At 49.2% G+C, this 405,483-nt stretch overlaps 1 protein-coding gene across 11 annotated transcripts; it reads left to right on the top strand.

Annotated features, from left to right (window-relative positions):
• Positions 1-34,597: 34,597 nt before the first annotated feature.
• ARFIP2 (ARF interacting protein 2) lies at positions 34,598-329,269 on the top strand. 11 transcript variants are annotated; one of them, XM_078658738.1, is made up of 9 exons: positions 34,659-34,869; positions 168,992-169,098; positions 198,123-198,231; positions 250,628-250,726; positions 271,415-271,527; positions 288,614-288,835; positions 303,510-303,682; positions 313,529-313,703; positions 324,713-329,269. In XM_078658738.1, exons 2-9 carry the CDS (start codon positions 169,000-169,002, stop codon positions 324,866-324,868), a joined length of 1,146 nt encoding a protein of 381 aa, XP_078514864.1. In that variant the 5' UTR covers positions 34,659-34,869; positions 168,992-168,999; the 3' UTR covers positions 324,869-329,269. The 11 variants fall into 11 exon arrangements, with proteins under 11 accessions (XP_078514862.1, XP_078514864.1, XP_078514865.1 ...); XM_078658739.1 differs by lacking the exon at positions 250,628-250,726 and adding an exon at positions 216,708-216,770 and having other exon boundaries at positions 34,665-34,869; positions 303,525-303,682; XM_078658730.1 differs by lacking the exon at positions 250,628-250,726 and adding an exon at positions 216,708-216,770 and having other exon boundaries at positions 34,673-34,869.
• Positions 329,270-405,483: the final 76,214 nt, after the last annotated feature.

The following is a 405,483-nucleotide window of genomic DNA, read 5'->3' as shown; positions in this document are numbered from 1 at the left end:
TTTGAAGGTTACTCTCTTTTCGACGGGGAGCGAGTGGAGCTCGCAGAGGTGCTGGGTGATGTGATCATGTCATGAGATGCTGAGGACGAGTTTGGCTGCGGAGTTCTGGACAGTCTCAGGTTTGTGAAGGAGAGTTTTGTTGATACTGGCGTAGAGAGCGTTTCCGTAGTTAAGCCTGCTGGTGATGAGTGTGAGGGTGGCGGTATTCCTGAAGTCGGGGGGATCCATTTGAAGGCCTTGCGGAGTATGCGGAGGGTGTTGAAGCATTTGGAGGACATGACGTTAATCTGGCGGTTCATGGTGAGTGAGGAGTCGAGTATGATGCCGAGGTTGCGGGTGTGGTCCGTGGGGGTGGGGGTGGGTGGGTTTCCGTGGGCGGGGGGCCACCAGGTGTCATCCCTTGCTGAGGTGGTAAGTCCGAGGATGAGGACTTCATTTTTCTCTGAGATGAGTTTCAGGCAGCTGCTGCTTAACCAGGGTGCAACATCCTTCATTCCTTCCTGGAAACTGTGTCTGGTCAAGTCGAGATCCTTGGTGAGGGAGAGGATGAGCTGGGTGTCGTCGGCGTAGGATACTATGTTGAGTCTGTGTTTTCAGACGATTGTTGCAAGGGCGACCATGCACATGTTGAAGAGCGAGGGGCTGAGGGAGGATCTTTGGGGTACTGCGCATCTGATCGCTGCGGGTTTTGGAGAGGTAAGCGCAGGAGTCTTATTTTTTGTGTTCTTACAGAGAGAGAGGAAAGAACAAATCCAGTCTAATGCAGTTCCCTGGATCCCGGCATCGTGGAGTCTGGCGGTTAGTGTGCAGTGGAAGACAGTGTCAAAGGCTGCTGAGAGGTATATTAGTATGAGGGCTGAAGTGTGGCCTTGATCGAGGAGGGTGCGGAGGTCGTCAGTAGCTGGCCTTGATCGAGGAGGGTGCGGAGGTCGTCATTAGTGACTATGAGGGCTGTCTCGGTGCTGTGGTTTCTGGGGAATCAGGATTGAGATGAGTCGAAGGTGTTGTATATTTCTATGAAGTGTGTTAGGTGGGTGTTGATGATTTTCTCGATGACTTTGACGGTGAAGGGGAGGAGAGAGATGAGCCTGTATTTCTTGAGGTTAGTCGGGTCTGCAGAGTGCTTCTTGAGGAGTGGTTTGACTTTGTTGCATTTCTAATCATTGGGGAACATGCCTGTTTCGAGGGCGCAGTTGATTGTCCGCCGTAGTTCTGGTGCGATGGTGGAGGCAGACCTCTGGAAGATGTGTGGTGGGTAGGGGTCAGTGAGTGCTCCAGAGTGAATGCTTTTCATAGTCTTTACAGTGTCTTCTGTGGTGGCAGGGGTCCAGGTAAGGAGCGTCGGCTCGGTGGCACCACTGGTGGAGGATGTTGGGTCGGTGCTGTGGTCTTGGTCATCGAAGTTATTGTAGAGCATCCTGATCTTGTGGTGGAAGATGGAGCTGAGTTTGTTGCAGAGGTCCTGGGAGGGAGGGACAGCGGTGGTTTCACTGTGGGGTCTGATGAATTCTTGTATGATGGTGAAGAGTTCTTTGGAGTTGTGGGAGTTAGAGAGTATTCTGTCCTGAATGGTAGAGGTGTGGCGCAGTGGCCAGGGTGCCTGACTCCGGACCACAGGGTTCATGGTTCGATCGCCAGCAGCAAATTAGCCCAGCACCATGTGACTCTGGGCAATAGCATGCTTAATCTTTCTGCGGGCCCTAAGCACCGGGTCACCTCTCCAGAAGTAGTTGTTCCCTTTACAAATGCTGGTATTTCAATTCATTTCTTTGATCTGATGAGTTGGTGGTGTGCCGTGGTGGCGGCCCTGTAGGTGATGCATGTTTCCAGGGTTTTACTGTTTCTCCATGCTTTCTCCAGTCATCGGCACGAGCGCTTGGATTCTCGGAGGTCAGTGGTAAACCAGGTGGCTTTCATGTTGTGTCGTCTATTGGAGTTCTGGAGGGGGAGAGCGTATTAGCGCAGTTGGCGATCCATTGGTGAAGATTGTTGGCTACAGTGTTGGCGTCTGTTGTGGTAGAGGGAGGAGTGTGGCTGAGGGAGGAGGTGAGGTGTTCTTTGGTGATATTGTTTCAGTTTCTGCATGGGAGGCATGACATCGGCTTGTGTGCAGTGGGTTTCAAGAAGGAGAAATGGACGCAATGGTGATCCGTCCAGAGAAGTAACGTAGTGTGACTAAAGCAAATGTTGTTTCCTCCGGCGAAGATGGGGTCGAGAGTGTGTCAAGCCATGTGGGTGGGGGCGAGCTTCTTCAGTTCAAAGTTGGCGAGATTCTCTAGGAGGGCGGTGGTGCTGGGGTCACTGAGGTTGTCTAAGTGGAAATCCAGGTCTCCGAGCAGTAGGCAGTCCATGGAAGTGAGGGCGTGAGGCGCGATGTAGTCTGCGATGGTGTTGATAAACAGGGAGCAGGGTCCAGCCGGTTGGTAGGTGAGTGTTCTGTGGAGTGTTGTTCTGGGGTTGGGCTGGATCTGGAAGTGGATGTGTTCCATGGAGGTTGTCATTCGGAAGGAGCTTTTGTGGACGATGGCGAGGCCTCCTCCGGGGTGGTTGGAGTGGTCTTTCCTCAGGATCTTGTATCCGTCGGGATGGTGGTAGCTATGTCGAGAGCCGAGTTGGCGTTTTTCCAGGTCTCTGTGAGGAAGGCGATGCCGGGCGAGAGGGTGTTGAGGAGGTCTCAAACTTCTACTGAGTTTCTGTGCAGGGAGCGCACATTGAGGAGGATGCAGCTCAGGGGTTTGAGTGTGCTGGTGTCGGGTGAGTTGTCGGTGGCTGTCTGGGTCCTGAGGTGGGTAAAGGTGCAGCGGCAGTGTCGGCAGGTGAATGGGCCTTGGGGGTTGCTCGGCGTTGAGAGCTGGCAGTTCTTGTTGCGTCCAGGGTTGAGTGCACGGAGAGTGCTGGAGTCGTATTTTGGGGGATCGGGGGACCAGGGTCCCTGGTGCTGATCGTAGTCGGGTCGTCGACGGGCGCAGATGGGCTTACCTTTGGCACACCGGCGGCTGCCATTAAGAAGGGGTCTAGGGAGGGAGAGCAGCTGGGAGGCGGGAGCAGGAACATGCTAGGGGGGAGGGGCCGAGGGGGCAGCAGAAAGGAGGGAAAAGGAAAACGGAGGCAGACAGAGAAAATAGGAAAAAAAGGCACAAAGGCAAAAAGGCAGAGCCAGAGACACAAAGCAGAAAAACAGACAGACAAAGACAGAAAAACTAACACAGAAAAAAAGTCAGAAAAAGGCTGACAGAGTGGACCAGCAAAAGAGCAGGCTCTTCCACTGGACCACCAGGGATGAGGCGCAGGCAGGAGCCTGAGGGTGGAGGAGGGCCTCAAACACCTACCTGGATGACCACAAGGCACTGAGGGCAGTGCCTCAAGGACGGAGCTGCGCGAGGGGAGAGCAGTTGCCCTGACCAGGAGGTCAGAGGTCTTGCTTGCCTTGTGGCGCAGCGGCTGCCATTAAATAGGGGTCAGGGGAGGGAGAGCAGCTGGGAGGCACGAGCAGAAACACGCTGGGGGGGAGGGGCTGCGTGGGCAGTAGAGGCAGGAAGGGGAGAAAAGGAAATTGGAGGCAGACAGAGAAAATAAGAAAAAAGGCAGAGCCAGAGAGAAAAAAGGCAGAAAAAGCAGGAAGTAGGAAAAAGACAGAATAACAGCCAGAGAAAAGCTGACAGTGCCTTAAGGAAGGAGTTGCGAGAGGGGAAAGAAGTTACCCTGACCAGGAGGTCCGAGGTCTTGCTCCTTCTTTGAATTCTCCTTCTTCTCAGGATGCTCTGTTTTTATACTGAATATTAAAACCAAAAATACTATCATTAATTAGGGGGAAATATTTAATTGAATAGTCATAGCTACTATAGGATAATCTGTTATGTCTTAAATTGCCCCATGTGAGTGACTAGCTTACTTTTTACTTTGGATTGGGTTGTGATTTTACCCAGACTGTTGTAAACATTAATTGCCAAGACAGGACAAATATCAATTGCCTCAAACACTAATGAGCAGCAATGACCGGTAACCAACTTTAAGGAGCATAACTGGCCCCAGGCAGTAACACAATTGAATGGCCTCATGCAGTAGAGAAAAACAGTGGATCCAGACAAAAATACGCTTTAATGGCTCCAGAGATTGACAAGCATCCATGGACCCAGATAGCAAGAAGCTTCAAGGGGTGCAAAAAGTAATGAGCATTAATGGTACCAGGCAGTATGCCCATCAACAGCCCCAGACAGTAATGGAAATCAGTGGGAACAAACAGAAAATGAATCACCATTGATGGTCTAAGATAGTATTTAACATCAATAGCCCACGGGCAGTAATGAACATCAATAGCCCACAGTAATAAACATCAATAGCCCACAGGCAGTGTTAGACGTGGCATCATTTGTGAGTTTCTCCAGTCTTTTTGCTTTCTGACAACCAGGTTTTTTTCTGTGTTTTTTGCTGGTTTAGTGTTCAATGTTAAAGTGCAAGTGCTCCTGTTGTATATTGTTATTATGGGTTGGTGTTTACAAGATTGGCATATTTGATTTACTGGTAAGCCCCTAGTAAAGTGCACTGAGCGTGCCAGGGCCTGTAAATCAAATGCTACTAGTGGGTCTCCAGCACTGCTTGTGCCACCCACATGAGTCGCCCTGAAAAGGTAACTCATGCCTGCCATTGCAGAGCCAGTGTGAAGTCTGGTACTGCCATGTCTATTTGGCAAGTGCACCCACTTGCCAGGCCCTAACCTTCCCTTTTCTTACATGTGAGTCACCCCAAGGTAGGCCCAAGGTACCCCTGTGGGCAGGGTGCAGTGTATGTGAAAGGTGGGCCATGCCCTGATGTGTGTGCCATGTCCTGATAGTGAAATACTGCCAATGTCGTTTTTCACTATTGCAAGGCTATCTGTTCCCATAGGATAGAATATGGAGTTTGCTTATAACTTCTTATAAACATAACTACCCCTGGGAACAAGGTAGGAAAAGAAAGCTTAGTATGCCTGAACTCAGAATGTCAAAATGCATCTTTTAGTGAAGGTGATTTTTATATTCTGTGTTTGAAAATACCACTTTTAGAAAGTAGGTATTTTCTTGCTTAGCCATCCAGTGTGCTTCTGCTAGGATGTGTATTGACTGTCTAGCTTTTGAGTGACAGGGGCTGGGGATGTGAAGTGTCTCAAGAGTGTCTGGAGGAGTCAGGGCTGGGCTGAATAGACCTGAGCGGCATTTAGAGTAGAGGCAGAGATATCATTTCACCTGAATGGGCCTGTTCTACCTTTCACAATGCTGTCTCCACCTCCTGCCAGGAAGCTGGGCCAGAGAGGACATAACTGGTTTGGACTAAGCAGAGACACTCTCTGCCTGAGAGAACAAAGGGATTTTGAGTAGAAATATTGGGGCCCAGCCCCTAGAACTTTAGAACTCGCTGGAATCAAGGAACCTGCCAAGAAGAAGAGCTGGAAGATCTGCCAGGAGGAGTACTGCTTCTTCTCCTTTGCTGTATTGTTGCTTTGTTGAGTTGGCCTGCAGTTGCTGCTTCTGCCTTAGGCAGTGAAAGGGCCGGACTGAACTTTCTGTACTTGTGCTAAATATCCCCAAGGGCTTGAAGTAGAGCTTAACTCCTGTTCTGAAGTCTCAGGGACTGCAAAGACTTCACCAACCTCTGGGTACCGCTTCTGGAACCACTGTTTCAGTTGCCACAGTCGGTACCGCAGAAGGCACCATCAGCATCTTGCACCGCAACCCTGGTCTCACCGATGATGAGGACCTCTGCCATGGAGTCGCTGATTGCACCATGACCTGTGGGCACCGCACTCCGTACCGCCTTGTCCCACTCAGCAGTCTGGGCCGACCGACGCCAGCGCCCGATAACCGGCTTTGTTGCTTACACCGCAACCTGCCAGCATCGCATCGAGCATCGCCTCACCCTGCACAGTATGCCTTGGTCTCACCGACGCCATTGGGATGATCATCACCGTGCCACTGCCTGCACTGCATCGAGAGGGCACCGCACCCTGCACCGCTTCCATTTTGCAATGCAACCGCGCCGGTTGCCACGATAGACTCGCACCAATGTGCCAGCCGCAACGAGAAAGGTACTGTTACCGAGTCTGTATACGCTTTCCCTTGCCCGTACAGACATGGTCAGCTGGAACAGTTAGACTCTGTGGTTTTCAGGATCGTAGTAGCCCCAGACAGAGCTACTGACTCGTATGAACTGTGTTTTTGAGGTATATCTTCCAAAGTATATATTTTTAAGGTTCTGTATGTTGGACTTTTGTCGTTTTGGTCTTGTTTTGGATATATAAAAATATTGGATATTTTTCTAAACTGGTGTGGTGGACTTTAGTAGTGCTTTCACTGTATTACTGTTGGTTACGTGCAAATGCTTTACACACTGCTTCTGATGTAAGCCTGACTGCTCGTGCCAAGCTACCAAGGGGGTGAGCAGGGGTTATTTTTTAATTGTAGCTCCCTTAGCCTGACTAGGGAGAAGGGTTCCTACTTGGACAAAGGTGCAAACCCTTGCCAACTAGACACCCCCATTTCTAACAGGCAGTAATGAACATCAGTAGCCTCGGACACTGCTGAGAGCAATGTGTGCGGACAGTAATAATCATTAATTGCCGCAGGTAGTAATGATTGTGAATGGTCCCAGAAAACAAATTCATCAATGAGCCATGGCTTCAAAGCCTGCACCTGTCTCCCCTTTGTGTACCTCAACTTTCCACCCAGGCAGACTCCATAGCGGTAGCTCTTACTGATGTGGAAGGCAGGGCAACCAGTCAAAATAGCTGCTGTTGCTTTTTTAGCTAACAGCACTTTGCTTGCTTTACACTTAAACCCATATTTGAAACATGAAAATGGAAACCACAAGTCCCACAATGACAAGTGGCATTTGCTAAAAAAAAAGGTAGAACTGGTTGAAGAGGCCACCCATGCTCTGGGCTCGCTTGGCAGCTATGAGTGATTTGGGTCTGACTTATGCAAGAGAACGGCATTGCAGCTCTGAACTCGCCCTTTGCACCTATAGAGTTGCAGAACTGCTGTGCTGGAGGACTTCAGATCCGCTTCTACCTTCCAGTATTGGGGCTGCAGCCTGCTTCGCTACCATCTGCGAGAAGCAGGTGTGTGTCCTGTGATCCAGGGCCTTCCTGTAACTCCTAGTGGGGTAGAGGTCCTCTCAAGACACCATTAGCTCCTGCTAATGGTACAGTGAAGCCTCTGGTAGACAGACAAACACTTCTTGCTCAACCTTGTTGCATTTCACACCATAAGAAACACAGAGTTGGCTACCCTTCTTGAAATGTTCCAATAGAAACTGGCCTGAAATCACTTGTTTACCTAATGTTGATTTCCAAACCAAGACCTCCATTTCTCTCTCGTGTAGCCTGCCATGCACTGGTCTCTTACCATTGCACAATTGCTGGTAAAATTCGGCCAAATGCAACAGTGATGCTTAAGTTCTACCATATGTCTACAAGTAGTATCTTTTAGGAACTACAGGAGGTAGTACAGACACATCCAAGTTTGATTTGTATGTCATAGTTTACCAAATGACATTTACGCGGACTCCTGCCATATAATCTCGTAATGGATTACATTTACTGATGTAGACACAAATGGAGCCATTACAAGAAATCCTTCAATCAACTTCTTCAGTAGAGAAACTGTTAACTAAGTGTACCAAATGGATAGTGACGGCTTAAAGAGGGTCTTCATGTTTCCCTTGAAACCTGCGGCGGGTGGAGTTACCGGATTTCCAAACCACTGAGTAAATACTTTGTTTACTTCAAAACTTTAACTTTTCTAACACCAATTGGAGAGCCATTGAGGGTCTGAGTTGTAGTACGTTTGGATGTACAAAGTGATTGAATCATTGTACGAGATAAGAATAGTTGTTACACCTGGGACGCCATGTACAATTATTTTTATTGAAATTAGGAATATATATTTATATTAACCTATTTTTAATGATGGATACATGATGTATTTCCACATTTAAACAATACTTGATATAATGATTTTAAGAGTTCAAGAGGTGTTTGCGTGGAAGGAAGAACGTGAATCTATAGAAATTAGAAGAATTTATAGAACATAGACTAGTGGTTCTTAACCTTTTGACTTCTGTGGACCCCTCCTTAATTATTACTGGAATCCAGGGACCTCGCTAAATCATTAATGGAACCCGCGACCCCTCTAAATCATTATTAGAATCCTCCCCACCCCACCCCAATGAGTCAATAATATAACCTGGGGTCCCCAGCCAAGCATTTTTCGATGATTTGAACCGCAAAACAAGACACAAAAAAACAGAAACAAGCAATCATCAAACACATATAAAAGTCAAAAAGGTTTATTGCATAATTAATTAAAATCATTACAATTTCCACATGTTAGTATTATAATACAAAAGTGCTTAATAAAAGATTAGACTCTTCGTTTGTTAAAAAGATATAACATAATTATAAAAAGGGTTTCTTCCGGGGAAACTCCCACCGGCGTTAGGAGGTCAAAATGTTATTACATGTTTCTGCAAGGATTACCAGTCATTGGGATCAAGGCAGCGTTAGTTAACCCGCTTCTTTCACCCTGTCCTTGTTCCACAAGACTCAGGCGTTTTTTCACTTCTTCCACGAATTTTGTTCCCCGGCATGCCAAAATAATTGAGCTCCCTCCCAGCCAACAAGTTACCGCTTGCCTGCAGGTGCGAATTTTTAAATCATTGCAGATCTGTTTTAGTAATCGACGACGTTGTACCAGGAGAGCCGGGCAGAAACACAAAAAGTGAGCTAGTGATTCTGTTTTGTAACCACAAAGTCTACAACTCTCGGTCTGGTGGTTACCTTTCCAGGATGGTACTAAGTCCTTCGAAATATGCATACCCCTCCTATAGGCTGTAAAGGCTCCTTTTAAGTGCACATTGAAGTGAGAGGTTAAGTATGCATGCGGTCGTCCAGCTTTGAAGGAGTTAATTATGGTCCAACCATGTCGCCGCTTGAGAAGTAACGCTTTGTCATCTTGGAAAGATTTCATCCTTGCTGCCTTGTTGGCTAATCTATTTATGGTCGCTTTATCCGTCACAGACTCCCATGCTCCTTCCAGCCCCAGCTCTGTTACGCAGCTTTTCAAATGTTTTCCCCAAGAGCACGGGGTTCCCTTCACTCCTTGATTTTTTATGGCTTCCCAGTTTAACCAATCCATTGAATCCAGATCTGCAGATCTTAACTTGTGACACAGTTTTATGAAGCCGCTCATGCTCCTATATTTCTGGTTTTGCAGTCCGAATTCCAGCCTTACTTGCGGGGCTGAAGCACTCTTTGGAAGATTAAAAACTGCTTTATAGATTTTGGTTTGGAGCTCATTTAGTAGGTCTATTTCCTTGCCACACCAGGTGACGAGACCATAAGACAGTGATGGTAAGATTTGTGCCGACATGACCTTCAAGAGGTGATTGTAGTTCGGGCAATTCATTTTTATTTTTAGCAAACCGATAAGCAAAGATTAGACTTTGGGCTTTTGCGCGTATTGAAGTTATATGCTCCGTTTGTTTTGCTCCCTGGGATATTGTTACTCCGAGGTATTTATACGAACCTTGTTCGTTCACCTTCGTCCCGTTGAACGTCCATGTGTAACTAAGTTTTTTTGGGTCTACTAAACGGACCACTTTGGTTTTTTCTTTGTTTAAGTCCAGACCTTCTTGTCTTAAGTACACTGATAAGATGTTTAAAGCTCTTTGTAGACCAACTGGGGTTTTGCTCAGCAGGACTATGTCATCTGCGTATTGCAGACAGGGAATTCGCCGGTTTGCCAATGAAGGAGGGTGCAGTTCATCTGTATCCAGCACAGTTGCGAGATCAGAAAGGAAAAGGTTAAAAAGGGTGGGCGCTAAAACACAGCCTTGTTTTAGGCCCTGGTAGGTTGGTATGTTCCTTGTTGTGTAAGCTCCATTTCCCAATTTAACCTTTGCCCATGTATCTTCATGCAAAACTTTTATTGCCTGTATTAATTTTTATGGCGTCCCCCAAAGCTGCAATTTACCCCATAGACGCTCTCGGTTAACTCTGTCGAAGGCAGATTTGATGTCATATAAAATGATGAAATATTTTCATTGGAAGTATGGAGATTTTCAAAATTCTATTAAGGCACTTATCATTCATATTATATTCTGTCTGATGCATTGCACTTCTTCCACAAATCAATCTGAAGATACTAACTTAATTTTTAGCCCCCAATTTCAAATTCCTTCTCATTTACAGAACATTTTGAGAGAGCCTTAGAGACATCTTTCTCAAGGATCTTTGAGGAATGGGGCATCGGGCGTCTAAAACCACTCCCGCCAAAATATCCTCATGTGTTGCTGCAGCAGGAGCATCCAAGTCCACCCAGGAGCGTGCTGAGGAGCGCATCAAAGGCCGCAAACATCATTGACGTTTTATGTGCTCACAATCAAAGATCTGTAAGATGCACGACAAGAAGCAGCAACAATCTCATCCGGTGGAGTTTGCTGGTCAACCCCTATAGTGGCATCCTAGAAAACTGCTCCAAATGCTGACGTCCAAGGCTACCTCAACCGCTGACATCTTTGCTGTGGCCCAAACTTACAATTACAACTTGGAACATGGCGGCCTTAGGTCAAGTCTGACAAGCAAACCTGCATTCACCTATCTGGACAGAATCCACACACCCTGCTTAGAGGAGACATGGGAGCTTACTCCATCAGTTTTATACGGCTACTATGAGCTTTTTAAGCCAACAAAAAGCACCAATCGTTTCGGCTGTCCATCAGGAGGTCTTTCAATCTTTGTTCGGCATTCCTGCAAGATCAATGTTGTGCCCCTCAACGAAAATTCCCCAGCCTTGCAAGTAGCATCAATTTCAGGGACATCACTTGTTGCAAAGAAACTTTGCAGTTAATAATAAACTGCTACCACAACAGGACCAAAGCATTAAAGTGTCTGCTACTGAAGATCTCCATGACAGTCTGAAAGACCTTTTTTTTTTAGTTTGCTACACATGAACTTTTGCTGGTAGGGGACATCAACATCAGGGATTTGGGGAGCACTGACAACTTTGCCTGCGATACCAAAGAACAGGCAAAAATGAACAACCTGGAGGAGGAGCTTCGCGCGCAACCGGGGTGGTTGCGTGAACACAGGGCTCCCGGACCTTCGCCACCTCCGGCACTTATCCTGTCTATAATCCTGGTTATGACGACGGATCATTGAAGATGCAACCCAGCTGATATGATAGCCGCTTTTAAAAATTGATTTGGCCCAAGGGAACCGATTTTATGACGATCTGAACTTTCCTGGCCTGCTCCACAGATCTGCCCCGGGCTCGAGTTGATGATCTGCCTGGGCGGTAATTGAACAACAGCGGTTGCCCTGATCCTACTCTCGACCCTGGACTTGGCTTTCGGTTTCGCTTTTGGCCCGGACCCTTCTACGCAGCGGATTTGACCCCGCTGCCCAAGGACTGCTTCACTTTGTGGTCCCACTTCAGGGCCGGGACCGTATATTAACGCTCGGTGTGTGACGTGAGACACACTGTCCTTTGGTTGAGCATCTGTGGGTGATTTTGACGTAGCCATTTTCACCAGATCTCAGGGTCCCCTCGGGGGCGCAGCTTCCAAGATGGCCGGTAAGCCCGAGGTTGAAAGGCGAAAGACCAAGACTGTTCACCGTGGGGGCTCCATACAATCTAATGTCATGGACTGATACACCCATCCTAAGGGATCCCCCGGTGGAACGGGCAAGCCTCCGGTGGACAAGGGAGATGATCCTACGGCGGACGACGACCTGACTCTGCACGATGTTATGGGCGCCATTGCGAGTATGAAGACCTCAATCGGTGTGCAGTGTGAAACCCTGGCACAAAAACTGGATACATTGGCGATAGATGTCAACTTGATCAGGGCGGATTTAGCTAAAATGAACAAAAAAGTTAAATCCCTGGACTTGAGGACTTCTAGCCTCACGATGGATGTCTCCGACCTACAAACGGAGGTCCGTAGTCTACGGTCCTCTAATGACTCCTCCTCCCGCCGTCTGGAGGATTTTGAAAGTCGTGCTAGGCGGAACAACGTAAGTATTGTGGGTGTCCCTGAGAATTCAGACAACTTAAATGTTGACCTCATCGTGGAGGACCTCATCGTCAACCATCTCGCACCCAAAGGCCTGAGTAAATTCTTTGCGGTGGAGCGGGCACACAGAGTGCCGGGTGGTAAACCGAAGCTGGGTGCTACCCCACGGCCCATAATCGCCAGGATATTTAAATTCCGTGATCGGGACGCTATCCTGCAGGCGTCGCGCTTGGGTGGCCCCACGAAATTTGAGAATACGACGGTGAGTTTCTACCCAGACTTCACTCAGTTGGTGCAGAAACAAAGGATGGGGTTTCAGGGAGTGAAGAGACGATTGAGAGACAGGGACATGAAATACGCAATGCTATTTCCAGCTCGGCTACGTGTGGAACATGGAGATCGGACGTTCTTCTTTGATCACCCTGAGGCTGCTAGTGACTGGCTCGACACACTGCCCAGGCAGCAGGAACACCCTGAACACTCCGGTGGAGCCGGGGGCGGACCGATGGAACAGGAATAGTAATGGAACTTGGTTCGCTGGACTGCATATAGATCTTTCAGCTATGGTTTGCGGATCCTTTAACTTGCTTTAATTGAGGTGGTTCTCCAGGGGTGGTGGAGGGAGTGGGTCTCTGTGATGGTGGGTGTGCGGCAGGCCGGAAAAGCAGGCAAGGAGGTCGTATATAGTGGGCTATGCTGTTAGTTTATTGTACAGAAGACAGGAAGGAATGTCATAACAGAAACAAAGGTTCCAGGGGATGAGGTCCGCTCCGGGTCTTGGGTTCGGGTCCAGGTCTTCAGGATGTTCGTGACGGCTCCGGTATAGGGGAGGATCCACGGAGGGCAGTAGGAGCAGAAAACAAGGGACCGTCCTGGGCTTCAAGGTACAATATAACGATCACCGTCACCCGGGCAGTGAGAGGGGGGGGAAAGAGACAGTGAGGAAAGGGAGGTATCGGGATGGAGGAAAACAGGGCGGTAGACAGAAAGGGTGTCGAATCTGGTCGTGTGGGGGACGGTTGGTTACGCTGTGAGGGTGCTATACAGGTATGGTACAGTGCAGGGAACGTGGTTCTACAGAGATGGGGGATATTTACAGAGTCTACACAGCGAGCTCCTAGCGAGCAATGAAAAGGAATTCGTAAGGTACTCACGCGGTCCGCCGCAACTCTCCAGTGAGTCACGGCCGCTCTTCAGTCACCTCCTGAGGACTCCACCACTCTTCGGTCCACATGTCTTCGTCGTACGCCGGCTCTCCTTCTTCCGCTCCAGTCCGAGTGTCCTGCCACGATGCTCCGACGGCGTTCTGCTCCCGGGTCTCGGCTTTTCCCTGTTCTGGCGCTGCCACGGGGGCGGGACTTCCGGGGTCAGAGGGATGTACTTCCTCCGGACTCAGTGCTCTGGTTGGTTCCTGTAAGAGAGAGAAGGGCGGGGGTCCGTTGGTTATGGCTGCTGCTCCGAGCCCCATTTCAGACAAGGGGAAGTGTTCGCGGGGTTGCAGTCCCGGCGGAAAGGAAGGAGGTACGTGTGTGGGAGGGCGGCTTCCATGTAGGGTGGCCCGCGGCACCGTCTCACATCCCTTTCCCCTAGCTGTCCTTCTTGTACGGGATGGAGAATGAGGGTAGCGGGAAAGGAAATCGGCATTGCCCTGGTCCGACCCTTTTCGGTGTTTTGTCTTGAAATGGAAGGGCTGCAGGGACAGGAACCAGCGGAGGACCTGGTCGTTCTGACCTTTGTTCCGGGCCATCCACTCCAAGGGGGCATGATCGGTGTAGAGGACAAAGTCTCTGCCTTCTAGGTAGTATCGCAGGCTTTCTGCCCACTTTATTGCCAGGGCTTCCTTTTCCACTACAGCGTAATGTCTTTCTCTGGGGAACAGTTTGCGGCTCACATAGAGTATGGGTTTTTCGTTCCCTAGGGCATCTTTTTGTGACAGCACTGCCCCTAACCCTTGATCGGAAGCATCCGTTTGCAGTATAAAGGGCAGCGAGTAGTCAGGGCTCACCAGGACAGGACTTGAGGTCAGGGCGTTTTTTAAGTCCGTGAAAGCCTGCCACACTTCGGGAGTGGGGTCTCTTAGCATCTCATCGGATCGGTTTGTTTTCTTCAGTAGATCTGTGAGGGCTGCTGCTCTCTGTGAGAAATTGGGTACAAACCGCCGATAATAACCTAGAAGCCCTAAAAAGGCTCGAAGGTCCCTTTTTAGGTTTTGCCTCGCCAAAAAGATGCGCTCTGCGCATCTTTTTCGCGCAGGCGAAAACCTGATGAGAATTGTAGTGTGCTTTGGGTCGGCCCTCCTCATTCATTGGCTGGCTCCGTAAATGGAGCCTTGCCATTGGACGAGGGGCCTGTCCGTCAATGCCGGACCAGACACGGGGGCGTTCCCGACATTCTTTGGCTTTTGCCGACGTCACGCGACGCCGGGAACGCCCCCGAGTCTGGTCCGGCATTGCCGGCACCTCCCTTGCTCCCCCTCCCGCTTGTTTCCTGGTGCCCGCCTTCGTGCTCCGGCCGGCCGTCGTCAGCTCTCTCCTCCCCCTTTCCCGCCCCCTCCCGCTTCTCTCTGATGCCCGCCTTCCGGTGAGACACTGTGATGAATGCCACTGAAAGCCCTGGATGGACTGGGCTGGGTCCGGGTCAGTCTGCTCGGTAGTGGGCTGACTAGTGACTTGAAACATTGAAAGAACATATTTGAACCAGCCTTTGACAATAAATTATGACGTAATGCAGCTAACACAAATGTAACGTGTGAAACTGCAGACTGTTATGTTCAGCCAGAGTGGAGCTTCAGAGTGCAGAGTGGAGCTTCAGAGTGCAGAGTGGAGCTTCAGAGTGGAGCTTCAGAGTGGAGCTTCAGAGTGGAGCTTCAGAGTGCAGAGTGGAGCTTCAGAGTGGAGCTTCAGAGTGCAGAGTGGAGCTTCAGAGTGCAGAGTGGAGCTTCAGAGTGCAGAGTGGAGCTTCAGAGTGGAGCTTCAGAGTGGAGCTTCAGAGTGGAGCTTCAGAGTGGAGCTTCAGAGTGCAGAGTGGAGCTTCAGAGTGCAGAGTGGAGCTTCAGAGTGCAGCTTCAGAGTGCAGAGTGGAGCTTCAGAGTGCAGCTTCAGAGTGCAGAGTGGAGCTTCAGAGTGCAGCTTCAGAGTGCAGAGTGGAGCTTCAGAGTGCAGAGTGGAGCTTCAGAGTGGAGCTTCAGAGTGCACAGTGGAGCTTCAGAGTGGAGCTTCAGAGTGCAGAGTGGAGCTTCAGAGTGGAGCTTCAGAGTGCAGAGTGGAGCTTCAGAGTGCAGAGTGGAGCTTCAGAGTGCAGAGTGGAGCTTCAGAGTGGAGCTTCAGAGTGGAGCTTCAGAGTGGAGCTTCAGAGTGGAGCTTCAGAGTGCAGAGTGGAGCTGCAGATTCAGAGTGGAGCTGCAGATTCAGAGTGGAGCTTCAGAGTGGAGCTTCAGAGTGGAGCTTCAGAGTGGAGCTTCAGAGTGGAGCTTCAGAGTGGAGCTTCAGAGTGCAGAGTGGAGCTTCAGAGTGCAGAGTGGAGCTTCAGAGTGCAGAGTGGAGCTTCAGAGTGCAGAGTGGAGCTTCAGAGTGCAGAGTGGAGCTTCAGAGTGCAGAGTGGAGCTTCAGAGTGGAGCTTCAGAGTGCAGAGTGGAGCTTCAGAGTGGAGCTTCAGAGTGCAGAGTGGAGCTTCAGAGTGGAGCTTCAGAGTGCAGAGTGGAGCTTCAGAGTGGAGCTTCAGAGTGCAGAGTGGAGCTTCAGAGTGGAGCTTCAGAGTGCAGAGTGGAGCTTCAGAGTGCAGAGTGGAGCTTCAGAGTGGAGCTTCAGAGTGGAGCTTCAGAGTGGAGCTTCAGAGTGGAGCTTCAGAGTGGAGCTTCAGAGTGGAGCTTCAGAGTGCAGAGTGGAGCTGCAGATTCAGAGTGGAGCTGCAGATTCAGAGTGGAGCTGCAGATTCAGAGTGGAGCTGCAGATTCAGAGTGGAGCTGCAGATTCAGAGTGGAGCTGCAGAGTGGAGCTTCAGAGTGGAGCTTCAGAGTGGCGCTTCAGAGTGGAGCTTCAGAGTGGAGCTTCAGAGTGGAGCTTCAGAGTGCAGAGTGGAGCTTCAGAGTGGAGCTTCAGAGTGCAGAGTGGAGCTTCAGAGTGGAGCTTCAGAGTGCAGAGTGGAGCTTCAGAGTGGAGCTTCAGAGTGCAGAGTGGAGCTTCAGAGTGGAGCTTCAGAGTGCAGAGTGGAGCTTCAGAGTGGAGCTTCAGAGTGCAGAGTGGAGCTTCAGAGTGCAGAGTGGAGCTTCAGAGTGCAGAGTGGAGCTTCAGAGTGCAGAGTGGAGCTTCAGAGTGCAGCTTCAGAGTGCAGAGTGGAGCTTCAGAGTGCAGCTTCAGAGTGCAGAGTGGAGCTTCAGAGTGGAGCTTCAGAGTGCAGAGTGGAGCTTCAGAGTGGAGCTTCAGAGTGCAGAGTGGAGCTTCAGAGTGGAGCTTCAGAGTGCAGAGTGGAGCTTCAGAGTGGAGCTTCAGAGTGCAGAGTGGAGCTTCAGAGTGGAGCTTCAGAGTGCAGAGTGGAGCTTCAGAATGGAGCTTCAGAGTGCAGAGTGGAGCTTCAGAGTGCAGAGTGGAGCTTCAGAGTGGAGCTTCAGAGTGGAGCTTCAGAGTGGAGCTTCAGAGTGCAGAGTGGAGCTTCAGAGTGGAGCTTCAGAGTGGAGCTTCAGAGTGGAGCTTCAGAGTGGAGCTTCAGAGTGCAGAGTGGAGCTTCAGAGTGGAGCTTCAGAGTGCAGAGTGGAGCTTCAGAGTGGAGCTTCAGAGTGCAGAGTGGAGCTTCAGAGTGGAGCTTCAGAGTGCAGAGTGGAGCTTCAGAGTGGAGCTTCAGAGTGCAGAGTGGAGCTTCAGAGTGCAGAGTGGAGCTTCAGAGTGCAGAGTGGGGCTTCAGAGTGCAGAGTGGAGCTTCAGAGTGCAGAGTGGAGCTTCAGAGTGGAGCTTCAGAGTGGAGCTTCAGAGTGGAGCTTCAGAGTGCAGAGTGGAGCTGCAGATTCAGAGTGGAGCTGCAGATTCAGAGTGGAGCTGCAGATTCAGAGTGGAGCTTCAGAGTGGAGCTTCAGAGTGGAGCTTCAGAGTGGAGCTTCAGAGTGGCGCTTCAGAGTGGAGCTTCAGAGTGGAGCTTCAGAGTGGCGCTTCAGAGTGGAGCTTCAGAGTGGCGCTTCAGAGTGGAGCTTCAGAGTGCAGAGTGGAGCTTCAGAGTGGAGCTTCAGAGTGCAGAGTGGAGCTTCAGAGTGGAGCTTCAGAGTGCAGAGTGGAGCTTCAGAGTGGAGCTTCAGAGTGCAGAGTGGAGCTTCAGAGTGGAGCTTCAGAGTGCAGAGTGGAGCTTCAGAGTGGAGCTTCAGAGTGCAGAGTGGAGCTTCAGAGTGCAGAGTGGAGCTTCAGAGTGCAGAGTGGAGCTTCAGAGTGCAGCTTCAGAGTGCAGAGTGGAGCTTCAGAGTGGAGCTTCAGAGTGCAGAGTGGAGCTTCAGAGTGGAGCTTCAGAGTGGAGCTGCAGAGTGGAGCTTCAGAGTGCAGAGTGGAGCTTCAGAGTGGAGCTTCAGAGTGCAGAGTGGAGCTTCAGAGTGGAGCTTCAGAGTGCAGAGTGGAGCTTCAGAGTGGAGCTTCAGAGTGCAGAGTGGAGCTTCAGAGTGGAGCTTCAGAGTGCAGAGTGGAGCTTCAGAGTGGAGCTTCAGAGTGCAGAGTGGAGCTTCAGAGTGCAGAGTGGAGCTTCAGAGTGCAGAGTGGAGCTTCAGAGTGGAGCTTCAGAGTGCAGAGTGGAGCTTCAGAGTGGAGCTTCAGAGTGCAGAGTGGAGCTTCAGAGTGCAGCTTCAGAGTGCAGAGTGGAGCTTCAGAGTGGAGCTTCAGAGTGCAGAGTGGAGCTTCAGAGTGGAGCTTCAGAGTGCAGAGTGGAGCTTCAGAGTGGAGCTTCAGAGTGCAGAGTGGAGCTTCAGAGTGGAGCTTCAGAGTGCAGAGTGGAGCTTCAGAGTGGAGCTTCAGAGTGCAGAGTGGAGCTTCAGAGTGCAGAGTGGAGCTTCAGAGTGGAGCTTCAGAGTGGAGCTTCAGAGTGGAGCTTCAGAGTGGAGCTTCAGAGTGGAGCTTCAGAGTGGAGCTTCAGAGTGGAGCTTCAGAGTGGAGCTTCAGAGTGCAGAGTGGAGCTGCAGATTCAGAGTGGAGCTGCAGATTCAGAGTGGAGCTGCAGATTCAGAGTGGAGCTGCAGATTCAGAGTGGAGCTGCAGATTCAGAGTGGAGCTGCAGAGTGGAGCTGCAGAGTGGAGCTGCAGAGTGGAGCTTCAGAGTGGCGCTTCAGAGTGGAGCTTCAGAGTGGAGCTTCAGAGTGCAGAGTGGAGCTTCAGAGTGGAGCTTCAGAGTGCAGAGTGGAGCTTCAGAGTGGAGCTTCAGAGTGCAGAGTGGAGCTTCAGAGTGGAGCTTCAGAGTGCAGAGTGGAGCTTCAGAGTGGAGCTTCAGAGTGCAGAGTGGAGCTTCAGAGTGCAGAGTGGAGCTTCAGAGTGCAGAGTGGAGCTTCAGAGTGCAGCTTCAGAGTGCAGAGTGGAGCTTCAGAGTGCAGCTTCAGAGTGCAGAGTGGAGCTTCAGAGTGGAGCTTTAGAGTGCAGAGTGGAGCTTCAGAGTGGAGCTTCAGAGTGCAGAGTGGAGCTTCAGAGTGGAGCTTCAGAGTGCAGAGTGGAGCTTCAGAGTGGAGCTTCAGAGTGCAGAGTGGAGCTTCAGAGTGGAGCTTCAGAGTGCAGAGTGGAGCTTCAGAGTGGAGCTTCAGAGTGCAGAGTGGAGCTTCAGAGTGCAGAGTGGAGCTTCAGAGTGGAGCTTCAGAGTGGAGCTTCAGAGTGGAGCTTCAGAGTGGAGCTTCAGAGTGCAGAGTGGAGCTTCAGAGTGGAGCTTCAGAGTGGAGCTTCAGAGTGGAGCTTCAGAGTGCAGAGTGGAGCTTCAGAGTGGAGCTTCAGAGTGCAGAGTGGAGCTTCAGAGTGGAGCTTCAGAGTGCAGAGTGGAGCTTCAGAGTGGAGCTTCAGAGTGCAGAGTGGAGCTTCAGAGTGGAGCTTCAGAGTGCAGAGTGGAGCTTCAGAGTGGAGCTTCAGAGTGCAGAGTGGAGCTTCCGAGTGCAGAGTGGAGCTTCAGAGTGCAGAGTGGAGCTTCAGAGTGCAGAGTGGAGCTTCAGAGTGCAGAGTGGAGCTTCAGAGTGGAGCTTCAGAGTGGAGCTTCAGAGTGGAGCTTCAGAGTGGAGCTTCAGAGTGCAGAGTGGAGCTGCAGATTCAGAGTGGAGCTGCAGATTCAGAGTGGAGCTGCAGATTCAGAGTGGAGCTTCAGAGTGGAGCTTCAGAGTGGCGCTTCAGAGTGGAGCTTCAGAGTGGAGCTTCAGAGTGGCGCTTCAGAGTGGAGCTTCAGAGTGGCGCTTCAGAGTGGAGCTTCAGAGTGCAGAGTGGAGCTTCAGAGTGGAGCTTCAGAGTGCAGAGTGGAGCTTCAGAGTGGAGCTTCAGAGTGCAGAGTGGAGCTTCAGAGTGGAGCTTCAGAGTGCAGAGTGGAGCTTCAGAGTGGAGCTTCAGAGTGCAGAGTGGAGCTTCAGAGTGGAGCTTCAGAGTGCAGAGTGGAGCTTCAGAGTGCAGAGTGGAGCTTCAGAGTGCAGAGTGGAGCTTCAGAGTGCAGCTTCAGAGTGCAGAGTGGAGCTTCAGAGTGGAGCTTCAGAGTGCAGAGTGGAGCTTCAGAGTGGAGCTTCAGAGTGGAGCTGCAGAGTGGAGCTTCAGAGTGCAGAGTGGAGCTTCAGAGTGGAGCTTCAGAGTGCAGAGTGGAGCTTCAGAGTGGAGCTTCAGAGTGCAGAGTGGAGCTTCAGAGTGGAGCTTCAGAGTGCAGAGTGGAGCTTCAGAGTGGAGCTTCAGAGTGCAGAGTGGAGCTTCAGAGTGGAGCTTCAGAGTGCAGAGTGGAGCTTCAGAGTGCAGAGTGGAGCTTCAGAGTGCAGAGTGGAGCTTCAGAGTGGAGCTTCAGAGTGCAGAGTGGAGCTGCAGATTCAGAGTGGAGCTGCAGATTCAGAGTGGAGCTGCAGATTCAGAGTGGAGCTGCAGATTCAGAGTGGAGCTGCAGAGTGGAGCTTCAGAGTGGAGCTTCAGAGTGGCGCTTCAGAGTGGAGCTTCAGAGTGGAGCTTCAGAGTGGAGCTTCAGAGTGGAGCTTCAGAGTGGAGCTTCAGAGTGGAGCTTCAGAGTGGAGCTTCAGAGTGCAGAGTGGAGCTTCAGAGTGGAGCTTCAGAGTGCAGAGTGGAGCTTCAGAGTGGAGCTTCAGAGTGCAGAGTGGAGCTTCAGAGTGGAGCTTCAGAGTGCAGAGTGGAGCTTCAGAGTGGAGCTTCAGAGTGCAGAGTGGAGCTTCAGAGTGCAGAGTGGAGCTTCAGAGTGCAGAGTGGAGCTTCAGAGTGCAGAGTGGAGCTTCAGAGTGCAGAGTGGAGCTTCAGAGTGCAGCTTCAGAGTGCAGAGTGGAGCTTCAGAGTGGAGCTTCAGAGTGCAGAGTGGAGCTTCAGAGTGGAGCTTCAGAGTGCAGAGTGGAGCTTCAGAGTGGAGCTTCAGAGTGCAGAGTGGAGCTTCAGAGTGGAGCTTCAGAGTGCAGAGTGGAGCTTCAGAGTGGAGCTTCAGAGTGCAGAGTGGAGCTTCAGAGTGGAGCTTCAGAGTGCAGAGTGGAGCTTCAGAGTGGAGCTTCAGAGTGCAGAGTGGAGCTTCAGAGTGCAGAGTGGAGCTTCAGAGTGCAGAGTGGAGCTTCAGAGTGCAGAGTGGAGCTTCAGAGTGCAGCTTCAGAGTGCAGAGTGGAGCTTCAGAGTGCAGCTTCAGAGTGCAGAGTGGAGCTTCAGAGTGGAGCTTCAGAGTGCAGAGTGGAGCTTCAGAGTGGAGCTTCAGAGTGCAGAGTGGAGCTTCAGAGTGGAGCTTCAGAGTGCAGAGTGGAGCTTCAGAGTGGAGCTTCAGAGTGCAGAGTGGAGCTTCAGAGTGCAGAGTGGAGCTTCAGAGTGGAGCTTCAGAGTAGAGCTTCAGAGTGGAGCTTCAGAGTGGAGCTTCAGAGTGGAGCTTCAGAGTGGAGCTTCAGAGTGCAGAGTGGAGCTTCAGAGTGGAGCTTCAGAGTGGAGCTTCAGAGTGCAGAGTGGAGCTTCAGAGTGGAGCTTCAGAGTGCAGAGTGGAGCTTCAGAGTGGAGCTTCAGAGTGCAGAGTGGAGCTTCAGAGTGGAGCTTCAGGGTGCAGAGTGGAGCTTCAGAGTGGAGCTTCAGAGTGGAGCTTCAGAGTGCAGAGTGGAGCTTCAGAGTGCAGAGTGGAGCTTCAGAGTGCAGAGTGGAGCTTCAGAGTGCAGAGTGGAGCTTCAGAGTGCAGAGTGGAGCTTCAGAGTGCAGAGTGGAGCTTCAGAGTGGAGCTTCAGAGTGGAGCTTCAGAGTGGAGCTTCAGAGTGGAGCTTCAGAGTGCAGAGTGGAGCTTCAGAGTGGAGCTTCAGAGTGCAGAGTGGAGCTTCAGAGTGCAGAGTGGAGCTTCAGAGTGCAGAGTGGAGCTTCAGAGTGCAGAGTGGAGCTTCAGAGTGGAGCTTCAGAGTGCAGAGTGGAGCTTCAGAGTGGAGCTTCAGAGTGCAGAGTGGAGCTTCAGAGTGGAGCTTCAGAGTGCAGAGTGGAGCTTCAGAGTGGAGCTTCAGAGTGCAGAGTGGAGCTTCAGAGTGCAGAGTGGAGCTTCAGAGTGCAGAGTGGAGCTTCAGAGTGGAGCTTCAGAGTGGAGCTTCAGAGTGCAGAGTGGAGCTTCAGAGTGGAGCTTCAGAGTGCAGAGTGGAGCTTCAGAGTGCAGAGTGGAGCTTCAGAGTGCAGAGTGGAGCTTCAGAGTGCAGAGTGGAGCTTCAGAGTGGAGCTTCAGAGTGCAGAGTGGAGCTTCAGAGTGCAGAGTGGAGCTTCAGAGTGGAGCTTCAGAGTGCAGAGTGGAGCTTCAGAGTGGAGCTTCAGAGTGCAGAGTGGAGCTTCAGAGTGGAGCTTCAGAGTGCAGAGTGGAGCTTCAGAGTGGAGCTTCAGAGTGCAGAGTGGAGCTTCAGAGTGCAGAGTGGAGCTTCAGAGTGCAGAGTGGAGCTTCAGAGTGCAGAGTGGAGCTTCAGAGTGCAGCTTCAGAGTGCAGAGTGGAGCTTCAGAGTGGAGCTTCAGAGTGCAGAGTGGAGCTTCAGAGTGGAGCTTCAGAGTGCAGAGTGGAGCTTCAGAGTGGAGCTTCAGAGTGCAGAGTGGAGCTTCAGAGTGCAGAGTGGAGCTTCAGAGTGGAGCTTCAGAGTGGAGCTTCAGAGTGGAGCTTCAGAGTGGAGCTTCAGAGTGCAGAGTGGAGCTGCAGATTCAGAGTGGAGCTGCAGATTCAGAGTGGAGCTGCAGATTCAGAGTGGAGCTGCAGATTCAGAGTGGAGCTGCAGATTCAGAGTGGAGCTGCAGATTCAGAGTGGAGCTGCAGAGTGGAGCTGCAGAGTGGAGCTTCAGAGTGGAGCTTCAGAGTGGCGCTTCAGAGTGGAGCTTCAGAGTGGAGCTTCAGAGTGGAGCTTCAGAGTGCAGAGTGGAGCTTCAGAGTGGAGCTTCAGAGTGCAGAGTGGAGCTTCAGAGTGGAGCTTCAGAGTGCAGAGTGGAGCTTCAGAGTGGAGCTTCAGAGTGCAGAGTGGAGCCTCAGAGTGGAGCTTCAGAGTGCAGAGTGGAGCTTCAGAGTGGAGCTTCAGAGTGCAGAGTGGAGCTTCAGAGTGCAGAGTGGAGCTTCAGAGTGCAGAGTGGAGCTTCAGAGTGCAGAGTGGAGCTTCAGAGTGCAGCTTCAGAGTGCAGAGTGGAGCTTCAGAGTGCAGCTTCAGAGTGCAGAGTGGAGCTTCAGAGTGGAGCTTCAGAGTGCAGAGTGGAGCTTCAGAGTGGAGCTTCAGAGTGCAGAGTGGAGCTTCAGAGTGGAGCTTCAGAGTGCAGAGTGGAGCTTCAGAGTGGAGCTTCAGAGTGCAGAGTGGAGCTTCAGAGTGGAGCTTCAGAGTGCAGAGTGGAGCTTCAGAGTGGAGCTTCAGAGTGCAGAGTGGAGCTTCAGAGTGGAGCTTCAGAGTGCAGAGTGGAGCTTCAGAGTGCAGAGTGGAGCTTCAGAGTGGAGCTTCAGAGTGGAGCTTCAGAGTGGAGCTTCAGAGTGGAGCTTCAGAGTGCAGAGTGGAGCTTCAGAGTGGAGCTTCAGAGTGGAGCTTCAGAGTGGAGCTTCAGAGTGGAGCTTCAGAGTGGAGCTTCAGAGTGCAGAGTGGAGCTTCAGAGTGGAGCTTCAGAGTGCAGAGTGGAGCTTCAGAGTGGAGCTTCAGAGTGCAGAGTGGAGCTTCAGAGTGGAGCTTCAGAGTGCAGAGTGGAGCTTCAGAGTGGAGCTTCAGAGTGCAGAGTGGAGCTTCAGAGTGGAGCTTCAGAGTGCAGAGTGGAGCTTCAGAGTGGAGCTTCAGAGTGCAGAGTGGAGCTTCAGAGTGCAGAGTGGAGCTTCAGAGTGCAGAGTGGAGCTTCAGAGTGCAGAGTGGAGCTTCAGAGTGCAGCTTCAGAGTGCAGAGTGGAGCTTCAGAGTGGAGCTTCAGAGTGCAGAGTGGAGCTTCAGAGTGGAGCTTCAGAGTGCAGAGTGGAGCTTCAGAGTGGAGCTTCAGAGTGCAGAGTGGAGCTTCAGAGTGCAGAGTGGAGCTTCAGAGTGGAGCTTCAGAGTGGAGCTTCAGAGTGGAGCTTCAGAGTGGAGCTTCAGAGTGGAGCTTCAGAGTGCAGAGTGGAGCTGCAGATTCAGAGTGGAGCTGCAGATTCAGAGTGGAGCTGCAGATTCAGAGTGGAGCTGCAGATTCAGAGTGGAGCTGCAGATTCAGAGTGGAGCTGCAGATTTAGAGTGGAGCTGCAGAGTGGAGCTGCAGAGTGGAGCTTCAGAGTGGAGCTTCAGAGTGGCGCTTCAGAGTGGAGCTTCAGAGTGGAGCTTCAGAGTGGAGCTTCAGAGTGCAGAGTGGAGCTTCAGAGTGGAGCTTCAGAGTGCAGAGTGGAGCTTCAGAGTGGAGCTTCAGAGTGCAGAGTGGAGCTTCAGAGTGGAGCTTCAGAGTGCAGAGTGGAGCTTCAGAGTGGAGCTTCAGAGTGCAGAGTGGAGCTTCAGAGTGCAGAGTGGAGCTTCAGAGTGCAGAGTGGAGCTTCAGAGTGCAGAGTGGAGCTTCAGAGTGCAGCTTCAGAGTGCAGAGTGGAGCTTCAGAGTGCAGCTTCAGAGTGCAGAGTGGAGCTTCAGAGTGGAGCTTCAGAGTGCAGAGTGGAGCTTCAGAGTGGAGCTTCAGAGTGCAGAGTGGAGCTTCAGAGTGGAGCTTCAGAGTGCAGAGTGGAGCTTCAGAGTGGAGCTTCAGAGTGCAGAGTGGAGCTTCAGAGTGGAGCTTCAGAGTGCAGAGTGGAGCTTCAGAGTGGAGCTTCAGAGTGCAGAGTGGAGCTTCAGAGTGGAGCTTCAGAGTGCAGAGTGGAGCTTCAGAGTGCAGAGTGGAGCTTCAGAGTGGAGCTTCAGAGTGGAGCTTCAGAGTGGAGCTTCAGAGTGGAGCTTCAGAGTGGAGCTTCAGAGTGGAGCTTCAGAGTGCAGAGTGGAGCTTCAGAGTGGAGCTTCAGAGTGGAGCTTCAGAGTGGAGCTTCAGAGTGGAGCTTCAGAGTGCAGAGTGGAGCTTCAGAGTGGAGCTTCAGAGTGCAGAGTGGAGCTTCAGAGTGGAGCTTCAGAGTGCAGAGTGGAGCTTCAGAGTGGAGCTTCAGAGTGCAGAGTGGAGCTTCAGAGTGGAGCTTCAGAGTGCAGAGTGGAGCTTCAGAGTGGAGCTTCAGAGTGCAGAGTGGAGCTTCAGAGTGCAGAGTGGAGCTTCAGAGTGCAGAGTGGAGCTTCAGAGTGCAGAGTGGAGCTTCAGAGTGCAGAGTGGAGCTTCAGAGTGGAGCTTCAGAGTGGAGCTTCAGAGTGGAGCTTCAGAGTGGAGCTTCAGAGTGGAGCTTCAGAGTGCAGAGTGGAGCTGCAGATTCAGAGTGGAGCTGCAGATTCAGAGTGGAGCTGCAGATTCAGAGTGGAGCTTCAGAGTGGAGCTTCAGAGTGGAGCTTCAGAGTGGCGCTTCAGAGTGGAGCTTCAGAGTGGAGCTTCAGAGTGGCGCTTCAGAGTGGAGCTTCAGAGTGGCGCTTCAGAGTGGAGCTTCAGAGTGCAGAGTGGAGCTTCAGAGTGGAGCTTCAGAGTGCAGAGTGGAGCTTCAGAGTGGAGCTTCAGAGTGCAGAGTGGAGCTTCAGAGTGGAGCTTCAGAGTGCAGAGTGGAGCTTCAGAGTGGAGCTTCAGAGTGCAGAGTGGAGCTTCAGAGTGGAGCTTCAGAGTGCAGAGTGGAGCTTCAGAGTGGAGCTTCAGAGTGGAGCTGCAGAGTGGAGCTTCAGAGTGCAGAGTGGAGCTTCAGAGTGGAGCTTCAGAGTGCAGAGTGGAGCTTCAGAGTGGAGCTTCAGAGTGCAGAGTGGAGCTTCAGAGTGGAGCTTCAGAGTGCAGAGTGGAGCTTCAGAGTGGAGCTTCAGAGTGCAGAGTGGAGCTTCAGAGTGGAGCTTCAGAGTGCAGAGTGGAGCTTCAGAGTGGAGCTTCAGAGTGCAGAGTGGAGCTTCAGAGTGCAGAGTGGAGCTTCAGAGTGCAGAGTGGAGCTTCAGAGTGGAGCTTCAGAGTGCAGAGTGGAGCTGCAGATTCAGAGTGGAGCTGCAGATTCAGAGTGGAGCTGCAGATTCAGAGTGGAGCTGCAGATTCAGAGTGGAGCTGCAGAGTGGAGCTTCAGAGTGGAGCTTCAGAGTGGCGCTTCAGAGTGGAGCTTCAGAGTGGAGCTTCAGAGTGGAGCTTCAGAGTGGAGCTTCAGAGTGGAGCTTCAGAGTGCAGAGTGGAGCTTCAGAGTGGAGCTTCAGAGTGCAGAGTGGAGCTTCAGAGTGGAGCTTCAGAGTGCAGAGTGGAGCTTCAGAGTGGAGCTTCAGAGTGCAGAGTGGAGCTTCAGAGTGGAGCTTCAGAGTGCAGAGTGGAGCTTCAGAGTGCAGAGTGGAGCTTCAGAGTGCAGAGTGGAGCTTCAGAGTGCAGCTTCAGAGTGCAGAGTGGAGCTTCAGAGTGCAGCTTCAGAGTGCAGAGTGGAGCTTCAGAGTGGAGCTTCAGAGTGCAGAGTGGAGCTTCAGAGTGGAGCTTCAGAGTGCAGAGTGGAGCTTCAGAGTGGAGCTTCAGAGTGCAGAGTGGAGCTTCAGAGTGGAGCTTCAGAGTGCAGAGTGGAGCTTCAGAGTGCAGAGTGGAGCTTCAGAGTGGAGCTTCAGAGTGGAGCTTCAGAGTGGAGCTTCAGAGTGGAGCTTCAGAGTGGAGCTTCAGAGTGGAGCTTCAGAGTGGAGCTTCAGAGTGGAGCTTCAGAGTGCAGAGTGGAGCTTCAGAGTGGAGCTTCAGAGTGCAGAGTGGAGCTTCAGAGTGGAGCTTCAGAGTGCAGAGTGGAGCTTCAGAGTGGAGCTTCAGAGTGCAGAGTGGAGCTTCAGAGTGCAGAGTGGAGCTTCAGAGTGGAGCTTCAGAGTGGAGCTTCAGAGTGCAGAGTGGAGCTTCAGAGTGCAGAGTGGAGCTTCAGAGTGCAGAGTGGAGCTTCAGAGTGCAGAGTGGAGCTTCAGAGTGCAGAGTGGAGCTTCAGAGTGGAGCTTCAGAGTGGAGCTTCAGAGTGGAGCTTCAGAGTGGAGCTTCAGAGTGGAGCTTCAGAGTGGAGCTGCAGATTCAGAGTGGAGCTGCAGATTCAGAGTGGAGCTGCAGATTCAGAGTGGAGCTGCAGATTCAGAGTGGAGCTGCAGATTCAGAGTGGAGCTGCAGATTCGAGCTTCAGAGTGGAGCTGCAGAGTGGAGCTTCAGAGTGGAGCTTCAGAGTGGAGCTTCAGAGTGCAGAGTGGAGCTTCAGAGTGGAGCTTCAGAGTGCAGAGTGGAGCTTCAGAGTGGAGCTTCAGAGTGCAGAGTGGAGCTTCAGAGTGGAGCTTCAGAGTGCAGAGTGGAGCTTCAGAGTGGAGCTTCAGAGTGCAGAGTGGAGCTTCAGAGTGGAGCTTCAGAGTGCAGAGTGGAGCTTCAGAGTGGAGCTTCAGAGTGCAGAGTGGAGCTTCAGAGTGGAGCTTCAGAGTGCAGAGTGGAGCTTCAGAGTGCAGAGTGGAGCTTCAGAGTGCAGAGTGGAGCTTCAGAGTGCAGCTTCAGAGTGCAGAGTGGAGCTTCAGAGTGGAGCTTCAGAGTGCAGAGTGGAGCTTCAGAGTGGAGCTTCAGAGTGGAGCTTCAGAGTGGAGCTTCAGAGTGGAGCTTCAGAGTGGAGCTTCAGAGTGCAGAGTGGAGCTTCAGAGTGGAGCTTCAGAGTGCAGAGTGGAGCTTCAGAGTGGAGCTTCAGAGTGCAGAGTGGAGCTTCAGAGTGCAGAGTGGAGCTTCAGAGTGCAGAGTGGAGCTTCAGAGTGCAGAGTGGAGCTTCAGAGTGCAGAGTGGAGCTTCAGAGTGCAGAGTGGAGCTTCAGAGTGCAGAGTGGAGCTTCAGAGTGGAGCTTCAGAGTGGAGCTTCAGAGTGGAGCTTCAGAGTGGAGCTTCAGAGTGGAGCTTCAGAGTGGAGCTTCAGAGTGGAGCTTCAGAGTGTCAAGAGCAATGCCAATAGCTCTAACTTTAACAAAGGCAAAACCATTGCATTGTAAATGCTTGTTGTGTGAGGGAAGGGAAGGGATTGGATGGCCACTGTTTTACTTTCTTGGGGTCTTATCAGGCCATCCCCCAGGAGATAGCCCAGGTATTTGACTGTCTTCGCTGCCAGGGTGGTTTTGGCGGGGTTGATGGCAAACCATCATAGGGGAGAGGGGTTGGCCTAACGGCTAAGGCGCTCGACCTCGGACCTGGGGATCTGGGTTTGAGTCTCGGTAACGACGCCAAAAAACCCCTGTGATTCTGGGCAAATCACTTAACCTCCCCGTGCCTAAAATGAAAGTGTGTCCTCATGTAACGTAACTGGTGCTCTGTAAAGCGCTCTGATAACTGATTCGGTTCGGTTCTAGTGCGCGCTATATAAAACTCTGCAAAAAATAAAAAATAAAAAAAACCCAAAGGAGCCTAGGGAAGAGACAACACTGAAAAGATGTGTCAAGTGTTGGGCCCAGCTATCACTAAAGATGATGATGTCGTCTAAATAGGCTCCGGCCTACTGTGAGTGGGGCCGTAAGACGTGGTTCATAGCACGCTGAAAAGTGGCGGGGCGCCATGAAGCCCAAAGGCCATGACTATAAACTGGTACAACCCCTCAGGGGTGGAAAAGGCGTTTTTCTTTTTGTCTTGTTCCCTGAGGGGTATCTGCCTATACCCTTTGCAGAGATCCAGGGTGATAATGTATTTTGCCTTTCCTATCCTCTCAATCATCTCGTCCACCCGGGGCAAGTGATAGGTGTCAAAGCTGGATACCTTATTGACCTCCCGAAAGTCAATGCAGAACCTGACAGACCCGTTGGGTTTTGGCACAAGGACGATAGGGGAATTCCACTCACTTACTGAGGGCTCTACAATTCCGATCTTTTGCATCTCTTCTATCTCCTGTCGTATAACAGTCCGGCGGGCCTCTGAGACTCTGTAGGGTCTCAAGCGGACTACTTTCCCTGGCTCTGTTTCTATTGCATGTTCAGTGATAGTGGTTCGACCAGGAGAAGAGGAGAAGACCCCTTTCACAGAACATAGGGCTTCACGAAGTTCCCGGGCTTGTACAGGGTTCAGCTCTGGGTCAAGACAGGGGTCAAAAGGGAAAGGAAGTGGGATGCTGCATCCGGACAGGACCGGACGAGGTCCTTCCCATTTTTTAAGCAGGTTCACGTGGTAGATCTGGGACGTACCCCGAGTGGGGTCCAACTCTACCTCGTAGGTAACCGGGGTCACCTGCCATCGGATGGTGTAGGGTCCTTGCCATTGTCCCAGGAGCTTCTGGTCGGACGAGGGCATCATGAGGAGGACCAGATCTCCGACAGCAAAGACACGGGTTCGAGTGCCCTTGTCATACTGTCTCTTTTGGCTGTCCTGGGCGCTCCCTAGGTTCTGCCTGACTATGTCCCGAATCACCGACAGGTGGGTCTTCAGGTTTTCCAGGTATTCTGGGAGCGGACACGTGCGATCCGGCTCTGCTTCCCAGGCCTCCTGTGCCATGTCTAGCAGGGTACGAGGGGGGTGCCCGTACAGCAACTCATACGGGGACAACTCAACCTGTGCTGCTCTGTGTCTTGCAGCGGATAGCGAATAGGGCCAGTGGCAGCATGTCTTCCCACCGTTTTGCTTCTAGGCCCAAGAGCTTCTTTAGAGTCTGTTTTAACGTGGCGTTATAGCGCTCTACCAATCCGTCCGTTTGCGGATGATAGGCAGACGTTCTGATTTGTTTGATCCCTAATTGGGAACAGACTTGTTTCATGAGAGCAGAAACGAAAGGGGTGCCCTGATCGGTCAGGATTTCCCGGGGAAACTCTACCCGGGAAAATACAGAGATAAGGGCCTTGGCTAAGGTCTGTGTAGTGGGTTGGCGTAGGGGTATGGCCTCCGGAAAGCGAGTGGCATAGTCGACTATGACTAACGCATAGCGACACCCACTGCGTGAGGGCACGAGGGGTCCTATGATGTCCATCCCTATTCTACTGAACGGGATGTCAATGAGGGGGAGGGGTTGTAATGGCACTCTGGGGGTCTATGACGGCTGTTTTTCTGACAGATCGCGCATTCACTGCAGTAGGTTTTAATCCTCTGGTGTACACCAGGCCAATAGAACTTCTCTAGGACCGCCTGACTGGTTTTCTCATCGCCGAAATGACCCCCTAAAAGGTGGCTGTGAGTGAGGAAGAGGACTTTGTCTTGGAAGGGACCAGGGATTATTAACTGTGGGTTCTGTTGTGCCCCCCCTTTTCGGTATAGTAACCCGTTTTTCTTGTAGAAGTAGGGACCTACTTGCAAGGGATCCTCGTTATCTAGGGCCCTTCCCCATGCTTCCTGTAGGAGGGGATCCCCTTGTTGTGCAGCCCTGAACTCCCTGTCCGTCTGCCAGGGGTGGTCTTCCATAAGTGCGGGATAAGCGCTGGCGTAGCCTTTTTTTTCTTTTCTCTTCTGGCTTTTGGGTTTGTGTGGTTTAGGATCTGTATCCAGGGAAGTCTGTCCCTGAGGATAAGGAGCCTCCTTCCACCACTGGGCCAGGGAGTCGGTGGTGTCCTGGAGGAGTGTAGGTAGTCCTGGGTAGTCGCTCCCTAAAATGGCTTGCTCTGGGAGAGCGGGCACGAGACCTACTGTGAGGCATGTTCCGGGGTCCTTGTGATGCTGGACACGCACCTGGGTAGTGGGGTAACGTTTGGTGTCCCCATGGACACATTGGATGGCTACTACCCCCATAGGGTTACCGACCGGGTGAGCTAAGTCTTGTGGTCTGAGAACGCTCTGAGGGCAACCGTTGTCGGCAAGGGCCATGACTCGTTGTCCATCGATAGACACAGGGCAGTGAAACGGGGGAGGTGCAGTCCCCAGAGTGGTGCAGACGTAGTTCCTCACGAGGCCGATCTCCATCGGCTCCTCCTTCTGTGGGCACACCCGGGCGATGTGTCCGAATCCTCCACACGAATAACACTGGGGTCCGGGGTTAGGGGGCCGGAACATGACCGGTGAGGGAAAAAGGGGAGAAGGTTCTGGTCGTCGGGGCTGTAGTGGTCGGGGTGGACGGGTGGCCGTCGCATTGTGGGGCCTGTGTGGATGCTCCACCTTGCCCCGCTGGAGTTCCTGAGCACGGCTAAAGGCACAAGCAATCTCGATGGCTGTGTCCAAGGTGAGGCGGGAGTGTTGTCTTACCCAGTGCTGGGTGGCCGGGTGTAGGGAATTCAGGAATTGTTCGAGATAAATCTTCTCAAGGATGTTTTCCTTTGTGGAGGCCTCGGGTCGGAGCCATCTATTTGCGAGATCCCTGATCCGAAAAGAGAGGGCCCTTGGATTCTCTTGGGGTCTCTCTTTCGCTTGTCTCAGCTTTACCCTATAGGTATCATCGTCAATGCCAAGACGTTCCAATATGCACTGTTTTATGTCCGCATACGGTGTGTTGCCCTGTATGTTGGCCTGTTGATAGGCGGCCTGCAAGTCGCCGGTTAACAGGGGTCCCAAGTATTGGCCCCATTGGTCCACCAGCCAATTGGCTGCTTGGGCTAGTCTTTCAAAGTTGGTGAAAAAGTAGTCCGGGTCTTCCCCTGGCACGTACTTCTGCAGGACCACGGAAGGGAGAGAGGTCATAGGCCTTTGTTGTCCCTGGGCGTCGGTTAGTTTTCCCATTGTTTGTTCGTGGGCTACCCCCTGACCCTTAAGAACGTCGTGTAGCTGTCCCCCGGCCTTCAGCGGTCTTCAGGAACTGCTCCATTAGTTTTCCAAACTATTCCTGGGATTCCTCCATCTTTTTCACTACGGCCTCCATGCTTCCAGCAGATCCCACTTCTGACACCAGATGTGATGGTGAGTGTGCGGCAGGCCGGAAAAGCAGGCAAGGAGGTCGTATATAGTGGGCTATGCTGTTAGTTTATTGTACAGAAGACAGGAAGGAATGTCATAACAGAAACAAAGGTTCCAGGGGATGAGGTCCGCTCCGGGTCTTGGGTTCGGGTCCAGGTCTTCAGGATGTTCGACGACCGCTCCGGTATAGGGGAGGATCCACGGAGGGCAGTAAGAGAAGAAAACAAGGGACCGTTAGTCCTATCCTGGGCTTCAAGGTACAATATAACGATCACCGTCACCCGGGCAGTGAGAGGGGGGGGGAAAGAGATAGTGAGGAAAGGGAGGTATCGGGATGGAGGAAAACAGGGCGGTAGACAGAAAGGGTGTCGAATCTGGTCGTGTGGGGGACGGTTGGTTACGCTGTGAGGGTGCTATACAGGTATGGTACAGTGCAGGGAACGTGGTTATACCGATGTAAGAACTCTGTGGAGGTGTGACAAATTCATTAAGGATCTTGGAGCTCAACTCCGCCCTCGACCTGCTGATTTTCAGCCTGCCACTTTTTCTCAAAAACTAATAACGGACTATGGCATGCAGAAACCCTGAAACAGGAACTGGCATGGCAAGAGTATCTTACGTCATGAATCGCCTCTGCCCATTATCTCCACCCAACAGCCAACCACTGGACCACTGAACAGGGCCGGATTGGTGGTAGCGGGCACCGGGCATTTCCCCGGTGGGCCACCAGGGTGAGGGCCGTATTTGGTCCCTGGGGGGGTCATTTTTGTTACAGGGCTGTTTTTACAGCATAGATGCAATATCGGCCCCTGTAACGAAACCGGCCAAGGCAAACAGCTCGGCCGCGCCCTCAACCCCTGGGGAGCCGGCCGAGCACTTTGCAAGGGCCTGTTTTGGTTCCCAGTCCAGCCCTGCCTGAATGCCGAAAGCCAGAAAGGAGAACTTGAAGCGGTAAGGGGCTCTCAATCAATGAATTCTGAGTAGCTCCTCTTCCACTGAGTATATTGGAAATTAGATCTTGGTGTGGTAAAGGGTGATCAACTCCTAAACTAAATGATACTTCTTGTCTTTATTATTGGGAGGGCATATCGGGCTCACTGGAAATTCTTCCATCATTTTTGCTCTCAGTTCTCAGAAATTGTATGCACCATGTGAAGAACCTCTCCCATTTTTCCTTGACTTCATCTAAGTACCTTGAACCCAATTACTGAGCTAGCAAACTGAGATATGACTGTTGGTTACAACTTTGAAGTCCTCATTCACAGGGATCAGGGGATAGCCATGAGTACGGTAATTGCATGCATCATGTGACACATTTCTTCCTCCCCGATCTCATTTAAGGATATCAATATTTAGCACTCTACACTTTAACTACTCAGTAATTGGTTTTTATCTCATTCCCTACTCCATTTTTTTGTATTGGATGTTGGGTTTTAGTAACTTTTAACAATAATGCAGAACATGGTTGCCTATTATTTCTGTAACTTTGGACTTGGAAAGAAGTTTTTATATAAATACTGTTTGATCGCAAATTGTTATGGTTTTTATTAAGTAAAACAATAAAATTGCAATTGGAAATTTTGAATTGCTTAATTTTACATTTTGTTTCTTTATTTGAATACACTCTATTAATCTGTTGATATTATTTCATTTTCTAAGCAGTTGCGGACCACCCAAGTAGGCTTTGTGGACCCCCAGGTGTCCCAGGACCTCAGGTTAAGAACCACCGACAGAGACTATTAAATGTTCAGGCACTTTAAGTCGTTGTTTAGAGTGTCATAAAATGAAAGCTGAAAACAGCAATACTCCACCATAAAAGTTCCCCATAACCCATCCCCAAAGAACCCTGGCCATTTATAGGCTACACCTCATTCAGGCAAGAGACCGGGGGAATGGATGTATTCGGTACTTATCAAGAGGGTGTCCTAGTAGGAGATCAGAAGGGGGTTGAGCCTGGCCATGAACCACAGCAAATAAAACATTACTTTTACAAAGTAATTCTGTATTAAAGGTAAGAGTCTCTCTGCCTCTCTTTCAGTGCCTTTTTTACACCCTAGAACTATTTACCTTTCTTGTCTTTTGACCTATGCGACCTTTCATAATTTATGCTTTAAAAAGCCCTAATTCAGTATTCTGTATGAAACCAGAATGCCAGTAAAAAAAACTTAGAAGAGACTTGAGGATTGAAAGGCAATGCACATTGGACTGTCATCTCACCCTCTCTAAGCCATACAGCGTCAGCAGAGAGGCCAACCTCTAAATGGAGGTGAAGTCTGAAATGAAATCTCAGTTTAGCAGAAAGCAAGGGATTTAAATAGCATTAATAAGAAGAACCACGACTTCCCTGTGCAGACAGGTCTTACCAGAAAGATCAGGGACAGAAAGGAAAAGCTGTCTGAGCCTGACGTCCGTGGCATGCAGGACAACTTGTTTTATGTAACCCGCAGGCAACATGAGGCAAGCTGCACACTGCTGTCTGGAATTTATTTTTCTTTCTGTTCCTCATTCAGCAATCAGTGGTGCAAAAATACCTGGGGTGAAGGGGGGGTAAGATGGGATGGGGGCATTACTCATTCCCTAACTGCCTTGCTGTTTCCTGATATTTTATTTGTTTGCAGCTGGCCACTCCTGCACCACCCCTTGTGCTTTTGATTTGATTAATGCAGCATACATGCCAACAATTTAAGACAGGGACCTGAGAGATTTAAAATAAAAAATCGGGAGAATGAAAATTCCCCATTGACTTCTATTGTAGAAAATGCAATTTCAGGCGGGAGACAGCCAAAATAAAGCCATTTTTCCTTGAAATCGGGTCTATTGGCATGTATGATGCAGTGCCTCGAAGCAGTTCGGTTGCATGCACAGATGAAGCACTACTGAGCTCTAATGCCTGCTACAGTTTTCCTTGCGTTCGGCACAACATTCAGATCCATTCATTTATCTGCCATGGATTACCCGGGATGGCTTTAAGAGGAATGCATGCCTTGGCCAACCACAACATGGCGTAGTCACCTGCCGCATCTCCATAGGTGAGCTGTCAGAGGGCACGGGAAAGACATCCCTCTGCCAAACTCAACATGGCGACCTTCGACCCGCATCCGGTTGCCTTGTTGTCATAGAGGATCCTTCGGATTGGCCAAACCCAAGATGGCGGCCTTGGTTGGCCCGTTTACCTGGCGCTGTCAGTTTGGCCAACCACGACGTGGCTGCCCCGTGGTCGCCGCAGCTGCCGAGCTGTCACTGGGAGACATCACTTCCGGCGGAGCCCAGAGACCGAGGCAGCGGCTAGGACCCGGAGACACCGGCCAGAGAGCGGCCCGGGGGTGGAGGCACCGGGGCTCCATCCGTCGCAGAAGGGAGAGGGGCCCCCGCCCGAGGGGGCGAAGAGGCCGGCAGGTGAGAGGGACAATGGCCAGGGTGGGGGTGGGAGCACCGCTCGGCTCCACAGGGGAGGGATGGATGGAGACCGCCAGGTGAGACCACTGAGAGACAGGGGGGTGCGGGGGCCCTGCACCCCAGCCCCAAAATCACGATTGACAGGAGGGGGGGGGGGGGGGGATACAGGGAATAAAGGCCCTGACAAAAGGGATTGGAAAGCTATGGTGAGGAATTTTATTTTTAATTTTATTTTTATTTTATTTAATGCGATTTTCTACAGCGCGAACAATACCCGAAGGTGTCAGAGCGCTTTACAAAAGAACCAGTTGCGATACATAAGGATTTAGGATTACATGAGTAACATAAAAGATACAAACAGGAGAAAAAATTACACATGTACAAGTTGTAAAGTCACACAAGGAAGAGATCCAAACAGAGAAAATTGCAAATGTACAAGTTGTAAAGTCCCTCAAGGAAGATTGAGAAAAAGAGGGGAAGGATGGGGTACGAGAGAGAGAGGGGGTTATTGGAGATGAATGAGAGGTGGGATAGGGTATTAGAGCTGAATGAGAGGAGGGAGAGAAGAATCGAATGAGAAGAAAGACGAAGAGAGTAGATAAGAGGAGAGAGAAAGATGCATGAGAGGAAGGAGAGATGAGATAAGGAATGAGACTAAGGCCAGAGGGGCTAGGAAATGCCAGGTGAAGAATGAGAAGAGAGACAAAGATTGAGGGCAAGGGGAGAGGAGACTAGAGGTGGCAAATGAGGAGATAATGGATACAGAGTGAGAGCACATACGAGACAGAATGAGGGGTGGCAGATTAGAGCGGCACAATCGGAACAGGGAGACGAGGTTATTCATTTTAGGCAAGAGAGAGGGGATGAACGAGAGGAGATGAAGAATGAGCTGATGAGTAAGAAGAGGCATGAATGAAAGAAAGGGGAGAGGAGATAAGATATAAAGGAGAGTAGGTGAGGGGAGAGAAGATGAGAGGTAGAATGAGTGGCCGAAAAGATAAGAGGTGTAGAATTAAAGGGGTAGAGAAGACGAGAAACATAAAATGAGAGTGGCAGATAAGATGAGAGGTGTAAAATGAGAATGTTAGAGGAGATGGGGAGGGGAAGAGAGGTGGAGAATGAGAGTTGCAGTATGAGAGGGACAGAGAAGATGCAAGATGTAGGATGAGAACGGCAGAGAAGTTGGGAGGCATATAATGAAAGGTGCAGGATGAGAGGGACTGAGAAGATGAGAGGTGTAGAATGAGAGGGACGGAGAAGATGAGAGGTGTGGAATGAGATAGAAGATGAGAGGTATTGAATGACAGGAGCAGAGAAGATGAGGCGTAGAATGAGCGGGACAAAGAAGATGAGAGGTGTAGAATGAGAGGCAGATATTTTGGGAGGCGTAGAATGAAAGGTGCAGGATGAGAGGAACACAGAAGATGAGAGGCGTAGAATGAGGGACAGAAAATGAGAGGCGTAGAATGAGCGGTGCAGAAGGAGAGGGACAGAGAAGTTGAGAGGCGTAGAATGAGAGGGGCAGAGAAGATGAGAGGCATAGCATGAGCGGGACAGAGAAGATGCAAGGCGTAGAATGAGAGGCGTAGAATGAGAGGGATAGAGAAGATGAGAGGCGTAGAATGAGAGGAGCAGAAGATGAGGCGTAGAATGAGAGGAGCAGAAGATGAGGCGTAGAATGAGAGGTGCAGAGTGAGAGGGATAGAGAAGATGAGAGGCGTAGAATGAGAGGGATAGAGAAGATGAGAGGCGTAGAATGAGAGGAGCAGAAGATGAGGCGTAGAATGAGAGGCGTAGAATGAGAGGAGCAGAAGATGAGGCGTAGAATGAGAGGAGCAGAAGATGAGGCGTAGAATGAGAGGTGCAGAATGAGAGGGACAGAGAAGATGAGGCGTCGAATGAGGGGTGTAGAATGAGAGGGCAGAGAAGATGAGGCGTAGAATGAGAGGTGCAGAATGAGAAGGACACAAAAGATGAGAGGCATAGAATGAGGGACAGGAGATGAGAGGTGCAGAATGAGATGGACAGAGAAGATGAGAGGCGCAGAATGAGAGGGACAGGAGATGAGAGGTGCAGCATGGGAAGGACAGAGAAGATGAGAGGTGTAGAATGAGAAGGACAGGAGATGAGAGGTGCAGGATGAGAGGGACAGAGAGGATGAGAGGCATAGAAGGAGAGGGACAGAGAAGATGAGGGGTGTAGAATGAGAGGGGCAGAGAAGATGAGGCGTAGAATGAGAGGGACAGTGAAGATGAGAGGCGTAGAATGAGAGGTGCAGAATGAGAGGGACAGATGAGATGAGAGGTATAGAATGAGAGGGACAGGAGATGAGAGGGACAGAGAGGATGAGAGGCATATAATGAGAGGGGCAGGAGATGAGAGGTGCAGAATGAGATGGACAGAGAAGATGAGAGGTGTAGAATGAGAAGGGCAGAGAAGTTAGGAGGCGTTGAATGAGAGGGCAGAGAAGGTGAGAGGCGTAGAATGAGAGGGACAGAAAATATGAGTGGTGTAGAATGAGAGGGGCAGAGAAGATGAGGCGTAGAATGAGAGGGGCAGAGAAGATGAGGCGTAGAATGAGAGGGACGGTGAAGATGAGAGGCGTAGAATGAGAGGCACAGAGAAGATGAGGGGTGTGGAATGAGAGGGACAGAGAAGGTGAGAGGTGCAGAATGAGAGGGCAGAGACGATGAGACGTAAAATGAGAGGTGTAGAATGAGAGGGGCCTAGAAGATGAGGCGTAGAATGAGAGGAACAGTGAAGATGAGAGGCGTAGAATGAGAGGCACAGAGAAGATGAGGGGTGTGGAATGAGAGGGGCAGAGAAGGTGAGAGGTGCAAAATGAGAGGGCAGAGAAGATGAGGGGTGTGGAATGAGAGGGGCAGAGAAGGTGAGAGGTGCAGAATGAGAGGGCAGAGACAATGAGGCGTAGAATGAGAGGGACAGTGAAGATGAGAGGCGTAGAATGAGAGGCACAGAGAAGATGAGAGGCGTAGAATGAGAGGCACAGAGAAGATGAGGGGTGTGGAATGAGAGGGGCAGAGAAGGTGAGAGGTGCAGAATGAGAGGGCAGAGACGATGAGGCGTAGAATGATAGGGACAGTGAAGATGAGAGGCGTAGAATGAGGGGTGTGGAATGAGAGGGGCAGAGAAGGTGAGAGGTGCAGAATGAGAGGGCAGAGACGATGAGGCGTAAAATGAGAGGTGTAGAATGAGAGGGCAGAGACGATGAGGCGTAGAATGAGAGGGCAGGGAAGAGGAGGCGTAGAATGAGAGGGCAGTGAAGATGAGAGGTGTAGAATGAGAGATGTAGAATGCAAGGGGCTGAGAAGATGAGAGGAAAGAGAGAAAAGATGAGCAGAACAGGTGAGGGAGATGTGAGAGCGGTGATGACGCATGAGAAGATGGACCGGGATGAGGCGAGGAAGGAGTAAATATGAGATGCAGAGTGAAAGAGGCTGGATGAGTATAGGAAATAGGAGAACGCGGAAGATAAGAGGTAAAGAATAAAGAAAAGACGCACAAAACAAACCAAAAGAGTGGAACTGAGAGAGGAGTAGTCCTTATTTTACATAAGGCAGCTGAGAGCATCCTCATCTATAATGGAGCTGCATGTGGCAAGGGGGCTGCACATACCACTGCTAAAGAGAGCCGGGACATCGGAAGGCATGGAAGGGTTGGTAGTTAAGGTCAGGGGAGGATGAGCCACAAGGGTCGAGGTGTGGCAGTTAGAGGGCGAGAATAATGTCTAGAGAATGTGTGAAAGGAAAATAATCGGGGTAGGGTAGAACGAAGTGTGGGGGGGGGGGTAAGCAACAAAATATGAAATAACATTCCAGCTCAGTTGTGAGATATATGATGAGCAAAGAGATGAGAAGAGGGTATGAAAGGAAACCTCTTTTAGGAGGACGAGAGAATGAGATGGGGTGAAAGAAAACGAGAGAATTGTGGGTGATTAGTAGGGTGAGGCGAGCATGAGAGAAACGGTGACTGTGAAACAATTAATGTAAGAGGGAATGAGTAAATGCAGGTCAGAGTGGGGGAAAGACAAGAGGTAGAGAGGGCAGATAATGAGAGAATACGTTATTAGAAGACAGAAAGGCCTGATTGATAACAATTTTGAAGAAAGTTAGAAATGAGAACCCATAGATATTTTTCTTAGATTTCGTACTTTGTAGATACTAAAAAACCCTAAGAATCAAGGCGGAAATCTGCATAAAATGTAGGGCTTCATTCACACTCCTGCTCCTCACTTACTTCTGTGGACTATCTGTGGGGTAGTGCAGAGGGTTTGTGCACATGCACAGAAAACCCTTCCTGTTCTTGAAAGGAAAAATACCTTCGAACGTGGAGAGCGGCTCCGCTTGCACACTCGTGAAATATGAGACTATTCCCTTCGCCACTCAGGAAAAACCACTGATTCTGCCTTTTACTGAAGTCGTTTTACATGGATTACCACTTGGGGCTATGTCATGAAAAATCTTTGAGTACCTGTAAAGTAGTGAGTTTGTGGCCGCCTCGTGCGTTTTGCACATCAGTCCCTCCTTCTGTGGTCCCAAACGTAGGAAGAACTGTAGAAAATCTGCCGCAGAGGTTGCAAACGAGGATTGTAATTGTATTTATATAGCGCTTACTACCCCAGATGAGGAGTCAAAGCGCTTTTCGGTGTTTTGCACGCAACTGTGGAACCGAAAATGGAGTCGTGGTGAATTAGTATAGGGACATATGAGTTAATTTAAGCGGCGGACATGCGAGTCTGTTAGTTGGATTGAAACGGATAGTGCAGAGATAGAGGGAAGAGACTAGAAACTGTTCGTTGGGAGATTATAGTAGTAGGTGCAGGTTTGGGATGAGTAAAAGAGAGATCATTTTTGTTGGAAACCAGTGTTCATATTAGGCTCACAGAAAAGCTCCACCTCGGAAGGAGAACTTGAAGGAAGATGTTGTGAAAAATGGTAGGAATAAAAACATGGGTAGAGGGAGATGGAGTGATTCTGAGAACAGGAACTAATGAAGAAAGGTGCTGGGAGACTGAGTGATGCATCATAAAAAGAGAGATGGAATGAGGAAACATACGTATGTAAATATATATCACATTGCCATGACCCTTTGAGGTATCGTGTGTCTTGCCAAAGATTAGTTCTGGCAATCACCTTCTGCTCTCTGGTGGGTTTCTGAAACAAATTTGTGTTGTGCTATGTCATGGCGTTTGTGCTGTTTGCGATATGTCATGTGCATCTGTTGGACGGCTTCCTAGTAGGATAGTGCTTAGTTGGATGTTTTATGAGGAAAAGTGTGATGTTGGACCTACAGTTTGTTAGGGGTGGTGTTTTTTTCACGAGTTTGATTCTACAGTAATTGGATTCATTTCTTTAGTTTTGCTGTTTTAGGGGGTGTTCAGTTTAGCCTCCCACATCCACATGGAAAGTGAGGAATCATATGCCTGTATGGGAGATCCACCTAACTGACGCCTCATGTCCTGTGACCCATCTTCCTACACAAAAGCCTTGGCAGCAGTGAGCAGTGTCTTTGTTGTGTTGTGTTGCAGTACTCGGTGAAGCCAACCTTGGTTGGTGGGATTCAAAACTTGTGATCTTTGCCCAGCCTCTAGAGTAGAGCTGATGCCCTGTTTTTAGAGGTTGGCTACAGTGAGTGCTCCTCAGTTCTCACCTCCCAGAGTGTTGTTTGATTGTTAGAAATGTGCAAAATGTGTTGCCACAATGTCTATGGTAGGAACCCAAGTGGAAATGTTGTCATGCAGTGACCCGGAGGTTGTCTACATACCTTGTATATTAAAGGAGAAAGAAGAGGGAAGAACTGCTCGAATTGTGGTCCTGGGACCTCTCTAACTTGTGCTTCCAATGTTGTATTTGTTTGACTTAGAATGCAGCACATACTCATAGTATCTTCTCTCCGAGGTCATTTAAGTCCTGGTCATGTGTCCCTCAACATTACCCTCCTTGTCCTGGGGTCTGCCGCCTTCCTGTGTCTGGGGTCTGCCGCCTTCCTGTGTCTGGGGTCTGCCGCCTTCCTTTGCCTGGGGTCTGCTGCCTTCCTTTGCCTGGGGTCTGCTGCCCTCCTTGGCCTGGGTTATGGCGCCCTCATTGGCCTCGGTTCTGCAGCCTCTGGTGGTGTGCACTCTGCCCAGGGCGCTTACCTTCTAAAGGGTCTTCTGATACAGTGAACAGGACTGTCAGAAGTCTGCCTCTCTCACTCTCTTTCTCAGTGTCTCCTTCTCTATCTTAACATAACTTACTGTCTACCTCTGACTCTGTTGTCCTCTATTCTTTAACAACAAAAAAGTGACTATTGGTGCAAATAAACACAGAATGTGGAACAAAAACAAGGGCTGGGTGTGATGAAGCAAAACCTCTGTTTTTTAAAAAAAAACCCTCCCTCACCAACCTAGTTGGTGACATTCTTCATCATCGGGTTCCCACCAGGGAAACCGAGTGTCTCCCTGGTGTGCTGCGACGCCTGAATTACAGCGGAGCATTTTTTTTGACTGTGTGATAGTGTAAAAAAGAAGGTGAGTAGTGAGGGGATTAAAAGATGGCGAGCTGCACCCTGTACCAATTTTAAAAGACACACATACTCCCCAGGTTAGGGTACGCCTTAGCGTGCATATACCGCCGGGGATTATTCTTCAGTCCTGATGAAAGCTTTGCTAAATTGACATATACAAGCAGAAACATGTCGACCATTTTTTCACGGTTAATTTAGGATACAACTGACTCACTTTACAGGTCCGCACGTGTCCGCACCGCTGATTTTAATGATTGCTGGCTGCCCTTCTTTTAAAATTGGTACAGGGTGCAGCTCGCCATCTTTTAATCCTCACACTACTCACCTTCTTTTTTGCACTATCACACAGTCCAAAAAAAACCGCTCCGCTGTAATTCAGGCGTCGCAGCGCACCAGGGAGACACTCTGTTTCCCTGGTGGGAACCCGATGATGAAGCATGTCACCAACTAGGTTGGTGAGGGAGGGTTCTTTTAAAAAACAGAGGTTTTTCCCCATCACACCTAGCCCTTGTTTTTGTTTCACATTCTGTGTTTATTTGCGCCAATAGTCACTCTTTTGTTGTTAAAGAATATTATTCTGGGGAAGAAGAGTGATTCCCTTTCCCTTACTCTCCCGTTGTTTGATACATCTGTTGTCCTCTACCCTTCACTGCCTTTCTATTTACCTCTTTCTCTACGCCACCTATCTCTTGCTTCATGTCTCGCTCCCTGTATTACTCACCCCCTCTCACCATGCAGTATTTTCTTGTCTAGATCGCGGTCTCCCTTGCCTCTCTCTACCTACCCCTTCTCTTTCTACCTTACCTTTCTCTACTCCATCCTTCTCTCTCTACATTTCTATTTTGGAGTACCTACTAATCTCCCTCTGCCTTACCAATAACTAATTTCCGGCCCTTCTCTTTACCTCACTTTTCTATCAACCCTCTACCTGACGAATTGTCACCTCTTTCTACCTCCTGTAACTCGCATTCTATTGCAAGTCTCTCTCCCCTTACTTCACCTCACCTAACATACTTTATCTCTCCCTATCATCTGTACCTTACCTCTAGCAATACAGCTGTCAAAAATGAAACACAGCTCCCCAAGAAGCCAAAAATCCACTAGTGTTTAATGCAAAGTAGCAAACAAAACAGCAAAAGATCAGACAACTGTCATTTCAGCTCACCAGGGCTGTCAGTCTACCTCACTCTAAAACGTTATCTGTCTGTTCCTCTTTTCCTCTAGCTCTCTCTTCGCTGTCTACATCTGTGCATTTCTTTTCCTCTGTCTCATCTTTCTCTCTTTTCGCCTGTCTCTGACTCCTCTCTAGCTCTACCTCCTGTCTCTAAGTCTCCACTTTTGCTGTGCCATTCTCCTCATCTAGCGGCCCTTCTCCTACCTCATACCCCTACCGTTTCTTTCACTCTGCTGAGCCGGATGTCATGGTCTAGGCCCATGAGTTTACATTTGGAGAGATGAGAGAACAGATACGTCAGAGGAATAGAATTTAGGAAAAAGTATCCGGGTCCACCTGCCCGGGTGGTGAAACCCCTCAGAGCATGCTGTGCGTTTCTCTGTTGCAGCGAGGATGCTCGTAGTGCAGGAAGATGGATTTGTGTTCCCCAATATCTCACATTTATAGCTAATGCTTCAAGGTTTGTGTGCACCATGTGCTCATGTCTTATTTCAAAACGATGCACTAGCTCACTATACACTTACAAAGTAACCTTTTTTGCCTTTCCTGCACAAAGAGGATCAGGCTGCCTGCAAACTGAAGCGCACATAAAAAGCTACAGTACAAACAACTCCAGATCAAGTGGCTTTACCAATGCTTGCCAAGCTTTCTGTTGGTATTCTTGGTTGGTAGGCGCTGGAGCTTCCTCTAGTTCTTCTTGGTCTCTATTGCTGAATGTTTACGGTATAATTCAATATGTTTGGTAATTAATAATAATTCTGAAGCTTATAAAGCGCATGGTTACACTTACCAGTGTGTCCCCGCGCTGAATAAACCGCTGAGGAACCCGTCCTGGCCTGTTCCTGTGAGGCACCCAACTCCTGGGCACCCCCGTGGTGAAGCCAGGCATCCTTGGCGATTAGGGCCGGTGTGGAGACTAAGCAAGCTATTGCCCAGAGTTGCAGCGTGGGACCCCATGATTAGAGTAGGCACCGTGCCGAGAATTATCGGGTCCGCGGACATTTGAGCTCAAGACCCTGCCGCGACGGGAATTGAACCCTGGTCCCGGGCCAGACCTCTGCATCAGGGTCTGCCGCTCTAATCAGTGAGCCACACTCCTCCACTGGTGCCCTGAGAGGTTCACTTGGCAGAAAATGGGTAATAAATGACATTGTTTGACAAGAGAGTCCCCAGAATTTGTCTAGCCTGCATCCACAAACATTCTTACGATGGGGCTGGTCATCCGCAGAGCAGACCACTCATCCCTAACACAGCACCGCGGAGTGTGTGCTGACCACCACCCCCTCCTGACCTTCTCATGACCTGTGACCTCTGGTCACTTCCTGTTTCCAGTCCTTGCTTTATAAATTAATTGTTAGTAGGTCCAGTAGGTTAAACGGCACCCGGAAGGCACTTACTTGTTAAATGAAAAGCCCCTTCCTTCTGTTCTGGTTGTGATGCATGCTTCAACAACAACCACCCCCACCCCCGAAGCCACGCCCCCACGGGGGCTGTCCTCTCCTCAATCTCTGCCCCGTCAGCCACACCCCGGTATGGTAATGGTTACTTTATGGTTCTACCTCCCCAACCCCACCGAGCCTGACCCATCCTCGTGGGGGGGGGGGGGGGGGGGGGGGAGGGGGCTCCTTCTTCCCCTGCACCTGTTTTGCCCGTTTCCAAGAATGCCCAGGGGTAAAAGCCCCCCTGTTTCCAATAGCGGGGGTCCACGTCACTGCTGTGGGTTGAGTGCAGCCCCCACCTTGCACGTGCTGCGAATTGAAGATGTTGAAATATTGAAGGTGTTACACAAGACGGTAAAACGAGATACCTTCAAACTGCCTGTTGGTAAAAGCCACAATTAAATGGGGTGAACTGCCCACACTGGTGGTGGGCAGTTAATATTAGTAGTACAGGCCTGTGGTCTCCCAATGTCACTGGGGGATATGAGTCACACCCAGACAATGAAGACATCCCGGTGCCTGCTGTCCCAAACATATGTCAATCAATCAATCAATCAAAGACATTTATAGAGCGCACTACCTACCCGTAGGGTCTCAAGGCGCTGGGGGGGGGGGGGGGGGGGTGCCGCTACTGCTCGAACAGCCAGGTCTTGAGCTTCTTCCTGAAGGAGAGGTGGTCTTGGGTCAGGCGCAGGTCGGCCGGGAGGGAGTTCCAGGTCTTGGCGGCCATGTAGGAGAAGGACCTTCCTCCTGTGGTGGCTCTGCGGATGCGTGGGACGGCGGCGAGGGCGTGGCTGGCAGATCGGAGGTGGCGTTTGGGAGCGTAGAAGTTGATGCGGTTGTTGAGGTAGCTCGGGCCTTGATCGTGGAGAGCTTTGTGTGCGTGGGTAAGGAGGCGGAAGGTGATTCTCTTGTTGACCGGGAGCCAGTGCAGGTCTCTAAGGTGTCCGGAGATGTGGCTGTGTCGTGGGATGTCGAGGATGAGTCTGGCTGAGGCGTTCTGGATGCGCTGGAGTCTCTTCTGGATCTTGGCGGTGGTTCCGGCGTAGAGTGCGTTGCCGTAGTCCAGTCGGCTGGTGACGAGGGCCTGGGTGACGGTTTTCCTGGTCTCTGTGGGGATCCACCAGAAGATCTTCCGAAGCATGCGCAGGGTGTTGAAGCACGACGAGGAGACGGCGTTGACTTGCCTGGTCATGGAGAGGGAGGAGTCCAGGATGAAACCCAGGTTGCGTGCGTGGTCCGTCGGTTTGGGTGCGGTGCCCAGGGCGGGGGGCCACCAGGAGTCGTCCCAGGCGGAGGGCGAGGAGCCCAGGATGAGGACCTCCGTCTTCTCTGAGTTCAGTTTCAGGCGGCTCGTCGTCATCCACTCGGCAACCTCTTTCATCCCTTCGTGCAGGTTGGCTCTGGCGGCGGCGGGGTCGTTGGTCAGGGAGAGGATCAGCTGGGTGTCGTCGGCGTAGGAGATTATGTTGAGGTTGTGTTGGCGTGCGATGGCCGCGAGGGGGCTCATGTAGACGTTGAAGAGAGTTGGGCTCAGCGAGGATCCTTGAGGGACGCCGCAGATGACTTCGGTGGCCTCTGACTTGTACGGTGGTAGGCGGACTCTTTGTGTTCTTCCGTCGAGGAAGGAGACGATCCATTCCAGTGCCTTCTCCTGGATTCCGACGTTGCTGAGGCGCTGCACTAGGGTGCGGTGGCAGACCGTGTCGAAAGCCGCGGAGAGGTCTAGGAGGATGAGGGCCGCTGTTTCTCCGTTGTCCATCAGGGCTCGGATGTCGTCAGTGGCGGCGATGAGGGCGGTCTCGGTGCTGTGGTTGGCCCGGAATCCAGACTGCGATGGGTCGAGGGATCCATTCGTCTCGAGGAAGGCGGCCAGCTGTTTGTTGACGGTCTTTTCGATGACTTTGGCTGGAAACGGGAGTAGAGAGATGGGGCGGTAATTCTTGAGTTCGGTGGGGTCTGCTGTAGGTTTCTTGAGTAGAGCGCTGAGTTCGGCGTGTTTCCAGCTCTCGGGGAAGGTGGCGGTGTCGAATGAGGTGTTGATGATGTCCCGCAGGTGGGGTGCGATGACAGCGTCGGCTTTGTTGAAGACGTGGTGAGGGCAGGGGTCGGTCGGAGATCCGGAGTGGATGGAGTTCATCGTGCGGACGGTGTCTTCGGTGCTGATCGGAGTCCAGGCGCGGAGGGTGGTGGTGGGGGGCGGCGGTTCGGTCGTGGCGTGCGTCGGTTGAGTGCTGAAGCTGTTGTGTATGTCCGCGATCTTGTTGTGGAAGTAGGAGGCCAGGGAGTTGCAGAGGTCTTGCGATGGGGTGATGTCGTTGTTTCCGGCGTTGGGGTTGGAGAGCTCTTTCACGATGTTGAAGAGTTCCTTGCAGTTGTGTGCGTTGTTGTCCAGTCGGTTCTTGAAAGCAGTTTTCTTGGCGGTGCGGATCAATTGGTGATGTTTTCGGGTGGCGAGCTTGAGGTTGGTCCTGTTGTCCGGCGTGGGTTCCTTTCTCAAGGTTTTCTCGAGGGCTCGGCAGTTCTTCTTGGAGCTCTTGAGTTCGTCGGTGAACCATGGGGCCTTCTTGCTGCCGGGTCTGCTGGGTGGGGTCTTCAGTGGGGCGAGTTCGTCCGCGCAGTTGCTGATCCACTTGGAGAGGTTGTCGGCGGCCTGGCTGGGGTTCGCTGAGCTGGCCGGAGGGTGCTGGCTCAGGGAAGCGGCGAGCTGGTCGGCTGTGATCTTGTTCCAGCTTCTTCGGGCAACCTGTTGCTGGTGGTGGTGGATCGTCGTTCTTCTGAAGGTGAAGTGGACGCAGCTGTGGTCCGTCCAGTGGAGAGTTGTGGCGTGGCTGAAGGCGATGTCTTTGCTGGATGAGAAGACGGCGTCGAGTGTGTGTCCGGCGAGGTGGGTGGGGGTGGACACCAGCTGCTTGAGTCCAAGGTTGGCGAGGTTGGCGAGCAGGGTGCTGGTGTTGCAGTCGTTGTTGTTCTCCAGGTGGAAGTTGAAGTCCCCCAGGAGGATGTAGTCATCGGAGGGGAGGGCGTGCGGGCTGACGAAGTCGGCGATGTCCTCGCTGAATTGAGTGCGTGGTCCCGGAGGTCGGTAGATCAGGGTGCCTCTGAGGGTGGTCTTCGGGTCGGTGTGGATCTGGAAATGCAGGTGTTCGGCGGAGGGTGGGGTGTTGTCGGTGCTGGTCGTGATGCGGATGGTGTTCTTGTGGATGATGGCGATGCCTCCTCCCACCTGGTTGGCGTTGCGGTCCCTCCGGGTGATCTTGTAGCCTTCTGGGATGGAGATGGCGATGTCGGGCGCTGAGGAGGCGTTCATCCAGGTCTCCGTGATGAAGGCAACGTCAGGGGCTGTGGTGTCGAGGAGGTTCCAGAGTTCGATGGCGTGTCTGTGGACGGAGCGGGTGTTGAGCAGGATGCACTTGAGGTGGTTGCTGCTGGTGTTCGGCTTGGCAGGTGCTGGTGTCGGGCAGGTCCGGATGCAGGTGAACTTGCAGGTGTAGTAGCTGAAGGGTCCGTGGACGCGTCGTGGGGAGGCTCTGCAACATCCCGGGACTCGGCCGGTGTTGAGTGCGATGAGGGAGGCGGCGGAGTACGACAGGCGGGTCGGTCGGGGTCCTCGAGGGCCAGGGGTCCTGGCGCTGGGCGCGGTCCGGTCGCGGACGGGCGCAGACGGGCTTACCTTTGGCGCGCCTTCGGCGCACAATCGGCGCGCCCGCTGCGCGTGACCGCTGCGCGTTCGCACGGTCGCCATATATGGCGAAGTGCGCGGGTGGGCGGAGCAGCTGGGAGGCGGGAGCGGGGAGGGAACAGAAGGAAAAAAGGGGCGGGTCAGCGGTGGTGGCGGGAAGCGGGGAGCGGGGAGGGAAGACGGAGGGCGGTAACAGGCGGGAAAAAACAGGCAATACGGCGGAAAAAGCAACAATTAACACAGATACAATTCTACAGGCAGAACGGCGGAAAAACAACAATTAACACAAATACAATCTGCACAGTGAACCAGGGGCACAGGGAGAGGAGCGCTGATCACGGACCACGCCGCTCGAGGGAGGGGGCGTGGTCACGAGCCGGCAGTCGGGCAGCGAGGCACAAAGGGAGGAGAGGCACACGCAGCAGCTGGTGGCCGTGCGGCGCGGGGGTGTCCTAAAACTAGGACACACTCACCTGCGTCGCACGGTCGCCATATATGGCCAAGTGCGCGGGTGGGCGGAGCAGCTGGGAGGCGGGAGCGGGGAGGGAACAGAAGGAAAAAAGGGGCGGGGTCAGCGGTGGTGGCGGGAAGCGGGGAGCGGGGAGGGAAGACGGAGGGCGGTAACAGGCGGGAAAAAACAGGCAATACGGCGGAAAAAGCAACAATTAACACAGATACAATTCTACAGGCAGAACGGCGGAAAAACAACAATTAACACAAATACAATCTGCACAGTGAACCAGGGGCACAGGGAGAGGAGCGCTAATCACGGACCACGCCGCTCGAGGGAGGGGGCGTGGTCACGAGCCGGCAGTCGGGCAGCGAGGCACAAAGGGAGGAGAGGCACACGCAGCAGCTGGTGGCCGTGCGGCGCGGGGGTGTCCTAAAACTTGCTTTCCGTGTCTGTGGGAGTGCAGCAGGAACCGGGTGCCCTCAGCAGGTAGGGGGCAGGACTCAGGAGGCACTTTGCCTCAATCCCTTTCATCCTCCTTTCCACTCACACCGAGAGGCAAACCCTGGAGACAGCTCCTGCCTCCCTGTGGGAATCAGGGGTGGGAGAGGGGTGTGTAAAACCGGGTGCCCTCAGGAGGTATAAGGCAGGGTGCACCTTTGCGCCACTCCCTCCCTTTGCCGCCGCCTTTGCACACGCTCCAAGAGGCCGGCCCTGGAGAAGACTCCTGCCTCCCTGTGGGAACCAAGGCGAGTCACAGGTGTGTGTGTGTGTATGTGTTTGTGTGTGGAGCAGGAACCACGCACCCGGTGCCTTCTGGAGGTAGATGGCAGGATGCCCTCTGCCACCTCCTTTCCATACACGATGAGAGGCAGGCCCTGGAGACGACTCCTGCCTCCCTGTGGGAACCAAGGCGAGTCACAGGTGTGTGTGTGTGTGTGTGTGTGTGTGTAGCAGGAACCACGCACCGTCTGCCTTCTGGAGGTATAAGGCAGGATGCCCTTTGCCCCACTCCCTTTGCCGCCTCCTTTCCACACGCACCGAGAGGCAGGCCCTGGAAACAGCTCCTGTCTCCCTGTGGGAACCAAGGCGAGTCACAGGTGTGTGTGTGAGTGGAGCAGGAACCACGCACCAGGTGCCCTCTGGAGGTAGAGGGTAGAATGCCCCTTTTCCCACTTCTTCACCACCTCCTTTTCACACACAACAAGCGGTAGGCCCTGGAAACATCTCCTGACTCCTGGTGAGAATCAAGACGAGTAACGGGTGTGTAAGTGGAGCAGGAACCATGCACCGGGTGCCCTCAGCAGGTGGAGGGCAGGCTGCCCTTTGCCCCACTCCCTTTGCCACCTTCCTTCCACACACACACCGAGAGGCAGGCCCTGGAAACGACTCCTGCCTCCCCGTGGGAGCCAAGGCGAGTCACAGGTGTGTGTGTGTGTGTTTGTGTGTGGAGCAGGAACCACGCACCCGCTGCCTTCTGGAGGTATAAGGCAGGATGCCCTTTGCCCCACTGCCTCTGCTGCCTCCTTTCCACACACACCGAGAGGCAGGCCCTGGAGATGACTCCTGCCTACCTGTGGGAACCAAGGCGAGTCACAGGTGTGTGTGTGTGTATGTGTTTGTGTGTGGAGCAGGAACCACGCACCCGGTGCCTTCTGGAGGTAGATGGCAGGATGCCCTCTGCCACCTCCTTTCCACACGCACCGAGAGGCAGGCCCTGGAAACAGCTTCTGCCTCCCTGTGGGAACCGAGGCGAGTCACAGGTGTGTGTGTGGAGCAGGAACCACGCACCCGCTGCCTTCTGGAGGTAGATGGCAGGATGCCCTCTGCCACCTCCTTTCCTCACACACCGAGATGTAGGCCCTGGAGCCGACTCCTTCCTCCCTGTGGGAACCGAGGCGAGTCACAGGTGTGTGTGCCAGGCCTGGGCGTGGCGCTTCTAGTTCCTTCCTGCTTCCACCGCCCCCAAGCCTGGTATATTTACCTGGGGAGGCGGAGGAGGGAGGGGAGGCCTGGAATGCGGTCGGGGCAGTCCGGGTTGGAGGGCTCCCTCCCTGGTGTGCTCACATCCAGCGGCGGAGGGCACGGCGCGTCCATGTGTGCAGAGCTGAGCTGGCAGCGGCGCGGGGACAGGTAGGTCTGGGGCCGGGGGCGAGAATTCTGCAAACTCAGTGGCATTTCTGTTCGGAAGGACAGTGTCGCAGCCAGGCGCATATGTTCCCGAGACCATTAAGGTGTGCGATGGTGGCACCCCTGGGCTCCGCTGCCCACCAGGTCCCATTCTTAAACCCTCAGAACGGCTGCCACCTCCAAGGCCGCTTCGGCTGGGGGTGAGCCCCCGTGCCAGCGTGACAGGTCTCAGGAGCGCGCCCAGAGCGTGGGAAGATGAAGTGACAGATGTTGGGGTTCAGACGGCTGCCCCAGGCCACGTAGGTGCCCGGGGTGGCGTGGACGGACAGGTTGGATCTCCCCCAAGTGTCTGCTGACTCCTGGGGTGTTTCCGGCCTACATCCGGTGCTGGGAAGTCCATGTAGTGAGGGTACCGGCTGCCGGGTGTCTCCTGAAGAGCTCTGGGTGACGTCTCTTAAACGTGTTGGTTGTCGCTTGTGGATCAGACTGTCCCTGCTTGCAGCACACAGCTCTCAGACTGGCTTCACCACGGTTGCTACCTGTGCACCTGTGATGTACCCACGAGTGGAAACGGGCGCACGCTCCATTTCTCAGCTCTCTTTCATGCAGGCGCTAGAACAGCTCTCTTTCATGCAGGCGCTAGAACAGCTCTCTTTCATTCGAGCGCTAGAACAGCTCTCTTTCATTCGAGCGCTAGAACAGCTCTCTTTCATGCAGGCGCTAGAACAGCTCTCTTTCATCCGAGCGCTAGAACAGCTCTCTTTCATCCGAGCGCTAGAACAGCTCTCTTTCATGCAGGCGCTAGAACAGCTCTCTTTCATCCGAGCGCTAGAACAGCTCTCTTTCATTCGAGCGCTAGAACAGCTCTCTTTCATGCAGGCGCTAGAACAGCTCTCTTTCATCCGAGCGCTAGAACAGCTCTTTCATACAAACTCTAGAACAGCTCTCTTTCATGCGAGCGCTAGAACAGCTCTCTTTCATGCGAGCGCTAGAATAGCTTTCATTCAAGCTCCAGAACAGCTATTTCATTCAAGCTCCAGAACAGCTATTTCATTCAAGCTCCAGAACAGCTTTCATTCGAGCTCCAGAACAGTTCTTTCATTCGAGCTTTAAAACAACTTTCATTCGCGCTCCAAAACAGTTTTCATTCGAGCTTCCAGAACAGCTCTTTCATTCGAGCTCCAGAACAGCTTTCATTCGAGCTCCAGAACAGCTCTTTCATTCGAGCTCCGGAACAACTTTCATTCGAGCTCCAGAACCGCTCTTTCATTCGAGTTCCAGAACCACTCTTTCATTTGAGCTCCAGCACAGCTTACATTCGAGCTCCAGAACAGCTTACATTCGAGCTCCAGAACAGCTTTCATTCGAGCTCCAGATCAGCTTTCTTTCGAGCTCCAGATCAGCTCTTTCATTCGAGCTCCAGATCAGCTCTTTCATTCGAGCTCCAGATCAGCTCTTTCATTCGAGCTCCAGAACAGCTTTCATTCGAGCTCCAGAACAGCTTTCATTCGAGCTCCAGAACAGCTCTTTCATTCGAGCTCCAGAACAGCTCTTTCATTCGAGCTCCAGAACAGCTCTTTCATTCGAGCTCCAGAACAGCTCTTTCATTCGAGCTCCAGAACAGCTCTTTCATTCGAGCTCCAGAACAGCTTTCATTCGAGCTCCAGAACAGCTCTTTCATTCGAGCTCCAGAACAGCTCTTTCATTCGAGCTCCAGAACAGCTCTTTCATTCGAGCTCCAGAACAGCTCTTTCATTCGAGCTCCAGAACAGCTCTTTCATTCGAGCTCCAGAACAGCTCTTTCATTCGAGCTCCAGAACAGCTCTTTCATTCGAGCTCCAGAACAGCTTTCATTCGAGCTCCAGAACAGCTTTCATTCGAGCTCCAGAACAGCTCTTTCATTCGAGCTCCAGAACAGCGCTTTCATTTGAGCTCCAGAACAGCTTTCATTTGAGCTCCAGAACAGCTCCTTCATTTGAGCTCCAGAACAGCTCCTTCATTTGAGCTCCAGAACAGCTCCTTCATTTGAGCTCCAGAACAGCTTTCATTTGAGCTCCAGAACAGCTTTCATTTGAGCTCCAGAACAGCTCTTTCATTCGAGCTCCAGAACAGCTCTTTCATTCGAGTCCAGAACAGCTCTTTCATTTGAGCTCCAGAACAGCTCTTTCATTCGAGCTCCAAAACAGCTCTTTCATTCGAGCTCCAAAACAGCTCTTTCATTCGAGCTCCAGAACAGCTTTCATTCGAGCTCCAGAACAGCTCTTTCATTTGAGCTCCAGAACAGCTCTTTCATTTGAGCTCCAGAACAGCTTTCATTCCTGCTCCAGAACAGCTTTCATTCCTGCTCCAGAACAGCTCTTTCATTCGAGCTCCAGAACAGCTCTTTCATTCGAGCTCCAGAACAGCTCTTTCATTCGAGCTCCAGAACAGCTTTCATTTGAGCTCCAGAACAGCTTTTTCATTCGAGCTCCAGAACAGCTTTCATTTGAGCTCCAGAACAGCTTTCATTTGAGCTCCAGAACAGCTTTCATTTGAGCTCCAGAATAGCTTTCATTCGAGCTCCAGAACAGCTTTCATTCGAGCTCCAGAACAGCTCTTTCATTTGAGCTCCAGAACAGCTTTCATTCGAGCTCCAGAACAGCTTTCATTCGAGCTCCAGAACAGCTTTCATTCGAGCTCCAGAACAGCTTTCATTCCTGCTCCAGAACAGCTCTTTCATTCGAGCTCCAGAACAGCTCTTTCATTCGAGCTCCAGAACAGCTCTTTCATTCGAGCTCCAGAACAGCTCTTTCATTCGAGCTCCAGAACAGCTCTTTCATTCGAGCTCCAGAACAGCTTTCATTCGAGCTCCAGAACAGCTTTCATTTGAGCTCCAGAACAGCTTTCATTTGAGCTCCAGAACAGCTTTCATTTGAGCTCCAGAACAGCTCTTTCATTTGAGCTCCAGAACAGCTCTTTCATTCGAGCTCCAGAACAGCTTTTTCATTCGAGCTCCAGAACAGCTTTTTCATTCGAGCTCCAGAACAGCTTTTTCATTCGAGCTCCAGAACAGCTCTTTCATTTGAGCTCCAGAACAGCTTTTATTTGAGCTCCAGAACATCTTTCATTTGAGCTCCAGAACAGCTCTTTCATTTGAGCTCCAGAACAGCTCTTTCATTTGAGCTCTAGAATAGCTTTCATTTGAGCGCCAGAACAGCTCTTTCATTCGAGCGCCAGAACAGCTCTTTCAGTTGAGCGCCAGAACAGCTCTTTCATTTGAGCGCCAGAACAGCTCTTTCATTCGAGCGCCAGAACAGCTCTTTCATTCGAGCGCCAGAACAGCTCTTTCAGTTGAGCGCCAGAACAGCTCTTTCATTTGAGCGCCAGAAAAGCTCTTTCATTCGAGCGCCAGAACAGCTCTTTCATTCGAGCGCCAGAACAGCTCTTTCATTCGAGCGCCAGAACAGCTCTTTCATTCGAGCTCCAGAACAGCTCTTTCATTTGAGCTCCAGAACAGCTTTCATTTGAGCTCCAGAACAGCTTTCATTTGAGCTCCAGAACAGCTTTCATTTGAGCTCCAGAACAGCTCTTTCATTCGAGCTCCAGAACAGCTCTTTCATTCGAGCTCCAGAACAGCTCTTTCATTCGAGCTCCAGAACAGCTTTTTCATTCGAGCTCCAGAATAGCTTTTTCATTCGAGCTCCAGAACAGCTCTTTCATTTGAGCTCCAGAACAGCTTTTATTTGAGCTCCAGAACAACTTTCATTTGAGCTCCATAACAGCTCTTTCATTTGAGCTCCAGAACAGCTCTTTCATTTGAGCTCTAGAATAGCTTTCATTTGAGCGCCAGAACCGCTCTTTCATTCGAGCTCCAGAACAGCTCTTTCATTCGAGCTCCAGAACAGCTTTCATTTGAGCTCCAGAACAGCTTTCATTTGAGCTCCAGAACAGCTTTCATTTGAGCTCCAGAACAGCTTTTTCATTCGAGCTCCAGAACAGCTTTCATTTGAGCTCCAGAACAGCTTTCATTTGAGCTCCAGAATAGCTTTCATTTGAGCTCCAGAACAGCTCTTTCATTCGAGCTCCAGAACAGCTCTTTCATTCGAGCTCCAGAACAGCTTTTTCATTCGAGCTCCAGAACAGCTCTTTCATTTGAGCTCCAGAACAGCTTTTATTTGAGCTCCAGAACAACTTTCATTTGAGCTCCAGAACAGCTCTTTCATTTGAGCTCCAGAACAGCTCTTTCATTTGAGCTCCAGAACAGCTTTCATTTGAGCTCTAGAATAGCTTTCATTTGAGCGCCAGAACAGCTCTTTAATTCGAGCGCCAGAACAGCTCTTTCAGTTGAGCGCCAGAACAGCTCTTTCATTTGAGCGCCAGAACAGCTCTTTCATTCGAGCGCCAGAACAGCTCTTTCATTCGTGCGCCAGAACTGCTCTTTCATTCGAGCTCCAGAACTGCTCTTCCATTCGTGCTCCAGAACAGCTCTTTCATTCGTGCTCCAGAACAGCTCTTTCATTCGTGCTCCAGAACAGCTTTCATTCGAGCTCCAGAACAGCTCCTTCATTCGAGCTCCAGAGCAGCTTTCATTTGAGCTCCAAAACAGCTTTCATTTGTGCTCCAGATCAGCTTTCATTTGTGCTCCAGAACAGCTCTTTCATTTGTGCTCCAGAACAGCTCTTTCATTTGAGCTCCAGAACAGCTTTCATTTGAGCTCCAGAACAGCTTTCATTTGTGCTCCAGAACAGCTCTTTCATTTGAGCTCCAGAACAGCTTTCATTCGAGCTCCAGAACAGCTCTTTCATTCGAGCTCCAGAACAGCTTTCATTCCTGCTCCAGAACAGCTCTTTCATTCGAGCTCCAGAACAGCTCTTTCATTCGAGCTCCAGAACAGCTTTTTCATTCGAGCTCCAGAACAGCTTTTTCATTCGAGCTCCAGAACAGCTCTTTCATTCGAGCTCCAGAACAGCTCTTTCATTCGAGCTCCAGAACAGCTCTTTCATTCGAGCGCCAGAACAGCTCTTTCATTCGAGCGCCAGAACAGCTCTTTCATTCGAGCTCCAGAGCAGCTTTCATTGGAGCTCCAGAACAGCTTTCATTTGTGCTCCAGAACAGCTCTTTCATTTGAGCTCCAGAACAGCTTTCATTTGAGCTCCAGAACAGCTCTTTCATTTGAGCTCCAGAACAGCTCTTTCATTTGAGCTCCAGAACAGCTCTTTCATTTGAGCTCCAGAACAGCTCTTTCATTTGAGCTCCAGAACAGCTCTTTCATTCGAGCTCCAGAACAGCTCTTTCATTCCTGCTCCAGAACAGCTCTTTCATTCCTGCTCCAGAACAGCTCTTTCATTCGAGCTCCAGAACAGCTCTTTCATTCGAGCTCCAGAACAGCTCTTTCATTCGAGCTCCAGAACAGCTCTTTCATTCGAGCTCCAAACAGCTCTTTCATTTGAGCTCCAGAACAGCTCTTTCATTTGAGCTCCAGAACAGCTCTTTCATTCGAGCTCCAGAACAGCTCTTTCATTCGAGCTCCAGAACAGCTCTTTCATTCGAGCTCCAGAACAGCTCTTTCATTCGAGCTCCAGAACAGCTCTTTCATTCGAGCTCCAGAACAGCCCTTTCATTCGAACTCCAGAACAGCTCTTTCATTCCAGCTCCAGAACAGCTCTAGTACAGCTCTCTATTCTGCATGCAAGCTCTAGAACAGCTCTTTTCAGCGTGCAATCTCCAGAGCAGCTTTCTGTTCTCCGTAATGTTGCTAACAAGGGTTTGTGTGTGTAGAAATACATTCTTATTAGTAAAGCCAACCCCAAACACTATGTCACATTTTAAATCCAGAGTGTGTGCTTCTCCAGACCGAGCGCTCTTAAAAGATGCTGCCTACCAGCATGGATGACGTGACTCCTGCATCTTATAGTCCTCATTGTCTTTAATACCATTAACTATACTCGGATTTACACACTATAATTCATTGACTCTGTATAATGAGAGTGTGATGTAAAGTGCTCTGACACCTTACGCTGGCATGAGTAGCGCTGTAAAGCAGGTAAAATACATGTCAGAGAGGGGCTACAGAGAGAGAGATGAAGGGCACTGTTGGAGGGTGTTAGTGAAGGAATCCATTGAGAAGACGGTCATGGGGGCTGGGGGGGGGGAGAGGTGCCAATAAAGATTGTTGCATCGGGTGCCACCAGAGCTATAGCAAGCCCTGTGGTTAGCCACATGCTTGCCATGGGAGAATCTTGAGGAAGATGGTTCTATCCAATGTCCTCAATCCTGCTGGCTGGGTGATTGGGAGGACCACTCTGTGTTCCTTTGTGTCGAACCTGACCCAAGAAGCTTAATACCTTGTGAGGGGTCCATCCAGACCATATTCATAATCAGACTTTTGAAGGAAGACCTCTTCCACCTTCATGTTGTTCTCTGTCTGAAACCTGGGCAGGGAGAAGATCATCGAGTGGTCCAGATATCAATGAGCGTGGACATCACTGTCCTGCAGGAACTCTGCGTAGGGGTCAACTGCTTGGTAAAGACATCTGATGCCTCCTTTAGGCCATCCAGCAGGAAGCAGAAGTGAAAGGGTAGAATGTGAACTGTCAATCGCAGAATGCACTGCTGTCTTCCATATCAAAACAGGGGCACAGACGAGTCTCCGATCCAAAGTAACCATGAATTCAGCTCGTTTGAATTTTCTGCACTCAGTGCATCTTGAAATGGATTGTTTTGACCCTTTTAATTGCCCTTTTCAGGTCCAGCACAGGTCTAATGCTCTGTGGCACCTTTGTCACGTATAAGATGATTATTTAAACACCGCTGTGTGCTACTGAAAGAATTGTTTTATTATGAAGCAGGAAATTTTCACTTATTTTTTTAGGGGGGACAGCAGAATGGATAAACCTTAAATCTAGAGCAGTGGAGGGTAATCCAATGCTACACCTTCCTGTATATATAATTCCCACCCGTGTGAAACGCTAATCCCCCTGGCTTTCAGAAAGTTTAATCTATAACATCCCACTGGATAGGAAGTCTACGCCCCCTGCAGTCCACAATGAGATTGCCCTGGTCCTGTGGAGGGAAGAGCTAACTCCTGGCCCGTGGACCTGATCTACAAACAACTTTCGTCTCGAACCGGAAGGTTGATGTAGAACCCTTATACTAGGTGCTTCGGGGAAGTCGCAGCTATTTTAACCCTCTTACCCCTCTGTATTTGGGCTTTGAGCTTGTCATGCACTGGAAGAACCAAATCTGGAGACTGCACACTTTGGGTAAAGATTACAGAATTCCAGCCCCTCTCCGGCTCCCTATCCATGAAGCTCAAATTCTATCTCTAATGGCCCTGGATAGGCCTGTCTCCTCTGAGGGCCCAGATACCCAGCTGCTTGTTATTCATGCAGGTTCTAGGTATGACCAGCTAGATCAGATGTGTCATGTTTAGTTACTGCATGTCTTCTGTTCCACACTTTTCTACTTGTGTTTTCTGCTGACAATGTTTTTGTTATAGTCTTTTCTGGCAGTCGTTGCATGTCCCGATCTCTTCCAGCTTCTTTTGAGTGAAGTTGGGGGCACCCTGTGAGAAGTGATGGGGTTTTTGCCTTGGTTTAACCCCTAAGCGCTCAGAATCAATGGAGGATTTGCTCACAATATTTTTAGGTCTCGGCCTATTTCCATTCCGCAGGAATGGAATAGGACGAGTCTATAGCAGTGAAACCAAGAGTTTCACCATGAGCCCAAAAAAGAGGTTTTTCACGAGTGCATGTGCTCTCGTGCACGAGCTTGCCCGAGCCTTCTGCCTGCCTCCTGCCTTGAAGGCAATCTGCTTCTCCGCCCTCTGCTGTTCCCTCCCACTCGCTCGCACATCAAAGGCTGCTCACTGAAACACCATATGCCTGCTCCCCACCCCCGCCCCCCACCAGACTTCATTGGAATGTGCTACGTGCATTCTCCCCTCCCTTTCAGCCCTTTTAGCCTCTTTAGCACCTCCCCTCTCTCTCCCGCACACAGCCTTACTTGGATTTGCAGTCTCAGCTTCCCTTAGTGGTAGGCATTCCATGGTTTGCTGCTGGAATGCAAGTGTTCATGTCTCCAACAGTCTCTGTTTACAAGTAGCAGGTAATTGTGCACAGTGTCTCTCTATGGAGAATCCACGAGTTGTGCAATGTCTGCTTCTCACAGTAGAAGGCACTGTAAGTGATTGTGTCGTGAGCGATAGCATGCCCTGTAGCCTATGCTTTTCTTAATATCAGTCCTTATATGAAATGGTACACGTGTGCCATGAGTCTGACTCCTTAGGTAATGGCGCACAACTGCTTTCTGTGGATAGTTCACAAGTTTTGCAGTGTCTGCTTTTCACAGTAGGAGGCCGACTGATGTATGATCAGGCCCGTGATTACACCGTTTTTCCACATAATTGCTGATATGCCGCATTTGTCACATAATCCATCGGCTACTGCATAATTTGTATTTTTACAACCATTGAAGTGCCACTCCTCCCGTCCCAACCTCGTCGGGATTTCATTTGCTTCACATTGAGAGAATTTTTTGCTTCACATTAGGAGCATTTTGCATGCCGCTGCATGCTCATTGAAGTTATTTCCTCACACCCCTGCTGCTTCGCATTTAGAGCCTCCCCTCCACACGATATGCATGCTTTCCCTTTAGCACTGATACAGTACAACAAAGGCAGGAAGTCACGGAAACCCTCCCTTGGGCACAGCCATTGCATGTAAACTGCCTCGGATGCGGGAGCAGTGCACATTTCCCAAAGTCTTAATCCTAAAAAAAAAAAAACATCTGTACAGTCAGAGCCCTGTACTTTCAAAGAGAGCGCAGTGGTGTGATGCTGGCTTACACACAGCATCATGCCGAGCTGCACATTTTCTGCTTCTTTTATTGCACTTGCGGAAGTCTGCTGCTCACTTTGTAACTGGTGAGAAAAGTTTTTTTTTCTAATCAGAAGACCCCGCCACCAGCATTCGCAGCTAAATCATTTACCGTTCATTTGCATGAAAAACGATTTTTGTCCCGCCTTCTCCAAGTTTCATCTAACTGCATTGCCGATGGTTTTATCCCACCAGCTCCTCTTCCTTTTTTCCACAAATGGGTTGTATTTGGCCGAGTGTTGGGTAGAGTCAAGAAAACGGGGTTCCAGTTCCGACGCTTGGCTCAACTATGTGATCCTGGGCAAAATCTTCTCCAGGTTCTTTATTTGGCAAAACCGGGAGAGATGAGAAACTGACTGAACAGACCATAAAGTGCAATACTTTGTCATTTATTCTGAGAGGTGCCTCACAGAATAAATGATACATTAAGTATTTTACGTGAGATTGACATGTCACCCCCATCATGGGCACCTTTAAACTGGGCAATAGTAGCATTTGTTGTTTAGTGCGCTTGAAAACGGCACAATTATGGCAATATGCGCTTTGAGTTTTAGTATTGCTCTGTTATTACACATGTCCCCCTGGCCTCAACACACGGAGCAGTTGCCTGCATGATGCCGTGTGCAAATTAAATGATGCTCAGTGCAGGTCTGGTTGTAGTTTCTGTATTTGTGGAACAACTTTTTACTTGAATAATTGCGTTGCTGATGCTTTCAGTCCACCAGCTCCTCTTTTTTCCACAAATGGGTTGGATTTGTCGAAGTATTGAGTAGTGTCAAGAAAACGACGTTCCCGTCCCGACTCCAACGCTTGACTGAACTATGTGATCCTGGGCAAAACATAATTCTCCTGGTTCTTTAATAGGCTAGGCCAATATCCGTACTCAGAACGCACACACATACAAACACACATAGAAACATACACACAAGCTCACAACAACACACACACTTACAAAAGACTTACACTCACACCCACCCACTCACTCACCCTCACATCCTCACTCACCCTCACCCCATCACACACCCTCACACACACTCACACCCTCACACACCACTCAGCCTCACACCCTCACACACCACTCAGCCTCACACCCTCGCACACCACTCAGCCTCACACCCTCGCAACACCTCACCCTCACACACCCTCACACCCTCACACACCACTCACCATCACACACCACTCACCATCACACTCCCTCACTCACCATCACACCCTCACCCACCCTCACACCCCCTCACACACCACTCATCACACCCCTCACCCCCTCACTCACCCTCACACACCACACACCACTCACCATCACACCCCCTCACTCACCCCCTCACTCACCCTCACCCACCCTCACCCCCTCACTCACCCTCACACCCTCACCCACCCTCACACCTCCTCAACATCACACACTCTCAGATCCTCACACCCTCACACAACCTCAGTCACCCTATCACCCTCACACAACCTCACACACCCTCAGATCCTAACACACCCTCACACAACCTCAGTCACCCTATCACCCTCACACAACCTCACACAACCTCAGTCACCCTATCACCCTCACACAACTTCAGTCACCCTATCACCCTCACACAACTTCAGTCACCCTATCACCCTCACACACCCTCAGTCACCCTATCACCCTATCACCCTCACACAACCTCAGTCACAATATCACCCTCACACACCCTCACACAACCTCAGTCACCCTATCACCCTCACACAACCTGTCACCCTATCACCTTCAAACACCCTCACACAACCTCAGTCACCCTATCACCCTCACACAACCTCAGTCACCCTATCATCCTCACTCAACCTCAGTCACCCTATCACCCTCACACAACCTCAGTCACCCTATCACCCTCACACAACCTCAGTCACCCTATCACCCTCACACACCCTCACACACCCTCACACAACCTCAGTCACCCTATCACCCTCACACAACCTCAGTCACCCTATCACCCTCACTCAACCTCAGTCACCCTATCACCCCCACTCACCCTCACCCCCACCCTCTCACCCCCTCACATCCACACACCCTCACCCCCTCACATCCACACCCCCTCACATCCACACCCCCTCACCCCCTCACCCACTGACCCTCACATCCACACCCTCACCCCTCACCCCCACCCCTCACCGCCCCACCCCCCAACTCCACCCCTCCAACTCCACCCCTCCAACTCCACCCCCCCAACTCCACCCCCCCAACTCCACCCCCCCAACTCCACCCCCCCAACTCCACTCCCCCCAACTCCACTCCCCCCCAACTCCACCCCCCCAACTCCACCCCCCCAACTCCACCCCCCCCAACTCCACCCCCTCCAACTCCACCCCCTCCAACTCCACCCCCTCCAACTCCACCCCCTCCAACTCCACCCCTCCAACTCCACCCCTCCAACTCCACCCCTCCAACTCCACCCCTCCAACTCCACCCCTCCAACTCCACCCCTCCAACTCCACCCCCTCCAACTCCACCCCTCCAACTCCACCCCTCCAACTCCACCCCTCCAACTCCACCCCTCCAACTCCACCCCTCCAACTCCACCCCTCCAACTCCACCCCTCCAACTCCACCCCTCCAACTCCACCCAACATCACTCAGGGACACCACCACATCACTCAGGGACACCACCACATCACTCAGGGAACACCACCACATCGCTCAGGGAACACCACCACATCGCTCAGGGAACACCACCACATCGCTCGGGGGCACCACCACATCGCTCGGGGGCACCACCACATCGCTCGGGGGCACCACCACATCGCTCGGGGGCACCACCACATCACTCGGGGGCACCACCACATCACTCGTCGGCACCACCACATCACTCGGGGACAACACCACATCACTCGGGGACAACACCACATCACTCGGGGACACCACCACATGCTATAACTATTGGCATTGTAAATGACAAAGCTATTAATTTTGCTATTTTCTAAAACACAAATAGAAATTTTGACATTTACAATACCAATAGCTCCAAATTTCCTAATGCGAGACCTATTGCATTGCAAATGCTTGTTTCTCCTGAGAGCTCTTCCTCTCAGACATGACAGTGTGGCTACCTTCTTCCACTGTCTTACCTGCCAGGTTGGTTAAAAAATGTACTCTTTTTAAAAAATAGTTTTTAGTGGAAAGGAGGAGAAGCTACAAGTTTTTTTAATTAAAAATATACAGGGCAGGGTGCGTGTTGTGGGAGATGGGTTTGACTAGAAGAAGGAAGGGTGCGAGGCAGTAATGTCAGATAAGTGAGTCACGTGTGCATTGTTCTTTACGACCTAGTCACATATGTATTAGTTTATACAAGTGTATGCCCTGAGATGGAATATTTGTCGAATGTAAATGTAAATGTAGTATACTTGTAAAGCGCACAGCTGCCCCAGCAACGGGGCGTCCCGGCGCTGTATAACTCTGGGGAACCCGTCCTGGCTTTCCCTGTGGGATGGTCCCTTGCTGGGAGTCCCCAAGGTGGAGCCAGGCATCCCCGGAATTGGTGGGGCCGTTGTGGAGATTAGGCAAGCTAATGCCCAGAGTTGCCGAGTGTAACCCCTGATTAGAGTAAGCACCGAAGCGAGAATTATCGAGTCCGCTGACCAAGGTCCACGACCCTGCCGCGTCGGGAATTGAACCCTGGTCCCGGGCTGACTTCTGCTCTCAGGCCTGCCGCCTCTAACCAGTGAGCCACACTACTCCACTAATGGATGGTGTTTAGTCTGAGGTCATGACTCTAGCTAGAGGCGAAGGCTGGTTAGTGGGCGGACTATAATGATGCATACTCCAGTCTCCAGGGCTGGCCTCTCTCACAGATTTTCCTGGTGGGAAGGGCACTGCTGGCCTTTTTTTTTTTTACCACACCCGTGTTTGCCCTCCTTCTTGGCTTCGGTGTCATCCCCAGTGTGCCTCGGCTATTTCTAAACTCCGTGTGTTTGTCTCCAGTGTAAGGGGGCTAGGATTGATGACATTCAGCTTTTCGAGATCCTCTCGGATGCTGAATTGGGGTGACTCCCACAGAGGAGGCCCTCGCTGAATTGCTTCTTATTTATTTATTTATGCGTTTTGGGTGACATGCCTCACCCTCCTAGGGTTTGATACCGTTAGACGCTCTATTCTAAGGCCAAATAAATACTAATATTAACCCAAAGAGTGGGCTTGGTAAAGCGGGGCATTTCCGCCTGAGTGAGCAGCGCTGCCCTTTGACCCTGCCAGCGCTGGCTGCGTGCTCGGCCATTGGCTAGGCTATGACCACGCGGCCCCTGATGAGATATCACGTGCCACAGGAGCTCCAATCCGGCCCCTGTGCGCGTGCAGGCCCTTGGCGGGAAGAGCGGCACGCGACGCTCCCTCACCCTGACCACAGCCCCTCGACACCCCTCACAGCGGGCAGCCCGGCGTGACACCGGGCAAAGCTGCGAGAGCGTGGCAGGGAGCGGTGTGCTGCACGCCGGGGGCTCTCTTCCCCACCCGGGAAAAGCGCCCACAGGCGAATGCAGTGCAGGCATGGTAGCATCCCTTGTCCAATAGGAGGTGGGATACGTCAGCTGTTAAAACCACAAACTTTTAAAACAATAACAGCACTTGAAATTACGGCACAGCACTTTTGGCCTGCTGGGGTATCCACAGGAAGTCACATTACATTTTCTGGAACCCGGATCAGGGAAAGTGGCCTTGAGGTTTCTGCTGGAGAGGGCATAAAGAAGAATAATGCATGGTATACATGTGTGACTCCCGTGGAGAATGGCCAGTTGTAACCCTGTAATACATCTGTCTCTCAGTAAACATGCCTGTGTGCATCATGTAGTGATGTTCCTTCCTTGTCCAAAGGAGCTAAGGGGCACATTCAGACCACTGCATGGCTTTCAGAAACAACTTGGTGAGGTTGTTTCCGTCGGGTCCTTGGGTTTCACCTTTTATCGGATTCAATCCACAGCTTCCCAGAGGCAGAGCGTTGACTCTAAGCACCTGCAGGCTGTAGCTTGTACAAAAAGCAGCAAACAGCATCATAAATGATTAGGATTGTTGGCATGTTTGGCAGTGACTTCTAAAAAGTCATGTGCGGGGCCAATTATCTATTCATTGATGTTTCAGGTAACTGGCATCACTGTCTCTGAGTTAAATATATTTGCCTTTGTGATGTTGCCTGGTGGCTAGTAACAGGATGACCTTTGTGCAGAATGTACGCACTCCCAAGACTAACCAGCTCCACGTGACCCTGCGCTCTGGGATACACCATGGTGGGCTCAAGGCTCGTGGCCAGCGTAAAAGCCATGCATGCTGTGGTGGGCTCATGACTTGTGCACAGACAAGCCATTGCGGAGACTTTGTTGAGCACAAGATGCACAGAGTGGCTGTCGTGCATGCTGGGGTCGGCTTATGACTCATACAGAGTGGCCATCTGGCAGACTTGCGGACAGCGTGGCCATCACGCTAGCTGTGGAGGGCTTATGCCTTGGACATGGAGTGGCTGTCATGTATGCTGTGGTGGGCTCATACAGATTGCTCTTCTTGAAGGCTGTGGTGTACGCATGACTTGCAGACAGAGTAGCCATCTTGCAGGCTGTGTTATGACTGTCGCACAGAGCAGCCATCAAGCAAGTTTGGGTGGGCTATGACTCCTGCAGAGTGGCCACCTCACAGGCTGTGTTAAGCTCATAACTTGCGGACAGATAGGCCATCATGTATGCCGTGGTGGGATCTTAACTTGCGGAGGGATAGGATAGAAAAAGTGCAGTATTCATATAGCTCTTGGTGCCCCTGGCTTCCAGCTTCTAGGCTCTGGAATAAAATGTTCTTTTTGGATACCGATGTCACACAGGGGGCACCAGGCACATCTTATGCTTATGCCCTTTACCCACAGTAACACAGTTAAATCCACGCAGCCTCAGCTCTGTCTTTGCTCTCACGCTTTGATCACCCCTGTCTGTCTGTTGGATCCCTTGTATTATACTACTTAAGTGCAGCTCCTTGTAGCGCGCCCCAAAAGATCGACAGCTGGAGGGAGTAGACCTAGTGTCAGATGGTTCTTCATGTAGGCTGTAGCACATCTGAAGAGCAGGCACATGAACCTACTGTGCATTTTTAATCCATCTGGGTATCAAGCACACCGTGCAAAGCACGGCTCTCATTTCACTTCCTCCTGCTGTGCTTTGTTCCATCCACTGACTGTTATGAGGCTTCTTAGTGTGTTTTATTGTCTGGTCTTCTTTGATCCCTGCACGGCCCTGTAGGGTGTGGAATTGACCAGGGGGCGCCCCTCAATGGCTTGTGGTTGATGATTTGAAGACTTTGATTCAGTGGTGTGTGGTGGGAGGCAGACGTGTCTGCTGCAGTGACCCCTCAGCAGTCTTTGCCTTGGGTAGGTGGTGTGTGGTGGGAGGCAGGCGTGTCTGCTGCAGTGACCCCTCAGCAGTCTTTGCATTGGGTAGGTGGTGTGTGGTGGGAGGCAGGCGTGTCTGCTGCAGTGACCCCTCAGCAGTCTTTGCATTGGGTCTGTGGTGTGTGGTGGGAGGTAGACGTGTCTGCTGCAGTGACCCCTCAGCAGTCTTTGCCTTGGGTCGGTGGTGTGTGGTGGGAGGTAGACGTGTCTGCTGCAGTGACCCCTCAGCAGTCTTTGCCTTGGGTAGGTGGTGTGTGGTGGGAGGCAGGCGTGTCTGCTGCAGTGACCCCTCAGCAGTCTTTGCATTGGGTCTGTGGTGTGTGGTGGGAGGCAGACGTGTCTGCTGCAGTGACCCCTCAGCAGTCTTTGCCTTGGGTCGGTGGTGTGTGGTGGGAGGTAGACGTGTCTGCTGCAGTGACCCCTCAGCAGTCTTTGCCTTGGGTAGGTGGTGTGTGGTGGGAGGCAGGCGTGTCTGCTGCAGTGACCCCTCAGCAGTCTTTGCATTGGGTCTGTGGTGTGTGGTGGGAGGTAGGCGTGTCTGCTGCAGTGACCCCTCAGCAGTCTTTGCCTTGCGTAGGTGGTGTGTGGTGGGAGGTAGACGTGTCTGCTGCAGTGACCCCTCAGCAGTCTTTGCCTTGGGTAGGTGGTGTGTGGTGGGAGGCAGGCGTGTCTGCTGCAGTGACCCCTCAGCAGTCTTTGCATTGGGTCTGTGGTGTGTGGTGGGAGGTAGACGTGTCTGCTGCAGTGACCCCTCAGCAGTCTTTGCCTTGGGTCGGTGGTGTGTGGTGAGAGGCAGGCGTGTCTGCTGCAGTGACCCCTCAGCAGTCTTTGCCTTGGGTAGGTGGTGTGTGGTGGGAGGCAGGCGTGTCTGCTGCAGTGACTCCTCAGCAGTCTTTGCCTTGGGTGTGTGGTGTGTGGTGGGAGGTAGACGTGTCTGCTGCAGTGACCCCTCAGCAGTCTTTGCCTTGGGTAGGTGGTGTGTGGTGGGAGGCAGGCGTGTCTGCTGCAGTGACTCCTCAGCAGTCTTTGCCTTGGGTGTGTGGTGTGTGGTGGGAGGTAGACGTGTCTGCTGCAGTGACCCCTCAGCAGTCTTTGCCTTGGGTCGGTGGTGTGTGGTGGGAGGCAGACGTGCCTGCTGCAGGGACTCCTCAGCAGTCTTGGGTCGGTGGTGTGTTGGGAGGGAGACGTGTCTGCTGCAGTGACCCCTCAGCAGTCTTTGCCTTGGGTAGGTGGTGTGTGGTGGGAGGCAGGCGTGTCTGCTGCAGTGACTCCTCAGTAGTCTTTGCCTTGGGTGTGTGGTGTGTGGTGGGAGGTAGACGTGTCTGCTGCAGTGACCCCTCAGCAGTCTTTGCCTTGGGTCGGTGGTGTGTGGTGGGAGGCAGACGTGCCTGCTGCAGGGACTCCTCAGCAGTCTTGGGTCGGTGGTGTGGTGGGAGGCAGACGTGTCTGCTGCAGTGACCCCTCAGCAGTCTTTGCCTTGGGTAGGTGGTGTGTGGTGGGAGGCAGGCGTGTCTGCTGCAGTGACCCCTCAGCAGTCTTTGCATTGGGTAGGTGGTGTGTGGTGGGAGGTAGGCGTGTCTGCTGCAGTGACCCCCTCAGCAGTCTTTGCATTGGGTCTGTGGTGTGTGGTGGGAGGTAGACGTGTCTGCTACAGTGACCCCTCACCAGTCTTTGCCTTGGGTAGGTGGTGTGTGGTGGGAGGCAGGCGTGTCTGCTGCAGTGACCCCTCAGCAGTCTTTGCATTGGGTGTGTGGTGTGTGGTGGGAGGTAGACATGTCTGCTGCAGTGACTCCTCAGCAGTCTTTGCCTTGGGTAGGTGGTGTGTGGTGGGAGGCAGACGTGTCTGCTGCAGTGACCCCCCAGCAGTCTTTGCCTTGGGTGGGTGGTGTGTGGTGGGAAGTAGACATGTCTGCTGCAGTGACTCCTCAGCAGTCTTTGCCTTGGGTGTGTGGTGTGTGGTGGGAGGTAGACGTGTTTGCTGCAGTGACCCCTCAGCAGTGTTTGCCTTGGGTGTGTGGTGGGAGGTAGACGTGTCTGCTGCAGTGACCCCTCAGCAGTCTTTGCCTTGGGTCGGTGGTGTGTGGTGGGAGGCAGAAGTGTCTGCTGCAGTGACCCCCTCAGCAGTCTTGGGTCGGTGGTGTGTGGTGGGAGGCAGAAGTGTCTGCTGCAGTGACCCCCTCAGCAGTCTTGGGTCGGTGGTGTGTGGTGGGAGGCAGCCGTGTCTGCTGCAGTGACCCCTCAGCAGTCTTTGCCTTGGGTCGGTGGTGTGTGGTGAGAGGTAGACATGTTTGCTGCAGTGACTCCTCAGCAGTCTTGGATTGGTGGTGTGTGGAGGGAGGTACACTTGTCTGCTGCAGTGACCCGGACGGTGATGGATTAAACCCAGATCTGTTGACTGAGTGTGAGTGTTTGATTGGTTTAGATGCTCCGTCCATCACCACCCCCCTTTTGTACCACTTTGTTCGCCATAAGTTGGCAGGGTATGCTCAGATGTGAGTTCCTTGCTCACTTTGCCACTGGATTCAAGCAAGCCTGGCTGAAGACGGCTGTAATGCCAGAAACCGGTCATAGGAAGCTTGATTCCGGTCCAGGGAAGGCATGGCTTGGCAGTTCGGGCTGGACTGTTCCCATGAGGCACAGGGTCAGACTGATTTGCATATGGCCATGTATGAACTGGGGTGGCAGAGTAGGCTAAAGAACGGTGATGGATTAAACCCAGATCTGTTGACTGGGTGTGAGTGTTTGATTGGTTCATTGGTTCAGATGCTCCGTCCATCACCACCCCCCTTTTGTACCGCAGTGACCCCTCAGCAGTCTTGGGTCGGTGGTGGGTGGTGGGAGGTAGACGTGTCTGCTGCAGTGACCCCTCAGCAGTCTTGGATTGGTGGTGTGTGGTGGGATGCAGACGTGTCTGCTGCAGTGACCCCTCAGCAGTCTTTGCCTTGGGTCGGTGGTGTGTGGTGGGAGGCAGACGTGCCTGCTGCAGGGACTCCTCAGCAGTCTTGGGTCGGTGGTGTGGTGGGAGGCAGACGTGTCTGCTGCAGTGACCCCTCAGCAGTCTTTGCCTTGGGTCGGTGGTCTGTGGTGGGTGGTAGATGTATGTGCTGCCTGCGGCTGCAGTGATCCTTGGCCGTGGGTTGGTGGTTTGTGGTGGGCGGTAGATGTGTGTGCTGCCTGCGGCTGCCGTGATCCTTACACCATCTGGCTGTGTGTCGGTGGTCAGTGGAAGGATGTAAACGTGGCAGCTTCAGTGATCCCCTCGGAAGTCTTGGCACTGACCGCCCAACACCGTGTTCAGTGGCATCGGAGGCTCGTAGCTGACCCTGCAGTGAACTGTAGCACCAAGTTAAACAACAACCATGACATGCCAGGCGGAACCAAATGTTTAACTTTTGGAAATGTAACTTGATAACCAGCCCCGGACTGCCCTTCATGCCTCCGGGCATTTCCTGGTGGGCTGGAGCCTCCGAGGTCGCTGCTGGCAGGTATGCTACTCTCTCCTTCCTACTCCCCGGGTTGAGAGAGAGAGAAAGAAAGAGAGAGACCAGCAGGGCTAGTGTGAACATTTTTGCCAGGGCTGCTTTTGGTTCCCACCCTGGCCCTGATGATACCTGGAGCAGCCCCTGCCTCTCTTGGGTTCCCGCCCCGGCCTTGATGATGCCAGGAACGGCCCCGCCTCTCTTGGTTACCGCTTGGTGTGCGAGGAGGTCTTTAGAGCTCTTGCACTTTGTAATGCATGTTTAGTTCAACCGATGAGACTTTAGTGCCTTTATAGGCGACACTCCACACCCTTTGCAGCGTTAACTTGCACAATGGAATAAATGAATACACAACACAATTCTTTGTTGGAAAAAGACTGCTGCAGGCTTATTCCAATCAAAAGTATGCAACATGGTGGGTTAACTTACAGGCAATCCAAGGGCAGGCAGCGGTGACTGACCTACGCTGCCCTGCCTGCCAGAAGAGCCAAATTGCACTGTGGCCAATCGAATTGGTTCTACCAGTTGTGAGGGGATTCCCCCCTTGAATACCGTGAACCACTGGTCCACCACTTTACTCACACCCTTTTTAGGGCGGAGCGTTACAAGGAGAGCCCCCAGTTGCTCAGGCTTCCAACCGCCCGGAGGACTTGAGGGGCGCCGACGATTCTTTCTCCAGGGTCCTGCCGTTAAGACTCCTAGGGTTTGGCACAGGCACCCCTATTGTGCTCCTGAACAGGTACCCTTCTGTACCCTTCCACCTCCGGAGCGCCCTGTAACTCCGCCTGCAACACAAACAAAAACATTAAATAGTCCTACCTAACCGTGGCCCCCACCCAACATGCCAGGTATACAAAAGTATGCAACATGGTGGGTTAACTTATGGGCGATCCAAGGGCAGGCAGCGGTGACTGACCTACCCTGCCCGCCTGAAGAGCCAAATTGCACCATGGCCAATCTAATCGGTGCTACCAGTTATGAGGGGATTCCCCCCTTGAATACTGTGAACCACTGGTCCACCACTTTACTCAAGCCCTTTTAGGGCGGAGCGTTGCAAGGCAAGCCCCCGGTTGCTCAGGGTTCCAACTGCCTGAAGGACTAGCGTGTCTGGCAGCAAAGAGGGTGCCCGAAAGGCGGGGGCAGGTATAAATACCTTCCCCTAACCCTCAGTGCGCCGGAAATGATGCAGCCCATGTGTCGGGCTCCTCCCAGGGTCCCAAGACTGTAGGGGCTGTAGTGTGCCTAAGTGGCACTAAGGTGGCATCCCTTTTAAGTGGGCCACTGCGTGAACAGCGGGCAGTCGCAATTCCCTCGTACAAAAGACATATCTTCAATTGTATCAGTGACACTCAATTGCATCTGAAACTGCTCTGTCCTGGAAATACAAGGATATACTCTTCATTCATAGACAATCTGATCGTGTTTGACGGTCGAGGGAGAAGGAATAATATGAATCCGCACCCCACCGCCACGGGAGATGGTGGGTGCCTTCTTGTTGATGAGGCTTCATAAATAACATCTGCCACACTGCCATTGGCTGTCGTATGGACACAGCTGCTTAAGAAAATAAGCTGGTTGTAAACCTAGATGTCGACCTGTCAGTGTAGCATCAAGTCACACACCTGGATGAAAAGGGATTTTCCGTGTCCCTGCAAAATGCAGAATACTCTATTTGTTGTTGTTAATGTTTAGCATCTTACACTAGAGACCTTTAAACTAGGGAACGTCCCCTTCTGGGGGGCATCATTAAGCACAACAAAGCAACTCTGGGTTTTGTCTTTTTTATTACAGAAAGCAGCCTAAATTAGGCCGCACATAGCCAGTAACTGTGATGACTGTGTCATGGTCATTGTGTAGGTTCTGCTTGTTTTGGTCTTCTTTTCGTAGACAGTTGTGCTTGTGTGGTGCTATCTGTCTTAGTACTCCCAGAACACATTGCAGTGCCAGGGACCGAGCAGAGGTGAGTCTCAAATGCAGCAGGATGGCACCTTTAAAATATTTAGGGTAAGCACAGACAGTGAGTGCAGTGTGACAGGAAACGTGGTTGGGCACCACTTACAGGCAGGGGCATCTTAAGGATTTTGGGGGCCCTGGGTCAGACGTATTTTGGGGGGCCCTCTTCAGAATAGCTTTGAAGTGATGATCCTATGTCAGCTCTTTCATGCCCTCTTAGGCCAGGTCATTCACAGTGCACAGGCACAGTTGTCTGAATTCTAGATTTGTTTACATCTAATATTGAGGGATAGTGACTTGTGTTTTCAATATTGTAACACAGCAGCAGCTCACTAATATTACTGCAAATAATCTCTGTGACACCCTCCTATTTCTCATTTGTGAGGTCCTGTTATGATTTAAAATAAACTTTGTATGTATGTTTCAAGAAACAGAAACATTTCTTTGCAAAATGTCTGTTATAGACTCTAGCCCATCACTCACATTCAATATGCATTAAAGGAAAAGGTATTTAAAACAATCTGTTAAGAATTATTCAAGGTCAACAGGGCACGACTCTCTGCAGAGCTGGCTTTATCAGTGGGCCCCCAGATAAAGCCCACTTTGAGGAGAGGTGGACAGTGACTGGGAAGAGGCGGATAATGATGGGTGAGGGGAAGGCAGTTATGATAGAGTGGAGCAGTGACAAAAAGAGGTGGTCATTGACAGGAGAGATGGACGGTTGTTGGCGCGAGAGGCTGGTATGGGAGATATGGGCTGTACCAGGAGAGGTGTGCCATGCTGCCAGGTGTCCTGACACGGTGAGGGTTCGCTCTGCCAGCACTCTTACCGGCTAGGGCGCTCGACCTCGGACCTGGAGAACTGGGTTCGAGTCTCGGTAACGACGCCAAAACCTCCTGTGATTCTGGGCAAATCACTTAATCTCCCCGTGCCTAAAAATGAATGTGTGTCCTCATGTAACGTAACATGTAACGTAACTGGTGCTATGTAAAGCGCTCTGATACCCGATTCGGTTCGGGTCTAGTTCGCGCTATATAAAACTCTGCAAAAAAATATATATATATTGAATTGTTTTTTCCTGATTCTCCTGAAAACATTCAATTCAAAGTGTGCTCCTATAATCTGGAACCTCCATCCTCACGAATGATGCTTAAGTCATCTTCTTACAGTGACCCTATTCCGAGATTTGTTCCTAAGACCAATTGTTGAGTCCTGGTGATATGCTTGAAAATCAATACCAGCGGCGAAACATCATCCGCATTAGAACACACAGACTGGGTCTGCGCTCAATGCCTGAGGAATATAGCACTATGATTAATAACGGCATGTGCTGTTTTAATTCTGTGGCTTTAATAATTTACTCAATCCATATATATATCTTTATATTTATATATATATATATATATATATACAGTTTTACTGTGCGATCTATCGGTACACTGGGCACTTTAGACATTAAACTTGACTCTGCTTATTAAATGATTGTGTTTGTAGGTTGGTTTTGTGAATTGTTTTACCCTCATTAATTGTGATGATTCAGATTTCCTATGCTCATAAATCTAAACTATCAGGATTCATTAAGACCGCAGTGAACCGTTGCTGTGCATACATTTAGTTACTCCGGATCCTGTGTGTATATCGGGTTGCCATTGTTTATACGAGTTTTGACCTAGACCGTACAAAGCTGTCTTTGCAAGACTTTGACTTTTCTTTACACACATTGGGCTTACAGTCTACCCATAGCTAACCATTTGTTAGCATCAGCATCTCTCATATGCTTTGCTCCCATGTGTCTTGACATGCAGGCATCATGCCCTCTTCATGTGTTTGGCCCTCCCCTGGAGCATGGACCAAGTGATTGTGTACTTCCAGTGATCATGTTTTTGAAACTTCTCTTTTTTGTGTTCAAGCACTCTATATGAGTGCTTGTGTTTTCAGTCCATCTCTTATATCCCCGTCCATGTAGCTTCTAGTACATTCCATCTTGCTTCATTTCCTTCCCACTCTGCACTCAACGCCATTGCACTTCACGTCACTGCACTCTATGCCACTGTACGGCACTGCACTCTACAGCACTGTAACCTCCGCCACTGCACTATTCTATGCCACTCCACTCTATTCTACTCTGCACCACTGCACTCTAATCCACTCTGCACCACTCTACGCCACTGCACTCTACGAGAGGAAAACAGACCCTGTCCTTTTCAGGCGCTCTCAGAACAGCTCCCAGCTCTCTGCCTAGCAGAAGGAAAGTGCCTCGAAGCCAAACATAACAGATTCTTTCATAAACACTCTGCACCTTGAGTTACAAACTCTCTAGTTGACCTCAAAGACAGCAACTTTTATATTTAGTGCAAAAAGACAATTGATGGACCGAATGCTGCACAATGTCAAACATTCACCCCATTAAAGAGATCTGGGCCTAAAACCATCTTATTTTGATCCCAATGCCATTCCAGTTTAGACCCAGCCATATCCAAATCAATATTGACCCTGTTCCCCAAGAGAACAGTCCAGCCCGAACTGCCAAGCCAGGTCCTCCCTGGACTGGAAAGAAGCATCCTGGGACCGGTGTCGGGCCTCACCCCCCTCATCAGCCAGGCTAGCAGCCAGGCTAGCTTGACCCCAGTGGCATGGAGATTATGGGACCCACGTCTGGGCATACCCCTCCCACTCGGGGTGACAAATGCAAAAAGAACAATTGATGGACAGAATGCTGCACAATGTCAAACATTCACCCTAGTACAGATATCTCTGCCTAAATCCATTGTTTTTTTGCTCGCCATTCCAGTATGGCCCCAGCCATATGCAAATCAGTCTTGACCCTGTTCCCATGGGAACAGGCCAGCCCAGCTGCCAAGCATCCGGGACCGGTTTTGGGATAACACCCCTCATCAGCTAGGCTAGCTTGACTCCAGTGACATGGAGAGCACAGGACCCACGCCTGTCCATCTTCTCCTTGTGTTTGCTTTGTTCACCCTAAGTTGGCAGGGTATTCCCAGATGTGGGTCCCTTGCTCACTTTACCATTGGATTCAATCTAGTCTGGCTGGTGAGTGGTGTTACCCCAAAACCGGTCCTAGGATGCTTGATTCCGGTCCAGGGAAGATCTGGCGTGGCAGTTCGGTTGGACTGTTCCCATGGGACACAGGGTCAGACTGATTTGCTTATGGCTGGGTCTGAACTAGGGTGGTGAAGTGAGCCAAAGAACGATGATGGATTCAACCCAGACCTGTGACTGGGGGTGAGTGTCTGAAAAGTTTCAGCGCTCCGTCCATCATCTCCTTGTGTTTGCTTTTATATCTAGCTCCAGCGTCTCATCAAATAACTTATCTACTTACTGCATAAAAAACGATTCATTAAAATGATTGTCTCGGAATGACAGCAAAATGTTGTATTAATTATGGTAACAATTACAAAATCTAGATCTCTGTTTGGAGTATTTTGATCTATTACTAGCGGCTTTATACTCATTTGTAAACACTGGGAAGTTGTGATACTTTGTGTAGCTGGCAAAATGTCAGTTAAGCGCTCCCTCCTGACATCTGGTGTGAGCTGAAGGTCGCACACTGGGAAGGACTGTTCAGCATTTCATTCTTCTGAGGTTTATAACTGAATTGCTATTAAATCCCTTAACAGTAATATACCTCTGAAATGGTAAAAATCGGTGGCCTCTTTTAAAAGTATGTTATCACACATGCAGGTGATCCAAAGCGATATCTGCATTGTGAAGGTGTCAGTGAATTTTTTTTACCTTCATGGGTGTTATTTTAAGAATTTATTTAAGTATGTTTCATCATTCTTAAAAGGAATTAAATTATCTTTAGGCATTTCAAATGCATGCCAGGAACTCGTAAATTCATAAGTTTATAATGTTTCCACCGTGTGTGTAAAATAAGGCATTGCCTTGATGAAAGGCGGAGGCGTCGCTTGTCTGAGGTTCAGCTCAGACAGGGGCCGTGTTTGAGTCTCTGTCTGTCACTGGATGCGAGTGCTGTTCTCTTGTTAATCCCCAGAGGGGAGGGGTTCGAAGTGGATAAGGCTGTCGTTGAGTTCGCACCTCGACGTGTCGTGGATGAGTGAAAACACATCCGCGTGTGACGCCGGACCTCTTGAGCAGGGGGGCCACTGAGCCGCTACTTGGGGGAAGGAGGAAAGGCCTTCCAGGAGGCACCCCCAAACCATCTGTGGGCGCTATACCGATGTGAATGACACAAGGCGCTCCGTCTCCTCAACTCACGGGTCGATCTGCTAGGCGCTATACAACGAGACCTCGCTATACCATGTGAATGACACAAGGCTCCGTCTCAGCACACCGGATGATCTGCTAGGCGCTACGCAGACGAGGCGGCGCTGTACCGCTGTAAATCACACACACCCCATGCTTTGGTGGTGGCAGTGCCACGCCAGGAGAGAGGGCCCGAGGGCTGGGCCGGGGCCTGGCTCCCTGCCACCGAAGCCGGCCGCGGTACTCGCACCCTCGCCCGCGGTGCCCCGTTTCTTTGCACGCTCCTGTGCTCACCACGTGCTTAGAAGGCATGCCTCTGCTCCCTGCGCGCTGTAACCAGGGGGAGGCCGAGGGAGTCCATCATCTCTGCCCCGTCGCATCTCTTGGGGCCTCCAAGCGCTTGTGTACTATAAGTTAGGCCGTGCGCTGCGCCTTTCTTCCAGAGCGCGCAGATGTTTCCGCGCAGTCACCCACGGAGTCCACGTCTGCAGGCTTCTAGGCTCCCTTCCCTCGCTCCCTCTGCCACGTCACGGAAGCAGCCGAGGCTGGCTGCACTGGGTGCATGTTCTCTGCTTTTCATCCTTCTGGTTTGTTGCTTTCTGTTGATGTTTGGTGCCAGCGCGGCTTCACTCAGGACAGGGGTGGGTCGGGGTGCAGTCACTACGCCACGTCCTCCTGCCACACAAGGCAGCTTTTCAGGGACCCCGTTTCTTTTTTTTTTTTTTTTTTTACAAAGTTTTCTTTGTTCTTTTCAGATATAATCACAATAAAAACAAGCAGGCGGCACACCTCTGCTCGGTTGGATTGCTCTTCTCGAAAGTACAGTGTTCATAAACACACAGGTTGCCCATTATAACAACATACAAACAAATCCCCCACAAACACAGCACATTTCGTAACCCACCCCCTTCCCCCCACTAATCCTACAAAGAGAATTACGGTTCGTGGGAGTGTCATAGAAACAAGTGAAAGATGTGTTTCCTGTGAGAGACGTCATTCTAATTCTTGATGATATTGGGTCAGCATGTGTACATGCCCAGCCCCCCAGAAGTACTATGCATTCACGATTGGAACAGAGGTAAGGCCCTCGGTCTGGCAGGGCACGCGCAGAAGGGCAGGCCTTCCGAAAGGTAGTTCACCAAAGGGCCCCAAACATATCCACAGTTCTTGTAAGAGTCTAGCAGGCTATCCACCATACGCCCCACCGTAGCCGCCCTCCGTAGCCATGCATGCCGGTGTGTCGGGGGGGGGGGGGGGCTCCACTCGTTCCCATGCTGCTGCTACTGCCATTCTGGCTGCCCCCAGCATAGCCACATAACCGATTCGTCTCCGCTTGTCTGATATCCAAGGGAATCACTCCTAAACCCTAGAAGTACTACACCAGGGGCATCTGGAAGTAGTACCCCAGGATTTCTTTAAGTTGCGCTAATTTTGAGTCCAAACGGGGCGGATCTTAGGGCTGCCCCACCAGATATGTTCAGTCACCCAGCACCCCACATTCCCTCCAACAGAGATTCAGGGAGGTCCGGGGAGATATTCTCTTAAGTTGGGTGGGGTAGAGGTACCAATCCAATAAAAGTTTGTAATGGGCCTCCCGGAGACCCATCGAGTGATTACACCTGGGTATATCCCTCACCAGTCTGGACCATTGAGCTACAGTAATGGGGCCTGGCCCCCAGTGTGTGTTCCCAGTTTTCCATATCTAGTGGCCCGGGGGTGCATAGGGTGTCTATTAACAGGATGTAGTCGAAGCAGATGGTTGCTTTTATACCGCTGCCTCTCCGAGCGAATTGCTCAATAAGTGTTAGGGCCCTTGTGGCAGCCTCACTTATCTCTGGTTGAAGTACCCAATGTTTAAGCTGATTATAACAAAAGTGTTCCATGGGGGGGGACTGAAAACCTGTGTGCAATTTTCAAAAGGGCATATGTTCCAGTTAAGAAATAAATCCGAAACAGTGAGGCATCTTCCCTCCCTCCATGCCTCAAACGTCCTAAATGTAACGCAGGAGGAAACACCAGATTAAAGTGAATTTGAGTGAAGGGAGAGGGAAAGGTCGTCCAGGTCTCTCATCTAGTTACCTCACCCCATACTTTAAGGGTTGTCCATGTAGGAGTGTTCAGGTATGCGTTTCGAGGTCGGTCTGCTTTTGATTTCCATAGTAGGATGTTGTGTGTTTCCCTGCCCTTAATACATCCAGATTGATCTGGATGAACCAAGTCTGGAAGTAGGTCATCCAATCTGGTAGCTAGGATTTTGGAGTATAATTCAGCGTTGAGGTCCCGCAATGCGATTGGGTGGTAAGAGCCACACCTCATGTCTTTGCCTCGTTTGGGAATGAGAGATACCAGTGCTTCACTCATGGAAGCGGTGACCGCACCTGTGTCGGCCATGAGTTGAAGAGAGAAACCAGATGGGGGATGAGTTCTGTTGTGAATGTTTTATAAAATTAATCAGTTAGCCCATCTGGCCCCAGTGATTTGCGACATTTAAGGTTTTCTATCGCTTTGCGAGCGTCATCATCTGAAATTGAGCTCCCTAGCAGTTCGTTTTGAGCATTTGAGACCTGGGGCAGGGTCACACTATGTAAGTAATCTAACTAATCACTTTCGTCTGTTTCATCTGTAGTGTATAAGGATTGGTAGAACTTTCCGAAGACATGGGCCTTCTCTGTCATGAGTATTAATCCCATCCCGCTCACTGCAGATGTCTCCTATGTATTCTTTCCTATTTTTTACCCTCTGTTGCCTTGGCAAGTGACAGCCCACTTTGTTGCCTTGCTCGTATATTGTGCGTTGGAGGGGGAGAAGGGTGAGCTCCGCCCTGTTGTTATAAATCTGGTTTAGTTTCCCTCTAGCTGCTGTGATCTTTTTCTGGTGGGGGAGAGAAGGGCTCTCTTTATGAAGGCGCTCTGCAATCTGTAGTTCCGCCTCCAGTGCCTGTCTTTCCTTAGCCCCTAATTTATTGAGGGAGGAGTTTAACGCTATGCATTGCCCTCGGAGCACAGCTTTAAAGGCATCCCCATGTTTCGATGGAGCAGTGTCATTTGGATTGTTGTCCTGAAAGTAGTCGTTTATGTCCTTTCTCTGGGTGTCTCGCATTAGACTATTGCAAATTGAGGATCCTGGGAAGAACCACCTCTTGTATTTCGAGGGCAGGGCCTTCCAGTCAGGGTTAAGAACACTAGAGAGTGATCAGAGAGCGCTATGGGGTAGAATATGGCCGTTTGTAAGGCCTGGCTTAAGGTATTGCTTACGAAAACGTAGTCCATACGAAAATAGCTTCTGTGTGAATGGGAAAATAAGGTATAGTCTCAATCATACGGATACAGTGTGCGCCAGCCATCCAATAGGCCTAGATATCCGAAAGCTTTTTGCAAGGATTTAGGGAAGCTTCCTGTGATCGAATGCTGTGGGTGGGTGCTATCTGTCCCGAGCCCCAAGTAAGATTACAATCTTTCATGGCTATTATTACTCCTTTTGCAAAGTCCCCTAATGCAGAAAGAAATGTGTGTAAGAACAAGGCTTGATTAGTGTTGGGGACATAGAGCGTAGCAAAAGTGCAGTGACAACCCTGTATGTGAACCTTCTCTATGACATATCTACATTCCTTATCAGTCCTACAGATCTCTGGTGTAAGCCGTAATGACAAGTGAAAGAATGACGCCACCCGTCGTGTTTAGAGGTTACAGAGGATTTATACATCATTGGGTAGTTTTTATGTCTCCGGGGATGTTCCTCGGCGCGTTTAAGATGGGTTTCTTGGAGCGCTACCTCTTCATGTCTTTGGTCGGTAATATATTTCCACAATATCTGTCTCTTGGCAGGGGAGTTAAGCGCCCGTACGTGCCACATCAGGGTAGTAAGAACCATAATCTAGGGTAAGTCAGATATTTCTACTATAGCATGTCTCCATTTAATATCCCTGCCAAGTCCTGCCCACTCTCTTTTAGTGATCTCTCAAGAGTCTTCCCCTTGTTATCTTTATATTCAAATCCTGCATGTATATAAACCCCCCTCTGTACCAAACGAAACAGTAAGATGTACTCCATAAGACAAACAAAACACTGAACGTTTCCTCCCAGGTGTAACGTTCTCAACAGTACAATACCTTTCGTCAGGCGTCTCGGTCAGAACCCGCTAAGACAATCTAAGTAAGGTTGTTAAGAGAGCTGGAAGTACAACATTTTGAAGAGACATAAGAAAGAGAAAGGAAAAATAAGATACAGGAATGTGAGTGAGGTGTCTTGACATGCTCATCCTAGATGAAACCCCTGCAACAGTTCAGTCCCATTGGGCGTCTTGACCATCAGTTCGAAAAGCTTTATTTCCCACACCCTCCCTTTCCAACTGGGGGGCCCCTCAAGAGTTCCATGAATCCACCGTCGGGTATATAGGCAAGTCTTTTCAGCGTCTCCAGTGTGTCTTTTGATGCGATTGAGTCCGCCATTGTTTTTCTTCATTGAGTCCCGGTGGAAAGCCTGCAGGTCTTCCATCTTCACTGTCCGCTACCTGCTCCGAAGGAGATGAGTGGCCGAGAAGCTGCATCGCCTCCAGGAAGTCAGTGACATGTTGGTGCTTATTGTGGAATTCGAACGCCAACCCAAAGGGATATGTCCATCTGTATTTAATGTTCTCCTGTCGGAACTTGTCAGTGATTGGCCGGAATTATATACGTCTTACTAGTGTCGCTGGGGCACTGTCCTAGAAAATGGAGCAGGACTTTCATGCGGCTTGAAGGATTGCTTCTTTCACCTTGAAGGAGTGCAGCTTGACCATCTCTAGGATGGCGTTTTTCACCCGGTGTTAAGGGGCCCACTCTGGGCACTCTTTTAATCTTCACTTTCAATTGGGTCTTACAAGCTGCTCAGAGAAGAGACCTTTAGTAAAGGCCTCCAAGTCTGGTCCTTCCATGCTTTCCTCCAGATTCTGAATCCCTACTTTGTCCCTCCGTGACCTATTTTCGAAGTCCTCACTTTTCAGAATTGATGTCTTCAGTTGGCCGCGGAGAAGGTCGACCGCGGTCTCCAAATGCTCCGTGGAGCTTTCCAGTTCCTGCATTTTAGATTCCAAGTCCAGAGCCCTGGTGCAGACTGATTCATCGTCGTGTTAGAGAGTCGCTAGACGGGTTTTAATGTATGATCTAAGTGTCTCAAGGGAGGAGGCCATGTCCTCCTTTAGCTCCTCTCTCAGTTCTTTTTTAAAGTCTCTTAAAAAGGCTAAGAAATCGTCCTTGGTTTGGGCCATGGTGTCGGTCGGGTCGGGGCGCAAGTAGGTGCACCTTGGCTCTGAGCTTTCTTAGTAGGCATAAAGTCTATAATGGAATATTAGCATTGCCCCAGAGGTTCTCTGCACTTTGCTGTGGCCGCCAGGTGTACCTCCATAGATGATGTTGGCCCCTAAGTAAGAAATTGCTCACATACATCAGCGGTGTCTTGAGTATGTGGACCCCTGACCTTTAGGCCGGGTAAACTGTGTAAATGAAGTAGGGTCCTTGTATGTAATTAGTCCAGTAACCAGTAGTGTAAATTATGTAGTTTATTTAGTTACAAGTGAGATGGTAAATGCCCCACCGTGAGCAGCATCCTGCTGCTCAGCCCACTCATTCCAAGTGACCCTCATCCAAACCATGCAGTCATGAGCATTCTGTTACATCACCCTCACACAGGCTGAGCAGCAAGGAACTAGGAGACATAGGATATAACACAAACAGAAGTAGCCACATTGACCGTTCTGCTCTAATTATGCTCCTGTGGGGTAAAGAGTACAGCTTTTCGTGCCGATTGTTATTAAAGATGTATTTGGTCTGCCCACATGGTCATCCAAAGTTGCAGGTCTTCATTGCCATGCAAACTCGCCCATGCACCGCTTGACTCATCTCACCGCCATCTTAAAGTCAGGCAAGCAGCGGCTGTCTATAAGGCCTCTCTCCCAGCGGGGGCTACCGGCTGCGAAGTCACGCCCACAATCCAGCATTTACGGGTTCCGAGGGAAGCAGGCAACGTGTTTAGCGCAGTCCGACCCCCGAGCCTGGGGAGTCCAAGCTCAGTCCCTCAGCAGCCCCAGGGACAGTGATGCCACCAAACGGCCACTGGACGTCCTGGTGAGAAATCAAGGCCCCGGCGGCCTCAAATACCATCCGAGGAATCCATTGTGCATTTTGGTTTCCACTCACCCCGCCAAGCCAGACGCCTCCATGGATCTAGGATCGGGCCACTCACTTCAGACGACGTCCCCTGTAATGTGCTCTGTTTGTCAGGGGTCGCCAGCGGCCGAGCATAGCAATACGGTATACCCCGTCCCACTCACAATCCATCCGCATCGGGGGCGCTGAGGGATTTTCTTTGTCTTGTGTGCGGCTCCTCCCTGATAGTTTTATATCTCATTGATTCCTGTGTCTGGTTCTCTCAGTTCCAGCCCTTTTGTTGAGATTGCTGCGGAGCCCTTGTGGATCACATCCACACGGCCATCTTGGTTGGCCACGCGGCGCCCAACTCTTTTTTAAGTTTGTGCGTTTGTACAAACCTAGCAGTGATAAGCCACGTGGGAACAACCCCTCATGACCCTTTAAGAGGTCATTGAATTTGCTCTGTCGTTAAGTATTTCTTGTCTTCAGGGTGACCGTGTATCCAATGGAGCCTCGTGTCCTCCCTGTTCAGGGATGTTTACCAGGTTCATTGATTCCTCTTGCCAATACCTCTCCCCAGGGGCGTAGCTTGGTCTGTAAGATTGGAGGAGAGGGGGGGGGGGGGCTTCAGATTTTCCAACAATAACACTGGCATAAAATGTTAAAATACAACATTTTGTAGAGTAACCAACATTTTTAAAGACTTTCAAAGCAGAGAGGGAAAAGTGTTTATAGTGGTGTGTATGAAACATTCATGGTAAAATCCAATAGACACCTCACATACCCAACAAAAGCACTGTACCCATCAATTTACCAGAAAATACATTTATTAAGGGGGTATAACACCCAAGACACCTTCCCCTAAAGCTAGGCCCCTGCCTTTCCCACAGGTCTCCTGCCTGTCTCTGATCCATGGTACCAACCTCATGTCTGATACAACCCGCCAATCTCATGGTGGCACCCCTTAAAGCACATCTTTGAACCTGTGATGGGTACTCGTTGGCCAGGGCACTCTTCGTGACAGCAGTACCTTGTCCTCTACTGCAGCCTACACCAGATACTCCTGATAAGAACCAGAAAGGCTTACAGTAACCCGGGGTCTCATCTAGAAGAGATCCTGTGAGTTCCTTCTTTCACACCTTGTAATAATGAGAGTTCTGGGGTACAGGATACATCACTGCATAGATCTTGTGAGCTCCTTGCTTTTGACCTTCTGATAATGAGAGTTCTAGGGCACATGTTTGGATACACCATTGCACTGATCCTGTGAGCTCCTTCCTTCACAACTTCTAATAATGAAAGTTCTAGGTACATGGTCGGATACATCACTGCACTGGACTTAGAAAACTCAGATTGGCGTTCACGCCCTTAGGTTCAGTACATTCCAGAAGATGCTTTCACATTTAAGTATCCTTCACTGTGTGAAAAACAGCTGTTTGCATCAGGGGAGAAAACAGAAGTCTTTTGGCCCATTACATGCGCCACAAATGTCCTTTTTTACAAAGGACCGCAATGCTAGCTGGGTGTGAAAGAGATTGACGCCTGCTGTCCCTTGCAGGCTTCCTCCCAATCACATTTCAACATCTTCCACTGTGTGAATGGAGCTGGTGTGCACCATGGCCCATAACATGGTCCCCAAATGCCCTTTTTACAAAGTGCCAAAACACTAACTCATTGTGAAAAAGAGGTGGCGGTCTACTGTCCTTCGCAGGCTTCCATCCCTGCATTCCGCTATGTGCTAGGATTTGCAGAAGAAATCTTGCCTTATGGACACGGATGAGGCCGGGTTGCACTTTGTCAGAGTGATACAGCTAGAACAGCACCACAATGTGGCTGGTTATGTAGCAGATGCTGGACAAATGCGATGCGCCACAACTCATGCTGCATCGGGACCATTTTCTTTTATCAAAGGCACGTAGCATGTATGAAACGGCTGAGAACATTAAGTCAGTATTTATGATGACTACTAGACTTACTTTTGGACTTGCAACATTGAAAATCACAAATTGGAGATGAGAGCGCAGTGCATCTTGTTCGGGAAAGGACCACCGAATAGTAAAAGAACTATTGAGCACCTCTGATGGTTTCAGTGGATCATGGCTTGCAAGAGCACAACTCAACTTGTATTGCAGGCTAGAGGACTTGGCCTAACACACAAAGGAGCGTGGCTCAGCTGGTCCAAGGCTAGAAGAGAAGCCATCTCAGCACCGGTGTGTACGCCTGTGGCAAGAGACACACAAAGGATGGACAGAATGCAGAACATATCAAACAGTCACCCCCAGTCACGGATCTGGGTGAAATCCATCACTCTTTTGTGATCTGGGTGAAATCCATCACTCTTTTGTTTGCTCACCAAACCACCCCAGTTTAGATCCAGTCATATGCAAATCAGTTGTGACCCTGCTCCTCATGGGAACAGTCCAGCCCAAACTGCCATGCCAGGTCCTTCCTGGACCAGAAACAAGCATCGTAGGTGTGGTTTTGGGGTATCATCCCTCATCAGCCAGGATAGCTTGAATCCAGTGGCACAGTGATCCTGGGACCCACGTCTGGGCATACCTGGCGCACTTAGGTTGAGAAAGCAAAAGACTAACAAATGATGGACGGAATGCAGAACAAATCAAAACATTCACCCCAGTCAGGAGATCTAGGTTAAATCCATTGTTCTTTTGCTCACCATGCCCCCTAGTTGCTGCAGCATTGCACACCTGTGGCAGCAGCCTAGGCAATCTGTTCTGTGCAGCGCAAGTCCTTTATACCTTCAGGTCGGTCATCAGACGGGTTGTAATTTTAGCCTGAAGTGAATCAGTGTTGATTTGTGGCCGTGGTGCAGTCGCAGAGGACATGCACACACCAATGATTAGAGAAAAGCAGGGCTTAGTGTCTTAGCGACGGATCTCTGGTCCCCGGCAGATTAGGTGTCCAATTTGTGAGAACCACGAGGTCGAATCTCACTTTAAGCGACATAATCCACGCGAGCTCTGTTCAAGCTGTGACGGTGCCAGCAGCCTGTGCTGTGAGACCATCGCCTTCGTTTAGATGCTGTTGCAGTGTGGCTCTCAGTGCTTCTCCCCTTCGGTCTGGTGCCCTCTCTGCTCTCCTCGTCCTGCTTAGCTTCTAATACTCACATACTGCGCCTGTCTAGCTGTGTTCTCGGAGGCTCTTTTGATGCTGCTTGTCCCTCACACTCACTCCTTACAAGGCTCCTCTAGATTCTGTCTCACTCCTTGACCGGTCTGTTCTTCTGAATGTTGGGACCCACTCTAGAGATGCTGTGCCCATGCAGCTGCCAAGTATCCTCTTGTGCAGGGGACTTTCTTATCTTGATAGATGCCACCTTCAGCAGTGGTGCAACATTTCCCACAGAGTGAGTTTTATTCCGCTCAGACCTCTTGATTAGTTTGTCTCCAGTGTGCTTTCATCTCAGAGTTTCCACACCTATTCTGTTCAGTAGCAGGGCTGTGGTCCGTTGCCTCACTGCTGCAGAAAGATTGTGTTTTTGAGGTTCACTAACCAGGGTTTAACAGAACCTGCGGGTCTTGGGGGCAAAAAGGTGGGGGGTGGGTCAACGGGTTGCAGATGGTTCCCCAGTGACGTTGTCCATTGGCATACTGCTTGGTTGGGGCAGAGTTTGCCATCAAGTAGCTCTTCGCGTGGGTGTCCTCCGCGCAGGTTGGCACAACAAGTAAACTTTCTGTATTATTTTCCTTTTAGTGAACATACACTGAGCATCACTTGCATCTGTCGGAGGGGCATACTTTAGAGTTAGTAGTTTTAGCCCGTAGACGCTTGAACCCACCGAAGAGCCAAGAAAGTCAGAATTGTCACTGGTGCCCATCTGATCAAGGTGGAAGGACCCCTTGTAGTATCTGACAGACCTCGAGGATGTCCCTTCTTCAACACCAGCCTCTCCTCTGTGTCCCTCTTTTGGTGGGAGTACAGGCAGTGTTTGAAGAGACACTACCAGGCGAGTGATGTAAGAGGGTTTCCTTAGGTTGGGATGAACAAGCCATGTTGACATCGAGCCTTGTAACGCAGGCTGCTCCAACTAGAAGCTCATGAGATACTATAGCTCTCCAGCAGTACCTCTAAGTCGCTGTCTTGCCTGCAGCCCGCCCGCTGAATCCGCTTTTACTTGGTTGAACACATATATACCAACATTGAAAAGCGTGTATTTGAGATAAAAATGTCTGTATTTTCAGAATTTATAAGTGGATGTTGAGAGAAAAATTGTATGGCTCTCTTCGTCACATTCCAGCCAGCAGAACCTCTTCTGCACATACCTCTTGAATCTGTTGGCAAGCCCTTAGGATGCGTTGGTACTTGTCTCAGCAGTGGTTCCTCTGTCCACAGCATTTCATATTTTAATAGAGGGCTCCACCTGGATATAAACGCTGTTCACGCTCCCGTCCCTTGGATTTCTGCTATGGGAAAGCAAACCTCATATTGGGGGTTCTCCAGTGCGCACAACTTGTGTGTAATGTTTTGAGATGGTTGTGGGATCGGTAAAATGTGATGAGGAGCTCTAGCTGGTAACACGCCTAGCTCCGCGAAGCCCTTCATTGAATCTGAAGCGCTGCACTCTGGTGTCCTAGTGGGGCTCGGAAAGGGTTTTTTCCCCTTGGGAGAAGGAACGAATGCTGTTTTTTGGTTTGTGTTTTATTTCATTTACTTGTGTATAATTCTCGCTTATAACAGTTCTGTTACTTTCACTGTGTTTTCTACAGGCAGCCTTTCCTGCTTCAGAGGATGGCTTGCTAAGGGCCAGAGGATAGCCTCCTCAAAATGTGAAACTTCAGTCTCCCGAATACCAAACCGCCCATCAGACACCCAGGGCTTTAGGACCCACGTATCTGACCCTCAGGATGGACATCTCTGGTTTCATGAACCATGGTGTTGTGATCAGTCACATTTGCCAGAACACAAGGGGCGCGTCAGCCACCTATTCAGGTTCATCTTTGCCATGCCCCTGGTCAGATCACCTACTCCTCAAATTTAAACTTTGCTTCATTCCCGTTAAAACTACCGCACCAGTCGCGGGAGGATTAGCTAGGAACTGGAATGCAATGGACAAATCTGCCTTCTTACAATCATTAGCCAACACCACCCCCCCTCTCCAGAGCGAGATTAACTCCTCCGTATCCACTCTTACAAGCTGGCTACAAACGGCCAGCGATCTTCATGCCCCTTTCAAAAAAGTCAGATTGGCACGGCGTGCCGACGCCAACAGATGGTTTTCCCCTGACCTAAAATCCAGGAAAACGGCGCTACGGCAGCTGGAACGCCAATGGCGCCGAGAATATAATCCCGAGTTAAAAACGATTTACATAAGGGCCAGGAAGGAGTATATGACCTCCATCTCTGTCGCAAAGGCGGCTTAATTTCCTCCCGTATCCTAGAATCCTCAAATAGATCCAAGGATATCTTCTCTATCCTTAACGAACTGACAAATCTGGACAATGTCCGCCCCAAGATAACTCCCACCCCGCCTCTCTGTGATTCACTTAACTCTTACTTCACTGATAAAATTACAGATATCAAAGCCAGCATTCCCCAACCGGCGTCCCCTCTCACCACCGGAATGACAATCAAGCCAAATAGTGGCACCCTCAGCAGTTTCCCACCCATAACCCAGGTCCAACTTCGGGAACTACTGACAAGAGTAAAATCCGGTGCCCCTTCTGACAGCTGCCCCCCTTACGTCATGAAAGAGTGTTTTTCTACATACCCGGCCCCTGCCCTCACACTTTTGAACAACTCCCTGACCTCTGGCATAGTCCCTTCAGCGTTTAAAGAGGCCACGGTTATCCCGCTTCTAAAAAAAAACCCGGGGCTGACCCAGCTTGTAAAGCCAACTATAGGCCCATTTCCTTACTGCCCTACTTGGCAAAAGTTCTGGAGGCCCACGTGGCCAAATGCCTTTCAAACTTCCTTGAGGAGTCCTCCTGCTTCGATCCACACCAGGCAGGTTTTCGGCCGGCACACTCAACAGAGGCAGTAGTCACCACAGTGTTGGACACGCTGCAAGATTGTGCCGATAGATGCTCTCCACAGGCCTTGGCGCTCCTAGACTTGTCGGCCGCGTTTGACACGGTCGACCACAACATCTTGCTCGACCGTGTCGGACAGGCCGGCATACGGGACGCAGCGGCCTGTTGGATGAGGTCCTTCCTGGAAAATCGCACCCAAGCAGTACGCCTTGGAGACCTAACAGGCGCAAAACAACCCATCACATGTGGAGTGCCACAGGGCTCTTCCCTGTCACCCCACTTATTTAACTTATACATACTCCCTCTGATCCAGACTCTTAGAGACGGACAGGTGAGGGTTTTTAACTACGCCGATGATTTACAACTACTTTTCAACATCGACAACACCGAAAACTCCATCCTGCACTTCCAGTCTACCATGAGATTCATTAAATCTTGGATGGATCAAAACCAGTTGAAACTGAACCCGGGAAAGACCGAGCTGGTTCTTACCGAGGACAGCGCTAAGCACTGGGGCCCCCACTATTGGCCTTTGAAACTAGGTCAAGTTCCGATACCCTCCTCATCGGCTAAAACACTTGGAGTCACCGTGGACTGCGAACTGTCACTGAAAGCTCAAGTAGGCCAGGTGGTCTCCAAGTGCTTCTTCCAGCTAAAAAAAATTCGGAAGGTTTGTCGTCTACTCACACCTGAGGCAATTACCCAGGTCGTGATTTCTACTGTCCTGTCCCACTTGGACTACGCAAACGCCATCTACCTAGGTCTTCCCAACTACCTATCTAAACGTCTCCAGATGGTGCAGAACTACGCCGCGAGGCTAATTCTGAATCAGCCGAGGCGGCAGGCAGCTACTCCCCTACTCAGGAAATTGCACTGGCTTCCAGTCACCCAGCGCTGTGCATTCAAAACTGGCTGTCTGATATTTAAATCTTTGCACTCGAAAGGCCCTAAATTCATTGACCAATTAATCATCAGATACATCCCTCCTCGAAACCTACGCTCACTCCACCAGAGCCTCTTGCTGACGCCTTCCTTCAAACTCAAGCGCGCTGGAGGCCGCAGGTTCGCAACACTTGCCCCTTACTTATGGAACACCTTTCCTCTGGAGATTCGAAACTGCCAAGACCTTCTCTCTTTCCGGAAAGCCTTGAAGACCTGGCTCTTCAGACAAGCATTTTTATAAATCTGCCACCCTTCATCCACGTTTGTGTTACTGTTGACCGCAGCGCCAGGAAACCAATTGGTGACAGCGCGCTTAACAAATATCTTCATAACATAACATCAGCCCACACTGGGCATTGCAGACAGTCTGATGACCGAGCATCTCTCAGTCTCTCTTTCTTCCTCCTCAGCCACACTTCCTGTTTTCAAATGCACTGGTTCCCCTCACACACTTCTCCCCAGCCCCTTTTTGTGCTAATTTAGCTCAAGATATCTATAATTTTTCTTGTCTTACATAGGGTAGACTACACACAGCCAGGGTTTAGGCTTCTGTTGAATGATTTTTTAAAACCTAAATGAAGTTTCTATTCAGTGGCAACAAATATACCATATTTGTAGCATATACACCATATCTGCCACACTTTATCCAGCCTTAGTGATATTACAGCTTTACTGGTATGTACATGTCGGACAGAGCACATCAACTCTAGCTTCAGCAGGTAGTGAGAATGGGAGGGAGTGAGGGCAGAGTAGGCGGATAATCAATAAAAACCTGAAGAAGCAACTGCAGGCTAAGGCGAGGTGCCCACCTGAAGCTCAGTCGTGCTAATGACCAGTTCGGGGAAGGGAGTTCGGTGTGCAAAATTCGGAGCGACGTGAAAAGCAAACGATAACCGCCTTTGGTCCTGTGGGCCACAATATGGACAGAGGTAGTTAAAAAAAAATAGGGATTGTGTGTAGAAGATACACAAGGTGGACAAGAACCAGTTCTAAATAATTGGGCTGTCTCTGGTCGAGGTGAGGACCAACAGGCAACTTGATGCATAAAGACCATCGAAGAATTAGCCGCAGAACCTTCTGGGCAAAAATGTATTTTAAGGTCATCTAGTGTTGGAAGGAACCATAAAGGAGAATGGAAGCATAAACAGTGAAGAATTTGTGCCATATGGGATTATATAGCCAAAAGCAGGAAGAGGGACAAAGAGCAAATGATGTCAGATTAAGGCACAAATCAAGGGATTAGACAGCCAGAGAGCAGAGTTCTCAAACAGGAAGTCCTTCAGGAGAAATTTGAAGAGGAGAAAGGAGGGGCATTCTCGACAAGAGTGGGTAGAGCTCTTGAGATTCTGGCTGCATTGCCCGAGAAGATCTGCGTAGAGTGGTTTCCTTCAAAGATGGACCGAAGAGAGTTTGTTTAACTTTGTGTTGTAATTTCTGAGAGCCTCACAATGTAGATCCCTTATGAGAGAAACATCCGTGAGCTTTGAGATTTAACGCCTTGTAAGTGTGGCCTGGAGCCCTCAACGAGCATTGTCCTCGGTTGGGAGCCATTATGGTAGGGGCAAGCAGGGAAGAATCACTGGCACCAGTGTGAAGAACAGCTATTACTGGGGTACCTCTGTTTTTCAGATGCCTATCGGGAAGGTTGAACTATAATCAAATCTGGAAATCTTCTTGACCATAACTGTTCCAGGTTATGAGTAGAGAGTATGTGCTTCAAATTATTAAACTTTTGAAGTTAAAGTCTCACAAACGTCGTCATAGCCTGGATTTGTCCTTTCAGTTGACTTGTCGGATTTTGACGCGCAGCAAACTAAAGTATTTCGTATTGGTAGCAAGTTTAGGCGAATACTGGCATCAGCAATGGTATTCAATCAAAGTTGCTCAACTGCTCAGTTACTTCTCGGGTGTACTTAGAAAAAATGTGGTCTTTAAGGCACAGCATTTAAGATGCTGATGTTGCATCCATTTATGAATGAACTGTAAGGATTACTGGTTTTAGGGATGGAATCTGGGGCTCGGGTTTCACGTCTCACGTCTTAAGATGGCGCTAGTGTGATATCAAGAGTCTTGGGTACCCTGCATGAGTAGGTAGGTAATAACACTGGATAGATTGAATCACTTAATGTAAAAGCATGGAAATATGGAACGCAAAAGGAATATTAATTACAGTCATATATTAACAGTATAACTTAAACAATACTGCGTCAGAATCATTGACTGCCTTCCCAACACTTTCAGATCGGGTGTGGCCATTCTAAACAAGTGAACCGTGCACCCTATTTCCAATGAAGCAGTATATGGTGGCATCTCGGACAGGTTTACACCCGGCTCCATTGGAAGAGGTAGTAAAACTTTCTCTGGAGGTCCAGCAGATCTGCACATAGGCAGGTTAAGGGGTCCGGTGATTCTTCAGCTCGACTACATAAGGGACATATTCTGTCCATTTTTGCCAACCTTTGTTCTGGCACCCTCAGACTGAAGAATTACTGTCTAAAATCATCTTATGTTTGAGGCCAGCTTTGAGTCAAGATAAGACTGTCTCCTGACAGAAAAAGCATGTTGAACATAATTGGTGGGCTTATATCACACATATAGAGGCAACTCTTTTCAAAAGAAAGTTGGTTACTTTCAGAGAGCGACAACTTGGAAAAAGTCTCTAGGTTCACATGTTGCTACTCTGTAAGGATCCAGTTAGTGTGGTTGAACAGAGGATTCCCCAGGAAACATTATTTGTAAATGAAAGCTCTACTAGAGTCCGCTCTCGTGCTACTTCAAAGAAAGTTCACACTTTGAATGGTACCTAAGAATGCCAAGCAAGAAAGGGCCAATTCAAGGTGTAAGTGACACTGAAGAGTTCTAAGCCGCAAAATAAAATAAAGGACTCATTGATTGCATATGCACAGTTTCGTTTGTCTGCCTGACATTAAATTACCGTATTGACCGCCATCAATTACGGAGTTTCTGTTTTCTTTTCCTCGGACCCGTGGGAATAGATTTTCTTTTGCATACACAGTGTGAAGCATAAGATTTTTTTTTAGAGTTTGTACAGCGGAAGATAACAATAATGTGAGAAGTAACTCACGCTTTACAACATTGGTAACAGGGCAACTGCATGCCCTTCATGTTTAACAGAGAAGTATTCAACAGTGATAGATATGTCTTTACTCCTAGAAAACAGATTCTCAAAAAGGAAATTCCAATTCCACTTTGATTTATAGTTATACCCAACTATGGGCAACTACAAACATGTTTGATTATGTTGGAATCAATTGACCAAGTGCAGCCGGGATTCAGGCAGCCTGTTTCTATGATCTTAGTTTTGGATATATCTATTTTTAAGCTGATAATCGTGTTTTTATTCTAGTCTAAATTTAAAGTAATCAAATCTTCAGCATATGCTGGATTACTGCTCCTGGCCGCAATTTAGAGCATAAACCATCTGGGTGATTCAAGATATCTGGTACATTTTTCAGTTATAAAGAAAACAATTGCTGTGCCAAAATGGACTCCTGCTTCAAGCCGTTAGCAGTGTAAATTGTGGAGAAAGTCCCTTGTAATGTTACAGCTTGACTTCTTGCACCCAGAGTCGAATTGCCATTCAGTTAAGAAATGCATTAAATTGCTGTCGGTTCCCCAAGACAGTAGCTCAGAGGACAAAGTATTTGTCAGAGAACATGTGGCTCAACAAATTTAATGTCATGATATTACCAAGAATCCAATAATTTGCTTTGAAGCTAGTTTAGCAACACGTTAATATTCCTTCACCCTGAACACACTGAGATGATTTGTCTAGTACCAAACTCGCAATAAATGTTCCCTCTTCATCTAATAATGCTATTAAATAGTAGTTTGTGGGCTTTGACACCAAGCCACGTTTATGGAGTGACTGTAAATTGTCACCTTTTCATGATGGCGGGATAATTCCATGATTATAGACCTTGGTAAAAAGTAAGCTCCCAGTGGAACTCCCCAGCGTGGGATTTTCTTCTAGTATGGCCGGCGGTACACCGTGTGGCCCAAGGGCACGTGAGGTATGTTTGTCCTTTATTAATGATAAAATAACACACTTGGGAGCATGGCTCTGAATATTTGCCTATCTTGGAGGTGTGAAGTCACCACTTTGGCCGGCGGTGTAGAGCTGGGATTTAGTGGATCTCAAAGTCTGAACTGCTATATGAGAGGAGTAAGAATTTTGGTTCCTGTTCGTACCACACCCTACCAAAAGCCATAAACGGTGAGCAGTCCAAGATTTAATGCATACTTCGTTTCTGAAGCAATTCAATTTTCATACTCTTTTGTAGGCTGGTTTCAATTGTTTTGTCAACACATTGCTGCAGTGAGTAATTGAGCTGTGATCGTCTGATGTACACATGCCTACATCACATTGTGGTCTGCGGGCGAGAATGGAGTGAAAATTCTGCTGGATCTCAGATGCAAATTGGTGATGTTTAGTTCTTGACAGACATGAGACGGGCTTGTGAGTTCATGGTCCATTCTGAACCCCAGGTTCCTACCCTTTGGTGCTCCTCATTTTCTAGAATGTTGGGCAACAGCACACATTTGACTCCGAAAGAAGAGAGAGAAAGGCAGGGAGGGAGAAGGAAAGCAGAATAGGACAGGAAAACAGTGACAAAAGGAGAAAGCAAAGATAACAAGCATTTACAAAGCAATAGGTCTCGCAATTGGGAGAGTTAGAGCTATTGGCGTTGTAAATGGCAATGTCTTTTACCCATGTGTTTTGGTATGGAATAGAGTTTTTTAGATACTAGAGTGATAATGTCGATTACAGTTACCTGCGCTTTAATTATCATGTCTGCATGCGCCGTACATAGGCGCTGAACCGATAGAAGGACTAAAGAAGAAGCGAATATTTAATTATTTAGATACTCAAGACAAAGAGTGATTGGAACTGCTCCCCCTTCATTCGGAACGCAGGGGGGACGATGTTTATCAATTTTCTCACATATAGCCTGTCTTGACCCTGAGCTGTCAGATATTTTATGACTGCATTTCCCAGCTGAGTCTTAAACTTATGAGCACAGTATGTTCATTTTCTCCAATGACGCAGGCTTAATAATGGCTAGGAAAGGAGACACATAGTACAGTTCGGCCGCACTCTCGGCTTAATGACATATTTAGCCGTGCGCCATCTTGTCAAGTAGCTGCAGATGCACGGAGTCTAGTGAGAGTTGGGCTGTAGGGTGGGGGTTAATGCTCCTGATGCCAGGGTTTGAGCGAGACATGCAGGGGTTAAGTTTAGGTGCCAGTTCGCCCAACTTTGCCGTTCATCCTTCTGATGCTAATGGGATGAGCCCAGTTCTCTTGGGTGTTAGTAATGCTGTCACAGCGGAGGCCTGCACTCACTCGCCCCTGCGATTCTCAGGCACGGAACCAGCAGGAGCAGACAGAAGGTTTAGGCAAAGGCCTGTTTGAACAAAAAATAAGTAAAGAAAGAAGCGATAGGAAAGAATTCTAATTGAAGGGGCAATCGTCAACCTGAAAACCCTGCTCTAGGTGTGACCATTGAAAACATGAGCCTAAGCTTTGTGTCTGTAAAACATGAAGCGCTTAGGTGACTCCAACTAAGAAAGTGTCATGGGGCGGAACTGATGATAATAGATTGTTTTGATAGCGCTCCGTACAGTGCTGCAAAGTGGTGTGTCGTGGCATTTGAAATAAAAGGTGTTAACGCTAACCCATCTTTGTGGCACTTATTTCACGGTGAGGGTATCAAGGCAGTGGCTGCGGCGGAGAGTTGGTTGGGGCCATCTTGGCATCCTTAACAGTGCTGGTCACAGTGGAAGTGCTGTTATTACAGTTGGCAGGAGGAGGCTGGCTTACTATGTTCTTGGTTGTCCGACACAATACACACTCTCACACTAATACTCAACAACACGTAGACACATATGCAGACGGGCGAGCTGACGCACACAGGCACACTCACTCAGACACACACTGTTTCACTGACAGGCATGCACCCATAGGCGCAGACAGACATACACATGAACACACAGGAAGAAACCCGCTCAGACACACGTGCACAAACACACAGGCGCATATACATGGTACATACACACGCAAGTATCATGCTCATTCACCCACTCATTACCTAAATTAGACAGAGGCGCCATGTATCCTTCTGAAACACACACATAAGCAGACACGCACACAAAAATACAGAAATCCTGACACACCCAGACGGACGCATCCATGATTTCATATTTTCAGCACAGCCTGACAGTCTCACAGTATCAGTGGACGACACGGTCGACCACACCATCTTGTCGGACCGTGTCAAGCAGGCCGGCCTGCGGGGCTCCACTCTGGAATGGATTAAATCCTTCCTCGCCGACCGCACTCAGGCGGTCAGGCTGGGAAAGTTCTCTGCCCCTAAACTTTCCACTACCTGCGGTGTGCCACAGGGCTCCTCGTTGTCCCCACTGCTTTTCAACCTATATATGAGACCTCTGATTCATTCATTTAAAAACAGAAATATTACAGTATTCAATTATGCAGATGATCTTCAGATTATTTTTTCCCTCAGCTCCCCTAGTGCCATGAGTGACTTTCAAACTACCATGTTTCATATCCAATGCTGGATGGATGTGAATCATTTGAAGCTCAACCCGGGCAAAACAGAGTTAGTTCTGCCTGGGAATAGCAGGAACAGCTGGAGTCCGCCTGAACTTGGCCCTCCCCCTACTCCCTCCTACTCCGTGAAAAGCCTTGGCATCACTATCAATGCTGACCTATCACTTCGCGGACAGGTCGGTTCCGTGATCTCTTCCAGTGTCCATCAAATGCGGAAAATAAGGAAAATTGCTCATCTGTTAACCCATTCTGCTTCAATTCAGGTGGTGATTGCCCTTGTCCTTTCACTGCTCGATTTTTCCAACTCGATCTACCTTGGTCTCCCACTTGGTTTGCAAAAAAGGCTTCAGATGGTTCAAAACCAGGCTGTTAGACTGATTTATAAACAACCTAAATGGTCTTCTGTTAGACCCTACCTGGTTCAACTTCATTGGCTTCCGATAGCTCATCGGATCTCTTTCAAGACAGGCTGTCTAGCTTTCAAAGCCTTTGATGGATAGAGCCCCAGATTCATTAGTCGCACACTCACCAAATACTCTCCCCGACGTAGCCTCCGTTCAGCCCATCATCTTCTGTTTAATACTCCTTCTTTCAGACTGAAACGTCAGGGAGGGTTTAGCTTTTCCCACCTTGCCCCAAGACTGTGAAACTCTCTAGCTCTGAGAAGTTGCAACGACCTCCTCTGCTTCAGGAAATCCTTGAAGACACTGCTATTTGAGCAGGCGTATGCCTAAAGGCCCTGACCGCACTTGACTTCAGTAACCAGCGCCATGAAACCCTCGGATGTACGCGCGCTTAATAAATTCCTATAACAATAACTATAACAGCGCCGAGTGGAACCGTGTGCAGATGCATGCAGAGCCCGTCATAACTCGCAACTGTATGTCTATGGATCCGCCGAATAAATGTAATCTATATTCCAATTAAGGACGCACACTCCGAGCTCATCAGTCACTGGGCGCACCTTCTAATAGTGCGTTCAAGGCGCTGTGATCTCATAAAGTCTCACTCCATCTGCGCCAGCAGCCGGAGCAGGGCACCCTACAAATAGATCAAGTGGACCTGAACTAAAAACTGGCTAATTCTTCAGCACCCACGCCTTCCCGCCAATTGCTGACTGTCGTACACTGGAGAGCGGGGGCAGTCATGCACGCTGCCACAGCACTGTCGTAGGAATCTCCTTGTAGACGTTCTGCCCCCCCAAGCCCACCACATGGTCGCTGCTACTTCGTGGAATAGCGGTGTGCATTCGCTAATCCGAAGTAGTGCGTGCACATCTACGGCGTGATGTGAATTAATTCTGCACCACACAACCTCTTTCCATGCACATATATGGTGAGCACTTCCACAGGCTATGTGCATTTGACACTCTTCAAACTTCCAATCGAACAGCGGCTGTAATGAACAGCGGGTCCGCGTGGGACCGTCTCGCCAGGTCTCGACAAGTCAAGCTGCCGCCTGGCTCAGCGGTGGCAATGCCATTTACAGCAGGCTGCGTGTTCTGTCCCGCATTGTGCCGCAAACTACTAACACATGGATGACTGTGGGAGCATGGGAGGCTGCCAAGTACATCTGACTCACGAAGGCTCCTCAGAACAATTAGTGAGTGGGCTTGTCTGAGCACCACAGTCAATGTCCGGCATTGTTTAACCGAGCCAAGGATGAGGCAGCCATGTTGGAAAAGGTAGTTGTCAGGAAACATTAACAAGCAGCATGCGCTGCCCGCCCCTCGCCACACCACAATCAATCACAGCACATTATGTGCATCAAAAAAAGTTCACTTCCAAGGGGATAGGTCCGGAATTCCTTAAGTACTACACACGTTTTTACCCAAAACACCAGTGTGTGATGTCTCGGGGGGAATAGAGAGCAGCTGCTCAGAATGGAGCTCGGTCTACCGGAGGAGCAGGGGCGGAAAATTGAAACTAGTGGTGTGTGCGCACCACAGAGGAGCGGTGGTGAGGGAGCGTGGCAGCGGCAGCGAGGCCAACGCGCGCTGCTGCGCGTTCTAGACACGGACGGGAATGGGCGGGGCAAAGGCAGGACATGCGCCCATCTTTGCTCAATTGCGTGCTGTATTTTTTTTTAAAAAGCACGTTCAAGCCAATGACAGCCGGCTAAAGCAAACCCACACGCACGAGCGTGTGGGTACTTTCTGAAGAGCTTTCTACAAGAGGTCTCGCGCTGCACGGGCAGTGCTGCACACTGCAACGCTAGGCGCCAGACCTAAAAATCTAGAAGAGTGAAATAAAGACAGGAGGTGAAGGGCAGTGAAAGAAGAAAGAGGAATGAGGTGGAATAAAGAGTACACAGCCTTAGTGTTCATGAGATAAAGAGAAAAAAGGCGTGGTGTAGCTACCTAACTGATAGATTAACCCTGTATACTCAAGCGAGAGTACTTAGATCTAACAGCCGTTTGCTACAGATTCCAAAATACTTGAAGACACGCCGTGGAAGAAGCTCCTTATAATTGTCTTTATTTATTTTAAGTACAGAACAAAAATATACTCCACATTGCATATTATTAGCAGATCATATCATCTGATTTCAAGAGATAGGATCTGCACACGGTGTCCGAGTCATCACATCCAATCACAAAATGACAGCTCTCATTGGGTGTAGAGTCTGTTCATGCGGGAATTTAGATAGAGAGGGGGTTCATTAGTGAGTGAGATGAGGAGAGAAATCAGTCATTAGTGATTAGCTCTAGGGTGCGGAGTTACATGCGAAAGGGTAACCAAATATCTTTAGGGCGGGATGCAGGGGGTTGTAAGTTGGTGTGGTCCTCTCCTATACTCTCACATCTGCTTATATTCTCCAGCCGTTCTGTAGAGGTGGGTGGTCTTACACTTCCCCAACGCAGAGTTATCTCACTCTTACCCAGTAGTAGTGCCATGGCGACAAGGCGGCAAATGTATAGGGTACATTTTATGTATAGCCCAGTAGGGCGACCACGGGATCCGGGGTCATCCCATTTTCGATCATGGTCGGATATTTGTGCGTATATAATCTCCCAGTAGTTGGCTACTTCTGGACATGCCCAAGTCAAATGTGCAAAGTCCGCTCCTGGAGGAAGCTCCTTCACTGTTCGAACAGCTAAATTATGAAACAGCTTGCCATCCAGTTTGCGATGGTCTGAGTCACTGGCCACTTTGAAAAGGAAACTCAAAGCCTGGCTGTTTGATACTGACTCGTTTTTAAGATTCACGGCTAGCTTTACGTTGTCTTCTCTGAGCGCCGGGGCGCTTCTGTTTGAAGCAGTTGTGCGCTTTATCAAATGTTGATTGATTGATTGATTGATTGATTGATTGAAGTGTAGGGCAAATAGAGGAATGAGATGGAGTCGAGGATAAGGGGCACTGGTATCCATGATACACAGACATGAAGTGTAAGGTAGTGGAAGAAAGAGGCCTGAGGTGGAGTCAGGGGTAAGCAGCTTTGGTATTCATGAGATACAGACAGGAAGTGTAAGGTGGTGGAAGAAAGAGGCCTGAGGTGGAGTCAGGGGTAAGCAGCATTCCTGTCTATGAGATAAAGGCAGGAAGTGTAGGGTGGTGGAAGAAAGAGGCCTGAGGTGGAGTCAGGGGTAAGCAGCTTTGGTAGTCATCAGATACAGACAGGAAGTGTAAGGTGGTGGAAGAAAGAGGCCTGAGGTGGAGTCAGGGGTAAGCAGCATTCCTGTCTATGAGATAAAGACAGGAAGTGTAAGGTGGTGGAAGAAAGAGGCCTGAGGTGGAGTCAGGGGTAAGCAGCATTCCTGTCTATGAGATAAAGGCAGGAAGTGTAGGGTGGTGGAATAAAGAGGCCTGAGGTGGAGTCAGGGGTAAGCAGCTTTGGTAGTCATGAGATACAGACAGGAAGTGTAAGGTGGTGGAAGAAAGAGGCCTGAGGTGGAGTCAGGGGTAAGCAGCATTCCTGTCTATGAGATAAAGACAGGAAGTGTAAGGTGGTGGAAGAAAGAGGCCTGAGGTGGAGTCAGGGGTAAGCAGCATTCCTGTCTATGAGATAAAGGCAGGAAGTGTAGGGTGGTGGAAGAAAGAGGCCTGAGGTGGAGTCAGGGGTAAGCAGCTTTGGTAGTCATGAGATACAGACAGGAAGTGTAAGGTGGTGGAAGAAAGAGGCCTGAGGTGGAGTCAGGGGTAAGCAGCATTCCTGTCTATGAGATAAAGGCAGGAAGTGTAGGGTGGTGGAAGAAAGAGGCCTGAGGTGGAGTCAGGGGTAAGCAGCTTTGGTAGTCATGAGATACAGACAGGAAGTGTAAGGTGGTGGAAGAAAGAGGCCTGAGGTGGAGTCAGGGGTAAGCAGTATTCCTGTCTATGAGATACAGACAGGAAGTGTAGGGTGGTGGAAGAAAGAGGCCTGAGGTAGAGTCAGGGGTAAGCAGCATTCTTCTCTATGAGATAAAGACAGGAAGTGTAGGGTGGTGGAAGAAAGAGGCCTGAGGTGGAGTCCGGGGTAAGCAGCTTTGGTAGTCATGAGATACAGACAGGAAGTGTAAGGTGGTGGGAGAAAGAGGCCTGAGGTGGAGTCCGGGGTAAGCAGCTTTGGTAGTCATGAGATACAGAAAGGAAGTGTAAGGTGGTGGAAGAAAGAAACACGAGGTGGAATCAAGACTAGACATCCTAGGTATTCATGATATAAAGAGACAAGCAGTGTAGGGTGGTGGAAGAAAGAGGCATGTGGTGGAGTCAAGATCCAGCCCATTGGTATTCATTGAATAAACAGACAAGCAGTGTCGGGTGGTGGAATAAAGAGGCATGACTAGGTAGCCTTGGTATTGGGCAACCTCAGCATTCAGCAGCGGTCAGCTAGGAAAAACCATGTATTTATTGATAGATTTTTTTATAATACAAACCAAGCACTACCATTTGACATTGGGGTGGACTAACAGCTGGTGATGCTGATAGGGTCTTCCAACCACACTTGTGTTTGATATACGAAGTGCGTCCAGCATGGAGTACACACCTGTCAGTGAATGACTCGGGACCACTGTGCGTCACAGGTCAGGCACTGCGCAGATGATGCTCATGACGCGGAGAGAGCGTAAGGGCACAGAGCCTAGGGACAGTGGTAATTAGAGGAGTACATTGTGAGTTCATTTGTCCAGCCAGGGGTGGGCATGGTGCCAGGTGGCAGGGGTGTTTTAAGATTCAACTGGTTGAGTCGTTCCTAAATAATAATACAAGTGAGCAGTGTCACCCTGCCCTGCAGAAAGCGGTGCAGAGGACCATGTGGTGGGCTGGCCCCTTCACTGAGGAGAGGTCAGTGGGTTTTGCGCAGTAACCGCGAGCAGCGCTTGTGAATGACCCGTGACACTGACGTCATTCCCTGACACCACACCTAGTTGACTTTTCATTCTTAGTGTGACAGCCCTCCAAGATGCACATTGGCCCTGCCCCAGGCAGGTGGGAAGCTTCCTACTTCAATCACTGATGATACAAGGTTAGCCCCGCCCACGGGCCTCCTGCAGCCGGGCTTGTAGCCAAAACCACTTCTTTCTCTGTTACTGTCGCCGTTCTTTCATATGCAGATACTGGCATGGGTGGCGACACCTGTGTAATCATAAAACTCACTTATAAACCTTAATACTGTAATCCACTCTAAATAACAGAGCAGGATGCCTCCCTTGGCTCAGGCAGGCATGTCCACCACTCAGATTAATTTCATGTTTAATTTTAATAATTCACCACCAATTCTTTATGGGTTCCGGAGTAGCGTTCTACTCGCCGAAAAAGCACTTCAACACCCCATCAGGGGTAGCAAGCGCTATATAAATGCAAACCTTTTTCCCTCTTCTAGTCCTCCACAATCCCTCCAATAGCCTTCTCAATCCAAATAACTGACTATCGTATCCACCACTCAAATTACTTTAATATTTCATTATACTAATTCAACATTAATCCTTTATTGGTTCCGGATTAGCGTGCTACTCACTGAAAACGCTCTTTGACGCCTCATCAGGGGGAGTAAGCGCTTTATAAATGCAAATACAATGGAATACAATACATAGGGTAACTAGAAGCGAGTATGCGCTTGGATAATTACAGGCCGGGGAGCACCAGGCTATTTCTGTATCCTTGAGCCTAATTGCAAGGCCACAGATTTCCCTGCTAAGTAAGAAGGTGTGACACTACCTTTAGCTGGCCTACTGGAAAGGCCGCTCTCCTCTTTTTTAAAAATCACAGTGCCTTGTTTGAGGTGTACACAAATCAAAGGGTTTCGTGTGGGGTGGTTGGTGCTGTGACCGCTATCTTTAGGATTAACAAATGACCGAGCTTGGGGACATGTTTCCAGTCTTCCACTTCACAAATCATTGCATTCTGGGAGTTGTAGTGGTGGTCCAGTGGAACCAGTTTGACAGTCTGAAAACCGTGGTTCGTACAAAGGAATACAGGACTGGAAAAGTGTGTATCCTATACCACTCTGTGGGCTGTTTTGAGGCCGCACTATACTTTCAGAAATGCTCCAAGAGTCGGTAGCACTTGAGGAACTGTGGGCTCAGGTGGACGGTGCAGTTAACTACGCAACTGAACCACCTTATGACTCTGACTGATTTATTTTCGCAGGTTGGATTTTAAAACATTTCCATTTTTAGGTCTCGCCTGTCGATGCGCATGCGCATCGAGCTTGCGAGACTATGGGGGCTTAAACAGTCTTTAACCAACTTGCAAGGAATCGTGGCGATTCCTTGCAGTGCCCGTGAAATTCAAGCTCAATGCGCATGCGCATTGAGCTTAAAAGCGCGTGCACATGCCCCCAGCCGCCTGCCTTGCATGTATTTTCCCTCAGGCGCACTCCTCCCACACCCCCGCTCCGCCCCCTCCCCTGCCTGCCGTGTCGCATTTCTTAAGTTCCCTCAGCCGCACTCCAGACCCCTGCTGCTTTCACACCCTCTCCCCGCTCCGCCCCCTCCCCTGCCCGCCGGGTCGCATTTCTCCTCCCCCCTCCCCTTCTCTGCCTTCCCTCCGTCTTGTTTTTTTTTACCCGCTCCGCCCCCTCCCTTTTCCCCGGAGTCACTTATTCCTCTGAAGAAATGACACAATGCTTTTAACAATCTCACAATTTGCACTCGTGTACCACTACCCCCTCTCTTCTCCCCCTTCCTCTCTCTCACTACCCCTCCCTTCTTTGTGTGCGCACGCACCACGTGAAATCCCAGCGAAAAGTTAGCAGCGCTGAAACCCTCCCAATCTCAGCCCGCCAGAATCGCTCTGGATGAAGGCAAAGCTTCTAGTGGCTCCCTAAGCTGTTTTCCTCTTACATACTCGGCTCAATCAGCGCTGCCGCACGGAAGCATTTTTTCCATTTATTCCTCTGAAGGAATGACACAATGCATTTCCCGATCTCACAATTTGCACGTGTGTAGTTGAAGTTGATCCCAAAACATGCCCTTTCACGTGAAAACCGTTTCTTCTCCCTTTTTCACAAGCGAGGGATCATCCCAGGTAGGAGGGACCAGAGGGAGAAAGAGAACCGCAACGCCTCATTCTTTTCTCAAACCCTCACTCTCTCTCTGCCTGCATTGCTCAGGTTTCCCTCTCGTCTTTTGTCTAGATCATTTCCATCTGCCCCTTTGCAAAGCTGGTTCCGTCTCTTTTTTGCTTTCCTTTTCACCCGTCTTTTCTGTCATTCTGTATTTTCTGTTTGCCTCTCTCAACTACAAAGAATTTGACAACTATAAAATTCACACACAAACATATAAGCCCCTTCATACAGACTCATGAACACTTTCACAGAACAGATGCACCCCCCTCCCCCACCACAAAGCGCGTCCGCTTCATTACTTCATGCGCGGCCTCTCCTTAACCTAATCTACCTCACCATCTATTCTGTGTTGTCAGACTGTAAGGCACCTTCGATGCATCTGCTACTATTTGCTTGACGTCCTGCGCGCTCCTCTCATCCTGTGTCCTACAAGTCCCTTCTTTTATTTTAATTAAATACCGGAACATTTACTTGCAAAAAAAAAAAAATACAGACTGCAAGGCGCCTTCAGTGCATCTGCTACTATTTGCTTTAACACAAACTAACACTTTACCATACTGCACTTCCTGCTTTCTCCCTCCCTACCTCCCTTTTTCTTGAGTCCCTTCTGCTTTAGCTACATGCCACTACTATTTGCTTGCCATCTTTCGTGCTCTTAACCCTCCCTTTCTCCATTAAGCCCTTATTGTTTTTTTATAATACATCATACCATTTGCACACAATACTACCTTACTCTTACGCAACTGCTACTATCTTCTTCTCTCCCTCCCTGTCTCTACCTACTACAGCATCCATTTTAATATAACAATTTGGAGCTGTACTGCAACTTTTGTATTTCTACTACTTCTCATTATTGTTTACTTGTTTTTATATGTTATTACAATGCTACAATTGTTAGTTATTTCTGTTAAATAACACGACAACACACAAAAACAATTTAGTTCGCCTCTACAAATATGCTCACATTCCTTTTGCCTTCCATAACTTTACTATCAACAAGTTGCTGCTCTTATATCTTTTGCCCCCCACTCTTCCTTATCCATACTCTGCCATTCACCCATACAATCTTCCTTCACACACACAATACTTTTGAAATAACTTTCTCGCATATTACCTTTTAGCACTCCATACTAACAAGCATTTTTGCTGCCTACTCCCACAGTCCCCCGCAGCCCAAACTCACACGTTGCACAAAACTCCATATTGTATTAAAATAGCGTGCCACTTGCCAGCCGCAATTAACCTCCTGGTCCAAGTACGCCCACCCCTCCCCTGGAGGGTTTGAATGCGCATTGTTTGTGTTGAGGAAGGTCACGTGAGCACTCTCTGCAACAGCCCACCCCCAAAAGGCACATGCTCATCTCCCAGCTGGCTGCTGCTTTGACACAGGCCGACACTTCCTGCCGTGCGTTCCTTGCCCCCACCCCGAAAGAATTTGAGATGGCATGTTTGACCTCCGACCTTGCTTATCCATCCCAGTCCTCTTCTGTTCTTAATTTCAGCTTCTATACCCCTGCACACCAACTGTTTGAAAACCACGTAGGGTATACTTATACTGGGTTAGACTTTGGCACGTCAGTAATGGGTTTATGTGGTCAGCGGAATCTTTTTGGGGGTGGAAATAGGGGAAGAGGGTGTTATGCCAGGCACCCTTTGAGGCCTTATTGCCTCCTTGTGCTTTCACCAACACATCCACCATCACCTCCACATCCACCACCTCCACATCCACCACCACCACATCCACCACCACCACATCCACCACCACCGCATCCACCACCACCGCATCCACCACCACCACCACACCCACCACCACCACACCCACCACCACTACATCCACCACCACTACATCCACCACCACATCCACTACAACCACCACCCCATCCACCACTACCACCACCACCCCATCCACCACCACCGCCGCATCCACCGCATCCACCACCACCACATCCACCGCATCCACCACCACCACATCCACCGCATCCATCACCACCACATCCACCATCACATCCACCATCACCACCACATCCACCATCACATTCACCATCACATCCACCACCACATCCACCACCACATCCACCATGACATCCAACGCCACATCCACCACCACATCCACCACATCCACCACCACTTCACCACCGCATCCACCACCACATCCACCACTCATCCACGCAACGCCACTCACACACGCAACGCCACTCACACACGCAACGCCACTCACACACGCAACGCCACTCACACACGCCACTCATCCACGCAACGCCACTCATCCACGCAACGCCACTCATCCATTTGCAAAACGAAAAAGGTCAAACTCTTCTATTGCGAGACCTATTGCATTTTCAATGCTTGTTGTGTTTACCTGCTCTTTATTCAGTCTTCTGGAGTATTATCCTATTGCTTTACTCAAACACCCCAGGGGTGAATTGGCACTGTTTGCTTTCACATCTTACAGGGATTTTTGGTAAGAGTTTCACGATTTTATTACGTTTGGGAACAATTTTTATTAACTATTTAAAATGTCCCTAATTCGTATACTTGTTGTTCTTGATGGCGTCTGCTCAGCAGGTTATGCGCCCACCTCCATTCTTGCACTATCCAGGCAACCCCTTATTAATTTGTGGCAGTGCTGGGTATTTTATTTAATTACCTAATTGCAATTGATGCCATGAAACACGAGGCTTCCCTGAGAGCAGCTTTGTTATTCAATCATCTCGGCCGCTCAGGTGATCGAGCCTTTGCCAGGTTCCCTCAGGCGAAAGCTGCACGAGGCCTGTCAGCTGCTTGGGTGAGCCCTGTGATGCCAAGGGACATGGGCAGACAGAGTCAAGCGTTCTGCTTGAAGGACACAGCTTCTGTTAAGAGGTTTTGAATTTATACTACGCCTAGTCTTCATTCCACATATATATTAAACAATATCTTCCCTGTTGCACACCCCTCGGAGACAGGGGGGCCCTTATGCAGTGCCTGGAATGGGAATCTCGAAGTGTAGGCACTGCTTGCCCCAGAGTACCGGAGCAGTACTCTCCCACTCGAAGCCTTGCAGCAGTGCCGGACTGTCTCTTCGAACCATAGAGGTGTAGACAGCACCTGCCCCTCGATAGCACTGACCTCATTGAACCCGGAAGTGGCAGAGTCAGTCCGGTTCTCTCGGCTTCTACTTCCGGCGCTTGTCAGTGTCTCTGGTATCAAACGATTGATTGATTAAATCAGAAAGAGCTAATGTTGTGGAGCCCACTGGGAGGGTTATTAAATGACAATATTGCGCGGGTTTTGGTTTGTAACGTTTGTTCTATAGGAGTGTCAGGATCTTACTGAGCATGGAGATCGGAAATGTGTGCCTTAAGGCTCCTTTGTTTATTTGTGGCCAGCCTGGAAGATCCAGTTGAGAAGTAACAGCCAGTTTGTGAGCAGAGCCTCTGATCGTTACATGGCAGGACCCCACCCGAGGGAATGGTCTCGCCCACACCTCCACATGGAGCCAGCAGGTGATGCTCCCGCCCTTCCACAAACAGACGTCCTGCAGGTATTGGGTGACTCAATGTTTGGTCTCCGGCTCATTTCCCAGGCTGAGGTAAACGTGGGTATTGTACGCATAAATCCAGTAAAAGGGAGGATATTAAAGCACTCTATCGCGGGCTGAAGATCCTACGCAACACTGACAGCCTTACCATTGGGATTTGCAGCTGTAAAAGGACCACAAGGCTAAGTCTGGGATCTTACCAAGCCATGGCTCTGCCCTCCAGCAAGGTCCCTTGGAAGAGGACCACCGGTCGCCAAGACGTACCTCCTTGAAGCTCGAAGGGCATTTCAGGGGCATCGCATATATGCAGATAATCTGCTGCAGAACCACCTCTGCGGATCCACCACAATGACAGACCTCTCTACATTGGGCACATTTCCAGCTCTGCTGGCACAAGGGTGCAAAGTCTGCCGGCTCTGGTAACTGATTTTCCCCCAGCTAAACTCTAAATCACGCCCTTTCACCCAGATTACCATGCTCATGGATTTAGGGGCAGGGCTACACCCTTCCAGATGGTATCACCGCACCAAATTACGGCGATTAGGAGTTTTCTCCACAGAAAGGGAAATATCCACATGGACCCTGAAATTTCGGGTACTTTTCGATCTGGTTGTCGCAGGATCCTGAGCACAAACCGCTGTCTGCAGTGTTTGTAGGTGTGTCGGTGGGGTTCGAATGGTGGTGGACAAGGATAGGGCTGAGACAGACCAGGGTAGGGTTGTCTGCTGCACTTCAGTGCTCCAGCATCGGGCAGGGGCCAGGCTGTGTTGCTGCACTCAACCCCTGCCCCTTTCCCTTAAGTGGGTTCACCGGTGCGGGTCAGTACTTGGTGAAATCAGTCCTGGTGTCTCCGAGTCAGGGATTACTGGGCCTGGAAATATCTTGCTACTTGACATGGCCCAGGGCGGTATCCCACCCAAATGTACCTCAGTCTTTTCATTAGATTAATATTTCCACAGTCTCATAAGTTGCCAAGAATTCAAGGAGTAGAAGTTCCTTGTGGTTGCCCACGTCTAGGGCGATTTGGAAGTCCTCCCAGGTATGTTAGCAGAGTTCGCTGTTGGTCATAAAGGAAGACTCTATTAGTTATCTAATCAGTTCTCTGTTAACAGTTTAAGCATGGTGTGGTAGGTTTGGATGCATCCATGCTGTCTGTGATTTAGAGGTGGAAGGAGCTCCATTATGCTTGATGCTGGGCAAGGCTCAATGCTTTGATCGTAAGCGCACACCTCATCATCCCTCTTCTTTTTGGTTTAGGTACAACAAAATTGCATAAACATCTGGTGATGGGACTGGAGAATCAGGGATAATCTTTCGAGTACCACTTGCATTGTGGCTAATACATTGTGAGTCCAGCAATGTATGGTGGCCCTCGGAATCCTTTTGATTGGCCAGAGTTGCCCTTTTTCGGTTTTGATTCAGAAAAGGGGGTGGTGATGAACAGAGTGTCTGAATTAAGCAGACCACTCTTACCCAGTCCAAAGATCAGGGCTTGATCCATCACCGTTATTTAGCTCACTGCCCCATCCCAGCTCAGAACCTGGCTATATGCAAATTAGTCTGTCCCTGGCCCAGTGCATCATGGGAACAGGGCAGACCAAACTACCAAGCCAATTCTTCACCAGAAAGGAGACAAGCTACCGGGGACCGGTTTCTGGCATTTCAGCCTCGTCGGCCCGGCTTGCTTGAATCCTGATGGAGCAGTGAGCAGGGGTCTCATGTCTGAGTATACCCTGCCACACCTATAGTGGCCAAAAACGATTCAGAAAAGGGGGTGGTGATGAACAGAGTGTCTGAATTAAGCAGACCACTCTTACCCAGTCCAAAGATCAGGGCTTGATCCATCACCGTTATTTAGCTCACTGCCCCATCCCAGCTCAGAACCTGGCTATATGCAAATTAGTCTGTCCCTGGCCCAGTGCATCATGGGAACAGGGCAGACCAAACTACCAAGCCAATTCTTCACCAGAAAGGAGACAAGCTACCGGGGACCGGTTTCTGGCATTTCAGCCTCGTCGGCCCGGCTTGCTTGAATCCTGATGGAGCAGTGAGCAAGGGACTCATGTCTGAGTATACCCTGCCACACCTATAGTGGCCAAAAACGATTCAGAAAAGGGGGTGGTGATGAACAGAGTGTCTGAATTAAGCAGACCACTCTTACCCAGTCCAAAGATCAGGGCTTGATCCATCACCGTTATTTAGCTCACTGCCCCATCCCAGCTCAGAACCTGGCTATATGCAAATTAGTCTGTCCCTGGCCCAGTGCATCATGGGAACAGGGCAGACCAAACTACCAAGCCAATTCTTCACCAGAAAGGAGACAAGCTACCGGGGACCGGTTTCTGGCATTTCAGCCTCGTCGGCCCGGCTTGCTTGAATCCTGATGGAGCAGTGAGCAAGGGACTCATGTCTGAGTATACCCTGCCACACCTATAGTTGTTGTTAAATATTTTGTCCACCCTAAGCGTGGAAGGTTATACTCAGATGTGAGTCCCTTGCTCATTGCACCATCAGGATTCAAGCAAGCCGGGCCGACGACGCCTGAAATGGCAGAAACCGGTCCCCGGAAGCTTGTTTCCTTCCCAGTGTAAGAATTGGCTTGGTAGTTTGGTTTGCCCTGTTCCCATCATGCACTGGGACAGGAACAGACTAATTTGCATATAGCCAGGTTCTGAACTGGGATGGTGCAGTGAGCTAAAAAACGGTGTTGGATCTAGCCCTGATCTCTTGACTGGGTGAGAGTATTCTGCTTAATTCAGAAACTCTGTCCATCACCACCCCTTGTTGTTAAATATTTTGTCCACCCCAAGCGTGGAAGGGTATACTCAGATGTGAGTCCCTTGCTCATTGCACCATCAGGATTCAAGCAAGCCGGGCCGACGACGCCTGAAATGGCAGAAACCGGTCCCCGGAAGCTTGTTTCCTTCCCAGTGTAAGAATTGGCTTGGTAGTTTGGTTTGCCCTGTTCCCATCATGCACTGGGACAGGAACAGACTAATTTGCATATAGCCAGGTTCTGAACTGGGATGGTGCAGTGAGCTAAAAAACGGTGTTGGATCTAGCCCTGATCTCTTGACTGGGTGAGAGTATTCTGCTTAATTCAGAAACTCTATCTATCACCACCCCTTGTTGTTAAATATTTTGTCCACCCTAAGCGTGGAAGGGTATACTCAGATGTGAGTCCCTTGCTCATTGCACCATCAGGATTCAAGCAAGCCGGGCCGACGAAGCCTGAAATGGCAGAAACCGGTCCCCGGAAGCTTGTTTCCTTCCCAGTGTAAGAATTGGCTTGGTAGTTTGGTTTGCCCTGTTCCCATCATGCACTGGGACAGGAACAGACTAATTTGCATATAGCCAGGTTCTGAACTGGGATGGTGCAGTGAGCTAAAAAACGGTGTTGGATCTAGCCCTGATCTCTTGACTGGGTGAAGGTATTCTGCTTAATTCAGAAACTCTGTCCATCACCACCCCTTGTTGTTAAATACTTTTTCGGTTTTGGCTCTTTCTTCTAAATGATACCCTTGTAGTATCGACACGTCACTGGTGATTTGTAGTAAATCCTTCTGTGCATTGTCAGTACGTTATTCAGTTTTGGAGTAGCTCTATCAGCATTCCTGCTCCATGGCACCTCTACTCAATGGCTGCTAGCTTTGTTCTTTCTGGTGTGGATAGATGAACACTCTGTTCTACACTTCACCAATTGGGCCAGCAGTGGCTTGAGGCAGACACCATGGCCCTGTTTTGAAAGAATTGTTGTACCCAGTGCGCAGACACCTGATTCCACTCCTGACTTGGGGGAGGGGGTGAATATAGTGCTGTAAGGAGATGAACGTCTGTAAGTCAGACACACCGAATACAGACCACATTATGACATGTTCCAAACACCACTACAGACACATGCCGTGCCCGTATCCCAGAATGCCTCAGCCTCTGACACATCTTTAGAACAGAACTGGCTGGAGTATCACTGTTTTCGCTTTGGAAGACAATGAGTAAGTTTGTTGTTTATATACAAAATGTATGTGTGTTCAGAGGTGAACTGCATGAAGAAGGCCCACCAGCTGCTTGTCTAGACTATGGTGTGGTGCAGTAGGCCCGCCTTCTGCTTGTCTAGACTGTAGTGCAGAAGGCCCGCCTCCTGCTTGTCTAGACTGTGGTGCAGAAGGCCTGCCTCCTGCTTGTCTAGACTGTGGTGCAGAAGGCCCGCCTCCTGTTTGTTTAGACTGTGGTGCAGAAGGCCCGCCTCCTGCTTGTTTAGAATGTGGTGCAGAAGGCCCGCCTCCTGCTTGTCTAGACTGTGGTGCAGAAGGCCCGCCTCCTGCTGGTCTAGACTGTGATGCAGAAGGCCCGCCTCCGGCTTGTCTAGACTGTGGTGCAGAAGGCCCGCCTCCTGCTTGTCTAGACTGGTGTGTGGATGGCCAGCCTCCTGCTTGTCTAGACTATGGTGTAGTGTAGAAGGCCCGCCTCCGGCTTGTCTAGACTGTGGTGCAGATGGTCCACCTTCTGCTTGTCTAGACTATGGTGTAGTGAAGAAGGCCCGCCTCCTGCTTGTCTAGACTGTGGTACATAAGGCCCGCCTCCTGCTTGTCTAGACTGTGGTACAGAAGGCCCGCCTCCTGCTTGTTTAGACTGTGGTGCAGAAGGCCCGCCTCCTGCTTGTCTAGACTGGTGTGTGGATGGCCAGCCTCCTGCTTGTCTAGACTATGGTGTAGTGCAGAAGGCCCGCCTCCTGCTTGTCTAGACTGTGGTGCAGAAGGCCCGCCTCTTGCTTGTCTAGACTGTGGTGCAGAAGGCCCGCCTCCTGCTTGTCTAGACTGTGGTGCAGATGGCTCGCCTCCTGCTAGTTTAGACTATGGTGTAGCGCAGAAGGCCCTCCTCCTGCTTGTCTAGACTGTGATGCAGAAGGCCTGCCTCCGGCTTGTCTAGACTGTGGTGTAGTGAAGAAGGCCCGCCTCCTGCTTGTCTAGACTGGTGTGTGGATGGCCAGCCTCCTGCTTGTCTAGACTATGGTGTAGTGCAGAAGACCCGCCTCCTGCTTGTCTAGACTGGTGTGTAGATGGCCAGCCTCCTGCTTGTCTAGACTATGGTGTAGTGCAGAAGGCCCGCCTCCTGCTTGTCTAGACTGTGGTGCAGAAGGCCCGCCTCCTGCTTGTCTAGACTGTGAAGCAGAAGGCCTGCCTCCTGCTTGTCTAGACTATGGTGCAGAAGGCCCGCCTCCTGCTTGTCTAGACTGTAGTGCAGAAGGCCCGCCTCCTGATTGTCTAGACTGTAGTGCAGAAGGCCCGCCGGCTGCTTGTCTAGACTGTAGTGCAGAAGGCCCGCCTCCTGATTGTCTAGCCTGTGGTCCAGATGGCTCGCCTCCTGCTAGTCTAGACTATGGTGTAGCGCAGAAGGCCCGCCTCCTGCTTGTCTAGACTGTGGTACAGGTGCTGAAGGCCCGCCTCCTGCTTGTCTAGCTGTGGTGCAGAAGGCCCGCCGGCTGCTTGTCTAGACTGTGGCGCAGAAGGCCCGCCTCCTGCTTGTTTAGACTGTGGTGCAGAAGGCCCGCCTCCTGCTTGTCTAGACTGGTATGTGGATGGCCAGCCTCCTGCTTGTCTAGACTATGGTGTAGTGCAGAAGGCCCGCCTCCTGCTTGTCTAGACCGTGGTGCAAATGGCCAGCCGGTTGCTTGTCTAGACTGTAGTGCAGAAGGCCCGCCTCCTGATTGTATAGCCTGTGGTCTAGATGGCCCGCCTCCTGCTTGTCTAGGCTGTAGTGCAGAAGGCCCGCCGGCTGCTTGTCTAGACTGTATTGCAGAAGGCCCGCCTCCTGATTGTCTAGCCTGTGGTCCAGATGGCCCGCCTCCTGCTTGTCTAGACTGTGGTGCAGAAGGCCCGCCGGCTGCTTCTCTAGACTGTGGCGCAGAAGGCCCGCCTCCAGCTTGTCTAGACTGGTGTAGTGCGGGAGGCCCGCCTCTGTTTGTCTAGACTGGTGTAGTGCGGGACGCCCGCCTCTGTTTGTCTAGACTGGTGTAGTGCGGAAGGCCCGCCTCCGGCTTTTCTAGACTGGTGTAGTGCGGAAGGCCCGCCGCCTACTTGTCTAGACTGGTGTAGTGCGGACAGCTTGCCTTTCGGCTTTTCTAGACTGTCGTGTGGAAGGCCCGCCTTCGGCTTGTCTAGACTGTCGTGTGAAAGGCCCACCGTCTGGTTGTCTAGACTGTCGTGTGGAAGGCCCGCCGCCTGGTTGTCTAGACTGCGGTGCAGGTGTTTGGAAATCCTGATGTTCTCGTTCTAGGTGGACATGTAACTTCTAGCGGTGGATGCGCCTCCTTTGGATCTCTTCCTCAGCACACAAGGTTGCCTTGGTGATGCTCTGCTCATTTCCCATCGAGCGTCCCATAGTTTTTTTGTGCTCTTCTTTATGTATTAATATAGTTGGGGTTCTCACTTTGATTTCCTTTAACTTCTGCTTCTTAAAATTCCTCAATTAAAAGTGTAAAGTTGTCACCCCCAGTTTCCTTTGACTTGTGAACCTAGCGGACTGTGTCCGTATATTTTTATCGTAAGTCCTGCAGTAGAATGCATGTTCTAAGGATGCAGTTATACATTGTCCGTCATTTCGTTGAAGCATTGACCGCTACACAGGAGTGGAGCTCTCCGATGTTGAGTTTTAGGTGTATTTCTTTTTTAGCAGTTTTCTTTTTAGTTAATAACTTTAGGATTGCTACATTGCACTGTTACCAAGTAGTGAAGTTACCAGTAGGTGCAACTTCAAAGGGTGTACCTTCAACAAGTTCAGTCGTCGGTTACACCCTAGATAATTGGTTTGGCTTGTGCTAAAGGGCTAAACATCAGTTTGAACAGTGAAGTTATGCGAGTGAAGCATGTTAATTGCTACCTACCACAGCAGCACCACTCTTCGTTTTCATTCATGTGAAAATAAACTACTTTCTAGTCAACATTTTGAGTTTTTTAAAGTTATTTTTCGTTTTCACATTTAAACATAACAATAAGGTGAGAGTTGCAGTGGTGCATTGTTACAGGATACAAACCAGGTTTTCGCAGTCCATCAAGCTTATAACGGTACACAATCTCTATACCGTAAGGTATAGGTGCATGAAGTGCACCAGACCGATGCCGCATTCCCACACCAAGGCCTCACTTTGGCTAATTGTCCAATCTCCATACACTATTGTGAAGTATATGTGCATGGAGTGCACCAGACGGATGCAGCAATCCCCTACCCAAGCCTCACCTTGGCCAATTCTCCAATCTCTAGCCACCCATTCACATACCCCCCCCCCCCCAGTCCTCTGAGTCCTTTGTGCTACCCTCCACCGGGAATGTCGACTACACTGGTCTGCTGTTAGTAGAAGCACCATTCCCCCAGGGACTGCCATATCACCCTCCTGGCTCTCATCTCTCCGCACTTCCCATAAGCGCACTCCTTGTTGTGGCCCGTCAGTTAAATCCAGGATCCCGGTTGGAAGTTGCGGGGCATCCAGGGAAAGCCAATGAATGGCTCTGCACCACTTGGCCAGAAGCAAGCCCACCCTATGTCTAATCTTCCGACCCTTTCGTGACCTGCATTGTTTTACTGAGACATCCAAGTTTGTGGCAGTTACTGGACCCAGTACGGCAAACACCACCACCCAGGAGTCCGACGCACACCTGCAAGGCGAGGGCATATCAAGGAGTGTCACTGACCAGGGTCATATGAAGAAGTGTCACCGACCAAGGTCCTATGAATGAATGTTACTAACCCATCGCCGCCTCTTAGACATGTACCTGGAGAGGGTACGGTGGAATCTGCATGTGCTAATTACTTTTCACACTGCATCTGGCCTTGGAAGGCTGAGACCCACAGAAATAAAGGAGGGTAGTCCGACCTCAGGAGCACAACGCAAGAGGAGCTGCCCTTTAACGTTTTAGGGAGAATGGACCATGTAGCTGTGACTGTTCGGGTCACTGCTTAGGCTTTCAGAGAAGGTCTTTCAATAGACGACTTCACAACACTATCTTGGAAATTTCCAAAAGTGATGATGTATCACCCTAGATTAGGCAGAGGTGCTTACTTTCTATAACTTTCCACTCCTTTTGCACAAGGAGAGAATGTTAAGCATAGTCTGGACTTGAGGGAAGTGACGCAGGAGGAATGCCCAGCTGGAGGAGGGCAGACAGCTGAGCCCACTGCATAGATGGTCTTAAGAACTTCTGATTTCAGTTTGCACCCAGGACTAGGACCTGTTTCTCCAGGACCAATGGTGCTTGCCACTCTACAGTAGAGGAACAGATCTACTTGAGCTGCGTCCCTGGAGGGTTCCCCGGATATTTTGTATACTGTTGCTGCAGGAGTGTGACCTCCAGAAGGAGAGGGCGCCTTACACCATCTGACCTAGGTGCTCCACAATTGGCATGATGAGGTGTGGAACCTGGAGGGTGCAGGCAGGGAGGGCACTCTGCAATGGGTACCTCAGGGGTCCTGCCGAGGAAGGCCCTGGGCTCAGGAGAAGTGCCAGACACACACACAGGAGTCAGGTCCTGTGTGATGAGGGAGAGCAGTCAAAATCAGCCTCCCCACAAAATGCAGAATTTAGAGACCAGGAGGTCCTAAGAAACCAATCTTCCCCCAGTGCAGTAAATCAATACCAGTATTAGTGAATGTCATTGTAAGGGGATACCATCCAAGGATTTCAATGGTGTTGCATTTGGTTATTATGACATATTTCTGTTTTCAGTAATGTGGTGATACTCCGACAAAGCCAGTAGACCTGCCCTTTGGTAACTACATCCCATTATATTGTGTTCAGTGTAAGCGGGAGTTCCATGCTTTTAGCGTTCTAGGCTCGCTACGGGTGTGAACTTGTAGGATGGTGTCACCAGGCGTATTTCCGCCTGCCATCATGTATATATTTATAAATTAATGTGTAGTATTGAGTAGTATGTGTGTCATAAAATACTTTCCCTTTTTTTATAAGTAAAAGAGCTGACTAGACAATAGTTTAATGGATGTTTGTTGCATACCAGTGATCTAGGGTAGAAGCCCACACCACCATTTCTGAGTAGTGCTACAACGGGGTACTTGGTTTCCAGTAGACGGAAGGTTGCATTCTTAACTTGTGAACTCCTCCGATCATTCGCACCCAATAACCCACTTTCTTACATTGGTTGACATCGCTGAGGTCAGTAGTATACATTGTGGGCTGCACTAATACATTTAATTAAATTCAGTTTTGGTGCATATTACGTACACATTAATGCACAAATATCAGAGTACAAGGCTCTGAGAGGGGTTCAAAGGTTTGGTTGTGTGACCCCAAAATGTGGGAAAAGAAATGCCCCGCACACATATTCCTTTTGGAAACATTGTGGGTTGGTTTAATCACTGTTCTCACTGACACTTGTTTTTAAATTGAAATAATGGGCTTTCATAGAACGGTTTTCATTAATGGGATCCAAGGCCGTAGTGTTTCTGTAGGTTTAGTGACTATTAGAAGAACCCACACCACAGAGATTGGGTAAAGGGTGCAGACACAACTTCCAGGGTTGCAGATTATTGGGAGGCTCTTGGGACTTTTCGCAGCTGTCATAGTCAATGCAAATTTCATGTAAAAGAGCTTAAGCTTAAACATAAATCAAATAAAAACAAAACTGGTGCAGTTTCAAAACAAAATACAATTCCTGAGGACAACAGGTAGTATAAGTGAAACAAAAGAATTCATTGGGTCAAAAGACAAAGCAAATATATCATCAATCCTTGCGACAACCAGCTTATGGTGTTTCATTGTCAACAGTATCAAAAGACGCATCATTAAATGGGTTCAGATAAAACCTCCATTTTCGATCCAGGGGCCCATACCTTGGTCCATTTACCCGGGCAACCCCTGCTTTCATATACCGCCCTCTCTGCTTGCATACACCAGTCCATGTCCGATTCCCAATCATCGTGTCTGAGTGCAACCCCACCCTTCCAGGTTCTAGCAATATTACGTTTAGCGATCACTGTGGACACTGTTGTGCCTCTCGCTTCATTGCAGCATTGTTCACAATCCTCAGGTGTTTGTTGTCACTGTGGGCACTATTGTGCCTCTCTTTTCATTGCTGCATTGTTCACAATCCTCAGGTGTTTGTTGTCAATGTGGGCACTGGATGCCTCTCGCTTCATCGCAGCATTGTTCACAATCCTCAGGTGTTTGTTGTCACTGTGGACACTGTTATGCCTCTCGCTTCATCGCAGCATTGTTCACAATCCTCAGGTTTGCTGTCACTCTGAATACTGTTGTGCCTCTCGCTTCATCTCAGCATTGTTCACAATCCTCAGGTTTGTTGTCACTGTGGGCACTATTGTGCCTCTCGCTTCATCGCAGCATTGTGCACAATCCTCAGGTGTTTGTTGTCACTGTGGACACTGTTGTGCCTCTTGTTTCATCGCAGCATTGTTCACAATCCTCAGGTGTTTGTTGTCACTGTGGACACTGTTGTGCCTCTCGCTTCATCGCAGCATTGTTCACAATCCTCAGGTGTTTATTGTCAATGTGGGCACTGTTGTGCCTTTCGCTTCATCGCAGCATTGTTCACAATCCTCAGGTTTGTTGTCACTCTGAATACTGTTGTGCCTCTCGCTTCATCTCAGCATTGTTCACAATCCTCAGGTTTGTTGTCACTGTGGGCACTATTGTGCCTCTCGCTTCATCGCAGCATTGTTCACAATCCTCAGGTTTGTTGTCACTCTGAATACTGTTGTGCCTCTCGCTTCATCGCAGCATTGTTCACAATCCTCAGGTGTTTGTTGTCACTGTGGGCACTATTGTGCCTCTCTCTTCATTGCTACATTGTTCACAATCCTCAGGTGTTTGTTGTCAATGTGGGCACTAGATGCCTCTCGCTTCATCGCAGCATTGTTCACAATCCTCAGGTGTTTGTTGTCACTGTGGACACTGTTGTGCCTCTCGCTTCATCGCAGCATTGTTCACAATCCTCAGGTTTGTTGTCACTCTTAATACTGTTGTGCCTCTCGCTTCATTGCAGCATTATTCACAATCCTCAGGCGTTTGTTGTCACTGTGGGCACTATTGTGCCTCTCTCTTCATTGCTACATTGTTCACAATCCTCAGGTGTTTGTTGTCAATGTGGGCACTGTTGTGCCTCTCGTTTCATCGCAGCATTGTTCACAATCCTCAGGTTTGTTGTCACTGTGGGCACTATTGTGCCTCTCGCTTCATTGCAGCATTATTCACAATCCTCAGGCGTTTGTTGTCACTGTGGGCACTATTGTGCCTCTCACTTCATTGCTACATTGTTCACAATCCTCAGGTGTTTGTTGTCAATGTGGGCACCGTTGTGCCTCTCGCTTCATCGCAGCATTGTTCACAATCCTCAGGTGTTTGTTGTCACTGTGGGCACTATTGTGCCTCTCGCTTCATCGCAGCATTGTTCACAATCCTCAGGTGTTTGTTGTCACTGTGGACACTGTTGTGCCTCGTGTTTCATCGCAGCATTGTTCACAATCCTCAGGTGTTTGTTGTCACTGTTGGCACTGTTGTGCCTCTCGCTTCATCGCAGCATTGTGCACAAACCTTTGCTTCATTCTATTGAAGGCGCGACCATTGTTGTGGGAGTGGAGTAATCCCAGCCCGAGGCTGTGAGCTGCCTCTTGTATACGAGGCTTTGATGCTCCTGCTGGGGGGGGGTGAAGTTGTGGGAACCTAATCTCTCAGCTTCTGAGAGGCGAGAGCCAGATCCTGTGAGTAACAAAGATCTCGCTGGCCTGCTAGTGTAATGCAGGCCTCTACACTCGCCTTGTGAAGTGCGTGAGACTTAGGGTGTGTTAGGAGCTGAACTGAGTCACATAGATGTACTACTGACAGTGCGAGGGACTGGAAATGGGTTGGGGGTGGGGGGTGCAGGGCATTGTAGAGGCCTTGAGGGGTGGTGATGGTTCCCAGAGATGGGCTGTGGCAGAAGGTGGGAAGGATGCAGCATGCTACAGGTACTGTGGCGATGCTGATGGACACTGAAGGGAGGAAGCACAGATGCTATGATGATTCTGCTGGTCTCCGGGGATGGCCTGGGGAGGGACCAGGTACGTACATGCTGCGGTGTTGCCTCTGGACGCCTGGGATGGACTGTTTAGGGAGATGCACTGTGCTATATCTTCTCCTGCCCTTCTTTCACCCCTCTCTGTTGTTTTTCTCCACAGCGTTGCCTGCTGCTCCATTGAAAGATTAAAAAAAATATCTTTGTGCCAGAGTCTTTTTGTAGGCATGCTCATACATTAATCTACAAAATGACGCAGCACCCCCTTTTTTGGGATCGTGCATTTGAGACCTCTGGTATATACTTTAGCATATACTTATTATATACGTATATGTGTATGTACTTTGTGGGCTCTGGAGATCAGGCCTAGGACTTGTCTGCTTCTGCTTAGGGACTTTTTTTCTGTTTGACTGCCTCTATTTAACAGTCTTTATAGAAAATGACCAGCAGAGGTCAGTAAAATACCAGAAGTGCTTTCTGCTGAGGGACTTTCTTTTTGTTTTATTTTTCTTGCAACTGCCTCTACTTAACTTTCTTGATAGAAAACGACCAGCAGAGGTCAGTAAAATACCACTATCACTTTAGCATTCTCTAGATTCCAGTCCATAGAAATGGTCTCCCACGAGCACCTGTAGACATTATTATTTTTTCAAATCTTTTATTTTCAGTGACATGACCACCAAAGGCCCTGATATTATATTAACCCGTTGGGTGCCCTCGGACGGGCTGTGCTAATGACGGAGTGGTTCCGTCACGGCCCGGCCGCCACGCCTGCGTGGCAGCGATTTCGCGCCTGCGCTGAGCGTTCCATTGAGCGGGCGGGGCCTTGACGGAACCACTCCGTCACAAGCACAGCGCGCCCGAGGCTCGTGACGGAGTGGTTCCGTCATGAGCATGGCGGCGCCGCTTGGCCCCCCGTCCCCCCTAGCGCTGAGGCGGAATTACCGCCACAGCCAAGGGGTTAAAAACAGAGCTTTGGACGATACCATTTCCCGCTGAAAGTCAATATTTCTCTCCATGTGTTCCCATATCTGGCGTGTCACGTAGTTTGGTGCTTACTTTCCCTCCATGTTAAAGAACAGTAGATGTTTCAGCACCCAGGCTAATGTGCTGCATAGCTAAATACATATAATGTCCCAAAGGCGAGACCGATTGCATTGCAAATGCTTGTTTTGTCATGTTGCACAGCATCGGTGATGCTCTGCAGCATCGCCAAAAACGGTCGCAAAGCCAATGGGGCTGAAAGGCTGGACCTGTTGGGGATGCTTGTTTTCATGTGCACATCACTCCGTTTCATTGCGGTTTTGTGCTTCATAGCCCTGTGCACACAGGGGTGTGTCTAGGCCAGAGGTCTTGGGGCTGGTGGGCGCTGCAAACATGCTCTGCGGGTGGATGCTGCAGGCAGTGGTCGTGGGTGGGAGTTTCATAGCAGAAGAGGTGTCCCTGTTCCTTGGGGGGGGGGGCAAGACAGAGTCCCCCCCCTGAGCAGGTATATAGAGGGCATCCACACAGGCGTGTCCCTGTTCCTTGGGGGGGGGGGGGATCAGACAGAGTCCCCCCCTGAGCAGGTATATAGAGGGCATCCACAGAGGCGTGTCCCTGTTCCTTGGGGGGGGGGAGGGGGTCAGACAGAGTCCCCCCCTGAGCAGGTATATAGAGGGCATCCACAGAGGCGTGTCCCTGTTCCTTGGGGGGGGGGTCAGACAGAGTCCCCCCCTGAGCAGGTATATAGAGGGCATCCACAGAGGCGTGTCCCTGTTCCTGGGGGGGGGGGGGGGTCCAGACAGAGTCCCCCCCTGAGCAGGTATATAGAGGGCATCCACAGAGGCGTGTCCCTGTTCCTTGGGGAGGGGGGGTCAGACAGAGTCCCCCCCTGAGCAGGTATATAGAGGGCATCCACAGAGGCGTGTCCCTGTTCCTTGGGGGGTCAGACAGAGTCCCCCCCTGAGCAGGTATATAGAGGGCATCCACACAGGCGTGTCCCTGTTCCTTGGGGGGGGGGGGGTCCAGACAGAGTCCCCCCCTGAGCAGGTATATAGAGGGTATCCACACAGGCGTGTCCCTGTTCCTTGGGGGGGGGGGGTCCAGACAGAGCCCCCCCCTGAGCAGGTATATAGAGGGCATCCACAGAGGCGTGTCCCTGTTCCTTGGGGGGGGGGTCAGACAGAGTCCCCCCCTGAGCAGGTATATAGAGGGCATCCACAGAGGCGTGTCCCTGTTCCTTGGGGGGGGGTCCAGACAGAGTCCCCCCCTGAGCAGGTATATAGAGGGCATCCACAGAGGCGTGTCCCTGTTCCTTGGGGGGGGGGTCCAGACAGAGTCCCCCCCCTGAGCAGGTATATAGAGGGCATCCACAGAGGCGTGTCCCTGTTCCTGGGGGGGGGGGGGGCAGACAGAGTCCCCACCTGAGCAGGTATATAGAGGGCATCCACACAGGCGTGTCCCTGTTCCTTGGGGGGGGGGGGTCCAGACAGAGTCCCCCCCTGAGCAGGTATATAGAGGGCATCCACAGAGGCGTGTCCCTGTTCCTTGGGGGGGGGGGGGGTCCAGACAGAGTCCCCCCCTGAGCAGGTATATAGAGGGCATCCACACAGGCGTGTCCCTGTTCCTTGGGGGGAGGGGGTCCAGACAGAGTCCCCCCCTGAGCATGTATATAGAGGGTATCCACACAGGCGTGTCCCTGTTCCTTGGGGGGGGTCCAGACAGAGCCCCCCCCTGAGCAGGTATATAGAGGGCATCCACAGAGGCGTGTCCCTGTTCCTTGGGGGGGGTCCAGACAGAGTCCCCCCCTGAGCAGGTATATAGAGGGCATCCACAGAGGCGTGTCCCTGTTCCTTGGGGGGGGGGTCCAGACAGAGTCCCCCCCTGAGCAGGTATATAGAGGGCATCCACACAGGCGTGTCCCTGTTCCTTGGGGGGAGGGGGTCCAGACAGAGTCCCCCCCTGAGCAGGTATATAGAGGGTATCCACACAGGCGTGTCCCTGTTCCTTGGGGGGGGGGGGGTCCAGACAGAGCCCCCCCCTGAGCAGGTATATAGAGGGCATCCACAGAGGCGTGTCCCTGTTCCTTGGGGGGGGGGGTCAGACAGAGTCCCCCCCTGAGCAGGTATATAGAGGGCATCCACAGAGGCGTGTCCCTGTTCCTTGGTGGGGGGGTCCAGACAGAGTCCCCCCCTGAGCAGGTATATAGAGGGCATCCACAGAGGCGTGTCCCTGTTCCTTTGGGGGGGGGGGTCCAGACAGAGTCCCCCCCTGAGCAGGTATATAGAGGGCATCCACAGAGGCGTGTCCCTGTTCCTTGGGGGGGGGTCAGACAGAGTCCCCCCCTGAGCAGGTATATAGAGGGCATCCACAGAGGCGTGTCCCTGTTCCTTGGGGGGGGGGTCAGACAGAGTCCCCCCCTGAGCAGGTATATGGAGGGCATCCACAGAGGCGTGTCCCTGTTCCTTGGGGGGGGGTCCAGACAGAGTCCACCCCTGAGCAGGTATATAGAGGGCATCCACAGAGGCGTGTCCCTGTTCCCTGGGGGGGGGGGTCCAGACAGAGTCCCCCCCTGAGCAGGTATATAGAGGGCATCCACAGAGGCGTGTCCCTGTTCCTTGGGGGGGGGGGTCAGACAGAGTCCCCCCCTGAGCAGGTATATAGAGGGCATCCACACAGGCGTGTCCCTGTTCCTTGGGGGGGGGGGGGTCAGACAGAGTCCCCCCCTGAGCAGGTATATAGAGGGCATCCACACAGGCGTGTCCCTGTTCCTTGGGGGGGGGGGGTCCAGACAGAGTCCCCCCCTGAGCAGGTATATAGAGGGCATCCACAGAGGCGTGTCCCTGTTCCTTGGGGGGGGGGGGTCCAGACAGAGTCCCCCCCTGAGCAGGTATATAGAGGGCATCCACACAGGCGTGTCCCTGTTCCTTGGGGGGAGGGGGTCCAGACAGAGTCCCCCCCTGAGCAGGTATATAGAGGGTATCCACACAGGCGTGTCCCTGTTCCTTGGGGGGGGGGGGGGTCCAGACAGAGCCCCCCCCTGAGCAGGTATATAGAGGGCATCCACAGAGGCGTGTCCCTGTTTCTTGGGGGGGGGGGTCCAGACAGAGTCCCCCCCTGAGCAGGTATATAGAGGGCATCCACACAGGCGTGTCCCTGTTCCTTGGGGGGGGGGGGGTCCAGACAGAGTGCCCCCCTGAGCAGGTATATAGAGGGCATCCACAGAGGCGTGTCCCTGTTCCTTGGGGGGGGTCCAGACAGTGTCCCCCCCTGAGCCGGTATATAGAGGGCATCCACAGAGGCGTGTCCCTGTTCCCTGGGGGGGGGGTCAGACAGAGTCCCCCCCTGAGCAGGTATATAGAGGGCATCCACAGAGGCGTGTCCCTGTTCCTTGGGGGGGGGGGTCAGACAGAGTCCCCCCCTGAGCAGGTATATAGAGGGCATCCACAGAGGCGTGTCCCTGTTCCTGGGGGGGGGGGGGGGGGGGTAAGACAGAGTCCCCGCCTGAGCAGGTATATAGAGGGCATCCACACAGGCGTGTCCCTGTTCCTTGGGGGGGGGGTCAGACAGAGTCCCCCCCTGAGCAGGTATATAGAGGGCATCCACAGAGGCGTGTCCCTGTTCCTTGGGGGGGGGGGGGTCCAGACAGAGTCCCCCCCTGAGCAGGTATATAGAGGGCATCCACAGAGGCGTGTCCCTGTTCCTTGGGGGGGGGTCCAGACAGAGTCCCCCCCTGAGCAGGTATATAGAGGGCATCCACACAGGAGGCGTGTCCCTGTTCCTTGGGGGGGGGGGTCCAGACAGAGTGCCCCCCTGAGCAGGTATATAGAGGGCATCCACAGAGGCGTGTCCCTGTTCCTTGGGGGGGGTCCAGACAGTGTCCCCCCCTGAGCCGGTATATAGAGGGCATCCACAGAGGCGTGTCCCTGTTCCCTGGGGGGGGGGTCAGACAGAGTCCCCCCCCTGAGCAGGTATATAGAGGGCATCCACAGAGGCGTGTCCCTGTTCCTTGGGGGGGGGGGGTCAGACAGAGTCCCCCCCTGAGCAGGTATATAGAGGGCATCCACAGAGGCGTGTCCCTGTTCCTGGGGGGGGGGGGGGGTCAGACAGAGTCCCCCCCTGAGCAGGTATATAGAGGGCATCCACACAGGCGTGTCCCTGTTCCTTGGGGGGGGGGGGGGGGTCCAGACAGAGTCCCCCCCTGAGCAGGTATATAGAGGGCATCCACACAGGCGTGTCCCTGTTCCTTGGGGGGGGGGTCCAGACAGAGTGCCCCCCTGAGCAGGTATATAGAGGGCATCCACAGAGGCGTGTCCCTGTTCCTTGGGGGGGGGTCCAGACAGTGTCCCCCCCTGAGCCGGTATATAGAGGGCATCCACAGAGGCGTGTCCCTGTTCCCTGGGGGGGGGGTCAGACAGAGTCCCCCCCTGAGCAGGTATATAGAGGGCATCCACAGAGGCGTGTCCCTGTTCCTTGGGGGGGGGGGTCAGACAGAGTCCCCCCCTGAGCAGGTATATAGAGGGCATCCACAGAGGCGTGTCCCTGTTCCTGGGGGGGGGGGGTCAGACAGAGTCCCCCCCTGAGCAGGTTATATAGAGGGCATCCACACAGGCGTGTCCCTGTTCCTTGGGGGGGGGGGGGGTCCAGACAGAGTCCCCCCCTGAGCAGGTATATAGAGGGCATCCACAGAGGCGTGTCCCTGTTCCTTGGGGGGGGGGGTCCAGACAGAGTCCCCCCTGAGCAGGTATATAGAGGGCATCCACACAGGCGTGTCCCTGTTCCTTGGGGGGAGGGGGTCCAGACAGAGTCCCCCCCTGAGCAGGTATATAGAGGGTATCCACACAGGCGTGTCCCTGTTCCTTGGGGGGGGGGGGTCCAGACAGAGCCCCCCCCTGAGCAGGTATATAGAGGGCATCCACAGAGGCGTGTCCCTGTTCCTTGGGGGGGGGTCCAGACAGAGTCCCCCCCTGAGCAGGTATATAGAGGGCATCCACAGAGGCGTGTCCCTGTTCCTTGGGGGGGGGGTCCAGACAGAGTCCCCCCCTGAGCAGGTATATAGAGGGCATCCACACAGGCGTGTCCCTGTTCCTTGGGGGGAGGGGGTCCAGACAGAGTCCCCCCCTGAGCAGGTATATAGAGGGTATCCACACAGGCGTGTCCCTGTTCCTTGGGGGGGTCCAGACAGAGCCCCCCCCTGAGCAGGTATATAGAGGGCATCCACAGAGGCGTGTCCCTGTTCCTTGGGGGGGGGTCAGACAGAGTCCCCCCCTGAGCAGGTATATAGAGGGCATCCACAGAGGCGTGTCCCTGTTCCTTGGGGGGGGGGTCCAGACAGAGTCCCCCCCTGAGCAGGTATATAGAGGGCATCCACAGAGGCGTGTCCCTGTTCCTTGGGGGGGGGGGTCCAGACAGAGTCCCCCCCTGAGCAGGTATATAGAGGGCATCCACAGAGGCGTGTCCCTGTTCCTTGGGGGGGGTCCAGACAGTGTCCCCCCCTGAGCCGGTATATAGAGGGCATCCACAGAGGCGTGTCCCTGTTCCCTGGGGGGGGGTCAGACAGAGTCCCCCCCTGAGCAGGTATATAGAGGGCATCCACAGAGGCGTGTCCCTGTTCCTTGGGGGGGGGGGTCAGACAGAGTCCCCCCCTGAGCAGGTATATAGAGGGCATCCACAGAGGCGTGTCCCTGTTCCTTGGGGGGGGGGGGTCCAGACAGAGTCCCCCCCTGAGCAGGTATATAGAGGGCATCCACACAGGCGTGTCCCTGTTCCTTGGGGGGAGGGGGTCCAGACAGAGTCCCCCCCTGAGCAGGTATATAGAGGGTATTCACACAGGCGTGTCCCTGTTCCTTGGGGGGGGGGGGGGTCCAGACAGAGCCCCCCCCTGAGCAGGTATATAGAGGGCATCCACAGAGGCGTGTCCCTGTTCCTTGGGGGGGGGTCAGACAGAGTCCCCCCCTGAGCAGGTATATAGAGGGCATCCACAGAGGCGTGTCCCTGTTCCTTGGGGGGGGGTCCAGACAGAGTCCCCCCCTGAGCAGGTATATAGAGGGCATCCACAGAGGCGTGTCCCTGTTCCTTGGGGGGGGGGGGGGTCCAGACAGAGTCCCCCCCTGAGCAGGTATATAGAGGGCATCCACAGAGGCGTGTCCCTGTTCCTTGGGGGGGGTCCAGACAGTGTCCCCCCCTGAGCCGGTATATAGAGGGCATCCACAGAGGCGTGTCCCTGTTCCCTGGGGGGGGGTCAGACAGAGTCCCCCCCTGAGCAGGTATATAGAGGGCATCCACAGAGGCGTGTCCCTGTTCCTTGGGGGGGGGGGGGGTCAGACAGAGTCCCCCCCTGAGCAGGTATATAGAGGGCATCCACAGAGGCGTGTCCCTGTTCCTGGGGGGGGGGGGTCAGACAGAGTCCCCCCTGAGCAGGTATATAGAGGGCATCCACAGAGGCGTGTCCCTGTTCCTTGGGGGGGGGCGATCAGACAGAGTCCCCCCTGAGCAGGTATATAAAGGGCATCCACACAGGCGTGTCCCTGTTCCTTGTGGGGGGGTCCGACAGAGTCCCCCCCTGAGCAGGTATATAGAGGGCATCCACACAGGCGTGTCCCTGTTCCTTGTGGGGGGGTCAGACAGAGTCCCCCCCTGAGCAGGTATATAGAGGGCATCCACAGAGGCGTGTCCCTGTTCCTTGGGGGGGGGGGGTCAGACAGAGTCCCCCCCTGAGCAGGTATATAGAGGGCATCCACACAGGCGTGTCCCTGTTCCTTGGGGGGGGGGGGGTCAGACAGAGTCCCCCCCTGAGCAGGTATATAAAGGGCATCCACAGAGGCGTGTCCCTGTTCCTTGGGGGGGGGGAGGGGGTCAGACAGCGTCCCCCCCTGAGCAGGTATATAGAGGGCATCCACAGAGGCGTGTCCCTGTTCCTTGGGGGGGGGGGGTCAGACAGAGTCCCCCCCTGAGCAGGTATATAGAGGGCATCCACACAGGCGTGTCCCTGTTCCTTGGGGGGGGGGGGTCAGACAGAGTCCCCCCCTGAGCAGGTATATAAAGGGCATCCACAGAGGCGTGTCCCTGTTCCTTGGGGGGGGGGGGGAGGGGGTCAGACAGCGTCCCCCCCTGAGCAGGTATATAGAGGGCATCCACAGAGGCGTGTCCCTGTTCCTTGGGGGGGGGGGGTCAGACAGAGTCCCCCCCTGAGCAGGTATATAGAGGGCATCCACAGAGGCGTGTCCCTGTTCCTTGGGGGGGGGGGTCAGACAGAGTCCCCCCCCTGAGCAGGTATATAGAGGGCATCCACAGAGGCGTGTCCCTGTTCCTTGGGGGGGGGGTCCAGACAGAGTCCCCCCCTGAGCAGGTATATAGAGGGCATCCACAGAGGCGTGTCCCTGTTCCTTGGGGGGGGGGTCCAGACAGAGTCCCCCCCTGAGCAGGTATATAGAGGGCATCCACACAGGCGTGTCCCTGTTCCTTGGGGGGGGGGGGTCCAGACAGAGTCCCCCCCTGAGCAGGTATATAGAGGGCATCCACAGAGGCGTGTCCCTGTTCCTTGGGGGGGGGGGGGTCCAGACAGAGTCCCCCCCTGAGCAGGTATATAGAGGGCATCCACACAGGCGTGTCCCTGTTCCTTGGGGGGGGGGTCCATACAGAGTCCCCCCCTGAGCAGGTATATAGAGGGTATCCACACAGGCGTGTCCCTGTTCCTTGGGGGGGGGGGGGGAGTCCAGACAGAGTCCCCCCTGAGCAGGTATATAGAGGGCATCCACAGAGGCGTGTCCCTGTTCCTTGGGGGGGGGGTCAGACAGAGTCCCCCCCTGAGCAGGTATATAGAGGGCATCCACAGAGGCGTGTCCCTGTTCCTTGGGGGGGGGGGTCCAGACAGAGTCCCCCCCTGAGCAGGTATATAGAGGGCATCCACAGAGGCGTGTCCCTGTTCCTTGGGGGGGGGGTCCAGACAGAGTCCCCCCCTGAGCCGGTATATAGAGGGCATCCACAGAGGCGTGTCCCTGTTCCCTGGGGGGGGGGTCAGACAGAGTCCCCCCCAGAGCAGGTATATAGAGGGCATCCACAGAGGCGTGTCCCTGTTCCTTGGGGGGGGGGGGCAGACAGAGTCCCCCCCGAGCAGGTATATAGAGGGCATCCACAGAGGCGTGTCCCTGTTCCTTGGGGGGGGGGGGTCAGACAGAGTCCCCCCCTGAGCAGGTATATAGAGGGCATCCACAGAGGCGTGTCCCTGTTCCTTGGGGGGGGGGGGTCCAGACAGAGTCCCCCCCTGAGCAGGTATATAGAGGGCATCCACAGAGGCGTGTCCCTGTTCCTTGGGGGGGGGGGGTCCAGACAGAGTCCCCCCTGAGCAGGTATATAGAGGGCATCCACAGAGGCGTGTCCCTGTTCCTGGGGGGGGGGGGGTCAGACAGAGTCCCCCCCTGAGCAGGTATATAGAGGGCATCCACAGAGGCGTGTCCCTGTTCCTGGGGGGGGGGGGGGTCAGACAGAGTCCCCCCCTGAGCAGGTATATAGAGGGCATCCACAGAGGCGTGTCCCTGTTCCTTGGGGGGGGGGTCAGACAGAGTCCCCCCCTGAGCAGGCATATAGAGGGCATCCACAGAGGCGTGTCCCTGTTCCTTGGGGGGGGGGGTCAGACAGAGTCCCCCCCTGAGCAGGCATATAGAGGGCATCCACAGAGGCGTGTCCCTGTTCCTTGGGGGGGGGGGGGGCAGACAGAGTCCCCCCTGAGCAGGCATATAGAGGGCATCCACAGAGGCGTGTCCCTGTTCCTTGGGGGGGGGGGTCAGACAGAGTCCCCCCCTGAGCAGGCATATAGAGGGCATCCACAGAGGCGTGTCCCTGTGTTCCTTGGGGGTTGGGTGGGGGTGGTCAGACAGAGTCCCCCCCCCCCCGAGCAGGCATATAGAGGGCATCCACAGAGGCGTGTCCTTGTTCCTTGGGGGGGGTCAGACAGAGTCCCCCCCCTGAGCAGGCATATAGAGGGCATCCACAGAGGCGTGTCCCTGTGTTCCTTGGGGGTTGGGTGGGGGTGGTCAGACAGAGTCCCCCCCCCCCTGAGCAGGCATATAGAGGGCATCCACAGAGGCGTGTCCCTGGGGGGTCAGGCGCCCGGGTGGAACCTGGCCGGCAGGAGACCCTCTTGGGCCGGGTCCTGGAGGGCTTGTGCCTGGCCTTGGATTGCCTCGGGTTTGATGGACGCTGCAGCCTCCACAGGGGCACAGCTCTTAGGTTAACGTGTCACTGGAAGGAGAGGCCGATGGAGGAGGCTGGGAGAGACCCAGCTGTGGCGGGATCATTAATCAGCCCGTGGAGCAGGACGGACCGGATCAAGGTGCAGGGAGTGGGGCCGGGGCGGGGCCCGACCGCAGAGGTCGGCTCCGGGAGCAGGAGCGGAGGTGGAGAACCAGGCCCCGGAGCAGCTAGAGTCTGAGAGGATGGGGGGGGCGAGGAACTTGTATGCGCAGTAATGTCCTGCGTGTGCTTGTGATGCGGCGCCCTGCCGACGCGTCAAAGGACGGTAAAGGTTGTAAGTGTTTTGATGTTTTCAGCCCTAGGGTTTAGCAAACTCTTTTTACCCCTTGAGCGCGACATTTTCCAACACTTGAGAATTCGAGTTCTGCTCCCCATCCATCCCCTCCCCTCCCCTCCCCTCCTCGACTGCATGCCTGCGACATGCCTTCAGCAGTGACGTCCCTGGTGACGTGACGCGAGACATCTGTGCATCATCGAGGTGCATGGCACACTAGGGGTGTCTTATAGCCATGTCATGTATGTAGCGCACACACTACATACCCACCAGTGCACAGTGGGCGCAGGGCTGCCATGGTCTGTGCAGCGCCTCCAAGGACTGTGCTGTCCAGTCAGCGCCATCGTTGACGTCATATCTGATGACGTTTGTCGCGTCGGTGGGGTTCATGGGCAGGACACGTGGGCAGGGCGGGCAGAGCTAGGATTTTGCACAACGAGCCATAAGTATGCGCTCGAGCGCTTTTTAGGTCAAAGGTTGTAAATAAAAGATCCCCTCACCTAAAAGGTGTGCAGTAACTTTTAAAGATCTTGTATTAACGTAGATTAATAAGTATGTGACGTTGCAAGAGAACCATTTTGTCTCTTAAAAGTGGTTTTTGGAGAACTTCGTGTCTTTAGTTTTGGTGCCCCTTTCCTGCGGCTGTGTGCAGTGTGTACAGGGCGCACACAGCCTCTGGCTGGTCCTTGAGCACACAGCACACACACGTCAGGAACAGTTCCTATGGAGTGCTCTGTACATGTAGGCATGTTCCTCAGCCATGGGCTCTGCCAGCTGGGCATGGCCCCCCACGCCATGTTCACAATACCCCTGCTCGCAGCACTCCCACACGGATGGCCCCTTATAACCCAGGACACAAGGTGGCCAAGAAATGCTTATTTTCATGCAGGGAGTTGTTAATAGAAGCTGTTGCGTGAGTACAGTATTGTACGATGTTTTTACCTGTAGTAGAAAGAGTCAAATAAATAGTTAACTAATGTTAATGAGTAGGTCATCTTACAATGACAATTCTCCATTTTTTAGGTCTGCCCTTAGCCATGACCTTTTGATTTTGCTCAAAATTATATGTAGAGTATACTTAATTATTGGGGCTTTCAGCCAGTCAGCTTCACCCATTCGTCAGTTGTTGTGGTGTTCCCATATTTCTTCTCCCACTACAGCATACAGCCCATGAGAGTGGGTCATCTCGCTTCACCCATTGGTCAGTTGTTGTGTCATTCACATATTTCTTCCACCCCCTACAGCCCATGAGAGTGGGTCAGCCCGCTTCACCCATTGGTCAGTTGTTGTGTCATTCACATATTTCTTCGCCCACTACAGCCTACAGCCCATGAGTGGGTCAGCCCGCTTCAGCCACTGGTCTTTTGTTGTGTGTCATTCACATATTTTGTCCGCCTACTATAGCCTACAGCATGGGGCAGTCGGTCAACCCACTTCAGCCATTGGTTAGGGTCAGTGTGAGCAACGGCATTTGCGCTCTTTCACAAGGAACACATCCGCACACAAAGTAGTTCCCGTCATTGTAAAGGACTACTACTACAATGTGTGTCGAATACCAGACCTGTTGACTTTACCTCAGATTGTTCTTGTTTTAAAAACCTGCTTTATTAGGTTCATCAGGAGACGAGCTGCTAACTATGAGAGAGGGGGGTAGTGTATCTGATGTTGAAGCTTGGGGGGGGGGTACCCTGTGGACCCTGCCACGTATAGACCGCTAACCATGCTTAACACCGACCTCAAAATATTATGTAAAATATTGGCAGCAAGGCTGGCTGGGGTGGTTAGTCGTCTGGTTCATGAGGACCAATGTGGCTTTATGAAGGCAAGTATTACCACGTACAACCTCCACAGACTGACACATGTCGTGCATGATACTTTGGACGACTAGGCGAGAAGGCCTTGGTTTCCTTAGACCTTGAAAAGGCATTCAACTCCGTAGAGTGGGCCTATTTCATGGCAGTGTTGGGGGCCTGGGTTTTGGAACCAATTTCTGTGATTGGTTACAACTGTTGTATCCAGCCCCTTCTATAGGCACCAGGGTGAGGGGGGGTTGACCTTTCTGACTCTTGGTTAGTGGGACGGGGAACTCATCGGGGTGCCCTCTTTCACCCCTACTGTTTGCCCTGGCTTTTAAAGCCCTTGCATGTTTACTATGTGCAGAGCTGAAACCCTGGGGGTCATGGTGGGGATACTCTCCATGTTGTCTCGGTATATGTGGATGATGCATTGGTTTATGTGCGTTCATCAGGGAATTTTGTTCCCAATCTGAAGCAGCTCTTGAAAGATATTGGTGAGGTTTCAGGTCTCAAGATGAATACCCACAAGTCATTGCTCTTCGATCTGGGTGAATTAGTTGGGAAGTATAGACATCAGCTGCCAGATGTGGGCCTGCAGTGGGAATTGGAGGGATTTCGATGTTTGGAGATCTGGGTTATGCACAAGGCGGCCCAACATCAGCCGCAGAATGTAAATAGGGTGCTAGCAGGCTGGAGAATTCTGTTTGTTTTTATAGAGGGCTTCCTCTATCTGTGATGGGGTAGGGCAGTTGTGGCCAAAATGGTTTTTGGGTTTCGCCTGCCGAAGGCTGCGCTCTGCGCAGCTTTTCGGCGCAGGCGAAATCCTTTGTTTACAATAAGGACTTCGGGACCGTCCCCCGGCTCCCATTGGTTAGCTCCATAAATGGAGGCTAGCCATTGGGTGCCGGATCTGTCCGTCAAGGCCGGACCAGATTCGGGGGCGTTCCCGTGATTTTTTTCCCTGGGCGGAGTTTCGTTTTTTCCCGTTCCCTCCCCTTTCACTGAAAGTGATTTCAGATGCGCTGTCCATTCCCGCCCCCCTCCGTGTGCCTCCCCGCCCCCCTCCCGCTGTCCGTGTCGCTGACTATCGGTGCTGCGCACTACCCAAAAGCATGAAAAAAAGAAGCTAACATTGGAGATGGGGTTTTACAACTTAAAATATCTAACCCGTAAAACTACATCGGTCCTGCATCGAAGGAGCGTGATATTTCCCGTCCTTTTGAGGCCATTTAAGTAGCGACATATGCGCAGCATTTCTGTAGCCTTTCAAAATGGCGGCTCTCTCTGCCACACGTGAAAAATGTGACGTCACCTCTGCAACACCCCTCACTCTTACTTCCGCCCACTTTCAGATGGCCGCTTTAGCATTGATGGGACCGAGATGGGAACAGGCGTCCTTTTCCCACAGTAGCATGGCGGTGTTGCTACTTCCGCCCTTTTCAAAATGGCTGCGCTCGCGTCCTTCAGCCGGTGCCTTCGCAATTTTCCAGCACTCTTACCGTCAGGTGCTGCCGGGTACCACGCTCGGCCACGGCGCCATGGTCTCGGTGGAGTACCCCCTGAGGATCCGGAGTGCCCATGGAGAACGGGTCCGCGCTTCAAAGCGCGGTTGTATGGGCATCATGGGGATGTATCAGGGGTGCGGCCTGAAGTACTATGGCCGAGCCCGCTTCAGCTCCAGGAACTGCAAGAAGAGGAGCGTGAGTGGTTTCCTCCCTTGCAGGAGATGCAGGAGCGCATCCGGGTCCGGGAGGTGCAGGAGGCCAGAGCGAAAAGGGAGAGGTACTTTGGATTGGAGAGTGTATTTGGAGAGGACATGGGGGTTGCGCTGAGTCGGGCTTCTACCACACTTTTGTCATTTATAAATTCTCTGGATGTGTTGTTCGTCTGCCTGATCTTGGTCAGGTTGTTGACTTTATAAAGGTGCTGTTATGGCTGACTTTGGAGCTTGTGGCCGGAGAGAGTCTGAGTGAGGCAAAGGAGAGACCACTGTTGGTGGCAGGTTAGGGGTGTGTCGTGGTACTGAGGTCAAACAAAGTAGGAAACTGAAATGGGAGATAATTTATGCAGGAGACCCGTCCTAATAAAGGCGAGGAGAACGCTACGAAGGGGAAAGAGCTGTATAGAAACCAAGACGAGTTTCATTAGAAAGCCGAGAATAATATATTGATGAGAAGCAACGTGTAGAAATCGAAGGTGGTACTCGGGCCATCTAGCTAAAAGTAGAGTGAGAACGTTACTACTGGATATTAGGTTGAGGTTTTAAAATAGGACAAGGGGTGTTAGAGAGGTATACAGTAAAGAGTACTGGAAGTCCGAATAGGGAGGACAGAAGTTCACATACTGGGACACAGATTGAGGAATGGTTGAAGGTGGGTCAATGAAATTGCACCGAAACTAATTGGGAGTAGTGTTAATCATGAGTAGTAAAAAATTGGTACGGGGATGGGAATGTGCGGTTCTGAGAAGCAAATGGGTTAATGGCAAATGAAGCTGGGTGTAAAGGGCACTGAGAGGACAAGGAAGGAGTGCTGGAGCTGGACCGGGGAAGTAGTGAGCTACAGAGAGAGGACCAGCCCTAGTGCTGACCAAGAAAGGAGCGCTGGAACAAGTAGCAAGAAGTAAATCACAGCCTCTGGAATTGGGTTGACAAATGCAAAAACAGTTGGTGGACAGAATGCAGAACAATGTTACGTTCACCCCAGTACAGAGATCTGGGCCTATATCGATCGTTTTTGGGAAAGCACATGTCTGTAGTTGCATTTGGGGAATGAATCTCTGAAACTGAGATCTGTTTTGAATTTGGGAAGTGCTTCTCTTAGAGACAGCAGCATAGTGTGGGCTGTGAGAGCTGTGTGGGCTGTGTGAGCTGTGTGGGCTGTGTGAGCTGTGTGGGCTGTGAGAGCTGTGTGGGCTGTGAGGGCTGTGTGGGCTGTTGGCAATGTAAATAACAATGCCATTTATTTATAAGTAAAAAAAAAAAAAAAAATTCATGAGCAATGCCAATAGCTCTAACTTTTCCAAAGGCGAAACCATTGCATTGTAAATGCTTGTTCTCCCTTGCTGCTTAAATATTGTGTAAAACTCCCTGTTTCCATTGGTGGATAGGGTTTCCTGTAGGTTGGATAGTTTGCTCGCGTCTCTTTTGTGGGCGAGTAGGCGCAGTCGGGTGAGGAAAAACAGCCCAATTTACAACCGATGCCCAGGCTGCTGGCACAAGACGCCTCTTAGTTCCCATTTTGACCATTTACCAAATAAAGAGACGGGCGCTGGAAGCGGGAGTGCAAGAACAGAGTTTTATTTCTCATGAGGAGAGCCTGTCATTTCGGACATACGCACAATGTCTTCAAGAGGTGCTCTAACAAGTTTCTCTGAGGCTCCGTCTTTTATACACAGGTTTATGATGCACAAACATTCCTTATTGCAATAAAGAAACTTTGAAGTACGAAAAGGCATGTTTGGAATCCCAGCTTCAGGCCTATTCCCACACCAGTCGCTCGGATGTCGTTTTCCCCTCCCAAATGTAACATGTGATTGTAATCTAACAGCCGGACATTCCAACAGGACACGAGGGCAAGAGGGGGTGGTCAGATCTAAGGTTGGGCAGGCGATAAGATCGGGCACTTCGGTTGGTGTATCACGTTTTGCTATGCGGGGCCAGGGGGAGTACATCCATGAGGCTTTGTTTTATGACTTGGGACCGGGTCGAGAGGCCAGGTGTAGCCGGTGGGGGGGGGTCATCAGAAGAGGGGAAGGGTGTTCCTGGGAGGAATGCAGGGGGTGTCGGTCAGGCAGGGGTGTCACTTTTAGAGCGGGGTCGCGCAGAGGGAGAGGGTTTTATGGCTTATGCATGAGAGACCGGGGGCTGTCGGGGATGCTTGCGAGGCTGGGGAGTGAGAGGGGGGGGGGAGAGAGACGCTGGCTATCGGGAGTGGGCAGAGAGGCCTTGGTGCCTGAAATGGCTGTCGTGTACGTGCGTGCATGGGCCTATTCTGGCGAGATGATGCGGGCAATGCTTCGCGGTATTCGTTCTGCTTACAGCTAGGGGTATGGTGAACACAAATGAACGCCGCTTATGTACATATACAATGTCATTTTCCACAGTCGCCGCTTTCTAACATAAGTTAGGTCATTTCCGTATTTATCATAACTGACGGGGTGTACATATAGCCATGGGTGGTCAATGAAATAGCGTTTGTTAATACTGGCGGATTGCATATAACCATGTGCAGTTGATGCGATAGACGAGGTGCAATACAGATGAATTTACATTTGTCGTGTTATGTACACATTATGGAACCATGTTCTGACTCTCTCTCCGGCGGTATCAATGTACAGTTAAAAGTGACCGATGAAACATTTTGAAAGCAATACAAAGTGGTTGAGGGAGGAATTTAGTTCTAGTCGGGGGGGGGGGAGGGGTAGAAAGTCCAGGAAGGGGAAGGGGGGGTCTTCGCCACAGTGTCTTTTTAGCAGCGAGCCATCACTGGTAGGTTCTAGTAGTTCGTTTTCTTCCGTTGGCGCTGTTGAGCACCGGCGGTGGAGCTATAGGCCCAGCTCGGATCCATCCTTACACGTCGCAGGGTGCGATCTGTCCTCTGCTGTTAGACCACAGTCCTGTTTCCTAACTAATCTTTTTAAGGGTGCCTCATGCTGGGCACCTGCATTTCTTTCTCCATCCGTGGCAAACCCTATTCTACCTATATGCTGTTCTTCTTCTTAGAGTCAAAATCCATGTGAAAGAAAGGGGGGTTGTCGGATAATCGAGGGAAGAGAGGGCGGAGCGGGATCAGATCTTTGAGACAAACCAAGGGAGCAAAGGATAACGAGCAGGCAAGCCCATCAATCGGGCTCAAAGGGGCGGGGACTTCTGGCACGCGTGGGTCAGCAAACAGAGGGCTTCAAGGCAGCCCTCCATCCTTTCATTTTCCGTGTTTGAGAGTGGTGCCTCGTCCCGCGTCTCGTTGCTCTGTGGCTCCACCTTTGGTCGAGGTCACATGTGCTTCATGATCTGCGGCTAGGCTGCGCGTCACGTCCGGCCCCTCTCCTCCGATGATTGTGTATCTTTGAAGGGGTACAAAACAAGCTTTTAGAGAACTGGCAGGAGAAGACATTTATACATTTCAATTCCTCCCCCAATCTTAAGTAGTTGGGGATGCGTTCATCGGTCACGGTCAGAAGTTATCACTATGGAGTATGATGCGGGCATTTCTACTGAGCTTGTACTAAGTCTATTTGGCGTTCATTCATGGCGTATATGGAGAGAAGTCAGACTCTTATCGACTGCGTATTTCCATCAACCTCAAAATCGGATCCTACGGTAGAGACTCGTCTTTCTAACCCAAGCCCTGGCAATCTTCTATTATCATGAGAGAGGGACAGAGGCTAAACATTCTTTTCTCGGGGAGCAACGGTTAATCAGGGTCATCAGTTATACTTCGGGGTATGGAGCTGGGGTCAATCGGGAGAAGCGGGGACGCTTTGGACATCCGTACTTGGGTGCAGAGAGGTGGGGCAATCTGGGTATTGGGGATTGCGTTTCTAACGAACTGAGAACAGAAGGCCATTGACATATAGTCCCCCGATAAAAAGGGCCAGATTAGGGGACATCAGTCGTCTTACCTGTCCTTTCCTTCTTAGCCAATTCAAGTTCCATCATTTTACAGAAAGGAGAGGTAGTAATATGGCAAATTACAATTGTTTTATTTTCTGTCAATTTTGCCGAACACCTTTGTGTTAAAAAAAAAAAAAACAATTAGGCTTGTGCCGGCGGGGCACAACGTTACCACACAAAGGAAGAGGGAACAGGGGGACCCTCAGAGAGAGAGTCGTCCGCATTTTAAACGAACTATTCGGTACACGTCTGACATGGAGAGAGAGAGAAAGAGAGAGAGAGAAACGTGTACAATAATAGGCCATTTAATGCGCACACAACACAGAACAGCAGGGGTCAAGTTATATAGAAACACAGACTGAGGGACGACGTAGATCCATACATTACGTACACATGAATTCAGGCGGGGGGGTAGTACATGCATTATATACAAGAATCCAAGACAAAACATAGAACAGTACTTGGCCAAAAGATGTTTTCCTGCATGCTGCGCATCCTTAGTATCCCACTTAATTCATCTGGCTGCCTTTGCTGGTGGCCTCGGTTGCAAATACTTACACCTTGGTCAATTGTTCGGGGACTAACCTGGTCGGGCTAATACTCACGGTGGGATCTTCGAATCATTTTTAGCGAATGGGTATCCAGGCTGAGGCAACGGAGGGAGTCAGCCGGGAGAGCAATGGGGAAGCTTTGAGTTTCATGTCTATGAGGGTGCAAGAAGGAGGTGGTAAATCTTAAACATTTGACAATTTTCCTAGTCTTCCAGGAGGAGGGCACTTGGGCAAACCTCACCCCGGAACATTCCTGAACTTTTCCCTATTTAGTCACCGTATGAATTTACTCATGGGTGCACGTCATTGTTGCATTATTTGGGGTGCCGATTGAAGTCATATTTCATCATACTGCAATAACCCGTCAAGTTTCTGCTTCAGGTCACCCTCCCAGTCGCTGGGTTCGGAGAGAGAGAGACAGTCGTTTCTAAGTAAGGGAGTGCTATATCTTTGTTGGTTCGTCGTGTATAGGCACCATGTTCAGACCCCTTTTCCCCATTCCATCGGCCGTTCGATCATCACTTAAGTCATACATAAAACATTTCTCTTATCAATCCAAGCGTGTGCAACGCGTATTCAGTCGAGCTATACACATCAGGGCATACACGCGTGCATTCACATCACACAAATTCGTCACGTTCTCAGGGGCAGTCCCCATAGACAATATACTATTTTTCCGTGTGGAACCATGGCGTGTTGCTTAGGTTTTCTCCATACTTTGGTCGACGTTCCGATGTGTCCTGTAGAAAGAGGGGAAAAAGAAGGGGTGGGGGGGCAGCGTTTTAAAACATATCAGCGCGCATAAACCCGTAAAGGCCTTTACTTACCACATACTCGACCTATCTCCACGGGATGCAATCCCTTTCATCTCGGCGTTTAAGCCCAGAGGGACCGGTAGTGCGGGAGAGATAATCTTCGATGGACTGTGTATTGCATAGATCGCCCAAGGGTGGCATTACGGATCGTGTGTAGGGAAGGGTCAAAACGAAGGGCAGTCAGTGTAAAGTGGGGGGTGAACTCGTGCTCTCCTTCGAGAAGGAGGGAAGGTCTACAGTGGTACAGGGTCGTTTTTGTTCATCAGGCACGGAAACTAGAGGGGCTAGGTGGCATTCCTTCGGAGTGGCTTAGGGGCATCTGAAACAACTTCCCTGATACATGTGGCACATAAGGTAAAGACTAAATACCGGGACCTTTATCGATTGCTTTACGTTGCACAAAATAAAAATATATATAAAAAAAACATATACACAACAAACCTGGACCATTCACATTTGCGATATTTCTGTGTACTTTGCTTTTTAACCTTCAAGTAATCGAGTGGCTTTATTTCACCTGTATTTTACTTATATCGGAAACAGTGGCCATTTATTCGAAACTTACCAATTTAAGTGCTACGACTAAGTTTGCTTTTCACAAAACCTTTATTTAAAAATGTTGGCGCACAAATACGGGTCTACAACCACGTGGGCCAGCCACGGAGCAGACTGGAACTGTACATGAGGGGATATTTATTTGAACGGAGTCAGTGACCGTTGATTTCATAAAGGTGCGACAAGTGCAATAAAATCATATCGAAAATTCATTGTGGGTAAGTACCATAAGTGTCGAAAATTCGAACTTTCAATAATACCGTAATCAATGACGCGTCAGGACTTAATATCAATTCATTGTCCAAGTGTTCAATCAGTACCCATCCCCTCCCTCCACGTGCTTCAAAAAAACTGCATTCATATCTCATGATATCAAGGCTGAGCAACCGGAACACAACAGGGAGTTGCGAGTTTCATTTGTACCGGCGCCATTTTGGGTGAGGTCAGGCAGGTCCAAGTATAGTCAAAATGTCTCCACCAACTCGTGGTTGGACCAGAGCCTCTTTCGGCAGTCCAAAAGTTTCGTTAAAGAGCAACAGAAGGGGTCGTCGATAAGAACCATCAGTCAAAGGGGGGAGGGAGGCAACAATCTTTCCTGCCGGGTCATACTGGTGTTCCACCGGAACTGATCAAATTGGTAGTCGGCAAGATTTCGGTCATTCAAACTGAGGCTGGCGCCACCATGAGAGCGCCAACGTCTCGCGGCTACGTCTTGGTCGTTTCGTGGGCAATCATGGTAGTCCTTCTCCTTCGGGGGCCCGCGGAGGTCGGGGGCCCCTGCGGCTCTCATAGAATCTTCAAAGCTGAGGAGAACGCTTCTGGATGGGGGACTCATTTTCTAGCTGGCAAGCGACCTGGCCATCTTTGCACGCCAGGTCCAATCCTGCAGAGTCGACCGCCATTTTTACGAGTTCTGCGGCAACCGGCAGTCGTTGGATCGCAAGGGCAGACGGACTCCAGCCTGTCGGGCGTGGTGCTGCACCGCAAGAGTGGACGAACCCTTGTCGGGTGAGTGGAGCGTTGGGGGTGCAGCTGAGGGGCCTCCACCTGGGGAGGTGGGAGAGCCTCGTCCGCGCCGCCTCTCCTTCCCAGTGCACCCCACGCCGTCTCCCGGCGCAGACTTTCGTGATGGCCGGACCAGGCGATGAGAGAGGGGGGGGGGGGTCGGAGGCATAAGCAAGACATCCCCCCCGTGGCCTGCAAGGCGCCAGAAGAGGAGGATAGGAATACCAGTACATTCCGGCCCATCCATCCACGACTTCTCCGGCCGCTGACCTTCGTGGTGGCCGGACCAGGCGATGAAAGAGGGGGGGGGGGGTCGGAGGCATAAGCAAGACATCCCACCCCCGTGGCCTGCAAGGCGCTAGAAGAAGAGGATGGGAAGACCAGTACATCCCGGGCCATCCACCCCTTCTCCTCTCCGGCCGATGGCGGCCAGCCGGGCCCCGCCCTGCACGTGTCGAGGCCTCGTCTTCCGGATGGGCATGACCGTGGACCCGTTGCACTTCGGGAGCTTCCGGAATGGGGGTAGGTATCTGCTGACTTGTATCTGTCTTATGTTACCGTTATGTGGCGGGCGGTGGGACAGACATGTTTGGAGCAGTGAGGGGCGGCGGAGCCTAGCTACCTCGTGGCTGCCGTGATGTCAAGCTTGGCTTCTCTCACCACTTTCATGTTTCTTATTGCGGGCTATTTCTAACGTTTCTTATTTCTAGCGAAATCAAAAAAACTCATCAGTGGCCTACTGATTTTGCTCGATTTCTTTTTCCTTCCTTTTCTAGTGTGTTTTTGCGCTAAAGTTTCTGTTAACAGGATACGGTGATTACTTCATATTTTACATATGTCCTTTGTATTAGGGGCGCCCTCCGGTTGAGCCAGATGATCTACCTCTAATAAATGGTCCGGGTGGAACTAGTTTACCAATCAGTGGGGAGTAGATAGGCATGACAGATTACAACGGGGGACAAAGGTCCGCATTACCTACCCTTCACTACTTGCAAAGACTAGACAGAATATTTCTATTCCACGTTATTTGCAAACAGAAAATACCTCAAAAGAACTATTCCTTGAACAATAAATGTCCAGACAATCAATCAATCAGTGGGGAGAAAAACAGGCATGACGGATTACAACGGGGGACAAAAGTCCGCATTACCTATCCTTCGCTATCTGCAAAGGGAGACAGAATATTCCTATTCTTCTCTGTTTGTAGACAGGGAATATCTCAAAAGAGCGATAATCGATAAAAATCGATAACAAACAATCAGTGGGGAGAAAAATAGGCATGACGGATTACAATGGGGACAAAAGTCTGCATTACCTATCCTTCACTATCTGCAAAGGGAGACAGAATATTCCTATTCTTCCCCGTTTGTAGACAGCGAATGTCTCAAAGAGCAACAGAGCAACCAATCAATCAGTGGGGAGAAAAATAGGCATGACGGATTACAATGGGGACAAAAGTCTGCTTTACCTATCCTTCACTACTTGCAAAGAGAGAGAAACGTTCCTATTCGTCGCTGTTTGCAAATAGAGAATGTCTCAAAAGGACCAATACTTCAAGTAGCAACCAAGGCTAAATGAACCAATCAATGAACAATACCAGTATTTAAATACCGATTCCAATATAAACAATCAATCAGACGTAAAGACGTCCTACTTAACCTTACCCGGACCGGACCGTGTGGACAGTTCTTCGCCTTCCCTTTCCAGCGCCCGATTGTTCTCCTACTCCATGTTTTTACCGCAGCATTCCTGTGGGATCCCAGTCAGAACAGTAGGTCACTTGAGAGAGGTCTGTTCGGAATCGGTGAAGTTCATTCAATCGGCAGCCGGACCAGGGCCCTCTCAAGGCAGGTATACTCCAATCGTTCAGATGTTCACCCCATCGTCTGGACCTCTCTTACCGGACCTTATGTCGCTGATGGGCCCCGCGTTGGGACGCCAATTGAGGAAAAACAGCCCAATTTACAACCGATGCCCAGGCTGCTGGCACAAGACGCCTCTTAGTTCCCATTTTGACCATTTACCAAATAAAGAGACGGGCGCTGGAAGCGGGAGTGCAAGAACAGAGTTTTATTTCTCATGAGGAGAGCCTGTCATTTCGGATATACGCACAATGTCTTCAAGAGGTGCTCTAACAAGTTTCTCTGAGGCTCCGTCTTTTATACACAGGTTTATGATGCACAAACATTCCTTATTGCAATAAAGAAACTTTGAAGTACGAAAAGGCATGTTTGGAATCCCAGCTTCAGGCCTATTCCCACACCAGTTGCTCGGATGTCGTTTTCCCCTCCCAAATGTAACATGTGATTGTAATCTAGCAGCCGGACATTCCAACAGGACACGAGGGCAAGAGGGGGTGGTCAGATCTAAGGTTGGGCAGGCGATAAGATCGGGCACTTCGGTTGGTGTATCACGTTTTGCTATGCGGGGCCAGGGGGAGTACATCCATGAGGCTTTGTTTTATGACTTGGGACCGGGTCGAGAGGCCAGGTGTAGCCGGGGGGGTCATCAGAAGAGAAGAAGGGTGTTCCTGGGAGGAATGCAGGGGGTGTCGGTCAGGCAGGGGTGTAACTTTTAGAGCGGGGTCGCGCAGAGGGAGAGGGTTTTATGGCTTATGCATGAGAGACCGGGGGCTGTCGGGGATGCTTGCGAGGCTGGGGAGTGAGTGGGGGGGGAGAGAGACGCTGGCTATCGGGAGTGGGCAGAGAGGCCTTGGTGCCTGAAATGGCTGTCGTGTACGTGCGTGCATGGGCCTATTCTGGCGAGATGATGCGGGCAATGCTTCGCGGTATTCGTTCTGCTTACAGCTAGGGGTATGGTGAACACAAATGAACGCCGCTTATGTACATATACAATGTCATTTTCCACACGGGTGGCGGTTGCTTGACTGAAGAAGGACTTGCAGGACAGGGGTTTGGCAGTCCCAGATGTGCAGTTCTACTACTACGCTGCTCATTTACAGTATGCAGCCAAGTGGCTTACAGCGTCAGACAATTGGGAGAAACGGCTACTAGGGGCTGAGTTTGGAGGTAACTCTTTGCCCCAATGGTTAATGTGAGGAGGCTGGTTGGAGCTCCCTGTTTCGTACTTAGTCACACAACACGGCCGGTATATGGCAAAAAGACAGTGGTTCTCAAAGTTATTCGCAGAGCCCCCTTCAGTAGGGAATTAAAAGTATTGGACTTGGCACCCTTTCATTATATTGATTCATTCATGTCTAGGGAGCATTGGTGGGCGGGGAATGTATGGAAACGGGGGATGTTAACCCAGGCGATAACTTCATCTCATTCCAAGAGGCACAAGACACTTTTTGAGATAGGACTAGGTAATTTTTTACATTCTGAAAAATTTGAAAAGTGCGGGGAGGGAGCTCTGGGCAGATTTTTCTGCTGCACCCTGGTGGTCTTGGATGGTCTTTTTGGATGGGGAGTAGGACGCCACTTAATTACCCATTTTTACAGAGCCCCAAGGTTTGATACGCAACCACGCCAATTTCCCGAACGGGAGCCTGGAAAAGGGATTTGGGTCCACCCATCTCCGACCCAGACTGGGTGAGTGCCTTGAGCCTTTTCCGCACTGTATCCTGTAACCACAGGTTGAAACTTCTGTATTTTCATTTTCTCCACCGTCCCTATGTTACTTCGCATGGCCTCAACAGAAGGGGCCACAAGCGCGCTGTGGGAGGTTGGGCCCACCTTCTTCTATCTGGCTTGGGATTGTGTTCTGGGTTCAGGTTGACTAGGGACTGGTGGTGCTGCGTATTGAGTCTGTCAGCGGACTCCATGAACCTCGCTTGCGTGTCTTCTGGGGGTGGTTGCGTGCCCCAGGGGATGCAGGGTCCCCTATAGATTAACCAGTTGGCCTTGTTTGAAAGAGGAGGATGGCCATTGGTTGGATGGGTACGAGGGTCCAACTGTTAGCACATTGGCTTTCTGACTTGTTGGAATGGGGGCGGCAGAGGAACAACATATGAGACAAACACGCACGAATGAGGGGGCGACTGAGGCCATACTGCTCTGCTCCCAGTCACTAGTTATGTTCCAGGTTGATAATGATACGTCCTCTGGGGGTGGATCAGAGGCAGAGGGTTGACGCCTCCCAGTGTGATTGGTCTTTGTTCATTTCCCAATGTGACCTATAAATGCCTGCAGACCCCATGGAAGCGCTGGGCTCCTTTAAAGTTGCCTGTATGAGCTATAAATGCCTGCAACCCCCATGACCCTGTTCATCGAACTTGGTCAATCCCTGTGGTCCCAGCCAGTTTCTGAGTTCCTCGAAGCTCTTCCTGGCTCGACAGATCCACCTGGCTCCCAAAGGAAGGAGGCATTTTGCCTCGGAAGCAGCAGCAGTCTTTTAATCCCTTACCTTTGTCTTGGCGCTTGATCCCCAGTCTTGCAACCTCTAAAGAAGACTAGAAGTGCTCTGTTGTGGGTGCTGCCTACCCCCAAACCAGTGAAACACCTGGATAGAGCCACTCAGGACAGAGAGTATGGTTAAGTACGACACGTAACTGCTAACCATGTACCATGGTCCTTTGATGGCCTTAAGGGATCTTCTGAGCTGGTCATACACCCTCCCTCTCTTCTCCACGCCTTATCCTCTCCTGCCTCGTTCCTGGTGCCTCTCCGCGCCTCTCTGCCTCATGCATGGATGCGCTTCATGTTGGCGGGAGTGGCGATGGCATCTCTTGGAAAGGCTGTGACAGGTGTGATGGAGCTGAAATGCCAAAGCCGTCCAGAGGGAACAGGGCCTGCTCACTAACAAGCATCTGAGGATGGCTGTTGACCTGAATTCGTCTATGCCGCCCCTTCGTGACCACGGGCTCAGGTGTGGTGGGCAGGCGCCGCTGGCAGAAAAAGGGCAGATGACAGTGATCGCAGTATGTCTACCTCCTGAGACCTGTCCCTTACCTTCAGGAGAACCTTCAGGGATATCCTGTTAGCAGCGACTCGTCTCAGTCACTATTGCTCCTTGACAAGGACCAGTGGAAGCAAAGAAGAAACGAGATTTGTGGCTCTCATTGTCAGTCGTGAGAAGCCATTTGTGGCCGGTTATCATTTGGTCCAACCCCTCTGATTTTTGAGCCAATCTTTAATTATTGATACTTTCGCTTGAGCCACTGTTTCTGGTATGATGTTTCGGGCTGCTTAGTTTTGTTAATGCAAGGCTGTTCCACACTGACTCCCTTGCTAATGGCATCAACAGAACTTGTCACATGCCGCGCATGAGATCACTGAGCGCATCACATGACCTCTTATGGCCCCCTGCTACTGTTTATTAAATCGAGGATACTGATGAGCAGACACATGTCTTAAATTGCATTTACTGTTCTTGAAAGGAGAGGGCTCCTTCTGTGCAGTTTTAGGTTAGTCTCGAGGTCTGCATCTGATATGGCATTACTTGTACTGTTTATTGAATTATGGCTCACTCGGGCTCACAGTTGTGCCTCATTGGCAATTACATTAAAATACATTCATGAATTAAGACTGTTTTAATTGCTTTTTCCCAAAATACATTAAAATGTAAGGCAGCAGCGGGGTCACTGTTTTGAGTCCTTCTGAGCCTGTAGCCATAGTCGACATTTTGATGGTCACAACAAGAGCAGATGAGGAGAGCAAAGGTGACCTTTAAGGGGGGAACTTCTACTAATGACGAAGCCCTATCAGGCGAGAGAGCTTTATCAGAGGAGCCACACTCTGTGTAGGAGAACAAGCCAGAAATACTGGGGTGGAACTTTGCATTAAGAATAGAAAGCCCAGTACAGAACAAGGTGGGGACGAGGAAGTACAGAGCAGTACAGAGTCAAGGCCATGAAAGGTCAAACGGTACACAAGAACTATACTGGGGAGAGGATGTGGCTTAACAACCAGAACTGCTGACTTTGGAACTGGTGAGCCAAGTTCACATTCTGGGCACATCGCTTAATCTCCCATATTGGCCGTGTATTCTGTAGTTATGAGAAGGGGACATTGTTTTAGAGCATGGGTACTCACAAACATTGGCCCATGGGCTACAAAGTACGGCCTGTGGTGTGACCGAGGGCCACACTGATGCCATCAGGGTGGCGGTAGGGGGTCTGGATGGGTCAAGGGTTGTGTTAGGAGGTCTAAAAACATGTTAAATAAACGGTCAAGCATTTATTTGCAGGATAATACATGCTTGCCCGTTTATATATCATTGTTTCCTAAATATCAATGCTCAGCAACTGAACAGCAGCTTGTGCTGCTGTGGGAGGGGGGGGCATGTAAAGGTCAAGAGGGCCGCACTTTGAGTACTTCTGCTTTCGAACAACCAGCTCTGCAGGGCTTTCAGTGGGATGAAAAACTGGGCGTCTCTCGAGGGGGCGTGGCCTATGTAAATCGAGTGTGGATTAAAACAGGTGAGCTAAAACCCTGCGCAGTCGGTTCGTGCTTCACCGTGCTCCTGGCTGCTCTTCACGTGTTGCATCCACGGAGATATAACACCCAAAATAAGCCAGACCTCTCGGCTTTGCCATTGCGTATTAGTAGTAACAAATAAACGAGTAACAACCGTGATTTTGTTGGGAATAATTAGAATTAAAAATGTTAATTCTGAAAATATGAGACGGTGACTTAAACACTACTGAAGTCTGTGGAAGGGGCAGTGGTCAGTGTCTGTCTTTCCCTTTCCTCCCTTCACACCACTTTCCTCTGCAGTATCTCACTCTGTTAATTTTGCTTTTTTCACCTCACAGCTTTCTGAAATCCCCCCTTCTGCATATCTTACACCTCATCTCCTTCCTCTTCAGCACCCTCCTTTCACTCTCTCTTGCCGGTATATCCCTGAATCTCCATCACTCCACCATCCCCCAAGTCACAAAACACCCACTCACCTGTAACTACCTTTTTCTTTTACTTCGCTGTCACTGTTCAGCAGCTGTCTTATCTCCTTGAACCCTTTCACACACAATCCCAGTTACAACTGGCAGAAGTAGCTATTGATTTAAGCTCTCTGCAGAGAGGCCAAGAATTGGATGAGCAAGTGTTCTGTACACCTTTATGAGCCCCCGACAGCCACTGTGAGAAACTTGCAATCTCCTCAGCTAAACTGCAGAGGTCTCAATCGTGGTCCATTACAACATGCACTCACACAGACAACTCAATACCTAGTGTGTACTATACAAGAGTGAAAAGCTGCATGGAAAACAAGCATTGGCAAAACCAATAGGTCTCATCTACAAGAGAGCTGTTGGCTTTGTCAGTGTCTTTAAGCCATGTTGTTGAGTAGCACAGCAGCTATGCACCATAACTGAAAGTAAACAAAAGAACGCTGTGACACAGCCAGCGCTGGCCGCGTCATCGTTTTTAGGTCTCGCCTGGATATCGCATCCGAAGGATGCGTCCAGGCTGGAGACTTATAGCGAGCTGACACGGGGGAATGACGGACAAAAAACTGTCACGCGCTTCTCCCCGGCTGGATTCAGCTGCTTGCACGCGCACGTCGGCTCCGTCCACATTCACAAGAATTCCCGCGCCGTGCACATCCCCACACATACACACATGCATGCGCATACACACACAGAGACACTCGCTCGCACACACTCTCTCCCTCCCCCCGCAGTCATCACACACGCATACACACACGCACGCATACACACAGACTCCAAGACACATACACACACGCACGCTCACACACATACAGAGCCCCCCGCCGCCCCACGCACACACACATGCCCCCCGCCCTCGCAGCTCAGTAAAGGCCCCCACTCACCGGTACTTGTCTTCAGGCGAGGGCTCGTTGCAGGCGGCGGCGGTCTCTTCCTTCTGTGCGTGCGAGGCTCTCTCACCTCACGGGAGCCCGCCCGGGCTTCCGGTGTGTCTTCACGTCCCGCCCCCGGCCTGCCTGACTTCCGCCCGGGATTGAAAACCTTGTTCTCATATTAATAATCACTCGCGCTTCATTCGCGGGTGAGTCTTAATGTGTGTTGTTGAAGTGTGTAACCTCATTCTCTTGTATGTACAGCGCACAGACACCCTCTCGTAGTGCATAAATAAATAAAGCAAGTAATGTGAGCAGAGTACAGCCGTGGCAGCCTGGATAGTTGTGTAAACACACTGCACACTTGATGAACAGGCCTGACGGACTCCAACTCTTTCATCACCTTTGTCTTGAGTGACGTAACAGGTCACACGCAGACTCCAGATAAAGGAGCAAATGCCTCAGTGTTATGGAGCCATAGGTGAAAATGGCTGTCTGAACATTGGGCGTGGCCAGAGCAAAGGACTGCAGGAAGGTGCAGTGGGGTTTCAGCTCGCGTCCAGTTTCGGGGTCCTAGGGTGGAACGGACTCCAGAGTTTGATGAAAGGCTGCAGACTGCCGGTGCACCCTGGATCCCCTCCAAGGCACCCCACGAGCTCTCCCCTCTTCCTCACGTGCATCTCTAGCCCGGACCTCTGGTGGACGAAGCCAGCTCTCCCACCCTAAACTCGTCCCCTCATCCCTGCCCGCCCCTCACTGGGTCCTAACACCGCTGCTCAGGTTGGTGGATCTGTCCGACGTCCTTCGGAGGTGTGCGCTGGAGGTAGAGCCCGGTGATCTGCTGACACTTCCTCTTCTCTTGTGCAGTCTGCGCACCACAGCAGGGTGTGTGGCTTGAACGACCCCCGTATAACGTGGCTTGTTATCAGTTTTGTCGATAAGTGGCCATTCCTCAGTGAAAAAGAACAGCCCCCGCACCTCCAAGTTTTCCTCAGTAAGTTTATTTGGGGATGACACAACTTGGTGAATGGTGCCTCAAGGCGCCAATGAGCCATGGGGAATGTTTTAAAAACAGCACTTGTTGCTTAGCTCAAGCAAGTGCTATGAGGCTTCCAGACGCTTCCCGGACTGGAAATGTGGCCAGCGATTGATTTTAAGGCTCATATTTGCAAGCATTTTTGAAGCTGCAGGGAAGGAGGTGTGGACGAACAGCTCCTGTCTTCTAATCCTAACCAGGCAAACTCGACCACGGCCCCCAGACTGGCGCTCTCCCTGGCCATATTTAGGAGAAAGGTCGATCACTGGCCTTTTCATCACTTAAGGAGATGCTGCTCAGTGGCGTGTCCCGCCGCCACACTACTGTACTGGGTGGATGCAGGTCCACCCCTAAGCAGATGTGCTACTTGCGTCAGAGCCTCAGCTGTGCTGCGTCCCGTTAAGCCCCTGGCCGAGTTCCCTCTGGCGTGCACCCCTCCCTCCCTCCTGTCTATGCTGCGGGGTCCGCCCACTTCTCATCAGGGTGCCCCGCTTGCCTCCGGGGGTCTCTCCACCGCCCGCCAGCTGTGTGTCGAGCTCCGGTGAGTGGGGCTTTGTGGGGGGCGCAGTGCTGGTTCATTGCATGAGAGGAGAGGAGGGACGGGGCCTGGGGGAAGTGGGGTTTTCTGCTAAGCTGCTCTTGGGATACCTTTACCTGTTGCAGTTTCTTTTTTTTGCCTTGGTGACTGCTTCCTGTAGGCTCTCACAATATTGGGCCATGTTTATTCAAAGTTTATTTATACCCCAATGAAGACTACCACTCCCAGAATGCACTCTGTTCATTAAACATCATGTATTTCAGTGAAATTGAGTTACCTACAAGCAACGTCTATCGTCTTCATAGATGTAGGTCATGACCAATCTATGGTCAAAGGTTCTTCATTCCCTTTTAAGCCGAGCACTCATTTACCCAAAAAAGTGTCCCGTCCCCCCGCACCCCTCTTTGTGACATAATCTGCTATGTGTGTGTGGCTTTGTGTGTGGCTCTGTGTGTGTGTGTGTCACACTATCTATCTATCGCCCGCACTCTATCTATCTATCGCCCTCACTCTATCTATCTATCGCCCTCACTCTATCTATCTATCGCCCTCACTCTATCTATCTATCGCCCTCACTCTATCTATTTTTCGCCCTCACTCTATCTATCAAATGGTTCAAATAAGTTCTTCAATGTTTCAAGCTTTATTACAAATGTCACAAAAAGATGTTAATATTTCACTTCTGTTCTTGGATTTTCGTCACAATAAAATACACTGAACATAATCACAAAAGTTGTTTACAAAAGTTTAAGCTATTGCCATTACAAATTACAATAACTTTTATTTAAGTATTAATTATTAAAAAAAATAAAAGCCATTGTTATTTGTAATATCAATACATCCAAGTCACGTAAATACAACACATATTGCATTACAAATGCTATAGGTGTCACATTTGCAAAAGTTAACACTATTGCCATTGTAAATGACAAAGCTATTAATTTCGCTATTTTCAAAACCAACACATAAATAAAAAAATTGTCATTTACAATACCAATAGCTCAAACTTTCCTAATGCGAGACCTATTGCATTGCAAATGCTTGTTTAAAAATTGCTGGTTGGACAGGAGGCAGCACGGAGGCAGTGAGACCATGTGGGCTCAACAGGTACAACAGAGTGTGTGGGGGGGAAAGCACTAAGATGTGGTCAGTGCAGGTCAAGTTGTAGCACTTTGTTTTTATTTATTGCAGGGTGGGAGGCAACACAGAGGGTGGGAGGGCGTGTCCCGGAGGTAGGAGCTGGGAGCAAGCACGCAGGCAGCGGAGGGTATGGGGGCAAGCTGAATGGCCATGGAGGGTCAGAGGGGCCGGGGATAAGCAACAACACAACACAACTATGTATGGAGGGAGGGCGTGTTGGTGTAAGCAACATGAATGAGTGAGGGAGAGTATGTGGGGTCAAGCAATAGGACGAAGGAGAGTGGGTGAGGCAAGCAACACTGAGGAGGGAGGGAGGAAAATGAGGGAGCCATTGAAAAGATGCACTCTCTGGTAGAGAGTTTAAGCAAAAGAAAAAAAATTGCTTCAACTAATGAGCAGTGGAAGAACACAAGTCCATGCTCTATGGAAGGGACAAACACAGGAAGAGGAAGTTAGCCTACACCACTTGACTAATAAGAAGCAAGCAAGTGAGAGTGACAGTGAAGCCAACCAATGGTAAGCAATGGGCGTACTCTAATCCAACTGTTAGAAAAGAAAGCGACAGCGCATGCACTGATTAGGCAAGACCTTAAGGTTACAGAATCGCAACACACAGAAGCACAACATCCTGGAAAAAGCCATCAGTCTTGTGAGATGCAAGATGAGGTGACTCAGTTCACTACGCCCTCAGTAATAAGCTGCATGGAAAAAAAATACGAAAGTACAACGTCTTGGAAAAAGCAAACACTATTATGGAAGGCAAGATTAAGTCAAATATGTGAAACGAATGCAGGAACCACATCGCTGACATAAGTGACCTTATCTGGTGTTACAGTCTTTGTTCAGAAATTGATTAGTGCTTTTCCTGTAAAGCTAGGAACGTGAATATAGCGCCTGATCAGGACCTGTTTCAAGGTCTGTTTTAATTACGGAAAAGTCTGAGACCTGGAGGAACCCGGCCCACTTAAAGCCCCGAGTGCAGGTATTTTAAAAGCAACGGACAGGACATGGGAGACACAGGTAAAACCGCTTGCAGTCGATGAGAGATCCGAGGGCTGATCCCGGTTTCTTCTGTTGGCAACATCTTGTCTTCTGGGCCGTCGCTTCACGGTGGCGCCGCCATTTCTAACTCGCCAAGAGGGGGGAGTGTGATAGATACAGAAGGTGACAGTCAACATTTAATGGAGAGAAGCAAGGACACCTGCCAGGCACTTCTTTGTCTGTCTGTCTGTCTGTCTGTCTGTGATACTTGAAATTATTTGTTTACGTCTTTTTCTCAGCAACATATGCGTATATTCACTTCTTAGAAGCCGATTAACTTGGACATCCCTTAAATGGATTTACAGATAATTTACTTTCATTCAGGAACTAGCATTTTATAAAGTGAAATCGGATTGTTACTACGGATAATGCATTATTTCTGTTTGATTATTTAGATTTATGAGCTGTGCAGATAAAACTGAAAGGAATACACAAATACTAGGGGAGGGATGTGCAGTGGTGTTTTATGCTTCTGTAACAGATACCTGTTGCTGCACTTTAGTTATCTATGAACAAACACGAGGATGCGCAGGGCAGCCTCACAGTGCAGTGTGCGGGCTGGCAGACCCTGGCTGTGGGCACCGTGTGCCTCTCCCGCCCCTTGTCTGCTCGCCAGTGTTCACGTGTCTTCTTTCTCTCTGTCGGTATAAATCAGTGGAAAAGGGTTAATGCCGCAAGTTAACTCGGCAGTTATTGTCCTTGCTGCAGAGCTCAGTGTACAACCTTAATGTCCCAGGTGTGAATCTCCATCGGATCATCTCAGAATGTTATCCCCCCTTAAGTAAACAAGCCTAGTCAAAGCCAATAGGTAGAAGGCTTTAATGTGCTCACACAAGCAAAACAGGCTTACCCAAATGATTTATGCATCTCATAGAAGCCAGACTGAATACCTTTGCCAGTGCTCAGCGGCAATATGGGTAAACATTGGCAAAGTCAATCAGTTGGCGTATGTTTACAAAGGTGTGACCTATTGGCTTTGCCTAGAGCTTTGCCACTCTAGGTCTTACTTCTCGTCTGCCTGCAGCTCCTGCTTCTCGCTCACCGACAGGTCTTGCCTGGCCTGTCTCTGATCCAGAGCTCTTGCTTCTCTCCTACTCTTGGTCATACTTCTCGTCCGCCTGCAGCTCCTGCTTCTCGCTCACCGGCAGGTCTTGCCTGGCCTCTCTTGGATCCAGAGCTCTTACTTCTCGCCCACTCTAGGTCATACTTCTCGTCCGCCTGCAGCTCCTGCTTCTCGCTCACCGACAGGTCTTGCCTGGCCTCTCTCTGATCCAGAGCTCTTGCTTCTCGCCCACTCTTGGTCATACTTCTCGTCCGCCTGCAGCTCCTGCTTCTCGCCCACCAACAGGTCTTGCCTGGCCTCTCTCTGATCCAGAGCTCTTGCTTCTCACCCACCCTAGGTCATGCTTCTCGTCCGGCTGCAGCTTATGCTTCTCGCCCACCCAGAGGTCATGCCTGGCCCCTCTCTGATCCAGAGCTCTTGCTTCTCGCCCACTCTAGGTCATACTTCTCGTCCGCCTGCAGCTCCTGCTTCTCGCTCACCGGCAGGTCTTGCCTGGCCTCTCTCTGATCCAGAGCTCTTGCTTCTCGCCCACTCTTGGTCATACTTCTCGTCTGCCTGCAGCTCCTGCTTCTCGCTCACCGACAGGTCTTGCCTGGCACCCCTCTGATCCAGAGCTCTTGCTTCTTGCCCACCCAGAGGTCATGCCTGGCCTCTCTCTGATCCAGAGCTCTTGCTCTTCGCCCACTCTAGATCATACTTGTCCGCCTGCAGCGTCTGCTTCTGGCCCACCAACACGTCTTGCCTGGCCTCTCTCTGATCCAGAGCTCTTGCTTCTCACCCACTCTAGGTCATACTTCTCGTTCGCCTGCAGCTCTTGCTTCTCGCCCACTCTAGGTCATACTTCTCGTCCGCCTGCAGCTCCTGCTTCTCGCTCACCGACAGGTCTTGCCTGGCCTGTCTCTGATCCAGAGCTCTTGCTCCTCGCTCACTCTAGGTCATACTTCTCGTCCCCCTGCAATTCATGCTTCTCGCCCACCCAGAGGTCATCCCAGGCCTCTCTCTGATTCAGAGTTATTGTCTGCCTGCAGCTCATGCTTCTCGCCCACCCAGAGATCATGCCTGGCCTTTGTCTGATCCAGAGGTCATGCCTGGCCTCTCTCTGATCCAGAGGTCATGCCTGGCCTCTCTCTGATCCAGAGCTGTTGCTTCTCGTCCACTCTAGGTCATACTTCTCGTCCGCCTGCAGCTCCTGCTTCTCACCCACCAACAGGTCTTGCCTGGCCTCTCTGTGATCCAGAGCTCTTGCTTCTCGTCCACTCTAGGTCATACTTCTCATCCGCCTGCAGCTCATGCTTCACGCCCACGCAGAGGCCATGCCTGGCCTCTCTCTGATTCAAAGTTCTCGTCCGCCTGCAGCTCCTGCTTCTCGCCCACCCATTCAATCAGGCGTTTGTTAAGCGCGACTACTCACCCGTAAGGGTCTCAAGGTGCTGGGGAGGGAGGGGGATTTAGCAGGCCCAAGTCCATCAAGGTGGGGGGGGGAGGGGTCTGTCGAAGAGCCAGGTTTTGAGGTTTCTTGCGAAGATGGGGAGTGATGTTGTTTGTCTGAGGTGGAGCGGCAGGGCGTTCCAGGCTCGGGCCGCGAGGAAGGAGAAGGAGCGGCCTCCTGATCTGGTCTTTCTGGTGCGGGGTACCACTGCATAGGAGAGCTGAGCAGATCGTAGGGTTCTCTGGGGTGCGTGGAATTTGAGCCGGCTGTTCAGGTATGCTGGACCGGTGTCGTGGAGGGCTTTCTGGGCGTGGATGAGCATCTTGAAGGTGACTCTAACTTCGATGGGGAGCCAGTGGAGTGTGCGCAGGTGCTGGGAGATGTGGCAGTGTCTTGGCAGGTCGAGGACCAGTCTTGCAGTGGCGTTCTGGATGTTCTGTAGCGTGCGGTGTGGTTTTTGTTTATTCCGGTGTAGAGTGTTGCTGTAGTAGAGTCTGCTGGTGACCAGGGCGTGAGTGACAGCCTTTCTGTGTTTGAGGGGGATCCATTTGAAGATCTTACGTAGGAGACCGAGGGTGTGGGAGCAGGACGACGATACGGAGTTGATCTGGCAGTCCATTTTGAGCTCGGAGTCCAGATTGATACCCAGGTTACGTGTGTGGTCCGTGGGGGTTGGCGGGCTTCCGAGGTTGGGGGGCCACCAGGTGTTGTTCCTTGCGTCGGGGTTTGGGCCCATGATGAGTACTTCTGTTTTGTTGGTGTTTAGTTGTAGGCAGCTGTTTTTCATCCATTTGGCAACTGCTTCTATGCCTTCTCAAAAATTGTGTCTGGCGGTATTGGGTTTGTTGGACAGGGAGAGGATGAGTTTGGTGTCGTCAGAGGTCATGACTGGCTTCTCTCTGATCCAGAGCTCTTGCTCCTCTCCCACTCTAGGTGATACTTTACGTCCGCCTCCAGCTCATGCTTCTCGCCCACCCAGAGGTCATGCCTGGCCTCTCTCTGATCCACAGCTCTTGCTTCAAAGCCATGTGTAGCTTGGGGCTCTTTCTGTACTGCCCAGTCAGTCGTATCTACACTGCCTGTCAGAGGAGATTACTTCCTGTTCCACCAAATGCAGCAAACCCTACATTGTCTGATAGGGACTGTTATTACTTACAGGACCGGACTGGGAACCAAAACCGGCCCTGGCAAAGTGCTCGGCCGCCCCCCCCCCCCCCCCCCCCCTCTTCATTGGTCAGTTATCTGGTTGTTCGGTTGTGTTATGTTAGGGAGATTTGTTCCCTGTGGTAGTGTAAACTGGCAACATCGCTAATGTGATGTATGTGAATTAAATAAGAACTGATAAACCACATTGCAAGAAACCAAATCATGATAACCAATTTTAAGGCAAGACCATTTTAACGAAATAGAAATAAATAAAAAAAATTAAGAAAGCATTTTAAAGGAAAGATCATTTTAAGGGAAAATCCAAAATTACTCTAAACCTGGATGGAGTTTAGAGTTAGAGAGGGGTTTTAGTAGTCAGGGATCAGTGGTGTTTAGGGGTGGTAAGGGTTTTCTTGGGTTGAAGAATCGTGGAGTTTAGAGGTGCAGAGGGTTTGTGAAGTTTCAGCAATTGGTGGGGTTTAGGCGCATAAATGTTTTTAGGGTGCAGGATTGGGGGAAGTTTAGGGGTAGAAAAGACTTTTAGGGCGGGGGATGGATGGAGATCAGGAGCCAGAGATGGGTGTAGTTTAGGCATGGTGAGCTGATTTTGAGGGGCAGCAAGGAATGGTGTTTAGGTTTTGTGAGGGGTCAGGGATGAAGAATGGTGTTTATGGGTGGTGAGAGGTCAACCAACTATATGCATCCAAAGTAAATGTTTGAGAATGTAAGAGAAATGAATCTAAAATAATGTTCCCTGAAGGAAAGTACTGAAATATATACTGCCAACTAAAATGTTTCTAAAAGTGAGACCTGCACTTACAAATAATTATACAACAGCCAATTTTGGAAAAATAGACATTCCATGAATTGGTTTCAATGAACTGGGTGAATGCCAATCATCCTGCAAATTTCCATTAAACAGTTTAGGTGAAATAGGATGGTTTCTCAGTAATGGTGTTTCATGAAATAATTTTTCTATGAAATCCTATACAACCTCACTTTTGGTCGCCGTGCCACACTGCCTTCTTATTGCATTTTGAAATAACCAATTGTTCAGGTGTGTTTACACAGAAAGCAGTTCTGCTTGCTGCCAGACTCCATTCATTTATCGCTTGGCTAGGATGCCAGGACTCATCATCCTGCTCCAATGCAGCCTCTCGTTGACTCCGGTTCCAGGGGAGTTCATCGCTCCTTTAATGGACATTGGGAGCAGCATCTCCATAATAGCGAAAATGGTGATCATGATGGCGAGTTGCTTGGCATCCGGCCTTTTTCTGATCAGTGTCTCATTTACAAAATAAATGTAGGTTGTAGTTTTCACAACATATCCTCACAAGAGCGCAACCCAGTATGCGACAGAGCGGAGAGGATTCACAGAATGGGAATCTTTTATAAGTATTGTTCTCTTCCTGCCCCTCATATGTGCCAAACTAGACTGCGTCACCCGTGATACCTCAGTCGAACAACGGCCAAGCGGAAGTGTTTCCTTCCAATAACTTGCAAATGGAAATTGTAGTCTGAACCCATGTATCGTTGTCAGCGTTTTGATTCTCAAAATCCTACTAATGGAAAAATTGGGAGATTGCCTGGTAGGCTTCGCCTTTGGAGCACAGCGGTACCTCCAGATTCTGCAGTTACTTTGAGCCGGACCCCTCGCTAGGGCTTTCCATGGTGTCAGGGCAGTTTCCTGGGGAGCAGGGAGAGTCTGAGACAGCTGGGTAATCCTTGTGACCAGTGTGGCCTGCTGCCTGTGAAGCTTCAGGAATCAGCTCCTACCGCATACTTCCTGAAGCCAAGTACTTCTTTTTCAGGCTTTGATTTGCAAAGCGTATTGAGGTTGAACAGTTAAGACCTGCTCTTGGACGATGAAACAGGTTTAGAAGATTAGGAATACCTAGCAAATCAATGGTAATATTTGAATTGTCCTGTAAGACTTATATTTTAAAATAAGATGTCCGTTCAGTAGCTTAGTGATGATGCGACTCTTTGAGAGCTACAATTGTGTCTACCCGAATGTGTTTGTGCATCTTCCCTCGGTGCACATGGGACTGCCTGAACTTCCACCAACCATCCAGAAACCTGTGCTCTGCCTTCCTCGTGCATGCAGAGACTGCGCTTCCTACGGTTTCTTAGCGGAGGTCACTCCTCCCACCTTGCCGCCAAGTCCTGGAACACCCTCCCCCTCAACCTCCGAACGTCACCCTCGCTAACGGACTTCAGGAAGAGACTTAAGACTTGGCTGTTCGACTGAGCCCAGCAACCCAGCGCCTGGAAACCCTCACGGGTGATATGCCACGCTCTTCAAGAACTGATTGATTGATCTGGCACTGGAAACACTTGCAAGTTCTACTGTCAGTTGTAGCCTGGTTGCTCTATTTAGGGTTCTTTCTATCTGTTTAAAGTGCTCTGCAAGTGTTGGCCCCTCAGTTCCTACATCTCCTGTGGTGGTAGGTGCCGTGACGTCTTCTAGGACTGTTTCACATAAAGTCTGAGCCTGCAACTCATGGTCCTCTGTGGTCATCACATGCGGTTCATGGGGGATGGTGGGAGTCGGGCGTTGCCCTCGGAGAGACATGTCTGATGCTGGTGGTTACTTGGCTAGAGAGAGGCACGCTCACCCAGTGTAACATTAGAAAGGGGCACTCTCTCAGGGGTGATATAACGAGGGCCGGCCTTTAGCATGGGCAAGCTGGGCCCAGGGCGCCAATTTTCTGAGGTGCGCATTGGGCTGCATCTATTAAGGTTATGCCAACAGCAGGGTTCTGCTTATCTTGCTCCAGCCTTGTCCCTGCCTGTTCGATTCTGTTTGATTTGCCAGTTTAAAGTGTTTTAGACCTTCTTTATCATATGGTGGGCAATGTTTTTAACACCCCTTTAGCCCCCTTTCATGTCCGCCCTTCATCCTCTGAACCCTGCCGGCCCACATTAACAAAACCATTATCTGCAAGAGGCAGCTAAGCTGTCGTTGATTTAGGTGAGCTGGGGGAGGTCCGGGGTGTTTGTCTTCAAGGGCCAGTCCCTGCTCAGCTCGGAACTGACCAGTGAACACAAAGGACCCCCTGTTGGCTCATTTAATTTACTACCACCAGCAAGGGCGCCAAATTTCTCTTCGCCCAGGGCGCCATCTTAGCACATGCCGGCTCTGGATATAACCTTTATCGTTGGGAAGGAGGCAGGTGGGCAGGCATCAGGAAAATGCACAGATACAGTAGGGGCAGCAGTTGCAGAGGAGAAGAGCATCTTTGGCAAGGCGCCGTTGCTCTTGATCTCCTCCCTCGCATTGTGCCACCACACCACGAGGATGTATCTCTCATAGGGGATATGGAGAGAAGCAGTTCTTCTGGGTGGGCTGATTCTTGAGTGAATCCCTTGTCCTCAGTTAGCAGGTCCTTGCAACCAAGGATGTCCTCAGCTCACGAGGCAATCTACTGGCTTGTCCTCAGGTGAAAGCATCATCAAGGTGTTCTTTCTCAGTACTGAGGTCTCATCCTGCCTCTCACATAAAGACTGCTAGTTCTTACCTCTGTGTTGCTGCACAGAACTTTGCTAAAGCCAAAATATGAAGTAACTTCTTCTCTCATGGGGTAGGCAGCATTCAGCAGATGTGGTTGTTGGTGCCAACCCTACCGACCGCTCAAAACCAATCAAGTCCAGGTGTCTCTTCCTGCCAGAGCAGCCCTGTCTCTTAGTAAGTTTTGTCCATAATGCTCAGAGTCCCTCTTGTCCTTGGTGGTGACAGGGGGCCCATAATGCTCTCTGGCCAAGATCCAGCAGCATCTGGCGCCTGTCCGAGGGCTGTCTGGAAGAGATACAGCCACGTCAACGGAGGAGACCAATGGATGGTTCTTTGCATTGACAGCTAGGCCATTTATGCTCTGACTGTACCAAACTTCTGTTCTTTAACAGATGTACGTGAGTTGGGTTTTAGGTATCAGTTTTATTGCTAGATTGTGCTGATTTGTCTTCACCATACTTTAAACCTTGGAGGGTGGGTTAGCCAGAGAATCACACATCTGCTGTCGAAAAGAAGATTGTGTTGTTTGTGTCTGAAACTTTCTAGAGATTTATTGATTGTTAATTAATTGTTGTGTTCGAAGGACAGAAAGAATTGGGACATAAGAATGTCTGACGCAAGGCGTTACATCACATGAATGAAATGTTAATGTGGAATCTCAGGACATCAGATCATTTGACAGCATACTTTTGGACTTTAGTTTCTATAATATCAAAGCCCTGTTATGCTCTATAGTGCTGCTTCCGACTGTATATAAAGTTTATGTAATCTTTGCATCAATAGATGCCGAGGGCGTTCCTCGCCAGGCAATCTCGTCTTTTACCTTCAGACCAGGTTCTAACAGTCTCAAAGGCAGTGTTTAATTTGATATACAAAACTCAACTTAACAGAGGGTCCAAGGGGAAAATAGTGTTAAAGACCCAGTTGTATCCTATCCCCCAATCTAACTCTACCTATACATAAATGGATACTACTGGTCTGGTGTCATGTGGCTAAGGATGAAGAAGCAGTGGTACAACGTGTATTTTGAAAACCGGATGTGTTGTTGCACAAAAAATGGAAAGAAAACCCATCAGCCCACCCAATGGCGGAGCATCATCATCTGGGATTTTATGAGAAAAACTGGTATCTGCTAGGTGTCTCACTTGATGTTATCGTGAGATATCCTAGTATAGATCCACCAGTGATGAGAAGGCCATAAAAAGTAGTATGGTGGTGTTAAAAAATAATTTGCAGTGCTAAATATGTGAAAACAAATCTTGAATGTGAGGCTAAAATTGACTATTATGATACCAAGAAACGAATTTATTATGAGGTCATCATGATGTCAAGACTAAAAACAGTGTGTAGGCTAGCAGCCAACGATGGCGGCCGCAGCTTAGGGAGGCTCCTAGGCAGAGGCGGCTTTCCGCGATAATCCGCATTAAAATCCTGATCTTCACTGGCGGAAAGGGGCGGACCGGACCCGGTGTCCATGCAGTGAGCAACGCTGAAGTTCATGTGAGCGGCGGCGGCCAGAACGGGCGAAATCTCACACTCGAGAGGCGGAGGAGGAGCTGGGCCTGACTGCAGCCGAGAAGCCGCGGATTACCGGTGCCTTTGAATCCAGCCGGAAGTGTCAAACAAGCGGGGGTGAGTGGCAGGAAGCGCCGGCTCCCCGAGCACGTCACCCCGACAGCACCGTAAAGCTTCCCTCCCGTCCGCCCAAGCACAGGGGCGCACACCACGACAACCCGCCAGCTTTCCCCGGACTCACCTCCATCCACCAACAGCGCGACGGGAGCTGCGCAGGCTCAACCCAGCGCCGCCATTACCCAGCCTCAACGGGGGAAGACGCCAGACCCTGGCAGCGGCCGGCAAAGCCACTCAGCGGCCGGCGAAGAAACGCGGCAGCCACAGCAGGCGTGGGTTCCAGAAATCGCGGACTCTCCAACGGGAGCACCGGGGGCCATACGCACGCGGCGCCACCAGTGGGGCGAGGGCCTGAGCAACACCCACATCAAGGGGACATTGCGGAGAGGCGTACCGCGGCGGCCCCAGCTGGTGTGAGTCACAACTTGCAGCGCACCGCCAGACTCCCCCCCCCTTTTTTGAACCCGGTGCCGGGGGGAGACTCGGCGCCTGGCCTGTACGCACTCCTTAAGAGAGCGTCGCACCACTACACGCCGGCGGGAAGACGCCACCCCCCACTGCGGTGACCGTATACCTCGACGCAGCCGGCCGCCGGAGCGCAAAGGAGCGGCCCTGCACAACCCACGCGCGATTACTATATCCTCCAGGCAGTTCAATTCACGGCAGCACCATGTCCAACAGGGGCCCCCGGCACAACTCAACCCAGGCCAAATTGGACAAATTCGCATACGGGAAGCAATCACCACCCCAAGACCAACGCAAGGCCGCCGGAACAGCGTCTGAAACGGAGGGGGCAAAAAAGGCCACGCTTGACGATGTCCTGGCAGCACTGGCCCAAGTGCAAACGACGGTAGGGGCCACGGCAACGGAAGTCACCTTGATAAGAGCGGATCTCCAAAAGATGAATGAAAGGGTCAAACAGGTCGAGGTGGTCACTAAGTCGCTGGTTGAAGATGTGTCCGAATTGCAAACAGCGGTGGAACGGCTGCAAACCGATAACAAACTGCTTAGGGACAAACTGGACGACCAGGAAGGGCGCTCCCGACGCAATAATGTCCGAATTTTAGGTGTGCCAGAGTTAGAAGACACGGGGGCAATGGACCTCTACGTGGAGGACTTGGTCAAAACTCGGCTCAAACCCAAGGGACTCTCGAACTTCTTCTCCGTCGAAAGGGCGCATCGCGTCCCGGGAGGGAAACCCAAGTCCGGGGCCACACCGCGACCAATACTGGCTAGGTTGTTCAATTTCCGAGATCGGGATGCCATTCTGCAGGCCGCCAGAGTGGCACCGACCATCCAAATCCAGAACTCGAAGATTGCTTTCTTCCCGGACTATACGGCCGAGGTATCTAGGAGAAGGAAAACGTTCCTGGAAGTAAAAAAGACCTTGAGGGACAGAGAGCTGCCGTACTCCATGCTATTCCCGGCTAAGCTGCGGGTGGTAGCGGATAAGAAAGTGTGGATCTTCGACTCCCCCGGAGCAGCCCGGGACTGGCTGGAAGGTTGGCACACCGTTGGACGACAGCGCAAAACACTCAGACCGGATCGAGACCGTGGAGGAGACAGCGGACCGGGCTCGCAAACATCGGGATGAATGGAGGGAGCGGGACGCTCACCGGCTCATGGGTTCGAAGGTGGAGGCGAGGAAGACTGAACCCGACCTTGGACTCAGAACCCTAAGCAGTCGCCGAACTAACGTATAATTTCCACAACTGCACGTAGACGCCGGCATGGCTGCCCCGAAAGCCTTCAGGGAAGCCGCCTGCCTGGGGAGACGCTCTCCCCCCTACAAGCAAGTACTCTGGTTATGGGATGGGTAAAGCACTCTGCTAAGTTGGGGTGGCGGGCAGTTGGAGGTCCGTTAAGCAGGGGGGCAGGGAGGGGGGTTTGTTCTGAACTGTTTATGTTAGGAAGGTGCATAGTGGGTCGAAGACATTGTTTCAGTACCTATGGGACTCAGGCCACGTTGCTGGGAATGGACAGTGACACTATGCCCCCATGATGCCTCTGAACACTTTGCTGCGCGAAGACGCAGCCGATACACTGGTTACATCTCTGGGGCTCTACATCATGTACCTAATACCACCTGATGGCTAACAATCCTGCACCGGCAGAGGGGGGAACTCACTCTGACACACAATGCCCGCCTCTGACCCTGCTGTCCTGGAATGTGAGAGGTTTGGGGGACAAAGTTAAGCGGGGATTGGTGTTGACGGCAATTAAGCGCCTGCGACCTACTGTGGCCCTGTTGCAAGAGACACACCTGGTGGGGGGGGCCACGAAGGCCTTGGATAGGCGTGGCTACAAAATGTGGGCCCATTCTGCTTTCACGTCCGGCTCCAGGGGGTCCGGTATCCTGATACAGAAGAACTCACGCTTCATGCCCCTATCAATTAAAACGGATGATCAGGGCTGCTTCGCGGCTGTGCAGGGACAATGGGAGGGGAAACTCTTTAATTTGGTATCAGTGTATGTGCCACCAGCTTTGCACTCGGTCCACTTCCCAAGATTAGGGGACTTCCTTTTAACTCTCCCCGAGGGTGAGACCATACTAGGGGGGGACTTTAATGCGGTCGTAGACCCACAACTGGACAGACACCCCTCCCCCAACCAGACAGGGGGGGAAACGTACTTTCGAAGATTCACCTCAGCCATGGGCATGACAGACATCTGGAGACACTTACACCCGGGCACGACAAAATACACATTTCACTCCGCGGTGCATGGCAGCCTCTCTCGCATCGATTACTTCCTGTCACTGGGGGAGGCCCTTTGTCTTGTAGATACCCTGGTGATTCACCCTCGTGGTATTTCTGACCACTCACCGCTCACACTGACGCTCTCCCTACAGACGAGGGCACGTAAGCGCATTTACCCCATGCACGCATCATATTTTAAAATCCCACAGGTTCGCAAAGCACTCAAACAAGCCACAAACCACTACTTTCGTGAAAATACCCATTCAGTGCGCTCCCCGGCAACACTATGGGAGGCCTATAAAACGGTTCTGCGGGGTCAGGCCATTAACACTATCTCCGGACACAAGAAACAGCAATCTCAGGAACTGGCCGACCTAGAGATTACGTTGAGGGAGCGGACCGCGACGCACGAGTCCCACCCTTCTCCCACTGCCCTGCACGCACTCACTCTCCAGCAGCAGCTGTACAATGATCACCTGCGGAGGATGGTCAAGGGTCTCTTAACCGACACTCAGAATAGGATCTATGAAGTGGAGGATAAAGCAGGGAAAATGCTGGCGTGGCTCGATAAACGTGAGGGTAGCGCCAGGGGGGTCCAATGTCTACAAGATGAACAAGGGGAGACACACACGGATCCAAGGCGCATAACAGAACTACTTGCGTCCCATTTTGAGCGAGTGTACACCCCGACTCGTAAAATTACGCCTGAAAGTGCCAGGGCGCTCTTAGCGCCAATTGAGGTTCGGACCCTCTCACCGGAGGCGTCGAGCGAGCTGGAGGCAGACATCACAGCCGACGAGATCCAACTGGCCATTAAGGCGCTAAACCCGGGCAAGGCACTGGGACCGAACGGGATACCCATAGAATGGTACCAGGTGATGCCGGACACCCTCAGCACGCATCTGCTGAGGATGTTCAAGGACTGCCTGGAGAGGGGTTCCCTTCCGCCAGACCAGCGTGCGGCTGCTATAATACCAATCCCCAAGCCGGGTAAACCCCCGGAGAACTACTCCTCCTATCGGCCAATTTCCTTATTGAACGCGGAAGTGAAAATCTTGGCCAAGCTTCTGGCGCAGCGGATCCTGCCCCATCTGTCCTCAATTATACACCCGGATCAGTCCGGGTTTATGCCGCACAGAAACACGGCGTTGAATTTGCGGCGACTGCATGGTATCCTGGCCAGAGCTGACACCATCACCACACCGGCAGTAATCCTGGCACTTGATGCCAAAATGGCATTTGACCTGGTGGAGTGGGAGTACCTTTTCGAAACGCTGACACATATGGGGTTCGGGCCTCGCTTTCTAGCATGGGTAAAACTGCTGTACGCGGCCCCGACGGCTCATGTGGTGGCGAACGGCCACATTTCCCGCACTTTCCCACTGGGTCGGGGCACGCGCCAGGGGTGCCCTTTGTCGCCCCTGTTGTTTGCCATCTCCCTGGAACCACTCGCGACTCTCATACGAGCCTCCCCCCTCCTCAAGGGTATACCAGGGAATGGGGGTTGGGAAGACCGCCTGTCCCTCTACGCAGACGACATGCTGCTGTATCTAACAGACCCCGGGATGGGAATACCGGCCTTGCTACGCATTTGTGACACATACGGCAAGATCTCAGGCTACACGCTAAATTGGTCCAAATCAGAGCTATATGTCCTACGGGGTCCGGCTCCTGACCTCGACGATACTTGCCCGCTGCGATTGGCAGGATCGTCCTTTAAATATCTAGGCATACACGTCACTAGGGACCTGGCTGAATTCGTGGACAAGAATCTGAAGCCGCCCCTGGATAGACTCAAGCGGGATGTGGAATTCTGGTCCGGCCTGCCGTTAACACTCCTCGGCAGGGCGGCGCTTTACAAGATGATGGCGTTGCCGCGCTTCTTGTACGTCCTCGACAGTTCACCCTACCCGGTGCCACCCAAATTCTTCCAGAAAGTAGCGGCTCTGGTTTCAAACTTGCTGTGGGGCAACCTCCCGGCGCGAGTGGCACAATCCAAGCTACACAGGGACTGGTATGACGGGGGCATTGCGTTACCGAATCTGAAACTGTATTATTGGGCTGCACAATTGAGGCCCATTAATCAATGGATACACGCACCATATGCCGAGCCAGCATTTCACTTGGACAGGGAGCAGTTGGGTGCTGACAGTCTGCTGGGTCCACTATATGATCACCGCAAGGTGCGTACCCTGATCGGCCCCACCAAGTTGACGGTGCAGATATGGCATGCAGCTACGGCAGCTCTGGGCTGGAAGGGGAAAATCACAAGGATGACCCCGCTGTGGGACTCTCGCGCGTTAGGCAACCTGAGGAACACCAAGGGGTTCGCACAATGGGACACGATAGGTATCTCCGTGGTGGGTGACCTGTGGGAGAGGAATGAAGTGATCCCCTTTGCCCGACTAAAAGAACTCTACGAGCTCAGCGACAGGGAACTCTACAGGTACATTCAGGTCCGTCACGCATTACTTGCAGCCATTCCAGCTGACACACAACTCCCAGAGTCCTCGCCCTTGGAAGATCGCCTACTCACAGAATGCATGCTAGAACGGGCTACATCCCTCACTTACCGTAAGCTCCTCAATAACAGCCCTGACCCCACACTACACCTGAAAGAGAAGTGGGAGGGGGAGGTTAGCGACATGGACGACCATGAATGGAATGCAGCTCTTGGGTCACCTAAAGAAATAGGCATCTCGGCACGCATGCGGCTGGTGCAATTTAAGATCCTGCACAGGGTTTACTATACAAGGACAATGCTGCATCGCATACATAGAGCGCCCCATCCCTATTGTCTGCGCGGGTGTGGGGAGGAAGGCACGTTCTTCCATACTATATGGGACTGTCCCAAGATCCAGGAATACTGGAAACAAGTACTCCGCACAATGTCACAGGCATTAGATCACTCCATACTGCCTGACCCGAGGAGGTGCCTGATAAATATTTGGGAACCTACTGACTTGACCCGGTACGGGCAACTTTGGGTCACGGCGGGGCTAATGGTTGCGAAACGCGACATAGCGCAGCGCTGGGGAGCAGCAGAACTCCCAACCAAGTCCCAGTGGTGCGTGAACATGGATCGAGTGATGTTGACCGAGCGAGCAGTGTACGTCAACCGAGCCTGCCCCGGGAAATGGAATAAGATATGGCTGAAATGGAATGAGTACAGGGGGGACATCTGCGAACCCTTGCGAGAGGATGAGTTGGATGAATCTGACGATGAGGGCTAAACATGGGCGGGAAGAGGGAGTGCGGAGGGGGCATGGGCGGCTGCAGCGGGTCGCCTCCTTGAGCTTAGACGAATGAGTCCGAGGGGGTAGGGGCGGGTGGGGTGAGTTGAGGCATGTGCGCACTGGGTGGGCTGTCAGGATCCCAACCTCCCAAGAGACACTAAAGACTTGAAACGCACTGATTCGTGTCAGACCTCACTGTTTTTCCTAACTGTTGATGTTCTGAGTTTGTTGTTTTCCAAAAAACGAAAAAACTCCGTCAAAACCTTAAACTACTGCATTGATTAATTGCTCAACTGGCGCTTTTATTGTTTCAGCTCCCTACATCGAGACTTTTTATTGACAATGTGATATGATTATTCTTTTTGCTGAAAATCTCTGTATACGATGATCCTAAGATAGCGGCCGGCCCTCGGGGTTGTAGGCATTCCGCTGTGTGCTATGCAAAGTGCAATAAAGGTTTTGGAAAAAAAAATAAAAAATAAAAAAATAAAAATAAAAACAGTGTGTAGATAGTATGTAAGGATGGTAACAATCAACTGATGGTTAAAGAGGTCGACATGTTTCAGCCATACACGGTTGGTAGGTAGACCAGTGGCTTTCTTCAGGACCAATTTGTATAACACTACTGCAAAATAAAGTGTGAGAAAACAAAAATACGTCCTACCATGTGTCGAATTCCAAAGTGTAGGAGTAGTATCTCTGGAAATGGATTCTTTCCCAAAAAGGCTTGGGAAAAAGCCTCACCTCTCCTGGCACTCAGTCGGGTAATGAGGCCCTTAGCTGAATAGAGAATCCTGCTCGTTTTCTAAATCAATCCTAAAGTTTTAACCCTGCTGCCTTATGGTACGCATCCCCAGTAAAGCGGGGGCGAAGGACCCCTCTGTAGAGATGGACACACATGGTTTCCACTTGACTTCCTTCTCGGAGGCGTCAAACTTTAAACTGCTAAAATTCAGATGTTTTCTGGAGGCAGGTGCTTGCAACCGCGAGCTGTCCACAATTCTGACTGTAATCACAGCAGGAGTGAATTCTTAAATGCTGGATGTGAAACATATGAAAGATGAGTTACAGATAAACTTTAAAGCGAATAGGCCCAGGGCTGAGCCTTGGGGCTCCACTGTTAGAGAGGAGGGACCCATGGTTCTCCCTGCCTTGGCGAAGTAAGGGCTTGTTCAGAGCCCCCACTGCACCCCTCTGTTCTAGGACTAGAGACGGGGTCAAAGGCTGCAGAGAGGGACGCCCCTCGCCCCGGAGGTGCATTAGCAGATCGCCCAGACCTGCACCGAAGAGGATTTACATATACACCTCTCCCAGGAAGGCCTGTCATTGAGTAAATGTCCCGGATGAAACCCTTTCGAGGCGGCCCTGCTATAGGGCGGCCGGGCTCTGGACTCACCTCGGTTCAGCGCTGGCCCTCTTCTTCAGGAGCAGCGTCACTGGGGCTTTCTTCAGGCTCTGTGGCCTCCACCCCAAGGCACGTGAGCCATCGAGAACCAGGAGAGGGCCCCTCGCACTTCAAGGTGCCCCCAAGGGAGCGAAGAAGGCGAGGGAATCTTGCGACTGGTGGCGGGCCGCCGTGAGGGACCCGAGGGCTGCTTGCAGATGGAGCGCCCTCTGCTGGTCTGCTCACCTGGGGGTCAGACTAGGGGCACCACTGAGGCCTCAGTCATGTTCAAAATGAATGAAAAACAAAGACCGCCGTCTGTTGATGTGAAGCAGCTGCTGGATGTGTGGAACCTGTTTCCATTCAGTGAACGGGTGGAGTACACGTCACGTCCACTAGGTGGCCCTGCCGGACTGCTTTCCAGCACAGCAGTATTAATTAGAAGCTAGACTGGGGCTGTCCTAAACAGAGCCTATTGAAAGAGCCAGGTTTTGAGTTTCTGGCAGAATTCTGTGATGCGGATGGCAGCTCTGATGTGGAAGGGGAGGTTGTTCGAGGCTGTGGGGCAAAGTTGGAAATGGTCCCCCCCCCCCCCTGCCCCCCCCCCCCCGGCTTAGCAAATGCTAAGGACGTGGGCGAGTAGAAGGCTAGTCGAACGAAGGTGCCGGCTGGGTGTGTGGAACTGGATGCCGCTGTTGAAGTATGCTTGGCCTGGCTTGTGTAGTGCCTTGTAGGGGTGTGTGAGGAGCTTGAAGAGGGTGCCTCAAACTTCTCTTCAAGACTCTGCCCCCAGGAGTGCACCCTCTTTCTGCTGCCACCCTCTGGCCCCCATTACCCGGTTTCCCATAGAAAATATTTCCCCTTTTCCAGCACTGACTACAAAGCTTAATAAACATATGCAAGAAAGCACATTCATAGGGAGAGCTGAGCCCCGTCTGGGTTGGCTCTAGGGGCCAAAGGTCAACCTGAACCTTGAAAAGGTTTGATATATAAATTATGAAACAACTTTCTTCTCAAGTGCACTGTATATATGGCCAACACAGTTATGGTATATGAGGCAGTACTGGCTATTAAACATCAGCAGGTGAGGTTTTTACATAGCATACCTCATGACGTGGCTTCCTTCATGGTGCTCTCTGATTTGACAATCACAAGTAAAGTGCTTTGCAGGGGATCACACAGTTTGGTGACTTAGGGGAGCTGGGACTTAACCCAAGTTTCTTGGTTTCACTTTGTGCTGCTCAGCCGCTGCTTGAATATTTCATTTGCTTTATTTCCCTCTCAGTGTTGAATTATTCCATGGTTTAATCAGCGACATTGTTCAATAAATGCAAGTATCACATGTTTATGTAATATGGTAATTTGTATAAAAGGTCTAAATAGCTTCCTAGGTGGAAAAAGGCAAAGTGTAGCGTAAGGGAGGAAAGGGGCCATTTGTTAAGTTAGTAGCACTGCCATCCCCTGAGTTCACGAACGGATACGAGGGTGGGGGAGGGGGTGAGCACCCCCAGGAGTGTTGATTAAGAGGGCCCTGGCATGCTGCAGAGGGTACAGGTCTGCAGTGGGACACGAGCCAATGAGAGCTCAGCTCGGTGCACTCACAGCAGAAAAGGCCCTTTTTAGGTTCCATGTGCTGGGTTCTGCTTCATGTAGTGATGTGTTTTATTAAAACTGCATTAGGGAGGCAGAAGGGCAGTGCATGGGGCGAGTGGCTCGCCTCTGGCTTGGTTTACCTGCCCTCTGGGACAAGGGCTGAGCTAGAGCCAGACACTCGGCCTCCCACAGCCCGCCAGAGATGCTGAAGACCCCCCCCCTCCTCGCCTTTCCCAATATGATCACGTTTATTCGCCTGTTACATAATTAATCTCTTTAAGCCATCATTCATGTCATGTTGTAACCCCTGTTTCGCAGTTTACTTCTTCACTGTACTATATTAGAGAAAGGTAGAACTGATTTCTGCTATTTCCCCACCCCCTGGACTTGTGTCTCTAGTAGTAAGAGAGTACTCCATAGATTAGGTGAATCTAAGCTCTTTCATTTAAGGACTCCGGCCACAGCCTGACCCTTGGCATAAGATTATTATTGTTCGGCCGGGGGAGCAATGGCCAGTCTTCAGAAGTCTTCAACCGCTTCTAGGGAGGAGAAATGTATGTCACTGCAGCCATCTTCTCACTATCTCACTCTAAACCCACTCAAAGAGGGTATCATAGCTTCATGCCGTATCTGTGGACAGCCTCTGCCTAGCCCCTGAACCCCTATGATTCGTGGGGCGTACTGCATAAACTTTGCACCAGCTGACAGGTGCAAAAGGAACATTAATGGTGACCAGTGCATAACCTAAACTAGGCATTTCTTGATCTGTGCAAAGTATCTTGTTTGCCCCCTGGAGTTGACTGCTTATTTTCTTTCCAAGGTTAAGTAGAGCTCTTGGCTGCAGAGGTGCATCTCATATAAAACGAGAGCACGGGAGAGAGCACGGGAGAGAGCATAGGACCCACCCGCAGAGTGCTAGAGACTGTTGACCCTTGGCGGTGCATCCTTCGGCTAGTTTCAGGCTGATCCATACCAGGTCACCTTCTGTGGCGGCCCATGCAGTGGTTCTTTCACTGGTGGTCTTTCTCGTGTCCTTCCACACACACACTCCATAGTTTGCATTAGATGGGACCTTGCAACAGTTTGTGTGACACTGAAGCCCTTCTGGCTCCTCCAGCCCTCACCACGTGTTGCTTTCTTCTGCAGGACTCACCATGACGGACGGCATGATGAGCAAAGCCGCCACTATGGAAATTCCCATCAATGGCAATGGAGACACCGGGAGCCTGCAGGAAGATGACAGCCTCGAACAGGTACTGTGTGGGAAGGTGGAGTAATGTGTGTAAACCAGATGTGTGTATGAATGCAGTGCAAGACTAGCTGGAGAGCGTATGCTGTACATATGGAGGCAAGGATATTAGAGTGTGTTCAGTAACCTAGGCAGAAAAGTAAGTAAGTAAAAGACGTATAGAGCGCGCATATGCCCGAAGGTGTGTTATCGCTAGAGTCGCACAACAAGCCCAGAAGGAAGACCTAGTGCGATAAAGAGATTGCGAAGAGCAATAGGTGTTTCCTAAATTGTTACAATTCAGATTGTGCTGTAAGCTTAGTATCATCTGACCTTGGCAGTGGGGAGTGTTGGGCGGTCCTTACTGGACCTTAAAAATATGAGTCGTCACCTCCTTCCTGAATGGTAGGGTGGAGGGTACGAGCCTGACACATACCGTGATGTTGTTGGAGAAGGCTTGTCTTCCAGTGTTTTTCTTACCACTGGCAGATTGGCTCAGGGAGCACAATACCCACTTGACACATTTGACCCAATATCTCCTCCATTTTATAAGTGGAGGTCACGATGGAGTTGGGATTCCGGGGAGGGACTAGAACATTAGCGCTGTCCAAGTGCCAGACGACTGAAGCTCAACGAAAGTCTCACCGCCCAATGAGTCTCCTCTGTGAGAAATCGTCTCCTCCATGGTGATTGAGTTGCATCCTTTCTTGGCTGATATACCTTCCTGTTTTGGAAGCTGTAGTGACCTGCGCACAGACCTGCCTCCCAGGGCACCTGTCTTTGAAGCCGTAGTGACCTGCGCACAGACCTTCCTCCCGGGGCACCTGTCTTGGAAGGTAGAAGTGTAGATGGCCACTACAGTGGCCTAAAGAACTTATGTGATAATCCACAGTGAAAACGTTTCTATTACAGTTCATCATTCTTTCCAAAAGATTCAGTTTTTAACATGAATTCAAATTTCTCTTCCACGTTTTTCCATCACACTTCCTCTTCAGCAGTGATCTCGGTGCACCCTGCATGTGAAGGTGGACTCCAAGTACCAGGGTACTCTAAATAATGTGGTACAAGTGAGCTAAACTTTGAGAGAAAACCTAGCCATTTATCGAGAGCTGTGGGAGGTTCTCAGAAGATTGTGTCTGGCCCGAAGGGTGAGGGGACCCTGTCTGTGTGCCTGGTGACCCTGTCTGTGTGCCTGGTGACCCTGTCTGTGTGCCTGGTGACCCTGTCTGTGTGCCTGGTGACCCTGTCTGTGTGCCTGGTGACCTTGTCTGTGTGCCTGGTGACCCTGTCTGTGTGCCTGGTGACCCTGTCTGTGTGCCTGGTGACCCTGTCTGTGTGCCTGGTGACTCTGTCTGTGTGCCTGGTGACTCTGTCTGTGTGCCTGGTGACTCTGTCTGTGTGCCCGGCGACCCTGTCTGTGTGCCCGGCGACCCTGTCTGTGTGCCCGGCGACCCTGTCTGTGTGCCCGGCGACCCTGTCTGTGTGCCCGGCGACCTTGTCTGTGTTCTCGCTGACCCTGCCTGTGTTCTTGCTGACCCTGCCTGTGTTCTCGCTGACCCTCTCGCTGACCCTGCCTGTGTTCTCGCTGACACTGCCTGTGTTCTCGCTGACACTGCCTGTGTTCTCGCTGACACTGCCTGTGTTCTCGCTGACACTGCCTGTGTTCTCGCTGACACTGCCTGTGTTCTCGCTGACACTGCCTGTGTTCTCGCTGACCCTGCCTGTGTTCTCGCTGACCCTGCCTGTGTTCTCGCTGACCCGGTCTGTGTTCTATCTGACCCTGCCTGTGTTGCCGGTGACCCTGCCTGCGTTGCCGGTGACCCTGCCCGCGTTGCCGGTGACCCTGCCCGCGTTGCCGGTGACCCTGCCCGCGTTGCCGGTGACCCTGTCTGCGTTGCCGCTGACCCTGCCTGCGTTGCCGCTGACCCTGCCTGCGTTGCCGCTGACCCTGCCTGTGTTGCCGCTGACCCTTGGCAGCTATCGAACATGACAACTCTGTCCCATCAGGGATCATGGAAACTCTACAGTACTTTTCGCTCAGTCACTTGTGTTCACTTTGTCTCAGAGAGATACACAGACTAAATGGTGGGGCCGTTTTCAATAAGCATTTATTGAACCAGCATCATTCTAGTGTAAAATAGGTGTGCTGAAACCACCATTATACAGAAACAAATGATTATAAGCACCAACAGAGTAAAAGGATGGTATATTTCTTCCATTGTGCTAAAACAATGAATAAAGGCAAGTATAAAAATACATGACAGTAATAATGCGTACTCTACTATGCAACCCTAACTAGATGTACCTAAGTGTACCTAGCATGTATGTAGGTGTAAAGCCAAGAATCCCTCTAGGATAAAGTCAACCCCATGACCTGAAGTGAGAGACTGTGGGACCCCGTCTTGGTCTGGAGATGGACACACTGCGAGGTATGTCAGATCACTGTGAGCTGTAATGTCTGCGTGTAGGAACCTCAGCGTCTTGCATCAGTGTATCAGCAGGGAAGTAATTTTTTCCCTCCCTGCCTCAGCAAAGATATGGTGTTTATATACTCAAATTGATACCCTCAAAGGGATGTACTTTGCTGTGTCATGTCGGACTTAGGAGGACGGAGGGATTGACCCTTATACATAGTTATTATGCAGGAGATGGTAGTCCTGCTGAGTTTCCAAGAATCCTCATGCATGATGGATGAGTCTAGTTTTCAGTAGAAATCCCTGCCATTTAGGCATTACCGTAACTAGGTAAAAGGTCACTACTAAGAACCATTATGTGGTGTAATGGTAGGGGAAATATAGGTGAAAGTTTAGGTTGCTACCCAAGCCTTTATTGGGGTACCTGTATGAAACATAACAGGACCAGTGATCTGGTAAATGTGGTCACTTCTATCCACCCTCAAACTCTAGCCATTCCTTGGTCTGCTGAAGAATTTAAAGCTCTAGAAATTGCGGACTTTCAATGAAAAGGGACAGCAACATCTTCCCATCAAGGCTCTGGCATGCCTTTCCCATGACTTGCATCTGATTATGTCTGAAAATAAAACTGTTGACCTGGGTGAACAGCTAGGCTTTACCCAACAGATGCCTCATTGTGGCTTTCCTGAAAATAACACCTAGGCCCCAGTCAGCCTTGCACAACAGTCTAACATCGTCGTTTACTTTTCCACTCTTTCTTATGGGTGCTTTTTGGTATTTTCTTCAACAATTTATACCTCTTGATGTCTTACTCAGTTTCTAATATTTTGGTGGTGTTTGCAAGTTTTGGGTGCTTGTCATGCGAAGGTTTGATGGAGAGGTTTTAAGTATTTAGTTTTGGGAGCTTCACCAGGAAGCTGAATTTCGCTCTGGTGTCTGATTCTTCTTCTTAGGGGTGCAGGTTATTTTTTCAGTTCGCTTGTTTGTCTGAAGTAAAGGATTTTACGTGAGATGCTTGCTACTTTGAGATTAATTCCAGCTTCGAGGGATAGCCAGTCTGTCTCTCTGAAGTGGGTGGTGTGCTTCAGGTTTTCAGCATGCTTGACCAGGCTTGCTGCTGCAGGAGAGTGGACTTTGAGGTTCTCGTGATGCTTGGCGTCATGTCATGTTGGTCAATGATGAAGCCCAACAGTTGTGCAAACTGGACTATCTTAGGGGCACCCCCAGGGAAGAAATTTGTTGGAGCCACCTTTGCTCAGGGAAAAGATTAAATACTTCCCTCAAACTGGGAACTGACAACCGCAGGCCAAAGTCTGCATGCAGAACTCTCAAATAGGGCTGAACATACCCACCCAGTAAAGTTACACAGCGATAACATTTAAGCTGAGGTAGCGCTGATGCCACCTATCTGCTAGTTCTTTAGGCTGGCTCCTTTTAAGGTTTTCCACTCTTGGCACAGACAGCTCACCGCTCCTGCACCCAGTTTATTAAAGTCCCTCTTGGTCAGACTAATGGTGCTGAAGAGAAAGTTGACTTGCACAACAGAGGTCTTCTTCGCCAATACTCATTGCTTACTAGTACTTAGTACTCGTTACTTATACAGAAACTCAAAGAAAAAGGTTACCCCATGTATCTCTAAATCCCAGTATTATTACCTTCAAAATCATTTATTTACTATTTTAGTAAATGATGCTGTATATGTTGTTGATGCAAAATTCGCATGCTAATAGCTTGATAAATAAACCTGTTTTACATTACTCAGTTGTGGAATTCCCAGGTCATCAATGGAACTTTGCTAGAATTCCAAGTGATGTTAAGTGCATCACTGTTCCCTTACTTCAATTATTAATATCAGCTGTCCTTGACATAAAGATTGTATACCTTCATTTGTACTGGATTGTAACCAAGGTCAACTCCACCCAAGTTAATTTTACTTCGCTTTGAACAATTGTTGAAAATCACTATGTCTAAATGCCTGTGTCCAGGCAGCTGCTGTTGAGTCAGGCTTAGATACTTCACCCCTCTGTGAAGGACACCCTCTCTCTCGTCTCTAGCATACGTCTGTGGCTTAAAAGGTATTCTAGCCGAATACACCACAGGCACTGGTTGTCGTTCTTGATGGAAGACAGATAATATGGACTGTAGCTATTTAATCCGCCAGACCATGTGCCAGTCAGATGCATTTTCTCTCTTGAATTGTTTGGCAATGACTACTAATTTCAAAGACTGGCCCCTACAGCAGTCAAAGTCCCGGGTTCTCGTTCTTAATTTAAGATCGAGATTTGCCAATAACCATGGTTGATGTCATCAGTGAGGTCACCGACCATGTCATGAGTGATGTAATAAGTGATATCATCAGCAGTGCATTGCTGGGCACTAGTTGTAGTTAGCTAAGCTAACTATAACTGCATAATTTCTCTGGTTTTGTATGAGTGAAATATCAGGCTAACTATAAAGTCCCTGTAACCTTTGTTTTTTTCCAGTGAATTCCAAAGGTTTTTTATATTCTATTTCTTAACTATAACATCCCTGTAACCTTTGTTTTTTTCTGTGAATTTCTAAGGGTTTTAAAATGCTAATTATTAACTAGAACATCCCTGTAACCTTTGGTTTTTTCAGTTTCTAAGGGTTTTTTAAATTCTATTTCTTAATTGTCACATCCATTTTTTTTGTAAGTGAACCTCTAAGATTTTCGTTCTTTCTTTCCATAATTGGATATTGTGTATTATATTTATGTAAATATAATTCATCACTCATTTTTTTTATTTCATATGTGTTTATCAGAAAATACATTAATAAAAGGTTTTATTTGTCGGCACAACACTGTTGCATTTACTGTGGATATTCTGTCATCAGTAAATGTATTTCACATACTGAAAAAATCACTTAAAGACATTTTTTAAATAAAGTTTAACTTTTCTTTTTGTGATCAATTTAGAAGAAAGCCACCTTTACAAAATATTGTATTCGCGAATACCGACATCATCACGATGATGTCAGTTGTCGTGAAGTGTGCGTGGTTTATACAAAGTCTAAAACATATATATAGACAAATTCTACAGTATACTTAACAGTAGAGCTTTGTTAGTGTACTTTTGAAACTCATATTTTTGTAGTGAGTTTACAGAATAATTCGCCTTCAAACACTATTTTCCATTCCCGCGAAGACCGCAGAAGTAACGATGACGTCGGTAATTGCAAAAACGGAAAATAATTCAATGGCCACCAACACATCCACAAATATTATGTAAAAAAATCCATTCTGAACATTGCCCTAGACATATTACTATATACATACGTCTCTTAAACTCATATTTTTGTACTAAGTTTCTTTATAAAACATCTTTCAGACTTATTTCCAATTTTCACGGTTATTTAGGACGCCACAATGACATCGTTAACCACGACAATTGCGCCTTTACTATAAAGTGAAAACACATATATGCACGCACGTTACAGTATTTTACACACTAGGAGTTTATTACTGTACACTTCAAACTCCTGTTTTTCTAGAACAACCATCTCTAAAACCTATTCTCAGTTTTCGCGGTGAGGCCGGAGATTGCGATAACATCATTAATCGTGATCCCCACGGTTACGTTGCAGAAGCAGAAAGCAAAAGCAGGAATTCAATAGCCACCTCCACATAAAAACTTATAACTATATAATTCTAACCATCACAGTAGATAACTCACTATATAAATAACTCTATGAAAACATTTATCAATATTTTATAGCAATGCATATTAATGATTCATTTATATATTTTTTTTAATTTTCACCAATATTTGCGATGATGTCGCGATATTCACAATGTCCTTGCGATGGTAAACGGGGGCCCACGCTGGCCGTCGCTGTGAATATCTCACACAATTCAAAAAAATCAACTTTGGATACATAATTTGTGTCACTAACACCCCATTTCTCAACCATGGGGTCAGAGTATCTTCACCCTGACTCCTTATGTGGGCTTTCACGCATATTTTCAGCCCTGGGATCTATTCCTGATACATAAAATGGTGGCCCCAACTTTCTGTTCAGGTTGTGCCCAGCCAATCAGAGCTTTCCTGTTGGCATGTGCATTTGTGATTCATTGCGAAACCTCTTCGAAATATCCGTGGCCAGAGATATCACAAAAATTGTAAACTCCAATTTCTCAACAACTACTGGACGGATTTACACCAAATAAGCAAAAGGCACTTCCTTGAACCGACATCGACCTCCCTGCCAAATTTGTTGTAAGTCTGTTCAGTTGTGTTGGCTGTGAGTGTGCCTAAGGATTGCTATGGGAATTAACATTACAAACGCAACCTTAATTAGCACCCCAAGTTCTCGGTCCCCACTGCATGAATCACCCCCAAACTTTCCATAACAATCGTACCCACAGTGACTCTTTATCATGCAGATTGGTTCAAACAACGCCAAAGTTATAGCCAAGTAAAAAAAAAAAAAATTCCTATGGAGACTAGCATATATATATATATTATAAAATTTTCTACCAAATTCTGTGATTTTAGCATTATTTAAATGTCATCCAATGATGTGCTCTGGAGGTCTTCCCTAAAATAACACATCCTTGTATAAGCCACGGTTTACTCTCTTGTCTCCCAGCCCATGAGACTAAGAAGGGACCAGTTTATTTAGACAGTTGAGAGGATTTTAACAGCACGAGGAACAGAAGAAAATTCTTGTGAGATCATGCATGGAAGGCATCAGTTGAGGTTTCCTCTCCTCCCCACAAAAAGGGGGAAGACAGTGGGGAAAGGACGGTATTGGATCTATGAGTCAATTAAAAGCGTCTGCTTTCTTGCGCAGCCAGCGCCCGCATCTCACTTCTTTTGAACCTGTTGGAGCAGGAGCCGTGAGGCCCAGGAATGGTTGGTGAGATGCTGCGAGTCTGACTATAACTCTTAAAGGGGTACAGGAACCATGGTTGGAGGTGAGATGTCTGCAATACAATACATTGTGTGAATAGAACATGCCTGGATAGGTATCTGACCGCGCTTGACAATGAGATGTCTGATAATGCGTGGATTAAGGATGTCTGACACTGCTTGGATAGAAGGTGCCTGGGCGCTTTGATGCGAAAGGTCAAAAAGCACCTGGATAGATGTCTGAGAACTCTCAGATTGTAGGGGTTGGATAGCTCTAGGATGAGAGAGGCCTGACAGTGTTTGGGCAGTGAAGATCTGCAGCACTTTGGTGGTAGAGGTCTGACAGCTGTTAGATTAGGGATGTCCGGCAGCTCCCGGATAGGAGCTATCTCACAGTGACTGGATAGATATATGATAACGCTTGGATAGATGTATGATAATGCTTGTATAAGAGATGTCTGTTAGCACTTTTTAAGGAGTGATTTCACAGCTTCTGGAAAGATATGTGAGAGCACGTAAATGGGATGGGCAATGCTCTAAAATGTGCCTTTTTTACTTAGAATGACCAAGCAATAAATCTGTTTAAATATGAGGTTGCCTAGCTGCATGTCCAGATGTAATATACTCTTTTTTAAATTGGTTAAATAATTTCTGCAGTGATTTTTAGGTCGAGCCTGCCCAGCGCATACGCTGCTCTGCGAGGCATGCTGTATTCTGGTATGGACCTGAAACTCCACCCATCTTTTTAATTGGCTCCTGTTACTGTTGTTTCTAAATGGTTGCATTTGATTCATGAATAGGCTTAGTAGTCCCTCCTTACTACTGCCTTATCGGCATTTGTAACCTCCCATGAGCACTGGCCCTTTTACTTCTGTTGTTACACGGTCTGTTTTATCTACAGTCTGTGAGCACTATTTTCTTTAGTGATTTTCCCCTGTTGCAGGCAAGAAGTGCTTTCCCTGCAAGGGTGCCCACTTTACCTCCAGGCGCTGTGCTACGGTTTCAGCACGGCGCACGCTTTTACAATTTTATTACCGATAGGGCCAACTTGACAAACAAATGCTTTTGTTTTGTAAAAGCGCCCCATACCGCGCTTTCACTTTAATAGCGGCCGTACACCTTTCTTTAGACGATCAGCGCCTACAGAAAGAGTTGTGGCTGCCATTAAAGTGAAAGCATGGTTGGGGCGCTGTTACAAGCGTTTGCAATGCAATAAATCTCGCATTTGTAAGAGTTTAAGCTATTGACATTGTTAATGACCATGCCATTTTATCTGTTTTAAAAACAAACACATAAATAAAAGGCATTGTCATTTACAATGTCAATAGTTCAAACTCTCGTAAATGCGAGCTCAATTGTGTCGTCTGTCAGAAGTAAAATGAATATGTGTAGAGGTGGAAAGCTGGTCATCTTTAAAAAAAAAATGAAATAGCGAGTGTCCTGCACAGAACAGTGAAAATATCTGACCGAGAATCCCGACTCTGCATGAGCGTGTTGGACTGTGTCCAAGTACAGCAAGAACAGGGTGTCTGAAGGAGGTGTTAGGGTGGGGAGGGGTCAGTGCTGTGGCATCTGGCACCCCCTCCTCACATCTCGGCTGTGTAGCCGCTTCCAAACCCCGCTGAGTCAGGGGATGTGCAGAAAGATGCTGAGTGTGCCCAGGCAAGGAAAACATGCAATATCTGCATCTCTGAACACTCAAAATGTTAGGCTTTGATGAATACCTCGGACGCTGCTGCAGATCCAGCTGTGTTTCCTTAATTGACTGACTTATTTCGGTGTTTCCAAAATGGGGTCGTCTGGTGATCAGTGCGTGGAATTCCCACACCATCTGGATGCAGGATTCATCGCCAGCTCGCGCAAGCGTGTGCACTTGGGCACCGCGTCACTATGTGACCATTTGGGAAGCAGTCTCTGCCTTCATCTTTAAAGGGCCTGTCTCATCTTTGGAGACCATTGTCTCCTTGGAAGTAGCATTATCCTGATCTTCCTAAGCTCCCAGACTGGGAGTCTGTGTGGTAGATGTCTGCTGTGATATGATGACGTTAAGACTCGATAATAGCCAGAGAGATCCATGCTGTGTATGCAGTGTGTAGCCCAGAGGTCTTCAAACTTTTGTCGGTAGAGCCCCCCCAGCTGAATTTCTTTAGCTGTTGGGCCCCCCCACCACCTAACAGAAATTTCTGGAATCTGGTACACTATACAATCATCCGCCACGCGCATATCATGGGCCATATCTGGCAAGTAATGTTCAACACAATAAGAGTGTTTAGTTAACTGCAGGTTTTGATCTAAAATAAACTTTTTTATGGTTGTTGCATGAAACACACACATTTCCCTGCAAATAGTAATAGACTCTCTTACATCAATCACATTAAAAAGAAATGAAACAAAACTGTATTTACAAGAATCTGTTTAGGAATTATCCCAGGCCATCAGGGCAAAAAAAGAGCTGCCTCTATTAAGGGAACCAATGAAAGGCTGGATTGCAGTGCATGTAAATATGTCCATTTGTAATTTAGGACGAAAATCTTGATGGGACACGACAGACCATACTTGTGTACAGGAGCGCAACTAGACCCGAACTTCAGGTCGGGGCTAACACTCCTAGCCATGGCTGGCCCTAGCACTGGTCGCACACAGTGAAACTGTCTGTTTTGGCGCCCCCTCCTCCATTTCCTCCTCCTCCATGAATTCCCTCACTACCACTCACCAACAAGGCACCTTATCTCTCTATAGCACCTTTCTGACAAACATTTCATTTTTTTATAGCACTTCTCATTGTTTACTCGCACTCAGTTCTTTGATCTGCATAGTACACGTTCTTTGTAGCGGGCACATTAACCCTCTGCGCTGTGTAGGGGGCAAGAGTACCCACGTGAGTGCCCGGTGACCCATGCGACAGTGTGAGAGTAGGGTAAGAGGGGTGACTGCAGGGTGAGTGAGGTGACCATATGAATTTGGGTGAGGGTGTAAGTGCAGAGAGGGACGAATTAATGTATGGTTATTGATGGGTTTATTTGAGTAAAATTCCAGATTGAGCAGTGAGGGGGACAGGTGAGTGAAGTGTCACTTGAGTGCAGGTTGAGTAGTGTGCTCGTGTGACTGCAGGGTGAGGTACAGGGTGAACAACAGCGCCAGTGCATTGTGAGTGCAGAGTGATCACTGTGAGTGCAGGGTAAGCAGGTGAATGGTGTGAGTGCATGGCGATCAGTGTGAGTGCATTGTGATTGCTGTGAGTGCAGGGTGAGCGTGAAAGTGAATGGCGAGAATAAGGAGCGATTTGTCTGAATTTAGGGTGCATTCCCTGACACTTGAAGCATGTTATTGACTGCAGGGTAGGGTTTCAGATATAACCTAAAACTATTGCTATTATGGCATTAACCAGGGGTCAGGGTGAAGGAAATAAATGTGCTTATCTTGTAACAAACCTGGGGGCATATCAACAAGGGCCTTATCTCTGCTTTTTTGGCTTTAAAAGCCAAAAATGCAGAGATAAAACTATCGCCCTGTTTACAAGTGGGAGCTAACATGCATTCATCTAATGAGATGAAAAGTAGGAGTCACTGGGCAGTCCTGCTTGTAAAATATTGCTGATGTGCACATCACAATTTTTACAAGGAGGCCCATGCATTTTAGCAGATGTTAGTTTTGGGCGAAAACCGCAGTTTTCGCCAAAAACTAACGTCTCCTAAAATGCTGACTTACCTATACTTTACATTGGGGGTGGATTATGCTGGTGCACGGTGGATCCACTGCTGGGGGAGGTTTGTGGTTCCAAACCAGTAGTGCAGGGTGCTATGCTGGTACATGTTGGATCCATTGCTGGGGTGGCTTGTGGTTCCAGACCGGTAGTGCAGGGTGCTTTGCTGGTGCACTGTGGATCTGCTGCTGGGATGGTTTGTGGTTTCAGACTGGTAGTGCAGGGTGCTTTGCTGGTACATGTTGGATCCATTGCTGGGGTGGTTTGTGGTTCCAGACCGGTAGTGCAGGATGCTTTGCTGGTGCACGGTGGAGCCGCTGCTGGGGTGGTTTGTGGTTCCAGATCGGTAGTGCAGGGTGCTTTGCTGGTGCACGGTAGATTTGCTACTGGGATGGTTTGTGGTTCCAGACCGGTAGCGCAGGGTGCTTTGCTGGTGCACGGTGGTGTGTGGTTCCAGACTTTTTGTGCAGCGTGCTGTGCTGGTGCTGTTGGGGGGTGGTTTGTGGTTCCAGACCAGTAGTGCAGGGTGCTTTGCTGGTGCACGGGTAGATTCGCTACTGGGATGGTTTGTGGTTCCAGACCGGTAGTGCAGGGTGCTTTGCTGGTGCACGGTGGATTAGCTGGTGGGGTGGTTTGTGGTTCCAGACCGGTAGTGCAGGGTGCTTTGCTGGTGCACGGTGGAGCCGCTGCTGGGGTGGTTTGTGGTTCCAGATCGGTAGTGCAGGGTGCTTTGCTGGTGCACGGTAGATTCGCTAATGGGATGGTTTGTGGTTCCAGACCGGTAGTGCAGGGTGCTTTGCTGGTGCACGGTGGATTAGCTGGTGGGGTGGTTTGTGATTCCAGACCAGTAGTGCAGGGTGCTTTGCTGGTGCACGGTGGATCAGCTGCTGGGGTGGTTTGTGGTTCCAGACCGGTAGTGCAGGGTGGTTTGCTGGTGCACGGTGGATCAGCTGCTGGGTTGGTTTGTGGTTCCAGACCGGTAGTGCAGGGTGCTTTGCTGGTGCACGGTGGATTAGCTGGTGGGGTGGTTTGTGGTTCCAGACCGGTAGTGCAGGTTGCTTTGCTGGTGCACGGTGGATCCGCTGCAGGGGTGGTTTGTGGTTCCAGACCGGTTATGCAGGGTGCTTTGCCTGGTGCACGGTGGAGCCGCTGCTGAGGTGGTTTGTGGTTCCAGACCGGGTGTGCAGGGTGCTTTGCTGTTGCACTGTAGATCTGCTGCAGGGGTGGTTTGTGGTTCCAAACCGTTCGTGCAGTGTGCTTTGCTGGTGCACGGTGGATCTGCTGCTGGGGTGATTTTTGGTTCCAGACCGGTAGTGCAGGGTGCTTTGCTGGTACACGGTGGATCCACTGCTGGGGTATTTTGTGGTTCCAGGCCCATAGTGCAGGGTGCTTTGCTGGTGCACCTTAGATCCGCTGCTGGGGGGTGGTTTGTGGTTCCAGACCGGTAGTGCAGGGTGCTTTGCTGGTGCACTGTAGATCTGCTGCTGGGGGGGTTTGTGGTTCCAGACTGGTAGTGCAGGGTGATTTGCTCGTACACGGTGGATCAGCTGCTAGGATGGTTTGTGTTTCCAGACCGGTAGTGCAGGGTGTTTTGCTGGTACATGTTGGATCCATTGCTGGGGTCGTTTGTGGTTCCAGACCGGTAGTGCAGGGTGCTTTGCTGGTGCACTGTGGATCTGCTGCTGGGGTGGTTTGCGGTTCCAGACCGGTAGTGCAGCGTGCTTTGCTGGTACATGTTGGATCCATTGCTGAGGTGGTTTGTGGTTCCAGACCGGTAGCGCAGGGTGCTTTGCTGTTGCACGTTGGAGCCGCTGCTGGGGTGGTTTGTGGTTCCAGACCGGTAGTGCAGGGTGCTTTGCTGGTGCACGCTGATCCGCTGCTGGGGTGGTTTGTGGTTCCAGACCGGTAGTGCAGGGTGCTTTGCTGGTGCATGTTAGATCCGCTGCTGGGGGGGTGGTTTGTGGTTCGAGACCGGTAGTGCAGGGTGCTTTGCTGGTGCACGGTGGATCCACTACTGGGGAGGTTTGTGGTTCCAGACCGGTAGTGCAGGGTGCTTTGCTGGTGCACGGTGGATTAGCTGGTGGGGTGGTTTGTGGTTCCAGACCGGTAGTGCAGGGTGCTTTGCTGGTACATGTTGGATCCATTGCTGGGGTCGTTTGTGGTTCCAGACCGGTAGCGCAGGGTGCTTTGCTGTTGCACGGTAGATTCGCTAATGGGATGGTTTGTGGTTCCAGACCGGTAGTGCAGGGTGCTTTGCTGGTGCACGGTGGATTAGCTGGTGGGGTGGTTTGTGGTTCCAGACCGGTAGTGCAGGGTGCTTTGCTGGTACATGTTGGATCCATTGCTGGGGTGGTTTGTGGTTCCAGATCCGTAGTGCAGGGTGCTTTGCTGGTGCACGGTAGATTCGCTAATGGGATGGTTTGTGGTTCCAGACCGGTAGTGCAGGGTGCTTTGCTGGTGCACGGTGGATTAGCTGGTGGGGTGGTTTGTGGTTCCAGACCGGTAGTGCAGGGTGCTTTGCTAGTGCACGGTGGATCAGCTGCTGGGGTGGTTTGTGGTTCCAGACCGGTAGTGCAGGGTGGTGTGCTGGTGCACGGTGGATCAGCTGCTGGGGTGGTTTGTGGTTCCAGACCGGTAGTGCAGGGTGCTTTGCTGGTGCACGGTGGATTAGCTGGTGGGGTGGTTTGTGGTTCCAGACCGGTAGTGCAGGTTGCTTTGCTGGTGCACGGTGGATCCGCTGCGGGGGTGGTTTGTGGTTCCAGACCGGTTATGCAGGGTGCTTTGCCTGGTGCACGGTGGAGCCGCTGCTGAGGTGGTTTGTGGTTCCAGACCGGGTGTGCAGGGTGCTTTGCTGTTGCACTGTAGATCTGCTGCAGGGGTGGTTTGTGGTTCCAAACCGTTCGTGCAGTGTGCTTTGCTGGTGCACGGTGGATCTGCTGCTGGGGTGATTTTTGGTTCCAGACCGGTAGTGCAGGGTGCTTTGCTGGTACACGGTGGATCCACTGCTGGGGTATTTTGTGGTTCCAGGCCCATAGTGCAGGGTGCTTTGCTGGTGCACCTTAGATCCGCTGCTGGGGGGTGGTTTGTAGTTCCAGACCGGTAGTGCAGGGTGCTTTGCTGGTGCACTGTAGATCTGCTGCTGGGGTGGTTTGTGGTTCCAGACTGGTAGTGCAGGGTGATTTGCTCGTACACGGTGGATCAGCTGCTAGGATGGTTTGTGTTTCCAGACCGGTAGTGCAGGGTGCTTTGCTGGTACATGTTGGATCCATTGCTGGGGTCGTTTGTGGTTCCAGACCGGTAGTGCAGGGTGCTTTGCTGGTGCACTGTGGATCTGCTGCTGGGGTGGTTTGCGGTTCCAGACCGGTAGTGCAGCGTGCTTTGCTGGTACATGTTGGATCCATTGCTGAGGTGGTTTGTGGTTCCAGACCGGTAGCGCAGGGTGCTTTACTGGTGCACGCTGATCCGCTGCTGGGGTGGTTTGTGGTTCCAGACTGGTAGTGCAGGGTGCTTTGCTGGTACACCGTAGATCCGCAGCTGGGGTAGTTTGTGGTTCTAGACCCACAGTGCAGGGTGCTTTGCTGGTGCATGTTAGATCCGCTGCTGGGGGGGTGGTTTGTGGTTCCAGACCGGTAGTGCAGGGTGCTTTGCTGGTGCACGGTGGATCCGCTACTGGGGAGGTTTTTGGTTCCAGACCAGTCGTGCAGGGTGCTTTGCTGGTACATGTTGGATCCTTTGCTGGGGTCGTTTGTGGTTCCAGACCGGTAGCGCAGGGTGCTTTGCTGTTGCACGTTGGAGCCGCTGCTGGGGTGGTTTGTGGTTCCAGACCGGTAGTGCAGGGTGCTTTGCTAGTGCACGCTGATCCGCTGGTGGGGTGGTTTGTGGTTACAGACCGGTAGTGCAGGGTGCTTTGCTGGTACACCGTAGATCCGCAGCTGGGGTAGTTTGTGGTTCTAGACCCATAGTGCAGGGTGCTTTGCTGGTGCATGTTAGATCCGCTGCTGGGGGGGTGGTTTGTGGTTCCAGACCGGTAGTGCAGGGTGCTTTGCTGGTGCACGGTGGATCCGCTACTGGGGAGGTTTGTGGTTCCAGACCAGTCGTGCAGGGTGCTTTGCTGGTATATGTTGGGTCCATTGCTGGGGTGGTTTGTGGTTCCAGACCGGTAGTGCAGGGTGGTTTGCTGGTGCACGGTGGAGCCGCTGCTCGGGTGGTTTGTGGTTCCAGACCGGTAGTGAAGGGTGCTTTGCTGGTGCACTGTGGATCTGCTGCTGTGGTGCTTAGTGGTTCCAGACCGGTAGTGCAGGGTGCTTTGCTGGTACATGTTAGATCCATTGCTGGGGTGGTTTGTGGTTCCAGACCGGTAGTGCAGGGTGCTTTGCTGGTGCACGGTGGATCCGCTACTGGGGAGGTTTGTGGTTCCAGAACAGTCGTGCAGGGTGCTTTGCTGGTATATGTTGGGTCCATTGCTGGGGTGGTTTGTGGTTCCAGACCGGTAGTGCAGGGTGCTTTGCTGGTGCACGGTGGAGCCGCTGCTGGGGTGGTTTGTGGTTCCAGACCGGTAGTGAAGGGTGCTTTGCTGGTGCACGGTGGATCTGCTGCTGTGGTGCTTAGTGGTTCCAGACCGGTAGTGCAGGGTGCTTTGCTGGTACATGTTAGATCCATTGCTGGGGTGGTTTGTGGTTCCAGACCGGTAGCGCAGGGTGCTTTGCTGGTGCACGGTGGAGCCGCTGCTGGGGTGGTTTGTGGTTCCAGACCGGTAGCGCAGGGTGCTTTGCGGGTGCACGGTGGATCAGCTGCTTTGGAGGTTTGTGGTTCCAGACCTGTAGTGCAGGGTGCTTTGCTGGTGCACGGTGGATCAGCTGCTGGGGTGGTTTGTGGTTCCAGACCGGTAGCGCAGGGTGCTTTGCTGGTGCACGGTGGAGCCGCTGCTGGGGTGGCTTGTGGTTCCAGACCGGTAGTGAAGGGTGCTTTGCTGGTGCACGGTGGATCGGCTGCTGTGGTGCTTAGTGGTTCCAGACCGGTAGTGCAGGGTGCTTTGCTGGTACATGTTAGATCCATTGCTGGGGTGGTTTGTGGTTCCAGACCGGTAGCGCAGGGTGCTTTGCTGGTGCACGGTGGAGCCGCTGCTGGGGTGGTTTGTGGTTCCAGACCGGTAGCGCAGGGTGCTTTGCGGGTGCACGGTGGATCAGCTGCTTTGGAGGTTTGTGGTTCCAGACCTGTACTGCAGGGTGCTTTGCTGGTGCATAGTGGATCAGCTGCTGGGGTGGTTTGTGGTTCCAGACCGGTAGCGCAGGGTGCTTTGCTGGTGCACGGTGGAGCGGCTGCTGGCGGTGGTATGTGGTTCCAGACCGGTAGCGCAGGGTGCTTTGCTGGTGCACGGTGGTGTGTGGTTCCAGACTTTTTGTGCAGCGTGCTGTGCTGGTGCTGCTGGGGTGGTTTGTGGCTCCAGACCGGTAGTGCAGGGTGCTTTGCTGGTGCACGGTGGAGCCGCTGCTTGGGTGGTTTGTGGTTCCAGACCGGTAGTGAAGGGTGCTTTGCTGGTGCACGGTGGATCGGCTGCTGTGGTGCTTAGTGGTTCCAGACCGGTAGTGCAGGGTGCTTTGCTGGTACATGTTAGATCCATTGCTGGGGTGGTTTGTGGTTCCAGACCGGTAGCGCAGGGTGCTTTGCTGGTGCACGGTGGAGCCGCTGCTGGGGTGGTTTGTGGTTCCAGACCGGTAGCGCAGGGTGCTTTGCGGGTGCACGGTGGATCAGCTGCTTTGGAGGTTTGTGGTTCCAGACCTGTAGTGCAGGGTGCTTTGCTGGTGCATAGTGGATCAGCTGCTGGGGTGGTTTGTGGTTCCAGACCGGTAGCGCAGGGTGCTTTGCTGGTGCACGGTGGTGTGTGGTTCCAGACTTTTTGTGCAGCGTGCTGTACTGGTGCTGCTGGGGTGGTTTGTGGCTCCAGACCGGTAGTGCAGGGTGCTTTGCTGGTGCACGGTGGAGCCGCTGCTTGGGTGGTTTGTGGTTCCAGACCGGTAGCGCAGGGTGCTTTGCTGGTGCGCGGTGGATCCGCTGCGGGGGTGGCTTGTGGTTTGTGGTTCCAGACCGGTAGCGCAGGGTGCTTTGCTGGTGCACGGTGGTGTGTGGTTCCAGACTTTTTGTGCAGCGTGCTGTGCTGGTACTGCTGGGGTGGTTTGTGGTTCCAGACCGGTAGTGCAGGGTGCTTTGCTGGTGCACGGTGGAGCCGCTGCTTGGGTGGTTTGTGGTTCCAGATCGGTAGCGCAGGGTGCTTTGCTGGTGCACGGTGGTGTGTGGTTCCAGACTTTTTGTGCAGCGTTCTGTGCTGGTGCTGCTGGGGTGGTTTGTGGTTCCAGACCGGTAGTGCAGGGTGCTTTGCTGGTACACTGTGGTTCTGCTGCGGAGGTGGTTTGTGGTTCCAGATTAGTAGTGCAGGGTTCTTTGCTTGTGCACGGTGGATCCTCTGCTGGGATGGTTTGTGGTTCCAGACCGGTAGTGCAGGGTCCTTTGCTGGTACACTGTGGTTCTGCTGCGGAGGTGGTTTGTGGTTCCAGATTAGTAGTGCAGGGTGCTTTGCTTGTGCACGGTGGATTAGCTGGTGGGGTGGTTTGTGGTTCCAGACCGGTAGTGCAGGTTGCTTTGCTGGTGCACGGTGGATCCGCTGCGGGGGTGGTTTGTGGTTCCAGACCGGTTATGCAGGGTGCTTTGCCTGGTGCACGGTGGAGCCGCTGCTGAGGTGATTTGTGGTTCCAGACCGGGTGTGCAGGGTGCTTTGCTGTTGCACTGTAGATCTGCTGCAGGGGTGGTTTGTGGTTCCAAACCGTTTGTGCAGTGTGCTTTGCTGGTGCACGGTGGATCCACTGCTGGGATATTTTGTGGTTCCAGGCCCATAGTGCAGGGTGCTTTGCTGGTGCACCTTAGATCCGCTGCTGGGGGGTGGTTTGTGGTTCCAGACCGGTAGTGCAGGGTGCTTTGCTGGTGCACTGTAGATCTGCTGCTGGGGGGTTTGTGGTTCCAGACTGGTAGTGCAGGGTGATTTGCTCGTACACGGTGGATCAGCTGCTAGGATGGTTTGTGTTTCCAGACCGGTAGTGCAGGGTGCTTTGCTGGTACATGTTAGATCCATTGCTGGGGTGGTTTGTGGTTCCAGACCGGTAGTGCAGGGTGCTTTGCTGGTGCACGGTGGATCCGCTACTGGGGAGGTTTGTGGTTCCAGACCAGTCGTGCAGGGTGCTTTGCTGGTATATGTTGGGTCCATTGCTGGGGTGGTTTGTGGTTCCAGACCGGTAGTGCAGGGTGCTTTGCTGGTGCACGGTGGAGCCGCTGCTGGGGTGGTTTGTGGTTCCAGACCGGTAGTGAAGGGTGCTTTGCTGGTGCACGGTGGATCTGCTGCTGTGGTGCTTAGTGGTTCCAGACCGGTAGTGCAGGGTGCTTTGCTGGTACATGTTAGATCCATTGCTGGGGTGGTTTGTGGTTCCAGACCGGCAGCGCAGGGTGCTTTGCTGGTGTACGGTGGAGCCGCTGCTGGGGTGGTTTGTGGTTCCAGACCGGTAGCGCAGGGTGCTTTACTGGTGCACGCTAATCCGCTGCTGGGGTGGTTTGTGGTTCCAGACTGGTAGTGCAGGGTGCTTTGCTGGTACACCGTAGATCCGCAGCTGGGGTAGTTTGTGGTTCTAGACCCATAGTGCAGGGTGCTTTGCTGGTGCATGTTAGATCCGCTGCTGGGGGGATGGTTTGTGGTTCCAGACCGGTAGTGCAGGGTGCTTTGCTGGTGCACGGTGGATCCGCTACTGGGGAGGTTTGTGGTTCCAGACCAGTCGTGCAGGGTGCTTTGCTGGTACATGTTGGATCCATTGCTGGGGTCGTTTGTGGTTCCAGACCGGTAGCGCAGGGTGCTTTGCTGTTGCACGTTGGAGCCGCTGCTGGGGTGGTATGTGGTTCCAGACCGGTAGTGCAGGGTGCTTTGCTAGTGCACGCTGATCCGCTGCTGGGGTGGTTTGTGGTTCCAGACCGGTAGTGCAGGGTGCTTTGCTGGTACACCGTAGATACGCAGCTGGGGTAGTTTGTGGTTCTAGACCCATAGTGCAGGGTGCTTTGCTGGTGCATGTTAGATCCGCTGCTGGGGGGGTGGTTTGTGGTTCCAGACCGGTAGTGCAGGGTGCTTTGCTGGTGCACGGTGGATCCGCTACTGGGGAGGTTTGTGGTTCCAGACCAGTCCTGCAGGGTGCTTTGCTGGTATATGTTGGGTCCATTGCTGGGGTGGTTTGTGGTTCCAGACCGGTAGTGCAGGGTGGTTTGCTGGTGCACGGTGGAGCCGCTGCTCGGGTGGTTTGTGGTTCCAGACCGGTAGTGAAGGGTGCTTTGCTGGTGCACTGTGGATCTGCTGCTGTGGTGCTTAGTGGTTCCAGACCGGTAGTGCAGGGTGCTTTGCTGGTACATGTTAGATCCATTGCTGGGGTGGTTTGTGGTTCCAGACCGGTAGTGCAGGGTGCTTTGCTGGTGCACGGTGGATCCGCTACTGGGGAGGTTTGTGGTTCCAGAACAGTCGTGCAGGGTGCTTTGCTGGTATATGTTGGGTCCATTGCTGGGGTGGTTTGTGGTTCCAGACCGGTAGTGCAGGGTGCTTTGCTGGTGCACGGTGGAGCCGCTGCTGGGGTGGTTTGTGGTTCCAGACCGGTAGTGAAGGGTGCTTTGCTGGTGCACGGTGAATCTTCTGCTGTGGTGCTTAGTGGTTCCAGACCGGTAGTGCAGGGTGCTTTGCTGGTACATGTTAGATCCATTGCTGGGGTGGTTTGTGGTTCCAGACCGGTAGCGCAGGGTGCTTTGCTGGTGCACGGTGGAGCCGCTGCTGGGGTGGTTTGTGGTTCCAGACCGGTAGCGCAGGGTGCTTTGCGGGTGCACGGTGGATCAGCTGCTTTGGAGGTTTGTGGTTCCAGACCGGTAGTGCAGGGTGCTTTGCTGGTGCACGGTGGAGCCGCTGCTGGGGTGGTTTGTGGTTCCAGACCGGTAGTGAAGGGTGCTTTGCTGGTGCACGGTGGATCTGCTGCTGTGGTGCTTAGTGGTTCCAGACCGGTAGTGCAGGGTGCTTTGCTGGTACATGTTAGATCCATTGCTGGGGTGGTTTGTGGTTCCAGACCGGTAGCGCAGGGTGCTTTGCTGGTGTACGGTGGAGCCGCTGCTGGGGTGGTTTGTGGTTCCAGACCGGTAGCGCAGGGTGCTTTACTGGTGCACGCTAATCCGCTGCTGGGGTGGTTTGTGGTTCCAGACTGGTAGTGCAGGGTGCTTTGCTGGTACACCGTAGATCCGCAGCTGGGGTAGTTTGTGGTTCTAGACCCATAGTGCAGGGTGCTTTGCTGGTGCATGTTAGATCCGCTGCTGGGGGGGTGGTTTGTGGTTCCAGACCGGTAGTGCAGGGTGCTTTGCTGGTGCACGGTGGATCCGCTACTGGGGAGGTTTGTGGTTCCAGACCAGTCGTGCAGGGTGCTTTGCTGGTACATGTTGGATCCATTGCTGGGGTCGTTTGTGGTTCCAGACCGGTAGCGCAGGGTGCTTTGCTGTTGCACGTTGGAGCCGCTGCTGGGGTGGTATGTGGTTCCAGACCGGTAGTGCAGGGTGCTTTGCTAGTGCACGCTGATCCGCTGCTGGGGTGGTTTGTGGTTCCAGACCGGTAGTGCAGGGTGCTTTGCTGGTACACCGTAGATACGCAGCTGGGGTAGTTTGTGGTTCTAGACCCATAGTGCAGGGTGCTTTGCTGGTGCATGTTAGATCCGCTGCTGGGGGGGTGGTTTGTGGTTCCAGACCGGTAGTGCAGGGTGCTTTGCTGGTGCACGGTGGATCCGCTACTGGGGAGGTTTGTGGTTCCAGACCAGTCCTGCAGGGTGCTTTGCTGGTATATTTTGGGTCCATTGCTGGGGTGGTTTGTGGTTCCAGACCGGTAGTGCAGGGTGGTTTGCTGGTGCACGGTGGAGCCGCTGCTCGGGTGGTTTGTGGTTCCAGACCGGTAGTGAAGGGTGCTTTGCTGGTGCACTGTGGATCTGCTGCTGTGGTGCTTAGTGGTTCCAGACCGGTAGTGCAGGGTGCTTTGCTGGTACATGTTAGATCCATTGCTGGGGTGGTTTGTGGTTCCAGATCGGTAGTGCAGGGTGCTTTGCTGGTGCACGGTGGATCCGCTACTGGGGAGGTTTGTGGTTCCAGAACAGTCGTGCAGGGTGCTTTGCTGGTATATGTTGGGTCCATTGCTGGGGTGGTTTGTGGTTCCAGACCGGTAGTGCAGGGTGCTTTGCTGGTGCACGGTGGAGCCGCTGCTGGGGTGGTTTGTGGTTCCAGACCGGTAGTGAAGGGTGCTTTGCTGGTGCACGGTGAATCTTCTGCTGTGGTGCTTAGTGGTTCCAGACCGGTAGTGCAGGGTGCTTTGCTGGTACATGTTAGATCCATTGCTGGGGTGGTTTGTGGTTCCAGACCGGTAGCGCAGGGTGCTTTGCTGGTGCACGGTGGAGCCGCTGCTGGGGTGGTTTGTGGTTCCAGACCGGTAGCGCAGGGTGCTTTGCGGGTGCACGGTGGATCAGCTGCTTTGGAGGTTTGTGGTTCCAGACCTGTAGTGCAGGGTGCTTTGCTGGTGCACGGTGGATCAGCTGCTGGGTTGTTTGTGGTTCCAGACCGGTAGCGCAGGGTGCTTTGCTGGTGCACGGTGGAGCCGCTGCTGGGGTGGCTTGTGGTTCCAGACCGGTAGTGAAGGGTGCTTTGCTGGTGCACGGTGGATCTGCTGCTGTGGTGCTTAGTGGTTCCAGACCGGTAGTGCAGGGTGCTTTGCTGGTACATGTTAGATCCATTGCTGGGGTGGTTTGTGGTTCCAGACCGGTAGCGCAGGGTGCTTTGCTGGTGCACGGTGGAGCCGCTGCTGGGGTGGTTTGTGGTTCCAGACCGGTAGCGCAGGGTGCTTTGCGGGTGCACGGTGGATCAGCTGCTTTGGAGGTTTGTGGTTCCAGACCTGTAGTGCAGGGTGCTTTGCTGGTGCACAGTGGATCAGCTGCTGGGGTGGTTTGTGGTTCCAGACCGGTAGCGCAGGGTGCTTTGCTGGTGCACGGTGGAGCCGCTGCTGGCCGTGGTTTGTGGTTCCAGACCGGTAGCGCAGGGTGCTTTGCTGGTGCACGGTGGTGTGTGGTTTCAGACTTTTTGTGCAGCGTGCTGTGCTGGTGCTGCTGGGGTGGTTTGTGGCTCCAGACCGGTAGTGCAGGGTGCTTTGCTGGTGCACGGTGGAGCCGCTGCTTGGGTGGTTTGTGGTTCCAGACCGGTAGCGCAGGGTGCTTTGCTGGTGTGCGGTGGATCCGCTGCGGGGGTGGTTTGTGGTTTGTGGTTCCAGACCGGTAGCGCAGGGTGCTTTGCTGGTGCACGGTGGTGTGTGGTTCCAGACTTTTTGTGCAGCGTGCTGTGCTGGTACTGCTGGGGTGGTTTGTGGTTCCAGACCGGTAGTGCAGGGTGCTTTGCTGGTGCACGGTGGTGTGTGGTTCCAGACTTTTTGTGCAGCGTGCTGTGCTGGTACTGCTGGGGTGGTTTGTGGTTCCAGACCGGTAGTGCAGGGTGCTTTGCTGGTGTACGGTGGAGCCGCTGCTGGGGTGGTTTGTGGTTCCAGACCGGTAGCGCAGGGTGCTTTGCTGGTACACTGTGGTTCTGCTGCGGAGGTGGTTTGTGGTTCCAGATTAGTAGTGCAGGGTGCTTTGCTTGTGCACGGTGGATCCTCTGCTGGGATGGTTTGTGGTTCCAGACCGGTAGTGCAGCTTGCAGGGTGCCGCTGGCTGTCTGAGGTGCTCGATAAAGCTCCCTTTGGTCCAGCACTGACCAGCAGACTGTGAGGCGCATTGTCCGGCTGGGCTGTGGGTGAGGGGCCACTGACCTCTGACTCCCGTCTGGAGCTCATGGATAGAGCCTCTGGCCGTGCTCTGGGTGTGGGCGCGGGGGCAGGATGCCCTGTGCCTTTGATGGTCGCCTCTCTCCGCTCCCTTTAACAGTGCCTGGAAGCCGAGAGCGCCCACGGCCTGTCACAGGTCGAGGATCTGAGAGCTGGGCTTCATAGCGCCTTTTGTCCTCGCCCCCTGGTGCTTCCGCAAACCAGCTCTTGAAAGGCCTGCTCGGGCCAGGCCAGGGGATCGAAGCCCCCCTTCCGCCACAGGCCGAGGGCCACTCCCTACAGGGACCCCATTGTGAGCACGTGCTCCGGGGACCCCGCTGCCCCATGGTCCGTCCGCCGCGGAGCAGCCCTCCTCGTCTTGGGCGAGCCCAGGCCGCGTCTCCCTGGCCCTCACCCCGAGGGGCTAATGCCAGGAGTAGCGTAAATTATATCACATTCCTTCTCCTTAATGACCTCACAGATGTGACATCATGTGACCTTTGACCCTCAATCTTCCTACCAAGTGATGTCACGTGACCTTAACCCTTATAACCTCACAATCATTGACATCGCTGAAGTTATAAAAAAAAAGCCATAATAAAACATGACTAATACAATTACAGAATGTTGAAAAATGTCTGTTTTAGATACCACTTGTATTAGGGTGCTGACGTCACATGAAAGGAGATCATTAATCATTTTTCTTAGTTTTACATGAAAAATGATGTGATCATCTGAGGAGCATAATTCCCCATTTATTCTTAGATAATGGCCAGACATTTATGATTCCCTTGTGGCTGCTTATGCAATGAGGCAGGCACTGCCACTATGGGATAAATGTATGCCACATCTTACATTATATTACTGTGTGCATCGTACACGGACTAAAATACATAAACATCTTCAAAATCCACATACAGATAGACCGGGTCTGATGGACTAATTCTTCCACTATAGGGGCCTGTGTTCGACTTCATGCTCACAGGTTCAAACCTTTGTGGGTCCACTCAGACTTTCATCCACATTGCCGTTTTGTTCCGACATGAATATTTTAATGTCTCAGCCAGTGTACAAATAGAGAAAATCACCCAAAGTCAGCATTTTTCCCCTTTACAGTGCATACTTAGAACAGTATTTATAAAAAACAATGCACTTTAAAATGTGTTCTAGAGATTCCTTAATTAGAAGAACAGATCCTGTGCACACGCTAATGAAGTAGGTGGTCCTGTTGTCAGGACTCGAAATTACGTGCAAATTGAAATATACGTGAAAGTTCAAATAAACGTCAAGCACAAAGGTTCATGTAGGTGAAGAGTGTTTATAAGTCAATTGTTGGTCAGTACAGAAAATAATAGCCAGCCGACACGTGTTTCGTCACACCGTGAAGGAGATGTGACTCATCAGGGCTGAAGGCTATAATGTGATCAAGATCGTGGTGGCGGTAACTAATTGAATGCCAGCCACGAGTGTGTAACTGAAGGAATGAGTCGCTAAGTACCCCGCGCCTCGACGTGGGAATGGAAGTCCGAGAGGTGTGCAAGGTCCGGGTAGTGGATCACTACCCGGGCCTCGCACTCCTCTCGGACGCACGGACCTGGTGCGGTTTGTCCTCCGTCATAGGTACCTCCGGGAAGCTCTGGACGCACCCGTCTCTGTGATCATATTGCTTAGAGCGCCACTGCTTCCTGTTCTCTCAACTCAAACCCATTCTTTTTCAAAGATTCCTAAATTACACCTGACTAGGATTGCCACCTGGCCGATATTTTACTGGCTCTACCAGTATTTTAATGTCCCAGCTGGTCCAAAAATGAGCAAAACCACTTAAAGCAAGAATTTGTAGCCCTTATCTGTACCTAATTCAAACAGAAAATATTAATTGAAAACACTTTTAAATTGATACTAAAGCTGCAAATCTTCCGGACTATTAAATATAGTAAAAACAGTCGGAAAAGTCATGGTACAAATGTATCCATACAATGTTATGCCTGTGCACACTCTTCAAACTACAACAATTAGCCCGTATTTTCTTTTGGAAAGGTGACAGCGCTACCCCAGATGGATAATGAATGTAAACAAAGTGAAAAAGCATCACAATGTTTGGCCGTCCTCCCATCCTCTTCTGCTGACTGGGAGGGCCAGAGGTCATGCTTGGGTTTGACCCGACTTTCCTCTAAAGTTCAGTTTTAAAGTAACTTTTATTGAAAAAGTGACTGTAGAAAGTCACCAATGTCTTTCCCCCGATTTCTAGTTGACTAAATTACTTCTCAACCGACACAGCCTGCTGTCCTCCTGCTAAGAGGTGACACGTGCACCCAGAAGGGGAGCAAAGGGTCTGCTGGAGGGAGGGGGTGACTTCACCCTGCCAGGATGGCCTCACTTTAAAGGGGCTACCCCCTTCCAAAGGCAACCTCCGCCCTTAGCTTGCCAACTCTTTGGTGTATTCGGGCAGGCTGGCATCTCTTCCAGAGGGGGAATCTGTTGCAGACATGTTTTTTTCTGGGAAAGAGGGGGGAGTTATTGTACTGGACTCACCTCCAGGTTGTACCCATGGCCCCAGGGAAGAAGGGTCCAGACATCTTTGATTTGGACAGACAAGTGCACTGTGCTATTGTTTAGTGCCAACCCCACAGGGAATGATTTAATAGTGGATAGGAGTTCCCCTTGCAAATAGTTGCCCTACCGGCTAGTGAGTCTTCCCCACCCACAAACTTGACAGTGGTGGTTTAATGTCGTGTTTTGGGACAGTGTGCACCGCTTGACTTCAGACCTGTAATTGTCCAAATGTGATGCCGAGATGTTGTTCAGGCTCAAAATGCGAATGTGACTCTTGCTGCCTCTCAATGTGTAACAATCAGTCTCTAGTCCCCCTACACGAGGAAGGTCTCTCTGACGTCACCAGGGGCCCAAACCTGTGGTTCTTTGGTGAGTTTGGGGACTCTCGGCTGTGCTGATGGGGATGTCTGTGTATCATATGAGGCTCTGGGCCATTCACAGCTTGTAAACCATTGTTACAGGTGAGTAACTCTCTCTATGCCAGTACCTGATCTTGTTTCAGTCGGATTGCTGTGATGACTCCCCCTCTCTCCCTCCATCTCTGAATCCAAGCTGCACCCACTCTCTGGTGCTTCTTCACCCACCCTTCCGCCGTTGAATGCTCCACAGTTCTCCATGGAACCCTTCCCCACCCCTGGCTGCCACCCAGTGTCCCTTCTGCCCTCTCTTCAGACCCCTCCACGGGGTGGTTAACAACCCCATCTTGTCTCCTTCCACTAGTGGTATCTGCAGCTGCCCCGGAGTCCGGTTCCACAGGTGTACCGCAGCACACCGCAGCACACCGCAGCACACCACAGCACACCGCAGCACACCACAGCACACCGCAGCACACCACAGCACACCGCAGCACATCATCCCAGCGGCATCTTGTCTGCCTTCATCCCTGCCGACCACTCCCTCCTGTACAGAACCTGTCCTCTCTGGGCATCACAGCAGCCAGCCTCACCCCTGCTTGTGAATTTGTAAATCCGTATTTGTAAAGCACGGACGACTCACCCTTACGGGTCTCTAGGCGCTGGGGGCCGTCGTGGAAATTAAGTGAGCTATTGCCCAGAGTCACATGGTACTGAGCTGAGATGCCGCCGGAGCGGGGGATTGAACCGTGAACCCTGTGTTCCGAAGTCAGCTGCCCTGGCCGCTGCACCACACCTCTCCACTGAATGCAAAAGGCGAAGAAGCTGAGGTTGCACATAAGTGGTTCCTAGGGACATAGTTGGCAAAGTGGAGGGAACCCCAGTCCATCAGCAGCCTGGTACAATGACTTTCAGGAGACGACAGACTGGGTCAGCTCGTGACGTCATGGAAGGTGGCGGGAGTGGGCGTGTAGAGATCATTATGTCAATCAGAAAGTGTATTTCTGGTTGTAAACACCCCTGAAGGTGAAGATAGTGTACATGTCTTTTAAATACACAGACCGAGGCCTGTGTGTGGTCCCTGCTAGGAACCTTCATTACATTCCAAATCCATGGATTATTTTTGTTGTGCCCAGCCATTGTGACCTTTGACCCGTCGCCATGGCCTGTGTTACACCATTGCATCCTTTGCTTCAGCTTTTCATCTTTGAGTACATCACTTGTCCGACTGTGAGAGCCTGTGATAGGCCCAGTGTCTTCTGTGCCCTGCTGGTGCTCACAGACCCCTGTTGCCCACACCCTAGCACCTTGCATTGCACCTTGTTGCATCCTACATGCTAGCGCCTCGCATTGCACACTGAAGCGCACCACATCCTAGCGCCTCGCATTGCACACTGAAGCGCACCACATCCTAGCGCCTCGCATTGCACACTGAAGTGCACCACATCCTAGCGCCTCGCATTGCGCACCGGTGTGCACCACATTCTACAGCAGGGGTCTCCAACCTTTTCTGTAATGAGAGCTACTTCTGATCAGTCAAAATCGTCTTGAGCTACTGAAAGCCAAGCAACTCATGCATTGTTTCCAGCCCCCCCCCCCAGCTTCATTGACCTTAAACTTAATGTCCATGGAGCTTGAAACTATGGTTTGAGCAAAATACTGTGACTAGGGGTACAATGACAGGGCTGCCATGTGCGTCAGTTACTGCATAATCTGTTGGGATGTATGAACATGCGTGATTGAATGGGATATATGTGTATGGGTGACTGAGAGCCTGTGTGGTATGTACATGTGGCACAGGACTTACCTTTCGCCATATGTGGCACCGTTGCTTGTACAACACAAACATACAACCATTGTTTTTTTAAATGGGAGATATTTAAAGTGCAGAAATATGTTATGCAAAATGTTCTTAATGAGGAAACATTTTCTGCACTTGATGGAACATTTTTCTGCACATTACATATCTCCCGTTAAAAAAAGATAGCTGTATCTTTCATTTATAAATATGGCACTGTCTACCAGCCACTGAGAGCAAGATGCCGGCTGTGTGTAAATGCGACACTTTGAAATGGGAGAAAATTCAACTGAAGAGTTAACATTGTTAATACGCATTACATAAAACACCTAATTGTAAGTTTCTCCCTTGTCAAAGTGAATTTGCTAACAGCAGGCATAATACTTCCAGTGGCCTGTAAACATGTTATCATATTTATAATAGGAAAATACAGTCATTTGTTTAAATGTGAGGAATTTAAAGTGAAGAAACATGGTTCACAAAACATTAGGACTTAATTGGCTTGATTTAAAGTAGAGAAAAACATCAAGAGGTTTCATAGAAACATTTTCTTCACTTTAAATTTCTCCATTTAAAAGAAAATGGCTGTATTTTTCAACTATAAATATGACACTGTCTCCCAGCCACTGAGAGCAAGATGCCTACTGTTTGTAAATGTGACACTTTGGAAAGGGAGCAAACTTAAATATAGAGTTACCTTAATCATTAAGTTAACTCTTCATTTTAATTTTCTCGCATTTAAAAGCATTCAGAAATATCATTTTGTTCTCATGCTTCAATGTCAAGTGGAGAAAAACTTTTATTTAAGAGTTAAATTCCTCAGTGCTTCAGTTCTGGACCTCTGTGACCCACATAGGTCATACGTCTGAGTGGATCACCACTCATTATCAGGCTCTGCTGTCTGCAGGCTGATAATAATATAAAATACACATAGCCTTTCCTTACCTTTAAAAAGAAAATGCAAACTTATTTATTACAGTTCATGGTTAAAAATGAACTCAAGGCTGGGATCTACTCTGAAGGCTTCTGCATGCTACTGGTAGCTCGCGATCCACTGGTTTGAGACACCTGTTCTACAGTCTTTCTTTCATTTCCTGTGATACTTTGGTGAGGCACGCGTTGATAATCCTTCTTCCCAGCAGTGCTAGTAGCTCCTTGTTGCATCCCACACCCTAGCGCCTTGCATTGCACACTGAAGTGCACCACATTCTGCAGTCTTTCTTTCATTTCCTGTGATTCTTTGGTGAGGTGCGCGATCATAGTCCAGAACACCAGCAGTGCTAGTAGTGCCTTGTTGCTCTCGATGACCTTGTCTTGCATGTGCTGGGTGATCATGCACAGGTGTGTGGTCTTTGCGTGTGCAGTGTACAGCTGGTATGTCTATTTCATGCTACATGTAGGCATGTCCAGCAGGCCTGGAGGAGCTCCCCTTGAGTGGTCGCCATTAACCCTTTCTGTTCTTGCTGGTTGTAGGACCTGCAGCAGGTGATGGTGTCCGGGCCAAACTTGAACGAGACCAGCATCGTCTCAGGAGGCTACGGGGGGACGACGGAAGGCATCATACCCACGGGGAACATCAAAGGTGAGTGTGATAGTGATACCTAGAGCTCTGCAGCCCATTCTAAGGCAGAGGTGGAGATTCTGTCCTGTGGGTCTTCAGTAGTCCAGTTTAGAAGCTAGTAATGTCCCTTTGAGGCCTACAGATACTGCTGAAGAACACCCCCATTTAAGTCATGAAAACGGCAAGGATCCTATACTATAAATCATTTGTATCCAACCTTTTCTGTAATGAGAGCTACTTCTGATCAGTCAAAATCGGTGTGAGCTACTGAAGGCCAAGTAACATGTGCATTGTTACCATGCTACCCCCCCCACTTTAAACCTAATGTCCATGGAGCTCGAAACTATGGTTTGGGCAAAATACTGTGGCTAGAGGTACAATGATAGGGCTACCATATGTGTCAGTGAGTGCATAATCTGTAGGGATGTATGAACATGTGTGTGAATGAATGGGATATATGTGTATGGGTGACTGAGAGCCTGTTTCATATGTACTTGTGGCACATGGCTTACCTTTCGCCATATGTGGCACCATTACATGTACAACACAAACATACAACCATTTGTTTTTTAATTGGGAGAAATGCATAGTGCAGAAAAATGTTCTGCAAAAATGTTCCTAATAAGGAACATTTTTCTGCACTTGATGGAACATTTTTCGGCACTTTAAATTTCTCCCATTAACCGCATGCGTGCGGGCGGAATTCCGCCCGTACGCTGAGATTTGCGAAAGCGCACTTTACGTGACGAGCTGGGCTCGTCATCAGCGTAGCAGGAGTCTACCTCGTGACGTGCCCAGCTCGTCATCAGCGTCGAAGGGGTTAAAAAAAATTTGCTATATTTTTCAGATATAAATATGGCACTGTGTCTACTAGCCATTGGGAACAAGATGCCGGATGTGTGTTAGTGCAACACTTTGAAATCAGAGAAAATTAAACTAAAGAGTTAACTTTGTTTATATGCATTACATAAAACTGATCATTTTAATTTTCTCCCATTTCAAAGTGTCTTTGCAAACAGCAGGCATATTACTTCCAGTGGCCTGAAGACAGGGTGCCATTTTTATAACAGGAAAATAGTATGCAGTCATTTGTTTACATGTGAGGAACTTAAAGTGATGAAACATACTCCATAAAACATTAGGACCTAATTGGCTTAATTTAAAGTAGAGAAAAACATCAAGACAATGCTTCATAGAAACTTTTTTTCACTTTACATTTCTATGATTTAAAAGAAAATGGCTGTATTTTTCAGTGAAAAATATGATACTGTGCCTACTAGCCATCGGGAGCAAGATGCCTGCTTATGTGTAAGTGCAACACTTTGGAAAAGCAGAACATTTAAATGTAGAGTTAACTTAATCATCAAGTTAGCTCTTCATTTTACTTTAATCGCATTTAAAAGCATTCAAAAAATATAATTTTGTTCTTATGCTCCAATATCAAGCACAACTGTTTTTAAAGAGTAAAATCCTCAGTGCTTCAGTTCTGGACCTCTGTGACCCACATGGGTCATACATCTGAGTGGAGCCCTGCTCATTATCAGGCTCTGCTATCTGCAGCCTGTTAATGGAAAACAGCATAGCCTTTCCTTAACCCTAAAAGAAAAACGCAACACTTATTTATTGCAGTTCTTGGTTAAAAAGTAACTCTCAATCGGCTGGCTGGAGACACCTGTTATAGATGGTACTAATCACTTGGAATCTCTGAACAGTACTGAAGAGATTTAGAACATAAGGACTCAGCTGGATCCGAGACAGTACTGTACAGATCTAGAACAAAGGGGAAAAAGAGAGAATGCTGGAAAGGTATAGAACAAAAGGAACATAGACAATACTGTACTGAGCTATAGAAAAAGAAAGTACTGTAAGAACTAGAACAAAAGCACTGTGCCTAGCTGCAACAGAGACTGCACGGTACAGAGCTAGACCAAAAGAAACAGACAGTACTGTATAGAGATAGGACAAAAGCAACACTGGCAGTACTGTATAGAGCTAGACCAAAGTACCGGTATCCTACTGGGAAGTGCCGGTCCTCACTGTCCCAGAGTACCTGTATCCTACTGAGAAGTGCCGGTCCTCACTGTCCCAGAGTACCGGTATCCTACTGAGAAGTGCCGGTCCTCACTGTCCCAGAGTACCGGTATCCTACTGAGAAGTGCCGGTCCTCACTGTCCCAGAGTACCGGTATCCTACTGAGAAGTGCCGGTCCTCACTGTCCCACAGTACCTGTATCCTACTGAGAAGTGCCGGTCCTCACTGTCCCAGAGTACCTGTATCCTACTGGGAAGTGCCGGTCCTCACTGTCCCAGAGTACCGGTATCCTACTGAGAAGTGCCGGTCCTCACTGTCCCAGAGTACCGGTATCCTACTGAGAAGTGCTGGTCCTCACTGTCCCAGAGTACCGGTATCCTACTGAGAAGTGCCGGTCCTCACTGTCCCAGAGTACCGGTATCCTACTGAGAAGTGCCGGTCCTCACTGTCCCAGAGTACCGGTATCCTACTGAGAACTGCCTGTACTCACTGTCCCAGAGTACCGGTATCCTACTGAGAAGTGCCGGTCCTCACTGTCCCAGAGTACCGGTATCCTACTGAGAAGTGCCGGTCCTCACTGTCCCAGAGTACCGGTATCCTACTGAGAAGTGCCGGTCCTCACTGTCCCAGAGTACCTGTATCCTACTGGGAAGTGCCGGTCCTCACTGTCCCAGAGTACCGGTATCCTACTGAGAAGTGCCGGTCCTCACTGTCCCAGAGTACCGGTATCCTACTGAGAACTGCCTGTACTCACTGTCCCAGAGTACCGGTATCCTACTGAGAAGTGCCGGTCCTCACTGTCCCAGAGTACCGGTATCCTACTGAGAAGTGCCGGTCCTCACTGTCCCAGAGTACCGGTATCCTACTGAGAAGTGCCGGTCCTCACTGTCCCAGAGTACCTGTATCCTACTGGGAAGTGCCGGTCCTCACTGTCCCAGAGTACCGGTATCCTACTGAGAAGTGCCGGTCCTCACTGTCCCAGAGTACCGGTATCCTACTGAGAACTGCCTGTACTCACTGTCCCAGAGTACCGGTATCCTACTGAGAAGTGCCGGTCCTCACTGTCCCAGAGTACCGGTATCCTACTGAGAAGTGCTGGTCCTCACTGTCCCAGAGTACCGGTATCCTACTGAGAAGTGCCGGTCCTCACTGTCCCTGAGTACCTGTATTCTACTGGGAAGTGCCGGTCCTCACTGTCCCAGAGTACCGGTATCCTACTGAGAAGTGCCGGTCCTCACTGTCCCAGAGTACCGGTATCCTACTGAGAACTGCCTGTACTCACTGTCCCAGAGTACCGGTATCCTACTGAGAAGTGCCGGTCCTCACTGTCCCAGAGTACCGGTATTCTACTGAGAACTGCCTGTACTCACTGTCCCAGAGTACCGGTATCCTACTGAGAAGTGCCGGTCCTCACTGTCCCAGAGTACCGGTATCCTACTGAGAAGTGCCGGTCCTCACTGTCCCAGAGTACCGGTATCCTACTGAGAAGTGCCGGTCCTCACTGTCCCAGAGTACCGGTATCCTACTGAGAAGTGCCGGTCCTCACTGTCCCAGAGTACCGGTATCCTATGAGAAGTGCCGGTCCTCACTGTCCCAGAGTACCGGTATCCTACTGAGAAGTGCCGGTCCTCACTGTCCCAGAGTACCGGTATCCTACTGGGAAGTGCCGGTCCTCACTGTCCCAGAGTACCTGTATCCTACTGAGAAGTGCCGGTCCTCACTGTCCCAGAGTACCGGTATCCTACTGAGAACTGCCTGTACTCACTGTCCCAGAGTACCGGTATCCTACTGGGAAGTGCCGGTCCTCACTGTCCCAGAGTACCTGTATCCTACTGAGAAGTGCCGGTCCTCACTGTCCCATAGTACCTGTATCCTACTGAGAAGTGCCGGTCCTCACTGTCCCAGAGTACCTGTATCCTACTGAGAAGTGCCGGTCCTCACTGTCCCAGAGTACCGGTATCCTACTGAGAAGTGCCTGTACTCACTGTCCCAGAGTACCGGTATCCTACTGGGAAGTGCCGGTCCTCACTGTCCCAGAGTACCTGTATCCTACTGAGAACTGCCTGCACTCACTGTCCCAGAGTACCGGTATCCTACTGGGAAGTGCCGGTCCTCACTGTCCCAGAGTACCTGTATCCTACTGAGAAGTGCCGGTCCTCACTGTCCCAGAGTACCTGTATCCTACTGAGAAGTGCCGGTCCTCACTGTCCCAGAGTACCTGTATCCTACTGAGAAGTTCCGGTCCTCACTGTCCCAGAGTACCGGTATCCTACTGAGTAGTGCCTGTACTCACTGTCCCAGAGTACCTGTATCCTACTGGGCAGTGCCGGTCCTCACTGTCCCAGAGTACCCGTATCCTACTGAGAAGTGCCGGTCCTCACTGTCCCAGAGTACCGGTATCCTACTGAGAAGTGCCGGTCCTCACTGTCCCAGAGTACCTGTATCCTACTGAGAAGTGCCGGTCCTCACTGTCCCAGAGTACCGGTATCCTACTGAGTAGTGCCTGTACTCACTGTCCCAGAGTACCTGTATCCTACTGGGAAGTGCCGGTCCTCACTGTCCCAGAGTACCGGTATCCTACTGAGAAGTGCCGGTCCTCACTGTCCCAGAGTACCGGTATCCTACTGAGAAGTGCCGGTCCTCACTGTCCCAGAGTACCTGTATCCTACTGAGAAGTGCCGGTCCTCACTGTCCCAGAGTACCGGTATCCTACTGAGAAGTGCCGGTCCTCACTGTCCCAGAGTACCGGTATCCTACTGGGAAGTGCCGGTCCTCACTGTCCCAGAGTACCGGTATCCTACTGAGAAGTGCCGGTCCTCACTGTCCCAGAGTACCTGCATCCTACTGAGAAGTGCCGGTCCTCACTGTCCCAGAGTACCTGCATCCTACTGAGAAGTGCCTGTCGTCACTGTCCCAGAGTACCCGTATCCTACTGAGAACTGCCTGTACTCACTGTCCCAGAGTACCTGTATCCTACTGAGAAGGGCCGGTCCTCACTGTCCCAGAGTACCGGTATCCTACTGAGAAGTGCCGGTCCTCACTGTCCCAGAGTACCTGTATCCTACTGAGAAGTGCCGGTCCTCACCGTCCCAGAGTACCGGTATCCTACTGAGAAGTGCCGGTCCTCACTGTCCCAGAGTACCGGTATCCTACTGAGAAGTGCCGGTCCTCACTGTCCCAGAGTACCGGTATCCTACTGGGAAGTGCCGGTCCTCACTGTCCCAGAGTACCGGTATCCTACTGGGAAGTGCCGGTCCTCACTGTCCCAGAGTACCTGTATCCTACTGGGAAGTGCCGGTCCTCACTGTCCCAGAGTACCTGTATCCTACTGGGAAGTGCCGGTCCTCACTGTCCCAGAGTACCTGTATCCTACTGGGAAGTGCCGGTCCTCACTGTCCCAGAGTACCTGTATCCTACTGGGAAGTGCCGGTCCTCACTGTCCCAGAGTACCTGTATCCTACTGGGAAGTGCCGGTCCTCACTGTCCCAGAGTACCTGCATCCTACTGGGAAGTGCCGGTCCTCACTGTCCCAGAGTACCTGCATCCTAATGAGAAGTGCCTGTCGTCACTGTCCCAGAGTACCGGTATCCTACTGAGAAGTGCCTGTACTCACTGTCCCAGAGTACCGGTATCCTACTGAGAAGTGCCGGTCCTCACTGTCCCAGAGTACCTGCATCCTACTGAGAAGTGCCGGTCCTCACTGTCCCAGAGTACCTGCATTCTACTGAGAAGTGCCTGTCGTCACTGTCCCAGAGTACCGGTATCCTACTGAGAACTGCCTGTACTCACTGTCCCAGAGTACCGGTATCCTACTGAGAAGTGCCGGTCCTCACTGTCCCAGAGTACCTGTATCCTACTGGGAAGTGCCGGTCCTCACTGTCCCAGAGTACCTGTATCCTACTGGGAAGTGCCGGTCCTCACTGTCCCAGAGTACCTGCATCCTACTGAGAAGTGCCTGTCGTCACTGTCCCAGAGTACCGGTATCCTACTGAGAAGTGCCGGTCCTCACTGTCCCAGAGTTCCTGTATCCTACTGGGAAGTGCCGGTCCTCACTGTCCCAGAGTACCTGTATCCTACTGGGAAGTGCCGGTCCTCACTGTCCCAGAGTACCTGTATCCTACTGGGAAGTGCCGGTCCTTACTGTCCCAGAGTACCTGGATCCTAATGAGAAGTGCTGGTGCTCACTATTACAGAGTACCTGTATTCTTTTGAGAGGTATCAGTGCTCACTGTCCCAGTGTGCCTGCATCCTGCTTAGTATTGCCAGTACTACCTCATCATGAAGACTAATATCCTGCCAAGAAGTGCAGGTACCCTCCTCTTCAGAATAAAGAAGTGCAGGTACTTCCCCTTTCAGAATAGAGATGTGCAGGCACCCCCCTTTTAGATTAACGAGGTGTAAGTACCCCCCTTTTATATTAAAGAAGTGCAGGGAACCCCCCGTTCCACCTTTCAGATTAAATAAATGGAGGTTGCCCCCTCCCCCTTTCAGATCAAAGAGGTGTAGGTACCCATCCTTTTAGAATAAATACGCGGAGGTACCCACCATTTCAGAATAAAGGAGTGCACGTAACCCCTATTTCAGATTAAAGTCGCACACATGGTTCATTGGAACGAAGGTTGTCGCAAATTGCTCGGATTGCAAATACTTGGGAATCTTAGTTGACAAAGGTGGTCGTTTTTCAAATTAACTAGAAGCCATCAAGAGGAAAGGTATGCTGATAGCTATGACACTTAATCAGCTAAAGTCAAACTTGAACGGTCCTTCTCTTCTGCCAATGCTCCGCGTGGCCCAAGCTAAGATAGAGTAATCTATTACGTATGGCAGTGAGGCTCTAAGAGGTACAGACGCGAAACTGCTGAACATAATCTTTGCAAAGGCCTACAGACTGCTCTTTAACCTGCCAACCTACACCTCACAAGCCCAGATCCGGTTAGATTTGGACTGACTTGCCAAATGCTTGCAAGAAGAGGGGCACATTTAAAGTGTTGGCATAAAATAAAGAATTCACCAGCAAATACATTGAACCACCTGCTCTGGCAAGACTTGAGCAGCTTCTCCAAATCATCGGCGAAAGCATATTTGGAGGACTCCCTAGCTGTCACAGGTCTGAAAGAATTATGGGAAACCCCACTATCGCACGCGCAATTCAAGCGTGTAGTAAACAAGAGTATAAAAAGACATTCGCATGTGGAAGTTAGTCACCTTTTCCCACAGGCGTCACGCCTGGATGACACTGTGCACATACAAATCACCGGGGCTACAAGCTTACTTCGGTCTGGGGTATGGCAGGAAAACTAAAGAAGCTTTTTTAAAACACAGGCTTGGAATCCTACCAGCCATACCACATCTTCAACCATGGCTGAGAAGGAACTGTGGGTCAAAATGTAGGCTGTGCGGTGAAGGTAACGAAAACTTTGAACATCTGCTATGCACCTGCTTGGGGCTGAAAGAGGAAAGAGTAGCCCTGCTAAAAACAGGTTTTAATGAACAAAGAATTCGCACATGTAGACAAGCAGTTCTCGCTTGTTTTGACCTAGATCTTCCACAACTAAATGGGAAGTTGGTGAAATTCCTGAAACTAGTGGAGCTGAAACTAACAAGCTATGAATTCGCCCCTGATCAGACCTCTAGAACTATGGTCAAGACATTATGCAATGAACATTGCTGATCTCCCATATGACATTGATTTTTATCATTACAACTTTTATAACTAAAGTTCACTGTTTTTAACTTTTTCCTTTTCACTTTCATCCGAGGATATCTGTTTTAATGTATTTTTGTATTGGTTTTAATTAACCTAAAACAATAAAGTTTACTTACTACTGGGAAGTGCCGGTCCTCACTGTCCCAGAGTACCTGTATCCTACTGGTAAGTGCCGGTCCTCACTGTCCCAGAGTACCTGTATCCTACTGGTAAGTGCCGGTCCTCACTGTCCCAGAGTACCTGTATCCTACTGGTAAGTGCCGGTCCTCACTGTCCCAGAGTACCTGTATCCTACTGGGAAGTGCCGGTCCTTACTGTCCCAGAGTACCTGGATCCTAATGAGAAGTGCTGGTGCTCACTATTACAGAGTACCTGTATTCTTTTGAGAGGTATCAGTGCTCACTGTCCCAGTGTGCCTGCATCCTGCTTAGTATTGCCAGTACTACCCCATCATGAAGACTAATATCCTGCCAAGAAGTGCAGGTACCCTCCTCTTCAGAATAAAGAAGTGCAGGTACTTCCCCTTTCAGAATAGAGATGTGCAGGCATAACACTTTTAGATTAACGAGGTGTAAGTACCCCCCTTTTATATTAAAGAAGTGCAGCGAACCCACTGTTCCACCTTTCAGATTAAATAAATGGAGGTTGCCCCCTCCCCCTTTCAGATCAAAGAGGTGTAGGTACCCTTCCTTTTAGAATAAATACGCGGAGGTACCCTCCATTTCAGAATAAAGGAGTGCAGGTAACCCCCATTTCAGATTAAAGACGTGCAGGTACCACCCTTTCAGATTAAATAAGTGCAGGTACCACCCTTTCAGATTAAAGACGTGCAGGTACCACCCTTTCAGATTAAATAAGTGCAGGTACCACCCTTTCAGATTAAAGACGTGCAGGTACCACCCTTTCAGATTAAATAAGTGCAGGTACCATCCCTTTCAGATTAAAGAAGTGCAGGTACCCTCCTTCCCCCTTTCAGATTAAAGAAGTGCAGGTACCATCCCTTTCAGATTAAATAAGTGCAGGTACCATCCCTTTCAGATTAAAGAAGTGCAGGTACCCTCCTTCCCCCTTTCAGATTAAAGAAGAGCAGGTACCATCCCTTTCAGATTAAAGAAGAGCAGGTACCCTCCCTTTCAGATTAAAGAAGAGCAGGTACCCTCCCTTTCAGATTAAAGAAGAGCAGGTACCCTCCCTTTCAGATTAAAGAAGAGCAGGTACCCTCCCTTTTGTATTAAAGAAGTGCAGGTACTCTCATTTACAAATGAAAGAAGTGCAGGTACCCTCCCTTTCAGATTAAAGAAGAGCAGGTACCCTCCCTTTCAGATTAAAGAAGAGCAGGTACCCTCCCTTTCGTATTAAAGAAGTGCAGGTACCTAGCCACCCCCTCCCTTTCAGATAAAAGAAGTGCAGGTACCTTCCCTTTCGTATTAAAGAATAGCAAGTACCCTCCCTTTTCGATTTAAGAAGTGGAGATGCCCTCCATTTCAGTTTAAAGAAGTGGATGTACCCTCCCTTTCAGATTAAAGAAGTGGATGTACCCTCCCTTTCAGATTAAAGAAGTGGATGTACCCTCCCTTTCAGATTAAAGAAGTGGATGTACCCTCCCTTTCAGATTAAAGAAGTGGATGTACCCTCCCCTTCAGAATAGCACAACTGCTGTTTTTCATCTCAAATGCCCTCTTCTGTGAAGACCACTATTGGTAGAATAGCACTACTGCAGCTTTCCATTTCACTCCTCTTTGAGGACCTCTGTTGGTAGAATAGCACTACTGCAGCTTTCCATTTCACTCCTCTTTGAGGACCTCTGTTGGTAGAATAGCACTACTGCAGCTTTCCATTTCACTCCTCTTTGAGGACCTCTGTTGGTAGAATAGCACTACTGCAGCTTTTCATCTCCATTGCACTCCTCTATGAGGACCTCTGTTGGCAGAATAGCACTACTGCAGCTTTCCATCTCCATTGCACTCCTCTATGAGGACCTCTGTTGGTAGAATAGCACAACTGCAGCTTTTCATCTCAGTTGCACTCCTCTGTGAGGACCTCTGTTGGTAGAATAGCACTACTGCAGCTTTCCATCTCCATTGCACTCCTCTATGAGGCCCTCTGTTGGCAGTATAGCACTACTGCAGCTTTCCATCTCCATTGCACTCCTCTATGAGGACCTCTGTTGGCAGTATACCACTACTGCAGCTTTTCATCTCAGTTGCACTCCTCTATGAGGCCCTCTGTTGGCAGTATAGCACTACTGCAGCTTTCCATCTCCATTGCACTCCTCTTTGAGGACCTCTGTTGGTAGAATAGCACTACTGCAGCTTTCCATCTCCATTGCACTCCTCTGTGAGGACCTCTGTTGGTAGAATAGCACTACTGCAGCTTTCCATCTCCATTGCACTCCTCTATGAGGCCCTCTGTTGGCAGTATAGCACTACTGCAGCTTTCCATCTCCATTGCACTCCTCTATGAGGACCTCTGTTGGCAGTATACCACTACTGCAGCTTTTCATCTCAGTTGCACTCCTCTATGAGGCCCTCTGTTGGCAGTATAGCACTACTGCAGCTTTCCATCTCCATTGCACTCCTCTATGAGGACCTCTGTTGGTAGAATAGCACTACTGCAGCTTTCCATCTCCATTGCACTCCTCTATGAGGACCTCTGTTGGCAGTATAGCACAACTGCAGCTTTCCATTTCACTCCTCTATGAGGACCTCTGTTGGTAGTATAGCACTACTGCAGCTTTCCATCTCCGTTGCACTCCTCTATGAGGCCCTCTGTTGGTAGTATAGCACTACTGCAGCTTTCCATCTCCGTTGCACTCCTCTATGAGGACCTCTGTTGGTAGAATAGCACAACTGCAGCTTTCCATCTCCATTGCACTCCTCTATGAGGACCTCTGTTGGTAGAATAGCACTACTGCAGCTTTCCATCTCCGTTGCACTCCTCTATGAGGACCTCTGTTGGTAGAATAGCACAACTGCAGCTTTCCATCTCCATTGCACTCCTCTATGAGGACCTTTGTTGGTAGAATAGCACAACTGCAGCTTTCCATCTCCGTTGCACTCCTCTATGAGGCCCTCTGTTGGTAGAATACACTACTGCAGCTTTCCATTTCACTCCTCTATGAGGACCTCTGTTGGTAGTATAGCACTACTGCAGCTTTTCATCTCAGTTGCACTCCTCTATGAGGACCTCTGTTGGTAGAATAGCACTACTGCAGCTTTCCATCTCCATTGCACTCCTCTATGAGGACCTCTGTTGGTAGAATAGCACTACTGCAGCTTTCCATCTCCGTTGCACTCCTCTATGAGGACCTTTGTTGGTAGTATAGCACAACTGCAGCTTTCCATCTCCGTTGCACTCCTCTATGAGGCCCTCTGTTGGTAGTATAGCACTACTGCAGCTTTCCATCTCCATTGCACTCCTCTGTGAGGACCTCTGTTGGCAGTATAGCACAACTGCAGCTTTTCATCTCAGTTGCACTCCTCTATGAGGCCCTCTGTTGGTAGTATAGCACTACTGCAGCTTTCCATCTCCATTGCACTCCTCTATGAGGACCTCTGTTGTCAGTATAGCACTACTGCAGCTTTTCATCTCAGTTGCACTCCTCTGTGAGGACCTCTGTTGGCAGTATAGCACTACTGCAGCTTTTCATCTCAGTTGCACTCCTCTATGAGGACCTCTGTTGGTAGTATAGCACTACTGCAGCTTTCCATCTCCATTGCACTCCTCTATGAGGACCTCTGTTGGTAGAATAGCACTACTGCAGCTTTCCATCTCCGTTGCACTCCTCTATGAGGACCTCTGTTGGTAGAATAGCAGGGCTGCAGCTTTCCATCTCCATTTCACTCCTCTATGAGGACCTCTGTTGGTAGTATAGCACAACTGCAGCTTTCCATTGCACTCCTCTATGAGGACCTCTGTTGGTAGAATAGCACTACTGCAGCTTTCCATCTCCGTTGCACTCCTCTATGAGGACCTCTGTTGGTAGAATAGCACAACTGCAGCTTTCCATCTCCATTGCACTCCTCTATGAGGACCTCTGTTGGTAGTATAGCACTACTGCAGCTTTCCATCTCCGTTGCACTCCTCTATGAGGACCTCTGTTGGTAGAATAGCACAACTGCAGCTTTCCATCTCCATTTCACTCCTCTATGAGGACCTCTGTTGGTGGAATAGCACAACTGCAGCTTTCCATCTCCATTGCACTCCTCTATGAGGACCTCTGTTGGTGGAATAGCACAACTGCAGCTTTCCATCTCCATTGCACTCCTCTATGAGGACCTTTGTTGGTAGAATAGCACAACTGCAGCTTTCCATCTCCATTTCACTCCTCTATGAGGACCTCTGTTGGTGGAATAGCACAACTGCAGCTTTCCATCTCCATTTCACTCCTCTATGAGGACCTCTGTTGGTGGAATAGCACAACTGCAGCTTTCCATCTCCATTTCACTCCTCTATGAGGACCTCTGTTGGTGGAATAGCACAACTGCAGCTTTCCATCTCCGTTGCACTCCTCTATGAGGACCTCTGTTGGTAGTATAGCACTACTGCAGCTTTCCATTTCACTCCTCTATGAGGACCTCTGTTGGTAGTATAGCACTACTGCAGCTTTCCATTTCACTCCTCTATGAGGACCTCTGTTGGTAGTATAGCACTACTGCAGCTTTCCATCTCCGTTGCACTCCTTTATGAGGCCCTCTGTTGGTAGAATAGCACTACTGCAGCTTTCCATCTCCGTTGCACTCCTCTGTGAGGACCTCTGTTGGTAGTATAGCACTACTGCAGCTTTCCATCTCCGTTGCACTCCTCTATGAGGACCTCTGTTGGTAGAATAGCACAACTGCAGCTTTCCATCTCCATTTCACTCCTCTATGAGGACCTCTGTTGGTAGTATAGCACTACTGCAGCTTTCCATCTCCGTTGCACTCCTCTATGAGGCCCTCTGTTGGTAGAATAGCACAACTGCAGCTTTCCATTTCACTCCTCTATGAGGCCCTCTGTTGGTAGTATAGCACAACTGCAGCTTTCCATTTCACTCCTCTATGAGGACCTCTGTTGGTAGAATAGCACAACTGCAGCTTTCCATCTCCATTGCACTCCTCTATGAGGACCTCTGTTGGTAGTATAGCACTACTGCAGCTTTCCATCTCCGTTGCACTCCTCTATGAGGCCCTCTGTTGGTAGAATAGCACTACTGCAGCTTTCCATTTCACTCCTCTATGAGGCCCTCTGTTGGTAGTATAGCACTACTGCAGCTTTCCATTTCACTCCTCTATGAGGACCTCTGTTGGTAGTATAGCACTACTGCAGCTTTCCATCTCCGTTGCACTCCTCTATGAGGCCCTCTGTTGGTAGTATAGCACTACTGCAGCTTTCCATTTCACTCCTCTATGAGGACCTCTGTTGGTAGTATAGCACTACTGCAGCTTTCCATCTCCGTTGCACTCCTCTATGAGGCCCTCTGTTGGTAGTATAGCACTACTGCAGCTTTCCATCTCCGTTGCACTCCTCTATGAGGACCTCTGTTGGTAGAATAGCACAACTGCAGCTTTCCATCTCCATTTCACTCCTCTATGAGGACCTCTGTTGGTGGAATAGCACAACTGCAGCTTTCCATCTCCATTGCACTCCTCTATGAGGACCTCTGTTGGTAGAATAGCACAACTGCAGCTTTCCATCTCCGTTGCACTCCTCTATGAGGACCTCTGTTGGTAGTATAGCACTACTGCAGCTTTCATCTCCGTTGCACTCCTCTATGAGGACCTCTGTTGGTAGAATAGCACTACTGCAGCTTTCATCTCCATTGCACTCCTCTATGAGGACCTTTGTTGGTAGAATAGCACAACTGCAGCTTTCCATCTCCGTTGCACTCCTCTATGAGGACCTCTGTTGGTAGTATAGCACAACTGCAGCTTTCCATCTCCGTTGCACTCCTCTATGAGGACCTCTGTTGGCAGTATAGCACAACTGCAGCTTTCCATTTCACTCCTCTATGAGGACCTCTGTTGGTAGTATAGCACTACTGCAGCTTTCCATTTCACTCCTCTATGAGGACCTCTGTTGGTAGTATAGCACTACTGCAGCTTTCCATCTCCGTTGCACTCCTCTATGAGGCCCTCTGTTGGTAGTATAGCACTACTGCAGCTTTCCATCTCCGTTGCACTCCTCTATGAGGACCTCTGTTGGTAGTATAGCACTACTGCAGCTTTCCATCTCCGTTGCACTCCTCTATGAGGACCTCTGTTGGTAGTATAGCACTACTGCAGCTTTCCATCTCCGTTGCACTCCTCTATGAGGACCTCTGTTGGCAGTATAGCACAACTGCAGCTTTCCATTTCACTCCTCTATGAGGACCTCTGTTGGTAGTATAGCACTACTGCAGCTTTCCATCTCCGTTGCACTCCTCTATGAGGCCCTCTGTTGGTAGTATAGCACTACTGCAGCTTTCCATCTCCGTTGCACTCCTCTATGAGGACCTCTGTTGGTAGAATAGCACTACTGCAGCTTTTCATCTCAGTTGCACTCCTCTGTGAGGACCTCTGTTGGTAGTATAGCACTACTGCAGCTTTCCATCTCCGTTGCACTCCTCTATGAGGCCCTCTGTTGGTAGTATAGCACTACTGCAGCTTTCCATCTCCGTTGCACTCCTCTATGAGGACCTCTGTTGGTAGAATAGCACAACTGCAGCTTTCCATCTCCGTTGCACTCCTCTATGAGGACCTCTGTTGGTAGTATAGCACTACTGCAGCTTTCCATCTCCGTTGCACTCCTCTATGAGGACCTCTGTTGGTAGTATAGCACTACTGCAGCTTTCCATCTCCGTTGCACTCCTCTATGAGGACCTCTGTTGGTAGAATAGCACAACTGCAGCTTTCCATCTCCGTTGCACTCCTCTATGAGGACCTCTGTTGGTAGTATAGCACTACTGCAGCTTTCCATCTCCGTTGCACTCCTCTATGAGGACCTCTGTTGGTAGTATAGCACTACTGCAGCTTTCCATCTCCGTTGCACTCCTCTATGAGGACCTCTGTTGGTAGAATAGCACTACTGCAGCTTTCCATCTCCGTTGCACTCCTCTATGAGGACCTCTGTTGGTAGAATAGCACTACTGCAGCTTTCCATCTCCGTTGCACTCCTCTATGAGGACCTTTGTTGGTAGAATAGCACAACTGCAGCTTTCCATCTCCGTTGCACTCCTCTATGAGGACCTTTGTTGGTAGAATAGCACAACTGCAGCTTTCCATCTCCGTTGCACTCCTCTATGAGGACCTCTGTTGGTAGAATAGCACTACTGCAGCTTTCCATCTCCGTTGCACTCCTCTATGAGGACCTTTGTTGGTAGAATAGCACAACTGCAGCTTTCCATCTCCGTTGCACTCCTCTATGAGGACCTTTGTTGGTAGAATAGCACAACTGCAGCTTTCCATCTCCATTGCACTCCTCTATGAGGACCTCTGTTGGTAGAATAGCACAACTGCAGCTTTCCATCTCCGTTGCACTCCTCTATGAGGACCTTTGTTGGTAGAATAGCACAACTGCAGCTTTCCATCTCCATTGCACTCCTCTATGAGGACCTTTGTTGGTAGAATAGCACAACTGCAGCTTTCCATCTCCATTGCACTCCTCTATGAGGACCTCTGTTGGTAGTATAGCACAACTGCAGCTTTTCATCTCAGTTGCACTCCTCTGTGAGGACCTCTGTTGGTAGTATAGCACTACTGCAGCTTTCCATCTCCGTTGCACTCCTCTATGAGGACCTCTGTTGGTAGTATAGCACAACTGCAGCTTTCCATCTCCGTTGCACTCCTCTATGAGGACCTCTGTTGGTAGAATAGCACAACTGCAGCTTTCCATCTCCATTGCACTCCTCTATGAGGACCTCTGTTGGTAGTATAGCACAACTGCAGCTTTTCATCTCAGTTGCACTCCTCTGTGAGGACCTCTGTTGGCAGTATAGCACTACTGCAGCTTTCCATCTCCATTGCACTCCTCTATGAGGACCTCTGTTGGTAGAATAGCACTACTGCAGCTTTCCATCTCCATTGCACTCCTCTATGAGGCCCTCTGTTGGTAGTATAGCACTACTGCAGCTTTCCATCTCCGTTGCACTCCTCTATGAGGACCTCTGTTGGTAGAATAGCACAACTGCAGCTTTCCATCTCCATTGCACTCCTCTATGAGGACCTCTGTTGGTAGAATAGCACTACTGCAGCTTTCCATCTCCATTGCACTCCTCTATGAGGCCCTCTGTTGGTAGTATAGCACTACTGCAGCTTTCCATCTCCGTTGCACTCCTCTATGAGGCCCTCTGTTGGTAGAATAGCACTACTGCAGCTTTCCATCTCCATTGCACTCCTCTATGAGGACCTCTGTTGGTAGAATAGCACTACTGCAGCTTTCCATCTCCATTGCACTCCTCTATGAGGCCCTCTGTTGGTAGTATAGCACTACTGCAGCTTTCCATCTCCGTTGCACTCCTCTATGAGGACCTCTGTTGGTAGAATAGCACTACTGCAGCTTTCCATCTCCGTTGCACTCCTCTATGAGGACCTCTGTTGGTAGAATAGCACAACTGCAGCTTTCCATCTCCATTGCACTCCTCTATGAGGACCTCTGTTGGTGGAATAGCACTACTGCAGCTTTTCATCTCAGTTGCACTCCTCTGTGAGGACCTCTGTTGGTAGTATAACACTACTGCAGCTTTCCATCTCCGTTGCACTTCTCTATGAGGCCCTCTGTTGGTAGAACAGCACAACTGCTGCTTTTCATCTCCATTGCACTCCTCTATGAGGACCTTTGTTGGTAGAATAGCACAACTGCAGCTTTCCATCTCCATTGCACTCCTCTATGAGGACCTCTGTTGGTAGTATAGCACAACTGCAGCTTTCCATCTCCGTTGCACTTCTCTATGAGGCCCTCTGTTGGTAGAACAGCACAACTGCTGCTTTTCATCTCCATTGCACTCCTCTATGAGGACCTTTGTTGGTAGAATAGCACAACTGCAGCTTTCCATCTCCATTGCACTCCTCTATGAGGACCTTTGTTGGTAGAATAGCACAACTGCTGCTTTTCATCTCAATTGCCTTCTTCTGTGAGGACCTCTATTGGTAGTACTGTGCAACTGCAGATTTCAAACACCTTTGTAGTCTCCTCTGATGACAGTTGTTTGTTGTGCAGTGTAACTATCTTTTCGCCTCCATTATACTCTCTGTAAGCTGTAGAGTGACTTCAGCTTTCCAGCGCTTGTCTGAGGCTGTGGAAGTCTTGTAACCTAGATGCAGAGCAGTGCTGTATGCATTTTACCCAAGAAGTCACATTTGTCAGTGCACACTCATGCCTTTGTTTTGTATGGTTCAAATATGGCTTCACATTTACACAGAATATATACAGAGGTTGCCTAACTTACTCTCCCGACACCTATGTATGAATATCGCAAGAAGGCCAGTTTTATCTTTTTGTTGATCTGATACTGTTGTTCTTGTATATAGTTATTATTAAAAGAAATCAAATAACAGAATGCAGGGAAAAGGTTGAACTGGATGAACCATTAAGTTGTGAACCCAGTAAGACCGTTGACTCTCAGTCCCCCTTCGGTATTACTCTTTTATAAGAGTCTGTTTAGCTCAGCTCCAGTACTCTCTTCCCCTATGTTATGAGCATAGCTGAGGTACAGCTACAGTCCTTCTTCTGTGAATACATCTCTCAGTAGTATAGCGCAACTGCAGCGTTCCATCTCCATGGTATTTCTTCGATGAGGACGTTGTTTGGCTTTATAGTGCAGATTCAGCTTTCAAGCAATTGTAGTCTCCTTCCAGACATCTGTCAGCTGTATAGTGAAACTGCAGCGCTCCTGGCCCTAGCTTGGTTGCTGGTAACAAACGTATGGTGTTCTGGGTAAAAGGAGGATCAGCCTTTCATAACTTTGGGTTGTGTGAAGAATCAGGTCTCCTAATCTGCTGATCACAAAATCAAATAAATTCCTGCTGCACTGTAAAACAAAAAAATGCTCTGTTTACACAATATATGTATGATAAAAGAATTAAATGTGTGACAACAGAGTCTGCTTTTCAAATATAGAATAGTCCATCATGCATTGCACAAAAAGAAAAAGGACACATCTAAGCAGATAGAGATACATGAGACTAGAATGGTGCTGTGGGATGGTCTGAGATGTGGATAACAATGTCTCATTCCAATGGTGGAAGAAGGCTGACCTTAAGCCCCTTTGTAAGTGCAAGTGCAGACACCATTACATATACATTATCATTTGTTTATCAGATTTATTACGCATTCGATAATGCATATAAAAGACCCTGGTGAATAGTTTTTGCCAGTGCTTGTGTAGATTGCAGTACCAGTGCCCCAGCTGACTCCTGCATTTGAGGTGTTATGGTTTCTGGGTGGCGGGGCATTGTGCAGGGCTTGTAATGGAGCTGCAGAGTGTAGCGAGCAGTGCTGACACTTTGAAACCAGGGGCTGGTACTGAGGAGTCACTGCTGCAGGTCTTTGGCAACTCTGCTCTGAGCTCCTGGATCCCAAGCCTGGCATGGTGCAGTCTACTACAATGCTTGACATGTTTGCGACTGTGGTGGGTCAGCGAGGCTCTTTAGCTCCATCAGCATTAAAATGAAAACTTTGTGCAGTGAATCTCGGGTGTGTGTTGTCTGTGTCGGTGGAGGGGTTCCATCTTCTCTTTTGATTGCACTGTCTCTGCATTGTTTTTGTGGGGCTTGGTCTGATGCTGTTCTGTGATTCTGTTTAGGGCCAGCGATTCAGGTTAACCCAGCCTTCCTGGGACTGCGGCACCTCCATGCAGAGGGACAAGGTGGCAAGCCTTTCTAAGTTACATTTACCTTTCTCCTTTCTCTGAAATAACCTTTCTGACTGCTCGCAGGCTGCATTAACAGGTTGTGGGCATGGTGCCATGTATCCTCTTTCTAAAAGAATCACTTACAATCTCTGCTCTGGTGCACATTTCACAGGGCGGCGGTACTTGCCCTGTCTGGGCCTCACCACAGTGATTCACATTTGATCTGGCTCCAAGAATGTACTGCTCTGCTACTCTATGGTTGCACATGATTGGCTGGATTAGGCCTGGTGCTCAGTTCTGCTCTCTGTCTCCATCTCCCTGTCTCTCTCTCTCTTTCTAGGGAATGTGGTTTCTTCTCGCTAACTCAAACAATTTGCAGTACATTGATGACTATGGCATTGCAGCATGTAGCTCTCATGCATTAACAACAACTAATGGAGTTGCATTGTCTTGAGGCAGTCATGTAGGAATGGTCCCCCAGCCATTAAACTAGAGCAGTATCATTCCCGCAATTGTTGCAGTGTTGTCTACTACTGTCCTTTTAGAAATCGTCTGTGAAAGCTCAGTTTGTTGCATTGCTGTCCTGCTGGTTATGACAGCACAGGTGAGTCCTAAGGTGAATCTAGAGCTGCTGGAGGGGGCACCACTCATAAGCTGATGCACAGCAAGGGGGAGAATCAGACTTGGTTTGAACGCATCTGAACTTCCCTAGAGAAGATGTGGCAAAGATGACGCCAAGCACCTCTGAGACCACTGTACTGATGTTCCGGCTGACAGAAGTGCAAGGGGCAGCTGACCATTGGCCAAGATGAGGTGACCATTGAATGAGATGAGCTGAGCACTGGATGAGATGAGCTGAGCACTGGATGAGATGAGATGAGCATTGGATGAGATGAACATTGGATGAGATGAGCTGAGTTGAGCATTGTATGAGAAGATGAGATGAGCTGTGCACTGGATGAGAAGAGCTGAGCATTGGATGAGATGAGCTGAGCATTGGATGAGATGAGCTGAGCATTGGATGAGATGAGCTGAGCATTGGATGAGATCAGATGAGCATTGGATGAGATGAGCTGAGCATTGGATGAGATGAGCTGAGCATTGGGTGAGATCAGCTGAGCATTGGGTGAGATCAGCTGAGCATTGGGTGAGATCAGCTGAGCATTGGATGGGATCAGCTGAGCATTGGATGAGATCAGCTGAGTTGAGCATTGGATGAGATCAGCTGAGTTGAGCATTGGATGAGAAGATGAGATCTGCTAAGCATTGGAGGAGATGAGCTGAGCATTGGATGCGATGAGCTGAGCTTTGGATGAGATGAGCTGAGCGTTGGATGAGATGAGCTGAGCTTTGGATGAGATGAGCTGAGCGTTGGATTAGATGAGCTGAGCGTTGGATTAGATGACTTGAGCATTGGATGAGATGAGCTGAGCGTTGGATTAGATGAGCTGAGCGTTGGATTAGATGACTTGAGCATTGGATGAGATGAGCGGAGCATTGGATGAGATGAGATGAGCATTGGATGAGATGAGATGAGCATGAGATGAGCATTGGATGAGAAGAGATGAGCATTGGATGAGATCAGCTGAGCATTGGATGAGATCAGCTGAGCATTGGATGAGATCAGCTGAGCATTGGATGAGATGAGCTGAGCATTGGGTGAGATCAGCTGAGCATTGGGTGAGATCAGCTGAGCATTGGATGGGATCAGCTGAGCATTGGATGAGATCAGCTGAGTTGAGCATTGGATGAGAAGATGAGATCTGCTAAGCATTGGAGGAGATGAGCTGAGCATTGGATGCGATGAGCTGAGCTTTGGATGAGATGAGCTGAGCGTTGGATGAGATGAGCTGAGTTTTGGATGAGATGAGCTGAGCGTTGGATTAGATGAGCTGAGCGTTGGATTAGATGACTTGAGCATTGGATGAGATGAGCTGAGCGTTGGATTAGATGAGCTGAGCGTTGGATTAGATGACTTGAGCATTGGATGAGATGAGCTGAGCGTTGGATTAGATGAGCTGAGCGTTGGATTAGATGACTTGAGCATTGGATGAGATGAGCGGAGCATTGGATGAGATGAGATGAGCATGAGATGAGCATTGGATGAGAAGAGATGAGCATTGGATGAGATCAGCTGAGCATTGGATGAGATCAGCTGAGCATTGGATGAGATCAGCTGAGTTGGGCATTGGTTGAGAAGATGAGATGAGCTGAGCACTGGATGGTATGAGCTGAGCACTGGATGAGATGAGATGAGCTGAGCACTGGATGAGACGAGCTGAGCTGAGCATTGGAGAGCAGGATGAGATGAGCTGGGCACTGGATGAGATGAGCCGAGCATTGGATGAGATGAGCCGAGTATTGGATGAGATGAGCAGAGCACTGGATGAGATGAGCAGAGCACTGGATGAGATGAGCAGAGCACTGGATGAGATGAGCAGAGCACTGGATGAGATGAGCAGAGCACTGGATGAGATGAGCAGAGCACTGGATGAGATGAGCAGAGCACTGGATGAGATGAGCAGAGCACTGGATGAGATGAGCCGAGCACTGGATGAGATGAGCCGAGCACTGGATGAGATGAGCAGAGCACTGGATGAGATGAGCCGAGCACTGGATGAGATGAGCAGAGCACTGGATGAGATGAGCAGAGCACTGGATGAGATGAGCAGAGCACTTGATGAGATGAGCAAAGCACTGGATGAGATGAGCAGAGCACTGGATGAGATGAGCTGAACAGGGGATGAGCTGACCATTGGATGATGTCAGTTGACCATTGGATGATGTCAGTTGACCATTGGATGATGTCAGTTGACCATGGAGAGCTGTGACCGTCCTGTCCTCTGCAGAAACGGCCGCTCCCACCACTTCCTCCCGACCTGGTATCGTTGCACAGCGCTTTAACTTTGCCAAGTACTTTAATACAACGATTGCCTGAGATAGAATAATCGCGCACTGCTGGGCATCTGTAACGCTCTGTTTTTGGCTGCTCGCTCTGTGTTTAACAATCTGCGCAGTGTTTATTTTCATTTCAGCCTTCATTTGCGCACGGCTCAACATACAATTATTTCATAGCGCTGCTGGGCATTTGTTACTGCTGGACTTTTATAACGCTTTGTCCCTCACTGGTTGCTGAGTGCATTATACAAATATTTATTTACCTGCGCATTGCACACTGCTGGGCTCGATTGCTTTGGTGACTACGTGCACATTATTTAAAGGGACTGCCACATCTCTTAGCGCTTTTGATCTTACATCGCGCCTGAACAGCTGGGTACTAGTATATTATTCTCCCCATAGGCGCTCCACTGTTTTCACTGCTCGTACCTCATCTCGTCGTACCCTGCAGCGTTTGTTGTTGTTGCTGCCATTTTGTTTTTGTTTATTGTGCCTTCCTCCCACACCGTCACTACACCTCGCTCCCGCCTCCCAGCTGCCCCTCCCACGCCCCTCCCCCGCCACCATCCACTTATGTCTGATGCCTCTGCGCGCAGCGGTCGCGCCCAATGCGCGCCGAAGGTGCGCCAAAGGTAAGCCCGTCTGCGCCCGTCCGCGCCTGGACCGCGACCAGCGCCAGACCCCCTGCCCTACGCCGCTCCCAACCCCCCAGAGTAACTTATGATGCCGCTACTCTCCTCGCCTTCAACGCCGGACGCACCCCACTATGCTGCGTTGCTACCCCAGGACGTACCCACGGCCCATTCTCCTGCCTCTCCTGTAAGTTCTACAGCGTCAGGACCCTCACCAAACACACTTCCTCCACACTCAGCTCCGAACCCAACGACTTGAAATGCATCCTACTGAACACCCGCTCGGTCCACAGACACGCAACCGAACTCTGGGACCTAATCGACACTGTGTCACCTGACATCGCCTTCCTCACTGAAACATGGATGAATGCATCTTCTGCCCCCGACATCGCCATAGCCATACCGGACACTTACAAGATCATTCGAAAAGACCGCACTATTAAAAAAACTGGAGGAGGCATCGCCATCGTCCATAGAAACACCATCAAAATTACAACCAGCTCTGACGACAATCTTGCAACCGCCGAACACCTCCACTTTCAGATCCACACCGACCCCAGGACCACCCTTAGAGGAACCCTCATCTACAGGCCCCCAGGCACCCGATCTCAATTCAGCGACGACATCACTGACTTCGTCAGCCCGCACGCCCTCGCCTCCGAGAACTACATTCTTCTAGGAGACCTCAACTACCACCTTGACAACATTCTCGACAACAACACCACCACCCTCCTGGACAACCTGTCCAATCTCGGACTCAAACAACTTGTTAACACCCCCACTCACACAGCCGGACACACGCTCGACCCTATCTTCACCTCCAGCAAGCACATCTCCTTCGATCGCACTACAGCTCTCCACTGGACGGATCACAGCTGTGTTCACTTCAGCTACAAAACAACCCTGACCCACAACCGTCCACAACCCATTCCCCGAAGAAAATGGAACAAAATCACCACCGACCAACTCCTCGCATCCCTCAGCCAAAACATTCCCACCCTAACAACGGACCCAGACCAAGCGGCCACAAACCTCAGGCAATGGATTACTCACAGTGCGGACGAACTAGCACCCCTGAAAAAACACCAGTTGAAATCATTCAGCAAAAAGGCTCCCTGGTTCAATGATGACCTCAAAAAATCCAAGAAGACATGCCGCACCCTGGAGAAGAATTGGAGAAAAGAACCTACCTCAGACAACATGACCTCCCTCAAGACAGCCACCCGCAAACACCACCAACTGATTCGATCCGCCAAGAAATCAGCATTTAAGGACCGTCTCGACAACAATTCTCATAACAGCAAGGAACTCTTCAATATCGTCAAAGAATTCACCAACCCTCCCGCAGCACCCAACGACATCACTAACTCCCAAGACCTCTGCAATGCACTATCCTCCTTCTTCTACAACAAAATTGCCGACATCCACAACAGCTTCAAGAACACTCCCAATGACCAACTCACCCCACCCCCTTCTGTTACCACCCCTCCAACTAACTACCTCAATTCCTGGAACCCAATCACCATTGAATATACCATTCGCCTCATGAACTCAATCCACTCTGGCTCACCATCTGACCCCTGCTCCCACTACATCTTCAACAAAGCTGACTCCATCATCGCTCCCCAACTCCGCGATGTCATCAACTGCTCCTTCGACTCAGCCACCTTTCCGGAGATATGGAAGCACGCCGAACTCAGCGCCCTTCTGAAGAAACCAACAGCAGACCCCTCAGAACTGAAAAATTACCGACCCATCTCCCTCCTCCCTTTCCCGGCCAAAGTCATCGAGAATGCCGTCAACAGCCAACTCGCAGCCTTCCTTGAATCCAACAACTCCCTGGATCCCTCACAGAACGGCTTTCGAGCCAAACACAGCACCGAGACCGCCCTCATTGCGGCGACCGACGACATCCGAGCACTCCTGGACAACGGTGAAACAGTGGCCCTCATTCTTCTCGACCTCTCCGCCGCCTTCGACATTGTCTGTCACAACACCCTCATACAACGCCTCAACAACATCGGCATACAAGGAAAAGCCTTGGACTGGATCATCTCGTTCCTAGCCGGGAGAACACAGAGAGTCCGACTCCCCCCTTTCTACTCAGAGCCCACAGAAGTCATCTGCGGCGTACCTCAAGGCTCCTCACTCAGTCCCACCCTCTTCAACGTCTACATGAGTCCCCTCGCCTCCATAGCACGTCAACACAACCTCAACATCATCTCCTACGCCGACGACACCCAGCTGATACTTTCCCTCACCAAAGACCCCAACACCGCCAAGGACAACCTTCACGAAGGTATGAAAGAAGTAGCCGAATGGATGAAACAGAGCCGCTTAAAACTCAACTCAGACAAAACTGAGGTGCTCATCCTTGGATCCTCCCCCTCAGCTTGGGACGACTCTTGGTGGCCTTCCGCTTTGGGATCAGCGCCCACACCCACTGACCATGCACGTAACCGTGGCTTCATTCTAGACTCCTCTCTCTCAATGTCCAGACAAGTCAACGCTGTATCGTCCTCCTGCTTCAACGTCCTTCGCATTCTCAAAAAGATCTTCCGCTGGATCCCCCTCGAAACAAGAAAGACTGTCACCCATGCACTGGTCACGAGTCGACTGGACTATGGCAACACTCTCTACGCCGGAATTACAACAAAATTGCAGAAAAAGCTCCAGCGCATCCAAAACGCATCAGCGAGACTCATATTAGACATCCCGCGCCAAGAGCACATCACCGGTCACTTAAAAAACCTCCACTGGCTTCCCGTCAACAAAAGAATTACTTTCCGCCTTCTTACCCACGCACACAAGGCCCTTTATAATCTAGGACCAGAATGCCTCAACTCCCGACTGTCCTTCTACTATCCCACTCGCCAACTAAGATCATCCATTCAAGCCCTCGCCGCAGTCCCGCGCATCCGAAAAACCACCATGGGTGGCAGATCCTTCTCCTTCCTGGCTGCCAAGGCCTGGAACTCACTCCCCACCCACCTCCGCCTTACTCAAAATCACATCTCCTTCAGAAAAGAACTGAAAACTTGGCTATTCGATAAACAATGAACCCCTCCCTCTAGCGCCTTGAGACCCTCTGGGTGAGTAGTGCGCTCTACAAATGCCTGAACTTGAACTTGACCATTGGATGATGTCAGTTGACCATTGGATGATGTCAGTTGACCATTGAATGATATGAGCAGAGCATTGGATGAGATGAGCTGAGCATTGGATGAGAAGATGAGATGAGCAGAGCACTGGATGAGATGAGCTGAGTTGAGCTCTGGATGAGATGAGCTGAGCTCTGGATCAGATGAGCTAAGCACTGGATGAGATGAGCTGAGCATTGGATGAGATGAGCTGAGCATTGGATGAGATGAGCATTGGATGAGATGAGCGATCGGATGGGATGATTGATGAGATCAATGAAGGGAGAGTGCTATGGGGTGAGCGTGGGGCGAAGGAGGCTCCTTGTTTCTCTCTTCGTTTGCATGGTTGCATTTCTCATGCTTCCAGAATAGCTTTTACTTCCTTGGAATTCAGTCCTGATCATGAGTTTCCGCGAATCTTGGTTGGCTCAATTCAGAATGACGATAAATGAATTATTCTTTAAAAAGCAGCAGCACTCGTTACAGTGCTCACTTTTCACCCAAAATCCTTCGCGTTTGGTGAGTTTCTGGCTTGAGATATTATTACTGACAAAAGCTCCCTGTGCTTCCTGAAGATGGGGAGGCTCCTGCTCACTCTGAGCACAGCTGATTACTCTCTGCTTTGGAAATCACTGTTCTTTAAAGATTAAATCGAATAAGTAATAGTGGATTTGCTGGTAGGTGCCTGGATTTATTACTCCACTGTGGTGTAGAATACTGGTTTAGTTGACAAGGACACTGCAGTAGCGCCCCTGGAGTGCAACAAGAGATCCGCTCCAATCCCAGCAATCCACCACAATGCAAATATTATGGAGCTTAATACAGAGGAGAGAGCTGCTCTTTACTACAATGTTAATGCTACAAATAAAGCAGTCCTACAACACAATCAGGCCCATTCCCGGCCCATTCAATCTCCAGCACGTAGACCTTATTAGGCTTAGTATAAAAGAGAAAACTAATCCAAACAACACTTTCGTTAAAACAGAAATTCTTCTAAATGATCAGCTGCACATCGTGATAAGACATCTGCCCACCCCACAATAATTCACTAACGAGGATCCTCCCAGGGTCAATACAGCAGGGAACATGAACATGTCCGGATCTGTGAATGTTATCCAACAGGCTGGATGACAGTCCACCTCACAGCCCAGATTGTAACTCAGTCCGTGCAAAGGAAGATTTACTAGAGACCTTCAAAAACCAGAGGGAAAGGGGAATGGGATTGAGAGAGAGAACAACAATCCGCACGCTCATATCTTCTTTAGCACAGCTCTTCCAGGTGTAACGTCTCTGGCTGAACAGCATGCGGCATGTTCAGATCTTTTTTAGCACAGCTCTTTCTGATGTAACAACTCTGGTTGAACTACACGCAGCATGCTCAGATCTTCCTTAGCACAGTTCTTCCAGGTGTCACATCTCTGGTTGAACAGCACGCTCGATCTTTCTTAGCACAGCTCTTCCAGGTGTCACTTCTCTGGTTGAACGACACGCAGTATGCGCAAATCTTCCTTAGCACAGCTTTTCCAGGTGTCACATCTTGGGTTGAACAGCATGCTCGGATCTTCCTTAGCACAGCTCTTCCAGGTGTCCATCTCTGGTTGAACGACATGCAGCACGCTCCGATCTTCCTTAGCCCAGCTCTTCCAGGTGTCACATCTCTGGTTGAACAGCACGCTCGGATCTTCCTTCGCACAGCTCTTCCGGGTGTCACTTCTCTGGTTGAACGACACGCAGCATGCTCGAATCTTCCTTAGCACAGCTTTTCCAGGTGTCACATCTCTGGTTGAACAGCACGCTCGGAACTTCCTTAGCGCAGCTCTTCCAGGTGTCCATCTCTGGTTGAACAGCACGTTTGGATCTTCCTTAGCACAGCTCTTCCAGGTGTCCATCTCTTGTTGAACGACACACAGCACCGCTCAGGTATTCCTTGACACCGCTCTTCCAGGTGTCACATCTCTGGTTGAACAGCACATTTGGATCTTCCTTAGCACAGATCTTCAAGGTGTCCATCTCTGGTTGAACGACACGCAGCACGCTCAGGTCTTCCTTGGCACCGCTCTTCCAGGTGTCACATCTGTGGTTGCAGCACGTTCTACACTGAGGCTCTCGAGTAACAGAATGATTCATGGCCCCAGAATACGCCAAGCAGGATGAAAGCCATAAGCCGTAGAAACAAGTGTTGAGTCCGGATTCTTCTCAGTAGAGAAGGGTATATGCAGAAGTATAGGAATACGACAGATCCAAAACTTAATCCAAATAGCAAGGTCAACTTAACAAGGCAATTGGTGAGTTAGCCTAGAAACCGCATCGGGTTAAATAATTGTAGGTAATGGTAGAACGTGAGCAAACTATTCGGCAGGCAGATCACCAATGCAACACACTGAAAGTTACCAGGCAGATTCCTTAAGCCTCCATGCTGATTAATTAGTGCTGCTGCCTGTCGTGACTCGGAAGTCCCAACCTTGCCTAAGATGGCCTGCTACTCTTGGTGCCCTATCCAACAAGGGCAGGTCCACCTCTGTCTTAAAGGAACACGCTTCACAGATCTTGTAGCAGTCGTCAAAGCCCGAATACGTTGCTGATTCCTCACAGGACCAAAATCACACCTTTGTTAAAATGCCAGGTCTGATGTGGGCAGAGTAACTGCGCAAAGACAATGGGAGTTGGGGTCCCGTATGGCAGACCTGAGAAGCCAAGGAGCCCAGGTGATGATGAAATTCCCTGCAGCACTGAGGGTGGTATGGAGAAATAAGACTTATAATTTTTCATCCATCCAGGAGGTTGATACTTTTTTAACTAACATGAAAGATGCCCAGCGTTAGGTACCACATCCTCCTATATGCAAACAACAGGGTTAGAACAGGAACTATCCAATGTAATGTCTACACATGCGCCTCACCCTCTGGTGAATAGTAGATATATAAAGGAAAGTTTTTGCAAAAAAAAAAGGTTTAAAAGGTTAAATGCAGTTGAAAAAAAAAAATGAAAAAAAAAAGATGAATATACACATATAGAATGGTTAGAAGCTGACTGTGGTAGTCACTACACAACTGAGTAATTAAAAAAAAACAAAAAAACACCCACATATATATAAAAATAAAAAAACTAATTTAGAGACACTTTTTGTTTATATGTTTATAGGTTGTTTAGATAATAGGAGCACAGGAATTATTTACACAGAATCCGGTGGCAGAACCCAAGTTAGGACTAATGGCTCTCAATGGCGATTAAGATCGCCAAAGCTTATAAGGGGGGGTTCCCTACGGGGGGTGGTGGGAGGTGGAGGAAGGGGAAGGAGGGGAGGGTGATAAAAGAAAAAAGTATTCCTCGTACAGCCATAAAAGTCAATAAGATTATGATTATCTCCTTTTATAAGGATTATGGAGCAGACCCGGAGCTTTCCTATTTTTTTTATTTTGTACCTTTTAGTGAATATACATTATCATGATTGATATTCTTAAAAAAATCAAAATAGTAAGTTGGAACGTTAATGGGTTGAGGGAGAAAAGGAAATTTAATAGAATCTGTGAATTTCTGAGCAAGACTAAGGCCAATATATATTTACTGGAGGAAACCCATCTGGAGCAGCAAGAATGTAAATTAGCCTTTAAAAATCAAAATGGGTCCAAGATCTTCTCTGCTCTAACCAAAAGGGTAACACCAGAGGAGTGGCGATGATAATCCGAGCAAATAGTGAGATCAAGGTAGTAAAGTATGAGACTGACTGTTCGGGCAGATAGTTGACCGCATCTCTGGTCATAGATAAATCCCGACTGGCCTGCGCAGTATACTATGGGCCAAATCGTGACTCCCCAGAATTTTTGATAAGTCTTAAGTCTAGCCTTCTAGATCTAAACATGCCCGTTATCTTGGGGGGTGATTTCAATTTAGTCTTTGATGCTACCTTGGATCGCACATCCAGAGCCCCGTTTACACCTCCGCCCAAATCAAAAATGGAGCTCAAAAATATAATGAAAGACCATAACCTATTAGATGTGTGGAGGATTAAAAATGGCAAAAGAAGAGATTATTCTTTTTTCAGTCATAGGTACCGGCACCACTCACGAATAGACTACTTTTTGGTAGACCAGAATCTATGTTCAGCAATCGACTCCATATTATACACCCCAGCCCTGATATCAGACCACTCAATGGTAGAATTAACGATTAAGGTCAAACAGGGAGAACAGGGAAGAAGATGGACCCTTGATAGAACAATACTTAAAAGAGATGATATAAAAGAAAATCTGGTCAAGCTAATAGTCGAATACTTTGGGTTTAATAATGGTACTGCACCTGACCATACGGTCTGGGAAGCTTTTAAGCCCTACCTGAGGGGGCACCTAACTACCTTTACGATAAAGAGAAATAAGGCAAATAGAAAAAAGGATGAAGCCTCTCTTTTTATTATAAAACAGAAAGAGCAGGAGCTACAGAGAGCATCATTGAATCAACAGTCTAATTTGACTATTATTCAGAGGGAGCTAGATGGCCTAAAAGCTGAGTACCAGGCGAACTTAGACAAAATAATCAAAGGTAGGTGGGACGCTAGTAAATTACAAAACTTCTCTTACGGTGAAAAATGTGGTCGGCTGTTGGCTTGGAAGAGTAGGCTAGATAAAGTCAGAAACCAAATAAAAGAATTAAAATTGCATTCTACGGGGAATATATCACATGATAATACTCAGATCTCCGAGGAAGCTAAATCTTTTATGCAAGATCTCTATAAAGAGAATAATGATTTCTCATCTCAGGAAGCTGTAGACTGGCTTAATCAGCTGGATGTACCCCAGCTATCAGAGATAGATAGTGCCTTTTTGAGCTCAACTATTAAAGAAGGAGAGGTCTACAACCAGATCAAAAAGATGGCTAAAGGGAAAGCAGCAGGCCCTGATGGGCTTCCGGTCGAAATATATCAACTAGGTACCGACATAGTAGTTCCCATACTTACATCTCTATTTAATAAAATACATTTGAAAGGAGAGTGCACCCCAAACACCTGGTCGGAAGCTACAGTCACCTTAATTTTGAAGCCTAATAAGGACCCTCTGGTCATCGAATCCTATAGGCCAATCTTGCTGCTAAATACAGACTATAAAATCTTTGCTGGGGTCTTGGCAGCAAGATTGGCCAGAGTTATTAAAACTGTGGTGCACGAGGACCAGAGGGGCTTCATGCCGGGTAGGCAATTGAACGAACTGACCTTCCAGGCCATTGCTGCCATAGACGTTGCTATTGAAAAGAAACTCCCTTTGACCATTGTTGCCATAGATGCCGCTAAGGCATTCGATCAAGTTAAATGGGCTTATCTATGGAAGGCATTATCCGGATTTGGTATCCCGATAAATTTTGTAGCATCAATTAGAGCACTCTATTCTAGTCCTAAGGCAAAAAGTCTTGTCAATGGTCTCCTCACAGATTGGGTGAAAATATCACGTGGTACCAGGCAGGGGTGTCCCCTTTCCCCGTTATTATTTAATTTGTATATTGAACCCCTTGCTATTCGACTGAGATCAGATCACCTAATTAAACCCTTCAATATCTCAGAATTGTCCTTAAAAATTGCATTATACGCAGATGACCTCTTGATGTTTACCTCCAACCCAGAAGAGGCAATCCCACAACTTTTTGACCAGGCAGAAGTGTTTGTGTCTATTTCGGGCTACAAAATAAATAAAGAAAAGACGGAGATCATGCAGTGGAATCAGGAGGCGGTACTCCCTGAGGCAAAATCACGCATGAGATATCTCGGAATACATTTGGCTCAAAACATTACAGAGTTATCTAAAATAAACTTAGATAGAATCTACAAGGAGATATGTGACCTCTTACAACGCTGGTCAGGTCTCCAGTTGAGTATTTTTGGGAGAGTAAATTTAATCAAGATGGTCATCCTGCCCAAGATTACTTTCCTGTTCAACTCAATCCCATTAATGTTTAGTCCAAAAGACATAGCGAAAATACAGGGGAAAATCGGCTCCTTTATTTGGAACTCGAAGACAGATAGAATATCCTGGAAAAAGCTGAGAAGAAAATTAAACTCAGGAGGATTAGCTCTCCCGGATATACTCATCTATTGCCATTCTTTTCATTTTAAAAATGTTAGACTTTTGGCATATAGGGCTGATACATCATCTTTGGGTCGTTTCAGGCATTACTGCATGGCATTCCACAGGGACATGAATACTTTTTATTCAAGTTTGAGGATCCCAGGTTCTACAAGAAAGTCAGATTAAAGATCTTGGGTACAGCGATAAAAAATTGGGTATTTCTTAGAAGAAAGCTGGGAATCCCCTACTATGCGTCCCAGGCTCCGATATGGGACTCCCCGGGAACACCAGAGTGTCTCAGAGATCAGCTGTCACGCCCTCTTAGATTAGCAGACATAACGCACTGGAGGGATTTGCAAAACAACTCACAGCTCATGGACTGGGAATCCCTCTCTAGATTAACAGGGGGAACTCTCACCAGGTTTAAATACTACCAACTCTCAGCTTGGTGGGCCACTATACCATGGGTTTTTAATACCTCAAACCCAAAGTTTGACCAAGTAAACAGAAAGGAGAGATGGAAAAAGAGATATCCTACTGGTACTGGGCTATGGTAGAGGCAGAGGATGTGACGGAGCCAGAAATCCAAAAGATGTGGGGTGATATTGAGGGTTTGGATCATGATAATTTGAAAGATCTGTGGGTAGGTTCCTTTGAGATGTTAAACTCCGTGGTTAAGTCCGCCCCCCTCAAAAGGAATCACCTTTTCACTCTATACAGAGCATATCTATCGCCGAAAAAACTATCAAAAATCACGAGCCTAGAATATAGCTGCCCAAGATGCAAATCTCCCTCTGCTGATGATCTTCACATGTTTGCAGAATGCCCAATGCTCATAGAATACTGGTCTAAAATAGAAGAGTTCTTGGCTGAGGTATTGGAAATACGAATTGCGGTTACCCCAAGGACAATCCTGTTTGGGCTTGTTGCAGAATACCAACTGAATGACATTGTGGCTAAATTTACCTTCTATGTGATGGTCTTAGCAAGAAGGGAAATATGTAGATCCTGGAAGGATGTGAAACCTTCAACCTTTTCAGACTGCCTAAAATATGTTATCTATGTCAGCGAATCTGATATAGCCTGTGATAGCTCTAGCTATGTTAAGATCTGGGCGGCCCTTGGGGCATGGCGGAACAGATGAGCATATTCCTATGATTTCACCAGGGTACTGTTGGGTCTTTTCCTCCAATCCAATAAAGGGCTCCTCGGATAAATAGGATTGGAGTGGATTAAGCAAACAGTATAAGCTGGAGGGGCTTCCCCTTCATCTCTCTCCTTAGGGCTGGGTATCGAAGGTGGAACATCTTAAATACAGGAGAGAGGAGGAGATCTCCCCATCCAGAATACCCACTTTGGCATATGAGGAATAAAAAAATAAAACAAAATTTTTTTTTTTTTTAAATGCCAGGTCTACAAAGGTATCAGCCATGCCGCGGTGTGAGAAATCCAGATTCATACAATCAATTCAGCAGCATGTGGATCCGACCAAAATAAATCCAAGCCACACCGCTGTCAGATAGTCAACAAAAGTAGCAGCGACACAGCATGATAACCGTTCCAATCCCGTGCAGTGATTCTACTGAGATTATTAGAACACATGACAGTAATCCATAGCCCAGCGTTGAAACAGCAGTTAATGAACATGCGGATCCGACCGGAGGTAACACAACAAACTGAATAAATTCAAGCCACACCGCTGTCAGATAGAAAGTCAACAAAAGTAGCAGCGACTCACATTAAGAGATCCATTCCCGTGCAGTGATTCTACTGAGATTAATATAACAGAGCAAACTAATCCGCAGCCCAGCGTTGAAACAGCAGGTTCGAGGCATGTGGGCTGCTAAATTCATATCTTAGCATTAGATCGCCGCCTAGTGTTGGGCTCGGATGATTGCACATTGTTGTCCTGGAAGAGTCTTCGAAGTATCCTGAGATAGGTGGCTCCTCCCCTGGACTACAGTGCGCATGGGCATCGGCTCCATCCCCAGATTGTTTTTTTCCGCCATTGGGTTCGGATGTGGTCTCGACGTCTTACTGTCGGAACCAAGAAAAACTAACTTTTAGCGGCCAAAAGGCCTCGATTTTCTTGCGTCGGTATTGTCTGCGCACGGTCTCGAGTCTTCCGTCTCTTGGAGCCGGAATAAGCGGAGTTTTCTTCGCTCTCTGACCTTTGAGGCCTTCTCATCGCGACACGACTGCAAGCCTTTACGGACATGGAGCGGAGCCCGTTTAAGTACTGCCCGCTCTGTGGGTCCAAGTACCCACACATCGATCTACACCCCGTGTGTAACAAGTGCCTTTCGCCGGACCACGACGACGGCAAGTGCAAGGCCTGTGCACAGTTCCGCTCCAAGAAAACTCTCAAGCTTCGACGCGCGGTGCGCTTGGAAGCTAGGCAAGCGGCCCCGGATCCGGAGAACATCTTCGGCGACCAGGAAGAAGAGGTCCAGGGTCACCATCTACAAATCTCCCCACCAGAGACGGAGGTCGAGGCGGATCCGGGAGACGACGACGGAGTCGCGGGTCAAGTCCTCGAATACGTCGAAGAGGTAGGAGACGACGATGAGATTTATGGGGCCGCGGCAGACAGCTCGGGGGACGAGCTCTGCCCCGAAGGTTACGAAGATACCGACCGGGACACGGGATCGCCTGTCGGCCTTACCCAAGACCCGTTGCCGCAAGCCACAGCCCCGCCTTCAGGCCCGGCTACGGACTCACTTGCTGGGCACGCTGTTTCGAAACCGAAACTGAAACCATCGGGATCGTCGACACCTAAAATGGCCGACCCGAAAACGAAACTGAAACCTAAGGACTCGAGTGTCCCTAAGATGGCTGCCGTGCCGGTGAAGAAAACGGTGCCCGTCACCCCATCGGCTCCGTCGACCTCCGGTCCGCAGAAGCCGAAGAAGTCTGTCGATTCCGATGCTCCAAAATCGAAACCGACGCCCGAGGAGGGGGCCTCCAAGAAGGATGGTCGGCACGGATCAGCGGCTACGACGCCGTCCAAGCCCGCCAAGGTCGGCTCCAAAGAGGCTACGCACAAGAAGTCTGCGCCCCGGCCTCAAGAATCGGAGGTGCCGAAGACGGGTTCCGCGCCCAAAGCGCACAAGGCCCACGAAGACGTCGGATCCGAGGGACCGATCAAAGCATCCTTGTCGGCGACGAAACACACTGGCAGTGTACCGTCCCCCATTGCGGAGTCACTGCAGAGAATCAGGGAGAAAGCCTTTGCCCCATCGGCTCCGATACCATCACCGCAGCCGCAAAAGGACACTCCGGCAAAGCCTTCTGGAAAACTCCTCTTTCTCTTGCCACCTAAGGAGGCGCCGAAAGCGTTTTCAACAAAATCGGCTCCGAAACAGGTTTCATCGCCGGCTGGCCCTCTTCCACGTCAGGTACTCGAATCGGAAGACGATTCAGAGCATTTCATCGAGGCTGCCACAGGCAAGCTGACACTCTATAAAAGGAAAATCACTTCGGAGCCAGTGGACTCCTACATCATCCCACTGAAGAAAAAGAGGGTGCCCCTTGACGCCTCAGGCCTCACGGAACCAATCCAGCCTCCTCCAAGACGGAGCCCTACTCCCTCCCCAGAGCACTCTGTGGGTGAGGGGTATGATGAGGATGAGCAGTACAATTTCCCTATCGATGAACCTGATGTACAACCGGATTCATACGATGACACTGGTGACCAGAACGCCCAAGGTGTGGGCCAAGACCCGCAGCTCTTTAATGCACGTGCATCCCCGACTGAGGACTCAGCAGGCTTTCATGCACTACTTGAAAGGGCGGCAGCCAATCATGATGTGGACATGCATGCCGACCCGGTTGAGGAAGACTTCCTTTTCGACACCTTTGCAATCTCTGAAAGGACAGTAAAAACACTTCCTATGCTAAAAGGTGTCCTCAAACATGCTGGGGACATTTTTAAGGAGCCTACAAGAGCGAGAGTGGTCAACCCTCGCATTGAAAAGAAGTACAGGCCTGCACCTGCGGACCCCGCCTACATCCGGGGACAATTGCCACTGGACTCTCTTGTGGTCGCCAATGCCAGGAAGCGTGCCAACTCCCAGACAACGGGTGAAGCTCCTCCCCCGGATAAGGAGTCCAAAGTGCTAGAGGCAGGGGGCAAAAGAGTAGCTGCACAGGCATCAAACTTTTGGCGCATCGCCAATACACAGGCGCTCTTGGCGCGTTACGATAGGGCACACTACGACACCCTAGAACAGGTCGTACAACACCTGCCTCCACAGTTCCAAGAAGCTACACAACTGCTCATTAACGAAGGGAAGCTAATCTCAAACGCAGCCATCAAGTGTGCGCTTGACGCTGCAGATACAGCTGCTAGGGCTGTCAACACTAGCGTTATGCTGAGACGACAGGCGTGGCTACGCATCTCAGGCTTTAAACCGGATATTCAGACAACAATTCTTAATCAACCGGTCAATCCTGATAGTCTGTTTGGTCCAGATGTTGACACCACCCTAGAGAAAATAAAAAAGGACACGGAAACTGCTAAATCCATGGGGGCCCTGCAGTCTCAACAGTTTCGTGGCAGCAATTTTCGTCGCTCAGGTGCACGTGGGGTCACCAGAGGACAAATGGGTCAACAATCCCAGTTCTCAAAAGGTGGAGCACAATCCTCGTTCACGAAACAGAACAAGGGAGGTTACAGGAATAACAGCAACAGAGGTCGCGGCAGAGGAAACAACAACCCCCGCTCCTCTACTCCAAGCAAACAGTGACTCTCTGTCACTGCCCTCCGACCACCTAACACCTGTCGGGGGGAGACTGCAGCAGTTCCTGCCCGTCTGGAAAAACATCACCACAGACAGGTGGGTGCGACAACTAGTCCAGTATGGTTATTGCCTAGAATTGAAGTCCACTCCACCCAACATCCCGCCAAGGCAAAGGCCTATGTCCGCAGAGCACTTGCTCTTATTGCAGCAGGAGGTAGTGGTGATGCTGCAAAAGGGAGCAATCGAGCAAGTGCCGCTGGGAGAGGAAGGCACAGGGGTATATTCCCTGTACTTCCTTATTCCAAAGAAGGACGGATCTCTCAGACCCATTCTAGATCTACGCCCCCTCAACCTGTACATACTATCGGAACATTTCCACATGCTTACACTGCAACAGATTCTTCCCTTGCTAAACCAAGGAGACTTCTTAGCAACCTTAGATCTCAAGGATGCGTATTTCCACATTCCACTACACCCGTCACACAGGAAATACCTCAGGTTCACTATTCAAGGCAGGCACTACCAGTTCAAGGTCCTACCCTTCGGAGTCACAACAGCCCCGAGGGTGTTCACCAAGTGTCTGGCGACAGTAGCGGCGCACCTCAGGAGGCAGAACATCCATGTCTACCCCTACCTGGACGACTGGCTCGTACAAGCCAAGTCAGAGCAGCAGTGCGCCGCGGACATGTCAACTACAATTCACCTTCTTCACGATCTGGGTTTCTCCCTAAACTACCCAAAATCGCATCTTCAGCCGGCACATGTCCGGCAGTTCCTAGGTGCAACGATCAACACCCTGACGGCCATGGCTCAGCCAAACCAAGTCAGGATAGACAGCATGCAGGCCCTGATCCAAAGGTTCAGGCCACAACACTCACTTCCAGCGAGAGTGTTCATGCAGTTGATAGGCATGATGGCCTCCTGCATCTTCATAGTCCCTCACGCACGGCTACACATGCGCCCGCTCCAGGAGTGCTTAGCGAATCAGTGGACACAGGCTCGTGGACAATTGACAGACCTAGTGTTGGTTACCAGTCGGGCATACGACTCTCTGCATTGGTGGACTCCACACAACCTTTGCAAGGGCCGACTGTTCCAAGAGCCTGTGCCGCAGATTGTCCTGACAACGGACGCATCTCTCCAGGGATGGGGAGCTCATGTGCTCACTTACACAGTGCAGGGACTATGGTCAACGCAGCAACAGAAGATGCACATCAACTATCTGGAACTGATGGCAATCTTCATGGCGCTCAAGTCCTTCATTGTACATCTGTGCAACAAGGTCGTGCTAGTCCGGACGGACAACATGACCGCGATGTACTACATTCAAAAGCAGGGAGGCACCCACTCGCCACAGCTGTCTCATCTGGCTCAGAGCATGTGGAAGTGGGCCATTCAGAGGAACATTTTCCTCATGGCAGAACACCTCCCAGGAAAGGACAATCAGATGGCGGATCTGCTCAGCAGGTACAGCCATCAAATGCACGAGTGGGAGTTACACCCATCTGTCCTCCACCCGTACTTCCAGCAGTGGGGTCATCCGGAGATAGACCTGTTTGCCACAAAAGAGAACGCAAAATGCCAACACTTTGCCGCCAGGTTCCCTCACCCACAGTCGCAGGGGAATGCGATATGGATGAACTGGTCAGGCAAATTTGCGTACGCTTTTCCGCCAGCCCCTCTAATACCGCTGGTCGCAAGAAAGCTAAGGCAGCACGAGATGACTCTCATCCTAGTTGCTCCAACGTGGGCGCGCCAAGCATGGTACACCACGTTCCTCGAACTCTCAGTGGTGCCGCATCAAAGACTGCGTCTCACGCCCAGTCTTTTGACGCAGAACCATGGAGAAATTCAGCATCCAGATCCGCAACAGCTCAACCTGGCGATCTGGCTCCTGAGGTCCTAGAGTTTGGGTACCTTAACCTGCCTCCAGAATGCATGAGCATCATCAAGGAGGCGAGGAAACCAACTACTAGAGCATGCTATGCTGCAAAATGGAAGCGTTTTGTCATCTACTGTACAGCCAATGACATCAACCCGCTTGATGCATCTATCCCCAACATCATCTGCTATCTGTTGCATCTTTACAAGTGCAATCTGGCGTACACTTCCATTCGGATACATCTATCCGCCATAGCGGCTTATCTTCAAAACAGGCAGCACCTCTCTGTCTTCAGAGTGCCCGCCATTAAAGCCTTCCTTGAAGGTCTGAAAAGAGTCATTCCCCCAAGGACACCGCCAGCTCCAGTGTGGAACCTCAATGTCGTCCTCACCAGACTGATGGGACCACCATTTGAGCCACTGCACTCGTGTGAACTCCAGTTCCTTACGTGGAAAGTAGCTTTCCTTATAGCTATTACGTCTCTGAGGCGGTTCAGTGAGCTGCAGGCGCTCACAATCCAAGAGCCATTCATTCAAATTCATCCAAATAGGGTAGTGCTACGCACTAACCCCAAATTCCTTCCGAAGGTGGTGTCACAGTTTCATCTAAACCAAACTATTGACTTACCAGCATTCTTTCAAAACCCGCAAACGGTGGCGGAAAGAATGCTCCATACCTTAGATGTACGGAGGGCGTTGATGTACTACATAGACAGAACACAACCCTTTAGAAAGACAAAACAACTCTTTGTTGCCTTCGCACCACAACACAAAGGCAACCCAATTTTCAAAGCAGGGATAGCCAGGTGGATTGTTAAGTGCATCCAGATATGTTATCAAAAAGCCAAGCGCACTTTAACAATACCCCCCAGAGCGCACTCCACACGCAAACTGGGGGCATCCATGGCTTTCCTAGGGAACATTCCTTTAGAGGATATTTGCAGAGCAGCCACGTGGGTCACACCACATACCTTCACAAAACACTACTGTGTTGATGTGCATTCCAAGCAGCAAGCAGCTGTAGGACAGGCTGTTCTCAAGACACTTTTTCAGGTTTCTGCAGCTGGCACGGGCAACCGCCGCTGATGGAGGGACTGCTATGTATTCTATGCTAAGATATGAATTTAGCAGCCCACATGCCTCGAACTGAATATGCTACTTACCAGTATGCATCTGTTCTTGGCATGTAGGGCTGCTAACATTCATATCGCCCGCCCTCCTCCCCGGTGCCTGTCGCAGCTGCAGATATACTATTGTATTTATTCATTAGCATGGACATCCTTTACACTTTTCACTCCATCTTCTGCCACAATGGCGAAAAACAATCTGGGGATGGAGCCGATGCCCATGCGCACTGTAGTCCAGGGGAGGAGCCACCTATCTCAGGATACTTCGAAGACTCTTCCAGGACAACAATGTGCAATCATCCGAGCCCAACACTAGGCGGCGATCTAATGCTAAGATATGAATGTTAGCAGCCCTACATGCCAAGAACAGATGCATACTGGTAAGTAGCATATTCATTCATGAACATGTGGATCCGACCTTGATCACTTCAGCTCAGAAAACCAATCCAAACCGCACCCTTGTACAGCCACACTGATTCATGAACCCACCCCAATGGGGATGGCAGCAGGCTAAATACAACCGAGAAAACGAATCAGAACCACTCCCTTGTTAAAATAGGAGCTCTACTAAAGTATCCGCCATAGGGTATCGTGGCGCTGAATTACAGATGCATTTACACACTGTAAAAATACACAGGGCGCGAACGACTCATAGGGCCAAAGCAACACTTCTTTCAGTCTGTTGGGGACATGCAATGTGGAACTTGTAAAGTGCTAGTAAGATTTCTGCTGATTGGTACTTGTCTTATTCCTTCAGTACACCTGGCTTAGAATGAAGCCAATTTCAATCTAATTAATGATTTGATTTTTAAATGTATAAAGCCCAGTGAATGCCCTGTGGCGTCTTGGCGCTGAGGGCTCAGAGGAACGTGCATAAGAAGGGTGTGCAGGATGCGTGTTTATAGGTCTGTTAAAAATAGCCATGTTTTGAAAGATTTCCTGAATAATTTGAGATTCGGGCTGTTTTTAATTGTTAGTGGAAGGAGATTCCAGGTTTTTGCAGTTCCTAGCAGGAAGCTCCTACCTCCCCAGCGTGCCTGTCTGTACCTGGGGACTTGCAGCAGTTTTAGCTGGCCGAATCTCAAGCACCTGGAAGGCACATATTATTTTATGCGAGACGTCTGGTATAAAGGGCCCATGCCTTGGAGCGCCTTAAACGTAATACACAATGACTTGAAAAATATTCTTTTCCTTACAGGCAGCCAGTGCAGAAGCATGCGTGTTCGGACACGTACCTCACTTAAAGGGTTACAACCCCCACACCTCCACCCCAGCTGGTCTTTTTCTTCCTGTCCATAATCATTATCCTTGTGTTCTCGGATTGATGGTGTGCCCGTTTTGCTTTGTGTGGGTACATAGTATGTCCAGATACTTCTGCAGCCCCACAATGGTCCTGGTTATTAAAAGGTCATCGTCTGCTTAAAGGAGGCACCGGATTGGTTTGCCTCCCAGTTTTGGGGCTTGCACGTTCACTTCACCAAGGGTTGTCAAGAGATATCAGCCAGACATATATTGTCAAATATGCTTTTCAGTAAGTGGAGCAGAATATTCCTTGGTGCTAGCTTCTGCCATAAAATGCTTTGTGGAACTGAATCAAAGGCTGCTTTAAAGTCCAAGAAGCATAGAAATAGCAAGGATTTAAATTTTGTTTTAGCTGCGAGCATTGCCAGATCCAGGAGGTTTTTGGTGGTCCCCAGGCCCTTTCTAAACCCTGTTTGGTGGGGGCAGGTGAGATAATATGATTTTCGTCTGCCCAGAACTCAAATTCTAGTTCGAGACCTGCGTAGTATTGAGCCCCGTTGTCCAACAGGGATATTTACTGGTAGTTTCCCGGGTCTGAGGCCTTCCCTCTGTTATATATCTGATGAATTAACGCCCCTCTCCAGGACTACATTATTTGTTCAGTGGAGATACAATGGTTAAATATAGGTGTTAATAGGCACACTCAATATTCCGGGTTGTCTTTGAACATTGGTCATGGTAGGCTATTTGGCAGTGTGGCCCCATCTCGCCTACCCCTGTTCAGACCTGATGCCCGATGGAGCTACCTGTTAGCTATAGAGGAGATGGGCTGTGGACTTCCCCCTCTGCCTTTCACCTAACCAGCCGGACTTTGGGCAGACTCTCCTTCGTCTCTCCATCCATCCTATCCATCCATCCTATCTCCATCCTTTCTCCCTCCTACACCTTACCCCACCCCCTTACCCTTCTAAGCTCTTGAAATGTTCTCTTGTAACTGATGTAACTTGTAATTGATGTAATTTTGTGGAACCTTATGTAAAGTGCTCTGATACCTCCGGGTCTAGCCAGCACTATATAAAACTCAAATAAATAAATTGCATCAATAACCTGTTTGTGGGAGCAACCTGTGGATTTCATAGATGGGGGTCGCTGGGTCCTGAGATTCGCGGATTCAAATGTTCCATATCTGTGGCAGTTTCAACCTCAGGAATCGCTATTACTGTGGGTTTTTGGTGAGTCACTGCATGGATCCGTTGGGCCATGATGGTATTGTCTTCCCATTGGTGTGCTGATATGTTTGCAGCATTAGCCACGGGGTATTCTCAGTGACTTTTATTTAGATCGTCCAAAACTTCTTCATGTTTCTTGATTTGTAAGTGAAGTGGAGTATCGCCCAGTAGTTATCATAGGCTGTGCATCTGAGAGCCTAAATTTCCTTCATGTATAACTTCACAGCGGCTGCAATTCTTTTCCCTAGACACGTCTGAGTTGGGTTGCTTTTAAAAGATCTAAGCTGTTTATGCAATTGCTTTTTAATGGACCGTATGCTGGTGTGAACCTTCAGCAGAATCTTCTGTTTCGTGTGAGAGCATATGCTCCCTTAATGTGAAGGAAACTCCTTAATTAATTTCTTGGCTACCAGTTCCCAGGCCTTACTCTGGTCTGATCATTTATATCCGGGTTTTCTAAAGTCTGTCAGCGGTGCTCCTCAAAGCCCTTTTCTGTGGAGCTTTTCCAGTTTAGTCTCTTTAGGCTAGTAGTTGGTGATGCTGAGCTAGAGTCTCAGCTGTTTGCTAGTAGCTGGCTTTTGTTGCTCAGATGCAGAATTTGCGGATCATGATCACTTTCTGAGCGAAAATCAATCTTGAAAGTCTCCACGTATCCAAACGACGAGAGGCTCAGAAGGGTCTAATCTATAATTGAGCTTGATTTCGGGTTAGAGTGAGTCGGCGCGGCGGTGATCCTCTCTTGCCCTTCCATTCAATGTTATAAGATCGGCTTGCAAGCATACTCTAAGAATCTTCTCCCCAATGTGGTCATGTCTTTTAGTCACTGGTACCACTTGGTAGGGGAGATGCCAAAGGTCATCTTGTAGCAGTATAGTCTCATCTCCATATCAGTTAATGGCCAGATTTGAGTTGAAATCGCCGGTTAGGATTGCACATGCTTCACCATGTTTTTGGCTTAGGTCAGTTATTATTGACTCCAACTTTGGTATAATGTCTCGTTTTAAATGGTGGCGTGGGTGAATGTACATATTTATTCTTATAGGGGTGCCTTGAGGTCACACGCCCAGTTGTAAAGGAGTACGGCCATGATCCAAGGTTCATGTATGGCTATTTCTTCTATATCAACATGCCAAATCTGAGGTGATGTAAACGGCCAGGCCGCCTTTAGGTCTGGCATTAGCGTTCGTTTTTGTTGCCAGTGAATGCAACTCCAAATACCCGTTTAGGCGTATTGGGGTGGTGCTCCAAGTTTCCTGCAGCATGAATATGTTGAATTTTTGCCCCAGTACGTAATCACTTCTACATTTCCAGCAAGATTGCTCAAACCTCTTACGTTCCAGGAGCATATTTTCAGGACAGTAGAGGGGTTGGACGTATGCGTGGCTAGAGGTAATTTTCCTGTTCAATTAGTTAACGCCATAGGCAGCCACAACCTCTGTCCTCCATATTGCAGATTTGAGTCGGCCTACATTGCCTCTGTGATGTACCCTTTAACCTTATTGTATAGGTACTGGTATAGTTCATTGGTGTCTTATGATGTCCCAGCTGATTACTAGTGGCTGATAATGGCCCAGTGGGCTACTGATGGCTAATGATGCTTTGATGAGTTACTAGTTTCAATGGTGCCCAGATCCTTCTACTGGGGTGAATGTATGACATTGTTCTACATTCTGTCCATCAACTGTGTTTTTTTCAATTTTCACCCCGAGTGGGCTGGGTATGCTCAGACGTGAGTCCCAGGCTCTCCACACCACTGGAGTCAAGCTATCCAGGCTGATGAAGGCTGATAGCCAGAAACCGGTCCTTGGATGCTTGATTCCGGTCTGGGAAAGACGTGGCTTGGTAGTTCGGACTGGACTGTTCCCATGAGGCACAGGGTCAGAGCTGATTTGCATATAGCCAGTGTCTAACCCAGGGTGGTGTGGAGTGCTAAAAAACGATGGATTTAGGCCCAGATCCTTGTACTGGGGTGAATGTATGACATTGTTCTACATTCTGCCCATCAACTGTGTTTTTTGCAATTTTCACCCCGAGTGGGCTGGGTATGCTCAGACGTGAGTCCCAGGCTCTCCACACCACTTGAGTCAAGCTATCCAGGCTGATGAAGGCTGATAGCCAGAAACCGGTCCTTGGATGCTTGATTCCGGTCTGGGAAAGACATGGCTTGGTAGTTCGGACTGGACTGTTCCCATGAGGCACAGGGTCAGAGCTGATTTGCATATAGCCAGTGTCTAACCCAGGGTGGTGTGGAGTGCAAAAAAACGATGGATTTAGGCCCAGATCTCTGTACTGGGGTGAATGTATGACATTGTTCTACATTCTGCCCATCAACTGTGTTTTTTGCAATTTTCACCCCGAGTGGGCTGGGTATGCTCAGACGTGAGTCCCAGGCTCTCCACACCACTGGAGTCAAGCTATCCAGGCTGATGAAGGCTGATAGCCAGAAACCGGTCCTTGGATGCTTGATTCCGGTCTGGGAAAGACATGGCTTGGTAGTTCGGACTGGACTGTTCCCATGAGGCACAGGGTCAGAGCTGATTTGCATATAGCCAGTGTCTAACCCAGGGTGGTGTGGAGTGCAAAAAAACGATGGATTTAGGCCCAGATCCTTGTACTGGGGTGAATGTATGACATTGTTCTACATTCTGTCCATCAACTGTGTTTTTTGCTAATGATGCCCAGCACGTTACTGCCGTCTAATGATGCCCCAGCGGCGTACTGGCGTTTGATGATGCCGTCTTTAGATACCGCTAATCAATTGTGCCAGTCTGAGGCACCAGTAACCTGTAATGGGGTTACTGATAGGTTACTGGTGCCTTAGTATGGCACAATGCGTTAGTGGTTTGTAAAGATGGCCTGTCAATATACTAGTGTTTGGGGCAATAGTATGTGCCAGTGGGCCACAGGCATCCACTGATGCACTGAGAAACAATAACCTTGTACTCGATATCCAGCGGGATCGATTAACTTGTTTGTCTCTCACCACCTCCTCCAGTGACAACAAACACAAGAATATGAGGGCCAGTGGTAGAAACGGGTAAAGGAAATGAGATAAGAGAGAAAACAGACACCGGACCCCAACATTCCGACTCCTCACTTCTGCTGGGCTCCGATGTCTGCTGCGTGTAGTGGGTAGCGACAGTCAATGCGATTGCTTTAGTCACTTCCCATGAACGTCCTGCCTCTAACTGTAACAGTGCATGGGTATACCTTAGAGTATCTCAGTGTAACCAACTCGCGGTATCTGACGATGCCTCAATGACTTACTGGTTTCTCAAGATGCCGTAGTGGGTTACTGGGGTATAACTATGGCCTATGTCTGATGAGGCCCCTGTGGCTTACTGGTGTCTTATGATGCCCCAGTGGGTTGCTGGTGTTTTAGGATGCCCCAGTGGGTTACTGGTGTCTTATGATGCCCCAGTGGGTTACTGGTGTGTGATGATGCCCCAGTGGGTTACTGGTGTCTTATGATGACCCAGTGGGTTGCTGGTGTCTTAGGATGCCCCAGTGGGTTACTGTTGTCTTATGATGCCCCAGTGGGTTATTGGTGTCTGAATATACCCCAGTACGTTGATGGTGTCTGATGATGCCGCACTGGGTTACTGGCAGGGGGGTTTCTCTTCTTGGGCACAAGAGCTTCTCCCCTCTTGCTGCGAGCGCAGCAGTAAACACAAAATAATAAAATGGTAATTACCATTTTATTATTCTGTGCGCCGCTGGCCGAGGGAGTGGATCTTGGAGGCGGGGCAGATTCATGCAGATTGCAAGATGACATTTTAGGTGTTCAAGTACACGTATCAGAATGTCTGGCTGCCCTCAACCGGTCAATCTGACATGCGCACTTCAAAGCCATCAATCCCAGTGCTGTTAAACAGCTGAGGGAGTGTAGGCATGGGCCCGCAGCCTCAAAATGAGTGCTGGATTAGCCTGCTCCAACTAATCCTTGGTTTGATTCACGTGGCACAAGGAGGGAAGTCCCTCCCTTTCCTTCCGGCTCCTGGTCACCCCAGGATCGCATGGCAGAGGCGCATCGGTTTGGAGTGCCCGGCGACCAGCAGCATTTATGGTGAGTGCTCCACCTTTAATTAATGTTGCCATCCACCACTGATTACTGGTGTCTGAATTTACCCCAGTCCGCTACTGGTGTCTGACGATACCTCACTGCGTTACTGCTGTCTAACAATACCCCAGTCGTTACTGGTGTCTGGTGATGCCCCAGTTGAATGCTTTTATCTAATAATATTCCAGTGGGTTACTGATGTCTGATGATGCCCCGGGAGCTGGATATGTTAAATGGCAGCTGGAAGAATACTTGGGTCTAATGCTGCCACAGTCACTTTTTTCCTTTATTGTTGCTTCTCTCAGTATCCATAGGGAATCTGGGTCTATTTTGCTCCTATGTTTCTTCATTTGTTGTTGTATTCACGTTCAGTCTATCTATTCACAGTGATGTAGGCTGTAAGCTTTCTCTGCTTCTACTCATCTTGTGTCCACAGTCATCTAGTGACCATGTCTAATGTTAATCTTTCTCTCTACCATCCCTCCTTCATTGTTCTGTCCCATCTCATTCCTTCCCCTCTCATCTGTCCTATACCCGCCCCTGAAATTGGGGCCCCTTTTCTGCCTCTTATCCTTCAATCTGTCCTTCCTGTTCCTTGTTGTCCCGGTTATTGGACCCCTGACCTCTTCTCCTCTTCTCCTCTCTGTCCTTTGTCTTGACCATACCTGTTCCTGTGTCCTTCCCCTCCACCTTACCTGCTCATCTCTCTGCTGTGTCTCCACCTTACCTGCTCCTACCCCCTTTTGTCTGAACCTTACCTGATCCTCGCTGTCCTTTGTCTCCACCTTACCTGCTCCTCCCCCCTTTGTCTCCACCTTACCATCTCCTCCCCCCTGTGACTCCACCTTACCTGCTCCTCTCTGTCCTTTGTCTCCACCTTACCTGCTCCTCTCTCTGCTGTGTCTCCACCTTACCTGCTCCTCCCCCCTTGTCTCCACCTTACCATCTCCTCCCCCCTTTGTCTCCACTTTACCTGCTCCTCTCTGTCCTTTGTCTCCACCTTACCTGCTCCCCTCTCTGCTGTGTCTCCACCTTACCTGCTCCTCCCCCCTTTGTCTCCACCTTACCATCTCCTCCCCCCTTTGTCTCCACTTTACCTGCTCCTCTCTGTCCTTTGTCTCCACCTTACCTGCTCCTCTCTCTGCTGTGTCTCCACCTTACCTGCTCCTCCCCCCTTTGTCTCCACCTTACCATCTCCTCCCCCCTTTGTCTCCACCTTACCATCTCCTCCCCCCTTTGTCTCCACCTTACCTGTTCCTCTCTGTCCTTTGTCTGCACCTTACCTGCTCCTCTCTGTCCTTTGTCTCCACCTTACCTGCTCCTCTCTCTGCTGTGTCTCCACCTTACCTGTTCCTCCCCCCTTTGTCTCCACCTTACCTGCTCCTCTCTGTCCTTTGTCTCCACCTTACCCTCTCCCCCCTTTGTCTCCCCCTTACCTGCTCCTCTCTCTGCTGTGTCTCCACCTTACCTGCTCCTCCCCCCTTTGTCTCCACCTGACCATCTCCTCCCCCCTTTGTCTCCACCTTACCTGCTCCTCTCTCTCCTGTGTCTCCACCTTACCTGCTCCTCTCTGTCCTTTGTCTCCACCTTACCCTCTCCCCCCTTTGTCTCCCCCTTACCTGCTCCTCTCTGTCCTTTGTCTCCCCCTTACCTGCTCATCTGTTCTTTGTTTCCCCCTTACCTGCTCCTTCCCTTCCTTGGTCTCCACCGTACCTGCTCCTCTCTGTCCTTTGTCTCCCCCTTACCTGCTCCTCTCTGTCCTTTGTCTCCCCCTTACCTGCTCCTCTCTGTCCTTTGTCTCCCCCTTACCTGCTCCTCTCTGTCCTTTGTCTCCCCCTTACCTGCTCCTCTCTGTCCTTTGTCTCCCCCTTACCTGCTCCTCTCTGTCCTTTGTCTCCCCCTTACCTGCTCCTCTCTGTCCATTGTCTCCCCCTTACCTGCTCCTCTCTGTCCTTTGTCTCCCCCTTACCTGCTCCTCTCTGTCCTTTGTCTCCCCCTTACCTGCTCCTCTGTTCTTTGTCTCCCCCTTACCTGCTCCTCTCTGTCCTTTGTCTCCCCCTTACCTGCTCCTCTCTGTCCTTTGTCTCCCCCTTACCTGCTCCTCTGTTCTTTGTCTCCCCCTTACCTGCTCCTCTGTTCTTTGTCTCCCCCTTACCTGCTCCTCTCTGTCCTTTGTCTCCCCCTTACCTGCTCCTCTCTGTCCTTTGTCTCCCCCTTACCTGCTCCTCTGTTCTTTGTCTCCCCCTTACCTGCTCCTCTCTGTCCTTTGTCTCCCCCTTACCTGCTCCTCTCTGTCCTTTGTCTCCCCCTTACCTGCTCCTCTCTGTCCTTTGTCTCCCCCTTACCTGCTCCTCTCTGTCCTTTGTCTCCCCCTTACCTGCTCCTCTCTGTCCTTTGTCTCCCCCTTACCTGCTCCTCTCTGTCCTTTGTCTCCCCCTTACCTGCTCCTCTGTTCTTTGTTTCCCCCTTACCTGCTCCTTCCCTTCCTTGGCCTCCACCGTACCTGCTCCTCTCCGTCCTGTTTCTCCCCCTTACCTGCTCATCTGTATCCTTTGTCTTTACCATACCTGCTCCTTTGTCTTGTATCTCCACCTTTCCTGCTCCTTGCTGTTCTTTATCTTGACCGTACCTGTTCCTGTGTTCTTCCCCTCCGCCTTACTTGCTCCTCTCTCTCCTGTGTCTCCACCTTACCTGCTCCTCTCTGTCCTTTGTCTCCCCCTTACCTGCTCCTCTCTCTCCTTTGTCTCCCCCTTACCTGCTCCTCTCTGTCCTTTGTCGCCCCCTTACCTGCTCCTCTCTGTCCTTTGTCTCCCACTTACCTGCTCCTCTCTGTCCTTTGTCTCCCCCTTACCTGCTCCTCTCTGTCCTTTGTCTCCCCCTTACCTGCTCCTCTGTTCTTTGTCTCCCCCTTACCTGCTCCTTCCCTTCCTTGGCCTCCACCGTACCTGCTCCTCTCCGTCCTGTTTCTCCCCCTTACCTGCTCATCTGTTCTTTGTTTCCCCCTTACCTGCTCCTCTCTGTCCTTTGTCTCCCCCTTACCTGCTCCTCTCTGTCCTTTGTCTCCCCCTTACCTGCTCCTCTCTGTCCTTTGTCTCCCCCTTACCTGCTCCTCTCTGTCCTTTGTCTCCCCCTTACCTGCTCCTCTCTGTCCTTTGTCTCCCCCTTACCTGCTCCTCTCTGTCCTTTGTCTCCCCCTTACCTGCTCCTCTCTGTCCTTTGTCTCCCCCTTACCTGCTCATCTGTTCTTTGTCTCCCCCTTACCTGCTCCTCTCTGTCCTTTGTCTCCCCCTTACCTGCTCCTCTCTGTCCTTTGTCTCCCCCTTACCTGCTCATCTGTTCTTTGTCTCCCCCTTACCTGCTCCTCTCTGTCCTTTGTCTCCCCCTTACCTGCTCCTCTCTGTCCTTTGTCTCCCCCTTACCTGCTCCTCTCTGTCCTTTGTCTCCCCCTTACCTGCTCCTCTCTGTCCTTTGTCTCCCCCTTACCTGCTCCTCTCTGTCCTTTGTCTCCCCCTTACCTGCTCCTCTGTTCTTTGTTTCCCCCTTACCTGCTCCTTCCCTTCCTTGGCCTCCACCGTACCTGCTCCTCTCCGTCCTGTTTCTCCCCCTTACCTGCTCATCTGTATCCTTTGTCTTTACCATACCTGCTCCTTTGTCTTGTATCTCCACCTTTCCTGCTCCTTGCTGTTCTTTATCTTGACCGTACCTGTTCCTGTGTTCTTCCCCTCCGCCTTACTTGCTCCTCTCTCTCCTGTGTCTCCACCTTACCTGCTCCTCTCTGTCCTTTGTCTCCCCCTTACCTGCTCCTCTCTCTCCTTTGTCTCCCCCTTACCTGCTCCTCTCTGTCCTTTGTCGCCCCCTTACCTGCTCCTCTCTGTCCTTTGTCTCCCACTTACCTGCTCCTCTCTGTCCTTTGTCTCCCCCTTACCTGCTCCTCTCTGTCCTTTGTCTCCCCCTTACCTGCTCCTCTGTTCTTTGTCTCCCCCTTACCTGCTCCTTCCCTTCCTTGGCCTCCACCGTACCTGCTCCTCTCCGTCCTGTTTCTCCCCCTTACCTGCTCATCTGTTCTTTGTTTCCCCTTACCTGCTCCTCTCTGTCCTTTGTCTCCCCCTTACCTGCTCCTCTCTGTCCTTTGTCTCCCCCTTACCTGCTCCTCTCTGTCCTTTGTCTCCCCCTTACCTGCTCCTCTCTGTCCTTTGTCTCCCCCTTACCTGCTCCTCTCTGTCCTTTGTCTCCCCCTTACCTGCTCCTCTCTGTCCTTTGTCTCCCCCTTACCTGCTCCTCTCTGTCCTTTGTCTCCCCCTTACCTGCTCATCTGTTCTTTGTCTCCCCCTTACCTGCTCCTCTCTGTCCTTTGTCTCCCCCTTACCTGCTCCTCTCTGTCCTTTGTCTCCCCCTTACCTGCTCCTCTCTGTCCTTTGTCTCCCCCTTACCTGCTCATCTGTTCTTTGTCTCCCCCTTACCTGCTCCTCTCTGTCCTTTGTCTCCCCCTTACCTGCTCCTCTCTGTCCTTTGTCTCCCCCTTACCTGCTCCTCTCTGTCCTTTGTCTCCCCCTTACCTGCTCCTCTCTGTCCTTTGTCTCCCCCTTACCTGCTCCTCTGTTCTTTGTCTCCCCCTTACCTGCTCCTTCCCTTCCTTGGCCTCCACCGTACCTGCTCCTCTCCATCCTGTTTCTCCCCCTTACCTGCTCATCTGTATCCTTTGTCTCCCCCTTACCTGCTCCTCTCTCTCCTTTGTCTCCACCTTTCCTGCTCCTTGCTGTTCTTTATCTTGACCGTACCTGTTCCTGTGTTCTTCCCCTCCGCCTTACTTGCTCCTCTCTCTCCTGTGTCTCCACCTTACCTGCTCCTCTCTGTCCTTTGTCTCCCCCTTACCTGCTCCTCTCTCTCCTTTGTCTCCCCCTTACCTGCTCCTCTCTGTCCTTTGTCTCCCCCTTACCTGCTCCTCTCTGTCCTTTGTCTCCCCCTTACCTGCTCCTCTCTCTCCTTTGTCTCCCCCTTACCTGCTCCTCTCTGTCCTTTGTCTCCCCCTTATCTGCTCCTCTCTCTCCTGTGTCTCCACCTTACCTGCTCCTCTCTCTCCTGTGTCTCCACCTTACCTGCTCCTCTCTGTCCTTTGTCTCCCCCTTACCTGCTCCTCCCCCCTTTGTCTCCACCTTACCTGCTCCTCTCTCTCCTGTGTCTCCACCTTACCTGCTCCTCTCTCTCCTGTGTCTCCACCTTACCTGCTCCTCTCTGTCCTTTGTCTCCCCCTTACCTGCTCCTCTCTCTCCTTTGTCTCCCCCTTACCTGCTCCTCTCTGTCCTTTGTCTCCCCCTTACCTGCTCCTCTCTGTCCTTTGTCTCCCCCTTACCTGCTCCTCTCTGTCCTTTGTCTCCCCCTTACCTGCTCCTCTCTGTCCTTTGTCTCTCCCTTACCTGCTCCTTTGTCCTTTGTCTCCCCCTTACCTGCTCCTCTCTGTCCTTTGTCTCCCCCTTACCTGCTCCTCTCTGTCCTTTGTCTCCCCCTTACCTGCTCCTCTCTGTCCTTTGTCTCCCCCTTACCTGCTCCTCTCTGTCCTTTGTCTCCCCCTTACCTGCTCCTCTCTGTCCTTTGTCTCTCCCTTACCTGCTCCTTTGTCCTTTGTCTCCCCTTACCTGCTCCTCTCTGTTCTTTGTCTCCCCCTTACCTGCTCCTCTCTGTCCTTTGTCTCCCCCTTACCTGCTCCTCCCCCCTTTGTCTCCACCTTACCTGCTCCTCTCTCTCCTGTGTCTCCCCCTTACCTGCTCCTCTCTGTCCTTTGTCTCCCCCTTACCTGCTCCTCTCTCTCCTTTGTCTCCCCCTTACCTGCTCCTCTCTGTCCTTTGTCTCCCCCTTATCTGCTCCTCTCTCTCCTGTGTCTCCACCTTACCTGCTCCTCTCTCTCCTTTGTCTCCCCCTTACCTGCTCCTCTCTGTCCTTGGTCTCCCCCTTACCTGCTCCTCTCTCTCCTGTGTCTCCACCTTACCTGCTCCTCTCTGTCCTTTGTCTCCCCCTTACCTGCTCCTCTCTGTCCTTTGTCTCCCCCTTACCTGCTCCTCTCTGTCCTTTGTCTCCCCCTTACCTGCTCCTCTCTGTCCTTTGTCTCTCCCTTACCTGCTCCTCTCTGTCCTTTGTCTCCCCCTTACCTGCTCCTCTCTGTCCTTTGTCTCCCCCTTACCTGCTCCTCTCTGTCCTTTGTCTCCCCCTTACCTGCTCCTCCCCCCTTTGTCTCCACCTTACCTGCTCCTCTCTCTCCTGTGTCTCCACCTTACCTGCTCCTCTCTCTCCTGTGTCTCCACCTTACCTGCTCCTCTCTGTCCTTTGTCTCCCCCTTACCTGCTCCTCTCTCTCCTTTGTCTCCCCCTTACCTGCTCCTCTCTGTCCTTTGTCTCCCCCTTACCTGCTCCTCTCTGTCCTTTGTCTCCCCCTTACCTGCTCCTCTCTGTCCTTTGTCTCCCCCTTACCTGCTCCTCTCTGTCCTTTGTCTCTCCCTTACCTGCTCCTTTGTCCTTTGTCTCCCCCTTACCTGCTCCTCTCTGTCCTTTGTCTCCCCCTTACCTGCTCCTCTCTGTCCTTTGTCTCCCCCTTACCTGCTCCTCCCCCCTTTGTCTCCACCTTACCTGCTCCTCTCTCTCCTGTGTCTCCACCTTACCTGCTCCTCTCTCTCCTGTATCTCCACCTTACCTGCTCCTCTCTCTCCTGTATCTCCACCTTACCTGCTCCTCTCTCTCCCTTGCCTCCTCCTCATCTGAACCTTTTGTGTGGTTTCCATGCACATTGCCCTCTCTCTGTTCTTTGCGTCCTCGTTACCCGCTCCTTTCTTCCTTTGCCTGTACTGTACCTGCTCCTCCGTGTTCTTGTTTCTCATTTTCAGGCTTTCTTGTCAAACCGCCTCCATCCTCCGGAAGACCATTCATATCACCCAGCACATCAGCAGCCAGCCGAATAGCCAGTCAGGCGGACATGCCATCAGGTATCATGGAATGCCCTGAGCCCTGACTGCCACCCCCATTGGAGGCCGAAACATGTCTCATATCCTTGTTTTCCATTCGCCTCATCCCTGCATTAGGAGTAGAGAGCAGTGGTCTAAACCTTAATGACCAGGTTTGTTTGCAACATAGTGAGTACCCAACCCCGCTTCTTCACTCACGCTCAACGAACTCTGGCTGGTGGTCACCGCGCTTCATTCCAGCCAGTGCGGATGTCCAGCCCCGGGTTGGACTTGGCCAATGCAGATTATCTTCAATGCATCTTGAAAACAGCTTATATAAGCCCACGTTGGCTGTTGTAGAGCTAGTTGCATGAGTATTGTTGTATCTTTTGCAGACGTTTTACAGATGCTGAGGTCGTTGGGAATCTGGCAATCCTGATATCTGTAAATGGCTGATAATCGGTTGTTGTAGATGCTTAGCAGACAACTGTTCACCAGTGTCACCAGGCCTCTGCCTCCCAGGAGCACTGGAACAAGTGTGAATAGCCACACTGCTATTCTTAGGTCTGGCCTTTGAGACACCATTGGCTCTGGCGCCAGACTATTATTTAAAAAACACATGCATAATATACATGTGTACAAGGGCTTTCAGTCATTGGGATTCACCCAGTTATCTGTTAAATTGGCATTAACCTTTGGCGTCCACCCACCACAGCGTACAGCATGGAGCAGTGAGTCAGCCCACTCTTAACATTGGTTCCCTGCACTTTCAGTGACTGCGCAAAGCCTGTGCACATTGTTCACACTCGCCTAAAAATCGTACTTTTCGCTTTCGAAGCAAAGATGGTTCACAGTGTGCTTTTTATTATTTTATTGTTATATGAAGTTTAAATGCCAAGTATGTGTTTTACCTGCAATTTGGGTGCCCAACCAGAAGAGGATTTATTTTCTGTCTCGTTTTTTAGGTTGTCGTTATAAAGTTTACAAATGGCTTAAATTGTAGCTGCCCGAGATTTGAATCCTTGGTTAGGTGCTGGTTTATTCTGGTCTCTTTCCCAAATAATAAAACTAAGGAAAGCATGGCACAACATAAAAGCTTTCTGGTAAAACAGAACTAGTAAAACCTCCACATCAGTGTTTCCTTTTTATTTCTTTTACATTATATTGTAAGCACATGACATCCACACTTGGGCTGTGGCATTCCTTTTTTTTTCTTTATATTTTTGTGGCACATGCTTGCAATTTAAAGAAAATAGCTATTGCAACAGCTTGCCAAGGCCAGACCTGTTGGCTTTCTGATGGAAGTACCTCCACCCTCCCCATCAAGCCAAAACTGCATAACCTGCTCCCACAGACCCAAGATGGCAATACTTCTTCTGTCTTTTGTGGTTCAGAGGCTCGGCCATAAGGCTAAGGTCTCTGGTCCGTGAAGACAGCCATGTTTATGAGGAGTCATTATCCTGTGCTGGAGAGGACCCGCTCTTCTCTCTCCCTCACATGTATGTAAGTATATGATATAGAGAACTTATTGCTTAAAATAATGGCACTGCCATGACAGAGAAAGAAACTTTATTGCTTGGTTTGTTAAAACCCTTGCAAACACCACAGGTAAAAATGTTACAATATGTAAAATTAAGAATCAATCTCAAGTTCTTGTAGATCAAAACACCCGACATCCTTACAAAACTCTATTGTAAGTGCACTATCCATAACTCCTATAGTAGTGTTCCCATAAGGAGACGGCAGTCCTAGTTTAAAATAGCATTTGAGACTCGGGCCAGCTAGCCTATGAGCTACTCCCCTTCTGATGACAATGTTATGTTATTTTTTGTCCAAAAACTGCCCGTGTGCCAGTCCGCTCCACAACAGGAGTTAGTTCAGCAGCTGATACAGGTAAGCAAGGGGTCTAGGTCTCAGGCCGAGGAAGCGCTGAGCATCGCGCCTCCGCTAGTTTTTTTGCAAAGCAATCCATGTACCTAACCAAGGTGCAATTTAAGATGCCATGACAGAGAAAACATCACTCTTCAAAGCATGGCTGCCCACAGGGTCACAGACACGCAAAAGGTGATGGGAGGAAAGTTTGCAAATAGTCCAGGCCACTGGTAAGCACTCTTGGTAGCATTGCAACCCACTGTATGTTGCCACTGTGCCACTCTAGACAGAGGCCCACCGTAGGCAAATCAGTACTGACTCTGCTCCTCATGGGAAGAATCCATCCCGAACTGCCAGGCGAGGTCCTCTCCAGAAGGTAAGACAAGCAACCTCACACCGTTTCAGCCTTATTAGGACTCTTCGGGCCAAGGTGTAAAACATAGAAGACTTGTCGAGCTGAAACAGCATCCCTGTTCCCATGGCAGCAGAGGTGAGCTCTTTGGAACCGCTGATATTCTGGCCGCTTAAGGGGAACTACCATGGGAATGCACCTCATACCACCCCAAACCTTAGAGCACCTGCTGGGATCTGTCCGTCCCCACCAGTGTGGGCACGGGGTGTGTGCAGCGGGGTCACCCAGAGGTGCTACAAAGGGCTAGGACGGAAGATGGCTGTGAGCAGCCGGCCGCACCTCCAAAGTTAGAGGTATCTTCTCCGCAGGGCACAATACATAAATACATTCTCTGGCAGTGCACAAGGGGTTGGATTTCGGTAGTTTCGGTGGGAAGTCATCCTTGCATGCTACATTAATGTTGATAGTGGCTCACTGCAGACCCCTTACATTGTACATGTGTGGTACCCCCACTGGAGCCACCATCATGTCACCTTGATCACCATGCACTAATGATCAACGGTAGCATATAATCCGCGCCGTTTACGCCAGGGATGTCCAGTGAAGGCCCAGGAGGGTGGTTAGTGCTAGAGTTTCATACTTTTACTCTACATCCAGCTCATTTGGAAAGCCACTGGCAACCCTGGAAATTTAGAATGGAACCACTTTCCAGATCTTAGGAACCATCTCCAGTAAGGGGCATAAACAGTGTATAGATTTCTTTTTTGGATAAATGCTTTCATTTGGTAGTTGAGGGATTCTATTGCACGCTCAGCTTTCACTTGGTCAAGAATGGGAGGATTTTACGGCACTTAACCTTTACTGAGTTTCTTGCAGTTTTGGAGTCTGTGACAGGGTCAGTATTTGCTTACAGCAATAATGCTGTCCGTTCATTGAAAGTCTGCATCATGGGTAAATCATTTTTGCTGCATCACAGAGTGATAATAGGAATGACTGTTATTAGTACTGTTTTTATTATTATCTGTAGTAGCATTGGAATTATTATTAGTATAATAGTTGTATTAGTTTAAGGGCTATTATTACTATAATCTTTACCATAATATATAGTCAGCGCCGGGACACCCCCGGGTAACTGCTGAGCTTTCGAAATGTATATAACATAACGTAATTATTGTTTTTTACTATGTGTATTGCTATTATCTTTATTATTAGCTGTCAGAGTAGTACCATGATGGTTATTAGGAACATTGTTATTGTTAGTTTTTGTAGTAGTATTATCTTGCTTATTAGCAGCATTTTTATTAATAGCTGTAGTAGTGTTATGGTTATTGGTGATGTTTGTAGTAGCTGTAGTAGCACTATGATGGTATTGGTATTATAATTAGCTATAGTAGCACTAGTATTATCATGGTTAGTATTATGATGATTATTAGGTGTGTTATTACTATTGTGGTTATTATTAGTATTGCTATTATTAGTTGTAGTAGTAGTAAGTAAGGTAGTAATTCTGTATTGATAGATTAATTAACATCTTTTCAATGTGTGTGGTCAGACAATCGAATAAAAAGATAAAAGGCTATGTGAGGTGTTTGATACTGCTGCCAGGCCTGGGCAACTATGGCTCGATCACCAGAATAGAGTCCTTGATCTGGAAGAGCAAGTCTGGGGAATAAAGTGCGTAATGCTCGGTGCGTTTATATGGTAGCACCAGCCAGTCCGGGGCTTTGGCAGTGTCATCTCAAGGTCGGGTTGAAGCCGGGCTGACTTGCTGCCAGAACGATGCTTAAGTTCTACTTCAAGAGTCCCTCAGATGGCAGATCAAGTTGGAGGAACACTTCATTTTTGGTGCTGTGCTCTTCTGGCATCTTGGAGGCTAGACTAAGAATCCTCGCAGCTTGACATAGTAATTGTGCCGGATCCTCTCTTTGCAGGCCTGTTACTCCTGGACGTTGTTGAGGTGATGCTGATAGAGACCTTCTGGTGGCAAATAAAATTAGATGAGCGCGTCATATCAAGTGCTGTGCTCTTCCAGGTTCTTAGATACAAGATTAAGGAACCTCACGGTCTTGCATGATAAATGCGCCGGGTCCCCTCTTAGTAGGGCTATAGTACTGCTAGACGACATGACCTCACTTGCAAGAATCTTAGAGATGGACGTAGGAGTTTTTGCCTGTGGTATAGCATGGCCGGACACATGCAAAGTAGATGGAGCAGTATTTCATTGGTGTATCCGCAAAGACGGCACTGATTGGTTGGTCCAGACTGCTTCCAGGAGAGAACGAGGTCCTTAGATGAAAAGACGCCGAGGCTGATAAGCATCAAGTTCTGTTTATTGGCCACAGAGAAGTGAGAAGACGGGTACGACTGTGGCCCCAGGCCACATACGATAGCATGACTGCCCACGCATGCCATTTACTCGCAAGTACAGACTTGTCTTTGATGTGTGATAAAAGCTTGTCTACTATTGGTGATACGTTTGAAGGCAGGTTCTAAGGGGGTGTGCTAAGCTTCCTCTAATTGCAGCACTTTGATCGACCGCTGGCTTAGAGGGAACAATGACTTCTTTTCGTGGGACTGCTTTTCTATTCCCTTTGGCTGACCTCAGCCTCCAACACAATTTGACTAAAGCCTCATTCCTTGGTGGGGCAGGCAGAACTGGAGCTTGATATGGGCTAGGGAGACATGCTGTGATATTGCAAAGAGTTTTTTGAAGAGGCTCAATTGTAGGGTGTTTAAGATCAGAGCCATAGGATATTGAAGGCATGAATTTGGCAAACACAACTGAAGAAGATGGTGTTTTGTGTCTTTTGTTGTAGGGTTTTAAATGCAAACAACAGGTTGTTTGCAATAAATAGTCTTATTTGGAGATGCTTTTTGAAAGTTGAATAAGAGTCTAGATGGACACCAAAATACTTGGAGCATTTCACCGGTTCTAGGGCATTGCCCATGGCCCACCTAGTGAGTTTGGGCTGCATATTGCTGTGTGGGTTCCAGAAGCCAAGCACCTTGGTTTTGCTGAAACTGAGATCCAGCCTCAGGCTGGTGGTGTATCCCGATAATTGGTCTATCAAGCTCTACAGGCCGACTGGTGTTTTGCTGAGCAGGACGATGTTGTCTGCGTATTGCCTGCTTCTGAGCTGTTCTTGGCCCTGCGGGGGGGGGTCACTCAGCACTGGGACAGGTGACGATCGAGGTCGGCGTTGTAAATATTAAATAAACAAGGGGCCAGTACACACCCCAGTTTCAGGCCTTTGTTGGTGGAGTTTTTTTGTGTGGTTCCTCTGCCGTCGCTGATCTTAATTTGTACCCAAGTGTTGGTAAAAAGAGTAATGATTGACTTCAGTAAAGTGAGACATTTTTTCCCACAGCTGAGCCTGCTGGACTTTAAATTGATGAAGTAGGCGTAGAGTTTGCTGGATTTTGCGGTTACTTGATCAGCGAGTAGGGCTACCACCAGCAGATTGGTTAAGGTGCTCAATCCTGCTCTGTAGCCAGTCTGCGTTTTCGGATCAATGTTTGAATGATTGACTGAATGCTCTGGGTCGATAGGTAAGTTTAAAGCGTAGATCTTGGCTTCTACGTCATTTAAGGTGATTAATCTATAGTTGGTGGGCTTTGAACGCTTGCCTGATTGGTCGTAATATACTGCCTCACCATGAATCTGGGATGGTGTTTGTTGACAAGACATGGTTGAATAGCGGTGTTAATGGAGTGGCCCAAGAAGCGGTGGGATCCCTTTTAAATAACCTGTTTGGAAGGCCATTGGTCCCTGGTGCCTCCTCGGATGTGAGCCTTTTCAAAGTATGTGCGACCTGTGTGTGGTTCATCGTGAGATGAAACACCTCTGTTGATTGAGGACTTTGAAAAGGCTGCCAATGGGCCTCTGCTTGCACTAGCAGCGACTGGTCCTGGTCAACCTGATTGTAAGCTGCAACTATATGTGTTGTCCAGGCCAACTCTGTAATGCCGGGAATGTGGTGCTGGGGATGGCCATTTGCCAATTTGTTGATTTCAGCCCAGAAAGATTTAGAATTTTTTTGTGTGCATGTATGAAGCAGTTTAGCCCAGAAGCCCATCATCAAGTTAAGTTTGGCTGCCCAGATAGCATTTTTATAAGCTTGTTTCATGTTGACGATTTTGTTTTTGGTTTCCTCACTGAGTTGGCCACCCAGAGGGAGAATATGTCTAAGCTCCCTTTTGAGATGCCTTTTCATGATCTGTAGTCATGGTGTGAACTATTTGGCCCTGATTGTACTGCAGCCGTGATTACTGGGAGGTTTAGTTGGAAATGTTGTTGTGAGGACCGTCACAGAGATCTCCAGGTCTGTACGGGTGAGATGCTGAAGGTTACACATGTTGACTGATTTAAAGTAGAGGATGATGAAATCCATGATGCTCGCTGTCATCGAATCCTTCCATGTGAGGCGCCTCATATTGAACAACTGTGGGGATGAGGATAAACATTTACTCTCTGGGTCCAGAGGTGGGGTGATCTCTAATACAAATGTCTGGGCAGAAGGGTCACTCTCTAGTCTCACTTTTATAGAAAAGTTGGTAATTCCCAAGAACAATTCGGACTATGCCAAAGTGTAGTCCAAGGTGGGATTTGCCCTGTCTGTCAATGTGGTGAATACTGCTGGTTGATCCAATAGGCTTTGCCCGTTTACTGTGTGAAAGCCCAGGGCTTCAAGTTTGATTATGCATGAGCTTCCAAGTGGATCTGGTGTGGCCTGGCTGGGGTTCTGGTTTTCCATTCCTCCCTGCTGCGGCCTCGATTGCGAGGTACTCTCAGAGGTGAATTGGAGACGGAGAGCAGAGCCTTGACGGGGCTATCTTTGCTGGCATGGTTTTCTCCGCTCCGTTCCACCATGGCTGCGTTGGGGGCTTCAAAGACCCTTGAGGCTCCCGGCTTGTGGCCCCACCCTTAGAATGGAGCCGTGGTGGGGATACGGGTGTTGGATGCCCCAGATTCTAATGCCCCATATCACCGCATTTTACTGGAAGGTAGGCGGGTGGTGCTGTGTATGAGCTAAGTGATGGGAGTGGGCAGGTGAAGCACTCCCATAATCTTGGTGCCCAGTCTCAATTCCTCAGCGTCTTCTGGAGCCTGCACTACATCATTTCTGTATACCTGGTATATCATACCAATCTACAGGACTTGTGCAATTCAGCAACGAGAAATCTGATGACCATGCATCCAGAACTCCCAGTAGAGGTGAGAGCTGCCTAGATGAGTGCTTTACTTTGTGTCTCGCACATATCTGTGACAAAGTATGGTGGCTTGGTGGAGGATGGTGGGAGAAGCAGTAGACATAGAGGCCTCTGCTAAAGGCAGTCTCCACACCTGCGGAAGCGGCCGAGCTACTACTGGGTGCGGCTTGCGGAGGTGGAGTATTGGCACTCCTGATACCATCTGAATCCTCACCATTTTGTATGTGAGACCATTCTAATGATATAAAACATGACAGAGCCAATCCTCAATCAAGAATTACAGCTTAACACCATCGGTGCTCATGACGAGCTGAGCTCGTCATGACCCGCGCGGCGCTCACACGCGGGGATAATTCCCCTGCTGTGCTGAGCGTTCCACGAAAACGGGTGTGGTCATGACGAGCGCAGCTCGTCATGAGCACAGCGCCACCGTGCAGCGTGACGAGCCGTGCTCGTCACAAGCACCGTGGCGATGCGCGCACCCCCCTCCCCCCAGCGCCGCGGGGGAATTAGCTCTGCAGCGAAGTGGCAAAAGTGTAATAAGGAATTCCCAATGTTATCCTGTGAGAGGAGTAGGCCAGTGGTAAAGTGCTTAGTGTAGTAAGGCCAACAAAAAGAGGAAGTAAGCAGGCAAAAAGTTTGGGGGAAGACCACCCTAAGGCTGACAGATCTAACAGTTTTGTACAGAAAGGGCCTTTTTGTTTGTAACATCAGGATTGTTTGAAACTCTTGGAGGGCTGCGTATCAGATGTGAAATATCTAAAGGAGTGTCAGAGAGAGCAAAGGTGTTTATATAGTGCACTCATTAATCAGAAATCATCCAAGTGAGTAAAGGTGTTTATATGGCGAGTTCATTCAGCACAAATTATCCGAGTGAGTGAAGGTGTTTATATAGTGTGTTCATTCAGCATAAACCCTCTGCAGGCACCTTCCACCCAACCATTGAAACCGACGGAGTACCGAAAAAACAACAATGACAACAAGCCATGTCTAAAAGCCATGGTGATTCATGTCTGCCTGTGAGTAAGTGGAAGATGATTGTAGATCAGATGGCTGTGTATACAAACAGTTCTTTTACTCATCCTGAATTATATCAAAGTAGAGAGAGGCTAAACACATGCCATAGATTTCCTCCCCACCACTAAGGTAGCAACGTTTTTCTCCATTTCTATATGCTGTAGCAGAGATAATGGAAATTTTCTTCTCCATAAAGAACAGAACAGGTTAGTAGCCCATACACTCATTGGTGAGAGGGTCTGCTAATTCTCTCGGCTGGAGATAGTGGTAAAACACTGAACTAATGCAGTTTAGAACAAAATAGTCCTCCATAGGCACTGTTACTTGCCCTTCTTGAGACACATCTTTACCCTTTCAGCAGCTGTGGCCTACTTCTGGACTCGGTCCTTTTTCCTACCTTTGGGATGCACCTTCATAGGGCTTCCTTGGGATGACTCCTTTGTTGTAGGCTGACCCCTTTCTTCTTTTACCAGAGTGATGAATCAGTCACTTGCATACCATTGGCTAGCTTCTGTTTTGTCTATGTTCATTAGCCTCCTGTTGTATCGTGCATCAGCCCATGTCTCGTGTCATTCTGGTGCTGTGTCTTTCTCTTGTGGGTCTTTCTGGTACTGTTTGGAGCAGTGAAGGTTTACTGCTGTCTCGTAGGTCTGCCTGGTTCTGTTTGGAGCAGTGAAGGTTTACTGCTGTCTCGTGGGTCTGTCTGGTACTGTTTGTAGCAGTGAAGGTTTACTGCTGTCTCGTGGGTCTGTCTGGTACTGTTTGGAGCAGTGAAGGTTTACTGCTGTCTCGTAGGTCTGTCTGGTACTGTTTGGAGCAGTGGAGGTTTACTGCTGTCTCGTGGGTCTTTCTGGTACTGTTTGGAGCAGTGAAGGTTTACTGCTGTCTCGTAGGTCTGCCTGGTACTGTTTGTAGCAGTGAAGGTTTACTGCTGTCTCGTGGGTCTTTCTGGTACTGTTTGGAGCAGTGAAGGTTTACTGCTGTCTCGTAGGTCTGCCTGGTACTGTTTGGAGCAGTGAAGGTTTACTGCTGTCTCGTGGGTCTGTCTGGTACTGTTTGTAGCAGTGAAGGTTTACTGCTGTCTCGTAGGTCTGCCTGGTACTGTTTGTAGCAGTGAAGGTTTACTGCTGTCTCGTGGGTCTGCCTGGTACTGTTTGGAGCAGTGAAGGTTTACTGCTGTCTCGTGGGTCTGTCTGGTACTGTTTGGAGCAGTGAAGGTGTACTGCTGTCTCGTGGGTCTGCCTGGTACTGTTTGGAGCAGTGAAGGTTTACTGCTGTCTCGTGGGTCTGCCTGGTACTGTTTGGAGCAGTGAAGGTTTACTGCTGTCTCGTGGGTCTGTCTGGTACTGTTTGGAGCAGTGAAGGTGTACTGCTGTCTCGTGGGTCTGCCTGGTACTGTTTGGAGCAGTGAAGGTTTACTGTTGTCTCGTTGGTCTGTCTGGTACTGTTTGGAGCAGTGAAGGTTTACTGTTGTCTCGTTGGTCTGTCTGGTACTGTTTGGAGCAGTGAAGGTTTACTGCTGTCTCGTTGGTCTTTCTGGTACTGTTTGGAGCAGTGAAGGTTTACTGCTGTCTCGTGGGTCTGTCTGGTACTGTTTGGAGCAGTGAAGGTTTACTGCTGTCTCGTTGGTCTGTCTGGTACTGTTTGGAGCAGTGAAGGTTTACTGCTGTCTCGTGGGTCTTTCTGGTACTGTTTGGAGCAGTGAAGGTTTACTGCTGTCTCGTGGGTCGTTCTGGTACTGTTTGGAGCAGTGACGGTTTACTGCTGTCTCGTGGGTCTGTCTGGTTCTGTTTGGAGCAGTGAAGGTTTACTGCTGTCTCGTGGGTCTGTCTGGTACTGTTTGGAGTAGTGAAGGTTTACGGCTGTCTCGTGGGTCTTTCTGGTTCTGTTTGGAGCAGTGAAGGTTTACTGCTGTCTCGTGGGTCTTTCTGGTACTGTTTGGAGCAGTGAAGGTTTACTGCTGTCTTGTGGGTCTGTCTGGTAATGTTTGGAGCAGTGAAGGTTTACTGCTGTCTCGTGGGTCTTTCTGGTACTGTTTAGAGCAGTGAAGGTTTACTGCTGTCTCGTGGGTCTTTCTGGTACTGTTTGGAGCAGTGAAGGTTTACTGCTGTCTCGTTGGTCTTTCTGGTACTGTTTGGAGCAGTGAAGGTTTACTGCTGTCTCGTGGATCTGTCTGGTACTGTTTGGAGCAGTGAAAGTTTACTGCTGTCTCGTGGGTCTGTCTGGTACTGTTTGGAGCAGTGAAGGTTTACTGCTGTCTCGTGGGTCTTTCTGGTACTGTTTGGAGCAGTGAAGGTTTACTGCTGTCTCGTGGGTCTTTCTGGTACTGTTTGGAGCAGTGAAGGTTTACTGCTGTCTCGTTGGTCTTTCTGGTACTGTTTGGAGCAGTGAAGTTTTACTGCTGTCTCGTGGATCTGTCTGGTACTGTTTGGAGCAGTGAAAGTTTACTGCTGTCTCGTGGGTCTTTCTGGTACTGTTTGGAGCAGTGAAGGTTTACTGCTGTCTCGTGGGTCTGTCTGGTTCTGTTTGGAGCAGTGAAGGTTTACGGCTGTCTCGTGGGTCTTTCTGGTACTGTTTGGAGCAGTGAAGGTTTACTGCTGTCTCGTGGGTCTTTCTGGTACTGTTTGGAGCAGTGAAGGTTTACTGCTGTCTCGTGGGTCTTTCTGGTACTGTTTGGAGCAGTGAAGGTTTACTGCTGTCTCGTGGGTCTTTCTGGTACTGTTTGGAGCAGTGAAGGTTTACTGCTGTCTCGTGGGTCTGTCTGGCACTGTTTGGAGCAGTGAAGGTGTACTGCTGTCTCATGGGTCTGTCTGGCACTGTTTGGAGCAGTGAAGGTGTACTGCTGTCTCGTGGGTCTTTCTGGTACTGTTTGGAGCAGTGAAGGTTTACTGCTGTCTCGTTGGTCTGTCTGGTACTGTTTGGAGCAGTGAAGGTTTACTGTTGTCTCGTTGGTCTGTCTGGTACTGTTTGGAGCAGTGAAGGTTTACTGCTGTCTCGTTGGTCTGTCTGGTACTGTTTGGAGCAGTGAAGGTTTACTGCTGTCTCGTTGGTCTGTCTGGTACTGTTTGGAGCAGTGAAGGTTTACTGCTGTCTCGTGGGTCTTTCTGGTACTGTTTGGAGCAGTGAAGGTTTACTGCTGTCTCGTTGGTCTGTCTGGTACTGTTTGGAGCAGTGAAGGTTTACTGCTGTCTCGTGGGTCTTTCTGGTACTGTTTGGAGCAGTGAAGGTTTACTGCTGTCTCGTGGGTCGTTCTGGTACTGTTTGGAGCAGTGACGGTTTACTGCTGTCTCGTGGGTCTGTCTGGTTCTGTTTGGAGCAGTGAAGGTTTACTGCTGTCTCGTGGGTCTGTCTGGTACTGTTTGGAGCAGTGAAGGTTTACTGCTGTCTCGTGGGTCTTTCTGGTACTGTTTGGAGCAGTGAAGGTTTACTGCTGTCTCGTGGGTCTTTCTGGTACTGTTTGGAGCAGTGAAGGTTTACTGCTGTCTCGTGGGTCTGTCTGGTAATGTTTGGAGCAGTGAAGGTTTACGGCTGTCTCGTGGGTCTTTCTGGTACTGTTTGGAGCAGTGAAGGTTTACTGCTGTCTCGTGGGTCTTTCTGGTTCTGTTTGGAGCAGTGAAGGTTTACTGCTGTCTCGTGGGTCTTTCTGGTACTGTTTGGAGCAGTGAAGGTTTACTGCTGTCTCGTGGGTCTGTCTGGTACTGTTTGGAGCAGTGAAGGTTTACTGCTGTCTCGTGGGTCTTTCTGGTACTATTTGGAGCAGTGAAGGTTTACTGCTGTCGCGTGGGTCTCTCTGGTACTGTTTTGAGCAGTGAAGGTTTACTGCTGTCGCGTGGGTCTCTCTGGTACTGTTTGGAGCAGTGAATGTTTACTGCTGTCCGGTGGGTCTGTCTGGTACTGTTTGGAGCAGTGAAGGTTTACTGCTGTCTCCTGGGTCTGTCTGGTACTGTTTGCAGCAGTGAAGGTTTACTGCTGTCTCGTGGGTCTGTCTGGTACTGTTTGGAGCAGTGAAGGTTTACTGCTGTCTCGTGGGTCTGTCTTGTACTGTTGGAGCAGTGACGGTTTACTGCTGTCTCGTGGGCCTGTCTGGTACTGTTTGGAGCAGTGAAGGTTTACTGCTGTCTCGTGGGTCTTTCTGGTTCTGTTTGGAGCAGTGAAGGTTTACTGCTGTCTCGTTGGTCTGTCTGGTACTGTTTGGAGCAGTGAAGGTTTACTGCGGTCTCGTTGGTCTTTCTGGTTCTGTTTGGAGCAGTGAAGGTTTACTGCTGTCTCGTGGGTCTGTCTGGTACTGTTTGGAGCAGTGAAGGTTTACTGCGGTCTCGTGGGTCTTTCTGGTACTGTTTGGAGCAGTGAAGGTTTACTGCTGTCTCGTGGGTCTCTGGTACTGTTTGGAGCAGTGAAGGTTTACTGCTGTCTCGTGGGTCTTTCTGGTACTGTTTGGAGCAGTGAAGGTTTACTGCTGTCTCGTGGGTCTGTCTGGTACTGTTTGGAGCAGTGAAGGTTTACTGCTGTCTCGTGGGTCTTTCTGGTACTGTTTGGAGCAGTGAAGGTTTACTGCTGTCTCGTGGGTCTGTCTGGTACTGTTTGTAGCAGTGAAGGTTTACTGCTGTCTCGTGGATCTGTCTGGTACTGTTTGGAGCAGTAAAGGTTTACTGCTGTCTCGTGGGTCTGTCTGGTACTGTTTGTAGCAGTGAAGGTTTACTGCTGTCTCGTGGGTCTTTCTGGTACTGTTTGGAGCAGTAAAGGTTTACTGCTGTCTCGTGGGTCTGTCTGGTTCTGTTTGGAGCAGTGAAGGTTTACTGCTGTCTCGTGGGTCTTTCTGGTACTGTTTGGAGCAGTGAAGGTTTACTGCTGTCTCGTGGGTCTTTCTGGTACTGTTTGGAGCAGTGAAGGTTTACTGCTGTCTCGTGGGTCTTTCTGGTACTGTTTGGAGCAGTGAAGGTTTACTGCTGTCTCGTGGGTCTTTCTGGTACTGTTTGGAGCAGTGAAGGTTTACTGCTGTCTCGTGGGTCTTTCTGGTTCTGTTTGGAGCAGTGAAGGTTTACTGCTGTCTCGTGGGTCGTTCTGGTACTGTTTGGAGCAGTGAAGGTTTACTGCTGTCTCGTGGGTCTTTCTGGTACTGTTTGGAGCAGTGAAGGTTTACTGCTGTCTCGTGGGTCTTTCTGGTACTGTTTGGAGCAGTGAAGGTTTACTGCTGTCTCGTTGGTCTGTCTGGTACTGTTTGGAGCAGTGAAGGTTTACTGCTGTCTCGTGGGTCTTTCTGGTACTGTTTGGAGCAGTGAAGGTTTACTGCTGTCTCGTTGGTCTGTCTGGTACTGTTTGGAGCAGTGAAGGAGTACTGCTGTCTCGTTGGTCTGTCTGGTACTGTTTGGAGCAGTGAAGGTTTACTGCTGTCTCATGGGTCTTTCTGGTACTGTTTGGAGCAGTGAAGGTTTACTGCGGTCTCGTGGGTCTCTGGTACTGTTTGGAGCAGTGAAGGTTTACTGCTGTCTCGTGGGTCTGTCTGGTAATGTTTGGAGCAGTGAAGGTTTACTGCTGTCTCGTGGGTCTGTCTGGTACTGTTTGTAGCAGTGAAGGTTTACTGCTGTCTCGTGGGTCTTTCTGGTACTGTTTGGAGCAGTGAAAGTTTACTGCTGTCTCGTGGGTCTGTCTGGTACTGTTTGTAGCAGTGAAGGTTTACTGCTGTCTCGTGGATCTGTCTGGTACTGTTTGGAGCAGTAAAGGTTTACTGCTGTCTCGTGGGTCTGTCTGGTACTGTTTGGAGCAGTGAAGGTTTACTGCTGTCTCGTGGGTCTTTCTGGTACTGTTTGGAGCAGTGAAGGTTTACTGCTGTCTCGTGGGTCGTTCTGGTACTGTTTGGAGCAGTGACGGTTTACTGCTGTCTCGTGGGTCTGTCTGGTTCTGTTTGGAGCAGTGAAGGTTTACTGCTGTCTCGTGGGTCTTTCTGGTACTGTTTGGAGCAGTGAAGGTTTACTGCTGTCTCGTGGGTCTTTCTGGTACTGTTTGGAGCAGTGAAGGTTTACTGCTGTCTCGTTGGTCTGTCTGGTACTGTTTGGAGCAGTGAAGGTTTACTGCTGTCTCGTGGGTCTTTCTGGTACTGTTTGGAGCAGTGAAGGTTTACAGCTGTCTCGTTGGTCTGTCTGGTACTGTTTGGAGCAGTGAAGGTTTACTGCTGTCTCGTTGGTCTGTCTGGTACTGTTTGGAGCAGTGAAGGTTTACTGCTGTCTCATGGGTCTTTCTGGTACTGTTTGGAGCAGTGAAGGTTTACTGCGGTCTCGTGGGTCTCTGGTACTGTTTGGAGCAGTGAAGGTTTACTGCTGTCTCGTGGGTCTGTCTGGTAATGTTTGGAGCAGTGAAGGTTTACTGCTGTCTCGTGGGTCTGTCTGGTACTGTTTGGAGCAGTGAAGGTTTACTGCTGTCTCGTGGGTCTTTCTGGTACTGTTTGGAGCAGTGAAGGTTTACTGCTGTCTCGTTGGTCTGTCTGGTACTGTTTGGAGCAGTGAAGGAGTACTGCTGTCTCGTTGGTCTGTCTGGTACTGTTTGGAGCAGTGAAGGTTTACTGCTGTCTCATGGGTCTTTCTGGTACTGTTTGGAGCAGTGAAGGTTTACTGCGGTCTCGTGGGTCTCTGGTACTGTTTGGAGCAGTGAAGGTTTACTGCTGTCTCGTGGGTCTGTCTGGTAATGTTTGGAGCAGTGAAGGTTTACTGCTGTCTCGTGGGTCTGTCTGGTACTGTTTGTAGCAGTGAAGGTTTACTGCTGTCTCGTGGGTCTTTCTGGTACTGTTTGGAGCAGTGAAAGTTTACTGCTGTCTCGTGGGTCTGTCTGGTACTGTTTGTAGCAGTGAAGGTTTACTGCTGTCTCGTGGATCTGTCTGGTACTGTTTGGAGCAGTAAAGGTTTACTGCTGTCTCGTGGGTCTGTCTGGTACTGTTTGGAGCAGTGAAGGTTTACTGCTGTCTCGTGGGTCTTTCTGGTACTGTTTGGAGCAGTGAAGGTTTACTGCTGTCTCGTGGGTCGTTCTGGTACTGTTTGGAGCAGTGACGGTTTACTGCTGTCTCGTGGGTCTGTCTGGTTCTGTTTGGAGCAGTGAAGGTTTACTGCTGTCTCGTGGGTCTTTCTGGTACTGTTTGGAGCAGTGAAGGTTTACTGCTGTCTCGTGGGTCTTTCTGGTACTGTTTGGAGCAGTGAAGGTTTACTGCTGTCTCGTTGGTCTGTCTGGTACTGTTTGGAGCAGTGAAGGTTTACTGCTGTCTCGTGGGTCTTTCTGGTACTGTTTGGAGCAGTGAAGGTTTACAGCTGTCTCGTTGGTCTGTCTGGTACTGTTTGGAGCAGTGAAGGTTTACTGCTGTCTCGTTGGTCTGTCTGGTACTGTTTGGAGCAGTGAAGGTTTACTGCTGTCTCATGGGTCTTTCTGGTACTGTTTGGAGCAGTGAAGGTTTACTGCGGTCTCGTGGGTCTCTGGTACTGTTTGGAGCAGTGAAGGTTTACTGCTGTCTCGTGGGTCTGTCTGGTAATGTTTGGAGCAGTGAAGGTTTACTGCTGTCTCGTGGGTCTGTCTGGTACTGTTTGTAGCAGTGAAGGTTTACTGCTGTCTCGTGGGTCTTTCTGGTACTGTTTGGAGCAGTGAAAGTTTACTGCTGTCTCGTGGGTCTGTCTGGTACTGTTTGTAGCAGTGAAGGTTTACTGCTGTCTCGTGGATCTGTCTGGTACTGTTTGGAGCAGTAAAGGTTTACTGCTGTCTCGTGGGTCTGTCTGGTACTGTTTGGAGCAGTGAAGGTTTACTGCTGTCTCGTGGGTCTTTCTGGTACTGTTTGGAGCAGTGAAGGTTTACTGCTGTCTCGTGGGTCTTTCTGGTACTATTTGGAGCAGTGAAGGTTTACTTACTAATGCTTTCCTATGTCCCACCTTCCACATCTGTCAATTAGATCAATTTCACCTATGGCTGATTAGGAGAGATCTTTATTGGCCCCAGTGAGGCCTGCAAAGTATATGCATGTCTTAATCAATAAATTATTCAGAATAAATCACACTGACACAGTGACCTGTTATTACTAAAGCATGTGTACTCGATCTCTTCACGTACACCCAAGATGGGTCCTTGTTTGTTCTCTACCCATGGAAAGGGCTCTTGGGATGGGGTCTCCACTGACCTATGCATGTTTGATGCTCTTGAAGTGGGTCATTCACTGACTTGTCCATGATTGCTCTTGAGATGGGCCTTTCAATGGTCCACACTTGAAATGACTCCTTCATTGACTTACCTTTGGAGTGGGTCCGTCCTGTGTCATTGGTTTTCTATTGGGATGGGTCCTTTATTGATCCGGGGTTGAGATGGACCTTTCAATGGTCCACACTTGGAATGACTCCTTCATTTGCTTACCTTTGGGATGAGTCACTTATGGTCCTACCCCTAGGATGGGTCCTTTATTGTTCTACCCTTGTGATGGGGTCCTTCAATAGTTTACATCTGGGCTGTTGGCCACTAATTGATCTACGTCATGTATGTGTCCATCTTTGATCTACGTCCGTGGCAGGCGTTTTAGTTACTTGTGGGCGATTTCGACAGTGATCCTTACCTGGAGTGAATCAAATGTGGGTTTTGTGAAACAAACACAAGTTGTGGTGGGTCTATTATCTTATGTATAGGACTATTTGTCAAGTTATAACATGGTTTGGAAACAGATAACCATGGACTGTGAGTCATCTGTAGTGAAAAAAGCTTTAAACTACTACCCCCCCACGAGATTCCTTCATGATAATGTTATATCAAATATTTTTATTTATTTAAGAATTTTTGGTGTTGCAGTGCTAGACCCCGAAGAGGGGCTGAACACTTCACAACACAAGGTAATAGGATAAGAGCTTGTGTAGTCTTTCAAGTGGGACACAAATGACATGATACATACATTTTTGGGTCCTGTGAGAGGTGTCTACATTTGTGGTTGGCAGGAGTATAGCTCTGCAGCGTTTAAAAGATGTAGTCGGCAATAATGAAACATCTATTGAGAGCAGCAGTACTGGAGTAAGGTACATGTAGTATGTACATTTGTAGTAAGAAGCAGTTCGGGGAAAACGCGGGTGAGGCTGTCGTTAATAGTGGAGCTCACTTAAACCTCTGTGTAGGGATAGGAGACTAGACACACTATGTCAACCTCTCAGATGTATGAAACCCGTCGGGTATACCCCTACCTACACACACCACCAAAGTCTTAGATGTAGGAAAACCGTCAATTGTTGCACCGCTACTAGAGTGCTACGCAAACAAATGATGGACGGAATGCTGAATAAATCATACATTCTCCCCCAGTCAAGAGATCTGGGTTAAATCCATTGTTCTTTTGCTCACCTTGCCACCCCAGTTTATACCCAGCCATATGTAAATCAGTCTTGACCCTGTGCCTCATGGGAACAGTCCAGACTATTTTCAACCTAAGTGGGATGGGTATACCCAGACGTGGTTCCCTTGCTCACTGTGCCACTGGATTCAAGCTAGCCTGGGTGATGGAGGGTAATGCCCAGAAACCGGTCCCAGGATGCTTGTTTCCGGTCCGGGGAGGACCTGGCTTGGCAGTTCGGGCTGAACTGTTCCCATGGGGCGCAGGGTCAAGACTGATTTGCATATGGCTGGGTCTAAACTGGGATGGCATGGTGAGCAAAAGAAGGATGGATTTAACCCAGATCTCTTGACTGGAGGTGAATGTATGATTTATTCATCATTCCGTCCATCATTTGTTTTCGTAGCGCTTTTCACCCTAAGTGGGATGGGTATGGCCCTTGCTCACTATGCCACTGGATTTAAGCTAGCCTGGCTGCTGAGCAAAAGAACGATGGATTTAACCCAGATCTCTTGACTGGGGGTGAATGTATGATTTACATATGGGTTTCATACATCTAAGAGTTTGACCTAGTTTGTCCAGTAGTGGTGCACCTGATGAGTTTCATACTTCTGAGAGTTTGACCTAGTGTGTATTTGTATTTGTATGCAGTATTTATAGAGCGCAGCTATCACCCAACAGTAATCTTGGCGCTATAGTACATGAATCATCATTCAGCGGGTGGCAAAATGAGTATGCCAAGGAAGTCCTCAGAGCTGTCAAGCTCTAGGGAACAACCATGTTTTGACCTTTTTCCTGAACTGCAAAAGGTTGTGGGACTGTCTAATTTCCAAAGGGAGGTTATTCCAGAGTTTAGCAGCGGCAGAGCTGAACACCCTACCTCCTGACTTGGCTCTTCGAGTTTTAGGAGCTCTCACCAAACAGACAGTGGAGGAACGAAGGTACCCTGATGGAGCATACCATACAAAGGTCTCCTGTAGAGGTTTGGGTCCAAAGCCATGGAGGGCTTTGAAAACCAAGCAGAGAGACTTGAACTGAACTCTCTGAATTATTGGTAGCCAGTGGAGTTCTGCAAGGGCCAAGGAGCCTGATGAACGTCGTGGTTTCATCAGTGCCAATTTGGCTGCCAAGGTTTGGACTCTTTGGAGGCGTTCAATCAGAAATGTTGGGGCCTCCAATAGTAGGGCGTTACAATAGTCCAACCTGCTGAGGATGGTACTTCCAACGACCAATGCTCTGGCCGTCTTTGGCAGCAACGGAAGGATCTTCCTCAAAGCTCTGATCAGGGAGAAGCAGTTCCCCACTAACTTATTTACATGTATTTCCAAAGTTAGATTAGCATTAAGCATAACTCCCAAGTTACGTACTGCTTTAGCCGGGACCAGAGTAGAAGTGTGTCTAGTGGCACTGCACCTGACGGGTTTCATACATCTAAGAGTTTGACGAAGTGCGTCCAGTGATGCTGGCTTCTCACTTGAAGTCCAGTGGAAGGAGGTGTTGGCCTCTCAGGACCTGAGGTCCAGTTGCAGGGCTGTGCTGGCCTCTCAGAAGCTGAAGTCCAGTCGCGGGCTGTGCTGGCCTCTCACCTGAAGTATGGTGGTGGGGGGGCTGGCCTCTCACCTGAAGTCCAGTGGCTGGGGGGGGTGCAGGCCTCTCACCTGAAGTCCAGTCGCAGGGGGTACTGGCCTCTCACCTGAAGTCCAGTGGCAGGGGGTGCTGGCCTCTCACCTGAAGTCCAGTGGCAGGGAGGGGGTGCTGGCCTCTCACCTGAAGTCCAGTGGCTGGGAGGGGGTGCTGGCCTCTCACCTGAAGTCCAGTGGCTGGGAGGGGGTGCTGGCCTCTCACCTGAAGTCCAGTGGCTGGGAGGGGGTGCTGGCCTCTCACCTGATGTCCAGTGGCTTGGAGGGGGTGCCGGCTTCTCACCTGAAGTCCAGTGGCTGGGAGGGGCTGCTGGCATCTCACCTGAAGTCCAGTGGCAGGAAGGGGGTGCTGGCCTCTCATCTGAAGTCCAGTGGCAGGGAGGGGGTGCTGGCCTCTCACCTGAAGTCCAGTGGCAGGGGGTACTGGCCTCTCACCTGAAGTCCAGTTGTGGGCTGTGCTGGCCTCTCACCTGAAGTCCAGTTGCGGGCTGTGCTGGCCTCTCACCTGAAGTCCAGTGGCAGGGGGTGCTGGCCTCTCACCTGAAGTCCAGTGGCTGGGGGTGCTGGCCTCTCACCTAAAGTCCAGTGGCTGGGAGGGGGTGCTGGCCTCTCACCTGAAGTCCAGTGGCAGGGGGGGGTGCTGGCCTCTCACCTGAAGTCCAGTGGCAGGGAGGGGTTGCTGGCCTCTCAGGAGCTGAAGTCCAGTGGCTGGGAGGGGGTGCTGGCCTCTCACCTAAAGTCCAGTGGCTGGGAGGGGGTGCTGGCCTCTCACCTGATGTCCAGTGGCTGGGAGAGGGTGCTGGCCTCTCAGGAGCTGAAGTCCAGTGGCTGGGAGGGGGTGCTGGCCTCTCACCTGAAGTCCAGTGGCTGGCAGGGGGTGCTGGCCTCTCACCTGAAGTCCAGTGGCTGGGGGTGCTGGCCTCTCACCTGAAGTCCAGTGGCTGGGAGGGGGTGCTGGCCTCTCACCTGAAGTCCAGTGGCTGGGAGGGGGTGCTGGCCTCTCACCTGAAGTCCAGTGGCTGGGAGGGGGTGCTGGCCTCTCAGGAGCTGAAGTCCAGTGGCAGTGGGTGCTAGTGGCGTGGGCTCTGGCCTCTCACCAACAGTGGAAGTGATCGCGAGATCCACCTTGTCAATTGTCGTTGGGTTCCTTCCAGGTGGGGGTCTCACCTAGAAGCTGGGGATCACTGGTCTCCACCCAGGTCCCACTGACCCAGCTTTGACTGAATGTTCTTGATATCGTTGTGCTGTTGCTTTGAAGACTGAACTTGTCTTGTCTTGCTTTATTTGTGGGGGTGCCCTGCTCTCAGGCTCCAACATGCACCAGTGCCACAGTAGCCCTTCCATGTCAGAGGAGCTGTCGCGGGGTCTGGCCGTGGAGAAGTTCGACGTGGTCAAAAAATGGGGCATTAACACATATAAGGTAAGGCCTTCTCTGATCTGCACCCCATCTGCCCACCCATCCATCTGCCCACCCATCCATCTGCCCACCCATCCATCTGCCCACCCGTCCCTCTGCCCACCCGTCCCTCTGCCCACCCGTCCCTCTGCCCACCCGTCCCTCTGCCCACCCGTCCCTCTGCCCACCCGTCCCTCTGCCCACCCGTCCCTCTGCCCACCCGTCCCTCTGCCCACCCGTCCCTCTGCCCACCCGTCCCTCTGCCCACCCGTCCCTCTGCCCACCCGTCCCTCTGCCCACCCATCCCTCTGCCCACTCATCCCTCTGCCCACTCATCCCTCTGCCCACTCATCCCTCTGCCACTCTGCCACTCTGCCACCCACCCTCGCCCTGGCCTATCCTCTTTGTACCTACGGATGTCTTGTTTTTAAATATAAATGTTTTAAGTTGTTCAGTGGAAAGCAATGAGCGCTGAAAGGCGCCACAAGCGAGCAGGATAATGCATGCTCCCCATACATCCAAAAATGTATGTGGCTGGGGGGTTCATTCTCTGCGCCCCCTCTTCAGATGCAATTCTCACCTTGTCTTTGTGCATCAATCCGTTATTGTTTCAAGGCCCTGATTCGCCTGATAATGTTACAATTGCTTTCTATATCTAGTGCTTGCTACTCCGGTGTGTCGTTTTGTAGCGCTGTACATCGCTGTTACCCATGTTCCCTTGTAAGTATGAACGGCAGGGCCCGGATTGGATTCAGAGCCTGCTGGTCCCCCCAACCCCCTCTCATAGGTAGGAGCAGCACGTGCTTAACTCGCTGAGCTGTCTAAGCAGCAGGCAGTTTTATCTTCTTTGGGCTCCTGTCGTCCTTCTCTTCAGCCTTCTGTCTCGAGAGGCTGCTTGCTGTGTGTGAAGCTCGAGTGTTCACGTGGGTCTGGTGTTGCTGTGCAGGCTGCAGGGTGTGTTTGCTGCTCCTCTGTGCTGGGCTCCCCTTGCAGAAGGGGTTGACTCAAGCCATTGGTCAGTTTCTCGTTTGACGCATCATTAATCCTACATTATTGGTCCTTCTTTGAGGCCACTGGTCGCTTAGTTACTCTTGCCATGTCTGTGGGTTGCAAACTGAGTCCTTCTGGCCTTGTTTATTTTCCTTTGGCTCAGTCTGCTGGTGGGATGGTTGATTGGCCCCCAGGCACCGGGCAGCCTGTTCCTCTTGTAGTTGTTGCTGACTGTGCTGTCGGTCGGCGTGGGTGTGTTTTCTTTCTTCAGTGTGTGTGGTTGGTAATATTGGTTTTAATTAAGCACTGTGTGTCTCCTCTTGCAGTGTTTGCTGGTGCAGCATAAAGAGAAGAGAGCTGCTTTCAGCAGCAGGAGCCCTCTTTCAGTGCATTCTGCTCGCGGGTTTGGTCAGTCCATGGAGGTTTTCTTTTTGCATTGTTTGCTGGTGATGTGTTCATTGGAGGTGACATCAAACAGTATCTTCCCATTTCATAGTGTGCTGTTTGGGGTGCAGTTAGAGTTGCTCTGTGTATGTGTGTATTCCTTTCGCATGGTCTGCAGGGGGCACTGTTGCTTGAAGTTTGACTGAAGTCTGTGCCTATATAATTAGCATGTCTCCCCTGTCATGTACCCTCTTATTGTCTCTTGCGTGAAGTGAGATAATAATTGGTGATTGCGCATTAATAGCGCTGTCTTAGGATGTGCTTTGATTCCATGCAGTGTCTGTGCCCGTCTAGTGCCCCTTCTTGTTAAGCATTCAATGGACACCTTGTAATGTTTGCTGGTGGCAGTGGCTCATGATAGATGCTACACGCCTGAGTCTTGTCTTCCATGTAACTTAGCGAGCATGCTTGTACGACCTCTGGTTGTCAGTTTATGATGGTGCGACTGAGGTCGCACTTCTCTCATACCCTCATGATGGTGGTATCCGTCTCTGTGGTCACCGTTCTCTCGTACCGTCATGATGGTGGTATCCGTCTCTATGGTCACAGTTCTCTCGTACCGTCATGATGGTGGTATCCCTCTTTGTGGTCACAGTTCTCTTGTACCCTCATGATGGTGGTTTTGGTCTCTGTGGTCACACTTCTGTAGTAGGGGGTCTCTGTGTATAGTCATAATCTAGTGAATAGTCCCACCCATGTGCGTGGACACCGGAGCAATCAAAAATAATCTCTTAAGTTGTCAAAAACATGCAGAACTGCACAGACACTTAAGAGAGAATTTAACCCCTTCAGTGCTGCGCGAATTTCGCTGCAGTGCTGAAGGGTTTAAAAGCGTATTGGCTCATGACGGAAATGTTCCGTCATCAGCACCGGAGCACCGACGCTGATGACGGAACCGTTCCGTCATGAGCATGGAAGGGGTTAAAGACAGATAATGCAGCCTATATCCACAGGCTACACTGTCCAGTACTTCAACTAGAAATTCCACCAAAAATCCACAAACAGCACAGCCTGTCCAGATTTCTCCACAGAGAAAAACCTTGCCTTTACCAGCAAAACCCTCTGGAATGATAGAGAGGAAGCAGTGGACAGACAAGCCCCATAGGCTGCCATTATGTGGCTCAGAACAGGATACTGTGCCTTTAAGAGAACTTTCCAGAAGTCTCACAGTATCCCAGAATGCACTGCAGGTCCCTTTTACTTTCAGTTCTTTTTTCCGGCTCCTGCTAGCAGGACCCGTGAGCATTGAGCTCTCCCTTTTTTGGGTTTATTAGAATTTGTTTTGCATTTTTAAAGTGTGTGTGTCTACATTCAACATATTTTGGTGCCCTCTTCCTCTTCTAGTGTTCTGTGCAGTTCTTTTTATCAAAAATGCCTGCATTATTTGATAAATGCCCAGAGTGTTCGAGGAAGAAGGCCAAGTCGGACCCACACGAGGTGTGCATCATCTGCCTTCCCTCATCTCATGTCCCAGAGGAGTGTGACATTTGCCAGGGCTTCTCCAGCAGGACCCTGAGAGATAGGATGAAGATCAGGTTCCAAGGCCTGGAAGACAGAAGACTGAAGGCACAAGGTGGGTCTGGGCAGGCGGCCTCTGCCCATGCTGAGGCCTCTGGGGGGCTCCCCAGGGGCAGGAAGACCAGCAAACGTCCCTATTCTCCGTCGGCGTCGATAGCACCGACGACGGCATCGAGAGGGATGGCTACAGTCTGTTCCCCGTCTCACCAGGGCTCTGGGTCGAAGCGACGTCGACGCTCGGCATCGAGGGAACTGAATAGACCGCCGTTGACGTCACCGGTGACAGTCTCGTCGGCGGCGGCGGCGTCGTCGTCGAGTATTCGACGTCGAGAGGTGACCCGGCGTCGGCGCTCGCCATCGAGGCGACTTCGCCGTCAGCGAAGAAGAGGAGGTAGGCGTCAAGGGGATCCTTAACGTCGAGGATGACGTCGAAGTCTCACAGGCGTTCGGCGTCAAGGAGACGCTCGTCGTCGAAGCGAAGGCGGTCGCCGTCGAGGCGAAGGTCGCCGTCGAGGAGGAGGCGTTCGCCGTCGAGAAAGAGGCGTTCGCCGTCGAGAAGGAGGTGCTCACCGTCGAAAAGGGGGCGGTCGACGTCGAGGGACCGACGGTCGCCGTCAGGGCGACGTTCTTCGACGCCAAAAAGGCGCAGAAGGAGTTCTGGCGCCAGGAGTCATTCTAGCCGGTGGCATGTACCGATAGGGGACTCTCCATCGCCTGAGAAGAAGGGAAAGTCACCGGGCTCGGTGTACTCTGAGGTGTATACACCTCCTAAGATGAGGTCGACTCAACCTCCTCCTCCCTTGCCCAAGGAACCTCCGCCGCGGACTCCCACCCCGCCTCCACCTCATCCTCAGCCTCTCCCTCGGCTTCCAACTGGTGAACCGCCTATGGTTCCTCCGAGGTCAGTTTCGCTGCTGCGAAATCCGACTCCGCCTAAGGGGACCCCTCAGCCGAGGCCCCCAGTCAGGCCACGGTCGCCTACTCCTGTGAGGCCTGTGGAGCGCCCGAAGCCAAGGAGATCGCGCTCTCGCTCCGGTCGGAGAGGGAGATCGCGGAGTTGTCACAGGTTGTCAACGAGATCAAGACGACGCCACAGGAGGCACAGATCACGGTCCCGCACGGACTCTTCTGGGACCAGAGACTATTCACCGACTTTGTCGGAATCCCCTGGGACGAGGGTGTCGCCCGTAGACGACATTGTCACATTCAGGGATGTTCTGCTGCGGGGTGCAGCTAAGTTGGGCATCACGGTGACGGTGCCTACACCTACGACGTCTGTGATTTTCGAGACGCTCCATAAAAAGCACCTGTCTTGACCATTGCTGCCTCTAGTACCGGGCTTGGTAGAGCCCGCCGAGGAGCTGTTTCTCACTCCCGCGGTGACGAAGGCTGTTCCCTCCAGACTCCTTAAGAAATAACGGGCCCCGGATTCTGACCCGACTTTTCTTCGGATGGATCCGACACCGGACTCTGTCATAGTGACGGCGGCTAGGAAACAACATGCCACCACCCCGTCTTCTACAGTACCTCCTGATAAGGAGAGCCGCTGGATAGACTCGGCAGGCAGAAAGGTCTGTGGGACGGCATCTACTGCAATGAAGGCGGCTAGTGCCGCGGGTTTGCTAGGGCGATACGATCGTGCCCTATGGGAGTCCCTCCAGCAATTCGCTGAGCTCCTTCCTCGAGAGAAGAAAGAGGACTTTCAAGAGATTCTGAAGGAGGGGATGCTGGTTTCGAACCAACTCATCAGCGCGGCTGCTGATGTGTCTCTTTTGGCGGCACATGGATACTGTCATGGTGTCAACCAACGACGCCACGCTTGGCTTCGCCTTACATTGCTCAAGCCAGAGGCTCAGCAGCGGGTGGCCAATCTGCCTTTCTCAGGGGAAACCCTGTTTGGCAAGCATGCGGATGACGAGATGGCCCGCATGAAGGCGGAGGCAGAGACCCTGACGGCCGTTGGGTTGGAGAAGCCCAAGGAGAAGAAGACCTACCGTCCATTCCAGAGACGGTTTAGGGCGCAGGGCAGGGGGCGTGGGCAGACTTCGGGACAGCAGCAACAACAGCCGCAGCAGTTCCGGAGGTCCTTCCAGAAGTGCCACCAGACCAACTAAGAACAAAACGTCCATAGAAATTACTTGAAGGACGTCTATTCTTTTAATTATAAGTAAGAATAGATTAAAATAATTTTGAAGCAAATGCCCACTACTAGGATAACTCAAAATAGGGATCTCGCACTAACTATATGCATTCTATTCACTTTTTTAGAAAGAAGAAGTATACCTGCTTTTAATCTATTTTGTCCTGATGAAGGTGCATCAAGCATAACAAACGCACCGAAACGCATCGACTTTTGGACTGTTTTAATGTGAAAAAAATGTTTTTATTGATTTACTGTATTGGTGTATTTTGCATATTGAGTGCATATCATAAAGTGGCGACTCTGTGATAGAAACCGTAATACGGAATTGTTAGTTAGCGGATATATACCTGTACCAGAGCACCACAGTGTAAAATTGAATGTGTATTTAAAAATGAATTCTTAAATATGAGTTTTTATGAAAATAAACTTTGAGTAAAAAGTATAATCATCCTAGTGTGGAGCTTAAATTTTGACTTCTTGTCTTCGTCAATTGCAAATGAATAAAATAGCTAATTGACATGGATAGGCCTCATGGTCACCCTTTGAAATAAATACACAGAAAGGAATCTTTTCTTTGAATACAGAAGCGTCAGAAGGGCAGAGGCGGACAGCAGTCCGCAGCAGCGAACAAAGGCCCGGCTGGGTCTCGGCCCTGAGCGGTTACTTCCCCTACATCCGTTACCCGCTCCGGTGGGGGGAAGCGTTACATTTTTTCTGGCAGAGTGGAGAAAAATTACTCAGGACAAATGGGTCCTGAATATTGTTTGCAATGGATACAGTCTTCGGCTCACCAGCCTGCCTCCAGCAATTTCACCGGTCAGCTCGCAGTTTCAGCTGCGCGAGCTCCAGGCGGAGGCCGATACCCTGTTGAGGAAAAGGGCGATAGAAGACGTACCTCTGTCTCAAAGGGGAAGAGGTCTGTACTCACGGTTCTTTCTGGTTCGCAAGAAGGACAAGAACGTGTTCAGGCCCATTCTGGATTTGCGACAAGCAATCAAGTGGATTCGCAGAGAGAAGTTTTGCCTGCTGTCGTTGCATCAGATTTATCCTCAGCTGCAACAGGGAGACTGGCTATTTGCTATAGACCTACAGGATGCGTACTTCCATGTGCCCATTGCACACAAACACAGGAAGTTCCTGCGATTCCAAGTCGGCGCCAATCATTATCAGTACACAGTACTGCCATTCGGGCTAAAGTCTGCGCCCAGGACATTCTCGAAGTGCATGGCAGTGGTAGCTGCACACCTGAGAAAGAACAAGGTTTTTGTCTACCCGTACCTGGATGATTGGTTGATCAAGGCCTCCTCCTTCTCGGAAGCTCAAGCGCACTTCCAGAAGACGTGCGTTCTCTTGAACAAGCTGGGGTTGCACATCAACATGTCCAAGTCTGTCCCAACTCCAGTCCAGTGCATACAGTGCTTGGGAGCCTCCATCAATACGCTGTCAGCAAGCGTGTCTCCTTCGGAGGAGAGACGATTAGCACTCCTTCGGAAAGCTCAGGCTCTTATGATCGCTCCATCTACAACAGTGAGGACGGTGTCTTCTCTACTGGGGTCGATGGCCTCTTGTATCTTCCTCACGCCACACGCACGGCTGCACATGAGGAGTGCTTGGAGGATCAGTGGGATCAGAGGAAAGGGTCTTGGGACGATAAGATACGACTATCTCTGCATGCTCTTCAGTCTCTGAAGTGGTGGTGTTCAGCGGAGAATCTCCTGAGAGGGGTTCCCTTCCACAAGGACATTCCCACACAGACTATCGTGACGGATGCGTCTCTCCACGGCTGGGGGGCGCACTCCGGAGACTTACAGATACAAGGAACATGGTCCCAGACGGTGTCCACATATCACATCAATTTCCTGGAACTCAGAGCTGTTCACTTGGCACTGAAGGCCTTTCATCCGTCCTTCCAGACCAACTCTCTGCTTGTACAGACGGACAATACGACCACGATGTAGTACCTCAACAAGCAGGGGGGCTCGAGATCGCGCACTCTGTCGCAGGAGGCGCAGGCGATCTGGCGTTGGCTTCTAGCCAGAGGACTGACGATAATGGCGACCCATCTACCAGGTGTGCAGAATGGTTCGAGGCATGTGGGCTGCTAAATTCATATCTTTTGCATAGATCGCCGCCTAGTGTTGGGTCCAGATGATCGCACATTGTTGTCCTGGAAGAGTCTTCGAAGTATCCTGAGATAGGTGGCTCCTCCCCTGGACTACAGTGCGCATGGGCATCGGCTCCATCCCCAGATTGTTTTTTTCCGCCATTGGGTTCGGATGCGGTCTCGACGTCTCTCTGTCGGAACCGAGAAAACTCACTTCTTTAAGGCCAAAAGGCCTTCGTTTCATTACGTCGGTATTGTTTGAGTACTTCCGCCTCTTTGAGTCGGAATCTGCGGAGTCGTATCACTCCTCGGACTTCGAGGCCTTCTCATCGCAGCAAGACCACGACTTTTCAACATGGAGCGGAGCCCGTTTAAATACTGTGCCGTCTGTGGGTCCAAATACCCACATATCGACGTGCACCCGGTCTGTAATAAATGCCTCTCGCCAGACCATAACGAGGAGAACTGCATGGCCTGCTCCAGATTCAGGTCGAAGAAGACGCTCAAGCTTCGGCGCGCGGTGCGCCTCGAGGCCCGGCAGGCGGCCCCGGCACCAGATAACATCTTCGGCGACCCGGAAGAAGAGGTCCTAAGCCATCATCTTGAAATCTCACCACCCGCGACGGAGGTCGAGGCCGATCCCGAAGACAACGACGGGGTCAGGGATCAAGACCTTGAATACGTCGACGAGGTAGGGGACGACGAAGAAGTTTATGGGGCCGCGGAAGATAGCTCAGGGGATGAGCTATGCCCCGAAAGTTACACGGATCAGGCTCGGGTCACGGGATCGCCACTCGGCCTTACCCAAGACCCTGCACCGCAAGCCACGGCCCCGCCTTCAGGCCCGGCCACGGACATACTTGCTACGCAGCCCGTATCGAAACCGAAACTGAAAGCATCGGTATCGACTACACCTAAAATGGCCGACCCGAAAACGAAACCGAAACTACCGGATTCGAGTGCACCTAAAATGGCGGTCGTTCCACCTAAAACACCAAAGCCTGCTACCTTATCGGCTCCGTCGGCCTCCGGTCCACAGAAGTCGAAGAAAACTGTCGACTCGACAGTGCCGAAGTCATCGGCGGGGGAGGCGTCCTCTAAGAAGGTCGTCCGGCACGGGTCGACCGGGGCAACGCCGGCAAAGTCCACAAAAGTCAGCGACAAACATTCAGTGCCGACTGGGACGCCGTTAGTCGGACGCATGGTTGAGACGGAGTCTGCAAAATCCCACGGATCGAAGGGCGGAAGCTCAACACATCGGTCCAAAGACTCTGTGTCTACGGATGCAGCATCGACGTCTAAGGCTCACAAGGGACCACAGGACGTCGGAACCGAAGGCAAGGTGGGGGCCTCCTCGTCGGCGCCAAGTGCCGCTGTGAGTGACGCATCTCTCATCGCTACTTCACTCCAAAGAATACGGGATAAGGCCTCTGCCACGTCGGCTCCGGCGCCGTCGCACCAGAAGCCGATGGACATGCCTGCTAAGCCTGCTGGCAAACTTCTCTTCATTCTGCCGCCGAAGGAGGCACCAAAGGCCTTTGCTCCAAAGACGGCACCAAAGACATCGGACTCTTCCACGTCTACTGGAATATTGGGTCGACAACTCGACTCAGGAGACGATTCTGAGCGTTTTATCGACGCGGACACGGGCAAGTTGACCCTTTATAAGCGGAAGATCACTTCCCAACCAGTGGACTCCTATGTAATCCCACTGAAGAAGAAAAGGCCTGCACAGGACGTTCCAGCCCTGGTTGAACCTATCCAGCCTCCACCTAGAAGGAGTCCAACCCCTTCCCCAAACCACTCTGGGGGAGAGGAATATGGACAAGATGACCAGTACACTTTCCCCATCAATGACCCCGATGCACAACAGGATTCCTATGACGACATAGGTGACCAGGGAATCCAACATGTGGGGCAAGACCCACAGCCTTTCAGTGCACGTGCATCCCCAACAGAGGACTCTGCAGGATTTCATGCACTCATTGAACGGGCAGCTGCTAATCATGATGTGGACATGCATGCTGACCCAGTGGAGGAAGACTTTCTATTTGACACTTTTTCAGTCTCTGAAAGGACAGTCAAGACACTTCTATGCTCAAAGATGTCCTTAAGCATGCAGCGGAAATCTTTAAAGACCCTACCAGAGCGAGAGTGGTCAATCCACGCATCGAGAAGAAATACAGACCAGCACCTGCTGACCCAGCATACATTCGGGGACAGTTGCCGCTAGACTCTCTTGTGGTCGCAAATGCCCGCAAACGGGCAAACTCCCAGACAACGGGTGAAGCTCCTCCCCCAGACAAGGAGTCTAAAGTGCTTGAGGCAGGGGGCAAAAGAGTAGCTGCGCAGGCTGCCAATTTCTGACGTATTGCGAACACACAGGCGCTATTGGCACGTTATGATAGGGCGCATTACGACACCCTAGAGCAACTTTTGCAACACCTGCCTACGCAGTTTCAAGAGGGTACCAAGCTGCTTATAGAGGAGGGAAAACTCATCTCCAACGCAGCAATAAAGTGTGCACTTGATGCAGCAGACACAGCAGCTAGGGCTATTAACACTAGCGTCATGCTAAGACGACAAGCGTGGCTACGCATATCAGGGTTTAAACCAGACATTCAAACGACCATACTCAACCAGCCCGTCAATCCTGATAGACTGTTTGGTCCTGATGTTGACACCACCCTCGAAAAGATTAAGAAAGACAACGAAACAGCTAAGTCTATGGGGGCCCTTCAGTCACAACAATTCCGGGGCAACACTTTTCGTCGCTCAGGTGCACGTGGAGTCACCCGAGGACAGATGGGTCAACAATCACAGTTCACTAGAGGTGGAGCACAGTCCTCGTACTCCAAGCAGAATAAAGGGGGTTATCGAGGAAACAGCACCAGAGGACGTGGCAGAGGAAACAACAACTCCCGTTCCTCTGCCCCAAACAAACAGTGACTCTCTGTCACTGCCCCCCGACCATTTAACACCTGTCGGGGGGAGACTCCAGCAGTTCCTGCCAGTCTGGACAAACATCACCACAGACAGGTGGGTAAGACAACTTGTCCAGTACGGTTATTGTCTAGAGTTAAAGTCCACTCCACCCAACATTCCACCAAGGCAACGGCCTATGTCCGCAGAGCACTTGCACTTATTGCAGCAAGAAGTAGTGGTGATGCTGCAAAAAGGCGCAATCGAGCTCGTGCCAGTGGAGGAGGAAGGCACAGGGGTCTATTCCCTGTACTTCCTTATTCCAAAGAAGGACGGATCTCTCAGACCCATTCTAGATCTGCGCCCCCTCAACCTGTATATACTATCAGAACATTTCCATATGCTTACACTGCAACAGATTCTTCCCTTGCTGAACCAAGGAGACTTCTTAGCAACCTTAGACCTCAAGGATGCTTATTTCCACATACCACTACACCCGTCCCACAGAAAGTATCTCAGGTTCACTATCCAAGGCAGGCATTATCAGTTCAAAGTCCTGCCCTTCGGAGTGACCACCGCCCCCAGAGTGTTTACCAAGTGTCTGGCGACGGTAGCGGCGCACCTCAGGAGGCAGAACATCCATGTCTACCCCTACCTAGACGACTGGCTCGTTCAAGCCAAGTCGGAACAACAGTGCGCCGCGGACATGTCAACTACCATTCACCTCCTTCACAGTCTGGGCTTCTCGCTGAACTACCCAAAGTCACACCTTCAACCAGCACATGTGCGGCAGTTTCTGGGTGCGACGATAAATACCCTGACAGCCATGGCTCAGCCAAACAAGGTCAGGATAGACAGCATGCAGTCTCTAATCCAAAGGTTCAGACCACAACACTCGCTTCCAGCGAGAGTGTTCATGCAGTTGATTGGCATGATGGCCTCCTGCATCTTCATAGTCCCTCACGCACGGCTACATATGCGTCCGCTCCAGGAATGCTTAGCAAATCAGTGGACACAGGCTCAGGGACAAATGACAGACCTAGTGTTGGTTACCAGTCGGGCGTACAACTCTCTGCATTGGTGGAATCCACACAACCTTTGCAAGGGCCGACTGTTCCAAGAGCCAGTGCCACAGATTATCCTGACAACGGACGCATCTCTCCAGGGATGGGGAGCTCATCTGCTCACTTACACAGTGCAGGGACTATGGACGACGCAGCAACAGAAGATGCACATCAACTATCTGGAACTGATGGCAATCTTCATGGCGCTCAAGTCCTTCAATGTACATCTGTGCAACAAGGTAGTGTTAGTCCGGACGGACAACATGACAGCGATGTACTACATTCAAAAGCAGGGAGGCACCCACTCGCCGCAGCTGTCTCATCTGGCTCAGAGCATGTGGAAGTGGGCCATTCAGAGGAACATTTTCCTCATGGCAGAACACCTCCCGGGCAAGGACAATCAGATGGCGGATCTGCTCAGCAGATACAGCCATCAAATGCACGAGTGGGAGTTACATCCATCAGTACTCCGCCTGTACTTCCAGCAGTGGGGTCATCCGGAGATAGACCTGTTTGCCACAAACGAAAACGCAAAATGCCAACACTTTGCCGCCAGGTTCCCTCACCCACAGTCGCAGGGGAATGCGATATGGATGAACTGGTCAGGCAAATTTGCGTACGCTTTTCCACCAGCACCTCTGATACCGCTGGTGGCAAGAAAGCTAAGGCAGCACTCGATGACACTCATCCTAGTTGCTCCAACGTGGGCACGCCAAGCATGGTACACCACGTTTCTGGAACTCTCAGTGGTGCCGCATCAAAGGCTGCGCCTAACGCCCAGGCTTTTAACGCAGAACCATGGAGACATTCAGCATCCAGATCCGCAACAGCTCAACCTGGCGATCTGGCTCCTGAGTCCTAGAGTTTGGTTACCTTCACCTACCTCCAGAATGCATGGACATCATCAAGGAGGCAAGGAAGCCGACTACCAGAGCATGCTATGCTGCAAAATGGAAGCGTTTTGTCCTTCACTGTACAGCCAATAACATAAACCCGCTAGATGCATCTATCCCTAACATCATTTGCTATCTGTTACATCTTTACAAGTGCAATCTAGCCTACACTTCCATTCGGATACATCTATCCGCCATAGCAGCTTATCTTCAGAACAGGCAACATCTCTCTGTCTTCAGAGTGCCTGCCATTAAAGCCTTCCTTGAAGGTCTGAAACGAGTCATTCCCCCAAGAACACCGCCAGCTCCGGTGTGGAACCTCAATGTGGTCCTCACCAGGCTGATGGGACCACCTTTTGAGCCACTGCACTCGTGTGAACTCCAGTTCCTAACATGGAAAGTGGCTTTCCTTATTGCTATCACTTCACTAAGACGTGTCAGTGAGCTGCAAGCGCTCACAATCCAAGAGCCATTCATACAAATTCATCCAAATAGGGTGGTACTACGTACTAACCCCAAATTCCTTCCGAAGGTGGTGTCACAGTTTCATCTCAACCAAACTATTGACTTGCCTGCATTCTTCCAAAACCCACAAACGGTGGCGGAAAGAATGCTCCATACTTTGGACGTTAGAAGGGCGTTGATGTACTATATTGACAGGACACAACACTTTAGGAAAACAAAACAACTTTTTGTTGCCTTCTCGCCACAGCACAAGGGCAACCCTATTTCCAAAGCAGGAATAGCCAGATGGATTGTTAAGTGCATCCAGATCTGCTATCAAAAAGCTAAACGTACTTTAACAATACCCCCAAGGGCGCACTCCACACGCAAATTGGGGGCATCCAGGGCTTTCCTGGGAAACATTCCTTTAGAAGACATTTGCAGAGCAGCCACATGGGTTACACCTCATACCTTTACAAAACACTACTGTGTTGATGTGCATTCCAAGCAGCAAGCAGCTGTTGGACAGGCTGTTCTCAAGACACTTTTTCAGGTTTCTGCAGCTGACACGGGCAACCGCCGCTAATGGAGGGACTGCTATATATTCTATGCAAAAGATATGAATTTAGCAGCCCACATGCCTCGAACTGAATATGCTACTTACCAGTATGCATCTGTTCTTGGCATGTAGGGCTGCTAACATTCATATCGCCCACCCTCCTCCCCGGTGCCTGTCGCAGCTGCAGATATACTCTTGCATTCAATCATTAGCATGGACATCCTTTACACTTTTCACTCCATCTCTGCCACAATGGCTAAAAACAATCTGGGGATGGAGCCGATGCCCATGCGCACTGTAGTCCAGGGGAGGAGCCACCTATCTCAGGATACTTCGAAGACTCTTCCAGGACAACAATGTGCGATCATCCGGACCCAACACTAGGCGGCGATCTATGCAAAAGATATGAATGTTAGCAGCCCTACATGCCAAGAACAGATGCATACTGGTAACTAGCATATTCATTTAGGCCGACGCACTGAGCAGGCTGAGTCAGGAAAACCACGAATGGGTCATAAACGACGAAGTACTAGGAGAAGTCTTCGCACGGTGGGGGACTCCAGACGTAGATCTGTTCGCCACCGCCGAAAACAGCAAATGCCGAGACTTCGCCTCCAGGTACTACCAGCAGTGGACGCAGGGGAATGCGTTATGGATCGACTGGTCGAACAGCTTTCTGTACGCTTTTCCACCCATTCCCCTGATTCCGGCGGTGCTCATCAAGCTGTCCCAGTCCAGGGCGCGGATGATCCTGATTGCACCGGAATGGCCCAGGCAGTGGTGGTTCACGGACCTGCTTCACCGGTCTCTCCTTCCTCACATACAGCTGCCGTGCCGGCCGGACCTTCTCACGAAGTTCGGGGGCAGATGGTACACCCCAACCTCTCGTCCTTGAGTTTGGCGGCATGGCTCCTGAGATAGTGCAATATGGCCATTTGAATCTACCAGAAGATTGTATGGACATGCTGAAGGAGGCTAAGCGACCTTCCACTAGGACTTCCTATGCTTACAAGTGGAAGAGATTTTGCATCTGGTGCAGCAAGTCCAAGAACTATGACCCAACGACATGTGGGGAAGATGTCATCCTTCCATATCTTCTACATTTGGCGCAGTCTGGCCTTAATGTCCATTCCATTAAGGTTCATCTCGCTGCGCTAACTGCCTACAGGAAATGCCCTTCACAGACTTCCTTCTTCCAGATCCCTGTGATCAAGGATTTTTTGGAAGGCTTGAAGAAAGTGTTCCCTCCTGTCCGGCTTACTTCGCCTTCATGGGAATTGAACGTGGTGCTGTCCAGATTGATGAAGGAGCCTTTTGAACCTATCCATTAGGCTTCATTGCAGCACCTGTCCTGGAAGGCGGCGTTCCTTGTGGCCATTACATCGGCCCGCAGGGTGAGTGAAATTCAGGCGTTATGTTGCCAAGAACCGTATACTGTATTTCATGCTGCTAAGTTTGTTATGCGTACTCACCCTAAATTTCTTCCAAAGGTTATATCTGATTTCCATGTTAACCAGACCATAACTTTACCTAAGTTTTTTCAGAATCCTTCATCTCCAGCGGAAAGGTCTCTGCATTCCCTGGATGTTAGGAGGGTGTTAAAATTTTATCTGGATAAAACCAAAGATATTCGTAGGTCAGACCAATTGTTTATCAATTATGGATCAGTCAGGACCGGTCTTGCTACCTCAAAACAGTCCATCTCGAGTTGGATTGTGTCCTGTATACAATTGTGTTACCAGAAGGCTAATAAGACCTTAGGGGGTAAACCTAAGGCTCATTCCACCAGGGGCAAAGCATGCTTTGCTGCGTAATGTTCCAATTGCAGAAATCTGCAAGGCGGCCACTTGGCAGTCGGTCCATACCTTTGCTAAGCATTACTGTCTGGACACTGATGCCAGGGCAGACGCTCAGGTTGGGCAGGCTTCGCTGCGAAATCTGTTCGCACAACAGTGGTGTTATTTCTCTCTTTTCTCCACCGCCGCTTTGGTGTGGGGATGGGCTTGCCATTCATTTCACTAGATTATGACTATACACAGAGATCCCCTACTACAGAAGGAGTAGTTTCTGTCCTGTAACTCCAGTTCTGTAGTAGGGCTATCTCTGTTATAGTCATAAGCGCCCGCCCTCCTCCCCGGTGGAGAGAGATATTCATGTAAGGAATGCTACAGGTCTGGCGTGTTACGCCGTCAAAAAGAACTGAAAGTAAAAGGGACCTGCCGTGCATTCTGGGATACTGTGAGACTTCTGGAAAGTTCTCTTAAAGGCACAGTAGCCTGTTCTGAGCCACATAATGGCAGCCTATGGGGCTTGTCTGTCCCCTGCTTCCTCTCTATCATTCCAGAGTGTTTTGCTGATAAAGGCAAGGTTTTTCCTCTGTGGAGAAATCTGGACAGGCTGTGCTGTTTGTGGATTTTTGGTGGAATTTCTAGTTGAAGTACTGGACAGTGTAGCCTGTGGATATAGGCTGCATTATCTGTCTTTAAATTCTCTCTTAAGTGTCTGTGCAGTTCTGCATGTTTTTGACAACTTAAGAGATTATTTTTGATTGCTCCGGGGTCCACGCACATGGGCGGGACTATTCACTAGATTATGACTATAACAGAGATACCCCTACTACAGAACTGGAGTTACAGGACAAACTACTCCTTCTCTTGTACCCTCTTGATGGTAGTATCAGTCTCTGTGGTCACAGTTCTCTTGTACCCTCATGATGATGGTATCCATCTCTGTGGCCACAGTTCTCTTGTACCCTCATGATGGTAGTATCAGTCTCTGTGGTCACAGTTCTCTCGTACCCTCATGATGGTGGTATCGGTCTCTGTGGTCACAGTTCTCTCGCACCCTCATGATGGTGGTATCCGTCTCTGTGGTCACAGTTCCCTTGTACCCTCATGATGGTGGTATCAGTCTCTGTGGTCACAGTTCTAGTGTACTCTCATGATTGTGGTATCAATCTCCGTGGTCACAGTTCTCTCGTACTCTCATGATTGTGGTATCGGTCTCTGTGGTCACAGTTCTCTCGTACCCTCATGATGGTGGTATCGGTCTCTGTGGTCACAGTTCTCTCGCACCCTCATGATGGTGGTATCCGTCTCTGTGGTCACAGTTCCCTTGTACCCTCATGATGGTGGTATCAGTCTCTGTGGTCACAGTTCTATTGTACTCTCATGATTGTGGTATCAATCTCCGTGGTCACAGTTCTCTCGTACTCTCATGATTGTGGTATCGGTCTCTGTGTCACAGTTCTCTTGTACTCTCATGATGGTGGTATCCGTCTCTGTGGTCACAGTTCTCTTGTACCCTCATGATGGTAGTATCAGTCTCTGTGGTCACAGTTCTCTCGTACCCTCATGATTGTAGTATCGGTCTCCGTGGTCACAAATCTCTTGTGCCCTAATGATGGTGGAATGGGTCTCTGTGGTCATAATTATCTCGTACTCTCATGATGGTGGTATCCTTCTCTGTGGTCACAGTTCTCTCGTACTCTCATGATGGTGGTATCGGTCTCTGTGGTCACAGTTCTCTCGTACTCTCATGATGGTAGTATCGGTCTCTGTGGTCACAGTTCTCTCGTACTCTCATGAGGGTGGTATCAGTCTTTGTGGTCACAGTTTTCTCGTACACTCATGATGGTGCTATGGGTCTCTGTGATCACAGTTCTCTCGTACCCTCATGATGGTGGTAATGCTCTCTGAGGTCACCCTCATGGTGGTGGTATCGTCTCTGTGGTCACATTTCTCTCGTACCCTCATGATGGTGGTATCGTCTCTGTGTTCATAATTCTCTTGTTCCCTCATGATGGTGGAATGTGTCTCTGTGCTCACAGTTCTCCCGTACCCTAATGATGGTCATATGAGTCTGTGATCCCAGGACCCTCTGTTGCTGTCCTGCATCCAAGGACTTGCTATAGGGTCTTCGCCTATGGTTTCATCTCCAGTGGTAGGCAGTCACCATTTTCTTTACTGTGCTTTTAAGTTATTTCTGGATTCCTTCTACATCTGACCGGCCTCTCGTTTCTCTTCCTAGTGTACGAAGCAGATGTTCTCAGAGCGCTTTGGTCGGGGATCACGTACGGTGGACTTGGAGCTGGAGACGCAGATAGAGTTACTGCGGGATACGAAACGTAAATATGAAAGTGTATTGCAGCTGGCCAGAGCGTTGACCAACCACTTCTATAACATGGTGCAAACGCAACGTGCCCTTGGAGATGCCTTCTCGGACCTGAGCCAGAAATCGCCAGAACTACAGGTATAAGCTGTGTGAACCCATCCGCAATCCCTAGTTCTTCTTTCCTTCTAATCTTGTTTGTGTATTCGATCAATCCGAGAAACGTGTTCAAACTGTATCTGCTCTGCACACCCCTTCTGACTCCAACGTTACTCTTTCGCCCACACTTATTTTGTTACTATCAGCGAAACAACAGGGCCTTGACTCACTTTTAAAAAGACTATATCATAAAACACGCCTTCTGGTTCTGGCCCTATGAGCCCTCATGGTCCCACCATGCCATGGCACAGTTTTGCCACTCAGTACTGTTTCTCACTAGACCAGAGGGACTCCAGAACACCAAGGATGCTGATTTTGTCTGTTAATTTTTAAAGTTATTGTTTGAAATCTGTATGTCAACTGCACACTTACTTTTTTTATTTTTTAAAAAGGACTATTTTAGGGGTCAAGTCCCTTGTCCCTGAGGTGTGTGCTGTCGCACCATTCATCAGTGTCGCTGAGTAGGTCGTTGTCCTTGAAAGGCTTGCCTGCAACGACTGCTGATCCAAAGCTTTGTATTTTTTCATTCATGAAGACCCGCTGGAAGGTATCCTTGATGCTACTGAACCGAAAGCAAATCATCACATTGGTCCATCAGGGTCACCAAACACTGACTGCTCACAGTGCAGACAGTGCTCCCCTCTACACATCTGCCTTCTAAATCGAGAAAGCATTTTTGGACTCAACCTGCGATTTCGGTTTAGGTGACCTGGAATGAGTATATTCTGTAAATAAAGACTCACTTCGCTCTACCATACATTCACTGCATGATTACTCCTTTACCGACATCTGAACAGTGCAGTACCGTCCCCTCCGGCCACTGTCTGTAATTTGTATAACTTTGAAGCTAGCAGGTGCACTGGAGAACAGCATGCTATAGATGTCAGACTGACAGGAACAATCAAGATAGCTTTTCCCCAGTCCAGCCTTTTCCTAAATATTTAGTTAGTTAAGACTTCCACACGGTGCCGCTTAATGGTCTTTATATGTTATAGGCTATTGGGGGCAGGGCATAAGGAGTGCATTCCTCACTTCCCCGGTTGAACCTCCAGATTTTAAAACCGCTTTGTCTAGACTCATATTAATTACTTGCTTGTATGATGCAATGCACGCTGAAGCGCCACTTACGGTACCAGCGGCGAGTACTAAATGAGACAGGACGCTAGAGGCTCTATTGTCTGACGTGGACTGGACATTTTGTTGTACACAAACTGGGGGTTGACTTGTAACCATAGGCTGTATATAATTAACCTCCTATTTCTCCAGCATTGAATCTTTCATAGATTCACATGCTTGAATCTTCCCCGTCGTCCTGGTGGGAGTCTCACGGTAGTTAGAAAAGCAGTTCTATAAAAGTACTTTAGAAAATCAATCAAAAAGAAAGGAAAACTTCTTATTCGTCAGCATCATTATGAAGGTCCAAACTCCGGCCAATCAGAGTCAAGCCCTAGACCTCAACTCCCCAGCAGAGCCACCATACCGCAGATTTCTACCGCACATCACGTATAAGGGAGTCCCTGAGCTCTTCTCAGTTTGTGAGTGAGTGAACTTTTGACCCTGCTGAATTCATTGCAAGGTACTGGTTTCTAACCTTCTTTCCTTTCTAAAATGTCAGAGGGATATAAGAAGAAGCTTTTCAGGCCCTGCAGATCTTGTTGAAAGGCGAGACTTTTCTCAGAGGACCCCCACAAGGAATGTCCCTATTGCCAATATACCAAACATACAGCAAAGGACTGTAAATACCGCCTGACTTTTTCGGCCAAAACCCTGAAGGACAGGGAGGCCAGATTGTTAATATTGCCCCAAAAGAAAAAATCTAGATCAGATTCTGAATCTGACGTTGAAGAGAGTCCTGAGCCTTCCTCCGCTGAGAGGAAACGTAAAAATGAGGGCTCTACCTCATTAAAGGCAGATCCTGAGAAAATGATGGCAGAGAAAGCCTCCTCTGCTGAAAAAGCAGCCCTTAAACTAAGAGACGCTGGTCTAAATAAGTCTTCTACTGCTTCTCTACCTGTCACACTTCTAAAACAGGCATCGTCAAAGAAAAAAGCTCAGTCGATGGACAAATCTCCATAGACATCTGCAGCGGCAGCTGTGTCGACGATGGCAGTGTGTCGGTCTCGTCGCTGAATACTGTAACTACGCTTACCTCGTAAGTGGCATCATAGACGACGACCACTGCATCGATGGTTACGTATACGGGTCCGTCTACGACATAGTTTACGGCACTTCGATGGGCACTCCGTCGACCACAGTGTTTAAATCCCCTGCTAGACTGCTGATATCGACGGCGATAACTTTCAAACGTCTCCCTTCATCGACGGCGTCGTCGACGGAACAAAAACAGGACATTAAAGTCTCCTATTGTGCCAAAAGTCTCCAGGTCTGGGGCGTGGCTTAGCGGGCGATCATGGCGGACGTGGCTTCTTAGAGCTCCCGCCGGCCCGACGATTATCCTACCAATTCTCCTGGCCCCCGGACCCGAAAAGCATATCAGAGTTGGGGCATAGGTAGCGGACGACTCAGGGCGCATTCCGGTGCCGGAACTGGCGAGCCGTGACTCTCCCTGGTGGTGTGGTGTGCTGGTGCGGCGGGCGGCCTAGAGCCGGCCAGACGAGCCGGGGCCTCGATTTTGGCGCCCCGGATCGGTGCGCTCGGCCTGGGGCCCGCGGCGCCGCTCTCCTGCCGCGATCCGGCGCAGCCTGCAGCGGGCGGGCCATCACGGGCCCCCCTGCCCTTCCACACAGAGCAAGCAAGGAGAACTGGTGCTGAGGAGCGCCTCGGCGACGCTGCGGCCTACCTGGCCTTGGAGGAGCCGGGGCCTCGAGTTTGGCGACCCCTGCCCGAAATCGCCTACACAGATCCTTGGCCCGGAGGTGCAGGCGCCTGGGAGCCCCGGGGACCGAGGGGCCAGTGGCGAGCCCTACCTGGTCTGCTGTCTTTCCCAATCCGGGGATCGCCGGAGCTGTGGGGCCCGGAGGCCTGGACTGCAGTGGCCCGTGCCGCATTGGGGGGGCCCGGCGTGGTACTGGTGCCGACCCGCAGCAAGACCCGACGAACAGTGAGTGTTGGGCCCCCCCCCCACAATTGGTGCTGTGGTGATTGCTGAGGGACGCTGTGCCCGGGGGGGTCATTGGGGGCCTGGCCCGGACTGCCGGACCCGGGGGATTCCCTGGCGGCCGCTGGGGCGCACGAGGTACCCCGTAGCAAGCTGGCGTAGAGAGGAAGGTGCCCCGGACGAGGTTTGCAAGCGCTGGGTCCTGGCCTGCGAGGGTCGGCGGAGTCGCGTCTGGGGAACACCCCCCCCCCCCTATCACCTGGGGTGTACGACAGCCGGGAGCGTGAGGAGGCCATCGCTTGTGAGGGTGCCCTGCTCTTAATAGCGGTTGGAGTGAAGGTTGCCCCGCCGTCAGCAGCCGCCGGCGCATTTGGGGACAGCTTGGCCGGACTCAGCCTTCGCCATGACCAGAGGGGGAGGAGGGCCCGTTAAGCAGGGGCCCATCGACAAATTCACGGAGCCACATGGAGGCCCCGGAGCGCAGGGCGGCCAGGGACAGGGGCCGGACAACGCGGCGCTGATGGCAGCTATCACCCAGTCGAGAGACATGCTGGATGCTAAGATTGGGGCTGTTGGGGCCGATGTGACACTCCTAAGGCAGGACCTGCGCAACGCAGTGGAGCGCATAACTGAAGCAGAGTCCAGGGTCTCAGTAGTGGAAGACGATGTCGGTACCCTGAAGAGGAAAATGGCGGCGATGGAGAGTATCCAGAAGGGCCTAGCACTTAGGGTGGAGGACGCCGAAGGGCGGGCGCGCAGGAACAACCTTCGCTTTGTGGGTTTTCCGGAGGATTGTGAGAAGGGGGACATGGGACGCTTCCTTTCTCGATGGCTGGAGAGCTGGCTCCCTCCGGATACCCTGTCCAGATGTTTCGTGGTCGAACGCGCGCACCGGGCCCTGACGCAGAAACCGCCGACAGGAGAACGACCCAGGCCGGTGATCGCCAGGATTCTGAACTTTCACGATCGAGACGTTATCTTGCGAGAGGCGAGGGCCAAGGACTCTCTTTCATTTGAATCCCACAAGATCATGGTCTTCCCCGACTACACCAGGATGGTGCAGCAACAGAGACGCTCCTTCCTGGACGCCAAGGCTAAACTTCGGGGCCTAAAGATACAGTACTCCTTACTCTATCCGGCCCACTTGCGGGTGGTCTTCCAGTCTAAAACTCACTTCTTTGAGACGCCGGAAGATGTTTTCAGGTGGACTGATGAGACAGTGAGGGTCAGGCCGCATCCCCAACCGGGCCTCGATCCAGGCCACACGAGTGATTCATCGCAAACCCAGAGTGACCACCAGGCCCGTAGCCGGAAGAGTAGGAAGTCCAGGTCCAGGCGCCGCAACGCCTCCAACACTGGGCGCAGTGCCGCTGAGCCGGCTGATCCGGGAACTTCGGGGGGCAGTGGATGAGGTGCAATGGGTGGTCCTGACCGCCTACGGATACCAGCCGCTCCAGCGGTGGAACTGGCTCCACTGGTGCCTTGAATACCTGAGGACTGCATCATGTGCTAACTGTTACGTTTTCTAACTGTCCCACAACAGGTTCAGACTTTGGGACGGGTTCGGGGTGCTCCGATACAGGGGCTGCTAGCCTCCTGCATAGTTGGGAGTAGATAAGGGGAGGGGGGAAGCCTTAGAGTAAGTGGGTGTTCGGGATCCATTGGTATGGTGGGCTTTGGGTGCTCTGTTTTGGGCCCGAAGCCGCCCATATCGCGACAGGTACTTCAATGTTTGGTGAGGTATAGGGGGGGGGGAGGGGGGCAGTTGGGGAGACGGGTTGGGGGACAGGTTGGGGTTGGGGTAGTTGGGGGGGTAGGGGAGGGTGGCACAGTGTCTGCATTGTTTAGGCTATTTTCTTGTGTGTGGCTCCGAGAGCCCGGGTCTTTACATCTCCTCCCCATTGACTATGGTTGATCACCAACGGTCAGGCCTACCAAGGGCAAAATTGCGAGTGGTGAGCTGGAATGTCCGGGGGATGCTGGATAAAATTAAGCGAGGGGCGGTGCTACAGCTGGGGAAGAGGGAGGGGGCGGATGTCCTCCTCCAGGAGACGCACCTTCAGGGTACCAAGGCCCTTAGTTTACAGAGGTATGGATATCAACAGGTGTTTCATGCCGGGTTTGCAAGGGGGTCCCGGGGGGTGGCGGTCCTGATACACCGAAGGCTCTCATATGTACACGAAACACATTGGGTCGATGCACATGGTAGATACGTGTTTGTTAAAGGAATGGTTGGGAATGAGCAGATGGTCTTTGGTAGTGTGTATGCCCCGCCCCCGCTGCAAGATGCCCTTATTGAGAAGTTGTTCGAAGTGTGGATCGGTATCCCGGATGTTTTGGCGATTGTGGGAGGAGACTGGAATGATGTGATGGATGTGCGGATGGATCGCTACAGGCCCGGTAGGGAACCCCAGACAGCGGCGCCGACGAGGCTTCATGGCCTGGCACAGGGCATGGGTTGGACCGATACGTGGCGCTACCAGCATGCCCTGAGCCGAGAATACTCCTATGTGTCGGCTGTGCACAAGTCCTTCTCTAGGCTAGACTACCTGTTCGTTCCGACTCCTTGGCTGTCGAGGGTCGCTACCACGACCATACTCCCCCGTGGAGTCTCGGACCACTCCCCCGTGTCCCTTGACCTGCTGCTGGACAGGAGGCGACAGCCCTTTCGCTGGCGCCAGTCAGCGTGGCATCTACAGCAGGATGGATATCGCACACGTTTGCGCGAGTCTATCTCCGATTATTGGACAGAGAATGGCGGGCCAGAGGTCGACGCCGTCACCCAGTGGGAGGCGATGAAGTCGGTGCTCAGGGGGGTAGACATTGCCTGGTGTGCGGAGGCCCGAAGGACCCATCTGCGCGAGGTGGAGGAGGCGGCGGGGCGGGTTCGGGACCTGGAGAGGGACTGTACAGAGAGTGACACGGACAAGGCGGTGGGGCCGCTCCTGCAGGCACAGCAGTTGTACTCCTCCCTGCTACACAATGAGGCGCGCCAGCTTTGGCTGGCCACTCAGAGCAGGATCTATCAATGGGGGGATAAATCCAGTACCATGCTATATAGACTTTGCCAACACACCTTCCGGCCCCAGGCTCTGCCGGGCATTTGGGATGACCAAGGTGTCCAGTTGGCGGCCCCTGAGGCCATAGCTGCCAGCTTCGCGAGGTACTATGCCGATCTTTATGCCCCCCGTGAGGTCCTCCCTGCGGAAGATATAGACAAATTTTTGGCAGATATCCCGCCGCGCGCCCTCCCAGAGGAGGCCAGGGATCGGCTGGACCTTCCCCTTTCTTTGGAGGAACTGGGCACGGCACTTGGGGAATTGAACACCGGCAAAGCCCCGGGACCGAACTGATTTCCGTGCGAGTTTATGAAGACCTTTCACCTCCAGCTAGAGGGGCGCTACCAGATGGCACTGGAGGCGGCCAGGGAGAGTGGACACCTACCGGCGGATTGGCGACACGCAGAAATTGTTGTTTTCTGTAAGCCAGGGAGGCCCCCGGAACAGCATTCTTCGTACAGGCCGATTTCCCTCTTAAATTTCGAGGCGAAAATATTGGCCAAGGCCTTGGCCAACCGCCTTCTCCCGTACATCACTGACTTAGTACACTCTGACCAGGCGGGGTTCATGCCCCATAGGGCAACTCGGCACAACATTCGCCGGGCGCAGGTGGTGGTGGAGACAGCCCGGGCCGCCGGGATCCCAACGGCGCTCCTCCTGGCAGATATCGACCGAGCCTTTGACTCTCTCAGCTGGGTGTACCTTAGGGCACTCCTGTCCCGCCTTAACCTCGGGCCGGTCTTCCTCTCGTACTTGAGCTTGCTCTATACGGACCTGACCGCATCGGTGCGGGTGGCGGGAGCGGCGTCCGAGTCCTTCCCCATCGGACGGGGCACCAGGCAGGGATGCCCTCTCTCCCCCTACCTATTCGCCCTGGCCATGGAACCTCTGGCGGCATGGGTGAGGATGGATGCGCAACTCCGGGGACTGGAATGGGACATGGGCCCCTCCGACCGTATTGCGCTCTACGCCGACGATGTCATGTTCTTCCTCACGGACCCAAATAGGTCCGGACCCAGGGTCCTGGAGATAATGAAAATCTTCGGGGAGGTTTCAGGATTGCATCTGAATGTGCAGAAGTCCAAGCTGTGGGTACTGGGCGGCGGGGAGAGGCCGGGTGATTGGGCCTTGACACTGCAGAGCGCGGTGGGGGGCCTCAAGTACCTGGGTATCTTTCTTACAGATGTTCCGGATTTGGCATGGGAGCGCAATGTGGTGCCTGTGTGGGACAGGGTGCGTTCGGACATAAAAACCTGGTCCAGAATGCCGCTGAACATATATGGCCGGTCGGCGATCTTTAAAATGGTGGCCCTGCCGCGCCTTCTTTACCAGTTGCAGAACCACCCATACCCCATTGCGCCGCAGTGGTTTCGCCAAGTGAACGCCGCTCTAAGTCAGTTCCTTTGGGCTGGGGGAGTGGCGAGAGTGGCTCTCCGCACCTGCTTTCTTTCTACGTACTGCGGGGGCCTGGCCACCTCAGACATTTTATCTTACTATCAGGCGGCGCACCTGCTGGTGCTCAACGACTGGTGGTATGGGGATCGGGGTGACCCGACCTATGCCCTGGAGCGGTACTTGATGGACCCAGACACGATCCACACCATTCTTTATTCGGCGGCTATCAGGAAACGACTCCCCATGGTCACTCAGGTGGTCTTCCGGGTGTGGCGCGCTGCCTTGCGCCGTATGGGATGGTGGAACAGATTGACGAAGGAGACCCCGCTGTGGCAGAACGGCCGTCTCCCGGAGCTGGCGTCCCTACAGGGATTCAGGGGCTGGGATGATATCGGTATCTCCACGCTCGGTAGCGTCATGAGGGGCACCACCCTTAAGTCTTTCCAGATGTTGAGGGAGGAATACGACATGCCCAAAACTCAATTCTTCAAATATTTGCAACTACGTCATGCACTATCTCCCTCTCTGGTGGGCTTGGAATCTCTGCCCGAGTTTAGCCCCCTGGAGGCCAAAGTGTTCATGGGGGAACTGGAGGAGAAAAAGATCTCCAATATATACCAAACTCTGGTCACGCACTGTTCCTCCTCTCTTGATGGATTGCGTACTGCATGGGAGAGAGATCTTGGTGCGTTCGAAGAAGAGGACTGGAGAGAGGCCCTGGAGGCCCCTAAGGGGGCGGCCATTGCGATGCGCCTCCGCTTTATTCAGTTTAAATACTTGCACAGGGCCTACTTTACCAGAGAGCGGTTGTGGAAAGCAGGCTTGATTGCCTCCCCCGAATGCTTGAGATGTGGCCGGGCGGTTGGAACGTTTGTCCATACTGTGTGGTCATGTGCGAACTTGGCCAGGTACTGGATGGGGGTCTGGGACTGTTTGGCTGAGGTTCTGGGCTGGGACCTTCCCCGATCACCGCAACTTGGCTTGCTTCATGTTATGGAACAGGTGGGAGGCAACATATGCAAGCGTCACTTACTGGTCCTAGGCCTTACTGTAGCCAAGCGAGACATAGCCAGGGCCTGGAAGGACCCCAGGGCCCCTTTGTTGGAGGTTTGGAGGCGAGGATTGGACTTTTGCATGGGACTTGAGCGCCCGATCTTTGAGGCCAGGGGATGCCCCCAGAAGCATTTTAAGATATGGAAGAGATGGGCGGACTACAGGGGACTGTGGCTGGAACCACCGATGGCCCAGGACACTGGGGAGGACCTTTAACTACTGTACCCTGGGCGACAGGGAGTACGCGCACAGGATGTTATTATACTCTATGCCGTGGGGTTAGCAGACACTGGGTGGGGGGCGGGGTTGGGTCAGGGGAGTTAGGGAGTTTGGGGTTGGGGGGTTGGGTATCTAATGCAATACTGCTTGTACTGAATACATACCCTTTTTTCCTATATGCCTATGCTCATTGGTCCTGCGTTGTGATGCGGGACGATGTCCTTATGCTCTGTGCTATGTCAGTACTTGAAAATAAAATCTTGTTCTGAAAAAAAAAAGTCTCCAGGTCTGACATCTTTTACCAAGATATCACGGCTGCCTCCCTCTCACCTTCTTGATACAGAGAAATCAGGAGATGAAAGTTTGTTTGGTCCAGCTTACAGCCCACCTCAGCTCAGGGTTAAATGCCAAGACACAGATGAGGACAAGGAGACACATATGCAGGACACATGGGAGTATATAGAAAGAGATTATTCCTTTACGGATCGTCCTCCGTGGCAATGATACAACTCTTTCCAGGAGCACTATCCATATGATGTTTACAAGGAGCAACAGGAGGAACACAGAGATTCCATGCTGGTGCCACCCTCCCTGGTCACCAACCTTAGAACATGTTCCATGATTCTTACAAAAGATTTCCGAGCTCTCACTCTCCAGAACCGCTGACGCCCAGATGACCGGGCATTCTGGTTCATTTGCCATCACCAGTAGTTACTCCACCACCTGCTTCTCAAGAAGAGAGAGCAGCAACTCAATGCCTTACGATTCAGGACGACTACATCGAGAGTGTAGCAGACGATCAGCCTGAGGAGAGTGAGCTCATTCAGGATCCCAACTTGGTACGCCGCAAATGGGATGATTATGTTGCTCCATCTTCGCCTACCCCCCCCCCCCGCGGGTTCACCTCTGGGGAATATTGGGGGGGGGGTTACATGAGTTGCAAGAAAGGGCCTCTAAAAGATTTGACTTGCCCTTGCCTATGGTACAAACCGAATGCTTCCTCTATGATTTCAAAGATCCGGCTAAAAAATCGGTACGATCCATACCACTTGTGGAATATATATGGAATGAAGGTTTAAAGCTGGCCGGATTCAGTAATAATGCAAGCTGCACAGAGGCGCTCCAGGAATCCGCTATCTCCTTGTTCAGTGCCTCCAGACAGAGAGGTTAAATACCTAGACAGCATCGGAAGACGCTTTGCTACTATGGCTGCTACTTCCATCAAGGCCTCCAACCCCTTGGCGATATTGGAATGGTATGACCGCCAATTGTGGTTGGATCTTGCACCTCTTCTTGATCACCTTCCCGAAGATAAAAAGACGGAAGCAAAAGATCTCCTGCCGGAAGGCACTAGAGCTTCTTCTGAAATCATTGATTCAGCAATGGATCTGTCTTCGATTGTGTTTAGACAAATGGCAGGAGCTGCTATTCTCTGGAGGCATGTCTGGCTGAGAGCGACGTCCTTCTGCCCTGAGATTCAATCAAAGAGTTTAGATATGTCCTTCGATGGGGAAAACCTGTTTGGAAAGCATGTTGCTGAAGAGTTGCCTGGTATCAAGAGGGATACAGAGACAGCACTCCTTGGGTACGCTGCAGCAAAGGCGTTTTCAGTCCTTTTGTGGTGGCAGAGGACGAGGGCAATTTCAAAAAGATCGTCCTACCAATCATACATATATCAGCCGTATTCCCAACAGGCTTATAGACTGCAGTATGGAGAATAGCAGAAGAAGCAGCACTTTTGTGCTTCAGTGCGTCATACAATCAGCTAGACGCAAGCCGTCAGCTCGAGGTAAATCACAGGATTCCTCTAAACGACAGTGGCATTTTCCACCCACCAGACTCCAGCCTCACCAGTTTCATCATCTTTCTCCCTTTCTGCGCCTATGGGAAGCCATTACAAAGGACAAATGGGTACTGGGCATAAGCTATCAGTGTCATACCTTAGAATTCGTGCACATTCCTACTCGAAATCCGCTCTCAATGAGAAAGCATCAACATCTTCTTTTGTTAAAGCAAGAAATGTCGACATTGCTGGTAAAAGGAGCAATAGAGAAAGTTCCTTTCAGCCAATGAGGTAAAGACTTCTATTCCAATTTCTTCCTTATAAGGAAAAAATGAGGGAAATGGAGACAGGTCATGGACCTCAGACAGCTGAACAAATACATCAAGATACAATTATTCAGAATGTTGCCCCTTCAAGAGGTTCTCTTATTGGTGAACAAGGGAGATTTCTCAGTGTTCCTCGATCTCTTGGACTCATACTTGCACATACCCATTCATGCAAAGCACCTCCAGTTCCTGAGGTTCTTGGTGGCAGGGTGTCACTATCAGTTCAAAGTTCTACCCTTCTGCCTTCGCAAAGCTCAGAGTTTTCACAAAATATATGGCTCCGTTAGCTGCATTTCTGAGAAGGCAGGGCCACCAGCTTTATCCCCACCTGGACGATTGGCTGGTGAAAGGGCCCACGTTCCGCTCTGCAAGAAGATCTACAAGGGCTTGTCAACAGCTGTTCAAGTCTCTAGGCTTGCAACTCAATGAGAGAAATCACATCTGATTACAAGCCAGGAACGTATTATTTTCGGGCGGTACTGGACACCAGGTTGATGAAGGCTTTTCCCACTCCAGAAAGAATGGATAAGATAATGCACTTTCAGCCCATCTGCGCGCAAAAGATTCCACTTCTATGAGAGCCGCGGGATGGCGAGAGAGGAGGCGAGGACTTCATGACCCTGAAATACAGTGGCAATTACCTCCCCACCCGAAAAGAAGGCTCATGGAGCACTGAATCCTACAGTTTCTAGCTTATTTTCAGAAATACTGACAGAGCTTACATGATAACAATACCAACTGGGTACTGTATTTTAACATCACTTTTTGTATGTATACACCTATTTTTTCACGAATTGATAGCAACATAGTGAGCACCTAAGGGGTCATCTTCAGTTCTGATGAAGAAGCCTTGATGCTTCGAAACATGTTGACATACCTAGGAGTATCAGCACATTAAAAGTGTGATATCTCCGAACCACCTTTTTTAACAGTACCAGCCTATGACCGAATAACATTTCTTTAGTCCATAAGGCCAGGTACTTTTTAAGCCACACATCTTATCCACCCCTGACCCTTTCTCTCACTACATATACACCACACATAGCACTACAATAACAGTGCTGCAGCGTAGTCGCTAGTCTTAGCACGCCCCGTCCCGCAGCGGGGCGGGAAGCCCCTATAATAAAGCATGACACCAAGGGCCCTTTTGGTGTGTGAGGGGTATTTTAACAAACACAGTGTATGCCCTACCAAGTCTCTGGACATACTTCCCTTCCAACCTCTTTGAGGTAGATCCTTTTTTTTCTAAAGTATTCGCACTGAGGAGGACGCATCCACCCTAGTGCCCTTGAGGGGCATAACCTCTTCACTCCCTCTTTGTTTTCTTGTAAACTCTTTATTATGGCTCCAATACTCAGTTGTTTTAATTTATCGTTGTTGATATTAATAGGGTATGTATAGAGTGCTGTCTTCACACAAGAGCAGGGTATCTTGACACTGTTATTAAAAAAAGCTGCAGTTTCAGACTCCTGGGCTACACGAACAACCGACCAGAGCAGCGGTGGAAATGGCGTTCGTTCTGTAACTGGTCAGATCGTCCCCCAGATTAGATTCAGCACCAGGATGCTCCCAGGGTATAGGGGCGCTTTGCAAATGCTGCCTGCCGGGTTTAGATACCAGCAGGTACTCTTCAGCTAGCAACAGACCAGGCTGAAAAATTGACCACAGTTGAGCTGTCTTCCAACGCCTAATATTACAGTTCAGCTCCAGGTGTGTGTGTTGCGTAAATTGTAATTATTCATTCTATTATTGTTCCAGGTGAGTTTGCTGTAGACCTGTTCTGAGATGGGTTTGAAGAGTCTGACTCTGTTTCGTAGGGTAAAGTTTCCATCCCCCTCTACTTCTTGTTGTCGGAGTGTGATTGTGACTCTCTAGTGATTTGAGTTTGGCCTTGTTTCAGCTCTGTGTTGTTGAAGCTGGTTTCTGATTTTATTATGTTTTTTTGGAGGTTTAGTGTGACCCTCTTCTCTGCTATGTTAACATTGTTCCTGTTGGTGGAGCATACCTCCGCTCCAGTGCTGTGCCTGACCAGAAAATCAATTATCCTGTTCTGTTGGCAGCTTTGTAGCGGTAGTTGTGTTTGATTCTGTTATGTTTTTTTATAACAGTTTTGCTCCCATTGTGTTATATGGGTGTACTGTTGTGCTGTGCCTGTCAGCTGCTGGTGCGGTTTGGTTCACATTCTGTTCCATCTTGGTGGTGGTTGGTTCTGGCACAGTTTTCTGTTGGTAGAGGTTGTTTCTAATTGTTTTTGTATTAGTTGATAATATTTTTGACCTGTGCTTTATTGACTAAGTTTCAATTTGACTATTTTCTGTGATCCTGCATTTCTTGATACAGGCTTCAACTATTTTCCTGGCCTTTTTGTCTATTGCTTATGTCTGTTTTTAGTTAATTTAATTGTAGTTGAATTTTCTTGGTAACTATTTTGTTTTTCATTGCCTTTTCATTCTTATTTTGTTAAGGTTTAGTTCAAGCACTGTTCTGTTTTGGGCTTTATTCTTCTCAGCTTATATTCACTTTGGATTGAGTGTTTTGTATATAGTGAGATTTCACGTGTCTTGTTGGTCAGTTCGGGCACATTTGAGACCTTGACGGAAGCTATTTATTTCATAATCGCACACCAGTTGCGTGGTTTGATCATGGTCAGTCTTCTGAATAGCTTCTTATCCTAGTGTGAGACAGTGTAGTTTGTTTCAGGCTTTTTTCTATATTGAAATCCACAATGAAACTTGGCTCTTACCAGTTTTAAAAATATTAATGTGTGTCCTTACAGACAGTGGTACATGTAAGCAATGCTTTCTCCCTGGGTTAAGTAGAAAGTGCTGCCCTGAGAGTGCAGATCAAGCCAAAAAACTAGGAGATGGTTTAAGCAAGGCTCTTCTCTGTCTCCGAGACCTTGTTTTGTATTCTATCCTCATTGGTTAACTGGACTTGGGGTACCATCTGGGTTCCATGTTTGAGTCTGTCTCAGAGACCTTTGTTCTGTATTCTGCCATTCGTTGGTTAATTGGATCTTGTGGTCCCATCTAGGGTCTATGTTGACAATGTTCTGAGTATGGCCTAGCCAAGCATTCATTATTTCTTCTCTCTCTTTTCTTTGAGGTTGAGATCTCTCGACTGTACAGGAATCATTTCTTCTTGCCTTGCAGTTCTGACCCAGAAGTTCGCTCATTTTGAAATTGTGTGAGGAATACAAGAACCAGGATGTTAAAAATGTATTTAAATACTCAATTTCGAATTTGATGGTTTCTCCTAGTGAAGATGTTGCTAATAGAGCAGGATTAAAGCTGATTAATACCCCAGTGAGCAGTGGATTCCGGTTACATCATTTTAACTATTGCAACTGTGCCCTGCTAAATGAATTTTGCAATATGATTTTGGTCATTACCTGTCTTTTGTTGTAAGTAATGAGAATGTATATATATGTTGACAACATGGAACGGGGAATTGAAGCAAGATATTCCTGTTTACATGATCTATCGTGGGGCTCCCATTGAACTACATTGGGCTGGGGAGATGTACAGGTTTGGACAACTGTAGAGGTTGACACAGCAAAGTGAAATCCTTTTAATGTATCATAAGAATACTAAATGTTTCTCCTTTGTACAAATACATTTACGGTGCTACCATAATGTAACCAGAGCAGGCCATGACACTGCGTCTGATCCACACTTCTCTTCGTTGACTGTTGTTCAGATAGTAGCTTAATGTCCTTGGAGACAGAATTTAGTTTGTGAGTTTGGTTCTGATGCTGGCCCAGTTCTCTTCCTTGCAGGAGGAATTTGGTTACAACGCTGAGACCCAGAAACTTCTCTGCAGGAATGGCGAGACCCTTCTGGGGGCTGTGAATTTCTTTGTATCCAGCATTAACACGCTTGTAAACAAGACCATGGAGGACACGCTGATGACTGTTAAACTCTATGAGACGGCCAGGTAAGCCATTCCATGATCCCATGGCCATGGGCAATGGAGTTGTTAGTCAGTTTTGTTCGTGCACCTTGGAAATTAGGAAAGTAAAGTCCCTACCTGTATCATTGCATTTCTAGGCCTCAAACCCAGAGTTATTGCACTGTTCCTTTTTGCAAGCAGATGACACTTCATGGCTCCTAAAATAGTGACCGTTACTCACTGAAAAGTTAAGTTGTGGTTTATTTGTGAGGACCACTTAACCATGAACTGTCCTGGCTCTGTGATATGCTAAAAGAAATAGGGTAGATAGAACAAAGGACTAGTTAGGGAAGAGCCAGCTCTTCCACAGATGGGATGCTCTTGTGTAGAATTGCATTGAGCAGCGTATATCAGAATTTGGAGCCTTCCGCAAGGTGAAGCAGCTTACAGTTAGGCACAGCGAGAGCTGAGAGTGCAGCGGAGGATGAATTTCAGTTTGGTAGATATCAATAGCGTTAAAAGCCGGGAAGTAATGGCTCTTCCAGTGCAGGGCCTTATAACAGGGAACACTGATTTATCCGTCACTCTTGATCACAGGCAGCCCATGTGGCCTTTCCAGTGCATGCTGAATCTTATTCAATCTAGACAGATCCTGCAGTGGCTCCTTGAGAAGTTGCAGGACTGGAGCAGATGTATGCAGCCATCCTAATCCTTGTGGGATTGCAAACACACACTGGTACCTGTGACTGTTGGCACTGGCAACAGTCACCCTAACTTAAAGTGTACAAAAAAACTGTGACCTGAGAAGTTGCCGCCGGGGGTAACCGCTACTATCTGATGCTCTGGAAACCTGGTTTTGGAGTGACAGCCTTGAGTCAGTTTTTAGTCCATGATCGGTCAGTGAATGAACACATTAAGGGCGATCTCTCAAAGGTGTTAGCCATAAACTAGCATCCCAAAAAGATGCATGTGACCATCAGGCTCAAGGCAAGTTAAGGTGTCTTGTTGAAAGCAATCGAGCTTGAACTGTGCAATATGCCACTCTGCGAGTTTGCATTCGTTTACCCACTTCACTCATAGCATACCAGTCCCTTGTGTCCTTTTCTTGAGTTTCCCTGCCTCAAAACATGCTCATCCACGCTTGATGGAAATCCTGTTGAAAGTTCGTACTCTCTCTTACAATCTGTCTTGATTTTGATTTGACTTTGATTTAAAATGTATATAGCACACGAATGCCCGAGGGTGTCTAGGCACTGTGCGGAAAGATTTGACAAGAATATCAAATACCGTGGCTTTAGTTGGAAAACATCCATGTTTTTAATGATTTTCTAAAGGAGAGCAATGTGGGGCTGAGTTTGATGTTCATCTGGAGAGAGTTCCATAGTTTCACTGTGTTCAGAACAAAACCTCTACCTCCCCACCAAGCTTTTTTGTATGTGGGGGTTTGTAGGAGTTTGCTCTGTGATGATCTTAAGTTTCTGGCTGGATGGTACCAGGTGAACTGTTGTTTCAGGAACAAGGGATCCGTCCCGTGCATAGCTTTGTAGGCAAGGCATAGGGATTTTAATTCTATCCTCTATTTCACTGGAAGACAGTGAAGTTTCTTCAGGCTTTGGTAGGTAGAATGGAATTTGGGGACGTCCAACAGCAGTCAGGCGGCTGAGTTCTGCCCCCACTGGAGTTTGTGTTGCAGCAAACAAATGATGGACGGAATGCTGTAAACATTCTCCCCCAGTCAAAAGATCTGGGTTAAATCCATTGTTCTTTTGCCCACTACGCCACCCCAGTTTGGACCCAGCCATATGCAAATCAGTCTTGACCTTGTGCTCCATGGGAACAGTCCAGACTTAACTGCCGGGCCAGGTCCTCCCTGGACTGGAAACAAGCATCCTGGGACCGGTTTCAGGGTATGTCACCCGTCTTCAGCCAGGCTAGCTTGAATCCAGTGGCACAGTGAGCAAGTGACCCACGTCTGGGATACCCATCCCACTTAGGGCGAAAAGTGTTACAGCAAACAAATGATGGATGAAAGCCCAAAACCGGTCCTAGGATGCTTGTTTCCAGTCCAGGTAGGACCTGACCTTGCAGTTCGGGCTGGACTGTTCCCATTGGGCGCAGGGGCAAGACTGATTTGCATATGGCTGGGTCCAAACTGCAATGGCATGGTGAGCAAAACAACGATGGATTTAGGCCCAGATCTCCGTACTGGGCTGAATGTATGTCATTGTTCTGCAATCTGTCCATCAATTGTTGTTTTTGCATTTGTCACCCCGAGTGGGACGGGTATGCCCAGACGTGGGTCCCGTGCCCTCCATGCCACTGGAGTCAAGCTATCCTGGCTGATGAGGGCTGAAAGCCCGAAACCGGTCCTAGGATGCTTGTTTCCAGTCCAGGGAGGACCTGGTCCTGCAGTTCGGGCTGGACTGTTCCCATTGGGCGCAGGGTCAAGACTGATTTTCATATGGCTGGGTCCAAACTGGAATGGCATGGCGAGCAAAACAACGATGAATTTAGGCCCAGATCTCTGTACTGGGGTGAATGTATGACATTGTTCTGCATTCTGTCCATAAATTGTTGTTTTTGCGCTGGAGTTTGAGCAGATGCTGTTTTTGAAGGCCTGCGGCATACAATGCATTGCTGTAATCGAGTCTGGCCAAGGCTAGAACGGTTACCAGTGTTTTTAATACATTTGGAGGGATAAAAGTGCGAATTTTCCTGATTGTCTTAAGTGTCAGGAAGTTCACTGATGAGTACTTATTAATCTGATGGTAAAACATTAATTTATCATCAAATATGATACCCAGATTCCTCACCTTATTGACCGGGACAGGAAGAACTCCCATACTGGGAGGCCACTAGTTCTGTGACCAATAAGAAGTGTCAGATCCCAACAGGAGAACCTCTGTTTTTCCTCCGTTGAGCTTTAGACAGTTCGCACTCATCCATTGGTCTACGAGGGACATGCATTGGCTAAAACGGTTGGCAGTTTCCTCCTCACTGCTTGAAATGGACACCACTATTTGAGTGTTGTCCTCGTAGGAGACGAACGAAAAGCCAAAATGCCTAATAATATCAGCCAGGGGGTGGTCACATACAAGTTGAAAAATGTGGGGCTCAACGAGGAGCCCTGTGGTACCCAAAAAGGGAGCGTAAACTGCTCTTAGCATAGGTCACCAATCTGAACATATTGCGACCTATTGTTGAGATATGATTTGATCAAATTAGGGCAGCGTCCTTTACTCCTGCCTCTAGGAGCCTTCCAATTAGGACCTCATGGTTAATGGTGTCATAAGCCGCCGATAGATCCAAGAGTATCAGGGCGGCTTTTGCTCCAGAGTCCAATATTTCTCCTATCTCCTTCGCTGCCTTAACCAGGGTGGTTTCCGTGCTGGCTGCTTCCTGTTCTCTTATCTGAACCCCCTCTTCTTCTCTCTTCAGTGTGTTGATTTGTTTTCTGTTGTTCCACTATGGTTTCTTTCCACAGGCGTATGGATTTTCTTTTCATTTGTATTGCTTCAGTTCTTGTGTTAGGGATGCTCCTGCAGTTGTAACTTTCCTGGAGGTTTGAGACCGCTTGATTCCCTGTTTACCACGCCCCATGTGGTATTTTCTTGAGCAGTTGGCACTATGGAACCAATTGGTCTTCTACAAGTATGTCAACAATGCGCAAGATCATATTGTAAGCAGTTGTTTCTTTTATTATTGATCTGATGTAGTATAGCCGTGCTGTTAAACGCTTGGTTGACCGACCAGAGGTGTTTTCTCGATGTTCCCTGTATTTAATACATATATGCCATAATAACCTCTGCTCTCGGGGAATTATGTTTTGCTTAAACTGGTGGATCAACTCACATCCATTATGGGCTTACGGGCACGGTTAGCATGGGTCGAGACCAGTGATCCGCAATGCCACAGATTGCCCGTCTGGTAATTCACCCTCAGAAAGAATTAAAACAAACCTATTACGGATCGGAGTGAGAAGGGAAACTTTGACTCTGTGTCACCCTAGAACCTGCCTTGCTAATCATGGTCAGGGGTGTGGAATTTATTAAAATATCTACTTGTCTATGGGGCAGGTTGCTTCATGAATCTACTTGTCCTGTAACAAAATCCACTTGTCCCTCTGGTGCCATGTTGTGCCAGCAACACATTATGGCACCAATCTCATTATGTTGGAGCTCTTATATAGCCTCTTTGATTATGCAGGGCTCATACCATAGTAATGTTTAAATACTAGCAATCCCTTTATTGTTGAGATCCAATAAAGTAGGTCAGGTAGGAGTTGAGATATTTATTATAAGAGACAGCTTAAACAACCACCTCCAGCAGAAGGCCAGTTAAGACTGTTGCATTGAACACACAAAGAATGTTACAGCAAAAATGTACCATAACAATTCTAACAGAGAATGCTACATATATGTTGCCACGTTTCCGCAGATATACATACTGGGACTGAAGGTAGTGGCAAGCAATCGATCCAGGGTTGGAATGCCCTTTTGAGTCTGTGCAAACCTACTAACTTGCATGTTTTAAGGATTTTCAACAACTCTTCTCTAATATTTTCCCATGCTGAGAAATGTGGGAAATTTACTCCTGACAATGGCAGAGGTAAACTTTCTTCCAGAGTTGGGGAAAAAGTGGTTGGGGGGAAAATGAACTTGAAAACACTCAGGTTTTCGCATTAGCAAATCTATACATGCATATTTGCTCATGCTAAAATGCAGTTCACAAATATTTTCTAGGAGTACAGTTTCTTGCCCTACTTCTGTAAATTCTTGTGAATTCACGAAAGACTTATAGCTGCACTTAATACATGGGTGCACTTTTGAGACTTTCTTTAATAATTGGGCCCCTAATTTGGTCTGGCGTTAACCATGACCGTTTGTGTTCATTAAAATTCTCTCTCTCTCTGTATCGGCTGGCTTTACTGTGGTGACAGCATTCTGACTTTCACAAGGAGCATATTAGCACACAGAGTAGTTTTGTTCAGTGCCAATACTAATGTGGCAGTGTGTGCTTTTTTGAGAACAAAAACTATTTTTTGCTTTTGCCAATGTTTGTTATAATGTTGAGGGCCTGGAAGGTCTCACATCAATAAGGTTTTACAAAATCCATGCCAAAACAAGTCACGCATTGCCAAAACTAAAAGGCCGACCACCAATTTCAGACCTACTGGCTTTGCCAATGCTTGTTTAATTTTATGTTTCCCCATAACCTTATTGAAACTGGTTACACTGATTTTGCAATGTGAATATTTTTGCGAAATACTAGCATGCATCAACACATTTTGCTAAATGATTCTGCTAAGAAAGGGTACCTGAAATTTTACAGTAGTTTAGCTAAATGTTTTTTTCCCTACTTTCATTTGTTTAGGAACATTTTATATTGAAAGCAAAGAATCATTAATGTTGCTTCCAAGCTTCTGCTATTATGCACATCTAATCAGAACATTCTGGGAGCATTATGCATAGCCTCATATTGCTAAACTTTGAAACCGTGTGTACACATTTTTATACTAGAACCACTTTCAGTAGTGCAGTCAGAACTTACATTTACTTGGAGCGCTCAACCTAATAATAAAGGCTTTCAATTAATGAACCATCAATACAAGTTTGAACAGCATTAACATATGGACAAAAATATTACCTAAGCTGCAGACAGTGCCCTTCCCTGATCCATAATGTGATACTGCAAACTGGCAGCCAAAGGGTTTGTGCTGCAAGGGGTTGGGCCTACTTGTCCCAAGGACAAAATACACATTAAAACTTGTTGCCCTTGACCCCTAACAATATGTCCTGGGCGTCGGGCTATAGGAATTCCACATCCCTGCATGGTAGCTATTGCGAAAAACGTTTCGAGACCCAGTCTGGTGCCTCGTAATATTTTAAAGGTGAGGAATCTACAGTGAGAGTATCCAGGGGTCTCACTGATACTTGGTCCTTTTAAACCAACAAAGAAGAAATTGGCACAGAAGATGAAATATAAAAAGAACATCTTTATTAACCTCAAATGAGGGAGACTACGTCACACAGAAGCCTTAGCAACTGAATGAGGCAGTCTAAGGAGTACAGAAAACAGGGGCCTTATATATGCTTAGGGTTACATAGTCAGCATAAGACCAAGGGGCAGTCCTGGCTCATGTAAGCATGCAAAATGCCTGATATCAGCATGCAAGATATGCTTGCTCAACAAAGTGGGAGGAGAGTTACTTCTCCTTACATTAGCAAGAATAGCCTGACAGTTCTTCAAGATGAGCAGGTGCATTCTACTAGCTAGGCTCTTCTGAGCATGTACTAAGGTGGAAGATCAGTGGCAGTGATCCTCCTGGACCTTAGCGCGGCCTTCGACACCGTCAACCACTCGACACTGGTACACAGACTCAGTGAGCTTGGAATCGCAGGAATGGCCTTGGCCTGGCTTAAATCCTTTCTTGAGAACAGATCCTTCCAGGTAGCAGATGGCATTTTCACGTCCAGGTCCACTGCCATCAGTTGTGGGGTTACCCAGGGCTGATCCTGGGCAATAAATCCCTCTACCATTCCAAATCCCTATGGCCATCCTGCATGGGTACCCCACCCGTTCCGAAATCGGAAATCAAGAGCCTTGGAATATGGCTAGATGAAGATCTCAATTTTTCTGCCCAAGCAAGGAAAACGGCTGGTGTGTGTCACAGCCTCCTACGGTCAGCTAGGAAAATTCTGCCCCTACTCCCAGCACAATCCCAAAAACTCCTAATCCATGGTCTTGTGTTATCACGGATGGACTACGGCAATGCCCTCTACCTGGGGGCTCACAAAAAAGTACTGTCAAAACTCCAAACAGTACAAAATACCGCCGCCCGCCTCCTTACAGGAACCCATCGTCGCTGCTCAGCCAAACCTGCTTTGAACACCTTGCACTGGCTGCCCGTTCAGGAGAGAATACAATTCAAAGCACTCTGCACAACGTATAAAATCCTACATGGCAAGGCCCCACCAATCTTACAAAACCTCATCTCACCTCACACCACCAAAAGAACGCTCCGATCCTCAAACTGTAACTTAGCTTTTGTTCCTAGAATCAAGAAAGCCCGTTCTGGTGGTCGACTGTTCTCATACAATGCCTCCAAACTATGGAACACTCTACCCCCAGACATCAGAGCCCAACCCACCCTCCTCTCATTCCGCAGAGCACTTAAGACCTGGCTGTTCCCATAAGACTCCACTTACATCTGGTTCTTGTCACCCAGCGCTGGGACGCTCATGGGCAGCCATGCGCTCTACAAATCGGTAAAATAAATAAAAATAAATAAAGATGCGAAATGTAGTTTGTTTCTAGGCAGATTACAAGAGCAGTCAACATTGAGGGAGGACAGAGCACATGGCGAGCATGTGGCAGCACATGGCAAACAAAATGGCTGCCAGAAATACAAAATGGCTTTCAGCTCATGCTAACAAATCCGTCCAATCTTTAACCCCTTCGATGCTTGTGACGGAACCATTCCGTCATCAGTCACGGTTGAGCTGTGCTGATGACGGAACGGTTCCGTCACGACCGCACCCTGTTCTGGAATGTCCAGCACAGGGGGGGAATCGGCGCCGCACGGAAGCGAATAACAATAGGAGGAGATAATTTGTTGGTTTTGTCTCTTCGCTCTGCTGCACTTGTCTTTAATCAGTCTGTTCCATGCTCCACATGTTTTGTTCACTCTTCCTTTTCATGTGTTTGATCTCATTGTGGTCGTCATTGATCTCTGCCTTTTCCTTTTAAATTTCCTCTTTGCTGTATTTTAGCTCTTGTCCTCTCTTGTCTCTGTTGTCGCTCTCCTGGACTTGTTCTGATATTTTTCTTAATTTGCACATAAAGTTTTGAGAGCGCGTCATCAGTTAATTTGCTTGAGTCTCATCTCTCTGTATTAACAGGTGGGAGAATATAAGAATGTGGAAAGAAAGCAGCAGACCATATATCTTTTAAAATTTCATGTGCCATAAGGAGGGGCAGGCCATGTGTGCCAGATGTTTTTGCCTTCTTCACATCCTGCTACTCTGCTTCGCATTGTTTGTGAAAACCAGTGGAACCCAAACGTCTTTCCTGGCTTCGATGCAGATGGGGGTCTTTGAAGAGTTTCTTGCTGTTTTCATTCGGATCCATATCAATGTCAATTTTTCAATCACAGATAATAGCTAAATCTATCTCGAAGTTTCTATTTTTATTGATTTTGTTTTAGGTGTGTTCATATAGATGGGACCTAGCTCCGAGATGCAGCTGAGGGAGCTTTACAGGTCTTTAGCAGAAGCATCTCGAATAAATGATGCTCTGCACAAAGGAGTGTAGAGTGTGGGATCCTTTGAAGACCTTTTTGAAGAACCAGGTTATGACATGGAGGGGTTCCAGTCCAGATAGTCTATATCTGTTTAAAGACACATTTACAATGTAAGCCTCAAGTGATAAAACTATTTGACGTTTAGACCACGTGCCGAATACGATATTAGCGCTTCGGTTTTTAGGGTCTAATGTCAACTTCCCCATTGGACCGTTTCTCCTCCAGATGTTGGCCAGTGAATTCATCGCAATACACAATTTGGATTTCTTGACATTCAGCAACAGAGCAGTTGCAAGGAAGCTAGTTTCCTTTTTGTCTTTTTATTCGCATCAGAACTTGAAATTGCTGATGTTGGGGGTATTGGTTTTTACCTGGTTTTAGTCTTTCAGGTAGCTATTCCAATGTGCCAGTTTTCATTAGAATCCTCAATTTAGTCACCACTTTCCTCCATGTATGTGATTGAACCTGGTCTCTTGCACTCCTAGGCTTCTTTTCAGTTTACAGGAAGTAGGACTTGAGTGCCACTGAGAGTTTAGCACCAAACGTGTAACCAATGTGTCTCCCGGGCCAGGAAGGAGGTCCTACTTCAACATGGAGTGAGCTGGCCCACCGCCTCAAACAAATCAAATGACTCCTGCGAGGAATGAAAGATGTGGCTTTTGACTTTTATATCAGACCAAATTAAAATGCCATTGCCTTCAGGCGTTAAATGTGACATCTTGGCATTATGTTCTGTTGCACATTGCAGCAATGCTGAAGATGTAAGCCTACACATCATTTTAATCCAGTGGAGAAAAATGCCTTCTTATTATTTTATATGACACTGAACAGAATCTGTGACCTCCTATGGAGAATTATGTAGTTTTTCATTTATAGAGACCAGTGTCTCTGTTTGTTTGTGCCCAAATGTCTTCAGCCTCGACGGTGACTGATGTTCAGGTTCACTTTGAAGCCCATTATCACAAATCTCCAATGTACCTCCTGTCTGAGCTCCGCAGTGTCTGATCTTTGTTTCCTGTAGAGGGAAATTAAGCGCAACAAAGAAAAGAGTTGTATCAGGGAGAAGAAGTGATCTTTTTTTACTAATTCAATAGGCCAGTCACACCAGCAACGTTTGGCTCAAACTCCAACACTAACCTGGCACCTAGTATGCGTCAAACCTTTCGTTTTTAACTCTTCCGCTACATTCTTACACCCTCAACCTATGTTCATATTTGACTTGCAACAACGTAGCCCTTTAGACCTATCCATGAAAGCAAGTTCTTAGATTACATAAATCTCTTAAAAAGGTAGTTTTTGCAGTTTAGAAGCTCCCTTTGGAGTTCACCGGCTCAGATTTTCACTGTCCATGATGGTCTCTATATGTGGCGGTCCTGCGGCCACTGCTGTCTTCTACCTCCACCGGCTGATGTTTCTTATCTGGATTTGATCCCCTTGTACCCCAACTTGCCAGGTCTGCCTCCCCTACTGTTGTAAACCTCTGCCTTTATGAATTGTAGATTTGTGTTGGTGTTTTTCGAATTCATGTTTCATATCTTTTCCCCATACATCAATGCCCTTTAATCGGCACTGTTTGTCTTCTGTCTCAGGTTGGAATATGATGCGTATCGAACAGACCTGGACGAGCTAAACATGGGTCCCCGGGACGCAGCCACCCTCTCTCGGATCGATGTAGCACAGCAGAACTTCCATATCCACAAGGAGAAATATGAGAAGCTCCGAGGAGACGTGGCCATTAAGCTGAAGTTCCTGGAGGAAAATAAAGTGAGCATGGCCACAGTCATTGGTGAAGATGGGCTGCTCTATAGAGTGCTCTGTTACAGTGTTTATATCTGTTTATCGATATGTTGTGTGTGTGTGTGTGTGTGTGTATATATTTCACTGACAAAACCAAATGTTAGTGACATTATAGTTAGGTGATGAAATAAAGAAAAAAACTAACATTTAAAATCCCCCAAAACTCTAAAATACACCAGTTATGATTTACTGGGCTAACTATCACTTGCGCCCCCACCGTGCATTGCTTATGACCTCCCATATTACATCACTCATGAAATGTTTAACAACATCATTAATTGACAGGCAGGGCTGCTAATGCTCTTGCCATCATGAGGTGATACTATAGGCAGACGTGTGATAAACATACCTGCTCCCTCTAGCACAACTTTGTGCCGCAAGGATCTAGTCGGACTTCCAGCAGCGGATCAGCACTCAGCACCGTCTGTGCCCCTTGACCCTGCATTAGGTTCAGTACCGTCTTCTGTTCTGACACCATCTTTCTGGTTCCTTTGCATCAATGCCAGTGGCAACGCTGGAAGAGGATGTACAGCCCATTGTGCTATATGCCTCTGAGCAGAATCCACCACAAACACCACCGAGATTACACCTGGCTTTGACCAGAACACGGATACTAGGCAATTCTTCAGATTCCTCTCCCTTACCACACAGTAAGGCCCAAAATGTACACAATCTTTTCGGCACTGACTCGGACAATAATAATTATTGTGACGGGGATGACTAAGCTCCCCCTATGTGAGGAAAATTGGTTGAAGAACTTCATAGGGGGCTGGATATGTCCTCAGATACTGGTCTTGTTCCCCCCCGTCCATTCCCTGCCATGGAAGAAAGCTCCTCTTTAACTGTTATGCAGAAGTTCTACATTTACAGCTCCCCACCATGGAAGTGAAGACTGATGGGTTGACTGAACTACTTCATCCTGCTCAGGCTCTCTCATAACCCCTGATATCCTTTAATGAGGCTGTTATGGATACCCTTTTGGGCACTTGGTCAAAACCATGTTCAGGTCCACCTATTAATAGGCAGGTCACCATTGTACTCCCACGCCAGACGACCCTGCTTTTCTTACTTAACACCCAGCGCCAGAGAGTCTGGGTCTACAGGCATGCACCAGCAAACTCAACGCAGATTCTTTTCCTACCGCTCTGCCTGATCGTGACTCAAAAAGAATAGAGACATTTGGAAAACAAATATTCTCTTTTATAAGCCTGGCCCTGAAGTCTGTGTATGCCAGCTACCTTCTAGGCTGCTACTGTCTTGCCTTGCCCTGTAGAATACTGTTGCACATGTTTTACCAGCTTTTAAGGACGACTTTAAGGATCCTGTTAACCAGGCTATTCAAGACAGTCGTGATGCGGCAACGTTTGTCATACGTTCTGGATTGGACATGATTGACTGCATAGAATGAGCAATGTGTACTAGTGAGGCCCTTTGATGCCACGCCTGGTTGAGGTCTATAGACTTCTCCGGGGATGTCAAGGCTTGCCTTTTTGGTGAGAAAGTGGCATTTCAAAGAGAACAGAGCCACAGTACGTTTCTGTCCCCACTAGACAGTTACACCAGCAATTTTGTCCTGTCTGTGGCTACAGTACAGGTTTTATTATTTCACCATTTTCAGAGTCCTCCACCAGCCCAGCAGGCCTTCCCGCCCTTTAGTAGCCAAGGCTGCGATTCTCAGAGATAAAGCTCAGGTCAGTAGGAACAACATGCAGATCAGACACCCCTCTCCTCCAAAAGCTGCTGCTACAAAATTGCTTTAGTGCCTCCTTGCCGGCACCCAGCCACCCTATTGGAGACAGAATCTGATATTTCCTCCAAGGTTGTCAGACAATATTTGGAGGACAAATGGGTCCTCCAAATATTCCATCAGGGCTATACTGTCCCATTTCTCTCTAACCTGCTGCACTTTCCACCACAATTAAGGCAGAGGACGGGGGACCACATGTCCATCGTGCGGCAGGACGTGCAGGCCATTTTGGTCAAAGGGGCCATAGAGAAGGCTCTGGCCTCGGAAGTAGGAACTGGGTGTTACTCCAACTACTTCCTTGTGCCGAAGCGGACAAAGGTTTTCATCGTATTTTGGATCTTTGCCCTCTCAATGCCTTCCTGCAGAAGGACAAACTCAGAGCGCTCACGCTAGCCTGGGTCCGGTCAGCCCTACAACCTGGAGACTGAATGGTGGCACTGGACCGCCAGGACATTTATTTCCCTATCCAGTTGTGGAGGCACACTGGTGCTACTAGGGGTTCACAGTGGACAAGGAGTGTTTTCAGTTCATAGGGCTCTTTTGCCCTCAATAATGCCCCTTGGGTATTCAGAAAAGTGATGGCAGTGTTCACCCTACACCTTTGAAGGTCGGGGTACCAGTCTTCCCTTACCGCGATGACTGGCTGCTGAAGGCGTGTTCACTCCTAGCAGTCATCAACCTCCTTCAGATGACAGCAAACCTCCTGGCATTGTTGGCATTCACTGTCAATGTGCCAAAGTCACCTGAGTCCTTCGCAGTTACTCCTGTTCATCTGAGCTATTCTAGATATAGTACATTGCTTTTGCCTTTCCCATGGAGAAGAGAGTCTGGGAAATTCAGGCTATCCTCCCAATATTTTAGCCTCTGTCCTGGATCTCAGTGCGAATGACTCTGGGACTCCTGGGGGTGTTGGCCTCCTGCATCCTGACTATGTTGCATCTGCAGTGGTGGCTAATGGACTGCTATTGGTTCAGTGGCATACCCCTCTCCTTATCCCTCCCAGAGCCGACGTTGGTCACAGATGCAACATTACTGGGTTGGAGAGGCCATCGGGGAGAGGTTGAGATCAAAGGCCTCAGGATACTGGTGGAGACTGGACTCCACATCAGTCTGTTGGATACAAAGGGGATTCGCTTAGCAGTGAAGGCCTTTCTATCTATCATCCGAGAAAGGCTGGGGCAGGTGCCCATGGACAATGCCTCCTCAATGTGGTGCTGTAAGAAACCAGGTGGAGTGAGGTCTTGTGTCCTGGCTTAGGAGGCTCAATATCCATGGTGGTGGCTGGACCTCCAAGGAGTTTCTCTGGAGGGGAGTCACCTGGCAGCTGCATTTGACCTCCTTTGACCTTCCTCCTGAGATCATTGTTGTGGCGAGGTGTCCCTCCACTAAATCGGTGTATGCCAGTCGTTGATAAATTTGTGGTTTGGTGTCGCACCCGCCATTGACCCACTACATTGCAAGTTGTCTGACGTTTTGCTGTTTGATTTGACCCCGGTCTAGCAAGGACTTGCATTAGGCACTGTTAAAGGTCATTTGTCACCCTTTTTGCATTTTGGTGGTTGCTGGAACAGCCTCCTTTATTTAATCAACCTGTTATGATGAGATTTTTTAAACGTTTGTAGCATGTGTTTCCACCAAAACCTTTTGTGATGCCTCAGTAGGACGTGGACTTAGTCCTCATTTTTTAATCTACACCTCTTTTGAAACAGGTGTACAATTGTGCTTTGAAACTTCTGACACTGAGGACAGTTTTTCTCTTTGCCATAACATCAGCTAGACATTTGAGTGAGCTGCTGGTTATTTCTGTAAACCAACCTTATACCACTCTCTCCCCAGATACATTGGTATTGAGGTCCAAAACGACCTTTCTTCTGAAAGTGTTCGCTCCTTTTCATGTCAGGTAGTCTGTCACCCTTTTTGCATTCTCTGCTCAGCACCATCCCTCTAAAGAAGAAAAATGATTCAATCGTTTAGACCCTAAGACAGCACTAAGTTTTTATATCGATCGTACCAAGGAACATCGAGTAGACAATCAGCTCTTTGTAGGGTTTCCTGAAGCAAGGAAGGGCAAAAATAGGCAATCTCTCGATTACTTTGTCCCTGCATTAAGATCTGGTAGGCACTGGGGCAGAAGCAGCCTCCAGAATGCTTGCACGCTCACTCCACCAACACCAAAGCTGCAACCATTTTGTTATTTGTCCTAGACTTTTGTCAGGCGGCCACGTGGGCATCGGTACTCATGTTCACAAAGCACTACTGTCTCAACAGGCAGGCCCTTCGAGAGGGGCATTTTGCCTGCTCAGCCCTGCAGGAATGAGCCAGTTCTCAGACCCACCACCTTGGGGAGTACTGCTATAGTATCTATTTACAAGATGAGGAATCTACGGTTAGAAGTATCCTTCAGAAAAGCAAGTCACTTACCTTTGGTAACGATCTTTCTGGTGGATACTCTATCTAACCGCTGATTCCTCATTGTCCCTCCCAACTTCCCTTTCTGTAAACTTGACTCATTTTATATCTAAAGAGGTCCCAAATCTAGACAGCTGAGCACTGTCTATACCAATCTGCCGATTAGCTTTGTGTCTCAGAATACGGACAGACAATAAAGCAACTGATGTCAGCATGAATGGGTGGTCCTTTCACTTTCAGAGCAGAATGACATTGGCACGCAGTCTCATTAATGCACCTGCCGGGGGTGGTACAGAGTTGCCAGCTCCTTCAGAAGACTCTCAACATACATAGAATTGCTCCATCTGTCGCTGTAGTTCATTGGCAGTAGATGAGTTCAAAGACTTAAGGCGAATAAACAGTTATTCAACAGCACAACATTTGCAAAATAAACTGAAAGAACCAAATTAAAAAACCAACATCATTTATTGTTACAAATAAATGCACTTTACATAAAATACTCGCTCTTACCTGCTTCATTCATATTCACATGCAAACAACACATCCACAAATTTAAAACCACAATATTCTAAAGACAAACGGTAATAATCAGAGATAGCTGATTAATTTTTACAGGAGGTAATCAATCTTACTCCATGTCTGTTAGAACAGTTCAAAATATTTTGACTACTTCAACATTGGGTGAGACAATGATTAAAAATCCAAAGGTTTTGTAATGGGACTGCGGAAACAAACAAACAGGTTGGCACAGACTCAGATGATTTTGATGGTTTCTACGCGCGTTTCGGTGCAAAACGTGCCTATGTCAGGAAGAGCCACAACGTTAGAAAACTTGATATCCTGAGATGAGCAGGAATCTATGAAGTGCGATGTGGGGAGTTAGCCCTTTGTCCAAGAACGTAACGCACTAGCGCCTGCTCTCGACTGGTGGCTGTCAGAGAATGATCTGGAAAATAGTGCCCAAAAACTAACGCCAGGGTAAGTCACAACCAGAGAGGGTACAGCGGAAACACAATAAGACCACATGATGTAGGTAACAAAAAGGTAATATCAGTGCACATCCACAGTAGTTTCTTTTATCCATGTGCAATTGGTGTACTCAAATACAAGTTCTTAGTCCAAAAGGAATCACGTAGTGTAGATACAAAACAAACTTTATTTCTTTTTAAAACCAGGTTCTTCACAGCCGACGCGCGTTTCGCCCCATATGGGCTTTTTCAAGGCTAAGAACACACCGTAATCACCGAACCTTGCTTTCCAAAATTCTTCTACCTTTTGTTCCTTTACACGTACGTTGTACAGCAAATGTCCAAATCTTGTTTAATTGCAAAAAATATATGGTCGTTCTTTTATATAACAGTCACGGAGCCATGATAAGTTCCAGCATTCCGCCGTGTGTGTATGTCCCAAAATCGATGAAAACGCGTAACCGGGTTCCCACAGGATGTAGGGATTACGTTAAATACAAAGCACAAACGTAATGGCATTTGGATGTCTCACGAATCAACAGTTATCCAAAAGGTGAAAAGGACGTATGCGCCAGCAAAGAATGTATATTTTCTAGTGCTCCAAAAGCTTCATCTGATATATTATGCGCAGAGCGCAAGGAGACCGGTGTGGGCCATTAGGATGAGTCTGTATGGTTTTCAGGATGGCTCAAGGATGCACGATGTTGGAAACCTCCCTCATAAGACGTCCTCCAAGTAAGAGCAGGAGAACATTTGCCAAGAGTGAATATTTCATGGGCGGATAGAATGATGAAACCGAATTCATGAATGAGAGCTCAATCAAAATTTGGTAACAAGGATCTTTGTTAAGTGCATGAAATGCCAATTCTTTCCAAACAGGTCGACCATTCCATTCTTCTCGACCGTGCCTGCGCAGCGGGCATTCGGGGCGCGGCCTTCTCCTGGCTAGCATCCTTTCTTCAGGATAGGCATCAGGCCGTTCATCTCTCTGGTTTCTCTGCCCCCTCCTGTCCGGTCACCTGTGGTGTTCCTCAGGGCTCCTCTCTTTCCCCTCTCCTCTTTAATCTGTACATCTGTCCCCTTGTTTCTTCTCTTCTCAAACTGGGGGTCTCTGTATATAATTACGCCGATGACCTTCAGCTTGTCTTTGATCTGTCCTCTTCTCCCGATTCTATCCCCAAGTTCAGTTCCACCCTTATCTTTATCTCTGAGTGGATGAGCGCCAACCATCTTAAGCTCAATCCCGATAAGACGGAACTTGTCCTCACGGGTGGCCCTTCTAACCCTTGGTCTCCTGCACATTGGCCCCCTTCTTTTGGCCCCCCCCCCACGCCCTCTTCCTCTGTCCGCACCCTTGGCATTAAAGTCAGCTCTGACTTAACTATGCACAGCCAGATCAGCTCTGTTGTGTCTGCATGTTTCCTCTCCCTCCGTCTTATCCGGAAGATTTCTCGCTTTTTCACCATCGACGCGCTTAAAACCATAGTCTTGGCTTTAGTCATCTCTCGCCTCGACTATGGCAATGGCCTGTACGTGGGCATTCCTTCCCACGAATCCCGACGTTTACAGGCCATCCAAAACCAAGCTGCCCGTCTCATTCTCTCCCTCCCCAAATCCTCTCACATTACCCCGGCTTTGAAATCCCTTCACTGGCTCCCCATCCGCTTCAGATCCCTTTTCAAACTAGCTTGCTTTGCCTTTCGTGCCCACTCTCGCTCTGCCCCTGCCTACATCACTTCCCTCATTTCTCCCTATGTTCCCAGTCGCACCCTCCGGTCTTCCTCTCTCTCCCTTCTTCACATTCCCCGCTTTCGCAAATCCAGATCCGGGGGCACTCGTCTTTCCGTCTTGGCTCCCCAGTTCTGGAATAGTCTCCCACTTCATCTTCGTTCCATTTCTATTCTCAGTCATTTCCGTAAAGCTTTAAAAACTTTTCTTTTTTCTTTGGCTTACCCTTCTTAGGTTCCCTTGTGTCCCCCTCTGTGAGTTTTGTTCCAGGTCCCCCAGCGCCAGGAAGCCGCTTGGCAGCAGTGCGCTTTATTAAATATTGTTTTCATTTCATTTCAGCACCCGGAGTTGAGGGGATAGGCATGTTCGATCTCACAGTCAAAACCCTTTGCGTGTGCCTTTCCACCACTTCCGCTGACTCCACCGGTCATAAGGGCAGTCAAGAGGAAACCGTGCAAACTGATTCTTGAAGCACTTGCATGCCTCATCTTATTGGTTCATAAGTCTTCTTCATCTATCAGAAGCTCCCTATACTTGCCTCTGCAGCTGCCAGTACTTTCAAATCTGAGGTATGCGGCAGAAAACACCAAATGCCAACACTTCACCTCCAGGTTTCATCACCCATAGTTACAAGGCAATGAACTATGGATGAATTGGTCAGGGAGATTTGCCTACGCTTTCCCGCCTCTCCCACAACTTCCATATCTGGTGAGGAAGCTCAGACAAACCTCTCTCACCCAGTTTTAGAGGTCCCCACATGGGCCCGACAACCATGGTGTAACACTCTACTCAGATTGTCGAAGGCCCCCAACGAGAGGCAGGACCTTCTCATGCAAAATCAAGGGACCATCAGACACCGAGATCCCAATCACAGCTCAATCTAGCAATCTGCCTCCTGTAGTCCTAAAGTTTGGGACCGAACCCTACCATCAGATGGACATCCCTAAAGAGGCAAGGCCACAAGAACTTGCTACATAGCGAAGTAGAAAAGATGTGTATATTATTATACCGCTCAAGACACTGGCCCTATCAACCCTGCAGTACAAAATGTATTATGTTACCTTCTGCATCTTCAACGATCAGGCCTACACATCTTTACACCTTCACCACACAGCTATTGCTGTGTAGATACAAAACAGGGAACAACTTTCGCTGTTTAGAGTCCCCGTTATTGAAGTGTTCATGGAAGGTTTAAAAAGGGTAATATCTCCAAGAACTCCACCTGCTCCAGGTTGGAATCTTAATATGGTACTAACTAGACTTATGCATCCCCCTTTGAGTCCTTACACTAATGTTCACTTCAGTGCCTTTCATGGAAAGTTGCTTTTCTAGTGGCAATTACCTCACTAAGGAGAGTAAGTGAAATACAAACGCTCACACTACAAGAGCCGTTTTGTCAGCCTCAGCAGGACGGAGTTATCCTTAGACCCTGTCCAAAGTTTTTACCTAAAGTATTATCAGCCGTTCATCTCATTCAGACAATTGAGTTGCCAGTTTTCTTTCCCATTTCACAGACGGTAGCAGAAAGAGCTCTTCACACTTTAGATGTAAAGAGAGCATTACTATACTACATTGACAGAACTAAATCAATTAGGAAAACACAAGTGTTTGAGCTTTTTCCAGTTTAAGACAGGGGCACGCTATAGCAGGGATTGCTATATGGATATTCAGATGTAGTCAAACTTGTTATGTTAAAGCCAAAAGAATGTTAACACCTTCAGCGCGGCGCAGATTCCTGCGCTGTACTGAAGGTTCTAATGAGCCTACCGGCTCATGACGGAACGGTTCCGTCATGAGCACAGATCAACCGACGCTCATGACGGAACCGTTCCGTCATGAGCATGGAAGGGGTTAACAGGCCCCCATTCCCCAGCCCCAAGAGCACATTCTACTAGGAAGAAATGTGCCTCCCTGGCCTTCTTAGGCAACACTCTTATAGCAGATATTTGCAAAGCATCTACTTGGTCAACATCACAACCATTTACTAAACATTGCTGTGTGGATGTTCTAGCACACCAACAGGCATGCGTAGGACAAGCTTTACTAAGACATTATTTCAAACATTTGCAACACCCAGTGACTAGCCACTGCATGGGAAGAACTGCTTAACAGTCTGTGCAGACCATTTTCACCTACTGCAACACATGCTACAAATGGATTATGTAACTTAGCTTGTAAGCATCTTATTAGTGGCATGCAGTGCTGTAGATTCACATGCTTCCACCCACCTCCCTGAAAGCAGTTTGTTGTTCCAAGTAATACTTGGATAATTCATATATTCACTTTGTTTACATTCACATTGCATTGTCATAAGTATAGGCTATTTCTAGCTCCACTACATCTGCATCTGATGTGAGAAAACCTATCTGAAGATGGAGCTGATGACCATGCACATTACCTCGAAGCAGAAACAAGTTGCAAACATCCAAGCCCAACACTAGATGACAGGATTATGCATAGCATGTGAATCTACAGCACCACATGCCATGAATAGACGCTTACAAGAAAAGTAACATCATTGTTATTCATTTGGTTTCACCCACCTCAGAGCTCTTTAACAGGAATGGTACAAGGGAGGTGTCTGTGGAGGTTTAGCCAGTTCAGCGATTCGTAATGAGTCCGGCATGCCTAAAGTGAATTAGGGTGTCACATTATGAGTCCACATAGTACCCTCTCTGTGATGTGATTACGGTGGAACAACTGTGCACTGGGGGAGACTCCTAGTGTGCCTATTGTCCAATACGATAGACATGCAATAGAGCTGTTGTTGCACGTCTTAACAGCAGTAGTGTGTTGGTGGATGGTGGTCTTTGAAGTGCTGAAGTCCCAGCCTTGAATATTGCTTAGAGTGTTATGTTCTAGCCATAGGCTGTGAAGACAATGTCTTCAGATCATTTCAGGACGTTGTGTTTGTCTTAGGAAGGGAGAAAATTACACATTGTGTTTTGCATAGATGTATTTATTTATTTAGGAGTTGTATAGCACACATTGTCCCATCTGTTGACAGAGTGATGGAAAGATCCAATCAGGTGGGTAGGTGCCCATAGCTGAGGTTCTGTGACCTCAGCTCTTGAGAGTCTGGAAAGACTGGTAGAAAGATAATCTGACTAGTTTAGTTTCTGATGTTTACTAAAACATATATGACCGGGTTCAGAGCTCTGCGCAGGGCTGAGGGCATTGTGCAGTCTTGAACTGTGTGCTCCCAAGGATCTGCCTCTGTGTTTCTTCTGCACGAATGGCCATTGCTGGCTCTAATTCATACTTGCTGGGGTGTAATCTAATTCTAAGTTCTGCAAGAATTCCCAGCCTTTTTCCTTCAGAGAACCTTAAATTTAAATTCTGATTGTGACCGGTAAGCAGTGGTGAGCTGTCGGAGCAGGTTTCATCAGGCCCTGCTTACCTACTGTAAGGCATATTCTATTTGCCGGGTTTTATAGTCTTCATAATTTGTTAGTGAGCATTTTACCTGCAGACTGATGAAGGTGTTTGAGTTTAGGAAGGAGGAGGTCCAGAACAAGAGAACCAGGGGTTCTCAGGTCAGCTCTGGTGTGGCGGGGGAGTAAAGGGACTTGTAAGTCAGGTGGATTTGTTCATTTCTTTCCAATCATAGACTGATCATTTCACTTCTGTGTATCTGCTGACAGACTGTTGACTTGTCATGAGGAGGTTCTGCATGGATTGCCTCTCATAGTGTTAATCATCGGAACCCAGCTGCCTGGCCCCACCTTTCACACCAGTGCAGTGACACCTAAATCCTGCACCATCACAGTGTCTGTACCCAGCAGTTAGAATAAGGGAGGCTCTATGGTGAGAGGGGTTGAAGGGCAACCAGAGTTGACTGTCTCTAAGTTGTCCGACTGATCATGCCAATCCTCTTGACCCCCCCCCCCATTCACAACTCATGCATTATGCACATGAAGTCCCATCTACTCAAATTACCTCCATTTCTTGGAGCTCCCCTATGCTTATAGCTCAGGACTGTACCTAATGTATCCCACAAGTGTTCCCTTGAGGTACCCGGTCTCATTTCTACTGGTAAGAGGACAGTTGTCGATCGGGATTGTTTATGCAGCATATTATTCGTTTGAGTTGAATGGTTACTTGAGGTTTTATCTTTCTTGCAGATTAAAGTCATGCACAAGCAGCTCCTTCTATTCCACAATGCCATCTCAGCCTACTTTGCAGGAAACCAGCAGCAGCTGGAGCAGACCCTCAAGCAGTTCAACATCAAGCTGAAGACCCCCGGCACCGACAAGCCATCGTGGCTGGAAGAGCAGTGAAGGTTGGCTGTCGGAGAAGAGTGGTGGGGTACCAACTGGATCCGACAGAACTGCACCGCATGCTCAGCGAGCTGCTGAGATCCACAGCAGGGATCACCTTTTTGTGTGCATGCGGTCAGACATTTGTACATACATGTGTGATTGAGTTTGCAGGTGTGTATGTCTGTATCATCATATGCCCAGTTGTTTGTGTGCTTGTAGGGGTGTTTATGTGAAAGTGAGATTGTTTTTAAATGCAGGTATTGTGTGGTAGCTTATGCAGCTATGTGTGTGCATGAGTATGTTTGGATATAGACGGATGTTTCTTTATGAGAAAGTTTCATGAGAAGAGTGGCAAGTGCATTTTAATAAGGCTGAGGAGTGTTTCTGTAGTGTGGGCATGAGCCGGTTGTGTGTCTATGCAAGTATCTAAGCATGGTAAGTGTGAATGAACTTTGATTCTAGGTGTATGCGCTGCGTGTACGTTTTAATTCTCTTGCAAGTGCTTGCACTTTTTGTAGAGGAGAGTGTATGAATAAGGGTCTTATAAGAGTGAGAGAGGAGTGAGGAGAGTGTATGAGCACAGCAACCCCGACTGCTGTGGACACATTTCAGTGAGCATGGAAAGCAACAATGGATTTGTGGACATTGGACAGAGAAGAGGTGAAGGCATTTCTGGACATCAGAAACATCAAAGAATTGTTTTCAATTTCCAAAAACAATTGTGTCTTGGATCTGCTCAGGACTCTGGACCGGCAAGAGCTGGGTTGGGGGAGACGGCAATGTGTGGTGTGTGTTTGTGTTCAGCTACAGTTTTAATGAAAAGAGAAGGTCTTGAGTCTGATTGCCTACTATGATTTGAAAGAGAGACTTCCAATTGTAGATTGTGATGTTTTCAGTTCCTGCTAGGTTTTGTTATTCCCATGTGGTAGACCATTCACTGCCTGAAGCGCCCACGGATGGCATCTCCTGCCGGACTCAGTATTTCCTTTGTAGGAGGAGGTGCCCTCCAGCATCTGCCAGTAGCTGGTTGATCCTGACTGGTCAAGTCGGGTAGGTGTGCGGTGTCTAGGTTCAGACTGTTAGATGTATTATTTGTGACTGCGCCCGACATCTGTACTTTCACCCAAAGTGGTACGGTTCTGATGTAGACAGGCTCAGGCTGTTTTACTTGATTGTTTCACACTCCAGGGTTATTGTGGCACTAGAGGTAGCTGTGACTCTAGGCGCCACAATAGACGGATAATAAGAGGTACTACCCCATGGATGTAAATCATACAGTTACATTCAACCCCTTCCGAGGGTCTGATGTGATCATGTCGTACTGTACTTTTATATGAAAGCGTAGGATGGCTTAAGTGTTGGGCCCTGAGGGCCCAAAGGCATTACAGCTTGCAATATCCCTTAATAGTAAGATACCAGTGAAGAGAGCTGGGGACTTCAGGAGACACAGGGCTTGGCATATAGTGCCAATAGAAGATACTGGGGACACTGACCACTGCCATTCTCCTCATCTGGTAGCCAGCAGTAACCCTCTGCAGAGCTGGTCTGTAGAACCAGAGAGCAGGGAGCAGCAGATCCAATGTCTGGTAGCCAGCAGTAACCCTCTGCAGAGCTGGTCTGTAGAACCAGAGAGCAGGGAGCTGCATATCCGACGTGTCTTTTACCCATAGCTGTAGCTACTGATTGGGATCTGTAGTAGTTTCTCATTGTACAACTGGTTGTTGGTGTCCATCAGAAAACCTTAGCTGCAGCAGCACAATAGTCCTGCTCCAACTGATTACAAACCTTGACTGCAACTTGTACTGCCTCTTCATTAGAGATCTGGTTCCTTTTCGGGGACTCCCAAGACCACAATTTACTGAAGCAGCATAAATTCTAATATATTTATTTTGGCGGGCATGCTCAACTTTTGAAGGAGGCAGCTGCATCACAGAGAGCAAAGAAGCTGCAAGCAACAAAGAATTGAAGGCTATTTTAGATTTTTTTTAAATCAGTGTGGTTCCTTATCGTAGCAATACTTGTGAAAGTGAGTGTGTAAGGAGTACTGGTCTACATTTTACAGCATCAAGGTCGCTTTTCTGCAAACGTTTGTCTTCCTCTATGCAAATGCGACCATACATGAATCTCGGAGAAAGAGTGCCCTCTGTGACAAATTTCCTAGCAATTCACCACCTAGTCTTGAATGTTCCTCGTTTGTTCCCTCCACGTTTTTTGGTGGGTGTAACTGTTTACGCGGAAGGCTCGTGCCCCCCTCACTGTACTCTTTCTGGAAGGGACACTACATAAGCTTACTGGCAAGTTGCTCATTGCCACCTACCTCTTTTTGCCTTTTTGGTAAAGGATTTATCCTGTTCAGCCTCTGTGCCACCTGTTTTACTGGCTCTTTTTAGTTGTGGTGGCTTTCGGACTCCAGTAGAAGGTGAAATCTTAGTCTGTCAAAGATGGTGTAGGTGGGTTACTTACAGTAGCAGTTGCTATGGGGCAGTAGTGGTGGGGTGGTTAAAAAGAAAAGGAAAAAAAGAACATTTTACGTACCTGCTGGCCATAGCCTCTACTCTGTCCTCTTCGGTCGATGTAGGAAGTACACACGCTCCCGGACTCCCCTAAGCCATCATCAGCATGACAGCAGTGTCGTGATTGCTCTGAGATCTGAGCGGCCTGGTTAGGCCCTCAGACAGGTAGTGGGAGCATGTGCATGTTCTTCACCCGGCTGTGCTGTACAGCCAGGTGGAGAACATGCTAAGTGCGCATGTCTGTTTGACCAGCCCAAGACGGCTGTCCAAATTGTCATGCACATTTAGAAAGTGGTCACCACTCCTCCTCCTGCTCTGTGGGCAGCCCTGCCCTACTCTGACCCACACCGAAAAGAAACACAACAGAGCCAGTACTGAAAAATAAAATGATAATAACATGGTGTTATTATCATGGTATTTTCTCCTGGGGGCCAACGCTCCTTCGCTTTAGCGGAGGAACTGCCGCTGGTTATTTAAAATTCTTGGCTGACATGTGCAATTGATGTTTTGCAGTTTCTCATGCTAATATTTTTGAAATGTTCATATAAGTTAATGGACCCAAATTATGTAGAAAAGTGGAATAATATCACAGATACTTCATTAAAGAAAGAAGAGTAGGCTAAAAATATTTTTTTTCTCTAATTCACGGATGGTGCTTTTCTTAGATGTTTCAGTAAGGTGTGGGGTGCTACATTCTTGGTGCAGAATCTCATTTTATTGCATACTTGTATCTCCATCCCTCAATAGATTTCTTCCTTTTCCGATTAAGTTGACATTCAAAATCACTTTACAGTGTCCTATTCTCGACTACCTCCATATCTCAGAGCACCCTGGGGCTGTGAGGTTAATACTTCATGCCCCAGGAGAACCGGTGATATGATAAAACAAATGCTCCAGATGCTTTATCCTCTGGATGAAGCCATCAAAATACAGACTGGAATGTTGGGATGCTTCCGGGCAGTACTGAGGTACCTTGTTTCAAATAAAGTTTATGACGCATGGTCAGAATTTTCCATAACTCGTTACTGCAATGGCAGTGGTACCATGCATTGGAATTCAGCATCTTAGCAATGTGCAGCGTGGGTAGTGAATCAGCAGCTGGTCCGAAAGATCAGAATTGAGGTGGACTGGCACAGCTAATGAAATAGAGTATCTACAACTTAAGATTGAAGTGCACTGACTAGGCGGATTGGGTACTGTCAACCAGAAACATGATGCAGGCCAGAGCTGGACTACATTGTGGGTCTTGTAGGTAAGGTTGTGGTGTGCACCCGAGGATTCTGCGTGTGAACTATGAGGTTTGTGTGCATTCCTTTGTAACACTAAGTATAATTTTTGAAGACACACACAACTTTCCAAACCAAAGGAACTCATCAGTGAGCCATGATTGGCCATGGCAGTTTACAGAAGATGAGTAATAGGATCCTCATACTGAGGTGGTCACCATGGCCCGGCAGGCTGAGCGACCCCCGACCAATATTTGTTGGAGACTTAACACTCCACAAACAGGACAGGAACATTTCTAGTCAGAGGGTGAGAGACTGAAGAGGGAGCAAAGGAATATACTCCTAGTTTTAAATCCAAAGCGTGAGCTGTGGCTCCAACGGGGCGCCATCGTATCACCGATTGCCTCGTTGACACGCAACATGCGCATGCAGATCTTCCGTTGTATGCATGTATGTGTGAGTACGGACAAGTGTTCTTTGTAATACCGTCTAGATGGGAGGAACCAAATCGTTCTGTTTGTTTCGGTGACTTCATGGAACTGTATAATTGTTTTAAAAGAAAGAAAACCTAAACATTTCTGTAAAATAAAACATGACATTGTAAAAAGATGAATTCAAATGTGTAATAAATAATAAACTCTCATGTAAAGAAAACTTTAATAAAAGGACATGAAGGTGGATTTTGTGTTTGAGTCCAGCCATCTGTGTATGAATATCTGCTTTTATTTTTATCCATATGTTGCATTAGGCTGCAAATTGTACTAGAACTTTGTTAGCAAAATTCCAAAGCTACAGAGTTGATCTAGAGCTTGACCATGGCAATATTCATGTGGTTCACTGTATCGCCACCTTATGGTAGTCGGAAAAGGGAGCTTGTAATGGAGTGGAGAAGAGTTAATTGGGTTGAGGTCTGATAAGGTGGGGCTTCACTTCTGTCTCGATTATCTAGAGCGAAAGATAGGGCATTGTATCCTGATCGAGCTCATACCTCACCCCAACCACCCTCTCCAAGACCAGAGCTTCCTGTGATGTGAAGACGATCTGCAGGATATTCCATTGTCGTACTCTTGACAACCCTAAATTTGCTGTAGTTCGTGTAGAATTTCATGCACCACCAGTAAAGTGTGAGGTTAACAATGCCAAGACAGCAGATACAAGTTGAAAGTTGTGCATTGCTTTTCCAAAGACGGTTCAATACTAAATGGGCTCTTTGAAGCATCTTGCTCATGTGGACTTTGGGGTTGAGAACATTCAGGCATAGCTCAGTGAATCTTTCTTTCATAAAACATTCTTGTTCTAAGCTCACTATCCACGTGCCTCACTGATCTTCGTACAGTTGACAGCACCTCCCTTAATATTCTTCCTCCATGTTACTGAAGAGTAGTGCAAGATCGGGCTATTAAACTTGCTTGTGAAACCTCTAAGCTCTTGACCACAGGAAGCAGATCAGTACTGTGTGTAAACTCTAGGCCCATCCATCACTGCTCTATCACATTTGATACTCAAAGCAGACATTTGCTGGGCCTAAGACATTGAAGATGATACATTGAAATTTAAGTAATCATATTCTCTGACTACTGAAGTTGGGTGCCCTCTCACCGGCCACGATCAGTGCCCTCCTTGCCAAAAAACATAATGTTGTTGTTGTACAAGTTCATGTTTAACTTATTTAAGTTGTCTTACTCCAATGAAGCAGTTACAATTTGCTAAAGCCCAGAGGGGACTTAAGGGTATGCATGTCATAAGTATAAAAAAGCACTTAAACATACTTACTTTATTGAGGAAACTGAATTAAAGATAAAAAGATAAATCTAAAAGGTATAAATTATAAATGATAGGGTCTAATATACACCCTTTCTTTATCCAATTAAATGTATCTATCTTGCTAGAAAATGTCTGATCTTTGCCCATCTGTACTTACTCCCAGGTTTTGTCATTAAATCTTTGATGTAGCAAAAGGAGATTTTGGACTATCTGCAGTAATCTCAATTTCTGCCAGATTCTTCATGTCTCTAGTCCATTGAAGGTATTACTAAAGTCCACGTAGCAGCAGAAAAGGTTGACCTTCTTTTGTCCACAGTTTGAATTCCAAGATAAACCTGTTTTTCATTCAGATTAAGTAGAGACCCATTTAGGTTGTCAACAAAACTTTCAATCTGCTTCACTAATTTTAATATCCGATGAATATCTTGTAGATTGTGGTAAAAACTATACAGCTCGGGCAACTGGCATGCTATCACAGCCATCTAATTCTAGTAATTGTATCATTTGCCAGATTTCTATACCCCCAGTTCTTATTTTGCTCTTTGAAATGTATTCTGCTCTGGCTTTGTGTCGGACAGCAGTAGCTATGGGGCTTCGACCGTGGGGGTGGTAGGATTGTTTCCCTTGATATCTTGAGTTCACCCCTACTATGGCTTTGCAAACTGGGCCAAGTGCCACATCTTCACTACTTGTGTGTCATTGGTAGCGTTGGCGAGCAGTCACAGGTGTCTCAGGGTGGTAGTGTGGGGGTGCTCGAGCTTAGGTGTCAATAATCAAGCAGCAGCACAGTAACTCATTGTCCAACACAGTGCTTTACTTTGGGGGGGAAAAATAATATAGATCAAAATTAAATATTACACATGCACTAATAGCCAGGTTCAATTTCACGTACTGGAAGCTGGAGCTAGTTGCACCTCAATTTGGTATCCTCTTTCTCAATCCTGAATTCCCCTCCCTGTGGTCTTGATGGTTTCCTTCCTTGCAGGTCTAGCGGTAATAGTGTGAATCTAGGCTCAGGTGTAGATTCATCTGATTATGAATTTTCATTGTGCTTAGTCTTTCAGAGTCCTTGCAGCCTTTCTCTTTCCATTGTAAGTCATGAAGGTGGTTGGCATTTGGGCAGCAGGCAGATGGTGGGAGCGCATAACTCTTCTACTGTTTCTTGGAATTGCAGGTAAAGCAGCCTCATCCAGCTGCTGCATGGTTGTGGTAGAAAAACAATGGCGGAAGCGGATGATAGAGTATTGCAGGGATTCTGCCGAGAAACAGACCTATGATTAGGACCATAGAACGTCAGAATGTAGGGACTGAGTCACCATACCACATCAGTATCTGAGAGCCCGAGTCCGACTAGCTATAGTGCCTCACTTGCCCTCCTAACCTTACCAGAGAAACAAGTGAATTGGCACCCAAGACCACAACACTCTTGACCCTCTCAAGGTTCACGGTACCAGGGCTCAACCTTTCGTTCTCTCACTCATACATGTCCACAATAAATGAAAAAGTAACACCTAGACCGGGTCCCAGATGCTTATTTTTTGGGTGTGGAGAGTGAAATCCAGACATTGCTGTGGGACGGTGGGTCTCCTCGTATAGCGCTGAACAAGCTGACAAAGGGATGGTATGACGGTAGCATAGCCCTCCCAGACATTAGGCTATATTATTGGGCGTCGCAACTAATGGTGGTGAATCACTGGATATATCGCTCCCCTATGGATCCCGCTTATTTACTTGACAAATATCAAAGGGGAAGGGTGGGATACTTGGGGGCGCTGTGCTCAAAAGCTCACAGAGGGAGATAAGTCTACCCCACAGCACATACCAGAGTCATCCCCGTTAGAAGACCGGCTACTTGACGGACCGCTGCTCACTAAAGCCATATCATTGACTTACAAAAAACTAAGTAATAACCTACCTGAGACAGTCCACAAACTTCGAGAGAACTGGCAGACAGATCTAGGACCCATTGACGATGAGGACTGGCAAACGGCACTAATGTCCCCTAGGGAAGCAGCCATCACTCTTCGTTTCCAATTAATACAGCTCAAAATTTTACACAGATCTTACTTGACCGGGGTTACACTGGTGAAAATAGGCGCAAGAACGGACTCTCTCTGTCTCGGGGGCTGCCATCAAATTGCAACCATCTATCACACAATTTGGGATTGCCCAGGGGTGCGACCAATATGGGAGGGGGCCAGGACTCGCCTCCATTATGCCCTGGGAAAAGAACTACTCCTTACGCTGCAACGAGGTTTTCTTAACATATGGAAGCCGACTGATCTCACGTAGGTGGAACAACAATTGACCACACTGGACTACACCTTAGTTAAACGAGAGATTGCGATGGAGTGGGGGACGGCAGGTGAGCCTTCTTCCCGACTATGGGTAAGAGAGTTGGATAAATGTATGATTGCAGAAAAGGCAGTATTTAAATCGAGAGGGTGTCCAAAATAATGGGACAGTAACTGGGGCAAGTGGAATGTATACCGTGACAACCTGTGTATCTCCCCCTCGGTGGAAATGGAAATGCAGCGCACAGAAGAACAACATATGGACATACCATGATTGTAACCACTCTACCCTCAATTAGGGCGGCGAACCATTGTATAACTGATCAAAAGAATAAATGGAATATGTATGTGACCGTTGACACTGTGAAATTAATAAAAATATTTATAAAAAAAATAAAGGGGGCGTGGCCAAGATGGCGGAGTGAGCAGACGTGTCTCTACGCTCCCGCCGCCGGCCGATTATAGCACGGGCTTTCGTGGTTCGGAAGCCCCACCAAAGCACCATTACCAGCCCGGTAGGAGGCGCGGGGAGCCCACCGGTGTGAGAGCCGTCGCCGAAGCAACATCGAAGCCCCTGGCCAGTAAGACGCCGGCAGCCTGTTGCGGGGCCTACGGAGGCGCTGCTGCCGGAGGGAGGAGCCGGACTCTAGTTGTGAGGCGGCGGACGAGGTGAGCGCCGGCTCGGCAGCGCACTACGCGAGGCCCAGGGCGGAGGTGAGGGGTCCGGCCCGCGTGAGGACAGACGCGAGGCTTCGGGCTGGACAGCGCCCGTTAGCTGCTGCGGACCACCACCTCCTGGGCGAACTGCACTGAGGCCGAGTCCGGGGCCCCTCGACGGTGCTGAGGCAGACGGAGCGCGGCTTCCCGGCATCGCGGGAAGCCGCTGCGGGAGCGATTGGCTCAGTTTGAGGGGTGCAGGACAGCGCCCGATAATACGCAGACAGCAAGAGGGGGTGGACATTTGCTGCGCAGGCCCCGTTTAAAGCACAGGGCAGAGACCCGGGAGTAGAGGGACAGACATTTTGGTACAGGGCCCCAACAGCAACGCGGTGTGACCTTGGCTGGGAAGCCCCTAATGGGGAGCGTCGACGTACTGGATCCCGCGGACACACACGGCTGAGCCCAGGGCCAGGGAGGCACGGGAGCTGGACGGTGCGGCGGGTCCCAGAGGAGGGCGGCCCAGCTGGAGGTCCGAGAGGCTACTGTGGCGGTGAGCGGAGAAGGCCGCTGCGGTGTTGAGGGACCCCGCGAGGCGTAGGTGCGCCACGGCAGGACAAGGTGCGTGAAGAACAGTGACCCTCCATTGCGGGCACCACCCGGAGACTTGGCGGCAGGAGGCTAGGTGGCGGCACCGCCTGCACGGTACTAACCGCAGGCCTCTTATCATTCCGACGTGAAGAGCCCGTCCGCCGTGGTACCCTCCAGGGAGACAGAACGGGGCACGGAGGCCGACTGGGTTGAACGTCCAACTCGGGTAACCACTACGCACAAATTTGGCGGAGAGGCAGCAGACCCGGGGAAGCAGAAGGAACGCGGGGTGCACGCTCGGGGAGTGTCCCCTGACTGGCGAGAAGAGCGCTATGTCAACCGCGAGAGCCCGTAAGGAAAAGTCGATCAAAGAAATGTTCACCAAAACGCAACCAGCCCCATCACCCAAGGGGAAACAGCCAACTGCACCCAGACAGACTGAGTCCGAGGTGGCGAGCGCGGAACCTATCACAAAGGCGCATTTGGAATCGTTGTTTACCTCTTTGAGGGAGGACATACATATCCTTAAAAAGGAATTCTCGAAGGAGATGCGTGAAATACGGAGAGATGTAGACGGCATTGGGGAGCGAGTGGCGGACATGGAAACTAAACAGGAGAACAGGGACACTGAAGTGGAGGCGCTCCAACAGGAGATAATTAGGATACACGACCAGCAGGTGGACCTGCAAGCCCATTTGGAAGACTTGGAGAATCGCTCTCGGCGGCACAACGTTCGGATACGGGGGGTGACGATGACAGAAGAGACTAAAAACCTGTTTCAATTTTCTAGAGCACTCTTCAATCATATTCTTGGACGGCCCCTAGAGACGGAACTGCGGCTTGACAGAGCGCACAGGGTGGGCTTCCAGCAGTCAGCATTGGCCCCCCCCTCGGACATTCTTGTCTGTGTGCAAGACTACAGGACCAAGGAAGAGATCCTACAGAAGGCTAGACAGTGGCACCGATCTCCTTTAAACAGCAAACGCCGACCCTGTTCCAGCTGCTCTTACCTTGCAGAAACGCCGGGCTTTCAAACCTGTTACGAGCTATCTCCAACAACAGGGCATTCCCTACAGCTGGGGTCACCCCTTCCGCATTGTGTTCAAGTTCAATAATAAGCTGTGCCAACTCCGCTCCCTGAAGGAAGCGTGTCATGTCTTAGGTATCGATCCACAGACGGAGGAGGAAGCACCGACGGCCCACTCCGGTGGTCACGAACATTCGTCATCGCAATGGCGCCAGCAGGGCAGACGACGTCGGATCAGAAAGCCCCCGAAAACAGAAATAGAGGATGGTCAACGTGCGGCTGTGGCGTCAGACAGCCCTACATCGCAACCAGGCTGAACGCTACATACTCCACCCTCGAATGTAGGGGTTGCTTAATGTTTGGACGCTGCCGGCGGCGGCGGGAGGGGGGAGGTTAATGGTTCGATTGCATTACCCAGCCCTTCATTCTTTCCGTTCACCCGGAACGGGGGCGGACTAGTTTCTTTACCAATCACCTACGGATGATGGACACTGAGTTTGTATTGGTTTGTTGGATGCTTCTTGATTATTTTGGGGGGGGGGAGTTGGGGTGGGTGGGCTTGGGTTGCGGGTAGGAGGGAGTCCAGATCCAGGGACTCTTTTAGACTTTGGTGTGTTGACAACCCTTGATTCCAGCGAGGTCTAGGTTTCAGGATGTGCCCCGGGGAAGGGCCTGGCGCGCGGGAGGGTGCTTGGCTCACTCTTGATTGCGCCCAGATGGGGGTCCGTGTGGCCCACACGCCTACCTATGCCTCCGACTGAGTTACGAATCCTCGCACTAAATGTGCGGGGACTCAACAATCCGGTGAAAAGGAAGGCTGTTCTCTCCCTTTTGGGGGCCTCTAAGGCCGACATATGCTTGCTGAAAGAGACCCACTTACTGCCGAGGGATTGCCCCAGGATGCGCTCTCGCTATTTCCCTCACCAATTTTACTCTTCCTCCTCCACTGAAACTGCGGGGGTGGCTATTTTGGTGGGCCACAGGTTCAGGGGAAAGGTCCTGCAGAAGGGGGTAGAGGTGAAAGGGAAGTTGTTGTCTTATAGATTTTCCCTCGGAGGGGCGGCCTTCACGATCTGTTCCATATATGCCCCGAATGAAGGTCAGGAAAAGTTTTTTCACTCCGCACTCACGGAGGTGGCCACGTCTCCTGATCGACATGTACTAGTGGGAGAGGACCTGAACCTAGTTATGGACACTTTGCAGGATAGGTCAGCCCAGCGTTCCTCTCAGGCCGGGACGCTCTCCGCCGGGGGGTTGGCTAGACTGGGAGACATGGGCATGGTGGATTTGTGGCGTCGATTTCATCCAAATGAAAGGGAATACACTTATTATTCAAATGCCCACAAAACCTATGCCCGCTTGGATTATTTCTTGGCTTCCCCTTCCTTGCATGCACTTACAACAGCGGTGGAGATAGGAGCTGCGTCCCTCTCTGATCATTCCCCCATGGTGGCTGTGTTTTCCCTACCCCCGTTATCACGTACACCGCGCTACTGGAAGCTGCGCGACACTTTGCTACATCGCGCTGACGTGGAGGAAAGGGTCCGGGGGGCTATTAGAGACTATTTGGCACATAACAGCACTGACGACACATCTCTGGCTACTCATTGGGTGGCGCTAAAGGCGGTACTGCGCGGTGAGCTAATCGCGATCTCTGCCGCCGAGAACACGGAACGTGCGCGAAAGCGAGAGGAACTGTCGTTGAGGATGCAATAACTTGAGCGCATGCACCAACGGACCGGGGCGCCGAGGATTTGGAGGCAGTTGCGACAAGTTAGGCAACAATTGGCAGCGCTTGACCAAGATCGGGCGGAATACGCAGCATTGAGGGTGAGACACTTATATTACACGGGAGAGACCGTTGCGGGAGATTGCTGGGTCATGCGCTTCGGGAGGCACGACAAAAACAGTCGGTCCAGGAAGTCGTCACGCAGGAGGGGGGGATGGTTACCGAGGACGCAGACATTGCGGGGGCATTTAGCGCCTTTTATACCTCACTGTATACTGGGTCTGTGCTTGACCCGGAGGAAGGAGAAAGGTTCCTGGCTTCTGTCTCCCTCCCTGCGTTGACCCCGGAACAGGCGGATTTTCTGGAACGGCCTATCCGGCTGGAGGAGGTGATTACAGCCATTTCGCGCCTCAAATTGGCAAAAGCGCCCGGCCCGGATGGCTTCTCGGCGATCTTTTATAAGACATTTTGAACGCAGGTGACACCACTGCTGACTGCCCTCTTTAATTCCTTCGCGGACGCCGGGGCGATCACGAGAGACCTGTTGGAAGCCACCATCTCGGTCATCCCCAAACCGGGGAAGGATCATTCGAGGTGCGATGCATACCGCCCTATATCTCTACTCAATGTAGACCTTAAACTCTACACCAGCATCCTGGCGGCGCGACTCGCACCACTGATGCAGGGGCTGATCGACCCGGATCAGGCGGGATTCATCCCTGAACGTCAGACGGTAGACAACACTAAAACGGCGTTGCACCTAATTGAGAAGGCCTCGAGAACGTCGGGGGAGTAAAAGTTGCTCGCGATAGATGCCGAGAAGGCATTTGACCGAGTCCACTGGCCTTATCTCGAACAGGTGATGGTGAAAGCCGGGTTGGGCGACAGATTCCGTACATGGGTCCTTAACTGCTATTCTTGCCCCTCTGCGACGGTCAGGGTCAACGGATTCGCCTCGCCCCGATTTCCTATAGAGCGTGGCACACGACAGGGGTGCCCGCTGTCACCCCTGCTCTTTGCCTTGTACATGGAGCCATTAGCACAATTGATGCGAACCACTCCGGAGGTACGTGGTATCAAATTTGGGGCATACGTCCACACCATCAGCCTGTATGCTGATGATATCCTCCTGTCCTTGTCCTCTCCGGACACATCCTTACCGGCCTGTGTGGAGGTCCTGAACACATTTTCCAGGGTGTCCGGGTTCAAGGTGAATATGAACAAGTTGGAAGCGTTGAACCTTTCTCTGGCACCGCATACGCGGGCCCAACTGGAGAGGCACTTTCCGTTCCGCTGGGCGCAGAAGTCAGTTCCCTATTTGGGAATTCAACTGGCACCGTCGTTGTCGGACACGGTCGGGATCAACTACACACGTCTACGCCAGCTCATTCGTATTGAGTTGAGCAGATGGAAGCACCTCCCTATGTCGTGGCTGGGTAAGGTGGCGGCCATCAAGATGATGGTCCTACCACAGATCCTTTACGTATTCCGCGCCGTCCCCCCTACGTCCACCAGATGGCTGGCTTCGCCAGATGCAATCAGAGCTGGCACAATTTATCTGGAATGGCAGGAAACCTCGAATGAAGCTAAGACTTGCGACGTTGCCTCCTGAAAAGGGGGGTCTGGGTCTTCCGGATCTCCTGCTTTACTGTCAGGCGGTACAATTGAGAACGCTGGTGGAATGGAGCAGGTGGGAGTCAGATAAACACTGGCTCTTTCAGGACCAGGCGGTCGCGGGCCCCCCGCTCCAGGAGGTGCCCTTTCTCCGCCGTCAACATCGACCCCACAATCTTTACGCCTCATACATCACAAGGGTGCCGCTAGAGGTATGGGATAGCACCAATCTTAAGTATGAACTGACCACCTTTCCGTCCCTGCTCACTCCCATACTCGAGAACCCGGATTTTACTCCTGGGCTGGATGTGGTGGCGGTTTGCGAGGTGGCGCCCGGCGGGCTGTAGATCCCTGTTCCATATGTATACCAAGGAAGGGATTATCCCATTCGAGACTTTCAAACAAGAATACGACCTACCGGAAACGGAACGACTTCGGTATCTCCAAGCTCAGCACTGGGCGCTTCATAGTCAGGTGCGAGAAGGGGCTGATCGACAGCTGCGGCCATACGAACATTGGCTGATTACGAGAACCACGGATAAGCACCTCATTTCTGACCTATATCGCACACTTCTAGACCGGTACTCTCGGGTATACAACTCAGGTAGGGCACGTTGGGAGAGGGAGTTAGGGCGCACCCTCAGCACCAAAGAATGGGACAGTATTTATTACCGCGCGCGACACTCTGCTTATCATATGGGACTAACCGACATGCTCATTAAAATAGTAACCTACTGGTACTATACCCCTGAGAGGCTGCACGAAATGGACCGTAAAAGGGAGGCGACATGCTGGCGAGGTTGTGGGGAGAGGGTGTCCTTGACCCATCTTCTTTGGGACTGTATCCATCTACGAGAGTACTGGAAATTAGTGTTGGATGAAGTAGACGCCCATTTTGATACCGAAATCCCTCGCTTCCCCTCCTATGTACTACTGGGTTTGCCCAATCCTGCCACGTATCCATTGCGGTCCCGTAGGGGCAGATTGATCACCATCGCTTTGGGATCAGCATTGCAGAACATTGTGTCTTACTGGCGCACCACACACACTCCCACTTTTCAGGGGTGGCTTTATCGTCTGTGGGCGGTTCTAGGCATGGAAAAGCTGTCCCTGATCAGGCCGGGGAGGGGATGAGATATGCGGAATTGTGGCACCATTCCTCTCCCTGCTAGCCACGGAATTTAGAGAGGTCCCATGTCCTAGGTACCTGCGCCTGCTGCGCTTGGCCCAGATTGAAACCTGAAGAAGTCTGACGGACCTTATCATTGCTTGCGGGGGATGATGGACCTGGACCTGGGGAGGGGGGTGGGATGATGGGGTTGTTGGGTTGGGGGGAGGATTGGGGTGGGGTGTTTCTTTTTCTAGTTTTTTTATTTCTCAACTTTTTGACAATGTGGCCTATACAGTGGCAGCACCCGCTTTGTGGGGCCTGGCGGGAGAATTTTCGGGGTGGCTCGTTACTCGGATGTTTCCTGAGGATGCAAAACAAGATACTTTCATCCCCCTCACCCCTTCCCCCGATTTGAGACGCGGCAGGCCCTTCGGGGTTGTAGGCGGCTTGCTGTGTTAAATACCTGATGTATTACTGTTCTCATTGAATCAACTGCACGGTATTACGCTTCCAGGCCGGCCCATTGGGTTGTAGGCGAATTTTGTCTTTGATGTTTGCTCCTGCAAAACTAATAAAACAGATTTAATACTAAAAAAAGATAAAGTAACACATAGAATGCTTACAATAATTATTGAAACTATTGTGCTGTATTATGGATCAATTGCACTGCAATCAGAAAGCATATGCAACTTAACAGTGTGATTAGCATAATTAGGAAACCATACACAATAAAAAGCCTTGATTAGCTGACAGATTTGCCTAAGCTTTTCCTTGACTATGAAAAACAGTTATATTATAGATCTCTGGGATTAGTGGCAAACCCCGTACTGGACGTACATAAATAGCTGGTCTACATCTCAGCTGGTGCAGCTCTCTCCTTGCTGGACTTCTGTTCTACGAGTATGACTTTGCTCTTTGTGTTTTCAAATCCACAAAGTCCTGGGTTATAAGATGAGTTTGTGTGTAAAAACAGAAGCTGGATTTCTCTATTATGTCTGCGTGCTAGTGTCCGACCACAGAGAATTATAAGCAGCAGTGTTGCATGAGATGTTTCGACTGAATCCCGGGAAAAGGACAAAATACCAAAACCTGTGCAGCCTATTTGTAAAAATGCAATGTGTCACAAAAACAAGCAGGATATTTTGTAACATGTGCAAAGCAGAAAGCGGCCTGCAAAGTGCACAATTAGGCTAACCTAGGGAAAACGACAATGGGCTCCATGGGGAACACACAACAAGAGAGCCCCTGGAGTCACCAAAACAGGCAACCAGGAGTCGCAGTGTCTGTACATGGACTGGCCACATCACAGACACATTCTGGCTGGCTTCTGGGTGCTAGACTTCATACAGGCCCACTTCAGGGCACTAGGGGCCAGATGTAGGAAAGGTATTACCGGTCGGTAACGGCCGAAATCGGCCGTTACGGACAGGTAATAGGCTTTTGTGATGTAGGGGGGCAATTTACAGATTCGGTAAATACCGAATCGGTATTTACCGATTCGGTATTTACCGAACCATCATTTACCAATTCGGTATTTACCGAATCGGTAAATGACATGTAGGAAGCACTTTAAACAGTGCTCATGTGCTTTAAGGATTCGTTATTTACCACCAATTATTAGTTGGTGGTAAATAAGGAATACCTTTGAAAATGCAAATCAATGCATTTTCAACTGTGCCATGTGGCAGACACACATGCCCTTAGGGCATGTATGTGTGCAACATGTGCACACAAGCACTATTCAGGTGTGCAACAGGGTGTCAATGTGACACCCTGCCACCCTTGAAGCTTTCCCTATTTTATCGAATCAGTATTTACCGATTCGGTAATTGAAATTCATTCCTATGGGCCTCCAACAATTCGGTAATTTTTACCGATTTTTTTTTTTTTTATCTACATAGCATTTACCGATTCGAAAATACCGAATCGGTAAAATTTGGTATTTTAGAATCGGTAAATTTCAATTACCTACATCTAGCCCTAGATTCCTTGGCGACAGTGGCTAAGGCTGAGCCTTGGTTTTTTCATATCCAGTGGCACAAGGGCAGGCTTCAGCCTTTGGATGACTGTGTAGCGAAACAGGAAAGCTGTAGCAGTTCTTTAGGTCACATCTGTGTCACAATACTCATTGCAGTAGCAACATAAAGCCATGATTTTGTGGTTCTCACCTGGATCCACCGCTAGGAGAGTCTGTGTGCCTTCAGACTCTTGCGGCACGCGGATCACTTTCCATCCCCTTTCCTCTGTCAGATCCCACCAGCATCAGGTTATTGCTGCATCTGGCCCCTTCTGAAGCATCGCTCCTTCTGTAGGGTTGGCAGGTTCCTTCCCTCTCTCAGCAGGCAAGCTGGTTTCTAGGCACTTACGGTTAGATGAACAACTTCTTTCAGCAAAGCAAGACTTAGTTGACGTCCTCTCAACTCTGAGAAGAGTTAATTAATAATGGATTATTCCCTTCTCCATCTCTCACACTTTTCATCATGCAAGGACTTCAAGATTATACCTAGAAGGGAGTGTGATCACAGTCCCCAACAAATTTCCATAAGTTGGAAGTATGAGTAAATGCTGCAGTGTTCCTCTGTTTCAGAAGAATATAAAAACAACAGTATTTTTAGTTTAAAAATCTCATCACGAAAATATCATGCTTTCATCATTTCACGATTCAACTTGGGTAATCTGCAGCTCGATCCAGCTTTTGGCTGATGTAAGTACTGGGAAAAACTTTTAAGTTCGGTCTTCAACTTTATATCATCAAATCTCCATGTCACAGGTCATCCACATCAGCATATAAATGGCAACACTTTACAAAGAGTGAAAAGATTGCATCAGGATATTTTTTAAATATATACCTTCCCCTGTACAAGACTAATTTTACAAAGCGGAGAAAAAACACCATATACAGCAAATAAGGAACTTATGAATAATACAACAGGAAGCTGCTTGGTCTCAAATATTCTTTGCCCCAAGGGCAAAGGACATAACAATGTTCTGGAATGTAGTAGGCCATGGCATTGACTCACACAAACCTGCCTCTGACTTTCCCTTACCTCTTAGCTAATGGAATACACATTGTTAGACCTGTCATCCTTGGGGTGGTCTTCCCTCAACTTTGTGTCTGCTTACCCGCACTTTCTGCTGTATCTTTTTGTTTGCCTTAGGACTCTGAGCACTTTACCAGTGCTAACTAGTGCCAAAGGGCTTGTGCTTGTCCCCTAAACATGGGTAAATTGGTGTATACCCGTTTGGCATATTTAGTTTACCTGTAAGTCCCTTGTAAAATGGTATACCATATACCCAGTGCCTGTGATCTAAGTGCTACTGGTGGGCCTGTAGCACTGGTTGTGCCACCCTCATACATAGCCTTTCTAACCTGTCTAAGGCCTGTCATTGCAGGGCTTGAGTGTGCAGTTTACTGCATACCACTTGCCAAGCCTTAAACTCCCCTTTAACTACACATAAGACACCCCTAAGGTAGCCCTATGGGCAGGGTGCTCTGTAACTAAAAGGTAGTGCGTGTACTTTTAGGTTTAACATGTCCTGGTAGTGACAAGCAGCTAAATTCCTTTTTACTCCAATATTGGAATTTTCATAGATTCCTAAGCTTGAATCATTCCCCGTAGCCGAGGTGCAAGTCCCCAGTACATTTAAAAAGTAATGTCCCAATATGCATAGGACTTAAAGGCCTAAGACCTCATTAGTTTGTAACATATCCATATCCTTATTTAAAAAAGGACCAAACTTAGTAAACAACTAATCAGATGGCACCACCCTGTAGAACCTTCCTGAGAGAAACTCCAGTTTCTTAGATTTTCTACCGCATGTCGTGCTAGGGAGTCTCTACTGAGCTCTACTCCGTTTTTTCCTCACAATTCTTTGGAATTACCTTACTACATATTTTTTTCTTCTTCTTTTTGACTACAGATATATATATTATACAGATCTCTGTATCTGTTTTTGGGTGGAGTAAACTGATGCTTCCATGTCAGAAACACCTAAAACAGGCCTCTTCAGGCCCAGCGACACCTGCAGGAAGAAGGGACTACATAGCAACGATCCCCATAAAGACTACCTTTATTGTCTCTACCCAGACCACAGACCCAAGCATTGTAAGGTATGCCGCACGTTTTCCACCAAGACCGTAAAAGATCGTGAAGGGAGGATTTTATTATGGCTGCAGAGGCTTAAAAACTGAGATGATCATGTTTTTGATGTGGGGAGTGATATTTCTTCAAGATCCAAAAATGCCTCAGAAAGGACCGCTGGGTGACTCTGCAGGTCATACTTCTCGTGAACCTCCAAAGAAGGCTCACAAAAAGTCTTCAGAAGGTTCTCAAAAACATGCATAAAAGGTCCAGTTTCTGTATACAAAAAAAAAAGAAAACCCAGTCAGAAACCGGCTTCAGAACCTTCTACTCCTCCTGTGAAGGGTAAACATGCTTTCAAAAAGCCTACCTCAGCCCCACCGACGGACAACTCGTCGACAGCAGACTTGGCGATGAGGACATCCTCTTCAGGTGCTATTGCAGCAACGTCGTCGACATCCACCGTCGCCTCTGTCACAGTGTCATCAGCGGCGATCTCATCGATGACGTCATTGTCGACAAGCCAAGTCCCCTGTCGTCGACGGTAAAGATTACTGGGTCTCCCAAGTCATCGTCGACAAAGCATCCAATGACAACGACGAATCTCTTGTCGACGGGTATTCTCGGGTCAAGTGTGAACCTCTGGCCGGCGATCTCACCCATCAACCTGTCAATGGCGATACTGACTTCCACGCCTTTATCGTCTACGGCAGCCCCATTGTCATCGTCAACGCAGCTAACCTTCGTCGACATTTCATCGTCGACGACGACAGTCACTTCCAGAATCCAGTCAGATACACGGGTGACTACCTCGTCGACAACCTCAACAAGCAGGAAAATAGATTTTTTGCCACACATTAAAGCAAAAACTACGAACTCCTTCTTTGACGTCACCAGGTATAGTTCAATCTTTGGTGCCAACACATCTGTTGGATGAGGATGATTATTCTGATGATAACAGCCTCTTTGGAGCGGTGCAAAGCCCATCAGAGCTTAAAGTGAAGTACCACGAAGACTCAGATGAACAAGAGTATTTTGGGCTGCAATATTATTTCTCTGACCAACGCTGCCACCAACAACAACTTCAACAAGATATGGTATGCCTCCCCGCTAGTCTTGTTACAGACTTACAATCCATGTTAGTGGATTACAGAAAGAGCTTTCCGCCAGCATCGCTGTCTTCTTCACAAGCTCCTCTTCCAGCTCCTGCGTAGCAAAGTCAACCTCCACCTTCTACTCAACAAGAAGTACCTTTACAATAACTATCATCCTCTGAGGAAGAAGAAGAAGAGAAGGAGTGAGATACAACAGCAACAACATGATGGATGGGATGATTATATAATTCCTCCACCAGCGTCTCCATCTCTGCCAGGCTAACTCCAACTGATTAACTTTTTTAACCAATTCAGTCCGGACTGCTCCACCGTTGATAACATTGTTGTGATGAAATTAATAGTAAAATCAACTACAAGAAAACATCTCCCTCTATATGTTTGTTTTATTGAATATTCATCCGCATCCTAGTTTAGGTCACCCCCCGCGCCGCACGGCCACCAGCTGCCGCGTGTGCCTCCCCGCCTGCCTGTCTCTGCTCCGGCTGCCGTCGCGTGACCACGCCCCCTGACATCGAGCGGCGTGGTCTGTGCCAGATATCCTGCCTGGTACCACTGTTTTATGTGATTTAACTGTTGTACATTGTATTTTGTATTGTATCTTTGCCCCCTCTATTGCCTGCTTGCCTGGTTTCATTTTTCGCCCCCGTCTCATCCCTCCCCGCTCCCCGCTTCCCGCCACCGCCGCTAACCCCGCCCCTTTTCTTTCTGTACCCTCCCCGCTCCCGCCTCCCAGCTGCTCCGCCCTCCCTCGCACTTGGCCATATATGGCGACCGTGCGACACAGGTGAGTGTGACCTAGTTTAGGTCACCCCCCGCGCCGCACGGCCACCAGCTGCCGCGTGTGCCTCCCCGCCTGCCTGTCTCTGCTCCGGCTGCCGTCGCGTGACCACGCCCCCTGACATCGAGCGGCGTGGTCTGTGCCAGATATCCTGCCTGGTACCACTGTTTTATGTGATTTAACTGTTGTACATTGTATTTTGTATTGTATCTTTGCCCCCTCTATTGCCTGCTTGCCTGGTTTCATTTTTCGCCCCCGTCTCATCCCTCCCCGCTCCCCGCTTCCCGCCACCGCCGCTAACCCCGCCCCTTTTCTTTCTGTACCCTCCCCGCTCCCAGCTGCTCCGCCCTCCCTCGCACTTGGCCATATATGGCGACCGTGCGACACAGGTGAGTGTGACCTAGTTTAGGTCACCCCCCGCGCCGCACGGCCACCAGCTGCCGCGTGTGCCTCCCCGCCTGCCTGTCTCTGCTCCGGCTGCCGTCGCGTGACCACGCCCCCTGACATCGAGCGGCGTGGTCTGTGCCAGATATCCTGCCTGGTACCACTGTTTTATGTGATTTAACTGTTGTACATTGTATTTTGTATTGTATCTTTGCCCCCTCTATTCATCCCTCCCCGCTCCCCGCTTCCCGCCACCGCCGCTAACCCCGCCCCTTTTCTTTCTGTACCCTCCCCGCTCCCGCCTCCCAGCTGCTCCGCCCTCCCTCGCACTTGGCCATATATGGCGACCGTGCGAACGCGCAGCGTTGACGCGCAGCGGGCGCGCTGATTGTGCGCCGAAGGCGCGCCAAAGGTAAGCCCGTCTGCGCCTGGACCGCGCCCAGTGCCAGGACCCCTGGCCCCCACCGACGGAAGACTACCCGACTGACCTACAACGCCGCCGAACTCATCGCACTCAACACCGGCGGTATCCCGGGATGCCACCGAGCCACCCCGAAGCACACCCACGGACCCTTCAGCTGCCACGCCTGCAAGTTCACCTGCATCCGGACCTACCCTGCACCTGCACCCTCCAAGCCGAACACCAGCAGCAACCACCTCAAGTGCATCCTGCTCAACACCCGCTCCGTCCACAGACACGCCGTCGAACTCTGGAACCTCCTCGACACCACAGCCCCTGACATCGCCTTCCTCACGGAGACCTGGATGAACGCCTCCTCAGCACCCGACATCGCCATCGCCATCCCAGAGGGCTACAAGATCACCCGGAGGGACCGCACCGCCAACCAGATGGGAGGAGGCATCGCCATCATCCACAGGGACACCATCCGCATCACGACCAACACCAACGACGCCCTAACCACCGCCGAACACCTGCACTTCCAGATCCACACCGACCCGAAGACCACCCTCAGAGGCACCCTGATCTACCGACCCCCGGGACCACGCACACAATTCAGCGAGGACATCGCCGACTTCATCAGCCCGCATGCCCTCCCCTCCGCCGACTACATCCTCCTGGGGGACCTCAACTTCCACCTGGAGAACAACAGCGACCGAAACACCAGCACCCTGCTCGACAACCTCGACAACCTCGGACTCAAGCAGCTGGTGTCCACCCCCACCCACCTCGCCGGACACACACTCGACGCCGTCTTCTCATCCAGCAAAGACATCGCCTTCAGCCACACCACAGGACTCCACTGGACGGACCACAGCTGTGTCCACTTCACCTTCAAAAGAACGACGATCCACCACCACCAGCAACAGGTTGTCCGAAGAAGCTGGAACAAGATCACAGCCGACCAGCTCGCCGCTTCCCTGAACCAGCACCCTCCTGCCGGCTCAGCGAACCCCAGCCAGGCCGCCGACAACCTCACGAAGTGGATCAGCAACTGCGCGGACGAACTCGCCCCTCTGAGGACCCCGCCCAGCAGACCCAGCAGCAGAAAAGCCCCATGGTTCACCGACGAACTCAAGAGCTCCAAGAAGAACTGCTGAGCCCTCGAGAAAGTATGGAGAAGAGAACCAACAATGGACAACATGACCACCCTCAAGCTCGCCACCCGGAAACACCACCAACTGATCCGCGCCACCAAGAAAAACGCATACAAGGACCGGCTGGACAACAACGCACACAACTGCAAGGAACTCTTCAACATCGTGAAAGAGCTCTCCAACCCCAACGCCGGAAACAACGACATCACCCCTTCGCAAGACCTCTGCAACTCCCTCGCCTCCTACTTCCACAACAAGATCGCGGACATACACAACAGCTTCAACATCCAACCGACGCACGCCACGACCACAGCAACACCACCCACCACCAACCTCCGCGCCTGGACTCCGATCAGCACCGAAGACACCGTCCGCACAATGAACTCCGTCCACTCCGGATCTCCGACCGACCCCTGCCCTCACCACGTCTTCAACAAGACCGACGCTGTCATCGCACCCCACCTGCGGGACATTATCAACACCTCCTTCGACACCGCCACCTTCCCTGAGAGCTGGAAGCACGCCGAACTCAGCGCTCTACTCAAGAAACCTACAGCGGACCCCACCGAACTCAAGAATTACCGTCCCATCTCGCTCCTCCCGTTCCCGGCCAAAGTCATCGAGAAGACCGTCAACAAACAGCTGGCCGCCTTCCTCGAGACGAATGGATCCCTCGACCCCTCACAGTCTGGCTTCCGAGCCAACCACAGCACTGAGACCGCCTTCATCGCTGCCACCGATGACATCCGAGCCCTGATGGACAACGGAGAAACAGCGGCCCTCATCCTCCTGGACCTCTCCGCGGCATTCGACACTGTCTGCCACCGCACCCTATTGCAGCGCCTCGGCAACGTCGGAATCCAGGAGAAGGCACTGGAATGGATCACCTCCTTCCTCGACGGAAGAACACAGAGAGTCCGCCTACCACCGTACAAGTCAGAGGCCACGAAGTCATCTGCGGCGTCCCTCAAGGATCCTCGCTGAGTCCCACCCTCTTCAACGTCTACATGAGCCCCCTCGCGGCCATCGCACGACAACACAACCTCAACATAATCTCCTACGCCGACGACACCCAGCTGATCCTCTCCCTGACCAACGACCCCGCCGCCGCCAGAGCCAACCTGCACGAAGGGATGAAAGACGTAGCCGAGTGGATGACGACCAGCCGCCTGAAACTGAACTCAGACAAGACGGAGGTCCTCATCCTGGGCTCCTCGCCCTCTGCCTGGGACGACTCCTGGTGGCCCCCCGCCCTGGGCACCGCACCCAAACCGACGGACCACGCACGCAACCTAGGCTTCATCCTGGACTCCTCCCTCTCCATGACCAGACAAGTCAACGCCGTCTCCTCGTCATGCTTCAACATCCTGCGCATGCTACGGAAGATCTTCTGGTGGATCCCCACCGAGACCAGGAAGACGGTCACCCAGGCCCTCGTCACCAGCCGCCTGGACTACGGCAACGCCCTCTACGCCGGAACCACCGCCAAGCTCCAGAAGAGACTCCAGCCAATCCAGAACGCCTCAGCCAGACTCATCCTCGACATCCCACGAAACAGCCACATATCCGGACATCGGAGAGACCTGCACTGGCTCCCCGTCAACAAAAGAATAACCTTCCGTCTCCTTACCCACGCACACAAAGCCCTACACGATCAAGGCCCGAGCTACCTCAACAACCGAGTCAACTTCTACGCTCCCAAGCGCCACCTCCGATCAACCAGCCACGCCCTCGCCGCCGTCCCCCGCATCCGAAGAGCGACCACAGGAGGAAGGTCCTTCTCCTACCTGGCCGCCAAGACCTGGAACTCCCTCCCGACCGACCTACGCCTGACCCAAGACCCCCTCTCCTTCAGGAAGAAGCTCAAGACCTGGCTGTTCGAGCAGTAACGGCACCCCCCCCCTAGCGCCTTGAGACCCTACGGGTGAGTAGCGCGCTCTATAAATGTCTTTGATTGATTGATTGATTGATTCAACCACGTAAATCGCAGCACATTCTGGCAGATATTATGGAAGTGCGCTATCAGCGATTCTTTATTGCATTTCTTGGTGTCATTTCACGAAAAATATTGGCTCCAAGTAAAACTTACTGAGAGAACCCTTTCATCTAAACTGAGGACTGCTACCGGCCTCAAGCAAGGTTGCATTTCAGCACGGTTACTTTTTTCCCTTCACATATCTGACCTGTCTCTTCACCTGGACAATCTTCACTGGTTTGCTCCTTGACTCGTACCTAAGCCAATATCATGGATGAAATTGTTACCTTTTATTTAAAAGGTAACAAAGCCTTGTGGCTTGCAACCCCAACTACAAAAACCTCAATAGTACAATACAGCAACAGATTTACAGATCGATTTTGGGGGAAAAAACTAAATTTATGACATTTGGATGGTTAAAACATAGAATAAAAAAAAGTGTAATGGAAGCTTATTGCTATTGTTATTGTTAATTCCGGCTTTTATAGCGCCAACTCACCGGCAGGTCTCAGGGCGCTTATGTCCGAAGGGCAACAACTACATAATTATCGGAAGGAGGGGAGCAACATGATGTTTAAGCTGAGCTCAGTGCATCCCTAAACAAGAAAGTTTTTAGGCTTTTTCTGACTTTTGCTAGTTGTAATGAACTAGTATTACCTCGACCTGACTGTGGAAAATACATTAACATGGGACGTACACATCTGGGATGAAAGAAAGCTAACATTGTGGTGAACTCCATTAAAAGATTCTCAGGGTGAGCTATTGATCAATCATTAAATGTTTTGAAAGTCAAAGTAATACATACTTTTCTATATGGTTCTGTTATTTTTAACAATACAGTAATATGATTTAAATAAAATATAAATGAATGGGATCAGAACATTACTAAATGTATGCTCCTCTTTATCCCACAGTGAACTCTGTCATAAGCTTTCACTTCATCTTTATCCGCACTTCAGGAGGGCGCCCTCATGCATTCTGTCTGGGATTGTTCAACGACTAAGGAAAATTCTATCAAATGGCTGATATTTAAGGAACTGAATCAATCTATAGATTTCTCAGTAGACCCACGCCTCAAAAAGGCTGAAAAAATAATCATCAAGGACAAACTGTCATCAATCAATAATTACAAAATTATTGATCAATGGCAGGTTGTCCTCGATGAGCCTACCTCAACCAAAGTACAAAGAACAAATAAAGGTTATCCTGAGGAACAATAATAAATTAAAACAACCTTCTTCTTCTGTAGACTTTCAAACATGGTCTATATCTTGGACACATTTCAATTCCCAACAGAATTATCCGACCTCGCCTGAAGCGCGCATGAAGGAAAACAAATATTTAAGGTTTTGTTTATTTTATATACCAATATTCCAGTTCAAGGCTGCATGGAATCCTCAGTGTTCATCACTTAAAAGCTGTAAATTGGATGGTTAAAGGATGACTTGATCGAACATCTAATTTGTCAATGTCCACCCCTTGTAGGCATGAGAAGTAAATATTTGAAAGAGGCTTTTTCCAAAGCCAATATTAGAACGATTGATCATGCCATTACCTACTGTTTTTCAGCGAGTGATTATGGTTGCATTGGGAAATGGAAGAAGTTTTTAGATCTTGCCTATCAACGGCGCATGTGATGGAGCAGGGTGGCCCTTGTAAAGTCAATGTTCCATGACGTTACCATTTATTAATGGTGTGTTGTGGTGAATTAATCAACAATAGTATAAGATGCACATATATGAACACGTGGGAATACTAATTTTGCCTGTATGAAGCAATATAATTAACTAATTTGTATTGTTTTTGTGTTGTGAACTAATGCACAGCTTAAAAATAAATAAACGCAATATGAATGTGCTTATTGTACACGTTATTGTGATGGAAAGTAGTTGAATATGGTAAGTATGAAACACATTTATGTGGCTTACCTGCTAGGTAACAACTAATAGGGAAACCTTAGTACAGTGGGAGGTAAACAGAAGGGTTTTAGTTCCATATTTAACATGAATTTGTGTTTGTTTCTATGATAGTTCCAAAAGTGGCCTCTGAGGCCTAACAAAACAAGGCTGCTCTGGTAAACTGTGAGCAAGTGCTGGACTGCGCATGCATGCCCAAAGCCTGCCAGCGAGAGTAAGCTGCCTGTGCTCGGATGGGAAGTTCAAGGCTGCCTTGCCCTGGAAGTCAGGATGGTTGCCAAAACGTGGACAGTCGAGTGTTCTAAACGTGGGAAAGTAATGCGACGTTGCAAGTTGAGGAAATGACCAGGCCAAAGACTGTCCTAAACAATACCCCTTTATTAATTTGCTGATTCACAGTGAATATGATGTTGTAATGGTGAGAAGATGCTCGCCCATCCCAAAGTTGTCCAATCAGAACCCGAATTGAAGATGTTAGATACTTTTTAGATAGATTAAGGTAGGAAATTAGTGTGTAAAACCCCCTGATTTTGCTTAGAGAGGGTCGCTTTTTCGATTTCCTCTCGAAGTGCTGTCGGATTGCAGATCGATTCCTGGATGTAAGATACTTTGATTTATTTCTTGTTTGCTTTGCAGGACTGACGGATAAGATGAGGGCGTTACTTAGGGATGTTAGGAGACAATGAGTTTGGAACTATCTATTCTTTGCTAAACTTTTAACTGATTTCTAAATAAATGACTATTTTCTGAGCTCTAAATAAAATGATCATCATGAAATAAAGTTTGAGATTTTTCCTGAAAAAAGAATTAATCAATGCCTAAATGTCAGACATATTAAAATTTTGCTTTAAATAAAATTAGGAAAATGGAATATTAAAGTTGGTCTTGTAATTTTTCCTACGCCCGATTTTCTTTCTAGCAGATCCATTGCCACTATGGTGGTGTGTCTGAATAACAATTCATGTTTAATTAAAGCCATGGTAAAATGTATAAAACTATAGGTGTAAATAATAATTGCTTAAATAGGTTTAGACACTCCGCCAAATGTTACAGCATTACTCCTTTGTGTTTCACCAAAATCCTTGAAGCCGAATTAAGTGAATAGAGTAAATGTGCCGTGTTATGGGCTCCACTGACGAATGAGTGTGTGTTTAGAGGTTTCAGGGAAATGGTAAGTGCTGATTAGAAATAATTTTTGGAGTTCCGCTGTAGCAGTTATATCTTGGTAGCAGAGTAGTGGTTGCTAAGGAAATTAGCTAGGGTTATGTATAAAGTACTATATAGAATTTAATGTACAAAATTATGAACTAACATCTGTTGAGTTTGTATTACGTTATATGTAGTCCTGAAAAGGCTTCCAAGTGTTGCGTGAAGCTAGGGCCTCTGTCTGCAGGCAGAGGAAGTGTGGCAAGTAAAGTCGCACATTGCATTGGTCTGTTTCAAAAAAGGAGTACCGTCGTATACTGCGGTGGTATTGTCGCATACCACTGTTTAGGGCCATTAGGTGTGAAAGGATAAATGTATAGTGAGGACAGTCTATAAAATCTTAGCCTTCAAGCACAGGGATCATTGTGTATCTTGATTAAAACTTACTGCTGGGAGAGTAGTAGGACTTCACCCGAGCTTGATACAAGGGTAAAGGAGTGGCGTCTACTTTACTAACGATAGAGGAATTCTGTGGTGGGCTAGAGGTAAGCGCTGCCTACTGGAGATACAGAGTTCATGTGTATATGAATAGGGATTTCGGTATGAACGTGTGTAAATTAAATTGCAATACGCGTTCTGGTGAAACTCTGGGATTGTCTCTAAGGAGGTGAAAAAGATCCCTGTATGGGCTTTCCTGGAGAAACGAGTTCGTTATTGCCTGATAGAAGGGTAAGGTAGAGGGTAGTGCTGCTTTATCAACGAGTCAAAAATTCTGTGGAGATAAGCGTCGTCTACTCCATATACACAAAACTTGAGTGATTGATAAATTCTATCACTTTATTAGCGAAACAGGCAAATGGTATTGTTTTCTGTAAGTTACTAACTGATTTTGTAAAATATCTTGTTAATACCGCTTCTTGAAAAATCCTGTAAAGGAGGGGTCAGTCAGCGCTGCAGAAGCCAGAGCGCTGGTGACGTCAAAAGTGTCGTGCTGGGATCGGTCCTCGTGACTAAGGCGGAGAAAGGGCTGATTGGTGCAGCACAGAAAGCAGCGAAAGCTATTGGTTAAACACTATAGCGACGTATTGTGTTCTAATTGGTACATTAGTGTGAACCGCGCTGTGATAGGTTGGTGTTACGGAATCAGCGACAGAATAGTACGCAATCTTTTGAAAAACAGGAAATTTGCTGAAAATGGCTTACTACTATTATGACGAAGACAAGAAGAAATCTTCATGGTTTAAAAAGTTGAAAAACATGTTCGTAAAAGATAGAGGTAGTCACGAGAGAGGGAAAAATACTTCCTTCGCCAAAGACGCCTGCTTCTCATATGATGTCAAAATATGGTGACCATACGTGTGTTTGGTTGGAGAATTGGGTACGATATACCAAGGATGATGGTGTGTTAGCTTTTGCAGGAGGAGGATCTTTTGATTTGTCAATTTTGAGAAATTCAAGAGACAGAATGATGAAGCTTGAACCGAGACCTAGACCGACTCAATTTGAGGCACTGGTCGAATGGGAAGATGAGATGCATGAACTGGAAAGTGAGAGGTTAAGCAGACATATCAGACCAAGAGGGAGAGGTCGAGATTTATGGGGAGAAACACATGAGAGTAGAATGCGTAGATGGAGAAATGGTAACATGTGTGATGGCATGTATCCAATCAGATTAGTGGAAGAATATGAGGGACGGAAATGCACAGAAAAGAAAAAGAATGTGGAAATAGGGAACCAAAGTTATGGTGAAAGTGAATCAGAGGATGCTGTATTGGAAGAAATATTAAATAGGAGACCGACACCATATTAACCAGATTCTTTATGGACTACCCCGAATGCTCCAATAGCAGATGAGAGAGTTAATGAAACTCCGAGACAACCGTCAAATTTCCAACATTTCCCTGAAAGAGTAAAAACAATATATATCCCAAGTACACCGATAGGAGAAGCTAGAATTTCGGGTACTCCTGTACAAAGTAATGACTCGCATAAAACTGTGCTAAGTGCTGAAAGGCGAAATGATGTACAGCCAGATATTTCTGATTATGAACGTTCTGCACATGAACTGATTCAAAACCTTACTAAGAATATGGAAGCAGTAACTGTCCCAGTAACAATAGGACCTGTAATACCAGTATCCGAAAATCAAAGAATAAAAAAGCCAAGCTTAACAATTCCATTGCAACAGAGTTTACAGAAAGTAAAAGAGAATATTTATCCTGATTTGTCAGAGATAAAGCGGAATATAAATGTGAATCCACCTGAATTGACTTTTAATCAAAGTTCGTCATGCAGATACCCGACAGGAGCAGAATCTGACTCTACAACTCCAGAGAGAAGTGTAGATAAAATAGATCTAACGCAAACACCTGTAGGACCATCATATAAAGATTTGAGTGATTGGATTAAAACTTTAAAATTAAAGAGCAGGAATCAAAAGTGCTAGATGTAGCAAAATTAAAAGTAGACATGGGGGAATTAATCATTGGAACTATTGGAACAGACAGACTAAAAACCTATCAAGATGATGAGCTTATGTTTTTGTGTAAAAGCATAACATGGAAAGCCAAAATGGTGTATGATCAGTTGGAAGAATTAGCAAATGAATATGGAATAGAATTTTCAAAAATAAAATCATTGCAGAAAACATATCGAGTAGATTTTGCAGAAAGAGACATTGAGAACATGAATACTGCTGGGAGATTAGCACAAATAAAAGAGTTGATTGTGCTGTTGCGAAAATGGGGAGAAGTAAGTATATGGAGGGTTAAGTGGGCAAAGAAAAAAGAAGAAAATAGTGATAAATCCACATTAGCTTTTCCAATCAGGGAAAAAGAGACTGTGACAACTGAGTTTCCCATGAGAGAGATACCTGGAGGAGGGTATGTACATGTTCCTTGGAGCAGCCAAGATATATTGTCATTTACAAATGATTTTCCTAGGCTGAGAGAGAAACCAGTGGAACGGTATCGACAGGTAGACAGGTTTGTAAAAGTGTCAAAAGTTTTATGGATTGATTTGGATGGATTGTTTGACATAGTGGTGCCAGCAGACCTATGGACAGAATGCAAAATATCTGTAGATTGGCCAAGGGAAGAGTTTCCCAGAGATAAAGTAACAGGAGCTCCATCCCCAGATGTAATGCGAAAGTACGAACAAGTGATAGTATGGCTGAAAAATAAAATACCTCCAAAAGAAACAGATTGGGTGAAAATTGTCAGGATTCAGCCTTGATCGCGCCTGGCGAACATTGAACTACAATACCCATGATCCTTTGAGACGCATCCAGGAAGTACTTCTACCGTCCGTACACGCCTCTCGTTGCGTGTTATTCCTGTTGGTATCCTGGTTGCTCCTGCTGTTCTTCCTTGGTGTTTCCCGTACTGGAGTGTTTGCTGCAGATGGCGGTTCCTCAAGTTACGGTAGGATTCTCGCCGCTTGTCCATTGACCACGGAGCGCTTGCCTCTCACTGCGCTGCCGTTTGGTGTTCCAATCTAATGACAATTTCTCCGGAACACGGTAGTGATTGCTACGTGTTGCCGGTATACTGATCATTGTCCTGTGAGCATCGCGAAGTAGCGTGCTCGAAGTTGTGCTTTTGGTGTTACTCGCGGAGTGCAGTAGTGAGTTCTACTACGCATTACCGTGTTTGCTTTTTGTGCTTTACTAAAGCTTTGTATGAGGAAATAAGGAGCTTTACGGAGCGCTGTGGTGGACGCAACTACGCGTTACCGTATTCGGTTATATATATATATACATTCAGGACATTGAAGAGGGGGAAGGAAGCGGAGCACTGTTGTGGACGCAACTACGCGCTACCGTATTTCTTACTTATAAAACTGAATCTATTCTCAAGTACCTTTATTTCTATTTCGAACAAGATCGGAGTGTTGTGGTTCTTTCCTCCTACGCACTGCCGTATCTGCAAAATATATACTTAAAGGAGTTGCTTGTTCATTGGTTACCAACCTAAAGGAACTGGTACTTTTAATGGTTTCTGTTCTGCATTTCCCTACAGACTCCTTATTATCATTTGTCGTCCTCTCCTGTCAAGGGTAGGTTGTCAGGGTTAGGCTAACACATACTGAGACTCGCATAATTTTCCAGCATGGATGTTTACTGAACCTTATTTGTATTCCAGTTAGGTATCCGAAGAGGGGGAGTAGAGTGTGACTACGGCATATCGCTTGATGTTTATTATCTTACTTTATGCAGGTATACAGATTTCATTTAGCGAGAATATATGAGAGTAGTCTTGTAGGTTGTATGATATTTATGAAGATATTTTTTGTCATTTCAGGTTTTTTCTCCCTTTCCCTGCTGACCCTTCCCTTCCCTTCCCATTTTCTTTTCTCTTATTTCCCTCACCTAATGGCTCAAATACTTTGTGTATTGACTTCAAAGTGTTTGTGACGTTTGGGGGTGGACCATTGTATACTACAACCGCATTCCGTGGAGTGAACTCTGACAGAATAACACGCCCACGAATACTACTCTACCCGGTCCAGTTGTATGTACAATGGCTACCATGGATGATGTGCTGCAAGCATTAGTTTTAGTGCAGCAGGAATTAGCTTCTTCTAAGGCGGAAACCGCCGCCCTGAAGGAGAAAGTAGACAAGATGTCAAGAAATCCTTTTGATGATTCATCGCCTCAGGTCACGGTTCCTCCTCCTATCCCCTTAGCAAGTCCGGAGAGATATTCGGGTGATCCTTCCAAGACCCAAGTGTTCCTGACACAAATTATGCTTCATTTTTCTTGTAAACCGGCATCCTTCCCCAATAACCATTCTCGTGTAGCTTTTGCAATTTCCTATTTGATTGGTGATGCCGCTAACTGGGCAGTACCCTTGGTTAGAAACAACGACCCGGTTTTGTCGGACTGGTCGGCGTTCCGTAACGAGTTCGAGAAGGTCTTTGATAGAAGGGCCTCTACTTTTAGTGCAGACAGGGAACTCTTAGAACTGAGGCAAGGACGAGGAGACCTGGTGACATATTTAACCAATTTCAATAGATTGGTAGCTGAGACCTCCTGGCCCGAAGAAAAGAAGATGTCTCTTTTTTATCAAGGGTTAAGGGATGGGTGAAAGGATATAATCGCCCAGATAGACCCACAACCTGCTAATTGTGTGAATATGATTAACCTGACCTTAAGATTGGATGGTAGACAGGCTGAAAGAGGAGGGGATAGATGTAGATGGGACAGGAGCTTCTTTAAAACCGATGCAACTCCTCGCAGGGCCCTTCCTTCCTCAGAAATGAACTCAGAACCCATGGAAATCTGAGCAGTCAGGGCTCCATTATCTAAAGAGGAGAAAGAAAGCCGTTGAGTTTCTGGGTTATGCATGTATTGTGGCAAGAAGGGACATTACGTTAGAGAATGTCCCTCCAAACCTAAATCTTCAGGGGGATGGAATAGGAATAAGAAACTCGCCCTTACGGTATTGAGTCCACAGGAAAAGTTGACAGACAAGACACAGGAGAATGTTAGTGACTCTCAACCCTGGAAAGTTCCTTCTCTTACTGTGCTCACCTTATTAGACACTGAGACTCACATAGTTCTACCCATGAGGCTGGAGAGTCAGTTGCAGGTACACCAGGTCAAGGCCATGATAGATTCCGGGGCTACCGGTAATTTCATTGACAGTGGATTGGTTTCCTCTTTATCCCCAGACAGAGTCCCTAGGGACATCCCCGAAGAAGTCCTAGCTGTGGATGGGAAACCATTAACCTCCGGGCTCATCACTGAGCAAACGGAGAGGGTACTGCTATCAGTCGAGGTATCGGAGGGCAGACACAGAGAGGAGCTCTCGCTTAACATCATAGAAGACCCTCAGTATGAGGTTATCTTGGGTATGCCTTGGCTAAGTCATCACAATCCTTCTATCAATTGGAAGGAAAAGAAGGTGCAGTTCTTGTCAGATCAATGCAAGGAACACATGGAAGTACACCAGAACCCGATGGCGCCCCCGCTACTCATTCCATTGTTGGTGGCTACTGCCGCTGAGAAAACTGTTAAACTACCGAAAGAGTACCTTAGCTATAGTGACGTCTTTAGTGAGAGCAAGGCAGAGCAGCTCCCCCCTCACCGATTGTATGATTGTCTCATTGATTTAGTTGAGGGGGCCACCATTCCATCATGCAGGGTGTATGCCCTGTCAGTTCCTGAGACAACACACTTACGGGAGTATCTGGATCACTATGTGGACATTGGATTCATTACACCATCCAGATCTCCGGCAGCTTCACCTTTGTTTTTTATTCAAAAAGCAAACGGGGAGTTGAGTCTGCGTAGATTATCGCATGCTGAACAGAAACACCATAAGAAACAGATATCCTTTGCCCCTTATCTCTGTTTTGTTGTATCAAGTGAGTAATGCCCAGGTGTACACTAAATTAGATCTTAGAGGCGCGTACCATTTGGTTCGCGTACGAGAAGGGGATGAATGGAAGACTGCTTTCAAAACCAGGTATGGACTATATGAATATACCGTAATGCCGTTCGGTCTGTGCAATGCACCGGCGGAATTTCAGTATTTTGTAAATGATGTTCTGAAGGAGTATGTGGATAGCAGTGTGGTTGTCTACATAGACGATATCCTGATTTATTCAGAGGACACAACAACACACAGGCAACATATGATGAATGTGTTACAAAAACTAAGAGAACACAGACGGTATTGCAAAATTAGCAAATGTGATTTTAGTGTGACTGAGGTCGAATTCCTGGGGGTCATGTTAAGTCACGAGGGGTTGCAAATGTCAGAAAGAAAAATACAGGCAGTACAGGCTTGGCCCACTCCCACCTGCGTGAAAGAAGTCCAGAGTTTTTTGGGCTTTGCAAATTACTATCGCAGATTTATTCTGCATTTTTCACAAGTGGCAGTTCCTTTATCCAAACTACTTAGCAAGGGTGTGAAGTTCCAGTGGACTGAAGAGGCAGCTAAAGCTTTTGACTTCTTAAAAATGGCTTTCACCACAGCTCCAATATTAGCACATCCTAAGCCTGAATACCCTTTCATAGTGGAGGCAGACGCGTCGGACGACGCTGTAGGAGCGATACTGTCACAAAGAGACAAAGACACAGGTCAACTCTATCCTGTCGCCTACTTATCAAAGAAATTGAGTGCACCAGAAAAGAATTAGACTATAGCTGAAAAAGAGTTGTTAGCCATAAAGAGGCCTTTTCAAGAATGGCGACAGCATCTGTGGGGAGCGGCATTCCCGGTCACAGTCTATACAGACCATAGAAATCTTCAGTACATGAAGACCGCCAGACACCTCACACAGAGACAAATGCGATGGATGCTGTTTTTTCCAGAGTACGATTTTACCATCTCTTATCGGCCTGGAGCAGACAATCTGAAAGCTGATACCTTATCCAGGCAGTATCAAACAGAACAAGATGGGAAGAAACACATCATGGAGGCAATTGTGGATCCTGTAAAAGTAATATGTGTAATTCAGGCAGATACCTTTCTGGACACCATTCGCAAAACAAAGAACCAGAATGCATGGGTGAATTGGGCTACTATGGGTAACAACCGCTCTTTAAAATAAGGACTGCCTTTTCATGACAGCAGATTGTACCTACCCACTTCTGAGTTACAAAAGAAGGCATATGAGTGGTGTCATGATTCCCCCTTGGCAGGCCATCAGGGGGTAAAGAAGACTTGCATCTCCTGCAAAGACATTTCTGGTGGGACAGAGAGAGGAATGATGTTTCCAGATGGGTCGGTCAATGTGAGGAATGTGCACGTGCAAAAACTGAGACAGGAAAGAAAAAAGGTTTATTGATGCCCATGCCCTCTCCAAGAAAACCTTCGCAGAACATTAGCTTGGATTTTGTATCTGGCCTACCCTCTGATCAAGGCAAGTCTTTCATATTGGTGGTGATTGACAGTCTTACCAAGTTGGGACACTTCATCCCTTGTATCAACCTACCTACCGCAAGTCAAACTGCACAGTTGTTGATGACCAACGTGATTCGACTGCATGGAGTGCCGGAAGTGATAGTGTCAGACAGGGGGCCGCAATTTGTGGCTAGATTTTGGAAGGTATGGTGTCAGGCTTTACATATCCAATCCTCGCTTTCCACTAGCTTCCACCCGCAGACCGATGGGCAGACAGAAAGACTAAACCAAACGCTAAAGAAGTATCTCAGATGTTACGCTACTGACACTCAAGACTCATGGGTCTCTTTGTTGTGGATGGCAGAGATGGCATATAACAATGCTTGGCATACGTCAGTTGGTGTTTCTCCTTTTCTTGCTACATATGGATATGATGCTCGAATTCTTCCTGTCAATATTCCTGTGGAGGTGGCTAATCAGCCAACCGTCTTGGGGCTTATGCAAAGGACACGCTCTTTACATCGGAAAATAAGAGTACACCTTTTGAAGGCAAAGAAAGAGTACAAGAAATGGGAAGATCGGCATCGTACCAAGGGTCCAGAGTATCATGTGGGCGACAGAGTGTGGTTGTGCACTCGTAACATCAAGTTCAAGCTGCGTAGCGTTTTCCATCCTAGGTACATAGGGCCTTATGTCATTCTGAAACAAATCAATCCTGTGGCTTACAAACTAAAGTTGCCTGGTACCCTCAGAATACATCCGGTATTTCATAGTAATCTGCTGAAGCCTGCTCGCTCGGCCAGGAGGCGGATCACGCCGCCGGTGATAGGTGATGGGGATTCTGAATATGAGGTCCGGAGTATCAAGGATTCAAAAATGAGGAGAGGCGGGCTGTGGTACCTGGTGTCATGGAAGGGGTACTCAGCGGAGGACGATTCATGGGAACCTGTCCTAAACATTCATGCTCCTGCTGCGATCCGCTCGTTTCACCGCAGATTTCCTACACGGCCTGGCCCTAGAAGGCACTAGGAGGGAGGGTATACTGTCAGGATTCAGCCTTGATCGCGCCTGCCGAACATTGAACTACAATACCCATGATCCTTTGAGACACATCCAGGAAGTACTTCTACCGCCCGTACACGCCTCTCGTTGCGTGTTATTCCTGTTGGTATCCTGGTTGCCCCTGCTGTTCTTCCTTGGTGTTTCCCGTGCTGGAGTGTTTCCTGCAGATGGCGGTTCCTCAAGTTACGGTAGGATTCTCGCCGCTCGTCCATTGACCACGGAGCGCTTGCCTGTCACCGCGCTGCCGTTTGGTGTTCCAATCTAATGACAATTTCTCCGGAACACGGTAGTGATTGCTACGTGTTGCCGGTAAACTGATCATTGTCCTGTGAGCATCGCGAAGTAGCATGCTCGAAGTTGTGCTTTTGGTGTTACTCGCGGAGTGCAGTAGTGAGTTCTACTACGCATTACCGTGTTTGCTTTTTGTGCTTTACTAAAGCTTTGTATGAGGAAATAAGGAGCCTTACGGTGCGCTGTGGTGGACGCAACTACGCGTTACCGTATTCGGTTATATATATATATATATATATATATATATATATACACATTCAGGACATTGAAGAGGGGGAAGGAAGCGGAGCACTGTGGTCGACGCAACTACGCGCTACCGTATTTCTTACTTATAAAACTGAATCTATTCTCAAGTACCTTTATTTCTGTTTCGAACAAGATCGGAGTGTTGTGGTTCTTTCCTCCTACGCACTGCCGTATCTGTAAAATATATACTTAAAGGAGTTGCTTGTTCATTGGTTACCAACCTAAAGGAACTGGTACTTTTAATGGTTTCTGTTCTGCATTTCCCTACAGACTCCTTATTATCATTTGTCGTCCTCTCCTGTCAAGGGTAGGTTGTCAGGGTTAGGCTAACACATACTGAGACTCGCATAATTTTCCAGCATGGATGTTTACTGAACCTTATTTGTATTCCAATCAGGTATCCGAAGAGGGGGAGTAGAGTGTGACTACGGCATACCGCTTGATGTTTATTATCTTACTTTATGCAGGTATACAGATTTCATTTAGCGAGAATATATGAGAGTAGTCTTGTAGGTCGTATGATATTTATGAAGATATTTTTTGTCATTTCAGGTTTTTTCTCCCTTTCCCTGCTGACCCTTCCCTTCCCTTTTTCTTTTCTCTTATTTTACCTCACCTAATGGCTCAAATACTTTGTGTATTGACTTCAAAGAGTTTGTGACGTTTGGGGGTGGACCATTGTATACTACAACTGGATTCCGTGGAGTGAACTCTGACAAAAATAGACAGAACCACACAAGAACTGCAAGAAACTGTACATTCATTCTATGAAAGATTGTTGTTAGTTTTCAAACAGTATAGCGGTTATGAGGAACTGAATGAAAAGGACATGAGCCACTTTATATATAGATTAGTATATGGTTTGAGACCGGAAATTTCAGACATGATTAGACATAGCATGATAGGATGGCAGTCGAGCTCAGTAGACAAAGTACTGAGGCAAGCAAAATATTGCAGTGAAGAAATTGATGCAAAACAGAAAAAGCTGAAAGAGAAAGCCATGTGGGCACAAGTGAAGGTAGCGGAACAACAAGTGGCGCAAATGGAGAGTAAGAATACAGGGAGTCAAGGTAGTTTTAAGGGTAAACCAAAATTAGTAGGGAATATTGATGAATTGAAATAGAAATGTCCATGTTTTAACTGCGGCAAGTTAGGGCATTGGAAGAAAGAGTGTAAATGTCCCCCAAGACCTAATGGGGAAAATACATAATTGAATCCACAGGTGCAGTTTGAGGTAAATCAACAGCAACTGCAACAACAGCAGATAGCAAATCAGCAAAGTCAGGTACCACAACCGCCACTGCCATACAGTGTAAACCAGCAGAGATACAGTGCAGAGACAGGATTCAGCGGACGTGAGCAGGTAAAAACACCGCAAAGAGTGAATGTGTGTCCTCAGTATTGGTTACAAGAGGAGGATGGCAGTGAGCCGGATGAAAGTTTCTGACGGTGCCTGAGAGAGGAAGAAGTGTGTGTACTTGGAGCCACTCTTGAGGTAGATCAGTCAGGTCCATTTGTGAGCGGAAAGGTGAATGATGTAGAAATAACTTTCCTAGTGGACACTGGTGCTACCCGTTCTACTGTTAGATCAGTGGAAGTTCAAAATCTTCCTCTCTCGGGAGAGACCATTCAAGTTGTAGGTGTATCTAATAGACAGATAAAAACCTTCTTGACAAAACCAGTTGAAATAGAAATTGGAACTTTCAAAGATATGCATCGATTTGCGGTGTGCGATAGTAGTCCTGTTAATTTGTTAGGAAGGGATATATTGTGTAAGATGAACTGTGCCATATACTGTTCACCGATGGCATTGAATTGCAAACTCCAGATGAGGATAGTTTGTATAAAATGACAATGCTCATGATTGAGGCAGAGCAGGACAAGCTATTTCCCGTTTTCGACAAAGGAAAGATCCCTGTTGAGGCAGTGAAAGGAGTATGGGATTTCACTGGAAAAGATATAGGTTTGATGAAAGGCGTTGATCCTGTGAAAGTTACAGTAAAAGAAGGTGCGAGTTACCCAAATATACCTCAGTATAAGATGACTACAGAAATGATTGAAGGAATAACTCCAGTGATTGACAAAATGATTGAGCAGGGAATACTGAGAGAAATAGAAAGCAGTCCTTGTAATTCACCAATTATGGGATTGAAAAAGCCTAACGGAACCTTTAGAATTGTGCAGGACCTTATAAAGGTTAATAAGATTGTTGTCCCATGTTGTCAGATTGTTCCGAATCCAGCAGTGATTCTGTACCAAATTCCTCATGATGCAGAATGGTACACTGTGATTGATTTGTGCAATGCGTTCTTTACTGTTCCATTGCATCCAGAAAGCCAACCAATTTTTGCGTTCTGATTCCAAAATCGTATCCTAGCATGGTGTAGAATTCCGCACGGGTACACTGAGAGTCCATCGATTTTTAATCAGCTGCTAAAGAAATCATTAGAAAATTTGAGCATGCCTGGAGAGTCTGTGTTAGTACAATACATTGATGATCTTTTGGTTGCATCGAAAACAAAGGATGCTTGTGTAACTGACACCGTAGCATTGTTGAATCATTTGGCCGAGGAGGGACATAAAGTGTCTCCATCAAAATTGCAGTTTTGTCAAAATTAAGTACAATATTTAGGTCACAAGATTGCTAAAGGGATCAGACAAGTCACAATAGAAAGAATCAAAATGATACAAGGAATGCAGCAACCTAAAACTCAAAGGCAGGTGAGAATGTTCTTGGGAATGGTAGGTTATTGTAGACAGTGGATTTTCATTGATTGCAAAACCATTACAGAGACTGACAAAAGCAGATATCAGAGACCCCATTGTTTTGACCAAAACAGAGATGGAAGCATTTGAACAGCTGAAAACGAAACTGTGTGAACGACCAGCTTTAGGAATGCCTGATTATGAGAAGGAATTTGAACTGTACTGCAGTGAGCGAGAAGGATGTGCATTGTCAGTTTTGGTTCAGAGACATGGAAAATTGAGAAAACCAATTCCGTATTTCTCAGCTGTTTTGGACCCTGTTGCAAAGGCTTTGCCAGGTTGTCTGAAAGCAGTAGCAGCAACTAGTGTAAGTTTGGACCAAAGTGAATGAATAGTGATGGGATTTCCTGTGAGGGTGTATGTACCTCATTCTGTGGAGATTCTCCTCACTAGAGCCAAAACACAGTATATGACCAACAGCAGAATGACCCGATATGAGAAAATAATTTTGGGAGCTGAGAATGTGACCATTACCAGATGTGTGAACGTAAATCCCTCAACATTGCTACCTGACATAATTGAGGCAGAAGTGAAAGGTGAGCTTGATCTCAAATGTTTGGATGTTCTGGAATACTGCATAAAACCCAGACCAGATATCAGAGATGAACCTTTACCTGAATCAGATTTTGTGATGTTTGTGGATGGATCATGCCTGAGAACGGAGAGTGGTATTCTAAGTGCTGCTTATGCCGTTTGTACTGTGGCAGAAGTGTTGGAAGCCTCTTGTCATGAAAGGCAATCATTCTGCTCAAGTAGAGGAATTGATTGCTTTGATACGAGCATGTGAATTGTGAAAAGAGGTGAAAGTAACTATAGTGACTGACAGTCAATATGGTTACGGAGTTGTTCATGATTATGGACAGCTCTGGTCCCAAAGAGGTTATTTGAACTCTGCAGGAACACCTACCGGAATGCTGAATTTGTGAAAACACTAATAGATGTGATCCATTTACCTGAGAAAATAGCTGTTGTAAAATGTTCAGCCCATAAAAAGAGTGAGGATTACATTACCCGTGGAAACAATTATGTGGATGCAATTGCGAAGCATTGTGCGAAAAATCAAATTTCAATCAATCGAGAAAAGCTCAAAGAACATGTTCCGAGTCCTTTAATGCTAACTACTGTAGTTGAGACTTGGCAGGAAGTGAAACAAATACAGGAGGAGGCAGAAGCAGAAGAAAAAGATATTTGGCTAAAAGCAGGATGTAGACAAAGAGAGGAAGATTACATTTGGGTTTACAAAGATGAAAGACCAGTAATGCCCGATAGCATGATCTCAGACATGGCCCGAATGTACCATGGTCAGGCCCACATTGGTAGAGAAAAAAAAAAAAAAAACAAAAACAGGGGTGAGAGCATTCTGCTTAATTCAGAGACTCTGTCCCTCACCACCCCTTGTTGTAAATATCACATTGGTAGAGATGCTATGATTCGTCGCTTTAGACAGACTTGGTATAATCCCAAGTTCAGGATGATTGCCGAAAGCCTGTGCCAAAGACGTTTGGTATGTCAGCAATTCAATCCAAACAGGAGAACTGTTTTAAGTTTGGGAACCATAGGACGGGAGGGTGGTCCATTTACAAGAGTTCAGATGGATTTTGTGGAGTTGCCTCCATGCAATAGGCTTGGGTATGTTCTTGTGATAATCTGTTTGTTCTCCCGATGGGTGGAATCTTTCCCCACGAGAAGAAACGATGGAATAACTGTTGCTAAACTGTTTTTACGTGAGATAATACCATGTTTCGGTTTCCCGGTGACGATTGAGTCAGACCGTGGACCGCATTTCCAAAATGAACTTATGCAAATGATCTGTGAAGCTCTGGACATTCGCCAGAAGCTGCATTGTGCTTATAGACCTGAGGCTTCAGGAGTAGTGGAACAGGTGAATGGAACAATTAAAAACAGAATTGCTAAAATGTGTCTGGCAACAGGACTTAAGTGGCCCGATGCCTTGCCGCTTGTCTTAATGACATTAAGAAGCATACCTGACAGGAAAACTGGACTAAGTCCACATAAGATTTTGATGGGCAGGGTGATGAGGCAGGCCTATAAACCTGTTGATAAGTTGTTGACAATTAATGATGACATCATACTGGATTACTGCAAAAACCTGTCTGATGTGGTAACTTCTGTGCTCCACCAGGTGGGAACTGAGTCAAATTCCAAAGAGAAAAATCCAGCTCATGATTTAGTCCCTGGAGACTCGGTTCGAGTGAAAGTGCATCGCAGGAGAAATTGCTTGGTACCTCGGTGGCAAAAACCACGACAGGTTATCTTGGTCAGTACTACTGCAGTCAAGTGTGCTGGACTGAAGAGGTGGGTTCATGTGAGCCACACCATTTGTGTTCCGGCACCTGAATACCCATACGACGGTGAAAGTACAACTGACTCTGATTCTGAAGCTGAACCAGAAAAAACTCCAGATTCTGAAGATCGACAGGAACGTCGACATCTGGACGTATCAGAAGCCAGTTCTGCGTCTGAAGGTGAAGGTGAAAGGGAGGTTGTGGAGATACCAGATTCAGAAGATCAATATGAAGATCGAGAATTGGTAAAGACAGACACCAGTAAAGACGCAAAAGAAAGTGAAGACAAAGTTGTTGAAGAGGAGAAAACTGAAGAGCAATCTGGAGACTCTGAAAGCAGGAACGGAAATCCTGAGACTGGGGAAGAGGAAGTAACTCACGATAAGGATGAGATTCCGAGTACCAGTTATGAAGGTGTTCCTAACAGAGTAGCAGAAAAAAAAGCTGAATCAGATGAAGACAAAGACATTGTGAACATTATAATCAATGACACAGCTAAAGATACTGAAACCGATGACAGTGCAGATGAAACTCCATTAAGAAAAAGCCCAAGGAAAAGAGCTTGGAGAGTGGAGCATAACACAGTAGAACCAAAGACTAAGAAAGTCTGTAAAGGAGACAATTGGCCTAAAGAAACTGGTGGATTGAGATTTAAACTAGTGAACAAAATAAAAGAGCCAGAAGAGCAAGTGAATGAGATCACTAGCCAGAAAGAAACACTGGGAAAGAAAATAGAGATTATTCAAAGGCCAAAAAGAGTAAGACGTCCAAACCAGAGGTATAAATCACCTGAGTGGACGTACATCGTCCTACCACCTATTGTTGAGGTTAATAGCAGCCAAGAAAACCTGTACAACCCAAAAGCAATTGGGAAAAGTGAGTAAAGATGTCAATTTAAGAGAAAAAAGATAGGTGCTCAAAGTATATGTTGATAAGTAAAAAAATTCTGAAGTCCTGTGAGACGGATATTGTAAATATAGAAGAGGTCGGAGTTGACATAAGGTCGAAGAAAACTTGTTAGAAAACTTAACTATAGTAAAATCTAGAATAAAACTGACACAAGGTTGAAGAAAACTTGTTAGTGAATTGAGTGGTGTACAACTTGTAGGTGATATAAGGTCGACGAAATTTTGTTAGAGAAATATGGCAATTAGTAACCACAAAACAAAATGTTCTATTTGTAGAAAATGGTGTAGATGTTGCTCAATATGCATGGGATTGTTGATATAATTATGGGTAATTTTAGCTATTGTTATTCCTTTCCAAGACAGTTTAACGAAATTGAAACCAAATGTGAGTTTAAATAAGCCAAGTGAGAAAGAAAAAGTTCATGAGACTCATGTGTATAAACCAGAGGTGCATCAAGATAGGTCAATTAGTGACTACACAAAGAATACATTTTCAAAGTTATTACTTGAGTATATTAAAACTATGAATGTTGATGATTGTTATGTTTGTGTAAAATTACTAGCGTCAGTGTCAGAAGGGGTGACCTATCACCATCTTCCTCTCACATATGGAGTGACTTGTAGTGTAATTGCAAGCTTGTTTTATCAGACTGGGAAATTGGAATATCATTACTCCAATGTAGATGAAATATTTGCAAAATTTAAAATTGATAGTGCATTGATCAAAAGGAAACCTGCAAAAGAGATGGGAGAGTATTTCTTAGAATTAGATGAGCTGACACATGAATATGCTTTTAATAATAATTTGACATGTAAAATGAGAATTAAAGAGAAAGCATTTTTGAATATGGTTGAGGAAAGAAGAATTGCTTACAAACGAAATGAGAAAGTAAAACATGCTAAATCCAAATATTGGACATTTGATGATGAGAATCTTGATGACAACAATGTGAATGTGGCTATAAACATAGATACTCAAATGTTAGGGAAATTTTGTATTAGAAGAGAAAATTCCATGTATGATAATTATTTTGTGGGTGCAAGTCAATGTAAAGACACCTATAGAATTATAGGGGGTTGGGGATTTAAAGGAGGAGATGATCCTGTTTTTCCTGGAATTTATTTAATTTGTGGAAATAGAGCTTACTATAGGTTACCAGACCATTGGTATGGGGCCTGTTATGTGGGCTTGGTCTATCCTAACATTTTTCATGTAGATAGAGGTACTAATGGAAAGCATGCGATAGGTAAAGTTTTAAGTAGAAAAAGAAGAGAGAGTGTATTGGAAATAATTGGTGATGTCTTTGGAGCACTGATACCAGCAGTGGGAATTTCGTTTAATGCAAATAGAATCAGAAAATTGTCCACAATAGTTGATCGATTGTCAACAGACACCGCAGGAGGATTCCTGATGGTTAATACTGAAATGGTTGCTATGAGAACTATGGTAATGCAAAATCAACGTCTGATCACAACCCTATATTGATGGAAATTAATATACCGACTAAAAAACAGGAGTTTAGACAATTCACTTTCCCGAGATATCTCTTTTTAGACACAACTTTCATTGCCCAGCTTAAACTACACATTACTGAATTTGTAGAGATTAATTTAAACTCAGTGGCAGTAGTACACGTCTGGGATGCTTGCAAAGCCAACATTAGGGGCTTCGCGCAACAATATGTCTTACGAACAAATTCAGGAAGGCAGAAAGAGATTAAAACGCTGACCTCCAGTCTTATATCATTAGAAAATCAGCTAGCACAAGCTTTGCAGCAAGACACACTTAATGCCGACCAGATAAAGATGGACTTGATCAATCTGAAGCTGGATACTAAAAAAATCATGATAGAAAGACATAGTCAGAAATTACACCAATATCATCTTTCGCAGTATGAAAATGGGGACAAAATAGGTAAACTATTAGCATACAAAGTTGCTGATAAGAAAGCCAAAACTATAATTAAAGTCATTAAAGATGCGAATGCAGTACATCATACTCACCCGGAAGATATACTAGAGCAGTTTGTTAATTATTACACCAGGCTATATACACCTGAGAACTCCCCTTCAAGCGATCATATTCTTTCTTACATCAATAAAAATTTGGTTAATCAAAACGATGGAGAGAGGTTTAACCAATTGGAGGACAATATCTCTATTTTAGAGATAAGATCTGCGATAGCTTCCCTCCCCTCCGGGAAAGCGGCTGGAGAAGATTCACTCCCAATTGAACTTTATAAAATATGTATAGAAGAACTAGTTCCTCTTCTTAGTTTAGTTATTAATTCTATCAGGGATACAGGGAAAGCTCCAGCTTCTTGGAACTTGGCTAAAATTGTTTTCTTTTTGAAAAAACAGAAACCTGCCGATGATTGTGGATCTTATCGGCCTATTTCTTTAATAAATGCCGACGCTAAGGCTTTTGCTAAGATACTGGCTACCCGGCTAGCTCCCTATATGTCAGAGCTGGTTAACACACAACAGCACGGATTTGTTACAGGGAGAGACACACCGGCCCACGTTAACATGGCTATTACAGCCTTCGACGTCGCCTCTACTGAGCTCTCCCCACTCGGTATGATAATGCTTGACGCAGAGAAAGCATTTGACTGGGTAGGGTGGGAATATTTGTGGGCTGTACTTAGGGCATTCGGTTTTCAAAATAACTACATTGGCTGGATCAGATCCCTGTATGACCAACCGACAGCTAAAATAAGTTATGTTGGTATGGACTCTTCCAAATTCCGAATAGCAAGAGGAACCCGGCAGGGGTGTCCTCTCTCACCCTTGCTGTTCGCTCTTTCTTTAGAACCATTTTTAAATGCACTCCTGACTCAAGTAAACATTATTCCTTTTCAATTTGGCAGACAAGCTCTAAAAATAACCGCTTGTGCGGACGATATAGCCATTTTTACAACTGATATAGCTAAATCTTTACCTGAGATTACTGTCGAATCTGAAGAATTTGGGAAGGTCTCCGGGTATAAATTGAATTTAAATAAGACGCAAATTATAGTCAACTACAAAACACTGACTCCAGTTCCCGGCATATGCAACAACGCTACGTATCTTGGTATAAAAATATCAGCCTGTCATGGGGGCTTAATCGCTCTTAACTATAATCCACTCTTGAAAGAAGTGGCTCTATCTTTTAAAAAATGGCATAAGATCCCGCTGAGCCTTGTAGGCCAGATTAACCTAATTAAAATGAAAATTGATCCCAAATTTTTTTACTTATTCAGATGTATCCCCCTACGACTTAATAGAGCGTTTTTTTTAAAACTTGACGGGCTATGCAGTAGTTATATATGGGGCTACAAGAAAGCCCGCAGATCAATCCAATCACTGAAACTATCCATTGAGAAAGGTGGATTGAAGTTCCCTGATTTTAAATTATATTTTTTTGCTACTTTTTTTTCTCGTCTCCAAAGTTTGCTCACCATTAAACTACCTCAATTTTTTTTAATCAATTTATGTTAGGCTCAGATTGCAGCTATTTTTTATTGAGGGTCCATGATCCTAACTTCTTCAAGCGTGTTAAATTTAAGACGGCTAGAGAAATCATCGCCATCTGGAACACTATTATGAATTATGGGAAATTTTCCTTCTTTCACTCGGACTTACCTCGATGGGACAATCCAGGCCTTCCTGGAATTTTTTCAGACGGGGCAGCGATCTCCTGGGCTAGATGTGGTGTTTGCAAATTAGGAGACCTTTTCGGGCACGAGGGACTCTTAGATTTTACTTCACTAAAATATATATATACAAACTGCACGATGGTATGTACTTTAAATACATGCAAATGAGGGATTTTCTAGTGCGGAAGATGAATATTAAAGAAGTCGCCCAATCAGAGATTTTAAATTGCCTATATTCTGACAAAAATAAATCAATCATCAGTGAGGGATATGCATGTCTAAATAATGTCAAAATGGACGATTGTGGCAAACTTGCTACTAAATGGACTAATAAGATGGGTATAAATATAACTCCAAATCAAATCTCGGGATCTCTACGCCAAATCAATCATGTTGTTCATTCCTCCAGTTTAAGATTACAACATTATAGAACCATATGCCAACTTCATTATACCCCGCAAAGAATATCTAGCTGGGCAGGCAACAATGATTTTAGCAACCGCACGAAGTTTCCTAAATGCGATCTACATGCCGCTGACTTAGTTCATATGCTTTTCTCATGTCCCTCTCTGGGTGAGTTTTGGAAATAAATAGAAGATATACTCTCCCATAAACAAATAATCACCTCGAAATTCACTCCACAGCTAATCTTAGTTGACTTACAAGATATAAATAGCACTTTCAAAGATCTCATTACCATCTTAATTGCCTGCGCGCGATTGGTCATAGCCAGAACATGGATCTCTCCTAATCCTCCGCATATTCCTGAATGGTGGGCTTTAATTAAAGAGATACAGATGATGGAACTTTCACTAGCAAAATTAAGGGGACATCCATCTCTAAGGAATAAAGAGAAAATTTGGAGACCTTTCATGTGATATTTTTGCATAGGCTATGTGGGCTACAATTACTATATCTTTTTTCTTTTCTCTCTTTTTTCACATTTACGAAATAATGAATTGTTTTATATATGTCCCTCTGGATTGACTAACTACTGAGTACGATATTTACATTGTATGAATTTTCTATGTTTTCTTTTTTTTTGCTCATGTATGTTTCTCCTGCAATGACAAATAAAAAAAAAAGAAAAAAAAAAAAAGAAAATAGAATTAGAAAATTATCCACAATAGTTGATCGATTGTCAACAGACACCGCAGGAGGATTCCTGATGGTTAATACTGAAATGGTTGCTATGAGAACTATGGTAATGCAAAATCGACTTGCCCTTGATATAACTTTAGCAAAAGAGGGAGGAGTCTGTGGATTTTTAAAAGTGCAACATTGTTGTACTTATATTCCATATAAAAGTCAGAATCTTGAAAAGTACATTATAAATATTACAGATTTACATAAAGAAATTGAACCACTGGAGGTTGAAGGTGTCCTTGAAAAGCTAGGTAAAAGTTTCTCAGCAATCAAGCATTGGTTCCAAGAAATAGGTAGTTCAATTATAGGTAAAATACTAATTCCAATAACGATTTTAGTGATAGTGATTTTCCTGATAAGATTATGCTGCATATGTAAAGGTAGGAGAGAATTTAGAAAGGCGATAAAGAGAACCAATCAAGAACGAAAAGCAAGGGAAAGAGAAAATAATGAAATAGAAATGGAAGAAATCAGAGAAAAGATTTTCAAAGATTCAAAGGAGAAAGATACTAGAGTATAGATGGTACTAATATGAAGAATTGAAAACATGTTCTGCTAAAAATTATCAAAAGTTTGAGAGATGTTTGGTGATAAAATCACCAGATGAGGGAATTGATGGAGCAAGGTGGCAAAACAAAATTTTGTGGACCCCTTGTAAAGTCAATGTTCCATAACGTTAACATTTATTAATGGTGTGTTGTGGTGAATTAATCAACAATAGTATAAGATGCACATATATGAACACGTGGTAATACTAATTTTGCCTGCATGAAGCAATATAATTAACTAATTTGTATTGTTTTTGTGTTGTGAACTAATACACAGCTTAAAAATAAATAAACGCAATATGAATGTGCTTATTGTATACGTTATTGTGCTGGAAAGTAGTCGAATATGTAAGTATGAAATGCATTTATGTGGCTTACCTGCTAGGTAACAACTAATAGGGAAACCTTAGTACAGTGGGAGGTAAACAGAAGGGCTTTAGTTCCATATTCAACATGAATTTGTGTTTGTTTCTATGATAGTTCCAAAAGTGGCCTCTGAGGCCTAACAAAACATGGCTGTTCTGGTAAACTGTGAGCAAGTGCTGGACTGTGCATGCGTGCCCAAAGCCTGATAGCGAGAGTGAGCTGCCTGTGCTCGGGTGGGAAGTTCAAGGCTGCCTTGCCCTGGAAGTCAGGATGGTTGCCAAAACGTGGACAGTCGAGTGTTCTAAATGTGGGAAAGTAATGCGACGTTGCAAGTTAAGGAATAGACCAGGCCAAAGACTGTCCTAAACAATACCGCTTTATTAATTTGCTGATTCACCGTGAATATGATGTTGTAATGGTGAGGAGATGCTCACCCATCCCAAAGTTGTCCAATCAGAACCCGAATTGAAGATGTTAGATACTTTTTAGATAGATTAAGTTAGGAAATTAGTGTATAAAAACCCCTGATTTTGCTTAGAGAGGGTCGCGTTTTCGATTTCCTCTCGAAGTGTTGTTGGATTGCAGATCAATTCCTGGATGTAAGATACTTTGATTTATTTCTTGTTTGCTTTGCAGGACTAAAGGATAAGATGAGGGTGTTAGTTAGGGATGTTAGGAGAGAATGAGTTTGGAACTATCTATTCTTGCTAAATTTTTAACTGATTTCTAAATAAATGACTATTTTCTGAGCTCTAAATAAAATTATCATCCTGAAATAAAGTTTGAGATTTTTCCTGAACAAAGAATTAATCAATGCCTAAATGTCAGACATATTAAAGTTTTGCTTTAAATAAAATTAGGAAAATGGACTATTAAAGCTGGTCTTGTAATTTTTCCTACGCCTGATTTTCTTTCTAGCAGATCCATTGCCACTATGGTGGTGTGTCTGAATAAAAATTCATGTTTGATTAAAGCCATGGTAAACCGTATAAAATTATAGGTGTAAATAATAATTGCTTAAATAGGTTTAGACACTCCGCCAAATGTTACAGCATTACTCCTTTGAGTTTCACCAAAATCCTTGAAGCCGAATTAAGTGAATAGAGTAAATGTGCAGTATTATGGGCCCCACTGACGAATGAGTGTGTGTTTAGAGGTTTCAGGGAAATGGTAAGTGCTGATTAGAAAGGATTTTTGGAGTTCCGCTATAGCACTTGCATGTTGAAATCAAATGATTTTACTTGTTTACATGATTGAATGTTGGTCTTAGTATTGATTTCAGATATTTATTGGGTGCATGCTGTGATCTTAGTTTGTGAAGAAATATATATTTTTTCTATGCAATAAACTACAAATAAACCGCTCCAGGAAGATGACTATTCAGGCAGAAACCCGCTCTGGTTGCAGAAGAGTCCTCTGAGTATTCTGCGGAATACTCCCATCCTTGGTTACAGAGAAACTGGACCAATTGGGTAAGTGAGTTCTGCTTTTATACAGTCCTAGCTAACAGAAGATGTGGATCGCTGTCTGCACTTTCAGAACCAGTTTGGGAGTTTTCTCCTTTCAAGTGTCCTTTTCAGGCTGCTCTTCAGACACAGCTTTCTTGTCTGTGACTCTGCGATCTCTCTACTTTTTTCTTGCTCCTTCCCATTCGCCCTCCATATGTAGAGTTTGCTCAGTGCGGTCTAGTTTTTACTGAACACTCAAAGCATGTGCATTGGTCCAGGTTGGGATAAAATAGCTCACCGACGTGTCTGTGCAGCGGGTGTGCCAAAGACGAGCCTGTCTGCACCAGTCCACACCTGGTCAAGCACGGAGGCCGGTCATGCCGCCAGTTGTTGCACTCTAAGCACCGCTCCTCCCTCCATTCAGCACATTAGGCCTGCATTTCTTGGAGACTTGATCGACCCATTAATCAAAGCACTAAGACTGAGGTACATCAATGCATTGTGGCCCGCTGAAAAGAGAAAAACTAGCATTCCCCACCTACAAAAACCATTGAATCCCGACTGAAGAATTGACCAACCTGTGAAACTCTGTTGAGCCCTCATCAGTTGTCTCCCTACTTCTACGCATGCAACACAGACCATGTAGGCCTCAGTGCATCACTTAGGGCTCTATCGACAAAACCCAAAAATCAGGAGCAGGGTACAATCGGGAAGCTTCTGAGAATAAGCTTGCAACAAACGGGCAAGAAAATGAATAGAAGGGAGCTAGATCTTTTTGTCCCTGGAGATCTCACCCTCCTAAAAGCACTCCGCTCAGCAAGCTTCTCCCCTAGTTCAAATGTTCTTTACTCTTCATTCCCAAGAGCTTGAATCCAATTGTGGTTGGCTTGTGGTATATTTTAAAGCTGTATTTTGCCAAAGTCTTTCAAAATACCAACTGAATTACACCCAGAAGACACATTTCTCAGTTGAAAAAAATTACATTTCACCTCAACTCTTCTTGCCTACCTGGCCAGGCACCAGTTCCTGTGCATCAGATCAACATAATGCTGCTGCAAAAGTATCCTGTACATGCCTGCATAAATCCTACACACTTCCCACTTGTCCTCCCTTCTTATCAGTCCCCACCTCAAGGGTCAAAGAGAGGAGATTGATGTTCTTAATGGTTGTACCAAAGCAGTATAATCAGCTTGCACTCACATAAGAGCTTCCCCCTCTGATGGATACATCTTCCTGCACTTTCCTAGTCTTATAAATGCTCCTTCCAGGCTTCAGACTGATTTGGAAAACTTTTCTCCCATCAATGACTCTTCAGCCCTGCCAGGTGGCACCACATGGCTCCAGCTGTGACCTTTCAGAAGTGACATCACTGGGGTATATTTTGCACAAACAGGTGCCCTGATATTGGTTCCTGTTTTTGGACTCCTCAGTGGGGTCTGGAGCTTTCTCGGTGCCTCACCAATGAAATCCAAGTGTCTCCTCCGAAGGCCTCAGGTTTCAAGTCTTGTAGGTGGTGCAGCAAGAACATGTCCCTTTTAGATCACCATGACAACTATATGTGATGTCTGGAGTAGGGACATTAGAGGACCGCATGCTGCTTTTGCATCTCCATGTACACAAAGACCACCAACGAGAGAGAGAACAAGTTTATTTTGGGATAAGTCCTGCAGAGACCGTCCACAAGCAAACTCTCCAAAACGAACGTTCCTTTTCAGGAAATGTTCTCCTAAGGGACTTTCTTGCAAAAGAACCTAAAGAGTGCCATTGGAAGGAGAAATCTTCCTCTTCGACCATTCAAAATCAGGTATTCCTAGGTTTTTGCTCTGAGCTGCCCCATTAGGGCAGCGCTTTTGGCAATTCTAAATCATGACTTTTCTACCCAGCCTAAAAGGGAATTTAAAACTTTTCCCAATATATTCCAGGAATGGAGTTAGAATAGTAAAATAGCATCCTGTAATATTTGGGGGGGAAGTTGCACTTTCCCCAAATATGCAAGGACTGGAGTTAGAAAAGTAAAATTGACCTTCCTGTGTCCACTAAGCCCACTGATGCCCTGAGGGCCCAGTTCAGGGCAAGAAACACGAACGAGCTCGAAATCACAACATCGTTCGCCATTTCCAGACTTATCGTGAATGCTAATAGAACCCCGGCACATAAGGAGCAGTGGCTGTAGCTCCCCGTCTTTCGACCGCCCTGTTCAGGTCTAGGCCTTCCAGCTAGCTGAATCTTTCACAATGGCCCCCAGCACTCTGGGCTACTCCCCAAGTGGGGAGGGCCGTTGCTACAGATTTGGGGTTTCTGGCAGCTCTGACCCCAACACCTCCTGGCACTTAAAGTAAAGTAGAAATCAACCAACCTGCTGTTCCTTGGGGGGTCATACTTAGAACCGGCGGTCGCACTGGCCAAAGGGCTGAAAAGCAAAAATATCATCTGCGTGGCAAGGAAAAAATTCCAGCCTACCTTCGAGTGATGAGCCACTATGTTAACTTCTCCCTAAGGCGCAAAGATTGCCTGTTTAGTGGAAATTTTTTGCTTCTAATTCAGATGCCTTGGTTCTGAAGGATGAGGGCTCAGAAGCAGATCCACTCCTGTCTCCTTGTTCTGATGCAGTCTTTATTTCGATTTACAAAATGCCAGTGGCCTAAATACACCTCCAGGAGTGGGCATGTCCTACTCCACTGGCCCTACCTTTGGATGAGACCTTGTCTTTCACAAAAGTTGTTTGGAAGGTGTCAGAAGCCGTGGAACTAAATTTACCTTCTCTGGGAGTGAAGTCTAATTTTGTGATGGAAATTGGTAAACCATCTACAGTTTCAGATCTTTTGTTTCCTTTTAACAAGGCTCTACTTCTAGAATGGCTGCATAAGAGAAGCTCTTTAGGGACCAACCATCCATAAGCAGATAGCCCGTGGCCAAACTTTTTATCTTCACCCCCACTACTGAAAGAATCGGGTGCTTCAGATCTCGTTCTCAAATCGGGTGTCATCCTCAAAGCATAACCGAAAGGCCATTCCTATGATAGCTCCTCTGGGGAGAGAATGAAAGAAACTTGATGCTTTGGGTCACACTTTTATTACTTCCGGCCGCTTGGCTGTTGTCACTTGCCATGTTTTATGGAAATTGGCACGATTCATGGTCATCAGTCTTCCAGAGTGCATGAAGGAGCCATTCTCAGACCTTGTGAGGGATGGACTAGATGCATCTAAACAACCAATGAAATGTGGCTTTGACTCGGTGGACACTGTGGCCGGTCTGGGGGTGGAGCTGTCATGCACCGGCAGCATGCTGGGATGGATTCCACTAAGTTTTCTGGGATGTCCAGTCTACGCTGATGAACATGCTCTTTGACAAAGAATGACTATTTGGAGTGAAAACCAATTCCTTCATGGAATGCTTTAAGGACAACATGTTGGCACCCCGAGCCTTCATCCAGACCTACCCTGTATGACGATTCTGCCAATAATATCAGGGGTTCTGTGGTTACTCTAGGCCATAGGTACTCGCAGACATTTTCCCAGGGGCCACAAAGTATGGTCTGTAGGGTGACCGAGGGCCGCACTGATGCCAGCATGGTGGTGGTAAGGGGTCTGGGTGGGTCAGAAATTGTGTAAGGAGATCTACAAAAATGTTAAATAAATGGGCAAGCATGTATTTGCAGGTTAATAAATGCGTGCTTGTTTATTTAAACATTTTTCTGAATATATGGGCTCAGCAACTAAACAGCAGCTCGTGCTGCTGTTCACCAGGGGGGGCGCATGTAAAGGTCCAGAGGGCTGCAAGTGCCCCCTCCCCCCCCCGGCCATACTTTGAGTATCACTGCTCTAGGCTGTGCATTCCTGGCAGTGGCAACCATCTCAGCCTGATTAGATGTGTCACTCCTTTTGGGGCAGGGGTGATTTAAAAGATGCCAGATTTAGACATACCGCCCTCTGCGTGCTATACCACCTCTTAACTCCTGATTTCACCCTCTAATGCCATCAACATCTGGTTGGATGACGGTCTCCAATTTTGTCACCCATTAGCGGGCGACCATGACAGACTGCCGGGTCAAACAGCTGATCTGCCAGAGACATTCCCTTTTATTCTAATCGTACTCACTGTCACGGCTCTCTTTATTCCCCCCTATGGCTCAAACAGCAGTGGAAGGGTCCTGGCTAGGATTATTCCATCTGCGACTCTGTTTCTGAACGTGACGTCACATGGAAAAATTAGGTGTCCACTGGGGTTGTGACTGGTATTTTTGGTGTTTGTGCTTTATTTCAGTAATCAGTTGTTTCCAGTGGGACCAGTCCCATTCACTTCTTTTGGGACAGAAGTCCCCAGGCATTCTAGGAGGTGAGTAATATTTAGATGCCATTTTCTAAACTGTGTTAACTTTTTGTGGCCATTCATGAGCTTCTTACCAGGTCTTAGAGTGTCCCATCTGGTCCTCTTGTTCTTCCTCATTTTCTCCTTGTGTTCCCCCTTGCATGCAACCTAAATAAAAATAAAAAAATCCAATGTTGGGTTCATTATCTGTGACCAAAACCTCTTTTAGTTTAAATTCTATATAATTAAATTCTGTTGCTCCCAGAATTTCTAGCTGGACATCTTGGTTTCTTGAACATTTTTTTTAGCTTCATCTTATATATGAGATGGGAAAAACAGCCTGTTTAATGAATGAATGAATGAATGAAAAAGGGATTTATAGAGCGCACAGCTACTCTGAAGAGTGTCCCGGTGCTGTTGTGAAGGTGCATACTGTGAAAGAAGTTTCGCTCTGTAAATCACTACTTTAGCATAGTTTCAAGATACCAATTATTGGACCTTTTAGAACGTTTAATGTGTTAGAACAACTTCTTGTTTTATTTCTTGACCCGGCTTCTGATATTTCCCTTTGATCTTATTGTGAGTCTAAAACATACCCTACAGTAGCAGGTGTGGTGGAAGCAAGGTTTTCACTATCTTGTCTAGGTCCTTCAGAAGTGCCAACCTCTGAACCACACTGGGTCTGGCACCCGTGCCACTTCTGTCCCTCATACGAATATGAAGGTCTTGATAAAATGTCACTGGGACCCAGGGCCCTTTGTGACCCTGTTTGTTGTCACCCCTTCAGTGACCACCTCCAGCACAGATTCTGTCCTTTAACAGGTCTCCATAACCACCCTCTCTCGGATGCATTTAATAGTTTTAAAGCGCCACTCATAGCAGTGTATGGAGTCAGAGCACTTTACATCACACACACTACACAGAGACAATCACTCATACGTGTGTAAATAAGTGTACAGTAAATGTTACATAAGACAGACGACTACCAGGTGTAGGAGTCACATGTCATTCATACTGGTAGGCAGGATAGTTTAAGAGTGTTTGGTCTGGAGAAGCACAAACTCGGAATTTAAAATGTAACACTATGGTTGAGGGTTGGCTTTAATAATAAGAATTGTTTTACACCCAAACGAACCCTTTTTGCAACATTGGGGTAATGAAAGACTGAGAAAAATTCACACAAGACTCTAAACTATACCTAGCAGTTGACATGCAGCTCTTTGATGACAGATAATAACTCACTGTTCTATTTTAGGATTTTAATTCATAAACTGCAAGAAACAAAAGGATCTTTCTGACAGAAGCAGTAACCCTCTGCCACATGGTGGAGCTCTATAGCTAATTTAGAGTTGAGAACAACAACAGTAGTTTATTTATTCAATATACAATAAAAATGACTAATACCTACCGCCCAAGCCATTCTTATAGCATTGGCACCAAGGAATAGTCTGAATTGTCACACTTGTAGGTGTGAGATGGCTAGTAAATTGTGTTGTTACTCATTGGCAGCCCTAGCGGGGGCAATGGGTGTTGCAAGCTGCGGCTGACACCTGACAAGGGGTCTGACGTTTTTTTATTTATTTAACAAATTAAGCGCTGTGATTCCAGACACATTGTCTTTGTGCATGATACCCTTACTAATGACTGATGTGGTTCTGCGCCTTCTTACACATCCAAAATGCAGACTATATTTATCATGATGATCTTGTTGATTTTACCAGCACTCTTGGCTTTCTCTTTTCCAGTTACCAGCATTTAGGCGAACACAATTATCGTCATTGAACAGACAACATATAACGTTCATATGGAGCAGCCATGTCTTGACATATACAAGGAAAGCCCATATAATACCATCCAAAATATTTTACAACAAGGCATTAAAAAACTCTGACTTATATCCTAATTAATTGGACCTGCTGGTGCTGGAGTCTTTTGTAGGCACCTGCAGTCAGTCAATGAATGAGCTCCCATGTGAGGCTGCAGGAGAGGCTAGTATAAGTGTCTATTATTGTCATTAGTGTATTGATAGCCTGTACTCTTGGGTGGGGTGGGGTGGGGTGGTGTGGGCGGACCGATAGTGACTTTATGATAACATCAGGTGTCCTGGCACGTTCTATGCTAATAGCCACACTATAAAAAGGTAATACATGCGACTGATATCCGGCGCTTCTGGGCGCACCCCGTTCGGATAGTTGATCTACAGGGCGCCTTTTGCAATTACACACAGGATGTCTTTTTATTTTTGTACTCCTCATGTGCAGGGTAGGACTCCTGGGTGTATCTCAACTGGCAGCAGTGAATGTGTATTTATTTATTGTCCTGACAGATATCGAAGGGAGGATTGCAGGGAAAGCCAGGGATATTCGCCCACTAGGACGATCCAGTTTTTCCAGTTGTACAAAACGTCAAATGTGTATATATATATATATATATATATATATATACACAGAGAGAGAGAGAGAGAGAAAGTCAGAAAGAGAGAGTCCTTTAGGCTCCTTGCTTTGGGCAATCGAAAGTGTGTCCAACACCATGAATCCTCCGTTCTTCTGTGGCTTGAGTATTGCAGCAACACTGCTCTCTAGGTCTGGCATTAGCTAAGACCTTTCAAATTTTGTATAAAATTATACATTAATATACTTACTTGAAAGGGATTTCAGCAAACCCTCTTCATCCATTGGTCTGTTGTTGTGTCATTCACATGTCTCTTCCGCTTACTACAGTCTACAGCATGAGGCAGTGGGTCAGTCCACTTCAGCCATTGGCTGGCTTCAATGATATCAACAATGTTCTGCCCTTTCGCAAAGAGCACTTCCACACACAAAATAGTTCTCTCAAGTGTCAGGGGCTACTTGACAATGTGTTTTTTGTGAGCAAAAATATTTTTGCGTTTAGCAAATTTTTATTTCAGACTGATGAAGGCATGGCAGCTTCCTCAACAATAAAGTTTCGATAAACGAAACAGGCAATGCCAAGACCTATTATCTCTGCCAATGCTTGTCTCAGAGGGAAATCAGAGCTGGTCTTTCAGAATTAGCATTAAAGACTGACATAGAACACAACAAAGTTCTACGGTGCCGATGGGAACGTTTTTTTCCCTTGCTCAGACATTGCTGTACAAATGGACATAGAAAAAACAATGATTGTTTTTATTTTTGATGAAGAGTAGAGAAAAATGTCCTCTATACAAAAGCAACCTTCGGATGAATTTTGGGTTGAGATAAGAAAAGTACACGCTTTAGAAAAATCGGTCCCTCTAAGTAAGTGCCTGCGGCCACTAACTGGCGGAAACTGCCCTTCCTCAGGACGCCTGGACCTCACAGCGGACTTCTCTTCCCCTCTCCCTTCATGTTGGGCTTTGTTTGGGCAGAGCTGCCCATCAAACTACACTGGCTCGACAGGAGACCATGGAAAGATAAAGAAGCTCGCAGTGGCGCAACGAAACTTGAGCCCCCCCACTGCAAAGTACATGGAGTTGGTCCTCCACCCTCTGGACTCAGTCATAAGCTCTCAGGCCCGCCAGTGCACAGTGCTGGAGGGGGCTCCCTGCAGCTGAACACCCTCCGCATTAGGGGGAGGGCTCTTGTTACGCCACTGGAAGCTCGCGAAGGCCACAAGATGGCTGCCATAGTACTATTTCTCAAAGCGACAGAACTGCTCACCCTACAGGGACCTCATAACCACAAGACTGGGGATCAACCCTCACACCAGCCGTCAAGGTTTTGAGGTAGACTGCCAGAGCACCCCTACTGTCTTCATGTAACAGCTACACCAGGACTACAGACTCGACTGCATTCATTTGTCTGGAAGCCAGAGATAGGTAATATAGCACCAGTGAGCACAACAAACGCATGTGCATGTATTGGGAGAGAATGTGGCCTAACAGCTAGGGCGGTCGACCTCCAATCTGGGGAACCGGTTTCGAGTCTCGGCAAGGACACGCAACATCCTGTGATTCTGGGCAAATCACTTAATCTTCCATGCTTAATAAAAGTTTAAAAAAATGTAAAAAATTATTGTGTCCTCATGTAACACAACTGGTGCTCGTGTTAAGCTCTCAGATACCTGATACCTTCGGGTCCAGTTCGCGCTATATAAAAAACTCTGTTAAAAAAAAATGTATAGTTGGCAAAACTCACAAAGAATCTTATTATTATAACCTCTCAGCGCTCATGCCTAGCCCTGGGACCCCTTGCCCCCTGGTGCTCACTGCACCCTGTGCACTCAATACTCTAAACACAGGCCAAAGTCCCACTTAATTTATTGGAAACTCGCACAAACGCCCATCCACCTTGGGCTCATGGCTCTCTACTTCCTCGCACAAACGCCCCTCCACCTTGGGCTCATGGCTCTCTACTTCCTCAATGCTATCTTTACGCTATCTTTAACACCCAACACTACTTGCTCAACACCCCCACTGTCTGATTCTTTGCACTCTTATTACCCTAAGAAATTCCTCTTTAGGCCTGGTGTTAGCCAAGACCTTTTGACTTTACAAATATTGCATATATAATATATTTACTCAAAGGGGCTTTTAGCTGCCTCTCTTCCTTCATTGGTATGTTGTTGTTAACCACATTTTGCTTCCGTCTACCACAGCAGAGGGAACTGGGTCAGCCTACTTAAGCCTCTGGTTAACTTCACTTTGAGTGACTGCATTGTGCTCTCTCACAAGGAGCACATCCATACACAAGATAGTTCCCCTCAGTGCCAGGGTTTTTATTTTTACTTGTATAATTACTTCAGTATTGCCTTTGTGTTTGGAGCCTGGTGTGAAGGCAGAACACTTTATAGCAGATACGACAACGGGCCACATCCTACCGTTTATTAGTTCCTGTCTCCTACCACTGCGTTGTAAATTCCTTTTAAGTTTCTTTCCTTTATCTGACTGCAGGTATTTCACAGCATAACAGATTGCGTCCATTTGAAACATTTCAGTATTCGCCCCTTAGCTGCTGCCCCCCACCCACACAGTGCTGAGATCTTTTGTGATTATTTGGGGTAGTTCAAGCTTAGGGCTCCATAACTTCTTTTCCACATAAGGTATCTATGCCAAATCGGCGTCTTTTTTTTACAACATCCTAGGGATTCTAAAGGTACCCAGAGTTTGTGGATTCCCCTGGAGGGGACCAAGAAAATAGGCAAAATATAGCTAACATTTGAGTTTTTGAGAAAAATAGGATTTTTTTTTCCAGATAAACGTGTCTGCTTGTTTATTCCTAAACATTGCATCAGACAACAGTTTGCGGTACTAAAGACACCATCTTCCCAGGAATGAGGAACATGAGGAGCCGAATAAAAAAACCTAATTTTGTACTACAGTTTTGGCATTTTTCAAAGAAATAGCCCTTTTTTACCCGTAACATTTGTCACGATGGCTGATTTACAAAAGCAATATACCATTATGTCCGCTAGAGCCTTCTGGTTGCAGAGCTGTATAATGTTTGTAGGTTCTCCAAGAACCCAAGGTACCTAGAGACAACTGAGCTGCACCTTAAAATAGTATTTCATTGAGTACCAAATATAGAGCTATTCATATAGTGAAATATGTAGAGTGAAAAATCGGAATAAAGAAAACCTATGTATTTCTGAAATGGGCACAACATATGGAGTTTAGGAGTGGTGGTTATTTGTACATCTCTGAATTTGTGAGTACCTGTACTAGCATATAATTTAGGGGTATTGCTTTTTTCTTATACACTGGCTTACATTTAAAAGGCACAAATGCAGTGAAATCCAATCGGTAATATCAAACGTTCTACCATTCTATGGTGCCACAAATTGTCCCATAAAAATGGTACCTCACTGTGTGGGTAGGGCTAGTGCCTGCGAAAGGAAAAGGGCCAAAACACAACATGGACACATCACATTTTTCCACTGAAAACATATTCTTTTATTTCCAATGTGGGCAGCTGTAGATTCTGGACCCTAGCTCAGCGGGCACCTAGGGAAATCTATCAAACCTGTATAGTTTTGAAAACTAGACAACTAGGTCAGCCAGGGTGGGGTGACTTACATGGGTCTCACCTGGTGCTTTTAGCCAGAATCCCTTTTCAAACCTCAACTTTGACAAAAATAAAAACACTTATACCTCACATTTCTGTGATGGAAAGTTCTGGAATCTGTGGAGAGCCACACACTTCCATCCAGCCGACATTCCCCCAGATCGCTCGATAAAAATGGTAACTCACTTATGTGGCTGGGCCTAATGCCTGTGACAGAAACTGATCACACCAAGGTCAATCGGAATCCCCTGGCAAGGGTTCCCGTTGATCTTGATTTGAGCCATTCCTGTAGAGAGCACCAGGCCCAGCCACACAAGTGGGGCTGCATTTTTATTCTCACAAGTGGGATAATGCTGAGTTGTAGTAATTTTGTGGATTCCTGCAGATTACGGAAGTTTTCATCACAGAAATGGAAGGAAAATGCGTATTCCTAAATAATTTAACAGTTCCTCTTGGAATAATATGCACCCACCCATACGCAGAGATACTCTTCGAGTCGATTCAAGCGCTATACAAACCCAATACAATACAATACAATTTGCTTAGCACTGTGGGTAAGAAAACCTCATCGGATCCACGCAAGGCACACCACCTTGGACTCTTCTGGTTGTCTGTTTTTCAAAAATGTCTGTGGTTCATAGGTTTGCATGGGTGGCGCCACAGTACTCCCCCCAAATACAGCACCTACTCCTATTGCTTATCTCACAACATAGCAATTTAGGGCCTTTTGTGTCATTTTCTCTTGGCCCACCCGCACAAGTGGGGTACCGTTCTTATCGGGAGACGTGTGGGACCTCCGGGTGGTAGGAAGTTTGTGGCTCCCCACAGATTTCATGTCTTTCCATCACAGAAATGTGAGCAAAATGTGTTTCTTACCAAAGTTTGACTTGCAAGGGCTTCTGGATCAAATTATCTGGTCGCGTTTTCAAAAATGTGCAGGTTTGCTTAGGTGCCGGTTGAACTAAGGCCCAAATTCCACATATGCCCACATTGCAAAGTAAAAGAAATTAAACAGAGGGGTTCTTTGTAAGGGCCATATTTACATTTTTGCTAATGAAGAAGACTCCATCGCCTTGGTGGAGGACCTAACGTCTGCCAGGCTAAGACTACTCAACCCATCAACTTTAGAAATGATCGCCAAGCTGGCGGTCAATTCAAAAACATTGACAAGAGCCGCTGAAATGGCGGTTCCTGTCGCTGCCTTTTTACGTTTGAAGTACTACTCCATCAACATAACGGAGCTGTCCATCAATTTTTTTTTATTTGAAAAACAAATGAACCTCTCACCATGGGAGTTTTCTCCCATGTTAAGAGAGGTATTAGATGGTTATCACTGCCCCTTACCACCATGGTTTTCCAGGTGGTGACGGGCAGTGAAAGCTGACCTGTATGTCTGCACATCTAAATTAGGTGGGTGGAAACGCAGCTCAGCCGTAGATGGTCCTTACTCAAGACATGTGAATGGCGCAACCATGCACAGAAGGAGTACTCTTCTCCACAGTTTCACCAGTGCTCCGTCCACATATATATATCTGGCGGCCAGACGATTATCTTCACGGTAAGGATACTCTATTGCCATTGCAACGGAGTATCCTTACCTCCACAGATATAAATCTGGTACTTATTTTTTTAAGTTAATCCAACACTTACACTGGTTGGTTTTAGCACCTCCAGAAATGCTAGCTTCAAATGACAAATACTTATCAAAGTAGCTGAATGCTGAAACTAAATCTACTGAAAGTAAGCCATAAAGCCGCAGCAAGGCAACAACCCCTTCATGGTCCGTTCACACGCCATTCATGCAACAGACTTGCATACTGCCGGCCATGGGCCCAATTCAACACATCAATGCACTCACATCAACATACCGCTGCCATGCAAAGGCCCATCACATTCACACGCCACAGGATCGAATCCCCATTCAAGACAACCTTCCAACCAGCCATGAATAAACTTGCACACAAACCCACCACAAACAAACCTTTATAAACACATATGTCTAGACATGGTGACAGTTGACACATTCACAACCTTCACAAATGAAAAAACAGATTGACTACGTTTTTACCACCTGTCATGTAACTGCCTCCATTCTGAACACTACCGAACGCATGCCTCCTTTACTAATGGTGCCCATGACAGCCACGTGAGACTCAGGAAGACATGTCTTACATGCGTCTTTAGTGCACTCACTGTGGTAAATCCAACTCATTCCAGTTTGTGGATGCACGTTGGAGGTGTTCGAGTCCGCCTCTGAGGTGTCATTCCGCAAACCGAGTGAGCATATCTACCTTTGAAACTAAGGCAAACATGCTGGGGAATACTGCCTACATTTCATAAAGAGAACATCATAAACTATGAAGAACAGTAGGTCTTGACACACAGGGTAGTCAGTGAGAACGTAGCATATGTCACGTCCATGGTAATGTGCATGTTATACAGTAAACTGAACTTATACTAAGTTCTTATGGAGGATGAACAATTGGTTATACACTATGTTCTGACGGAGGATGAACATGGCAAGGAGGACAAACATTTTACCCATACGTGTAGGGTTGGGTGCTGAGTTCTCTGTAATGTTGTGATTTTTTGTACAACACACTATCATCCAAGTGGGTATTCTGTTGCCGATACAAGACCAGTCAGGGCTGATCCACGGAGTAACCTAGTCGAAGAGCCAAGTTTTGAGCTTTGTGCAGAATGCACTAATTTTAGAGACGTGAATGTGTCATTCTGCCCTTGTGGAACTAATAAGGAGAAGTCTATTCTCCGTATCTGGTGCTGCCTATGCTGAGCAATGGTGTCTGGAAGGTTTCTGAAATCTAAGGCGGTATTGAGGTATGCTGGCCCAGTGCTGGGCAAGGCTTTGAATGTGTGCTTCAGGAGTTTGAAAAGAGCTGTGGATGGGGAGTCAGTGAAGCTGTGTCAGGTGTCTGCATGCTGGGATGTTGAGGGAGGAGGGTACCTGCTGCATTCTGTATGGTTTGGAGTCATCTGTTTAGTTGAGTGAGGAAGTAATTCAGTATCGGGACAAGTGCGGCCCCAAAGGGTTTGAATACGTAGATGAAAATGAAATGATGGCGTATGTATCTGTACTACATTTACTATCTTCGTTCTACCTATGCAATATTCCGCCGATAGCACACCAAGTCGAAGCTTTTTTTTCTGTTCAGGTCTCTGTCCTCATCAGAGTCCTGACGACTCCTGTATATTGGATGCATATTCATATATAGGACCGTGTTAGGTCACTGCATGATCAGACATCATGCTGGTGGTGTGAGACAATGCAAAAGTGTGCTTTTCCTGAGTAATCCATTTACCTCTACGGGACCATCTGAGGAACCGAGCGGCCCATTTTGCATTGCTGGCTTTGTCTAGGAGTACCCTCTGTATGTGTAGGTGTGACCACCTTCTCCATACAATACAAAGATGTACTTCTTCTTAATTTGTTTACCCCACCGGAACTGTCCAACTAATAGAGTGGCCGGATATACATTATGGACTCTGACTCGAAGTATTACTGCACATATTGCTTGCAAGATCAATTATTAAAGGCCCCAAGATTCCACTGTTTCTAGGGAACTTCAGTCAGACGACTTTTGTCCTGATGAGAGCTTGGCGCCCCATGATCCGCAGCCAGGAAAACATGCCAGAAGACTCTGCCCTTTCCTACACTGCCTCACTGCAATCTGGGGAAGCATCACAGCCCCCCAAAACCACACTGGACGTTGGAGCAAGACCTTACTGGTCATCTTCTCCATCTGTGGGAAACTGGTGCATTGACTTCACAGATGGGCGGGAGGGGCTGGAAGCGATTCCACATCACCCCAGGCTTTTCAACTAAAAAATGTAATCCTCCGGTGTGAGCACCGGAGTATCCATTGGATCCCTTCCCAGTGTCGGCCGATGGCTGTCTTGCGCACTGGGGAAGGGGCACATAAGTGGTTAAGCATTTCTTTTCTTACTATGCGTGCAGTATACAAACTGAAAGATTCATACAAACTGAAAGCTTCAATAGTATACATGTGAATTCATAAGCAGGCAATTCTTCAGAACATGTTTATTCTGGACTCATTTCACCAATGGTTCTTTAATGAACTTTGCCCCGGAAGAAAATCATCCTTTATCATGTTTAATTTGCAACATTTGTAACAAATTTTTTCAAATGTCATTCTTTCTTTCTTCTTTCTTTCTTTCTTTCTTTCTTTATCCTTCTTTCTTTCTTTCTTTCGCCTTCTTTCTTTCGTCTTCATTCTAACTTCTTTTCACTTTCTTTCTTCCTTCCTTTCTTTCTTTCTGTTTTGGGTTTGTTAGGTCTGTGTCAGCCAAGACCTTTTGATTTTACTAAAATTATGTGTATGACATAGTTACTTTTAGGCGTTTTCCGCCATTCCTCATCCATTAGTCTGTGGTTGTGTCATTCAAAGTTTTCTCCATCCCATTGAAGCACGCATCAATTGGAAATTTCACAATGAGCACATCCACTTACAAAGTAGTACCTTTCAGTGCCAGAGAGTACTATTGTAATGTGTGATTTTTTTAGGGACCAAAAAACATTCTTGCCTATAGTCAATGTGTTTTTGTTTTTTAGATTGACGAACACACGGCAGCTTCAAGAATATTAAAGCATTGCAAAAACCATGATATAACTAAACAAGAATTGCCAAAAATCTTGCTTTATTTTCGTTACACTGCTGCAAGTGACAGCTATGCGTATACCTGTGTGACTACTCCACCCCACTTAATTCCTCACCCTACAGGATGTTAAGGAACATTTCCAGTGTAAGGCATGGGCTAGAGGCACTGCCTCCTAACACAACCTTCCCATGCCACTTGGACCCACAGCACTCCCATGATAGTGAACCTTTATCAAGACCAGATGTGCTTAATCTACACCTACTGGGCCAACCAAAATGTGGTGGATTCAATATCCTTGTAAATAAAGCTCCTTGACAATCACTCATATCCCTGACTTCACCCTCCCCTCCCCCCCACTTCCCCATTCCGACTGCCCCCCACTAATCTCCACCCTCTCTAAATCTTGATCCCCGTTCCCCAAGATGGATTACCTCTTCAAGGAGTTCACGCTTCACCTTGACACCTTCATCAACAGTTGGAAGAACGCACAGTATCTGACAGCACACAACCAACCCAAATTCTTCTACATCACCCTCTCCAAACTTATCTTCCCTCCTTCCTCTCCAAGGTTTCACATCTCCCCCTTTGGCAAGTCCCTCATTCACACAGCTGTCCCCGCCAGTCCCTCACCTAGCCATTCAGCTCTGTCCACAAAGCCTTCAATGTGTGAATGTGTGTTACCTGCTCGGCAACCTCACGACAAACGCTGCAACACCCACACCCTCCATCTTTCACCAAGAACTCATAAAATACAGTTGCATCACAGGGAAAATCCCAAAGGGCTGAGCTACTTGCAAGCTTCATATTTTACCTCCACACCCTCACCTTGTCCAGGCCACACCCACCTGCTACCAATCGTACTCTACCTCCTTCCACACCAACATCACATTCTGTGCAGAACTATAAAAATGCCACCGCCCGAGTCCTGTCTCACTGTTGCACCAACTACTAATAAAGCGTTGGATTTATTTGAACACATGATGAGCAATGGAATAAAAATGGTGGATTTCAACAGGGAATAAAGAACTCTGAATTTAACCAAACAAAAAAACAATTTGACAGGCTAAAAAAGCATCAACAAATTACAATAAATATGGTGGATGAAGGAGGAGCAACAATAAACACCAACTCCCCTTTTTATGTATAACTGGTGAAAATGCATGTAGAAAATAATGACCCCTGCCACAGAATAAACCATAAGAGAATCCATTGAAATGTTGAAAAATGATTGCAATCTGGGGATGGAATTACAAAACACAAATTATTACTTAAAACAGGAATTTCATAGTGCTCTAATTACTTACATGTTTCTAAAAGGGTACAAAAATGTCTGGTGCCACATGGGTGATCGGTCATTCAAGTATGAGTTTCATGCATTAACTAGTTGGTCAATATTGATACATTGCTTTTTTTGCAAAAACTACTTATTATGAGTCTATCATACAGGTAAAACACTGGTGACGACTTGGGAAACCTTCGCAATCTTTAACAATAATGTTTTATGTACATTCGATGTAAACCCATTGTATGTGGCATTTCAGTCAGGGAGGGCTTTGAAGCGGTCGAAATAGATTTTGGGTGAGGGCCTGATTGGAGTACACACATTTTTTTCAAGAACAATTGCTTCAGTTTACATTTAATCAGAATTATGTTGAATGGAATTGATTTTTTTTATTTACAAGCATTGGGGATTGCAATGGGCTCCTGCATGGCCCCGTCATATGCTAAGCATTAGGTGACTCTGTTTGATTCAGAAGATATTTTCCACACAAGAGTTGACAGGACAAGCTGGTCACATGTTACAAATATTTATCAATGATGTTTTTTGTCATGGACTGAAAATAAATAGGAACTTCTACAAAACATTAGTAAATTGAACACAGTGTATGGCCTTCTCCTCAATGGTTAGTCAAAATGTTATCAATTGTTTGGACTTCTAGGAATTTATACATAAGGGCATGTGGCAAACTACAGTGTTCTCTAAAGCCATGAACAAAAACAGTTAATTTTATTTTTAAAGTTTTCATAACATGATTTTAAAGCACAATCGACCCTTTTTTCAAATATGTCCACGGAAATGGAATAAGTATGACCTCACAATATTCACACGATAACAACACTTAAAAGCACAATGGCCTAAAATAATAATGCATACTCAAATCAATAAACAACAATACATTCAAAAAGACTTCCATGAGCATTACATTTGGTGTGCAAGTTATGGTTGGCGTTGTTGTTATGGACTGTAGTTTACTTGTAATTGTTTTACTTCTCAATCACAACATATATATTTATAGAAAGAGAACACCCATAGAGTCCGAATTGTGTATTTATGGTTCAGCTATACGTTCCGTGGAAAACACTATTTGATTTACCTCTAACTTTAGTCTCGATTTTCAAACATTCCCATGCAGGAGGGGGCTAAAGTTTTTTTTTTTAGAGGGTGGGTGTAAAAAAAGATGTGTGTTCCTAATTTAGCTACCATGGTAATTTTTTTCTTGCAGCTGAATCAAAAAACGATGAATTGATTTACTCCAGCCTTGGCATGAAAGTAGGCCTTCACTCACAAAGTGTGTTTTTCCTGGTTTGAAATAATTTCATTTAGTAGTTTTCCAGATGATAGGGTTTGATGGTGGTGCCAGTTGGCCTTGAAAGGGTTAACACTTTTGTATATCTTGTGAGATGAAAAGCCATGTATTGATTTCTTTATAACCTTTGTACAATATTTCACTGCATACTGGGATTGCCCCTAGACCTATGGGCTCTGAGGTAATAACTCGGTTCATCTATGGCTCTGCTACTAGCTAAATGATTAATAACAAGACAATGGAAATCTACAGTGACCCCTAGGGTGGAGGAATGGCATGAAGTGGTCTAATGATGTGGACTAGCTGAAAGTGAGTCCCTCAGTTGAGAAGAATATAGTGGCCTGCGTAAAACACCCATCTCGATGGCAGTGGCGTAGCTCGCCACTTTGACGTCTGTGGTGGTCCCTGCTTTAGCCTCCCGTGGCAAACGCATGTAAGAGCGGGGGTGCTGGCAATTCCAGCATTTGTCGCCCTGCGACAAACGCATGTAAGAGCGAGCAGGGGGGAGGCCACCACCTCCAAAACTCGTGCCACCCCAATCTCTTACATGAGAGCATCATAGTGCAGGAACCGTGAAGGATATGACTCCCCAAAGTAGGTAGGGGACAGGAGTATGTGCGAAATCGGGTGCTTGTTCTCAGTCTGAGGTTTGCTTAGTACACGGCATAACTGCACACCCCATGATAGTGCGTACCAACCACACAGTTGTATTACCCTGGTCTGTCCCACCGCATCTCACACTAATGTTAGAGTAGCCTGCCATGGTGGGCACCGTACACCCTTGAATCCGCTCTAGTATTAACTCCTTATCACATCATACCCCCATTAGAGGAGACTTCCATTGGTTAATAGGAGATAGTGGGTGGGAGTGGGCTTGGAAACTAGTTTTATTAGGATTGCAAATATGCCGATTACTGTGGTCCATGTTAGGAACCTTAACATCACAGTGAAATTGACACCCTTATTGCCTACAGTAACACTGGCTGAATGAAACATGCTCTATCTTCTTATTCTTGTAATTGCAATACATTTTGTGTTTAAAAAAAAAAAAGAAAAAAACCATTAAACCATATTGGGAATAAGCCTGGAATTGACAGATGTTTAGTATGTTAAGATTCCTCTTGGTAGTTTCAAATTCATGCAGATACAGGATTCATGGGTATGGGCAGCTGAAAAGGTGGTGTGGGGCAAAAATGTGTTCATTTACTATTAATCTTGTTACTGTGTGATGCATCTACACAATATTGGGCAGCCAAGTAGCAGTTGTAGCTTTCTGTTGGTTATGTCAAGTTTTGAGCAGGTCCATTAAAGGGGGGAGGGGCGCGGATAAACGAGAGGATGTAAAAGTTTATTTAACTTATAACTTTTCACACTATTTGATGAATCAGCCTGAAACTTACCATGCAGGACATGAAATCCAGTACAAGGGCAGGGAGGCCATTAGACCAGCTCATGCTGCACATTGCCTAAGGGGATTGGTCGGCATGACTGGCCAATGGGTACATGGCAGCAGAACATCTTGCAACATTCAAGAACCAATGAATTTCAATGAAAAAACATACTTAAAAGTTAGTTATGGTTCAGCAAATACAAAACAAGAGCAGCTGTTTAGTTTTTCGTTTATGGGATGAAATGCAAAAATCTCACTTTAACTTACAGTCCTGTCATGCTCAGTACACTCCTTGGCTCATGGCATGTTAACAAACAAAAGGCCATCGACAAATAGCAGAGCATGGCGGGGGGGGGGGTCTTGGTTACTTTTTCCCTCTGACATTGGGTGCAGAGCCTGGCATTTCTGGGCTTTGAGAAATCTCTTCTGCATACTCTCATAATATGTGGGAAGGTTTCTCTTGAATTTTTACAGCCTATTTGCATAGTTAAGTCAGCCATTTTCATTTTGGCTCTCAGGTCAGCTGAGAAGCAACGGTACCATGTGTCCTAATGCAAGGCAAAATAATCCATAATTGGGCCACAGCGGGCCCCTTACATCCCTGGACCGTGGTGCCACTGCACCTGCTGCACTATTGATATCTACATCCCTGAGGTGAGACCGGATTCACACAAGATTTTGTACTCATAAGTTCTCCATAAGTGCCAAAAAATGGTATTAGTCTGCTTAAATTCCATGGAACCAGAATCAGTAGTATTTTGTTACTCCTGCAGAGTGTTCCAGATGGAGATAAGTCCGACTGCGTAAATTTAGAGCTTCGGTGGACCCTTGTGCAGATTCACAGACGTGCCCCTGGGAGTCTTTGTGAATCCAAAAAACCTATGAGAAGGAGGCCTAAACTAAGAGTAATCCTATGAAAGCCACATTTTCCTTTTTCACCAAGTGCTCTGTGAATCAGACCCAGCCTGTAGTTGCACAATCAGTAGAAACCATTGGGAAGGTTTAAGTATAGCAACAAAGTTGCAGAGGGTAGTCAGGTGGGGAGGTCCTGCCCTCCCTCGGAGGGTGCTATGCAAACAAATGATGGACAGAATGCTGAATGAATCATACATTCACCCCCAGTCAAGAGATCTAGGTTAAATCCATTGTTTTTTTGCTCACGATGCCACCCCAGTTTAGACCCAGCCTTATGCAAATCAGTCTTGACCCTGTGCCTCATGGGAACAGTCCAGACCAAACTGCCGAGCCAGGTCCTCCTTGGAGCAGAAACAAGCATCCTGGGACCGGTTTCAGGGTATGTCACCCTTCTTCAGCCAGGCTAGCTTGATTCCAGTGGCACACTGAGCAAGGGACCCACGTCTTAGCATACCCATCCCACATAGGGCGAAAAGTGCTACGCAAACAAATGATGGACGGAATGCTGAATGAATCAAACATTCACCCCCCAGTCAAGAGATTTGGGTTAAATCCATCGTTCTTTTGCTCACTATGCCATCCTTGTTTAGACCCAGACATATGCAAATCAGTCTTGACCCTGTGCCTCATGGGAATAGTCCAGACCGAACTGCCAGGCCAGGTCCAGGACAGCCATATTTCTGCCCCCAGCTCTGAGCCTATCACTGTGTGACCGCCCTGCTGCTTCCAGAAGCGGTCGCTCCCCCACCTCCTCTCGTGGTATTGTACCAGATCGCTGATTTCTGCCTCGCTATTAATAATATTTAAACACCTAGCTGCGCCGCGCTCTGCAAAGCTGCTGTGCCTTGCTATCTATTTCAATTATACTCTGATTGTGGTGTGCTTCGTAATTTTCTCTGTACAGCGCTTTGTGGCTTTATTTGGTATAGCGCTTTCCTCTGCTAGCCTGAACTATTCTTGCCCCCATAGCGCTCCATTCTCATTATAGATCTTATTGTTGGGGACCCTCGCAGCATTTGTTTACCTGAGTGCCATTTTGTGTTTATTTTCGGCCCGTCCCAGACCCTCCCTGCACCTCGCTCCCGCCTCCCAGCTGCCCCTCCCATGCTCCGCCCCCTCCACTATCCATTTAAGACGGATGTCCCAACGTGCAGCGTTCACGCCGATGGTGCGCCAAAGGTAAGCCCGTCTACGCCCGTCCGCGCCTGGACCGCGCCCAGCGCCAGACCCCCTGGCCCCCGCAATCCCCAGCTCTCCCACATAACATACGACGCCGCAACCCTCACTGCCCTCAACCCCGGCCGTCCACCAAACTGCCACCAAGCCACACCGGGACACACCCATGGACCCTTCACTTGCCACTCCTGCAAGTTTGACTGCACCAAGACCAACACCAAACCCACAAACACCAAACAGTCACCCGACACCAACCACCTAAAATGCATCCTGCTCAACACCCGCTCGATCCACAGACACGCCATCGACCTTTGGAATCTACTAGACACCATTTCTCCGGACGTCGCCTTCCTAACAGAAACATGGATGAACACCTCATCAGCTCCAGACATCACCATAGCCATCCCGGACGGCTACAAGATCATCCGAAAAGACCGCGCCATCCAAACAGGAGGAGGCATCGCCATCGTCCATAAGAACTCCATCCGCGTCTCGACCAGCTCCGACGTCAACTTCACTATCGCCGAACATCTTCACTTCCAGATCCACACCGACCCCAAGACCACACTCAGAGGCACCCTCCTCTACAGGCCACCAGGACCCCGTACACAATTCAGTGAAGACATCACTGACTTCATCACCCCACACGCCCTCCCCTCCGAGGACTATATTCTACTGGGAGACCTCAATTTTCACCTGGAAAAGAGCAACGACAGCAACACCTCCACCCTTCTGGACAACCTCGCCAACCTCGGACTCAAACAACTAGTAAACACCCCCACCCACTACGCAGGACACACACTCAACCCTATCTTCACCTCCAGCAAGCACATCTCCTTCAATCACACCACAGCTCTCCATTGGACGGACCACAGCTGCGTTCACTTCAACTACAAAAAGACCACAACCCACAACCACCCTCAACCTACTCTGCGAAGAAACTGGAACAAAATCACCACCGACCAGATCTCCACATCGCTTCTCCAAAACCCCCCTGCCTATTCGTCGAACCCTAACCAAGCAGCCATTAACCTCACACAATGGCTAACCCACAGCGCCGACAACCTAGCACCCTTGAAAAGACGTCAAATCAAGGTAGGCAGCAAAAACGCCCCCTGGTTCAACGATGACCTCAAGAGTTCCAAGAAACTCTGTCGCTCCCTTGAGAAAGCCTGGAAAAAAGACCCAAACTCTTTCACCAGAAACGACTTCAAAAACGCCACCCGCAAACACCATCAACTGATCCGGACAGCCAAGAAATCCACACTCAAAGACCGACTAGACAACAACGCCCACAACAGCAAGGAACTATTCAACATCGTCAAAGAATTTACCAACCCCACTGCCAACTCCAACGACATCACTCCCTCTCAAATCCTTTGCGACTCCCTAGCTTCATTCTTCCACGACAAAATCGCCGACATCCATAACAGCTTCAACAACCAACCCGGAGACCAACCCACCCAACCTACCTCCGAACATAAACCCCCCTCGAACATCCTTTATGACTGGAACCCAATCTCCACTGAGGACACCATTCACCTGATGAACTCCATCCACTCAGGATCCCACACAGATCCATGTCCCCACCACATCTTCAACAGAGCAGACTCCATCATCGCACCCCACCTCCGAGACGTCATCAACTGCTCCCTCAACTCCCCCACCTTCTCGGAAAGCTGGAAACATGCCGAACTCAGCGCCCTTCTGAAAAAACCCACAGCAGACCCCACCGAACTCAAAAACTACCGCCCCATCTCGCTCCTCCCATTCCCTGCCAAAGTCATTGAGAAAGCTGTCAACAATCAGCTCGCCGCCTTCCTCGAATCCAACAAATCCCTCGACCCCTCACAGTCCGGCTTCCGAGCCAAACACAGCACCGAAACCGCTCTCATCGCAGCAACAGACGACATTCGAACACTACTGGACAACGGAGACACAGTCGCCCTCATCCTCCTTGACCTCTCCGCAGCCTTCGACACAGTCTGTCACAGCACCCTTATACAACGCCTCAACAACATCGGAATTCAAGGAAAAGCATTGGACTGGATCACCTCGTTCCTTGCCGGAAGAACTCAGAGAGTCCGCCTCCCACCGTTTAAGTCCAAAGCCACCGAAGTCATCTGCGGCGTGCCACAAGGATCTTCACTCAGCCCCACCCTCTTCAACGTATACATGAGTCCCCTCGCAACCATCGCACGCCAACACAACCTCAACATCATCTCCTACGCTGATGACACTCAACTGATTCTCTCACTCACCAGAGACCCTAACACCGCCAAAACCAACCTACATGAAGGGATGAAAGAAGTAGCCGAGTGGATACTCAGACAAAACAGAAGTCCTCATCTTAGGCACTTCCCCTTCCACCTGGGACGACTCTTGGTGGCCAGCGACCCTAGGAAAAGCACCCATCCCAACGGACCACGCACGAAACCTGGGCGTCATCCTGGACTCCTCACTCTCGATGACCAGACAAGTCAACACCGTTTCATCTTCTTGCTTCAACATTCTTCGCATGCTCAAAAAAACATTTCGCTGGATCCCCACCGAAACTAGAAAAACGGTCACCCACGCACTGGTTACTAGCCGCCTGGACTACGGAAACACCCTGTACGCCGGCACTACCGCAAAACTTCAGAAAAAACTCCAACGCATCCAAAAACGCTTCAGCCAGACTCATACTAGACATCCCGCGTAAAGACCACATTTCCGGTCACCTGAAAGACCTCCACTGGCTCCCTGTCAATAAGAGGATAACGTTCCGCCTCCTCACCCACGCACACAAAGCACTCTACGGACTTGGATCCGAATGCCTCAACACGTGACTATCCTTCTACACCCCCTTCCACCAGTTACGTTCTTCCAACCAAGCCCTCGCTGCTGTTCCACGCATCAACAAAACCACCATGGGAGGAAGATCCTTCTCCTACTTAGCGGCTAAAACCTGGAACTCCCTTCCCATTCACCTCCGCCTCACTCAAAACCACCTAGCCTTCAGAAAGCAGCTTAAAACCTGGATATTCGACAAGTAATTCCCCACCCTTCCTCAAGCGCCTTGAGACCCTCTGGGTATGTAGTGCGCTATACAAATGAAATGACTTGACTTGACTTGACTGCAGATAAACTATGCCAGTAATTTCCATCTCCAGGTGGAAATTCTACAGGTCCTGATCCTGTCAGGCTGGTGTTTACAATTTCAGAGGACAATAGACCTCATTTATATTTTGTCAGATGGGATACTCCATCACAAACGTGCCCCATATTCCTTCCGGCTTATTACATGTGTATTATACCTATGATAGTTGTTATCTTGGGCTGATATCTGTCACGTTTTGAAGGAGTATCCCAGGCTCCAAGCTCTAAATAAGGCTCAAAGTTCATGTGCCTGAGAGAAACTAAGGGGAGTTAACATTTATATGAAATTGGCTTTAAGTCTGTGTGAGCTCTAGCTCCCGGCCAGGCATCAGCACCAGGTTGGTGTTCATCTCTTGCTGAATGTCCTCGGTCAGACCTGTTCACAGGCGTTCCTAAAATAGACACCCATAAGAGATGCCGGTGTTACAGACCGACAATTTCACAATATTACATAATATATCTCAGGATCTGCATCACACCTCAAATTATGGCTGAGGCAAGCTTCTGAGAAGTATCTGGCACACCAATAAAACACAGCCAATTATTCAGAAGAATCAAAAATATTCCAATTAAAATAGTCTTGTGGTTGCTAACTCTATATATAGGGTGGTTGCAAAGATAGGCGTATTTACATGCTAGGTTCAAATCAAAAGACTTTATTTTCAAGCAATAGATTCTTACATAAATATTGCACATTACCCAATTTATTAATATAAATAATCACCAGTGTCATAAAGTCAGTAGCACACAGCACACATTTGAATCAATTCAACCAACACATTACTTCAGCTAATAGCAATATAAGCATTACAAATTCCCCAACAGTAAAGCTCAATAGAAGGTCAACAGCCCAAAATACCACATATATTAGGAACACATTAAAAAGAAAGAAAGCCAAATTAACCAGAAGCATGCAATTAATTTTGCTCAAGTAAAACACTACACAGTACAACATGCATAGCTGCTTATCACAATCACATGGGCCTCTCTTAATTAACCTTATTGACCGGGTATAATTTCCCAGGTTACATTTTGCTAACACCGGGTGATGCAAAGATCCCATATCTTTGGCCATTTTCACTCTGGTGTCCAGAAAACCCAGAAACATCAAGGACTAGTGGCTGCATGCGATTATTAGCTCTTTGGAGGAAAAAACTAGAAGTTTCTAAATGGGGGCTCCATCTTTGCCCCTCCATGCAGATGGGAGGACTCTGTCACAGTCCCCCTCCACCCCGCCTTGACTGTATAATGTCCTATACAAGAGCTATAGGAGATTAGTCTGGGTCTAGGCTACAGCTTGCAGGGAGGCTGGTTTGCAGATAGATGAGAGACCTCTGGAGCACGCCTTTTTAAATAAAGATCTTTTGATTTGATTTGATTTGAATTGAATTGTTACTTGTTAAGCACACGAATGCCGAGGCATCTTGGCACTGACTGTGACACATGGATAACTGAGGCAATCTGACTCTGGATGTTTAGGCTTTAGAAAACAGCCATGTTTTTAGCTCTTTCCTAAACATCATCCGATTCGGTTGAAGTCGTAAGGTGGATGGCATCTGGTTCCAGAGTTTTGCTTCACAGAATGACAATGTGGGCCCCCCCCATCTTGCCATGTGTATTTTTGGAACACAAACAAGGCCCTTCGTAGAGGATCTGAGAGTTCTAGGTGGAGAGTACATAGTGAACAGTTTCCGTACCTCCCCATATATTCCTCCATAGAGGGCCTTATGCACTACAGACAGAGAAACTTAAAATTAGCTCTTTGATGAATTTGGTACTCCAACACCATTAGGAGGACTCGCGAGCTAGATGCAAACATCATTATTGTTCCCTCAGAGAACCACATCGAGATAACAGTGGTCATTGCACCTACTCCTCCTACCGCCGAGAGGAAGCTATCAAGAGACATATTTTCTCTTTTTCAGCTTAAAGCATAAAATGACGTCCAAGACGCTGGTGGATTGTGGGGAGTTATCTACAAACTATTTGGAATTATATTTGGTTTCAGAGGAATAGAGTTAAAAGATGTCATGGAAGTCACAATAAGTTCCGAGTGTGGTAGAAGAACTAAAACAGCGAATTATGAATTTGACATATCCACAGACTGTGTTATCTAAGAGTACCACAGCTTCAGAAATTAATCATAGGATATCAGAGGGTATTTCATCACTACTCGGGGAAATTGTAGTGTAATTAGATCCCTAAGCAATATCAGATCGATACAGCAAATCATAGAGGTTAAAGGACGTTTGGATAAAATAGAGGATCGAATCACTCAGTTATGCAACAACATGGAGAAGGAACAGCGTGGGTCAGATTGTGAAGATAAACTGCATATAACCCTAGAGTGAATGGAACAATTTGAGAGGGAGCTTGTACTATTGTATGAAAAACAAGAGCACATGGAAAATCATTCAACACGCTCCAATTTGAGAATCAAGGGAATTCCCGAGCGAAAGGAGGATATTGTTGGTTAAATATTTTTTATTGCGGCATTAATAACGAACAAACACTCTCGGAATATAGCCAAGATTTAATACTCTGTTTCAGCTCCGAATACTGCGGGGCTCCTGTTATTCTAGAACGATCTGACAAAAAAGGGGAGGACCCTATCCAGCCCGTGCAAGTGGGATGTGGCTAGGAAGGCAAATTCTTTCATGTCCTGTGGGCCTGCCAGCGGTCAAGACATTCTGGGCGAAATGTACAGAGTACATGAAACACACGAGGGGACAGGCTTGAATAATGAGGTAAAACAATACATCTTAAATGTGTGGGAGACACTGAGGACCCAAGATACCAGAAAAGATGGACAGTCATGGGCCTGAGTGTAGCAAAAAGAAATGTCACCAGATCATGGGGATCGGGGTCATACCGGATGTCGAACCTGGAAAAAAGATATGAATTGGTGCATGCTCACTGAAAAAAAGATATATAAAAGTATGGGCTGCCCCCAGAAAAGGGAGAAAATCTAGCAGAGATGGGGCACCCTTCGAAATAAAGGCATGGTTGATGGAGAGCCAAGACAGGATAAGTGGGATGAATAAGAATGTTTAGCAACTTTACACATGATGTATGAGACAGTGAAAGGTTGTATTCATTGTTATATTGTCTTTAATAAAAAGATGTTTAAAAAAAAGACTTGATAATCGGTGCTTCTAGGGCAGGGGTGCCCAAACCAGTCCTGGCGGGCCGTATCCATGCCAGATTTTTGGGATATCCCCATCTGGGGATCACGGTTCGATCCCCGGCACCGGCGGCAGATTAGCCCAGCACCAGGTGACTCTGGGAAATAGCTGGCGCCGCGGCTAGGGCGGCTGACTCCGGAATCTGGAGATTTTTTTATTTAAGGTTTTTGTAGAGCGCGTAGTAACCCTCGAGCATCCCAGAGATCAGGGTTCGATCCCCGGCACCGGCCGCAGATTAGCCCAGCACCACGTGACTCTGGGAAATAGCTGGCGCCGCGGCTAGGGAGGCTGACTCCGGAATCTGGAGATCACGGTTCGATCCCCGGCACCGGCCGCAGATTAGCCCAGCACCAGGTGACTCTGGGAAATAGCTGGCGCCGCGGCTAGGGCGGCTGACTCCGGAATCTGGAGATTTTTTTATTTGAGGTTTTTGTAGAGCGCGTAGTAACCCTCGAGCATCCCAGAGATCAGGGTTCGATCCCCGGCACCGGCCGCAGATTAGCCCAGCACCACGTGACTCTGGGAAATAGCTGGCGCCGCGGCTAGGGCGGCTGACTCCGGAATCTGGGGATCACGGTTCGATCCCCGGCACCGGCGGCAGATTAGCCCAGCACCATGTGACTCTGGGCAATAGCTTGCTTAATCTTCCCAACGGCCCCTAGCGCCTAGAGACCCTTACGGGTGATTGTGCGCCTTACAAATGTGGATTATTATTATTATAATTATTTGGGCCGATTCCGATCCGGTTCGTAAAAGCACATCTGCCCGAATCTGTCGGACAACCACGTACGCCCGGGAGAGGACTGCCCGGGACCCGTGGAGCCCGTCCTGGTCACTCTGACCTGCCGTCTGCCCGGGGAAGGGAGCCCCGGACGCCCGGGGGGAGGACTGCCCGGGACCCATGGAGCCCGTCCTGGGCACTCTGACCTGCCGTCTGCCCGGGGAAGGGAGCCCCGGACGCCCGGGGGGAGGACTGCCCGGGACCCATGGAGCCCGTCCTGGGCACTCTGACCTGCCGACGGCCCGGGGAAGGGAGCCCCGGACGCCCGGGGGAGGACTGCCCGGGACCCGTGGAACTCGTCCTGGGCACTCTGACATGCCGCTGACCCGGGGAAGGGAACCCCGGACGCCCGGGAGCCGTGGAGCCCGTCCTGGGCACTCTGACAAGCCGTCGGACCGGGGAAGGGAGCCCCGGATGCCCGGGACCCGTGGAGCCTGTCCTGGGAACTCCGGCATGCCGTTGGCCCAGGGAAGGGAGTCCCAGATACCCGGGACCCGTGGAGCCCGTCATGGGCACTCTGACAAGCCGGTGTCCCGGGGAAGGGAGCCCCGGACGCCCGGGACTTGTGGAGCCCGTCCTGGGCACTCTGGCATGCCGTTGGCCTGGGGAAGGGAGCCCCGGACGCCCGGTGGGGGGAGGACTGCCAGGGACCCGTGGAGCCCGTCCTGGGCACTTTGACCTGCCGTTGGCCTGGAGATGGAAGCCCCGGATGCCTGGGGGAGGACTGCCCGGGACCCATGGAGCCCGTCCCGGGTACTTTGCCATGCTGTTGGCCTCCTGGAGATGGGTGCCCCGGACGCCCGGGGGAGGACTGCCCGGGACGTATGGAGCCCGTCCCGGGCACTTTTCCATGCCGTCGGCAGGGATGGAGCCCCGGACGCCCGGGGGACGACTGCCCAAGAGCCATGGAGCCCGTCCTGGGCAATTTGACAAGCCGTTGGCCTGGAGGAAGGAAGCCCCGGGTGGCCTAGGGAGGTGTTACCCAGGCATAGCCCATCTGGTCCCCCTAGCAGAGAACCACCAACCTTGGAGGGGTGTCCGGGCGTACCCTGTCCCTAGTAATCCGGAGGGAAATTACCTGACTTTCTTGCAATCTGTGCACACGAGGTGACAGAGGGGACCCAAGGCGCGAAAGTACCCGACCTCCTGGAGCCCTCGCTGGGATCCGGGAGGCGAATGGCACCTCATCATGACTTCCAGGGCGACCAGATGGCCGAGGCGAGAGGGGCGACCAGATGGCCGGGACCAAAATGACACCAATCTGCCTGCCCCGGAGCTGCAGGGCTCTGGGGCTGCAGGGTTCTGGGGCTGCAGGGTTCCGGGGGCTGCAAAGCTGCAGGTCTCTGGGGCTGCAGGGCTCCGGGGCTTCAGGCCTCCCCGGGCCCTGATGGACCCTCCGTCCCGGGCGCCTCCGACCCCCGGCCGGCTTGCAGGACGGAGGGGGGATTCCCGCACCACTGGGCCCTGCCGGACGGGGCTCAAGCCCCGGGCCCGGTCCCCGGCCCCAGTCCCGGCTTTCCGAACCCTAGGCCGGGCCGGGGAGAGCCTCCCCTGGGCCCCCGGTGGACCCTCCGTCCCGGGCGCCCCGGACCCCCGGCCGGATTGCTGGACGGAGGGGTACCAGCACCCTCGGGGCCTGGCCAGATGGAGTTCAAGCCCCGGGTCCGGTCCCACCTTCCGAACCCTACCCAGGCTGGGGAGAGCCTCCCCGGGAACCGGTGGAGCCCCGTCCCCAGCGCCCGGACCCACTGGTGGCCTGCGGGACAGGGGGCTCCAGCACCCTCGGGGCCTGGCCAGATGGAGTTCAAGCCCCGGGTCCGGTCCCACCTTCCGAACCCTAGCCAGGCTGGGGAGAGCCTCCCCGGGCCCCGGTGGAGCCCCGTCCCCAGCGCCCGGACCCACTGGTGGCCTGCGGGACAGGGGGCTCCAGCACCCTCGGGGCCTGGCCAGATGGAGTTCAAGCCACGGGTCAGGTCCCAACCTTCCGAACCCTAGCCAGGCTGGGGAGAGCCTCCCCGGGCCCCGGTGGAGCCCCGTCTCCAGCGCCCGCACCCACTGGTGGCCTGCGGGACAGGGGGCTCCAGCACCCTCGGGGCCTGGCCAGATGGAGTTCAAGCCCCGGGTCCGGTCCCACCTTCTGAACCCTAGCCAGGCTGGGGAGAGCCTCCCCGGGCCCCGGTGGAACCTCCGTCCCGGGCGCCCCGGACCCCCGGCCGGATTGCAGGACGGAGGGGTACCAGCACCCTCGGGGCCTGGCCAGATGGAGTTCAAGCCCCGGGTCCGGTCCCACCTTCCGAACCCTAGCCAGGCTGGGGAGAGCCTCCCCGGGCCCCAGTGGAGCCCCGTCCCCAGCACCCGGACCCTCTGGTGGCCTGCGCGACAGGGGGCTCGCGCACCCCGTGGCTGGCCGGACGGAGCTCAAGTCCCGGGCCCGGTCCCACCTTCCGAACCC

This window comes from Lissotriton helveticus, chromosome 8, assembly GCF_964261635.1.
Source record: "Lissotriton helveticus chromosome 8, aLisHel1.1, whole genome shotgun sequence".
Classification (NCBI taxonomy): domain Eukaryota; kingdom Metazoa; phylum Chordata; class Amphibia; order Caudata; family Salamandridae; genus Lissotriton; species Lissotriton helveticus.
This window is presented reverse-complemented; position numbering and strand designations above follow the sequence as displayed.

What these genes read in the sequence shown, in the direction of transcription:
- ARFIP2 (XM_078658738.1), top strand. Translation starts at nt 169,000, where the DNA reads ATGACGGACGGCATGATGAGCAAAGCCGCCACTATGGAAATTCCCATC. An exon ending in AAGATGACAGCCTCGAACAG is followed by an intron (nt 169,099 to 198,122) that starts GTACTGTGTGGG and finishes TGCTGGTTGTAG; the next exon opens with GACCTGCAGCAGGTGATGGT. An exon ending in ACCCACGGGGAACATCAAAG is followed by an intron (nt 198,232 to 250,627) that starts GTGAGTGTGATA and finishes TCTCATTTTCAG; the next exon opens with GCTTTCTTGTCAAACCGCCT.